At 39.5% G+C, this 576716-nt stretch overlaps 3 protein-coding genes across 3 annotated transcripts; 2 read left to right on the top strand and 1 right to left on the bottom strand.

Moving 5' to 3' along the window:
- Positions 1–131294: 131294 nt before the first annotated feature.
- Positions 131295–441752, top strand: LOC139719070 (3',5'-cyclic-AMP phosphodiesterase 4C-like). Its single transcript, XM_071630511.1, has 15 exons — positions 131295–131346; positions 173880–174172; positions 413561–413740; positions 415032–415079; positions 420567–420677; positions 422481–422652; positions 426973–427066; positions 431348–431586; positions 433401–433499; positions 433986–434150; positions 436165–436264; positions 437768–437922; positions 438721–438843; positions 439505–439687; positions 440008–441752. The coding sequence occupies exons 1-15, from the start codon at positions 131311–131313 to the stop codon at positions 440455–440457; spliced, it is 2448 nt and encodes an 815-aa protein (XP_071486612.1). The 5' UTR covers positions 131295–131310; the 3' UTR covers positions 440458–441752.
- Positions 441753–470321: 28569 nt separating this feature from the next.
- Positions 470322–472570, top strand: LOC139718955 (dynein light chain Tctex-type 5-like). Its single transcript, XM_071630401.1, has 3 exons — positions 470322–470533; positions 471457–471613; positions 472412–472570. The coding sequence occupies exons 1-3, from the start codon at positions 470322–470324 to the stop codon at positions 472568–472570; spliced, it is 528 nt and encodes a 175-aa protein (XP_071486502.1).
- A 10993-nt stretch (positions 472571–483563) lies between these two features.
- LOC139719036 (protein patched homolog 1-like) lies at positions 483564–563511 on the bottom strand. Its single transcript, XM_071630480.1, has 25 exons — positions 563458–563511; positions 562845–562952; positions 560728–560920; positions 536987–537176; positions 532491–532560; positions 531532–531629; positions 522433–522547; positions 521777–521869; positions 521073–521194; positions 518761–518908; positions 518099–518230; positions 517333–517491; positions 513948–514040; positions 496905–497030; positions 494618–494736; positions 493616–494069; positions 492873–493185; positions 492185–492330; positions 491500–491674; positions 490817–491097; positions 489777–489914; positions 488964–489106; positions 485355–485454; positions 484752–484994; positions 483564–484067 (listed from the first exon to the last, which is right to left on the bottom strand). The coding sequence occupies exons 1-25, from the start codon at positions 563494–563496 to the stop codon at positions 483564–483566; spliced, it is 4302 nt and encodes a 1433-aa protein (XP_071486581.1). The 5' UTR covers positions 563497–563511.
- Between the last annotated feature and the right edge of the window lie 13205 nt (positions 563512–576716).

Here is a 576716-nt window from a genome sequence, read left to right as displayed (position 1 = left end):
CTTGGTTGTAGTCCCTGAAAATATGGCCAAAACAGATCAAACAAAGTGAAAAATTGACGTGGATAGACGTAATATTTGTAATTCAAATTTCTGCATCATGCAGCGTCGGAATGTCGCATCATGCAACTATTTTCATTGCTTCGATGGTAACAAGATGGTGCATAATCAGGGTAAATGTATTATATAGCCTTTTGGTTGATCAATAAAGTAGTTTTGTTTTTTCGAGGTTCGCTTCATCATAAATCAAGACGGCTGCAAGCCTTGGATCGAGACTACTATAAATACAAATAATACGCCTGAGTCGTCTCCCGCTGGCGCTGTAAACTGTGTGCTGTGTGCATCGCTGAATAAAACATCACCTTCGATGCCCCTGGTACCTCCCCACCTGCTAGTACCTAGGGTGAAAACTCCAATCAATGTTTTATCGTAATCATCTCTGCCTTGAGTGCAGCGGCATATGAAGAAATGACATGACATCATGCCAAGCCGTTCACGGAATGTCATACAAGTTATGATTATGGTTCATTCCAAACATTTGTAGAGAGAACGAGCGAGCGAGCGAGCGAGCGAGCGAGAATGATGTCTCATGAAGATCTAAAATGTAAACCTTGACCTGAACTGGTTTCGTATACTTCGAGGTAATCGTTGAGTATTACCCGCCCTAGTTTACGTGTGAAGTATGTTTGAAGAAAAGACAAATTCTTTACATCTCCACACGTTATACGGTGGTATTTTGTGAGAGTTGTCACCATGTAAAACGTCACGTTAGCATATCCCATTTAATAGGTCAAACATCGAATTAAAATGTCATAAGAATATATATATATATATATATATATATATATATATATATATATATATATATATATATAAATTATATATAATACATTTCGGCATGTAGCTTTAATGATCTTCCTCGAACTTATATGTATTATACATCATATGATTAATACATTGATAGATGCGTAGAAAAATGAATAATTACAATGTAGCAATCAATAATTGAACGAACAAAATAATAAATAAGTAGGCCCCTACCCGAAGTAAGTGGATGGACGGATTGATAGCGAGAGAGATTCATAATTATTGTATATTTCTTTATTCATTGGGCTATACCGTTGTAAGGTGCTGGTTTTTAGCGGAGTTTTACTGATATCACATCGTAACTATATTACATAGACATGGACGTTATCCCTGTCGTCTGCGCATCATCGCACATGGTACCTCGCGGTCATGGGGGGCGATGTGCTATACCCAGAATTTATCCTCGGCTGCCTCCTCGCTTCGTTAATCATTAAAATCCGCTCAGTAGATCCCAATCACACAAGGGATGGAACTTGAAGCTGTTAGAGCCACTCGAGTTTCGGTTTTTCTGGAACAATAAATACAACAGGCATTTTACCCCAGGGATTTTCATGCTAATGTTGTTGTTGTTGTTGTTAGTGCTAAGGATATCGGGAATTAACTGACAGTACTGTTGTCCCGTGATGCCAGAGCGCTAATTCCCGAAAAGAAAAGAAAAAATCCTGGCTGAAGCCTTGGATGTACTTGGTCTTTTTTTCCCGCATCTCAGACGTTGGTAAACATTCGTGCAGCTGTCAAAAGATGCTGGGTTCATTTTGCTGACAGCATGTACGGTGATTTGACCATGTTGACGACGAGATTCTATGAACTGACTCAAACGGGCATTTTGTTGTGACTTTTCGCTGGTGCCGATCACGCTACCAGCCTCATGCAGCGCTGTCGGCAAGGTGTGTCCGTATTAAGATGGCGTGCTGGCAGTCAGCGTTGTTACTTTCACATTATCGGCCGTTCAAATTTTTCCGTAAGGTTATGCGTAGCTGCAGGTATAATAGAGCTCCGACATCTAAAGTCAATTACTGTAGCCATTGATGGCGTGGCAACTTTTTATGGCTTGTTTTTGCCAACTTGGGACTCTGTTTACAGGGAACTATAGGTGTCGGGGACCCTTGGAAATTCGTCGTGTCCATGCATGCAATGACGTACTTGACAAGTTGATGTAATTTTGGAGTCGGGCTCCCCACCGGCACACGTGGCTTAGCATGAAAAGAACTTTGCTCCGTATTGACAAATACCCAGGTGGAGTTTTTTTTAAAAACAAGTTATAAGCATGCAAGTTTCCAAATACTTACGTTATGTATATGATTGATTTTATGATAACCACAAAGCACTTTTGAGGCAGATTTTTTGTTTTCTTTCGTGCACATGTTTGCATGCTTGAGACATCTCCAAATATCTTGAAAACTGCCTTCCATACCGTTATATCCACACTACCTTTTAATCAAATAACCATTTCACAACCTTTAGGCAAGCAATATAACAGTTTCCTAAACCAAAAAACGGAGAAAATAGATATTTAAAAAAAAAAGAAATAAGAGCGCCACCTTGTCATTCACATACTGATCAACGCTTAGAAAGTGCAGTTCCCAGTCTCAAAAGCCATGAGCTGTGATCTTTTTTATAAAAATGCCTTGTAAGGAAAAAAAAAACTTGTTTCACACTTCGCGAGTCTATTCAAATTTCACACTGTCTGATCTCACGAATATTAGTCTGTGATGAGCTCCAGCCGTCTGGGGCCTGCAGTCTCTACCGCGTTTGACGCGACGGATTAACTCCGGGCTTCCGTCCGATCGGGCCAGACTTGAACGTCCGTCACCACATCACGACCTGCGACCTGTGTGTCTGCAACATGACTAACATTTCGAAATGTGGTCGCAAGGGGTTACCTGATTCAACAACCTTAATTTGGTCTCCACTGACTCGTCCCGGATATGTTCAGAAGCCTCGGGGTAATTTTGAGGATACTTCCCCAGCTGTCATAACATTATATCTTTCTGATTGCGTGTGCCTCATTTTGTCCGAATGAAGTGAGAAAGAGCATTTTTTCCATCCCATCGGATGATTGTAAGGTTGTAGTCACTTGGTGAAGCAGTAAATACCTTAACGGCAGATGGACTTGTAGTTGTTTTAATACCGACCCCCCCCCCCCAAAAAAAAAAAATGGTCACGATAATTTTATGTAGGACTACAAAGCAAACCGACAGGTGTGAGGGGATGACATCATCATTTCGTCTCATTCGCATGATGTAGTTGCGATATGTGAAGCTCATTAGAATACCATCATACTCATGCCCGATTTTGATTACAACTTCTGACTTAAATTGTATTTCACTCATCGAAGTTGAGTGGAACACAAAGCAGTTTTTTCACATTAAGTCACGCATAAGTTTGTGATACGAGCTTGTGGGGTTTGTGTGTGTGTGTGTGTGTGTGTGTGTGTGTGTGTGTGTGTGTGTGTGTGTGTTGTCGCTCGCGTGTGAGATGTTTGTAGTGATGGTAAAAATGTATTTTTGTAAAAGTTTGCATACTGCGCGTGATGCTCACCTAAATAATTGAGTCTGAAAAGCTGCTGCCGTGATCATATGTTAACCAGAATTTCGAGACATGCAGATTTTGTTCTTTTCCCTCTTCATTATATGATGAGAAAATAAGATTGGATGTAATCATATCTTATTTATCAAACATTATCTCCAATGATGCATTTTTTGATTCTCCAAGTCTTCTCCCTTCGTCGACATTCTACGAGGTGTTGCCGATACTGAATAGTGCATATTCGGCAAGTTTTCAAGAATGACGAAATGCCCCAAGGGGAAAAGAAGGTATTGCACCCCACATAATGGTGTTTAATGTGCATACAATTTACATGATATTCCTTCAGTGTGTGAAAGCAATTTTTTACTCTGCAGAGGAGCCAAGTGCTCTTTCTCTTACTAGTTAAACCATTTATGGAGCTACAATATTTTAAGCATGGATATAGCTGTTCCTCTATGGTTAAGTCCTAATATAAACCATGAAATAAAGGAGCTAATAGCCGAGCCTCCTTGGTTTAAACGTTAGATTTTGCAGAGAGTTTTCTTCTTCTTCTTTTTTTTTTTGATTATTTTTAAACGAATTATTAGCTCCGATGTAGTTCACGATCAAACAAACGTAAATAGGTGAAAAGGGATTTACCCCCCCCCCCCAAAAAAAAAAAGAAGAAGGCATAAACATCACGTCACATCATCACACTGTCACTATCAAATTGTATCCTGTATTTTTTACCCTCGCCAATAGCGTATATGCTCCACATAGCATATTAAATGCAGGAAACTTGTTCGACGTCAAAGATAGTTGGTTTACTTCGTCTTTATTATATCGTGCACTTTCTCCCGTTGCTGTGACAACAACGATTATTCGTGTTGCCATGGTGACCGGGACCTTTAAGTTCGGCATGTTGGTTCGTTGCGTGTCATCTAATTTTACTCGCGGGAGAGTGGGGCATGATCGGCACGTCTTTTTATATTCGTGTACTGATCTCATTTGTCCGAGTTTCTGGGTAGTTTGTTTGTTTTTCCCCCGTTTACTGCAACTCCCTCCTTCTGCCCCCCCCCCCCTCCGCTTTGATGGATGCATGTAAGGCTAAAGCTTGATCCGTATTACTGGCGTGATCGACAATGTGTAAATAACAAGAGAGTTGGGTGGGAAACGAGAACCTTGTTTTCCGTTTCTTCTCTCCCATTTCTTTCTACGCATTTTGCATACGAAAATAAGCTGTGGCGTTGATTTCGTTAGCATCGCGTCCATTAACGCTGGATAGCATGAATCGTGCAGATACATGTTCAGAATGAAAAGGAACGTGAAATGTATAAGTTTGCCTTATACATAGATTTTGTTACTTAGAAAAGTTACTTAGAAAAAGAAAAGAACAGGTGAAAAAAAATGTCACTGACAAAAAGTGTTTTCTTTGTGCAGGAAATTGTGTGTCTAGAATAGACCTTGGAAAGGGATGAAGCTATGATGTGTTGTATCTCCATATAAACGAACAGAGAACTTGAGTACATAAAAGCCATCAAAAATATACTCCTGATGACTATCTATTTCGGTTATTATGTGACATGATGGTTGATTGATTGATAGATAGATAGATAGATAGATTGATTGATTGATTGATTGATTGATTGATTGATTGATTGGTTGATTGATTGATTGATTGATTGATTGATTGATTGATTGATTAATCGATCGTTTGCTTGATTGATTGATATAATTGATTGATTGGTTGATTGATTGATTGATTGATTTTATTTCATTTCTGCATTTCTTTTTTCTTTTCATACATAATTATAATAGAAAGTCAATTATAATTATTATCAATAATTATCAGATGAGATGTCCCACGCTATTACACTCAGGATAACCTAAAGAGCAACAAAAATACGACAACAGTCATCCTCCATTGTGCAATAAGCATCCGTGCTTCATAAGGTCTCCATCAGTACACCATTTATTTGTCTTTTTATTTTGCAGTTTCTGTGTTCTTGTAGACCTTTTTTCTGAGGTTGGCCTCTAGAGACAATTATCTGATATGAGCTTCATATGCCTTGTGTAGGTGATTATATTTATGATAACCCTCTATCGTGGTTGCAGCCCTACTCATGGCGAGTATAAGAGAAGCATTTTCCCTCAATTTGATTTTCTGGGAAACGTACGCGGAGAAATATATACATATATGCGCTGTATAATTATAGTTATATTTATTGTCCACCTTCGTCCACCCCGGTTATTTCATTTTCTCGCCTTAAAGCGATGCGTTTGATATGACCGACACTTTTTTTTCTCTCTCTCTCTGTGGTAATCCTGTCATGGCTGATATAAACATATATGAATGCATATAAGTATATATATATATATATATATATATATATGTATATATATATATACATATACATATATATAAATATCATATATATAGCACATAGCCATATATATATATATATATATATATACATATATACGTATATATATATATGTATGTATATACACAGTAGGTGCGTTTGTGTGTTTTTGAGAGAGACATAACTACAGTCAAACAGACAGACAGGCAAAGAGACAGAGTGAGAGAGAGAGAGAGAGAGAGAGAGAGAGAGAGAGTATGCTTAGTTTAGTGAGTTAACTCTACCAGTCCCGTCGACAATATGTCTATGTAGATAGTCAGAATTAGGCTGGTGGTCGTGAGAGGTTTCAGCGAACAAGCGTGTCATAGTATGCGCGGAGGCAGTGTCCAAGGACGTGCCCACCTGTTATCGAGAAGGATCACGGATGAAAATCCACTGAAAACTTGATCAGCATCAAGCGTGTCAGGTTACCATCTTATCAAGAAACATGGAGTTTTTTCCCCAATTATCTTTTAGGTGCAAATAGAAGAAATAAGTTGGTTGTTGTTGTGGCTTTTTTTTTTTGGGGGGGGGTTGTCGATACTAAGCTTCCTTTAACAAGCCAATGTTTTTACTTGGCAGAATGCTATATACGCTGAATATTGCATAGTCATTTCAGGTCAAATCCACCTTGCCCTGTGTGTAACAAGTGAAGATTGGGTGGGATCTAATATGCATCCTGAGCGCCAAGGGGCAACGCGCTGCCAAGAAGCGCTATACTATCTCGCTTGGAGTAAAGGGTAATTTAAATCCGTTTAATGTCAACACCGGAAAGCACATCAAGGGGCCGCGCTGCTCCGTCACTTCAAACGTCAGTGGGATGTGATCTCTTGTAAAGGGTCATTTATAGGAGTGGTCTGGGTGCTAGAGGCTGAGCCCTGTTATACTGTCTGCCCAGTGTTTCTTGATGGTTTTACTCTATTCTTTACCTCATTATCTGGAACATGTAACTCTTGCATCCTTGAGAGTTTTGAGATATTCCAGATGGCCGCCAAAATGGCAGCAGAATAAAAAAAAAAAACATCCAGATCCGGATTCAGCACCTTTGAAGTAGCAGTGTATACCAGTCGCATTCTCGGATAACTCCTTCTCGATATCCGAACTTCACATCTACTCCCGCTAGCACCGTGATGATCGCATGAGTAATGTATTTCAGTTCAATTTAATTCAACATGCTTCACTTGTTCACATGTTTTCTTCCACAGAACGTAACATAGTATAAGAAAATACCTAACGGTCGTAAGTACGCAATAGTTGACTATAAGATTAAAATCAGAGGAAATTAACGAATTGACAGCATGCATATTACAATGTATATACATAATGCCAAACCAAGCTTGTTACATTATCCATGCTCTGACAAAAAGAAAAGAAAAGAAAAGAAAACAAAACCAAAATACCGTGCTTGTATATTTTGGACTACCCATGCAATCGAAGTAAAACTTGAATTTGACTTGAAATTTGAAAACTTGAACTTGAAACAAAGGATAGAAGTGTTTCCTTAGTTACATAGGGAAAAATACAGTAAGTCAGAACGGAAGAGACATCAAAAGACAAACAGGACAGAAAGAAAATCAATGTGTCAACCTCTTCGGGACTCAGGAAACTACCAGTGTTCCCCAGATAATAATGTTTTCGAGAAGAAACGCTTTAATATTGTGGGCAACATTATTTTGGAGAAGAAAATACTGGTCTCAGGTTTAATGCTACTGTAACCCACAAACGCAAGAATTAAAACGTACCTCATCATAATTCTGTCATCAGTTGCTTGTTTTGATGATGCAGAAAACTCTTCTTAGGCCGACTTCCTGGAATCACTGACATGTTGCTTGTTTTCTCTACTTCTTATTTTCTTTGAATTAAGTTTATTATCGTGATTTTCAATGTTATTTTAGCCTGCTTCGAGTAGATTTAGCTTATCATCGTGATTTTCAATGTTATCTTAGCCTGCTTCGAATAGATTTTGGTAGCCAATGTCGCAACACACACTTCTCTCTATGATATTAATGAAACGATTGAGTCTGTAGCCATGCTTTTTGTGTTGACGCGTTTCTCCGCGATACTTCTTTATGTTTTATCCAGATACAAAAAATGAGGAAAAAGAGAACCCCGACTTGGACACTCAACTGAATAGACGAGAGAGAGAGAGAGAGAGAGAGAGAGAGAGATAATAATGTGCATAACATGATACAAGCTATGCTTCTCCGGTGAATTCCTCTTTTCCATATGCAGTTAAGATGATAAAATTATATTTGCTTACTTGTTTATTTATCGAAATACAAAGTAATCGTATACACTGTTTTGTTGAAACTTGTGTGTGGTTTAAAATTGATTGAAATATTCTGTACTCATGTAAGCGTTATGTATATATTACTTTGTATTACTTTATGTGGAAATAAAATAATTTGAATTTGAATATGAATTTGAATTGTACCAACCACTGTACAATACAATCTTATACTGCACGAAGGACAAGGAGGTAGGTATATCATATCCGTACCGTATATATTCTATATCATACTATACTGCACTATGCTTTATATAATTATTATACTATACTCTCTTAAACTAGATTTGACTAACTTCATTTTGCTGTTTCTTCCCACGCATAATGTCCTCTTTCCTGCGCATAAAGGCAAAAAGCGATATTCTCCTGTTCAACTGACACAAAATGAAATCCATAGATCAGACTAATTTTGAGTCAGATGATTACCTGTCATGTAACAGCAATTCCAAATCCATTTTGCTTTATGGATTTGAACTTTTGAACCGAGGGTCCCCCCACCCCATGGGTACAAGCCGCCTTTGATGGTGCTCCGTGAATAAAACGATCGAGAATAAATTCATCATGCAAAACTTACTGCCTTGATGGCTGCATGTTAAGTAAGAGTTCCAATGCAATGGGAGAACTGTATCGAATAAAATGAGTTGATAAAAGCACATTTCTGCTTCCTTGTTAAGACCTTGTTACTGGGTTAAAACCAGCGACTGTTTAAGTGGTTTAGGATATCTAAGAATTAAGGCTGGGTAATTTCAGTTGTGTAAACAGTGAAAGAAAATTTTGAAGCGTGCAATTACAATTATTAATTTCACAGGGACCGTAATATGCGTGTTGTTTGTAGACTGTATTCATATGTTTGTGTATGTGTTTGTGTGTTAGTTTGTGATTAACAACATTTCAATCCATAGATTGTTGATGTCGTTATGTAATTTCAGTGGTCTCATACATTTTATGCTGATTCATCCGAAAGGTCTGATTGATTGTTTTTGTAAAGGCGCTTTTGCATCGAACCTTATTTGCACTTGAATTCGGCAATTCCTAACTCAACTCCAGTTATTTTATTGTTATGTTTGTATGTTTTTGATAGTTATGGTGAAACCCGAACTAGAATGATTAATTTGTTAACAAAATCAGACTTCGTTCTTCCATTACCGTACAATCCCTGTAATGGAATGGAAAGACTTACACGGTGTCGACTGAGTGTGTGCATTATTTGCTCTTGGTTATGTTAATCTTTAATCCAGAAAACAACGGGATTGTAGGAAAATGAATTACTGGTATTAAAACTGGGACCAAACTTTATCTTTGCAGGGATTTTGTTGTTGTTGTTGTTATTTCTTAGAATGCATAACACGAACCTGACGCTAATACGGATTAAATTTCTTCTTGTGTATGTGATAATATCTGTCATAATCATCATATCAATTTTAACGCACTTGCTAAAGGGGTTCTGTGTATTTTGTTAAAATTTTCTACAATATTGGGCGTTCTTGGTAGAGAAATTGTGGTTTCATTTCAAAAATTTGCAGACATGTTCACTTGCTAAATCAGGAAGAGTTTCAGGATAATCTCAGTCAATAAACGCAAGTGATTTATGACAAAAAGGCAAAGAAGAGAGAGAGAGAGAAAAAAGAGAACAGATCCAATTAATCACAAGTTACCATTTGTTTTACCGTTCACTCGACATGGAAACAACAATGTGTAGTACATATACTGGTGAATGTACCCGCATATGTTATGATATCTCGTAAAATCTAGAATTTGAGAACGCGTGTCGCAGGTACCGCGATGTCTCGACCAATAAAGGACAATGTATTCATTACCTCTCTCTCTCTCTCTCTCTCTCTCTCTCTCTCTCTCTCTCTCTCTTGGTCCTTCCCACGTGACCAGGAAGCAGGCCTGGGGATTGAAGAGGCTAATGTTGTTGTGCAAACAAAAGGTGGATCAAACTGTCATCGCATAGGGAGGTAGTGCGAAACATGACCATGGGTTAATATGTGAACGCTAATCGGAAGAGGGTCGCTAAAATTCAAAAGACGCGTTCTGAGCCATAATACATAATGATGCATATCTATCTAACTCTCTCCCCATCCCCCTTCTCTTGTGTGTGTTTGGGGGGGGGGAGGGATATATGCACACTATCATTAATAGATGTTGGATTCGTTTTTGTTGTTTTGTTTTGTTTTTCCATGAACTATTCATGTTAGCATGGTGACTTCAGATCATTTTCATTAGTTGAGAAAATTTTCTAAATCATGGCCCATCGTGAAGCATCATTCATAAACAGTTGATGAATTACACCACGTGCAAATATCTCACCCAAGAAAATCTCGATTTGAATTTCCGGTAGGGATATTTATATATCATCCATGATTTGTTGGATGGGTGTAAGGCGTATCAAAATGTGCTGTATATCCGGATCGTGGTAATCAATACTCTTTCACACCTAAACATGTGATGTCTTCACATCTTCCGTAGACATCATAATGCCGTGTATGCCGGGAGTAGCGCACTGCAGTCGGATTTACCCTCATCAGTGGGAAGGTTTGTAGTATGATATCATTAGACTCTGATATAGCATTCCCCATGGTGTGGAGTGGTTTATGCAGTGGTGGTTCTTCTTGTAATAAATAAAACACCTTGTGGTGAGAGCCGCTATTTATAGTAACTCCTGTTGAAATTATCGATTCCGAGGTGACAGGAATAACACCACTAGTATTTTTTACTAAGGGGCCCGGCTTCGAAGGAAATATTGTGATTTCTGCCACCGAGAAATTCATATTTGTACTAGAGGCTCGAAATATTGCATGGTATATTTGTTTTGTATCCTTAAGCACATCTTCTAAAATGAAATTACAAGACATTTCCACTTACGAAATTATAACTCTGGCTTTGTTATTAATTTACATTTTGCAGCACAGACAGCCATATAGTGTACCCCATGCGTGCAGTGGACGTGATTATGATAGTTACAGTGGTCTATGAGGCCGATACCGTCTGCACTTTACACTATACTTTACACGCTATCGACCACAGACTATACCGTGAACATGACGTCATAATTCATATAGTGCACTATGATATGAATATGACGTCACGGTCATCTTGTCTTCAATAGTGCAATGTTATGTTTAGTCACATGACGCTATGTCGATATTCATTCATGAAGGATATAATGTGTTAAAATGGTATAAAGTTGTTTGTATGTTCTGGGGCTATCATCATTCTGTCCATGTGATGGGGTAACGTAGCATAGTGGATAAGACTCCCGACTTTAAGTCGAAGGACACGATTTCGATTCCCGCCCAGTGCTTACGTCCTTGGACAAGATGTTTTACCCACCATGTCCCTCTCGACCCAAGTGTAGAGATGGGTACCTGGCAACGCTAGGGTAATAGTAATTGCAGGGCCCTTTGGTAGAGCAGTGGCAATGATGAAGTGGCTACCCTGGATAAGGAAGACCTTATTAGTATCATTATTACAGACATCTGCGGTCATAGCTCTTTAAGCTTGCCGACTTACTGTGGTTCGAAGAAAGCTTGTCCTTCTGACCCTATTTCAATTTGTTGCTCCATTGTTAGATCTTGTGTGTGTGTGTGTGTGTGTGTGTGTGTGAAAGAGGCGGTACTTTCCTTTTTTTTCTTCCTTTAAATTACATCTCGTTGCTGCATTTTCACTCCATCTTTCACATATACATTATTTATAGTGTAGAGGTGCATTTCTATTCCCTCGTCTGGTTGCGGTTATATACTGATGTACTATGTATCATTCATGATGCTCGAATCTTATAGCGACTCCTTCCATTGCCATGAACAGTGATATAGACACATATTCATCTGACTTGCTACACCCTTTCGCGCCGCCCCTTGCTCAGGGCGGGCCCGTAACCCTGTATATCGCATGATTGGATGTATTGATGTTAAAAGTCACGTGACACCGAGGCCTTCCGCTCCACCATGTTTGACAACCAATAAAAACAACGCCTCAAAGCCAAAATTTACTCTCCTCTCTATCTCTCCATCCCTCTATCTCTGTGTGTATTTCACTTATACTTTTTCTCACTTTCTACACTCACCTTTTCATCTATCCTTCTATCTGTCTATCTGTCTATCTATCCATCTACCCTTTTAGATGTCTACCATATATCTCTCACCATCTTTCCTTCTCGTTTTCTATCTACCGTCTTAACTATTCTAGCTACCTATCTGTCAATTTATCAAATTAGATATATATCAGACCATTTACCATCTTTTCTTCTGTTTACCGTTCTATCTGTTTGTCTATCTATCTTTCTATCAACAAACAATATATCTCTATGTTTATGTTTCTATATTTATCTTTGGAACTATCAACCTTTATTTCTATGTATCCCCCATCCAGTTTAAACTCCCACGTTATCCCTCCCTGTCCACCCCCCCCCCCTCTCTCTCTCTCTCTCTCTTCTCTCTCAAATGTTCTTACCTTCTCTATTTCTCTCTTAGCATGCTAATCATCTTGGTGCGTAAATTTGTTATGACATCCGAAATCCACTTTCTATCATGTTCGCCATTGCGCCAGCGGTTCAATTATGAAGTGTAATCCCCAGCCGACAAGCTATGTAGGGAAGAAAGGCGAGAGTGAATATCACCCCCAATGGTATCTGGAGGATACAAGCGCAATTTTATCAAGGCGAAATTGGAAACACAATCGCCAATCATAACGTGCGAAGAAGCTGATGCGGCGGTCTTTCGTACCTAGTCATATACCGGATTCGGTGTCCATGATTGAATTTTGGCTTCTTCTACGATGTCAGGCGAGACCGACCGAAGTTACAGTTATCCTGGGGACCGGGAAAGACGGGGGAGTTGGGGATCCACTCCCCTGAAATTAAAACCATAGAGACGCAGCTAAGTATAAACTTTGGTTATCTGACAAAGTATGGAAAGCTTAGATAGGAATGTGATAATTCGGTCATTCACTATCAGAATAGTTATAATCATTCTGATTATCTGACATGATTTCCGTTATTACCATTGATTGACAGATTGCCTCGCATTGCCGAATATGACGCTGATTCATCGATGCTTATTTACTCGATATAAGGCAATCTGTCAATCAATATTGCAATAAAAACAACTCTACGCATTAATCAATTTAAATTTCCGTTATTGTGGCATTCCTATGATTATTGCCACGCAGGAAGGGCAAATAAACACTATTACTATGTCGCGTAAAGGAGAGGATTAACTTAAAGATCGAGAGTGCAATATTCCTCTCAATGCACCCCGAACAAGCTACGCAGACAAGATTGGAGACTGTAAAAGTAGAGCATGTTTACCCGGACGGACGCCTGGTCCATTTCTTTTCCTCTTCATGCGACTCTCATGTACAACTTCCCTCCCGGCACTTCTTCTTTGCCCCCCCCCCCCCCCCCCCCCATGTGTCTCGCGAAGAAACAAATAAAACAAAGCAAAATAAAATAAATTAAAACAAAACAAAACAAGTAAAGCAAAACTTACCAGCCCAAACATGCATGTTAATCATGTGTTACCTGCAATACATAATTATTCATAATACCATTGTAATGTAAGAGAAAAAAAACCCATGCATGCCCACACATAAGAGATAATGATCTTGTAACCTGCAAAGACAATGTGCCCGGATACAATCTGTTGAGCAATATTCCTCACAAGCATTCCAGTGGAGGCTTTTACGCGTGTTGTGTGATGGCCCCTTCTCGGCCAATTTTAGCAGGGCGATAGGATTTCATCGACGGGGACGTTGGCCGATGATTGCCGACAGGTCTGGCATTAGTGTCAGCAGATATGGAATGGGGGTAAATAATACCCGTGAGTAATATGCTCGATGGTCTACTTTTTCTTGCACGAGGGAAGGAATCCCTGCTGTACATAGCACAGTGTCTCATAGTGTGTTAAAACATGTGTTTACATAGTCCACTATGTGAAAACGCTCGAATTTAGCAGTATGAAGATGACTTCACACTATGGTGTGTGTGTGTATGTGTGTGTGTATTTTCACAAAGAGTTCACATGGTAAAGTTCCGTTACACACTTGCGAATTGATGATTCACAGTGCGTTAACACTGTGAAAATGCTCGAATTTAACAGTGTGAAGAGATTTCACACACTGTGTTCACACTGTTTTACATCGTGTTCCACACTATGGGACACTGTGTTCTTTCAAGCAGGGATGATCATCCTTGTAACAGTCTACATCACAATGACACCATGACTGAGAAGTAAAACGTATATTTTCATGTTGTTTTCTAAAAGTTCTACATACATTAACATATATAAATTATATACTTTCAGCTGCATAATTATGATATGAACCATCATAAAGTTGAAAAGATGGTATTGATAACACACCATGCTGTATTCTTTAGTTATCTATTTTTTAAAAGTATGACATACGTGTACCTATAAATATCACTTGCAACGTGATCGTTTTAGTCTTTAATAAAGAATTTCATCCCTGTCGCAAGTTGCTGTCAATCAGCTGGGTTCGTGGACGCACGCGCCCAAAAAGATTACAGAATCAGAACGTGTTTATCAGACAACATCTTTCACTCGCGGAGTGAAAGTGAATTTCGTTCGACGCTGACTGACAGATTCCTTAATCAAGAAACACCTCGAGCAAATTGGCGGAGATTAGCTTTTCGTATACATCGGTGAATCACTTTTTGCTATTAAAAGTTTTACTTTGTCACTTGTCATTGGTGCCCATCACAATATATCGACCTGCCCTACATTTTCTCTTCCTTTGTGACGTGGCGGAATTGACACGCGTGATTAATCTGTTTTTGGCATTCATCAAGTGAAGGAACGCCTAATTAATCGATCGACGGATTGATGATGAGAAAACGAGTATGTCATCAAACCTTAAAACACACACACACACACACACACACACACACACACACACACACACACACACACACACACAAAGTAATTAAAGGCAATGTCATTCCAGAGTCGTTAAAAAGATAGTGATTGCATGTTTAATAATGATGTCGTCATCGAGGAGCAACAGCTGCTCAGAGCAGACCTCAGCCAAGGCAGCTCATTTCTCAAAAGTTCGTTCAACTCTAATCACAAATGACAGTAAATCCTATCAATCTTACCATTTTATGCCACAAAAATAGAACATTGCTAGTCTCCGCATTGTTTTTCTTTCCATTGTTTTGTTTTATTTGTTTGTTTGTTTGTTTGTTGTTGTTTTTTGGGGTTGTCGTTCATATAGAACTTATATGAAACGCTGTTCATTGATTGGTCAATATAGCGTCATGTGACCCAACATAACATTGCTACGTTGAAGACAAATACCGATTGAGAAAGATGTGCCGTATTGTGACGTCATATCATGGCATATGCATCGATATCGGTTTCATAGACCATTGTCAGATTGTGTTAAATCACATCAACTGCGCGCGGTATGCTGATCGTCTATGCTGCAATATGAATGTAAATAAACAACTAAACCATGGTAGAATTCATTGTTAGTAAAAATATTTAGTGATTTTTTTTTTCCAAAAGGATTTGTTTTGATGATATAAACAAATACTGCTCGGTTGAAAGAATATCTTCTTCGGGGCTGTCATCCCTAAGAAAATAAAAATATTCCTGTCACCTCGGAATCCAAATTTCATTTTGAGGCTCTAAGTGCATGGTTTATCTATTCTTCATACTTTTTAAGAGCGATTTTTTTTTTCTGATCACGTTTTTTTTTTTTTCTTGGAGAATTTTCAAAGAGAGTCCTGGAAAAGTCTGGCCTCCAGACAGTGAGCCCGATCATCGCCCCCCTTCCCTTCCCCCATTGATGATGCTCATGATATTAATAATGATAATAATAATAATAATAACAATGAATAATAATAATAATATCAGTAATAATGATAATAATAATAATAATATCACTATTATTGGTAGTAGTAGTAGTAGTAGTAGTAGTAGTAATGGTAATAATTATGATGAAAATGATAATATAAGGTATTTTTTATCCCCCTCACCACTCTATCTCAGTGCTCAAAGGACAGGGAAAATTCCTCACACAGGATTAAAATCTTTGCCCATCATGACCTTAACCTTGTTAACTCAAAAATTTTGTCCGCAAGCAATTCATTTTAGCAAAAAAATGCTAACAAACTCATGAACACGAGTTATGAAATATTAGATAAACATGATAAAAATGCACAAAGATAACCTTCCAGACGATCTGATTTTTGTGTGTGTGTGTTGTTGAGTTGAATTGAACAGTATTTGCTGGACGTGACTTTAACTGATCAAATAACCACAATCTATCAAAAGCTTCTGTCTCTCAAAAAACAATTCAAATAGTTCAGGCTCATGCTTGTCGCTGGATACGAAATTACATCAAAAATGAATTTCCGCAGGCAATGATGAACTTTTGACCTTTACTGCTTTCGGCTTGTATTTAAACTTGTCATGGTTAACTGCTTTCGGGTGTGTCCATACTTCAGTATCTAAATTTACCTCTATAATGTAGATGATTTTGTGACAGGCAGATTGTTTTGACCTTTTATCAACAATTGATTGTTACTATTTATGTCACAATGTCTTAGGTTCATCAGCAAACGTCGAGTTCGTGCCTGTAGCTGCGTGGGTACAGGGTGCAGTCGTGATTTAATCATTTATAGCGACCATGTTCTACCATAATTTCAAGCTTTTTTATATTTTTTCCACTTTTCAATTTCTTATTGTTGTTCTGTTATGTTCTTACTGTTCTCTTTGTATCATTTCGTTTTGATTTTGTTGTAATCATATTTTTTTTTAAACTGCTATATCATAGAAGACGTCAAGAACAGTCTCTTGCAAGGCTAAACCCTAAAGTTACGGGAAGATTTCTTCGTTATTGCCTGTTCGTGATTCCTGTCAACCGCTTGGGTTCACGGACTCAACTCCTGTCGAAGGAATTATAGTGGCTCTCGAGTGTCAATTAGATAGAAAGTGCTCTGAAGGAGAATAAGTGATGGCCACTGCTTGCTGCGTGACAGAATTCTTAATCTAAATGCTTCGACAAAACGAGTGGAAAGTAACGTTAACGCTTTCTTCTTTTTTTTCTTATACTAATGTCATTGACTATGACGCCCTCTCCCTCCTCCCATCACGCAAATCGTTAATGCACGTTGTCATGTGTCGTTGGGGGCGGGAGGCAGAGGACTGCAATATTGGATTGGCCTGATTATTTGATGAGATCGGTAATATTGATTTATCTTTTTTGATCAATTCTATCCATGGGAATCACCCACACATTAAAAGAATGACTTGTTTCTCTCTCCAAAAAAAAGTGAAGAAAATTGCCATGTAAAAATGCACCTCATGTAATTATCTCCATCGTTTAGATATTACACATTTTGATTTTTGTAACATACTTTGATTCTTCAGAGACCATTAAAGCATGTGAACATAGCAACAGAGTAGGTTGCTACCTGCCCGTATGCAGGTTAGTACATGGAAATATTATACAGTGTTATGATACAAGTTACGAATACACAAGAATACACAAACACTCAAATGAATGTGATACATTGAATGAATCTTTCTCAGAACAAAAATGAAATAATGGAGATTGAAGAAAGAAGCAGATAGCCTACATGTTACCACGGAGGTGATACCTCCTTCATGTTACGTTCTTGCTAATCTCCCGTGTACGACCATCCGTGAGTACGGTGAGTGTCACTGAAGAATAAGCTCTCTCCACATTCTTTTTTTAATGTTGTATACAACACTACATTAACACTGCGAATTCACAATGCTAGAAAGTAGTAATTAAGGCATTATCCTTTCCTTTAGCCATATAGCAATCACAAAGAGGAAATTCCATCTGTGTATATAATATGCTATGACGTCGAATTCAGAGCGGTCCTATTCCAGTTACAGTACGTTATCCCGAATATTCTTTATTCCAAAGGTCCGTTAGTATACGCACCTTCTATTCTTCTTCGGAATAAAGAACCTTATTTCAGTTTCGAATTACGAACCTTCGGAACAACGAACCTTCGAAATGATGCCGTAAATGTTCGGATTAACGAGTCCTGTTTTTATTTCCGGAGTAACGAACATCTAGGCGTACGGAATGTGTGTGTTTCGGAATAATGTACCTTCGGGATAACGAACCTTATTTCATTTTCGGACTGATTAACGAACCTTCGGAGTAAGGAACGTCGCCCCTTATTCCGATTGATGCAAATCCATCAGTGTGTCAACGCATGTCATCTTCCCCGAAGGGTAAGTCACTGACGGTAAATTGGAGTCACGGCTGAGCTTCAACTAGACTGACCAGTCTGACTCCCCCAACTCATTATAATGCTTAGTTCTCATTTCTGTAGAAATGAAGTTCTAGTAAAGACACGAGTGCTCATCCATTTAAGGTTGATTTATTCGAGTGTGGATAACCTTTGTGCTTGATCCTATTTCCAACAAAGATACGCTCGCACTTCTTGGGAAATCGCCAATAAGCTCTAAATGACATGCGTTGGTGGCGAACTGGAGAAAAAGACGGTTTTTTTTTCCAAAGTTAACCTTCTCAACCAATTCGAATACAACGTCTACGAAACGGGAGACATTTAAAATAACATTGCATTCCTCAATGTGGTTGTTTGTGAGGACTAAATCAAACAAACAAACAAGCAAACAAACTTGTCGACAACGTAAGATAAAGAACCGCTCAGAGTATTTGAACGTAGAGTAAGAACTAAAGGGGCGTCATGTTTGCGAGGTAAATTCAATCGAATACGGGGTCTTGTGAGACAAACTTAGTATTAAATGCAAAATCGTGACTGATAGGTATCCGAAACATAATAATGTGAGACTAACATTATATGGTTGACACTGTAGGGGCGCGGTTTCGTTTCGATCGATGGGACCAAAAAAAAAAAAAATGATCCTAATTTTCGATCGTCTTCTCCCGGCCAAGGCTCAAATGTTGAATATAATGCTCAATGTGGCATCGAAACCAAACTCCAGCTATATAGTAGCATTCTTACATCTTGCCCGTTTTGTTTTGTCAGGGGTGCAAAGTTTCGCCTCTTTAGACAGACTGGCCTCTCCATCACAGTTCATAGACCTGTGTTTATTCTCGAGGCCGTACACATTGCACCACTCTCTCTCTCTCTCTTCCTTATATACCTTTCAATAACATCTCTTTAGGATGGAGCAAGGCAAGGCGCCGTCTTATTTCCACCAATTCCCCGCCCAAGAGGTCATCAAACTGGAAGTGTGTCCCTTGTCAACCTTTACATCTTCCTATATTTTTTTCTTGCACCTTGAAAGCCCCCCGGAAAAAAAAAACACATCACCAACAACAGCAGCAACAACAAGACAGTAATCTTAAGTAAATCATGGGTAGACTCTGAGAGATTTAAACGCGTGCGAATGTTCTTTCGTTGATTCTCCTTCAATTCATTTACACGGAACAAATGGGTTTAACAACCAACAACTATATGGAATTAGACCTACGAAGAGTTAAAGCCTTGATCAATATCCACTATCAATTCTGAATCGATTCCATCTGATTATATGCCGATGAATCAAACCCATAGTCTTGAAAACCTGGAGTATCCTCCTTTTGATATTTTTTCCAGGTTTTGATCATGGATTGTTTTAATTTTGATAGGAAATAATATTGCTTCGCAAAACTTCCCTACCATACCTATGGGAACCCATTCTTTCAAAGCGAAAGCAGTGTCCGCTGTTGATGACTATGGAGAGACCCGAGTGTGTAAACAAACTACAACCTTAATATTCTTGATACACAATACCATTTCTTAATCCAGTCACGGCAATATCAAAAGATATACACGAAAAAAAAAACAAGGAACTTTTTCTATAATCTATTTTTATTTTTTTATTATTATTATTTTTTTTTTTTTTTTTTTGGGGGGGGGGGCGCTCCACGAAAGATCACAGGCGAATTAACTGGTACTGACTGAAATGAATACGACATGGCGGGTCGCGACGTGCCGATGGTATAAATGGCGCCGCTGAGCACCTTTGTGTCCATACCTCTCCGGCGCGGTACAAGATTATCCGTATTTGTCGTCACAGCATAGAGAAATTAGCAGAGTTCTCGCAAACTCTCCAAATGTTGCTCTTTACTTCCAAAGTGATGGGGGTGGGGTGGAACCCGTGAGTCTGATTGACGTAACGTGTCATTGATTGGTAGTATGCCTCGCATCACTTTAAAGAAGGTGCAGTTTCATTACGTTTATTTCATTTCCAACAAAAGTGCAATTACAATGAAACATTTGTGAATACAGTAATGACACAAAATCAGTATACAGGGATTAAGGAAAATACTGTGACCTGAATAGTCTTTTTTTCCGGTGGCTAAAAATCACCATTAAAAGATTTATTCCCGTTGTGCATTTCTCATCTCTTTGCGCTGTAGTTTACAGAATTAGAGAGCAAAAGAAACTGAAACAACAGCAACAATAAAACCCTTAACCTTCCCTCGTTATGTTTGTAAGAAGATGACAGGACAAGATTAAACCGTATTTGATTTTGAATAATTATACCGATGCATCAATTCGGATATATTATAAGGTACGGTTATAGCAGTTTAGTTTTTATGGTTACGTACCATGCTTTCTTAGAGACGTTTATGTTATCGATTATTCCAGGGAAAAAAAACACACACTTGGAGAGCGCAGACCTCCGCCAAGCAGCTCATTTCTACCTATATTGTAATTTCCTACCAAGAAGAATCCATCAAAAATTCAAAATTCATTCCTGGATCCAGACGGTGATCCGGACCTCTGCCCAAATTTAATCATCTATTCCTCGTGTCATCATCAACTTTGCCAGAAAATTTCATCAAAATCCGTTTATAACTTTTTGAGTGATTTTGCAAACAGGCAGACAAACAAGCAAATAGACAAACAATCCAACGCCGGCAAAGCATAACCTCTCTGGCTGATGGAGGTAATTATTGTGTTCATACATGTGTGTTTTCCCTGGTAGAACGAGCATTTAATGAGGTGACATACTAGTAATTTGTCGTGCACACATAGGATATGTCTACATACAAAGTTCTATTTTGTGTTGTCAGTTGTCATGAGACAAAGTAAATTCTTATACCACTTCTAAGCGCCCACTGTGAATATTATTCGAGGATCGGTTTGCGCGCATGAAATATCAAAGTTTACGTTTTGCGTCGTTGCTTGAGTACGTACTGTTACTGTTATTGTTTTTTTTTTTCAAGTAAATGCATCGTTTTTGGTCATTCGCAGGACGAATGTGCAGTCGTAATTATCAACAGAGAAGGACGATGTTATGATCCCGATTTTCCTGATTCATCTCCGCCTGTGAAGATAGACGTACACTTTGATATTATCGTGTTGGTTTTTAGGACCCCGGAGAGGAGTACATTACCTTAGGCATTGGGGATGGATAAACATGCAAGATCTGTTAGGAAGGGAAAAATCAACATAGAGGGGGAAAAAATCCGAACAAAAACCGAGGGCTGACTGAAATGTGATGCCCACCATCTCAATGTGCGATGACTCATGTTGAAACTGTCTCGTCTTTCGCATAAGGATTGCATTTGAATGAACATTTCGCTTGGGAATCAATACCAAAAGAGCGGACCGCCACTGTCGCACTCCCGTCTCGCCCTTCTCCCCATCTCCCTTCCTCCTCCCCCCCCCCCTCCCTCGCTCCTCCCCATCTCTCTCTCCCCCTCTCTCTTTATCTGTTATATTTAGCTATCTCTATCTCTCTCTCTCTCTATCTATCTATCTATCTATCTATATCTATCTATATATCTATCTATCTACTTTTCTCTCTTTCTTTTCGAATATACGATGTCTCCTTGTATCCAGCAAACCTGTTTCACGGCCGCTCGCTATCCCCACTATACCCACCGAAGATGAGTCAATAAATTTGGTTCTTGATGCAGGGCAGAATGTTCTCCAAGGAGAAACCTGCGCGGAGGGAGAATTAGGTCATGGATGTCGCGTTAGCTTCGATCGAGGACTCTGCCCGGGATGAATGTCAAATGAAGACGAATTTAGAGCATGCAGCATATTAGATGAAACCCTGTAATGAGTCGAAATTTTTCGCTATCATGCAAGAAAGTAGTTCCTCATTAAATTTCTGTTCCATCTTCTCGTCAGTAAAGCCAGGTAATTCAACCCTCGCCGAAAAGTCCACGTCTTTGTTTCTGCGTATTTGAACACAGTTGTGCCCTGAAACTCTCCATTTTACCGAGTGTGAAACAGTCGTGTAAACACTGCAAAATCAAACGTATCAGCGCAAAAAACGCTTACCTCTCCCCTACATCCCCCCCCCCCCCTCCAACCCTGTGTCGCTGGAATAGTGTAATGTAAATGTCACTCTTTTATACACGCTGTAGATTTATAAATGTAAACCGCTGCTTCGAATTGCATAGTTCGGTTCCTGATTATTCTTTCATCCAGTGCGCAATGTCGATACCTTTAAGTCTTTGCCTGCCGTGGGCTCAGATTTTATGCAATCAATATACGTAATGGCAATGGAGCAATGTATGTTAGGCATGCAGTTGTGTGTAAAAGGCGAGAGGAAGTTGAACGAATGGAAGGGGGTAGTAGCAGGGAGGTGGGAAGCCAGAGGGCCAGACAGGGGCTGGGCAGGTGCAGCTTGAATAGGGATGGGGCACGGGGGGATACTGGATCAACACTGGAGACCTGATTAGCCGAGCAAATGGCAGTTTAACCCTTCATGTGTTTTGAGTGCCGATTGGCGCAAAAAAAAAAAACACACAACAAAAACACATAAAAAACACAAAAATCTGTAACGTTATACACGCCAGCCAGAGTCGCTGGCGGAGAATGGGTTAAGCGCATTCACTGCGGAGAGTTAAGCTGAAGTTCAGTGTCAGCGTCAGTTCTATCGCAACGGAAAATTCGACCACGTGTTCAAAAAACAGTGCATGTGTTGAGCTTACCGTATTGATGACATTTAGCTGGATGGACATTAGCTATGGCCCGATAGCCCGGGACCACTTAAGATTGATGTCAGCTCAACAAATTTCCAAACAGGCTATCTTTTAGTGGCCAGGAGCACTTCTGATTCAAAATGGATTGTTATGATTTCCTTTTATTCCGGGCCACTATAGGGCTTTTTACACTTGTAAATTTTTGCTTAGCCCCGGACCAACGGTGGGGCTAAGGGGGGGCCTTAGCCCCACCGTTGGTACGGGACTATCCTTAGCCCACTTTCTGTTTACACTCGTTTTTGCCAAAGTGGGCTAGCCCCACCGATAGTACGGTACTATCTGGCCCTGCAAAATAGCAGGGGTTAGCACCGCAATTGCGGTGCCAAGCAAGTGAGTGTAAACAGAACGAAAAAATAATCCTGGGCTAAGCGACGGAGACGAAGTCCGACCCTCACTGACCAATCAGAAACGAGGCAATGAAGTGCTGCCGGTGCGTGCGTGTACGTGTACAGTACACAGCGTAATTATGAATATTCATGTGGTTTGGAAAGTCCGGGGCTAAGAAATACGAGTGTAAAAAGGTCAGTTTTCTCCTTAGCCCCGGACAAGAGATAGTACGGGACTAATTGGCGAGTGTAAAAAGCTGAAAAAATTGGTACGGGACTAACGATAGTCCTGGGTCAGAGAAAGTCCGGGGTTAAGAAACACAAGTGTAAAAAGCCCTTATGTTTCTTTTTCGGGCCACCAAAATTTTTAGATTTAACGATTTTGGTGGCTTGAACCGGGCATAAGAGATAAAAAGCAACAAAAGCTAGAGTCGAGCATGGATTTATGTGACAAGTTTCCCGTCGGTACGCACAAATATTATAGGGCAGAAGTGACTCGTGTGATTAAAGGGACTGTACAGTACTGGTTGAGGTGGGGATTTATGTTTTAACATTCCTAAGTAAGATAATGAAAAGCCTCTTATGAAAAATGAAATAGTATGTAATTTTAAGAAGGATTCAACGTTTATTTGATGAGAATTGGTTTTCAAATGGCTGAGATATCCAAAAAAGTGCTAATAATAAAAGGCGACATGCCACAACTTTATTAGGATCTCTTTGTTTCACCTTGTCTTTGGATATCTCAGCCATTTCAAAACCGATTTACATCGAATAAACTTTTGATACCCCTTAGAACTGCATGCTCTTTGACATCTCATAGAGTGGTTTCTGAATATCTCGCAAAACGTTAAAAGCTAAATCCTCACCTCGACCAGAACTGTACACACCCTTTAACCGATATTCTTCTGAAGTTATTTGCGTATAATGCCCCTTCATGTTGTAAATGAATTATTGCGATGCTAGTATAATGATTGGCCTGACATGGACGTTATCACCAGCAAGAAAAAGTGAGGCCCCGTGGCATAAAATCTATGGTAACTTTACAAAAATGATAATTCTACAATCAATGGCAGCCGTTACTGAATTCGAGGCGTTGACTGGCTGTAGAGAGGAGTGTTGCTGTAGCATTTACCATTGACATGATTGATTGAAGAGTTATACTATTCAATTGTTACCATAATCTTATGCAATATAGGAGACAGATACTAAGACTTCAGATTCAGCCAAACCGAGACTACATTGTCATTTTCTCACATCGCGCGCAATACCCCCCCCCCCAAAAAAAAAATGAAACAAAAAGGCAAGCCAAAACAAAACTTTACAAACATTTTGCTTACATAACGCTTTGTCTAACCAGATACAGGTCTGTCTAGTCAGTTAGAACATAGAAATTCATTTTTGTTTTTCACGAAGAATTTCAGGCGGTTTTAAGTATTGCTAAAAACAGAGGACACTTGGGCACGTACACTGAGGTGCCTACAAGACGCTGTGTCTGTGGATTTGTCATGTTCGTTTTCCCATTCATACTTCGCTAACATGTGTGGTTTTTTTCTAAAGTTTATCGAGTTTAGCTCAAACTGTCATTCAAGTGTGTATGTCAGCTTTGTCATTCAATTAAGCCTCAATTGCATACAGGCCGCCGGCGGTTGCTGCAACGTCTCTCTAAAAATATCCATATGTGTTTCATGTTAGACGTGTTAGAGGAGACGAATGAACCGACTCAGCATGCGCGCCAATCTCCCAGACAGAACGTCGTGCGGCATGCCAGAACTGCCGAACTTAACTGCTCCTTTAAGACTCAAGTACGCCCTATCGATTAATAAGGAGACTTTAAAAGGTGGGTCTATATTACCAAGCTTTCAGCCGGACGGCTTCCCGAGACATCGACGCGGTCGATGGTGGTTTAGCGGGGAGGCGCGGTGTGTTTGCCCTGGCCCAATACGAGGCGGGGTTTTTATCCTTCCGTTCGGTTGTGCGGTTCGGGTAAATTTGCACAGCGCAATTTGAAATTAAATTCAATGTCGCTTCTCATTTGCGGCGATTTTGTAATGCAGAACGAAGGCACGGTGTGCGGGGGGTAGGATCCGTGGAAGACCGTCACATGAATATGTTCTGTAGAATGTGGTTAAGGTTGAAGTCGTCTTGTGGTAAATGAATATATTGCAACAGAGGGAGTCTACGATTACATCCTAATGAACATACAATATACTGCCCACTGTATTTCAGTGGTAGATTAAGGATGCTCTTTTCACCTCTAAAACAGAGATCCACCGAGGACTTTCGATGTCCTATAAGAGTCACCTTCCTTCATGGGGAATTGGCGGACTGAAATGAGCCGTCAATTTGAGGATCGACCGCAGACGGTGTATTCGATTTCAATCCCAACGGAACTTTTTCACAGACATTTCATAGAGGCCTATGAAGAATATGTTAAGATGTTAATGATTGCGGTGCGCCATTGTAATAGTTTAAAGGGATGATAGTATTGGTGGAGATGAGGATTGGGCTTTTATCTTTTTGCAAGTTATCATAAAACCACCTATAAAAGTACAGAGCATAAACTTATCACTCTAAGAGAAATTCAAAGTTGATGAAAATCGGTTTTGGAAGAGCTGAGACAGCCTAAAACAAAGTAAAAGAAAGCGATCGTAATAAAAGGTGGGTCCCACCTTTTATTACATTTGCTCTGTTTTGGGTATCTCAGCCATTTCAAAACCAATTTTTAATCAAATAAACGTTGAATTCCTCTTGAAATTATGTGATCTTTCATATTTCATAAGAGGTTTCTCATTCTCTAACACATAAAATATTAGAAACCTGAAGTTAGGTGTCAACCAAAACTATACTATCCCCTTAATATGTGATATTTGATATTGTAGAATTATGATATTCATTCTACAATGTTCAGTTATATCAGTATGGCAGACGCGAAGTGTAGTAAGGGATATAAAACGTCAAGAAACAAGGTTGACCAAGCGTTTATAATCATTTATTATACCAGCATTATTGGAACTCTCAACTTCATGAAAACTGGTCGTGATTGATGTTACTTTACACAGACGATATTCATTACACTTTGTAGGAGTGACAGTAGAAAATCTTTTATCTTCATTTCTAGTGACAACCCTCTGATGTAAAACAAAAGACAATGTAAAATCTTGTTGGTCAATGTATACATTAATGTAGGAGAGTTTTCTTATCAGTCTACAATACATTTAGGTGTTTTATAGTATAAAACACCTAAATTATACAATTGAAACTGCGCTCTCACAAGTATTTAAACGGGAGATGAAGGGGATGAAATGTATATAACTTATGCATTTTTGTCTGTTATGAAACTTGCCGCATATGAATAATATTATCTGTATATTAGAGGTATTTCTCCAGTTTTTTATTTCCTTTCATTTCGTTTCATGTATTGTCATAATTATACAATTATTAAGCCTACACTTTATTGCCACTAACTGAATCGAAAACGTAGGCATATCTGTACAATACAGACGGTACAGTTTAAACGTTTTCATGCAATACACGCGTGGACACAAAACCAATGATGATTACAAAATTACAAATTCAAATTGTGAAGGAAGAAGCAAAGATCATTGACCTATGAAAACTTTTCCCTGGTGTAAGAAATAAAATGTGACGGTAATTGTAATACTAAAGGTTAAAAAGCAAACAACAACACCATTTTCAGGAAAGACGTGGTTTCGAGAACTAAGTCTTCAAATTGATAGCCTGCAGTACCGCCATCTGATTTACGGGGGAAATGGTTCGTTTCATTTTATTTTGAACCTAGTAATTAGCATGTCTTTTCAGTGTCCATGTCAATATCCTTCATTCCATTTTAAGTACTGCTGTAAGATGCATGCATTGATAAATTCCAGGTCAGGAACGAAATCAACGTTTGTATCTACATATTTCTAAGCAAGGCCATTTTTTCCCTTTACCCTAAGGCACAACGTTGCGTTTCAAAGCATACAGCCGACCCCGTTAACAACAGTTGATACATAATCACGTCGCAGGTAAATCAAGTAAACATTATAACGTTCGGCTTGGTGCCTTGTGCAAACGTAATGGGTAACAATTGGGGCTCTATCCACATCATGTATTGTATGTATTTCCAACCCAGGCCATTTTTTCTTCTTACCCTGGGGCACATCGTTGCGTTGTTGCTGACCCTGTAAACTCAGTTTATACACACACCGCACGCAAAGCAAGCAAACATGATAACATAATCATACTGCCTGGTGCAAACATTACGTAGATGCAGATGAGTTAAGATTGTATTTGAACATAACGTATGCAGAACTTTTTGGTTCTCTCTGTTGTATGCTGTTTTGACAAGACCAACTTTGTATTGTAGCCGTTCCATATTCTATTGACAAGAAATGTTATGAAACTTATGATGATGAAAAACATATTTTTAGTGATGTGATTTGCAAGTAAGGGGATGGAGACGATAGTCGTTGCTAAGCGGTCTTTTATAAGTTGTTTGTATGTGTACCTTTTCCATCGTAATCACGCACGTAAATGCATGCATACACTCGGGTGCACGTACTAAAATACAAACATATACACATCCCCAAAGGATTTGTATGTATCTATATTTATATGTACTTTTAAGCAGGTGGCTTGTCTATTTTCGAAGGATGTGTACACTTTTAGAAACAGTCACAAACTTTCCGTTCACCTGTTCTTTTCCTGTGAATATCTCATTAAGAAAATTTTGAAGTCTGAGCTACCTTTTAAATACCGTCTAAAAGTTTGAAATTTCGCACGTTTCCCAAGGCCACTGTGCGCTACTACGATTGTGTAAAACGCGACTGCTTTTGTTAGAAAGGACAATTCCGCAGGGGATTCACACATCACTCGTACTGTGCTGGGGTTTTCACGCAATACTGCCCTAGCTATACGTTAACTCATTATTCATTACTACCACCGCAAGCTGTATCAAGCCCGCGAGGGGAGATCTTCCCTGTGCTTTGCGGTAAATTCGTGGTCGCTTTGATGGCCAACGGATGCGGCGTGTTTCTTGCCGTATTCCGCTGGATTACGAGACGAAAATGTATCTGAATACAAGTAACTTAATTTTCCCGCACATCAACAACCGGTTGGATGACTCTAAGTCGAGTGCTTTTAAAAGCAGGCAGGAACTCTCACTAGTAACACACCAGCGAAAAAAATACGAGAATAATCGGCGCGTGTAAATTCATTTCGGTTTCCCATCAAATTCGCAAAACATGTCGTCTCCATTTGCACTGCCACTAATGTACTTCTTCATCGAATTTGTAATTTCAGTGTATTGGCGTAAAATTGAATGTCGAGCACTCTCACTTGTCGGCGAAACTAAATATAGATTGCAAATTTTATTTCTATATCACCTTGCACAAAAGAAACCCCAAGAATAATATATACAGGGAACACTCAAATTGAATCAACGGTTTAGGCCATACATCTTAGCAGCTCCTGTCTTGCCGCTTGGGAAGATGTGTTTTATTCAATAATGTCAATCAGTTGCAAGATGTGTTTTGTCATGTGAATCAAAAATAGATGAGAGTAACTGTAGTATTGGCATAAAAAAAGGGGGAAAAAAAACCTTTTGCGCGGACGCGAGTTTTTATCACATTTTCGCTCACTCGTCTCGTGCAGTCTTTTCACCGACTCAAAGGAGAGCTCAACAATTTTTGATATTAAAATTTTTAATTTAACAAAGGAAGTTGTCTTACTACGAAATGGATGAAACCGAAACAAGTTATGTTACAGTGAGGTACCCCGATTTGTTGTATTTCTAGAAGTTCATTACAGACTGAGTGCTAATCACCTGAAAGGTTTGTCACCTTTTTAACTTTTTTTTCTTAAATTAATATGATGAGCCGTGTGATTTTTATTATTATTATTATTATTATTTGGATGAACCCGTCTGTATCAGACTACGCCCTCAACGGAGGAAGGGGATATAAGCATTTAATTCGCATGTTGAGAATAACTCCCCGAATTTGCATGTCACAGCTTTTGCTCTCCATGCCATAGGGCAAAAGGGAAGGATAAGCCAGTTCGTAACTCCACTTTTAGCAGAAAAAGGTCATTTGTACCAAGAGGCATGATGGCTTTTGAATTCACTGAGATAAGTATCTGTGATGAAATGAGTATTCATATTACTATTGTAAATGTTGCTTACCAGCACATCCACCTGACAGCAGACCTGGTATTTTGACAAGATGCGATGCGAAGCAAAGAAATGCATGCTTCGCAAAGTTGACTGACCATTTTGGTCAACAGGTCTAGTTCATTCATTGTTTGATGAACATGAATACGGTAAATTGTTACGTCTGGCAGACTTATTTATGATGACACTTTTAATACAATTGAAGTGCCTAACCAAACGAGAAAATATAAAAGGTAATTTGCACCAATATGCACGTGAGCTAATTACGAACTGGCTTATTAATCCAGTTATTACCGATAATGAGATCAGATCCGAGACAACACAATCCGTCGATCTTGTGACGATGAAAGATGTAACCCCTACCGACTAGTCGGGTATCCTGCCACAAAGAGCACGAACACGATATTGGCACTTTATGTGCATTTTGTTTAGTTTGAATTTGCAAAAGCAAAGGTTTTGATTTCACCTGATATTTATTGTCTCTTCAATAAAATTTGTTTTTCACCGGATAGCAGAGTCATAACAGCGTCAAATTACAAACGATATTATGATAAAGGCGTATCAGGGCAATTACCCACCGAGGGCAATTAACCCCCCCCCCCCCCCGGCTAAATACTGGTTAGTGATGAGGTTAGAGTAAAGATTGGGGTTAGGGTTAGGAGCTTGGGTTAGGGTTAGGATTAGGTTCAGGATTAGGATTAGAATTAGGGCTCAGGGACGGGTCCGGGGTAATTGCCCAGGGGGTAATTGCCCTAGACTCGATAAAGGAAGGGGGGAACAGAATAGGCTACAATGGATAAAATGAGACCGTGAGACCATTTTACGGATGAACATAATCATTGTCTATTTGTATTTCTTATAGGTCTATAACCGGTGTATATGTCATGCACCCTTTAGCCAATTTATTGCGTCACAAGTGTTACACCCAGTGAATAAAAACAAGCTTATCATACCTCGTTTTCCTTCTTTTGTATTTATGTTATGCATGCACGAGGATCCATGTTTGTATTGGTGTGATGTGCATACAAAGTCATAATAATAATGATAATGATAATGATGATGATAGAAATAATGATAATAATGATAATAATAATAATAATAATAATAATAATAATAATAATAATAATAATAATAATGATGATGATGATGAAACTTATACATTTACTACTGCTACTACTACTAATGATGATGATGGTAATAAAAATAATGATAAGACATATTAGGAGACTCCTGTCCCCTTGACTTCTCCCTAGATTATATATGCCAAAACAAATACAAATTTAAAAAAAAAAAACACCATATTAAGATTGATACATTATCAAAAATGTAGCCTTTAACATAGAGATAAATGAAACAGCATTGAGAAAACACATCAGAAATTGTAATTACTGGTAATGTATACCGATCTCATGGTGAATATGTAACGTGGTACAAGTATTATGTATCTAACCCAACCTAATTCATGTACAGACATAATGGTGAATCTTCATCATAGTGACTGTACAACTAAGATAATGACGCAAGGAGTAGGTCGGGTACACGCTAGTTCGCTCCGCCAACATCACGACCAAATCAAGCGTCCCTCGGCAGCGGTTTCCATTCCCGCTTTGCTCTTTTACACGGGTATAGTCTGGTGGGCTGGGAGTGTCGTTGCACTTTGTTTCCATGACAACGGCGCGTGTCAAGCGCAATAAAGTGAAACGCGAAAATGCTCCTCACCGTATCGTGTTATTAGTCGTCTGTGAAAATTATAGGAAATAATGCTTTTTGTGTCTGAACTCGTGTTGGGAGACAAGGGAAGGAGCTATATCATCACAACACGCTCCGACGCCAGGAGTCTTTTTATGGCCTCGTAATGATTGGTCGTAATTCTTGTAAGCATCAACAATAGTATGTAACAACAATAACAACAACTGAAGGCTCTGTTTATAGTTCCGGCAACTTACCGTTGTTAGATAGTGTTCTTTGTGAAAAAAAAGGCTTATACGAGGGAAATTCACTTCAAAACAGACCTTGAACAAGTTACGTGATGCTTACTTTAAGAATGATGATTGTAAAATAAAAGGCACAAATTTGTAGTATTTCTAGAGCAAATATGTGTAATTGGATCTTTTTAAACTCCCTTAACATGCATTCGTCAGTAAAATACTGGAACACCGAAGCGTTCACTCACGTGTCAAATTGTAATCGTTTCCTGAAATCGAATTGAGCGACTGCTTACGTGCTTACACGTGATAAGTTATCGCACAAAAGATAAAAAAAGAATAACCATCAATGAAGCTGATTGTCCAGAGAGAGAGAGAGAGAGATATGACGATTTCTTGTTGTGTTTTTTTTTTTAAGTTATTATGTCCTTAGAAGACGAGTGCGACGCACTTCTATGGGACGTATGATACGAAACAGCTTGTTTCAAGGGCATTTCTTTTTGGGTGGGGAGGGAGGAGATAGGGGTTGCCAGATAGTAGTTTTGCGTTCTTGACATTTGGAGCGTCTCTTTCGTGCAAAACAAGGTCGTCGTAATTCAGTGAAGAGGAGGACCCAAAATGAAAGAGAGAATGACTCTCCAGAAAATGAAACTGCGATGTGAAGATGCTTGGCGATGACCGAGGAGATACTAGTACTCAGCTGGGGAGGGAAAAGATAGGAGATCCAGACTGTCTCTGATATTACCCCGAAGATGTGAGAAAAAAAGAAACAACTTTCTGTCTTCCTTTCAATAAAGACGTGAATCTGTATTTTGGTGGGGTTTTTTTTCTTTGCGTTTTTCCTCCATAAAGAGTCGAGGACTTGCATCATATATCATGGGATGTCTTGTGCTAGTGTTACACAAATATTCAATGCATTATTTTCCCATCCAGTCCATTTTTATCTGCAATCTATTTTAGCACACTAAGTAATGAACAAGGGACGCCGTCGATGTGTATTTCATTCCTGACGAGCTATGTTTACATTCATGTACTTTAGCTCCTGCTATATCAATGTATATATTGATATGACGTGAGCCGATATCCTCCGTGTCGCTTCAAGGAACATGAATGTCATATCTGAGTCTGATATGAAACGCACGTTGAGATAGACAGCTATACTCAGTATTCCCGCTGATGGCTGCGTATGACGTCATCCCGACCTCCATCTCCGGAATGACACTGCACTATGCAGGGATCGGCGCGCCACGGCTGCCCCCCTGCTCAACGTAATGTCGTCATTAACTCGATATTAATGATCCGCGTTTAACTGGGCTGACATGGTACACCGACCTCTCAACATCAATCAATCCAGCATCCCGCAGCCCTGATGTATGGATAGTTTGTCGACCCGTGTTTCATTAATTTCTAGAGCTAGAGCAAACGGATCAACGTATAGAAAAGGGAATGACAACGCTACGTCAGTGTTGAGAGTGTAATTTGCTTCTAGACACGTCTTGCTTGACGAAAAAAAAAAAGTTTTCTGCCCCAGACATCCATAAACATGATAAATGACAAAGTGCAAACAAAGCTGTTTCTACAAAAGAGATGCGCTGATGTATAGTTTCCTTACCTCTCTTTTGTCTTTTTTAAGACCATTACTACTAACGTTGATGACTGCTTTGACAAGTTACAAGTCTCTTTATTTTGATAAGGGTGAATCTTTCGCAACAACGGATTTTGTCGTATGTTCGACTTTGCACTTTCAAAGCAGCGAGATGTTAGCCTTGCCACTGTGCGAACATCAATTCTTGTATAAGGTCGACTCTATTACGGAATCTTGATCACAATAAAAAATATGTTTTTGTCCGCTCGAAGAGCTGATACCTTAAAGGTAGACAGACCCAGGATTCTATAGGGGGCGTTGTTGAATGATCGCCGCCATCTTCATTTCGAAGCTCGACGATGTAAAGCTAGTTAACTGTTAAAGGGGCATAGTCCTGGTAGTGTAGATGGCGCTGTTGATGCTACTGCCGATCACCGTTAGCATTGATACGAAGATTGCCGAAATTGAGATGTCATCAAGAGTAAAGCGCGTAGGTGTTGCTAAGTAACGTTGCCTTCGTTGTCTTCTCTGCACATCACGCAGTCTGTAGTAATGCCAGGGTGCGCGCATATATTATGTGCTTCTTATTATGACATCACAAAAGAAATTTGCTAAAGCTGTCATCGCCCTGAGCTGAATCATGAGCCGAACTGTGATCGGACCACTGACACAGTGGATCGGACTTCTTCGGACTCGGGAAAGTGGGCCAAAGCGTAAGCGCCCAAGAGAAGTCGATAGCATAGGTCTCTATAGGAAACTTGCGCCGTGCGCTCGCGTACGCATTTGACTAAAACACCGGGACCATGCACCTTTAATCAAAGTATATAGATCACGTGTTTACACACAGGTTCCGCGGCTAGCAAGCAAGCAGACTTTGTTTTTGAAAGATCCGTTCGTAGTATGCGGATTCAACCATCCATATCTATCGAATCAAGAGACGAAATATGATTGTCCTCATTGTCAATTTTCGACATACTCACGGTACCAGTCGGTTTTATTAGGAGGACGTTCTGAAAAATGGCAGCATTGGTTTATACAACAGCTCCTTTTTGAATCGTGGGTCTATTCCTTTTAAAGACTTTGACACATAAATAGTGTAGACAAAATGATATCCTATCGATTGATGAAAAGAGGGGGTACTGCCTCGACACCATTTGGAATCAAGCAGCTGAAAAAGAAGATCAGTAAAACAAGAGAAAAACAGGGCAAGACAATTGTTTAGGATGATACAGTTCACCAGTATATGGAATTATTACCTCATTGACAGATTTCTGTTTGTCTTTGCGTATGGAAATTGACCGGTCCGTGTAATGTTTTAATAAAGATGCCATTTTTATTTACTTTTGCTTTGTTTTTGTCCATGAACAAAACAACAACCAAGACACACAGCTTCCAAGATAATGGATGCAGCAAAATGACACGTATTGCATACATTTCTTCGCAAAGGTGCTCGTCTTTTCCTATCCCTATTTTTTTTTTTTTTTTGGGGGGGGGGGGTACCTCTGCGGAGCGAGCGACCAAGTTAGTTATGGTCTTCCCTTTTTATTTGCCCGCTGCGTTAAATGTAGGTCAAAGGCATTATGACCCAACTTCGGACGCCATTACATCAACAAAATTAATATCCTGATCCATTCAATGCATTAACGCTAAAAGGTTTTAGTTATAGATTCTTGGGGATTTTAGTTGTTGTTGTTGTATTTTGTTGGTAGCGTTTCTCGAGTCTTTCTCCTCTTGAGCTTTTGATTCATGGGATTTGAAATTCATGGTTTTGTGGGCAGAGATAGAAATGCGCGTGTTGCTTGTAAAAGATTCAATGTAGACTGTTGCACAATTCATGATAACGGCAGTGCTTATACTATCATACGCATTACTTCTGTGATAGTATTTGACCAAAGTAGAGATCTTCGGTCAATAATCAATTTCATCTGTAGTGTTCAAGAGGAAAATGATTACAGCAAGAATTGTTCTTGGATATCACGCCACTGCCTCCAAGGTAAGGCAATTTCCTGTAGATTCAGTAAGTTACAGACGAACCAACGGGTAATATGGGGATGGAATAAATTCAATCGCAAACAACTTGGATAATGCTGTCAGAAACACTACCTTCTGTTTACCTAACCTATATCTGCCTTGAGCTAATGTTGCACATTTTGATGTTGTTCTAAAGCCTGGCGGATAAAGCAGTCGTAATAGGGAGCTCTATCAAATGTGACCCGAGGTTCTGATTTACGCAAAACCTGAATATTGAATAGCTTATTTATAAGATACCGCCCATAAGGGATCGTCTGGGAACAGTCATGTGATACAATGTATTCTTCTTGGCAATTGTTTTACCCGGGGCTGCCCGAAATTGCTGCTTTATCAGAATTAAGATTGTCACATGCCGTATCCGATCAATGTATCCGGCGACGCGCGGAAACGAATAATCTCGGAGTCTCCGCTCGGATTTATTCGTGTAAGGAAAAGCGGATCAGCTTTCCACGGTTTGCACTGCGTGTCGTAATGAGATTTCTTCAGTGGAGTTGTCGCTTTAATTTTCGTTGCGGCAACCCGAGCTTCTCGGCGGCACCGCTACCCCCGACTTCACAGCCGCCGAAAGTCCACCGGGGGAGCTTTCCTTACGCCTCACGCCTTTTCATCTCCTTCTCCGTCTTTCCTACCCTCCTGGTATGAAAGCTGTCAAAACCAACCCATCTTGACCTTGTTTATATCCTCAGATCCGAGTCCGCGGCACTCTCTTCCATCAACTCTTGGTGTTGTTCAAGGTCGGAAGTGGTAGTATTGTTGGAGAACTTTCGCTTCTCTAAAACAATATTATAATCGGCTGGCGTACGTGAAAATGTCTGAGTGTAGGTTAATAATGCCAATGTGTAAATATCTAACGACGTCGACAGTCTGATATGCGGTTGATGTAAATTGTTAACCACCCATATTGAATAGTCTACTTACTGATAGTTTCATCTTTGACCAAAGGATGTAAACTGAAAGCTTACCATTATTGTGTTTGCTATGTGTGTGTGTGTGTGTGTGTGTGTGTGTGTGTGTGTGTGTGTGTGTGTATGATAACACAGAAAAATATACATACTCATAAAATAATGAATTATATTCATTTTTTTCTTTGATTGTATTAAAACAGCCTAGTGGCGAGAATTTAATCTTCCTTGAAATTGCCTCAATTCCATGCGCATCAACCAGAAAATTATTGTTCCTAAATTTGTCACAAATGGCATCTGTGGTATCGTTCTTGCGATATTGCCCATGCCTTGCGCCACTGATCTCCATTCGATTTCGATGCTTATAGCGGGGTTTGTGAATGATAATTTTATTAGGATATGAATGCCAGAACAGTCAATTAATAAGTAAATTTATTCTGGTGAGGAATGGTGGCGAACTTCGTTTCCTCCATCGCTAAAGGTGTGGTTTACCTCGACAGAATTTCATTGTTTAAAAATTCCACTGGATTATTTCATTTTGTTTTCAAATGTCATCATAAAGCGTGTCAATCATCCGTCCATGAAGTTATGTGGTGAGAGTTTTTATGTTTTATGATTTTGGTTGTGTTAGCGTTGTTTTATTTCATATTCATGTAGTATTCAAAGTGAGGTAAGCCGCAAATGTACTCCAATACATCAGACATTGTCAGATGGATTCCTATAGTGAAATGCGATCTTGAAATTCGAGAACTTAAAGGTCTGGCCTGGATGTTACTGGAATGCTGTGTAGATTACTTTTTGAATTAAATTGTTCTCACTATGTTTATTGTAACAAAGAAGGAATGCCCCAACCTGCCCGCAGGCACTTAACTTTATTGATTACTTGTCAGTTGTGACCAAATTTCTCTTCCTTGTGACTGCAATGTCAGATGATTTTTCTGACATTTTACTTATTTTTTTTCTGCCTCTGACAAAACGCGCATGCATGCGTTTCATTATGGCGGGAAAATTTGGCGGTCTTCCTCCGTTGCTTGACAGACGTTAGATAACACCTGGGCCTATTAATCATCATGAGTCATGCATGCTGAAATACTGGGAGACGTCAAGTCATCGGGTGCCTTTATTATTTTTTCCGATATTCATTAAAAAATAATGGAGGATGGCGATATGAACGACCCAACTCAACCATCAGTGAACATGTGAAGCAATATCTTAGCGTTATAGTTGCGCACGCAGATTTGACCAGACATTATCATTAACACTCAGGGATCTTAATGACTTGGATGTGCAAAATTTGTTTTGCGAATTTCAAAGTTTCAAACCTGCACGTATGACTGTTATTTATTCTTTGAGCTGAGGGTTTTGAATGAGTTGAGTAGTAAAATGAGGATATCGTACTATCTACTGTCACTTTTTTTCCCTTTGGTCAGGGAAATAGAAAGATCTTTACATTGCAACTGGTTGACATATTGCCCGTCATCGGCGTTAAAATAACCGATTAGTAAGTGTTTTCGTAATAGCCATGAAAAAGAAAAGAACCAAATGGGCATACATACTCTGGTTGGATCGAAACAACGATCTCCTGATTGCTAGACAGGCGTCATATCGGCTAGTGACTAGGCTACCGAGCTTCCTCAAGGTAGCCACTTATGGATATGATCCTTTTTAGCAAGCGGGTACTGCGTTTTTTATCTCTATTCAAATTGATAATGAATGTTATGTTTTTGTCCAAAAATGAAAATGAACTTGAATTGAATTGAATTGAAATAATTGAATTGGATGAATAAATGTTTTAGTAGTACCCATGACACAAATCACAAAAATGAAAATGAACTTGAATTGAATTGAATTTATTTGAATTGAATTGAATTGAATTGAATTGAATTGAATTGAATTGAATTGAATTGAATTGAATTGGATTGGATGATTAAGTGTTTTAGCAGTGGCCATGACATAAAACCACGGACACACATAATTATACTCGGGTTGTTTTCATACCAACGGTCAAGCGATCTTCACGTTTTATGAAATAGACTTTTCGCAGAAAGTCAACAAGGCATCCGATTACGATTGGCTGCTGACATTTATTCCAAATCGTGCTTTCAAGAATTCATTTGAGGAATTTATTCAAGATATTGCTCAGATCCCAAGGCCTTGTTTGCACCTATTGCTAATTCGCGAAATTGATATTCGAAATCTTCTAACAACTTCTGATGATTACCGTTATGTGAGAGAGTCAGAATAATAGAAACGCTATCTGACTTACTCCACTTTTTTCCCCTGATTGGAACCACCTCAAGCTACCTTGACCCGTGCCAAGCACTTTCATTACTGTTGACCAATTCCCTGTGGTCAACATCTAAAATTGCCATTTAGGGCCAGCGGACAAATTGCTTGTCGACTGCTTGTCTTACCAATTACCGTTTCCTTGGCTGAGTTTAATGGAGGATTAATTGCGTGTCACCGCAGTCACTCAAAAAAAAAAATCTGCAATGATAAAATAAATAAGTCAAATTGGATTCTGCTCGACTACCCAACCTTCCGCTTGATATCACCACTGAAACTTCCCGAGTCAAAAAACACCCCATTCTTATTTTTGCTTTGATAGTGAAATCATCCCAACGCTTAAACTATACGCGGTCTTTCGTTCCGTTCCCAGCGCACCTAGCTCGAGGGAATGATCCAGCCAAAGGTTCCCGCAAGCACTTTTGAACTTAAAATGTTGTGTGTGTGTGTGTGTGTGTGTGTGTGTGTGTGTGTGTGTGTGTGTGTGACATTAGCTTCCATGTTTATCACTCATCCTTTATTCTTCGTTTCTCCTTTTGTGTCTTTTTTTTTCCTTTTTCTCTTTCACGATTTCAATGTAGTCCATTCTCACGGCATGTCTTGTAAATTTTCTCACAACTACTTTTACTTTTTTTTTTGCTTTCAATGTTTCACTTCTTACACAATTCTACAATCCGAAGGTAGAAGAACAATGTATTTTCAGCAGTCCACGCTTCATCACTGAATGTGTCATGTTTGTTTGTCTAAAACAAGAAAATAATCAAGTATGCATTCAAGCACTCAATATCTTAGCAATATGCTAACTCTGTTTGCTATTTTTGTCTTTTCTCTCCCCGTGTTCGCGCTGTTTGGTTGTCTCTTCATCAAACCGTTGACACCAACTGCATCTGCACATATTAGCAGGTAAGACCGAACTATTTAATATCGTTTTTTTTTGTTTGTTTGTTTGTTTGCTTTTTTTTTACAACGAGCACAGATTGATACTTCGTTTGATTGTTTTCTTTGCTTTGCTTTGCTTGTTCTCTTTTTGGGGTTTAAATACATGCTGATGGAAAATGTTTAGAAATTCTTAAATTATTTTTAGGTGATCCGAGTTTCTTATTTTTTTTTTTTGGTCAATCTCTTATTCTATCAAATACGAAATCTCTTCTATATACGGGAATATAAGATTGGGATAATCATCTCGTTTTGTTCAGCAAGTGCAAACAAACAGAAAGTATTATGTATACTGCAATACTAATACAATGTACTCCACATTTCATGTTTAAGTTTTTATGTATATAGAAATTGAATGATTTATAGTCATCGATCAACATAAGACCAAGTATTATGGCAGAAACAAATCGTAGCGTAAATGGGGTCTTTAGTGAGCACCAGTCCTTGTAGATGTCAGTCATCAGAGGCGGCATGTTATCCACATTGGATTGGTCATTGGTCATTCATTGACGGGTAGTAGTCCAGGCTAGAAGGGACCTAACCTTGTTTTTTGATATATACAATGTTTTTTGATGGTTTCTTGTCAATTCGAGGGTGCTGATTCCAAATCCGATTGATGCCACTCGCGTAACCTTGAGCATTTTCGGCAAAATGCAAAAATCCAAAATGGCCGCCAAATATGCTAATTTGGCCGTGATAATCAGAATAAAGCGCATTCTATTACCAATTATTCCGCCAAACTTTGTACATTTCCTTACGTAGAGTTACTCCATCTGTATTTACAAGAGAATTTTCGTTTCATAGAGATTTATATGGTATTTAAAGGTCATTTTTAATTCAAAATGGCCGCCATTCCTATGCTCATGTACAATAGGAATGGTAAAAAAAAATGCATAGAAATAAAGAACAAATTTACTGTATTTCCTGTCCCGTACCTAAGCTGTTATAAAGTTTTGCGTGTGCAACGCAAATATATTGGGTGCCACTGACAATATATAGGCCCTACATGTATTTTTATTCTTCAAAATGGTCGTCGATCACTCTTATTCTGTACAATATGAATGGCAAAAATATATGTGGAAATAGAAAGTCAATTTGCTGGGTAGTTTTTTTTTTTCTGACATCCAGCTACATTGTTTATTAAGATCTAGTGCTGATCATATATCTGAAGGATGTTCTTAACAAAAAGTTATTCTTTAGTGATGCAAAAGTCCTTATTTACCACATAAATTTGGATAATTACTTGAATTATTTGAATTATGAATGGTAACCCTTAGCTACGATGTTTAACACAATTTCTTATCTTTTATTCTTTTTCATCAAAGAATATAAGTGCACTACACATCACGCAAAAAATCAATATACCATCCTGTTCTGCATGCAGGTTGCATATAGAAATGCAATACTCACACAATGTTAAGAACCTAGATACATGGTATTTATTAAATAATGTTGAAAATGGAGGGGAAGCTAGAAAGCAAGGCTTCTAACATGTATTTCACTGAAACCATTATTAATAGGGACAGAAATGGTGCAAGGAATTGGGGGGGGGGGGTCCTGTGGTGAGTTTGAAATGGATCATAACTTCCATCACTTTATAACCGCTTTGATGTCATCGAGCAAACTTTATTTTCTTCTTGAATTAAAACAACAACAAACAGTGATGAAGGTATTAACAAAACTGTCCAAACGCAATACCTTTCAAACTATTCAAAATCAAGGACCAATGTGAAGTACATCTTTCCGTTCTGTCACACTTCCCATGTGTTTATTATATATACTTTGACATCATGAGGTCAGTCATTCTCGTCTTAAAACCAAAACTGTTCTTTTTTATTGTCTTCAAAGATCTCTTTAATTTGATGTTTGGCAGCAGGCGACATCAGCCCCAAATTTGCAGGATTAGAGGACTAAAGATGCATATCAATCCGACCCGCAATTGCCTTTATTGCAACCACATCTGATGATGTTCAGCACTTCCATGACTTCCTCCAGGGTCAGAGGGTGATTATTTGCCATAGGACCAGGATGAAAGTCCGTTGAAGCCGTCTGGCTTTGTTGCCAGGCCAGAGACAGTATTGTAGGTATCTTGGATGGTCCATGGCCTCAGACCAGCTTCTGCACCATCCGGTTTTGGGGTCAAAGCTTTCATATATATATATATATATATATATATATATATATATATATATGTACACATTTTTGGAAAAACTGTTATAAGCCTAAAAACCATTGCATTTGATTGGCTTAGAACAAATTTGTCAGGCAAAACGCTTCATGAAATGCGCCCAGGTCAGGTTATCAGGTTATCATGACTGGAAGCCAAGATCAGGGTATGCGTAGACGGCACTGCACGGAGACACTTGCCATCCTTTCCTTCCAGCGTAAGGAGGGAGAGTGATTGAGCACCAGTGAAGGAGGGTAGACTTCCTTAGCCTATGCCTGCCACAGAAGGCTACCTTGAACATATAGCATTGGCAAGATGGTTGCTAAGATGAAAGGCATGGTCCTAATGGTAATCATGTAAAGGTTGAGGCAAAGTCTCCAGAAGGAGAATTACTCCTCTATTGTCTTGAGATGGGTTAGTACTCGGCTAATGTCATCCAAGGACATTCTATGAGACGTAAGGGTAAGATCATCTGCACGAGCAAACTTCCTTCATTAAGTGATTATCATGTCACCATGTTAAAAGGAGTGGAGTTAGTTTATAGCCACCCTGGAGGAGGCCATCATTCAGAGTCCTAAGTCAGTTGGTCTGCGAAATCCTGAAGCTGCAAGTGCTGAAAATTAAAGACAAGCAGTGTGAAGTTGTTATAGCACTGCTTTCAGAATGAGGCAGCACTTTAGAAATCGAGTCTCCCTGGACATCATACGCAAAGACATTCACTCCGAGAAAACTGGTGGTAAAATCCATCAATCGCGAGAACAGTGAAGCCTTTCACTTATCATGGCTACATTTTACATTTTAGGCAACAATGTCAGCGTGTCTATCGTCAGATAGCTCTGTGGATGGTTGCTGGTAAGGTTGGGCTTTGGATCTTCTGTAAAGGAGTGCTCAAGCAAGTCCCCACGTCTTTACCTTCTTTCTATGGCAAGATCACCCAGTGACACCTTAGTACCTTGTAAGGCAATTGCAGGATTGCAGGGGTCGCGGTCGGGCAGGGCTGGGCAGCAGCAGAGGTGGTGGCAAACAGGTGTAAAACAAGCCCCTTGACTAAAATGGACTCATCCCATTATATTTATCATGAATCACCTGCATTGTACTAACATTGGTAAATATTTTATAATTCCACAATTAATCACTGAAGGAAAGGTAAGAGAAGTGTACTCATCTACAGACACAAAAATGTGTAAATTTTACGGGTGTTGTCCGTTATTCCGAAGGTTCGCTATTTCGAGGGTTCGTTATTCCGAAGGGTCGTCAATCCGAAACACACAAATTCCCTATACCTAGAGGTTCGTTAATCCGAAAATGAAAAAGGGTTCGTTAATCCGAAGGGTCGTCAATCGGAAACACACAAATTCCCTATACCTAGAGGTTCGTTAATTCGAAAATGAAAAAGGGTTCGTTAATCCGAACATTTGTGGCGTTATTCTGAAGGTTCGTCATTCCGAAGATTCATTAATCTGAAAATCAAATTCGGAAAAATGAACCTTCGGACTAACGAATCTTCGGATTAAAGAGCCTTCGGAATAACGAACCTTCGGAATAACGAGTTGTAACCAATTTTACAGCGGCAAGTACACAAGTTCATGCTGTTACAATTTAACCAACCTTGAGCAAATAGGTGAAAAATCACGCCATCACAGAACCAGTGGTAAATCTGATCTACTTTATACAGATCAGACAGAAGGTCATTTGTCATTTGTATTTTCAAACAAATCATACTCTGGGTGAATATGAAACATTTTTTTTTTTTGGATATCAGAGATTTTTTGAGGGAAGGAAGTGGGGTGGTCCCTTTTTTCAACTTTCCCCTGCCTCATGTTCCTTCTCGGAAGAGGGGATTGAACAGTTTGTATAATATCACTTTTAGATTAGAGTTATTTTAGGTAGTTCGAGATTTTAGACAGTTATTTGGAAATTTCATTTGTGTTATCATCTGAGATTTAGCTTCAGTAAATCAGGATAATTTTATGAAGTTGAACATCTCAAGGCAAGTAGGTATCAAATGTTCATGTCTAATAATTCCTGATAAACGATCGTGATGATCAATTCAAGTTTTGTTGGGCTTTTTCCCAAATTCCTTGTGAAAAATCCAGATTGAGGAAGCATCACAAATAAAACAGCCTTAAACAACCTTCTGATTTCTTCTGATTTCTAACCCCTACAGCACCCAAATTGATAAACAGTGTTGCTGCATGACAGAAAAAAAGAGAAAATTCGTTTATTTCCGTGTACATTTTATCGTTCATATTGTACAGGGGTATATGAGTGGCATTCATTTTGAATTTTTGTATTAATGAGAACATGTAAGATTACAAAGAATATATTTTCTGTTTGTTTGTTTAATTGCTTGCTTGCTTGTGTTGCAAGTGGCACTCATCAGATTTGCATTGCACATGCAAAACTTGATAACAGCGTAGGTATGTGACTGGAAAAACAGCAAATTCGTCTTCTATTTCTATGCATATTTTTTTTTTTGCCATTCATAAAGTACATGAGTATAGGAATGGCGGCCATTTTGAATTGAAAATAAGCTTGAAATACTAAATGTACCTACATTAAATGAATATTTTCTAGCATGTGCAAATAGAATTACTCAAGGAACAAAAATTTTACAAAGTTTGATGTAATAATCGGTCATAAAATTGACATAAGTGGGATTATCATGGCCAAATTAGCATATCTGGCGGCCATTTTGGATTTTTGCATTTTGCCGAAAATGCTCAAGATTACGCGAGTGGCATCAATCGGATTTGGAATCAGCACCCTCGAATTGACAGGAAACCATCAAAAAACATTGTATATATCGAAAAACAAGGTTAGGTGCACTTTCTATGGAGCCTAGCCTGGACTATAGGGAGGGACCTTATAATAACTCCATCGCGAAATATTGCTGCAATGATCTATTCGGGGGTACAGTAATTGCTGACAAATAAAAACAAACAAACAAACAAACAAACATGCATACGAACGTACAAGAGAAGTTGGCAATGACTTATGGCTCAGCTTTAAACTTGGAGGTTATGATAGCTCAAGACTACTTATCTACGGTAGATGTGGAATGAGCCGTAAGCATTCGTGCAGTGATTGTATGATATATTACATATATTTATGTATAGATATATAGATATGAGTGTGTGTGTGTGTGTGTGCGCGCGCGCGTGTGTGTGTGTTTACTTATTTTTGTGTGTGTTAATTCATTTATGTGTTTTCAATATGCCTGTTTCTCTACGACGAACCGGCCAAACCAGATGGGACGGCAAGGCGCGAAATTGTTTTGTTATCTTCTGCTCTGATTTATTCGGTGTCCTTAATAAGCCCCTTTGCCCTTTATTGCCTCAGAGATTTCGGAATGGGCGAACACAGTTTTGCTAGTCGTAAAAAGTTAGATTGATGATGTTATTATTTCTGGCCTAGAAAAACAAAATTAGCCTGCTCTACAAACAAACACAACGATGCATCATCGCAAATATACACAGGGTTGACAGTTTGAAAACTTTTCCGATTCGGGTTTCTGCGTCTTTTCATATAACAAATATAACGCATTCCATCATCACGCAGAAGACTTGTATGTCAATATATCATAGGGCTCAACCTTGAACATCTTTATGCCCGTGGGATTAATTCTATGAATACTGAGTGGTCAAACACGATTCGAGCTGGAAGGCAAAGTCGATGACATGAATCTATTTTAAACAGCATTGCAGTTGTGTGTTTACCATTATTACCGTTACTTTACCAGTCCTGAATGTGGGGAGTTGGAAAAGTTTTCATGTGTTTATGGGTGTCTCAGCCTGTTGGTAAACTGTATACAATGTGTTAACTTTGTGGATGTCTCATTGTGTAGTTGATGAACTTTGTGTCTTTGTACATAATCGCAAAGTCCCATGGTATGTATGTCTTCACTCTGCATGCAGGCATATGATTTCGGGAATTGAGTCAAATATTGGAATATTTTTCAGTATTTCAAATGATATTTTCGCGTCGTTTTAAACCTGAGAATCGTTGGCAACTTACCATCTTTATATTCTTTAAGGGCATTTTAGAAAGTTGAAATATAAAGAGTACAAGATTCATCAGCCGTGATGTAGCAGACGCACAAATTTGCCATTCTGTGGACGTCAGTCAAGGCCCAGAATAGACGAGCTATAGTCTTAAGCATTACCCCTTGCAGCCTTTTATCCTTTCCTGTCTTACTATTCAGTATTCTTCTGACATTGCTAGTCGACTTTGCATTAAAGTATAATGCAGCTTTGCATACTGAATGATCGTACCTCTGAACGAACACGTGATCTACGCTAAAAAGTCAACTTTAATCGTGCTCGGCATCATGTACCATCTCTGTTGACGCTGCCGACTTTCCTCGCTTCAAGACGCTGATAAACTTATCTCTCAGTTGTTACGAAGGCCACACTGCTAATGAGTCCTTCCGCCCGGTGTTAATTTTGACGTCCTTCGGGTGCACCAATGTCTTAACCTCGCCGAGAGCCCCCGGTGTCACTTGCAAGGTGTTAGAGCCACTTATTTCGCTTGGCAGCGCAAACAAGGAAAGCCTTGAACTCAGACTATTTCATATACGAGGAGACACGTGTCCATCATATGTCCCTGTTAAATCAGATAACAGCGATAACGTGGAAAGTGGGAAAGATGATCACCATTCTCCGCTTGTTGCCCTGACGAAGACACGACTAGCGTCTTGATACCTCGCCGCGTCTCATCACTCCGCGGATGAGTGGAAGTGATCTGACAGATCTTATCAGGACACCGTTAGAAGGCCGACGGGATGTCATGTGGTTCAATCAAAACAGATTGAGGGGAAAATCCCTACTAATCGAAATCTTTTCTGAGAGAAGCCTAAATGGTTATTGGAAGTGAATCGACGTTTTGCGATTCTCAAAATTGTGAGAAGGGATTTTTTTTTCGGAATCCCCCCCCCCCCCACACACACACACAAATGGCATCCAAGTCAAGTACAAATAATGCTAGTTTGTAGCAGTCTTAAGGCGCTACAAACATATGAGTATAATATGATATAATAAAATGACATGGATAATATATATATATATATATATATATAATATATATATATATATATATATATATATATATATATATACATGTATAAATGCATATATATACATATATATTTATAGTCTCCCCTCATAGTAACTTAGTTACCGCTATCTACCTGATTCAAGCAGTCGGGTATGCCTTTCGTTAGTATTCGTCCCAGACGCTTTCCTTATAGTTTTAAAGCGTTCAGTAGTCATCTGTCAATATGAATGACACTGTAGAGCCAACCAGATTTGATGGTCATCCAGGCATCATGGCATGCCCCGTAGACACCCCTCCCCCGTCCCCAACCCCTCCCTCCCCCTCCTCACCTAGCCACTTCAATATTTCCTCATCTTCCACGTCACTCTGTCGACTCTGGGCCCCATGTCCTCCTTCAGTTCGAGGTCATGATATACTATCCAATCGGATATCCGATCCTTGCAAGCTTGGCTGACCACTTCAAGCGATATACGAACGCCGCGGTATTTCTATTTTCTGTTGTTGGGTTTTTGTTGGTTTGTTTTTATTCTTTCCATGGTGTTGGGGAGTATCATCTTCTAAAAGCTCCCGAATCCATCTCTCATCTCCACCGACATGCCCTTGACGCGTAGGCGAGCAAAATGTCACAACGAATAGGCCTCGCGCCTGATTGGGTTTCACCCCTAATTACACTGAGTGCCGAAGAATTTGCTGATACAAGTCGTATATACATAGGCCTACCTGGGTAAGAACAATCACCCATGACGTCATCCATTGCAAATTCAGTGTGCATTACAGAATCGTCCTTCCCGTGGAAAACATTAATTCCATCCTCTATTGTATGACAGAACCTAGAATAATACCATTTGGGGCATACCAATCTTTTGTAGCAGAATTCCACATTCGAATAAAACCCATAAATCCTCGGCATACTCTTTTTTCACTCTTGCTTTGAAACTCAATTTAGTTTACAAAAGAAGTCTGGATCTTTCCCAATGATAGCTGAAGAAAAAAAAACTAACAAGACTCCAGGTTGTTTGTTTTTCGCAAACTCCCCTTTTCTTTTCTACGCCACCCCCCCCCCCTTCCCCTTCCCCGTCTATTTTCAGTCTTCCTGCAAAGGTGCTTGTCCTAGAATCCCTCTGAATGTCAAAGAAATCCGCTCTGTGTCTGTTTAGGTTTCTTTATTCATTGGTTGTTTTATAATTAGAGATGCGGCTTCGCTACCGTCTGCTGACTGCTTCCATATTAAGCCTCGGCAGCAGTTAAAAGTTGTTGCCAAAGGTTTCAGTTACGTGCTTCTGCCTATATCACATGAAATCTCGCCTAGCTAGAATATCAAATAAAGTTACTTTGTTCTTGTTGTTTTGTTTTCCTATCAAAACGCAGCAGGTTGTCGGGTTTTCTAATCAGCTTTTCTGCTGCGCGCTTCTTTTTACTTCCGGTAGTCCCCGCCCCCCCCCCCCCAAACACACACACACACACACACACACACACACACACACACACACACACACACACACAACAAACCCAACAACAACCACCACCAAAACAAAAAGAAGCTTGCCCAAGACGAGATAGTTTTCTGCAATCTATATTTGCCCACTGCAAGTGATATTTGATTTGACTTCCCGAGTTACCTGTCGTAGATGGCAAGCACAGTTAATTCAACAGATTCTTGGAATCTCGCGAACAGGAATATCTCGGAGTCAGTTGCTCTATTTGACGTTTGACGGAGAAGAAGGTGTGCTGGTCATACCCCCTCCCCCTTCAGAAAGACAAACACGTTGATTTGCTTGTAGAGAGACATTGCGTTTAAAGGAAGGAGTGAATCGGAAACGGTATTTTTCTTCTGGGAAAACAAATTAGACACAAACAGAACAACAGAATGGGTCGCTTGCCAATTTCAAATGCGTGATGATTTCTTGCAGTTCTTGGAAATTTTCTGTTAATACGTACACAGCATTGAAAAGACAGAAAATGGAGCTACTTCGTGATATAAATGTAAATAAGGATTGTTGCTTTGTAACTATTGGGCGGTCAGTCGTACCTCACTTTATATGAAACTATAATCGGTCAATGACCCTCAACCACTGGATGCTCCACTAGATTCTTGTGAAAGCGTTAAGTGTCTCCTCTTTTGTTTGGATGTGATACTTCATTATTACGCAATCAGTATTTTATAGAAGAAAATTCCATCATGAAAATGGCCGCAATAGTGAACGGCGTGAAAAAGAGTGGTGCCAGCACACAACTTTCAAATGCTGGTTTTCTAAATATGCGCACCGCGTTCTCGCGACAAACATTACTCGTCTCATGACAAACTCGGTCTTTTAATCAATTCCCACTGTCATTCCGTCTTCCTCGAAAAGTCATTTATCTAATCAAGATCTTTTCATCACTCGTTCGTGAAACTGAATCCTATTTGCTGAAGCCACCATGACGTGAAACTTAGAGGAAAAGGCTTTCTCACAGGTGTCCCCCCTCCCCTCCCAGCATCTGTTTGTCTTATGCTGTCTCTCTCCTTTCTTCATTTTCACCTTGGCCTGGTTTGAACTGCTGCAATGTGGTTTTACAGTTTCGACCCAGGCGGGGGTATCGACCATCGGTGTGAAAAGAAATCTCGTGTGATGATGATCGCGGAAGAGGTTTTATATACATTTGACGAAGGGCTAATGCAGTTGCGTGTGATTTCGCGGTATTCGCGTGCAGAAGTTCTCCGCCGACGATTTGCTTAAGAAAATAGACAGCGGCTTCTGCTCTTAATTTGGAAACCGACAAGTATGCATTTTGGTTAGCCTAGAGCAACTTTGCTTAGACAATCCAATACACGCGATTGACACATCTGCATTTGCGTGCCCCCAGAAAAAAAGTACCTATACACATGTATGTATATGTACTGTATAACGCTAGTTGTCCAGTTGCGGAGAAAGTAATACTCTATTTTGATCAACTCCGGGACAGGGAATTCAAAAATAAATACATAAAATTTTCAAGTCCGAATATCGCATTAAATAAAAAAGGATTCTGGTAGACATACCTAAATTGTTACAACGTATATGGTTGCATGCTTAATCTCCTTGTCAACATAGTATTCTGGGAGTTGCAGTTCATTTGCAGGTGAAATTAACATTTCGTCAAAAGCGCGTCGGGTGACAGTAATCATGATCTAGGAAACGCTGCTTTTTAAAGCCACCTGACTCGATTCCTTTGAGAATTTGTTTAACCACTGATTGGAGGAGAGATTAATTTCATACCTATCTTGTTTATGAGCCTCAGCGATATATTCTGAATTATATGTTTTTGAATTACCTGAATTACTTATGATGATGCCCAGTAAGTCAAAGATTTGTAGAGAACAGGTCTAATTCTGAGCCTGGAAGTTCAATTTGATGCATCCACAGGGTGGTCAATGATTATGCAATCTGGGTTAAATCTAAACATACTTTGAGATGAGCCTGCAGACCAAAAGACACGCCATTTTGATTGCAAGTTCATTTCACTTCAGCTCAGTTCAGTTTTATTCCGCATGTCATCCCAGTGCAGTAGGCCTACGACTACATTTAAACGAAGAGTCGGCATACTTCATTATGAATTATAGGAATCAATATACCTTATTTGATTATGCAAAACAATGATTGTAAGATAAACGTATAAAGAAAAAAATATAAAGCAATGTCAGATTGAAGGTACATGTACCCTATATAGAAACACTTCGAATAAAGTTTGAAAAAAAAGTAATTTGAAATGCAGACAAACATCTTCATAAGCAGAGCTTGACTAGTATAGTCCCAGACTAAATTATAATATAGACTGAACTATCATAAGATATTATCATAGATCTTGCCAATTGCTGAGTGAGAGGCGGTGCGGTGAGGTGTTATGTACAAACTTTACGATGATATTTATACAAAATGTAATTTAAACTGCTGCTCGTGGATTCTCGGTGTCTAAAAGTGAAACATGCTCGATCATTGAGTATAGTTGAGTAGGGGTGGTGTTAAGGGGGGCAGCACTGGTGTGGCTTGTGTGCACTCGAGCTAGAAAGAGGTGAGCAATGGGGTAGGACTAAACATGTAACGCAGCCTCGGGTGAGGTTTTCATGCCTCAACGCTTTTATGCATCACCGTTTTCGTACACCCGACATGATTGTTTACATTGCCGTCAATTTGTCTTTCAAGCTGTTCTTAAAAAGCGTAAGTAAGCAAGAGGGCGGATGAAAAACTGGGGGTGCGTGCCTCGTGTACTCACGACGTGTAAGCACGGTTGCATGCAGCGCCCCGGGGCGCGAACTTTTTCCGGTTAAGTACGATAGTGAGGGCCGCTTATAACCACACGTATACGGGGGGAGGGACGCTGCACATTATGAGGTTCACCAAACACCGCGCCATCTTGCGTTCGGATCGAAGGAGAATATCCTGCCTCTTTCCTCTTTACCGAAAGTACCACTGCACTTCTTGGCGTCCTGACACCGTGCACTGTTTGCACCGCGCAACTGTCCTCGTAAACGTGACACTTTAGAAGTTCTTCAGTCGCTTCAGGTATTCTTAGTCTTCTCTCCAGATTCTCTTCCGTGTCAGAGAAGACGTACACTTTCAAACTGAGTTTCGTTCCATTTGCTAAGCTTGAGAAACGATTATAGAAAGAGAACTTCACTGCGAGCCGTGCCATTCTTGCGACAAGCGTGGATTTTTTTTTTTCTGAATCCTTTGACTTCATTGGGTGATTTGCGGCACAAAAGAACTCCAAGAACAGTTCAAAATTATGGCGATTTCTCAGTATCTCAAATGAAAAGTCTCGCAGAGGGGCAATGATATTGACGTTCATACGTGCACCAAACGTTATCTACCGTAGATCGGAACTTACTAGTATCAAATAGGTCTTTTGAATATTGACGATGCAACTTAGCTTAGTTTCTTTCATTGCAATATACTCCTCCCCTTTCTGTCTCTTACTATTTTGCTCTCTCGTTCCCTTTATATAAATCAATTCTCTTGTACATTCTAAGTAAAATAAAGGATCAAATATGTATAAAATGATGTGTTTCTTTTCTCGTTCTTAAAGGCTCACGATTTTAATAAGCTAAATCTTCTTTGATTGAATTTAAGAAATAACCAGCATTTTCTAAGTGGGGGATGTTGCACCTGGTTTTCCGGGAGAGAGGGTGTGTCGCAAAGGGCTCGCGTCTGTGATGCTGACCGGCGCCTCCATGCGAGAAAGATCGACACATCATAAAGTACATCACAATGGTAACGGGGTCACATTAACCTTATATTAATGGGTATATTATATCAATGTGCGTGTGTATAGTTATGAGGATAATATTCGAAGTGAGAACGTACTAACAAGAAACACGCACGATGCTTCTTTTTATGTTATTCTAACTTAACTTAGTGAACCTAGTTCTCAAAGAGTTTTCGATTTCTGTAGGAGTTTGGTTCCCTATCGTTTTGTGTGGGCAGAGTGAGAGAGAAGGAAAGAGGAGAGAAAGAAAGGGAGAGAGAAAACGTAAATAGAGTGGGTGCATGGGGGTATGGACTTGGTTGCTATGTGCCTCAGACCGTGCCTTGAGGATTGCAGTTGCCACTGTCGAAAATTATTAATCTCCGCATCAGTGGATCTCGTTTCCTTTTCGAGGACCTAATGACATCTTACGCCCAGTAGGTCTTCCAAAATCAGGAACGCATCGCCACTTCCCCTTCAACCTTTCTCTCTCAAATTTGTCCCCTCTTCTTTCACTTTTCCGTCCATCTATCTATCTATCTAACTAACATTCCATCTCTACGTCTAACTCTTTGCCAATCCGTCTATGTATTCTATCTATCTATCTATATATCTATCTATCTATCCATCCATCTATCTATATAACATACTATCTCTACGTCTAACTCTTTGCCAATCCGTCTATGCATTCTATCTATCTATCTATCTATCTATCTATCTATCCATTCATCTATCTATATAACATTCTATCTCTACGTCTAACTCTTTGCCAATCCGTCTATGTATTATATCAATCTATCTATCTATCTATCTATCTATCTATCCATCCATCTATCTATATAACATTCCATCTCTACGTCTCACTCTTTGCCAATCCGTCTATGTATTATATCTATCTATCTATCTATCCATCCATCCATCTATGATACTATCTATATAACATTCTATCTCTACGTCTAACTCTTTGACAATCTCTCTATGTATTCTATCTATCTATCTATCCATTTATCTACCTATCTGTCTATCTATCTATCTCTACGTCTAACTCTTTGTCAGTCCGTCTATGTATTCCCGGGTCTATGTCTTTTCGTCTTTAATTGGGCTCTTCGATGGAGGACTTATTTGCCAGCCTCTAGATGGAAGAGTGTTGACACTGTACAATGACCATGGAACGAGTATGCCCTCGTGCCTACACTAAGTGACGAATTGCTGATTTCATCATTACTTCTCATCGAAGTACCTGTCTCCAGTGCACGCGAGGTCGCATAGAGTCAACCACACTTCACACGTAGCAAGCACAGAGGGTACCAAGGAGACCGACCCGGTGCACCATGTATAATCTGTCGTGATATCTCCGACATTTTGCAGATGAAAAAAAGGGAACAGTTCTAATAGTGCTTTAAAATAGTTCTAAAATGTTAGTTAGGGATAGAGTGTAGTCCTATCTTTTGTTTGATATCATCACACCTGTACATATATAATAATCATTATATGTAATTTGCGTGAGTGTGAGTGTGATTTTTCAATTTCAATTCAAGTGAAATCTTATTTCCAATAACACACGTTTGTTGTCGTGCAAATTCAATGAAAACAAAACGTGCATTGTATTACGACAAAAATTACATAGTGATATTATGGAGCTAATTGTTCAAAGTAATTGCGTTAATGGAAAATAGGGACCTGGGTAAAAGACGAGCTTGTAGGAATGTGGGCCACTTAAAACATCGAACTTACAATTGAATAGATGTAAAGGTACAAAAATGTACGGAAACACACACACACACACACACACACACACACACACACACACACACAGGTACAAGGCGCTCACAGTAAACAAGGGCGTAGACAGGATAAACAATGAGACAAAGGGAAGGAGTGGTTAGAAGGAGGAGGAAGGAGGGAGGGGAGGAGAGGAGGACAGCTGAGAGGAAGCAGGGGCCCGCAGCACACGCTGAGCTATAATAACCAGACACTATTCATCGACATGGGCAAGATAATTGACATAAAGGAAGTTTTGGAAACAAAATGGAAAAAATAATAATAATAACTTAAAGATGATTTACCTTTGATTCATGTTATGATTATATCAGGTTCACTACTATGTATTCGTTGCATGTGTCGGAGATAAGTACAATACAAATAGACAAACAAACAAACAAATATCTCTAGCATAATTCTCCTAAGGGACGGACATCACACTTTCGTAGAGCTGTGAGTGCCCTGAGGATAATTTTGTTGTGAACACAATTCATGTTCCTCATGAGCACCTCCACTCGCCATGTCGATCAAGTCACGCCATTATCAAGGTTAATGTGGCCCCTCCTGTCAAGGTGGTTACCATGGCGACGTACTTTCCGAGAGTCGATCTTTCTGCATGGAGGCGTCGGCAACGTAGACTCGAGCCCCTTGCTACCCTTTCTCATGAAAAATAAAATACTAGCAACATTCCTCACTCGAAAAATGTTGAGTATTTCTGAAATCCAATCGATGGAAATTCATCCAAGATCTTACGACATACACGAAGGAGAGGAAAGATGATAAACACATAGCTGTTAGATCCCCATTTAGAATTTTTTTATTGAAAGGTTTATTTATTCATATCACATCTCGTAGCCCAAGGGCTAAATTGCGTGTAATATAACATAAAATATGTACATACAAATTCAAACATTCAGACAATTACAAAATAAAGCATTTACACGTGTGATAGAAATAGGTGGGAAAATATCATAATTACAGAAATCAATAAGTTGAGCATTATGCAAGATAAGAACATATTCCGCATTTGTCAAAACAAACAGAATTACGCAAAAAATACTGTGACGACTGATTTGCCTCTACTCCATTAAAACTACAAAACATCATACACAAAACATCAGGTTTACATGACTGATAAATAAAAGGTATTTCGAAATGTGATTGCACAACCCCAAATATAATTAAATCACTGTTTTTACATTTCATAACAAAATTTCATTCTGATGGCTGAGTTATCACATATGACTTATATACCCTACATATAGCACTCTCAACCGACCCTTCCAAAGCCCCGTAACCCACATTCTTCTTTAAACATCATCAAAATAACATCAAATTCACAGAAAAATTCGTCTAACTGTACAAAAGTATGGATACAAATTTCATATTTCTCCATTCAGAATTTGCAGAAATATGGGGAAAAGATAACGTTGTGAGAGTGATTCTCAACGTAAGTATCAATACGGAAGAGATGTGGAGTAGAGATACGAGAGGAATAGGGGGAGAAGGAGAGATGCGCTTAGAAACATCAGTATTAAGCGCTATATAAATGTTATTCATTATTATTCATTATTCATTATAAAGATAGGAATAAGTAGATATGTGTATACAATACATATACGGGTGTACACAATACACACAAATACACAGTCATTTGCATGTACACACAACGAACCTTTCTAAGGGGGGGGGGGGCAGAGTTAAAAAAAATAACATATTTATGTTCTACATATAGCTTTCTCAGTAAAACAAATATCATAAACCACATCTGATTTTAATAGATATTGAAAAAATAGAAAAATAATCGGTAATGAACAGCAACATAATCAGAAAAATAGCCCCATCAAAATAACAACATCAGTGAAAAATTTCGCCTGCCGGAGCAGATGGGAAGGACAAGGCAAACTGGATAAAAAAGGGTCTAACCAATATTTTGATGTTTATGTAATACATGCATATATAGGTATAATCATACTGTACATACATACACAGTCATATGCATGTACATAAATGGAGACGTTTGTATGGGGATGCAGAATGAAAAATGACACATTTATATCCTATTTAGCTTTCACAGTAATAAATGCATACATACATATTATCATGAACCGCACACTTTAAAAATTGCAAAAATAAAGAGATACAACAACGTGAAAGGGAAGGTGGCCCCATCAAAATGATAACAGAGTGAATGAATCCAATAGTGACGTGATTGGGAAAGTTATCCATTAAGAAAATAGCATGATAGAACTCATTTATATTATGTAATCGGGTAATGATATAAAAATTATGACCTTGATGACATTTTATGAACAAGAAAGAAGTAAAAGGCTGAAGGAGAGAGAGAAAAAAAGTGTAGGGAATGAGTATGAGGGGCGTGTCATCATTCACCACACAGAGACTTATCAGTAATCTTAACCCGGGATAACAATTCAAAATAATTTACATTAATTTAGAATTCAACAGCCTTGTGAGGTAAGGAATTGCACTATTCTCAAAGCGTTTAGTGCGACATCTTTTTTCCATGTAGCGCTTTGTGTGTCTGAGTTTTCGAGAGGACGCGTTCAACACAAACCATTTCTGGAAGTGTACAGAGTTTGCCGATTTCTGCGCAAATTTCAGAGACAACTCCTCGCGTCTCACTTCGAGGCTGGAGATTTGGGCTGTTTCCAGTGCTACATCGTAGTTGCAGTGCGGTAGAATGGTCCTCAGTGCCCTCTTCTGGACCCGTTCAAGTACACCTGCCTGTGCGACCGTGAGACCTGAGTGCCACACTGGGCACGCGTATTCCAGAAGCGGTCGAATGAACCCAATATACACAGACACAAGATCATCACTAGGCATGTTAAATGATTTCAACATTCGGAGCATGTGCATGCGACGGTTTGCCCGCGATACCATGGTACGGACATGGCACTCCCACTTGAGATCACTTTGTATCATGACGCCTAGGAGCTTCACTGACGTGACTTCGTTCATCACTTCGTTGCAAAGTGTAAAATCGAAATCTGGGAGGCTTCGTTTCCCGAAGGAAAGCCTCATGACACTGCACTTTTTGGGGTTGAGCCTCACACGATTGTTGTCACACCAATCTTCCAACGAGGTGAGGACATCCTGCATGCGGTTGTATGGGTTGCAACAGCGATCAGGGCACAGTGCGAGCGACATGTCATCCACGTACTTCCATCTGCTGTCAAGATCACCACACAACGCGTCATTGATCAGAGCGAGGAACAATGCAGGACCAAGACGAGTACCCTGTGGGACGCCGGCTGTGACAGGTTGCCATGGTGACAACGCTCCTTGGTATCGGACACGACATCTACGTCTAGTGAGGAACTCACAGATCCATCTGATTATCGATGGGGAAAGCTGTAAGTCCACGAGTTTCCTCACCAAGATTGTGTGGTCGACCCGATCAAATGCGCGGCTGAAATCAGTTGACACAACAGTAATCTCTTGGCCGGCGGTCTCCATGTTCCTGTAGAGGAAGTCCATCAGGTCAACCAGGCAATGCGTAGTGGAATGTCCAGCACGTGCTCCGTATTGCTTTGGGTCAAGTTGAGGAGCTAACTCTGACATAACGCGTCTGTAGACGAACAGCTCAAGGATTTTTGCAAAGTGGTTAGTCAGAGAAATAGGGCGTAGTTTGTCCACAGGTGCTGGTGATTGTTCTTTAGGAACTGGGCACACAATTGCATCCTTCCATTGGTGTGGTACGTAGCAGCTTTCGTATGACGAGTTTAGCACTTCGCACAATGGTTCAGCTAGTTCAACGGAAAAAGTCCGAATAATCCGAGCAGGGATATCGTCTGGCCCACCGGATTTGCCAGGTTTGATTCGCCTCAATTCCCTTTCAACATCCCAGGGTTGAACGTGAGGGATCGGCACAGGTGAGGGAAGAAACGCAGGAAGACTGGAGAGATCAAGTTCGGGGATATCGTCAGCGATATTTGCAAAGTGGCAGTTGACGGCATTGGCTATCCCGGCTTTGTCTGAGGATGAGATGCCCGGCACCGTTATGGTAGTCTCCTTCTTCTCTTGGGAGGTCATAACTTTCAGAAATTTGTACCAGTCAGATGGGTTCTCGCGTTTTAGGTTCTGGACGCGATCGCGATAAAACATCACTTTGGCGCTCACGATTTCCCGTTGGACTTTGTTGCGTAATTTTCTCCACTCGTTCTTGTTCTTATGGAAGGCAACTTGTCTCCGCTGAATCAGGGATTTCACGCGTGGAGTAATCCATGGCTTGTCCCTCCCATGCAGTTTGACAATTCTGGTTGGAAAGTAGTCATTCAATCCTTGGGTTAGGGTCTCATAAAAGGCATCACATTTCTGTTGTGTGTCAACACATTCAGCTACATTTGCCCAGTTCTGTTGAGCAATCCATGTGCCGAATCCGCGGATGGAGGAGTCTTTCATAGGTCTGGTCAACCGCTTTGTGACAGCATTAGTCTGGTTGGTGATAGGTGACTTAGACGTCCATACCACTGCGTTATGGTCGCCACCGCGCCCAAGAGGAGATGATATTTGAGGTTCCTTGTACCACTGATAGATATTGGTAATGATCTGATCCAATATAGCGTCTCCACGAGTGGGCTTGTTGACGACTTGGCGCAGTTCTCCAAGGACGAGTGGCGAGATATCAAGTCTATTAAGGTCACCCAATATGATGACTCCGGCGTCGGGATGTTTTGTCTGTATGTCATCCACTGAATCTGTCAGGTATCGGACAAGCTCCTCTGCATTTTCATTTGCCGGTGGTGAATATACGGCTGCCACGAAAATGGACGACACTGTACGAGGCAAGCGTCTTGGGCGGAGTTGTATCCAAACCACCTCATGTTCCGGTGGGACTGATAGGAAACCGATAGAATCTGGCTTAAATTCAGGCTTCGCGTAAATCGCTACTCCTCCGCCTCGTCTGCTATTTCTTGATTTCGTGAAGACAGCATAACCATCTATCGTAAAGGAGTGTTCCGGTTGATCACCTTTGAACCATGTCTCTGTGACGGCGCACAAATCCACATCCAGGTCCTTGATAACAGCCTCGAATTCATCAAGTTTGTTATTCAGTGACCGCGGGTTACACAAGTACACCGACGGGAATGTTAGATCATGCTGACACCGGTTTCGATTTGTCACGACACGTATTAAGGAAGAGCGAAGGCCATAATCATTGTTCGCTGTGGCGATCCTTTGAGGTCTGTCCCGATGTATAACCTTGATTGGTCTCTTTGTGTTCGAGCCGCCACGGCGGCCACGGTATCTAAAGATCCCGCATTCCTTCGCTGCTATATACGCATCATTGGGTAGCCTTGGCTTTGATGCGTTACGTAATAGGTGCAATTGGTCTACTGTGTATCTTATAGGTGTCGGGGGGCCTATTGAAATCGAATGACCCCAGTGCTGGGTGACCATCACTGTTCCTAAACGGCCTGAGTACCGGGAGCTCTCGGGCAGGCTGAACATCAGGCATCCGTATGTAGTTAGCAATGTTAGTGCCGTGATGAGCGGAGACATAGTTTTCCACAAAAGTCGTCAGAAAACAAAATTTTGATGACTTACGTGAAACGACGAGATCTGAGGAACAACACATAACTATAACATCCACAAGTTGCGTATCAGAAAGTTGGATATTAGGTGATAACCAAGACAAATCCAGGACACATTTTGAAGTACGGCTGCAGCTGACACGGCGCCCTCTATGTACAGCAAAATCGATTTTCAGGTTTTCTTTTTATTTCAAGTCTCATCCTGGAAAATGTTCGAAGTATATGTGAGGAGCTATGGCTTGCTGCTGAAACGGAAGTAACGCTAAAAGGTTTCCAAACTTGGGTCTGAAGTGCACAAATGTCACGTAGTATCTTGCGTAAACAGCACGTTTCGCTGAACGTAGTGCCGCATTACACTTGTAGAGCATGCGTGATGTTCTTATTAAAGGACCCCACATCAATCGGTATGTACTTCGGGAAGTGTAACGAAAACTGCAGGTTTTTTGTTTGTTTGTTTGTTTGTTCGTTTATTTTTTTGCTCGAACAGCCTGAAGAACAAGTCTAGTGATAGACATTGAGAGGCTAAAAGTATCCCACTTTTGATGATTGAAATTCTGAAATGACCCGTAATTTCACTGCATAAAAGTACAACAGAAGTCTAACGAACATCTTGTCTTCACAAGGCATTGTATTTCCATGTTCCATTACATGCATTAATTGAAATTTTGAAATGACAGGCGATTTCATAGCATCAAAATTCAATGATATATCATTAAGATGGGTTCCGGTCCAGCGAACATCTGGCCAATAGACAAGCCACTGCATTTTGATGTTCCATAACCTGCATTGAAGTATATTACTGCTACGTTTAGATTGGTCATACACACTCGCTTGTTCAGATAGCTGTGGTCACTGTTGTTACTCTTTAGATTTTATGTTTTAAAGAAATATAAACCAGTTATCAATGATGGGTTGTTGTTGTTGTTTTTTGCTCGCCTCATTCATCATTTCATTTATTTTTGTGCTCGTCCTCTTGCCTTAGTTTTTATCGCACTCTTTCTCGTTGCTGATGCGAGAAGTAAAGGTTTATTTGCCCGCAAACCACGGTCGTCCAAGCGTTAACTGAAATTTCTGTTATTGGGGCAAAAAAAAACCCACCAAAATGCACGATTCAGCTCAGATCCGGATTTCGCTGTCTTTATTGTATTTTTTTAATCTATCCACTTGTTTCCTCATTTATTGTTGTTGATCTTGTTGTTTTTATTTTATAGATAGACAATGTTTTTTTTTTATCATAGGTCTTAATTGATGTTGTTTCTCCAGGTGTTCTTATAACTATGGAATGATAAGAAAGATGAGGCGAGCTGACTCAGACAAAAAAAAAGTGTCTGGTTCTAGAGTCTTGGAGATATTCAAAGTAAGGCATGGCTTTAAGTTTTACTCGGAAACATGAGACAACATTCCCGTGTTACGAAATATCAATATTGCCTGATTTTATGATATCACGATTCATGCCTGCCTTGAAAAAAAGATAGAAACACAAGAGGAAATGTCGGCCGTGGTTTGTACTTCACTGAATCTCTACTCGTCGTGCTCCAGAAAATATAAATACTCATGTTACCTTTTGCCGATAAACGGAAAATTGGACAATAAATGGACCGAATACGAGCTACAGAATAGCTTGAAATGCCGCCGCTTCGGTTGAATGGCATAAAAATGGGCAAATATCGAGTAGGATACACACATAAACTGAGATGAAAAGACATGGCCTTGTCGGCCAAAGAATGTTATGAAACATACGCCCTTATGTGCCGGCACAATTATCGGCTGGCGAATCTGGAACGCGCATAATGCCTCTGCTTCGGTGCAGAGCTGAAAAGCGCAAAGTCAATCCATCCGTTCGCCTGCTTCCTGATTCGAACTCCTGAATTTGCGCATGATGTGCATGCATGCCGCACGGATCGTGAATTGTGTGTTTAAGCAACTAATCTCAGCCCTCCAATTTCTGTGACTCCACAAGAAACAGAAGAAAAAAAAAAACAAAATCTGCACACAGCCCCTTATAATTTATTGACTCTGGTTACAGATAGACTAAAGATCATTATGTGGACAACAAATAGAACCACAAGTTTATGATGCCAAGACAATTATAGTTGTCGGAAAACTGTAAGGTTTCTGTATGTAAATAGCAATATACTGATCATTTTTTATATCATTTTTATGTACACATATACTTATGCACAACATTCTGTAAATAATGAGTAATATAATAATATAATATGATATGATATGATATGATATAATATAATATAATATAATATAATATAATATGATATAATATAATATAATATAATATAATATAATATAATATAATATAATATAATATAATATAATATAATATAATAATGTGTGTTTATGTATGTGTGTATATTACTCTGTATTTGTTTCTGAGTACACGCATAACTTGATAATCATATTCACTCGCAGGAGTGATAACATTTCCGAATATAACCGATCACTAACGGTAAATGTCTCAGAATTATGAAAAAAAAAGAGGCAGGTCCCTCCGAAAGATTCTGCAATATTTTAGCTAGTAAATCGTCTGGAAACCTCGTAGAATTTCTCTGTTTTGTCACGGATTGGCAATGACGTAGACCGTCTAGTTCACATCACGTGGTCATTACTCGTACCGTAGGTGTTACATCTGTGCAGGTGGCTTTTTAAAGAGTGACGCCGCGCGTAACTGACGACGCTGAAAACTCGTCTACTTCGTTGGACACTGTTGGATCAGCGTCAATGTGGCGGGCATCTACACACTAAATGAGATCGTACAGATGTATGTTTGGCATTTCGGCTTTTTTTTTTACTTCACTTGTCTAAACGACAAGCCTACAATTGTCAGAAAATGAAATGAGCCAGATAACTTGCTACATCTGTGAAGAAGGCGGCGATAAATCGTCGAATTGAAACTGCCGATTTCGATCGAAAGTGGGTCTATAACTTCGGTGTCGTTTTGTTTGTTTCCGTACAGAACCATTCATCAGAACACCAGAGACAATAAAGTGCAGATTATTAAAACAGGTTATCGTGTGTAGTACTCAGAGTTTTAAAAGTTAGTTGCATCAAATGTTGCATATGCTGGTCTTTTACGGGAGCAGATGATAGTGGTGTTCACGTCAAAGGCTACAGTGTAGTAAGACTAAACGTTCGCTGGAGGCGCTATAAGGTTGATGTACATTGTCGGTTGTTGGCATCCAGTGGTATACTCGCACTTGTTCATAACTGAGAACAACTTCCCTGACTTCAAGAACACTGTGTCTTATCTTTGAGTTCTCACAAAATTTGTATATGCTGCTCATAATGGACCCCAAATTATTATTATGCTGTCTTACCATTTAGCCGGCTACCTTAGCTGGTAGCCGGAAACCAACAAGATTATTTTTTAGTCCCGCACCTGTTCTCCAAAAGCGTTCGCAATCTAAGAGCATGTAAACCTGAACGTGTTTGGAATGTACCTGTTCCTTTAACTTAGGGATTGTTCTGCATGAAATGTAAGACGTTTATGCGTGACATGTGTGTGTGTTCGCTGGGTGATGAGATATGTTAGAAAACGGAAAGTTTTGGGACCAAGTAAAGGGATTGTGAATAGTGAAGAAGAAAGTCAGAGTGATAGTGTGTCAGTACCCATCAAAGGAAACGTGTAGTGAGTTTAAACATAAGAGGGAAGGGGGGATGGGGTGGAGACATGGCAACGTGAGGTTGAATGAAAGGCAGCGGTGTTTTTTTTTATGTCACCAGTTATAGAGCCAGCTGTAGACCAGAGGGGGATGCACGGAGGGGGGAGGGGGGGGGGGAGGATACACTCTACTCTCATCCAATGTTGCAGGAAACATAATGCAGATCCAATGGTCTTTTGAAGAAAAAAAAAAGAAATCACATATCGCGTAATGACAACGCTATAGCGTGACGCATCCGCGTCGAATGATGCGATTCACTAACGAGTACGGGGATGCACGAAAGGGGCTGACATTTACGTGGGATCGATAATGACCTTGATGAAGGTCGCGGGACCAGAATCGTGCAGTACAGGGCGGAAAACCAACACTAACAACGATAATTGTGTATGTTACCTGCCACAGCAACATGTGTTTCTATTTTCAGAGGATTATCGCAGTAAAGATTACAGTTTCCCCGCGGGCTGAAAAGGGCAATTTATCCCACGAGTGGGAAACAAACGAGCCAATCATAAATCTGCATCTCCGCCATCAGAAAGATATAATGACAATTAATTCAATTAGAAGCCGCTCCTATGTTTTCTTTTTAATGAACCATTGAGACGATGTACCTCCTCATTTTAGGAGACAAAAGATTCATAATCCAATCTTAACGAAAAGGAAAATTGCGAGACAATGAGCTAGCAGTCCATCATGTTGATAAAGTTCATCAAGTTTCTGTCTTGGAAAAATACCCGGCAGGGCTGACCTTCTGCGCACATTATGTTTGCAGAATGGTACATCGACTCGCTGCGTATGTTCCCGACCAGGCTTGTTATAAGGAATGTTCATGTACTCGTCCCGTATGCCCCTTAATGTGAATTTAAAGTTACGTGTCTGCATTTAGAGGAGTGCCTGTTACTTTACCCACCGTATGAAGCAAAGCGGGGCAAAAATATTATGTGCATAAGCAGAAGTCTTTTACCTCAAATGCTAAAAGCAGATTGTTCAATCACAAACACATTATAGAGATAGATCCATAAAGTGTATAAATTAAATGGTCTTACAACCATTTCGTAGTTTTCTGTTTCTCAGCTGCTAAAGTAGTAATAACACAGCCATGATATATATATATATATATATATATATATATATATATATATATATATATATATATATACACGCACACACACACACACACACACACACACACACACACAAAGTATTTAATGACTCATGTCGGACTTACGAATCGGTATAGGACTTTAAAAACCGCGATTAATACAAAATATTTAACGCAACATAACAATAACGCAACATAACACAACTGTATTAGTCATGAATTCCAGCAATCGGACAATTTAAAGCGTTAACGTGCTGCTGGGTGTTTTCGTACTTGTTCTGATTTTGGTCAATTGGTTTCCAATAACATTTTCCTACATAGTCTTCTTAACTTTGCTGTGCAGAATGTACAAAAAGGTGCGTTTACCCTTATACTATATCTGATTTAATGTGATTGAATTATATATTATTGTAGCATTGTTGAGGGTTATATTGGACGAACATCCCGAGCTTGTTTGGTTGGTTTTTTGTTCTGTCTTTTTTTTCTAAATACAATACGGCTCGAAAGAAGTCGGTCGAGGTTGTTTTTCTATTCTTTTCTTTTTTTTTCTTTCAAAATGATCCATCGGGTTTTGTTTTGTTTTTCAAAATGACCCATCGTGTTGTTGTTTTTTTTAAGATGGTATTTTGTACCTCGTAAGGACTAGTCGCTATTCTTTTATTTTCTGTTATCCTTATTATCTGTTTTGTTTTTACATTTTTATACTAGTACTTTTGCATTATCCATTTCGAGTAAAGTTATTGAAGTGCACATATTTTCTTCGCATGATTTGTGCCACATGCATGCGGCTTTTTCTGAAAATTCCATTAGCGGAGTCGTGAAACAAATCAAATTTGACATTTTCGACAGGATGAAAATGCATTTCGTTGGAGGAGAATGTATTGTTTTCATCGTGTCGCTTTGTCGGGGTTCAGAAGTTTGACAACACCTTTATGGGCACGGCGCGACAATTCCCTTTAGTATTCGTAAGGAGAATAATTTGCCAGTTGCATTTCATGAACACATCCATTTCGTCGTGTGGCAGAATTCCAATCTTGTGAGTGACGAAATATACTTTGTACCCTGTCCCTTTTGTTTTATAATCGAAAAAAAAAACAACAACGAAAAAATAACACTATAATGGACCCTAATAACACCTTCAGATGGTGAGGACAGCAATTTATTCCATTTGCTATTCTGGGTCACCGTTACAAATTTTCGAGTAGAAATACTTCTTGTAATCATACATGATATTACCATTTCCTTTTTTGGTCACTTAACGTAACGTGTATCTCCCCAAGGAAAGAAACAGGAAAAACATAACAATAACAAGAGTGTCATTTTTCTGATGCACCTGGACTTAGATTGTTCTGTCACTACATGGCAGGAGTTATAGAAGTTACTTCAGTGGCATACGGGCACGACGAGTATTGCTTATGCATGTCTTATACCTAGATGGATATACGTTTGGGGAAGTTTGCTTTGTAAACTGACTTCTTCTCGATATAACCAGCAATCGAATCTGTGAGCCGATGTTCTGGCAACGTAAAGGTGTGATCCACGCGTCTTTATAGTCAGCCTTATAATAGTGTGATTATTGCAGTTGTATACCAATGAAAGCTTTACGTTGGTAGCTTCGCATTAAGCAGTAAAGTGATAATACGGAAAGGATACTAGACCATGAAACTGATGTTGGTTCTTTTCCTTCTCATTATCCGACTTTCTTCTCATTCCTCTTGCCTTTCTCGACAACGCTATGAAGGGTAAACGACACTTTACCCGCTAAAGCAGTCTATCACTGTTTGATATTCAAGAGAGTGAACATTAGTTTGCTTGTTAAAAGCAGTTTATCACTGTTTGATTTTTCAAGCCAATGAACATTAGTTTCTCTATTTTTTATTTTTGATGTGGATGACTTTGTGCAAAACGCATTTATTGACACTTGCATTTGACATCTTTTCGCGACTTTAGAGAATAAAATATCTGATATGGATTACCTAAGTTGGACAAGTAATTCATTTGGTAGAGTATGCATACACCTAATCGTTGATCGTAGCTTATTACCAATGAGAGTCTCGTCGCATATTTCACCAGTTTGTGAGGATGACTTCCCGGAGGCAATTAATTATGAGCGAGATTTCATAACCCCGCCAATATCACCGACACCCCTGTTGGCACATAATGCCAATGCCACGTGTTGGCGTTGGTCCTTAATGGGTTAAGCCGCGGAGGAGTCACCCCCAGGTAACGACATTAGATTCTCCACCTTTTCTTGGATTTCCCCCCGAGGGCGCCCTTTATGAGACGCATGCTTTATTTACCCAACTTGTTGAATGATAAATTCTTCCAAATCTATAATTGAGCAGACGTATAGAGAGTTCACTCGAAGCTGATCTCTTGCCTCAGGCAAAAAAAAACACAAAACAAAATAAAAACAAAAACAAAACTGAAAAAACTGGCTGTTGATCAGTGTTCATATTGCTTCTGATCATGAACTTGCCGTAAGATATAGCGTTCTAACTCAACAGCATCAGCAGTAATCATTCTCATCACGTCCCATTGAGGATTTTTTTTTCTTCATTCCTACTTCAAAAAGTATATATTGTGTCTTTCCCCTCTCCTTCTCACCACATCTTGCCTCATCTCTCTACATTTTCGTCATCCATCCCACTGTTTCCGTTTCTGTTTCTGTGACCATCTGGGTTTTTTTTTTCGGGTATTCTTTTTTTCTCTTTTTTTTTTTGCAACGTATGAATACGTAAGCGCCATACATTTCTATTTCTTTGACATCCCCGCGCGCAGATCAAATCATTCTCTAAATTGATTATGCCGCACGATCGATGTCAACTAGGTTGGTACTCCACATTTAGCTCTGTCGTGCCACCATTACAGCGCCGACAGCCTGCAAATTTTTGTCTACCGCTTCGGCAGCCAGTAGATGTAAGATGCGACTGCAAAACATGTTTTGTAGCCATTATGAATATATATTTCATATGTTTCATCTCATAAATTATATATATATATATATATATATATATATATATATATATATATATATATATATATATATATTGTAGTTGTTCCGCGTATTTGCAGTACTAGAAATAGCAATAATAAAGTCACAACAGAGGAATGCAGGGAATGCATTAATAGCCAATCTTGATTTTAATGAATAATCCGAATTTTCGAGGATCCTTCCTCTTCATCAGGGATGACAGTGCGAATTTTCACAATGATTATTGTGAAAATAGTTATTGTGGCTCTCAATAATCATTGTGAAAATTCGCACTGTCATCCCTGATGAAGAGGAATTATCCTCGAATATTCGGATTATTCATTAAAATCAAGATTGGCTATTAATGCATTCCCTGCATTCCTCTGTTGTGACTTTATTATTGCTATATATATAGATATATATATATATATATATATATATATATATATATATATATATATATATATTCATATTTTCTTTATCCTTTAGATCTTATATCATGCTTCTTTAACTCTTGTCATTATTCAAGAAATTGTAAGTTTCCACCGGGGTGATAGTTTGTTCACCTTGATGGTCCTGAAAACAATATCGTCAAAATGTCTTTCTCCCGGGAATGTGATAATATATCAGTTTGTGACAGACCTCCTGTCCACCACTTCAGTTATAAAGATATACCCGTCTCTTCACTTTAGGAGTGAAAGTGTTATCTCCTGCCATGCTGACTAGAATGACCGTCCCTTTTCGAAGACTATCGACATGTCCACTTCCTCTCTCAGAAAGAAAGTATTTCTTACAAATGCATTTTGCACAAAGTAAAGAGACACATATTGCCAGATAAAAGTCGGAACCGCTTAAGCGGGCCCGGCCGTCGCTGGGGTGATAAGACCTTGTATCTGCAATTTTGGTGAAAATGAGTTTTTTGGATTAATGGTCAATGGAATGGGTTAAGTAATGTCTTGTCCAAATCCCAACTATCTTACTCCAAAAATGAAGCCACCACGACATGTCAAAGGAAAGGCTATCCCATTCGCCACAGTGCTTTGGCCGCCATGTTTTTTGGCTCTCCTGAACATTTGACATTTTGTAGATACGAGGTCTTATCGCCCCAGCGACTATATAATACAATATATATATATATATATATATATATATATATATATATATATAATGCTATATGCTATGAATTAATGCTTTTTACAGTAATGTGTACATTACTGACGTTATACAGATAAAAGCAACTCAATACTTAATGAAATGTGTTTGTGTTTTATATGTATTATGATAGTAGAGAGTGTATTTTGTAACAAAATTTGTGATTGGTCCAATTCGTGTGACCGTGAACTGTACCTTTTAGTATTATCATTCTTGCACGGGGAAATCTTGTGCTTGAACAAATGCTATGCTATGCAGTAATGCTTTAAACTCTTTATTAGCTCTATAAAAAAAAATACGGAAAATGTTATTTCATGCGCCATTCTATTATTCTCTTATCATATTCTCTTATTAATCCTGTTGCAATTCTATTTAGTGAAATAAAACTGCCCATGGGCTAATTATGCATTTATCATGTAAATAATCTAGTAGAGTGCGTTTGAAGATCATGTGCCATACGTGTAATGTATATATAAATTTTCATGTGTTTTTTGGTATATATATATATATATATATGTGTGTGTGTGTGTGTGTGTGTGTGTGTGTGTGTGTGTGTGTGTGTGTGTGTGTTTGCGTACATGTATGTGTAGAGAACGATAATCAAGCAGTCAAAGGGAGAATAAGAGAAAGTATTACGAGTATACCAGTATGTGATCTTGATGAGATCAAGGTAGACATTCTGGCACGTCCACACAGTTTGACACAGACTTGCCGATGGCATGAGGTCTGTTCCAACAACCGTATATTCCTGGTACCATATTATGTTACATGTATAATACGAAAGTCTGCTGCATTGAGAATGTAATTTGAGAGAGTGCATACAAAGTCTTAAGAGCGACCCGAGAGTCATAACGATTCGTGAATGCTTCGACGGACGCATACGGGCCCCTGGTAATGCCGCCCTCTTTGACGCACTCACGATGCGTTCACGCATGCCGTTATTTTACGCAGCAACATGTTAAGTGAATACGAGATACCGCTACGATGTCTGATACCCATGTCTTATAACCATTGAATTATTACCTCCGCCAAGGAGGCTGTGTTTTTTTTCCGGCTTTTGTTTGTTCGTTAATTTGTCTGTCTGCTGCTTGCAAAATAACTTTGAAAAGTTACGAACGGATTTGGATGAATTTTTAGGAAAAAATCATGACACAAGGAACAGGTGGTTAATTAGTTGATTAGGTTATTAGCTGGTGGCAGTATCTCCACACTAAATACATCTTGTGGCTCCGTGATTGTATAGGAACACATACACGCAATCCTGAGGCCACTGGTTTAAGTCCACAAGTAGTAATGGTACGTGCCCAAGACAGCGCACTTTGTCCGCATTACCTAGATTTTCTATGGAGGTTCTAAAACTGTCTGTCCCTTGTTTGATTGCTTGCAATCATTTTATTCTTTCTTTGGCATAAGATAGATTCCAACGAGGTACCTTACAAGGTTTCTGTCACCGTACATACTGCTGATGTTTCTATACGTCAGTGTTGAGACGCATTTGTTAACAACGAAAGCGCACGTTGTATCTCTGCCACTGCCCGTAAGACTTTGGACACGATCTTCCGAGTCATATCAAGCGTCCCTTTTAGCCCCATTAAGGTCTTGAATAAGCAGGTCCATTAATTTCATCCCAACAAGATTAATAGGCCCCTACGTATTGAATCATAAATGGTCTTAAAACATCATGCTGAGGACTATAGTCTGTGATAACTCCTTGATCACACTTGCCGCTGTCCAGGACGCGCTGATACCGTTACTCAATCCCTCTCCCGGTGTACGTGCGGAGATTTTACTGCCGGTTACAATGTTGATTTATGGCAGCTGAACGTGTCATACGCTCTATCATGATCTCTGTACTTCGTTTTATGTTATGCGCTTCTGCGTTCATGAGCAATCCCTCATTTATATTCTTTTATCGCCATGAGAACAAACGAAAAGACATCCGATGATTAAGAAGACACTTGGCTGTTAAGATTTTTTTTTTTCTGAACGGGAGAATCGAGCCGATGGGTGATATTTTTTGGCTTGATTTATTGCTAAATCCTTCATTTTGCCACCGAATTGCAACCATAATGCCGTAAGGCTGACAACGTTTGTCAGACATTCTTTGATACGATCAAAATGGCGTATTTACCAGTTTACCGCGCGCAAAGGATTGTCACAATCAAATACCCCGGGTGTAGAGCAGCGAGGAGACTCAGTCGATACCCAACTTGTTAGTTTGCCTTTTTTTTTAGGGGTTCAGAGAAGATGCCAAAAATGTGTCCAGCTAGCTGTGTTGTGTGTTATCATGCCTTTTCCTCCTGCAAGAGATATTCAAGCCTTGTCCACCGGACCCCTTTCAAGAAACGAAGGTTCCTAGTATGTACATACTGTGAGAGTCGCTCCTCTCTTTACGGCAATTTTACTCTACTTCTCTGAGAAAGAGATGTATAAATCATAGTCTGTCCTACGCAGATACACACACACACACACACACACACACACACACACACACACACACACTGTTGGAAAGGTGAAACCAACCCCTGCGGTTCGCCCCCCCCCCCATGTTTCCTACAAGCTATGATTGCTATCAACTTATCTCAACTTTCAGCATGAACGAATGAAAATAAGCTACGTACACCAAACGATTTATGACAAGTTGACAGACTTACCACAAACGGTGTTAATATTACCACAGTATAGCATCGGTCTGATAATATCGATTCTCTCTATAGATAATCTACCATTTGAAATATCAATTAAACCACACCTGTATTAAATCAGAACTTACCTGACACAAATGTAGAGATATCTAATGGAATTTCATCAATAATTTGTCAAAAATCAACCGTATACTGATTAAAGTCGAAACAGTAGAAAAGACTTTCAAGTATTTGAAGCGCACTGAACGCAACTCGGTGGCCCCACCATCGCGGACATCGGCATACATGGTTCGCAGGAAGAAGCTAGAAATATATTTGCTTTGAAGAAGCATTCATCATGTTCACTTGGGATCAAAGATGTATGGGGATGTATCAAACCGTTATCATGATCATCAGAGAAAATCAGTCACCGACTGGTCAGACATGCGGTGGTTCTTTGATTCTGTCCTTGTTGTTGCTGCTGGTGGTGATGTTGTTGTTGTTGTTGTTGTTGTTGTAGTAGTTGTTGGTGGTGATGGTGTTGATCATATGACTAATTTGGATGTTTCTCCTCGTCTCTTTTCTTTCATGTCTTGTCCGACAACGATCATCTCATCTTTGCACCCATCACTCGTGATCTTATTACCCCATTGGCCATGTCGTCGCCCTGAATGAACGCTTCGCGATCGTCATGTATATGCAGGTGAGTTAGACCCCCAATATTATAATCATGTTTAGAGACACATTACTAATGAAGGTATGAGTGAAAAGTGCGTCATGGTGAAGTTTGTGTATAGCCGACGATATATTGTACTGCTGATGCTGATGTAGTCATAGAAGTGCTGAATTCTTTTGGTTTGTTCAGTGATACGTTCATGTATTCAATAGCTGATGACACAAACTGAACTGACCAATATGTTTCTATTCTTCTGACATTAAAAACGGATCGAATGATTACTGGTATTCACAGGGAAATGATAACGAGAATAGTCAACGATGAAAGAATTACTACATGTATTAAGTATGAACAGTTGGTGAGTATCATTAAGATTATGACAATGCATGTCATGGTAGCGCCCACCACGCGATTGACAGTTTGTGCGGTCAGATCCCATTTTGCACACCTCCCGTGCATTGTGTGACGACAGTTGATCCACAAAGCCGAGATTTACTTCGGGATATTAGAGGTGGACCTTCAAGGTAGCAAGGTGGCGCCTCAGAGCTGATGAAACAATCGATTTTATCAACGGTTAGTCACTGCGATTCGCACACACGACGTGCGCCGATACATTGCTTGCTGAGCAGTCACGCTTTAAGTGTGAGAATAATTGATGAGTAGATACTTTCAAAAGGAAACACACACACACACACACACACACACACACACACACACACACACACACGCACACAGACACACACACACACACACAATACACACACATACACTCACTAATTTCAAACGACAGAGTTGCAAGACGCTCTCGGTGGTAACGTGAGCTTTTATTGACAGAATAGAGTGTTTTTTATTTTCTTTGTGTTGGTATCATAATTAATTCAAGCATATATAATTATTGAAGGTTTCCTTTACGTCAGGAGTGGCATTCTGGCAAGATGACAGGGTAATAACTATTATACAGTAAAAAGTCTGGATGTTGAAACTCGATGAGAGCTATTGTTTAAATGATTCCCAGTATTTCATCTGCCTATAGAAGCCCATTCTCACACAGTGTGTGTTGGCAATGGTCACGTGATGGTGGAGGTAGCTTCAAATCGCCGACAAAAAAAAAAAGGGGGGGGGGGATGGCTCAACAATGCCGCGTTTGATCATACCGTTTCTATGGCATTGTCTGCGCTCTACTGTATCTCGGCTGCGTCATTCAAGTTAGTAGAAGTGTTAGTAGTTGTTGATATCGTTGTTTCCAAGGCGGTTGTCACTGTGTAATACTCACCCATTAATATGTTCAGTTCTAATTCAATTCAAATGAAATTTATTTCCAATAACACAGTTTTTTTTATAACGATACAGATTCAAAGAAAACAAAATGTGCAATGTATTACAACAATAAATGTGCATATATATATATTGAACTAATTGTTCAAAATAATTGCGTTATTGGAAAGAGATACCCACGTAAAAGACATAAACTTGTATATCTTAGATAATTATACAAGTATACGTTATATATATGATAGTTGAGAGAAAGAGAGATGGGCAAAAGAGGGAAATACGGTTGTATGATCCTTACCCGCGATGCAAAGGCCACATCAACAGGGATTCAGAAATGATGGAAAAATAGGGAGATAAAGTAGCAAGGTAACATGAGCGATACAAACTCTCTCGAGAGAGGTGGGGCCTCATTGAGTTAACATCCTATTTTGTATTTATTTATTTCTGCAATCGATTTTATCTCGCTACTGAGATCAAACCGAGCAGAAAGGTTGGCCATAGGGTCTGTCTTTGGCAGCCGGGGGTGTCAAAAGACGAGAAACAAAAACGGGGGAAAAGGGAAGGGGGAGAAAATGAAGAAAAATGTGCCGCACAGACTTCATATTTTCTGCTAGGCTAGACTCTACAATTGCAGGGGTGAGTGCTGAATATGTGCACATTTATTCTTCTTAAGAATAGCTAGTATGTGAATGCTTCCGTCCGCTTGCGACGATTATGAATGTATTATACTGTAAGTGATTTTGGACGTTCGTGTCATGTATGGTATTTTCCTATGTGCATGTGTGTGTGTGTGTGTGTGTGTGTGTGTGTGTGTGTGTGTGTGTGTGTGTGTGTGTGTGTGTGTAGGTGTGGGTGGGTGTATTTGCCTGCTTTCTCTGTGTGCCAGGCTTGTAAAAGGTCGTATCAACTATTGTGCTGGAGAGGACTTCCCTATTGGTTTTGTCGTATTAGTGTTGTTCCGTTAAAGTCCAGGCATCAAAAGTAGCAAAAATCGTACCTATATCATGCCCATATCCTACCTAAATTAACTTAAAATTCGTGACATGCAAAAAAAAGGGGATAATGACATCACGTATTGGTCTTGACACACAAATTACGTCTGATCTTAGTTTATTTTTTTTCCGAAATATAAACCTCTTGCGAGGTATCCAGAGAGAAACAAACATCTTACAAAGTTAACGTATGAAATGTTAGCCTCGATTCTCATGGTGATGTGACGATACGTAAGGGAATTGCTTGTTGAAGTATTTTATTGTGTAAAATGAAGACGTGCACTTCCTATTACATTTATTGCTATCTCATTGGTTTTTAGCAGGCTTGACGTCACGTCAAACTCTTCAGCTATTGGGTTAAGTTCGATGAAGAACTGAGATGAGAAAACTGCGCTGCGGTCCAGAGATTATGCCCCGTAATGATATCATCTTGAAATCAAGTTCCCAAACATTACAGACGTGTGATCAGTCAATCTCACCTCTGGTCTTAACTTCACAGACTGTTTCTCCTTGTGCTTGAAAGAACGTCAATAACTTAATTGACGATTCCGGCTGTACTTTGTAGCCTAGAACCTCAGCAAGGGGGATACCGAGTACCCTAAGGGGAGTGAGAGACAAGTGCCGAGGTAAAGTACAGCCACACCGCCAATGGTGCAAGATCGAGACCACCGGAGTAAAGGAAATGCAATGAAAAATCGGCCTGCAAAATAGGTTATCGCGTCTAACCGACATTACCGTTCCCCCGTGCCTCGGCAGTTCGAGTGGCACTCGAACTTTTCGGACAAGAGTCGGGGCTGTGATCGATAGCTACAAGGAGCTGTCGATCGCTCGTTGCGATGTCACGTCGGCCTTCTCGTGTGATGGCGCTGGATTTTTTTTCCCCCTTCAAAGATGTTCGGAAGCTTTAAAATGAGTGCTACGCAGAAGACGAGACAATTCTTGTCGACCTTTCTAGGTCCGCTAAGACAAGAAATCGACCAAACGAGATCTCACAACTCGTCCTTGGACCCCCTAAAAACGACAAGATGACGAAATCTCATACTTCGCCATTTTGGACCCAAGAAGTCAAGAAGACGAGATCTCACAACTCTCCTTTAGCCTTCTTGGACCTCAAGAGGTAGAGCAGGGAAATGTGACGGGTCCCATCTCCCTTGGTAGAGCAGATGAGAACTCATGATTATCTCCCTTTCTCGGACCCGAAAAGGTTGAAAAGGAGAGGAATTATCTCGTCTTTTTGGTGGCGCTTAAAAGCTTCCGTAAAGATGACAAGCGTCTCCATTGACAAGTACTCCCCAGGCAAATGATGACGTTAGTTTAGACGCGCTTTTACCCGATGTAAATTTTTGAAGGGTTACTTTCTTTTTGATCTGTTACTGTACTTAGAATTACTTCATTTCATATCAGGAGAATATGTCATCAAAAATTACAACCATCTAAGACATGAAAGTTAAAGAACGAACTTTGAACGGAAAATAATGCAAACCCGAAATTGTTAACAAAAAAGTTGTTGCTATGGCGGTATAAATTTAGCAGAACATTTCTTCCTTCTTGATTGTGAATTCGCCCGAGAGTTTTTCATCTATTTGCAAGGGTAAAACTCGGGTAGAGATATTCCTTTTAAACCTTTATAGAAAATCACTCCAATTGGAGATATTGCCGACGAGTTTTGAGGGTTTTTTAAAATATATATTTCAGTCCTTTAATTTTGTCTCTGTCGATAGAAATCTTCTGCTTTTAACCATTTATCAAAATTGCCTCGTCTTTGTTATTACAGGATAAAGTATTGTTTACAAATAGAGGGACCACAATTTTGCACACCTCAAGTATGGCTAGCCAAAAAAAAAAGTGAATTAGGTCCCTGCTATAATTCTCACGCTCCATAGAGCATAACTGTCACTTTCCAATCAACAAATCGGGTGATAATCGCACATCGATGATACTTGGAGAATTTTTGAATCCCCAAAGAGCTATCTCCTCACATGAATCGACCTTGATCTGATTATGACGTGAGCCCCCTTTCTCTTCATTAATCGACCTTGTTCGCCATATCTTAGTCTTTTGAACAGGACCTGTAATGGAGGCTAATAGGCGTGCAATGGATAATCGAATTGAGGTTGTGCTCCATTATGCTCAGATAATGTTTGGTGTCAAACGAGGCATCGTTAAAATTGATTCTCATTTTCCACCTGACTTCTCCTAATCATATGTATGGTCAAGTACTTTACTCTCATTCAAGGGGGCGTTCAAAATTATCAGCTTATCATATTGCTCCCTCAACGAGCGAAGCAAGAAGATAACCGCTTATCCCGCTCTCAAAAAGTAGCGGCAGCTGCGTCTACGGCGACGCCTTCAGCAGTCCGCTGGCATAGTCAATTTGGTCTTGTCGCTCGCTCCATTTAACGCGATATGACGACCCATTTTCGCCCCGAAATCGCTGCTTATCTCATTATCGTGGTCTGTGTTGATAAGACTGCCCGCGAAAACGTGATTGTTATGAAGTGTACACGTTTACCTGCGGTCCCAACCCCTTATTTCATGCATGAGTTTACTCATAATCGAACAGGCAGGTGTATCTCTGCCGGATCTGAAAATGTATGGGAAACACACACACACACACAAACACACACCCTCATCAAATTCAACAAAATCATCAATACAAAATGAGTCAATGACAATATTACCAACTTCTTCGGTTGCTATCCATATTATTTTGATTTTTTTTTTGTTAGATGTGCACACTTTAACATGACGTAATTGAGAGCAAAGGGGATTTTCTTTTCTATTTCACTTTAGGAGATTATCTCTGTGTTTATATCCCTTTCTCTGTTAGTTAAGATATGCATCTTAGTGATGGACGTTATAATTATATAATTTAGAATATATATAAAAGTTTTTATATGACTATTACAAACATACAAGTTTTTGGTATAGTTTTGTTAAATCAGGATTTTCATATGTTGTATGTACGTGCTAATTGTTTTTGAACTCCTCGAGATGACGTCACGGGGCACTACGTAATAGTTCGCCGAGTTTTGGCAGAATTTCAGTTGTCGTTTTTAGTGCAGTGTTGTGATTTCTTTATAGCTCCTTCCCTCAAAGTTGCTGGAATTATTTGCGGAGCTTAAAATCAGCGAAAAAAAATGCCTAAGATGTTTTCAGAGAGAATTTTTTTTTTGACCTTTAAGGCAGGCAGTTGTATTCACATGTCACGTGAGGCAAGTTTGATTGGGTGAAAAGGAAAATTACTCCGTAAAGGAGACCTCCGGATGATCTTCAGACTTTTGCATTTGAACAACTATAGATATACTGGATATAGAGTTTCAGAATTTATTGTGATTGAGATGAGGAATAAGAATGCTTTCAAGATTCATAACAAACTGCAATGAACAAGGATGATGACATGGCAACCTCACCATAAGAATGCATGAGTTGGGGCTCAAGGAAGCAGAACCAGAAAGAAGGCATGCATAGATTCTACACAGGTGAACTTAAAGCAAGCGGTATTTTATTGGATTTACACTGCTATATTTCTGAACTATGTGAGGCTCCTATAGGTCATCAATATTGTTCAGTGTAATCTGTATAAGATTTTTCAGAGCATTGGTTTCCCTGCTCAAGGACCACAATAAATTCCACAAATCTCTACATGGAGCTGTCGATTTATGTACTACATGATGTGAAAGTAGAAAAATCGTCTGGAATGTCTTTTTAAAGCTGATCTCACTAAGAACGGTTCTCTTCCCTGCGGGCAGAACAGAGTGTAAAACCACATTCGAGCTGATGAACGCAAAATGAAACGTCACCGTGGGCGCTGCATGATGATCTATATCTTATGCATTTTCCAGTTTCACCTTCGCGCCAAAACACAGTCAAAACAGCGCCGCCACGAGTCCGAGATGACATCACCTGTGGCGAAAAGTGCTCCGCTTTGAAGAAAAACACAAAAGATAATTCCAGGAATGATTCCAGGGTGAAATTGATCTTATCTATCTTTCGTCTCGATTTTCTTTCTTTTTTTTCAGCCGACTATGAAGGCAGCCCTTGTCATGTGGAAATTTCGATCAAGCTAGCTCAATTTTTCACACAAAGCGTTTGGGGGGTAATAATCTAATTCTCGTCTTATGTCAATACAGTTCGCATTATTGCCTCCAGGTTAGATGACATAAGCACAGATAAAAATCTATCCCGCCCAGCGCATCGAAGACAAATCGTTGTGCTTTTAACATTTTGCTGTGCGTTTTCCTTCAATGTCTTGGACAGTCGAAGATGATCACGTTTTGTCAGGAATACAAACACTTTAAGATCCGATTTCGTTAGCGTTCGACGAAACGAGTAAATAACTCTTTTATTTTTCGTCTTGTCTCGCGGGATTAGATCTTGTGTTTGGTTCCCGAATTGGCTAGACATGGGAGGGGATGGCGCCCAATTTGGATCGATAAGACACCAAAGATGACAGAATGGACTTCTCTACACACACACACACACACACACATACACACACACACACCCCACACACACACACACACCACAGCACACACAAAGCGAGGAGAGAGACGTTTGAGAGGAGGAGAGCAAACAATGAAAGAAAAACAAAATCATTTTATTCATGTCCTGAGACGAGTGGCTCATATTGCCGATCCAAAGTTGCTCTCTGTCAGGCTAAATGTAGTCGTTATATTTCACGCCACTCTTTCAAAAGAAGATATGGACTCATGTTTTCTTCGCTCGATATTGATTACACATTAAGTCATTCATGTGTAGTCATTCAGCACGTAGAGGTTTCATGAACGACTTAATCATTGTCATTACAGTCTGCAGAAACGCAAGCGCATACACACTTCACTTCATTACTATTATTATAAAGACACATACAAACGCACACACACGCGCGCACACAAATAAAACCGCCATGTATTCAGGGGGCTCCCTGATGCATTTGAGTAGAGGTTTTATCACACACTGGTAAAAGGAAGGTTGAATTTATCTGTTCATGCCTGCATGCAAGGGAGATGCCAAACTCGCACATATTTGTTGGATTATGATGATTACAGTCATCATTATCAGCGATGATCAATCAAACAAACACGATTTATTGCTCAGAAGAGATGCTGAAAAAAAAACCCATTTTATAGATGAAATTATGCAGCGTTTCTAACATTCCTAACTATTGCCAACCTTTGTATTACGCATTTCCACGTATCCAATTGACAAAATCACTCCTGTAAGTTGGCAAACTAGTATTGGTTGGTTATGATTTTGCTTTAAAGATTGCATCATATATTAAATTTTGTGACACGATGAAAAAAGACCTCCCTTAACGTGTGCCGATCTGTCATGACCGCGAAATAAAGTGATCGCACCCTGCAATATTTGCTTTGCCTTACGGAAATTTCCAAAAATTCGCCTTCTGCTGAGGGTGCCCTGAAACCAGCCCGATCAAGCACTGCTCGCTTTTCATCTCGCCATGTGGATGCGTGACGCTTTTCGTAACCATAGCAACCGGCTGCTCTGGCAGGTGCGTGCTCCTGAAAATCTTCAGGTTGGTCCGTGGTTGTCGTGTGATCCTTTTTTCAGTTAAGCGCTGAACATTGTTTATAAAGGATGTATAGATTCTGTTATTGTTCTGATGTTTGACTTGTGTGTGTGTGTGTGTGTGTGTGTGTGTGTGTGTGTGTGTGTGCGTGTGCATGCGTGCGCGAAAAAGAGAAGACAAATAAAACCAAAACTCAATTCTCATCCTACTTTCATCACGTGCACCATACCCACGACTGCCCCTTCAATGTGCCTTGAAGGAGCAAGTAAATTGATTCGAAGAATTTTGTGTCTCTCTGCACTCAAATGAAAAGAAGATCACCACGTTGTAATCGAAAATGTAACTGAAAAAAACCCGATCAGCAAACAGCGCATCATTCAGAGCTAAACGTATAAAGTATATTGATACGTACCTGTACGGAAACATTCTGACTTCATGTTTGCACGGAATGACTTTTCGCTATGAGTGTGCTGAAGTGCGCGATGTATCACAGACGAGTGCGTCATCGATCATGGTGTACCGAGACTTCATGTTAAAGTCTGCGGCAGTTTTCGAATTCTACCTACACTGAGGCAAAAGGATCTCTTTATGGAGTAAGCAATAGCTGCACAGAGGACACAGAGGTATAAGTTATACATCACTCTCATCAACTCACATCAACTCGTCCCATTTTATTCGGCGCCAGAGCTATCATTTTTCAGTGGTTATCTGCTACGGTTCATTTAAACTCTAGTACTGTCCCAGATCTCTTACCGGAATAATACCGTTCACTCATTGTGTCATTCGTCATGCAAAACTAATCCGCGTCATCGATACTTGAATAACAAACAAGCAAAATATAACGAACAATCAAGTAAACGCTTTTCCCGCCAGTACACTGGAACTGTGATAAACAGCAACATCTTGACCTTGTGAATTCGGGGCAAAAACATAAAATTTTGAGAACATCGAGAAAAATAACCAGAAATTGCTTCGTGAAAGCAACGGCCCTTATAACCACGATAAAGACGATTACACGTAAACGGGGTCTTTGCGTGGGACTTAGACGATAATTCAAATTAAAGCCGCACCGTCAAGAATACATGTTAGATTATCAAACGCCCACGAATGCACATCAACACGTTTGCCCCAATATTTTCCTTTTCTTTGTTCTCCCTCTTCTCCGGAGTGAATCATTGCGTGACCTTTGTTTTTATTGCGTTACACGGGGGGATGCAGATGGATTGTAGACATCTTTCAACCGTAGGAAATATGATTTAATTTTCAGTAATGCCAAACTGAAACAGGCACGCCACAGCAACGTCAGCTCACGCAAAGAGAAATATAATATATATATATATATATATATATATATATATATATATACTTTAGTATGAATGTACTAATGTAATAATGAATACATGTTTGCATGAATGAATAGATGAATAGATTTTAACATCTGTCGTACACGTATGCATTATGATAACAGTGTTGCTTTTAACAATAGATGTATGATATATACATATGCTGCAACACTGATGTATTTACAAGACCAAATTTTCCATAAAAATAATATGTGCTTCTCCTCGCCATACATACACCCCTCCCCTCTTCCTTCCCAACCAGTGCAAGTTGTTTTCTGTCGATGGTTTCTGTAATGCATATCGGACAAATTTGTCTTCATCATTGTAAACTTGATATGTGCAGAATTCACAAAATGATTCAGAAATAAAACTATGCGGGACTACTCAACCAAGTTTTCTAAAGTTGTTGAGCAGATGTGTTGTCTACAATTGTTATCATTTCAGTGAAGAAAAAGGAAAACGAAAATGAAATATGAATGAATATTTTCTTAGTCTCATGAAAACAACTGACGACTTCAATGGAAATAGATTACAACATAAAAGGTCAAAAATAATACCGTAGCGATCCATTTAAAACAGTGAATACAAAATAAAAGCTGATAACATCAAAGACGCGAGCTTTTGCGCCACACATCATAAACCTCAGTTGATCATTCTAATTTCCACCAAATCCATCACAACCTACTTAATATCTAAAAAAAAACGGAAGGGGTTGGATTTCAGCCTACCCAAAATAAATATGCGTACTAATAATCTCTGGTTGAAGATTACCATACTAAATCCGGACTTGAGCGGGGCCAGAAATGACGTACATGTATTGTAAGATGATACAGAATACAAGTCGGCTGGATGTATGAGTACGTCGACAGAAATGGGTGCAAACTGACTTGACGTGATTCATCCCTCGTCGAAGATCTCGTCAGATTTTTCCTATTTATTCGACTTGAAGAACTTACGTACGTCTCGATTCACCCACCCTTTCCCACACCAACACACACACGCAGATAATGTGATATAATATAATATAATGAATATAATACCATATCACAATAATGTAATATAATATAATATAATATAATATGATATAGTATAATATAATATAATATAATATAATATAATATAATATAATATAATATAACATAATATGATGTAATATAATATAATATAATATAATATAATATACTATGATATAATATAATATAATATGATATATACACTGCATGAAGTATTTGATCGCAAAACGGGTAAAGCGCCATTTTTAAACATATCAAAGTAAATCCTCAGAGTAAAACCTTTCCAATGATACCTCACTTCGTGCATAACAAGTGAATATGAATATTCTGCAAGTTAGATGAAATACTGATATTCTATATAGTAATACTAATATATTAATTTCTCTTTCTTAGCTATATATACCATATATATATATATATACATATATATATATTATAATATTATATATATATAGTGTGGTATATAGTATATATTATGGAGTTTCATACATAGACACAATAAAAAGTAGTTTACGTGAATAATCGAAATGTACATGTATATTCTAATAATATATACATTTGCAACAAATGGTAGATTCGTAGTAGTCATTAAAACCAACGTGGGGGAGCCTAAATATAAAAAAACACTGCTTGTAATACTTCACAGGCCCCAAAATTCAGCAATAATGAGACAAATACAAATGTAAACACATAACATATTATGTACCAAATGGCATAAAAAGCACACACCAAAACTGAAGCTCAGTATTATGAGAAAGAGATGGGAAAAGAGGATAAGAAATAGAGGGAATTGATAAGACAAGTTGAGATTGGACTGGATTATACAATGACAGAGACAAAAATGGATTAATACTACAAACTGGCTGTAATCTGGCGTGAGGGATGATGATTTTCGGGCGCTAAACACATCGCGGGTGATGTTGCGTGGCGCTATTTGCTCTGAAATCACCATTAGACTGCCGGCGAGGTGGGAAATCTCACGAACTATGAAAATGTATCGCCGTTTAAACTGCCATAAGAATTGGCACGTGTACACATGCGGACTGCATAGCGCCATCAATAATGCTTACTGACGGCGAGCATACTGTAGTTTATATAATCAGGGAGGTGAGATGCGCGCGACCCTTAAAACAAACAACATGATCAAAATATCGTGTAGCTGCTATGCATTACACGTTTTCCGCGTATAGAAGTGTGTTCCATTTCATCGCAGCCTGGAGAGACCGACTATGGCCTATCTTCACGGAACCAGAGTGAGAGAGAGAGAGGGAGAGATAGGCCCTTTATAAACGTTGAAAATGAATACATATATATGTCTATATATATATATATATATATATTTATATATATATATATATATATATTTATATATATATATATATATGTGTGTGTGTGTGTGTGTGTGTGTGTGTGTGTCTTTTTCTGTCTCTCACCTTCTCTAGAAAAAGAGGGAGAGAGGTAGAAGAAAGAGACAGATAGAGAGATAGATAAAAAGAGAGATAAATAAAAATATTATATATATATATATATATAAAGAGAGAGAGAGACAGAGACAGAGAGACAGACAGACGTACAGACAGACAGATAGACAGACAGATAAAGAGAGAGAGAGCGAGAAATAGAAACTTAAGAAAGGGAGATATAGGGAGGGGGTGGGAGGAAGAAGCGAAGAAGCTCATTTCCTCCCAACCATTCGTTCTCCCGATATCAAAGGAGTGTCTAGGTACAGATTATAGATGAGAAGGCTTATAGTCAGGTGGGGACAACTCGACAGGACGATATTTCAGAATATGACATTTAGAAAAACCGTCGCGTCTCGACGCAACACACACGTAGGAATATGAATTATTTTCTTACTTTTTGTTTGTCAACGATATTCCTAGCTCTGGCCGAGAAAACGAAGTGACCTTTACGCTCTAGAACAGACCAAAAAAAAAAAAAAAAAAGGAGATTGAACTTCTTTCCGGAGACTCAACCATTCTGCAGTTATGGATTTTAAACCGCCGCAGTCGGGACTCATAATCATTTTTGCGTTCATCATCTAATTTTTTTTTTCTCAGCTTTGCTTTCAATAATATGTAATAGCAGAAAATCCACTTGGGCAGTCCGTGGTCATTGTTGCTGCAACTGAGGAAGTCTTCCATACTTCAGACGTCTACATTTTCACATGAAAGGTAGCTCAGCAGTCCTTATATAATTTATTGGGTAAATTCTGCATATATGGCTTATCTTAAAGAAGAATTGATTGACAGTTATGTGAATTGGAATTTTGTGAATTATTATGGGAATTACGTGAATTAGTTTCTGCTGAAGGTAACACACAATGTCTGCTTTTGTTTTCTTTGTCAACATAACCGTGAAATGTGTCTCGTTTACACCTGTCCTCCATAGTGATTGAATTGCAACTTAGAATGCGATCTATCGTTCCGAAGGAATGACAAATTCAGTATTAACATGATAACAGGACTTACTATGAGCAGTCTATCTGCTTTCAGACCAACTGTCTGTTACCACAGCAACTGGATTGATGAGTAAACGTCGCAGTAATACCTTCGGGCAATCAGGCCTGGGTGTAGACGTGTTGATCAATCTCTGTAGCATGTCCACAGTCAAATACGACGTAATGCGAACATGTTTCAAAGGGATTGCGTAGCCTACCGCAGAGTCGTGTGCGTAACATAAGTGATAGGGCTATATACAATAGGAGGGAGAGATCTGTAAGTCCACAGTATGGAACTCAATTTCCATATCTGAGTACAGTACACTCGGGACCGGCGGTTTTCTTTCGTTATATCGAAGTTCGTTATAGCCAAACAGTTCAGTGTATAAAGTTATGTAGATTATTATTTTGGGATCTGTATTACTTTGTTGTAACGAGAGTTTTGTTAAAACGGTGCTCGTTATAACCGGAGTGCACTGTACACAGAGAGAAATTTAGGAATAATCTGGTGTTTAAAAAGAACAAACCAATCAAGATTCTTTTTCGTGTCTTTTCACATCGTATGATGATATCCATGCGTCGTGGCGCCTATAAGATGCAGCAGTAATAATTCACCATGCATGATAAGTAAACTCAGCCACATAAGCTCACAAGGGATAAAGTTGACTGTCATGCATAATTCTTGTTTTCTGCTATTTTTCTTCTCCATCTGTTGCCATAAAATAGCTTCGTTAATATATAATATTTACGTATTAAGTAACAATAAGCCTTCATGAAAGAAAAGGACGATGTTTTAGGCACAAAAAAGAGAGAAAGATTAGAAATTGTAAGTGATCCATAATCTTTTGCTGGGAAACTTCAATTTGACGTGATGTGCATAGTAAAAAAAAAAGGTGGGCATTCCATCACCGAAGCTCGATTCACCCGCCAGGAAATTGCGAAGACAAAGATAGGGAAAGTGATATCCTCAGAAGCAGCATTTCGAGGTAGATCGTTTGAGTCTCTGCGGGTAACCTGATTTCTCCCGACCGACATCCACTGATTTCTGCAAGGGGGCCAAGGGAATGGTCGCGCGCAGATTAAAACTCGTTGTTATTGCATTCCTCCTCCTTACCATGCTTCCATTCTGGTATATGGAGGAGTTACCCGTACATAAATGTGACAATGACGTCATCCGCCTTGAGGGGAAAAAAAATCAATCCCTGGCTAACGTTACACGTGACATGGCCAGCAACAATCACGACTCTCGTTGCCATGGCAACGCGGTATGCCTTGCACGTGATGACAATAGCGGCGGGAGATGGCATGCTGATTGCATTTGGTGTTCCCGCGAAGCATGCACTCTTTTGAGAATCCATCTGCAAAGGGAGGGGGGGGGGGGTATAACAGGATCTAGGGTGGGGTGAAGACGAGGGGGTCGCTTGAACGAGGAGGGTTCTTGGAGGAGGCCGGGCACGTGATGAGGAAAACAATTTCCTCCTCTTTATAATTTGGTTCTTTGATTTCATGGTTCAGCGTACTCTCAGAACAACTCGGACTTCTCAAATTTCCGTTACATCCCTTCCGTGGCCGAAATGGATCCAGGACGATGTATTACAGGCAAGCTTAGAATCGGAAGGAATGGAAGCTTTCTTCTTCCTCTTCTTCTTCTTCTTTGAAAAAAAAAATATCTCAAAGCTTCAAGGGGGGCTGCGTGTTTTATAAGGATATGTGTAAAGCTGAAGGAGTTCATTACTCTATTATGATATACCAAATGTTCAGTGGATTGTATTTAAGTAAACTTCGGCCGATGCTGTTGTCGGCACCGGTCTTTCACCTCGCGCGGGAAACCCTATAAATGTAGGAATTATAAGGCTCTGATAACATCAGTAAGAAAAATTGTATGCGGATGATACTCGGGACTACCAGGCTCCCCGAGTAATTATACCGGGATATTTGTCGCAACCTAACCCTCGTTTCCAGACCGCCAATTTATCCCAGCTTACTTGAGATTCTCCTAACACTCTCCTCTATTTTCGTGACGTAGATAATAATTGTGGAATCCTATTTGTGTCGGCTTATGCTCGCCCGAAATGGAAGGTATGGTTGATAGTCAGAAATGCTTTCTTTCGAGTGCGGTATGTTGAATAATATTAGTGAAATAAAGACAAGAAATCGGAGTCAAATAAACGCAAATGAAGGGGAGAACATGCATGTTTTGTTAATGAAATACCCTATATTGTCTGAATTGCTTAGTTGCAATTTGTCTTGATTTTCTCTTCCTAAAAATGTAGAATTTACAAACAATTCATTCCACGATTGTTCAATATTATCGCGATGGACAAGATCTAACCTGAAATATTTGTGTTGATTTATATCTCAACACGTCAAAACATCCCTCATCTTTTCAATTCGATTGTATCATTTCAGTTGTTTAATTCTTATTGGAGAGTAAGGTCATAAAGAAAAACCGCATGTCATCATCAGTTTTCGATTCCAATGGATTAAACTTACGCTTAATGATCTAAATGATATTGTTCTCTGTGCTTATTAACATATTTCATAGCGTAAAGCCAGAGTATTCAGAACAGAAAAGTAGAAGTTTCATTGATGTCAGACACACACACAAAGATATGTTTATGGCATTATAAAGGGAGACCTGTTTTCACCAAATGTGGAAAATTGGTCACAGCCACATCCACCAACCCATACAAGCAGAAATGGCGATGATTTTTATCAGCACGTCCCAACTTTCCAATTGTTTGTTCACAAAGCACATATTAAATACAAAGCATGCTTTCAGTTTGATATTGGACAACTAATAACTCCTATACCCATCCAATTAAAACGAAAAATCACCGTTGCGATGTTACTGCAAGACTTCAATTATTTGACGCGCAGAATACAACTCACCTTCATTGATGGTTTATTTGAAAATAAGTGAAAATGAAGATTTATGTCATGGTCAGTGATAGACCTATATAGACGGTATTGCCATGATATTACCCTCCGCTATTTGCATCGAATAGCCGCGACTGATATCAATGCTCTGCGAAAACTTGTGGAACTGTAAGAATCCGTAACTTTCTTGGTTTAGGTCTGAGTCTAATGACCCCTACGCCTTTCTCTTTCCTCTAACTTCATTCTATTCGTCGAAAGTCAACTTGGATGTGGTGTGGGATTGCACTTCGACTGTCAAACTTCACCATCTCTCTTTTCACACTCTCGGCTCTTTGTTTAAGGGAGCGTGAAGTCCAGAGATGTATGTAGTCTTGTTAAAAGCCGCAATGACTCAAAACTAACATTTGAGCTTCCCTGAAGACACTTCTCATCGATCTTTCTGTTAAGATTGTCTTTCGTCTAAGGCTATCAATATCCCCACACTTGTCACCGCCATATACCCCCTTTTCCCACTCTGACAATATTGCTAGGCCTCGGAAACGTATTAACTCATTAATATTACTTGCCCAGCCTTTTTAATCTTATGTTCCTAGTATACGCAGCAACGCAGATGGCCAAATGATCAATAAATGGTATGAATTCTACGAGATATATAGGTAAGAGCGGTATGAACGTCAGCAGCGTCTAATGTGAGTTGAAGCGTATACACAATGGTCCTGAGTGGTGATGTGTCCATAATTTCATCATTATTTTGTTCAAACACGAGAAATTATTTATCGAAACAAAAAGCTATCATCAAAAATTCATACTCCCTTAAATTCTCTCTAGCAGACATGTGTGACGTCATGTTATTGTGAATCATCACCATACCGAGCAAAACATGTTTATAGGTGCAAATTGAGTAAAAAAAAAGAAGTAGAACTCAAAAGTTCATCTTTGACAACAAAGCAGAGAAAATACCGGTGTAGGAATATAGATTGAAATCAACACCGGATCTGTCAGCGGAACATTCCCCTGTGTCGCTTGAGCCTACGAAGCGTACATTTCTCACGTGTAAACAGTCTCCCGTTTCCGTGTTTTCTTGTCTTTGAACATGTTGAATAAAAGATATACTGCACTCACATACATGTCACTTCATATCTTGCTTTCATTTCGACACATTCATTCCGAGCACTTAGCTGTCGAGAAGGGCTTTTATCGCAGACAGACTGATTGATTGAATAAGGCCGAGATGAGAAGAAGGATTGCGGGATAAAGAGTGGAGAAGAAGGAGGAGGAGAGACTTACAAATTCCCGCGAGATTGAACCCTCGGGAAAATACTCCATATCCACCTGTTTACGTAAGCCGCAGACATTGCATGTCACCATAGCTCCGCCCCTCGTGAGAGCTGCGAGACAACAATGTTTCGATATTTGCACTAGATTTGCTTCAAATCACGGGGATTTCGACAATCAACGCGCGATTTGGTCGTATTCCAAAAGAGTTTGGAATAATGTACACGGTGACGGTAGGTTTACTATATAGTACCGAGATGAAGTGATAATACTTTACAGCCACACGCTGCTTTTAAAGCAGTAGAAGTAATCAGCCGAACGTTTGTAGCGTGGTTGGAGCATTCGAATGATATTATGCGAACTTACTTACTTGCGCCATTGTTTGAAAGGATGGCATTGTAAATGGGTTCTGGTGGGTTTAAGTCATTCATTTCCCGAAATTGTTTCGAACTCATATCGGTTTTAACACTCGATGCTTTTTCGCCCTTACGTCAACTTGTTACAATATCATAAAATCAGCTGGTTTGAGTCAATGATGAGAGGTGTCTCCTTTCTTCATAGATAAAACGGGGATCCCAAGCAAATGAAACAATGTAAGAAAATACAAACATCTATGCAAAGAATGATTGTGGGTTGTTGGTTTTTTTTTGTACATGAAATGTGCTATATTGGTCTTTATTACTTTGCTTTGTGTTTGTGTCTGTTGCAAAAAAAAACAAACAAACTAACCAAAACAAACAAACGAAACAAAGACAGGGTTTGCTGCTGTGTGCACGTTACAACACAACAGGTCCGTGTATACTATATGCACTAATCATTGACTCCGTTCTTATGACTTTTATTCATTTGTTTATCTTTTCGTTGTTGTTGTTTTAATATCGTGCAAACGTATTGTTACCATTTAGATTTAGACTGTCTCGTTGTGTATGGCAAAGATATGACGATTGTATTGGATGAGTTACGATGAGATGAAAGAGAACCCGGAGGTACGTGAAGGAGGCAATAGACTCCCACAGCGTGAGGGAGACCGTATTAGTCATGTCACTCCTCTCTCTCTCTCTCTCTCTGCGCCTTCTCTTCCTGCTGACGGTTACTTGATGAAGTCAGGAAGTAAAGTTAGAAGAGCGCCACCTATTGATCGCTGACGTCTTCAGACTTTCTTACTTCTACGTCTTCTAGTTGCTACAACTGTTCATGGGGAGTATGGCATGGCAAGGAGTCCGGATGAAGAAAAAAAAAAGTCAATATACAATACACTACAATGGATGTTTGATAAATATAATTATGCTCGTCCCATAAGGTTTAGGGGCGCGTACAAAATGAAGAAAAAAATATTTATCAAAGTGTGAGATTGTTTCGTGTGCTAACTTGATGAATGTGTATAAGCTTTGGAAACAAATAAACCAAGAAAGTGGCGTCACCAACAACAGACGTATCCTGTATGTTCTAAGTAGCAGAAGTAGTAGGAATAGTGTTGCGTCCTTCCAATATTTGTGCCTCTTGTGTCGTTTTTAAAGGTCCTGCTTATCTTTGGTAGCAGTGAATTAAAAATGTTAAAGATATCCTATTTGATGCAAATGTGTAGGTCTGTTGTGTCACAAAACATTCTGCCATAAGAATTTGTTTTCAATAAAGCCTTAAATGTAAGGAGATATCAGTATTTTTCTCAATAAACCATAACTGTAGACGATTTAGTCTGGAAACATTTTTATTATAACTATTGTTCACAATTTGTGTATTTAACAATACTTAACATCAATTATTTGGATTAGAATTTTTATAGTAGTTGTTTCTATCCATAGCTTACATTTTAGAACAATCTTAAAGCACTAAAACCGGGTTTTTATTTCATCTGCCAATGGTAAATTATGCCTTTAAGCCCTGGAACTGTCGAGTGGTTTTACAAAACGAGCTGTACATGTGACATGCTTTCGTCAACGAAACAGTTTCTATACACCTCGTTCCCACCCCTCTCCTCCCCCACCCGTCCTCTCTACCCCCCCCCCCCTCTCCCTGTCTGTTCATCATCTCATATTCTTCTCTTTCCCTTCCCTCTATGTGGCTCACTTACTCTTTCCTTCTCTCTCCCTTCCTATCTCAGTTAAGGCCCGTTTACACCGAGCACGGTACGGGCATTGGGCCGGGGTTTTGAATTGATCTTCAATTGGTGATTTTGTTGCTCTTGATTTTGACATAAGATTAACATTTTGGGTGATTTGATAGCGAATTACTGATTCTTTTTAACAGAACTAGACATGGTTTCTTTTGGCGTACCATGTAGCAAAAACTCCGACCGTTGCCCGTATCGTGCTCGGTGTAAACGCGCCCTTAGTCCATGACTTGACGACAGGCGTTGCTGGCGGACAATAGTGCAGGCACTGGTAACCAGAGCCTGGGCTTCCCCGTCCCGGGCGAAGCCGGTGACGGCGGGGCTAATGAATTCGATTACGGTCTCTAATAGGGAAAGATTAACGGTCGAAACTCTAGACCAGTTTGACAAGGAGACACCAAATGTTTGACAGGCTCCCCTACAACCTTCGTATGCTCTTCGGGGGGACTGCTAATAGATGTATGAGTGGAATGAAAGTTCGATCTCGAGATAGATGATAACTACCGTGACCTTTCTTGCAGATCTCATGAATGAACTGTAGATGACATATTATGCACGTAGAAGGGTTAAAGTACAAAAAAAAGAAGAAAAAAGAAAAAAAAAGATGCTTACATACAAGAGTAAAGTTAGCATGTTGGTAAAAAGGAGAAATATTCATGATTGCTACCTTAAATTTGAAAGGGCCGGTAACACAACTGTTGATATGGAAATGTTTGTCGAAAGTGCGAAATTCACGCGACTTCTGTTAGAAGATGAATAGAAGAGAAAGTACTGGGCATCATTAGCGAACGCGATTTCTCTCATTATTTGTGCCGGACTACATATCTACTGGTTTTCCTATTCTCAGAATGGCACGCTTCTACATCATCACCACTATATCACCTCCAATGTTGCCACCACCACCACCACCATCCCAACCACCACCACTACCACCACCATTATCATCAACACCACCATCACCACCACCACCACCACCACTACCACCACCATTATCATCAACACCACCACCACTATCACCACCACCACTACCACCACCATTATCATCAACACCACCACCACTATCACCACCACCACCACCACCACTACCACCACCATTATCATCAACACCACCACCACTATCACCACCACCACCACCACCACCACTACCACCACCATTATCATCAACACCACCACCACTATCACCACCACCACCACTACCACCACCACTGTAACGACCAATACCACCACCACCACCACCACAACTGCCACCACCGCCGCCACCACCACCACCATCACCACTACCACCACATCATCACAATCACTACCATCATTATCATTATTTTTTTCACTCTCTACCACCAACGAAAGACCATTTCAACCAGGAAACAAATTAGCACCAACATTACAGATGACATTGATTGGCAATACCACTTTACGTCTTTATCATGCCTATTTTCATGTTTGTGCAGTGCTTTTCAATCAGGACTTTTGTTCATTATACATAAAAGAATAAGCCTCCACCTCCTCATCTCCCTCTTCACTTTCTACGGTAGACTTTAAAACAAGAACGCATACCGAGAAACGGTAAATGAAGACCTATCCTGGAGGAGTAGGGGAAAGCTGCAGGGCGCCTCAGCCGCAAATTAGATTTTACCCACCGCCGCTGGAGTCGCGGTGAGGAGTTTGTCACATCTCGGCTATAGTTGTCCGCGTGTACACCTTTACTGCTAATGTGCGAAATGCGATTAGAAACAAATAACTTTACGCCAGGCCTGTCGCTGTCACTGAAACAACTTCCACGTCAATCAGTGGTGATGATCAAGTCGGAGGCTGTATTAGGAATTGCCTAACATTACCCGGACGTCACGTGATAACCGTGGCAGGTAGACGGCAGGACATACGATCTCTTCCCCTCGCCTCCCTCCCCCACGCTCCCCCTCCTCCTCCCCCTCCATCTTTCTTCTCTCTCTCTTCTTCCCTCTTTCTTTCCTTCTTGCTTGTTCCATCTCCCTTCCACTCTCACCCAAAACGTTTTCAGCATTAAAGGGATGGTGTAGTACTGGTTGAAATGAGGATTCAGCTTTTAATTTTTTGCGAGAGACTCATAAACCACTTATGAATAATGTTATTAAAGAGCATATACGATTCATAGAGGAATTCAAATTTCATTTGATGAAAATCGATTTTGAAATGGCTGAGATATTCAAAAACAAAGCAAAACTAAACGATCCCAATAATACGTGGGTCTTTCCTTTTATCAGGATCGCTTTGTTTTGGAAATCTCAGCCATTTCAAAACCAATTTTCATCAAATACACCTGAAATTCTTCGTAGAATTATATGCTCTTTCATGTTTCATAAAAAAGTTTCTCATTATCTCCCTAACAAAAAAGTTGGAAACCTGAAGGCCCATCTTCACCAAAACTATAATCTTATCATCTCTTTAACTCTGTGCTTGCAAAAGTAGCAATTTTGCATCAAATAATCGATAAAATCTTACACAGCATAATTTGCCTGGTATGCAGAGAGTTAACAAAGCAATAAACGGGTACGTGGTATCTCTTGAATCGGAAATGCAAGATGTATGTATGATATAGAAATATACAAAGGCTATTCATGAGCGAAGATAATCATCTCTTCATGTGCAGAGCACTCCTGACCTGGTTATAATGATGAAAGGTCACGCATGACTGGGCAGGTACCTTTCTTGGTATGTGCATTGACTATCGGTCAAGGCAAAAATAGAGGCAACTAATGAAGTCATTAACTCCATGAATGAATTGGGACACGAACTACGCACTATGCAACATCCTTGGTCTCAATGTTGTCTTCAGTCCCACTCATACCATTAGCATGATTGTTTTCATAGTTATTATGATTGTTATCATCATCACATATACGTGTGTACTTATTGGAATGCACGGGTTATCTTGATAATCATGATGTGCGCATGTGTAGGGGAGTACGTACTCTGGTATTGTGTGTACGTATCTTTCTATTACACAGTAATAATTTCAATCGGGTTTTTTTTCCAACACGGTTATCTGTGTAGATCAGTGAATGCAAAAAAACAAAACAAAACAAAACAAAACAAAACAACGTTTGAAGATGCTCAAGGGGCAAACATATATTTTTGTTTTTGTCAATCTTCTATTTTTCTTTCTTTATTCATATAAACAATATAATAAATAATTTATTACAAGATGATACAAATTTCATTATGACAACGTAAATTCCACATTGTCAATATTACGAATGAAAAAGAAAGAATTTTGTATATATAAGAAACGGGGAAAAGATATTACAAGCACGCATGCGCATAAAGCACCCCCCCCCCCCGACACACACACCTTTTCAACACACACATACACAAACACATACACAACCCTTATAAACACATACACACACCGCCCACATGAACACAACACATACACACTTGCACACACACACACACACACACACACACAATGCACACAAAAAAGGACATGCTTGTTCACCTTCATGCTACTCTTCCGTACATACATCGCCATCTTCCGCACCAAAAGGTCACTGGCACATTATTCCAAGAAAAAAGTGCACCCCACCATTATTCCTGGAGATCTTTGTTTCACCCGACTTCATGTTAGCTAAGGTAGATATTAACGTACTTAATTCAGGTAATTCAGCCATTAAAGCAGCACACGGAACCACAAAATGAGCCTTCCATGAGGTTCAGGTGCACTCTCTAGTGGTTACATCTAGACGGAGACAGGTTCGCCTCAGTCTTTAGATATGAAATTGAAGCCACGTTAGAGTTCGAGAATGTCTGTCCACGAAATTTTTATTAGCATTTCGTAATGCCCTTTCCTTATCTAATAGTATGACATTTGGATAGTGAATGACAAACTGACGAACCAAGGAAATATATATTTCTTCACATTATTATTATTTGCATCTCTTATTTTCTGTACCAATGATACTTGTGGTTCCTTCGAAGTAACATTGCCTTTCCAGCATAGCAGGCTGGATGCCTTTAAAGGCAAATGATTTGGCAATCTTACAACTTAAGGGAATGGTATGCTGTTGGTTGAGGTGAGGATTCGGCTTTTAACTTTTTGCGAGAGTTATACTTACAAAACACTTTATAAAATGTTAAAGAGCATACTATTCTAAAAGGAATTCAAAGTTTACTCGATGAAAATCGGTTTTGAAATGGCTGAGATATCAAAATACAAAGCATTAAGCCAAAGCTTCCTCATAAAAGGTTGGTCCCACCTTTTATGACGATCGCTTCCTTTTTCTTTTCTTTTTTTGATATCTCGGTCATTTCGGAACAATTTTCATCAAATAAATTTCGAATTACTCTTAGAATCATATGCTCCTCGATGTTTTAAAAGAGGTTTCTCAATATCTTTAAAAAAAATCATAATAATAAAAAAAAACGTTGGAAACCTGAAGCCCCAACTCAACCAAAACTATATCATCCCTTTAAACACAATCCAGGTTTCCAAGGACTGTGCATCAACAGAGCAAGCAGTGATGGCTTCAAAAAGACCAGGACCTGCAACCAAATTCCCCCACACTTTTACAAACACACATACACACATACACACAGAGAGACATGCACACGCACGCACACACACACACACACACACACACACACACACTCACGCACATTTTTGCCTTTTTCCCTCTTTCCCTGAGATTGCCCCCCAAAGAGAAGAGCCTATGACCCACATTTTTATTGGCCACCCAGAAACTTGAGACGAGCTTAGACTATAGGGTTATAGGGGCAACTACGAGTAGTCAAGAGCCATTAAAATCCCACTTACAATTTTATGGCACTTAGAAAGGTCGTGGTAGCATCCTAGTATTCATGGCACGATTTGTATTTTCTCGAGCACCAATCTCATTGATCTGTTAACTTCATCTCCATCAAAGACACACGCGGTACATTCCGCGTCACTTTTCTGTCACAGGGTTGTCCGTTATGAGGGCGCTAAACATGTCCATGCAGATTTAGGCTTGCCAAATCAACTCAGCTTGAGTATTCTCTTTAATAATAAGATGACGAACTGATCGCAGCCTGAAATTAAGTCTAATGTCTCTAACCTAGGTTGTGGTAAGATCTGTTCAGAGATTTTGTATTGGGGTATTTAAAAAAAACTTCATTATTGTTTGATCCAGTCACGTGATCCATGACGTCATGGCGGACGCAGCAAATGTTTGAAATGTAAACACGCCCTTGAATACATTTGTAGAAGGTATTGGTGTAAGTGTTTGAGATAAGGTATACCCTCCTCAACTCAGTGAATAGTGTATATTTTCAATCGTGCCACTGGCAAGACATTGATTCTTTCTTTGTTTTGTTTTGTCGTTTATACACGGAAGCCGAACACTATTAAACGCTAAAGCTCATGAAACGTAATATGCGCAATCATGAAGCGAACGGAGAATTTGAAGCACTTCGTTTTCGGTCCAACAAGTGTAATGGAAAGTTAACCGGACTAGCATCGTCTTTGTTTATTGTCCTGGAACACTATTCTTAGGAGGGAAAAAGGAATATACATCGTAAAAATCTTTTGACGTCAGCGCAGATTGATATGGCTTTTATACTCTCAACGTCACATAATCAATCAAGCATGCATACGGGGAAAGATAAACATGAATGACACATTTCTTCTTTTTTATCATCTGAGAGTAAACCAAGAAACATTCATGTGCAATGCACGAACACCATGATATATACCAAGGAGCGTCGGGTGATTCATATACTTTAAAGGACGTTCTGTGGTTAAAAAAAAAAGTATTCACTCAATATGCGTGAACGAGATAGGACAAAATGAAGGGATATAAAAGCTTGAAAGATGGAAATAACTATAAGGAAAGGAGTTTCGGAACACTGTCATGTCCATAACTAAAACCACTCTGCGTTTGGAGGGGTAACAATATCTAAAGTAGATATTAAGTTTCTTCTTTGATTGCCGTAATGGCATTTTCTCTGTAATGTTCCACTACCACGACAAAACTTGAGCTGACATAGACTCAAGTCTGCACTGTGCCCTTATGAAACCATCCTTTATTGGCTTGTGAATGTGGCCCTAAAATTTTGGCTCATTCACTCTGCCAAAAGGTCAGTACGGCTTGCATGATCATAATGTCTATGTTCTCCTTGAGATGTTTCACCGCACTTAACCTATTTTATGCCAGGGACTTTGGACAGTATGTATACAACGCTATAGGGTTTTCTGTTCCAATTGGTCGTCGAAACTCATAAGAGTTAAATTCTTCACCGCGGGATGTGGAAAGTGGAGAGGGGTGGGGGTGGGTGGGGTGGGGGTTAAGGAATGCTTTTAGGCAGACACCATGAATACTCTGGTAGCTGGACACCTCCAAAAGCCCGCCTGCCAAGCGGCGCGACGCGACGAACCTACCGATGTCGCGTCGAATTAGTTTTCGTCGCCGCAATGTTGCCATTTCGCAGTCGTCTCCCAGCTAAGAGTGACACTTCGAAGAAATGATACTTTATTTCGTTCAAGGTGTTTTTTATGTCCCCGTTTTGTGTTGGTAATCGAACTGTGCATGCTATCATGATAAAGTAGTGGACATCTCAGCGTGAGAACCAGTCACGTGTACATTAACCCGCATTAAGGTGCAGCAACACCCGCAGAATGGCGCAGTGACTGGGGAATTTGCAGTGGGTAGATGTCGAACACGCACTTTTTCAGTCCACATTAAGGCATAGGTCTTCCGTGGTGTAGTTTTACAGCGTTGTATTTTGTAGGATACACTGCTTAGCGTACGCATGTGTATTAAATCCTGTTGGTTGACCTCATTGGTAAGTGTCACGTTAAATGTCCCCGATCGAATACCATTGGGCAGCTTTGTGTAAAGTCTAATACGAAAACATTGCTGATGGACACCGTTCCCCCGTTCAGACTCTATGAAGAAAACATTACAGGAAATTGAAGAATAATGAAGGAGTTAAAAAATCATTAAAATGTGTGTGATTGTTGATTAGGGCACGAATTCTATCAGTTATTCGTGAAAATGGGGACAAAGTAGGCGATGGATGCATCTTTGCATAAATCAATACTATATAACGGAGGAGGTGTTCTCATGAACGATTTAATGCTGCCTTATCTAAACTGTTGCGTGGGCCTCTAGTACAATCTGGAGTAGTTTTGCTCAGTTATATTACAAATGGGACACACAGTAGCTATCAAGCATATATTTTCTTCTGATTCCTTTACAAGACTAGTAAAAAAAGTGGCAATTTCATAAAGGTATCAGCTTCCAAACCTACAGGCGAAATATTTATTAGTAACAGGATAAGATTTCCTTTACTGAGGTCAGGTACAACATCCTGCTTGAATCTTCCACGCGATGTTTTTGTTTTCTTTCTGTCTTTGTTTTTAAAGACATTCGTCTTCTCGACCGTGGTATTTCTTCAACAAACGGTATACCGCATATCGATTATGTGATCGCGCGTTGTTGTGGAATGCGAGGATGCGATCGACACGTGGCGACAACGCGCCCGTCTGCTCGTGTTACCCCCGTGCTGCCCTTTAATCGTTCGTATATAAAAGCTCTTCTCATTCCCGCGCGCGCGCGCGCACTTCTAGAAAGCCGTCAGTCATTAATGTTGGAGTGAGAGTGAGTGACCGACCCATCGCCCGAGATTCCGCGCGTGCCTGATGTGAAATATGCGGGAATGGAAGTGTGAATCCTGGTTGATGGATGGACGAGGAAAATGAGTTGGGGGATGGATTTGGAGGCTGGGGTAAGGGCTGACGTAGAGGATGAGTCTGAAGAACTATATAGAGCAGTCGTTAATCCACAACTTGTCAACGGTGGCCTGAACACGTCAAAATATATGCGTGTGATGCTTGAAGCTGTCGAGTGAAGAAACAGCGAATGACGCGCAAATATCAGTGATGAGTACCTGTGAACGTTTGAACACCATTTCTTAAACTATGCCTTTATTCCTTCTGTCAACCCTCTGCGTGCCACATTAAATGCCTGTCAATAGGTTTATATGTTAAATGTGTACCCATGTAGCTCATTGACACAGAATGTGATTAAATGATCACGTGATCAAATGAAACGCTGTTCAATAAATGATCTGCCACACCTACACATGAAGTAGAACAGCAAGACAACGAAGGCAAGATTGAAACCTCTGAAAAAGGAGAGGAGAAAAAAAATAGGAGAAATCTTATCGATAACTTGACATATCGACAAAGACAGATTTAATGAGGAATAGACTATGGTTGTATACCCTCTCGTCTGTTACGAAATCTGATCGAACTTTTAATAAAGAGACAATGTAACGGACGAAGGATATCAAGTGAAAGAGACCGCAGACGTTATTATTCTCTCTTGGAAAGAGAGCAAAGTTATATCCTCCTAAAGAAAGAGTGTGGGAGTGCCCCAGATACTCGAGAAAGTAGAACAGAACATATCTCACAACTTTATATCATTGTGTTGAGAGTGAGATCCGTACAAGGGAGAACTAAGGGAGAAAACGAGGACGGGACGTATATAGAAATATTTTTTGAGAGAATGGAACGGCGACCATTTTTGAAGGAGACAAAAGGAATCAGTAGGCGGTGGTGGACGGAGAAGTAACCGTATTTGACCCTCTGAGGAGTGGTTGGGGTGTTTTATTTCCGCTATATGAGACCAGTGGAAGAGTTGCTCGATAGTTTTGATATCAAATAGCATTGGAGTGCAATTTAATCCACTGTAGTGTATATCTGGTGATTTGAGCATAAACCAACTAGTGCTATTCATATCCTATACTGACGAAAGACAACACTAAGTTGAGAAAGTTACAGAATGATATAGATAAGACAGAATTTCTCAGGAGGTATTTTGTATTTTGACATTATACGTCCAGTATCAGCGGAAATGTCCTATTCATGAGTTAGCATATACATTTCAATGCTATATATAATAATATGCATGATTTGCAAGTGTGACTGGTAGCTTCGTGACACTTGTCAGTTCAAACGCAAGTGATGGAGTTATTGAGGAATACAACGGTGTTCACGGAATTCTACTTTGCTTACGGAATAAACTCGGAGCGGAAAAGCGGGTAAGGGGCAGTGGGACAGGGCGGGGAGACGTAGCAGCCAGTGTTGATGTTGTTGGCAGCTAATCTGACAGCAGACTGGGAAATGCCTCGGGGATGTTAACAAACCCCCAATATTTCCCGCCATCAATATAGGTCAGGGGCCGAATGGATCTAGCGCTGCTGATTGATTTTTTTTTCTTTCTCGATTGAAGGGAATACCCAATATTATGTCTCATCATTGCTGGACTATGCTTAACATGATAACTGAGCTTGATGAAAATCGTTTATTGTTGAGTAAATTCATCGGCGATTGAAAATATGAAAATAGCTTTCTCCTTGTCTGCAATATTTTGAATGCAGACAAATTGGTCTAATGGAAATTCGAAGAAAGTAAATTAGATGTACAATGTCTTTTGTAAAGACATTTTGGTTAAGAAAGGAAAATCTATTGTATTGTAAAGTATTATTTTTTTCATATAAAGATTACGAAGGGGTCGTTTCGTGCTACGCAATATTATGGAAAATGCACTATTATGCCTTATTTCTTGAGGAAAAGATGGAAATAGACGACGGGGTTTAGGATGTTAGATGGTGGAATAGATGGAGAAGAGAGAGTTACGGTATAAGAGTGGATTGGTAATGATTAGATACAGGAGAAAACTTTTCAACCCACACTCTGCAGCTGAGTGTGTTTTAGACTGTTTCAAAGGTTACTGAATATGCATTCACTTCCACCGAATTAAGGACATACGTCTGTGCATCACACACCATCTTAAAATGTGCACGTGGAAATAATGAAATGTCGAGATTAAGCCTATCTTTCCATCATGAGTAAGTTCGGGTATTGGGGTTACACGTTTATGGGTGTAGCGGAATGTGATTTTAGAAGCACACAATATCCTGTTCTCTCTCTTCCTTCTCTCCCCTCCCCCCCCCCTCTCTCTCTCTCTCTCTCTCTGTTATTCTTTTTTTGTCATTCTCTCTCCCTCTACATCATCTCTTTCTCTTTCCCGCTGTCTCAAACACGCCAAACATATACAAACACACACACACACACACACACACACACACACACATACACACACAGAGAAAAACACAAAAACCACACACGTACGCATGCACACACACACACACACACGTACACGAATTCCAACGAACTGTACAATGTATGTATTATAAGACTTCATTATCTAGAGTAGATTGGAACTTTCCGACGTGGAATTTCGACGACAGCGACTTTGATTTCATATTATGAATCAGAGCAGATGAGAAATTTCCCGTTTATAGTTTAAGCCGTATTCTTCCAAGACAGGGTAATTCCCTAAAGATGCACTGCGTGGCACATCTCGTTCCCGAAGGAAAAGGGTTAATATTGATAATATGTTCTCTTCGCTCTGCCCTTATTACGCGTGGTTCGTCCACAGGGTATTATTGAACGGGATTGAAAGAAACATAATCATTACGGGTATGATGTGCAGTGATATACAGTTGTTTTGATGTACGTTCATACACGAGACCATACATAAGTTTCCTTTACGTGTATAAGGTGATACCATTTCAAATATTTGAATATATTTTGAGTCAACTTTGATGCTTTATGTCATATTTTATCAATCTTATGTGATTACATAATAATGCTTCCATGTTTTTTTTACACACGCACATACATACACGGATACCTATATATATATATATATATATATATATATATATATATGTGTGTGTGTGTGTGTGTGTGTGTGTGTGTGTGTGTGCGTGTGTGTGTGTATTTCGTGTGCGCAGTCGAGGGGAGAAACTACATACTAATGCAGCTACGTGTCAGAGCTGGTGACAAACGCACAACAATAACAAACTCATTTTTGAACTTAATAAATAACAATTATGAACGAGGAACTATAAAGGAGTTAACGAGAGCTTGATATCCTCAAGTATAGCTGAGAAACTGAGAACTGAAAATCGAGCCCATTACAGTATAGTGCGGGTCATGGGTAACATCATCTTCATGGCCCTCTCTGAAACACGTGTCAGATTCATTGCAATGGGTAAGAGCGTAAAGCAGGTAATCTGCGTTTTGCTTGGGCATCTATGCAAATGATATGGACACCCAGGTAGAGAGAGAGAGCGTTCGTGGGAGGCCTTGTGCGGCTGATTGAACTCAGATATGGCAAAAAAGGGTCGAATTTGATTAGCACCGGTCGATTCGTATACCAGGGTAAATGATACGCATCGAAACAAGAAGACTGAAAAATACATTTGATTAACCCACATTCCTTTTCCCCCGAGTTTGACCGAACGCCACAGCCAGCGACTGCCATGGCGGGTACGCGACGCGCGTGCGGGTTTTCTACTTTTCGTGTGTGTGCGGTCAAATGCCAGCGGCAGCCTCGAGGAGTCTATACGAGACTACTCAAAATCAAAACAAAATGAAGATGAATAAATGCCTTAAACTAGAAACGTCGCTGTTACGCTGATTTCCGTAAAAATGAGTTGTGACAATTTGACATTACTGCGAGTGTATCAACCTTGCGGCATTCACTGATTAGTTAGAAAAACAAAATAAAGTAAGTAAATCTCTTAAAACTTTCATCGAACAAAATTTTCTTCATATTCCTTATATCTATCAGTCTATGGATGCCCCCTCTCTTAGCTATACTCGCTTTTCTTTTCTACTTTTCTTTCTGATACTTGCGGCAGACGTTGGTGATAAAAGATGCCTCTGAAAATGTAGTGAAAATGTAACATATAATATATTTTTGTGTTTTGATGGAGTGGCAGCTAATGCTGTTCTCAATAAGAAAAAATCAACTGTTGACCCGTTCTTTTAATGGAAATGACGTACAGCAAAATAAATCTCGAGTTAACGAGTGAAGCGGGAAAAAAGCAAAAATGACAAAGAGGGATAAAACGCAACAATGACAAATAGTCTGGCGAAAAGATTAGGGATTAGTGTTCTTGACGTAAATTGGAAAAGCCAAGAAAGCGAGAAAAAAAATATATATATAGAAAGAGAAAGAGAAGGGGAGAAAGAAGGGAGAGATAGACGGAAGGGGGTGGGGGGTGGGGGTGGGGAGTATTGGTGTATCACGAAGATGATGATGCAGGGTGGAATTGCGATCACAGTGTCACACGGCCGGGCAGACTCCTCCAGTTGAATTTTAATCATTGCAAAGTGATGTCGGTGGCCATGTGGTTAGGTAATCTCACTACGACCACCGTAGATACAACATCTCCCTATTTCTCTCTTTCTCTCTCCTTATCTATCTATCTATCTATCTATCTATCTATCTATCTATCTATCTATCTATCTCCATCCATCCATCTATCTACCTATAAGTATAACACTTGATAAAAGGCAAGTTGCCCGAAACTTTGTGTGTCAGAATAAACTGTTGGTAATGAAAGCATGATGAGCTTGAGTTCTGTTCTAATAATGTCTATCTATCTGTCTATCTATCTATCTATCTCTCTACCTATCTATCTATCTGTCTCTCTGTCTCTGTCTCTGTCTGTCTGTCTGTCTCTGTCTCTCTCTCTCTCTCTATATATATATATATATATATATGTGTGTGTGTGTGTGTGTGTGTGTGTGTGTGTGTATTATACATATATCTTTATCCCTTCTCCATATCTCAGTCTACATCGCTTTCTTCATCTTGCATTTCCGTCTTTGTCTATCTGTTTGTGTCTCTCTGCAACTTCCGGCGTCTTGCTGCATCTTTCTGTTTCAATCTCTGTCTCTATCTGTCTGTCTGTCTGTCTGTCTATCTGTCTGTCTCTGTCCATTTGTTTTTCAAGATCTTTGTTTCTCTCCTTTTGTTCGCCTCATTCCCTATGTTCCTCCTCTTTCCATTGATTGTGCGAATTCGGCATCAAACTTTGATGAAGAAACGAACTAAAATTGAGTTTGCATTACTCAAAAGAAATTATACACACTTTCACCATGTGACTCCATTTAAGCTCTCACTCCATCACCATCACACACACTCTCACACACACACTCACACACACACTCACACACACACACACACACACACACACACACACACACACACCCTCTCTCCACCGTCGTCTGCTCATATATCTTCTTTTCGTCTCCTCGTTCCTAGTTATGTCTCCCTCCCCTCTCTCTCTCGTGCCATCTTTCCCGCGCGCGATTGGAATGCCGATATTTTCTTGACATCCGATCACGTCGGTTTAACATGACCGTCTGTCTTCCCACGCGGTGTGAACTAACTGCGTCGTCAACGCGGGCCCGATGACGATCGGGGAATCGCGTGGAATATAAATCACTGCGGACAATACGCGAACATTAGCGGGTCACTTTAATGGGGAAAGCGACCTGGATAATATCCCCACGATTATGACATCGCGTTGAAGGCCCTCCCGTATCCCCCCTCGGTCACGCCATGATGTGGTAAATAGGGTCATCATCGTTAAACGTCGAGATGGCATCATCCGCGGGATTTCACACGTTCCTAAATCGAGCGCGGCAGAAACAAGCAACTTCCGAGGGGGCCTGCCTCGCTTAACGACATCCTCCATGGTTGACTATGCGTAGGACTACACGCTTCGATTCACCTGTGCACGACAGACTGTCACTAGTTGCATTCATCTCTTACGTATCCTTCAGCTGTCTATCTCCTTTCGCATTTTTTGTGCCCTCCTGCATAGCGGAACTTTTTTTTTTCCAAGCAGGCCGTAGAGGAAGGTGATAAAACGTTAAGTGTCTCTTCGTGAATTGTTTTTTATGTGTGTGTGATCGTGCGGAAAAGGCGCTTCATGCCCACCGGAAGTTAACTTTGGATTATGAACAGGACACAGGGGGTCACGTGATGATGGGTCAGCATCGTCCTTCAACGCACCAGAAACCAAAAGATGAGGCCAAGATACCCAAAATTGTGGTGAGTATCCGCCATGCTTTCATGAGAGTTCGTTGCCGAAGCACACAAAAATCCGTCGCCTCTGATGCTATGCATACACGCGAAGGATACAATGGGGTTCGTGTGAGTGCATGAGTAGCAGAGCTGTCAAAACACAGAAATCGCAATTTCAACATTATAAAATCAATTTCTGTGAACATAGTAATTCCCTTCAACAAAGTTAAAAGGACTCGTTTTAATACATCTATATTAAACAAAACGCTGCGAAGAACAAAATGCCGAAAGATTGAATATTTTAATGAAAAATTGTGATGTTCATTGCAACTGCATCATCTTCGTCTTGGACCTTGCTTCATCAATCGAGTTTAACTTGCAAAAATCCAAAGTAACAACCATGTCGTTTGTTGCTATGGTGACTGTAATCATTGTACCCGACGTAGATTGCTTATTTCCAAACTCTTAGTTAACTAGAATAATCTGAAATACTTGTTTCATTGTGGTAATAGAAAGAAAACAAGATCGCAATATTCGTAAACGTCGGTAAAGGAATTTAGAGGGCTTATAACTGCCCTATTGATCCTGGTCTTATTCGTCGAATACCTAACTGTACTTCACAAAGACGGAACAATATCTGTAAAACTGCAGATCTATGACATCTGCCTGCTGTTGTTTTTTTCTGTCCCTAACGACCGATGATTAAATGCCTCTGTTTAAGTATAGTATCGCACATGACTTTCTCTGCGTGGGATCTGTTCATTCAATATGTACACCGGGATATGAAAACCAGTACAACTTAACAGAATAATATGTGTATAGATGTGAGTTCGGATCAGCTCCTGACAAGAGTGATCCTCTGCTTTCAAATGATAAAAAGTCATCGAAATTTTGACGTTTCTGACTCACCAAAATTAGATGATAAAAAAAAAAACATCAAGGAAGTAGGCATCGGAATGGATCTTCTTTCGAAGGTATAGTTGAAGTGGTGTACAATAACCCTGTACATCGCATCCACTGTCAATGGATCTTCAAAGCAACCGAAATTTGGGTAAGCTCGAGAACGTAAGCATGTCAAAGTATCAAATATACTAACTGGATGTTATTAGAATCGGGTTTTCGTGCACACTTTCACGCGCCTTATGGGTAGAGTGTTAAGAAAATCAACATAAGTGACGTGATTATGGGTTTTGTGATGCAGTGTGGCGTCATTTGTAATTATGTGTGTATATCGTTGCCTTTCAAATCTGATATCTACGGCAATGTATCATCAGCATTCTCGATCACGCCATTTAAAGCTCATTAGGCTGGACATTATAAACATGTGTGTGTTTATGTGTGTGTGTGTGTGTTTAGTTGTCGGTTGATCGTCTGTTACGACTGTTTATCATTTTGACAATTCTCTATCCGTCATTGCCTTGGTACAATTGCCTTGGTATACTATTTAATACATTTTGAATGGAGGGATCATAAAAAGCGCACAAGAGGCTTGTTGGAAAAGATCCACTACAATAATCATTACTGAGCAATAATCAGACAAACTCAAGATGAAACAAAGATAGAAGATACAATGAAAAGAGAAGAAAAGAGGCAGAGGCGGAAACAATGCATACGTATAGATGCAGTTTCAGGTATACATTTCATCAAAAATACAATTTTTATAAAAGGTGGACAAGCTGTAGGAATGTCGACCTGTAATATTCCTACGGGAACCCAATGCATTTTAACTGGGATTTCAGAATCTTGTGTATGCAAGTTGAGTAAAGTCTACGTGTCCCGATCGGGGATGGGTCATAGCCGGTTGTACATGACATTCCTATTATTGTTCATACATTATGCACTTGACGTCATGCACAATATTGCTTTATGCATTTTGTCCTTTTTTTCAGATGATAACGTTGAGATTTATTGTGAACGACGAAATCTACCACAGCTGTTCAACTCCGACATTTTGGAAAATCCAAGACGAAGAAAATTTTCTGCTCTTGAGTTGCAGTTCTAACCAAATTATGACCATGAGTTTCACGACATGTGATATAGTCATCCACTGACATGACTGAAGTTTTTGTATGCATAAATTAATTTCTTCTTTGTGTGTGTGTGTTACTTTCAACTGTGACTGACAACTCACTACGAAGAGATATGCATTAACCATGAATATAATAATTCAATTTGGATACTTCTTTCTCCTTTTCTTTTTGCTTGTGTGGCTTTTCCTCACCCACACGTAAGGTGACGAATAACTTTGTTTAAGTGTAATGAAAGCAACGATAAAAAACACTTGGGCAAAGCGACAGCAACGAAGCAATGATTGTCTTGCTGTAACCATGCAGTAACCATGAATTTATAGAGTACCCTTTGCGTCAAATAGAGACACAGTCGATCTGCAATAAAATTATGACTCGTGCAATTGGCGTAATGGAGTGGCGAACCATGCTTCATAATAAAGTATGATTATGTAGTGCAGTGTGGAACAAGTACGCACATATTGCTGAGAAAGCGATGAAAAGGTCACCCTCGACCTACTTAGTACCAGTCACATGATACATAGCGCAATGCACACGCAAAAAAAAAGCTCTGTGCAATAAAAGGGAAGATAATTGTCTATCCAAATCTCAACGATGGAGCTCATGTTGTTGCTGTTGCTGTTTTCAAGTACCGCTTTATAAGTATCCCAAATCTGTACACTACTGGGCTTATGCGTATGTGCGTCATGTTGTAAAGAGACTCGACCAGAACAATAAAGTGAAACTCATTCTCACAGTGGCATGAAGGGAGATATTGATAGCATTTTGTGCGGATGAGATCGAGGTAGGAAACTGGCATAAAGACCAAAACCTTCTATTAAAAAATGCTATAGTCCCATGCACTTGTATCTGTGGTTGTAGGTTGTCGGTCATTATGGTACATTTTAGATGATATTCGTTGCGCTAGGTAGTATATCTTTTATTACAATTTTATAATTCTTAAACTACGGAGAACAGACTATAAGCCTGTCATCTTCAAATTTTATTTTTGCTTTGGTATTCCCACAATACTTTAATAACTACGCATGGACATTTAAGATACTTTACACACTGCCTACACATGCCCGACTATTCTCAGTCCATCTTCTTCTACTGAACACCCGAACCAACTCCCCTCTAGTGCTTTACATCGTGTAGGCCTACTTCCTTTCCGTTCAATATCTTCCCCTCCCCCCCCCCCCCTCCTTTCAACATAAGCGCTCCGGGGCCCCTGAATGTTAAAGTATGCGTCCGCAGAAATGCCAAGGAGTTCAGATAAAGATTTATCCAAGCGTCAATGAAATGTTTTCTCAAGCGACAGCTACCCCTCCCCCACCACTGCCTGACTGATTGAAGTCTAGTTTTATTCAACATACCATGCCACCATATTTGCATTCACAGAACTCTTCACTTTATTCCATGTCTTTAACACTTCAAATGTGTAAACAACGTTATCTAGTAAGCATCTTTATCTTAAGCCGATATAAATCGTGCTTTAGATGTGTATGAGGCAAAGTTATGTCTCCAAAAGAAAAAAAAAATGTCGTCTTACAATGCTCTGTCGGCCTTCTTTTTAGCATTCTATATTTATATTGCCTATTAACACGATAGATACGATGTTTGCATTTATCGTAAAAGGTCGAGAAAATATTTTCTCTATTTAAAGATCGCTTGAGCTTGGAAGAATAGTATCGTATTTTTTAAAGACATAGTCTGTCTTTGCTTACGTCATTAATATTGGTTTAAGATGAAAAAGCTGTTGCTATTCTACACGTGTGTATACTTGCAGCTACACATTATCATTTTGTTGTTCTTAATGAGGATCAGACTTCCTACGTGCCAGCCGAGTAAGGGTCTTTCTCAACACGTGTTGTTCCCATCAAAACATGAAGCGCCTTCTCCCGTGAACGCATCGTTTTGATCTGTGACGTCGGGCTGGATTCAAGCCTTTATCCAAGGATGATCCTGAGTATAAGATAGGCCGGCCCCGTGTACGGCAGATTCCATTCCCCCCCCGAAGACCCGAGATCTCGTATATCAGTGACATTTCAAACTAATTCTGCGGGCTGATGACTGAACTATATTTCTTTCAAAAAAATATTTATGCGTTTCCTTTGCAGCTGTGGCTTTTGCATGCTTGCCCGATGTCGTAAAGCCAGCAGTACACGTAAATAGCGAATTCGTTGCCTCTGACGTCATACATTGATGAATAATGAAGAGGGGCTTCTTTTTTTACGAGCTTGTTATTAATGTCCGTAGTCATAACTTAAATACGACTGCCTAGCTTCATAATGCCCTGAGATCGATTACATAATAGGTATAGTGTACATTGTTATGGACATTACCCTGGGTAGTCGTATGTGGATGGGAGCTATATAAAAAACGGCCTGTTTACTTCGGAACTATAGAAAATCGGAGAAACTCGCGATAAACGTAACGGAACTACTCTCATCAAAATCATAGCGTATATAGAAACATGAGGATTTTTTTTTTTGTACAAATAGGCCCTGTGGGGCATAGTGTGTATAGATTGAGGACTGTACCATCAATACAATTTAGGGGAGATTGGCAGGGATGCCAAAGAAAAAAATAATAAATTGGTGTATAAATTATACTGAATGTGCATAGAAAACGGGTCATTGGGGGAATTTAGGTGTATCTGCTTTTTCTAAAAAAAAAGAGTTGTATTTTCTCATTAGCGTACAGAATTTAGTGGTCTATAAGATGGATTTTGTGCTCTTGTCAGCTCAATTCTGCATTGAGCCCATATTCATAATTTTTCAAAAAGGGCAATATTTGCATTTTTTAAAAAATATTTTCATGCTTTTTATCAAAATTTTTATCAACTATCATTTATTCCGCATTTCCCCTTATGGCTGGAAATAGCGTTAAATATGTATATGATTATGTATGTATATACACAATACATTACATGATTTCATATTGTATTTACAGAATTGAAGTTCAAAGTCTTGTGCAAACTCTGGGTAAAGTGTTTGGACAATTTCCTGTCAAAAAAGCACGAAAATGTTCAACATCTCGGGAGTTATGGGGGTAGGGAGAAATAATGTTTTCCCCCACCCAATATTTTCAAGTGGAGCAACTGCCCCTGCGCCCCCCCCCCATGCCCATGATTCACAACTTTTCTACTGATGTTTCCGATTTCATTAAAACTCTTACTGTTCGCACTTTGACTTATTCTTTGTATTGATACCAACTCAAACCTGAAATGATTTAATCGCTTGAAGGAGTAGTTGATAACTAGTAATGTTTGCAAAACTCGAAAGAAACACGGGGGAAAGAAGAAAAATTATAGATATTTTCTGGCATTTTTCTCCCGGTGTTTTGTTTGTTCATTTCGTTTTGTTTTGTTTTGTTTTTGTTTGTTTGCTCGTTCATCTATTTTTAGGGGGTGGTTTTTGTTTTTGCTTTTGTTTTGTTTTGTTTTGTTTTGTTTTTTTGCCGACGTGACTTGTGAGATCTGACGGGTCAGTTTGCTCCAGACCGCCCTGCTGTCGCCCCGGATCGCACCAATTTATTTAAAGAATCATGATCAGATTTCACATCCGCCCATGAAAGCACAAAATAATGCTGTAACGATCATAGCTTAAACACGGTAATACCTTCATGCATTTCAGTCACCGACCGCCCCCTTGTTAACCCATCCACCGCCAAAAAAGAAAAGAAAAAAAGAGTACGGCGAGAACCATTTTTCCAGTGGGTAGAAGTTGTTCTGAAGTAACGTTCACTAACATTCTTTCAAGTATTTCTAGAACATGGGAATGCGTGATGCGAATGGACCAGATACAACAAAAACGAAAAACGAAAAAAAAAATAACAACATCACCACCAAAATACACACACACACACACGTACACACACACACATCCAATTTATTTTCACATGTGGTTAGTTCAGATTCCAGTTCAGCAGGTTAATGCATCATACCTCGGCATGGTTTATTATCTCATTTCGGGACGGAGCGCCGCAAATCGTCGTCGGTACCAAATGGGTTAATAAGAACCAACCAAAAAAAAAAAAAAAGAAAAATGTGTGTTACACACACTCAGATGGAAATAAATGATACATGACAGGAACATCCACTCAGGGATCCTATGCTTCTCAGATGGGAGTCGCGTCAAACCAGATAAATTGACTTCGCATCTGCGAAAACATGGATGGGCGCTCTCTCCTCTCTCCCTATTTCTTATTTCTCGGTCCCTACCGCCGTTTCCGCCGCAAACTGGCCCCAGATTCCGCGCGATGATTAGGCGTGAAATAAGAGACAAAAATCCTCCTCCGATTTTTGTCGCAATGCAGTATTATATAAACAGACGTAATGTAGGGACAACGGGAATATATCGTGATGATATGATACACTTTGTCCATTTTATCGGTGAGTGCTTTAGTAAGAGACTCTAAAAAAGGAGGGGAAGAGAAAAAAAGACAGAAAGAGAGAGGGGTAGAAGGATTGAAGTAGAAGGTGAAATACGTGGCAGGTAAACATTGTCGTAAGAGCTTCATCGGCTTCTATAATTTTCTAGCATCCTTCCCTTGAGAGTTAAATGGGTTCAATCAGAGTTCAATCTTTAAGCTGTTCTGACGTGGATAGTGTAGAATCCCCTTTACCTTTGCGTCACATCAAGAAGGTGTATACATCCCAGGTCACATCAGATCTGTTCTTTGGGTGTCGTTGTTGTTGTTGTTTTGCAATCACTTTATGCTCTAGACCCTGTCTTCTCAATAGTGTGCCGATTGACCAGAACACGTGAGTCTTTCGTGGGTATCTTTTCTCACTTCGGAATAATAAAAGTGAACGTGTTAAAAAAAAAATAATAATTAGGTCATCTTCAGTTATTTGCTTCCCCCCCCAAAAAAAAAAAAAAAAAAAGAGAGAGAGAGAGAGAGGAAAAAAAACACGCGTTCCTCGTTTGGACATGACGAGCTTATGTGAATTATCGCGGATTGGTTTGATAGCAATTCAGACCAATCCGCAAGCAACGAAGCATTGCTGATTGTATTCTGGTTTAGAAATGTTGGCGAAATGACAATTTAAACAATGATGATACCAGTATTCTATGATCACACACTAAGGATTACTGAATGATCGTCAATTTTGAACAGTTTGTTAACATAATGGCTTCTCTGTAAAAACAAACAAACAAACATGTTTACTATAGATATGTGACCGCGCATCACAAAACGAACAGGAAGTCGCACACACTGATTTTGTGTGAGGACTGAAAATAGGTGAGATGGGTCAACCGAGCCGATCTTGACTTTTTCATATTTTCTGGAAGAGGAAGTCGTCTTCTACATTATGCTAAAATTTGGGATCATAAAGGAAAGTGCATTTTCTAGCAGTTTATTAAGTGTGTCTTTGGAGCCCTCTTTTCATTTCTTAAAAACCTTGTACACACTCTCCACTTTCAACTCCTATAACTTTTGGAAAGATGATGCTACTGCTTTGAAAGTTGGTATTAATTAAGGGCAGAGTGTGTTTATAAGGCATGCTTAATTTCAGTTTGATCCAATATAATCCCTTCATTGTTGTTACTCCAGTGGTTTACATCCTGTTTGTGTCCCATTCATTACACAGCCAGCACGGCTTGATAAAGATTAAGCGCTTGAACAGACACTCTACTTCAGAGCCTCTTTCCTCAGTTCACTCTTGTGCTTTCTTTCCAATATTTAGATAGGTTAGGAGAGTCCATTTGATTTGATTTATACATCATTTTAAAGCTTAAAGTCTGCTCTTTCAGAATATGGTCTTAACTAAAATGTAATGTCTGGCAACTTTATGTTTGTTTTATGGTGTAGGGTCACATATAGACTTAGCTCTTAAACTAATAGTTTCACCGCGTCAAGTTTCACTCATAAACTTAATCAGATTTTGATGAGTGGGAATGGCGGTATAGAATGTCATTTGGACTTCTAGCTTCGATTCAATTCAATTCATTTCAATTTTTACATCAGCAAAAGTATTAGATCATAATACAGTTTCTTAGGGCGTCATTCCGGTAGCTCGTCAAGCATGGGTCTATACTTTGTCGAGTAAGTGCGACACTGTGATCACAAAAATGAAAATATTCTGTAACATCCAGAAGGCGGCATCGTATTTTGGACTACAATAAAAACCAATGTCTGTTTATAACCATCTCCATATCCCAAGAATGTCGCTCGAATGAAAGACTACAACTTTTATATGAGGGTGTCGCTTCTGCCCCCGAACAAATCACAACTTAATATATCACTTCCCATGCCTGATGTCTGTGTATTTTGCTACCGGCGGCGATCTACACGCTCAAAATGTCAAGGAGTATAGGGATGATTTTACCTCTCGTATTGGTTTTTCCATCACAGAGCAATTTTGAACAAATTTCGCAAAACGGCACATCTGCGCGTTCGATCCGCGTCGTGATCACGAAACGCTCCGTCGAAACCCGAGCGGAGTGAAAGACGATTTTTTTTTTCAGATTTTCAGACACCCCCATCATGCAGTATCAAAGATAAGTTACACACGGCACATCGAATAGTGCGTGCAACTTGAACATTGTTAAATTTGCCTGAAATTGTATTTTCTGTACGTCAAAATAGTTACGGTTTGAATAATGATGATGTATACTTGAAATATTTATCATATTTTGAGTGATCCATGTATTACAAGCTTAGCTCTGTAGTGGACCACTCTTTTTCCATATATAGTTTATTGTTATCCTTCAAAGCTTGCATATGTGTTCTTAGTTATACTACTTATGTCATTTCTTATTATACACCATGCGATTGACTTTTCGTTTTGTATTTTTTTCCTTGATTGAAATTGATCAAATAATGTGATTGTTTTACGCATGCTCTATATTATATATGATATTTTGTTTCATCGCACTCATTACTGGATGGAAAAATAAAACCTGAATTGAATTGAGATAACCACGTCTGTATGTGTGTGTGTGTGTCTGTCTGTGTGTCTGTGTGTCTGTCTGTTTGTATTGGTGTCTGTGTCTGTGTGTGTTTATAGTTGATGAGTCTGTCCTTGTGTGTTTGGGAATTGAAGCTAAACATTGTTCATCCAAGTACTAATAATATCTGCTAAATCGATTTAAAATGTATAAAAACGATATGCAATGAAAATGAATAAAAGTGTTTGCGCGCGTGTATGTGTGTGCATGTGTTGAAGTTGGTTTCTCAACACTTATTATGCCTTTTCTTCGGTTCCCCTTAATTTTCAGCATGAAAATACGTAGGTACTACTAGGATATTTTTTCTGAACTCAGATTTTGAACTCGAGAAACGACTGGACATTGAAACATCGGGATAGCCACTGTCTTGTAACCGGAGCAAGCAAACACCCAAGAAAGGTGGCATTTTCTCGAACTTTACCCTGCCCCCGACTGAACAAATCGATATTATGCACCGGTAGAACAATAATTCAACGGTGTAGAAACGAAATTGCGTGTCGGCGTGCATTATCGGGCGTCGAGAACGAGGCGGCTATATTATGTATAGCAACCCGTATCACGCTCTCCGTTGGCATCGCCTTTGCCGGCTACTTGTGCCCCTTTAATCAGATGACCGACGCAAGTGAATATTATTAGCCGCCTCATTTCAGGACAACGGCTATCGCATCTTTACAGAGGAAGCCAAGTGTCGCGGCACAAAAGAAGAAGAAGAAGAAGAAGACAGCATCACTTTCATTACTTCACAAAGGTTATTGGCTGGCTTTACCCTGAGATGATTTCTCCCTTTACAGGCCGTCTCATTAACGCTTGATTGAATGGCAGCCGAACAGTTATTGGTTTCTGCTTGCTTACATCTTTTTCCCTCCTTTGCTCTCGTTTTTTTCCGTGGTGTTTATTGCCTATTATTACTTTTGTTTCGCCCAGCTGTTATTTGTTGTTGTTTTTTATCACTTTCTATTTTGATAATAATTTTAAGTAATGTTTTCCTCCTGTATTCTTTCGGGACATCCACGACACCAAATCGAGGAATTTGATTGTGCTTGTGTGATTGAATTACGTTCGCGTAATCTTATTTTTTTCCCCTCATCCCGTATGGGCCTACTAAGATTATTTTGTTAATAAAATATTATCGTAAGCCATTTCGCAATGCTTTACAGTTATGATTGTATAGGTAACATTTCCAATGCAATGTTTCTTTCCTTTATGATCTAGTATCGTGAATGAAATAAAGAGTGTGTTGCCACTTCACAATACTTTTATACGTCAGCTAACTCATGTCTTAGCAGAAAAACAGCAGATAAACTCTTCTCTGCTTGCCACAGAGAATGTAAGGCAGTACCGTTGCGTACATCAAACATTTACAAGTCATTTAATCTATACGGTACGACAAAAACACGCTCCGTACACCTACACTGTTATTATTAGGTGATCCTTAGAGCAAAGGTAATCTATCATTAGGGTGCTTATATACACAGATCATAATACAAATGCACACGAGAACCCCTCCCCTATTCCGTTCTCTTCCCCTCCCACTTCCTGCATACCCCTTTATTGAATCATAATCTCTCTGTTTTGTCAATCTGTCCTACTGTTTGTCTTCTCGTCTCGAAGAAGGGCGTGCTGCTATCATGTTGAGAGCAACGCGCAGGTGTTCAGTCGTGGGCGAGCCGATGGCAGGCAACACGAGACCACCGCGCACACGACACCTTCCATAAATATTTCGCCAGCCAGCGCGGGGGAAAACAACATCGTCAGCCCTTGACAATCGATCACGAAGGTGTCTTGAATCCAATCACGCGTCTCAATTTTAACCAGTCTTCACCCCCATCAGTGCTTTATATAAGGCATTGCACCCCACCTGCACCCCACACTCTGAGGACGCCCTCTCTAGGGACATACACGCCGTGCCGTCCACGGTACTACGCAGCTGGTCTCTTAACGTCACCTTGATTTCTGCTACGTGTTTTTCGAAGACGACCCACTGACGCTATTGTCTTTTCGTCGTAGATCGTCTGTGATCCTCGGTGCATCACTTCTTTAATGTCCCCTTTGCAGGACGCCCTCCTCAATTCCCTTCAGACTAGCTAGGCCAACCTTTTCCGAGCCACCGTCTTAAAATGCCATTGATGTCGTACAAAGACTAGTTGTCGATAGCTACGGGAGAGTGAAACGCATTTCTCTTCATTTCGGAATCTTCTATTCTCTGCTATCGGGAAGATTGGAATAACACGCCAGAATATCACCCAGAAAAAATTTCACATTATCTGAAAATGCAACTGCATGGCTTTTTGCCACAAATGTTCACCAACACATCTTTGACAATATCTACACTGCTAATCAATTCGAGCTCGGGTGCTCTTGTTAGAGAATTTCTTTCAGAGCAACGGAATCTATGCTGTAATACACACAATGAGACAAAATGTGCCTGTTGTCCTTCATCCCTGCGAAATTTTCTTCTCCTATTATGAGCTTGATTGATTGGATATCCTAAGTCACTTTAAGACCTTTTCTCTTTCATGAGTTCCCCCCCCCCTCCATTACAGAATAACATACCCTTATGCTATACACATATTAACTCCGTACCCTTCTTGATTGCAGATTTACTCATATATTTACTTACAGCTCAGACGACGATGATGATGATGATAAGTGCTCGTATTTATAGCATCATAACTATCAAGAGCAACCCTCCACACTTGTTATGTCTGCTCCTTCATATTTCCAGGGGGAAACCCAAATAGGTTCTGTTTTGCACGCTACGACAAAAAAATAAAAATAAAAAGACTTTTAAGAACAGTAGGTAAACCGATATTAGGTTTTTTTTTTCTTCTCCTTCCTCCTCCTCCTGTTCCTCGGCTTCTCTCCCCCGCTCCACCCCCCCCCCCCCCCTCCTAGTTCTGATGACACGTTGAGACCGTACACCGGTTACTACCAGAGCCTCCGGGACCCAAACGTTGTGCACAGAAATCAAAGAAGATAGCGTTTTAAATGAAAGCAAGAGATTATCAAGCAGAAGGGGGAGAAGGTTGAGTTGTGAGTTTTCTTCGATTTTGTCTCCCACTACAAATGAAATTTATGAGATTTTTGTATTTGTATTTATTTATTTACCACTTGTGGGATGGATAGCCCTTTCAGCAAATTGCTGTTTTTCGAAGGGGTCCAACCAAAGTAAAAACAACATAACAATACACAAAACATTCAATAGGGGAGAGTAGTAAAAAAACAACAACAACAAATGAAAAAATGACTGTACAAGAACTACACAAATTTAGCTGAAACAGTAAACAAATATAAGTATACGCGAGGTACATATAAGAAAAAAAAAACTCAAACAATAATGAGATCGCAAATGCTCGGAAAAAAAGGAACCAGTGGGATTCGAACCCGTCAGTGTCATCTATACCGCTCCTTCATTTGTAGAGGGAGACAAAATTGAAGATCAAACTCACACCTCAAGATAGCATTTATTGGAATGGAAGAAGATAGACGGGTGACATCAAATAATGTTTTTGTTGTGTGTGTGTGTGGGGGGGGGTGGTTGTTTTTGCTTTTGTTTTGTTTGTTTGTTTGTTGTTGTTGTTGTTGTTTTTTTTTTTTGGGGGGGGGGTAATGATCAGATTTGTGCTCTCTAGAAGAAAGTGGAAGAGGGCAGAAAAAGAGCGGAGGCTGGGATAGTCCGAGGATTTGTTTCGCTGTCCAGTGTACGTGGGATGAGACAAGCTTTTTGTTTCTCTTCAAGAATACGAAGCGCCTCAAGCAAAGGCGACAGCGTTTTGTAATCAAAGATGGGGATTACCGTTACATAGTCATGAAAGTAGCCTACGTCGGACAAATTGGAGATATGCATTAATTTGCTGTCTCCTTACATTCTATTGTTGGAATGATCATCTGAGCTCCGTAGCAGTACAAATATAGTATTTGGTGGCTTACCAAATAAACATCGGGTCAGCAAAACGTCCCACTTTATCATAGTGGATACCTTTCATCATTTTTGTGCCTCCTTCAAACTTTTATTTTTTGAGGGGGGGATCTCCTTCCGCCCCCACCACCCCATCCCGCGGTATTCCCCCTGTCTTTCCATAGTCTTTCGCTTTGTTTGTTTTTTTACACTTTTTTCATCTTTGTGTGTCCCTAAAAGTTTAACTTCGTCTTCGTCTTTTCACATTTGCGTCAGCGTCGCCATGATAACGTTGCCATGTTCACCATGATGAAAGATTTAGGTTCGGAGACTTAGGTCTGCATGACTCCCGATGTTTAGCATACTGGACAAGGATTTTAATAATTCATCCCAATCGAAGTGTTTAATCTTTGAGCGCCCGGGGATTTCAAGCCCTTCCATCAAACACAGTTGTCAGGACATGTCACCCTCCAACCTCTTTGCCATCACTGTTATACGGGTCACGTTTTATTGTTGTCGTCGGAACATGCCTAGCTACTTGTATAGCAAAATTTCATGTGTATCTCGATTCGAGGCGATGAGATTGTGCTGTGATTTGAAAGTTTAGATTTTTCAAATTCGTGACAAAAGTGGAACAAAAAAGGATGAGGTAGTTTTTGCAGCACTTCTTTATTTGTGAATGAAAAAAAAAGGTAATTACACAGAATTGCTCATACAGTGTTCTTTATAGTCGCACTTGACTATGTTATTAATTATTCAAAAAAAGTTCAAGAATTGAGAGGAAGATGATTCCCCCCACCAAAAAAAAAAAACAATGGAAGTTTTCTCTACGTCGAGATTTAGTGTATAATGATAGGTTGTCACTCCCATGCATTTGGTGTTCATTCTTTCTATACCAGCTTCAGATTCATTGAAAACATTTTTTTTAAGTTGCAGGAAGAGGGGAGTAATAATGAAATTAAAAAGTTATCTTCTATAAGTAATGCCAAATAGCTATACATATTTCCGGGCACTTGATATTCGTACAGAACTCAGGAATAATACAGTTGTGCTCCTTGTACATCTGTTCAACTCTCAACTTTCAACTTTCAACTTTATTTTCACCTCCATCAAAATGAACAAAGAAATTATGTACATTTGCATATACACGGGATATTTGTGATACAGAACAAATTTTGAAAAGGTACATAAGAAAATTATGAAAATGAAAAGTAGATCTGTTGTATTCGTCTGTTCATGTCAACCTGAAAATAATCACAACAATAATCTCCAAATATATGTAATTATGTAGTTTTGACATACAGAGCACACATCAAGACGCAGAATTTCAATTGGAAACTTTTGAGAAATCTTAAGTGCAGTGGTTCACAGGATTACTAAACTTCGCACAATGTCAGGTATAAGGTGTGCAGGGGTGTTCTCAAATTCTGAATTTCCAACTTCGACTTCGTAGATATCCAAATATACATCTAATGATTGTATTGTATAGGGGTCACCGAACCCTGTGGGACGGAGCCTGATTTTACTTCTCGCGTCTGTCGCCGATTTCTCCAATACGACGGGGCACGTTCTCCTTGGACGTGTCAGATCGGATCAACCCGTTTTCTTGAGCGCCGCTTTCTCTTTGTGACCGATATTGAGTTCGCGTTGCTTTGATACCGAGGACGTTTATTGATATCTGTTTATAAAAATGATGTCTCTCATCTTTCATCTCCTTGTACCCTAGTTTATATTTCTATATCTCCATTCCTCTCCCTCTCTATATTTTTCTATCTCTTTATTTCTCTGTCTTGATCTAATTTATCTCTTTCTCTGCTATCTCTTTTGCTTAGTGGTTTCTGTCTAAGTTTATCAACTTTCTTTCAATCTGTTCAATTCCATATCTCACTCATGGTACTTTTAAAATTGGTAGTAATTCCTATCCGTACTTGCGCTCTTCCTCCCCTCCCTCCCCCCCCCCCCCGTGCCTCTTTATCTCAAACTGTCTATCCATCTCTTTCTCTCTGCCTCATCACATGATGCCAACAGGTGTCTTCTCTCTATGTGGTGAGCCCTCTCTAGTTCACTCTTCATCTTCCTCCGTTTTGTACAAACAGAACAGAGCAGACAATTAAGAAGACACTAGCGAATATCATGTGTTCATTATTTTGCATATATCGAGTCATTATTGTGAAGACCCTCTCTCAGCCCTCTCCCCCCCCCCCCCCCCGTCAATTCATCCATCTCTGTATGATACCTGAATGCCAGTCAAAACAAACAAACAAACAAACAAACAAACACACGCATAAACACACACAAACAAACAAACACACGCATAAACACACACAAACAAATAAACACAAGGGATGGGTCAACCATGAGGCTGATCAGTGTATGATATAGATACAAGGAGACCGGTGAAATCAAGGAGTTACCTCCTTGGTTGAATCGAGACTTTAAAAATTACATAATTATTGTATCTGAACAAGTAGGCATCCCATGGGAAGATGTTTTACCTCATGACCGAGCGAGTAATCCATGTCTTGGCGAGTCTTCACACTAGTCCCTTTGCGTCCATGTTTCAACCGCGCATGGGGAAGAAGGGGCTGAATGATTAACTCGGCCTTTGGCGGTTCGGTCTACGTCGATCCGAATCACAGCTGCTGTCGTTTTCAGCCTGTGCCGTGGCCCTTGCGGGGTCGGCAAGGTGTCACCCGTATCAGGTAGCAGCGGCTCCCTCTGGCTCACGAAGATACGATCTCCACTTGGGTCTTCTTCTTCTTCTCCTTCTTCTTCTTCTTCTTTTTTTTTCGAGAGCGCCATTCAATGCCCATGTCCGTATTGGATTTCTGTATTCGGTGACACGTGCATAAACAGGGCGATGTGACGTAATAGACATACACACCTTCTATACTATACTGAGTAATATGGTTAGCAGGCGTTGCACTCTTTAGCTGTACGTGTCGGTGGACTTTGTAGAATAGACATGGCTAGATCGGACATAATTTTGCACTTATAGACGCCGGCAAAACAGAGTACAAGGCAAGGCATATATGCCTTGTTGTTTTTGTGATTAGTGTGTTTGTTTGTTTGTTTGTTTATTTATTTCTTATGTTTGTTTGTTTGGTGTGATAGCTTTGATGCTCAAAGGTGAAGCTATCATTAAAATGGTGTCTTCTCGTCATAGGATACTCTTAAGACATGGAGCTCCAGGGAACTCATAAGAGAGTAGCTTGAGACGGGTAAATGGCAGAATGCACAGGTGCGGATGTCTTCCCGTTGCCCATGGCAACCTGCCAGGAACCACTTGACAAGTCTATGGTACTTATGTAGACATCTTCACCCAGTTCATCAAGAGTGTCATCAATGCGTGGGAGAGATTGTGAATCAGGGCAGGTCGTACACCGTGTCCAACAAAAATGACATTACAAAAACTTACCGGTACATATTACAGTAATTGAATCACTAACAAACTATTATTCATGTTTTCATTCCTTAAAGGGGAAGGCTAGTAACTGATCAGTGGGAATCAGTGGAAATGCTGGGAGATGATTGTTCCAATCCTTATGGGATTCATTCAAGAGTTCATTGTATATCTATTGTTGTTTGAAAATGATTTGCTTCAGAATGGTCTCATATTCAAGTAATGTGCAGTTTAATGCTTCCAGGTTAGCGTCCCTGGTCAGTGACGGAGCATTAATCTGCACATTACTTGAATATGAGACCGTTCTGAAGCAAATCATTTTCACACAACAATAGATATACAATGAACTCTTGAATGAATCCCATAAGGATTGGAACAATCATTTCCCAGCATTTCCACTGATTCCCACTGATCAGTTACTAGCCTTCCCCTTTAATAAAACACACACAAAACATTACACAGACTGACCAACGTTGATAAATGATTCGTGTCTTAGGTTAAACATACATTCATCTTTATTCTTGATATCAACCATTTGCCTAAATCTTTCCTTTCCCAGAAGCGTCACTCTGTCATAGGGAATGTAATCCATCCCCGTAATGAGTCTATATCTACCTCAGATAGCCATACACAGTTCACTGTGTGATGCATGCACTGTGTTGCGGGAAACGGTAGATGGCGCGCTCAGCTTACATTTCGAGGTGCCTTTCATTCCCAATTACAGTGTCTCTATAATGCATTTATAGGCGTATGCGTACCGTGAATGGCTTCCATTAAAAACTCATATAAGGGCTGTCATCACCATGTCCCACTCTCGGTTACCCATGATAAGCTGTGATATGCCGCTCTCAATCTGCACTACTGAGGCAAAGTGCCAATTGAGACAGCACGCTGCAGCGTATCTGGGGGAAATTTTGCAGCGGCATGCATTGTGTAAAAATGCTGACGTCGCTGTGAACTGTCTGTGTTCACGGCAAAGGCGACAAAAGCTTGATCAGTACCCCAAACAAGTCGTGTTATCCGCTTGCCTCGCAATCATAAAAGACAACTTTGCGCACCTTGTAATCTTTAGAACAATAACACAACAAATAGATATCTAAGGAGACTGTGATAACAGGACACCTTAAATCGTTCTAGCGTGTAAGATATCAATTGGTATTTCGCCTCTTTGCGCAAAGATATTACTTCGGTGGACGACCGAATAATATATCGTTTCAGCGATCGTAGGATAATACATTGGAAATAAGACATGCAGTGACAGCTAAGTCCAGACACCTCGAGGAGCAAATACCGAGTGCCAACTGTATATTGCAGATGAACAGCTTAAATGCAGCAAACAGTATATTCATTCTTATAATCTTGAGATAATTGAGATTGAAGATGCTGAAAAGCAAAGAAAATGATTAAAATGTTTGTGATAAATTCAGTAATTCTCGTTATGAGTCAAACGCTATATCATTGAATGATAGATTTATTTTTTCTCAATTCCGATGATGACCTTACTTAGAAAATGTTGAAATGGCGTTTATATGTTTTTGAATGCAATCTCTTCAATGACACACATCGGTGAGAATGATCAAGTACCTTTAGCAAGCCCGAGTCTGTAGACGAGGGTATTTGGACTGTTTGGAAGGTACCGAGTGTGGGTGATTATACTAATGCCCGAACAAAATGATGTGTGTAATATTTTGTTTTATACAATGATGGAACAGATCCTTGTCGTTTGATAAATCACCCTCATTTGGATTGTATGAAACGATTAATTCTTGCCCGGTCACCATCGTGACGTGAAAGTGCTAATGACCAGTCATTATACATAACTAATGACCGGTCATAAGCAAAAGTCATTGCAAGGCAAAATAAATGACTGGTCACGTGTTGGTTATCAACCAATCATTTGATTAGAATCTTTTTCGTCCTTTTGTAGATTCAAACAATGCGATGAACATTTCAGTTTACATCGATATGAAGATGCTAACATATCGTCTTGAATTTATACTAATAAAATCTATTGTGTGCTTATTCCAAGTCCTTGATATCATGGGGTGAAATGATGACTGTGTATACTGTTACCGTACCTCATAGAAACCAAATTGACACCCAATCAAATGTTCCAGGAATGTTGATCCCAACAACATAAAAGATTCTCCAGAGTTAGCGGTTTGTGATCGGCAAATTAAAATTCCTTCTGCGACAACTATTCTGTGACAAACGTGTTTTCACGATGTTACAATTTTTGACCCCTTCTTCCTCTCAGTCTCCCAATCATCCACTACATACAACGTGACTCGAAAAAAAAATATGGCGGGAAATATCATCCCACGTCACATTCGAGAGCGCCACATCATTCAAACTTTATTCTCCCGCTTCTGCTCTCGCCTCCCCCTCTCTCCCCCTTCCCTCTCCCTCTCTTTCCCCCCTCTCTCCCCCTTCCCTCTATCTCTATTTCTATCTTTCTGTCTACCTCCCTCTTACCTCCCCCATTTCCCGCCTTTTCTCCCTTATTTATGCGCTTTGTCGTTTCCATGGATACAGCTATCGCGCAGCTCTATACACGCCGTGTTATTGTGTCTGTGCACGAATGAGTGCCTTTCGGGATGAGAACGGGTATTGGTTTCGTCATGTTGGTACAACATGAAACCAGTGACATTTCTACCAAAGAGAGATCTTTCTTTTTCTCTCCCTCCTCCCACCCCAGGCCTGTATATGCCTTTCTTTCTGTTCAATTAATTTCAATTCAATTTGTTCATTATATAAATCTCTCCTTCTTTATGTATACATGTATTATCATAAGTGTTGTTTTCATGTTTATTATGCCTATAATGTATAGAACTTTTAGGAATACTGTTTAAAAATGTCATATGTACAAATATATATATATATATATATATATATACATATATATATATATATATATATATATATATATACATATATATATATATATATATATATATATATATATATATATGTATATCCGTGTATTCATATTTACATCTCAATCTTGTTTTTATCTACGGCTGAGTTAATTGTAATCACCAGACACGCCAGAGATGAAGTATATTGGCTTCCATACATTATGACTCAGAGGACACGACATAATGCAAGTGTTTGTGTGCGTGTGTGCATGTCTCTTTCGATCGAGGGTAGATAGTTTAGATGCTCACGTGATAGTCACACGTGTTGGATGCAACTGACTCACAAATCATCAGGCCATGGGTCCTCTCAAAGATTGGAACTAATGGTGGAAAACAACTAACTTGTTATCATGTAAGAGGCATTACTATGTTTTGATTTTCGTTGATTGGAAATAAACTATGATTGAATTGAATTGAATTGAATTGAATTGAATTGAATTGAATTGAATTGAATTACATGTACTTACCATTTGCATTTGAAACAAAGCCCAGCTTAAGTGCTTCAAAATAATTCTAAAATGTGAGTTAGGAATAGAAACAACCATGGTAAAAATTGTTAATCAGTACAATCAGTGTTAACTATTGCAAATATACAAAATGTCAACAATAGTTACAATGGAATTGTTTCTAGAATAAACCGTCTGCAGATATGATTTATTGAGAAAAACAGTGATATCTCCTTATGTTCTAGGTTTTATTGCGAAATTTTTATATGGTAGGATGTTTTGTGATACTACTGACCTATTCAATCTGATGCATCAAATGTGATAACTCGAATATCTGTTTTTTTTAAACCAGTGCTCCCAATTGTAAACAATGTCTTTAATTCACTTTTGCAAGTTATAATAATATAATAATAATAAGGTCTTATTTACCCAGGGTAGCCTCTTCAGTGTTGCCACTGCTCTACCAGAGGGCCCTGCTATTATTATTACCCTAGCGTTGCCAGGTACCCATTTATACACCTGGGTCGAGAGGGACATTGTGGGTAAAAACATCTTGTCCAAGGATGTACACTGGGCGGGATTCGAACTCACGGTCCTCCGTTCGGGAGTCGGGAGTCTTATCCACTATGCCACAGCGCCCCCACCGATTATTTGTACCGATCTCCATTTGCAACCACGAAGAACAAGCAGATGTCATTGACTGAATCAAAGAAATCTGAATTTCTCGATATGTTATGTGTCTGTTTGTCTGTCTGTCTCTGTGTATTGTTGTTGTTGTTGCTACTGTTCTATGGCCTTGCCGTTCCTTACCTATTACTGATTACATACTACATTGATAAAGATGAATTTGTCAGAAACTGCACAATCAACGGAAAATTGTGAGGGAATGACTTCATCAGCCTCCTCACTTGCATGTTGATATTCATATCAACTGTTTGACAACTGTTTTGCAAAAAAAAAAACACAACAACAACAATGGAAAAACTTCAGCATTTTACCACTTCCACAATTCGTATCATATTTTGATCGAATTTTCACCTCTGTGCTTGTACAATTTTAATCTGACTTTTCAGACTGCATAACTTCTAACTGCGTGGTCCAGAGTTGCCCTTTGAGGTACATATTATTTTCTCTCTGCAGCAATCGAACTCTTGCTTTAGAATTCAAATGTCCATATTTCTTGCGAGCGTCAGTATATTGTATGGTCACTCCTGGCCCCCTACTTCACGACATAATTTCAACGCTGAAGAAAAAGCAGTTACCCCGTCGATTGTAGAATGAATTGCTCAATTAAATACACGCCCCCAGAGTTCCCACGTGACACGACTGGTATCCCATACTTAAACAGGACTTGTATCCCTGTTAAAGAGAGTGTTTATGGCCCGTTAAAAGCGAAAGGCGCTTATTCACGGGCCAAGAAGTGTAGGTAATGTGTCGTGAGAGAATATCTTTCAGCTTCGCAGATGTTAGAGGTGATGTAAATGTGGAGATGGATTGCTAAGCACGCATTAGACATGTTCGAGCGTTTACTAGCGTGAAGGCGGGATCCGTTGTGTTGCTATGGAGACGTGGAATTGGGGTTTAATATTTTGGTACATACACGGCCCTTTTCATTGTAATCTGTCATTTATGGGCGACGATTATTTCCCGGGTATGGGGACTTAAAGATATAAGTCTTACTATACCCAGGCAACTTAATGGGGTTGTTTTCAGAATAATACTTGAAGTATTTCACCTGCAGCTGTCTGTGTGTGTGTGCGCGTGTGTGTACGCGCATGTATTGTGTGTTATATCTTGTATGTTTCATACTTATGTGATTACGTCAACATGTTTTACTTTTGAATTTCGCTACCGAAAAATCATGTACCAAAATCTTTGTCCATGGTATGTTGTTGTGTTATTCTTGCAAGGAATCGACAGTGCTTAGAAATGGCTCCCTCTATAGAGATCCCAGTGTATAGTTTGAGCTGTCAGGACGTCATTGCCCATTACATGAATGTTATGCCATGCCATATTACAAATTTATTCTTACGGCGTCAGTCAGTGATAATTGCGATCACCTTTCGCTTTCAAAATGACTTTAACCGTATATAAAACTGTTTGGATTGATATCTTAAAGTGTTTGCTTATCGCAAGAGTTGATGACAACAAAGCTAACCCTCACACAGACAGTAACACTTTTCTGTTTGTAATACTTAGTAATGAAACATATGTATGTGCATGGTTATGTTTAACATAAAGAGTTTTATCGCAAAACGAGCTAACTCCATTCTTCTTAAGTTGAGATATTTGTGATTAAAGCTGCTAAAGCTGCTAAGAAAGAAAATAATAAGAAAATGCACCATTTTTTCAATCATAACTTCTAGATTATTCCTTGTTATGTCACAAGTGAGGTATTACAGGAAAGGTTTAATTTTACTCTATCTGATGATGGACTTACTTTGAAATGTTTAAAAATGGCGCTTAGCTCATTTTGCAATAAAACTCTTCACATGTCACGTGGAGTTAAGAGGAGGGATCACTAACTCTTTCTCTAGTCATTTCTGTGGTTCTTTCACCGCATATGATTACACTGATTAGGACAGCGTCATGGTTTTTTATCGTCGTTATCACCGGCGCGGAACTAATTGACAACGTGCTTCGTGGGTGTCATCATCGGGATCGGGGGCGGATGAGGGGTGCACGTGTGGAATTAGGCATAGCAATGTGCCCTTGGTCAAAGTATATGCCACGTTAAAGTAGGGTCGTTCTGGAATAAATCCTCACTCTATACCCCCAACAAACCCTTCATTCTATTTTCAGACCTGTAAATAATATGCGGCATAATATCTTAACAGCTTTTACGTCTTACATTTTGAATTTCAATGCGAATACACTTTGAGTTGCCCCCCCCCAAAAAAAAAGGTCCACTGAGTATGTTCATTCTGAATTCCAAATCGTAAAATTCTTGATATCTTATGAAGAAAATATCACAGAGAGCAATAACCAAAGAAGAAAATTACAGAGAAACGTATCACTACGGGAAAGCTGGCGAGATGATGTGCTATATAAAGTGAGGAAAGAGAGAGAAACAAAACGCACTCTACAAGAACACAGACGGAAGGACAAGGGTTAAATTTGCGGCAGAGACTGAAATATTTACGGCAAACGTGTCATGCGGTAGATTGAAGTTTATGAAGCCGATCCGAGTTTGCAATTTTGTTCTCGTTAAATTTTTGACGAAGATGGGTGACTGTTTGATTCTCAATTCCCCATTTTCTGGTAGCGCAGCACGTGTTGTAATTCCCTTCCGACACCTAGAGCTTGTTCTTGCAAGGAAGCCTAGGGACTGATGCCACAAACTGACGGAATTCAAGGTGTGTGTGTGTGTGGGGTGGGGGTGAGATGGCGGGGGGGGGGGGGGGAAGGGCTGAGATGGGGGTATTCTTCACAAAATTCTTCAACATCCAGTCATCAATCTTTTTTTTTTTTAGCTTCAAGGCGAGTACAGTATTGACATTTCAACTAAACAGTTGAAAATGAAATTCATTTCTCTTCAATTCTCTGCATTGCGTCTTTAGGGTTTAATGTGAGATACTGTTAGATCATGAGAAAATGGTTTGAGTGATAGTATTTTCAGAGGGCCTTTGGAAATGAAGAAATGGGATGTTCATAATGTTCGCATGCGTGTGTGTGTGTGTGTGTGTGTGTGTGTGTTTGTGTGTATGTGTGTGTGTGAGTTTTAACCGTTTTGTTGTCAAACCATCTGAAGAAGTTTCACAAGGCAATCATCTGTTTGCACACTAAATGACAACAGTCTCTTATGATGAAAAGATCAGGAGGCAATGACAACTGTATTACTTTCACGTCCGCATAGAATCTGTATTAAAGAGGCTAATCATTAGCCAACTTATATAATCCTCCCCTTTTGTTATCCTTCCTCTCCTGTCAATTAATGCATCGTTGATGTTTTGAAATGACGATTGTTAACTACTGTTCACCATCAGATCCAAGCTATAGATTGATTGTTGTTCTTACTGGATTTCTTATTTTTTTGTTGGGGGGGGGGAGGAACTCTTCACTTTCCAGTGACAGAAATGATGAGTTGTTATCTTATCAGTGAAGAAAATTTGTGATTGATGCATTTTATCGCGAATCGAGTCTCTCTCCATGTTAACCCATCGGGTTCTGGGGTGATTTTTGTCGCAAAAAAAAAAATCAAATTGGCAACCCTGTCTTGTACTGCCTATCCTTATTCTATGTGGTAAAAAGACTAAAATAGAACCAGTCAACTTTGTAACATCTGTACAAAATCAGAAAAACGGAAAACGGTTGCAAATTTTAGAGAGAAATATCAGCTTCATCATTTTAGATGCGTGTTAGCATAACAAGATTAAGTTGTAAATGTATAAGCTGTTGATGGTTTTGCAACTGGAATTGAGAATGTTATATTATGACCATATAAAATGGGGATGCGTATATTTGGGCTGTAACTTGATGAAGGGGGATTTTGTGAGAAACAACTTAATGCCACCTCATCTCTGCACTGTGGGAAAAATCTCGACTTTTATTCGATGAAAATCCACCAAGTGTTAACTGTTTTTTAACAGTTTTTATGTTTTGCTTAAAACGAAATACATACCGGAAGTACCAAGGACACATCAGTGCGTTGTATTTCAAAATGAGTCCCGATGGAGGTAAAGAATTAACTTTGCAGCGAAGATTGTAGGCTGTGGAACTGAAAAGGCAAGGCAATAAGTTCTCTTGAGATTGCGCAGTTACTTGACAGTATAGTGTGCAGTGGTTCAACCCGTGGTTGGCCAAAGGAAACGAATTGGTCCATCCTCGTTTGTGCGCAACAAAAAAGGGGGCGTGGTTGGAAAATAAACGGACTTCTGCATAAATTATAAGCATTATAATCAAAGCTATGACGAGAGATTAAGTTGGAAGGTGTCCTTAAAAAGTGGTGCGACCTTTACATAAAAGTGACAGCAACAGAAAGAGTTACTTCATTGTCAGTCCTCCCACTTTTTTCTGTCGAAAAATGTATAAGAACTTGATGGAAATGTGCATTATGAGTTTTATAAAATTATGCAGAGGGGGGACGTCAATTCCCGACCACAGAAATGTGATCCCTGGAACCTGATAGATTAACCGCCGAAGGAAACCAACTCCAGATGGACGATGCTGTCATTGAATATTCGTCCTTACGTCACGTAACATGAAGTTGTCTCTTTTCACCATCACCCTGCACTGCTCCTCCATCCTCCGTACTGGTTTCATGTGGCATGAACCTTTCGTTAAAGTGCTGCAAACATTCCCTATACCATTACGTGAGCTAAACTTTTTGCTGAAACGACAGGGGAAATAAATTATTGATTTTGCATTTTGTGCGGCTCTATATGGTAGCACCTAAAAATGAAACAAACACAATCGTAACAAATCGATCAAGTTGCATATCATATAGTCAGTGACAGCTCGTTTGTCTGTCTGTCTGTCTGTCTGTGTGTTGTGTGTGTGTGTGTGTGTGTGTGTGTATGTATGTGTGTTTTGAATTTTTTGCGTTATTGTCCAATTGAGAAGATGACTGGATAGACAATATTCTGCTGCACTATGGCTGATCGTCTGCGGGGTCTATTTGTGTGTTTGTGTTTTTTCACGATAAAACGTATGGGTCTTAATAGCAATTATGACAGCGAATCTATGTGGAATACATGTACTTGGGTATTCATGACCGCAAAGAAAGGGTGACTTTCTTCATTACCAATCCGTTTTCTTGTCGATATTTCCACTCTTTATGCCCCTCCATTTGAGTACTAGTTTCTTCGGCCGAACTTTCTTGGTTAAAGTGATGCGCGTTCAGGCCACTAATCAATGCGACAGTGATATAATAGAGTGCACATTTTATGCAATTAAAAATCCATTACAATCACAGAATGACTGAAAGAAAGAAAGAAAGAAAGAGAGAAAAAGAAAGAAATAAAGAAAGAAGGAAAGAAAGAAAGAAAGAAAAGGAGATCTGGAAGCATCCATGATCTCGACTGCCACCATAGGAAACAACCCATGCTGCTTTCGAACCCCCACCGAGATCCATGTATCTGCAGTCATTAATCGCACCGCGTAATCAGGTATCTACCTACCCCTAACCGCCTTCCTATAATTATCTTTCACCCCCTCCTCTTCTGCGCCGATACTACCACTATATACCTGCAGTCATAAGTGTAACCACAACCACAACCGCCTCCGCTTCATGCCGCAATGTCACAACTATGAACCACCACGCCGCAACATTCACATCAACATGCCCAGCAACAGCCACACAAAACCACCGGTGACCACTGTTGCTGAACCAACCTACACGATAATCAAAATTATACCACTTATCAACTTAACTACTTTTTGGCATAACTGTATCTCTCAGTTGCAACCACTAGTAAGCTACACATTTTTTTTCAATTCAATTCAAAATTTATTTCATTTTTCGACAAAACATATATATTTCACTTCGATCCTTTGATAACAGAGAATAAGGTAAAAAGAATATTGTAGAATGAAAACACTATACAATAATTGAGGAACCTTATATAATTATACATTGTAGTAAAAAATACCCTTTTTATTTTACTGCCACAACACTCTCACCAACAGCCCAACCACCCCCTTCCCCCACTCACACGGTATCAGGACTAAAAAGCCAATAATGGCAACACAAACCATCGTCAAAATCATATTTATGACACTAACCCCGTACCCAACTCTGTTGTTGCCATTATCAACGAACATTTCTACCACAAAAACCACCATTGTGACAACTCTCTTATCACATATCAACAACTGTATCATCTATGCCCATTGCATAGTAAGACATTCTCAAAGTTGTTTTCCCCCTCGAGGTTATTGCACAACATTTATTAGATGCGGATGATAAAAGTTTTTTTTTTTCTTTCTGTAATTGTGTCAAAAACAGGAAAATAAAAACATGTAGTGAATTTAGACGCACGGACTGATAAATGTGCCATTAAAGAGGCACTTTAAAATTTTTCAGGAAAATTCTAAACGTCGTTATAAATCATTCTACTGGTCTCATTGTCACATAACAAGCGTATGTTGCATTGTCGTATAGCTATATCTGATTGATAAATTCTCGTATCCATGGTACCACGGGATAGCCAATATCTCTTTCATGTTCACCTCGCTCGTACGGAAATAGCCCGAGTGAAATCATTTTGTTTTCTCTGTATATTTGATACGCAATTTCCTTGTCACTTTAAAGGACGTTTTTCCGGGTTTGTGGCGGGACCATGATGAAGTGCGAATGAGCGCGACACCGATAGAGGTTGACAATATGCTGGATATCATATCAACTACACATAAATTCACAACTCTTCCGTGTGCTTTTCAGTCCACATTCAATGTTCTATGAATCATAAGAGCTTCAGTTCACAGTCAGCTAAGCTGTCCGCATATGTCCCATGTATTACTGACGTGTGACAACTGACAACGCGCTTATTTTGTGTGGTGTGTCTTAATAACGACACAGCACGCGACATCATAGACTCCGCAACACGTTGCGATCGTTCGGGACCAGCACACTGAATACCGGTGTGTAACCTGGATGTGATTTCGCGGGGGGAAGAGTGGGGGGTATAGACACCATCGAACCGGCGCTCGACGAGGCAAAGACATCGCCTGCATGGTTGCTCGGAAGGTGCATGGTGTTGATTGCGTTCGGACAGTTTTTACTTACACCCGGGATACTATTACTCCTTTCGGCAATTGACGATGGAAGACGATGAAGATGATTCACCTTTTATTGATGTGAGTAGTGTTCATTATGTACTCTCCTTCAGAAATGCTAGACGACGGTGTTTGTTACTTTCATTTTGTTTTCTATTTAAATAAAACGTCGCCTTTTAATGTCACCTCATTTCAAACTTTACTTTTTTTCCCAAAACATACCAGTTTAAAGATGGTTGCGGTTGGTCGACATTTCATCTGCTACATCTATTTGCATTTCCTGGTTCATGCTTTCTAATGCCGCTTCTTCATCTATTCTTTGAAGCCTTATATTCAACTCGACATCGTTAATTTTTATTCGTCCTTCCTTTTCAATACATCTTCCACTTCATCTCTATCATTAACTCTTCTTTTATCTTCCCTTCCCACAATATGCGTTCAAAATTGTTTGATATTAATCGTATTAGTCCGTCTGTTTCCATTTCGTGGCTCCTCAATCCTCTTGAAATATTAAAACGCATTTCCCAAGCTCTTCCGTTCTCAATCTCATCTATAATTCACCCCTTGTCCGACCTCTTGACCAGGAACGGGTGGTCTGGATCCATTTTTTGCTGACCAAAAGCCCATGTGCAGTATGAGCAATAGGGAAATGTGTCTTGGTTACCTCCAGCAGCCTCTATGTATTGGAATGTTGTCCCATCGGTGGTAATACGCTTGTAGCCATAGCAGCAAATGAATTCAGTTTGCTAATCATGGGACCGTGCACATAATCAAAGTGAGCGTTATTGACATTCGGCTCTATCGCTATGTAGCACTACTAGCGATGCGCGTGCTCTGTTTAACACAATCCCACTGCCTCTCTTCCGTGTAGTGTTTGATTACGGATCAACCCTCGATAGGGTATAGTAAGTCACAGCTATTAAGTTAGCACGCTCTCCGTCCAACTGACTGTTTGTGCAACTATACTGTCAGCTCCTCACGGTGAGCAGTGCAATTAGTTGTAGCCAAATTTGATGCGATGCATTGCAAAGCCTATAGGCCTAGTGCAATGTGTTCAAGGAAGAAAAAAGCCTTTACTCGACGACAGATGAACAGACCATGGTTGTATTCCAAAAAAAATATAAAAAAAATATATATATATATATGTATATATATATATATATATATATATATATATATATATATATATATATATATATAGGCGTACCTGTGTTTTGGTGCCTTGTCTGCTACCGGCGGTTTCACGCTGTCGCGATCTTCAGGCAGACTGACAAAGTGGTGTGTTTCTGTGCTCATGTGGCGCGGTGGATCGGTTTGACGCATGGATGGTTTTTCTTTTCCGGTGTCTGCATTTGGATATAAGTTCGGACCTTTTGTTGAGTGCATTTTTGTTTCGGATGATGATGGCCTTCTCATCGAGGCAGAGGTTGCACATGCCACTCCTTCTTAGAGTTAAATTTGACTTTTTTTGGATGTCCCATGTCAGTGTGAAGTTTGCGCGTTTGTCTTTCAGGCTCCAGATGTATTTTGAGAGTTGGGTTTCGTTTTTGTATTTCTCGTTCTTGATGGATTTCACATGGTTCCTATATCTGTCCTTGAAGGTACCCCCGCCAGTCCGTAGTAGCACTTTTCCTCATTGTCATGCTTGACGGTTGCTTTATACACAAGAGCCGTTTCCATGCATCTTCCTCTCAACGGGCATTGATCTTTTTGGCGGCAGTTGCATTTGGGTTTGGGATCGGTGTCATGTGACTTGGATTTTATGCTTATAATATGCTCTGCTTTACAGCATTGAGCACTTTTCGACCCTCAACAAACCATATATTCCCGACGGATATATACCCAACGGATATATATATATATATATATATATATATATATATATATATATCAGAAAGGAGAGAAAACAACGACTACATCCACGCTCAACAAAGCAACAAAATGCAGAGTGCGGTCATCTATAATTGTTTCAGTGTCTATTCTTTCGGACAAGGCCTAGAGATGATTTGACTACGTTACCTATCTCCTCAATTATAATTTAAATCATATTGATTGACGACATGGGCACACTATATAACAGAGAAATAGCATTTAAGTCGAAATATCGCTTTAGATAATTTAATTTATAAAAGCCCGAAACTGTAAAATGAATTGCCATAAAAAAACAAAACATACCAATATAGGAAGGGAGAAGATGTCAAAAACTCATTTACATGACCAAATGTTTAGATTTTCCATGGTGAAAGTCACAAGGTGGATGTGGCAATATACTAGTATCTCCCAAAGTGTCGTTCTCAGGCCTAGATGATTAGATATTGGTATTCCACAACATTGATTAAGAAAAGTCGTTCAGGGCAGTCAATGATTGTATCTAGGCTTAACTAAACGCGTCGATCCATGTAGATTTGTGCATTACCTGTATTGGGATCATCACTGTCGACATAATACGAGATACCCTGCTGAGTAAATTGATGGTATAATTATTGTGATGGTGGTAATGATGATGATGACGTAATTATGATAGTTACGCTTATCATAGTGATGATAATCACTTTGATTATCATTACAATTGTTCTAATTATGGTTTCCTTATGTGTGGAGTACTGAGTGGGTGGAGTGTTGTGATCCGAGAAGAAGGAGAAGAACGAGGAAGAGATAAGCATCATGGAAAAATAACATTAATAATGATGATTGTAGCTAGTTAATATGCACCAACTTTCCATGCGTTTAGTTTAACAAATTCAGGTGAGCATAAGACTGATACTATGTCATATATTTTCATCTTAAAACCGAGTACGATGAATAGAAAATGATACCACTACTACTACTAATGATGATGATGATGATAATGATAATAATGATAATTTATTTATTTATTTATTCATGTTTTCTTTAAAAGCAGGGTTGTCCCGTTCAGAGCCCCAATGTCCTGCTTTGCAAGGGAGCCCTGCATCACATACAAAGGTTACAAAATCAAACACGAATTACAAATAATATCGGGTAACATATATACAAATACAAAATAATGATAACAATGATGAATAATGATAATAATAATTGTTATGATGATGATTATTGTAATGATAAATAATGGTGATGATAAAAATAATTGTTATGATGATTATTATTGTAATGAAAATAATGATATAATGGTAATTCCTATGGGAACATAATGATTAATGTGATTCCACTACGGAAATTACATTGAATGGGATAAAATGAAAACCACAACAAAGTCGAAGCAACATAAATGGTGATTCCATGCTTGCACTGCCATCACTTTGTCGTTATTTTTCGTCTCCATATTTTTTTATGCCCTCCGCTTGTCTCAGCGCGTGTTTAATTTTCATCGCTTGTTTGATTTTTGACACCGTTCATGGTCAATATGACGAGTTAGGTCGCTTGGGAAGGAGTGTCCTCCATTCAGAAGACTAAAGAGAAGGTTGGGCCGATTCTTCTAAGATAATGACATGTGCTTTACCTGCCTCATACAACGTATGTCCAGTGATTGGAGATAAACTTTCTCGAACAGTTGACTTAAATCTGCAAATGAGTAAGCTGATGATGTAATCACCTCACAATTTCCCATTGGTCGTGTACCAAAAAAAAGATAATTAAACAGATAAAATTTGCTTCTTCTTTTTGACAAAAGTTTAAAACAGAATGTTATACTTGACTGATTTACTTTAAAATTATGACCAGTCAGATATATCATCGTTTTAGACTGCTGACTATTGTGCTAAGTTATGACGTGATGATATCATCAACTCACTTATATACATTGACTGTTCAAGAAAATGTTCTATAGAAATCATCGAAACTTGAAAACTTCATAACTTACCCTAATATTTATCTGATTTAACTGTTGCTTATCAGATTTTTACCCTTTCTATTCAGATTAACTTTTAACGAAAGTCCGGAATTGCCCTTTTGTACTTTCTGCAATCAGCATTTCCACAGTTTCCACAGAGTCTTTTTTTAAACATGCGTCCAAGTTCACTGACGTGCAGTTTGTAGTCCGTAACTTGTCACAACACGAATCTGGACGATCTTGTGCCTCGGGTTTGGACAGGATGTCGATGGGATGTTATTGAGAGTCGGTTTGGTTTAATGTGGTTATCTTATTAGATTATATTTTACCTTTTCATTCTTAGTTGATTCAGTCAATTCAATTCAGTTTAATTTCATTTTCTTCTTCCACAAAACATAACATGATATAAGAAACTTACAAATGATCTTGAGTACACAAGAGTTTACTGTATACGATGAAAATCAGAGGTAATTAATCAAAAGCACGTAAACATAGATTTAAACCAAACTTGTTTTGTGTTACATTACTCATGATCTGCGGGGGGGGGGGGGGGGGGGAGGAAGAGGATTTCACTTAAAAGCAAAGCTTGTATACTGTCGAATACTCATACATTCATTTAGCTTGTGTAGTATCTGCTAAAAAAGACCAAAAAAAAAAACAATGTTTCCTATAACTCAGCACTGTTCATGAACAAGAAAAAAAAAGCAATGTGATTACAATATTAACAGTTAATGAATGATCTAAATCATCCACGACAAAATTTCAGAGTCACATAATAAAAAAAGAAATGACTGAAGGAGAGGAATAAAAAATAGGTACAAACATGACTGTAACCTCTGTTGTACGCAAATTGATTAGAGAGACTCCGAAATTTGTTCATAGGTTATGTTTTGTGATCATTATTGATGGGGATTCTAGCTACACACATTATAATAAACCACCGTCATGCATAATGTACACACTCATCAGCAGCGTCTACCTATATAATGGCGTTTTAAAAGCTGCATTAATCTCCTCTCTGAGGTTTAAAAAAAAAGAAGAATCATGATACTATTTCACCACACACAAACTAGATACATTATATGAATATATGTATATATATATATATATATATATATATATATATATATATATACATATATACATACATACATATATATATATATATATACATATATACATATATATGTATATATATGCGTATATAATATGTGTTCATGTTTATATATTATTTGTTTAATGTTTACTTTAAATGAAATATCGTTTCATATAGCAACATATTTAAATGGAATACATACATATTTAACGTGGAATTTAGTGCATATTAGCAGAAATATTGTTTTGTCAGTATTTGGTTAAGTTGGCTGGACTTTGATTGATTTATCACCATTGTCGATGCTTTGATATTGTGGATACTAAAGTATGAGAATATGGCAATAAACTACTGCAAAATAATGTTGTTGTTGTTGTTTTTTTTTTTCAAATGTAATACTTGTATGTTTTACTTTGAACCCAGAAACGGAGTGTTCATTTAAAATGTATGATTTGAGAATGATAAAGGAAACATAAAAAAGTTAGCATGTGTGTGTGCGTGTGTGCGTGTGCGTGTGTATGTGTGTGTGTGTGTGTGTGTGTGTGCGTTTGTTCGTGTGTAATATGAGCTCTTGTTGCCAAAAAAAAAAATGAGGGTGATGGTGACTGCCGATATTGAGTGATGATTCGTATCCCCTTTCAACGAGCAAAGACTCTTCTGGCGATGAGAACACTCAATAATTTAAAGAGCCTGGAATTGCGAAGAGGGTTCGACACGTTCACTGGGGAGGGAAGGGGGGGGGGGGAGATGGTGGACGGGAGAGGTACCTGACGTCAATTAATGGACGATATTGGAATTGGGCGCTATTTGTTTAATAGAACGAGGCAGATTACGCCAGTTGGCTTACTTTTATGGTTCGAGGTGTGGACAGAGAAAGAGGGAAAGAGACAGAAGGGGGGGGGGGGCTGGAGAAAGACGTGCACACGTTTTGTTGCCGTGGTTTCTCCTTTAGAACTGAGTTACGTGTTTTATGAATTGCTACTTGTCTTCAGTAAGGACTCTATCTCGCTCAGCCTTCAACGCGAGATTTGCTTTTGTTTGTTTGTTTGTAATTGTTGTCTAATTTTAGCAGTTCGGTTCATGTTTGTTCGGTTTCCATATTATACACTTGATCAAAATTTCATGAATTGATGAAATAACAACTTTAACGTCACATGATAGGCGGGGATGACACGTTGTTTGCGAAGGGACGCGTTGAACCATTTCTTAAAAGGGCAAAATGCCTGAAGCTCTTCTGAATCTTCTGTTCGATATCATCGTTGTTCCAGAGTTTGAAAAGTTGAGAAGAGTGTAGCACATGTCTAAAAAATACAAAGACACAGATTGTGAAAAGAGAGATTTCCAAATACTTCAACATAAGTAAAATTCCAATACTCAGCAGATAGTGAGAGGCGCATTAGATATTAATGTTACATATTTAGTGTTGCCTTCTTTCAAAATTCATAATTATTTCTTATACTGTCTCTTGCGTTAGTCTGTTCTAATTTCATTGATGCGAAGTGGGTTTTGCTTATTTGACATGTTGGAGGACTTGGGATCCAAGCAAAGTTGTTGTTGTTGGGTTTTTTTGGCACCCTGTATTATTGAGACACGCACTACTTCCAACGATTATCTGAGATAACAATTCCAATGATGCGGGCTAGATTATTTTGTCTCCACAAGTCTTAGGAAATATAATCCTTCCACCTTTGTGTTCTGCTTTACGAGAGTTGTTATTAATGCAATCGCATGTCTCCGCGTCTTTACTATCGACGTCATCATTATTGTTCTGTCTTTGGCTGGTGAGGTTGGGTTAAATGGCTAGGCCGTGACCCAGATTGTTGACTCCTTTCGTGCTATCTTCTTCGCGTATTTCTTAATGTTATTGTCATACATATTGCATTGATCTCACCCCTCTCCCTTGCCCATTGCTATAGGTCTACGTCACAATAGTTGCTTACAGATTGTGGCTCAAGAAAGGATGCAGGTCTTCTGGTGTTTATTACTAAATTGACGTCATGCTTGTCTCCAGTTTTTTGACATCCTTTAAATACTTGTCGTCGGTTACCTTCTTGGAGCGCAAAGCATTTATGTTTCCCGCCAACAACTGGTCGTCAGCGGATTTTTTTTTTCCCCGTACTGTGTGCCTGCCATGACGGGTAAAATGCCAATGAATGCTAGTTCAGTGTCAAACATGGCTCAAGTTACGATTAGCGAGGCTTGGCGAATTCATGAGAATCAGCTGCGTCGCATGTGTTATGCATGGCCGAAATAATTGATTAAAGGTGGAAAAATGTCACCTCGCTGAGTTATACATGCACACAGGGGCAGACGATATGCGAATGTATTTAGCTCGCATCTTTGGGTTTGGTTGGCTTTTTTTTTTTTTTTTTGGTCTAATTTTTGCGCGTGCGTGGGTGCTACGTGTACCATGTGCGTGGGCAGGTTGAGTATGTTGTGTCGAGGGAATGCTCGCTTGATGTTCATGCACGAAGGTGTTACATTGAATCGAATGGAAGCAAATCATTACCCGGTGGTGACTGTGCGCGTTGTGGCATTAGCACGCGAATGGGTTGATTAAACGCGGACACCCCGGCCATGACGCCACCTCATCCCGCTGGAATTTGCCATTACACGCACGTGATCACATCACCTGATCACGGACGCAAGAGCTTTTAGTAATCACACGTGTTTATTTTCCCTTGTGTCTTTCCGTTCCTCCGTAAGCGTTGCAACTTCATCCCCTCTCGCCATTCCCCCCCCCCCTTTCTTCTTGCACCTAACAGACTGATTTATTCATCAATTCAATTCTTTTATTTTCTTTGTTTGTTTCTTTTTTTTTCGCTCGTTCATGTCCTGGGACGTTGTCTTTTGTCGCCAAACACGTCGTTTGCAATGAATCATTTCATGCTCAACCTTCGAAATAAACGAACTCTTATTACTGTGAACAATGGCAATATGCACAGCAATTTGCTATCCTCGAGATACCATGTCGCACTCTATAAATGGGCAGTACGTCACAGTGTACGCAGTGTTTTTCCCCCATCAGCAGTAGATGTGAGGTTATCGTTACATAGAGTGACAACCAGTACAGACGTTTCTTATTGCAGCCAATGTAAAATTGACAGGACTCTCTTTCGTGATCAAAATACAATGGGTTGTTTGTGTGCGTGTTTTTTTTTCTTTTCACGTCATATAATATCCATCCCATCAAAGTAGCTTATAATAATGACTCTTGTATTAGTATTAGTATCATTACGATGAAAATAAAAATAATGATAGTGGTTACGTTGATAATATCGATGATATTGTATATACAACAGCTAATAAGAGAAATGGCAGTCATGATAAAAATTTCATCATGATTACCATAAATGTTTTAACGTGTTTGTGATTGAAAAAATGGGGAAAGCCAGATAAAGACATGAAGCTTGCTTCAGAAAAAAAAACCACCCAAGATTCTTAAGTGGTCATTAAAAAAAAAAAAAAAAAAAAAAACTCATTCATCTCAGAATGAGTAGCACAAAACAATACCATATATATTTAATGGAATCATACTATGTCGAATGTAGGCCTATATTGCACACTTGATATTACTTATTTGAACGTAAATTGTATCATACGTCTTATGAGAGTTTAAGGTACACTGTATAACACAAGAGGTTATAATACGGACTGTGATTCTTTTTCACAAGTGTAGACTTTCGCGTAGAAAATTGCTCCCGGACAAAAATATCAGTTTTACATGCAAATCATCCTCAATATTTCATGTAGACTGTGAGACTTCCATATCAATTAAAGTAAGAAATTAATGATAACTCAAAATTGTTGAGACAGTCAGAACGGAATTCGGTATTATGTATGTATGTTAAACTGTAAGTGTCAACGGTCAAAAATACCCCCCCCCCCAAAAAAAAAAAAAAAAAAACCAAACAAAACAAAACAAAACAAAACAAAACAAAAACAAAACAAAAAAAAAAACCTGATCTAATTCCACCCCAAGATCGAAGATGTGTGTGTGTGTGTGTGCGTGTGTGTGTGTATGTGTGCGTGTGTTTGTGTGCGTTTGTGTCACCTACACACACATATGCACACACACACATACACACATGCACTCACACAATGAATAACGTTCATTCTTCGGCCCTTGAGACTGACAGTAAACGTGAAGTGGATATACAGTGTAGAGGAGAGGGAAGGCAATTTTAAACAATTATGGAAATGAATCTCTCGATTAACGTCTTTTTTTTGTTTCTTCTGAATAATATTCTATAATGCGGTGCCGAAATGTCAAAGACGTCCATGGCCCCGAACGCGCCATCGCATTAGCAATAGTAGTATTACTCTTCCTCGGTGGATAGCGGTACAATGACCCGATTACACGCACGCACGGCATTATGTTAAAAACCGGTAATACATCTAGGCTGGACCGAATGCATGATGAAAAAAGAAAGAAAGAAAAAAAAGCCAATGCCCTGTTCACACTAGAATCTTAACTCCCCTCGACTGCATGGAGTTGTCACTTTGCTTCAGTAGATATACACTCTCAGTATGTAGGGCTAAGCTTTGATTGTCGTGGTAGCAACAGATTAAACAGCCGTATGAAAGCCATCTTATGAATTTCATGATTTAATGAAACAAAATACCTTAGGTGAATGAATGGGGAGTTGATAATTCACAATCGTACATGGACAACGTGTTGCTTTCATATCTCTGCGTTGATTTTGTTGCGATGTTCACAGTCTTCGATGTGGTATATACGTCAGTCTGTGAATGATATCGCTTCAACCTCTTGAACTTAAGTCTTCAGTAATGAGTTTGACATAGAATATGCAAATATGATATAAGATTATTGTTTGTATTCCTTGCAACCTTTCTTCAAGTTCTTACTCTTACGTCCCTCAACATCTCCTTTGCAGATTCATTGTAACCATGGTTCTGGTTGAAATGAACCGCAATAGAAACATGTCTGATAATCAGTAGATAATGATATGAAAATATATTGATTAAGCGTGCTATTGTACCATGTATATATGGATAATACGGGGTGTTATTGATTGCAATTGATCGGACCTCCACGACCCACTGGTTGTTTATCGCGTCTTTCAGTGGTGGTTCGTCGGATACGCCCACTCCTCTCTCTCTCTCTCCCTCTCTCTCTCTCTCTCTCTCTTACTTTGTCTACCCATCAATGTCAATTATTATCACTATTATTATTCATTTGGCCATACATACATACACAATTGAAATAATATTTTTTTATCACATGTAGTCGAACAGACTATGTATCAATGCATAACACATCGGCCAGGGCGCACAAAAGTAAAATTCTATGCTGTTGCCTAAATCTATCTAACTATCTGTCTGTCTATAGACAGTCTATATATCTGTGTATCTATCTATCTATCTATCTGTCTGTCTATCTATCTATCGATTTATCTATTCAATCTTTATTTATCTATCTATAATTTTCTATCTATACATTTATTTATTATCTATCTATCAATCTGTCTGTCTGTCTGTCTGTCTGTCTGTCTGTCTGTCTACATTTCCAAGACAGATGATAATGATCATACCAGACCTCAGCATTTATAGTGCTTTCATGCCAGATGATTACCATAATATTGTGACTGTTATTTTATGAGTCGATAGATTTCCCGGTTGTTGTTGTTTTTTCCTTTTTCCGCTATGACAGTATGGAATCAATAATGGGGGCAATAAGGTTGCGTGTAGTTCATCAAGCTCCGAGGTTGATTTTATTTTTGTTTTTTGCTTCATAAATTTGTACCATGTCACTGCCACTGTGCATACTTGGCTGCGTGCAATATTAATGGCGATGCCTTATCGTAATTCATAGTGAATTACAACCAGTCGGGGAAAAAGACGCCATTTTTTTCACGCAACCATATCAACGCACCAAGCTACCACTGCATGTGCGTGATGTAGGTTAAAAGACTTGAGCCATAATAGTGATACCACTTACCCTGCATACTTTTCTTTCTCATTCGTATTCATCTCTCTATATGATTCGAAAGTACTGTAGTTTTGACAATAGTGGATGAAAAAAGAAAGAAAACCACAAAACAACAAACTGAGCTTTAAAGATACAGGAAAAACCCCAAACACGTTAAATGCGTCGCAAGCGATCGGTATCTTCCACAGTATGTGCACATTAGCATGCAGCGATATAGGATTCCAGTTCAGCCAGCACTGAAACTAACTCTTGTCGCTACCATTGTCGATTGAAATATGAATCGCCCGTCTCGACCGAATGTTTTCCGCCGGGGTATAAAAACCTCATTAGACTCTTCTTACTTGCCTCTTTGAGCATGACGCAGACTTGATGTGATTCGATCGCATCGGTATTTCCCCCTTATGCTTCGCACAGCAAACGAAAGTGACTTTCTATATCTTTAAATATCTATGGTGTTCAAATTACGGAGACAGTGAGCCTCAACAGTTTCTAAGAAATCCTGTCACGACGTCGAAACTTTGGTTAAAATAGCTATTATTAGATCACGCAAATGGAATTTTTAAAAATCCAGCTGCAATTTCTGGTGGTGCTCGGGATGGGACATATCATTATTTTCTCAGTGTGCACGAGGTATATTCATTGGAGACTTTAATACATGTACCAAGAAAGTGGCTCAGAAGAAATTCGTCCTTAGAATAGACAAACGGACTAAATTAGTTTGTTTTGTGTTTTTATTTTGTTTTGCAGCGCCTAGCTTTTAATAGCTAAATAATGATAAAGCTATGTGAACATTTAGTACCGAGTGTACTTTTGGTAATGCTGTATGATACTTCGAACTGTTTGATTCGCATACATTGAGACCGCGTAGTACAACACCAAAATAAAAAGTCAACCAAACCACGCCAAACTGCCGCTAGATAATATAGTGTGCTAAGAATGTTCAACACAGATGTATAGATGTACCCATTGTTTGATGGCATACGATCATATACTTATAGTCGCAAAAAAATAAAAGAGAATCAAATTCATAACACTGATTAAGACCCAAATCGCTTTGCTCCTCTAAAACCTATGCATTCTTCTCCTATACGTGATGTATTATTTCACGAGAATCTGTTATAGATACGAAATTGTATCCCCCTTTTCCTTTTACTTTTAATTAGTTCCCAGAAGCAAGAACAAATCCATTTTTAACGCAGCCCACATAAGTCTTTTGCAAACAGTTTTTCTGCCCTTAGCGCAATCCGATAAGCGATACTTGGGAGGGGGTGGGGGTGGGGGAGGGAGGAAGCCGCCTTTTCGAAACCTCAAACATCAGCAGTAACAATCATGGAATTGGCCGCTGCTGCCATGCTCGGCTGATAAAAGCTGTAGGTTTGTGGGGGCGAAGCTTAGCTTCGTGTGAGTTGGACTTAGCCGTGCATCAAATGCGGGATTTTTTGGAAGGATTATCCGGCACGTGTGATTGGAAGCAAGCGGCATTTTAATTAACAGCTCACTGGAGTCAACTAGCGCATCGCATTGCTTGTGGTGGGTGGGCAAACTGGCTGTCCAGTTTTTTTTTTTCTCTCTCTCTCCCCCCCCCCCCCCCCCTTAACTCGTCTTGCATTAATGCATGTATTCTGATACCGTGTCGCCCGTATTGCGTTTCTGCCACTCCGCAATTCATTATTTGTTTATGCTTGGCCTTTTTTTTTCTGTCCGTTTCGTTTGCTGTAAATCTCAAGCTCTGCTCGAGCAGGAAGCTGCAAAACTGACGTCGGCTTCGCAAGTTGTCACTCGCCACCAGGACCGCTGCGCAGTGCCTTTCCGTCCGAGTCGAGTGGGAGCCTGTGCGAGTGGGCTGGTAATTCGCAGCTCGTTTGGCTAATTTAGCCAAGTTCGGCCACCGAGGAGGATGAGGGTGCCGTGTCTTCATCATCATCGTCATCATCATCACCGCTCCTCTATGCAAATCCCGATGTAACGTTTCGGCGGGAATTCAACTCGGGCATCCTAATAACTCTCTCGCGGCAGTCTTGCGCGCGATTCGATCGCGCGGGAACACTCATACATTTTTGTCCGCAAGCTCGATGTGTGCATCTTTGTCGGTTTGTTTAGCCTCGAATGCCACATCTTGAAATCGAAATTACGTGCATCACCGACCTACTAACCCATATATACTTAGGCTTTAGCCATCGTGACAATTTGACAACGCAGTGCTTTGAGATCTGTTGTTGCTGTTGTCGTTGTTGCTTGTACTAGTCTTACGAGGATGTCGTCAACTCCGGACGGTTTTTACGAGCTGTGACATTTGAAGAATCGAACTTGCGGTCTGCTGCATGTGACCTATAGTCCGAGAAATAATCCGGACTAGTGAAACAGTGATAATCCGGTGGCTTTTTCCGTTCTGCAAGAGGTTTTTATGACCCATCATGTGAAGAGCAATTTTTGCACACCGTGTACATTTGAGCAGTTAACTCATGGTCCATTATTTTGAATTGCATAAGTGTTTCTTTACATCGACTTGTTTTCTACTACCTACGTGACGAACGAACGATAGAGAAATATATCATTTCGCCAAGGTGTTCGACCACATAGACACTTCTGCAACTCTTGTTTTGTGGCAGCAACAAACGGAGAGAGTGGTAAACCACCTAAGTAGCTACAGATTACTATACGCTTCGATGCAAACCAGGCACAGAGAGGGATTACTACGGCTCCAACTCATACGCCTATATATAAACCGTGCATGGATTGGTAAATGGATATTAACAGAAACGACGCACAGACAACGTAAAGCATCGTCCATTATGTCGGCAAGTGATTAGGTCATATCAGCCTAAGTGGTCAAATGTTAATGGCGAGGCCACGGGAGTTATAATCTACTCAGTTCGTTCATTCAACAGGCAGCAGCCACACCAAATCAAGGTTAGTATTGCAAACAAATCGTATTATCACTTATCAAAAGTCAGAACAAGCCAGTTGTAATCGCAAAGTCACCGACGACTGGAAATATATGACCTCTGATTGATTGTCCGACTTTTGGATTTGAACATCAGCTATTCATGGGTTTTCCTGAGTACAGAGATACAGAGTGTATAGTATTTGGGATAAGGAATGAGAATATTTTAGAAATTTATAATAAATCACAATAGAGGAGGATGACGTAGCAGCTTCACGTAGGAAGGCATGACTAGGTGCTCAAGGAAGGTGAACAAAAGAAGAAAACATGCATAAATTCTACCTAGATGAACTTATTGAGCAAATGGTATTGTAATGGAATTACATTACTACGCAGTACTGAAATATTATGAGCCTCCTATATTATGTCATCATCCTTGTTCAGCGTTTTCATGCTTTGGGTTTTGAGAATATTGGTTTATCTGCTCGAGGACCACAAGAGATTCCGCAAATCGATAAATGGTATACTATCGATTTATGTACTATACATGATGCTAAATGTAATTATGTAAATCGTCTTAAAGGTCTTTTTAAACAGCACACAGCTTCTAGCTCCAGAAACCGCTGAACATATAATATATTTTTGGATCCGAAACTCTGCATTTGCTACCGTGCTCTATTTTGTCTTGTTCCTCCGTTGGCACCCAATCGGACATCAAAAATGTTGAATACCTGTAAAACTTCAGCAGAAAAGTATGAACAATATCTTAGACCAGGTATTAGTTACAACGTTATGTGTAATATCAAAATATATGGGATCAGTGCTAGCCTTTCATGACTTAATTTCCATATGTGATTGATTCACCTAAAATGAAGCATTTTTATCAACATTGTCACGCTAGCTACTGCTTTCTTCCGTTTTTTGTTCTGTTTGTTTGGATTTTTTTTTAACGTATGATCAGGGAAGTAATGTCTAAATGGTGGTGATGAAGTTTGAACCATTAACCACTAAAGACTTAGTGTCTCTCATAAGACCACACCATCTCTCCGTCTCGCCTCTCCGGACAAAACCCTGCTGTTCATTTCAAAAGGATGCAACTCCGTAGGGCGTCATAATTATGTCAACCTGGTGTGACTACGCACTGATGTAAAGGTTGATGTAGTTTCCCAGATGTATAGCCTGGATACCATTTTTTCACTATTGGCCCTCCATTGCCATCTCTGCGGTATCATTAGAAAAATAAAAACAAAAACAAAACAAAACAAAACAAACAGACAAAACAAAGCAAATCAAACAAAATAGACTTATATTTTGGTGTTCCTAGGCAGTCGCTAAAGTTTTGATAACCTGCTGGCTACACCAGGTCTGTATGGCAGCGTTATGAAGATATTCGATTGTTATTTTGAGGCATTACGATGGTAATTTTATCCATATTACCTGGTTTGCTTTCTGCCTGAATTTTGTTGTCATTTCTGGTAAAAGACGCCATCACGTATGCACGCTCAACTGAGCGTGGATATTATTATTGCTCAGTATTCAATACTAAAAGAATAATCCTGTATTTTCAATTAACTGTCACAATAGATACGATTCGGAATCGTTTCTGCTCGTTTTGGATCGCTGCAACAGAGTGTATTGCTGTCCGAAGAAAACTTTCTAAAGGTTACTGGTTTCCAAAGCTATGCATGCATGTGAGGTCGTCTATGCGAACGGATAAGGTATATACGCATGAATTCCTTCGTCCCCCGTGAATTCTCGTATAGTCATGCATATCCATACCAATTCTTTTCAAGTCGAAATACGTCTGCCAAGTTCGGACAACTCTCCCTGATCTTTTTTTCCCCCCAGCTGTCTTCGAAGAACAACTCGCACCTTGATGTCTTTACAAGGCAAAAAAAAAAAGAAGTAATTATTATATATATATATATATAACTGTATATATTTTCTGTCCATGTAAAAGAATGACTTGAAGGGATTGTACAGTTTCGGTTAAGATGGGGCTTCAGGTCTCCAACATTTTTTGATGATGATTTTTTTTCAGATAATGAGAAACCTGTTATGAAATATGAAAGAGCATATAATTCTTAAAGGATGTCAAATTGATGAAAATTGGTTTTTTAAATCGCTGAGATATCCCAAACAAAGCAATTTCTAATAAATGGTGGGACCCACCTTTCATTAGGTTCGCTTTGTTTTACTTTGTTTTTGGATATCTCGGCCGTTTCGTAACAGATTTTCATCAAATAAAGTTTAAATTCCTATCAGAATTGTATGCTCTTCAACATTTCATGAAGGGGTTTCTAAGTATCTTGCAAAAAAAAGAAAAGGCTAAAAGCTGAATCCTCACCTCAACCAATACTATACCATCCCTTTAATATGTGCTACTTTACGATAAATATGACAATACGCCCATCGCTCGTCAGAATAGCTGATTTGAGATATTCAAATTAATGAATTCTTGCCTCGAGTTGTTTTATTGCTACTGAATGACAAATTGCCCTCCATCGACGTAAATACGGCAACGGATCGACGTTTATATCATCGACATGTCTACGTCAATGAAGGGCAATTTGTCAATCAGTTGCAATAATTTGAGATGATTTTATTTCCATGGTTCGTATTGATAAAAATTTGACTTATTACAGATATTCAGATATTCGGTTTTAAAGCGCTGTAACTTTGGTAAATGTCGGGTCGGTCAAAACGGGGGGGGGGGGGGGGGCTTCCAAATTAAGAAGTAAAGATGACTCCATAGGTTAAAGGTCTTGATTACCTTTGGGAAAAGTGATATGAAAAATTGTCAAGATATGATATTTAATGCATATGTGTAGTTCTGTTGTACCACAAAACATCCTATCATATAAAATTTTCGCGATAACGCCTAAAATATAAGGCAATATCTGTATTTTTTTCTTCAATAAACTGACTGTTGACGGGTTAGTCTGGAAACATTTTTATTATAACTATTGTTCACATTTTGTATATTGAACAATATTTAACCGATTTAAATTTTTACAGTGGTTGTTTCTATTCCTAACTCACATTTAAGAACTATTTTAAAGCACTGATACTGAGTTTTTGTTTCATCTGCAAAAAAAAAAAGGTAAATTATGCCTTTAAGCAATGAGTCAGGTGCATTACTATGTTAGTGCAGAAATGAACTACCGTCAGACATACTAAATCCCCCTAGTTACGGCTAAATTAACACACACACACACACACACACAAACACACAAACACAAACAAACAAACAAACAAACAAGCAAACAAACAGACGCCCAAACCGAATGGGTCCTTACCAGTATTTTACGGCGCTGCCAGCCTTCTACTTTCCTTTTCGTACAGCAGGCATGGCAGGAATACATTTGACCGTGCTGAAAAAAAAAAAAAAACAAAAAGCGTGTGGTTACTGCAATCAAAATGTAAGTAAATTGGTCTGTGATTCTCTAATGTGTCAAGTGCAAAGTGGATGACAAAGTATAATGCCTGATCAGATGTCTGTCATGATCAAAAAGTTCAGCTAACGTGCTCATTAAAACTCTGTAGGCCACAATGTTTATTTTCGTCCATCACACCAATAACAGAAACAGGATGCAGAAAACTCTCAGGTCCCGTAACCATGGCAGCCCGAATGTGGTATCTGTTCTCTTGGTTGTTGTTGTTGTTGTTGTTAGCTTTGATTGTTTAATTTTGTGTACATCGTGTCTAAACTTAAAAGAGAGTATTAAACAAGAATATAAATGGGGGAATTCTATTTCTTCTAATTCTACCCGTCAACTTTCAGAGGAAAAAAACCCATAACTGACACGAGGTGGTTACATTTATTTTTCAGTTTTGGGTTTTACCAACAGGACATTTTGCCACACACTCTCATACGTACACGCAGAGTACACAAAAAAAATTCACGATGTATACTAGTTTGTTTTCTCGCAGCCACTCAATAATTCAACCATGTGTCCATTCATCAAACCACTTAATGCGTGAGAACTTGGCCTACAATCATGCTATTATAGCCAGTGAACATGAGTGTCGGTAATGCGTATACGATAAACAGAGTTCGATGACATTGCGTGTTTCTGTGTGCAACATGATCGCGAGGAGTGCTTTTTTCATCACCTATCGGTGCCAACATAGCATCTATCCGTACAGTGAAGCGCCACCCAAGGTTCCGCTCCATAGATCAAAATCTAACAAGCGGAATAAGAATGTTCATTACATTACATATCTGACCAGTCTCTGCTTGACCAGAACACAAAATCTGCAGTATTAAAAATTCCACTTTTAAACGATAACGGAAGTGTGGACAAAGCATATCTCATACATGAGAGTATTGTAGAGATGCAATTACAGCGTCATAATGAATTTCAGGAGGAGCTGTCATTGCTCACACACACACACACACACACGCACGCACACACACACAAACTCATAGATATACCATGGAGCTACAAGAAAGCTCCATGGATATACATACATAAACGTACAAACACACATAAATCATGTATGAATATTATTGCGAGAAAATCAATATTTGAGAGTAACCGTTGGAAGACGATGGCATGATAAGCAGCCGCGTCAATGCATGCAATCACTGGGTTAGGTCTGTTCTTCGCACATGATTGTGGATATTATCATTGCGTGAAAATTTAAACGTTTGACATTCTGTGAATGTCTCATTTTAGCTATGTTCAGTATCAATATAACTTCTATTTCGTTTGGTGGTATTCTATACTAAAGTGGACCTTAAACATGAAGTATAACGTTTAGCTGGTGTTGTCACTTCATTAGACTCGCTAATAGATGCACCGAGTCATTTTAACATCGCCCTAGTGATGATAATGATGATTTTATTCATACCTGAGCTAGCCCTATTAGTGTTTGCATTGGTCTTCCAGGGGTCCCCATACCATTATTGTAACTCCACCATGCGTTGTCTGGCATCCGTGAATACTAGTACACATCGGTTAGGAGGAACATAACGTATACAGCGGATTAAACATCATGTTCATTAAAGTACGCCCGTCCCACGATTCGAACGCCCTGCGATCCCCTCTGTACTGTGAGTCTGTGCTATAAATCCAATACTCAAAACATCGCTCATGATAAACACTGAAATGTTTACAGCACAGTTATAGAAGGCGGGGAAATAAAAACCAACCCATAGAATTACTCGCCACGAAATTCATATAAAAGCCAGCAGCCGAGAAGAACGCGTCCTGATTTCACCGTGGTCTGGGATAACGAGTAACTCAGCACGACGCACATCATGTATGCAGGCTACGTTCTCTCGCAGACGATGCATTTTTTCTAATTGGCGCCAATGCACTTTCATAGCAAACTTCTCCCGCCATAAATATTCATTCTTTAGTCGGCATTGTCAGCGCTTTGTTTTGCCATTTAATGTTGCGCTAGGGGAAAGCAGAATTACTAAAAGTATAACAAAATAAAAAACAAGGGAATTACATTCACGCATGATTGTATTAAAAGGTAATTGCCATGTTGTACAAGGAGAATCATAATTGGTAACAGGCAACTAAGTATATACAACAAGCAATAGCCAACTATACTACTAGTATACATCGACAAGTATAGGAAGAAATGAAAAAAAGAGGAAAAGTTGAACGTCAGCAAATTTGTGCAGTCTTGATGAATATAAGGTGAACTTGATACGAATAAGATTAAACAGACAGCAGGTTTCATCAAAATCGCACATGATAATATAAGACAGATAACGCAATTTGCAAATTTCACATGTTGTCACGGAACAGTGTTGTTGGCCACAGCCTTACAACTCTCCCAGTTTTTAAAACTCTCATGAAAGTGCCACATTGCGGTGATGATAATTCGGTAACGTCATTACCTTCATTACCAATTTCCCTTCCAAAGTGGTAATTGCTTGGCTGTTATAACGCGTCACTGATTTTACGGGAAAGACATACAAGTTATTCAGTTTTAGTTCGTTTCCCAAAAGATGGGTATAGTAGTGGAGATTCATGTGTAGATCAGTTGTTGTTGTTGTTGTTCATTTTCCATCTGTGAAGATGGCTGGATAGCCCATATTCAGCTACACTAAGCTGGTCTTCCATGGGGTCCAGTTGGATGTGGGGTGGGACCACTTCACCGGGTTAGACACCCTGCACTTTGCGATGAATGAATGAAGCGGGATCTTTTACGTGCATGAGCTGTGACTCTCTCATACACGGGACCTCCATTTTATGTCCTATCCGAGGGACAGAGTGTTTTGCCTCTTGCTAGAGGGGACGGTATGTTTACACACAACATTGCTCAGTCCAGACTCGGGTTCGAACCCGGGCCGCGTGATCGTGAGGCAGACGCGCTACCGACTGAGCCAACTCAGTGTTAAGGGTTGACTGGGGATAAGGGCGTCACCAACTCTTCTAAGTCTTATGTAATGTGGTCGCAACCAACGCCACTGTTTCCCGGAACATCATTATGTATATATAAAAATTTAGTTAGTACCGATTTTGAAGACATTCGGTTACAGGTCGTTTTTCCGAAGGTTCGTTAATCCGAAAATGAAAAATGTTCGTCATTGTGAAGGTTCGTTACTATGAAAACGAAATAAGGTTCGTAATTCTAAAGATTCGTGAGGTTCGTAAGCAATGTCCATACGTTTACGGAATAACGAACCTACGTGTAATTTCATTTTTCGGTTTACTGTACCTTCGGATTAACGAACCTTCGCAATAGCGAACATCACCCAAAATCTCTGTCACTCTGTTGCGTACTATTCTGTTCGTTACGTGCAGGGAAATATAGTACTTTACTTTTATTAATTTTCCCTTTGCCGTTTCTCGCAAAACCTGTGCTTATGGCAGGATAAGACAATTCAGTGAAGACTCATGCATGTGGCCGCCATACAACTTCTTTCCCTGTCTGCTTCGTTTGTCTAATACTTACACTAATGGAAGGTTGCTGAGATGAATGAGGTCGGATTGTAGCTAAATGTCATTCTTGGTTGGACATAAGTTCTCTTGATTACGACGATTCGATGTTTTGTGTTCGAAAGATTAACAATAACATAATCTGTATGATATGTGATTTCTTTTTTAAAAAGCCGGCCGCTAATTGAACGGCGCAGGTGAGATGCCTCAGAGAACCGTCCACTTTATTCCTTTCTTTTTGCCTTGGTTGTGTGAGCTACCTTCATAGTCTTAAAGGTACTGTTTACCATTGGGAGCAGTGATTTAAAAAAATGTTCGAGTTATCACAATACATTAATTGATGCATATATGTGTAGGTCAGATGTACCACAAAACATCCTACCATACAAAAATTTCGCAATACAGCTTGAAATGTAAGGCGATATCACTATTTTTCTCAATAACCATAGCTGTAGACGGTTTATTATAGAAACAATTTCATTATAAATATTGTTAACATTTTGTATATCAAATATAACATAACTTATCATTGATTACACTGATTAACATTTTTATATTGGTTGTTTCTACCCCCCCCCCCCCACTCACAGTTCAGACCTATTTTGAAGCACTAAAGCTGGGTTTTTCATCTTCAAATGATAAATAATGCCTTTAGGAGCTGCTAACACATCGGGGCTGCAAGAATTCGGCTGATGCTTTCCTCCTTGATAAATCACAATGATTCTTCTTCTTCTCCATCTCTTTCGAGGACATTCCGGGGAGAGTGATCATAACACAAAATACCTTTATTCGGAGTGGATTATATGTCATCGCACATTTATACAAGACTGCGATCAGAAAATATATTGCCCCCATTCCGTTGATTAGATATATTACATGGCACTTGTAATGGCTTCCCCCCGGGCGTGAAGAGTTACAAATTAAGGTTGTTTAGCGGCGGCGTTTGCTAATCTGAAAGTACTTCCCCCATGTTTTCATGAAGCAAAGCATGATCTTAAAAAAAAAAGGAATTGTAAAGTGCATTTATACCGCGGTTAGTTTTCTCTTCCACTATGTTTTCAACCACACAGTGTAAAAGAAAAAAAATATTAACGCGTTAATGTCATCTCTCTCTTTATATATATATATATATATATATATATATATATATATATATGTATATATATATATATATATATATATATATATATATGTATATATATACATATATATATATTATATATATATACATATATATATATATATACATATATATATATATATATATATATATATATATATATATACATATACATATATATTACATATATATACATAGGCTAGGTCTAACATACTGCATAATGAATTGACTCCTAAACATACTTTTTCTGTGACACGATAAATTCGTGAAATGATGATTGATTATCTCACATTGGGCAAGTTGGGGTATATACACCTACTTCGACGTTTAGATTTCTTTATATTCATATGATTATATGGTCAATTATATTTTTCCCTGTTTAACGCTAATATATAAGGGACAGAGGTGATCACGACTATCCGGAAATCTAAAGTTTTCGCGCATGCCACAGGCGAAGAAGGCGATCCTCTCAAACTGACCACTTTCTCCCCTGGACACCCCTCTTTCTCGCGCGCCGAGAAATCGACCGTTTGGCGACCGATCCCTCTTCTCGCGGTTTCAGCCGTTTATCCCGACGTATCTACAAAGTTATCCGGATACTGCAATTTAATTCCACTCAATGCGAGCATGCTCGTGGCGTCAAATTATTAACGTATAGGGTCTCTCTTCCCACCCCCCCCCTATCTCTCTCTCTCTCTCTCCGCATTTCTGTCTGTATTTTTCTCTCTCTGAAATCTAGCTGGTACTGATTTACGTGTGCTGAGATTTGTAAAGCGTATTTGAGGTGAGAGCCGCTCGTTAATTGCACGGCTTGGAACTCACGGAATAATGATACTTACGAACTTTTTGTTTGTTTGTTTGTTTGTTTGTTTTCGTTCTTGGCAAAAACAAAACAAAACCCAACCTGCTTGACATTGCAGATCGCTTGAATCTCAAGTTTCCTTCACTTAATGAAAAACCTAATGGAAAACTGGTGGAAAGTTTAACTGAATTTCTTCTTCGACTCTTCACTGACTGATGCTATGAGTAGATTGCAACGAATACAACATGGGCGTAACCGGAAGTCATGGACGCTAAACAGGATTTAGTATCTGTGGGAAACCCAAGATAACCTTAAGGTTATTTCGGTAACTGCATGTGGGCGAACACAACAGTTTTATCAGCCCAGATAATTATACGTCAGGGTAAGTCTTCATTGCTTATTACATTATTGCGTTTCACGGTATATACGTGTGAAATTACAGCGTTTAAAATATTGTACCTTCTTGCAACGCGGCGAAACCGCAGGATGAACCGTACAGAGAGTACAGGGTTGAGCACGCAATGTTAAAGAGTTATCACAGAATGGTAACTCCTTAGCTGAAGATATACAGTATGTCCCCCAAAAAACTACAATCCACTTTTCGCACTGATAACATCCAATATGATTAAACCATCTGAATGCTACTTCAGGGTCTTAAAATATAACATCTTAGCTCTATTTTGCAAAAAAAAAAAAAAAAACCCATTCGGTTTGGTTAAGCGGTCACAGAGAAATGTGGATTGTTATAAAACATGTCTTGAGTCTGATTCTTCCAAGTTTAGCACTTGTGTTGAACACAATAGACAGAACTTGGAGGGAAGAGATTTCTGACATGCTCTACAAAATTCCTCATTTCTCTTTGACCACTGAAGCAAATCAAATGGGGTTTTCTGTAAGATGTGACCAGTGAGTTATAGTTTCATACCCTGAAATTGTACTTGCATTGATTTACTACTTTCAAAGCTATCGTTGCGGTGGGTAACGTTGTAATATATTTTTTGGACGTACGGTATTGTTTTGCGGAAACTGAATACTGTAAGTCCTCTTTTGACTTTCCAGGAGGTGCGAGTTAACGGGACGATGAATGTACCGTGTTGAAATTGATTTAATGGAACAGGTATATGTTGTTTGGTGATTGCTCCGACAAGAGCTTTTCAAGAAGTTATTTGATTCTTTTTCTTCCTAAATTAAATATGCACAGTATATATGTACACATTGTCATAAGCCAAATCGAACTTTGATAGCAGAAAATAACAAAGAAATCCTTCTTTTTCTTTTTTTGTTTTTCTCAATCCGGAAATAAGTGCATTTCTTCGATTTCATTGTATTTGTTCAAATACTTTAGAGTTTATCGTGATTATCATCCTTTGAATTTGATTATGTACATTTTTATTCAAAATGCATTTACCATTATACCAATGATATTCATGGAAAACGGAGAAATAAAATCAAACTGTAAAGTTCAATGAAAACGATTGCAGGACTCCACGGTCTCTTCCTGATTCTCTGAGGCTCAGTGGAAAATGAGATAATCTTTCCATGTCTTGACCAGAGAATATTAACCCTTTTTGTGCCAATTGGCGCTGAAATCCCCTATAAACCTTGTACACACTGTCTAAAGTCCCTGGCGCAGAAAGGGTTGTAAAAGCTTCCCTGATTAAAAATTATTTTTTGCGTATTGAGATGCATGTAACACACAAGTGTCCCCATGATTGCCCTTTTAATCTCATGCGCTTGGCTTAATTGGAAGCTGTTCAAAACGTGGGCGACTGCGTGGTTTAGAGTAACCAGTCTTTTTTTAAAGTCTTCCCGAAGCCAACTTTACCATTTCTGTGCTGCGCAGTTTGCATAAATGTGCGTGGAAAACCATCTCTTTCGTGTTATGTCTTGCCAAACAATTCAATTTTGTTATGAGAAATAACGATCTTATGCACTTTTTTATTCACTTTAAATGTCTTGGACATGGTAAACGAAGTCATACATTAAATTCGCGTGTGGGTCAATATTGTATTTCGACCTTTCGACCATGAGGATAACTTCAATAACGCTTCAGACGTAATATCAAGAGTCTATGAGTGGTTGAGGTTTCGTGCTCTTTATAACGTGCGCTATCTTAGCTTGAAGTCCGTGTTTGATGGCCTTACCTACTACTGTATGCGCCTGTCATGTCTCTATATATAGTAAGTACCCTGTTCCATAGAAAAATGCAATCAAACACAGGTCAGAAAGTCAAACGTAAGTCAGCTTTTAGCCAATCAGAATTGAGTATTCAGAGACTTGTTTTTGATAATCTGACTTATGTTTGATCTCATTTTTTCTTTTTCTTTTTTGGCAACAACAGCGCCCATGCAGGGTTAGCACTAACTCATCTGGAGACTATAGCTGTATTTACCGTTACGGATCTCCTCATCTGTGCTGCTTTAACTCAGTGTTTTTGGCAGGATAAATCATACCTCTTTGAGAAACATTCCACACCAGAATCTGCTCTCACATTTTACTTCATCCTTCTGTGTATCATCAAAGAAAATCAGTCCAACTAAGCAAAACAACGCCGAGTCAGTAAGCCCTAAAAGAAAAGAAACACATAATTTGTACTCACTTGGTCTCAATTTCTCTCGTAGTATCGCGCCCTATTCCTACTTACTAGCATATTTTGCCGTCGTTAGGAAAGTTACATTCAATTCAATTCAATTCAATTCAAAACGATTTTATTTCCATATTAAGTAATACAAAGTAATATACATAACGCTTACATGAATACATAACATCAAGAGGAACTTTCAATCACGTAATTTTCAACAAAACATGAATACAAGTATCATAGTGATATTAACGCTGGTTTGGATAAATAAACAAGTAAAGCAATACAATCTTGAATTATAACTTTACATGGAAAAGAGGAATTCACAAGAAAAGCATAGCTTGTAAAATTTGTGAATTACTCTAGAAGGTGAGGGCATCTCAAGATCCGTCAAGGACTCCATGTATAAGATTTTGATATCCTTATGTCAGGCGAAATAATCAGAAAAAAAGACTATGACAAGGACAAGAACAAAAGCATGGACGGAATAGACAGAAAATAAAACTAAAGATAGGCATGACAAAGAAAGGGAGGGAAACAAAACAAGACAATGTCTACATTCAGTAACGTTATATCTGGAAAGGTCACCAAGGCATGAAGAAGAACTTAAAATTCTTGACGAATTTAGCTTAAAACACAAACTCTTGAATTGTTTAAAAAATACTCATCATTAATTCATTTATTAGTTTTTTTATGAAAATAACAATACAAAAATTATTTTGTCTGTTTGTTTGTTTACGTGAGGATGACAAAAGAAATTTTTTTCAGTTTTGATTTAAAAGAAGGTAAAGTCAGAGCATCTTTTAGAGTATTATCAAGGCTGTTCCAGAACCTCGGGCCAGTGAAAACGAATGTATTTTGGGCGAGAATTGTACGTAGTAATGGTAAATGATATTCACTGGAACGTCGAGTAGGATAATTGTGTACAGCATCATTGCGTCGAAAGATTTGATCAAATATTTGTGGTAAACTCTTATTATTGTATTTGAACATAAATTGACCAAACTGAAATAAATATAAATCATTTATCTTTAATGATTTATTATCACAAAACAAATTATTACATTATGCAAGGGCTCGCCACGCATTACTGGTTGTACAGATGCATTATACATGTAGCATTTTATTCAGTCGTCGTCTTACTTTTCGCACGTTTTGTACGATACTTACCAAGCTTGCACCAAAAGCCTGTGAAATAAATGAAATAATCGCGAATATTATATCATAATCATACCGTGTGCCATGAAAATGGATTCTTAATAATAGAAGTCCGATAAATCAAATAAGCTTGATGATCGTGAAAATTATAGGTAGCTTTCTCAAAAGAAAGGCTCGATGAGTAACCACGCCTGGGAAATATTCAGCTGTTCTAATTAAGTATGCACATATTAATATATTCTCCACTTTTCAGTAGGTCACTCTTTTCCATCGCTATATTTACGCCTTTGTTATCCTATATAGCAAAGTGTGCATTGTTTCTCTCATCATAATATGTTTACATGATTTACATTTCTCTCATAATTATATTCATTTACATTTTATTCAATACAGATATTTTGTATTATGCTTCAGGACTTGTACTTCTTACAAATCGTTGAAACAATAAAATTGGTAAAATATATTCTTTGTCATTTACTACCTTTTGTCGGATGGAAATGAATTAATGGAATTGATTTGAATTGAATTGTATTGAATTTTGTTGAAATATTGTTAGTTCTTGTTGTTGTTTTTTCTCTCTAATGTTACTAAATATCGATCTATTGATCGCCGGAAAATATTTCCTTTTTTTTCTCATTCTTTTTGCATGACCCTGAGAGTAATGAATTTATGCAATGAATATTAAATCATGTTGATGTGGGTAACTAATATCTTCCACACAAAACTCATGGCAGATTCAAGGTCGCTTTAATGTTGCATGCTATCGTACGGTTCTGCATGCAAGTTGTGTGCGAGCTGTGTATCTGTTACACTGACAGTCCTCAGTTAGTTTAGTGTGCGACGTATTCTTGCAAACAGACAAACATAATTCTGCACTCTAAGAAAAAACTTTGCACCTTTACCTGTGTCACCCTGGGAGCTCTTTCATGGATGTAACTGTGCACCTTACAGACCTTTTAAGCACCTTTAAAGGTGCAATTTTTCACTTTTTCTGGTCGGAAAGGTGCAAGTTTTGCACCTTTCTGGTCTGAAAGGTGCAAAGTTGCACCATTAAAGGTGCTCCTAGTGTGACAAAAGGTACGAAGTGGAATCTAATTTTTCTTATAGTGTATAGGCCTATGTGCTATAGCTAGACTGCTGCCGAGTGCTTGTTTTGTGCAGCACTCCACAGTTCAACTTGGGGCACTCACTTTCGCAGAAAAGAAAAAGAATAGCGTCTTCTTTCTTTCTGCGAAAGTGAATGCACCAAACTGAAGGTCGAAGACAAGTACAATGTTCAGGGCCTATACCTCTCAGAAAGTATCTACTGCTGTTGAAGTTCTGTACTTTCATCTTCGTCTCTCAAAGAATCGGAATGTGGCTATCATAATGCATACACCATGCACGAAGTGGGGGGGGGGGGGAGGAGGTGCTAATCTAATGTTCTATCTATATAGGTCACACTGCTTTTCCACTGCAAGATTTTAAAGTCTCTCGGCAGTTTCGCTGGCAATGAAGGTGATTACTTTCACTACATGCGAATACTGATGACTCTGAGCGTAATCCTTATAATCAAAATCACCATAATCATCATGTAGGTCGTTTTGGGATGATGATAATGACAACTGTGGAGACACTGGAGATAACGAATTCAATCCATATCAAATCCATTACTTTGTTTCAATAGAACGAAAGGCGATAGATGATACAAAGTATGCAAGTAAAGGAGTAAAAAGTACAAGTTACAAAGTACAGTATACAAAATATTCAATGTTTATGAGTGCGACGGTTCCGAATATTATAAGAGCGTGCAAGTTTAACCGTTCTATTCAATGACGCGAAGTGGAGTTGAGCACCGAATGTAATATCAAAACCGTCGCATGAATGATAAAACATTGAATATTTGTTTTATGCAACACACGTCATAGGCCAGGTCCATCTAGACCAAAATAGATCATACGTTAAACCTATCTAGAGGGAGGACTAACAGTTAGGCCTAGATCTACAAATTATAGATCTTGCTGTACGATGCACAAGTTCAATGTGCCTAGGATCTATTGCACTGCTGGCTCGCTTGGTTTACCCGTTCACGACGTTTATTGCACTGCCATTAAGAGTGAGGGTAGGATAGCTGATTCTTCTGAACGTCATGTGACCCGCATTCATCCAATCAGATGGCAAGGATCTATACATGTGTTGTAATACAAGATATATGTACGAATGAATGCATAATTAAGAAAAACAATGCATGTATATACTCAATGTTTGCAAGAATAACATAAACAAGTAAGTAAACCGATGGAAAAGAGTATAAACCAAAAACAGAGCTTGTAAGACGTGGGTTACTCGATAAACGTTGTGAAAATGATATCCAACAATTATCTATGTACAGCATGATAAAAGCCTAGTTTAGCAGTTCTTGAGTAGTATAGAAAAAAAATTGAGTAAGATGAATGGTGATGATTGTTACACGCAATGATGGCATAAAAGAGTAACAGTTAATAGTTTGATAAGGAACAATGATGCGGGATGCTGATATAGAATGTAGCAATGAACATGGTTGTTGGAGATTTCACAAAAATGATCAGACAATAACGATGTTTGAAATGGATATTCAAGGGGGAAGAAGGAGTCTTTCCGTAGTCCCGTCTTAATGTTTTGTTTCATGAAAATACGGAGCAGAGTTAAAAAGCCAGCGTGCAATTTATTGAGACAATCACGAAGTGCGTGTTAAGTCGTCGATGCGACTATGGAAAACCAATCGATAAAGTGCATTGACATAAAGTGACAAGCTGATCGTGGTTTAATACTCTGCATAAAATGCGTGCACTGCAGAAACAATGATGGCGTCCTTCACTGTCCTGCTCCCCCCCCCCCCCCCTCCCCGAGACACACACACGCACACTTTCCTTCGATTCCGTCCTATTATCATCCTTGCTTTTGAATGCAGTGCATGGATGCGTCGGTTTATTGAAAGCTGCTTGTAAAGAGAATGCGGCGTAGCACTGCTGGAAGGGACAAGGGGGAACCGGGTTCACTGATCATTATATTCAAAGAGCGAGGAGAAGTGAGGACAGATTAGATTAGAAAGCAGTTGCTGTCAATCAATCCAGCAATATTCTTCAAAATGCCACTGTAGCCTTACCGCCTCTTTCGCTCTTTGTCTCTACATTTACCTCGCTAGATAAAGTATGTCCCTGTGGACTCCTTCAAAGAAGGAAAACTAATTTCTTCACTTCTCTCTCACTATTATACTCTTTATTCATCTTCAATATTGCTTCGGGCAATTCAGATTCATTGTCTCGTATTCAGACAATCCTCCTATGAATTGGCAAAAAAGAATTAACATACAGACATAGTTAGACATCAGTCATCGGTTTACAAGAATGGCATAAATCTGTACTGATATACGAGGTGCCGATTTGCAATATTTCGTCATACATGGTTTTACCCCATCGCTTCTGTGTCTGGGTGACTGTGTGAGCATCACGTCCTAACGAAAATAAATAATTAATGGACGAGGAAACTCGGGTACTCCACTTCACGTCGAATTTGAGCTACCTCATTATTGGTTGTTTTGTTTTTTTATTTGTTCTTCTATTTTTTGTTTGCAGAATCCCTTGTTAAAGGCATTATTTACAGTTTGCAGATGAAACAAAAACCCAGTTATACTGCTTAAAAATAGTTCAAAAATGTGAGTTAAGGATAAAAAAACCAATGTCAATGTTAAGTATTGTTTAATGTACATAATGTGAACAATAGTTATGATAGAATTGTTTCAAGAATAAACCTTTTACAGTTATGGTTTATTGAGAAAAATTGTGATATGTCCTTATATTTTAGGCTTTATTGCCAAAAAATTTATGTGGTGGGATGTTTCGTGACACAGCAGACCTACACATATGCATCAAATGTGATAACTCGAACATATTTTTTTTTATCACTGCTCGCAATGGTAAACAATGTATACCTTTAAGTACTGGAAAGGCAACATGATTGTTTATGAAATGATGATATGGATTCTCATAAAATGATTGGCCATGAGCTGTCACGTGACCAGTCTCTTAATCTGCACAAAGGCCCAACTTCACTCTGCATCGGGCGATAGGAAACCTCCTTGGTATATCACCGCTCGCCTGCGCTCGACTGTATTGCCTGTGTGAAACACATTGCGAATGTTTATGTATTCCGTTCAGTTGCTTGAAATCTTGAGAAAATGGCTGCCCCGGAATTTAAATCATGACACCATTTCATAAAACCTATAATGCACGATACTTGGTCAGGCGATAGTAAAACTACCCCCCCCCCCCCCGTAACTTCTGAACAGTGCAAGACACGCTCAGCTTTGCCTCGTGTGTTCCCGACTGTTCTTAAATTATTACGGTGGACAATTTTCATTAACGCTCTGTAATGTTCATTATTTCATTCTATTTTTTACACTCACAATAATCATCAATATCCTTCAAGGGAGAGATGGGTAGAAAGAAAGAGAGAAATAAGACAGAGAAAGAAAGACGCAGGAGAACTAAGAGAGGAAAAGAACGAGATAAAAGAGACAGCAGAGAGAGTGATAGAGTAAAGGATGGGGGGGGGGGAGATCGTTAGAGGGAGAGACATAGGAGGATGACAAAGGAGTAGCTATAGGGAAAGGAAAGTAGTGAGGGCGGCTTATTTGAAGTCGTGGCCGAGCTGTTTTCCGGCTGTATGGGCACTCGGCTTAAGATATAAGATTGGTTTCCGCCTGGATGCCGTAAAACATGGCGTGTATTACGATTCGGCAGGAATAGTCACGTCCCAGCTGAAAGAAGTCTTATATCCCATTTATACAGGGCATTTTGTGCGCTGCTGGAGGCCTCCTGAACCTCTCTAAATTCTGTAAGAGCAGAAAATCAAGTTAAGGTGTTTTTTCCATAGATTTCAGGTGAACTTGATAATAGTAGACAAAAAAAAATCACAAACATAGTTATCTTTTTTTCACATTTAGCCAGTATTCTTCTTAAAACAATTTAGTATTGATGATATATTTAGGCTGGTCTATAAAGATCTGATACCTCTGAAAGCTTCAAAGCTTCCCTTAATTGTCTAAGAAAAACACAGAGATTTATCATTTTTGTCATTTTATACACCCATCCCCTGCCGGGAGCTGTCGATTTAAAAGATAACACTGCTAAGTCATCATTCCCTTCATATTGACGTAAATATCTTTGTTCCTTATTGTAAACAAATAATGTTGCTTTCATGTCATATCTGACGGTCCTTCCGTGTAAATAGCTATTGTGTATTCATACATATGAATCTGACATTCCAGCACGACTTAGAAGTCTATTCAAACTTCACACGCAAAACACTCATACAGGTGTCAGTGCATTATCACCATGAAAACGAGTAACCCGAGTAACGAACTGGCAAAGTAACTCCATTTGGGTGAGGGTAGGGGTGGGAGGGCGGGGGGGGGGGGGGAAGACTGTGCACAATGTGCTGTCGGATCGTGGTGTTACTGTAATCTGTCTTCTATTTCATTTTCCCTACCTCTATATTGTTTGTTTTTCTTATGTAGTTGTGTTTGGTTTTTATTGAATTTCTTGTCGATCATAAATGATAAAAAGCTCCTGCCTCATAGATCAACATTGCCCTTTTATGCTGGAATAAAAGATCTGAGCAAAAATAATAAGTTTCATATAAAAGGGAGGGTTTAACGACCTTCCATGTATTCCTCGATGACGTTGATAAAAATGGTTTCTCCTCTTTTGGAGAGGAGGAGCGTTGTTGTTGCTGTTTTGTTTTATTTTATTTTGCCCTCTCATTTCTTTAGGACAGTGAACCTGATTTCAAATGCTGTAAAACAGTTAACCCACACACACATACACACACATATACACACACACACACACACACACACACACACACACACACACACACACACACACACAATCAAAACCATGAAAAAGCATACACACGCGCACACTACACGACTTGATGAGAACCAGACGCCGCGTTTTAGAAGCCCGTCTCCTCTCCACACACATTCAATTACAGTAATTGCATTTTACACCTCGTCAGGAACAATGAGTGTGGATACACGCTTGATAAACTATTTTAGTCTCAATGTGCACAGCGTAAATACAAGCTTTGTGCAGTATGGCTTCATGTTGTGGGAATAAGCACGTCGGTGCCGCCTATCAGCGTTTGAATATTGTGTATTGCATATAGAATAATGTGAATTCCTAATTAGAAGTAGAAAAGCAGCAAAGCGTCCTTGGAAATGAGACGCGAGTATTATCCTCTTTCATGGTGAGCGAGCATCACGCACGTCAAACCCAATGTAGTAAAGCGCCAGCTATTGTCGGGGTTAAACGATATCAATGCCCTTACGACAAACTTTTCGACAGTGCGGTTACAAGTACATTTACATTGAGGATTCTACTAATGAGGTAACAAGATGTACTATTACGTGTGTTTTGTACATGGACTTGTGAGGATGTGTGTGTTTATTGTGTTGGTGGAGACAGGTGTTCTACCGCATTCTCGTCAATGCTGCCTCACGGAGCATTATGCCAGTGATAAATCCTAATTTAGAACTTAGAGGTAATCAGTGAAGAGTTTCATCGCAAAATGGGCCAAGCACCATTTTTCACACATTCTAAAGTATGTCTATATCGTCAGATAGAGAAAAAAAAAAAATGCGCCGATACCTCACTTGTAAAATAACAAGGAATATTTTAGAAGTTATGATTAAAATATCCAATATTTTCTTCTCATTTTCGTTGTTTTTTAAGCAGCTTTAATCACAAATATCTCAACTGAACAAAATTGGAGTTAGCTTGCTTTGCGATAAAACTCTTTAATTGTTTATCGTTGGGAGCAGTGATTTAAAAAAATGTTGGAGTTTTATCACATTAAATTTTAATGCATATGTGTATGACAGTTGTGACACAAAACACCCTACAATATAAACATTCCGCAATAAAGCCTGAAATGAAAGGAGATATCAATATTTTTTCTCAATGAATCATAACTGTAGAAGGTTTATTCTAGAAACAACTTTATCATAACTTTCGTACACATTTTTTTTTTGTATTCAACAATACGTAACATTGATTATACTGATTATTAACACATTTACATTCGTTGCTTCTATCCCTAACTCACATTTTGGAACTATTCTGAAGCACTAAACCTGGGTGGTGTTTTTTTTTTTTCATCTGCAAATAATGCCTTTGTGGTGATGTCTCTGTAAATGACAGGTATGAGCAAGATTGTGTGCAGATATCAAAAGACGATTGTAACGTTTTATTGACAAGACTTTGAGATGAAAAAAAATATTTGGTATTAATATCTGGGTGTAAGCATTTGTAGATTCACTGAGCGCAGAAAAATTATCGGAGCAATAATAAGCGCTGGCTGTAGTGTAATTCATTATTAACAAGTTCATAGCTTCGACAGGGTCTTAGAGAACATAAAGAAAGGGAAATAATCGGTAACATCACTTGCAGATAAAAAGCAAAAATGGGTCACGTTTCGCCAGTGGCATACCAATTCCAATACCAACATGGCCATCAAGAAATGTCCTTAGAATGTAGTGTGTGTGATGACATACCCAAATTCCACTGATCATTATTTTCTTCCAAATGTTGGTCTTTGGTGACATTTTAATTGCGGTGCTAGAGAGTATGTCCCACGATGTCCGAAGTGCTGTTCTACCCCCCCCCCCCCACCACACACACATCTCTCTCTCTCTCTATCTCTCTTTATCTCGGTACATAATATACTTATTATCCTCTCAGATGAGTTGCTGTGTTATAGCTGTTGTCAGAGTTTTGTTTTGTCCTTTTTTATCTTTTTTGTTTCCTTTTTTTTTTTGGAGGTCGGTGCAGCTTCGACACAACTGAACAAGAATGCATGCTCTTGATTTATTCTCAAGTTTACAATAAAAACAGCAACAACGAACAAACGAAGATAATGCACCATGGGAAAGAGAAAATTATTTTAAAAAAAATGAAAGAGCATCTATTTAAGTTTTAACTATATCATAATCTATTGTTATTAGTTTTAAGTATGTTATATTGTTAATATAATACTCTAAGTATAACTCATTAATTAAAAGAGAAAGTTTTCTGTAAGGAGTATTCATTAAAGAATGTTCCGCTGACTCTCTTAAATTCATAGAATGCAAAGACACTCGTAGTTGCATTCGAAGAATTCCTATAAATGGAATCATATCACACACACACACACACACACACACACACACACACACACACACACACACACACACATGCACACACACACACATGCAGAAGAAGATTTTCTTCATGCGGATGTGTTGAAGTTCAGCAACCAATAGTAAATTAAGTCAGTGCATTCTGCAGTTTTTTCATTAAGATTTTGGAGAAGAATTGCTATTTTGCTTCACCGTGTCAATGTAACCTGCCTACAGAAATGGATACAGTATACACAGTGTCCTTTCAGTATCCCCAACACGAACTACTGTCCTACATTGAAATTGGTGGATGCCGACAATAGATGGCGCATTTCAATATTGGATTTGACGCGACACTCGTATACTCGCCATAGACGAATGTGTACTCCATTATAGGCGTGCAGTGTACTGGTTCACTAAACGTCAAGAAGAAATTAAGACTGAGTTTGCGTTTGGTTCATGTCGTCTCCCAGCCAAGGAAGCTTTGCTATAATTCTAAATTTATTTAAAAATCGTATTTTTTTTTCATAGCAAGCAATGCACAATACATCGTATTGTAATGCTGATAAACATCACCACGTATGCATTCCCACAGCGTAATTTATAATCAAGAAAGAAGAAGGGAATATTTTACTGCAAGACATACAATTTTCTTCGAAGAGCCCAGCAACAAGGTTTTATATATGCATATTACGCGGTGCATTTCAATATTTGGAACTCTTTAAATACATTAGTTGTTGCTACATATATGTTGGGCGAGTTGGACAAGCTTTCAGGTGTGTTCAGGAGTTGTCTTTGTCATGAAGGCATGCATGAAAATAAAAGTGAACTTGTCTATTGTATTGCCTTGCACGCTGGGAAATGTGAGTCATGCTATCATCATGTGCGCTTATGTCGTAAATTTCATGTCAAAAGTCACTACTAAGTCAAACTTAAATAGATTCTCTGAGGATATGCAGGGTGTTTTAATAATAACAACACAAATTCCTGAGAAACGATGATGTAAAATTACAGTGTATGAATTAGATGCTTTGAGACTGCTTTGAGAAGCGGGCCTGGAAAAAGCCAGCTTGCTATGGTGTTGTTTCCCACAAAACTAATAAACCTTACCTTTAAAGGCATGATTTACCATTTGCAGGTGAAAAAAAAACAGCTTTAGTGCTTCAAAATAGTTCTAAAATGTGAATGAGGGATAGAAACAACCAATGTAAAAGATTTAATCATCATACTCAATTTTAAGTATTGTTGAGAAGTACACAAAATGTGAACAATAGTTACAATAAAATTGTTTCTACACTAAACTGTCTACAGTTATGGTTTAGTAAAAAAAAATAGTGATGTCTCTTTGTATTCTAGGCTTTATTGCGAAATATTTATTTGGTAGGATGTTTTGAGATACAACTGACCTAAACATATGCATCAAATGTGATAACTCGAACATTTTTAAATCACTGTAGTTTCTGATGATAAACAATGCCTTTAAATGCGCATGCCTGTGGAGTGGTGACCAGTATCGATGCTTCGTAAAGATATTGTGCGGTATCGTCGGTTGTACTAATTTTCTCATATCATTTCGAGTTTTCAAACAACTAGCACCTTTCTGTTTGTTTCATTTTACTGTACACTTGAAGAAAAATAGATTCAACTTTGCACCTTTACGTGTGACTCAATTGTAAATAGCACCTTTACAGGGTGCAACTTCTGCACCTTTTAAGGTGCTCACTGGTCTGACAGGTTCAAAGTCGCACCAGTAAAAGTACACTGTACTACACCTTGTCACGAGTAAAGGTGCAAAGCCTTGAACCTATTTTTTTTTTTTTTTTTAGTGTGTATCCATCAAAGTCATAAACCTCGCGTGACAATCAACTTCGATTAATTCTTCCTTGCTCTAAAGGGAAGTTGGATCTCACTCTCCATTTTATTTATACTTCCACCATCAATACAGTATTTTGTCGCTGATACGAGGGCCACGAATGGAGGCCTGACAGTCAATATTAATGATCTCTCTCCATCTCTCTATGTATGTAGATATCTCTCTCCCTGCAATGTGTTTGTCGATTATAATACCAGTAACATGGGAAAAGTTATACTCAGTCTAAAGGTGAATTTCAATGTCCTTTGTTAATCATATTTTAGTACATTACCTGTGATTGACAGAAGATGTCACTGACAGAATCGTGGTTTGGAAGGTTATATATTTTTTGAGCGTATCCACGTAATATGAAGAAAAATCGTACAAAAATTATAATCGACTGTGGCATACATACATCTAGATATTCATTTTGCAGCATAAATGATAATGAGGGTATTATGGATCAACACAATTTAGTCAACATGTATATGCATAAGACATTTGGTGATAGGGCTTTTGGAAAAATGGCACCATCATTATGGAATAACCTCCCTCTCAGTATTAGATGCATGATTACAGATTTTGATAAATTCAAATCTGTGTTAAAAACTCACCTTTTTGATAATTGTTAATTATATGTTTGAACAGAGAAATATGTGATAGATTTTGTTTCCATTAATTTTGTACACGCATAGAGACTACTAAGTATCTTATGGTATTATGCGTTCTAAGAACTGACTACTGTTATTATTATTATTATTATTATTATTATTATTATTATTATTATTATTATTATTATTATTATTATTATTATTATTATTATTATTACATAGTTCCTTTACGGTTACTGCCGCAGCATACACGCCAAATTTGTTTACTGCCATACTATGATTATACAACTTGTCGGCTGGTTAACCCATGAAGGCAAGGTCAAGTGCAGGTCAATGCCAACCACTTCATACATACCATTTCGACCGCTGTGAAACCACGGCGATGCGCGGAGTCACGTTTTCCTCATCCGGCACAACAGCTACTGAAACGTTTGGCCGCGTAGCCATAGCAACGCGAAGTCGACCATAAATGTTGCATACTTGTAACAAGAAACGTTCTCTACGATTTATTATCATGAAATCATTCATGAGTACCCGATATCCTTACGACGTGACCGACTCTAGCGTTAGCCGGTATCATTAGTCAAGCACAGTGGGGTCATAGAGGGTGAATCACGCCCCCCTCCCACTTCTCACTAACCCCCCCCCCCCCCATCCCCGTCTGCTTCACTCCTCAATCCTGAGGTCGAAAGCTACATTTGTGTGTGGCTTATTATGACGCAGTACTTCATTCCGAACAATAATCACATGTTGCGTCGCGCCGCGACACAAGGCTATGACTGTAAATCCGATTTCTTGCTATTCAACATCTCTAAACTGTCATGATACAGTATACGATGAGAATCATGTAGCCTATACGCAGTAGCCGCGTTTCTAAACATTTTACCGGTGTGAAAGTAAAACATGTCCTAATTACCTTCCTATACTCCAGATGGCAGGGACGAACTGTGCAATGTGAACAGTTAAGTGGTTTTACGACTTAGAGAGAGGTTACACGCAGTGCATTGCTTCAATCATGGAGCTACTAAACATGTGTTTAGTATAATTAGAAGAAGTAATAGCATTTGTAGTAGTAGTAGTAGTAGTAGTAGTAGCAGCAGCAGCAGCAGCAGCAGTAGTAGTAGTAGTAGTAGTAGTAGTATAGTAGCAGTAGTAGTAGTAGTAGTATAGAAGTAGAAGTATAGTAGAGAAGCAGTGTTGATGGAGAAGGATTGTTGGAAGGTAGAAATCGGGAAGGATGAGGCGGAGAAAATATGGGTGCACCTCACGAGTTCGACAGCCACGAATCATACAGCCCATGACTTCGACACTAAACAAACGAGACCGACACAGTGAGCCTCGTGGTTGTAGTGTCGAACTCATGGGCTGTTTTACCTATTATCGAACTCATGGGCTGTATGACTCGTGGGTTGTATGACTCATGGACCTTTTTCCAATGTCGAACTCGTGGGCCGTTTGACTCGTTGGTGTCGGTCTCGTGGGATTACCCTAATAATATTAATGGAAGTATACGGGATAGCTGCAATATATTGCTAATAAAGAGAGGTAAATCATTTTCTCGATACCAGTTACATAAAGCACTCGTATAACGTGTATACATAGCAGCAGTGCTGACATAATGTACAGAATCGGCAGTATGAATGCTGTTTGAGGTTTAAAAGGATGATGTATAGTATTGGTTGAGGTGAATATTCAGCTTTTAACTTTGTTCACGATACTTACAAAGCACTTTGTAAAAATGTTACAGAGCATACAGTAACTGTTCTTAGAGGAATCCAAAATGTATTTGTTGAAAATCGGTTTCGATATGGATGAGATATAAAAAAAAACACAAAGTAAAACAAAACGATCCTAATAAGAGGTGGGTCCCACCTTTTATTATGACTACTTTGTTTTACTTTGTTTTTTAATATCCCAGCCATTTATGAGTGGTTTGTAACTTTATCTTGTAGGAAATTAAAATCTGAATACCCCATCTCAACCAAAACTATCCATCCTTTTATTGCCATAGGGGTATATCGATGATTTTCGCTTAATTATTATTCTATTATTACCGGTATTGGAAGGAAAATGAATTGGGCAAATTTAGACGTGACCGTTGGGTGAAAATGCCGAATGGTAGAGATTGTTTGAATACTGAGAGTTGTGTTCCTTCGCATCCTGGTTCTTTGCAGAAATGTGCGTGTGAATCACGCATGTAGAATCGGAGAATCGGCATTATCATCTTTGAAATTCAATCCTCTCGAATATCCATGGTTACTGTGTCAAATAACTACAGTGAAAACAATAATGGTTTTGGTACGAAGAGAAAGGAGGAAGCAGGGAAAACACGCTGATGTGATCGCTATTTCCTCCACAACGGGATATCCTCGTGTACAGTATCCCGTAACAACAGGACCTTGCGAACCTGAAACTGTCATGTCAAAACACCCCTCCGTGCCCTGCAAAATATACGAATATCATCAGTCCGTGCTGCCCACCCCCATTGATCCTGATTACGCTCACATGGCCTCTAGCGTACGCTCCTAGAACTTGAACTTGAGCCAACGATGCATGCTCGCTGTTGACAGCTCCTAACTGACTTATGAGCAATCTCGCCTTGATGACATCGTACACTGATGACGTCACCTGAGGTGTTTCTCCGAGACTCCGTTCCGACGTGTCACCGCGGTTACTACACGCGGGATAAAAGGGGATTACGAGTGCTGAGCGCTCTCACGAAGCTAGTCTGACTTCGTGACAACTTTGGGTAAAGATACTAACACTCATGATTGCTTTTCCAGTTTTCGAAGCAAAATCTATTCACGTTTATCGTGCACATAATAAGAACTACGTTATAGTTTACCCAGCGTACACAGAAGTCTCAAATCTCGAGGTGTAGCTGATGAATACAATTTCTGAAAAATAACTCCTGGAATTAGAAATAGTGTGACTCTGTTGTTGATTTAGTTTTTTTCAGTATTGGTTGCGTCACTGACGCGCATCTCGGCGTACGATTCACGCGCAGGTGATTGACACCTGTCGCCTACATCATAACAATGTTAAATTTCCTTCAAACAAAACAGATTGAACCGGTCTGTGCACAGTGATTTCAGTTGTACTGTATCAAGGAGTTATGATAACTCCTTGGTCGTATCATCGAAAGTTGGTCACAGTTGCTTGCTTGCCTCGTCGGTACCGCCGTTCATCCTGTTCCATTGTTCCTGTATCTAAAAAACGAAAATAAAAGCAAAAACAAAACAACAAAAACAAAAGCACCACCAACAACAAAGATTTTTCAGCCCAGAATCGTGAGGCTTTGAAAACCCAGAAATCACAGTCATTTAATAGGTTGACAATTATATATATATATATATATATATATATATATATATACATAATTATATATATAATATGTATTTATATATATACATATATATATGTATAATATGTATTTATATATATACATATATATATGTATAAAGATGCGCGCATCATCGTTGCTGTGTCACATTTCTTATTAAACTTTCTCTCTTTCTGGGGAGGGGGTCCATTGTCATTAATGTCAAAAGATAATGAAACTCTTATCAATGGGTGCAAGGTCTCCTTGAAGGATCCCCTATAGACACTATGCGATTATAGAACCCTATAGAGGGACTGGCAAAGGAATTGAAAAAGGGTAGATTTGCTCATTTAGACCAATAACAGAAAAAATGCCCTTTCATTGTTTTATGGAAAGTGGGCCTTATAGGCAGGGCATTGTTGTTTTTTTTTTTAAATGATATCAGAGATAACAGATTCTAGAGTCGGTTTAAATACGATGATTACACAAATATATCAGGGAGGTGCTTCCCACCTCCCTGATCATAGTACAGTTGTAGCAGAGTCATACAGGGGAAAAGGTAAAAAAAAAAAAATGAAACCAGAAGCCTAACACGCATTGAAAACAAGTTGGCTCGGACGTTGGGTGATGGGCTCGGGTAAAGTGGAGAAGAGGAGGGGTTATTATGATTATTTTTTATTTGGCATTTCAACATAAAATGCAAACAGAGAATTCTATCACACGATATAAAGAATGTGGCGATTCTAGGTGCATGCCGGTGGTTGCCAGGGGAGGAAAAGGCAAACTTAATCACCGATCCGAAGCGAGGGCGAAGAAATAACACCGGTCGCCTAACATTTATAAAGCCTGAAATGCAAACCACAAAACGGCAAGTTCAGAGTCCCATTTGTAATGTTTGCTATCCGTTGAGCCAGACTGAGGAATGAGAAGACCATCATTTGTTTGTTGTTTTTTTTCGCCCGTCCGGGATTGTTACCAAGAAAGCACTGTGGTTAGCGGTGGACTCCACTGGGGAAGATTTCAGTGTGTCACTGGAAATCGCTGAAATCATATTCCATGTGATCTCACCCGTCATTCGCTATGAACGTTATACACCGCGGAAGGTCGATCCAGCAACGACCTTTTGATAACAGTCGCGTTTGTTAGATGCAAGGCACTTCCGCGCTGCACTTATTACACTGGAGGGGTAACTAATAGTACAACTGTACCTACTGTTCCTGTTATTCATACGGTGACTGTATGCAAGCAGTGCTGTTGCCTGTTTTTGCTGTTGACTGCCACTACTCGTGATTTATTGGACTGATATCGCGGAACTTCAGCGTTATACGTTTTGTGTTTTCGGGAGGACAGTTATCATACAGCATTGGCGAATGCTCTATAATACGAGAAATTATGTCGTCTTTGGGTAGAAGTCGCTCACACGCTGTGAAAATCCCAGCAAGGAGACGGCGGTCGTATATTTCACAAGATGAATATTTTATGGTTAGTATGTTTTCAATTCCACAGGTTTCCTGGCAAATTAGTCAAAAGAATTCAATGTCTCGCGACCTTCGAATTCTAAACAGACACGTGGTGAAATTCACCCGTGCGTGTGTCGCCTACCTGTAGGCGGGTGGTGGGGGTCAAGAGAGACAAGTTCAACGGATCTCGGGACATGGTACCCGACTACCACGGGGCACGGCGTCTGGAGTGAACCGCCGAAAAAAATCTTGATCCGCATGGCTTCCCCTTACACCGCTACCAGTCCGCAATATTCAATGAATATTGTCATGCCTCAGACGAACTATTGCTCTGTTGCGTCGTCGACTATTGTCAATACTTGACATCAATTCGCCCTGACAAAGGACCCCCTATTACGCCTAAGGACATGATAAAAGGGTGCTGCGAGAATAGGAGACAACGTTGTGAATAAGAAGAAGATAATGGGGTTTTTCACCTGGCCGCCTTATACTGGGTCACAAAAACACAGGCAGGGGGAGCAAGCAGTGTGCGGGCTGTGAATGGGTATTAGCGCCCTGCGTACAGCTAGCGGCACTGTGGGATTCGTACCGGGGCTGTGTTTACGTTGTTATGTGTGCGCCTGCCCAAGCCAAGGTGTAGGTGTCACACTGTACACGCGGTGTCTCCACCTTGTAAACATAAACAACAAATCTACAATCGGACCGTTATGGAAAGAGATAAAAACGTTATTGAAGAGGTATTTCAAGTCTAGTATTTCACATTTTTCATTTCATATTTAAAAGTTTGAGATTCGACATGTGTCAAGAAGCATCTCTTGAACTCCGTGATGGACACAGGTATGTTAATGAAGTTTTTTACTGTATCGTTTTCATTTTCGTTCAGGAAAATCGCAGCGGTGGCGAGTCTGCAGCGGGTTCCGGTATCTTCTACCCGATCTCGTCGGGTTCGAACAGTATCGGAAACGGGCCGGAAAGCCCGCGACCCAACCACCACCATCCGTTCCATTTTCACCACCACTTCCACCACCACTCGCGCGACAAGGATCACCCGGGCCACCACCCGCACCCCGGCGGCGAAATCATGCTCAAGCCGAACTCGCTGAAGATCGGCCCGCGGATCGAGGTCACTGATTCCACGGACTCGTTGGACAGGGAAGTCGAGGGACTCAGCTCTCGGTGAGTGACCACAGAGTAACCAGCACTATCATGCGACATTCTGAAGTGATTTGACCCTGATTTTTAGACCGGAAATATGTTGTTGTTTTTCAGTGATTTGGAGCTGTAAACCAGAAATACATTGGGTGTGATTAAGCCTGTGTTCCCCTTTTTATCAGACATAATGTTCAAAACTACGTGTCATAATTTTCAGTGAATGTGGTAGATATTTAGGTCCTATGGTGGAATTGGAAGTATAGGCGTAACCTTGGTAATGAGAGAGAGGGAGATGGAGTGAGAGATAGATATATTGATAGATATAAAGAGGGAGAAAGAGAGGGGGGGGGGAGATACACTTGTATATAACAAGTGGAGGAGACTTTTATGAACAAAAATATTTGCTCCTATTTTGTTTACGTGTAATTCTCCAGTATAGGCCCTAGATGTTGCAATGAGCAAGCCATTCAGTTGAGAATTCACCAAATAATGTTTTTATTGTCAACATATCAATAGCTGAGCACCCATGTGTTCATGATTTTCTGTCACTTCAAACCATATCAACAGATCTATTAAATGTACCTTCATATTTGGGCTTTTTGTTCTTAATGCCTAGTATGAAGTAAAGACAGAACACATCCATGAGACCTTTTTAATGGTTTCCCCCACAATCATACTGAGCTTTAAGAAGACAGGTCACACACAAAAAAAAAGTTTCAAGTCCCAGTCAATGAAATCCATGAAGTACAAAACAGGATTAATGAAAGTTAGAGCCTGAAAAAAAAAAAATCACACACACAACCAGCAAAACAAACAGACAACAATGTTGAAAGCACTAATGCTACGTCTTCTTCTTGATCAGTAAGACAATCAAACTGAACAGCATGTAATATCTTACTGACACCTTTGAGCACTTATCCCATCTGCTTGACAAAGATGTCACCACGGTAGAAATTACATTGGTCTGCTTTCTCTTTCATTTTTGTGATCTTTAATGGAACCGTTGTTATCATTTTATCCCCTTCACCTACATGTAGGGTCTACAAACATGTAGTGCTAGTGTCGTCCTAAAGTATTAATCTTACCCTTAATCCTTTCACTTGTACTGTGATACCAGTGTCACAAGGCCTATGACGCGATACTCGTCTTGCGAAGATTGGAAGAAGGACACTTGGTCAATTTTGATGCCAAATGTAAATGTTTAATCAATGGGGGATTAGGATTCTTTGCTTTGTTGGTCTGATAAAGTGTGTGTGTGTGGGGGGGGGGGGTGGAGCAAGAGGAGTCTATAGTCTTCACAGTGACACGACATTTGCTCCTGCAACGGACAATTGCTCCGGTCTTATTTTCTCAAAGGACTTAAGGGTTAGGGTTAAGAGAAGGTTTCAGGTGTAGTTTGATGTGAGGATTAGGATTATGTTTGTGGGTAGAATTTATGTTTGGCTGAACATACAAATATTTCATGGGAGCAATTGTTGCCGGAGCAAATGTCAGGGAACCAGTCTTCACAGCGGACTCATCTGATGCAGTCCCAATATTAACCTGTTGAGGACGAGTCCTGAGTATACTTGGGCGAGCGTCAGTGGGAAATGTGTGTTGTAGCAAAATCTGCCCGTCCTCAAGGGGTTTAAGAGGTGAAAAAGCAATCCTACGATGCATGTACAATTGTATAATATAACCACGAGAGAGAGATCCTTACATGCCAATCAGGTGCATGCAGACACAGGAAATGGCCACTCCATCGAATGTGTGTATACATGATAGTGGCATGAGGAGGTGACCGGGAGTGCAGCCACGCTGTCCAGTGGTCAGAAAGACTCGTCCAGGGCAGTGGTATTTGGCGTCAGGACCGTTTATTACTAGCCATCAGTCTAATACTTGCCATCAGTTGTAATCTTTTACGCAGAACAGTAGTCTGGCCTTCCCCAGCTTTATGGGCATCTGCATTTAAAGTGCTTTAGTTAACTTGATTACCTTTGTCAGCTGTTTAAACCTTACCTTGAGGATAGAGAGAGAGAAGGGGGGATGTTACAATGCTTTTGTGAAGTTCTTTCCTGATTTGGGGGTTTCAGATACAATGTGCCAATTTAGGGATGATGAGGTAATATCTGCAGCAAAATGCCCCCAGCATTTGGCGTGGGCTATGTAACTTATGTGTAGGGGTGTGCCATACAATATGTATTTCGGAGGTAAGGTGTGAAGTTAGCACTTGGACATGGGAGGAAGTACATGTACATCATTGAATTATCCACTTCATTCTCGGTTTTTAAGACATCTTAATGAAAAAGTCTCCGAAACTATGTTTCTCTTAATGACTTGAATGGGAAGTTTCCCCAAGTATTTTTTTTTAATTCAAGAGTGAGTGCAGTGCATTACTTTTGTTCATGTACAAATTGTAGAAGAACACATTATTCAAATTCATGAAATTCTTCCGTCGAGATGTTTTCATTGCAACTGATTGACAAATTGCCCTACATCAACGTAAATTTGCACTGAATTGATCAGTGTTTAAGTAGTAGCCATGATAAAAAATCATGGGCGTATGTCGATGTAGGGCAATTTGTCAATCAATTGCAATGAAAACATCTCGACTGGAAGAATTTCATGAATTTGAATAATAAAGCAGTACCCACTGCATGCTATAAGGATTAGAACCAACACTTGCTGTCAGGCGAAAGCTCAGTGGTCTAGTGGAGATGACGCCTGTCCGGTGATCAGGAGGTCGTGGGTTCGAATCCTGCTCAAGTATGTACGCCCATGATTTTCTATCATGGCTACTACTAAAACACTGATCAATTCAGTGCATATTAACGTCGATGTAGGGCAATTTGTCAATCAGTTGCAAAGAACACATTAGTAAAGTTTTGGGGATATCAGACAATCCATTCAATGTTGTGAAGTTTTAAAGTTTTTTGTACTGCCATGGCTGGATGAGAAGAGTACAACAGTTCGTAAAGTTACTGCAGAACAACGATATAAAGACATTACAAAGAGAATTTCACAAACCTTCATTCTTTCAAAAAAAAAAAAGAAAATTACACAAAAGTTTTCCTTTGACTCGTTACTGACATACAAGTTATGTACAATGTACATGTTATGGATGGTATTAGGCTATTCCCCCTGCTCTCAGAACTTTTTGCAGAATTTTCTTTATATACTTTATATCACATTGTTGATCTGTCATGATGTCATGAACGGGTTGTAGTCTTCTCATCCAGTGATGGTGGCACTAAAACTTTAGAAATATTTGCCACTTTTGAACAGATTGTCTGATTTTCCTCAAACTTCTGCGATAATTTCTACTAATATTGCTGCATTACTGCACTCAATCCCCATGTAGGCCTATATTTAGGAAGTTTCCCTTGAATGGGGAGAAACAAAATCAATTAATAAAGAGTACAAGGCTTCAACAACTCCTCTCTCAAACACATTTCTCGTAATATACTTGTTGTATAGTTCAGTCAACCAGTTTTTCTTTGTTCACGAACATACAATTGTAGAGGGAAGAATTTAATGCAGACTGCAAAAAATTTTAATGCGAGTGCAAGTTCTAATAAACTGTTGAGGTAATCTCTAGTTCTTTGAATTTATGAAAGAGATGAAAGAGGAAATGTAAACTTAATTGATGGAATCTATGCAACAGAATTATCATTTGTGTGGATATTGGACACATATTTCCACCGTTTGGATAGCTTGAATGCCAGAAATATCCCATGCAAAAGGGCCGCCTTTGCAACTTTGAAGTAGCAAGCTTGGTCACATGACATGGCTGTACTGAGCGTCATGGTGAGGCTATCACGGGAATAGGCAGTGTACAATCAGGATATTGCCCTTTTTAGTTACACATTGTAGTGTGATGTATGCTGTCTTTGTTACAGCAAGTAACAGTTTCTCCATGTGTGTACATGTATAACATACTATGTAGCAGGTATCAAATGTGTGACTGTGTGTGGTGATATTAGGCCTACTTTGCAGGTAAATGGTGAAATGACTGAACTTTTCAAGGACACAAACAGCAACAAAAGTGCCACTCATTTTGTCCCAGGGAAGGTACCCAAACAAAGTTCTTTCCTTTTGATAAGATGGACACTTGTTTTTTCAACGCTTTGTGTTCCAGTGAGATAACTCACTGAAATTCTGACAGAATTTCTCATTCACATGTTGCTCTCGAAAACGCTTAGCAGATTTGATTGTCGAGAGTGTAGCCCCTACTAACCAGGGGTTCAACTCCAGGATGTGCAAACTAATGGTCAAATTGTTAACAGCTAACAAAAATTATTCATGTTAGACTATGTTTCCTTCTCCCTTCTTTGCTATCAAGAAAGATAGTCAAAGGCAGCTTTATTGCCAAGGGACACATTGAAACTAAAATTATTAGACTTATAAATGCAGACCTCTTACTTTTGCTTTATCGCGACAAGGACCATGTTCTGCATAATCTGGCACAAAAAAAAAAGCTCACTTTTGAACATTGTGGTTTGCTGAAGTGGGTATCGCATTGGGCTGGAGATCAGTTGGCGATCTGGTGGTGACTTGAGTCTCCCTAGTTGTGGAGACGTCTCCGCAACATCTCCGCAACATCTCCGCAACATCTCCGCAACATCTCCTGGAATATAGCCAAATCACCGGGAGTCGCGAGAGAATCAAGCATAATGTTCAATTTTTTCAGAGACTCTTTCCAGTCTCCAGACAACTCTGGTCATGAAGACGTCCCCGTGGTGTCTCCTTTTAGTTGCGGCTAAGTTGCGGAGACTAATTTTACTCGCATGGTATCCAAGACATCTCCGCAACTTTTTGAGACCCCTTGGCGACCTACATTTGTACTAGTGACCTCTCCGACTGCGGATGTCCATGACTTCCAGACGGATTTAAAGTTGTCTCCTTTTATTTGGAGATGTGTCAGAAGTTGCCGTGGAGTCGCCTTCTTCATGAGAGCGCAAGCCATTTTCTGGTCTTTCGGGTCGCACGAGTTGCAGTGACAGATCAGTCGTGGCAGTCGTAGCAAAGTCTCTTCCAGTGGTACACCCTTTAATTTTGATAAGTGTGAAGCACAAATATTACTGAGCTGTGATCACTATCACAGAGATTAAAGGGTGTGTACAGTGCTGGTCGAGGTGTAGATTTAGCTTTTAACATTTTGCGAGATATTCAGAAACCACTCTATGAGATGTAAGGGGGACTGCAGTTCTAAGGGGTATCAAAAGTTTATTCGATGAAAATCGGTTTTGAAATGGATGAGATATCCAAAAACAAAGTGAAACAAAGAGATCATAATAAAGTTGTGGCATGTCGCCTTTTTATTATTAGCACTTTTTTGGATATCTCAGCCATATGAAAACCAATTTTCATCAAATAAACGTTGAATCCTTCTTAAAATTACATGCTCTTTAATATTTCATAAGAGGCTTTTCATTATCTCACTTAGGAATGTTCAGAACATGAATCCCTACCTCAACCAGTACTGTACAGTCCCTTTAAGAGAAGTTATATGCAAGAGAAGAAAATTATAATTGGAACAATATTTGGAATGATGATTGTAACATTATTAGACTGATAAGACTGTATGTATATGGTCAACTTGTGAATCCATGATCTGAATTTGAACAAAAAGAGGCACAGCCTATTCTTTTGTGCTATTACATGTAAGTCAACAAGCTTGCATGTCTAAGCTTGCACTTTGAAAACCTTCAGCTGCGTTGAAATTGAGACTGATTGAAGTAGTGTAAAAGTGGATATTTTTGCGCGACTAATTTTTCGCGCATTGCTGGGTCAGAAGAGTTTCGCTTGTTTTTAATTCCGCGGAATCAAGACGTCACGCACAGGAACATATAGCAAGCAAAAATATCCGTGTGCTTTTATTTTCGCGCTAGTTTTGGATTGCGCGAAATGCGCAAAAATTTCAACACCGCGAAAATTTCCACTTTTACAGTACCGTACATGTAGTTGGAAGGTCACGTAAGCTCCTCCTCCCAAATTATGTTTTAGAGGTCGAGCCATACACATGAGAATCCATACTGTGATTTCTTTTTTCTTTTTCTTCACTGGAAGTCACCTCCAGATTAGAATTTGAACTCTTTGTTGTAATTCAAGTTTGGGATTTTATTTTGTAAATTGCAATTTCTCTCATGTGTTTAATCTCTGTAATACTCAATCATACAAACACTTGAAAAGTTATGCTTTCATTATCAAATCACATACTGTATATGAACAAATGTTGCCGTGCTGCCAAAACAATTTTTCACGTGGTTTATTCTGATACCACTTTCTGTGTAAAAAGAAACAAAAAAAAACAACAAAAAAACCCCCCAAAACCGTGTATGGGTTATGCATAACTCACTTTGTTTGTTTATTTTGAACCATTGGATTATCATTTAAAACATTTTTTTTAAGCTCCCTTTTTTCTCTCTCTTACATATCATCAAAGGCACGTTTAGCATGCAGAACTGTGCAGCTGTCATATAATGGTTTTGATATTATTACCGATAGGCTGCCTCTGTGATAGTAAAAAGAGAAAGAAACTGCTTCTCTTGACTCTGTTCAATGAACATCTAAAAATCCCACCCACAAGAAAACAAATAATTAAGACCTTCAGACTATGGGCACAATGGAAGGTAAAATTAAAATGTAAGCCGCAGAAGTTTTATGTCAATAGAAAGAGAAACAAAGACACCCCGCACCTGCATACGTTGGATGATTTCCCTTTCAGGTAACTTGAACATAATGAATTGACAGACCTTCGGGATAAAAATGTAAGTTGTGCATCCTTTTGAACATGCTTTTTGAGGTGACTTGGCAGGATTCTTCTAACTAAATTCACATAGTCCATGTTCACAGTCATGGAACCATTATCTCAACATTACGTCAACACCGTACCATAAAGAATGTAGAGTACCTAATGACAGGATGAAATGAAATCAGATGTTCAACGAAAAGTAACGTGAGTTAAATACAAAGTCCTGAACAACAAAACTGTGTTGAAGTTATACTTAATAAAACTGATACCAGACCTGTAAGTACTGGGAAATGACAAAGATCCGAGACTAATGACATCCATTACTGCAAAATAATGGTTTCAAAGTGCTCAAGCTGTTTTCATTGTGACAGCTGTGTCTGTGTGTACAAATGGATCCATAGCAGTGTCGTAAATTCCAAATGTATGGCTCAAAGAATAGCATCACATCTGCACTGTATGAAAATCACATACTGGAGTATTCAGAGTTAGCTTACAGTCTCATGCAAAAAGCATAAATTATGCAGCAGAGCTGGTCCATTCATATTGCAGCTAATGGATCCCTCACAAAAGCAACTTTAGAGGAAAAGTTTGCCTTCATAATCACAGTGAATTGAGAGAATGCAGTAATACTAGTAGAAGACATTGACAGTAAAAGTTTTAGGAATATCGGATAATCCATGCAAAAGTTTTGAATTTTTGAATTTTCAGTGTAGCCATCGCTGGATGAGAGGACGACTACAGCTTGTGATGTCACATGTGAAGAATGATAATGAAAATATGAAAAATTATCAACATTTCTTAACTTTTCTTGTATGATAAAAGAGCACTTGACTTGATTCTGCAGAAGGCAGGGGGAATGATATTACCCTTAACATACCTCAGCAACAAATTGAGGAAATATTTACTTTTTTTTTTAAGGAAGAAATTTAGTGAAGTCTCTTTAAATTTGCCAATATTGCTCTATGCATATGACATCACAAGCTGGTTTAGTCTTCTCATCCAGTGGTGGCTGTGCAGAAACTTTAAAAATTCATATCTTTTGAAGAGATTGTCCGATTTTACTCAAACTTTCACTGATGTGTTCTACCATGGAGCTACAACTCCATGGTTCTACTAATATTGCTGCGTTCATTCCATCCACATGTACTGTATATGAATGTGAAACTTGTCCTTCATAGGCAGCACACAGCCTGTACGAAGAGTAGAGGCAGTGGAGTAACAAAACAAAAACAAAAACAACAATAAATACATGCCTACAGGCAGTTTACATTGTAGATTTTTAGTTTTCTTTCTATGAAGGGAAGCATTTTGGAGAGATATGCTCATGTTTGCAATCATCGCATCTGGCTGGTGAACACTAGTACTTGGTGAAACTTGTTTGAACACTTTATTGCTCCTATACACTTTACAATTGTGATTCAAAAGTCTTTTACATGAGCCCAAATGAATGACTATTACACGAGTTTGCACTGCAACTTAAATTACAGTAAGAGTTCACTGTACATAGACTTTCTAGTACCGGTACCGTATACTGTCAAGTGGACACTATAGTTGCGCAACTCAGTTTTCACATTAGACCATTATCAGTCAGATACAGGGAACAAAACGTGGTCATGATATCAAGGATGAGAACATTTCTTTACATATTTTGTATTTGGTAGCCCCCCCAAAATCATTAATTTTACGACTAAAACAACTTTGAACCACTCACACAACCAGGTGGAAGCGAGTGAGAACTTTCATTGTCAAAAAATGATAAATTGATTTATTGATTTATTGTCACTTTGACTGGTTTGTTTAAACATTGTTTAAATGCCCATGATGCAGATTTCAGGTGAATAATGTAAATGGGGCATGTGTGATTTTTGCCGAACAACTGTGGTGTCTTTGCGAAACATAATTACCTTATAAATAAATACATGTAAGTAACATAAAATCACATGTTACAAAAAAGCTGCAGTCCGTGCAGGTATTGCAAATTATGAAATTCACGTACATCATGTTAAAAAGAGTTGCATGTTTCATTACTTCATACTCAACATAACAGGCTTTATAGCAGGCTGAGACTCCAACCCTTTAGGAAATGAAGAGTGTGCACAAAATTGCCTCCATACCCACTGTGTAAAATGCGGAGACGAGATCTGAATAGTCATCATCCAATTCACTTGGCTTTTTTTTTCCTGGTAAGAGGTGCTTATCGGTTTTAGGCATCAAAGGAAATACTGAGAGCTTGAATATTCACATGGTGCATGTACAATGTAGCGTATCATACACGGTATTGAGGCCCATTCTGTTACAGTATTAGATTATTGTGTAGGAAGAGAAAGGTCCAGTGGGTTTGACCCAGTTTGTGGTTGACGTGCCCTTTGTTGTGGTAGTGCCAGAGAGCCCAGCTTTGATTGTAGATAGACCTCTTTGTTGAATCTAATCACCAGATTTCAAACAGAGATATGATCCATATAATGATAGAGGTATTCTGTAGCTGATGTCAGACATGCACGTAGACAGGAACCAATCATTGTACTCAAAGATCACAAGCAATAAAGCTTACAATTGTGTTAATCTTAATAACAGGCACATCTTCATAATTTATAGTGTAAATATAGAAGTAAAAAAAAAATGAAGTCATTATACCATTTCATCTTCCTCTGCACACTTCAATTCAGATATATACCAATGGGAAATACATGTACAAAAACATGAATGTGCTGAAGAAATGGAGAAAAAAAGGTTGGTGTTGTGTGAATGCTGTTTATTAGTTTAAGGGCCAAGATCTTTATTGATTATAGCTACCAACCTTGATTTGTCTGTGTGTGACCATGCGTACAAACCTGATATGAGTGAAATGTTTCAAGATATCTACCGGTGCAATTGCCACTGATACCATGTTTCTGTGATTTTGCTTTGCATGGTATTTCTTTGTTTGTTTGCTGATGTTTAGATGCTTGCCCATTTGTACAGCCTCAACCGTAGATGGTGAGCGTAGAAAATGAATGGTGACATTTGTGCACTCTGATCTTGATCACAGGCAGAGAATCTATTCTATTCTCGTGTTTTGAAGTCATATGAACACTGCTTGTATGAGAAACATGATGCCATAGCAGACAATATTCATTTGTATTAGGTATGTGTAGCATTTCCTTTAACTGCAAATTCTGCTATCAAAATCAGAGAAATTTCCCAATTGCAAAGTCTAATACCCCTTTCAGGTAATCGCGGTTCAATTATCCGCATCCAAATAATGCGGATGAAGTAATCAAGATCGCGTTCATATATCCCATGAAGTGCGCACTACTTTTACGAGCGCCCGTTCATATAACGGTGCGAAAGACGGGAGTATTTGTCATGGTTACTGCGCACGCCTCTATAATGACGTAATGTTTCCAGTGATATATACTCACGTGTATGCACAGCTCTCGCTCAAGCTCAGCAATCAGCGGTTGTGCGGGAAATCGAGTGACCTTTGACCGAACTGCGGAATGTTAGTGCGCATAAGTCGTAAAACGCGTTCATGTATTCTCGATCAACTCCTCATGCTGCAATAATGCGCATAATAGCAGCATCAAAATAATGCGCACTTTTTTACTCCTCTCCTTTCATGTAATCAAAATTTTACGACTTATTGCTCCTATTATCCGCATCCACGATTACCTGAAAGGGGTAATAAGAGATTGTCACATTGTCACAGTATTCTTGCTGGACAGAGAGAAAGAGATAGAGAGAGAGAGAGAGAGAGAGAGAGGAAGAGAGAAAGGGAAAGAGGAAAAAGATGTAGGAAACACTTTCTGCCTGTATTTCCTGTCTAGAGAAGGGGATTTTTCATTTTTCTCAGATTTCCGGACATCTTTCCTCTTCGTGTTCTTGTCATCTCTCAGTGGTGTTGTAGAAGAAAATAAGCAGGATGAATTGGAAAGCAAGTCTTGTAGGCTATCTTTGAGGCTAGTATGTGCATTGGGTCGCACCTGGTTTGTTGTGCTAGTCTACCTTCCAGGCTGGTCTTTACAGTATCTATTCAGCAGAATCTACAGAATCATGTCAAAGAATATCATATCAAAGTCAAAATGGAGTGGGAAGTGCAGACTTAATGGCCCGAATTCACGAAGGTGGTACAATTGAATAGTTTCAATTGTACCACCTTCGTGAATTCGGGCCAATATCAATCAAAGAGAAGATCACAACTTTTTGATAAATCTAGCATAGCAGAAATCTTCACATGATTATTTTCAAGGAAATTATACTATGAACAAAACCATGAAAACAAAGATATTTTTGAGGTTTCACTGCACTCCATATCAATCATTAGAATTATTATCAATCTAAATGGCTGTGCTCCAGAGAATGCATTATTTTCTAACTCTTAGAGTGCATTTATGCTTCCATTTTCGGGGCCAAAATCAGGCTTTTGAAACGTGATTAGTGCAAAACGCTGTTGCGTTCATGCTCACTTCGATAGAAACGCTGATTCAAAACGCCGATCCAAAATGCACAAAAAGGTGCGTTTACGATCTGCGTTTCTGACTAATCACGTTTGACGGGGAAGCATGAACGCAACAGCATTTCTAAACGCGTTTAGAGTGACGTCATCTAAATGCCTTTCCGGTTCACGTGAAAAAGCACGCGCCCGGCCAGCCAGCTACCCTGGCCCGTGCAGTTTTCCCATGTACTGTGAATGCATGTCTTTCCCAGCTGCTCTCCCAGGCCAGACCACCAAACCAAATTTGACCTGCCTCTGCTGAGGTCAGTGAAGCAATCGCAAACGCTCTTTCCAAGGCTGAAGAAAGTGAGCATAAACAGTGCTCCCGTGAGCGGCGTTTTGAATCAGTGTTTCGCAAATTGAGCATAAACACACCCTTAGTATGTGCCCAGACACTTCGCTCAATTTGCCATGTTCTTCCTTAGCATTCACTGATCCAGCCAAATTCTTGATCAAGTTGTAGATTTCAAAGCAAGCTCGTTCAGGTGTAGCAAAGTTCTTTAGCGCACTAGGAAGGCCATGCTGACTCAATGGGGATTAGGAGGATTTGAGCTGTCTTTATTCGTTGATAATTAGTTTCCAGACATTTGTGCCAATCGATGAAGAAACCCCTCCGGCCTGCAAGCAATGAGGGTTTACTAGGAAGTATCTGTTAGACCCCGTTTACAGTGCGGGGCTGGGCCGAGCCGCGGCCGAGCCCAGCCTCAATTGCGAGGCCGAGCCCCGCAATTTTGTTCGTTTACACTGCCGGGCTCGGCCGCGCTTTTGATTCAAACCTTTCAATTTTTTGTCGTAGTGACGCTCTGCTTGTAAACAAACGCAATTTGGTATGTCTGGTTTTCAGACCCTTTGCCAACTGAATTCCGTGGTGACGAAGTCGCCGTTCGGGCAAAGGCCTTTGCCGAAGGAAAAAATCCTTTGCAGGACAAAACCACCTTAAACTATACTAGTTTTCGACGTTGAGGGGGTTAATATCCTGAATAGCGAAATAGTACAGGCATAGGGTTTGGAAGCCAGACTAAAATTGGCCGCGCACTTGGCCCACTTTGCGTTTACACTGAGAAAAGGCCGGGCTCGGCCGTGGCCAAGACCACCTCCAGAGCGTGGCCAAATGCGAGGCCAATTTTGGCCTCGCATTTGGCCTTTCGCGCGTTTACACTGAAATGAAGGTTCGCACTGTAAACGGGGTCTTAGTGTTTTGTTTTACACTCATAGAACTATCTGGTGCTACATATACCTGTAGTCGCATTATGAAATGAAAACTTGTTTGGAACACAGGCTGCTGCTACAATGTAGTAAAGATTTTTGTAGATATTTATACAGCATCATGTAGGTGTCTAGATGAGCAGGATTGTAGATACTCTTCAACCTTCATAGCAGAATCTATCATATGGGATTAGCCATCAAAAATGAAGCTAGAAGCTACGGAAAGAAAAGTTGACAAACTTTTGGATGTAACATGACAGGGCACCCCCCCCCCCCCCCCCCCCCCCACTTATTAGAAAGTTATAATTTTGTCAAACCGGCATTCTCCTTTGGGTAAGCACATTCTGACTGTTCTCCTGTGGAATAATGCACTTGTGTGGAAAAGGATATCAGTGTTTGCTGTTCCCTGCTCAATATAGCTCAATACACTTTTGTAGTATGCTGCCCTCTAGTGAGAATTTAATGCCATCTTTCTTGACATCTACGGCTGCCCTGGGAGTTATATGACACACAGCAGCAGTACAGTGCACCATGCTTGGAGAGGCCCTGACTGAACAGAAAATATACAACTACATAGATATACTTTGTATAGAGACACATAGCTGCTTGTATAGCAAACAGTGCTACATAGATCCTGATAATGTGGAAGTTGTATGTTCATACTAAAAGAGAAGCATTTACTTCTAGAAATACATTATGCAGATCAATACATTATGCAGATCAATTTCTTTATTCTTTTCTCTTTTTTTTTGGTGGGCAGTTTCGTTATTGCATGCCTGCATGAAGACAGTTTGTGTAATTATAGTTTGATATTTAGACATTAAAGTAGATTGAAATTGTAAACATATCTCAAAACAATATATCTTTGAAGAAGAAAGAACCATGTCATCACTGATAGAAGAAAATAAGCAGGATCCATGTCCATCATCATCCATACAACGCAAAAACATTCATTTAATTTGCTGTACTGCGAAGTGTACAAAGGACAGTATTCATAGACTTCACACAGTCATCCTTAACAATGTATGTTTGCAACTCCCATTTGATTTGTTTGAGCGGATCCACTAATCTTGTTAGCTCATTGACCTCTATCTATCTCGGAAAGTACAAAAGAATGTTGATAAAGGAAGAGGAAAAGACAAATAAAGTTGGTTCCGAGGCAAGCTATACATGTATACAACACTGCATTGCCTGAGAGTACATAGTACAAACAGGATTTGGATGTTGGTACGACTCAAACTTATCGCATGCATTGTATTCATTTGTGGAGTCTGTCGAGCTGTAGTATGTGTCTGGAATATATGACGACGTTCTGGTTCTAGCTTTCAGTTTTGCCCTTTCCAAACATCGCTCCTAATTTTTTGCTTGAGACAGATGCGATTCCTTGTTTCAAAACTGTGCTGGCAAACGACGGGTTGAATTTTCCTTGTCTCGATCGCTGCTGGGAACATTAATCTTCAAGAAGGGATATCCACGTGGTAATGTTTATCCTGATATTTCGCAGTGTGGAAGGACTCTGCTGATGTGGATGACTTTTATAGTTCTACCACCGTGAGCTTGAGACACAGATAAGTCACTTTAACCCGTTACCTCCCAAGACGCAGTGGATCGTGTGCTGAGTCTATGTGGATATCATATTCTGGCAGGGAACAATTCCAATATATGGCCACCTGACTGGAAGGAAAAATTTGATTTCTCACAAAATATTGGTTTATATCCATGAAAAAAAAAAACTTTTAGTGGAAATTGGCCCTTTGTGTATGGAAGACATCACCTGTAGAAGACTCTTATTCAACAAAACTACATGTACACCTTACTTGTCCTGGAGAGTTTGGAGTAAAGGGAGATTTCTCACCTCTGCTTTTGATTTTGATTGTTTGCAGTACGGCACATGCTGAATGTGTTTGTCTATTAACAAAAACCAACACACAACAACATGGCAAGCAGGAAGTATAGTATATGATGCAACGGTGAATGTCTCGCTTTCCGCTGGTGTCCCCATACCGTTGCATGTTAGAATATTGACTGCAAGTGTTCTGTTATATATCTATATTCAAAGAAAACCATGAAACTTTTGTTCTTGTAGGGAAAAAATACATATTATTTTTTTTTCTTTCGCCATTTTTCTTATTTAGTCTTCATTTCAATGTGAACTTTCTCACTAATATTGATGTCGAACATTCGTGCAATTTCCGAGACATCACAGGCATCACTGGAAAAAGGCTGTACCACAAAGCAGCACAACCTGTGGATTATTATAGAACAGACATTGATCTCTAGTCTTTTGTTTTGAATGACCAAATTACACTCAGTGCCACTTGTCGTCGAGCGTGGATTATCGAATGTGGGAGAGCTTGCGACGATCAAGGATGTAGCTTCCTCGAGCTCACCTGAGCTCTGGGGCTTTGGTTTGGGATTACAACCTGTCATCTTTGTGCCAAAAGCTTCTTTACAATTGGAGGATTAGAGTTTGACCCTCAATGCTTCCCCCTTCTCTTCTTTTTGGAACCAAGGACGCCTTGTGTATATATTATGTTCGATGTGTGCCGGCAGGACTTCGTGATAATAGCCATTTGGGTCTGTAATGCATTCCCCTCCTGGTACCATTGGAGCACCCATATCAATGTTTTCATCCTGTTTTCATGGTAGTGCAGATTCTTGCGGATGTCGAGACCAATCAGGGGAAGGGGATCATCTAGTTTTCGTGGTCCTGATGAACAACTGAGAGAAGACTTCGGTAGGAGAGACAGTAGCTCATTACGAGTACACCTCAGCATTAGAGCAAGTACCCTTTTGTAGGTGAATGGATATTTGGACAATTTAGGAGGAATTCCTTTCTGGACAACATTCTTGTATGTATGTGTGATCAGATCGGGGCTTGAACCGAGAGCCTCAAAATCTGGAGTGCAACACCTCAACCAGGAGACCATTTGTCAACCAAATAGCATGTTCCTTTTATTTGGGACAGCTCGCTGAAAATTGTGATATACTTTTTTTGTGTGTGCTTGAATTGGATTATCTGAAAACATTATTCAAGGAAGCTTGTCTGTAGTCCACAAGACCGGCAGACACCAGCCAAAGAATGGCATCCCCAAGGGTTCATTGGATCCAATGGAAGTAAGTGTCATCTATGCAAATTTTGTCTGAAGTTATCACAATTTCATAGAAGACAAACTTGAAGCAGAATTACTCCTTATTCACTGTTTTGTGTCTTCAGATATTAAGTGATTCATGATACTTGACATGTTATTTCTTAAATGACAAATTAATTGTATCTTGTCAAAGGAGACCAAAAAGAAAAAAATGCAGGAGACCATCATTATACATGTATTTAAAGTGCATCTGAAACCAATGAAAATATGCCAGAAAAATATTTACGATCGAAAAAACAGTAAAAAAGAGAATATTTTTGTAATAAGTCGTGAGAGTGATCATTGTTTGATGTAGAGGCCTACATGTGAATGGATACATTGTGTGTGTGTCAGTGTGTGTGTAGTTTAATATGTGTTTATGTGCTTGTGCTTTGTGACTGTTGTCCAAATGGTTTTTGCTCGTGCGCTGCACTTTGAGGGATTTGACCCATCGTGCTTTAATGGTTTGAGAAAGCAGAAAGGTGTGGGACCGCCGAGGCGAGTGAATGAATGAAAGGCTAAGGCAGGTCACTAAAGAAGCAACTGTCAAGATACCAAGGAAAAGTACATCACCTTTAATACCTTTTATCCATGGTAGAAGGATGAGGAGAAGGAAGAGGAAGAGGAGAGGGGATGGTCGCCATCCCACAAGGCATGCCAGAGATGTTGGCCTGACTACTGGCTCATGAAAACTGTCTCACGTGGGTTGAAAAAGTGCACTGGTCCATTTACCATTGACAGAATATGAGAAGGGGGGGGGGGGAATGGTATCTCTGTCAAGTACTGATGGAATATGGCTGAAACATGGCAGAGGCCTGCTTTGATGTGGTCAAAAGTGCCCAGGGGAAAGGTATCGAGGACACCTCATGAAATATTTACAGAGGGAAAAACAACAAGAGCTCCTGTTGGGTGACTTTGGCACGTTCCTCTTAATAACTCGAGTAGTTTGCGTGGGTTTTGATATATTGTATATGCTGTTATTTTCGCCGTACAGATATTTTCGCGAATTACATTATGTAGGAGGTTGGAGACATGTTCGCGACATGTTGTTTTCGCAAATTGACACAGATGCTATTGTAAATGCATTGTTCCCTAGCACATGGCAACATTTTTGCGTGTTGTTAAATTCGTGATCCCACTGTGAATCGCAAAATGTGCGAACGTTTAAACCCTCACAAAAATGATTGTGTACATTGCTCATGTGTACAGTACTTCATGTAGACATACAGCACCTGCAGTGGTTATCCCTTGGGCAAGTACAACATCACAAGCATTTGACCAGATGTCTACAGGTGATTCCACATTTACAGTGAGATACCATGGTATTCTGTAATAGGAATGCAGTGAACCATTAACCCGTTGAGAACGGATTGATTTTGCTATAACACGCATTTCCCATAGACACCTGCCCGAGTATACTCGGGACTCGTCCTCAACTGGGGTTAAATGCACTATAAAATACCATGGTACTTCGAGGATGGTAATTCAATGTTCACACAAAATATGCATGTGAGATTCAGGTATGAATCGTGTGACGAAATACCTCCATTCATACAGTGGCATATTTCTCACATGTTCTGGCACACTTTTTGTCTTCTCCCTATAAGAAATGTACAATGTTATGTAGGTCCATGGTTTAATGTACATGTATACCCAGTGCTTACCTCTGAGAGGTATAATTAAGGGCTGCAAATATCATGTTTTTTCATGAATGAGAACATTACACCAAGTGAATTACCTCATTATTTATTACAGCGTTATTTCTGTGGCATTGAACCAATACATTTCTGTGGTATTTAGTACTGCAGAAATTGCAAATGTGAATGCACCAGTACACATGTTTGTGTTTTATTTATTTTGTTTTGTTTTGTCTTGTTTTGTTTTTGTTTTTGTGTTTGTTTGTTTTTTGTGGGGGGGGGGGGGGAGTTGCAGAGAAGTGGGTGTATCCTCATGGTTTCCCTTTGTGTAACTATGCCTTACCTGGGAGTACTCTGCAAAGACCCTGACTATTGTCAGTATGATTGATGCATAGTTTGCACTTGGCTTTGATGCAAAAGCTGAATAAACTCACATTCTTTATTTGAATTCCATGGGGTATATTACATTACACCAAGATCGAGGTGCATGTGTGCAATGTATGTATGCAGATACATTATGATACAGAGAAAGAGAATGAGAAGGGGAGGGGGGATGGAGAGTGACAATCGATCATACGAAGTGAAGAGTATAATAATTTTAGATGAGAAAAAGCCATAAAAAATTATCTTTGGTGGTTAATTTATAAGAAAAATAAAAGATATTTACATACATTGTAGTTCCTTTCACTGAAACACGGAGAGAAAATGTGTTGACAGTGTAGATTATGTAGTTTTAGTTGTGTGACATTCGTCATTCCTCTTTGCATTGATATCACTGCTAGCTCTGCAAAGGAGACACCATATTGAATGCGGTATGTTTTGTGGCAGTTTTTAGTTTCTTGATTCCTCAAGTCTACCAATATTCATGATAATAACAACTACTACATGTAGTAGCTGAAAATAGTTCCGTCCATGACCCAAATGTATTGTATTATACCGTCTGCAATATGAGAAATCACTAACTCAATCTATTAAAAAGGGATAATAGTCTATTCTCATTGTCATCTGTATTAGTGGGGTGGCTTAGTGACAAATATACTGATAATCGTGACACGCCGGACAAAAGTGTCATTTTTTCCTCAGACATTTGTATATATATGAGGATCAAAATTAGGGGGTGCTCCAAGAAATCCGCTAACAGAAAAAATGAGAAAATGCCCTTAATTTGTACATAACAATAATGTCTGAATTCAAAGACTATACACAGGGCATTCGCCAGGTTTCTGTACAATGCAATGCAATGTACATGGTTGCTAGTCTTAAAATTCAGACCCATAATTCGACATATTATGTGCATGTTACCAATAATACACCATTTTTACTGGTGTTCCTATGGTAGCAGGTGGTTAGTCTGTGTTGCAGACCTGAGGGAGGTGTGTTGGAATAGTCCAGTTTTCTTAAGCACCTTTTCATTAAATAATTTGATATAATTTCTGGTAAAGGATTTTTTTTAGTACTGTCTACCTCCTGTAGAGAAATGGCAAAGAGTGACATGTGACTCTGGCTCAGATACTTTAAATCTTGGGCAATGACTTAGCCAGGTGTAGGACTATGTCACAGCTCATTTTTTCTCCCAGAACTACTAGTTTACCAGTAGAAGAGCTGCATATTCCATTGAGAACTTAAGGTTTTGGGTATTACCCTACATATTTCCTAACAAATTTAACCTGTTTCCTCCAAGATTGTGTGAATTCCATAGGTTTAGCGCAGGGATTACCTGGTTCCCGTAAGCAATTTTTATAGTCCGCACTTCCCCTCTCTATATGTTTCTTATTTCTTATGGGGGTTATTCAAATGTTTAAAAAGGTTAAAAGTTTGTTTTCATAGATGAAGTTGAATTTAGACAATTTGAATATTCTTAAAAATATATTGATATTTGTAATTTCACTCATAAAGACTTAAAGCGGTTTGAATATTTTTGGTCTGATAGCTATGTACAGACATGTTATTAAAAAGTAAAAGCAATGTTTGATTGGTTCACATTATCCAAAGAGGGTGGGATGTAGTTGGCTGGTGAACAAAGTCTATGGGGGAGTTTAAAAAGTTGATAGAAATAAAACAAAATCGGCATAGAGCAGAATCTAAATCACAATACAATATGACAAATTTCCCGACCCCAAAGGCGGTTGATTCTATGATGCTTTATGTCAAAATACATTCCACCCAAAATACATGTGATTGACAGGAGGAAAAAGTATAGTACATTAAAAACAATATAGTTCAACTGACCCCATTAGTCCAGCAGCATAATGAAATGATTGTTAAGTTTTATCGCCTTGTCAATTGAAGATGATGTTACATAATGACAATTATCAAAGTTAGCTAGATCTACTAGTATATCAAGAAACCAAAAAGAAGGGGTGGGGTGGGGAGAGAAGAATGAAGTAAGTTATTAGTATCTGTAGTTTTGGTTTTCAGTACAGCTGTATATTCATTTTAATTTCCTTAATTTCCGTTAGGTCATCATGGATTGGAGCATTTGTGTACTAGTAATCTGCCAGGAACAAACACAAGAAAAACTTAAAGGTCCTATATATACACTTTTGGGAGAGTGACTTGAAAAAAATGTTCAGGATATCACATTTTATGCATAATATGTGTAGGTCTGGGGGCATTTCATGAAGCATTTTGTCTGACAAGTTGTCGGACAAATTTGCTCTCTGCCAATCAGATGCAAGGATTTCTGTAGTTTGTAACAGTTTGTCAGAAAAATATTTGACCAAACTGCTTCATGAAATGCCCCCCCCCCTGTTGTATCACAAGACATCCTACCATATACAGTTTTTGCAATCAAAGCAAACATATAAAGAGATATCAGTATTTTTCTCATTAAAGCATAAATGCGGACGGTTTAGTCTGGAAACATGTTATCATAGAAATATTGTTCACATTTTGTGTTATTGACAATACTTAACATTGATTATACAGATTCATTTTTACAGAGGTTCTTTCTATCCGTAACTCACACTTAAGAATAATTTTCAAGCACTAATTTTGGGGTTTTGCCTTTAATTATCCACAAAAAGGAGGACTCAATGCATAAAAGGTGTATGCTTTATTTTGGGAAAATGTTGAGGAGATCAGGAAAATTATATATATTGATGTAGATTTTGGACCTGAAGGAGCAGGTGAAGCATTTTTAAGAAACAATGCCTTGTGGCATCGTTCTTATCATCAAAAATTGATAATGACAAACTCAAATGAAAATTGGAGGGGGGAAGAAAAGACGAACATATTGACATGAGACAGCTTGGTAAAGATTAAACGCTAAAATAGACAATGCAGCCTCTTTTCTCAGTTCATACTTATCCAGAGTGTGTGCTTTCTTTCCAGTACCGGTATTATTATTTAGATAGGTTAGGGGAATCCCTTTGAATTGTGTGATACATCATTTTAAAGCTTACAGTCTGCTCTTTTGAGGACAAGTCCACCTTCATGCACACATGGATTCAGTGAATACAACAATATTAGTAGGACACATCACAGAAAGCTTGGAAAAATCGTACAATCCGTTCAAAAGTTATGATTTTTAAGGTATCTGCACAGTCGCGGCGGGATGAAAAGACTACCACAGTGCATGATGTCACATGCGCACATTCTAAGGAAAATAAAATGAGAATTTCACAAAACCATACTTTTTGAATAAAGTTCACATAGTTTCTTTGACTTGCTACTGACGTATGTCAAGGGTAATATTATTCCCCCTGCCTTCTGAAAGAGAAGTTGAGTATCCTTTTGTAAGCGAAAATAATTTATGTTGAATTGTCTTTATTCATTCTTTATATCATTGTACACATGTGACATTACAAGGTATAGTAGTCTTCTCAACCAGCCTCGACTGCATGAGCAGAAACTTCAAAAATTCATAACTTTAGAACGGATTGCCCAATTTTCCTCAAACTCTCACTGATGTGTTCTACTATTGTTGCTGCATTCACTCAACCCACATGCTATAAAGGTGACAAATCTTTGTCTGGCGACTTTTTTGTTGATCAATTATACCAACCCTGATGGAAATCTCTTCAAATTCATAAGTTCTGAAGTCTCCTTTAAGTTTAACCAAAACCTATATATGTAGTTGCCATGGCAACATACCACTTAACACTAATGAAAAGTATTTCAAACCTGTATACATCCCGTCGATCAGTTGTACCTATTCAAATGGAATCTCTTCCAAACTGGAAAATAGCCTCCTGTAACTAACTTCAATTAAAAACCCTAGTTTTGGGTTGCCATGGCAACGCACAAATCAACAATTATATTTGACCCCTGGTTTATACTCTTAGTACCTTCTATACAACATTCATATCAAATTTTGTGAAAATTGAATCTTCCTACCTGGAGAAATAAACAAAAACATGATTTTTAGAAAAAGTTCATTGACCTTTGACCTTTGACCTTTGGAAAATTCACTCCAAATTCAATCAAAATATTTTACTTGTTCTCAATATTCTTCCTGCCAAGTTTTATCCAGATTTGATATTCCTGACCTGAGAAATAGCCAAAAAACCTGTTTCACAAATAAAGGTCATTGACCTTTGACCTCTGACCTCCTTCCCAGCATCAATTTTCTTGGAGCACCCTATTTTTTGAGAAGGTACATCATGAAGTACCTTTGGTGAAAAAATCATGCTTTTGTCCGCCGTGTCACGATAATTTCACTAAGCCACCCCACTATATAGTTTTGTGTTGCAAATTTATCCACTTTGCAAACTTGTCTTGCTACATAATATTGTGATATCATACAAGTTACAAAATGCATGGTACAATAGCTACAAATGAGTTGTTCTGCCGAAAATTTGTAAAGCACGTCTGCCCAACCCAATACTCGCTGAATACAAAGACAAAAAGAAGAGTAGAGTCTACTCATTCCTATGTCAGTGGCCTGTGACATCTTTTCATAGTGGGCATTGGTGTATGGAATGTTGCCCTTCCCTATTACGTATTATACTCCAATCTAAGAGGTGACCCATGAAAAAAAACAAGGACTATTTCTGTCTCCATGCAGACTATGAACCTTCTGTCTACAAATGTAAACAAATGATTGCAATTTTGTAAGGGTTTACAGTGGAAAAGTAACAGACCCAAAAGTAACAGACCCATCCTGACGCACCAGTGAGATTCTCCCTCATGCGAAAAATGGTAAGAATTTACTCGCTTGTGTTTATTCACTCAGAGACTCACTATTTACATTACTCTTCATTTCCAACATTCATTACAAAATAACTACTTCAAGTATGGTACAATGTAGCTTGTAAGTGCCAATGAGAAGACAAGATGATTCCTCACCATCTCAAACTTTTTGAATCTGAGAAGGTCAGATAGGAGATCTCATTGTCTTGACTTTTCCACTCCAAGAAGGCAAGATAGGAGCTCTCACCTTCTCTTCGTCTAGGGGCCCAGAAAATAAAATGTAAGATTTTGTCTCCACGACTTCTTGGACCCAAGAAGAAGAGTTGTGACATTGCGTCTTCTCAACTTCTTGACTTTTCACGTTTGAGCAGACAACAAGGGGGGATCTGAGTTTTTACAACTCACCTCATTGTCTTCTTTGGCATGTTAAGTTGAGAAGACAAGATCTTATATATTGACTTCTTGTCCTCTGGTATCCGAGAAGACACAAAGACGAGATATAATATCTTGACTTCTAGTCTTCCCACCCAAATACACATCGAGAAGGCAAGGAATTATCTCATTTTCTCTGTGGCGGTTATAAATTTTCCTAGTCGATAGTCACTTTAAAGGGACTGTACAGTACTGGTTGGGGTAGGGATTCATGTTTTGAACATTCCTTAGTGAGATGATGAGAAACCTCTTATGAAATAAGAAAGAGCATGTAATTTTAAGAAGGATTCAGCATTTATTTGATGAAAATTGGTTTTCAAATGGCTGAGATATCCCCAAAAAGTGATAATAATAAAAGGCGATAGGCCATGCCTTTTAGGATCTCTTTGTTTCACCTTGTTTGGGGATATCTCAGCCATTTCAAAAACGATTTTCATTAAATAAACTTTTGATACTCCTGAGGATTGCTTGCTCTTTGACATCTCATAGAGTGGTTTCTGAATATCTCGCAAAACGTTGAAAGCTAAATCCTCACCTTGACCAGAACTGTACAGTCTCTTCAAGCTCATAATGGCAGATTTTCCTGACAGGGGAGCTACCAGAATGAACATGACCATTAACTCTGATGAAGTGTGAAACCTACACATCCCCCTGGATTCTTAGCATACCATAAAGTCATCCAATGAGGCTAGCTGGGTTCAGCTGTAGTCGCCTCATTCAGACTCTTCTCTGATAAAAATTCTGGCTAGGCATTTTCAGATGTATGTGTGGTATAGTAGATGTCAAACTAACATTGCTTCAGATGAAACAAAAATGTCATTACTATTTTACCAAGTTATTGTCTTTTTAGCATCTACAGCTTTTAGCTTGATTGTATGTGTATGATTGGATTTCTTGTTGTTGTTGTTGTTTTGTTTTTTTCATTCACCCCAGGCATGGGTAACTGAAATAAACAAAAATATGGCGATGAAGTGCTGTTGTATTGTACATCCCAAAGATAAACCCAAAGCTGAAAATTGATCCCAAAGATAACACCTAATGAATGATGTACCACTGATAAATGAATTGGTGTTTACTTACAGTCATTCTTTCAAAGATTAAAAAGCAGTCTTCTGGAGAAAGCTGCATGAACTAGGCTTGATGTTATGTACACTGCATTACTTGTTGAATTTTCTTGTTCAATTTGCTGGGTTATTATTCTATTCTATCTCAGCATTCTCTCGGTTGGAATTTTAAAAGAAAAAAAAAGACACCAATTGTGTGGATAATTTTGTTGTGTGCCTTTTTGAAATATATTATATATTCAATTTTTCTTTCAGTGATATTAATTTCTATCATATTTATTGTGTTGCATTTGACCATACAATAATGTATTTCAGAAATCACTTTTGTGAGAGTTGATATTCTGCCCTACATAGTGGAGATGCCAACTGCAAAGATTGCATAATTATGATTAAGAAAAAACAACAACAACAAGAACCTCATTAACCCCATCATTGCCAGAGGCAAGAGTTTCCCGTACAGCAGCAAGGCCATTTCTAGACACTCATCCAGAGTTGAAGGGTTAAGTCAAACATCATTACTCCTTCTTTCCAGCCTTCCCCAAGCCTGGAGCTTTGTATAATGTGCAGATCAGAGTGTTCTGTATCCCATCCGGCAATGAATGCATGCTTTAAAAAAGATTGTCTTGAAAAAAAAAAGAAAAAACTAGTTCTCTCACAACCTTTTCCACATCAGGAGAGGATTAACAGACTCCTGCCCGTAGCGATCAATTTGTGACATTTTAAAGAAGGTATGGATTATATTGAGAACAGTGGTGGCCAGTGCATAAAAGCAAAACTGCATATTGAGCCTGTTATGGTGATCATTTCCCTCAGCCCTTCTGTGCTCCGTGATTGGTGGATTGTTGGGAAGTGGAGTAGCCAATCAGACAAGCCCACTTCTTGTAACTAGTGATGGTGACAGAGAGAGAGAGAGAAAGAGAGAGGGGGGGGGGGGACAGTTCACTGCACACTCATGAATTGATGTGTATGTGTATCAGCTATGTGTCTTTGTGTTTGCCAATTGTGTGTGCGTGTGTGTGTGTGTGTGTGTGTGTGTGTCTGTGTGTGTCATTTGTTGGCACTAGAGAATGCCAGTTTGTTACTTTGCCTAGGGCAAGTGTCAACTCTATTTACAGAATCCTCATACCAGGTCACCTCAACAATTGTTACTACAAAGTGACTTTTTTGATAGACCCTGCATTTTAGTCTGCACACTGACATTATCCAGCCCAGTGCTTTAGGTCTGTGTAGAATGGCAGTAATCACAAAGACATTCGTCAACCGACAAGGATCTGAATGATTTGAGACTACACTTTGTAATGACATTCCTCAATGATGTAGGATGTGCTCGCATTGACACACATTGTTGTTCTATGAAGACAGCTTGTGCCGGAAAAGACGAGTGTGAAAAAGACAGCTCTGAGACCAAAACACAATCAACCTCCCTCTTGTGCACACACATACTCACACACACTCACATACACTCACATACACACACACCACCACCACAAGTCATGGTAGATGGACTTTGAATAGCTCGTTGCCTTCGAAGCAGGCAGGCAATATTAAAAAAAAACAGGAGTCAGTGTGTGTACGATGTGTGCGTGTGTTTATGTCGCCCATGAGGTCCTCACAACTTCCCACAGACTACCCATAACTACCACACCACCAGTCTGGGTGCAAGTTTCGCAGGGCAGTCAGAGGAGTAGAGTGAGCCAGAGGGAGAGGGTCGCGATCGCTTCGTCTCCCCACCCAGCGCCCACCAGTGGATCTCGGCGGCAGCTCGTGAGCTTTGTTTACAGGGAATAATAATTTGCCAAACGAGCCTGGAACCTCGCGCGTCCGTGGATAGTCCCTGCGATTTTGCAGCTACCGTTTAGCCAAATCTGTGATGCTTCTCAAATTGGTGTAGTAAAAAAAAAAATCTCGACGTGCATAGCGTAAGTCAGTGGAGTTTGTTGTGTTTTGCAAGCGTTTCAAAGGAAGGATCTGCAATATGGAATAGTGGTGCTTGGATGAATGATTCAACGTCAATTTTTGTCCTTTTTTTTTACTTCCTCTTTTTTTTTTTCTGGTGGTACAATTGTATGTAAGCTACAGTAGGGCCTACATTATTTAATTATTTGTAAGTATGTGCATTAGTTTGAATTGCTTGAGGCAAGCCTCTTGTGCAAAGCAGTTTACTTATCATTCGTATCTTATGCATGCCTCTACACATTGTATAATGTATATCATACAACCAAACCCATTCCCCATGGGTTTCTTGAGGCAACGTTGCATCTGCTGGATTCTAGGTTCTGCTGAAATGCATGCAACAGAAATAGCTCAATTGAAAAGCTTATTGCTCTGATACAAAGCTGCAGCAGAAAAAAACAAAAAAACAACACATCCATAGTTCTGAACTATAATCAGTAGAATCAAGTTGTAAGATGATGTGTGGCATACATGTACCTCCATATGGTGTGCAGAAATCAGGTCAATGGAGATTCCAGTCCAAATAGAGACTTGTTTTGAATGACGGTAATCAAATCATGCAAAAGGTCGTGAATGCTTAAATGTTTGTATTCATATGTATATATGGCAACCTTCTGGCCTGTAAACAGACCATCTGGTAGTTTTATATCACACGCCTTTAGCCTATCATAAAACTCCTTTGCTTTCCCCCAAAGAAAGACAAAAATAGTACCTGCCCTATCTATTTTTATATATCAAATTATCTATCTGTTTGGCCAAAGTGCACGATGTGTACGAAAATAACTCTTCCTACATGCTCACGTGCAGGTGAGCAGAATGGTGGGTAAATTGTAAATTGTAACTCTTCTTTTTCTTGGAAGAAAGAGTGAAAATGATGTTATTTCATATATGATGAGTTTCATGCAAGAGGCATCACTGTAGTGTATCTATGGCAACCGTCTCCATGGTTTACAGCAGCCACTCACAGTCCCAAATGCTCAGAATGCTCTTAGTACTTGGTGTCCCTAGAGTTTTCACATTTTTTTTTTGTTGCTTTAGTTTGATAACCTTCACTCAAAACATAGTTTTGCTTTTGTGTTTGGGCAAATTCTCCTTTGACATTGATTTTTCATGCATTAGACTTGATAGTTAGAAAACTAAGAAGTATGTTGATATTTGGAAGAATTCAATGAAATTGTTAATTATTGGTTGTTCATATTTCTTGGTTATACAGCATTCTTTTGAGATGATATATCTTAAGAAGTGCATAATTAATCAAGTGAAGGTCATAAATCTTTATGGAATTGATATTAGATGGGTGCATGGAGTGAAAATAGCGGGATTATGATCGAGATCCAAATACCGAGATTTCTTGCGCCAAATTCGGATGGATAGAAGTGTCTTCCTAATTGCAGATCACAACATTTTGTCGATCAAACATGCGCATGCCTGAAATGAACCGAAATTATGTTCCTTGCCCCTGTTTTCTCACATGGGATGGAAAATCTTGAGATTATTTGCTGTAATGACACCTGCTGCAGTGCAGATTATCATGTTGTAACTCAAATAATTGCAGTGATTCCAAAATGAGCGCAAAATTTCTTGTGATTTGGATCCGAATGCTGATTGCCCTATGTAGTATTAGACTCTTATGCCCAAACTGGCAAAAACTCATGATATGAATCGCGATGTAAACCTCAAGATCTGGTTCTGCGTAATTCATGTCGATGTGAGTGTCACCTTTGTGTGGTCAAATATACTTGCGAACAATTTTCACATGGCTTATCAATGCCACTGTGTTTACATACAGTACTGCTATTCAACCAACATGTTTACTCAAGCTGACATAAATCCTGTATACTGGTAGTTTTCCCATAAGTTGCTCTTCTCATAACTCTGAACAGTGCTGTAAAATGAGTTGGTTTTTTTTTTTAATTCCATAGAAAGCAATTGATTTCTAATTCCAGTCCACACCATGCTGAGGTTCGATTTCATTGATAGAATATTAAAAGTGTTCGAACAGATGGAATATCAGAATTTTCATGAATAAGAAATTGGACCTAGATTAGCATGTCTGAGAATGAAGAATGTTTCACAGGCTTTTGATAATCTACCAAACAGTGGTATAAGTAGCAACCATTTATGCAAATGAGACAAGGTAGTGATGTCATGACCTTTGTGAAATCTCCAAATTGACCTACTGTATGAGCACAAATTCTCACAGGATATTTTTTTTTTTAAATTCCTGATGCAGATCTTTACATAAAACTTGTTGGCATTCTTTACATTAAATGTTAAAGGTACTGTTTACCATTGGAGCAACCATTTAAATATGCAAATGAGACAAGGTAGTGATGTCATGACCTTTGTGAAATCTCCAAATTAACCTACTGTATGAGCACAAATTCTCACAGGAATTTTTTTATATTCTTGATGCAGATCTTTACATAAAACTTGCTAGCATTCTTTACATTAAATGTTAAAGGTACTGTTTACCATTGGGAGCAGTGATTTAAATTTTTTTAGAGATATCACATTTGATGTGTATGTGTAGGTCAGTTGTATCACAAAACATCCTACCATGTAAAGATGTTGCAATAAAGCCTAAGATATAGGAGATATCATGATTTTCTCAATAAAGCATAACTGTAGACGGTTTAGTCTAGAAACATCTTTATTATAATTATTGTTCACATTTTGTATATTCAGCAATACTCAACATTGATTATACTGATTCAAATTTTTACATTGCTTGTTTCTATCCCTAACTCACATTTTAGAACTTTTTTGAAGCACTAACGCTGGGATTTTGTTTCATCTGCAAATGGTAAATAATGCCTTTAAGTTTTGTTTAATGATAAGCTGACAATGAAGACTTGTGATAAAAAAAAGGGTGTGAACATTAAATACAATTTAGGGGTATTTTTGTACACAAGCCAATGGGAGAGCTATGAGTTGATGACATCACCTCAGCTAATTTGCATATATTATTGCTACCAATGTCACTATTGTTACTTTAATGTTGCATATCCCTTTTTTATTATTATTCAAGGTCGAAGTTTGATGAAACCCCTACCAATGAATTCCACTCGTTTATGTTTGCTTTGTTGATTAGAGTCCCTGGATTTTTATAGAAATCCTGTGCAAAGAATCAAGGAGCTGCATTCAGCTGCATTCAGCATAACACACTCTACGTGCATGTCATGCACAATGCCAAATTTTAGCTCAAATTGCAACTCAGTTCAGCAAGGAGAAACAGGAGTATATGGTGGAATCTATTGATCTCAATCAAGTGGAAAGGCTACTTTATTTATCTTTCTCAACAAAAGAAAAAAAAAAAGCTGACCTCCAATATAAAGTGATAATTTGACCACACAAGGTTTCACAAAGCCGTGATACGTCTGACATTTTTCGTAAGTAAGGGCTTCTTTATGTGGAAAAAGAAAGGGGGAATAGTTCTTGCTGCTTGAAATCCATGTTTATCTGTTAAAATCTGTGTTGTTGTTTTTTGTAATGTAGCACGAAACTTTGTTTTTCTGAATCTATGTAATACAGTGAACACAGACTGTGATAAACTGCACCTTGCTTGAGTTCCAAGTCTTCCTCATGGGTGTCAAAATATTTTATTTATCCTTTTTCTGATTTTCAAATTCATATTACTACAGAAGGATTGTAGTCATTGTAACCCTCTGCGTGCCACATTTAATTCTTGTCCATAGATTTGTGTGTGAAGTTTGTTCTCAGTTGACTCATTGGCATAGGAAGGGTTAACCAAGATTGCACCTGCTGAGCTAAGGCAGGGCTCGACACTAACAGTGGCCCGGTGGCCCGGGGCCACCAAAAACGCATGTCGGGCCACCAAAATTTCAGAACTGAAGAATTTGGTGGCTTGATTGGGCCACCAAAAAGGTCGGATGTTTGCCTTTGGGCCACCAAAAATAAAAGTTAGTGTGGAGCCCTGGCTAAGGTGTGGTATATTCTGTGAAATCCTTGACAGTTATTCCACCTTCCATTGTACACAGCATCAGAGGATGTAGGAATCATAGTAATAGCGATATAATTTCATTTTGAAGTCACTGCCGTGTTTTAAAAGACACCTCCTTTTTCAGAGTACACATATTTGAGTCTCCCAACACCTCTAAGACTGTCAGTGTTCTATTCTGTTATTTTGAAGGGGAATTCTGGGCCAGTTGATAAGTTAGCCTGATATGGAAGAATAACATTTTTATATCAGCCCAACAGTAAAAGTTGGGTCAAAATTGGATAAAAATCAAGGAAGTTATGAAATTGTTAAGTGTGTTCATGTTCACATAACACTTCTTGAAGAGTCAGTTATATGATACATGTGTTATGTAAATGAGTATAGTGATATTTTTCCCTTTAAATCCAGTTCATACCACAGCCGGTTTGACAGATTTTGTGTCAATGAACGGCCATTATTGTTATTCATTTTATTCTCATGATACGATTTATTTCATACCATTTTTTCAGTCTGTCAGCACTAAGAAAAGTAATCATCCTTGTCTGGGGAGCTATTTCTGAGTGATGTTTTTGAAGTTTTAGGCCATGATTACCATCAGAATAATTGGCACAATGCCAGTCATGATTTCATGCTTCGCTCTTCTCACTTACTCTATCCCCAGAGGCATTTTCTTCAGTTAAAAAAAAAAATGTCAACCAGAATAATGGCTTACATGTTCATGATTTTTTTTTCTCAATCCATTCCTTTCGCACTCTGACTTTGCTGGAATCTGTGAATGTTAGAACAGAGCTCTGTATCAATGCTGTAAGAAAGTTAGGATTCACCAGTTAGTTGTGATCCAGAATATGGATCAGTTGATGACATTTCTTCTTCTTCTTCTTCATCTTCTTCATCTTCTTCTTCCTCCTCCTTTTCTTCTTCCTCCTCCTCTTCCTCCTCCTCCTCCTCATCTTCCTCCTCCTCCTTCTTCTCCTCTTTTTCCACCTCCTTCTCCTCTTCCTCCTCCATCTTCTCTTCCTTCTCCTCCTCCTCCTTCCTTGTTTAAATATTAAATGCAGGTGCTTGTATAATCAGATAATCTTGTTTGCCGATATCTCCACAGAACCGTGATAGCGATTTGACCTCTGCATTCTCTAACTGAGCAATCTAAAGATACACTGGACATATTTTTGTTGTTCTTGTTGATGTTGTTGTTGTCATTTCCTGGCCTCCACAAAAATAAAAGCCGCTTTCAAACTCAGAGGCCATCGACTTCCTGTTTTGCCTCACGCTGCATTATTTTTGGCAGAAGGAGGCCGTATTCCTTTATACACCTCCTTCTTTTTTTTATGTAGACATTCATTTTTTTTTAGTTTGGTTTTTCTGAAAGGCACCAAAATGTCAGTTTTCATACTGAAAGAATCAAAGGGGCACAAGCACCAAAATGTAATCATCCAAAATTGGTAGTTTTAGCGATTCTCTACCTTTTTCACAAGGGTGTATCCTCCCTTTGAAGGGTAGAAAGGTTTTGCATTTTCTGCAGAAATGGTGATATTAATAACTTCACTGATATGAAATAAAAATGCCAACACATCAGCCTACTTCACCCCAAAGTACCTATCCAAAGTATTTAAAGTAGTTATTACATTTTTTCTTTCTCTCCCTCTTTTTTTTAATTTAGAATCCTCACTTTTGATCGTGAAACAGAATGATTGATAATTAGCATTGTAATGTATAGAGGAGCAGAAGAAATTCTGTGAGGTGGAATTGATAATTCGATTACCCAGGAGACTACTTTTCTGCAACTTTCCTCCGAATCTCGGTGGCTGTTTGCTCCAGAGTGCACGCAAACCCGTCCTGGCAGCTGGCTATTCTTCGCCCCGGTCAGTGAATATATCTCGAAAAAAAAAAAAATTATGCATTCAGGAAGCTAGTGACTCTCACACTCCATCAACCTGTATTGGGGAAGGAAAAGAGGTGTAAACAGACCGACAAACAAACAAACAAGATGGAGATGGTTTAGACAAAACAAACTTCCTTCAATCGAGGGGGGGGGGGCAGGGGGGACAGGGGAGGAAGCATGGGTCCTCAACCTTCCCCACCTTGGATAGGAAAGGCTACATGTACCCTCAGCTTTTGAGGATTTTGAACAATCGAATCAAAGTTGCAGGAAGGCCATGCTTATTGTCAATCAAGTATTTGTTTCGTAAGGTAACTTTTTTTTTGCTATTGTTGCTTATCCAATGACATTCCTTTTGCAAACATTTCTATTTTATCCTCTGTTGTTTTGTTTGTTTTTTGTTTGTTTGTTGTTGTTTTTTTTTTTTTTTGAGGGGGGGTTTGGGGAGGGAGGATTTCTTTAGCATTCAGGAGCATGATGATTCAATGTGCCCATAGCTGCATTTGAAGAAGAGATTGCGTTGGTTTGAGATAACTGGCAGTGTGCGGCAAAACTTTCCCTATCGAGAAAACAAAACCAAACATAAAAAGAAATGGCTGTCGCCTTAATAAAGGATGCAACAATCTCTTTGCAGCTTTTTTTTTTTTTTTTTTTTCAGATTTGCGCCGACAAGCACACAAGCACGCAAGGTGACTGTTGTTCCTTATGACAGTCGCGAATGTTAGCTGTGAAAACCTCGGCGATGCTGGGGTAATAAAGGGAGGTGATAACGCCAATCTGGCAGGGGGAGGTAGACTTTATTACAGTGAATATTGCCTCCAGGGGGGAAGAAAGATTCTTTTTGGATCACTCCCGCCGTAGGGGCGAAAAGTGCAGACGACATTAGCAGGTCCGGGGGAGCAATAAGGAACATTGCAAATTGTGCCATGGCAACCGCATCTTCAGCCATCTACATTGTATTTGATTTGATTCGTCATCTTTGCAGCATCTTCTCTTCATTCCAGAGTATTTTTCTCTCCTCTTTTCAACCTTTCTGTGCATTTTTGTGACAAAAGTATCCAATAATCCCTGATAGATGGACCTAGAATCTTAACTTCACACTATATCTTGCATGAATTTCCCATATGTGACTCATTTCCACGAATCCCCAACAAAGCTATCAATCATCAAAGTTCAAATGACATAAGACTTTTCAGAATCTTTGCTATCTAGTGATGCAGAGCATAACTTTATACCACAGAAACTGTATGAAAAAAAATAACCATCAGGTAAATCTTTGAAGGGACGATGCAGTGAAGCATAAAAGAGACCAGGTATTCATACTGTCAAATACAATGCAATGTCTATTGCAAAATATAGTGACACAAACTTCATGAAAGCTTGAAAATCAAATATCAAATTAATACAAAAAAAAAATGTCAGAGATATCAAACTTCATATGAGGGCAAGAAACATATAAAATGCTAGAATTTTTTTTTTAAATCTCAATTTTCATATTTATAGCTAAAATCACCAATATGGCATATATCTCTTGATTCAAGGATTTCTCCACCTTTGTATTCAGATAGGAATACTTTTAATTCATGATGGGTCACACACACCCATGTGTTCCCCATCCAATCTAAATTGGGAAACGGGTCCCCCTTTTAATCACCTTCCAGGGAAGGACAGGTGTTCAAATGAAGTCCAGGTAATATCATAGCACGACATACCACATGGGAGTATAGTACCCACACCTCCCCCTGTCCTGGATCACCAACCTTTCCCCCTCTCCCCTACCCTACTCCCTCACAACTGGGCAAGTGACACATGTTCCTTACAAACTTGTAGTTGTCCAGTAACCAAGCTAGGAGCCATTGCAAACTCATTTATGTCAGTTGGAAGCTTTTAGACGGACATTCACAAACTATAAAGTGGACATCCACCGTAGTGTCCACGGATGTGCTTTATTTGATTTTTTTTTTTGCCTGTGTCTCTTTTTCAAGGAACATTCATCTTTGGAATAGATTATCACCTCCATGAGAAACTCTCCTTTCCTTTTGAGCCGATCAAGAAAGGCACAAATGTATACCCTGCAAACATAATGTATCCTTGCCCTGAGTGGTTCCAGCATGCATACATAAATTTTTAGCCCCACTGACCAAAAATGGCAGCATGAGAAGTTTGTATCTAGTGTATCAAGTGAAATGAGCTTGAATTTTTCTACCCCTTGTTAAGCCCTTTCCCCATCTTGTCATTCGTTCTTTTCCAACCCTTTGGGGCAGGGGATCAGCTGACTGAAACCACTAAAAGATCTTGTATTCTCCAGCTTTCTATTTTACTTGGCATATCTATCTCTGTTGCAAGTCCTTTAAATAGCAGCGGCATAATGGAGATCGTTCTACTAGCTATTAAAAGAATGATCATATAGCCTCAAGCTTGACATCTTCTGATCGACATATCTGTGTTTCAAATCAGACGTTCAGTGAAAAATCTCTGCTTTGGAAGGCAGGATGGGGGTTGAAGGGGGAGCGTTAGCAACCGAAGTATCATTTTTGCATTCTCCTTTTTTTTTAAATAAAACTTTTATGCAGTGGATGCAGAGAACAGCAATGATATGTTAAACATATGGTATGGCCTGGATATTATCGAATAAATGATGATGTGGCATATCAATATGTGGATACTGTAAATATTTTAAAGGAAACTACATAGCCTAACCTCTCATGAACATCCCTCATTTGTCTGTCTTTCACAATTTCTCCCATCATTTGTATCTAAAATTGCTCTTGTTTTCTTGAGGGTTATTCTTTTCTTTAACAGATATTTTGAAAATGTTTTTTTTTTTCTTATTCCAATGCCATTTATTCTATTAGTTAAAACTACAGATTCAATTCTAAAGCATCAGAATTTGAAGGGGGTTCATAATGAGAGCTACATGTTGAATAAATCATGTTCCCCTCCCAAAGAAAATTGAAAGATAACAAGTTTGAAATGACAATATCAATGTAAAGTTATTAAGAAGAAATCGGTCAGTAAGAACACACTTGACAGAAATAATGAAAATAAAGTAACACAAATGAAAAAGGCATGTGATGTAACATACATAGTAACCACTAATAGACTCTTTTGTACAAAGCAGCTTATGTATATTACATTTAAAGAATCTGGATGCAACTGGTTCAAAAACTCCCCTCCTTTGTGTATTTGAATTCTGTCATCTTATACAAACAAATACATCATATTTTGATGGGTTTTTTTTCATTTTCTCTTTTAAGTATGTGTCTCTCTTTTGAAACCCTGAAAAAAGATTACTTTCATAAGCTGGCATGTTGTAGAAATAGAAACCTCAGACCTTTCTTCAGCATAATAAAAATGAAAATTTCTTTGTGATGGAAGAGGAGTTGATACTCTAGATTTCTTGTGAATTCATTCAGAATCCAAAAAATTGAATGACATGGTGGGGTTAGGTTTTAATTTCTGTTTTTAAAACACTGAGGTGTATTACCTCAAGATTTTATGCGTAATGATACAGGATGAGAAGCAGTATTCTCTGGCCATGCAGTTTCGAGAAGCTTGCAGAAGGGATACGACCTTTAAAGGACAAGTCCACCTTCATATACATGTGGATGGGGTGAATGCAGCAACATTAGTAGAACACATCAGTGAAAGTTTGGGGAAAATCGGACATTCCGTTCAAAAGTTATGAATTTTTAAAGTATCTGCACAGTCACTGCTGGATGAGAAGACTACTTTAGTGTATGATGTCACATGCGTACAACAATATAACGAAAATATAAAGAGAATTTCACAAAATTTTACTTTTTGAAAAAAGTGCACATTTCCTCGACTCGTCCCTGATGTATGTTAAGGGTAATATTATTCCCCCTTGCCTTCTGAAAGAGGGAAGTCAAGTATTCTTTTATTATGCAAGAAAAGTGAAAATATCACAAATTTTCTTTATATTTCTTTATATCATTGTACACATATGACATCCCAAGCTGTAGTAGTCTTCTCATCCAGCAGTGACTAGGCAGAAACTTCAAAAATTCATAACTTTTAAATGGATTGTCCGATTTTCCTCAAACTCTTGCTGATGTGTTCTATTTATAATATTGCTGCATTCACTCAATCCACATGTCTATGAAGGTGAACTTATCCTTTAAAATGATGGTGTTTCAAATATTGGGGATTTACTGAGATGCTGGAGCAGGGAAACGGCAAATGACGAGGTGTGGAAGGTATCATGGGAGGTTTTCAGACATTTTGATTAACTCCTCGATGGAGGTGAACCCTACCTCCTTCTCTGCAAAATGATTCTCGAGGGAGGAAGGCTGTCAAGAAAATAAACTGCCTAAATCAGTTTTAGATCCACAGACACAGTAATGGGTGGGATTCTGCTCAAACAGTAGCAATTCACAGAGGGGGCAGGGGGGGGGGCGGGGATGGGAAGTGGTGGGATGTGATGGCGGAATGAAATGAATGAAGATGCTCCTGGGAAGGTTGAGTCTTTCTTGAAGTGGGAGATTTCATCAAAGAAATTCTCGATACATACAATGTAAAAAAGCCCTCTTCGAGATTATGGGAGGCCAGCCGACCCTCGTTTGTGTATTATGTGCTTTGAAACAGGATTCACGCTATTAATCAAGGAACCCTGGTGAGTCTTGTAAGCAAACTTGAAGCAGGTTTCTCAAGTTACACAAAATTCTAATTGTACTCGGAGTCATTTTCCTATCAAGTTTTGCTTAATTCTCGATGGCAGTTTAAATGTATTGATGTGGTTTAGCACTCAAATAGCCTGAACTTCATAAGTATTCACTTCTACTGTGGTGTGGGCATACAATTGTTGTACATACAACAATGTAATGTACAATGTATGCTTACATGTTGACATACATTGTATTGAGAGTTGCTAGCTTGATTGACAGATGTCATTTGTCCATTGTATGCACTGTCATTCATACATTATAGTTTAACCTCAGTAGTACAATGTATATGAACATTTGGTATAATTTGAGAAATTAATTCCAGAAACTTTAGTATAAACATGCTAGTTTTTAAATCAGTAACCCCTCAGAACTTCTCATACCCAGGAAAAAAAGAATCAATGGCTCAATGTATTTGACCTAAATGTCAAATTTTATTGAAAGTGCTCCATGGGGATTACAAAATCAGATTGATTTGAACCTTCAGAATTAATGGGTAAAAAACAGCTTTTTCTCTTCATATTGACACATGGAATAACCATGACTGTGACTGCGTAAGAAATCAGTGCATTTTTTTGGTGGTAATGTTCCGTAACTCTGTCCTTGGGTGCTATTCCTGGATTACAGAAAAGTGCTCCTGAAATTTCTAGAGCAGACCTGTGTTGTTGTTGTTTTTTAAACAGTGGCAATGTAGCCTGCCTGCCCCCCTTCCACACACCATTCGAAGACACAAAACAAACTAAAGTGTTAATGATTTTTAAAAAGAACAAAAATGAAAACCTGAAACAAAACTTGCTACAAGATAGCAACACAATGTGTACGTGTAGATGAACAATGCAAATATTCAGCACCTTTTGTTATTTTCATGGTATGGTCTATGGCCCGTCTATCATTGTGTATCAAACCTATTAACAGTTACACAAGTCTGAAAATTTCCTCCCTATTCAAACAGTAGAGTACAATGGTCTAAAAATGTCTTCCCTATTTAGACAATACACTAGTCTAAGAATTTCTTCCCAATGGAACAGTACACTAATCTAAAAATTTCTACCCAATTTAACAGGACACTAGTCTAAAAATTTCATCCCAATGTAACAGTACACTAACCTAAACATTTCTTCCCAATCTAACAATACACTAGTCTAAAAATTTCATCCCAATGTAACAGTACACTAACCTAAACATTTCTTCCCAATCTAACAGTACACTAGCCTAAAAAATTCTTCCTAATTTAATAGTAAACTAGCCTTAAGATTTCTTCCCATTTTAGTAGTACACTTGTCTAATAATTTCTTCCCAATGTAACAGTACCCTAACCTAAAAATTTCCTCCAAAGTTAACAGTACACTAGTCTAAAAATTTCTTCTCTTATCTAACAATACACATGTCTAAAAATTTCTTGCCAATGTAATAACAGTCACTAGCCTAAAAATTTCTTCCCAATTTAACAGTATGCTAGTCTAAAATCTTTCGCCACTGTAACAGTCACTAGCCTCAAAATTTCTTCCAAATTTATAGTACACTAGTCTAAAACCGATTTCCCAATTTTGCCAGTTTTTGTGTAGAAAAGATGGCATTTCAAGCTCATGTCCTCCACCTGTATTGCAAATTAGCATTAAAAAATCCACACACACACACCAGAGTTGAATGCTGTTTCATTCTGGTGATTCTGCAGTGTGCCAAGAATTTATGAGTTATAATTATTTTCAGGGCACAATTCTCTCCATGGCATAGTCAGGAGTGTACACCGTGGCTTCAATAATTGCCCCGAATTAAAAAGAGGCGAGTTTCACTCTGCGCAAAGCATTGTGCCAATTCCTGAATAGGTTATATTTGTCACGAACTTTGTGATTATTCATGCGAGCAGTGTTGCTTTTATATCATGGCTATATTTATACAGTGGTTGGAAGTTTTGTGTACCAAAAAGCAGCATAGGGTCATATGCAGGTCCCACGATGCTTTGAATTGAGTGGAACTTATATAATGTTGAATCATTTATGATAAGGGCCTGTACGGGATGATTTTTTTTTCAGATGTGAGTTTCTTTAATTTGTCTCTCTCTACAAATTAAATCTGTTAAGATCACAACTGCTGATCTGTAAATTAACAAACATGTTGGAAAAAAGGAACCAGTGGGACTCGAACCTGTCATCTACTGCTTTCCGGGCAGCGACACTTCTACTAGGTTGTTCCTGGTTGCCGGCAGTGACACAATGAACATCGAACAAATACCCAAGTTCCGAAATTTTAACATTGTTATGTTATTAAGTAATCCAAGGCAGCCAAGGCATATTAAATGAAAGAAATATATTATTCAGAGGGGTGAAGGTGATTTTTATTAACTACTTTTAGTTTACTGCATACATAATATGATTTCCATTCGATCTGCTAGAGGTCAAGTGTTGAATCATTGCACCTGTACCTGTAAAACGGGTAAAAGTTTTTGACTATGAATATCGTTTTTGGTCTGGAAAAGCACCAGTTGATCGACTGCAACTTCATGAAATGTTCTTCATACACATCTGAGAAAAATGTAAATGTGCAGTGAGAAGGCAACCTGCCAAAACTCAGCTCAGCACCTCGATAAGCAGGCAAAAGAAAATGCATCATCTCAAAAGCTTGCCTAGGTACCTTTTAAGGGAGGGGACAAGGATGATGCCTGTTTAGAAATTACCAGTGCATTGTTTTGTCCTGAACAAGGTACTTCTGCAATTATTAACAAGTTGTCCTATTGTGGCATTTTGAGGCATCTGTAAGAAATTGATCTTCAAAATTCAGAAGAAGTTTTATAGCAGACATTGACAAGATACCATTTTAGAACCAGAAAAGCATAACTGTATATGTATATGCATTAAACAAAGAGAGTATTAACACCCTCCTGGTTTTCAGTTAACGTCATAATTGGCTTAACCCGTTGAAGATGGACTGATTTTCCTGTAACATCCATTTCCCATTCACCCCAGCCTGAGAATACTCGGGACTAGTCTTAAACGGGTTAAAAGTACTGAACGGTGCCAGTTGATGCACTTTAGTCACCCAAGATAGTTGTGGGTCAAGCGTCTTCCAAGTGGATCCTCTCAGCACGGCACAACTGTCCATTAACCGATCAATTTCTTCCCCGATGCTGTCGTGGAGATATCACCCGAAATGCGAATCCATGAGAAGACGCGTCCCTAGACCTTGACCCATATGCTCCAAGCTGTAATGACCCATAGCAGACAAAGTCACGCTTTTTCCAACACATTGACTATTGCTCTTAAATGGCCAGGAATTTACATACCGTATCTTGTTACTTTCAGCATCACCTAAAAGATACAAAAGGGGGTCATGCCACCTTTTTGCTCTGATGGGCGTGATGGTAACTATAGATAGCCTACTTCCTGCAAGGTGACAAGGTGCTTTTACACCTTTCCTGCAATGAGCCTGAAAAGGTCACTTCTTGCAGTGAAACTCTTTATTATAGTATGCTCTCCAAACAACGCAGGGGGTGTTCATTTTCACACTACAACTTCCCAGGTCAAATCGGTTCACGTTGAATTGAGAGATTTATCAAGAATGATTTCAGCCTTATTGAGGTAAACTGGATAATGCTCTTTTATGGGGGGGGGGGGGGGAGGGTAGAGGGGGTCACAAATAGAAAAATGCTTTTCCAGGATTACATTTACATATATTTATATGTGTTCACCTCGGTAAAAGATGATGTGCTTTGCATACTGAAGAACTCTTTTATTGTTGATACCATATGCCTTTCACATCAACCTATATACATACGGTATGTGCCATATATTTTGTGGGGTTTTCATTTCTGGGAATTTCCAAGGGTTTTTATTTCTGCAAATTTCCCCGGGGTTTTATTTTTGCGAATTTTGCATGTCGGGTGCTATTTGCAAATTCAAGAACACATGAAAATGTCAACTCTGATCCTGACATGAATGCAGCGTGCACGTGTACATTTCCTTTGTCCGCTGCGATCGCAAATTTGACCACAGAAAAGCTCTTGAATCAAACTCTGCATAACAGGGGGGCAAATATTGATGGCAGTCCAGGATAGTGTATGGGTTTAGTCATCGTGTGGCAATTTCACAATAATCAATGTTGGTAGGGAATCAAACCGTGTCCAAAAAATCACCCCAAGTGTGTAGTAATGCATGAAATACTTGACGTCATGGACCAGAGCATTGTATCCAGTACTTTTCACCGTGATGAGCTTGAATAGTACAAACATAAAAAGATCAGGTTAAATATAAAGAGTTTTGTGAGAAGGTCATAAAATATATTATTGGTAAATGCATACAAAGTGTGTGGGGATACACAGTTGAGTGATTTTAATGGAATGAAAAATCAACTAAAGTCAAAAGAGGTTAAAGATTTGAGGTCAAAATCATTTGATTTGACAGTTTACTCAACAGACTCATGCACGATTTGATAGCATTTTATCAATATTTGTGTCAGGCAAAGTTGCTGATTGTTTTTCACAAAGTGTGTCATAGTTCAGAATAGTAAGTAAACACTTCGATTTGCGCAAAGATGTCAGTTCACATTTTGATGTCAATGCCATGCACGCCTCCTTTACTTTTATCGGAGTAAATCAAGGGGAAATTAATGACAGGCATATAGCAATTTCTCTGTGCTTGTTTGTTTGCTTTCAGTTGTTTTTAAATTTCTTTTCTCTATCTCTTTTTTTTTTCCATCTCCGCTCATCAAATGATGTGCTTGAAGACGCGGAAGGAAAGACCGGTGGTATTCAGGGCGGGGTAGCTACGGTATTTGCCGTGGCTGCAGCGCCCCCTGTAGTAACTTTTTTTTTTGGCCCGTGCCTATGTGATGACATGCGCATAATCCATTTGACATCATTGAGAGATGGAGTGATGCATCACTCATCCGTTATGATTCAATGTTTTCGTGGCGCCCAACTCGAGCGGAAAATAGTCCCTGTTTGTGACCGAACCTCTTCTGGAGACTTTCGTTCTCTCTCGGTAGTCCTCCCCGCTTTGAGAACCCTGAGGAACATCGGCATCTTTTCCATCCATTTTCCAATTGGCTTACAATGTTGGTAATGGGAGTATTAAAGGCCATTTGGCCTGAAACTTGTAAATGCTTCACAAATAGTGTCTTATGCCTATCATAAAAGGGAATCACATGTTATGTGCAATTAACAAGATTAAATAGAATCTAACAGTAAGTCAGAATCTAATAGAAGATTCTCTCAGGATTTGAGATGGAATGTTGAGGAAAGTGCTGGAAGTTTTATAAGGTCACAAGCTTCAATCAAAGACTGAAATCAGGTGCAACAAGGTGTACAAGGTGTATTAAATTTAAATCAGATTAGAAGGTGTCATCTGCTTACACAATTTTCCTTTTGTTTTCAATGCAGAAAATATCATGTAAATTATTAGTTGTTAGTACTTTTGGTCATTTCAGCCTCACACCTTTATACTCAACATTTATTTTTCCAAAGTTGTTGAAAGTCTGAAATAATTTCATACTGAAGATGCAATCTATTCTTTTGAATTGCATTACCACACACACACTCAAAAAGAAGATTTGTGTACAGGTCAGTGGGACAGTTGTGAGGTTGTGACATCACCTCATCTAATTTGCATAGATGCATTTGCTACTGGTAGACCAATAACTGTTTCTTGAAAACATGAGATTTAAAAATTCTACAGCTTTCTTCTTTTAGGTCTAATTTAGATCAAACTTCTTCCATCTTTTCTTTTCTTTTATTTTCCATCATTAAACCATTGAGGACGAGTCCCGAGTATACTCGGGCCAGTGTCTATGGGAAATGCGTGTTGTAGCAAATTCAGTCCATCCTCAATGGGTTAACATTGGCAATAATGACAATTATTTGTAGCCCCCCCCCCCCCACCATCTCATCCCTTTTACACTGATTAAGGGTCAGATGCTTGGGAGACTAGGGTACACTTTAATGACCATATATGAAAAGGTTACGGAATCAGATTGGAGGACCTTTTGGTCTGTAGTCAACCAAACTCTCCATTGTAAAGGGAAATATGCTTGCTTTGATACAGCAATACTTGTTTGTTGATCTCCCTAGTTTGAGTGTTACTGCTTTTAAAAGATGTCGTAATCTACTGAAGATTTCCATATATGCAGGGTGGTCCACAAGGGGTTTTAGCATGTCGCTGCAACATGCTAAAATTCTTGTGCAACATCCTAAAAAGCCAGCAACATGCTATGCAACATCCTCAAGAATTTGCAACAAGCTCAAAGTAAAAGTATTCAAAAATATGCAAAACATATGTGCATAACATAACAAACATCAAACTACCAGGTGCTTTAGATATTTGTGTGCAAAACATGAGAGAGAACATTGACTGTAAGCAGCACAAAGAGAGATAAGCAGCAAAATATTGCGTACTATACTCATCGTGTGCGCTCCGCGCATATTCAGTTTCTGCAATATTCTCAGATTCTGAGCTTGCAACATGCTAAAATTTCAAGTTGTGGACCACCCTGTATATGGCATGTTAAATCAGTGCCTTGGAGAATCAATTGTGCTTGGGAACATCTAATCCTAGCTCTTCTTTTGAAAAAAAAAAAAGCATTTAGTAAAAGAAGTGACCTGTTGCTTTACTTCTGTTGGGTAGAACTGTATACGTTTTTTTTTTTTCCTCTCTCTCTCTCTCAGCTAGACCTTGGAGAAAGAAGCTAAAAACAATATGGGCCCCAAAAGCCTGGATAGGATGACGAATTGTGGAATGAACATTGACAGTGACTCTGTCAACGTTCCATCTTCGGTTTCCTGCTTGTCTTCATATTTTTCTCTTGGCTGTCTGGATGCCTGTATCTGACCGTGCTTTCACACGTACCGAAAGTACTCGCTGTGAACGCTGAATTGCACACACGATTGCAATTATGTTTTGAATCATCGTTCGTTGGCGTGACCGAGGAAGGCTTCACGTATTCTGTGGTTTTGAATTTCAGAGCGAGGAGGGGAGGTTTGGCTTCATCCGAAGTTCCCCATCAATCACTCTTGAGCCGTCTTTCTGCTTGAGTGATTGGAAGGTCACTGTTATCTCCGCCCTCAAAACATGATTGGAATCCGGTTATGTTCACACGGTTGTTTCGCTACTTAATTCTGGCGAAACTTGATTGGAAAACACTTCTGAATCGTCATTTAAAACAATTGGAAATAAATTTCAAATCACCTTCTACGAGTTCAGTTTGCATTCACATGGCAAGAATGCTTAATTTGAAACACAATTTTAATGATGCTTCATGACAATCGTAGAATTGATGTGAAAGTTAGGTATGACTGTTTTCACACGTACCAAGAGTGCGCACTTTGAAACATGATTGTAATGATACATCGATAAGAATCATGATTCAAAATAATGATGGATTCTAGCCATGTTTGTGCAAACTGGAATAGCAGAGGGTGATTTGAATTGTAATTCCAGTTGTGATTCAAATAATGCTCTTGAGGCGTTTTCTAATCGCGATTCTCCAAACTTACAGAACAAAACAGTTGTGTGTATGGCTTGACCACAAAATCATGTTTTTTTGTGGGCAGAGCTTTTGGTGTCCTGTCAACCACTTCTGCAGAAAACGGCACACCTCAAATGTGCCGCCCTGCAGTCAAATCGTGCGCTTCTTACCACTCAGGAGTGATTGATGGGAATTCAGAGAGAAGCCACACCTCCCCATGTCACTCTGAAACTCAAAACCACAGAATCAGTGAAACCTTCCTTGCTCGTGTGTACAGACAATAATTCTAATCGTAATTGTAATCATAATTGTAATTCAGCATTGCAATTACGTTTCTCGACCCGTATGAAGACGGCCCATGTATCTCTGCATCTTCTACTCTCTCTCTCTCCCTCTCTCTATATATATTTTTCTCTCTCTCTCTCACTCAGTCCATATGTCTATCTCCTTCTATCTCCTATATGACATCTTTCAACAGTCTCCCATTTCTCCATTATGGGCAACATTTTTTTTTTTCGCTGTTGTTGGGTTGTTTTAGTGCCATCCAATGCTAGTGGACACATGAACCCTAGATAGTGCATTCTCTGAGGGAATCTGCACTAAAGGTTCATGTCTAAACAAAGATGCAACTTTGAAAAAAAAAGAAGAAGATAGAAACATCGAGATGAGATAGTTTTCAGTTGTATGATTTGATGTGACAGATTGCTCACATTCCTGGAATTTTCGCCAGTGTGCCCATAATCCTTCAGATCGCGAAAGATGCCAGATCTTAAAACGATACCACTGAACGGACCTGCGTGCTATAGAGAGATACGGTGGTATATGAAATCCTCTGCTCTCTAGGTGCCTCACTTTCCTTGTTTGGAGTATGCAGACACGCGATGGGTTTACACGGTAATTCTGTTGTTGTTGCGAAGATGAGGCCAGTCACGCTCCTTACCAGATGGGCATGTGTGCTTGCTAAAGGTCAGCCCAATATCCAATAAATAGCTAATTTTGAGGACCCCTTTCCCCCAATCCCAACCCCCCCCCCCAATTCCATAAGCTGCTTTGCCCACTCTAAAAAAACAAAAACAAAAACAAAACAAAACAAAACACACAGGGCAAATAATTACCTTTTGGCGCAAACTCACACGCACGTATGTTCTCCAATCTTCGAAGTCTGTCAGAATTTATCAGACTAGGCCTTCATCATTCTGGATTGAAAGATGGGGGAGGGGGGTGGGAGAGAGAAATGGAGAGAGAGGGGGAGGGGGAGGGGGAGGGGGGAGAGAAGAAAGCACTTTTAAGGCCAGAGAGTGAATATACCAATCCCTAAGTGTCAAGACCAAGGGACTGTTTCTCTCGCTCGCGCGCAACCAACAGGTGTTTTACCTACTTGAGTAGATAGCATCATTTGTATCGCATTTAGGCATGGATATGTGCGTTTAGCCCTAACAGAAACAAATCGCAATCCCCCAAGCAATTTAATTCTTTACCCTCGCCTGATGCAAGGATTTTTTTTTTCAAGCAAGCTGGGCAGAGTGGGCTAAAGTGTATTTGTGGATTCTACTTTGCAGCCAGAATGTCAGCTGCACTTTTACACAAAAAAAAAGAAAAAAAATGCCCAGGAGAAAATGTTGGATGAAATATACAGCAAATAGGCAAATATGCTCCCTACGCTTTGCCTACTGTAAATTTCCCTCTATCTCAACATGCTGCTTCCATGTGCTCTGCACTCGATGCCAGAATGTATAATTTAGTGAATGTTACTGTAGCAGGCCCTTAGGCCCTTTGATATTCAAAATAGATATGGACCTGCCTGTGTATGTAGGATTTAGGGCAGAGTTAATTGATTCATACATTTACTTCGTAATTTCCCTGTTTATAAATCTTTTTCCCCAATTTTATTAAGATGTTTTATTTGTATGTCTTTTATTTTTCTATTAGTATTCACCTCTGTAAATATTTCTGTAGTTCTATGAGTTGTTATCATCTGAAAATAGATGTGTTCTAAGTAAGTTATATGTACATGTGATTTCTTAAACAAAACCCAAGAGGTGAGAAATACACATTAATTGTCGTATCTTCTGTCCAATATCTGTGATAATCAATAATTCATCAAGTTTTATTCCTTATTCTTTTGCAAGATTTAACAACTGCACTTTTGTAATAAATATCAGGGATACCAGGGCAATGAACTTGGGTAATGGATCTTATTCTGCATGTTTTGTTTTGTTTTATTTTTGTTTTTGTTTTTAATAGTGATCTGTGGCCTGGGTGGAATTTCTGTGAAGATTATTTCAAAAGCCTCTTAAATTCTCAAGCCTTTCAGGTCTCATTGTTTCTTTTTAAGTTTTGTAATCATAAAACCCAGCTGTAATTGTGTTGGGGTTTTTTTTCAAAGGGAGAGCTAAGGATCTTTCAGGTTTTTTGAAATACATTGTCACGTAGATACATAGATGTAGCTTGGATACGTAGGTGTAGCTTGGCTTAAAAAGATAAGATACTTATAATCATTGCCTGTAGCAAAGATTCTGCTAGGATCAAAAGCTTAGGCCCCTTTTGACTCCATTTTACTCCATTGGCTCGCTACTATTGGATCACAGTTTGTAGCAGTTTTCAGCAGTTTTTGTGTGTGTGTGTGTGTGTGTGCTAAAAATGAAAAAGAGGGGGAGCTTTGAATTATTGATATAGTGTCTTACTTGGATAATGTTTAAATTTGCAGTATTAGAATTGTTTGGAGTTTCAAAGATATCCATGAGCACATGAAAGTATTCAACAAGTTTTTGTTTATCACAGTCTGTATGCGGTGTAGATTCACTACTACCAGAGCAGTAGGAATATACAAAGTATGATCTCGTTTGATAGGAAGTATGCTTACCTTTAGAAAAATAAGCCAGTTCAGAGTTAGCTGATGTTGGTACAAGTGACCTTTATGTTTCTTCTCAGGTGGTTAGGCACTTTGCGCATTTTCGAAGCAAAATAATGCAAACGTGTAAGCCTGCCTGATGTAACACTGTGTGGAATTCATCAGTATGTGCAAACTAAAGGATGAACTTACATAGACCAGGTGACCAGAATGGTCCATCATTATTAACACGTGCACAAGCATCCATTTCATTATTTTGCACTGAATGTATTCACAATCTTTTTCTATTGATACTGCCAAATAGGCCTACCACTTTTGCTGTCAGGTGGATGTGCTGGCAAACACCATTTACGAGGATCACTTGAATAATCATTACATCACAGATGCTTATCTCATTGAATAAAAAGAACCAACATGCCCCGTTGGTACAAATAACCTTATTCTGCTCATGCAGATTGTAACCCTGAACTGGCTTATTAGCTGTACATACAGTGTTCAAAGGTATTTACTGCGACTGCTGCTACATACCAAATATTTTCCCTTGTTGTTTCAGATGAAAGAAAGAAAAAAGAAACTGAACTGTGAATTTGAAAAAAAAACACTCTTGAACTTTCACACTGAGTGAAAATGGAAGACATTGAACTTGTAGCGCAATTGTGAGAGACAGGTTTTTTTTTATTAGTACATCAGTTCCCCCGAGACTGTGCTCTAGGTGGTAACGTCCTCCAAGCAAAACTGTCCTCAATGCTAGCAGCAAAACAACTCATCACCCGATGAAAATCTGAAAGCTCCGTCACAACGCTGGATTTTTTTCTCATCCGGTTGTCCCTCCACGCCAGTGAAAGGGGGATATTGGAAAATAAACACAGCATCATTGAAACTATTAAAAGATATTTGGAGAAAGCAGTGAGGGACTGAGTGCAATCCCAAACTCGTGTTCCCTACGTCTCCCAGTGGATTTCCCTTCTTCACCGATGGTAAAACATTTACATGGGATGGGCCAAGGTTAGCCCCTATAATATAGATGTCAAACTCCAGGCCCTAAGAAACGGGTGGAACTCTCATTGAAATTATGCTGTGGACTTGACTCTCTAGCCAGTATCTTTCATGTCTCAAGAATTTTTCTTCTCCACCACATAAACTGCTGCCCCAAACTCTCACTTTGGCAGTAAAATTCTGACATCACTGCGAGAGTGTTTGATTTCTACTACCACGGTTCTCTGTGCTCATGAACATCACAAAGGACGTCGCATTTCTGCTCCATCCCGGGTTATAGGTCGCACTGGAGCGCAGTCACGGACAGAACGTAGAGTTTGTTTTTTGGCATGAATTACTTTTTCCCCTCTCCTTTCAAGCTGTTGTTGAGAAATTATCATACTTGAGATGACATTCAGTCTGTGGCGTGTGTTGTGCGTCAGTGCTGTTTATGCAATTCAGGATTAAACAGTGTTATTGAGGCAGGCAGGCAGGGCCGGCTGGCCAGGTGATCGATATAGCTTTTACAAGCTCCACCACGAGTGGAAAAAGTGCCTGCTTATACATAACGCAGGATCTCACGGAATGTTTGCTGTGCAGAAATGTAAGGAATGCATGAAGACTGCTACAGTCCATGTCTCAAACTCACCAAGCAGCCGTCTCTGTACAAATCTCGCTCGCACACCACAGCAAAACCGCAAAGAGAACTAATCGGAATTTGTTTTGACCCTACCCATGTTCAGAGGGGCATTCGCACACAAAAAAAGAACACAAGAAAAGGAATGCCTTTGAAGAGCCACTAACTGTTCAGTCTTCAAACAAAAGTGATTATGCGCATAGTTTTTCATCCAACTTTTCGGCTTGAGTTTCAGCCGTAATCTCTGCATTTTGGAAGCACAACTGCAGCGTAAAGCTGAGAGAAGGATACCCCGTTGCGACAGCCGAGCATATTGATTGTTGTCGAGGAGTGGAAACGACGTCTTTGACATTCATCTTGCTTGACACGCTGCGCACACTCCACTGCAAACATGATGGAATAGCCCGCGAGACCAGGTGGAAAGCAAAAACGGTGCATTGCCGTCTCGCATTACCCCTCGCCCCGTTGGATGGTTCTCGTGCGGATTGTAACATTTGGAGCAGTTTCCTCCGCTGTAGTCGGAGGGAAGGAATATTCTCGTCGCCGCATATCTCCCTCGGATCCTGGTGGGATTTTTTTGTATCGATAAGGCCGAGATGAATCCCCACTTTGTGCCTGGAGGTTTCCCGATCCGCCATCGGCAGCGGCTGAACCGGCCCCGGCGGGTCACCCTGGCTAACGTAGACTTTGGGTAAATATGCATTCGCACTTCTTAGACATTGTTGCCAAATATTTGCTGACTTAAATTGGCTTACATATCATATCACTACCCACTGTGAAACTCTGAGAGGTGACTTCATTTTTTTTGTTTTATTCAACAGAGTAGTATGAGAAGAGTTGTGGTGCGAGTTCTCTTTACCTGAAACTATTTTCCAATTCATATAATCATACCAATTTCATTCTCACTAAATAGAAGATATCACTACAAGGTCTCATAGTTTTATAACTTCAGATGATGATTTATTTTACTGTATTTCCTGAAGTTCAGGTGTCTTTTTCAATATTCTTTTATCATATTCGCAACTTGTGACTGTGAACAAATGAGCAACCCATTATCAGCTTCTCCCTGCTTGTCTATGAATTCGGCTTTATGGGATTGTGTGGCATGTCTTTTATGAAACTATGATACTTAAGTTATCCTCCTTTGTGATGTTCACAACTTGTGTCTTCAAAATGAAGCATCACAATCTTGGTCAACATTTTTGTGTTTGTCAGGGAATTCAGCAGTATGAAAGTGTATGGATTGTCTTGTATGAACTATGAAACCTTGTGTTGAGTATAATATTTGCTACACATTCTATTCTCTGATGTATCTCTTTTCCTCAATGAGGTGTTAACATTAGATTTCGATTCAATGAAATATTCCATTGGTTACTTTCTAATGAAGAGGTACTGAAAACAACAAGGGACAGTCAATATGGACTTATAGGCAGATATATGTGTTTCCCATTAAGATTCTCTTCGAGTCAGTATTTGTCAGTTCTACTGTGATAATTTTTGCAATCATCGCAGGCAGTGTTGGAATAGGAGAGAAATGTGAAATACAGGAATGAGGTTGGACTTCATTCAATGAAACACTGTGATGTCACTATTATATCATATACCATCATAAAAGGAAATTTACTGTGCCCATGTGCAGTGCTCTTATTCTAATAGCCATGTTTAAACTGAAACATGACATTGATACAAGACTCAATCAGGGAAGAGAGAGAGAAAAAAAAATGGAAGAAAACAAACCCCTACAACTCCACTTCAGGATATTATTTTACAAGGCTAACTTCAGTGTCACCACAGTTTGGATTTCCTCAAAGCCAATAAAGCAAGACCGGCTGTCATCGTTCGGGCATTAGGGAATGAATTGTTGTAGCGTTGCCGGGCAACCGCGAGTGTATTAGACTCACCTTTCCTCCCGGGTTGGTTCTCCATTACTTGAAAGCGACACCTGCTTGGCTTCTGTCTGGGCTTCCCGCTGCCTTGCCTCCCTGCCAGCATACCCCGTGGCTGTCAAATGATTTATTCATTCCATACCTCCTCCCTCCCTACCTCCCTCTTTCCCTCCTCGACTCTTTCGGCTGACATTCGACTTTTACCATTCAATCACAACTGCTCTTTGTTTGGCCTTATCACCTCATAAAACTCCTACTATAAACACGAGGCTATATATCTCTCTACCTACGTAGTTCTTCCGAAGACAACAGAATGTACCGTAATCCCAATGAGTGCTCCTTGCTCTTTATGATCTGATACACAGTCTCTCTTATGCTCATTATCAGTTTTTCTTCTCTTGTTATCTTTTAATATAAAAGTATATTTTAGAAGTCTAATGCATCTTTTCGTAGAGCGTATTTCAAAAGTCTAACTCACCTTTACTTAGAGTGTATTTCAGAAGTCTAACTCATCTTTACTTAGAGTATATTTCAAAAGTCTAACTCATCTTTTCTTAGAGTATATCTCAGAAGTCTAACTCGTCTTTTTCTTAGAGTTTATTTTCCCTGCACCCATCTTTGATTATCCTGCTCTCGGTGCCATTTTGGCAAAATCGTGTCAGGTGTTCACTATCAAGTGCCCGACCCTAGAATTTTTTTCGGGAGATCATATTTCCTATCAATCATTATTTTTTCTGCAACTTTGCTAGCTTCTCTTTCCCCCATGTTACAGCTTCATCCTTGCTCTTTACTTCATGCATATTTCATCTTTTCCTCTGTTTTTTTTTTTTCATCAAGAGCACTGTCTGTACATTGTAGCTGACACTAAATGGCATTTCAAGCTCCAACAACACTGCTCTTTTTTTAAATTCTTTGTCATACACTTCCAGCGATTACTCTTTCCACTTTGTCTGAATTCTGTTTTTACTCCCTCTTAAAACTTATTTATCCATCATTTCCCCTTGTTCTGATGAAAAATACTCGGCAAGTTATACGACAAGAAAGATAGCTCGGTGCCGTGACCATAAAACGGGTTAACGTGCATCCTGAGCTGTGTATTAAATGAAGACATCACAAAAATAAAGACATGTGCTGGTATTTTATTCTTGCTTGGTAGGCCAGTGCATACCAAAGACATCAGCCGTCTACACATTTGTAAGAGAGGTAGTAAAACACTGATTGAAAATTTGATTTATGTGCAACGGAGAGCAGTAGACTTTCTTGACGATTAAAATTACCTCTTCTTGTAGCATTCCTACATGTTGACACGAAATAAATGAGAATGTGAATCAGTCATGTTCGTTTAAATATTGAAGAGAAGAGTTAGTGTATATTGTGCACACTGCACCAAAACAAGGGGAAGAGATGACATTTACGATGTAAACAAAAAGGCATGTTTTATGAAGGACTTACCACAATGTTTCAAACTCCTGGTGGGTTTCTTTCCATCACTTTCTCATTCAAACTCCATCAAAACAGAGTTCATTCAGGCCGTAGCACAATGTTTGCATACATAAATTTGTCTGACGAGAGTGAAGGTTGGGGTTGGGGGTTTTCTGCCAGTCCATTGCTCATCTCACTTTGTATCCATGGCAACATGCTGAACAACTCCAACAAGGGGCAGTAGTTTCTCACTGTTTTAGCTTTGTGTCAATTCCTTTGATATGCAAAACTTCCATAAATTAATTATTGGATTGTGCTCATTAAGAGTGAATGAAAGTATGGGTAAGAGAGGGGGAATTTGATATTCATTGCTGAAATTCTAGGCACAATGGTAGGCATGATGGGGCAGTTGATATGGCTGGAGATTATTAGAAGAAGAGAAGGATTGCTTGTACGCATCACTGTGGTAACGTACCTGTAAAGGTCATTTTTACACTGTGTCCAGTGCCACTAATAATGTTGTTTTATTTCTGCTCATAACAAACTCTGGGTAAAATCCCCCTCCCTCTCTCTCTCTCTGTCTCTCTCTGTCTGTGTCTGCCTGTCTCTGTGTGTGTGTGTGTGTGTGTGTGTCTGTCTGTTTGTCTGTTTCTGTCTCTCACAAATTAACTTCTCCCACTGGTTTTGTCTTGGCAGGAGTCGTCAATGCATTTGTCGGGCGTGATGGTGTGTGAGCAAGTTTGACAGCCTCTTAATGGTCCCTTGACAAGCAAATGATTCACTTAACTTTATTTTGAATGCAGCATTTAACAGTTCAATTTCCCAGCTTCATGCCTGGCTATGTCATATCTGCCTCCCAACTCCATGTGATGTGCATGCTGGAAAAATATGAAATTGAGTATAGCAAGAGTAGAAATCTTGTGATTTTGTATTTAAAAGTTTATCAGGACCTGTAATATTTTTGCTACACTGTGACAGATCAAGAGCAGAAATTAATGGCATATTGTGCATTAAAGGGACTGTACAGTACTAGTTGATGTGAGGATTCAGGTTTATGACACTTTTTGGTGAGATAATGAGAAACCTCTTATGAAATATGAAAGAGCATGTACTTTTAAAAAGGATTCAACGTTTATTTGATGAAAATTGGCCTTGAAATGGCTGAGATATCAAAAACAGCTATCCCAATAAAATTGACAGGCCATGACTTTTATTAGGATCTCTTTGTTTCACCTTATTTTTAGATATCAGTCATTTCAAAACTTATTTTCATTGACTAAACTTTTGATTCCCCCTAGAATTGTATGCTCTTTAAAATTTCAAAGAGTGGTCTTTAAATATCTCACAAAGCATTACAAGCTGAATCCTCACCTCAACAAGTACTGTACAGTCCCTTAAAAAAAAAAAAAAAATGTATATATATATATATATATATATATATATATATATATATATATGTATATATATACATATATATACATATATAGAGAGGTTATGCCATCATCAGTTTAAGATAGGTTATGCTATTTTTGTGACTGATCTTTCTTGATATTTAATAGCTCCGAACTTTGCTTGGTAGCATTAGTAACATAGTGCGTATTCACTGATCATTTGTGCATATATATATCCATCAATATGGGCAACAATAATTAGTTTTGTCACAATAATGTAAGTCCTCAACATTCAACAATTCAACATTGTAATATCAGTATCATATAAAACTACGCGACTAATCGCTTGGTTGTACCCGATGCTGGTGAGAATTTCATTTTAAATTGCATCGGGGGGTTCGTTTAGAATTCTCTGGTTTGCCATTGAACAAGCGAAGCTGTCGAGATGGGAGCCAAATCATGCGTGTACTGTGTTTGTGATTGGGGCACTATCGTCGGTTATCATTGTATCTTTATATAAATGCCACACTGGCCAAATATTGACTCCCCGACAATTTGATATCGGCGACGAGGGGAGTGTGAATGTGGTATGGAGCCAAGGTCTGCGCGGTGTGTGTGCCGCTTGCGTGTGAAGTTACAATTGTGGCTTCTGGAGAGAGAAGGGGACCACCGCTAAATTGGCAGATAGGATTACAGACTAATTGGGTATTTGTTGTACAGCAGATAAAAGAGATAGAGAGATATTTCATAAGGAGTAGTCACTGATTGATACTTGCTGTTGTGTGTCTGTGTGCATGGGAGAGTTGTCTAGTGCGTGCTACACAAGACTTAATGCCAATATAATCTTGCCTTCGTAGAGGTCAATAGGGGTTCCAAGGGTCTCGCTAATATGGCCATTAAAATGAAAGGAAAGCGTCTCGGCGGCGTAGATTACAAGCACAGAGCAAAGAGATGCTGGTATTCTTGTGATCGTATCGATTTCGCGTCGCTAATTGCAGACGGCCTTCCTCACTGTAAACACACAGCTCGTTATGGAGTGTTTTATGCTTGCGTCAGTGACCTAGAAAATCCCCATAAATATTTCAGATGTTTCGGAGAGAGCATGTTTTCTTCTTTGTGTACATTTGTACAACAGTCAATTAACTTTTTAGTGCGAGTAGAAATTGTTACGTGACGCACTTGTGATAGGGCTCTAAACTTGAATACAGTTTTGTAGTTCACAGTCTCAGGGTAGTAAAATCTACAACCTAGGCAATTTCTGACTCTTAAATCCCAATGTTGGCTGACTTGTAGTAGACAAATGAGAGTTTCATTCCAAATTTCATGGAAGAATCATATCATAAATGACTGCTCATTAACCATGAAATTGTATTGATTTCCGAGATTGATAAATTATGAACATCTACAGAAAGAGAGAAATGAAAAAATGTCCATTCCATGCAGCATACTCCCCATGCTCACCTGTCAGTGTGTAACACTGCAATTCTCTACCTTACCTTAAAATACCACCGAAAGATGGGGTAGGGAATAGCAGTGCTGGCATATAAAAGAATACAATGGAAATAAATACAATGTGTGTGTGTGTATGTGTGTGTGTGTGTGTGTGTGTGTGTGTGTGTGTGAAATGGTTAGGAGGGGCAACTGTGGAAAGCTGTGGGGGGGGGGGTTGGGCTAGTTTAATCAACATGTAATATAATTCCATTCAATGTTGCTGTAAAATTGTATTTTCATTTCATTAGTTGTGAACTTAATAAACAAGATACCCATAATTTGTATTATCAACTTGATAGATATTTTATACGCTACCAGTTGAGAATGCTTTGTTTGTTGATAAGATACTTACTACTGAATATCTTGGTTCCTGCACAACTCTGCATCATTACGCCTTTTTGCCGTACACGATGCAGGCCATTAGCTACCACTGGTAAACTGCCCCCAGTGGAGAGAGCGCCATTTTACCCTTTTCCCCAATATCTGCTTTATTGCCTGACAAATCATTTCATAACCCAATACATTCACGTCTGACCTTGATCTTACCCCAAAATAGATCTACGTGCGTGACATTTCACTCTCTGCATTGTGGCTCGGAGGAGGGTGGGGGGTAGGGGAGAGGGGGAGGGGGCGGGGAGGGAGTCCATGAAATCTCTTCTTTTGAGCATGCACAGTTTTCCCCTCTTTTCACTGCAATCAATACACGCGACCTAAAAGGTATACCTCTGTAATCGCCCGATTACAGGCAGATACCGCTTTCACTCTGTATGCAGAAGAAGTTTTTTTTGTCTCTGCTTTTTTATTGTGAGTCATCATCATCATTGTTGCCGAGTTATGATTGCCTGCCTCTCTCTTATTACCCCTGACCTTGAGAAATCAAAGGTAGGAATGCATTTCTGTGTACCCTTTTTATTACAACTGCTGGCAATGGCAGGCACAATTTGAGCATCTTTTCTTACCCTTTTTTCAATGGTATTTATTCATTTCTATTCACATAATATAAGGAGAGTAATCTAAACTGGTATTTCTGTTCAAAGTATCAAGATATTCACAGAATTTGGACACATTTGACAAAAATATTTTCTTCCAGCGCTCTATTTTTTTTTTCACAAAGAAGAAATAAAAATCAAGTTGATAGTAAAAATTCTGGGTATCTTGTTTGTTAAGTTCATAACAACTGAAATGAAAATATAATTTTATAGCAACATTGAATGGAATTATATGACATTTTTTATTAAACTAGCCCAATCCCCCCCGCAGCTTTCCGCAGGTTTTTTTTTTTTTTTTTTTTTTGCGCAAACGTAATATGTAATATTCACATATTTATATAAAACTTTTACATACACACACATTCATGCACTACGTACGTTTACATACACAGTAAAGATCTGAATTGTCATGAATTCTGACAGCGTAACCTCGTTTGCAAAAAATAATTGGGGGTTATGAAACTGGGGTTATGAAATATTTAAAAAACAGCGCCCCCACAAGATGTATAATATAATGTTACATTTCTTTCTTGGATGAATTGAGTAAGATACATTGGAATCCATACAAAATACAATAAAGAATATTTTAAGGAATTTTGAATAAAATAAGCTTCAGCAAAACAAAACAAAGCAGTTGCCTCTCCTAACCATGGTACACACACACACACACGCACACACACACACACACACACACACACACACACTTTGTGTTTCTGAGACATATATAGATATACATATGTAGGCCCTACATTGTGTGGGTAGAAAGATAAATATTTGTGATCTGCTACTATGCTGGCCCTTCATGTCAATGGGGAAAATGCAATACGAAATGGTTTCAAGCTGAAGTAAGAAATTCAATACCTGCTCAAATATGAAAAGTTCAATGTCCTAAGTACTTCATGTCCGAATTTCAAAGTTTACAAATATTTTGGAATTAGAAACTTTCTCCATTTTTTTTAAACACAGCACACTGTCATCTTGAATTGATCTTTCGTGCTTTAAAGTCTTCCTTGCTCACCCATCACATCTATTGGGTCCCACAAAGTTACATTGAATCAGTATAATTGAAACACTTAAAAAAAAATATGTGTAGCTGATAGCTGGATTTCTTGCTGTTGTTGGAGTAGATTTTTGAAGTAGAGTGGAAGGAATGTGTCTTTAGAAAGCTTAAGAGTCTCGAGAATCAACTTGAATATCAATTGAAAATTTAATTAACTGAATGCCATAATCTGGCTTTTGTTGGTGGTGTGTCACATAAGTGTGGTTTCAGGGTGATAGCACCATTTCTTTTTTTATCATTTTATCATCCAAGGAAGAATTTCCTTCGAGCATCAATTCACTTGTTTGATATTCTAGACAATACTTCTTATTGCAAGAGAAGGGAAGGGGGACGGAGAGAGAATTTGTAATCAAGTCATACAAGTTTAATCTGGTGCAGCAGGTCAAACAGAATTGCTTTTGCGGTACATCTGAAATCGACATCCGATTACATACATTGCAGCTCCTTGGGACGCTTTATAAAATGGCATCAATTGACTCGCTCACCTACATGTTCTTGCTGTGTTGCTAACAATTTGACTCGTTTTCAGCGCACAAAGACGACAAATGAGGCTCGCTTGATCAAACTAGAGCATCAGCCCACTCGTGTTTTTCCTGCATACATTTGATTTTGCACTTGAACGTTGACTGAATATACTCTCGATTATATGTTAGGCATTGGCTAAAACTGTGTGATGAAAATAGACATGTTTTCAGAAACTACATTCTTTAAAGGAGGACTGGGAAAGATGTGTTGGTATTAAAAGTAAAACATATTTGTCTGTTCCAGATGGTATGTACGCACACCCATTAAAAAAAAAGTGGGGAAAAAATGTCTGTACTCTCAAACCAAAGGCAATAAGCCAACTACATGTATAATATTGCTGTGCTGCAAGAGTTGTTCATAACCCATAAGACCGTCACACACTACACGACTTCATGCAAGGATTCACCAGTCGTAAGCAGGTCGTATGTCCCAGAGACCGAAATTGTGACGTCACCGTCCTTGCCAGTTTCCAGTTGTGCAACTGGGTCGTATATACTAATGTCAGCCATGAAAATTTGACATGTCGAATATTCACAACCTGTCTCGGACTTACAGTCAATCATGCTGCAGTATGATGTACTGATGCCAGTACAGTCATCAGCCTATCTATGTGGTCTCATCACAAGTGTGCGATATCGAGTTGTGCAACTTAGTGCTTGGCCTGGCTTGCCTGCTTGCAGAGTCATGCGACAGGCTGGATCGTGTAGTGCGTGGTGGGCTTTAGTTTCTTGGACTAGCCGATATTGGCGTAAATGCTGGCTTCCTTTTGATGTTAATCCATGTTGATGTCCAGAAACTTAATTGTCTGTTAGTTGTCGGTGGGATTACTCAGTCAGCATATCATGATTATAATTATATCCGTCCATTACTTCTCATAGCCTTCGTCCCTGAGCTGTTTCGTTATTACACTCGAGTAGGCCATCTAGCTTAAGTTACAGGCAAGTTCTGTGGGTTGATTAACTAATTGCTACTATGATATGGCCGAGCAAATTATGGCCAAGTGCACGGACACACCAGGGTGAGCACGTGTACAAGCATGATTAGCCCCACGTCACATATAATTCACCTGTTGGTGGCAAGGTCATTAGTAGTTAAATGCGGCAACTCGCACCCGGCCCATCAACATCATTGGGGAGTCAGAAGGTGAAAGTGCACAGATGCCGGAACGTGTAACCTCTTTTGACAATACCCCAAGTTCCTTGGCTCGACTGTCCCGTGGTTGCCGTGGTAAAGTCGTCACGACGGAGCACCGGACCAAATAAAACCCTCTTGGTAATGAGCTAGGAGCAACTTGTTTCCAAAGGAGGGCGGCAGGAAATGAGGGACGCGGAAAGTGATGAGGAGGAGCGGCGGTCATTAGGGTGTTGTCTTAATTCCGCTAAAAGGTTTTCGTTTGGGCCCCGAAACTTGGAGGAGTGTGGGGGAGGGCGTCCCGTGATTTGGGTGAAGAGATTGGTGACGTACGACGTGAGAGACAGGAGGAAGTGACGAGTGCCTTCTGTCAGGACCGAGGCAAAATGGAACAATCACATGACATTTAAATGTACAGCTACCGCCGAAGAGAACTTGGTTCTTAAGATATAGCAGTGCTATGGGGGGGGGGGGGAACCCCAGCAAAATTGAGGATTCTAATGTTTGCATTTGAGGTCAACTGCACTCTTACAATGTACATCACAACATAAGAGTTACCACATTTGGGATGTTTTTTTGAAATGAAGAGTTTCAGTGAATGCTCGTACAGACTAATTAGCATTTAGCATGCAGAACCAAATCTATGGAAATAAAAGTCCAGTCACTTTTTTCCTTTAAATGACCAATTCAATGTGTAGATATACTGTGACTACTATTTTCCTAAATAGCTCACTTAAAATGCTAAAAGGGGAGTGAGTGGGAAGTTTTCGTTGATGAGAATCGGCCTGGCGAGCTCTGACGAGCCGCGGTGTGTTTCTTTGAGGCGGCGATGTATTCGCTGGCGAAAGCTACGACATGTCACCAACCTCCGTCGGTTACCATGGCGTTGATCGGCGGCGACCGAGTCAAATTCACACAAGTCCTCATGGACCAATTCATTTCATGCCCCAGATCTGTTCCTTTGCTTCAGACGCAGGCATTTCTCAATCGGACCTTCATCTTTGTCCTCTGTATACAGTAACAAATCCAGCCAGGATTCTTGCGCTGGGGGGTAAAGGGAGGTGGGGGATGGGGATGGTGGAGGGGTTGGTGGAGAGGATGGTGGAGATTAGGGGAAGGCGTCAGAGGATGCAAAAAGAGGTGATAGAGATTGAGAACAGAAGAGGGAAGAGGTAATGTTACCATTTATTTGAACAAATTTGAGGAATGGGGGCTGGGGAGGGGGTAGAGAAAGATGCGGGAGTTGGAGAGCACAAGTTGAATTGAATAAAGATTCAGAAGGAAGGGATAGTGTTACAAGTTATCGGAACATATCACAATGCCCCTTCATCCATATGGACGTAAGTCACTCTAGAACATGTTCTGTGTACTCCACACACTATACCTGCTCGATCCTTTACTGTACATGCATGAAGAAGCATACACACACATTGTTTTTTTTTTGTTGGTCATCTTCAACATGATTTTATGCTTTCATTTGTCTCTGTGCATCAATTCCCCTTCCTGGTCCCTATTCCCAATCAATGTTTCAGCCAATATCAATCAATAAGCACAGCCATATCTCTCTTTTTTTTGTGGCTCTGCCAACTTGCATCATATATCTACCTCCTGTGTTTATGGGGGGAAACTCCCCCAAGTGGGGCATTGTTTTGAATAAAGAGACACAGCCGATTATATCAAAATGTGATGAGGGACATGAGGCAAGAATAACAGTGTATAAACCACTGATGGGGCTACCCTAGGTAAAGAATACTGAAAAGATGAATAAATAGCAGAAATTGGAAACTAGAAAGATGTGATATTATCATTACCAGTAGCTCATATGTCCCATGGGCACCTAAAAATAACCATCCAGATTATATGAATATAATTTTTTGCTTTGCCCAAAGTGGCTTATCAGCCTTGCATTAACAGTAAATAAATGAAAAACAAAAGCATTGTTTATAATCTTCTTGGCAGAATTTTTTCCCTCGTCTTATACGGTATGGGGAAAGAACACAGAATCTTTTGCATTGCAGATGTTGTGGGCAAAATTGTGTGAAGAATGCTTTGTTTGAGGAAATATTTTGTGGAAAATTTGTGGCATTTTTATGTCCCAAATTGAAGACTTTTAGGCAAGCTATGTTTGAGTCAAATTCCCCAAATGGTTCTTTTGTTGTCTCAAGATGTCCAGCAGGGTGTGATCTGTATATTCGTGCAGTCTCATCAATCTCACGTTTATGTTTCTATTTTGCATGTATTATAACACAAACACACACAAACACAGACACAGACAGACAGACACACACACGCCACCTTGCCCCCTTCCTTTCTCCTCCAGCTTTCATTACAAACCTGTGCCTATACCCCATGTTTGCATCCCACTTAATTATTGCATTTAATGTCTATCTGTCTTGTAATATCTCAGGTGTTATGTTCAAGCATTGACACCTCAAATGAAATAAAAACATGAACACCGCCATTCTGTGTATTCAACTGTACCCACTCATATGCCCATGACATCTCTCATGTTAATGGGAAGGTAGAGATGAACCCAAAACAAAAATATCTCAAAAAGAATGGAAAACAGTCACAATTAGTAGTCACGCGGTACAATTTAGGGGCCTCCACAATGTCTGCCTGGACAAACAATACAAATGTCCTTCATTTGCTGAATGCTTCATCATAATTCACAGCAGACATTGCAGTGGCTTATTACTGAAGCAGCAGACACATTAATGAATGACCAAGTTTGCCGAGATGTGAAGGAGATGACCGATGTGAAAGACTCCCTGACTTCAGTGAAATCTTAGGAAGATGTGAACGTACACTGTGACTGTTGTCGCATAATACATTCATACAGAGAGAGAGTCAGGGCTTACTTTTAGTGTAAATGTTTTCATTTCTGTTTTTTTTTTTAATTTCTTGCAAGTGGTGAAATGGTGAGTGAGAGAAATAGAATATATATTGTAAAACCAGAAACCTTCACGGCATGACACTTTCTTAAATTGCAGACCATGAAAAAAATATGAGTTTCCTATATACATGTATTGGATTGTGTAGAAGAAAACCTTCGCATGCATTTTACTTTTGCAAGCTATGGCTCCTCATATGTACGCAAAAATGTCTGATTTTACCGTATACATACGTAGAAAGAGAAAGAGAAAGAGAAAGGGACATTTAGATATACAGTGATGCAGAGAGGGAAGGAGGGATGGTAGATGGATGAGGTGATGAACAGATAGGGAGAGAGAGAAGGTAGAGAGATGAGAAAGATATGGAAGATAGATCTATGGAGAGAGACCTTTAGATATACAGGCAGAGACACAAAGATGGGGAAAGGGAAGGAGGGAAGGAAGGAATGAAGGTAGATGGATGAGACAATGAACAGACAGGGACAGGGAGAGACAGAAAGACGGAGAGACAGGCGGTGGAATGAAGTGCCTGGAATAATCTGCTGGAAAGCGCAGGAAATGAGAAACACTCAGGGACTTTGCAGTTCAGTCAAGAATTAGATTTTATTAATTCCCAAACCGAGTTTAATCATGCTGCGGGGGGAGGGGGATGTGGAACGTCTCGTCAAGAGCCCTGTCAGTTTTGGTCCACCAAAGACATATGGTTATGGGGATGCCCATCACATCCATCTATAGTTAATTGGGATTTGAGGCAGACCGGTAGTTTGAGATATGATCTCCTCCCCCACCCCCCCCCCCCCCCTCCACCCACCTTCCCTTGTTTGACAGAATATGCAATAAAGATTTACCTCGTAAGATTTTTGGGCTTTTTGTGTAAAAACTTTGATCGGTGTTGACAGAAACCCTGAAGATTGTTAAAGTAGTGTCCAAACATTCTTTCAGTATTGTAGATGAAGACTCATTTACATTTAGATTGCTCGATTGGCCGGATTGCCTGGCTAGCATAGAAAATTATGTCTCTCAGTCTTCTGCTATGGACTTGGATGGTGTATGATAGATATGAGTTGTTCCTATATATGTATCTGTGCTTGTGAGATATGTCTTTTATCCATGTTCCTCATGAACAAGTATTCTGGTTGAGTTTCCCTACATTGGCAATTGCAAAATCCATCTTTTGTCAGAAGGAATTGGGCTCTGTGCGATATTATTTCACATGACATCCCCTGCCCAGGATTGCTTTAAAGATTTCAGCTAAGTCAATTAGTTACAAAAAGAAAGAAATTTCTTTACACATAACACATTGGTTCTCGAAAGTGCAATGTTTTGCAATTTAGGATTACCCTCCCCATTTGCCTGAATCTATGCTTAAATTTAGCACTCCATTCCATTCTAATTGATGATGGACTATAGACAATGCTTTGATATCTGTCATGATTTTCCTTATGATTTTCATTGCTTTTGAAAACACAGAATCTACTTTAACCCGTTCCATACTAAATTCTGAAATCCCCATAGACTTAATACACAGACACCCAGGTTCCCGTATGGAATGGGTTAAAAAAAAGATAAATATTTTAGAGATGATGTGCAAAAAAAATACTTCAATGTTTCCATAAATAAAAAATTGACGAAACTTCACAAAAATGAAAATACATTTGCTCAAGCATAACATTAGGTGATGTCTTATTATGTCCACTTTGAATTACTAGGAACTTTACTTCAACCATTTTTCTGACCAGGGATTTGTTATTTTAAGTGTATCTACTTTGATTCTGCAAGACTAGCATAGAAAATGGGAACATTCAAATAATTGGTTGATATTGAAATATGTAATGAAATACTTGCATCAGCAAATTACAAATGAGTAAAGTTTGCAGCAATTGGCCAGGTACTAAAAAGAAAAGAAAAGACAAATGATGCTGCTTGCGAGTTTCTGCTTTTAATAATCTCGCTGATCCAAAAGTAAGGCATGTATATCCATGAAGTTGCAGTTCTGCGCAGTGCTATTGAATGCTACCCTGGGTATGGTGGCATTCCCATTCATCCTATCTCTTGCTTTTATTCATTTATTTGTGTGTGTGTGTGTGTGTGTGTGTGTGTGAGGCATCAGATTCATTTGCATCAATCTGTAGCTGATTTCAAAGCAATGCTTGATCAAGGCCAGAGATATTACGATATATCCAGCCTCGTGTAGTGGATTTCATTCAACAATCCACCCCTAAGTCACCGATTCACAAACACAAACGGGGGTCGAATTTGATTCCAATCGACTTTGATTGAATGCCAGACCGAGCCGCCTATTCTGCGAGTTTTTGCGGGCGATGGTTTTGACACAAAAGATCCCCCCCCCCCCCATGTGATTGACATGACCTTTCAAATATCTGGAACCTGAACAGTTTTTCATTTTAACTACTGCCTTTTTTGTAAGCCTGGTTGATTTCAAAATTTCATAGTGAATGGGTTAAACAACTTGAAACCCACCCCACCCCCCTCCATGCAAGAATACCAACACTTGTGTTTAGATGAGCAGTTAACCATGGAAATAAAAAAATATTACAAGCATACTGCTTGAATTGCTGCAGTTACCATGACAATCTGCCAAACTATTGCTTCTCTGCACTTTTATCTCCTGATAAGAAAGTGTATTTAAAAGGTACCCTGAAATAAATAAAATTGGATTTTAGCCAATGATGCAAATATATTCACACTGTTCAAAGAGAAAAGAGAAGTTTGCTTTTTGATTTTGTACATTTTTCCTTAATGATGAACAGCCCCCCCCCCCCGCCCACAACCAGATGATTTCATCAATGTGTAATTCAACTTTAACTGTGTATATATATAGTTTTTAATCATTGTTTCATTTATTTTCATGTACATGGGTGTGTAATGATTTTTGTATTTCATAATTCACTTTTCCTACTGTGCCTTGAACACATTAGTCATGTGGAATTGGCGCATTAAAGGTACCCTGTATTGTCATTTTTATTATTATTATGATATGTAGTGTTATCTTTTTATAAGTACCATTCTCATTTCTTTTAACCCAAAGGACCTTGAAAAATGAAAGACAAATTTTTGCTGTAGTTGATGAAAAGAAGTGTCATACCAAAAATAGCCTGGGATTAAACCGTAATAATTTCAGCAATTTTCAAATGTCGCAAGCGTTCAACTTATCAATTAACCTCACGGCGGCTTGTCAAAATTTCATTAGTTTTTTTTTGTGTGTGTGTGGCATGTAAAAATAACATGCTGGTTTCCACCTTCATGGAGATTTGCTCACGACCTTGACTAAGGTTTAAATGAGCAAAGCTTGTGATTTCGCCCGTGAAATACCAATTAAGGTAGGCAATGAAAGGATAGGACATGTCCTGAGACTGACGTTGTGACAAGACTGTATAGGGCAAGAAGAGATAATAAAGCAAAAGGAGAGAAATTGAGTATGTATATAATGGAATTTCCACTTTTCTACATAGTTTAAAAGAGAATCCAGGGGGACGTGTAGGTTTCACACTTCATCAGGGTTAATGGTCATGTTCATTCTGGTAGCTCCCTTGTCAGGAAAATCTGCCATTATGAGCTTGAAGAGACTACAGTTCTGGTCAAGGTGAGGATTTTAATAGCTTTCAACGTTTTGCGAGATATTCAGAAACCACTCCATGAGATGTCAAAGAGCAAGCAATTCTAAGGGGTATCAAAAGTTTATTTGATGAAAATTGGTTTTGAAATGGCTGAGATATCCAAAAACAAGGTGAAACAAAGAGATCCTAATAAAAGGGGTGGCCTGTCGCCTTTTATTATGTTCCCTTTTTTGGATATCTCAGCCATTTGAAAACCAATTTCCATCAAATAAACGTTGAATCCTTCTTGAAATTACGTGCTCTTTCATATTTCATGAGAGGTTTCTCATTATCTCACATAGGAATGTTCAAAACATGAATCCCCACCTGAACCAGTACTGTACAGTCCTTTTAAAAGAGTGAGCTTTAAGCTTTGAAGTGATACACAGCTTATTAAAACTTATTTCACCATCCTAAGCCATTCAAAAAGTAGTAGAAAAGGAGAGAGTTGGGAGGAGCAGTTTCACATAAAAGGGAGAAAAGAGGATTCATAGATTAGTGTCTATCAGGTGTACTGTGCAGAAGTATCAATGAAAACATGTTCTATTTCCCAGTAAAAGCAGCACCTATCAAAAAAAAAAAAACCCAGCAAATAATCTAGAAAAACTGCTACTTTCTCGATTTTTCTTTTGTTTTAAGCCACCAATTTTGACAGAAGGTAGAAAAGAGTTTACTGTAAGAGTGGAAATTTTCGCGGTGTTGAAATTTTCGCGCATTTCGCGCAACCAGAAGCTAGCGCGAAAATAAAAACATGCAAATATTTTTGCGTGCCATATGTTCCAGTAGCTGATGTCTTGATTCCGCGGAATTAAAAACACGCAAAACTCTTCTTGCCTGGCCAAGCGCGAAAAATTAGTCGTGCGAAAATATCCGCTTTTACAGTACTCTCTCAGGTAAAGACAAACTTTCGCAATTTGAGTTTGACAACCTGAATGACATATTTTGGCTATATCAGTAACTTTTGTAGGTTTTGAGCTGGGTAGTCAAATATTGGGGGGGGGGTAGAAGAAGAGGGAAGAGAGTCACACATTATAAATTATAAATGGGATGGAGAGGAAGCGTGAAGAGAAGGAGGAGGAGAAGAGAAAAGACTGGGCTCCTTCTTGGGGGAGTAGCAAGGAAAAGTACTTTAAGGGGAGTAACAACTGACTGCGCTGAGGCAGTGGGAATGGATTTGGATGATATATCGGTTCAGACGATATAAATTTGTAAATGTTGTTATCATGCCTTGAAATGGAAATAAATGAATGAATATTTGGGCTGGCTGGAGATAATGTTAGTGTGCAGAAGAAAAGATGAAAAGCAAAAGTGGGTATAGTAATTTTTTGCTGTTGTTGTTGTTGTTTGGGGCTGTAAGAATAAGAAGGAGAATGAAGCCATGAATGTGAATGTTGAGTTAGAAATAAAAGAATGAGAGAGGGGGGTATGGGGGGGAGGTCGGATTGGCTGATGAGATTGTGATGGCTTTGGTAGGATGAATGAGATTTGAGTGCTCAATGTCTGCTTAATTCAAGAGATCTACCAGATGCCAGGGCTCATCCTCAGTCAGAGAGTCTACCGACCCATTTCAGAGGGGTTTCGCACTTTCTACAGAGAAACCTGTCTGCAAACGTATTTAGAAAGACTGCTTGTGGGTACATACCATGTCAGTACTGTAAAGCAAGATATTTTCACGGCATGAAAGTTTTCATGAATTGCCACTGGAAATCAGTGCATATAGTGTCGATAAGAACTTTCGCCTGCATTTTAGTTTTGCTAATCTTGGCTCTCGCAAAATTTGCGAAATTAAACTTCATGTGAACACTTCTGGTTTTATGGTATCAGTAAGTCAGAAAGCAAATTTCTAACGTGTTTCTCAATGCTCATTGGGCCAATGGCAGTCCAGAGGTGATTTCCAAAATGAAGTTTACTCGATTCTAGAGACATTTTTGTGATTTTTAACAGTCTGGCGTCTGTGAACATGAGAGGAAGTAAGTATAAAGCCCAACTCAAACTTGTATTCACTTCTACCTTGATGTACACGCTCACACTATATAATGCAAAGTACTGCATGCAGTGGGTATTCAGAGTTAATTGTGTGTTTCATCGACAAGCCACAGAGTTTATGACGCAGTCGCCATATGGTAACATGTATGTCGTTTGCAGAAGTGATCAGTGAGAAGATGCATTTCGATGTTGATAGCTTCTGTCTCTGAGTGCGAGTCTGAAATTGCTCTAATTTCCACATCATACGAGAATCGAGTCTGAGTCAGTTCAAAGTTTGTACTTTAATGGGGGGAAATCCCCTCCTCCAACTTTTGAGTGGTGATGCTCGGTGGCCGGAAGAAATTGAGTTCATCACTCGCCGCCCACATCAAGAGGTAGATATTTGCGCCTTCATAATTATGTGTGGTGTTTTGTTGCATTTGGATTTTTTTTAACCCGTTGAGGATGGTTTGATTTTGCTACAACACGCATTTCCCATAGACACTTGCCTGAGTGTACTCGCGACTTGTCCTCAACGGGTTAAAGATGTGATGCAATTTGCAATAGAAATGACAGTCTTGTATTCGTTGAAGACAGATTTTTTTCTGTGTGTGTGAATGTATCACAGTATATTTCGAAGACAAATGATGCATACTTTGCAGAAATGACATTTAGAAGTATATAATGTGATGGAAAAGAGTGATCCACTAAAAAGCGGAGCTTATAGATGTGGATCACTCAGTAAACAATATACGAGTAACATACTTGTGCCAAAAATTTGTCTGTTTTGAATAAAAACATCTGCTATGTTCTGTTATGATAAAGTATATGGTCAACAACACTTAATAGGACAATAAAAAGTACTTCAAACAGGTTACCAATCTATACGTGCCATGCAGTTTGTCTGGAAGTCAGATTATCTGTAAATGTATTGGATATATAGGCCTATTTGCCATTCTTGCAGCTTTTGAAGTGTGTTTGGTGTCTTTTTTGTGTAATAAAGAATGATGATAATAATGATAATGATAATAACAAGGTTCTTGTTATCCAGGGTAGCCTCTTCTGTGTTTACACTGTTCTACTAGAGGGCCCTGCCATTATTAGTACCCCAGCATTGCCAGGTTCCAATTCTTACACTTGGGTCGAGAGGGACATGGTGGGTAAAAACATCTTGTCCACAGACATATAAGCACCGGAGTGGATTTGAACTCAGGTCCTCGATTGAAAGTCGGGAGTCTTAACCACGATGCCACAGAGATGTTTGAAAAATCTGTGTTCTCAAAAAGAAAACCTGAATGAGTGCTCTTGCAGATGAGAAGACTTTCTGGCAGAAGGAGCTGCAGGGGTATTTTGACCGCCGTCACTTAAGTCCCACGCAGCCGCAACCTTTGGTGGTAGAGACTTGAAAATAAATGGCTTGTAACAATCCAAGACAATGCAGCAAGGGGACCGCCGTGGGCAGCAAGACGGCAATTTACGAAAACACACCGAAGCCATCGGCAATAAACAAGAGTCTTTAGGATGAAAAGTGTGCCGCCCGAATGTCCAAGGAAGGGGGGGGGGGGGGAGATGGAGCTTGATGATGGGGTAGGGAGGGGGAAAATAGGGATGAGTGAATGTAAGGATGTCGTGGTAGAGTAATGAAATGTTGGGAGAGAACAACAACATCGCTCTTAGGAAATGGGATACATGAAAGTGGCGGGTAATTGTGATGGGTTCCAAAGCAGGAGGAGGTTCATTCGCTCCTGTTTCCCTTCACATAAGTGGGCAGTCACAGGAAAGCCTGTTAACAACCTTCTTTATAGGAGGAGGGGGAAAAAAATATACACGCACACGCCAAAAAAGGGAAAGATAAAAGCTCATCTTCCTCGTCAAGGAGAAGGAAAGATACTTGACCGGACAGAGAAGTGCTAGAAGCGCTGGGAACCAATTTGCGGCGCTAAACGCAATTTGCACTTTGTCACCGGTTTGACCGTCAAGGATTTTTGAATCACTCGTCAGGTTTCAGACGTGGCTTCGGGCACATCTAATGTCCAAATGATTGAGTCCTCCAAAAGGTTGTTCAGGACAAACTCTGTGTGTATCATGAATGCATCATTCTGCCAGATACAAATAAAAGTAACACACCACCTTTCTTGGCTGTGTGGGGGGACTGCACAATTGTAATGTTGAATGTTCAATTAATTACAAAATAATTGTTGCAAAGTATTCAACCTATGCTCCCACAATTGAACTTTGATCATGTTCTATCTTTTGAGCAGAGTTTTTCTTTACATATTGTTTTTATGTATTACATGTACATTGCTATCTTTTGAGAAACTGCTTACATTAAGAACATTCTTGTGTGAATGTGCTTTTGTCACCTTGTCGTGACGACAACAGTAAAAGTGGGTGGAGAGAAGAGCAATGTCAAGCTTTGTTTTTGGTTTTCGGCTATCAAACAGTGAGGCTGTTGAGGTCTTTTGAACAAAACACTTCACATTTTGCAAAGCCTGTTTGTTCTGTCTTTAGCATCGCGTGTCGTATGTGATCGGTTCTCCGAGCTCAGAATAGATCGCAATGGATGGCTAATAATATCTCGGCCATACCAGAGACGTGACTGCGTGGAGTTTGGGAGGGTGCCCCCGAAGCAGGTGCACCAAGAGCGAGTTTCGTGGTGCTTGGCAGGAGGGCAGGGATGATGTCAGGGAAGTATATAAGGCTAGGATGGGGAGGGGTGGGATGGGGGAGAGGGGTGGGATGGGGGAGAGGGGTGGGATGGGGGAGAGGGGCGGGATGAGGGAGAGGGGTGGGATGGAGGGGCAGGGATGGGGGGGATTCAACTGCTCTCTTGGAGAACTTTGTGTGATCAGAAACACACCATACCTAGCAATGCTATCATGTCTCTGTATTCTTTTACCAATCTAATTGCTGGTTTCTTTCTTATTCTTTTTTCTCTTTCCCATGCTCATCCATGATTCTGCTGTACTGGTGTCAACCTTCACCCATATTTTTCTCCATAAAGGTAAGTGTAATATATATTTGTACACATAGCCCCGTAGCTGAGATATTAACCCATGGAAGGCTAGTTCTGAGTACTGTATACGCCAAATGTTTTGCGAGGTTTTTATTTTCGCGAATTTCGCAAGTCAGGTGCTATTCGCGAAATTAAAGATACTCAAAAATATTGACTCTGATCCCGATGTGGATGCGATGTACGCGTGTACATTTCTCCGTTCAGTACAAGACTCCGAATTTAACCACTCTCGCGAAATCGTCGGGAATTCCCGATCCGCGAAAATTTAGACTCGCGAAATATATGGCGTATACAGTACAATGTATATTCAGGCAGGTATTAATGGGAAATGGCTGTTACAGCAAAATCAGCTTGTCTGCAACACAGTAAAAAGTTATATTTCTAGGAATTCATGCCTCTAAAAGCAGTCAGTTGCCAGCATTGTGATTCATTTGATATTTCATATCACAAAGTTACATATCCTTGTCAATGGTAGCGGAAAAGCAAGAAGCAAAAAACAAACAAAAAAGAAATCACTGCAAAATTCCAGAATGAAAAAAAAAACAACAACACTGAAATTCCAGAACAAAGAAAAAAACAAAAGCCCTTAAGTAAACTGAGTTACATTCCCTTGATCGACTTTTGAGGAGAGGTGTCTGTCACAAGATTGCAGAGCAAACATGAACTTGAATCTTGTGGGCCCCGAGGGGATATCATGGGCCTTCTTCGATATATTCAGGATCCTTTTCCCCTCTGCACATTCTGCATGCAAATGGTGACATTTTGGGCAAGGTCTTTGGCAGTCGCAGCGTCAGACTGAGCAGCCTCTTCTTCGGCTGTGTGCGCTGCATCGCATCCGGCATTCCTTCCTCGGAAATTGAACAAGAAGATGTGAAGCATTTATAACCTGCAGCCATGCTCAATTAAAGGGACTTTGGTGCGTGGAATAAGCCAGTTTGGAGTTAGCTCATGTGCACATGCATTGGTACAAATGACCTTTCTTCTTTTTTGTTCAGTTGGTTAGGCACTTCACTCATCAAAATGGACATAGTGCATAACCCTGCCTGATGTAAAGAATGTATGGAATTAATTTTCAAACAAAGAATGAACCTGCCGTAGACCTGGTGACTAGAATGGACCATCAATTTACACTTAGGAAGCACCCATTTTATTGTTTTGCATTGAATGTATTAACAACCTTTTTTTTTCTTATTGATATTGACAAATATAACTTTTGCTGTCAGATGGATGTCCTGGCAAGTACCATACATAAGGATTACTTGAATGATCATTACATCACTGATGCTTACTGCAGTGAAATTAAAAGCCAACATGCCCTGTTGGTACAAATGACCCTTTTGCTCTCGTAATGCGCAAAGTGGAACCTTGAACTAGCCTAATTGGAAGAAATCCAAGGAGAACTCGGCTCTCCTTCTGCCTCTCCCATTTAAGGAGAGAGTTATTGACCGTGTCAGTCCTTTCTGGCCATCACACTTTTAATGCAGCTTGACCTCACTTTTAATGTAGCTTGACCACTCTTTCCTGAATCTAGAACAGACAAAAGACACAGGGAGGCAGAAAACAAAATAGGCATTAGGATCGTTACCAAAAAAGATTTCGACTTTAAAGGGATTAAAGGAAGATCTCAATTGGAACACTCTTTGGGATGCAAGTTTGAGAAAGTGCAGAGAACGTGCAGCAAATTTCAACCATAAAGTGTGGGGATGCTTTGGATGCACACAGAGTGCATTGTCACTAAATGGGAATCAAAATTGTCCTTCCTTCAAGATGCAGAATACTTCATTTAATTCGCTGAAAAGGTCCATCTGATTGGAAAATCAACTGGATGAGCGTTCGTTTTATCACAATCAATGGAACTTACCTTTACTTGATAAGACTTTCGCCTGCTGGCTGAAGATCTGAAGAAGCCTGCAGAGCCAGCAGGCGAAAGTCTTATCAAGTAAAGGTAAGTTCCATTGATTGTGATAAAACAAATGCTTATCCAACTGCTTCATTTAATATTTAAATATACAGGTAGACCTGCTCTTCATCTATGGTTAAAAGTAAGTGTTCATTAGCTCGTGAAAGGAAAATTTAGGGATATATGATTCATAGATACAGTAAGGGGGGAAATGGAAACCTGTAGCTTGTCATGTAAATGTCTCAGTTTCTGCAAACAACCACCATCCAGAAGGCACCCCCCCCCCCCCCTCTATCATATGGATTGGACCCTGGGGTAAGGGATACATTGAGATGCAAGAAAGGATAGGGAGAGAGATCACCCCACATTGATACAGAGTGATTATCAAACTGGGTGGATGGGGTGGGGTGGGGTGGGGTGGGAGTTCGAGATCTTTCGATCTGACCTTCGCCACACTGGACCGAAGCGTGAGTTGCAGGTTTGTTCAGCCATCTCGGAAGAATTAAAAAACGGCTTCTCTGTCACAGTGCCACTGCCTGTCACGATGCGAACTTGAATTCATGGCGTAATTAAAGTGGCAGACTTCCACCACCACCAGGAGAGCCCAGACACTTCCTGGGGTCAAATTTCATGAAATGATATATCAAGGTGTGCTCCTTCCGTGCGGATGAATATTTTCTCCTTTTTTTTTGACGACGCAGCCACCAGAAGCGGAGTGTGATGTGCATCTTGTCAGAGATGGAGGCAGTAGTATGCTTGGTTTGTAGGGTAGAGATATATAGATCTGACATATTCTATTCCCAGGAGTGTGGACAGAATTGTGGCAGCTGCATATTTTTGGCACCCATGCTCAGATTTTTGTTTAGTTTTAATCCAAGACACTCTTTCTTTAGCAATCCCTACACAACCTTAACAGTATCCTGTAATTTCTGCATCAGACTTTTATCTATATGATGCTTTAGACTACATGAGTTATTTTCAGAACACTTGACTTGTGTGTCTGCATTTCATAGAGTAAAGGATGATTTCCCTGTTGGAATGTGTGCAAACATGTTCTCTGCCTCTGTATGTTTGTGTGTGTGTGTGTGTACATGTCTGTCTGTCAGTCAGTGTGTGTGTTTTATCTTGTCAGTGTGTAGTCCCAAATGTGGACACATCCTGCAGGAATTCTTTGTAGATAGGAAAGAGCAAACAAAAAAACCTTACACTGCTTGATCGCGTGGCACCTAGTCCGCCACTGTATCGAATCACGCAAAGCACAACATCGGCATGAAAATTGGATCATCCAAATAGCTTGCGTCATTCCAGACCCATCTGTTCAAACACCTGTGTTGTTTTGAGAGTCAATAGCTGCATGAATGCGACGTAGGGGATGGTGGTGTCGTGGTCCAGCCCCCCCCCCCCCCAGCCCCTCACTCAGCCTCAGCGTTGACCGCCGGTAACCTCCTCGGAATATCTGGGGGGAATCGGCGCAGGCACGGGGAAAAACTTAACAAGAATTGAGGAAGGGGTCTCTATAGCCGGAGTCCTCAAAGAAAAATACAAGAACCTTTTTTGGTTTGCCACACATGGATAGATGAAAGAGGGGAAAAACCCAAAGGATAAAGATCTGGCACTGAGTAATCATGCGATGAGAATCTTGATACGAGAGAAAGTTTGCAAAGTATACATTTGGGATATCTAAAGAAGATGTGAGCTTAGTGTAAGATCTGTCAGGGAGAGACTGACATTGAAAATCTACAAAGGGATAGGAAGAATTGAGGGGGATATATAGAAAGAGGATAAACAACTTGGGATGCATATAGAAATTATTTCTTAAAAGCTACAGTTTACCTATTAATAGATTTGGTGAGGAGAATATCATAGTTAGGACCTAAGTTTTGATCAATATCAACTTTGACTTACATGAGTGATGATACCCAAGCAAGGTATGTAATTTCCATGTGTTTATTTAGTTCTGATTATATACATTCTTTCTTTCAATAAGATTTTTTGTTTTTTTCTATCGTTCCATTCTGCTTTGTCAAACATATCTGAGAGTTTGCATGAAACCATCACTGAGAAAAAGAAATGAGATCAGAAAGTGAGATATTTCATTTTATTTATTGATTTCCATTTTCAACAAAACGATTTGACTGCATCATGAATATCATACTAATGAAAATAAGATATGTATTGTAAATATGTCAAGATGTATATAATCACGGTATGATAGGTTGTAAAGCAAAATATGATATAAAAATATAGCCATCATAAAAACATATAAATCTGTTACTGGACTTTGGAGTCATTAAGTTTCCTGGAAAAGAAATGAATGGCTGTTTGGTGGTATACTATCTAGGAGTGTGTTCCGTAATATACCTTTGTATTTTTGTTGTTGTTGTTGTTGTTCAAGTATGTGAAGATGTAGTTCAGGTCAAGGAATGCCTTCTGTAGTTTTTTAAGTCCGGGAGATCTTATCCCCGAGTTTGTCAACTTGTAACCAGATGCCTCGAGGGATGTCTATTCTCCCCCGGCCTTGGACAGAGAGCCCGATTTCGAATCCATTATGGAGCTATTTTCGACGTCGAAGGACACTTACCTGTCCATTATTAGTCCGATAGTGGAATCGCGGGATTCGGGGTTGGGGGATGGGGATGAAAGGGGACCTGAAACCAAAGAAACCAGCGAAGCTGAATCCCCTGGAAAGTAGCGCAGAAAGCTCCAGAGAGTAAGCTGTGGGGTCCTGTAGGAGGGGAGAGAAGTCTTCTAATATTTCTACGTCTCCCTCATTTTACCCATTTCAAACTCTCTAATAGTCTTAGAGGGGAATTTGTCATGATTTTCATAATTTCACATCATGCAATACATGAATCGATCGTGCCATGTATACATGTGTGGAATTTACTGTGGTCCTTTAGCAGATAAATCAATGCTCTGAAACACCCTACAACAAATTACACTGAACAAGGATGATGACATATGAGACTCATACATTCCAATAATGCAGCAATGTAATTCCATGGCAATACCTTTTTGCTTAACAAGTTTGCTTGTTTGAATTCATGCATGCTTTCTTCTTTCAATCTGCTTCCATAATAATGCACCAAGTCCTGATTTCGTATCGTAAAGCTGCCATGTCATCATCCTTGTTCACTGTGATTTGTTGTGAATTTTGAAATTATTTGTATTCCTTATCCCAATCACTATAAATTCTGAATCTCTGTACCCAGAATAACCAATTCATAGATGTTCAAATGCAAAAGTCTGAAAGTCATCCAAAGTTCTCCTTTAACCCTCCTCTCTTGTCCCTATGTATCTCCACTGTAACCTCTTTTTCTTTCCACCGCACTGCATGGTCAAGTGCAAAGTTGAGGGGCTTAAGAAAATGACAAAGTTTTCAGTGCATTATTGTGCGACCTTTTTTCCCCCTGAGTGGAGACTCAGCAGCAACCTTTCCTTATTCCCAACATGGGGGGGGGGGGGGATTAGAAATATGTTTAAAAGGAGGATATATTAGCTCAATTTCTTGGGTTGGCAGTAGGGTATTTTATTTTGGGGGACTGCAGGAAGAATGGGATATATGAGTATGACACAAAATGAAATATCTTCTTTTTCTGATAAATATTTATCTCAGTAGGAATCTCTCCATTTTGGAATGTATTTATGAGAATTGTAACAAGCTGTGGTCTTATGACCTGCATAGATGAAGATATGTTTCAAAATATGGACTATGAACCTTTGGATGGATTAATATTCGAGTGAGACAGAGGGGAGTATAAGAATAGAGAGATGGGGGGGGGGGGTTCTGATATGGAGAGGAATAATCGGAGACAAGAAAGGTGGATTAACAGTGTAGAAGAAAATGGAAAAGATTGAAGAAACAGGAGAACTGATAGTTATTGACAAAGATTGACAGAAGAAAGTAGTACAAAGAAGTGGATTGAGGTATTGATGAGGAGGGAGGGAGAGAGGGAGAGAGGGGGGAAATTGAAGAAGAACCAGTGGAGATGAAGATGGATAGTGTGTCGGTGCCGTCGCCGTGCCGACGGAGATCCAATCTCTCACCCTAGTGGCTGGGGTTATGGCGCGCCTCTCGCCGCATCAGGAAAGCTTTGGGGAGCATTTAGGTCTAAAGACTCCTCTTGTTGTGGATAGCCTCGTTGGGCCAAATATAGCCTCTACCTGCGCACTGGCGTGAAATCGTGCTGGTCTCCAATGAGGAGATACAGTGTACAGTGTACATTACGTGGGGAGCAAGAAAAAAAAAAAAGAAACCAAAAACATAGGAAGATATCAGAAACTAAAACAATCCACTGGATCTTATACACCGTGATAGTTTTCCCCTGCTAATCAAAGTCTCCATCACTTGTCACAAAGAGAGGTCAAAGAAAGGAAAAAAGCACTAGAGAAGTTTTCTAGATCTGGGTCAAAGGGCGACAAGGTGAGAGTGCCATGTCAAAAAACTTGTTTTAAAAAGTTAATTTGTGACTTTGTTACTTTGGCAAGGAGAGAGAGAGAGAGAGGGGGGGGTTGAGATAGGCTTCTGTCTTCCTTTGTTCCTTCTTTAGAAGAAAGGGCTCATCACCTGCCAAGTGAGGATGCATGGGTGATGGTAGTGGTGGGGGTGTGGTGTGAGGGAGGAGCAACTGCACTGCAGACAACGAGGGCATACTAGTACTGGAATGGGATCGTGCTGTAGGGGCCCCTGGCATGGTAGACTAGCTGAGAACGAAGTTAGAGATAGGTTAACATTGAGAATTCTCCAGGCAAGCTCCAGATTAGATACAGGCTTGCCTCATACATGTGATTCTCAATGTTTTTCATCATGAGAACCCCTTTGGCTCCTACATTTTTTTTTCTTTGTAGGCCCAGTTTTATCTGATGTCAATCTTTTTCCATTTTATTTTTGGCCAACGTCGCGACCCACCTGCGAGAACTTCGAGGCCCATCAGTTACGAAGTGCAGCCCTATGCTATCGGTAACCCCCTCATTGCAATCATTACTCGTACTATTTACTTCTGGGATAGATGGGCTAGATTACCTCAAAGCTCTGACCTAATGCAGATTGACTTAAATTGTAAAGCCTGCAGCTGAAGGTCACAAGTAGAGTTAATTGGTCCCTCTGTGTCAGTTATAAAATGATTACCCCTGGACAAAGAAGTAACAGGGAGAGAGTGATGCGAGGATGGAGAATTACTGACAAGATTTTGAATTGATGATGTGTTCAGCAATGTCAAGGATGCATCAGTGTGCGTCTTTCAAAGAGCTTCCGATATCAAAGCAATTAACTCTCTTTCATTTCATTTTGTTTCGTCTATTTTTCATATTTCCCCCAAATAAAGATTAATCAAAATAACAAATTAGACAACACAGCTGAATACGCTTCCTGTTGTGACTGAGACGTAAGTACAGATGGATCAAAATGGTCCCTGGTGCAATATTGGTTTGGGTTCAAAAGAAGTGTAGAGAAATATGATGGGTAATACAGGAAGGCAAGCTCGGCCATTAGTTCCTTTTTGCTTTGAGATTAAGGCAATCAGAGACACAAATAATATCTCTCATGGCCTCAATCACAAAATGCCACCATGGCGATGACATGCTAACAACCTGCTAATGCTCGTGACGGCATTAACCCGTCCCTATATCTGTTTTGCTCAGAAAAATGACTCATTATGTGATATAATGTGATTTGTGAGCAGAGTAGCTGTGGCACATATCCGAACAGATGTGCCATTGAACTTGAATTGAACTTGCTCTGTGTTTTTTTTCTAGTCATAGTTTGGAACTTCATGTTGCAGATCACTGCAGAGCTTCAACTGCTTGCACAGTACAATATTTCTCTTAAAGGGAACACAAACCCAAAGAGCAATGTGGATTGAGTAAAAGCAGTAACATTAGTAGAACACATCAGTGAAAGTTTGAGGAAAATCGGACAATCGATGCAAAAGTTATGAATTTTTAAAGTTTTGGTGTTGGAACCGCTGGATGAGGAGACTACTAGAGGTTATGACGTATGAGAGGACCACAATATAAAGAAAATATAAAAGGAATTCCACAAAAATTCACTTTTCTAGCAAAATGAAAGAGTTCTTGACTAACCGCTTTCAGAAAGCAGGGGGAATAAGTGCTACCCCTAACATATGTCAGTATCAAGCTGACGGAATGTGTAATTTTCATGAAAAAGGAATTTTTATTGAATTCCCTTTTTATTTTCTTTATATTGTAGTCCACTCATATGTCATAACCTCTAGTAGTCTCCTTACCCAGCAGTTGCAACACCAAAATTTTAAAAATTCATAACTTTTGCATCGATTGCCCGATTTTCCTCAAACTTTCACTGATGTGTTCTACTAATATTACTGCTTTCACTCAATCCACATTGCTCTTTGGGTTTACTTTCCCTTTAACTATTGCCATGGTATTTGTTAACCCGTTGAGGACGAATCCTGAGTATACTCGGGCAAGCGTCAATGGGAAATGCGTGTTGTAGCAAAATCAAACCGTCCTCAATGGGTTAAATTTCATCCTTTCATACTGCAGTGATTTTTTTTTTCTTGAAAATCAAATTGTTGTGATGTTATAACTCAATTCCGAAGTGGCTTTTCTCATTTTCCACCCCTTTTTCAGTTTGAATTCATAGGCAAATTAGTAGAATATTATTGAAAAAAAAGAATCTGTGAGAATATTTGATCTCAGAATTCATAAGAGAGCCATTGAAAAAAATGCATGTCTGGTTTTGTTTGCAAATTTTTCCCACTGTCAGCATTTCACTGGTGTAATCTTGCCTCGCCCTGAACGTGTAGATTGCATCTTTCATTTACTTTTTGCCCCCCCCCCCCCCACAGCAAGCCTACATATACAATGTATTAAAAAAAAAGAAAAATATATATATTTAAGTTGTCAAATCACATCTATGGTACCAAAAACTGCAACAAGATCTCAACGGTAGAGGAATCTGATCACACAGTTCAATACTGATTATACTGCTCAGAAAGAAATTTTTCGAGTTCGAATTGCAACTTTATCGCATATCAAATGCAAATATGCCCCTTTCCAAAGTTTTCTCTCGCTGTAACTGATCAGCGGGGATCAAGAATTATCTTCTCAATTTTCCGAAGGCTTTTCGAAATCAGAAGACAATATATCCGTAAGGCAGACTGACATAAACAGACTGCTCAAGGGCAAATCTTTTGCTCGTCTCAAAGTCCCACATTCGCCGCATTACTCTTTCATCTGAGATTTGTATCATGTCCATACCTCTGGCAACAAATGTTTGATGGGGTTTTTTTTAAGAACCTTTCTTCATCTGAGGGTAATGCGTTTCGATTATCGCTTGAGAATACCCATCTACTGTCAAAAATTGCATCAACAAACCCGCGAGAAAATACTGCCTAAAGCAGCAAGTTAAAACGGGAAGGATCAACAAGCGTTACATTTTTTTGATGGTTTTAGTCCCTTTTATTTCTCAATTTGTCAAACCCTTATTTTTTGATGGTTTTAGTCCCTTTTATTTCTCAATTTGTCAGACCCTTAGGTTTGTTTTTGCTCTTGCCATTTGTTTGGTTTTTATAAACTCTTTATGGGTTTTATTTTTTGCAGGACGGTCATTACGCATGTGACCTACCAGCTTTCTAGCAGTTGAGCTGTAATATAAAATCTCAGATCTAAGCATTACACCAGGGCAGATTTTTTAAACTGCAATGCAGATAGCTCATAGGACATATTACCAGTCTTGGAAATGCTGTGAGACATACAATTTGGAAACCAATGAAGTTTGAATTTTGCCACAAAAATTTAGTCACACATCATTAAGTTTTTTACATTTTCATTTGCGTTATGGTACCATTACCTCTGTAGTTTTAGTCATGCAAAGCTTTACGTTCAACACTAATGCTGGTAATGATGATGCTGTGTGTAGTATGATGTTGGTATGAATGATGGTGATAATGATGATGATGTTGATGGTAATGATGGTGATGATGACAGCTATGATGTTGATGGTGATAATCATAACGATCATGGGGATGATGATAATAGTTGTCATAGTGATGCTGATGATGCTGATGAAGGTAATGACGATGGTGATGGTGATGGTGATGGTGATAATTGTGGTAATGATTGTGGTGATAATAATGATGGTGATGGTAATGATGGTGATGAATGTGATGCTGTTGATGATGGTGAGTGTGATGATGATGATGATGGTGATGATGACAATGGTATAGTGATGAGGATGATTAGTGATGATGTGGAGGTGAGGATGGTGAAAGTGAAGACAGTGATAATTTTCGGGGTGATGGTTGTGGTCATTGGTATAAATGTACATGTATAAACACATTCATAAATAATTTTTTTTTTTCAATCAGCATCATCATTATCTATAAAAAAATAATGCATCATCACAAACTTCCTGTTAGGTACAAGATGATTGTCATTCTGTGGTCCTTTTTCTGGACACCAAATAAACTATCATAACCAACAAGCTTCTGTTTTGTTTGCTGTCTTGTACATATTATGCATGGTCTTAGTAGCTAAACATGTATCCACAAAGTATCCATTTGTTTTCCCCCAAGAGATTTGCTTACTGAAAAGGAATGCACAATGACGTCAGATCATCTTTCAACAAAATTCGCAAGAATGCCCATCAAAATTGCCAAAGCATGGCAACGAGAGTTTAAAACCAAACACAGCGTGACTCTGGCGAGCAATGGGCGTATTTGTGAACAATCCAATTATCGCGGTTAATCGTGGCTAAAAGTTTTTGGGTAAACACAATAAATGTTGCCACAGAAAATAAAGCAGAGAACAGTCAGTGGGGATACCATTCCCCAGAAATTGGAATTGATTTGCTGCCCTAGAAAGGGGTAATTTGATTAATCACGCAAATACCTTTGACGTCATGTTGATATCTGCCCCCTTCCCTCCCCCCCCCCAAAAAAAAAAAAAAAAAAATGAAGGAAGAAATACTTGAAAGTTTGTGTCTATCATGGTCATGATGACTCAACTTATAATCAAGGAGGGCCGATTTCAAAGAATGTTGAATCATTTATCAGATACATACAAATATAGAACGATCTGCAGGTGTATTGGCGGCGGTGACGTCTATATGGCAGGTGCCAGGTGCTGTTGAGTTTGGATTGCGTTAGTTGATTGGATTCATATTTGTTGTGCGAGGAGTGATATCTGTCAGTTAACCAATAAAAGGAGGATGGAATGGAGCAGAGGTTGTGAAGGGAATAAACTAGCAGAGAGAAAGAAGAAAAAATACTATGAAAGAGAAACAACTTTGCAGTGACCTTCTGCAAGTATATGTTGTTTGAAACTCAACCAGCCATGTTTCATTCTTTCATCTTCTTCTTTTTTTTTAATTGTACTGAAGTAGCTTCAAGGGATGAAACAATGTCTGCTCACCATCTAGAAGAAGATCCTTACTGTGAAGTTAGATAGAGACTTTGTCACATGTCGAAAACTGGTGTTTAAGGATCTAATACACCATGGTACCATCAAACTTCTCCAGTGAGCTAGTACTGTATACAATAAAGCTGCCCCATACCGTGACGCTGCTACTAGAAGTTTGAAGAAGTTTGATGGCACCATGAATAAAGAGGTGATTACCTGGAAGTCTTAAATGACGCCCTGAAAAGCTGACGTAGGAACCAGACTCTGGGCCAGAGCTGAGTCTTGTGACACTGAATTGCTACGCCTGAGTGGGAATACAAATACATGTATATGTATGACTAGGGCCCTGTTTTATCAAAAGATATAATCGATTATGATTTTTTTTTAACACACAGGCTGCCATAGACTTACCATAGAAATCAACTATATAATCAATTATAACTCTTCAAAAAAATCAGGGCCTAGGTCAAGTTTGGATAGATCGCTGAATGCTGATGCAGATGATAATAAAGATTCATAAGTGAAGTTAAGTCCTTGGCACATTAGGTTAACAATATTCAACAACCCATTACACAAGTGACATGCATAATCTGGGAGGTGCAAAATTACGTTTTAACTTCACTTCTTGAAAAGGGGTAAAGGTAATACCCCATTCCCTCATCATGATTCTCGATGGCAAAAGCTTAACCACCCGTGAAATTGTGTGTCCCAATTTGTGTCCCAATTTGTGAAATATGCTTGCTAAGTATGATTATGCTCCGTCTGCTGAAGGTAGTGTTTGCACCGGCATGAATCGCGGCAGCAGCCATTAATATTCGGAATATCTTTCAAGCTCAATGAAAGAGTAACTACTGCCTCCTTTGTGCACCTTATGCATAGTAAGTATCGCAACAGACTGTGCGTCGTCCTTTTGTGCAAATACAACAAATCGCAGAGGTCTTTGGAGGCAAGCCTGACGTGATCATATGTGGGTTTGTGCGCACTTTCCATCCATCGCCGACTCTCGCGCACTGTCCTTTTGCCGGGGTCATCTAATGCGCCCCTCGAGACATCCGTGAAAGCGTTGCGTCGCTCGAATGCGTGGCGCCTGGGCTCACGCGATGAATGGCCCACCTGTCTATAACCGGATCATGCCGCTGAACTGAAAAGATGATCAGGAGGACAGGTATTCATCAGGTAGAACTGAAAGAGTAGATGGCGGAGCATCAGACTCCCACACACCTCATCAGCCCTGGTTACTGATGGAGTGATTTGGTGAGTGCTGGATGCAGGATGATTACACATACTCTTCTTTCAGACAGAGAAAGAAAGATACAAAGAGAAGAAGAAGAGAGAAGCTACGAGACAGCTATAGCAGGCAAAGTAGCATATGAGTGAGAGAAAATACAGTGAGAGAGATATATATATTGTATACGCCAAATATTTCGCGAGGTTTTTATTTTCACGAATTTCGCGAGTCAGGTGCTATTCGTGAAATTAAAGACACACGAAAATATTGACTCTGATCCCCGATGTGAATGTGACATACGCATGTACACTTCTCTGTTCAATACGGGCCTCCACGATCACGAATTTAACCACTCGTGAAATTGTTGGGAAGTTCCGATTCGCGAAAATTTAGACTCGCGCAAATATATGGCGCATACAGTATAGAGAGAGAGATAGATGGATAGAGATTTTATTGACAAGACTTTGTGTTGATGCTGTGTTCAGCAATGTCAAGGATGCGGTCTGTCAAAAAGCTTCAGATTTTCAATTGCAAGAAATATGAGGAAGGAATTATAGATGAGAGTGAAGGAACAAAGAATAAGAGCTTATTATTACTGTTAGGGTTTATGAGTGTGGATCTCTCTGTGTGTGTAAAGAAGGGAAGAAATGAATTGTACGAGATGGAAACAAGCTAGCAAATAAGAGTGATGGAAATAATTTCCAGTCAAACAGACATTTGAAAAAAAAAAGGCAAGAAGACAGAGAAAGAGATGACAAGAAAGGTGAATAAGGAGTAATGGGAGGGAGAGAAAGGTAATATGTGTGTGATTGTGTGTGTGTGTGTGTGTGTGTGTGTGTGTGTGTGTGTTTGTGTGTGTGTGTAAGTATGTTTGTGTGTATACAATATATATAAAAAAGAGATGATACAAATGAATCATATCAGCGAAAGGCAAGCTGGCAATTAGGAATTAAGAATAGCGGGCAAGAAAATAGGGGGAGTAAAGGGGGAGATAAAGAGATCTGTGATTCGAGAGAGATAAATGACATAGATACAGAATCTTTTATCAACAAAAGCAGGGAGGGAGAGAATGGTTGATATTCACTTTCTCCCCTCTGGTAGGGAGATAAAAATGTGTATGAAATCCTTAGTCCAGATGCAATCCATCCTACATTCTCCTCTAAACAATCACAGTAATCCAGGGAATCAAGAATGATACTGTAGAATATCTAACTGTGTAGCAAGAAGAAGAACTACCACATTAAAAAAAGGGATGTGAAAGAATAAATACACAGGCTCAAACTCAGTATCATCACGAGTCCAAGTGATGTTGTAACCAATAGAGCCCAATAAGAAGACCTCCCAAGCTTTTGTTATCATTTTGGCTGGGGGAATATTCTGGCATGATGACTGACTTTGGAGTCAAACGATGTTTTCCTTTAGGGCAGGAGGAGGGGGAATTCATTCTCTTGATGTTCACTGCCTTATTTGCTTAAGGGATTTCTGGAGATGTTTTGATGGGGAGTAGAGCGGAGGATGCAGTGTTGCTAGGCAACAAGAGATGAAAATGTGAAACTGGAGAGTGATAGGAAGATGCCAACTTGAGAAAAGAGTAATTTAGTTACCAAAAAGAAAAGAAGAAGCAAAAATGACAGAGGGAGACAGAGACAAAGACAGACAAATAGACAGACAGACAGAGACAGACAGACAGACAGACAGACAGACAGACAGACAGACAGACAGACAGACAGACAGACAGACAGACAGACAGACAGACAGACAGACAGACAGACAGACAGACAGACAGACAGACAGACAGACAGACAGACAGACAGACAGAGATGATGCTTCCAGTCCCCAAAGGAAGCTTACTGTGCATGAGCAAACCATTGAACCACAGTGGCACACAGTACAGCATGGTTCAGGGAGCGTTAAGTCGTCATTATCTAAAAAGCGTGCCTCAAGGGCTCCTCCAAGGCACTGCTCACTCACTTGAACATGACAAACCTTTTTGTGTAACTTGTTGAAGGATACATGAATCACCCTTTTGGTAGTAGCACTCTGTACCTGAACAACGCAGTTATAAACAAACTTAGTTTGCTGTATTGCATCATCTATTGAGTACCTATCTATGTTTTCTTTCATCTATTTCTGTTTAAAACGATTAATGCCATGAAATTATACCTCTTCAAGCAGGCTCAACCATATGCTTGTTTGTTTTTCATTTTGTTTCCTCATAATCATTCCGTCAATGAGAATGAGATCACAAGAGGTATTCTTTTCAAAGTGCAATCATGATTTTCATACACCTAAGTCACCAACTCTTGGGTTTGGCTAAGAAGTTTTCCCTTGATCGTAATGCCCATTCACATGCAAGAGTTCTCATTTCATCCTTCGCATCGCAATGTGAAAATCAATTCTATTTGCCAACGTTCACACATGGCCATAAATTTCATTCCGATGCAAGCAGAGCACCTTAAATCTCCAAACTGCATAGATACCCGAACAATGACCCGAGCATTTCCCCAGACACCATAGCATGCAGACCTAGTGTTGCAAGTTACATCGTGGGTTAAAAAAAAAGAAAACACTCAGTTTTTTCATTCATTGGAAAGACACTGTTCAAGGCAAATAGTTTTTCAAAAAGGATTTCAAAAAAATGTTTACTGAGTTTATATGCATCATCAAAGTTGATGATTCTTTTCATGTCCACACACAAGAATCAGCGTATTTTGGCATTTGGTTGCAAAAAAAAAGAAAAAAAAAAAGAGATTGATTGTTGAAAAATCGATAATTCCAGGTGTGTGTGAACAGGACCTATAGTTTGCTCATTGTGCTGTTGAGTACTCATCTTCCTGGCAACATCCCAACAAGGGATGGGTGAGAAGACCAACGGGGACATTTGTTGTTGCCGCCAGCACTTGCACAAGATCAAAGAGATTAGCGCCCCCGTCTCAGGTAACTTGAGATATCTGTTGAATCAGACTTCGGATTCCTCCATCTTCAAACTGCCATGCCGTGAATGAAGGAAAATAAAAATGGAGGCAAGTAAGAATTTAGTGGCCCTGCATGGGCATCCCGCTTCAAGAATCTGCCACAATGTTCCTTTTGTGTACACCTTTTCATCACATCCACCAACATTTCTTGTCCCCCGATCGCGGCAGCACGCACGGGCCTTTCGGCAATTGATTCCGCTCTAATGTTACACTCAATAACATCATGCCGCCGGTATCTGGTATTCAAATCGGGAAAGACGGCATGGCAGGTGGACATAATTCTCACCCATTTTGGTTTTTGCGCCGCGCGTCATGCTCTCAGAGCAAATAGAGATTTTGGCTCGCCCCAAACTCGATACCCCATTGCCTTCTGCCATCACATGCAGCATGTGTTTTGATCGTTAAAAGCAAACTAAGGCTTCGGCAATTCAATATTTCTGTGACAGGGAGCACACAGATTTTGCATTTGCAAGACATAGCATTTTCTTCCCTTGAGCTGGAGGAGAGGTGGACCCCTGTCATTAGCATGTGTTTCAAAGCAAATTATCAGTTGAGAATGAGAAGGGCGTTAAGTTGTCTCAAACACTACGGCTTTGGTGGCAACTTAACACCCTTATCATCTTCACCAGACAAAATGTAAATGACATGAGTGCAATTTAAGTTTAAAGCAGAAGTCATACTGAAAATGAAGTTTCTGACAGAGGCATAACTCATAACAACTTATGTCCCACATATCCTAGTCAGTATTTGTACTTCTTAGCACTCATTCTTCTTATTAATTATTCATATCATTTTAATTTTCATCATATTTCATGTTAATCATGCTAAGCCACGTAATGTACAGGAGGAGGTTAGAGTTTGAGCACCCAAATATTCAGAGAACCTACAATCAACCTCTATTTGTCAGTTTTAAGTGGGCCAGTTCTGTGTGTCAGTTTTAAGTGGGTCATTTTAAGTCCTTTTTGTCGAACTGGTTGCGGAATTTGGGCCAGATATTTGCTTGCGCAACATATGGTGACAAAATCTAATTTTCTGATGAGTCTTTGGCCTGCTTTTAGCCATAGGTTTGTTTTGATTCCCTCATTGTTATTTCTTTTTAATCAAAATGCGAGAGTAAGGATGGAGGAACAATTGTTCTCCTGCTAGGTGATGAATGGTAATGACTTTCTAGGGTTTCTGCGGTCTGCGCCCCGTCGCCGTGCAATTATGCAGGGGGGATTTCGTCTCGCGGGAAGAGACCGGGCAATGTGTCGGTTCTCTACGTGCGCGTGTATCTCGGTTGCTAATTTCATCAGTTCTGACCGTGACCTTTCCTACCCCGGCGATTTGCATTTCAGACTCTTGTAAATTCAAAGGGCTGAGAGAAGACATTGTAGATTTCTGTGTCGGCATTCATTTCAATCAGGGCGATGTAGGAATCTCATTTTGGCAGCCTTTGCTAGTAACATTTCAATAGATTGTAAAACTAGACCAATGCTCGCAGAAAAAAAAAAATGCTTATTCCTGGTGGAGTTAGTGATATCCAAAAGAAGGGTGGTCACAGCGGTATTAAGATACATTGATGCTCTCCTATGTCACCCTTTCCACTCAATAGCATCTTGATCAAATTGCACTTCACTCGTCATCGCAGATGATCTATCCGTTTTCTTTCTGTACGTGTACATCTGTGTGTAGTATCTCCTCTCGACTGCTACATTGTCTATCGCTGTAACTATGAAATGCAGCCAGCCTTAGATGTATACCAGGGAGTTTACAACAATCTAGCTTTACAGTCCAGTGTTCTTAAATATTCTGAATACTATGAAATGCAGCCAGCCTTGGATATATACCAGGGAGTTTACAACAATCTAGCCTTACGGTCCAGTGTTTTTGAATATTCTGAATATCAAATACCGATTCCAATTTTATTTCATGTCATGATTCTTCAGTCACCCAAAAAAATAAAAAGTTTGGAACAAAGTAATATCAGTCAAAGACTTCATTGAGGTCCCTTGTGGGAGAGCAGGGCTTGTGTTTACAAAGTGTATGTGTGTGACCTTGCGTAGATGGACAATCATTTGCCAGCAATGAGGCCACACAATTTTTAACAGAAGGAATGCAGTAAACTCAGGATGTGACCTACATGTATATACGCCACCATGGACAACCAATTCATGGTCTTTTCAACCAAGCAAATCACCTGCTTAACCAACGCTCATATTAATGTATGGGACCATGCAAATGTGCCAATGATGAAACAACTCAATAAAGTAACAGTGCAGCCTTGTCGCCATCAAACAAGATGCTAATGTTAGCAGCATGAAATTTAAATGTTTCCGATGTCATTATTATTATATATTTGTTTTTGCTACTCAGTTGCAGTTGTAGCTTTTATGTGTGATGTTTCAGCCAATCACTAATAAATGAGATGTGAGCATTGTGTGAAGCTCAAGGACTGTTCCCCAAAATTAATGTCATGCCCATCTCCTGGTGTGAAATCCGAGGTTGAAGAGAACGACAAAAGACGTAGACCAAAAAACCGTCGATTGAGAGAGTCAATGTAGCTAAGAAATCAATTAGGCGAGCATATTTCTGAAGCGATAATGTCCTTGTCGGGAGAAGGATAGATGAGGCACACTGTCAAAGATGCAGCTCTTTGTCGTCCGTGACAGGAAATGAAAACGTGCGAGGAGCCAGATGTTCTGGTCTGGCTTTATCACCTGCTATATACACCTCCCTGTGGTTTTTAAATATGTTCATTTTTTTTCTCACATTAATTTTTCCTGTTGCACGTCATAGGAAATTGCTGAGGTGAGATATATATAACCATATAATCAAGGATTCTCCATTTTTTGTTTTTCTTATGTTTATTGCTTTAGCAGAAAGCTTGTTGGAATGCCCCTCAAATGTTTTCCATAAATATTGATAGACAAAGGTCAAATTGGGCCAAATGTATGTGTACACATTTTGTGTATAAGGATGGCTATCATTTGTAAAGTGCATGTCATCCCCCCAGTCCTGACAGTAGCAGGGATCACACTTGCAACAATCATTATTTGAAGAGAAACATCGAAAATGGAAAAAAAAAATGAAACTCCGCTCCAGACATTAACATAAACATGTCGTGCCATGAGAGTCCAATCCAATGAGTTGCTCCTCCTTTAATTGCTGAGTGGCCATTGCATGTCACGAACACATCTTGGACTCGAAAAAAGCCGAGCCGTGTCTCCGCCCGTCGCCTGTTTTGCGACCGGGTAGTTCCGGCTCTCGTCACGGCCGCCGACATTCCTCAACATTTTGCGAGACACATAGTGGACGGTAATCTGCATTTCAGATCAAAGTTGTGAGAGAGGGAGATGGAGGGGGACGGGATGCGAGCTGTGAAGGGGCCAATTCATTCCGGTGAGGCTCTCCCCCCCCCCCCCCATCTCTCTTTCTCTCTCGGTGATCCCCTCGAGTGCTGACAAATATGGGTCGTCATCTCTTCCCAGAGTGACGGAAGTGGAGTCAAACACCCCCTCAACCACCCTCAGGGCGAAGACGATGACAAAATCAGTTTGTGATGAAGCGCTCATGCAAAGTCAAAACCGTTTAATTCACTTTACCTTCCCCTCCCCCGTGACATAAAATGAGGTAGCCCCATCCCCCCCCCCCCCCCCCCCCCCGGATGATGGAAGCAAGTAAATGCCTCAACTTTATACTCATCATTCCTCAACATTCAAACAGTCTAGCACCCTTCCCAACTCCATCTTCCTTTCAGTTTTTGAGGTTAATTCCATAAAGCTTAACCCTACAGTATGACAATCTCTTATTTCTTCCTCTCCCCTCTCCATCTTTTATTCAAAAGTACTTGATCCAGGAGAACATCATTACTATGTCAAACACCTAAAGGTTGGCAATCTATTTCCTTCTCCCCCCCCCCCCCCCGCCCATATCCCCACCCCCCCCCCCCCCCACCTCAAGGGCACTCCTACACTGCTGTCTGGAGGGACGAATTTTCCAATAACTTGACTCTCCTTCATCTTCGCATCCGTAGGGGCAAATTCAGGACACGTAAGAGACGGGAAATCACACACACACACACACACACACACACACACCAAAAGAAAAAATGGTTGTCGTGGGGAAAATCCTGGAAGCCTTCTCTCACCATGACAACCACAAGCACACGGCTCTCGACTGGAATCTCATCAGAAATATGAGGGAGAATCCTCATTTCTGCTGAGGAGGAGGAGGAAAAAGAATAAACAGAGGAAAGATATGTAAGAGAGGCTTGACTCGGTCTCCTGTGATTTTAGCCATAAATCTTCTTCCCCTCCAAGACAGTTTTTCCAATTTATGGCGATTTGATTGTGTACATATGACCCAGTCGTGTCTGTTTCAGGGCCAGTTTTTTATGTTTCTTTATTCATTTTTTTTTCCTTTTTGCAAGGAAGCTGTTGTCAAACTATAATTGCTTTTATTCATGAGATGTTTATGGAAATATTCCCCAGTTCCAGTGCATGTCCACTGAAAAGTGTTTTATAGGTGATACAGACTGGTTGTTGTTGTCTTGTATAAGTATTTGATTTGATCCATGAAGAAAATTTGAAATTGTTTATTTTGTTCTGATAAGACCAGGAAACTGTACTGCTTCAGAGGAAAAAAGGTGTTTTTGATATTTTAGTAAAAATATAATAAAGGTAAACACTTTAAAAGGTGTCTCATGACCAGTCTTGCTTGAGATATTCAAATTGTTCTAAAAAGTCATTAGGGGGCTTGTCTGCCAAACTGCACACTGGACAGTACGTCAGACAGATTGCATCAAGAATGATAAGCAGCACAAAATTGGAATATATTCAAATTCATGAAATTCTTCCGTCCAGATGCTTTCATTGCAACTGATTGACAAATTGCCCTGCATCGACGTAATTAAGCACTGAATTGATCAGTGTTTTGGTAGTAGCCATGATAAAAAAATCATGGGCGTACATACTCGAGCTAGTGGAAAATTGGAATATGTTGCACATTGCCTAGCCATGCAGTGTTATTTCACAAGGATGTGCAAATGGTTGATTTATGACATTGCTGATCTGGCGAAGGTTTAGCCTGGACGTGTCATTGTTGCCCTATGAGATAACTCCATGTCCCTATGAGATAACTCCATGTCGGGATGTGGTGTAGGTATGTTCATATCTGCGGGAGACAGCAATACCAGAGTTCTTAAAGTAAACCAAAATCTGAATATAAATGTGGATGAAGTGAATTAAAGCAGCAATATCAGTAGAGATTCAAAAGTTATACACTTTTAAAATGTGGGTGCTGTCATGACTGGATAAGAAGATTACATTGCAGTTCATGAATGGACAATGATATAAGGAAAATATAAAGAGAATTCAACATATTTTCACCTTTCTAGCATAGTGAAAGAGTAATTGACTTACCTCTTTCAGAAAGCAGGGGAGATCAATATTACCCTAGCATACATGCACACTAATATGTCCGTAACAAGTCAATGGAATATGTACATTGTACTTTATGTAAAAAATGAAATTTTTTGTGGAATTCTCCTTATATTTTCATTTATATTGCTGTCCATCAGTGACATCATGAACTGTAGTAATCTGCTCATCCAGCAATGACAGCGCCAAAACTTTGAAAATTCGTAACTTTTGAATCAATTTTCTGATTTTCCTCGAATTTTGCTGATGTGTTTGACTAAAAATAATTGCTGCTTTCACTCAATCCACATATTTATATTTGGGCTTTGGTTTCATTTATAGTCACGTGACACAGATTGCATACTAGTAATATACCAGTAAGATGGTAACACTTGTTGCCAAATCACTGTGTGTGTGGAGGTTGATGTCTATGGTGCAGTACCATTCAAAATGTGTTAATCCACGGCCAAGTACTCTTATCAGTGAGAGAGCGCTAACATGGATTAACATGCATCGGACTAGGCATGTGTGCTTCATGTCACCCAATCTATAGACAAATTGCTGGATTTGTTGTCATTGTTGTTTTCTGTTAAATGCGTGAAGAGTGTCACAAAGACACTTCATCTTTAGAGGAATTTGCTTCATCCTATGCACACATACTCATTGCATCTGCAGTTGTATTTGATAGTGGTCAAATGTTTGTTGTTGTATGCTTTGTGGCAACTGCTACACGGGAAAAAGAAGATGCCTCCATTTGTTGTTTTTAACTGATGATGAACATTGCAAATCTGTTTAATTTTGGGAGAATGTGCATTGTCAAGTAATACATGCATGCTCATGTAATTGTTTGTGATCGTATCGCAGAAACAATTTGGGCAATTTGCGACGAGTAGTACGGTAAAGCGGTTTCTAATCGAGTCGAGGCAAGCATGATGGATGGCCGGTATGGAGGATGCTAATGAACCAGAAAAACATTCCGGCTCGGAGATCGGTTACGGACCCTGCACGTCAGGGGACCTGGGGAGAATAGGGGGGCTAGGTTTGGTGCGGGGTTTCGTGTTCCTCCAAGATCGTTCCCAATTAAAGCATCGGAGGAGGAGGATGCAGAAATAGACTTAAATGTGAACGGAAATGACATGGCATTCCAGTGTTTGATTGATGATGTGGGGTGATACGGAGTGGAGTGAGTTTTGGCTCGACAGAGAGCGGGATGAGTTTTGCATTGCCGGTGAAAAATAAGCTCTTATTAACAAATCGTGCCACTAACGTAATTGTAGCTGTAATTGAGAGATTCACCACAGTGCTAGGTGCTGCTTATCAAAGAAGTGATTTTCCTTGTACAGAAGCATACCAAAATATAAATCAACATTGTTGTTAATGAAGTAAAAGTATGATTGTTGTTACTAGGACTGTGTTCACATGCAGTATATTTCCAAACTTTACCTAATAGGCTTTCATCGTTGTTAATTGGTCTTCATCAATTCCTAAAAAATGCCTGAATGACATGATTTGAAATGTATTCAGATTGTAACTGAAAGAGAAATCTCAAAAGAAATTATGTCATGGTGGAAGAACTTCTGCGTACAGTTATGAAACTGATCTACTTATTACATCCAGATTTTTAAAGATCCATTGTATAAGACCATTTGAATTCCTCATGACTATTCATGCTCATTACTGTGCAGAAAATGGATTAACAAGAAGGGTAGATTGGCTGTATTGAATTACACCCTATGCAACAGTCTACAGATATTGTCATTAAAACAAAACTAAAATTGAAGGCTACATCTCTGCCACAAATCACTTTAATTCGATATACAGTGTTTTCCAGCTGAACTTTCCGATGAGATTCTAGCACAAATCTTGAGATGTGCTGCCTTCCTACGATTAATATAACAGATAACAAAATGTGTTTCTGCCTTATGCATCTAACCAAGACACTCCTAAAATCTCTCATAGTGAGTATGTTGGTGCAGACCCCAAGGCATTTAAAAGCTGTCCACACTCGCTGACTTTTTTGCATCTCGCCCGCCCCTGGCCTGCTCAGCTGTCCCGCGCACCATTCTCACAAGCCTGATCTATTATTTACGGACGGAGCTGCTTTTTGGCAGTAATCAGAGGAATATTGGTACTGACTCCGCTCCGAGTCTGCGGTGGAAACACGCTGCGACTTTCTCGCGTGATCGTCAAGGAGACACTTGAGCACATCTTTCCACCTCGCTCCGCGCACTCTTCTCTCAATGGTCGCCCCCCCCCCCCCATCCCCCTTCCATTCGGGCACCCGTTGCCGTCAGCGCCAATTTATACCTCTGTCGCCGCAATCATTACCAAGTTGATGCGCCTAATGCAGCGCATAACTAAATTCCGGTGTTGAAACATGCATATTTTTGTAAAGCCTGAGGCGAAATATGCGAGTTATTGACACGCACCATGGCAGGTTGATCAATGACAAATGACATGCACACAAACAAGCAATGCAATTTGATGGATGATGAGTACAATACATTGCAAAGCCAGGCTTTCACATACCAAGCAAAAGGAACATCCTTTTTTTTTCTCTCTCTCTTTCTCCTTTTTTAAAGTTTCTTTTGAAGTGCTAACGTCATTATAGAGCTGGAACATAATTTATATTTCCTCTCTTTGAGTGGGAAAGAGCAAATGGCAGCAGAAGAAAAGGAGTATGAGTGATCGCAGCAATTGGAGAATGAGTGGTCACAGATGCAGTCATCTATTATTTACATGCAGGAAGAATGAAGTTTGAATACTTTGTGTACACTTTTCTGTGTGTTTGTCTGTCTGTCTGTGTGTGTGTTGGTGTGTATGTGACGCAGATGATAAAAGTTTGTGGGCCTATTACATTTTGAAGAGTTGAAGTATACATGTATGTTCATGTGTGCTCTTTGGTCAGAAACCTTCTGTGAATGACTAAAATTACCCCCCCCAAAAAAAAAAAAGAAAAAAAAAAGAAAAGAAAAAGCCCAACAACAACAAACAAACAAACAAACAAAACAAAACGTAACAAAACTATGAAAAATGTTATCTGCACATGCAAACTGTTCCATGTACAGCGTAGGCTTTTTTTTTAATGTCATGTGAGTTTACTACACAGATCAGTCAGTGACTGAACATACGTGCACAAGTCTTGCACTCATGCAGGCTTGTCATGTCGCTGCGATGCCGCGGCACGTGCCGAAACTGGTGCATGATGTTTCTTGAACCCTCGGCTTGTGTTTCCCTTGAGTGAAGTATACGTGTTCAGCATACAAAGGCCCCTACCCCATACCCCCCCCCCCCCCAAAAAAAAAAAAAAAAAAAAAAAAAAGGTTTTAGAAACCATACAGATTGAGAGGAAAAGAAAAAAAATGTGTTAGAAAGAATGTCTGCTGTCTCCTGAACATGACTTTGTGCCCAGCAACAGTATGTTTTTCACACACATACATGCACGTCCTTACACTCAAACAACATGTGTAAATGTATTTATTTACTTATTTTGATATTTATATTCATATCTATTTTTACATTTATATTCATATTCATGTTTATATATAAGTACTGTTTTGAATGCTACAGGTTGGATTGAAAAGAGACGATGAAAGTTGTCACATTTCTTTTTCTATTTCTTGCTGTGTTTGAAATGAGAATTGATTTCATTGATTTTTAACCAGAAAGTAATCATTTCAAACTCCCTTGATATTATCAATTGGACTGAAATAGCGATTGGCATTTTTATCATCCTTCTAGAGATTCATTATTTCTCTTTTTATTGTACAATTAATAGAGCTTGTGCAGAAGTAGCCAAAATGAGTATTGATTCACACTGTGCCTGGAATGATTTATAAGAAAATGCAAGGAGCTTTTTTTTTATTGTAAGTAGACTATTGAGTATCGAATAATAGCTTTGATTGTCACACACATTTCTCAAATATTTGCCAACTTTAATTAAAATGAGGCATTGCCTCACCGCAAAACAAATCCAAGCTCACAGAATAGGGTTCAATGGCTGAGAAGTGGGCCCAGTCTAACAAAATTTGCCAACCCCAGAAATCCTTTTGTAGTAGTTTCCAAACAACCAGAAATCTTGCTCAAGGCATACTCAAATTAGCAACTATTATACAACACTTAATTAGAATGTAGCTATTCGATTGGTCGATCGCCCATCACATGACATTTAGTTAAAAGTTCCATCGCACACTGTGGTTGTCAGCCTTGCAATTTGTTTGAGCAAAAATGGATAGCACATGGCTGATGTCACCCATTTCCATTGACTCCCGTGTTAAACTCACGATTGACTCAATTTCTGTGCTAAATTCAAGAATCTGTGCAGACCACATCTGTTGACGTTCCAGGTGTTATATAAAACAAATAGTGTATGATCTTTACTCGTGCAATGGAACAAGATTTCGCTCTCGGTGAAAGATGAGGTGCACTATTCAACTCGGCTTCGTCCTCGTTGAATAGAGCGCCTCTTTCTTTCACCTCGAGCGAAATCTTGTGCCATCGCACACGTGACCATTCACTATTTGTATACTATGCATGCTAGATTGGATCTTGCATATTTCAAAATGTTGACAGGAACAGCAGTTTAATTGAAAGGAATATTTTGCACAAATCTATTTGTACACTTTAGTAAACCAATCCTTTCAAAGTTGGAAACGTGAAAGCATGAAAAGAATGGAGAAGAATGAGACTGTAATCACTAATGCTGACATGACTAGTGTGGCATATTTACTGAATGAGACATTTAAAACCCACCCCCTCAAAAAAAGAAAAGAAAAAGAAGCGATTTCTTTCTAGAAACAATTGGAGGATATAAATCAAGATATACAGTAGATATTGCTAATTCTTCCGGACAGCCATTATGTTCATATTAGAATTATCAAATTATCGTGCCTGCATTGATTTAGTCCAATATTTTGCATCCTCCCACACAGGTCATAAATGATCAATTCTAATCTATTTAGCATAGTGAGATTAACAGACCGTGACCATATGTTTGACGACAACTGATTGCCCCAGTGGATGGTCGCTAGATGATAATTTAGCATTCATGACTACAGGAATGAACCAATTGCATCCCACATATCACTGAGAATAGGAAAAGTACTCAATTTCAAATACTGAATGTGATAAACAGCATGGGAAAATTGCAGTTGAACATCACTTCTAAAGTATTCTTTCTTTTTCTTTCTGTTAGGAAAAGCGGAGGCACTCATAAAAATGTTTATTGTTTAAATGTACTGTGAAAGCCGTTATTTTTGCGTACCAATATTTTCACGGATGAGGTCACAGACATTTTCGTGATTTGACACAGATGCTATCTTTTGCTCCATCACTTCATTGTACATGGCAATGTTTTGTGCATGTTAAATTAGCAGCCCATCAGGGATTTGCAAAATTCACAAAATTCAAACCCTCATGCCAAATATAAGAGCCTTCACAGTAGTCCCTCTGTACATGTACGTATCTATTAAGAAAATATCAAAGGCACATTCTGAATGTACATGTATGATATGCAGGGATATCACTGTATAGGGTATGTGTATTAAAGGAAAGTGTTATCAGGTATGCATCATGAATATGATTGAATCATTTCCTTTTTCTCTTCTTTTTTTGTTATGCATCCATCATACAAGTTTGATGCAACAACATAATGGAATCAAAATAATCTGTCCAATGAACTGAAAATTATACTTTCATAACACTGTTAATAATTTTGTTTCTTTTGGTAGAATAATACCTATGCATGAAAGACTATTCAGATTTCTAAAACAACGATGCCTGCACCATTGTTTTGTGTCGCAGTTGAACACACTTTATCAGGACATGCATTATATCACTTTTATTTTAAAGATGGAATACAGGTACATTCAATAATATGTTCCTGCATAGATGTGGAAGTATAAGTGATGATATAAGAATTTAGTTAAACCTTGACTAAATAAGGAGACATACTACGTACATGTATGTCCCATATTTCACAGATAGATTACAGGGGCAAGCGGACAGTATATTCCAGCCCTCATGTGTAAATATTAGTAATGATGAAAGGATTTTGCAGAACCTTGGCTAAACAGAGGACAAATATTGAACAAATGTGGATGATTGGAATTCAGTCATCTATTTTTTTTTCTTCATAATCTGAGCAAGAGCAAAAGAGGACCAAAAAGAGAAAGAGAAATTATCTTCTTAGTTCAAAGGAAGTAAGGCATTCCTAGAGAGTCACGCAGAGCAAATATTTACCCCCCCCCCCCATGATGCAGAGAGCAAATTCATGTCCTTGCTAGACTTTCTATGTTTACTCAATTTTTCCTGCCTCCAGTCCCAGCTCTTGTGCATCTCCCAAATTGATGCGCATCTCCCATCTTTGCCGGTGTCTTTTCTCCAATCATCCCTCTGTCCATGCTATATCATCGATGTTGTCAGGGCCGTTGCCGTGGTGACGGGATGGGCTGAGCACATCCTTCCTATCCATCCACCCTCCCTTCTGAAGTTCTGCTGTGTTTTGTGGAGACCGACATAGAATCTGTTCACCTTCACCACTTACCCATCAGCTCTCTGTCCATGCTATCATCCCTGTTTCCAGGGTCGTTACCATGGTGACAGGATGAGCTGAGCATATCCTTCCTACCTGAGACCCCCCCCCCCCCTGCCAAAAAGGAAAAGAAAAAAAAAAGAGAAAATGCCCCTTTGGTTAATGTAGACCAATGTAAAATCCATTCACCTTCTCCATTAGCTTGTCAAGTGTCACAAACCTCATCCCTCTGTCCATAATATCTTCCCTGTTGTCAGGGTCATTACCATGGTAACGAGATGGGCTGAGCACTTCCTTCCTATCTACCCCTCCCCTGCCTGAAATGCTGTTATAGTTTATGCAGACCAACATATATTCCATTTACCTTCTCCATCAACCCAACATCCCTCTGTCCATAACATCATTCCTGTTGTCAGGGTCATTACCATGGTAATGGGATGGGCTGAGTGCATCACCCCCACCCCCCCAAAAAAAGAGAAAAATGTTGCTGTGGTTTATGCAGACCAACATGAAATCCATCCACCTTCCCCATTAGCCCATCAAATCCCACAAACCTCATTTCTGTGGTTTCCGATGAGACTATGGATATTATCATTATTTTGTGCTATTCATTGTACTGTTACTGTTTTGCAGTGTGCAGTAGGAACTATAATCATATCTTTGAATATGACCTCTGTATTGTTCATATACAAAATCAAAGTCACGTAATTGCTGCATTTGTAATTGATTCTGATATTGGCAACTCATTTTGGAAGCTCAAAGTTTCCATTCTCGCTTCCCAATAGAACAGTTCTGTAATGCATGCAGATGTTGTGCATGCTTCCTTTGCAAAAGTTGCCTGTGACAACCACAAAGATTGCTGGAGTGTTGCCCTACCTAGCAACAACAGGTGAATGAAATTCTTCATTTCTAGGGTTTAGGAAAAGAAATGTCTATCAATTATAATCAGTTACAGAAACGGTCTAGTGGAATATTGTCTAAAAATATCCATCTAATTTTGTGCAGCTTTCAATCAATATAATGTGTAAGTTTCATTTAGTATTTCTCCAGTGTGATAAAGATATGCAGTGAAATTCAGAGTTACTAATCTAATGATGAAGACGCAATTATTTCAGCAGCATCGGACTCAATGGATAATGAAAGTACGTACACCCCCCAAAGTCGCTCGGATGGAGTTTGTGCCAATGACAGGTGCAGAGATGAAATATGATTTAGCTCCAGGTACACTTCCAGGCATCAAAATGCTCCTCCTCTGTGCACACAATGATGTTGCACCAATGTATACCAAATCGGGTATAGTACAATAGTATATTGCAGTTCTACTTGGAGGAGGGGAGAGGCATGTTTTTTTTTTTTTGTTCCTGCTCTTGTGGTGCTCCTTCAAATACTGTAAAAGTGGATATTTTCGCGTGACAAATTTTTTGTGCTCGGCTGGGTAAGAAGAGTTTCGCATGTTTTTGATTCCGTGGAATCCAGACATCAACTACTGGAACACGTGGCAAGCAAAAATATTCGCATGCTTTTATTTTCGCGCTGATTTTGGATTGCGCGAAATGCGCAAAAATTTCAACACCGCGAAAATTTCCACTTTTACAGTACTTATGAAATAGAAGAATCTTGCTTTCTACACACAAGTAATTGAGAGAAAGAATGAACACAAATGATTTTATTGACTGATTTGAAGTTATTTCCACTTTGAGTTCACAAAAGTCTGAAACAAACATAGCTGAATTACAGTTATTATCGCAGTTATTACTATATAATAATATTTTGTCCAATTTTATGTACACAAATAATCGAAGCAATAATACATATTGTATACTAATAACATCACTTGCAACACATAGTAATAAGAACCAAAGTGGCTAGAATATAAAAAAAATAAAAAGCATAGCTTGTATTACTTAGCCCCTCCCCCCCCCCCCCCCCCCCCCCGCCAAAAAAAAAGAAGAAGAAAGAAATGAATGTCATCATTATGAGACATAATAATGAACAGAATGTATACTGGAATGGCATAGAGAACCACAACAATAACTAAGACTGAAGCTCTGCATTCAGAGAGTAAGAGATAAGAGGGGAGGATATGAAATAGAGGGAACAGATGAGATAATGTGAGATGAGAGGGGAAAGAAGAGATGGAGAGAGAGAGGAAAGGATATCAAGCAGGAGAGTTGATGATTTCAAACAGAATATCTTTATAATAGTTTATCCCCTAAATTGCTTCTTAAAATTGCTCAATGTAGATATTTCTTTTTAAACTTGTATCCAATGATTTCCAGAGTTTAGGCCCTGTGAATGTACAAATTTTAATAGCAGATAATGTTCTGTTCAAAGGTGAATGCAGAGATGGAGAGATAGATTATGGAGTGAGAGAGACTAAGTGAGAACAAAGAAATTTGAAATATAGTACATTCAAAGATTTGTGGGCATGTCATTAACTTCTCATTAGTCACGCCACCCATTATATCATCTTGATTACTGTGCTTAAAGGACAAGTTTACCTTCATATACATATGGAATGAGTGAATGCAGCAAGATTATTAGAACACATCGCTGAAAGTTTGGAGAAAATCGGACAATCCATTCACAAGTTATGAATTTTTAAAGTGTCTGCGCAGTCACTGCTGGATGAGAAGACTACCATAGTGTATTATGTCACATGCGTACAACGATATAAGGAAAATATAAAGAGAATTTCACAAATTTTTATTTTTTGAAAAAAGAGCACATTTCCTCGACTTGTCGCTGACATATGTTAAAGGTAACATTATTCCCCCTGCCTTCTGAAAGAGGCAAGTCAAGCATTCTTTTATTATGCAAGAAAAGTGAAAACATGTTGAATTTTCTTTATATTTTCTTTATATCGTTGTACACATATAACATCACAAGCTGTAGTAGTCTTCTCATCCAGCAGTGACTGAGCAGAAACTTCAAAAATTCATAACTTTTGAACGGGTTGTCCAATTTTCCTCAAACTTTCACTGAAGTATTCTATTAATATTGCTGCATTCACTCAATCCACATGTCTATGAAGGTGAACTTGTCCTTTAATGCTGTAAGTAATTACGTTCAGAGAATGAACCTGCATGAATGTCTAACATCAGCCAAATTATCAATCTTTAGATGTAGCTTTGGGCGTGCCGTTTGATTGGACACTGCATCTATGAAAACTGTTTGAAGCCCAGAGGTGCCATTTTGCACATTCAAGGGCAGCCAGTGACATTGTATGGTCCTTGTTGGTTATGCAAGCAATTGTTGCGTGCTGTTGATAGGAAAAAAGTAGCAATAGAAGCTGCTGATAACTGCTTCCAATAGTGGCGAGCCATTGGAGTCAAAAGGGGTCTGAGCTTTCAATCTTAGCAGAATCTTTGTCTAGAGGCAAAATGACAAAACAGGTAGGGAAGGCAATCACATATGAGGACTAAAGTGTGTACAGAGTAGTTCTGTTCTATGCAATGGCTAAGTCGTAAATAATGTTCAATAGATGAAAGATTTTGATAATAAAACTTGTCATCATTAAGGCAATGAATAAGACAAATGAAATTTTTGAAGGCAACAGGCGCAGATGGGAATAACAATGGTTGCTGGTAGACCAACTGTACAGTGATAGCAAATATCTTTTGGGTCCTTCACCATGTGCGCAGTCAGTATTGAAATATGAAAACCTTCTAATCTTGATGCAAAAAAGAAAAAACATATCCTTTCATTTGCTTTGTTTGTTACAAAGATTACTTTTGAAATCTCAATATGTTGCTATTTCAGTCTCTTTCACAAACACTGCCCTGCAGTGTTGTTGGACAGTAAATGTTTGTGGACATCAATTTACATTAATATCATCGTTGGTTATTCATCCAACATTAATGATGACACTTTTATGAGCTGACATTCATATGAGAATTGGCGTATTCCTTGTAATTATCTGAGAAATATAGCTGGGATGGACACAACAGATTTGTTTGTTTGGGCATTCTCTCTCTCTCTCTCTCACTCTTTCTCTCTTCTATCTCTCTCCCTCTCTCTCTCTCTCTCTCTCTCTCTATATATATATATATGTATGTATATATATATATATATTTGTTTTCTTTATTTTCTCTCTTTGTGTTTCTCTTTGTGATATTTTCTTTCTTCTCTCTATATATATATATTTCTCTTCATTTTTTGTATCTCTCTCTCTCTTTGTCTGTTTCCCTTTGTCCTTATATTTTTTCTGCTCTCTCATGCTTTATATATTTCTCTTTGTTTTTCTTTATCTTGTTTTCTTCTCTGTCTATTTATATATCTCTTTGGTTTTGTATTTCTCTCTCTCTCTCTCTCTCATTTTGCCCTTCATCTCTATCTCTTTTCTTTCTCTCTCGCTGTTTTTCTCTCTTTCCTTAGCCTGGAGATAACAAGTCTTCCATCATGTCTGTTTGTTCTGTCTACCAGCTGGGAACCAAAAAAATGATCGGGAAGAGAGGTTGGATGAAAGTCTAGACCTTTATGCTCAACACATTTAGAGCAATAAGAATAAAAAGAAGAAAGAAAGCAAGGAGCCGAGAATGGCAATATGAAAACAATCAAAGCTTGACGGACCGAGATTGATGCCAAAGATAGAATGTGGGGGGGGGGGGGGGGGGGGGGGGGGGGGGGGGGGAGAGGGGGGGAGAGGGCGGGGGAGGAGGGGGCAAGTTATTAAATGATATCGCAATACGCAGCGTCATCCATCAAGCGGACCCGGCGTCTGCCCTCCGTGATTAGAAGGTCATACGGGCGGGACGAGGCAATAAAAGCGAGAAAGATATACAATAAACGAGGGAAGAGTGACTGGTATTGTCCACTGTCTGGTAACATCAAGTCTGTACATGCTGCTTCTTTTTCTTTCTCTTGTTTGAGATGTCTGCGTTTAGTTTTAACAGTAAATATATGTGTTTATCAATATGTGTCCCTGTTTTGCTATCTATGTGTATATAAATGGATAACATATTTAACACCTTTAAAGTTCACCTTCATAGACATGTGGGTTGAGTGAATGCAGCAATATTAGTTGAACACATCAGTGAGAGTTTGAGGAAAATCCGACAATCCGTTCAAAAGTTATGAATTTTTAAAGTTTCTGCTCAGTCATGGCTGGATGAGAAGACTACTATAGCTTGTGATGTCACATGAGTACAACAGTATAAAGAAAGTATAAAGAAAATTCACCTTATTTTCACTTTTCTCGTATAACAAAAAGAACACTCAACTTCTCTCTTTCAGAAGGCAAGGGGAATAATATTATCCTTAACATACATCAGTAACAAGTCCAAGAAATGTGCACTTTTTTCAAAAAGTAAAATTTTGTGAAATTCTCTTTTTATTTTCATTATATCGTTGTACGCATGTGACATCACACACTGAAGTAGTCTTCTCATCCAGCAGTAATTGCGCAGATACTTAAAAAATTCATAACTTTTGAACGGATAGTCGGATTTTCCTCAAAGTTTCACTGATGTGTTCTACTAATATTGCTGCATTCACTCAATCCACATGTACATGAAGGTGGACTTGTCCTTTAAATGCAAAATCCAATACAGCCAATTTTATCACCTTGGGATATTTGAGATTGAAGCTGCTGAAAAAGAATAATAACTAAAATACATAAAAATTTGGATGATATCTTTGAAAAATGTTTATTATGTTAAGAGTACAGTATCATTGAAAAAAAAATCTTATTTTCATTTAAGAGATTTATTTCTTCTCTATTTGATGATGTGTACACATAAAATGAAAAACTTTGCAAATGGCTCTTATCTGCCATCATACACTTCATATGTATTCACATACGTACATACATACATACATACATATATACATACATACATACATACATATGTGCGCAAATGCTTTATTTCTATATTTGATATATTGTACATTGCTATTAGGCTGATGAGTAAATGTAAGAAGATCCCACTTAAGAAAATCAAGTAGAGAATAAAAAAACAGAAAAAAATAACACGCCACAGAGAGAAACGCCACACCTGATATGAAATTTAACACTAGGAGTGAGATATAAGGTGTCATCAACAACTGAAAATTCCTTTTTATGATAGAATCTTACTGGCGTGGGAGACTCGCGAAGGAGTCTGCTAGCACTGGGAGCCCTGAAGTAGGCAGACAGTTGCGATCTTGAGTAATGAAATTTCATGTTGTCCGACAGGTGGTATATGAACCCCCCCCCCCCCCCCCCCCCCATGCATGGGCCTGTACCCTTGACTTTTACGCCCGGGCTGCAGCCTCCTGGCGTATAGCCCTGACCTTTCTCAAGTATCCAAATCGGCCAATCTGCCCGCTAAGTCACGTAATTTATAATTTGGTAGCTGTCCCGTCAGACGCGGTATGCCGAACAAAATGCGACTTCACTGTAGACATCCTCTTTTGTCAAACAAAATGCGACTCCACTGTATATCTAGGCATCCTCTTTTCATGTACTTGAATACTTCATGGCCAGCTAGAATGTTTGAATAATTCAGCACATTTTTTATTCTCCTCAGTTGCCAGTTGTTTTTTGGTTATTTAATCTTATGCCATAATATTGATGAGTCTAAAAGTTGCTGAATTGTAACAGGGAGCCTTAGATTTTCATGATGCAGATGTTCAGAGGAAAGAAACCTGTTCTGCACTTGTGCAAAATTGCTACAATATCAAGATTCTTCCTGCATTGTCTGGGTTTTCACAGTGGGTTCTGGACCAGTTTTACATCCGCTCAAATTTACAACACAGAGAGCTACTTGATGCACTGATCATGGGGGGGGGGGGGGGGGGGGGGACATTTTACTTTTGTGTGAGCTGCATCCTCATGTAATCTATGGCAACTTTACAACACGAAGCAGGGAGAAAGAAGGAAAGGCCAATGCAATCGTCATCTCAAACATCCGCATCACAAGTCTAAAGCTCCCTTTTCACAAACAGAACAAGATTTATTATGTATAAGTTATATCATTGTAATGTGTGTATCTGCTCTTGTTCTTTCCTTTAAAGGGAAGCAGTCCTGAGATTTTCACTGTACTGATAATTAAGAAGAGTAAAAAATATAACCTTTCACCAATTTATACTCGTGGACATCAAAAACTGTCTCCGTACGTGATTATTAAAAAATAATTCCTGCAAGCGATCGTGTGAGAGCCTGCCAAAGGTGCAACATCATTGATGCCCTACTCTCAAGTTGACAGCCGTGCCTCAGAAAACCAATTTAAGTGTTCAAAATGATCATATCTGATTTTTTCATAAAATGTGACAATATGTGGTTTTATTATTTCAAACAAAATATTTCAAGCCTATTTATATATACAATTAATATAAAAATAAATAGTAAACATGTATTTATAAATAACTAGGGATGACGAGCAGAACACCGCTGGAAAGAGTTGTGCATCGATGACGTATGACTCTCCGCCAAGACTTGCTCATTTGCAGAGTCACACTTTTTTAACCGAAATGTACGAGCTTATTTGGTGATTTGAAAGTTTGTTTTTGATGAAAGTAGTTCATTGGAGGTACCAACAACAACATTTTTTTTTTAATTTCATGAGGACTGCGTCCCTTTAAAACAGAACATTTAACATTTGATTGGAAAAAAAATAGTAAGTTTTTCTGTCTCCAAATCATGGTTAATCATCACTGTCAAAAACAGATCATGTTTGAATGTTAAGCTTGTCATTTTAGAGGAAGCGGAAAGCATTGATATCAGAGGCTGCTGGTTACTTTTTGTGCATGTGCAGAACTCACATTTTCAAAGATTTCTGCTGAATATATCTGTAGATGGTTACGTAATGACACCCTAGATGGTTACATAATGACACCTAGTGGGGCATTTGTGTGCTCCTGCATATCCCTTTTTACATTTACAGAACACCTTTTACTTTTCAGTTGCTGTTTGAAGCAAAGATAACAAATATTTCAGTTGTCCCACTTGTGAAACTCATATCTTATGCCTCTAAAGATGTCAGAGATAATTTTGGACAAGATAAAATGTTTATGAGGTGTAACTTTTGCCCTTTTCTTTTCTCATGTTTCTGCCTTTGGCTTCTCTGATGATCATTTTGCTGAATGAATGGTGTCACTACTGCTTGTTACTTCTGTGTTGACAAACAGGTAAGTGTATATATGTTGTTTAATAGTCTTCATATTCACATGGTCAGTAAATTCTTTGGAACTTTATGTGAAGAGAATGGGTTAAGTGATATTTTCAGACATATCAAACTTAGTCCGTTATCAGATGGAGCAAAATAAAACCTTTTCAATGATACCTCACTTGTTGCATAATATACAAATATACTTGGCCTTGAGAGTTTCTTGTTAAAACTATGGGCAGAGGTGACTCCAAACTAGTACTATTCACTGAGGGGCACAGCCCCAAAGTGAATAGTACTATTTTGGAGTCACCGAGGCCCATAGTTTTAACAAGAAACTTGAAACTAGGCAAAGTATATTTGTTTTATATTTTGGATCAAAAATTTGAATTAAAAAGTGAAAGTCATTATAGGCTTAGACGCACTGCGGCGGCAGCGCAGCGCCTGCAATACGCAACAGTGCGAGAGATCGGAAATTGAAAAACGTAGTAGCCGTGACACCGCCAGAGTTGCCCGTCGCATGTATCCAAGCGATCGTATGGCCGCTGCAAACCTGAACACTAGAATTTGGGACCGGACGGGTACACTTGATTGTAAAGAAGGGTGATTGTGACATCATTTTGCAAATAGTATACTATTTGCAAAATGTCGTCATCAAAGTGACGTCATTTTGCAAATAGTACTTCATGGAGTGTCAAACACACCAACATTCTAAAATAGTGCAAAACACCTATAATCACGTGAAGCTCTTTTAACCAATCAATGGAAGACAAATTTTTGATCCGAAATATAACAAGGAATATTCTTGAAGTTATGATTGAAACTATCCCATATGTTCTTATTAGTTTTCTTGTTTCTCTTACGGGTTTACACCAAATATCTCAACTTGGCAAGAATGGAGATAACTCATTTTGCAAATCAAACTCTATATATGTCTCTGTAAATGTGAATTAGTAAATGTGAGTGTGATATCAATATGTATGATGTATCTTGACTGTTTCTATGTGTGTGCATATATGTGAGTGTTCATACAGGGGCTACCTTGCTTGGTACAGGGAACAGTACATTGCAATGGATGAGATTATTCTGTTGGAAGTGGACGGGGTACAGAAACGAGTTTGTGGGGTACACAGAACAGTGTAACATTAAAAATTATGGTTGCTATGTGAGTATCTCCATTTGTTTGCTTGTTTGTTTGTTTGTTTGTTTTTGTTTGTGTGTGTGTGGCTGAAAGTGTGTTTGTAAAGCTTTCCCCCCCCCCCAAAAAAAAAAAAAAAATTGTGAATCAAAATGCAGTGAGATGTTTTATTCTTCACACTCTTACATAAGTAGGTTGGACTGTTAGAGCTACCTATTTGTCCAGTTACAAGATAAATTAACTCATATTGAATGGCGCCGCGGAGAGGAAATTCAACAGCAAAAGCCAACAAAGGACTTGCAAAACACCTGTCCCTCAGCTTTCATATGCCGCAGAAAGTGGGCACAATCAATATTATTTTTCTCTTCTCTTTAGTCACGCCGGGCATTGAGCAGTGGGGAAGGTAAACCTGACAAATTGGGACTTGCCTTCCACCAGGTTTTTTTTTACGTGGGGTGCTCAAGAACTAGGTACCGGAGGAGCAATGCAAAGAAAAAATGAAGGATGAAATGGATTGGTAAATTGATTGTTTCCATGGCAACAGCATCAACATCGTGGGAGAACAAAGCCGCAGATGTTCGGGCAGGTGTTCGCGCGTGCCATACATCACTCCAGTTTTTCCTGTTGTTGTGTAAAATGTTTGATGGAAAATACCGCTCGATTTCTAAAGCATACGAAGAGAAAAATTAAAACTTTTGCAGAGCAATGGTAGCATTCATTGAGTCTTACCGGTAAGTGTTGCCTTTGATAAACCCTCAAATTACCAAATTATGCATGGAGCATTGTTCCTGAATAAAATGAATGATGAACGCAGCTCATGCACAACAAGTGACAACATTCAGTGGTGAACAAAATTTCACCAAGATTTAGAAGTCAATGAAACATTAAAGAAAAGAAGAAAAATGTCAAGTAGGAGAAACATACCAGATAGTCAAAGGATTGAGAATTAAAGCAAAAATAGAGAAAAATAGAGTAGAAAAGAATGGAAAATTGATTGATCTGTAGGAGCAAGGGCGGTTACACTAAGACGATAGAAGGGGGAAAACTTTCAGAAATGTATAATGTCGTATAGAATTAATGTCAAAGGGAAGAAAAGATTTGCCAGACATTGGAGATGGGAGAGAAAATATGAAATAGTCAAGTCATATTGTGATTAGAATGTGTATTAGGATCTTCTTTAATGACAATCATCCCTGAACTTTATGGAAAATGAGTTCCTCCAAAGAAATGTACCTGGTATTTGGACCTCTGTAAATACCAGTTACCTATTAAATTAACTTTTACGTATTCCCATGAGATTGTCTCCATAGCGATATCTTTGACTGCTTTGTAAGACCACATGAATGCACCTTAGTGTATGAAACTAGATGGGGAAAAAGAGCTAGATGTGATATTAATGAGATGAAATGAGGGGGGAATAGCGGGGGGAGAACATTGAAGTGCCCCAGCGGAGGGGATAAGATGTCACAAAGAGGATGGAGCAAGTTGATCAGTGAGGAACATGGAGAATAACATCTTCGGGAGATGTGGAGATGGCGTCTCCCCTCCCTGCGCTATCGGATGACATGGGTAGATGCAGGCACAGGGCTTCGCGAGGACCGGGCAGTAATCGGAGAGCATCTTTGTAGAATGCGGTCCTGATTATGACAACTTTCCCCACCCCTTTTTTCCTCCTACTTCACCTCTTTAACAACCTTTCTTTCTCCATTACTTCATTTTATTTCTCTCCTCCTTCCCTTCTCCTCCTTAACCCCTTTTCTTCTTCTCCTCTTCCACATTATTCTCTTCTTCCTCCTCCGCCTTCACTTCTTTTTTCTTTTTCTCCTTCTTCCCTTATCCTCTTCTTCTTCCTCCTTTACTTTTTTCTTCTTTTCTCTGCTTTCCCTCATCTTCTTCTTCCACCTCCTCTTTTTCCTTTCAATTTCCTTCTCTTCTTCCTCCTTTACTTCCTTTTCTTCTCTTCTCTTCTTTCCCTCGTCTTCTTCTTCTTCCACCTCCTCTTTTTCCTTTTAACTTCCTTCTCTTCTTCTTCCTCCTAATCCTCTTCTCCCTCTTCGTCATCCTCCTTTTCCTTTTCCACCTTCATCTCTTCTTCTTCCACCTTCACTGTTCTTTTCTTCTCTTCTTCCCTTCTTTCCCTCATCTTCTTCCACCTCCTCTTTTTCCTTTTAACTCCTTCTCTTCTCCCTCATAATCCTCTTCTTCCTCTTCATCAATTTTCTTTTCCTTTTCCACCGCCATCTGTTCTTCCTCCTCCTTCATTTCATTTTTTTCTTTTCTTCTCCTTCTCTTTCCTGCTCATCCTCCTCTTTCTCTTCCTCCACCTCTTCCTCCTCCTCCACCTCCTTCCCTCTGTGCTGATTGTAATCTTAGAGCTGGTATGTTGAGGAATGCTTCGTCATTAGATGTTCTACATGAAAGTGGGAGCTTAGGGGGTTGATGAAGGATGTGATGTGATGTTTTTGCAGCTTCCTAGGTATGTTTGACTTGAACTTGTTTAAAGAGTCAGGAATAAAGTGTGAAATTCCTGTGAGACTCTACAAACGTAGTATGTATATTGTGGTGACTTGCATTACATGAGCTTATCAATTCTTGTGTGCACATGGTAGTATTCTCATGAAGTATTATAAAAGCGAAGTCTTCATTTTACAATGTAGAGCAAGCACCTGAAGATGACTTCAAGACCAAATTTCCTCAAAGACTAAAAAATGATGATATAAACACAAAGATTTATTGGATAAAGAATGCATTGATCATCAAAGCCTCTCTTTAATGTTTTGTTGAATGTCATCAAGTTTTAATAGGAACAAACTATTAGAAACGAGTACAGTAAGTGCATTAAAATTTGATGCAAATTTTGAAATATCCCGTGAAGAGTTGAAGATGCAGTCCTGTGCATTCCTGGTTTCTGGGCTCATCACAGTTTTTTTATGCAAGTGTAGATGTGTGTGTGTGTGTGTGTGTGTGTGTGCGTGTTTGTGCAGGTGTGCATGTTTGTGTGTATTTTGTGTGTGTGTGTGTGTGTGTGTGCTGAAGTTGCAAAGTTCAGTTGCTCTGTTCAAATGCTGCTCACCAAATTCCCCATGAAAAAGAGATATTTCTCTCATTCTCCGGCCCGGGTCGAATGGATTTCATGATCCCAGGGGGCATCTCTGATTCCTAAGCAATCCACTTTAAAGATTAACAAAGCTTTCCTATAGGGATTGAGACGTACATGTACATTGTACAGTTTGCAACTTTTTTCTATTTAAAGGGAAAAGGAAAAAATGAAACAAAAAGGAGACAAACTAGGATGAGGAAACATTTGATACTTCAGATTTAGTCTTTCGTAGGTTTGTGCAGATCGGTTTCCACTTGAATTGGGCTGCATTCCCTTTCAGAGAAGCCGAGACCCTTCCTGCATCAACTTACCTTTGCCTCCCTAGGTTGACAAGACCTTGTATCCCAATTCACCATATATGATTCGAAAATCTCCTAACTCAATTTCGATTGTCAAAAATACTGATTTTTTTTTTATATTGCAATTGCTAGTGTAATCCAAAACAATTTTGCATTTATTTTGATGTCAACATTGATATTATCAAGCGAAAATGTTGCCAATATTTAACAGTTTTTTTGTTCATTTAAATGTTTTTGCTCTCCTGAAATTTTATGATTATCTGGTTTTGTCTTTCCAACCATCAAAATGAAAGTTATTATATATGAGCACATCTGCAGATGTATGACAATATTTCTGCCGTCTTTTGACAATGGGCAAAAATGATTTCAAAGAATTCACGGGAAGCTTTTGCAATGTAACTCTGGCCCTGTAGTGTGTGGGTCTGCTGTGTTTAATACTCGTTGAGCAAAGGAACATGCATCCACCAAAGAAGGAAAAGCGATCAAGAAAATGAAAGCATGAATGATCGCGTTGTGTTACCACTGCCATATTTCAGATGTTGGTGCCAGCCTCATCTAACTCTCCTTCTCCGACCGGATGAGAAATTGTAAAAAGAGACCACTAACATGAATGTGGCGTGTGAAAGGCATCAACCCGTGCCCTAGATACGCAACAGATGTACAGACTCCTGTTGTATAGGTCGAAGAGTAAATTTTCCTCATAGTATCACGCTGCTGTCGGCTTATGAATAAAAACAGCCATTCCCGAACGGTAAGGATATTTGAACGTTTCTTCGGCGTATAACGTGAGGATGGCAAAATAGTAATCATGTGATATCATCAGCATACATGGTTATGAAAACAGAGGAATTTTTTGCTTGAATTGCACCTTGATGTTGACAATGCACATTCAATCATTCTGCATTGGGAATGGAATTTGTGCTTGCATTGGATTTACAGTTGTCGTGGGAACCATGTAGGATGTAAGAAGTAGAGGATTACTGCATGTTGATGAAATGTGAATACTGAATGAGCTTTTTTTTCCTTTCAACAAACTTTACCTAGACTAAAATGAAGGAAGTTCCCCAAATTTCCATGGTTCATACATGTGTCTTCACAGAATGGTGATAAAGGCCGTAAGTATGATATGCAAAGGAAGTTAGGTGATGTCATCTACAAGCCTGCCATTGGCTTATACGCAAATCTCCATCATAGTTGTAATTACTTAGCTATAGCGCCATTTTCAAATCTGTGTGTATGGGGGCAGTCCAGTCAAGGTGCCATATATGGGCAAAAATCTGTCAACAAGATATTCAGTCTCTAAGCTTTAATTTGATGTATAATCCATTAACCTGTTGAGGACGGGCTGATTTTACTACAGCACGCATTTCCCATAGACACCTGCCCAAGTATACTCGGGACTCGTCCTTAACGGGTTAAAAGACATGCTTTATATCCAAACATTTTTCAAATCGAATGTGGCGAAAATGGGAAATTTGTGACAACAAAGTACAGAGAAAATTACTATTAAAGTTTGCTCTCACTTTCTTGCTTGTTCCGAGATTGTCCACCATACGGTACAGAAAATATTGCGTGCATAAACTCCTTAGCAACAATAAGTGTACGTCGTAAGCAATGATACATGTTTGTTAAGGAGATGTCTGTGTTAGACAACAATGACATTCCTCATACATTAGGACAAAAACCATCAGTAGGAGCTCTTTGTCTTGATACTTGAGATATATTCAACAAGTTAAAGAATCATCAGATGGCAGTCACAGAAAAGGAAATACTGGGTAGAAAACCCATCCTCCTGGATGCTTACCGGTCTAATATGACATATCAGAGGAAAGGACAAAATACTACACAATATCTAGTGCTGAAGGCAATCACAGTTCCTTGTTTGTAGGAATTCATGTTACCCGATGCTTTCCATTAGGATTAATAGCACCTGAGTGGCACTCGGTTGGCCTAGCTTCAAGACTGAGCTTTAATTTTTTTTTTCAATATCTTAACACTCACTTTTCTGTTAACACTGTTGATAGTGTCGGTCCTGACAATACCCAAGTTCTGAACCCTCATGTTTGCAGATGGAAAAAAACAACAGCTTAGTGCTTCAAAATAGTTCTAAAATGTGGGTTAGGGATAGAAATAACCTACCTGAAAATGTTGAGCAATAAAACAATGTGATCTATTGTTAAATATACAAAATGTGAACAGTAGTTCTATTAAAAACCGCTTCTAGTATAATAGTCTACAGTTATGGTTTATTGAGAAAATTAGTGATATCTCCTTGTATTTTCATGGCTTTATTGCAAAATGTTTGTACTGTAGGGTGTTTCGTGATAAACAACTCAATAATACATATGCATCAAATGTGATAATTCAAACATTTTTTTTATCACTGCTCCCTCTGCTTTATCTTTTCCTTTATGTGGAGACAAAAGGTTATTTTACCAGTTTTTAACACCCATCCCGTATTCTCCATAGAAGAAAATAACCCTGCTATTAAAGAGGGGATGGGGTGGATGGCTTGATGCTTCCCATTGAACAACAAAAAAAAGAGAAAATATTATTCATGAAGCCTGAATGCAAGAATACTGCTGAGACACAAGGAATCCATCACTGTATGAAGACGGATGAGACAAGTATGACCCACGAGCACCCAGTCTGACATGTCAAGATGGGTATGATTCATGGGGGGACATGGCGGAGATGACACTAAATACTGTCTCGTCTTCTATAAATCATGGTATCCCTGGATGCGTGCAGCATCCCCGTTTAACCAGTGACTCCTGTTTTTTATTGCAACTCTCCAGAAGTTAAGCGATGAATCTCTGCGGACGACGTAAGCGAAGGTTTTTATTAAATTACATTTTCTCGTTGCTTGGAGGATTATTTCATTTGCTTATGAAATTGTATTGATGTGACATTAAGGGAAGAGGTCTGGTTTGATATGCAGATGATTATCAACCCATCATTTCCATCATGATAACTGTCATCCATTATCTGAGCATTCATTGCTTTCATCATCATCATCATCACCATAATCAACATCATCACCATCGTCATCATCTTCCTCATCATCGTCATCGTCATCATCAACATCATTGTCTTCATCATTGTCATTATCTTTATTATCATTGTCATGTTCATTACTATCAATGTCTTCTTAATGTTCATTAGCTACATCAACATTACCACCATAATCTTCATCATCATCATCCTCATCATCATCATCATCATCAGCGGCAGCAGGAGTGGTAGCATCATCATCATCAATTCATTATCATTGTCATATTTATTGCCCTCAATGTCTTCATAATGTTCACTATCTATATCAACTTTACCACCACAATCAGCATCGTCATCAGCATTATCATTATAATCAGTACCAGCTCCAACTTCTTTCCTGTTCATATCTTAATTCCTGCCAACATCTTATCATACTGTCCAAATACCATCATCACCATATCGAGAGGTTGATCTCGTTGCCAGGGACCCTTCGTAGCAGAGTGTTTTCTCTGCGGAAGGGACGCACATCCATGACTGATGATGTTGGTGACATTTCGATTCTGGTGCCCCCAGAACGGGCGTGGAACCAGAGCATCATCTTCTTCCTTGGAAACTTCTCGCAATGTCTCTCGTTATGGAACTGATTTAATGAAGTTATCACCCATGGCCATCTGATATCAAACAGTGCATAACATTCACATATGGTGGAGTGCTCAAGGTCACAACCGAGTTATACGAACTGTCACGTCAGGAATGTCACACTGTGCGAGTCAAACTCCCGATATGCCCCATCCCCAAATTTTGGCCTTCGTCCCAAGTTTAGAAAGAAAAAATAGAACTTTATACACCCATCAGTCAAGAGAGCATTTCACTGTCATCCACATATTAACCACCCTTCTTGTATTTGTCTGAATAAATAAACTTGGTATGTTTCCTCGTATCACCCTCATTCAGTCCGTTATACCAGTGAAAGGATGAAATGTGTTTTTACGTTATGATTTTGGGATAGTATTATAGAATTCTAATGCAAATTTTGATGGCAGAATTATTTTGTCAAGAGATAATGCAGGTCATTCTCTTTCCAATTGAGGTCATGATAAATATAACCTCGGACATATTGTGTGATTTTGTTGACCACTTGTAAAAGGTAGGAAGTTCAATACAATGTTGTCAAACATCTTCCAACAGAAAAATAGGTATGTGTGACAATGTACTGTCTGGGATATTAATTTTGTTCATGTTGTTTCATCGCCATTTGCTTTTGAAGTTGTTTTGTTTTCATATTTAGCTTTAAACTATGTATTGATATATCCAATATTAAAAGTTTTAAAGCTTCATATAAAGTTGAATGATACTGTTAAGAGAAGTAAATAAAAAAAAAAAATCATGAAGCATTCATAAAGCATGACAAGATATTTCATCCGGCCAATGTAATGAAGAAACATTTTTTAATATAAGCCTGACATTTTGGGAGGGGTGGGGAAGAATGTTGAATTTTGTGAAGTATGTGGGGCTCTGCACGATGTTAATTAAACTTTACTTTCCCGGTTCCGTGAGGACGTCTGCCGACAAGGCCGTTCCAAGTCAAGTGGAAAGTCGCAGAAGATCCCGATTGGAAGGAAGGGGGTAATTAAAACCCTCATTAGCCATGCATGAAACTCCCCGGCACAACATATTTTGTTTCAGCTCCGTGGGGCCCAAGTGGGCGAAGGCCCCCCTTCGGAATATTGCAGAGAGAGAATTGTATTGACGCAATAAACTATCTGATGGTACAATCTGCTTTGTCTTTCCCTTGATAGACCGTTAATTACTTTGCTACAGAGCAATATATGCAAGTCTGTTTCGCTATCTCTCTTTCTCTATAACCTCGGAAGTTGTGAAAGGTTAATTTCTTTCTCGGAAATGCTCATTTTGTTGTTTGAAGTTTTTAGTTATTTCCTGTCAATTTGATTGCATTCCAAAACTTTTCTTCAGGTTTCTCAAATATCACATTAAATTTAATGCAGCAATATAGTTAAAGGACCTGTCAACCAGTTTGTTGAATCTGAAAAACTAAGAAAGCAGCTTTTACCAATCAAGTCCTTAGTCATTATTTTTATCATCATTCTAACTTTCATCTTCAGTATAATCATTGTTGTCCTTATTTTTATCATCATTGTCACCATCGTCATCATCATCATTATTAGTATCATTGGTAGTATTGTATTGATTTACTTGCAGTAAATGTTAAAGTTGTATTTGGTAGGTTCTGTGCTTTGGTTACATAACTGTATATTGTGCAGGTTCAGATTTAGAAGGTGCTGTAGAAGCAAGGCTTTCAGAGACTTAGATTCTGCAGTTCTTCATGAACAGATGGAACCTTAGATGCTCAAAATAGACAAAAGAATCACTATTGCCAAGGTCCAGTCAGATTTATTTTTCTTCAAAATGGAGTAAAAAAGCTCACACACCAAAAATTTAGAAGCAGTGAGGGAGAGAGGTATATGGGGAAATGGAGGGAAAATGGCCTCATCACTAGGGCCTATACGAAAAATAGGAGCTCTGTAAATTGCTTTATCACAAATGTTGCAAGGGACCTTTTGTTTGATCACACATTTGAATGCATAAATAATGGTATTGTAATTAATGCACATCACTTGTATACATCACACTCGGATTGCCCGAGTAGGAACCAAGTGAGAACAAACCAAACGTGACGAATGAAATAAGGAACTTGCCATTCACACTGCCAATGGTGTAATATCATATCAAAAGCTTGAATTCGGGCATAGGTGGCCTTCACCTTCCTGTTTTGGTGACAAAGTTTATCATAGTCATGGGGGAAAATTCACCTTTTTCTTTGTTCTGTGTCAGGTGCTCTTTCAAGAGTGAAAGAAAGGAAAGAATACAAACAAACATTGAGTGTTAAAACCCTGGATTATGTAAACAAACAGCCTCTACACTCCCCCCCCCCCCCCCATATCATTATTGTTTCAGTTCTGTCAGCTGCTGAGTAGCATTACATTTCGGCATGACTACCAGAGCATCTCTTTAAAAAAGAAAAAAAAAAACATGGATGCCCATTCAACCAACAATGCTACAATATGACCTGAATAAAGGGATAGGTTATGACAATGCTAGACACGTTATTTACTCGTCAAGTTTAGGGCTTGAACATCATTGACAAGGCCAGACGTCGTCATACATGGGATCCCAACTGTGCAGTTTCTCTCTCTTCTACATCGCTTGAACCAAGCATGAGGTGTGGGCTATCTATTTTTTCCCCGTTAAATCCATATATTGTGAATTACATTGAATTTCCGTTCCCATCGAGGCGAGGCCATTCGCATGACATCCAGATGGAATGTTTTGACATGATCCTTGCATGGTTTTTTTTTCCCCTAAATATGTCGTGTAAATGAAGTGTGACTTCATGGTCCGTCCTCTACAAAATCACTCATAGTTTCAAATGACTTATTAGTGAGGATCAAATGGTGTTGGTTACTGCAACAGTCCAGGTTAAACAAATGGAGCAAGGGAGTTCATTGGACGCTCGTCCTTCCACCTGAAGTAACAGACTTGTCCCCATGGATATTGAAAAGTGTTCATCAAGGTATTTATGTAAAGTGGCATAATTTTACAGTGTTTACAGGTGGTGTGCTATTGAGTGCGTATATCAACTGAAGTCTGTAGGATGGAGTTTTACTTGTGTGAGTGGGCATATAAACAGTGTGAATATAATGTATCCTACAGCAGGGAACCAGTATGCTAATGTATTCGAATGTATTCATACTGGGTATATTGCAAGTTGATATTATTGCCCAACTGAGGGATCCCAACTCCATGCTCTGACCTGGGAAACTTGCTCTGAGACAGTTATAGCATGGAGTAGATATCCCAAGGGACAGTGATATCAACAATGCCCCGATTAAAGCAGTCCTTATTTGTTTTATGTACCATATTGAATTTAATGAAGTTTTACTTGGTTGGTCACGATCATGCCAATCAGTTCACAGTTCACTAGGTGTTACTGTGCATGTTTCCATCGTGATCACATCAATCAAGGTTTACCTCTCAACATGTTATGGAAGGTAGACCTGAGCGATTACACAACGTGTACATGTTCTGTGTATATACAGTGTACCAGAAGAGGGCAGTTTATTACTATGGGGCAGTTTGGCACTATGGGGGGGGGGGGGGGGTGGGTTGGGTAGGGCCTACTTTTAAGCTGCCAACAATTTTTGAAGTTACACTGTATGCCCCATATTTCAACCAATCAAAATCGAGGATTCATCAAATGAGAAGTATGATACAGTTTATTGATTGTTTGCTTGATATAACTTTGAATGCAGAATTGGGGCTGCCAATTTTCAACTTATTTCTTGATTCTCCACATGAGCTTTTCGGAAAATACTACATGCTGTGGCTCTCAAACCATTTTCTCCTTTTCAAACGAAGGAAGAGAGGACCGTTCCTCATCAGCTTTTAATTTGTTTCCATATATATTATTTGAAGCTTCTCCATTTGTATATTCTTTGTCTATTGGCTTCAAGGGTGGTACTATACATGGCGGGACGTTGGGTTAATTCACCTTTTATTTGAAAGGGAAATGGTGTGATGTAAACTTAATCCCACAGGTATTTTCTGTAGTACTGTATTACCAATAACATACAAGTATCATTATGTGCATTAAAGATGTGATTGAAATCAACCCAATGCCATAGTACTTTGGTGAAAAGTTTTAATCTGCTTTTTCATACACCCCTTAATATACTTGATGGATTTGTCATATTTTGACCAGAAATCAGTAAAATGCATTGATTTTCCATGAGCTCTTGCATACATTGTACATCCAGATTTTAGTTGAATGTGTGATTTTGAGAGTTGGGTAATCACATATGAAATCATGGGTGTGGCTCTTCAAGATAATTATATTCATTTCTAAGCAAATCTTACTTTTCTTGATTAATTGAAAATGGATTTATCAAACTCTTTGTGTATTCAACATCAGTGCCATACTAGTTCTTTGATCTCAGTTTTCACGAGAGGCAAATTCCATGCTGTCCTTCTCTTTCAAATGGTTATACTGCAAATTGACAACAGAGGGCGCTTTACTCTTTATGATTCTGCATGCAGCTAGCTCCACATACACACACAAGGTCTTTGAAAAGTGGGGAATTGGTTTGCAACTTTATGAACTCTTTAATACCTTGAATGGATGATTTTCAGTCCAAAGAGGACGTGGTGTTTTCATCTTCAGCAAAGCTCTTTAGTTCTTACTCTAACCAATTACATGCAAGGAGTTTACTGAGCCATGTGCTAGCCCTACGGGGAATTGCGACAGCTCCAATGCAAAGGGGCAAATCTGGCAGGGTTGTAGACAATTGATCAGTTGCAGTTTTCACGCCCCATTGCAGTGAACTGGAGCAAGGTGGCGTCGAAGCTAATACGTCACTGTCCGTCTGACACGCTCAGATGCGTGACACACTCGCGGCCGTCACATGATCGTCGAACCGAATAAAGAGTGAAATTTTAAGGGTTAGGAATAGCTGAGAGGATAATGAGCACGATGTCATCTGTCATCCAAATTACAGACAAAAATGAAACGGAAGTGGGCTCTTGGAATCAGTGATGGTCAGATGGATCGCAGAGAGGCAGAAAGAAAGAAATTTCAATGTATATCATTACGTGTTGATTTATCAGCTCCTGGCATCGGAAACCGTTTCAAGACAGACCCAGTAAGAGTCGGCCCCCAACCATCAGTAGCTATCTTTATGAATATTGTCCTGAATTACAGCGATCACTTTTCTGCAAAAACCAGGCCATCCGTGGTGGAATCGGCGGCGTTCATGGGAGGCAATTAGGTCGGAAGATTTTGAGCAAAATGGTGTGAAATGTTTCTGGCATTTTCTTCTTTTTCGTGGGATGTAGACCATTAATGGCTTTGCGACCTAGATATTGCTGTATGTTGTGGGAGATAAGGTCCTCCCCCCCCCCCCATCTTACAGTTGTATACTATGTAAAGCCATCAAAACAGTTCATTTTGCATTCCTTTTGTATGCCATGTTGTATTGCAGTTGATAGAGAGGGGGGGGGGGATTATACACCGTATGACATGGACATAATGTCAATATTTCTGGAAGCAGCAGTTGTGCAGATGAAGAATTATGTTTGCTGATATCAGTTACAAGGATGCTAGCTTACACATGTTGACATATTATACATGTAGGCATTGTTAGTTAATGCCTCTACTCTCCATGTTGCACTAATCAACTGAGTGTTCTTATCCAGTATCCCCTTACATTGGCAATGGTGCCAGAGGCATATATTTCAATTGTACTGAGGAAAACATTTTTTTTTTAAAGGCCCTTGGGGGGGGGGGGGGGGGGGGAAGGAGACATGACATGACTTGAAAAGATCTGTCATGTCATCATGATGTTTTATACTGGGTGCAGTAGTATGGCATGAAAATATTGAAATTCACTTTTAGAAGATACCCAAAGTAAAGAATTTGATGGCAAAAGGAATTTAACTCCATTCAGGATGTACGCAACTGAAGCTGCCAAGAAACAGAGAATGACAAGGTATTTGCTACATTTATAACTTCAAGAAATCCCATGTTAGGTATCTACTAGTGCGGTATCACTGGAAATGTTTTATTTTATTTTGCTCTGTGTGATGATGGACTTTAATGTGTTAAAGTGTATAAAAAGGGCACTCAACCTGTTTTGTGATTTAATAGACTCTTCATATCTTCAACAGTAAAATCCTTGTTCAGAGTATACTGCTTTACTCTTTGATGCAAAAAAAAAAAGTTTTGTACCTGGACAACATTAAACAACCTTAACCCATTGAGGATGAGCTGGTTTTGCTAGAACACATGAAGAGTTTGTTTGCAAAAACCGATAAGTCCATTTTTGAAGATTTTGAGGTATGGTCTCTGTCATAAAGTACAAAATGATACCTTTTAAATGATATATTGGTCACTACATATAAAGGTAGATTTTTGAAGTTATGGTCAAAAGAAGCAACAATTTTCTTATCATTCTCTTTATTTTTCTTGACCTTTAATCGCAAATATCTCCATTTGGCAAATATGGACTTATCGGCTTTTGCGAACAAACTCTTCACATGTTTCCCATGGACACCTGCCCGAATATACTCTGGACCAGTCTTCAGTAGGATAACTCAGCTTGGAAAGCGGGAGAGAGAGAGCGAGTACGAGGAAGGACAGATACAAGGGACAATGAGGAAATGTATTGAAATCACGGAAGCGAAGCAATGATGCCCAGGCATTGTGATGTGTCTGCTGCCATCTGTTGGCAGGAACGAGCCAATGCTTTTCCCCAGACACGGGACCTTCACAAACACACACAGCAGCAGCAGCAGTAATGATGGTTGGTAATGAGGGCGATGGTTTGTTAGTCAAAGGGGCTGGAGTGTGATAAGCACAGGTCTGTCAATCCCAGTCTGATCTCAGGTGTGTTTGCTGATGTTATGCATCCCATGTTTGTCCTCTTCACCAGCCTGGTGTTGATATCTCACCACCGATGTTTGCCTCCTTCTCCGTCAGTCAATCCCCCTGCCTTTCTATCTCTGCCTATCTATCAATCAGCCTGGTCTGCCATTCTCTCATTCTATCTGTCAATCCATCCCATTTCCTATGCCCTCAATCTACTGTTCGTTACTATCCTTTTATAATTTCCTTTATCAATCTACTTTTCTCTCCCATTATTCATCTATCAATCTATATACATTTCTCTCCTCTATATGTCTAAATTAATTTCAGTCTTATCCATCATTCTATCTTCTTATCTATTAATCTAGGGGCCTGACTTAACAAGCAATGTTTTTGGGTTTTTTTCTGGTTTCTGTTATCCTGTATGCTGATTCCATATGACTGAATATTTGCAAACATATATACAATGATTATTATTGCATTGGATAATGATTTTAAAAAATGATTGATTGATTGATTGATTGATTGATATGTTTGTTCGTTCGTTCATTCGTTTGTTCATCTGTTCGTTCGTTCGTTCGTTTGTTTGTTCGTTCGTTCGTTCGTTCGTTCGTTCGTTCGTTGGTTGATTGATTTGTTTATTCATTGATTGCTTCATTCATTCATTTCCATCCCAATCTTAGTCATATACCAATGTATCTGCTCTGATGTCCTATATTTCTTTCTTTCCATCTGTTTCATAAAGCTGTTCGTAAAGTTACGAATGACTTACGAGCGACTGGTGATCAGTTCTTGTGCTGAATTACTGAAATTCTGGTTAGTATAGCACATCACAAGTGATCACTAGTCGCTTGTAAGTTGTTCGTAACTTTACGAACAGCTTTATGAAACACCCCTCTGGCTTAAATTTGTCCCCTTTTGCCCCTGAATCATTCCTGGTGCATTGAAGCACTTCTGACCTACCTGACACTCCAAATGCTTCTGTCTTTCTCGCCTCAAACTGCCGACATTTGGCCATCATCATCGTCGGGTGATATGATAGCACCTCTACAAACCCTCCTTCTGTGTGCCAGCCCAATTCCAGATGCATACAAATTTGATACTGCAGACCAAACACAACACTCACACAAGCATCAGCTTAAAGTATTGACTGCGGAACCCACTAGTGGTCCCAGTTCACATGGATATCTTAACACTGTTGAGGACGAGTCCCAAGTATACTCGGGCAGGTGTCAAGGGGAAATGCGTGTTGTAGCAAAATCAACGGGTTAACAGCAGGTTTTTCTTTCGTCAGTGACAGTTGTGTTGTTTCAGCCCTTTCTTAGGCCAGGGACTTTGCAAAGCAATGGGGTTTTCTGTGCCAATCAGCTCTCGGAACACATGAAGGGTTTAAAAATGTACAATCTCCTGGCATCGGAGCCTAAGCATACATGCAAGGATCAGATCATTTTCATATTACTGCTCCAATCTATTCTTGGACTACCTACAGATATAGGATTGTATCGTTTCTGCCAGTGTATCCTCACATGACCAGTGTGGTATTGTCAAATGATGTCTCGTACATTGTATCATTACCAAGTGCAAGAGTAATGGTGATTACTGCACTGGTTATGATTCTGGTAGTCATGGTGATATGAGTATGATCAATGGTTATTGCACTGGAACAGTTTCTTTGTCATGTGAGATGTTTGGTACTGAATACATGTCTTCTAGTTGTTGTTGTTTTCTAAATTGTTGCGATGTGTGTTTTGAATGATGGGACTGAAGATCTTGAGATTATTTGGGAGCAAAAAGCACCATCAGAAGGAGCTTGTGCAACATGGCTGATGTAGGAATTGAGCAATTTGATTGGTCAAAGTGACTAACTGAATTAGTCGCTTACCAAGTCATTCAGTAGGAGTGGTGTGCAGGTCAGGCTTTCCCTCAGTCAAGAATAATAATAATCATGGCATATCTAAAAAAAATCATTGCACTGAAGTGCAATGGTCAAAGTGACTAACTGAATTAGTCACTTACTAAGTCATTCAATAGGAGTGGTGTGCAGGTCAGGCTTTCTCCTAGTCAGGAATAATAATCCACTAATCAGATCTGTAAAAAAATGTAGACATTGCACTGAAGTGCTTGGCTTCTGCTGTCAAGCTCTTCACTCATGACTGTCAGTGCAAACAGCCGCACGAGGGCCTGAAAAGAGGCTAGTGAGATGGGGAAAAGATCCTCCCTCGCAAATGCGATGCTGTTGTATAATGTCTTGTACGAGAGAAGAGTCAAGAGTAATGTACAGCCTGGTGCACTTGACATCTTAATAGATGAGGGGCATCTCGTTGCCCCTCTCCCGCATCCCTCATCCAGGCGGACAACGTCTTGATTGCCCCCCCCCCCCCAGAAAAAAGAGGGCTGATCTGGCTCCTAGTTACTCCTCTGTCCCCAAAGCTGAGTAAGCAAGCATGAATCCCTCTGTGGACAGAATTATGTTTGGGTCACCATATGCAAATCCAAAAGGGTGTCACTTTGACTGGCTTTCATTGGGTTTGGGTGACCAAATGAAAAAAATCAATGGAAAAAAACTCACTTGAGAATCCTCTTAACAAATTGTGTACAGCTGTATCACTAATCTGTCGCAAATAATCTTGACTTGAGTAGAATGTTCCCGATGAGTATAAAATTATATACACCTTAAAGGTCCAGTTTACCTTTGGGAGCAGTGATTTTAAAAATGTTAAAGATATCACATTTGATGCATATGTGTAGATCTGTTGCATCACAAAACATCCTACCATGTAAAATTTTTGCAACATAGCCTAAAATCTAAGGAGATATCAGTAATTTTCTCAATAAGCCATAACTGTAGACGGTTTAGTCTGGAAGCATTCTTACTATAACTACAGTTCACATTTTGTGTATTTGACAATACTTAACATCGATTATAACAGATTCAAAGTTTCACAGTGGTTGTTTCTATCTCTAACTCACATTCTAGAACTATTTTAAAGCACTAATGCTGGGTTTTTGTTTCGTCTGCAAATGGTAAATTATGCCTTTAATGCACGACTCATCAGGGTTTTTTAGTGTATGTTGGGAAGCGAATGAAGATGTATTCAACTGGGCCAATCTCCTCTCCCCTAACTACTTTGTCTATAAGAACGAAGGCCAATACATGTGCAGAAATGAAGTACAGTGAACCTTTTTAAAGTCAACCTCGCACAAGTCAAATAATCACCCAAGTCGAAGGCCTTTTAAAGTCCTCTTCTCTTTAAATATTCTACAGATTTTAATCCCTCATAAGTGGAATTTTTCTCGAAGTCGAAGCTATTTCTTCAGTCTTAAGTTGATTCGACTTGAGCAAGGTTGACTGCATGTAAGTTCAATTAGACCAATTTTTGGTATTGCTAGTATTTCAAAGTTGAGAAGAAAACATCAGCTGTATACCTGACGCAAGAAAAATGCAAAATGTCATAACACCACCACCAACCCCCCCCCCCACACACACACACACACTCGCATGCGCTCACTCGCCCGTACCCACCCACACACAATACACGGTCTAGCTGCCTCAAAACTGCGTAGATACGGTGGCGACCTGTGTGGAATGCCAGATGGCTGCCTTTTAGGAGGGGAAGGGGGGTGGGGCATTGTAGCGAGCCGAGTGATGGGTTGTAAATTATTCTGACCCAATCGTCCATGAAATGATTTGTCAGACGTCAGACCCGGGGAGAGAGAGCGGAGAGAGAACGTTCTCTACCAGTACAGCCCTTTATGCCAAGTTATTTCTCTGCTGCGTCGTCGATCGACGTTGTCTGATCGCGGATGTAAACAGATCCGTTAGAGCCCCTTCAGTCTAGTGTTTTATCTGTGTGTGTATGAGTATATGTGTGTGTGTGTGTGTGTGTGTGTGTGTGTGTGTGTGACTCTCTGTCTGTCTGTCTGTCTGTCTGCCTGTCTACCGGTGGAGCAGAAGGCTCGTCAGAGACTAATGAGTTTGAAGAGAAAATAAGCGATCACACTCCGAGAGAAAGAAAACACTTCAATTGGTCGTGCCATTTCTCAAGGTACTGATGGTATTGGGTTTTGTGCATGTAGTGGTTGACAGAGAAACATTACCTGCCTTTACAAAAGTAACAGCGCCCATATTGTCCACTTTCTGTATGGATTATGAGTTATATCATATATCACGGTAAACAGTAGAGTGTATAAGTGGGTTGGGTAGTATTTCTTCTACTTTGTATTTGAATGGATTGTTCCACAGAAGTGTTGCAGTATAATTTGCATATCATTGGCCTGAAACAGTCTGCAAAGCTTCCCTATTTACAGCAATTGATGGAGTGATGAAAACACTGAGGCATTCTGTGTGTGTTGGGGGGGGGGGGGGGAGAGGGTGGGGGATAAGGAAATGGTAGTGTTGGATTTGATGAGATTTTGTTTGTTATTAAGATCAGGTAATGTAAAATCTCCCCAACCGTGCGGGGAGGCTCCAAGAGTATAAATGCCTCCTTGATTGAGATGCATGCTCTTGAGATGTAACACGGTATCTTCCAGATTGCTGTCACTGAGCCGCCCTGATATTGTATGTACATGTATGAAAACTGGCATATTCAGATAACAGCATCACTGCAATCTCATTGCAAAACTTATTTTGACCAAGACCCCCATAACTTTGCGAATTCTCCTCCCCCCCCCCCAAAAAAAAAAAAAAAATTATTTTGTTAGAATTTCAGATCGTGTGCTTTTTGAAATTTGAATGGTAATAATTATGTCATTAGCAGGTTTCCTCGGTGCTTATGTTATGAATTCATAAATTTAGAAAGAAATTTAACAGATGTATCGCAAGAGATCCTAATCTTAATTGATATTGCACACTGACTGAGTGAGAAGTGAGTTTTCATTTTCATAATTTATAGGTGTCCGACAATGATGAATTCCTAATTATAGTGGTAATTCATTCTACAGGGGGACGTGTGAATGAATTTGACTGAAGCGAAAGAGTATTTTAGTCATATCCCATAATCATGAGATGGTAGAAAGAATTGGATGCCTCAATAAATCAGCTACAAAGATGTAACAACAGTATATCTCCTCATGATATGAACTTTTTTTTTCCCTGTAGTCCTTTCTGTCACTGACATTCTGTCTAATTATAGGAATGCTGTGTGTGTGAAGGAAATTTCAGTTTTTTTTTTTACCACAGCATCAATGGTTGATATTGTTAAGTATCATCTTCAGAAAAAAGCATCTGTTATTATTTCTCGAAATATCGCCTTCCCTCCGAAAAAAGCAACCACTATTATCGTCATTTTGAATCAGGGGGTTTGTAGTTCCAGATGTTAATATCTGAAGTACGCAGGTCTATTTCTTCCTTCCTGTTTCAAATGTGGAAGCTCGCTGCTCGGTTTTTCTCCTCATCTATTCTGGGTTCCGCATACGGCAAACGCTCCGGGGTGCAGCCAAGTTAACCGACGACCGAGTCTCCCAACTGCAGTCTGGCAACGAGATGAAAATCAGTGTTTTTAGAAACAGCAACCACACGACAAATGAGCATTCCACTGCCGGCAAAATTGTCACCACTTTTGCCTCTGACCACGCAAAAATACAGATGAAAGAAAGAAAAAAAAAAGCAGTAGCGATTCATCATGAGAAGAAGAGGCTTGGAAAAAAAGATAATTTCATCACTCAGAGCATGTACTAACTGCTGACAAAATGCAGTACTGAAAATGATGGAAACAAGAGACAATGTGAAGTAGTCCTGGAGACATTCTGTATGAAAACGGCTTTTTGGATTCTTTGTAAATTTGTTCAATTGCAGATTACTTCGATCATTCCTGATTGTAATGAGATATTTTCCCATTTTGTTCGTTTCGTAAAGATTTCTTCTCAGTCATGTGTAAGCCTCTTGATACAGTTAGGGCGGCCTTTCTTTGAATTTCTGCTGTGTTTGTGACATCAGTTGGTTTGATGATGTACGTATTTAGTATGACAATCTTACCAAAGGCATTGATTGCTGTGTGGATCGTAGCGCAGTAATGATCAACCCTATTGCCAATAACCCATTGAGGACGAGTCCTGAGCATACTCGGGCAGGTGTCTATGGGAAATGCGTGCTGTAGCAAAATCAAACCGTCCTCCACGGTTAAGGTACAACTATTTAGTGCAATAGCTAATATAATAGCTTTTTTAGTTTTTGAGTATCTGATTTGAAATTTGGGATGTGATGTGATCTATGATATCATAGTTGTGTAGAATTTTTTTCATGTTATACATTGTGTTACCATGGCAACAGCGTTTTCACTGACAAACACAGAAATTACCGATATATTTATTTTCCTCAGATTTTGGGCATTAGACAAGTGATATGATATACAGCTGTATATATGTGAATGCCAGTGGGCAGTGTATTCGTATTCTTATTTTATGTTGAGTAACATATTATTATGTTCATAAGTTTGTTATTAGTAAGAATATAAAAAGATGGTTGCTGGTTGGGTTCATTTCTTCCCGCTTTGGGTGGGGGTATTTATCACTCTCAGTGACAGTTTTAATTTTTGATGAAATTTATGGTTAATTGTTTGGTTATGATAGTTACGTAGGCCCATCATGTTATTATTGCTTGTTTGATTAGTAAGCGTGTAATTGTCAGTGTATAGTTATTGTGTGACTGTATGTAGGGGACTCGGTGGAAGAATTGTACTTGTCCACATACAGTGTGTTGTATTTGATGTATATGTCTCTGTCTTGTCAACTGTAATGTTTGTTTGTGCAGGGCCCCCAGGGGGAACAGTACTTGCCTACTGATGGGGCTACCCTGTTGAAAAAAGACTGAATGAATAAATAAATAAATATAGCAATGGATTTGTGAATGGCATGTCTGAAGAGCGTGAGTGGGATTATGTTTATTGATAGTCGTTCTCTCGATCATAAAGCTTCATTTTCACATTTTAGTTGAACATGTTGTGTCAGATTGTGTGAAAATCTCGTCTGTTTGTACAATCAAAGGAGGGGTTGACTCTCCGCCCCAAAACCTTTTCCGCCTTTCAGCAGATGATTTGAATTTCATCTCCTCCTGGCCCTCAGAGCCCTTGGCAATACATATGTTAACAAGATCACTAAGGTGTGTCTGTGAGGTGGTGCAGCACTTCGTACGATAAGATGACTTCCCTTTTACGCCGAGCTTATTCCCGTTTCCATGGCAACAGGTTTGGCCAACGGCCTTCTTGATGTAACTAATCTGTTTTTCAACGGTGGTAAATTGAGAGAAATGAGAGAGGATGAGATAGATATAGAGAAATAGAGAATGAGAAAGACAGAGTAAAAGTAATAGAGAGAGGGAGAGAGGGAGAGAGAGATAGAAGAGAAAGATAGGGAGATATAGGAAAGAGATACAAAGAGATATAGAGAGATAAGAGTGGGATATATTATATATAAGAGAGAGAGAAATAAGAGAGAGATGTATATATAGGGAGAGAGATAATATATAGATAAAGAGAAAAGAGATGAGAAAAAGAGATCGAGGAGGAGAGAGAAGAGGAGAGAGATATAGAGAATGAGAAGGACAGACAAAGAAGAAGAGAGAGAGAGGGAGAGAGAATGAGAGGGAGAGGGGAAGAAGGAGATAGAAACAGACAGGGTGAAATAGAGAGATAAATTGGGAGAGAAAAGGTATTAGATTGTCATGTACTTTGCTGTGATCTCTCTCCTAAAGTGATCCATTTATACCCTAATCATGCCTTAGTGCTTCTCCACTTTGTGTTCATTAGAGTCAGCAGCCCAACAGTCAATGGCAAAATAATCAGAGACAAAATGGTCCCCTGCTTCAGACAGTGCATCAGATGCATTCTAATGGCAATCACGACTGAACACAGCCACTTTGTTATCACTCTATCTAATCAACGCTATTTAGCAGGTTTTCATACACGGGTTTTCATAGCAAAGACTTCTTTTTTTTCTAATTGTGGCATGCACATATGACATTTGTATTAATATTCTCTAAACATCTATGACATTTATCTCACTGAGTTATTGCATCTCATGAATCACTTAACAGATTTGTTTCCCTGTAAACAGCTGCACTTATCTGTTTCCTTTCTTTGACAGATAATGACAATCTTCAATTTATACCACCTTTGCTTGCATAAAAGTTGTAAAGTATGCTTTTGAATTATAGGTGGGTGTATGCCTGTATGCATTTTTAAAGGGATGATACAGGTTTGGTTAAGATGGGGCTTCAGGTTTCCAACTTTTTTTTTAAGATGAGAAACCTCATATGAAATATGAAAGAGCATACAATTCTGAGAGGAATTCAATGTTTATTTGATGAAAATTGGTTTTGAAATGACTGAGATAACAGATACTAAAAGGCTGAGATATCCAAAAATAAAGAGGCCCTAATGAAAGGTGGGACTTACCTTTTGTTAGGACCACTTTGTTTTGCTGTATTTTTTGAATATCTCAGCCATTTCAAAATAGATTTTCATCAAATAAACTTTGAATTACTCTTAGAATTGAACGCTCTTTAACATTTCATATTAAAGTGGTTTCTTGTTCTATCTTACAGAAAGTTGAAATCTGAATCCCCCATCTCACCAAAAAAAAAAACCTATCTCCCTTTAATGCTTTGCGTGCATTGGTATGTGCATTTGTGCATGACTTCGTTCATCTGTCTGTGTGTTTGAATGTGTAGTGTTTTTTGCATGCTTGACTGTATCTCACTAGGTGGGTCTTCATCAGCTCGAGCTTAAAGAATATCCGGCTACTTCTGATCCAGAGAATTAGCCCTATCAGAAAATAGCCCGCTAATTTTGCAATGAAGACCAAGATAGCCAGATATTCCGATTGGAAAATAAGCCAAAGAAATCTTGGAATTATTTGCAGAATAGCCAGCTAATTTGCAAAATAGCACGCTCTATCTGGGCTTCTAAGCTGATTTAATAAAAATAGTGGTTTTCTGGTTACCCCCCCCCCCCCCCCCCCCCACCCACCCATCATAGGTCCTTAAAGGGGATGGCTAGTAACTGATCAGTGGGAATGCTGGGGGATGCTTGTTCCAATCCTTGTGGGATTCATTTAAGAGTACATTATATTGTTGTGTGAAAATTATTTGCTTCAGAATGGTCTCATATTCAAGTAATGTGCTTGTTTGTCTGCCTTTTTGTGAATTCGTGATATGTTAATGTCATCTTTTCCTGTGATTGTGAAAGGAAGTATGTCAATGGTTTCTAGCACCTTCAAAGAGGGCATAGTTGGTCTTCATTGCATCAAGATCTACCTGTATTTTCTTTCACAAAAGCCAAGATCAGCTTATATTCTTTCACACTGATCTTTTCCCATCTTCTGCCTGCATTCTTTACATATACAAATCACAGGGGCGGATCCAGGAATTCTGTAAAGGGGGGGGGGGTGCAACTAATATTTCTGGTGCGACTTCCGGGTTTCATTCTATTTTTTTCTTTTTCTTTTTTTTTTGTTTTTAACGAAAAATCAAGGGGGCGTGCGCTGGTTGCGCCCCCCCCCCCCCCTCTGGATCCACCACTGAATCATATTTCACGGACACAGAAATTGTTAGAATGCGCCGTGCACTGAATAGGGTGACTCTAAAAAGGGAATCTTAGCCCTTTTTCCTGGAACAGGACACCAAGATAGAGATGATTGTCTGAGGATGCTTTCGAAGAAGACTTGGTCAGTTATGGCAGACATCCAACGGCAATAAAAGTGGCCGTGATTAGAGCAATCAAACCGAGATGAATGTAGGAGGCATATGGCTTTAGGAAAGAGTTACGGGGTAATGAAGAAATGCCAGTGGGATTCCAGGCTGCATTTCTTTCAGGACTTGAGGAATTAGGCTCCTGCTCAGCATGATGTTTGCTTTTCATGCAAGCTTTCAAACACACGCCGAGATGTGTCGCATTGAGAAATGATCGAGTTCGTCGTCCTGCTGCCGACGTTTCTATGCACACATGGGACTATGATTTAGAGTCCAATTTGTCTCTGCTCATTTCCTGGCAGAGGCGGTGTTTGAAAATTTGCTGATTTATGTCGAGATGTTGCGTGATCCGCAACACCTGCTCCGACCCACATCTTTTCATTTCCATCAGGGATATCGGTTGCTTGTCAGAAGTCTTAAAAGATATGGAGTGGAAATTGAAGAGTTTTATCTTCACAGCACTTCGGTATCTACTTTGTAAATGTGCAGAACAATCAGGCATCATCAGGCCCAGTACAGATCCTAGTAATTAGAAATGAAAGTGTCGGTAAAACCTTAAGTTTCAAAAGCAGAAACTCCATCAACACTGATATACACAACTTTTTTCATTGCTCCTACGTGTATATCATATTTTTTTTTTTGGGGGGGGGTGGGGATTTGTGTGTGTGTGTGTATGTGTTGGTGAAAACTTTGTTCCATCGCAAAGTCGGAACAAAATGATCCAAGGAAGGATTTCATCTGACAACCAGTAATGTGTCTCTCACTTAAACCCAGAATCTGACGTAATGTGTGTCTTGCTAGTCATGTGAACAACGCGGCTGTTTATGTCACCGCCGCCTCTGTACCCTAATTGAAGATCCTAAAACACCTCTCAAGAGATGCAGGGGCATGATCCCACAACTTGCCGAAACCCGACCCTACACCTGAGGAAAAAAAAAAAGAGAGAGAAAAGGAACACGTTGCCAACTGCGCCCTCGCTGTACGTCGTCGGTGATTGGAAAACGTGGAGTTTTGCAAGCGTAATTGCGTGTGAATGTCGTCATAGCCGCGGAGGTGTCGCCTGTTAATAAGGCCGCAGTGTTATGCCATGATCTAATGTGACACGACCGAAACTCTTGTGATAAGAAACAGCCCCACGCACCGCCCCGCCTGCTAAACTTTCTGGGGCGTGCATGTGAAACTCGGCGAGCAGGTTCCTCAAATCGACGCATCCCTTCTGTGCACTAAAAAGCTATCTTTGTGTCACACTCTCACCCCTATCCCCATGTCCTCCTTGCTGGCTGTCATACCAAGTAAGATATCAATGTGATTTTGGAGCCATGGTTTTAGGAGGGTTTAAAGAAAATTGCTCATGTATGAGCACCATAGTACTCTTGTATATAAGTCTTTGAAGTCTATATAAGGCAAATTGTTTTCATCTCAGCTTTTAATCCAACGTATTGAACCTTTGTGTGTTTTGTGGTGCTGATTGGCACAGAGAAACTTGCGGCATTGTATACACTGTCCAAAGTCGCTGGCGCAGAGATATGTCTATGAAGTCTTGATAAGGAAACTTGTTTCATTTCTGCTTTTAATCCAATGTATTAAATCCTTAGTGTGTTTTGTAGTGCTGATGGGCACAGAAAAACTCACGGCATTGTATACACTGTCCAAAGTCCCTGGCAGAGATAGGGTGAAACTAACTTTGTGAATTCGTGCCACAGTCTGTTTGAACTAAATATGCTTTTAATACCAGTACACGTGTTAACTTGTGGTCATCTACTTGGCACTAGAGAGCATCTTTGTATATGTTACTTTTATGTCTCTTTGTGAAGATGACTGAATGTTAACGTTGATAAATGATAACCTTTTGTGTGCTTTCAGTAGTTACGTTCAGACGACAAGCCTTAACCTTGAGGTTAGGAAACCTTGAGGTTAAGCTTGTAGCTAGGGACCGTGAAGACGCACTCGTAGTTAGCTAACCTCGGGGTTAGCTGATGTTAACGCTCTAACCACGAGCTGCGGGGGGTCCCCACTCGTAGTTAAGCACCGTGTGGACACGAAAATCAACGCACTCAAAGGGGCAGGAATTTAACCTCGAGGTTAAGACTTGTCATGTGGACGCACATCGAGGTTATAGGGGGCAAGAGCTTAACCTCGAGGTTTCCTAACCTCGAGGTTAGGGCTTGTCGTCTAAACGTAACTAGTGATGCATACATCGTCCAAGGTATCTGGCACAAAAAGGCTTCAAAGAAATCACATATATTCTATAATTGACCCCCCTTAAAGTTTGTGCATCCCTTTTGCAATCCTAAAAATGAGATTCCTTTCATAAGCTGGAATATTGTTGACATGAATGTTTTAGACCTTTCCTCAGAATGGTAACAAATGGAAACTTTTATTTTTGTGCTGGAGGGGCAAATACTACTTTGGATTTCCACTGTATTTATTCAGACACCCCTTCCCTCTCCCCCCCCCCCCCCCCAAAAAAAAAAAAACCAAACAAACAAACAAACAAACAAACAAACAAACTTATTCTTGGTACAAAAGGAGAGTGCATTCTCACATGACATGGAGTTTGATAGTTTTTCATTTCTATTTTATGAACTCTGAGGTGTATCTACAGTAACATTTCATACACAATGTTGGGAGACATAACATAACTTCAACCATGCAGAATTTTGTGAAGTTTACAAAAGGGATATATACAACTTTAAAGGATTAACCATGGTATATAGTCTATATTTTATTAATACTGCCCAACTGTGAGATACTAGTATTTGTGTTTGTCGGGGTGTTGGTTGTGAATGACAATATTGTGGATATGATGATTTACCTATGCACTCATTTCCATGAGAAGTTTTTAAGCAAGGAGAGTTGACCTTTGCCCTCTCAGTCAGGCTTTTGCAATGGTATTGTCTCAAGAAAATCATACATACCATTTTTTTTTCCTGGATTGTTTTTTATTTGTTTTTTGTTTTGCAGTTGTTCTTTTTATTTGGTTTTTGCCTGATTGCAAAACATGAAATGTGTTCAAAGCAAGGGTCAGTAGACATTGTGTGGTATATGGCAAACTTTAGGGGCCGCACATGTGCCCGAAGAATTGATTTTTCAGATTCATTGATCACATTTGAGGAAGTTACTGTTACGTTCGGAATAGAATTTTGCACAGGAAGATGAACATCCGGCATCACTTCCTGTGCGTTTCGGCAACCCGTCGACCGTAGCTTTGGGTGGCGGTGGTAGGTGTAAATCCTTTTCTTCTGTGTGGGGGCTTTGCGTGTTTCCGGCTTGTGGCGCAGCATATGTTTATTGCATCACAGGGCGTTAAATGATTACTATGGAAATAAAGCTCTTCAGCGCATTGAAAAAAAAAAGAGAGCTTGGTGAGAGATTTTTAGCACCGGTATTAAAGCTTTTTATTCTTCTTACTGCAATATTCATGCAGCAGGCTGGCATTTTATCTGGTAAATCTTGTATGCTGTGCCATATAATTATGTATATTCTGATGTAGAATTACTTGAGGTTTGGGTTTTTTTCCCCCTGTATCCTCAAATCTCTGTTTTCAGAAAACCACTAAGCAACTAGATCTCAGTGGATTGGAGTTAATCCGGTGCGGTTGTTCGTGGTTAGACGTTTCTCCTCATTGTTTGGATACAAGGCTTTTCTTTTTGCACGAAAAGGCTTTTGTGTTCTCCAGTCCCGTGTAATCGGATCCCCCACCCCCCAATATATAATATTGATGCGAAAGTGAGTAGAAAGTATCTGGAGGATCATGTGCACTGTTGCCCGTGGCAACAAGAGATGACGTAGTTTCGAGTGCAATCGAAACTGTCTTTAACCAAGTGTACCTGTGTAATTGGTTACATCTAGTGCAATTTAAGTGCCATTCACCTTTTCCTGTGAAGTTTGTAAACCAGCAGAACTAATAGTGATTTGTTCGTACTGAGCTAATCAAGGACTTGTAGATCAAAAACAAAAACAAAAACATTTTTTTTTACAAATGGCAGTGCCGGCAACCCAAGCATTTTACTTCCATGCTTCATTATGCCATATACGAGCCATGGATTACAAGTCTCAACCACTTCTCTCGATATTTGAGTGGTGATGAAAGAAAGAATTGAAAGATGAAAGAAATGTCTTGCGCTACGATAACTTGTTTGCCAGGAAGTTGCGGGCATGTCTCAGCGACATCTCGGTAACGTCTCCACATCATCGACGATAGATCGCCATCAGGGTCTCCATAAGGTTGCGGAGACGTCTCAGAGATGTTGTGGATAAAATTAGTCTTCTGGACGTGGCCACAGCAATAGAGACATCACAGAGATCAGCTGGAGACTGAGAAAAGTCTCTAACAAATTGAACATGTTCCATTCTCCCTCGACTGCCCGGAGACCCAGCTGGCCTTCGGGATATGTCGCAGAGACGTCGCTGAGACGTCTCCGCAACCAGTGAGATTTGAGTCGCCACCCGGTCACCGCTTCGTCTCCAAGCTAATGAGGATACCCACATAACAGAAATGTGGCAATAGTGATAGAGTACACTGTGCAGTGTTGTCGACTGAGAAACGGGAGGAGCAAATCTTCCGTATATGATATATAGTCCTGAATTATGCATTGCGATTCCTCGGGGCAGTAATATGGCAGATGACATGGCAGAAACGGCAATATTTATTGGAGATTTTATTATACTTCTGCTCTGAAAGATACAGATGCATTATCTGTGCATCAATTTCTATTTCTGTTTGTTTGTTGTTTGTTTGTGTGGTTTTTTTTGGGGGGGGGAGGGATATATATTCACAAAGAGAAATGAGATTGTAAAACTTGCCATGTAGTTTGCTAGTCAGTGGCTCCATGTACATGTATTTTTCATTACAGTCAGAATAATTTCGCGATGAAATATTTGAGAGATGGTTTGTAGATTGTAGCTCTTGCAGGCTTTCATCAACATTCAACATTTTGGTAGGCTTTTTCCATTATGGAATATGATTGTAAAATGAGGGATAAGCTTGGGGTTTTGAAATACCTTGAAGCAATGTATGGAACAAACACTTGTTTGGTGCTGTTTTTTACCCTTGGTGATAGTGAAAGACGATTACTTTTTGAATTAAACTCCTGATAGACATGCGAGTATGACTGACATCATTGTTTCACAAAAATGTGGTAAGCATTCAAAATTCTGAGAGATTCCTATTCTTGACCTGACTTTGATAGAAACTCCTGCCATCATATTCTTGTGCAGTTTCATTCTATCTTTGGCAGCACCCGAGTAAAGAGTTGTGTTGTGCTTCAGCTACAAGGAAATCAAAAATCAGACGATGCATCTAAGATACATGTAGCCTCTGTGGTCTTACAACTGTCATACCAGTTTTTTCAAGGCCTACATGAAATCTAACATATGTAAACATCTTCAAGTAACAAATTGCATTGCATTTCTTCATGAGTTAAATCACACACTCTGTCTCACCTTAACTCTAAAGACAATGATATCAAATATCTTTCTGAAAAATAAATGTATAATAAATTCTTGCTCAAAATATTTGGAGAATGATTACTTTATGCAGAACAAATCTGATCAGAGTAATTGAGTGTTCTTGTTGTTGCTGTTGTTGTTTTTCTTTTTTTTAACCAAAGGGTACAAAACGCACTATACTTTAAAATTTGTTTTATTGTCTCTTTGTTTTGTCTGGAAAGGTTTTTTTTTCTTCGTTTTTTGTTGGAGGGGGGAGGGATTTCGACTTCCTTGCCTAGATCCTCAGGAGGTATATGAATATAGCCATTGTACCCCTGCTAGGTATGAGCATTTCAATGCTGTATTACAGCTAGACCAATGTACGTAGCAAGAACCATTTTTTATCCTCCACTACCCCCCCCCCCCAAAAAAAAAAAAAACTCAACCAGAATGGAGAAGAAGATGATGAAGAAAGTTATCTTGTATTGTTCCTTGCACTGCAGGGGTGCAGGTGTCTGCAGAAAGAGGCCTGTACGTAAACACGCATTAATGGACAGTAGTTCTTTTGTATTTAACTAAGCATAAAAAGAAAAAAAGGGAAAGATATAAGCATAGAGGGAGGAAGAGAGAAAGGGGAAGAGAGATGTGAGTGTGTGAGTGTCTCGCGTCAGCCATGGATAATTACCTCAGTCGTTGCAATATTCATTTTGGTGCTAATGGAGAAGTCGGCGGAGGTGGTGCCCCGACCTCCTCCCCTACGATCAGGTTCTGTTGTTTGGACAGCACAACCTTCTCTTGTTTGGGCTCGGGAAGTGGGGCTGATCGTAATACCGCCTGAATTCCATCTGAAAGCGAGAAGGGGGGGAAGAAAACAAAACCCCCGAGAAAGAAAGACGCTGAAAGACCAGGCAGACAAAAGCTCGTGAGATACAACTCTCTCGTAGGAAGCGGAGGATTTCAGGGACGATGCGTGGCATCTCTGTCTGTTGCTCTTAGCGCGCTTGACGAAGAAGATGCGGATAAGAGAAGAGGACAATTGAGGAAGAGGAAAAAGACACAAACAAGAGGCGAATCATTGCCTATCCCCAGGTTAATTTGCATGCAATATTTCACTATCCAGGCTTTTTTGCGGCATCTTGATTGTGCAGGCATCAGCAAAGTTACTAGTAGTCTAGCCAGCAAGTAGTTCAGACTCGGTTTCCGCGAGATCATGGCAAATTTTTCTATTGCATGACCTTCCCTGTGCCGTTTGTTTCAGCAGTGGACTAGTTGAGTCAAGCGATATAAAGAGGCCACAGAATTTGATGAGAGCAAGTTTGATTTTTTTTAATGTTCAAACTTTAAATGAAACTTTGTTTTGTTTATACTTTGGGCCTGTATGAATTACAGCGGCAGAAAAATTAGGTTTGCACTCTGCTGTATGCAGCCAAGATAAAGATGAGGTAATTCCCTGGTTTAGAGTCTTTCAGTGTGTCTGAGGACATCACAGTTTATCTTGCCCTCATCTTTCTCCTTCTCCCCTACCCTACCTCCATCTCCTCCTTCACCTCCTCTTCAGCTCCCCATCATCTGTTCCGCCCCCCTCCCCCCTCCTCGAGATGTCAGCTTACCGCTCCCGTGCTTGTGAGCAGGAATAGGAATATTTTCCTCACCAGGCATAAACCTGGTCTCCATCCCCCAGCCTACTCCACTCCACCGCCGCTGAGGCAGGCAGAAGTATGCATCTCAACTCTTGGTTTTGTTGTTGTTCCCCAAACATTTCTCCCCCCCCCCCCCCCCCCCGGTTACCTGGGAAACTGGTTTGCATCCATTGTTATGCAGGCAAGACCCTCGTTAGCTGCTCGTTTTTGAGTCGACATCACGGGAAGGAATGTCCAAAGACTATTTCCTGTTTGTGTTTCAGTTTCACTTGTCTTTCTCTCATTGCATTTTCTTTCGTCTCCCCACCCCCCCCCCCCTTTATCTCGTTTGAATGCTTGCTGACATTTGCTCTGCGATTGACTGAAACCTAATCCCCCCTTCAATATCTATCTCTCTTATCGTACCGACTGAACTCAAATTAATAAAGATATCTGAGTTCAAGAGCTACGGAGAGTTGTTTTCTTCCTGCTCGGGAAAGACACACGAGTGTGGCAGACCATGTGCTGGAGATCCAAGGGATATGAGTGACAATCGTTTGCGACTCGGATGTCTGGGCCAGTGACCACCGATTTCAACACATGGCAGTAGAAACTGTGCAAGGCAGGCTTCACGGAAATGATGCAATATGGAATTCCTATTCTCCCGTGCGGTACGTGACACGGCCATTGTGACGCCGGCAGTAGAGTTGTATGTGATAGCGGGAATTGAAAGTGCGACAAGCATGGATTTGATTGACCGTGCTGTGCTCTGGTCCACTGGAATGCGAGTCTTTTGATAGTGAATAGATCGGGAATGTTTATACTGTCTGTACATTTTAAGTGATCACTTTGAAGTAGATACCAATCAATCATAGCTGGTATTTAGAGAGCATCTAAAATTCTCCTGGAAAAAAAGATCTATGCCCAATCCTCCCCACCCCTTCCCTTATACCTGCTCATTAAGCCCATATGCCCAAAGACCTGAACCTCCCCTTAGCACTAACCAATCACGGATCCTCATCCACAACTTCTTCCAGGAGCTATCCATCTGTTCTTGGAATTGAATGTCACACATACCAGTGGTATGATAGGTAATATTTTACTGTATTCAGAAAGTGTTCTCCTGTAATATACGTCTGCTAGAATTTCCTTGGATCATACCAGCATTCGTGTTAAGCCTGGCAGTGCGTGTGTGATATAAAATGTCATATAGCTCCATGCATTCACACACACACACACACAAACAAATTAACATCTACACAAACATATTGTGTGTCTGTCTATACATAAACACACACACGCACAAGCACACTCACAAACACGCACAGGATTGAGGTCACAATAGCACATTGTTGTTTTACAGTTTTCTGTTTCTCTCTGTGCCAGTTTGTGATTTATATTTCCACGGTATATGCCCTGTCCGCATGGTTGAGCTTTTACAATAATTTAATTGGCCCAGTGCCACCCATTGGAATCTCGTGTGGTTTTGACACCCCCAGCTCTGGAGAGCAAGGCCACAAACTCTTTGCGAGATTGCTTGCCCGGTTGAATCGGGCCGCTCACTCGCAGTGGTCACTGGCACGCTGATGTCACGGCACGTCACGAGGCGGTTCTACCTCCTGCCGTGAACCGTGTCGATGATTTAAAAGAAAAAGAGGAAGTATATTCTGGTCCCTTTCTCTTTTCTTCCTCCCCAACCCCCCCCCCCCCCCCCAACCATCAATTTCCTTCTGCCTACACTTTTGCTGTCACCCTCTCTGTTAGTATTAGCAAGGGCATGATTAGTGAACACATGTACAATGTAAGGTACCTCCCCCTCCGCTACAGAGCATAGATATATAGGCCAGGTGAATGCTGGTATTCTAAGTTGCCGTCGTCGTCGTGGAAAGAAAAAAGGCTGTGCGGGAGCATTTTATTATTCTGGGTTGCTTGGGTTGTTTTATGGGTTGTTGTGTTGTGTATTTTTTTTTTCCTCCTCGCCCTGAACCTAATATCCAGGATGCAGGCAGCCGTAGTAGCTCACTGTAAGCTCACACGGCAAGGTAAACACAAATTAGCGCTACCGATTGAACGGATGAAGGGACCTGCAATGCGGTGATACTTGTCGTGCCTCGATGCTTAGCTCTCTCCCTGGATCCCTCCCTCTCTTTCTCTATCTGCCTCCTTTTTATTTTTTGGCCTCATACTTTTTTTTTTCTCTCTTTGGCTGGACAGTTAGCATTGTCTACCACCTTGACTTGGCCTTAAACTGACGGAGCCCTCTTCAGAGAGGCAAGTGATGTGTGCCGTGCCCACACTGTGGATAACGGAGTCACTGGGAGATTAATTGCCGGTGGAAGTGAGGCGATTTCATTGATGTGTTTGTTCTGTGAATGCGACAACAACACAAGAGAATACAGCCACCCCAGCCAGCTATAGCCTGCAGTACCTCGGATGCCATGTAACTCGTGTCGGATATATATATATGTGTGTGCGTGAACTCTGCTCGTCCAAGGTCGGATCCACTGAGTGGTGAGCTTTCACAATGGCAAAAATGGACAAGGCATCAAAATTGGAATTACAGCAGGCTATTATGAGGGCCCGGTTCAAACCCCTGTAAGTTCCTCATGCATCTCATGCTCTGTGTTCACCAGTATGTTCAGAGTAAAGGAAAAAGGAGACATCTTGTATAATATCCGCTTTTACATTAGGAACAATCAATGTGTTCGTTGTAACATTTTGCCTGTATGCGTCCATAAATGTACATAGTTATGCTGTATGTGCCATAAATTTTGTCAAGTTGTTATTTTTTGCAAACTTCATAAATTGGGCGCTACTGTATAAGACGAGAAATTTTTCCATGCATTAATTTTTCGTGAATTTTGCAAGGAGCCGAGATTTGCGTAATCAAAATGCACACGAAAGGTCTTGTCTACATGATATGCATTGCATTTCAGTGGCAATTCGCGAAAGTTTCACGCTGCAGAAAAGGTCGTTGGCCCGAATTTGCAAAATCTTATGCCACAAATATTTCTTCTTTTACAGTACATTGTGATGTTAACAACACATTAATAGGGATTGTACAGACCTAACTTCAGATTTCTAACATTTTTTGGTGAGATAATGAGAAACTTTTCATGAAATATGAAAGAGCATGTAATTTTAAGAGGAATTCAGCATTTATTTGATGAAAATTGGTTTTGAAATGGCTGAGATATCAAAAAAAGAGCGATCCTAATAAAAGTTGGGATGCAGTCTTTATTACGATTGCTTTGTTTTACTTTGTTTTTGGGTGCCTCAGCCATACCAAAACCAATTTCCATCAAATAAACTTTGAATTGCTCCTAGAATGATATCCTCTGTCTATTTCATAAGTGGTTTCCTGGTATCTCAAAAAAGGTTAAAAGCCAAATTCTCATCTCCACCATTACTAAACTATCCCTTTAAAGACATTAAATATGAACTCTCTATGAAAGACATCATTACATATCAACTCTGATCTCAACATGAATGTGGCACACACATGTACATTTCTCTGTTCATTATTACTTTATGATCACAGATTCTCTGGAGATTCTGATTCCCCCCAAAAAGAAAGAAAATGACTAGCCAAATATATGGCGAATACAGTAACTTATCAAGCTGTATCATTTCCATTTCATATAATGGTGAGGGGGGTGTTGGCTGTGTGGTTATTTGCCACTGACTCAGGGTTTATCTCTCTCAGATTAATTGTTACGATCCTGGTAAACACCCATACTGAAAAAAAAGTTTTAGCCAGAAACAGAAATAATGCCGGATGGAATAAGCAAGTAGAAATCTTGTGGGAGGAATGAATTGAACTTGAATTCGTAACTCATCCTTGTGTGCTAAATCGTGCATCGTACACAGAAGTAGGCTTTTGTAGATGTGGCTGCGATGTAGGACTCAGCTGAAGAGATGGCCTTGTTTTTACAAAATTTCAGTTCTCTAGTCAAAAACAAGAAAACAAATTATATCTGCAGCACTACCATTAGCGGCATTCACAATGATGCAAATTCAGAGAAGACAAATGTCAAGATTTGCATTGTGATCTATACTGTAATATTTTTGCCAGTGTGCATGGACATGAGAATCTCACTAAATAGCACACTCGGCATCGCAATCAGCATTACGATCCAAATCTGTGCAAAATTATCTCGATTATTTGAGAAATAGCGCTGTAATGTGCACCATGCATGTCGAGTGTGTGAACGCTGAAGCAAATAATCTTGAGATTTGTTTGTTCCATCATTCAAGACACACATCAGAGTAGAACACAAACACAGGGGCAAGGGCCACCATTTCAAGATGGACATATCAAGATCGGCGGAATGTTTCTCTACATCTGATCGGGCACAGAACATCTTGTTATTTGGATCCTGCTATTTTGACTATGTGAATTAGTCTAACACTTTAGTCCCATATGGAGGAGATTTTTTCGCAAGTGTTCACATGCTTAGCAATAGCGTGAAATGACACCTTTGATTTCATATGTGGATGTGTTTCGAATTTGTCTGTGTGTTTTTTTAAGACAATTCCTTTTATGAAATGAATTAATGCCAAGAAATAGCATATATCAGGATCACAGCCTGAACTGTAGTGTAGTAAATGATATGACATAGTAGGCCTATGCTCCAGCTTTGCACAAACCGCACATTTAGGATTACAAACACACAAACAGAATTTTTAACTGTAAACACACTATTGCAAGGCCAACAAATAACAAACAATATTCTTGTTGATTAACAAGAATAATTTCAGTTCCTGATTGCCCTATGTACATTTCCTTGATGATCGCATTGTTAATTGTGTTCTAAGGAAACTGAAGGAAACTAAAGAAGCTGTTTGTATCAAACCGATACCGTAGCTCAGTAGATGTTAACTTCTCAAAATGGCAGCCTACAGTAACCCTGTCTTCCTTAGATATTCACTTTCCCCTCAACCAGCAGGATATCACCTCCAGTGATCCGAAATGCCTATGTGAGCATCACAGCACGGGATGAGTGTTTGAGGATCGCCCATTACCGCATGGTAGCCCAACATCACAAGCGTCGTACAGTCCAAAGTGTACGAGATGATCTTTTCAGAAGGGGGCCCCCGCATGTTGAAAAAGAGACGTCATCTGGCCCACGACCATCTGCCGACCATGGCACCATCTCAATTTGAATGAATCATTTCTCCTCCATGAGGACGTGCATGAATGCACATTTGACCACTGAAGTCAACATACTCTATGTGCAATTACTTTCTCACCCTTCCTCTCTCTCTTTCTCTCTCTCACACACACACACACCCACACACACACACACACACACACACACACACACATACACATACTAGACAGTCGCTGTGATAAGATTTGGATATTGGTGGGCCGTGATAGAACCTTGCCCAAGTATACAGATTGTAACAGCTGAGAACATGTAAATGAAGCAAAAACATAACACTCAAATCCAAGATCAGCAAAGACAGAAAACAGTAATACTATTTCCGCACTGTATGCAGCAAATTGGAGCAATAAACATATTATACACGTGTAGCCGTAGATTTGTGACTATTAATACCTGTGGTGAAAAAAATACCCCCCCTAAAAAAAAAATAAATAAATAAAAATAAATAAATAAATAGATAAATAAAATAAATAAATAGATGAAAAAGATATTTAGAAAATAAGAGAATAAAATTGTGATCCCAAGGGTCACTGTCAAATGAATATCTTCTCTTTTGTTAACCATAATGTTTTGGAAAAGAAGGTTCTTTAATTTCAGTCATAAACAACATGATCATTTGGAAGAAGCATTTAAAAGAAAATATTGATTTGTAAAGTCATGCCAAATTTGGCATATTAATTGTCAACAATGTTGGGTACTGATGGCCATCAATTTGAATGTAGGGTACATTGCACAACTGTACAGTCTTATTTTATTTGTGGCTTTCTGTCTCGTAAGGTTTTATAGTCATATCGGCGTACATAGATTGACTTTTGTTGATGTAGAATGTACCAGTGCCTGCCTCTCATTTAAGTGTAGGTGGTTTTCCATGACTCGGCACCGATGTGCATATCCAATGCCCATATCCAATGCCATCGTGCCTGGTGGTAGGCAGCCAGGAATATCGACAGAAATGGACTCCGTCAGCCGAGCGACGGAAATAGGCTCCCCAGCGCAGCTGGTCCTTCCATCTCGCTCACCGGATCACTCGGATGTTCCCAAAATGGCGTGCGACAAACGTAATTCTCGTGCCATTAGGACATGTCAAACATGTTTGATAGTGAGGGGAACATCAACGTAGCAAAATACATTTTGTTAGCCAGATTGGGGGGGGGGGGATATGCAAGATAAGTCTTTAATGTCAGCAGCAGCGTTCTAACGTCTCAGAATAGCATTTATAGATTATATGCCTTGCTTTTCTTCACGATCCTTTTCCTTCTCTCATACAAGCATGATGGGCCTTATTGATGTCGTTTGCTGACTATTACAGATGACCTTGGACAAACTGCCGGGGGCGCTCTTTATTCACTCAATTACAGCATCACGGTCGGCACATTTCAAATTAAGCGAGTGAAGGGATGGAAAGTCGCTCAAACGCTTTTTAGAAAATTTGGCAAATTACCCGTTGATTATGCAGTGTAGAGTGTGGAAAGTGCATCAGCATGCAGGAGCATTTGTGGAATGTAATCTAAGCACTTGTGCGGAAATAACAGCATAATTTCAGACATGTTGCTGGAAACAGTACATATAAAGATATTCACACATTCAGCTGCAATCAAAGCAAAGGCAGGGAAGTTATGTACACTTGTAAGGAAAGAAAACTTGCTCTATCCTTTATAGCAAAGTGTAGAAAGTAGGCAATACTTGTAAATGAACTTCGAACTGGTTGCCTTTTTTTCCCTTCTTCTTCCCTGGGCTAGATTCCTGCAGTACATGTTTTTATTTTCAGATGTGTTGAGGATTTTAGTTCAGTGATGGGAAAAACAATTGTCTGCTCTTGAAGATTTATAGATTTATTTTTGTAAATTAGCATAAGCAAAGCTTCAGATACCTTTAAATTTGTCCGCTGTAACTCATGAATTGGGAACAGTATTTACTCATATGAGTATGAACAAGTGTATTTTGACACTGCATTCAAAATATGGAAGTACACATACGTATAACTTATTGAAACTGTGTACACTAGAATCAATGTTATCTTTCAGCAGTTTTGGGAGTGGTGTTGATTGAAATAAAGATCCCTTTTTTTTCTGTCACTCGTGCTGAAATTTAGCTCGTGCATAACTTACGAAGATGTATTGAAAATCGTGTACATTCTTTCCCGCTACCCAGGTGTGACCTATTGTTTCAACCAGTGGCGATGTGTGTATTTCTGGAAACAAAGAGCCAAACAAGAATTGAAATTCAGACAAAGGAATAGCTAGACTTGTTGAATGGAACAGCCATCTTTAGCCCTTTCTGTGCTGGGGACTTTGGACAGTGTTTACTATGCTATAGAGTTGTGTGTGCCAATTGATACTTAAAGCACACACTGGGTTAAAGGATACCCAGTGAATATGAGAATAGATAGATTGCACTGTAGCACAGAGATATGTAATGGGCATTCAAACAATGCACCAACTATTGGAAAGACATTAAGCGTTTTCACATCAGCCCGATAAAAATCCAAGCTCGAGATATTTTTCGCGATCGCAAATTAGTGCGCTATTTCATTTCCTTTTCACATCAGCCCAAAGAGAATTAGTCCGAAATTTTTTCGAGCTAATTCGACAGCTGAGCATGCGCAAACAGTGTCGGGTATACCAGTAGAGCGCACGCTTTCGGGTCACACATGCTAGGCATGATGGGATGCATCGCGCTAATTTTTTGAGGCGATTTCACATTATCAAATAGCGCGCTATTTCGTGATCGGGTTAATTTCCCAAGTCAGAAAATAGCGCGCTATTTCGAAACATCGAGCTGATGTGAAAACGCCTAATGATGCATTGATTTTTATTTTTTTGTCTTTTTTACCATTTGCCCAGAAAACTATCTGCATTCCATTTGAGGGAAGTAAATATTTGTTACAAGTCCGCTGTGGGACACATGCTGTATATAAAGCATTGGTATAATTGGGGCATAAGTTTCATTCAAGACCGATTCGTCAACACGCAGTGTTATTTTTTGAATGTTTGCCGTTTCTTACATGCATGAATGCTTTGCCTGTGGATGTTTATGTGTGTGTGTATGCATGTATATGCTTGTTTATTTTGTTATGTTTTCCAGAAATATCAGTTAACCCATTGAGGATGAGTCCCGAGTATACTTGGGCAAGCATCTATGGGAAATACATGTTGTAGCAAAATCAAACTATCCTCAACAGGTTAAGCTTTAATACTGTCTTGTGTAATTTGAATGGACATTTTTAAATACTGATGAAAAAAAAAAGGTATGTGTAGGAATTGAATGATGTCTCTACTTCCCACAAGATGTGCAATTTATTAACTATGTTGAACCATTTCCATAGCACACATACATATAAATGTCTGAGAAACACACTGAGATTGCATGAAGTGGTATGGAAGTTAAACTGAAGCCAGCAACAGCAAACATTGCATTAAAAACTTGTCAGTAAAGCAGTGCAGAAAGCTTTGAAACTGTCCCCTAACCTGCCCAATAAAATGTGCGACGAAGACAAACTATCTTAGCTCTGCATCCTGTGCAATATACAATTTTGATCAAAAAACTGCCCAAGACTTTACCAATTTGGTCGATGTGATCGAATATGTTGCAAGTAAACCTCAATAAATTCACCTTAAAATTATTTTGCAGATTTTGGTATTTCTATATACCCCAATATGCTAAACTTCCCAGTGACATATGATTTGTGTCCCATTTACTTTCCTATCAAGGGTGTGGTTTAGAAGGACCATAGTTTTGAGATAGTCAGCTTCAAATGGTTGATGCCTTCATTCAGGAATACGGGAGATTTTTTGAAACATTGAAACTAAATAAAATTGTAAAATGTTTCATAAACATTGATGATTTTTAAATTTCAAAACATTCTCGGACTCTGCACTGTGGACGGGGAAGCAGCTGACTCATCAAACTGTTCAATTTTAATGAAATATCAGATTCTTGTGTTTGGCCAAATCGTCTTTTGTTTTACGGTTTTCTTGGCTGCGACTTTGCAAGAGTACTGTGGTGAATGGTCACATGATGTACATGTATGGCTGGCATGGCGTGGCCCTTTCTTTTCTAACCAGGCATGAGGGTTTCACTCGAAACTCAAGTATGTATACAGGCCATGCCTGTGGGTTGGATATATAGCCGGATCAACTGTGTGTACGCAATGTAAGCCTACTAGGCGGTTGCGGCCCACTTGCATTTCATGTCACGCTTGAGGGGGCCGCGCCGTGGTTCGCGCCGTCGTTTGGAGACACATGGTGATTGACTACGTTGATTATCAAATCAGAACTCGCATGACATTTTCGGTCTCTGCGTGCATTCGAGGTGCCCCGGCGTGCTTCACCGTGCTATGTGTACACTCGTTTGCCCCAAGCATAATACTTTCTGTTTTTTAGATGATTACAGTTCATGAGGGTGACGAGTTGTCAGGGGTGAAGGGGGTGGGGGATGGGGATAGCTCACTGAAAAATAAGAGCGGATCCCTAACTGGCAAAGAAGAAGACACAGCAAGGGTTATGGGGAAAGGGGATGTTATTTACATAGGAGGGCAACGTAAGGATTAGGGAGGGGTGGTAGAGAAATCCAAGTGGTTACTTTGGGATTTGGATGGTTACATTTGGATTTGGATGGTGACTGGGGGCATATGAAGTGGGATTACGGGTACTAGAACATAACACAAAGATTGGAAGGGCGTCTGAGGGCTGTTGAGGGTAGGATGGCATAGGGACTGGGAAGGTTACTCAGGGAATTTAGAGGCGACTGATGGCTTTATAAGTAAGTGACACCGGAGTTTGAAGGGTACAATTAATTATACCTTTGTACGGTTGGGGGAGGGGGATGACATAGAAATGACATCGATGGTGGGTAATGGTGTAATCATAGGGATAAAGAGGATGGTATAGGTGTTATTCAGAGGGTTGTGCAGAGATTTGTAGTGGGACATGGAAGAGTGGCATCAGAATTAATGAAAGATTATAGTGTCAGCTGAGAGCCAGAAGGGTAACACTGCGTTGTAAGATTTGAACATAAATGAAAACCAAGCGATCAATTTTCGTGAAATAAAAAGTTTATTTGATCAAAAGTGGGTAGATTTATAAGTATTGTTGCAAATGTGGTGTAAAATAGTGCCCTTATGGTTTAATTTCCTAGCATTTTAGTAGAAGTGAAAATGATTTCAAATTGGCACCATGTAGAGGAGATTGAGCCTTTCAACATGATACCAATAACTCAATAACCCCCCCCCCCCCCCCCACACACACACACACACACAAATGTGATTAATCCCTTCTGGTCCCCATCCAACAACATATGTATTCTAAGATCAAAGAAAAAATAGTGAATATTCTGGTGTCTTATCCAAAATTAGGTATTTTGGGGGAAACAAAGACCAAAAAAGAAAAAGAAAAAAAAAGGACTAGACCATATATCATAGGTAGATATGAATACAGGGAAGGTAACACAGTCATATCAAAGATGATTGCCTCTGAGTGAACAGTCTGTATCAAAAGTTTACAAGACCTTTGCACCTAAGTACCATCAGGCATTGTGCGCAGGCATGAGATGTGTCGGTATCTTATGTTTGTCTTGGTGGTGGGTATATAATATTCATTGATGCAGTATATGTATGTTCCATCATCATGAAGGCTTACAGGATAGAATGCATCGTAAGTCGCCAGGCCTTCGTAGAATGAAGGTCGGGGAAAGTCTTGGTGGGGGGGGGGGGGGGGGGCTGTGAGAAGAGGATCGAGTGTGATAAAAGGTTATATAAACATAGATAGAAAGGGCGCAGACAGCAAGAAGGGGTGGGGGGAGGGGGGTAAGGAGGGGGCACGCTCAGCTTACGTTGTGATGAAGTAGACCGAGTGGTATGAATGTAGGCGGACAAATAAAGAGAGAGAGAGGGAGTGAGATAAAGTGATGGATGAACTTCTGAAGACTGCTAGATGTAATTTGGAATGGTGTGGCAGTGTCTCACCTTGTAGCCAGGTCCTCGCTGCCTCGATGTTTACATAGCATTACATGCAGCTCTCTCTTCATGTCATCACAAAAAAAAAAGTTGATGGATTTCGAGCAACCAGACTCACTCATAAACCTGTCTAGATGTGCGTATGCATTTTTGTCCTCCATTTTTATGTGATGCATCCTTGTGACTTAATGATGGCATGTTTGTTTGGTTTGTTTTTCCTGGAATAATTTTATGAGTAACAGTTGTTAGCAGGAAACAGGTCTACATTTGTCCATATGAAAACGTTAATGAGGAGATGATAATGAAAGAGAGAGAGAGCGAGAGAGAGAGAGAGAGATAGATTTTCTAGAAAATTAGATGGAGGTAGAAAATAGACGGGATCATATATACAATATGATTACAAAATATATACACAATATAATTCAAAAATATATACACAGTATGATTCAAAAACATATACGCAATATATTTTATGTACACTCTATTTCAAAAACATATACACAATATATTTCATATACACAATATCATGATGGCATGTTTGTTTGTTTTATTCCTGGAATAATTTAATGCATAACAGTTGTTAGCAGGAAACAGGCAGACATTTGTCTGTATGAAAACGTTAATGAGGAGATATTAATAAAAGAGAGTGAGAGATAGATGTTGTAGAAAAGGAGAGGGAGGTAGAAAATAGACGGGATCATATATACAATATGATTAGAAAATATATACACGATATAATTCAAAAATATATACACAATATAATTCAAAAACATATACGCAATATATTTCATATACACAATATAGAGGAGGTAGGATGTCATATCTGTAGAAGAATATATGAGGAGAGAAGGAGGGAAGACAGAAGGGTGTAGTTGGTATGTGGCTTTGCAATAAAGATGAAAAGAAGAAAAGAGAGAGGGTGATGTGGAGAGATGCGTGGAACGAGAATGAATCATATATGCTCATGATGGCCATTTCCATCTGCCAGCTAAACTTAGTGAGGGCAATATAATGACCCATTTGTGGTTGCTGACATAAAGGGAGAATGAAAGAGACACGTATATTCCACAAGATCTGCTCATCCGAAAATATACCAAGGCAGACATTTTTTGAGAGGGGAGAGCGGGCTGAAATGTAGAAAGATGTGGTTAACCCTGTTATAGTATTCAAAATGGTCAATATACTGTACTAACTTGATCATCACATGCAAAATGCATCCTTGCCTTTTGCTACACTTGGTCTAAAATGTTGCACTTTGACAAATGTTGTACTTTGACATTAAATGCTGGGCATAATGCATGCTCCGTCATGACAGAATGATAGTATATCAACTTTGATGTAAATGAAAAATGCGTAATGGATAATATGCAAATTATATGCCTAAGGAAATATTTTTTTTAATGAGAGGAAATATATGTATTTGTATGTATATGTTCTCATTATCTAATGTGTGGAAAGTAGTTTTTGGTGAAGATTCATTTCTTCTTTTTTTTGGGTAAAATCCTGAAACTCTTACCCTGACATCACTGGGATTCTTGATGATAGTTGTAGTATAAAAAAGTTTTAGATGGTGGAAAGTTGAGGCCACTTCATTAACTATGATGTGCTGTGTTTGCCGCTAACTGAAATTGTCACCAGAATAATTGCTATTGGATGCATCTTTAAACTTTCCCACTACCTTAAAAGGAGCAAAAATGTGTGAAGGACGTTCGGCTGGGGCATTCACAACGGCGTGAAGGAGGATGGATGTTGTGCATAATTATGTTCACGACACTTTGCTTCACTCCAGCGATTCATCTGCGTGGGTCGCATGCTAATGTAACTCGGCAGCCCGCCGCGTCACCGACAGCCCGTGACCGCCAGGAATTACTACTGGGGCCGCTTTTCTGGCGTAATTGGTAACAGTCCACTTTTAGGGCAATCCATTAAGGGCATCGTCCGCGCATTAAAGATGAGAGCGATAGCGTGCAAGTTTACCCAAATAAGGGCCTCACAACCTGCGCTATCTGTAAGAGTCGAAACTATTGTTTTAGCACTATACACCTGTACTGGGAGGGCAATGGCCTGGATGTGCCCAAATTTCTGAAATTAATACCTTAAGAGTCTTTATGGAGTTGGTGCATGAAAATGTTTCAATTACTGATATCTTTTCGAACTTATATTTTAATAAAGTATAAGTAAACTAATGACAGTGGGTACAGCGAACGTGACCAACCACCATTAAATACTTTTCGAGATGTGAAGACTCTAATTAAAGTTATCCTTTGTCGCATTTCTTCCTTACCCCGCCTATGTATACCCACAAACTCACATCTCATACACGTACATTGTACACCCCCATGTCTGTATCATATATCAGAACATACATGTACAAGTTCTACAACATGTTTGGTTAACGTTCTTACTACTGTAAGCAACTTGTTTGCATGCAATGTCAAAAGTACTTATAGGTGGTGATCCTGATAGAGTTAATTGTTTCGCTCACCCTGTTTCCTAGTCTCAGTGCAAGCCACCATGAACTTTCCGTCCCCTCTGTATACCAATGAGAATCAAGCATCACCTGTAACATTCGACCACATGCAAGTATATTTGTGTATCTTCCATGATCATCACTGTGCATCTATACACATCATCCCTACCTTCTCTTCATTGTACGGTATGTACTGTACATGTATCCCTATTCTTACAGATGCTCATCCAAAATGCACTTTGGACAAGCCACAAGGGGATATCTGCACCACCTCACAAAAAAAAAAAAATCTATTTTGTCTGACAAAAACTATCCAGACATGCCGAACATCTTCTCCCAGTGCTAACCCAAAATTGCTCTGACGACCCATTTCTTCCAGGGGGTTCTGGGGGTCATCTGGTAGCCATGGCAACACTTGCGGGCAGAGATGTGCATCGTTTCATTTATTATTCCATGTTTGCTAATGCTCCATTAACAAATTATCAATATTTCCATTCCCTACATCAAGTGGGAGTTATTACATCATATTCTTAAGGAAAAAGCAAGGGGGGGGGGGAGAGAAGTTAGTATCTACAACAACTTTAAATGTGAAATCGAAAGAAATTATTGGATGGTAAATTTTTGAGATGGCATTGCATTCATTCTTATGAATATATCATTTATGATGAGAATGCTTCACATCCCATCCAAAGACCTCACTAGTGAAATAAGATTTTCTCATAAATGCAATTCAATTATGATACATTTATTCAAATTGGCCATGATTCCTTCAAATGATTGAATGGAACACAGTGATTATGTTATGATTAGTTTAATGAAAATCTCAATGACAGGGATGTACAACCAAAACTACAATCACATGATATGATAATTGCGATAATCACAGCAAAAGTGTTATACCCTTATTCACCCAGGGTAATGTTCTCACTCTCCGCATTCTTTCCATCAAGATCTGTTTCAGTTATAAATTCTTGTATTGAACACCTTACCCTGACAGAACATAAGGGACATACAAATTAGGCTAGAATCAAAGAAACCTAGGACATATCAAAGAGTGCAGTGTATACTCCAATACCACTGCGCATGACATAGATTATTTGTCCTGATTCAATCTACCCTAGTGGTGCACGTTGCGATCACTTGGCACTTCATAAACTCTTTTATGCTCTCCTGACGATAAATTCATCAGTGAATCACACGGTGCTTCATATATATATATATATATATATATGGTGTCGACTTTGCCTACACGATTATTATGCAAGTTTCATTGCCTAATCCGGCGGGACGTTGGCCCCGTTCACTTGATAGCATTCACTTCCTTATTGATGATACTACCAAAGATGTATGAAGGTAGATTCGGGAGGGATGCACATCAACGGTACGTGACTGCGAAGCCGTGATGGCGCCGCCGTCCCCCTCGCGGTCTCCGCCCTAAAAATTGGGTTCGGTGGGTGAGGAAGGTTAAGCCGTATCTCGGGGGGACGATGACACAGTAACGACCTGACAGAGCAGAGCTCAGTCATATACACTCCGTCTTGATCACCAACATGAGCTGCGTTGATAGTTGTGTGTATGAGGCTGATATTGCAAACAACCGAATCTTTCAAGCATAATGATGCATCGTTGAGAATGCTACATATATATAATTTTCAAACATCATTCTCTGTGTGCAAAATGCAGGCACATAATATACTCACGTAAGAATTAAAAAAACAAATGCAATTTTTTTGCCTTCTTTTAATATCATCGTGTTTGGGTTCCTTTTTGTCCCTGTCCCCCCCCCCCCCAATTTTTATCCAACTATCTATCTATCTATCTATCTATCTATCTATCTATCTATCTATCTATCTATCTATCTATCTATTTATCTATCTATCTATCTAGCTAGCTAGCTAGCTAGCTAGCTAGCTATCTATCTGTCTATCTATCTGTCTATCTATCTCTTACCCTCTTCCTCTTTCACATATTGTGATTCTGCTACATTTTGGTTCCTTTTTTTTAAAACGGAGATGGATTTATACCTATGTTTCTGCCTTGACTCTTTCTCACATCATGCTATAAATCAACATATTAAGTGAACTGACTGCCAAGAATACCACAGTTTCTCTTATGTCGCGTGGCAAAAAGATATTAGCATGTGCTGGATGAGTACAAGTAAAATTCCAAGATGACTCACACTTCTGGATGTTGCAAAAGGATGACACCATCTCGCTTTAGTTCCTTGTAGAGAGACAGAAATGTGTTGGAGTGACATTTTAAAGTATTTGATCTCCATGCAACTTTCCTCGTCATGTTTTTGTTTTGTTTTCTCTCTTTTTTTCTGTACCGGAGGCAGGTGGTATGGCAGGGTTGCATTGAGTGGGCCATTTCCTGTGGATCATTTCCTGTGGATCATTTCAGTGTCTTTGGTTCATTCTGTTCCATCAGTCAATGTGGCAAAATATCATTATGCACCCTTGGGGCATGGGTCTTCTTTTTTTTTTCCAAAGGAAAAAGAATAAAATAGCTTTGAATGTTGTGGGAAATCTGTATTACCTTTTAAGGAAAATGTGGGTTGGATTGTGGATGCTGCTATTATCGCAGGCAGCAAGTGAAGATGTGTTGTTGTTGTTGTTTTTCTCAGCATTTTTTAACCCCTAATTTGCAGACACAAATCCTTTTGGCGGTCGTAAAGGAATTTGTGCCAAAGCATCTCTTTTATATATATCCTCCCCCCGCCCGCCCCCCCCCCCCCCCCCGCCCCGCTGTAGCTGCTCCAGTTTACAGTACACAGCCTATGGGACACTGCCTGTGGTGCATGGTAGTCTTTTTGGTGCAGATTCCTTTACGACCAACGAGGGTTTGTGCCTGCAAACTAGCAGAGACTTGGGATGGGATCTTCTCTTCCACACCTCCTCCTTGGTCCACTTGCACCCCTCTAGCAGCCCTCTCACTCCTTAATGCATACCCTTCTCCCTCACCCTATTTTCCTCTCTCATTTGCTTCTTTTTTTTCCCTTTATCTTATCTTTTTCTATCCTCTTGTCCTCCAATTTTACTTTTTCTCTCTCTTCCTGTGCTCTTGTGTTTTCTCTCCCCTCATTTTCTCTGGCACTTTTTCCATTTCTCTCATTTTCCTCCATGATTTCTTCGCCATTCCTTGAAATAAGAAGAAGCGGTTTCCCCATGAAGCTAGCTGACATTGGCGAAAAAGTGTCCTAATGTGAACTACTCACGCACTGTACACACTCTCATGTTGTTTGCGGTAAAACCAAATCAACTTCTCTACGCACCGTCCATATCTATCCGACTCGTGGCATTTTTGCCCCGGGTTAATGGTAGAGTTCACTTCACCCCACTAGAAAAAGATCACCGAGAGATGAACAATATTTTCCTGGTCTGTGGATACATCTCTTTTCCTTCTTTCTCCCTCGCTTTCTCTCGTGTTTACTACAGATCAGACCTTTAAGCATTTTTTTTTTTACTCATCAATTCTCTCCTTTCGCCATCCTTGACTGGTTCGGTCTAATGAGCGAATTTGGCAGATGCTGCCTGTGTCTCCCGGCCATTAAGAAGACCCGCTCCGCCCGTCCCTCTACACCAAATCCCAATCTTGCGTCGTCGTCAGTCGGACGGTCGGCGTGGGCTTTGCCATACCCCAGTAGGAAAGGACCGATTGATGAGCTTAGCAGAAATGGAGAAAGACACAGGTAGAAGTGATGGAAAGAAAAAAAGTGGGGGGGGGGGAGGGGAGAGAGGGGAAGAGCAAGATAGAGAGAAAGGGGTGCGTGAATGAGAGCAATATCTGCACCGAGGTGGAAAACATTCCGTCATATCTCAAGATGCGCGTTGCTATCGATGGACGACCGTGGCAAATTTGTTTCTGTTTGATAAGGCGATAGTGTCGGGGAGTGACGGATGCGTTTCTGGGCACACGTCCCCGTCGATTTATTTGCTTGCTCCATAAACAGGGCCACTTCAAACATCAGTATCAAATTCAAAACATTCATTTTTGCCCTTCACAGCGACAGAAATTGCTCGCATGCCTTAATTTGAACTGAAGGCGATGGACTAGACAGAGTTTTACAGCAACCTGTTTCACTCTTCAATGTACCCAGCATGGAGCATGGACTGTACTTTGTGGTACCCTGTACTAGTATTTCTTGTCAGTAGTTGCGTGCAGGTGATCAGGAAAATCTGTCATCGAGTTTCATGAGCCTGACGGCCTGAATGTTAAAAAAAAAACCAAGGATTTTCTGACACAAGAGCGGAGACAGAGAAGTAGCATATACTAGCACTGTGGAAATGGAACCTTTTTTGTTGTTGTTGTCCTCACATGGATGTTCTGATTTAAAGCAAAAGGTTATCATGGAAGCATGGGAGTTCATTGACATATCATCCAGATACTGTCTTTTGATGAGCCCGAGCTGAGGCTGATGATTCCGAAAGGACCGCGAGCATTCGAGATGTCAGTGTTCATGAAGATCAAGCGAGGATAACTCAATATATGACCACTCCAGATCATAGGTGGAAAGTTGCAGCTCCCAGATGTAGTTAGACTGATATGTGGATAGGAAATTTCAAAGCCATCATAGGGACTAAGAAAAGTCTACGCTTCAAGTACGATATAACAATACTTTTTCTGGTCTTTGATTCTTGAAACAGCCCATGCGTCTTGACCTGCAGTTGTGTGAAATGAAAGTTTCGGTATTCATGGACTACTTTTGCACACTGTGAAGATATATAAGATCATCAACTTTTAATTTCAGTGCTGGGAAAGCACTTTGAGAATTCTGGCATTCTATGCTTGAACTTATGGACTCTTATTCTTTGAAAACCAGCTTTTGTTTGTTGAATCACAGAAATGCGATCTTCCATCTTAAGTGATGTGCAGATTGAAGACTAGTGCTTTGACACAGCTGGGGAGAATTCCATGAAAAGTAAACTTTTTCTGCCTACTTTATTTTTCTGTTTTGTTTCAGGAGAGCCAAAGTTTAAAAAGAAATCAAGGCTTGATTGGCATTGTTACTAAACAAAAGCCAAAGATATCCAAAAGTATCGAAGAACAAATTGGTATAAGAAGGTAGAGTCAAAATGCCCATTGACCAGAAAAGCACTGGCAAAGGGGCACAAAATTGACATTTATTGTCGGGGTTGTCTGCTAGCTACTGAGCGTAAAGGGCACCCTGATTTGAACCTGAAGTACTTTCAATTGATTGATTGTCGCCGAGATAAACATCGTGGGACACTCTCGCGGGAACAAGGGGAAAAAAAAGAGGAAGTCCCCTCTACCGATCTCCTAGGAGCTTAATGGACGTCATTGAAGTGGGATTGTGCCTTCATTGTCCTCGTCGCATGTGATTGTCCAGTTCAGGATCACGAAGTGAAACCGTCTTCGACTCACTGGAGGAAATCCGGCTATTTTCTTATTCATTGCTCCGGACGAAGCTCCGATTCCCATGTTTATAGTGACTGCTATCAGCGTTTATTTTTGTTCCTCTTCATTCCAATTGGAATGAACTCAGCCACAAGTTAATGAATTTAGCATAGTCCCATCCACAGCTGAAAAAAGGGGAAGAAGAAGGGGAAAAAAGACCTTCAGGATCACAAATTTGGAAGGCAATTCGTTCACGCAGTTCAGCAAGTGGCGGGATGGATCTCATATGCTACAGTTTCATCTCATCTGATTATTAGCAAACAATTTTGGAAGAAACAGAAAAAGCAGTGATAAAGAACTACAGTGAATTTTTTTTTTTTGCTCCACACTACTCCATAATAGGTAAAAAAAAAAATTACCGTGTTGACCCAGGAATCATAAAGCTACAATCAAATCATACTTTTGTAGCAATTTATGCAATCCCTTCTTGCAATATATTACAGCTATCTTCGACAAGCATATTTGATGGGATAAGAACAAGCGGAAAATGGGCGGTGAGTGTGGAGCGGTAGCAAATTGATTCAGGGACGGCGGCGGCGGAGCAAGTGTGTCAAGCGAGATTCAGCCGCCCTGGGATCCACCTTTCAGGGGTGATCAGAAATCCCTTCGCAAAGCAGAATTCGTGACCAGATTTAATCTCGGCCGTGCATCAGAAGGCAGGCCCTGTTGTTTCTTCGCCGGCCAATCGACATTCGGCTGAAACACAATATTCACCGCTCCAGTTCCTCCCTGGCGAAGGCGATATCCATGGCATTATATTTCGCCCCTCTCTCCCTCCCCCTCAGCAAACCCTCCAACGAGGGACAGTTGTGAACCTGTGGAAAGTGGCTCCCACGTCAAACCCCCCAATCCAGAAGATACATCTCGAACTGCTCTTCTACCAGATGCTACCAGGCTCCCCCTGATAGCTCATCATTGGTGAGAAGTTCTAATCAACTGAAGCCCTCCGAAGAAGGCCCCCCTGCTCGGCGCCCCCCGAGTGATATTTTCAATAGCGGAACTCAAAGCTGAGCAGCGAGTCGTATTGTTCCTGCAATTTGATCAACCCCCTGCAACAAATGTCGTACGTGCAATCGTAATGGTGACACGCATGATTTCTTGCCGTGGGTATGTTATACCCCCCCACGTGACACCCCCCGGGGGAATTCTGCAAAGGTCCATCTCCGAGACACACTGTCAATCGGAAGGCCACCGACACTGACAGGGCCAGTATGTCAGCTCTGTTACATCACTTACCACTGGACTGGGACGACTGGAATGTTCTTTGTGCGCTAATTGATTAGGGCTCCACTCTCTGTCTTCTAGCAGTCGACGGATGCTTGTTACTTTCAGGAAGCGAAGACGTCCCGAATTGCTGCGATTTCTCCGTTCTGCTCTTTATGGATTACTACTGGAATATATATGCATCTCTGTGATGACCACTGAGTTTGCCTGCATTAGTGTTTTTTGTTTGTTTTTTTCATGCTGATGCTGGCGAAATATTGCATCGTTGCCTAATTATTTTCTGCTTGTGGATGTTGTGCTGAGATGTATCAGAGAGTAGCAGCCATATCGTGGAACTGCCTTCAATATTTTCCTTGAGAAACACTTTCGTACTGAATTTCATACGTCTTTGTGTGACGAGGAGAAGTTTAAAGCAGAAAGTCCGTCTACCCGTGTACACCAAAGAAGTTGTGATTTTGTGGGGAAAAAAAGTATTATTTGAGGATTGTGAAGGAGCGGTCACCAGCTTAACAAAGAGGAATTTTTGTGTGTGTATTGCACTCCCTGTGCGCCAAGCCCTTGTCATTTGATTTTGTGTTTATTTCAAGTATGATTTAGCAACCGGTAATCAAGTTTTTCACAACTTGTAAGAGCAATTTTTTTTGTTTGTGTGAGATATCCCTCTGGTCAGTAGCACTGATCATCACATCAGCAGAGCACAACTAGATAAAAGAGTCATAAATCGTCCAGTGTTGGCCATGGATAGGCCGGAAGTGGACGACTTCATCAAAAAACACCTCGGCGAGGATTTCGCCGTGGCGAAGTTCGACAAGGTCGAGGTGCACGGGCAGCACAAGCGCTCGTGGACCAGCCAGTGCTACAAGCGGCAATACGTCAAGCGCACAGGTCTCCGGCAGGAGCTCGTGAAGCAGGAGAGTCTGACGGGCGAGGGGGCCAGCCTGCTGGCCGGGGCGGCGAGCCTGTGCCGTAGCACGGAAAAGTCCAGCTCGACATCGGTCACGCTCCATAAAGAGTTCCGCACTGCTTGGTAAGGCAAAAAAAAAATGAAGAAAAGAGAAGGAAAACAAAAAGAAACAATGTGTTGATGTTCCGATGTCATTCTGACGTCATCAAAGTCATTCCTTATATGCCGATATTATTCCTACTTTATAAGCATCGACACTGCAAACTCATGCAACATATATGGTAGGCTGTTGTTGTTGTATCTTTTTTTAATCACATGCCTAATTTGGCTACTGGATCCAACAGTGGTTGCCCAGAGTGTGTAATCACTTGCCCATGCAAGACAAAAAGAATGATACAAAAAGAAAAGTACCCAATTCATGTGTTGTTTGAGACTTCAGTTGTATAGTGGATGCAATCAATGATCTGTAGTACTGGAGCTGCTGTGTGTGGCTGGTGGGAATTGAGTATGATTTCATTTCCATTACTGTATTCAGTACAGGTAATGAAATGTGATGTCATCGAGTATTACAGACAGTTTCAAATCACTCCTTAGAATTAGCGTGTGGCTTTTATGTGATTAAAAAAAGAGAGAATATGTGAAACTTTGCTGTCTGAAGTGCTCAGTGATGTTAGAATAGACAACAAATGCTCAAGCAAAAATTTATGAAAATTATGATGCCACTTACAAACAAATACCACTATGTTCTCCAAAAGGTTTTGTTAATGGTCTGTAATATAATTCTGTCTACAAGAGAAATTTAGTGTCTAGTCATGCAGATGTTTTCCCAATCTTGAAGCATCTAGCAATCGTGCTTAATTAATCTTTTCTAAATAACCTTGTATTCATTGCCAAAGACACTTCATAAAGACACCTTAATAATATTTACTTATAAGATACCTTCTAACATATGGGACCATGAAATGGAGATATCTTTTTTTATTTTATCCTGGCATTATAATTAAACAGAAAGTTATCTTTTTTTTTTGTTCTGGCATTTTTGTTCAACAGTGACATAACATTTCAATGGACTTTACAGTGGCTGTGATCACTTGGTACATGTTAGATGCGTGAACAAACATAAGGAGAATAGTGACAAAGATGGAGAGTTATTGTAGCCACATTAGTATAAATTGCAGTAGAGTGTACGATTGCCTTCATTCAATCCTACTTGGGCGGTGGCTTCTGCAAAAAGGCATATAATTCGTATTTTCGTCAGACCGACAAACAGATGTTGCTTCACGTAAGAGCTATATTTGCTACTCCTAGCGTGATAACAAGAGACCATTTTGTGTTCATTGCAGTTATATAAAAACACCCCTTATGGTGTCTGAATACAAGTTATCCACACACAGCTTGTGTGGACTTGTGTTCCTAACAAAATAAAAATGAACATGTTATGTATATACAGGAATCAGTAGATTTGCATTTTATTTTCCGGTAACTAATAACATCTAACATGCCTGCTTATCACTTCTTTTCAATCTAATGTGGCTTTTTCAAATACCACTTGGCAGGTTTATATGCAGAGAATTTTGTAAAGCTGTGTTTGTGCATCTCTCTTTATGTCTGTCTGTCTGTCTGTCTGTCTGTCTGTCTGTCTGTCCATGCTGGTAAGAGAACTTTTGGAAAATGGCAGCCATATCTGTAAAAGTCTAGGAAAATATCTTGTTCTAGGTTTATTCATGTATGAGACTGCCATTACCAGATGCTATTTGGGTAATACAAGCAGAGGTCAGCCAGTTTTCTGGCTGTCGCAAATGAAGTTAACCTTCTCCACTTTCTTAGCGACTGCAGAGCGGTCAAGTTCATGATACCTCTCCCTCTTGGCTTGTGCATCCTTTGACCGGAAAGCCCACCGGTTTCTAAAGTTACTAATTTCCGGCAAGCCGGAGGTCTAGGCTGAGTGCATGAGGCTTGAATTGCTTGAAAGGCACAGTAATTGGCCATTTTTACCTCCGGATAGTGATGTGGGGAAATACCTATTTGGGTGAATATGTGCATAAATAATAAGTGTATTGTTTTACAGCAATCTATAGGGTCATAGTTTTACAATTCAAGTAGCAGTCTTCTTGCTGTAATTTGTTTTTCAGCCGGATATGTTCGGTTTAAGTAAATATCGCATGACCCTTCAATAAGCTGTGACAGTTAAGTTATCTCCTCAGGGTGCACTGTGAATTTCAGTCGCAGTGAGCCTACTCTTCTGTAAGACTTTATCTCAAGTCCTACCCCCCCCCCCAACACAGCGAGATGAAAGAATTACATAGCGCAGTGCCACCCATTGGCAATTGGAGGTCGTAGCGTGAGTTATGGCCGTCATTTGCTGCTGCGCAGGCAAATTTTGCCATTAAGTCCGCTCGGCCATCAACTGCATGTGCGTTCAATAATGCAGCTACCACGCTGCACAAGCAACGAGGAAAGAATGCCAGGGGTGTTTAATGTCCCATCCCATCAGGCACATGTTGCAGGTATTGACCCGCATGTATGTACATATGTACATTATTTGCCCAACATCTGCCAAAACATAGGAGTAGATTTAGAGACCTGCCTTGTCGATATATTCCCCGAACGTGCCTTGAGCACCTTTCGGTGCGCTTCGTCACAAAAGCTGTCTGTGAGGCGTTCTCTAAAATAATCATAAAGATGAGGTGAATCCAGCTCTAAAATTTGCTATCATCCTCTCTTGCCATTTTCATCTCTCCTCTTCATATGTCGGCAACACACACACACACACACATACAAACATACACACAAACAGAGTCAATTTATCACACAATATTCTTTTTACAAGTCTACAAGTTCAAATAGAAAGTGTTTTGGACTAGACTCTCTTCTGCAGAAATGTGAAAACAGATGGACGCTGTGTGAGCAAACATCATTTTACATCACTGTAAGTTGCTGTAGTCTGTAGCCGAGCCTAGGCGATCAGGCATAAAATTCCATCTTGTTGTCACATATCCATCAGGTGTGATTATGTGTGGTAATACAGTGTACTGGCTTGCTATGAGAAGAAAATAATACCCAGTGCTGTCTTCATCTGATGTGAATGTACTGTCACAAGAGAGGTGGGGGAGGGGGAGGGGGGAGTGGGGAGGGGGGAGGGAGGGGGGAGGGGGGAGGGAGGGGGTTGGGGGGAAGGAAGAGAATGATTGAGATTTCTTGAAATATTAGATGCCACATCTGCAGAGAGAGAAAATCTGACATTTGCCAATTCGTGTGCCAAACATTGCTGTAATGAGACCGTAATCAACTTTGATCTGGGAAAGTGCTGGACAGCAGCTCTCCTTTGATGGAGATGATTGAAGAGGTAGTCTTGCCTTGTCATTTCTCAGACTTTTTTCCTGCATTTGAATTTTTTCTTTTAGTGTTCAAGGTGAAACTAGAAATATCTTAGCTTTCCATAATTGCAGAGAAAAATATGTGCTATTTGTGTGCATTTTCTTGACTGCATGTTCTTGAAGGTATTTTGAAGAAAACATTAGAAGAAAAAAAAGTATGTAGGGTTTTGTTTTACTTCGGTCGGCCATTGTTCTGAGACGAAGCAATTTGTGAAGACACCATACCTTGTGCTTGACTTTACAATGAGAGCAAAGACTAGGATTTGTTGGAATAATATGTCTGAAGCTCTGCATGGTTTATGTGCAAAATCCGCATTGGAATTGAGTAAAATTGATTGATATTTTTGCCTGTACTTAATTGATACTAACCAAGTGATCATTTAGAAGTCTAATTTGGACCATTTTGTCTTACTTTATTATCTTACTTTGTAACAATATACAAAAATATTCACTCTGTAAAACCAGTTAATATGCACAATTTATCATAAACCACTTTATTAATCCATTCCCTGACTTTTCAGAGGAACTTCCAGGCACCCATTGAATAGCCAAGGGGTTAAACAGAATTAGCCAGCCACACTTGCTCATTTTCAACTTGTGATGCGTTTCCTCCCTGCTTTTCCCCTCCTTGTGATCCGACACACTTAACACCGAACAAACACTTGCCATTTGCAGGCATCTGGAGGGGAAAAATATTGTTTCTGCTGTACTTAGAGCGGAATATATACCTATATATAGATATATGTACATATCACCTTTACGTTCTCACCCTGTGCTATCATCTGATAATGCGTTTGTCGGATATGATTTGAATGCCATTTCTCATCCGTCACGCTATCGAAAGAGATCAGGTTAGAGCCCCTTGAACGCTCTTAGCCTTCCCTAGCCTTTCACTCAGCTAGCTGTCAGGAAGTGTTAAATGTACTTGGATATATTTTTTCTCCTCTCTCTCTCTCTCTCTCTCTCTCTCTCTCTCTCTTACATGTAAAGGTCATCAACAATATACTCCTGAACCTCTTTATATATCTATTTCTTGCACACACACAGTCTCTCTCTCTCTCTCTCCCACTTTATATCTTTGTCTTCCTTTCTTTCTATTTCTATCTGTCTCTTTTACTTTGATATCTCTGTCTATATCTCTCTCAACCTCCCTATATGTCATTTTCTGAGCACAACTTGCTAATCACTTAAGACTTTTCTTTCTCAACCAGTGATTGCTGCTCCAGATTTTCTTCTTTTCTTTCTGTCTTTTTACAACCTGCCACTATTGTTAGAGAGAGAAAGAGAGGGGAAAGATAAAAAAAGAAGAATTTCTACATCTGTAGTATGCCATTGTGTCCATTGTGCTCATCACTTGACAAGAGCTAGATGGTAAAGTTCCTCACATTGTTCTCTTTCTTGCTCTTTTACTCCATTCTCTAAGGACAGTGAGTGTGCACATTCCAGAACCCCACAATATCTTGCTGTTTTATTGTTGTTGTTGTTGTTTTTGTCATTTTATGTTTTTTTCCTTGTTGTGTGTGTGAGTGTGTGTTTCTGTGTTTGTGTGTCTCTGTGTGTTTGTCATACATGAGCTGGCACAGTTCTAGTTTCCAACAGGTCAAAACCCTAGATTTGAGAATCCTTTCTTTACCAAAACAAAAAAGAAAAGGAAGAAAAAAAAAAGAACCTGAATAACAAAGTAAAAGTGAACTTGCGTAGAGAGTTTTTGCTTGCCATCTTTTTTTTTTTTTTTTACAAGAAAAAAAATAAATTTTCTCTGGCGAAGCCTTGAAGAAAGCCGATGACAGAGAAAATGCCACTAGCGGCGGTCGGCGGCGAAGCGGAAGAAAACTGTCAGGATTCCCATTAAAAATGCAGCAAGGATTGGATAACTTCCAGCTGCCGCCATCTTGCAGAATGAAAAAAAAATGTGTGTGTTTGTTTGTTATTTTTTCTTTTATCCCCTATGTGCCCCCCCCCCCCCTGTCTTGCTGAGTATAGCTCCTCCAGCTTAAAGGGACTGTACAGTGCTGGCTGAGGTGGGGATTCATGTTTTGAACATCCCTAACTGAGATAATGAGAAACCTCTTATGAAATATGAAAGAGCATGTAATTTTAGGAAGGATTCAATATTTATTTGATGAAAAATTGGTTTTCAAATGGCTGAGATATCCAAAAATGTGGTAATAACAAAAGGCGACAGGCCACGCCTTTTATTAGGATCTCTTTGTTTCACCTTGTTTTTGGATATCTCAGCCAATTCCAAATCGATTTTCATCAAATAAACTTTTGATACCCCTTAGAATTGCATGCTCTTTGACATCTCATAGAGTTGTTTCTGAATATCTCACAATACATTAAAAACTAAATCCTCGCCTCAACCAGAACTGTACACACCCTTTAATACAGCACATAAGGCCAGTAAGAAGGAAAGGAAATAAACCAATAGCATTTTGTGGCTCTAGCATCCATATTGAGACCTTGTCACATTTTTTTCCTCACGGAAAAATATAAAACCAAATTTTCATGAGAGGAGGAGCAGAAATATACAGATATATATGTACATATATATATATTTTTTTTTCATTATAAGACAGTTTATGAAGATGAAGCATGGCATGGCATGAAAAATCAAGGAACACACAAAACAGAGGCAGGTGACATGTACACGATTAGATCATTGTCAAAGTTCTGCAGTCTCCCCGTTCAGAGGGATATGATGGTATTCCGCTAATCATATCTCCAGGTATTGCTAGACTCACTGTAGTGCATCTGTCTTCGTCAGACACGGAGACCATCCGGCATGCATACGACAAAGAATTATGACTCAGATAGGCATGGCGCATTTTTATTCAGGGCGAGACTTGTTCGCAATCCCAGCTGCAGAAATTTCCCCCACCTATTAATGGTAATTTGTCACCCCCATTCATATTTTCCTCTCTATACATATACAAGGATATGGTGATATTTTAAAGGGTACAGTGTGATACATGGATAATTCAGCATCTATGTCAGATGAATGTCTAGTTTATACTTTCAGAGTCATAGGAAACAACTTTTTTTCCCCGTAAGATTCTGTTGCCTTATTACTTTATTGACATACAGTGTATTTCCTCACAGCATATGGCCTGCTTTTGAGAGCCCTCACACCCTTCATTTTTGTGAAGACATTTAAAGAAAACTAGTACAAACTTAAAATCAACAGATATGAGGTTGAATAATTTAAGTGCCAACAGAAAGACCCTAGGATTTCAGCATTTTCAGTAAACCCAATTCCTACAAGACTCTCAATTAGGCCTACCTACAGATTTTGTATCCAGGATATTCAGGTCCTCTTAGCTGGTTGAGGTAGAAAGGTCAACATTATCGAGTTAACATTGCAATCTGACCCAAAATCGACCATCTTAAAGGGATGCACATGTTGAATAATTCTTATATAAGGTGCAGTGAGCCCATTTCTAGGGAAGAGGAACTCCCAGTATTTTGCTGATTTTGCTTGTGTGTGTGCTTTTTTTCCTTCTCATGGAATGAACTTGTCTAGTTTCTGTGTTCAGTGCCTCCTAAATAAGGTATCTTAGGTAATTTTCTGTCAAATTTAGGACTCAGTAGTATGAATATACCGTTATGAAATTGTATTCATTTCTTGCTAAATTTGACGGCTTCTTCATCTCCTTCTGAATGCAAATTCAATCTTGGTGATTGATGTTGTTGCAACTGTTGAGGTAGTATGGTATACTTGACTTGAATGTGGAATATTTTAGATCAGGTTGGAAAATGGAATCATGGTGATTGTGTTGTTGCAACTGTTTTGGTACATAGTACAGTTTGCTTGACTTCATTGTGGAATATTTTAGATCAGTTTGGGAAATGGAGTTCTTAGCTTTTCATTGTTTCAGGATCATGATTAATGAATGTATGCATCTCTTATGGACCATTTATACATGTAACATTGACATTTGTGATGATGATAAGATAGCTTTACGTTTGTCTAAGTTCCCTGTCATTTCATTGATGATTTGTCATGCGTGAGTGATGACATCCAATTTAAGTACGTCTTGGCTGTCATGACAATTTTACATGGCAAGAAGAAAAGTGGTAGGGAGTATTACCCAGAAATAATTTGAATGTAGAAATCCTCTATTTTCTCTATTTAAAGAAATGCCAGTTTCCTCGCTTGAAAGTTGTGTGTACCAAATCCAAAGAAAAGAAAGAAGTTGGAAAAAGGTTTGAGTTGATCACTATCTCAACGCCATCTCTCGGTTGTACTCCTCAGATGTTGAACTCGTGCACTGTAGACATACATATCCTTGTAGCACCTCAGGTGTACGCACAAAAGATCTCGGAACATTTGGTATTCACAGGAGTTTTCCCCCTTGCCGTTTCTAGACAAAAGATTATGCGATAAGAGACAGCTCGGCTTTGGACCCATACATATGCATGGTGTGAGGTGCGTAATTCCTCCTGAAAGGAGCCAGCTGAGCAAAAGTAACACCTGTTGAGTTTTCCGCGTGGCGCGTGCATCGATCCAGTATTTCATTCATCCTGTTTTTCTCCTCCGACCACAGGTGTTGTCATGGCGATTATTTGCTCCGTCAATCGTTTCAATCTGTGGGTTTTTTTTTTTCCCCAAGTGAAATACAAGGAAAGGTTGTGCTTGATCACACACATTGGTAGTTTTTGTTTGTTTGTTTGTTTGTTTTTAATTCCTTAATCTCTAATGGATTCAGAGTAAAATTGATGTAGAGGTTGTACTTCATACTTTCCGCTTGGCAATGGAGAACTCCTTTGGTGTTCAATGTTTTCCAGCTTTGAACCTTTTCTAGACATTGAAGCAGAAACCACATTCAACCAGCCATATAGCATGATAGCACAGGCCTACAGATACTATATCTATGCAAGGCAACCAACCATAAAACATAAGAAATTTGATTTCTTTAGCAACGAAGTTGTATCAGATAACCAGCATATCATACAAAAATAAAGAAGTAGTACTCTTTGATGGTGCTGGTCCATGGGTGTGTTAAGTAATAATCAACTTGACATTCTAAGCTGTTATACTGTTGGATATGTTGCCTTAGGCACTTCTTAGACATAGATTTGAAATGCCACAGCTCTCCCATGCAGAGAGTCATTGGTCTAGGATTCCGACAAATATTATTCTGACCTTCCCACAGGGCTAATCTTGCCCACGTGCCGGTCTCGATCCTCCGAGAGACCGGAGCGCCCGTCCCTATTCTTTCCCTCGTCTGCATAGACTGAACCGGTTACTCCCCAGACGACCCTTCTGTTTTTTTGTAATGGCGAGTAGGAATTAAGTTGTAATTACAGACAGGATTGTGATGTATCAGATGTGTGGGCTCCGCGGAAGCCACACTCTCGACATACTTTGTGGCACGTTTCTGATTGTACACCTCACTCCCTTTTCTTTCCTCACCACTTTTCACCAATTGCCACTGACCCTCCACCCTGCAACCTCCTTTTCTCTTTCCATCTTTCCCTCTCCTGCTCTCTTTCTCTCTCTTTTTCTTCCTCTCTCTCTCTCACTCTCTCTCTCTTTCACTTTATCACTCTTTGATAATGGAGATTACCGAGTTGCAATTTTTTGTTGTTGTTTAGTAACCTTAAAGAAAATTGCCAATTTGATGAGCGTATTTGCATGCAAGTTTCCACGGCTTGCATTAAAGCGAACTTTGTCTGTGAAGGATCCATATGTAAAGTACTTTAAAGGCTGTTATTATCGCCACTGTTTAATTTCCATGAAATCGCTGTTGGGCCATGAATTCTACAATACCCAGACAGGCGTTAGTGCATGTACAATAAACCTCACTCTCAAATCGTGAAAATGTCCGTGAGCTCCTCATTTGCGAAAATATCTGCGTCCGAAAATGAAAGCTTTTACAGTAGATGGAACAAGCCAGGAATAGCTAAATTCAGAGGCCAACAAAAATTCTGCATTATTTTGACCATTAACGGTGCACTCGCCCCGCAGATTGGTTCTGTTTGGACTTTGGGAACATTACATGGGTCCATGCAATGGTGTCTTCTTGAATGCTGGGTCCCTTTCCCTTTAAAGGCATTATTTTACCCTTTGCAGATGAAACAAAAACCCAGCTTGAGTGCTTCAAAAAGTTCTAAAATGTGAGTTAGGGATAGAAATATCCATTGTAAAATTTTAATCAGGATAATCAATGTTAAGTATTGTTAAATGCACAAAATGTGAACAATAGTTAAAACAAACTTGCTTCTAGACTAAACCATCTCCAGTTATCGTTTATTGAGAAGAATAGTGATATCTCTGTATATTTTAGGTTTTATTGCAAAATTGTTATATAATGCGATGTTTTGTGATACAACTGACCTTCACATGTGCATCAAATGTGATAACTCAAACATTTTTTAAAATCACTGCTCTCAAAGGTAAACTGTACCTTTAACCCAACTAGGCCTACGTCTTCTCCGCACCCATTTTCCTATCCACCAAATCATCCCCTCTCTCACACCCTTTTCTTGTTTCTTTTTTGACAAAACCTCATCAATGTTCTATTCTGGTAGGCAATTGTGGCCAAGGTCATGTGGGGAAAAAAAATATGTCCCTCTTTTCTCTCTCCCTATCCCACTTGAGAGGTGAGATTTCCCAATCTCTTATATTCCTTGCTTCCTTGTGCGATGAAAGCTCACTCAAAGTGCTCTGAAGTGGAGCAAGAGGTTTACAGAATGTGTGTTCATAGAGATTTTTCCAAAGTGACAGAGTGCTTTGGCTTGTGTTATCCTAAAAAAAAAAAAAAAAAAAAAAAAAAAAAAAAAAAAAAAAAAAAAAAAAAAAAAAAACTTTTTTGGGGAAAAAAAGAAAGATAGTGGAAGGAAGCTGACAGCACTACTCTTCCCAGACCATCAATGCTGAAGAGGATGGAAGTGAAAGTGACTTGGTGGTCCATTTTCATTCTGTTTTGGTATTTGCTTGTCCATCAGTCAAATGATGGATGAGTTTTGCTTGTTTTATTGATTAGACACACCCCCACCTTCACACCTATTATTTTATGACACTCTTTTTTTATACGATTTGACAATAGAATTAATAGAAGGAAGGCAATGCAATGGATCCTTTGGTGTTTACACCCATTTATTATGATTAATTGCCTCGCAAACTATCTAAAGCCAGTCTGTTTATTCTATGATGAATGTGCCTGGCCAGGGATTGCGATTTCCTTTTAAACATACCGTATATCCATCACCATCGTCATCACCACCACTACCATCACCATCATCATCACCACCATCATCATCACCATCCATCATCATCACCACCATCATCACAGCTAACATCATCACCACCACCACCATCACTATCACCATCATCACCACCATAACCATCACTATCATCACCATCATTACCATCACCTTCATCATCATCACCACTATCATCACAACCAACATCACCACCACCACCACCACCATCACCATCATCACCACCATCATCTCTATCATCACTATCTTCACCATCATCACCATCACCATCTCCATCAGTATAACCATCATCATCACAACCATCATCATCACCACTATCATCACAACCAACATCACCACCACCACCACCATCACCATCATCACCACCATCATCTCTATCATCACTGTCATCACCATCATCACCATCACCATCTCCATCAGTACAACCATCATCATCACAACCACCACCATTATCACCACCACCATCACTGAACAAGTTCAGATCTACTACAGACTTCATTTTAACCCTTGCATTCTTGTTCACAAGGTGTGTATGTACAATGTCTGAAAGGTGTGTGGGTTAGCATTCCGTAGAGGCGTAAACTCGTATGATGCATCTCATGGGTTTATAACCCTCGTTTAACGAGTGTCATATCATGCTTGTATGTCTTACCTCCTACGTAACACTTCCAGACTTTAACTCAAAATGTCCATTATCTCATAATGTTCTCATAATGTTCAGACATTATGAGTCAATAAAAGTCATTAACTCATAATGTTCAAGCAAGAGGGTGATCCAAAGACATCACCTTCTAGCTTATTGCATGAAGGAGAAATGAGCAAATGTCAAATAATGCATGAGAAGATTGCAAATGAAAGCCAAATGTCCCTTGCGGTAGGATCCAGCTCAGAGCTGATGGGTCCGTAAAAGCTTTCAAAGTTTTCAATGCTCTGTGGTGGCACATTGTAATTCATCCTCATATCTAACATTTTACTGCACTGAATGAACAATTATCAGAAGATGAAAAATCTGTCGCCAGATGTAGATTTTTTTGACACATTTTAATTCATTTGCATTTTTCAACGTGTCATCAATTTTTGGCACCGAATTGAAAGTGCCATGCATGTTTTGGATTTTGAGGAAAAAGAAAAATCAGCATGTGACTGCATCAAGTTGAAACCCAACATGGATATTTTGTCCTCGGAAAGTCGAGAGAAACATCTTTCATTGGATACTCTGTAATGCAGAATGATTTTATTTTATTTGGAGAAAGTGTAAATTATTCAAGGAGCCGTCTGCCTGCAGACTTTTTTGCTTCCACAGGACTGAACACCAAGGGTTATGGGCTCACGGTCCATCGAGTCTTAGTAAATCTTATTGCATAGTCTCTGCAAACAAAATTATTGCTCCCGAGTATAAAGAAGTGATGAGAACAGGCGTGCCTGACTGCAGTAATTCATGTGCAACCGAAGAAGGGGATTAAGTTACGGATTGTGCGTCATCGACGTCTCCCGCTCATGTTCGTTCGAGCACAATCACGTATGAAGCATCACAAATAGTCATGTTAGTCCATTAGGCATGCTAGTCTCCAATATACAAAATACTGGAAGACAGATGATCAATGTGGCCATAACTTCACACCCACATAGCAAGTGAAAAAAAAAAAAAAAATATGTGGGCATTCTAAGCAGTCAAGGAACATAGTTTCTCCCCATTTTGCATTTCCTTATGTTTCTTGTATCTTTTTTAAAATCTAAAAATATGGTTTTCATTATCAGAATAATGATGTGATATGTGAGATTGTATGTCCCATTGAAACGTGTTCTTGTGACTACCGCATTGCCAAGCAGGAAAATGGGGAATATGGTATGTAGCAGGAGCATGTCTTGGATGGAGTGGGCAAGTGGAATTTTATCATGTCTTACTTCTTTTCTGATTCATCATATGGCATGATTTAGAATTTGAATTTAACCCTTTGAAGACTAATCCTGAGTGTACTCAGTTGGGTATCTGTGGGAAATGTGTGTGTAAGAAAATTCAGCTTTTCCTGAACAGGTTAAAGGGATGGTGCAGTATTGGTGGAGATGAAGATTGGGCTTTTAACTTTTTGCAAGATATCAAGAAAACGCTTGTGAAATAGCACAGAGCATACCATTCTAAGAGGAATTAAACGGTATATGTGATAAAAATTGGTTTTGGAATGGCAAATACATATTGATTTGAATAATCTTCTTTTTAGCAGAGAGAACACAAACCAAGTGTTTAATTCATAACTCACAGTTGTACTGCACTCTTTAACAAATGTGACAGTAGACCCTTCCTTTAACTTCAGAAACTGTTCACAAAAAACAACAACTTATCTTCATGATTCATAAAAATTGATTGATGTAGATTGTCACTTGCCTGCTGCATCACTCTCACCAACTCTTCTTATTCCTGTCAGGCATACTCTGTATCTGTCTATTTATCCATTTAATTATTTTCTATGTGTCTATACAGATAGAAAGATAGATAGATATCTATCCATCTCTTTATCTACCTCTCTATCTATCTATACATCTATGTATCTATCTGCATCTATCCATCTCTTTATCTATCTCTCTCTTTATCTATACATCTGTGTATCTATCTACATCTATCCATCTCTTTATCTATCTCTCTATCTATCTATACATCTATGTATCTATTTTGCATCTATCCATCTCTTTATCTACCTCTCTATCTATACATCTATGTATCTATCTGCATCTATCCATCTCTTTATCTATCTCTCTATCTATCTATACATCTATGTATCTATCTGCATGTCTTTGTATTTATATATTTATATATCTATATATCTATTTATATTTCTATCTATCTATATGTCTATTTACTTGTTCATCTATCTACTCATCAATCTGTTTGTCCATGTATGTATTCATCTTTATCGGTATATCTCCTATATCTATCTCTGCATCTTTCTCCTCCTGATGATGTACGAGCGGAGACGGGCAGAGCTCAAACTTTCCATCAACTTTAAGAATCGTGTCTGTAGCGAGGGGTTCTCCGTCGTCTGCCATGTCTCTCTGTTATAAGTGATATAATAATATATAATCATTTGTGTGCATTTCCAAATGTGGATGCCCAGTCCATTGAGCTCGGGATCATATACGTATGGCCTCGCGGTGCCCTGTGGAAGTGTTTCCTGTACGCTGACGCACTCCCGTCGGGGCCGGGAGCGGTTGCCGCTCTCGTTTTTCACGTATCACCTCCTCGGTTGTCTCTTCATTACAAATGTGAGCTGACTGGTTCATATTGCATTCCTCTCGCTGGCCCAAGACAGGCGTGGATATACCCCAGGGTATATATCATCTCTCTCTCTATGTATCTCACTTTCTTTCTCTCTCCCCCTCGTTATTTCTCTCTTTTTTTTTGGTATCTTCATCTTTCTTTCTCTTTTTGTCTCTTTCCCTTTATCTCTCTCTCTCTCTCTTTATCTTGTTCTCTTTTTTTTCTCTTTTTCTTTCTCTTTTGACTCCTTTTCCTTCCTTCTTTTCCTTTTTCATCTCTTTCACTATCTTTATATATTTTTACTGTTTTGCCTTTCTTTCTATCCTTCTATCTTTTTTCTCTTTCTCCTGTGCAGTTTCACTCCACACCCCCTTCCGGTATGCTACCACTGTCTATTTCATTAGAGAAGAATGCATAACCAGCATACACACACACACACACACACACACACACACACACACACATTATGAACAAACGCGGTTATTATACACCTGTTGCTTCCAAAATATGGTAATCCCCATATGTTGAATGTGTTACTTACCAGGTTCCTATAAATGGCAGCTCAATTCAGTCGATAAATGCAAACTTTGCTTCACTCAAGAGACTTTAAAAAAAAGGATGAAGTGTAATGCTGCTATATTACAAAAATGCACAGCTTTAAAAGGTAAATTATCTTTTCTCGCGAGAAAAATAACCCTACTACGATCATTACAGGGGCTATACGAATCTGAAGTCTTTTTTTCCCCCCTCCACCTCCTTCTGGGTTGGTTTTTTTTTTCAGTTCCAATAACTGTAATCAAATTTCTCTGAAAGCTTCTACTTGGCTAGCCAACATACTGAGTGCATGCCAACCAGAAAGAACCCTTATTGATCGATGCGTGTTGCCATGGTTACTGTGGCTTAATGTTGTCCCGTGGGCCAGGAGGTATGGGGCCAATTAACCTGAATTTGAAACGCAAACTTTTGTTGGGCTTTGCATTACTGTACAGTGCAGTGAGATCGGCCGAAGATTGAATTGCACAACGAAACAGCGAAAAAAAACGCCAGCACTGAACGAGCGAAAGCGGTCATTGTTGATGAGTAGAAGCCAAGCCTATGGGTAGAAAGAAGGGCACGAGTTTTGTCTTTAAGAGCATTGGAATGTGTAGCCCTAAAAGTACTGCACATTTACGAATGCAATCTAATCAACTGAGAACTGTTTCTGGGGGTGTATGTAGACATGTGTGAAAGTAAATGTGTATGTATGCGTGTGTGTGTGTGTGTTGTGTGCAATACATGTGTGTGTGTGTGTGTGTGTGAGTATGTGCGTGTGTATGTGTGCGCGAGAGGGAGGGAGAGAGAGATGAGGTTTGTTTTTCTTTCATGAAGATGAAAAAAAGGAAAAGCAACATAGTACTTGTCTGAGATTCATGCATTGTAAAGTGTTTTCGTAAGTATTAGTTGAAAATATCATCTCTCTCCATACAGAGAGAGAAATGGGTGCATTCTGCGTCCACGTTTGTCGAAATGATGCGCAGATTTCATCACCGAATTACGAGTGATCCATCTTGTTCATCGCAAGGACATGCTACAAACCCCCATAGTGATCCAGGCAGTGGGATATAATAGATTGCACTTCTTGAACTTGGAGCTTGTATCCGTCACCACGGTCAATTTAGCCTCAATCAGATTGCAGCTTCTGACGTCTCTTTTCCCTTCATTTCGTCTGGCTTACGTCTTCCATATGCACCAAAGGCAATAATCTACATCTCTCTCTTTCTCTCTCTCTCTGTATATCTTTTCTCTCACACTCATATCTCTTTCTCTCTCCCTATCTTTCTGTCTTTCTATCACATGCTCTAACATGCACACACACACACACACACACACATACACCATCTGATTGATTTAGATACATCTGTCTATAGATCCTCTTGTATTAGACCAAGAACCTATAGGCCTATCTCCTTGAAATGTTGTGGAGTGCATTTTCTTGGATGATCTTTGCTTTGATATCTTTATCGTTCTCTTTCCCCTGCCCCCTCCCCTCCTGATCTATATTTTTCTACCAATCTATCTACCTGTCTACCTATCTATCTATCATTCTATCATATCTACTTATCTATTTATTTGTCTATCGATATCTATCTGTTCATCTGTCTGTCTATTGTTTCTATCTATTCATCTTTCTATCTATCTATCTATCTATCCATCTATCTATCTATCTATCTATCTATCTATCTGTTTGTCTATCTATCTATCCATCCGTCTATCTATCTGTCTATCTGTATCTATCTATCTGTTACTCAACCGGTAGTCATATAATTGTTATGTTTCTCTAAGTAAATATACACAGCCCTCTGGGGATAAGATGTTAAGAGTTTAATTGTCTGTTCACGCTGTGGTCTTTTCCCATCTTTCTTCATGTGTGTGTGTGTGTGTGTGTGTGTGTGTGTGTGTGTGTGTGTGTGTGTGTGTGTGCTACTCTTTCCCATACTGTTCCATTCTCTATCGTAATATGCGGACAAAATACACACGGAAGTGACCCCACCTGCCCGCCAATCTTTACAGCAAAATCAATACTTCTGGAGATCGTCTGTCTCTCTCTCTCTCTCCACCAAGCAGCCTACTTTGGAGCAGAAGTCTGACCTAGTGTGGATTTTTTTTTTGCACCACAGGAATTGTACACCACAGACCATATTAGATTCCCATTAAAGGAATCAACCCCTCTTCACCCTCTTATACATATACACACCCAATTTCCGCTCAGCTCAGATCGCACATTTTTTTTGTAAGTAGATGAGGCCGCAAAACCTTGGCTGGAATTGTAGACAAAGTGGCCATCTCTGTACAGTTCATGGAAAATGTTTGGAAAGATATATCTGAATGTCCTTTAATTTTCTCGCACAGTTTCATAGCACGATGCAATCTTTGTGTAAAAAAAGCATATAGAAGTTTGAAGAAGAAGAAAGGACAAGAAAAAAATGCAACCAGGGAACGATAGATGATATCTTTTGCTAGAGATTATGGCATATTATCATGTATGAAAAAAAGTTTTCGGAAGAAGAAAAGAGGTATCTTTAATAAGGAAATTGCTCATCAACTTCAGCAAAGCTGTGTTGATGAAGTGAACAACTATTTCTCACTCCTTGTCCCATACACATGATAGTACCACTTACAGGTATCAGGCTGAGCTGCCTCAATTATAGTTGCTGTTGTTTTTTTGTAGGTACCTACCCAGTTTTGTTAAGCCTACCATATCTCATGCTCAATTATCTGTAAAGAATGGGGAAAGCAAACGAAGCAAAACAGTGAGCCGGAACGAAATATCATACACTTCCTCATCGGAGGTATTTCCATGCACTACGGGGAATGGTACTGAAATACTCTGGACTTTGAGATTGCGATGTTAAACACTCTCTCGTTCACAGCTTGTGTTTTTGACCTTGGATTCAGCACAGCATGGCATTATCTCTGCGAGCCTTCTGCGCAAGCTGCTGTAAGCCAATCTCTTGTTTAAGACACCCCAATCTCTGCCCCCCCCCCCCATGCATTCTGTAGTAATGAGAGCTCTAGTGTTCAACTTCCCTTTAAAGGATACAAGTGCGGTACTGCACGTATTGATCGGAAGATTCTGGGAGCCGCAGATCCATCCTCATTACGATGTGGCTGGAAGTCGCGTCCATCTGGTTGGGGGGGAAAAAATGCGGCATTTTTAGTTTTTTGTGCGATTTGCGTCACAGCTTTCTTCCTGCAAGCATGATTTGGAAAATACAAACACCATTGAGATGCAATATTTGTAGCTTTTTTAATGTACAGCATGTGTGTTGTCTTTTGAGATATTTTTAGGAAAACATATGGCAAGTGTCTTTTTAAGATTCCCCCCCCCCCAAAAAAAAAGCAACAAGACACACAACATGTATAAATATGCCAAGTTGATGTGAACAAATGTTGTTCTGCTGTTGACTTTGTCTGTTTTTGTTGCTCTTTATTTAACCTGTTGAAGACGAGTCCCCGAGTATACTCGGTCAGGTGTCTATAGGAAATGCGGTTTGTAGCAAAATCAGTCCGTCCTCAACGGGTTAATAAAGGTATAAAAATAGCCAGTGTAGATCTGCCATGTCAATTAATGCCCTAATACAACCTAACTCATTGCAATACACTTCTTTATATCACAGTTCAATAAATACAAATGCGATGTAATTCAAACAAGAAATGCCTAATTGGTAGAATGCAATTCTACAAAGAGAAACTGTATTGGCATTGGCATTCGAATTAAAAAGCATGTCAATTTAATGTAGAAGTGGAATATAGGCTAGAGTTCATTTGTATGAATACTGGCAATGATAAGTAGATGGCATTCACATAAAGAATATCACCAATCATAGGCCTGAAGAAGGTGGAGGTCTGTGTGGTAAAGACATCTATGATTAAAGAAAGCAACGGGGGTATAGTTAACATGGGAAAAAAAGGGTGCTGGTGTATAGGCGTATTAAGAGGTGCATGGGTGTGTGTGATTTATGCGCAATATGAAAGTATAGAAAATACTCAAGTGTGTGTGTGTGTGTACACATGTATGTGTGGCTGTGTGTCAGATGCTAGGAATGAAAATTAGGTGACAGCATTATGATGTTGGCAATAAGAGCGCCTTTGAGATTTGAGATAACAAGCAGACGACATTGTCAAAGAGTGGTGTTCAGTTATTGCATTACTATGCGATATGCCCAAGGGACGTACCCCTGGATGAGAGACTAGTCAGCGATTCACTCGGTGTTGTGCGGATAATTGTCTCTTTCATTCCCCGTTGAATGGGGCCTGATCTGTGGAGACTAGCCCCAAGAGCCCTAACCTCTTGCACAGGATTATGGGACAGGGTTTGACTTACATCAGCAACTATATTTGCAGATCAATTAGCGCTTGTCTGGGAATGCAAACTGCAAGTAAACAGATCTATCTCCAGTAGTCTATAAAAGATGATTGGTAGTTAAGTGGGAGGCTAATAGCCATGCCAGCTCAAACATAAGGGTGCTGAGGATTAATTGGATTATCCCCCCCAGGGGAATGATTTTGAGGGCACAACAAAATCACTCCGTCCAGATATGAAAATTGGGTGATCAATCACGCCAATTTCGAGGCAGGTGTTGTGATGGGGGTCATTCATCATCTAATTATTTGCACTCGCACATATTTTTTTCTTCGTCCGATTGAATTTCGGACATGGCCGAAGCGTGCCCGGGAGATTAAATGGATCGTACAACATGTAATTATCCACACTTTCACCTAGTTTCATTTGTGATCGTACAGGTTCAGAGATCTGACAGAAGCACAGGTGTGTGCTCGCAAAATATGAATGTGTGATGAAAGTGTGTAGCTAATATAGTCTTTCATTATTCATCATTCTGCTTATTCTACAGTTGTATGTCATTGCAATAAGAATAGTTTGCATGTGACCAAAATATCAATAAACTCGACGTCATATTTATTGGCCATGGATATATACACAGGGATGGAAGAAATCATTCTACATGGTAGAACTGTACAGCCTGGTAAGACACTATCAAAATATCTAGGGAATGTTTATTGGTTTAACCAACACAGCATTATGCCTGGCTTTAAGTTTCATTGATGATTATAATAATTATCGCTGGTGTGTGAGTAACTTTCCTGTGGCCTTAAATCAACCATTCAAAGCCCTGTCAAGGGTTTTGATGGTTTATATAGCAAAGATCACACCATTCTAGTTTAAAACAGGAAACAAAACTCTACTCATCCCATACAGAAACTAGAGAAGCACTCTGAGAGCGCAGACCTCCCCAAAGCAGCTCATTTCCACCAATGATCTTGTCCTTCCATAGAGATTTCCACCTAGGCTATATACGTATGCGTGCTGGAAATCGCTCGATTTCCCAGTAGGGCCTATAGAAGCCTTTTGTTACATCATCAACTTCCAGCTGTGCAGAGCGCCTAGCCCTAGCAGAAACCAGAGCACACACTTTAGTGCGCGTATGAAAACCTCCAAAATGCACACCTTGAACTCCCAAGTTCATTGACCCTACCTGCCAAAATATTGAAATCCTTCATAAAATCCATAAAAATTTCTAGATCACTACCCAAATTTAATCATCTGTTCCGTGTGTCGTTGTCAACCTTTCCTGCAAGTTTCATCAAAATCCGTTGTCAATTTTTGTAGTAATTTAGCACACGTTCAAACAAACCAGCGGTCATGAAAACATAACCTCCTCCCTTGGCAGAGGTAATAATTAATGTGTGGTAAGCCGCAATGATTTTGTGTGGTGTCAGTACCTTTATTGACATTCTATTTTTTCACTTCTTAAGGTTTTGCTTAATTATTCAACCTCTTAGAGGAAAGTGTTTTCCAAAGATAATTGAGCTGTAAGTGGACTCTTCATGGAATTTCTCATCGCCTTCCCGATTCAAGGAGATTAGAAGCAAAAGCATGCGTCATCAAATTCTGTGAGATGATAGGCATAATGATCAGTCCCTTTCCAGCAATGTTATCAAGATCATTGATGATTATTTATCCAGAAGAAGCTACTTGAGTTTGAATATATCCAGGAAGATGTTTTCAAGGCACTTAGAAATGATAGTCTGTTGTAATGAGTTGGAATGGTTGTGGCATGTTCCTTGTGTGAACCCTGTCGCGAGTCCGCAATCTTGTAACACCCTCACTCAAATCCAAGTGACAGCAGTCAAGTAGTGAAAGTGAGCCCTCTCTTGTGAGAAACATGCCAGGAGGGGGAAGTGGAGATATTCAACTCCTTGTGCAAATTCAGTGCAAGTCCATGCTGATGTATGTGTGAAAGTAAGAAGTGTTCTTATAGGTTACTTTTTTTGGGGTGGGGGGGGGGGGGGGGGGGTTCAAACGGCAGTTGAAGGATATACTCATTGAAGCAGCCAAAGCCATTTTTTTTTTTCATCTCTGTTTGTTTAGTTATGTGGGCAGTGGATGCATTTGAAGAGTTTATTCACAAAAACCGATAAGTCCATATTTGCCAAATGGAGATATTTACGATTAAAGGTCAAGAAAAGTAAAGAGAAGAGTAAGAAAATTTGTGCTTCTTTTTACCATAACTTCAAAAATGTACCTTTATATGTAGTGACCAATATATCATTTAAAAGGTATTATTTTGTACTTTATAACAGAGACCGTACTTCAAAATCTTCAAAAATGGACTTAACGGTTTTTGCGAACAAACTCTTCATTTCTTTCTCAGTTCGAGTATGTTTCTGTGAGGGTAGGAAAATACCGTTTGTTTGTTTGTTTGTTTTTTTGGTTGTTGTTGTTGTGACCACAGTCTGAAGCTTACGACAAAATGCTGTTGTGGCATGTTTTCTGTCTCGAAAAAAAAAATCATTCTAAAAGTTAGGGATGTGATGATAGCAATTCATTTCATCAGAGGTAGTCATAAATTCCTTGTGTACTGATTTCACATGAAATGTTATTTCATCAAAGTTCACAGGTAGGTTATTGATTCAATGAATGAAATGAATTATGGCAGTTATATGTCATCTATGATAATTAATGTTTATTTTCTCTTTTTCTCTCTCTTTCTCTTACCTTATGTTCCGTCATGGATTATTCTTGGATTGCTACCATAACTGTCACTCCAAATAGGTAAGTGAATGTTTTGTATATATTTTTCACCAATGCCACAAAGTGATGATGTGTTCAAATGTCCTTTCTTCCTAAACAGTGGTGCATACAAGGCAACTCATCACATTTGTTGATTGATTTGTTAAGTAGAGCACTTAATTGTTCCTGTTGCAGGTTTGTGCAGAAAAGGGACCATCGCCATGGTTACAACGAAGCTTCCTCAATGTCTTGGACATTTTTACTTAGCTCTGTGTAATTAAGGGAGCAATTGCCTCCCCTCATCAGTGAGAAATGCATGAGACAGGTTGACTTTTTCATGTTTTACATACATCTCTGGAACAAAGGTTGACCTCGATATGCATGAAGTTGATCTTGTGACATGTCTTATGGCTTGCTTGATTCGATTTGTTGACATAAGCAATGCAAGCACATTCAAATTGCTTTTACTTGTGCCACAAAAAAAAAAATATTGAAAAATCTCTAAACTAAAAAATTGTGGAATTCCTTATACACACACACCCAAAAAAAAAGGGTTTTGAGAAAACATTCTTTTTTATTTTTTTTAAATAAAATAAGCCAAAATGTTATATTCCGTATGCACCAGATCATACAATTTACAGCTTAGAAATGCTGAAGCTCCCTACTGTAGGAGCGGGGTTACACCCCACCCACAGTCTCCCCGTCCGGCCTCACGCCTAGCTGCTCTCTCATCATGGCATCTCCGCCACTTGCGATCGAGTATGCGTAGAATTTGAATATTATTGATGGTTTGTAGAGGAAGATGTCCATAGACTGGTTTACGCCTGCATCCGTCTTGGTCAAATAGCTCCACATAGGAACCGCGCAAACAGCCACACTCAATGCATAATGTGCAATTCACTCTCGCATGTCATGTTTTGCGTGCATCAGTTTGTGCTAAGACAGACAGGTTGAGGATAAACCTCATAGGAAGGAACAGCCTTTGCTTAGTGACTATGGCATGCATTTTTTTTTAAAAGAAAGAGAAGAAGAAGAAAACGAATGAGTGCCACTTCACCCGTGACAAATATCTGCATCTTTGTGGCATTCCTGAGTAACTTGTGAGTCATCCGTCGTCCAAGGTCCGTTGCCAGGCGATGGAGTACTCCCTCTGCTCCTGTTCCAGAAGTGTTCGCCATCAGTGAGCGAGAAAGACGCGAAATTGTGTTGCTGCTGGCTTAATCAATGTGCACACACACACACACGCACACACACACACACACACACACAAATATGATTCACATTTTCAGTTACAAAGCCACAGCGCTAAGCTGTGTTATTTACTATTCATATATTGTCCATAATAAGTGAGAATATTGGTGTAGGACGTAGAAGATATAATGCCTTTGAGTCTTTCTGCAAGACTATATTCAAGCACAATGCTCATGACATGAATGAATTGATTTCGTGCATAAAAGTGCTGTCTATCAGGGCTAAATTACAAATCAGTCCCTGTTGATGTACAATTGGCAACACAATCACAAAGCAAAATAGGAAGTAGTCAGCAGTAAAGGGAGGGAGGGGCATGGTCTTCATAGTCTTCCCCTCCCCCCCCCCCCCCACATACATCCTTTGGTAATCATCTGACCTACATATATTGTTCGTCATCCTGTCCTGTGCTGAAGTCCTGAAGCTTCAACTTACAAATCACAGTCACAAACACAAATGTACCTACAAGTAATCAATGGAGAATTGAACTTGATTTTTTTTTTCCTCTTTTTTTTTTTTGGGGGGGGGGGGAGGGGGTTACTGTTTTAATCAAATCAATTTTGGGTGTCATCGATTTCACTTCTAAGTTTGTTCAGATAATGTAAGTATTTCTTTCTGTCACCAAATTTCATCAGCCATTTATTTAGAAGCCTGTACTTTCGTGTCTTACCATGTTTCTCAGTAAATGTACTGTCAGCCTGTAGAAAAATGCAAATTTAGACTCAACATCCAGCCATTTTACTGGGGGAAACAGAAGAAACTTAAAAGAGCAGTCAATTCTGTAATACTGCACAACTCTGCTCATGCAAGGATCCTGGACATTCTAGCTTCCCGGCGGCAACACTCATTTAGAGCCATGAAGGCTGCCAGGATAATCTTTCCATTCTGACCGTGTTAATATTTTTCACTTTGTAATGACTGCATCAGTAGTTACAGAGATGCCCAGGTCTGAGAAATCAAATCTGTTGATTACTGCACTGCAATCGAACTTTTACTATAATCCAGTCTAATACCTAACAAAGGAAAAAAATCCACATTTTAGGAGAAAAAAAAAATGTGATACGGCCTCAAAACTCAGTAGAATTTATTCTTCTGAGAGTCGCAGGTGTGCATGATAAACTCATTTTTTTTTTGGTCCTTTTTGATGGCCATAGACGTTTTTTGATGAGATTGTTAATTGGTTTCGTGATAGAGGACATCCTGGAATGTGCCAGAGAATCGCAATGCGTGTTACTCCGGAAGCCGAGTAAGATGAAGTTTCACTCTTGAACCATCCTACTTTACAAGGATGGATTCTGTTCATCACGAAATGGCTCGATGTTTCTCTGAAATGATAATGGACGATCTAAATAACAAGATGATAATGAGATCCAATGGTAGACTATAGTGCTGAAGGGGGTTGCGCAAGGGTTGTACAATCAGTAATGAAATGCGCCAGGAAGGAGGTATTGGTCGTGGCTATTTCAAGTGGGCGCGTACCATTCAACCTCTTAATTCCCAGTTATGGGAGAGTGTTTGATTGGGGTGCCCTTTAGAAGGCGTGTAATGGATCTGGGCTGGATTGATGCGGGTAAACACACACACGCTCACATGTGACAGGAATCCTCCTCCTCCTCGTTTTCCTCTGGGAGCTAAGAAGGGCAGGAGGTTTTAGTAGGAGGAGAGAGTTAAAGGCATAATTTATCATTTGCAGATGAAACAAAAACCCAGCATTAGTGCTTTAAAGAGAGTGTACAGTACTGGTCGAGGTGGGGATTCATGTTTTGAACATTCCTAAGTGAGATAATGAGAAACCTCTTATGAAATATGAAAGAGCATGTAATTTTAAGAAGGATTCAATGTTTAATTGATGAAAATTGGTTTTCAAATGGCTGAGATATCCAAAAAAAGTGATAATAATAAAAGGCGACAGGCCACGCCTTTCATTAGGATCTCTTTGTTTCACCTTGTTTTTGGATATCTCAGCCATTTCAAAACCGATTTTCATCAAATAAACTCTTGATACCCCGTAGAATTGCATGCTCTTTGACATCTCACAGAGTGGTTTCTGAATATCTCACAAAACGTTAAAAGCTAAATCCTCACCTCAACCAGAACTGTACACACCCTAAAATGTGAGTAAAGGCTAGAAACAACCACTGTAAAAATTTGAATCCATTCAATCGATGTTAAGTATATGGAAATACACAAAATGTGAGCAATAGTTATAATAAAAATGTTTCCAGACTAAACCGTCTACAATTATGGTTTAATGAGAAATATACTGATATCTCCCATATTTTAGGCTTTATTGTGAAAATTTTATATGATAGGGTGTTTTGTGATACAACAGACCTACACATATGCATCAAATGTGATACCTTGAACATTTTTTTCAAATTACTGCTCCCAAAGGTAAACAGGACCTTTAAGGTCTTTGGCAGGGAATCATAGACAGAAGAATGATATGATACATGTATGTTTAGGAGATGGGGGGGGGGGGGGGGTAGGAAACTGTGGTATGGGAGTAGGTGAAGGAATAAAGAGGGATGGGATAGCAAACTGGGGTAAGAGGGAGACCAGAGAAAGGAGTGTATTGGAAGTGAGGGGTAAGAGAAAGAGGGTTGAGGAAGGAGCCAGTAATGATGGGGTAATAGACCGGGACAGTACAAGGGGCAAAAGAAGGAGATTTTAGGAAGGGAGGGGTTTGGGAGGGACAGGAGGAAGGCGTAGAGGTAGAGAAGGGAACAGGTACTTGTAGGAGAGGGGTGGAGGAAGGAGTTGGAAAAGCTGGGATAGCAGACTTGAATAGGAGAGGGATGGAGGAAGGGGTGTATAGGAAGGGGGAGGGGTAGGAGAGGGGTGAAGGATGGAGCCGGTAGTCATGGAGTATCAGATGGGGCAGGAGAGGGGGCAGTAGAAGGAATACATAGGAAGGGAGGGGATGGGAGTGGGGGTCAAAGAAGGAGTATATAGGAAGGGAGGGGTAGGAGAGGGCCTGGAAGAAGAAATCAGTATGAAGGTAGGGGTAAAAGAGGGATTTGAATAAAGAGCCGGTAATAACTGGGGTAGCAGAGTGGGGTAGAAGAGGGGCAGGAAGGAGTATGTAGAAAAGAAGGGGGATAGGAGAGATGGTAGAGAATGGATTATAGAGGAATGTAGGGGTAGAAAAGGGAATTTAGGGGTAGAAAAGGGGATGGAGGAAGATGTAAAAAGGGAGGAGGGCCATAACAGGGATGAGACGCCAGCGAGTCGTGATGAGCGTATGGTATCAGTGACCTCCCCCCCCCCCCCCCCAAATCAGGCATCGCGCTATGTACTCCTCACTAATATTACAATGTTCTTGACATTTTCGCTGCACATACCCAGTGCATGTCATATGATTTTTTCCCCTCCTTGCTATCTGTTACATTCGTTATCTAAGTTCATTGTGCACTTAATCTACACCATACAGATTAGACAAGCTTGTGGTGCTTCCAGCCTGTAGTTGTTGTTGTTGTTTGGGAGCCTAATCCTCTCCTCGTAAAATTGTTTTGTTTGTGGCAAAGGTTGTTTGGTTGTCTATGAGCTGAGGTTTATTTTATTACAGGAAGAATATTGTTCATTGCAAAGAGTAATAAAGCAAAGACAGAGAGCGCTTGTGAGATATATACTTGCTTCATCTGGATATAATTTTACTTGTCAAATTTGATTAGCAGTTTTGATGAACGGGAAAATACTTTATAAAACAAAGTTCTGTACAGATCTCTGTAAAAAAAAAAAAAAAAAACTGCTACACACAAGAAATTTTGCATAGCAGTCATATAAAAAAATCATAGCAAATTGCCATGCGATTCAAGGAAAATACTTCCCTGTTCATATATTTTCTGGTAGGAACCAGAGTGAGAACATGATGTTGACTCTTACGCACTTTCTACTTATATCGACTTGTTTTTCATCAAATGTTACCTTTGATAGTTCTCTGCAATACACAGGAGACTTTTATCCACATTAGCACAGAAATTGTTATTTGATGACATGCAAACTGATGGTGCATTTAACTATATATTTTGGATGGGTGTAAATAGGTCTAGTATAATTATGTGGAATATGAGGTCATCCAGAGTACCCATATATTAAGCCATAAGGACTTAAAATATGTCTCAAAATATGCTGTGGTTTGTTTTTGTTTTCTTATAAGATATATTTACATCCACTAGATGCATCAGAAGAAAAAAATCAAGTTAAATTTGGACAAATACAGATTGTATGAGCAAATTGATCACTGACATCCCGTTTACAGTGCGGGGCTGGGCCGAGCCCAGCCTCAATTGCGAGGCCGGGCCCCGCAATTTTGTCTGTTTACACTGCCGGGCTCGGCCGCGCTTTTGATTCAAACCTTTCAATATTTTGTCGTAGTGGCGCTCTGCTTGTAAACAAATGCAATTTGGTATTGTCTGGTTTTCAGACCCTTTGCCAAATGAATTCCGTGGCGACGAAGTCGCCGTTCGGGCAAAGGCCTTTGCCGAAGGAAAGAATCCTTTGCAGGACAAAATCACCTTAAACTATACTAGTTTTTGACGTTGAGGGGGTTAATATCCTGAATAGCGAAAGATACAGGCAGAGGGTTTGGAAGCCAGACTAAAATTGGCCGCGCAATTGGCAGCGCATTTGACCCAGTTTGCGTTTACACCAAGAAAAGGCTGGGCTCGGCCGCGGCTTGGCCGCAGCCGAGACCACCTCCGGAGCGAGGCCAAATGCGAGGCCAATTTTGGCCTCGCATTTGGCCTTTTGCGCGTTTACACTGAAGCGGGGCTGGGCACTGTAAACGGGGTCTAACTGAAAGGTACCATTTTGCTCACATATTACACAAGTTATCTGTTTAACTCATCACCTTTTTTCATTTCTCTTTAGCTCTAACACTGCCCATTGATCATGTCATGTGATCAGATTGAAATCTGATTTATTCTCCTTTTTCTTCCCTTTGACTCACAGTTGATTTGAGTCTCGTGCAAAAAAAAAGGAACATGTTTACAGATGGGGCCCCCGGTGAGAGAGAGTAAATTTTCGTACTTTTCAGGGTTGTTTCCGGAGGGTTTTTTATGCTAATTCAGCTTAAGTTGCTTCCAGCAGGAAGTCCGTCAGTCACGCAGGAGAGATTTGATGCCAAAGAAGAAATGATGTCCAGGTCAGTCAGGGGAGCATCCTGTCATTTAAAGGTGGACATCCTCCATTGCAGAGCAGTATTTGGTGGAAAATTATAACCTGAATTAGTAACTCAGATTGGCAAGATGCAAAATCAAAACTATTTTCTGAATGAGATTCTGAATATTTTCTCAATGTTTTCTGGCAAGGTTTATTAAATTGATAATGTACTTTAAAAGGGGAGATTGGTTACCTGTTGTACTTTATTCTAATGAATAAATTAATGAATAATAGGAAAAATTGATAAATAAATGAACATTTTAATGAAATACAAACTCAGAACATGCATTATCTTTCGAATGGAATTGAATGTGCAAATGAATGAATGATTGAGTAATGACTACCAGAATGAATACACTGATGAAAATTGCATACACACTCAAAACAAGTAGATAATTTGATATTAAAGGGATAGTACAGTATTGGTGGAGATGAAAATTGGGCTTTTAAATTTTTGCGAGATACCAAGAAAACACTTATGATATAGTACAGAGCATACCATTTTAAGAGGAATTCAAAGTTTATTTGATGAAAATCGGGTTTGGAATGACTGTAACGTCCAAAAACAAAGTAAAACAAAGCCATCGTAACAAAGTGTGGGTCCCACACTTTATTAGAATTGCTTTTTTTTTATATCTCAGCCATTTTAAAACCAATTTTCATCAAATAAACGTTGAATTCCTCATAGAATTACATGCTCTTTCATATTTCATAAGAGGTTTCTCCTTATCTCACTTATTAATGTTGTAAACCTGAATCCCCACCTCAACCTGTACTGTACAGTCCCTTTGATAGAATTCATGAATGAGTACATCAATGAATGAATGAATGAATGATAGAATAATAGCTAAAGAAGCAAGTAAACTAATGAAAGCAGCATATATACTCTCGAAGCATGTAGATTGGTTATTGATGTGAGTAGAGTGCATTTATGAATGAATAAATGGGTAGAATAATAAAAGCTGGAAAATTAATATAGGAATGAAAGGTGTATGCGCACTCAAAGCATGTAAGGAATAGAATCATGGAATGATTAATAGAATGATAGTTGAAGAAGTATATTTTAGTGAAAGCTGTATGCACACTCCAAATATGTAGAGAATTTGATGTGAATAGAATGTATGTATGAATGAATGAATGAATAATAGAATAAGAGCTGAAGAAGAAGTGGATACGTTAGTGAAATCTGCGTACACACTCAAAATATGCAGATGATTTGATGCGAATAAAATGACTGAATGAATAAATGATAGAATAATAGCTGAACATTTAAAATAGATGCATTAATGAAAGCTCCATTCCAAACATTCGAGATGATTTGCTGCCTCGGAGCTAAGAGAAAAAGGAGGCGCGAATTCCATATTTCTCATTTAAGCAGAAAGCGGTGGAAAGGTGAAATTCAGGAGGGGGTGATCGGTCAAATTTAAAAAAAAAAAAAAATATGCACAAAACCCACCAGGGAAGTACTGGCAGAATCTAGGCGAGGAAATGTACAAGTAGGTGCGAGGGGTATGAGAAATTCATGACCACTTGAAGATGAATTTTCCAGAGCGTTTCCGTGGTGATGCTCTTTGGGGACCACCCCTAACCCCCCCCCCCCCCCAAAAAAAAAAAAGAAGAAGAAGAAGAAGGAAAAGAAGATGCATGCAGTGTTTTCGGACTGGCAGAGGAGAGTAAATATGTCCGCCATTTGACGGGCTTGGTAAAGTTAAAAAGACCATGCCAAGGTTCAAAAGACACCCTCCCCCGCCCCCCCCCCCCCAAAAAAAAGAGAAAAAAATGGAAGCAGTGTGCTGCAATAATCCAGTTCGCAAATACTGTTTAACCAGAAATTTTTGCGCGCATGACATTAACACTAGGGAAAGGCATCCATTATATTATTTTGCATTTAATGTCATCAAAAGATTTTCCTATTACTATTGCCATGCTTGCTCATAGGTGGATGTGCAGGCAAGAGCCATTTATGAAGATTACATGAAAAATCATTACATCACAGGTGCCTACCTCAGTGATTTTAAAGTGCGACAAGCCTGTTTGGTAGAAACAACCTTTTCTCTGTTTATGCACAAAGGGGAATTCCAGACTGGCTTATTCAGCATACAGTATGTTAAGATGAGTTTTGTCATTTTGTGGTGATAAGTTTCATGGGTCCATAGAATTTTATGATGAGAAGTTGTGCATTTGAATATCATTTGAGATCAAACGTCTGTCATGCAAATCATGACAGGATGTAAAAAGAATTACGATTTGATTTGATGTGATTTGATTTGATTTGATTTGATTTGATTTGATTTGATTTGATTTGATTTGATTTGATTTGATTTGATTTGATTTGATTTGATTTGATTTGATTTGATTTGATTTGATTTGATTTGATTTGATTTGATTATGGCATTACTGTACAATTCCTTATTTTTCAGCAATATCATCAAACATTATAATAATATACATAATATGGTACTACACACCATGGCTATTTTCCACTACTGAGTATTTCAATTTTCATTACACATTTTAATATACATGTTAAGTATATGAAGAGTTTGTTCGCAAAAGCCGATAACATAAGTCCATATATGCCAAATGGAGATATTTGCGATTAAAGGTCAAGAAAAATAAAGAGAATAATAAGAATTTTTTTCCTTCTTTTGACCATAACTTCAAAAATGTACCTTTATATGTAGTGACCAAAATATCATTTAAAAGGTATTATTTTGTACTTTATGACAGAGACCGTACTTCAAAATCTAAAATGGACTTATCGGTTTTTGCGAACAAACTCTTCATATTACATCCATGACATGATTGTATTATGCATTGTGAATATCCATACAGTACGGCCGCCAGCAATAAACAAAAATATATTAGTTTGATTCGAGAACCCCACATCCTCACACACATGCATGCTACCAGTTCATTGTACACATAATCTTAGTACTGTATAAAATAGGAAACATTCACGGAATGAAACTTTTGCAAATTGGAGCAGACGGCCTTTTTTGAGGCATGGAGCTTTCCTGAATTGCAACTGGCATTCAATGCGTTTTGGTTATACAGACAAAACAATTTGTGGGCATTTCACTTTCACAAAATCCTGGCCCCTTGCAAAATTTGGGAAAGCTTCAAACGAGTGAAAATTTATGGGTCTTACAGCATCTGAGTGTGGATTCGCCATTTGCCTACTCACCGTGGTTCAATAGTATCGACCGAGATGTATTTGAATTTCCACACCATTTACGCTACGTGCCCGGCATTTCTTTTCTTTTTGTGGTTATGATACCAAAACTTGCCATGAATTTTGTATCCCATTTTTTTTGCCTCGCGCAGCTCGCCGTGTTTGTATAGAGTCCCAAAGTCTGGTTACTCGGCTGTTGCCCCCCTCTCTCGGCCTCCGACTTGCAATCAATCCGTGACGATGAAAATTCATGGTACTCAGCCGGATTCTCAGTATACGAGGATCATGGCGCAGAATGGCATTCCATGTTCGACGGGAAGGGGGGGGGGGGGGTGTAAAGAGATTAAATTTCTTTCTCCGTACAGTTTAATGTCAGACTGCACATTTTGTTTGATTGGATGCTGTGTCATTATTCTTCGGATTACCGTGAAGTCTATGTACGAAGCGTTTTTCTCTTGTACAGTGGGGGAAAGTGGGGAATCAGAATGACACCACTGTATCCATGCATACTAGAGAATATGAAGATATGAGTATTACCCACCATTTTTGATATCTTGATGTGTATATTTCCCACCAGCTTGCAGAGATGATGTTTCGTAGGGGTGTAATATAACATGTAACATCCCCTCTTCAGGAATCATGTTTTCCCGAAGCACGAAACGCCTTTAATAGGATTATATTGTCTCGAGGGGAAAATAAAACTCCCAAGGGACTGGCAAGCATTATATTACAGTGACAGACAAGGCAATATTTTTTACATTGCATAGTCAACACAATTATACACAGTCATCTCATGCTAATGTAGTCGGTAGTTGGTTAAATTCGGGAATTATATTACCTGACGTGATGCAACTGCAGGCAATATAATAATTTTGATACTCACTAAATTTGTCACAAGATGACTTTACTGACCAGGGCCCTGTTTTATGAAGAGTTCAAATTGATAATAAAGTTGATTTCTATCATAAGTCTATGGCAGACAAAATTGATTTTATCTTTTGATAAAACAGGGCCCAGTAATCGATCAGTATTTATGTTGACCATTCAATATAACTTTTTAGCACCTGAAACCTATGCGAGGGTTAGATTATATTTGCTTGAAATATTGATGAAAGAAGGAGGATGTAACAGATTCTTTAAGTTAGGTCTACAAGGGATTCTTAGATGAAAGTCCCTGTATGAATGATGTTAGATAATAATTTTTTTTTTGAAAGCATCGTCTCTAATAGCTCTTCGAAGGTCTGTTATGCTCTTAACTAAAATGCTATAAGTTGTTATTTGCTTTACTTGGCTCTTGGGTTGCATGCTTCATACATTAGAAACATGATAATGCTAAGTTGTAAACAGACCCTGGTTGCATCTACATACATCTGCAGTGAGGGTGTTTCATCACAAGTTACTCAACAACTACGAGAAGGAAAAAAAAAGGAGAGGGAAAAAGCCCATCTCCCTAGTGCAGGTGTTTGAAACTCAACCAGTCTTTTGCCATAAATGCTTGCTTATGGCGGTGCAATATTATTGGGGGGTTTCATGTCATATTGAAGATTCCTCCCATTTTACACCCATGAACGAGCATCCATTATTACTTTCATTAGCATCCTTCATGATTCTTTTTTTATAACGCATGCACACACTGCCAACTGAATACGTCTTTCAAGGAAAATCCTTCAAGGTAGTCTGGACTTGTTGTTCATGTAAAGCTCTGATAGATTTGGCAGGTGGAAGGTGTTTGTTTTGGTTTTTTGGTTTTTTTATTAATGGATTCTGTATCATTGCCAGGGTTTATACTCTACTTATGCGATAGACAAAATGTAGCAGCAAGGTAGAAGCCTGGCCTATCGATGTGTGTGCGAGTCAGGATTGAAGGGACAGGTCAGTTCATGCTTGAAGTAATAACTAAGACAGGATTTAAGATTAGAGTACAGTATGACTGTACTTCTCAAATCTGATAGTAGATTCAGACACATGACTGTTGTTTTGTGGGAAAATGATTTAATGCTGTATTCAGCAAAATTCATGTTTTGCATGACACTACGTAAACAAATGCGCATAAGCATGTTTTGTTGTATTAAGGAAGTTTATTAACTGGTTGTGTAACAAGAACAGTAGAAGTTACTTTAACAGTTGGGAATAGATGATAAGCTGTGGAATTTCACAGCTTCTTGTATTTCACAAAACTATACTTTATGAATTGGTCATAGTCAGCTTGTGCTCATTAAAGGTCCTGTTTACCTATGGGAGCAGTAATTTTAAAAATGTTTAAGATATCACATTTGATGCGCATGTGTAGATTAGTTGTGTCACAAAACATCCTACCATATAAAATGTTTGCAGTAAAGCCTAAAATATAAGGAGATATCACTATTTTTATTAATAAACCATAACTCTAGTCAGCTTAGTCTGGAACCATTTCATTAAAACTATTGTTCACATTTTGTATATTTAACAATACTTAACATCGATGATACTGATTCAAATTTTTACATTGGTTGTTTCTATCCCCAACTCACATTTTAGAACTATCTGGGTTTTTGTTTCATCTGCAAATGGTAAATTATGCCTTTCACAGAGGCAATAAATTTATGTCATCATTGTAACTTCACCGTTCCCATTAACCCTATACATGAAAAATGGCAAGAAATATTTTAGCAAAAATTCACCAGTCATCCCTCATGTATTGTCAAGAGACATCATTTAGCAATGATTTACATGCTATTACTTCAACCCATTGAGGACGGACTGATTTTGTTACAACATGCATTTCCCACAGACACCTCAACGGGTTAATATTTATGTTTATTTAAAGCTACATGCAAATGCAGTGATGCCATTTCTATGATGTTTGATTAACCATTGCATTTCCCAACCTTCATTATTTTAATGATCACTCCGGATGATACAATTTTGAATTAGTCATTGCACCCGTCATATTTGGCTCATCAACTTCCATATATCTGAAATGGTCTCTAATAACCTACAATAGTATTTTCTATCGAAAGATAAGATATTTTTCCTCTTCTGATGAAAGAAGATAGAAGTTTAATAGGCAAAAGTTAAATGTATATACACCTAGTCCTTTTAGTGATGCATAGAAATTGGACACATGGTGTATGCATAATGTCACCAACATTGCCAATTTAAGAATGGAATGTTTATAATCAGTGCCAAACAATATTTCTAATCTTTAGCAGAGATTTTATACTGTTTGGTGTAAATTTTCACTACCTACATGTAGTAACTTGTGCTTGTAGTTTCATTTTGAGGTTGTGTAGGTTGAATGAAGTATTATGTGCAATTGGTTGTTGTTGGTTGGTTGGTTTTTGTTTTTGGTTTGTTTGATTTGATTTGATTTGCTTTGATTTGCTTTTAAGTGTCCCTTTGTTGTGGATGGATGACCAAGGCCCATATAGGCTTTATTCTGTTTTGTTATCTTTTAATAGCATTTTTTTTTCTCACTGGACAATTATTTTCCGCTATCTATTTATAGCGTGCTCTTCTGCAATGGCTTTGAGCCTAGATGTATTGTGAGTACAGCACCGTGAAAAGGCATGCCTGCTGCATGGCCCTCATCAAGACATGGCTGATTGATGCGCGATTTTTAATTACATGGGACACTTGTTTCACTGTCCTGCGGGTCGTCGCTGATCGCACTACTTTCCCGTTATATATAGATATATATATATATTTTTTGCTGCTTATCCTTTATGCTCTGCGTAGCCAGGCCATATAAGTCAAAGGTTTCCTGTCTCTGTATAATTGCATAGGATACACACACATACACACACACCACACACACACACACACTGCTAGTGGCCCTTCTCAAACACGAGTATCACACTAATTCACGAAACTCCCTCTCTCTCTCTCGCCGTCTTGCTTGCGGTTCTCGATCCAGACTTTTTTTTCTCTCTCTCTATCTTCTCTTCCTCCCCTCGCGGACATAAATACTCGTCGGACTTTAATGAGAGGTACTTTCACATTGGCCCCTCCGCTGGCTTCCTGATATCGTTTCGCGTGTTAAATATTTATTTCTGCTGGTGCCTTTTTTTAGTCGCATTGCCGTGCAAAATTAGCCAGGGTGCTCACGGCTATATATCCCCCGAGTATCCCCTGGAGTGATTAACCTTGAGTGATCCAGCCACGCGGTGGTTGGGGGTAGGCAAGGATTGTGGAGGCAAGGCAGCAGTTTGCTGACCAGCGCGGGAAGGATAAAGGTAGTCGTCATTGGAACTCTCGTTTGACTAGACCCCTGCCTGTGTGCCAGCGCATTGCACGGCGTCGCACCTTTCGGAGAGGACAACAGTACTCACGTGTCAGCTATTACTGATTCAGTGGATGTAATGGAGTTAATGACTTAATGTCCCTGGTATTGTCATCACAACAGACCGACATACTGGGATTGGTGTCGTGTTTAATATTCTCTGTGCCGAATATGGAGCAGTGCTGTTAGCCAAAGGAGGTCATGCTTACAGTGTCACATCATGATTTGAGATCCTTTTATTATAGGTAGTATCTATGCTGGATGACATCCCCATGGATATTGTGTGTTTCGGCAGTGCTTGGTGTAAAATGTGTGCTGGATTTGTCAACCATATTTACTTTATTTTTTTCTTTGATACTTGTATGAAAGAGAGGCAATAAAAAGAAAAAAACAAAACAAGGATGATTAGTGGAGCAATTCGGGGAAGCTAGACGATATCTCGGAATCGCCTTCTCGGAACGCTGCTTCAGTGATCCCGCACATTGCCACATCGTTGTGACACTTCATCTATCTAGTCATGCTCCATTGGGGCTGAGGTTCCCAAAACACTGTCTCTACCCTATAGCTGCGACAACAGACCCCACCAAAGATGAAAACTTCGTCGTGCGCAAGGAATTAAGCCTTTGACAGCCATTCCCCGGCACTGTATTTTCTTTCTCTTCTGTTTTTGAATGGCATGCGATCGTGGAGGGCTCTGTCTATCCAATTTTCCTCCCCCTCGGCAATTGCTCTCTTGATGTTAAGGGAGGGAGAAGGTGGTTTTTAACAGTAGCTGAACATCTATCTATCTACCTCCTTGGAAACAATGCAATTTCTGACTCACGAGCCGTGAGCGCTGCCTTCCGAACATCAAACGTGCCAGAGGCACCTCAAGAGTACCCTCTTCCCTGCCCTCTTCCGACCCCTGTGCCCTTGGGTGACGCGAGCTGAAAACAAGACGGAGTGCACAAACAAAGCGCTTTCCCTCTTGGCTCGCCACCGGGAACTAGTGACCTCCCAGATTGCACACAGACACACGACTGAGCAGTCACCTCTTGCTTCAGAGGTTTTCGCATTTGTTGCACGTGTTATTGTTGTTGTTCGTATGTTTCATGCCAGCAATGAAGCGAAGGAGAAGTTGTTGGAGAGAATAGACACTTGGAACCATTGATATGTGAGACTACTTTATTAGCAGCAATTGTCAAGACTTCACCCTATGCAGGAAATGCATTGATTTCTGCCCGCAAGGTTTACCAGTGACTGTCGTCTGCTTATGTGCACTTTTGAGTGACCACGGGAATATCCAGTCACCATAGCAACCAGCTAATTCTTGGGATGCAGCCTCAATTCTTTTAGATTGCCATGTAAAGCTTTCTGGACAGTGCTTAATTGTTGCGATGCATTTCCGGAGATTGGGCGCGGACCATTTCCCAGCACTAATCTGTCAAATCAGCGGAGCGTTTGCATTCTGAGCAGCTCTACGATCCATCCCATTAAGGAATCATCGGCTTAATCAAGAGAACTGGCATTGTAGGCTGCAGTGTGATTTGTACATATCTGTGTACTTCTGGGGTGAAAGCTGCAAGTGCATTTGAGGGAACACAGGTTGACATAATATACACACCTCAATATCTTCTGCGGGTCTTCAAAAAAAATAGAGATTGGTGTCTGTGTGATAGAGGAACTTCAATTGGTTACCATGGATACCGTAGAGGAAGATAAGGAGTTACCTGTCATCTACTCAACGGGGACGCGATACCACGGTCCCCCGCCCCGGGCCCACTCGGACTCCGTCAGTGCGGCCCTCCAGTTTCGCCGCCACTCCTATGCCAGCTACCTGGCGAGCACGGGGAATCGTAGTCGGTGAGTGTCATCCTGGAAAGTACACGTAACTGGGGAACACGCAGAAAGAAAAATATATATGTGACCGTGCACCTCAAAACGAACATAAAGTCACACACACTGATTTTGCGTGAGGACTGAAAATAAGTGAAATGGGTCAACCTAGCTGAACTTGACTTTTTCATATTTTCTGAAAGAGCGGGTCTTCTTTTACATTATGCTAAAATTTGGTATCATAAAACGGGCAGGAAAGTGTGTTTTTTTAGCAGTTTATCTCGAACATTTTTGGTAGAATAGTGTGATTTGGTGTGTCTTTAGAATCCCTTTTGCATTTCTGAAAAACCTTGTCCACACTCTTCACTTTCAACTCTACTAACTTTTGAAAGGATAGTGCTACTGCTTTGAAAGTTGGCATTAATTATGGACAGAATGTGTTAATGAGGCATATTTAATTTCAGTTTAATTTGATAATCCCTTCATTGTTGTTACTCTGGTGGTTTACTTCCTGTTTTTTGTCCCATTCATCGCACAGCCAGCACAGTTTGGTAAAGATTAAGCGCTTGAATAGACACTGTACTTCAGAGCCTCTTTTCTCAGTTCACACTTTTCATGAGTTTGTGCTTTCTTTCCAATATTTAGATAGGTTAAGAGAGTCCATTTGATCTGAGTTATACATCATTTTAAAGCTTAAAGTCTGCTCTTTCCGAATATGGTCTTAACTAAAAATTCATGACTGGCGACTTTTTGTTTCTTTTGAGGTGCAGGGTCACATATATGATTTAACTTTTAGGATGACGAGGAGGATGAGGGGGAAGAGGAGGATATTCATTCTTATATCTTTCATTACTAAAGTCCTGTTTGAACAGTAAAATGTTCCGTCTAGTATCTTGTGACCTAACATAACTTTGCTATGATGTTGATGATGCTAAAGACAAAATGCTGATGGTGAAAAATGTGCTATACCGTGATGTAATATTCATGGTATAGTGCGCCATTAAATATTATATCATAGATATGCCATTGATCAATGACTTGCCATTGATGGTGTGTGAAATGTATATCAGTATCTGCCTTTTTAACCCGTTGAGGACGGACTGATTTTGCTACAACACGCATTTCCCATAGGCACCTGCCCGAGTATTCTCGGGACTAGTCCTCAACGGGTTAACTAACTGTGTATTATCACATTCATGGCAGTACACTGATCGACCTATGCTGCTAAATGTTCACACTTGATACTTTGACACAATTTTACAAGTATTTTTCAGAGTCATTGGAAGGATATAAAACAAATATTTCATTACACTTGTGTGAGTTGTTAGTAAATTATAGATTCCTAGTGACAGAATTTGCACTAATTCGTGCTATTACTACCAACTTAGAACCCATCCAACCAGACCCTCACAGTGAAAGATGTATTAAAAGTTGCTTTAATAGTTTGATACCTTCATAGTTTATGTTTAAAGAAAAAAAAATGTTGTTTGGGTTAGAGGAAGAAAGTAGATAGTCTTCTTCTATTGCTTCATGATTTGAAAAAAAAAATACTACAAACACATGAAATTACATTGGATTTCTCAATAGAGCCACACATTTAACCAATGGAAGGCTATGAGCACATATGCACACACACACCCACAAAAAAAAAGAAGGATAAAGGTGTATATAAGCATTGAAGGTGTATATAGGCATTGAAGGTGTCAAAGGGTTAAATCATTGTGAATGTGGACCTGGGTTACTCCTACAAAATCCAATCCCCACCTGTTTGAAACAGGCTGGCTTATAGCCAGATTACCGTCATAGCCAGAGCACTGTCATTTTTTTTTTTCCCAGCCTTGGATCAATTTTGCCTTTCACGTCTGTTTTACAAAAAAAAAAAGTACTGAAAAGTAAAGCATGAAAAAAAAAAACAATTCAGAACAAAAACAAAATACTCACAAAGGAGACACAGTAAGCTATTACTTTGGGGTGAATGACACAATGTATGTTGAATAGTAACAACTGCAGCAAAATTGGAGGTACTGGTGGATAGGGGGTTGAGATGAGGGGGGAGAGGGGGGGATATTGCCAACCAAATCATGCAGGGCTTGGGGGATTAATCAGCATCCCGCACTGGCTCATCACCCGTTCATCTCGAGACGACATTTTCAATTGTCAGCTCTTCAAATCGCGGCTGATCTGCTGCGACATCTTTGTGACGACGCCAGCGTGGGTTTTGTGTTTACGCCATGGCCCTTCCCCGGCACCGACTGCATACGTCAAGGCAATGAATTCGGCAGTTTGGGGGTTGTAAACACGGCAGCCAATCGTCCATTTCATGCGCTTTCTTTCGGGAGTGAGAATGACACTGAAAGAGAAAAATAAACGAATACGAGAAAAGTGACGTTCTAAGCATCTTTCTAGTTTGTAGACTAGATGGACAGTCATCCTGTGAGATTTTCCACAGAATTTCCTGTCTTTACATTATCGTTTGTTTACATCAGTGTAAACAATATGCATCACCAAATTATCGAGAAGTGGGCTGTTGCACGAGTCTATGTCCTTAATGTACTAATCCAGTTTGATTACGATTTTCCAAATGCAAGGCTGTCTGTAGTTCAATTATTTTCAGGGCGACATGTCCTTTGGATACTATTAAACATCTTACCCCTCACAATGATAGCTTGATAAAAGGTGTGCTGACATTGATATTGATTCTCAATCCCGAGTTTTTCAAACTCTAAGCTCACTGACATAAAAGGTCAAATTTTGGGGGACCACTTGGCTAAAGAGGATTTCTGTTAATGTTCCTATTTGTTTTTACTTTAATTAAACAAAAAAGTATGACAATGTTATATCTGTATCATGAATTTGATTTCTGTGAAGAAAAAAGCAACAACCAGAAATGATAAATGGCATTTGCAGAATTGTAAAACTCTGTGCTGTTTGTGCATTTTAATGATATGCATATGTTTACGTGCTTATTGCTTATGATTTATCTGGTCTACTGTATCGATGATAGGGAAGTGCCAGCGGTTGCACACACACTCATTCATTATGTGCGGTCCTGTTTAATATGTTTGTAACAACTGGGTGCATGCAGATGCCAGCGATACATAACATAGCGCTCTACTTAACAGTGCATGAATTACATTTAATGATGTAGTTGTATTGCTGTAAAGCATCGACCCAGCATAAGATTACAGTCCCATTGTAGAGTTAGTAGACATTTCTGAGATGTAAACAGAAAGTGATAGGCCTATACTGTATGTTTATGAGTGGTGTGTCTGTCATGTAGCAAAAAGAATGTCTTGCCTGGTGGTACCTTTTCAGAACACCATGGAAACATGCTTCATGATAACTGAAAAATATCCTAGACTTTAAAAGCAGACAGCATGAAGTCATGATATCAAGTTGCAGTGTTGCAGTATCTTATTTTCCGTCAAATCTCTCCAGTTTGCAGTGCTCAGCATTTATCTGGGCTTGAATACCTGCAACTTTATCAGGGTAACATGATGATGAATCATGTTTTCTTGGAATTTGTTTGCCATTGTTGGATATCTCAAAATAATATCATTAGTTGACAACCTGTGTATGAATGTCTACTTTTGCAAATATATGACACATACATGCTCCACCCGATAAATATATTCTGTCAATTGAGGAACTAGAAACCAGCAATTGTACAATGCGTGACAAGTAAAGTATGTAGAAGAGTTGATGTTTTCACAGCCAGAACAAGGGTATGAATTTCTGCAATGTATTTATAGTAGAAAAGATAAAAATGAATACATTGGATTGAGGATGTGTTGGTATATCTGGTATATTAGGCTGCGTTCATGCGAAACTAGAATTGCGTTTCTAAACACGTTTAGTCACTAAACGTGTTTAGTTGCGTTGCGTTCATGCGATTTTTCCATTTAAACGCGTTTCAAAACGCCGATCTGAAACGCGGAAAAAGGGGCGTTTTGAATCATGATTCTGCCAGAATCACGATCGCAGAAACCGCATGAACGCAACCGTGATTTCAATCATGATTCTATGACGTCATTGTGCGCTGTGCGCATGCGTGTCTCATGGGGTATCCCACAACTTCTTGTTCTGTTCGCGCGCTTGTATACGTCTTATGAATCGTGTGTTTCGGTACCATACTTGCACTTGTTTGTTTACATCAATGCCAGTATCTAGCTGTTTAATATAATAATACATGTAATTACTCTCCGATTGAGTTGATAATGGCTGCTGTGACCAAGGGAAACAATTGGAGAGACGAAGAATTAAGATTATTCCTCGATCTGTGGGCAGAGCCTGAATGCCACAGCTTATTGGAAAGTATTCACTGAAATAAAAACGTAAAAAGGCCTATAATGAACTGACTGATCAGTTGGCATAAGGAGGTCTGGCTCGAGTTGCAGAGACAAGGTCAAACTGCGCAGTGCGCTGCGCAGTGGCAAAGGATGAGCAGAGCCAGAATCAGCGTTGCGAAAGCCCGCATGAACGCTCTTCCGCTGAGACCGTGATTTGAAACGCCGTTTTGAATCATGATTCATGTTTGTGATTCTGGATACGAAATTCGCATGAACGCGGCCTTAGATCGATCATCTCATGAATATAGTAGGCAGGTACATGATGTCCACGTAAAGCTTCTCTTTGTATGAAAATTTGTGTGGATGTGGTTCTGTGGTTTTCGTTTCTGTTTCTATTTTTGGGTCTTTTTCTCCCCTTAATTGACTGTTCCTCGCATCCTGCCCGAATTTCCATACTTTTACGGGAGGGACATTGACTTCATTGTGTTTCTTAGATTAAAGGTCCTGTTTACCTTTGGGAGCAGAGATTTAAAATTTTTTCAAGATATCACATCTGATGCATATGTTTAGGTCAGTTGTATCACATAAAATCCTACCATATAAAATTTTTGCAATAAAGCCTAAAATGTAAGGAGATATCTCTGTTTTTCTCAATAAACCATAACTGTAGACAGTTTAGTCTGGAAACATTTTTATTATAATCATTGTTCACATTTTGTGTATTTAACAATACTTAACATTGATTATACTGATTCAAATTTTTACATTGGTTGTTTCTATCCCCAACTCACATTTTAGAACTATTTTGAAGCACTAATGTTGACATTTTGTTTTATCTGCAAATGGTAAATTATGCCTTTAATGCTCCGGACGTGGAATGATGGGATTCAAAGCCAAACCCCATTTCCTGTTTCTCGTCATTAACTATTCTCCTCTACGAGAATTATACATCCTGTGACAGGACGAAACCAGTCCCCCTCAACCCCCTCGCCATCCCCACCCCCTCCCCCCAACACACCAGAAAAAAAAAAAGAAGGAAGTTTTTATGCAGAAAGCTTGGCAGGTAGCGGTTTCTGTGCGCATAAATGCAATTTATTGTCTATCTGTAGTTGATGCATCACAAAAATCATCAAGCGCTCTGCATTCGGCAGCGAGCTCTCCGCGGAGTAATCTAAGGTGGACACTTTGATATCTCCCCTCTTTTAAATACTCAGGGCACAACTGGGCTAATGGATGCTGGGCACATCTGCAGAATCGGCCACTGCGTTGTAGAGACAAGCATATCTTAGAATGTATATCTCCCTCCGACAATCTCTATAGCTTTTGAGATGTCACCTAATTTACTGCCAGTTATGGGTAGTCAACAACATTTCCGGGGGGGGGGGGGGGGGGGGGGGGGGGGGGGGGGGGGGGAATAGTTCACTGACTGGCAAAAGACTGTTTTAATACTACATGAAAGGTATCCACATAGTTCACTCAATTTCCATTAAAATGGACATAATCGCAATTATCATTAAGACAAAAAAAAAAGATGATTCCTTGTACGCAAAAGGTATCCATGTAGTTTACTTTGTTACCAAAATGGATATGAAAAGACCAAAAAAAAAATGATTCCTTGTATGCAGAGAAGAAATGGTAGTAGAGTTTCATATTAAAAAGAGAGTGATAACTATTGTGATGTAGAATAATTGTTACTGTTACATAAAAAGTAGCGATTAGAGTTGACTGGATTTTCCCAAGGCTGTTACCATGACAACTGAAAAAAATATGTGTAACGGTGCTCTATGTCCTCACACATGTATTCAGAAATGGAATTGTGTTTGAATTGAAATCACTGACATTATCGTTAACAGATCAGAGAAAAGATTGTGAGCATAATTTCAGAAACATTGAGGATATTGGTAAACCATTATCTTACCACCAGGAACTGTAACTGAAAACCTTTGCATGTATGTCACATTCTCCTGAAAGAGAATATCAAATGATACGTATGTGTGCCAGAGAGCTATTAGAAAGGTTTGAGACTAAATTGAGTATCCAATACCTGCATATTTTGTTAGTATATTGACAAATTACATGATGATCAGATACTTACATTTTATCCAAGGTTTCAGTAGCTCAATGACATACATTATCTGGACTATTTGCTCTTTTGTAATTTTGCCATGGTTTGGGCCAATTCAATGTCACAATGCAGAATACACAAGAATTTGCATAATCAGCCATTCAAGATAAACCTCAACCATAGATTTCTAGGAATTCAGTTCATTTTCAATGCCATACTGAAGGCTGAGGGTAAGATTTTTTTTTAAACAAGGTCAACCCTCAAATCTTCCCAGAAAATCTATTTCTGCGGTGGAAAGGGGTGTTTATGCATTGGCAGCTTTTCAGACTTACAAAAGGCACTCATTTACAACTTGTAATACTCGTATATGTATGGAAGCAATTTGTCATTCTAATCAAGTTGTTATTGTATGCCCGAGAGCAAACTTGAATCACATTTCGTCAGTCATAGTCGGGAGGTTTTTCCCCAGTCCAGGTTTGCTTGATTCTTGGTGTGCATTTTGCAGTCCAACTGACCTACCCGCTAAGGTAAAATTCAGGAGGTGGAGTTCAGCTAGACTATGTGGTCCAATCCTGGTATGGTGCTTGCAGATAGCTGCATATATTCTTTCATGTAAATATTGATGTAGATTTTGATTCATCCAGGTAGTATGATAAAATCATGTAAATCAAATCTGTTCAACTGGACTAACTCGAGAAAATCTTGGAGAGAACAATTCTGCGACTCATCCGAGTCACTTCTTCAGCTCTGCCTGGCCGGTGAGCATTCAACCGTGATGGGTGAATGGGCGATGTTACTGCCTTTATTGTCTGTACGTCTTTCATTAGTAAAGCATTATCGAAAGTTGGATATGATGTGATTGGCAGCCAATGGAACTAGTGACAAAGGAATGCGGTTTTCAGGTGTCAGTCAGCCACCTTTGAATCAATTTGGAAATGTGGATTGTTTACAAAACATTCAAGCAGGAGTGGAAGGGTCATTGACCTTTTGTGTTTGATGGATTGCTGTTACTCTATTTTGTGCAGCGACCTTAGATCTTGCCTGTGTTACAGCAATCAGCTGATATTATGTCAATCAATGCTGAACCCTGACTTTACATGTTATAGTGTATTGCAGAGATTATCTGCACACTTTGTCTCAAACTTAGAGCCGTAGCCGAGCTGTTATTCCATGTCTGAAGTTATCACTCACGTCTTACGTCTTTTCCAATTTTGATAAAACAAATATCACCCACATATTGTAGGAGTGTATGTCAATGATGCAGCAGTGTTCTTCTGAGGCATTTGAAAGCATGTCAGTAGAATGAATATATGTATCTAGTCATCAATGTGGATGGATGGATAGATAGGTACATCTGGTTAGAACTTGTTTGAGAAGTAATGTCACAAATCATCAAAATCTTGTTTTACAAATGTTATATCTACCTAATGATATAATGATATTTAATGTAATCTGTGTCTTCCAGTATAACCTGCATTATCATGCCATCAATCAGACTATGTTGTTCCTTTTTTTCCCCCTTTTTTCCTTTTATTTTAAAATTTGTTCTGTTTAAAATGTCATTCATTCACCAGCCATCACATTTACACTACATAGAGTGGGAGAGTTTGGCATGAAGGGATAGCTATGTCGGCCACATATATATAATGACGTCGTATTCACTGTTCAGCTATTTCTTGGAATATACCTTTCACCTTCACATGGCTTCTCCAGAAAGAAAGCCTTCTGCTTCAATTATCACATCCAATAAGCTCCTTGTCCATGTACAGCTTCACCGTTTTCTTTTTCATTTCTTAAAATGTTGCTCTTGTAGAACATAAGCTAAATCTCATACATCCATGCCTGGATAGTGTTAACCATTGTAGACCTTTTATTGCATTTTAGGACCAACCGATTGTGTTTGAAACACAAATTTAAAGTGTGAGTCATTTGACCATCCAGTCAAACTTGAAAGTATACCTGACTTGTCATGATATTTGTGGTATAGTCTTTATTACCAGACAGTACCGTGCGGACCTGTTCACACAACCCAAGTTTGCGAACTATAATGGAGTTTGGAACTGTACACGGCCAAGACTACTTTCTAATAGGCACCCAGACAAACTACATGCAAGAATCAATACTGATTAGGATTAAACGAAGCATCGCGAGATGAGGTATCTTCATGCAGAGCTGCTCGCCCTGGAGCCGGAAGGACATTAATCTCTTGTTCGCCTTCCGAAGAATAGCATTACAAAGACTCTATTACAGCTTTCCTAAGGTTCTGTATTGATCTCAGTACCTCAGCCACGTCTTTTCTAGTCTACACTTCCAGGCTCTTTTTGACTCCTCGGCATTTGCTTAAATTCATGATTTGCTCTATTTCTTTGTTGCTCTAGACCCAGTGAGCCTCTGTATTAAAAGTATATTCACACTGTGTCTTTGTGTTTGACTCTTTTTGTCAGGCTATTTTCAGTGACCACAAACTTCTCTCACATCTCACATTAGAGGGGGTATTTTCATTTTGAGTATACAGATAACTGGTAGGCCTACTCATGTTTATGGTACTTTGCCGTAGATTTTGCACTTTCTGTTGTGTAGCCGTATCATCAGCAGTGGAAGACAGTTAAGATGGGTAGTTTTAAAGAAAACCGATATTTTCTCTGATTATGTGTCCATTTCATATTACACAAATCACATACTATGAAACACACACACTCGACATAACTAATTCAAGGTGATACAGTTCCATATTGGACGGACACAAAGTCTGGATTTGGCAGACTAGCAAACTTGCTAGTTCGGCATTGATGATGACTTGGGTCACGGATTCCACCCAATGAAAAGTGGGACACGGGACCTATTCCTTCTTTTCATTTCACAAACAAGGTCTTGAAAGTAGTACCCCCTTTTATTTCTCGCCCACAAAAATATGTTGTGATGGCATTGGGAAGGCACAAAAAAAAGGGGAATTGTCTTATAGTGACTGTGTACTGGAAAGAGCATAGTGTGCGTGAGCGGGCTTCATCACATTGGAGCTGTACAAGTGATACAGCTCAGGGTGCTGTATAGACTTACTGGGGAGTTCAGTGGATGCAGGATGCGTGAGGGCTACTCCATTTATTTCACCGAAGTCTCGTTTTTCGGAGCCGAGAGGAAAACTGAATTTTGTGGCACGACCGACTGTTGGAGCGTAATATTCAATTCTGGAAATTATCATCGCTCCGAGAAGGGAATAGAATTAATCGAGCTTCTTGATTTGAGCTTCTTGATTTTTGAGGACTGCACACTTCAGTGATTCAACAGGTTGTGGTGCGAGCTCCATTCTATTGTGTGTGTACACTGCATGTGCATGCATCTGCTTTGATTGCCAAGTAGCTCACTTTTTAGGAGAATACCAAGTACATCAAGCTTGTGTCAAAGAACACTGTGAGTAGAAATTCACGGAAAAGAAATCTCCTGTAACTCTGCCATCGTGGACAGTCGTTACAAGAGTATAGAGTGCACACTGCATTGACTCCACGAGGACCCCGTTCCTCCTCGGTATATCCTATTGACTTTAGCTGCCTCTGTGGGAACACCGGTCAGTAGTGGTCAAGTGGACTATGGTCAGAGATAAGGTTGATGGATAGGAGCGAGAATTAGACTGGTCACTTCGCAGAAGACCCATCCCAGTGAGGACAGACGTCGTGTGCGTGTCGGCAGATGCGCAGGAAAAACTTGTGGATTATTTGCAGACCCTCAAAACTGCAATTACCGCGCACGATTTGCAGAGTGAGCGTATCATATGTGTGCGTGTTTCGTCAAGTAATACTTGTCCTCTCTTAGACGGATCACGAAAAAAGGAGCGCAAGCATGCCAAGGGTGAAGAGATCTGTCAGGTAAGGCAGACCAGAGAGGTCTTCCCTCTGTCTATTTGACGAGGACACTAATCAAACCGGTGTGATGGATGGTTTGGAGTTGAGGAGAGGTTGATGTGCATCAGTGGTTGGGGCTGTGTTTGCTGTTAAAACAAGGGATAGAGTTATTAGAGTGGGCCCATCTAAGGATGGGCCATCCTCTTTTTCACCTCCTCTTTCCACAAAGCCTTTCTACTCCCCATTACATTTCTTTCTTTTTTTCCTCCAGTTGTTTCTGCCTTGTTCAGTCCTGAGGATCTTTGTGCAGAAAGATGTTTGTCCACCTGTTGCATTATTATGAGCTACTGTAAAACAAGAAACATTTGCATGCTGCACTTTATTTTCGTGAATTTTACGAGAGCCAAGATTCGCAAAATGAAAAATGCATGTGAAAGTTCTTGTCTGCACTTATCTACAGTACAGTACTGTACCTGCATATTGAATTCCAGTTACAATTCGTGAAAATTTTATGCTGTGGAAAAGGGTGATGGCTCCAATGCTTGAAAATTTAATGCTTCGAAAATATCTTGCTTTTACAGTGTGTATTTTTCTCCTAGTATTTGGATAAACCATTTCTTTAATTTCACATTCTTCCCCCCCCCCCCCCCCGAATGGAAGATATTTATTAGAAGGTACCGTAGCGAGTTATTCTTTTCAGAGGCATACTAAGCTGTTAAAAAACAGGGGATACAGGATGTAGTCTAATGTGAATTTTAATGTAGGGTGGCAGATTCAGGTCCTTCACTTTTTCACAGCCTGGGGAATTCTGCATCATAAATGAATTTGACCTTGTATGTTAACCAGGAAAAAACAATGTTGTTTCCAGAATTCTAGGAAAGAATGAAAGGATCTGTGAAGAAACATTTATTTATTTATTTAGATTTTTTTTTTTTGTAATTGCAGATGATTATGGGTTCATTTGTTGAATATATCCTCACGTCACCTGCCATTAGTGAATAGAATTCTTTGGAAATGCAAAGGAAGTGAAGGACAATTATCTGGCTCCACTTCATCAGGGAAAATATGCAGTGGTTGCTGGAAAAAAAATGAGAAGAGCCTGCCTGTAATTTGCTCTCTACGTCTGCCAAAGTGGACACGCATGAAAGCTTTTGAGGAGATTTTTAGATATCTGCGTATGTCATCGTGGAAGATTTTTTTTTTTTTTTCTGTCCTGCCAGTTGGTTTTGAAGACATTTCCACCTTGAGGAGTGCCCATGAGAAAGGTCGGGCAAACTTTGGGGTTGCTCAAGGAAGTGTGTGTGTGGAAAATCTGCTGAAAAGGTCATGTTTTCAGGACGTTGTCCTGGGCATTGTAGTCTTTGTCCCAGACTGAACGATTTTTGTGTTATTCAGATGAGTTTTCTTGTGTTTTGTTGTGTGTGTTTGTGTGTGTGTGCATGGTAATAGCTCCATGGTGTGGGTGTGTGTGTGTGGGTTGTTTTCTTTATGTGTTTTTTCATGGTTTCACATTGTCCGTATTTTTCCAGCAATAATTTATATTCAACATCTCTTCCACTTTTATTATACATGTCACTACACCTTCAGTATGACTATGAGTTTGTCCCTAATATGAAACTCATCTCATTTGTGTAACGTGTCAGGGGAAATATGATCAATTTTCATTTCCGGTATATGCAATCTCTTTTTCGTGCTAACCTAAAATGCAGCGTTGAAGCTCGCGTTGTAGAGAGAGTAAAAGCCTTTGATAACAGCTACAGTGTATCTTTGCTGAGCACATGAAAAGGTTGTTTTTAGAAGGAAACAGGAAAACAAGTACTGTATGTAAAATGAAAATACAACTGTAGGAAGAGGCCTGTTGCATGCGAACCTTCGTGCCACATTTCCAGTGCATTGGACAGGTTTGCCCTCGACCGTGAAGTCGATTTGGGTTGAGTTTTCGCTACGTTTGTGCACAGAGCAGCAAAAGAGAAACCTGGTTCAAAATCTCTCTTGTGTCTTAAAGGAGATCAAGAGGAGAAATCAACCATTCTTCGCTTTATTGCTTTTTATGTACCAGTCAGAAAGCTGGCCTATAAAGAATCTGTGTAAAATGTTTCTTCTCTCTCTTTTACCATATTTCCAATCTAGCAAAACAATTGTGTACAGAGGTTAGAGGAACAAGCAGCCATAAATGCCACATACTGTAGTTCTGTAGTCAGAATACAGAGTTGCTTTACGAGATGATGATAGTATATTGTGTATCATCACTTTGGACATAGTGTTTATTGATAAAAACAGGAACTGTTGGTTTTATACTCTGTTCCTTTTAAAGAGGAAATCCAGACAAAAATAAGTTAAACTGATAAAAAAGAGTAAAATCTTAGAGTTCAATGGTAAAAATTTGACTGAAATCGGGTGAAAAATAAGGAAGTTATGAAATTTGTGAGTTTTGCTGACTTTTGCAAAACAGTTCTTGTACAGTGGATATGAGTATGCAAGTGAGTGAGCTGACCATGTCATAACCTCACAATTTTCCATTGATCGTGTACAAAAAAGGACGAAAATTCAATGTTTCTGGTATTGAAGTCTGAAACATGTTATTCCTTGTTGAATAACTTCAGAATGGTGATATGTTTAGATATATCAGGATTTGAGCCTCGGGCATAATTGCATTTGAATGAAAAACTGGAAATTTCAAAATTTTTATGTACAAATTATTTGGCAAGTTGTGAGGGGATGACATGCTCACTTTGCCATATGCATATTCATACTGACTGTTCAAGAACTGTTTCCTCAAAAATTAGCGAAACTTCAAAATGTCATACACTTGTAACGCACTTATTTTTCATCTGATTTTGATCAAAATTTTACTGTTGAACTCGTAATATTTTGCTCTTTCTTATCAGACTAACTTATACTTGGACTGGATTTCCCCTTTAACTAATTCTAACAGTTTGCATGAAGAATGCACGCAATATTGGAACAACCCAGTGAATGTGCTGTGGGGCAATATACCTCTTTGTGTTTAAAGGCCAGTTTTCAACTAGCACATGTGCACATTGTTACAAACTGAACCTTTCTTTTTTATCGCAGTTGGTTAGGCACTTCACTCGTCTTCCAAAGCAACATAGTGCATAAGCTTGCCCAACGTGTAATAATTTATGGAACTCGTGTTCAAACAAAGAATGAATTTGCACATACATGTACGAGTAAGAACAAGGCTCTGTTGCATAAAAGTTGAGATCGAACTTGGATCAAAGTCGGAAAATCAAACATAAATCTCAATATACTAAATTCTGATTGGCTGATACATGATTTATGCTTGTTTGGTTTTTTTTTTTGTTTTTTTTTTTTTTTTACTTCGATTTGATTGCATCTTGTTATGCAACAGGACCCTGGTGACCAGAATTGTTAGTGGGTTGAATTGACACTTCCGCAGGAATCCATTTCATTTTTGTACTGAATGCATTAACAACCTTTTTCCATCACTGTTGCTAAATACCAGGCTTGCTGTCAGGTGGATATGCTAGCAAGCACCATTTATTTTATATTAAAGGATTATGTAATTTAACCATTACATCAGGAATGCTTATCTCAGTGAATTAAAAAAAAAAGAAAGAAAAATGCCTGATTGTACAAATGATCTTTTTCTGCTCGAGAGCAAAACAGAGCTGTGAACTGGCTTGTCGCAACTGATCCTGGTTGAATCCTTGTGTATTTAAATATGCATCCATACTTTTGTAGCAGAGTTGGAAAGAATTGATCTGCGTAAACATGCCAGGTTTCATGGAAAGCTTCATTAATTCATTTGATTGACCTCACATGTGATTTCATGGTATGCGTAAATCACAAATCAATTCATTAGCTAAGTCGGGAGATCCCCAAATCATAACGACCATGAAACAGTGGAACTATGGAGGCCTATATTCTGTGTTGGGATGTGGTGTCTCCTCAGAATTTCAAGAGACATGGGAAGTTTCTGGTGATTTATCCGTTTTAACCTTAGACCTTGTTAGTACCATGCTAGAAAGTGCATTACCCCCCCCCCCCCTAAAAAAAGAAAGAAAAGTAACCGCCCAAAAATGCTGGCATGGTACGCAGTACTGAAGCGCCTTTTATACACATCATATAATCAAAGGAAAGAGTTTGTCTCACAACAATAACTTGATTGAATGTATGTATGTGTGTGTGTGTGTGTGTGTGTGTGTGTGTGTGTACGTACATTTGTGACTCTGTGTGTCTGTTCACCTATTTTTGTATACATAAGGGTACGTGAATGTAATGCTTTCACTTTACTGGTGGTAACCACCTGCACAAAAAACTGATTGTTCATTATAAAGATTTGTGATGCAAGCTACGATCACTCAAGCAAGCAAGGGATAAGGGAAATAAACTTGTCTTCCGTGACATCTTTATCCACACAAAGCTCCAGAATATAAAAAGATCTGGACAGCTTTTAAAAAGGAAAGTCACTCTTGACAGAAGCTGAAAGCATTAGTATGATAACAATCCCACTCGAGAAAGACAGTTCAACTTCTAAAGCGGATTTTGCCCGCAGATTTCAGAATAAAGGTCTCCCTTTTAGTCAAGTGTTTGTTTACGTTTATGTGTGTTTGTGGAGGGGAGGGGGTATCCTGTAGAGTGGCAATGCCATGCTCTAGTGTAGTAAATTTTATCTGTTATGGAACATTATTGTGTTGCAAAAATGTGTAGTTGTTATGACTCTTTGATGATGGGAGAAAATAGTATGTTTTGTCTGTGGTCCGTGGAAAAACCTTATGTAGAAAAAAAAAACTGCTGAAAAATGCTTATACAATAGTGGTGAGCCAATTGAGTAATGAAAATGGAGTCCAAAGTGGCTTGAGCTAAAAACTTCAAAAGTCACAAAATACATTTCAAGCAAAAAGAGGTTCATGAAACTCCAACTGATAAATTGCTCACGGGATATTTATTACTGGTGTCTGATTTTCTGCTAGGCTGTCAGAAAATTGAACTATTCCGTCATATACGTATGCAGACAAAGGAGTGATATGTTAAAGCCTCCTCTTGATTTGGGAATGATCGCCATCCACTGAGTTGGCATGTAACACTTTGAAGGATTTTCGTTAGGAAGTGCACCGATTTTGATGAAATGTGTATGGACATGGCGCAAAACAAAGCAAACCAAAAGCCATGTTCTGACTATAACTATGTGAAAGTATGAACATGGGGACCACTGAATCGTTAAGTGGGGATTTCTACTTCCCATTGTTTAGAGATGATCATTGTCAGTCCTATTGTTCTAGATAATTGCTGTCAGTCATTCATTGGGTACTACAAAAATGATGTGAAAATGCTTTTGGTTTTGAATTGTCTAAATGCTTGAAACATAATGACTAATTAATGCAATTCAAAGTGGACCTCTGCATTGTATCTTTTATTTTTCCTTCTTTGTTTCATTTCCTGAAACTAGCTTGGCTGTAAGAAATTAAATACCTGCAAAATTGCACCCTTTCATTGATATACACGTCATTTGCAGAATTGGAATCGCCAACCCAACTTTGCATTCTGTGTTTGTGTGTATTTGTTGCTGGTCATTTTTGTTTATTTCTGTTTTAGTTGTTTTGTTTCATTGTTTTCTTGCTACTCTTGTGCTAATAAAATGCGCTCTTGGACCGATCAATCTTTGGGCAGTGACAGCTGATTTGCTGGCGGTAATTATGCCGTCCTGTTTGTGGTGAGCCCTTTCTCCCGTAATCACAGTGCTCTTGTCCAATATGCATTAATTAGCTAAGCTGCTAAGGTAACAGCTGAGGTTTTTCATTGTTGTTGTTACATGTTTTTTCCCGGAAGCATTAGCTCACAGTATTCTCTCTCCCACCCCACCCCCAAAAGTTTCCCTGGGGGAAAAGAGATATACCAATTTTTCAATTTTTTCAATCCACTTTTTCTTAGAATTGTACATTCTATCTACCCAATGGTTTATTTAATCTTTTAATCTGAATTTAATGTCTCATGCACGATCAGCTATTCAAGCGCGCTGACGTTCTCTCGAATCCTGATTTTGTTGTGTCGCAGCAAATGATACGGAAGCATTTTTTTGTCGTTATCACTATCTGCAATTTTGCCACATTTCCTAGAAACGGTTCTCCCACTCTGGATGTAATCTAAGCTGATGTGATATCACATCATTTACAAGTCTAGGTGACAGTTTAATTGACTTTCTCCTCATTTTAAACAGAATGTGTAATCTTTCAGGTAGTAAATTTTGAGTGTCTTAAAATATTCAAGGCATTGTTAATAACAGTTACGGAGCTTCAATTTCAGAAATTGTAGCTCTACTCTTTTGACTGAGCTGTATGATGTTGAAATTCATGCCATGCAGATAATAATAGTAATAGTAGTAGTACATGGTAGTAGTAGTAATGATGATGATGATGATGATGATGGTGATAAAGATAATAATGATAATAATAATAATTATAATAAATAGAAATAGAATAATATGTGAAAGTCTTGAGAAATAGTCTGTCATTATCAATATGTGTAATATGTACTGATAACACCATGTGAATAAACTGTACACTGAATGAATCATTGTTAGACTACTATGTAAGAAATATTTATCTTGAGTGTTGTAAATCCGGTCTGTCAGATTTTCAACTTTATCTATGGCATTTCATCCCGTATGTGATTTTTTTTTATATTTTCACACTTACACAACATTAGAAACTCCAACAGCATGCAGGACCATGTATTTATTGTAGCTCAGTATTTTTCAAACTTGGAAACACATTGTTGAACAGCACCCTTAATAGCTAGCTCTTTTTACAGCAAATTGAAAGGGTAACACCGTACTAACAAGCGAAATCACAGCCCAGGCTGAGGAGATGTGCTCGCTTGTTTTCTTGCGCTCATTTTACACGGTGTAACATAATCCACTTGTACTGGCATGGATAATACTCTCGAAGATGCTTGTTTGTGGGATTGCCTGCAAGTGTGTGTTTGTGACACACACACACACACACACACACACACACATGACCTTCAACTCTGCTTATTCCAGATCTGATGATAGTAAATGGGACTCTAGCAGATGTTTATGAACTGCTGTAAAAATGAGGTTTAGTGGCTGCATATAGTGATTATAGTGTCAGATCCAACTGTGGTTGTATTATACCTTGTATCGAAATGGTCGGGCAGTCATAAACAGGAGCCTGGCTGGTCGTTGGATTTATTTGCGAATTCATAGGGGATGAGAGCTCCTTCCAGAAGCTTCATTCTCATCAACTTGCTCCACTTCTGCGAGCTGTTAGAGCCCCAGCTTTGCCTACGCCGGGCTGCTGTTAACCCGTTGTTTACTCAAATCCAACGAGTCATTCACAAAGTCGTATGAGAGTTTCAGAATCGTTGCGCTGAATGGGTTAATTGCGGTGGAATTGCGAGGAAGTTGGTGGGAGGAAACTGTTAAATGGAGGCTATTACATTGTCTCTTTTGATCAGCTAATGGCATCGCGAGGAGAGCTGCGCGAGGGTTCACTATCGTTAGTAATAGGCTCGGCTTTGAGAACGGGAGTATGAGAGGTTAGTGGGGCAGAAAATGAATACAGTGTGCAATGGACTAGTATACCGCCCAGCCCCTCAGTCTCATCTGTAGATATATACAAGAGTTAGATACGCAATAGTCATGCTTGAATAACAACGGGATAAAATCCTCCTCCAGAGGGCCCCCTTCTTGCCTGTCAGCCTGTCGACGATGCATATATGTCACGGCGCCACCCGCGTCTTCCTTAGAACCTGACATATTCTCGTCAGGTGAGGGCGGCATGACTTCCAAATCATCTGGATGCACGCTTTCACGGTCTTACAGTACAGACGACCATGAATAATACAAGGTGCACCATTCAACATGCTGTTATTCTCACAGGCAGCCCACTCATACTAGTTGTGTTGTCGGTACATAGTATATGACATAATGTATTAACTCTTATATTTTATGGCATGATAATGCAATATGACAAAAAGAAAATAACAATTATATTCTGTATATGTTATTTGATATATAGATATGTAAACAATTATATAATGTATATGCATTGTAATATATAAGATATGATAAAAGTATAATGTATATGACATATATTACATAATTTATGCATAATTATAATACACACTTATTTCATATTTTGATAATCATAAGCTCAATCAATTCTCATTAATCTTAATTCCCACCCCACCCCAAAGCTGATATTGATGCCTCAGCTCTGGGCAGGCCATAATAGTCTTCCAAAGCTGACAAAAAAGGGGGGGGGGATTCTGACACTTTTTATTTCAGAAACTCTAGCACTGTTTCAAGCCAGCTCAAGTGGGTATGAAGCCCCAAAGTGCCAATCACGCTTATGATTCCGAAGGGATTTTTTTTTTTTTGCTGTTGTTACTGCTGCTTTTTCTACTGTTGTCTATCTTCACTCTAGGTATTTTGATCACCTGTCAGTATTTGATTGAAGTGTCAAGTTTTGGGGATTGAGGAGAGATAAAGCATTTTTTTTTCTTTTATCAGACGTTTGTTTCCAATATCAGATGCCATTTTTCATGAGAGATGCCATAATGCTTGGCAATGAATTTACTACTAAATCATGGAATGAGAAATAGACAAACTCGCCCATAAGCATTTAAGTGCTTCCTTTAATAATGATGGGCACATAAAAATAAATCCATCCAATGCAAACTAAAACCGAACCAAACGAAACTGATGCATAAAAACATCAGAGTATGGCCCTCTATGTGGTCCATCACGTCTGGAATGCATCCGTCAGTGTGTTGTTCTCTGATTGGCATTCAATGTATTTTATTTTGCCGGAGCAAGAATCATTGTATCAGCAGTCTCATCCATTATCTAGATAGGAGTAAAGCCTTCAGTAAATGGATGTGCGCCTGAGACAGAGCATTAATCACTGTTTGGTGCTATCCTTTAAAGGACAAGTTCACCTTCATAGGCATGTGGGTTGAGTAAATGCAGTAATATTAGTAGAACACATCAATGAGAGTTTGAGGAAAATCGGATAATCCGTTCAAAAGTTATGAATTTTTGAAGTTTCTGCTCAGTCACGGCTGGATGAGAAGACTACTATAGCTTGTGATGTCATATGAGTACAACTATATAAAGAAAGTATAAAGAAAGTTCAAGATATTCTCACTTTTCTCACATAATAAAAGAACACTCGACTTCTCTCTTTCAGAAGTCAGGGGGAATTTTATTACCCCTAACATAAGTCAGTAACAAGTCAAGGAAATGTGCACTTTATTCAAAAGTCAAGTTTTGTGAAATTCTCTTTGTATTTTCCTTATATCGTTGTACGCATGTGACATCATACACTGTAGTAGTCTTCTCCTCCAGAAGTGATTGCACAGATATATTAAAAATTCATAACTTTTGAACGGATTGTCGGATTTTCCCCAAACTTTCACTGATGTGTTCTACTAACATTGTTGCCTTCACTCAATCCACATGTATATGAAGGTGAACTTGTCCTTTAAACTGCAGCGTGCGCCACGATGGAGTTCCACACATCTCCGACACCTGAAATAAAGGTCATGTTTATGGAGGAACCTCGCTCAGCATCAATATTTCTTCTGTCTTATGAGGGGGGGGGGGGGGGAGAGATGGATGATGTATGAATGCATGAATGCAATAAAAGTCAATGTCACAATGTTTTTCCCTGGTGGCAATAGCAACCATAGGCATTCATGGATGACACTTACTTTTAAGTAAATGTTCTTCTTAGGGATAGATTTGATCAGTTACTTCATCATCACTTGCTTGAGCAATGGATGTAAATGAATTAAACTGTGATACTGATGGCATCAACATAAACAAATATGGCGATTATACTTGAGAAAGAGAAAGTATGTCTGGATGGATTTGGCAAAATCATAGAGACACAGATCAGTCAAAGAGTAATAGCCTTAACACAAAAACAAGAAATGTTGATATAGGTGTGTCAGCTTTGATTGTTAGGTAGTCATTCAGCATGGCTCCTTATGGAGACTGGCAAATGGTTGTTTTGGTCACATGACCATAGCCTATAAAATGTTCAAATATTTACTTGTCTTCCTGTGCTTTGACACATTTATTAAATGTGAAGATATCAAGTTGGGTTTAAATATTCTTCTTTGACAGGAATAAGAGCTATCTTGCATATATATGTGCTGAAAAAGTTGTTGAGGAAACATGGAATTTGTATCTTATGTTTGTGATCTATGTAATGTAACACACGAGTCTCCCAACTCGTATTCTCTTCTTGGCCACTGACAAATTGACTTTCTAAACTGCAGGTCTGTTGGTTCGTGCTTTACCTGTGTAGCTTTCTTTCATGGCATGAGTATGGTTTTCAAAGATGCCCCAAGTTATGAGATTTAATTCTATTAGTATAGGCAATTATGATTCTCCAATGTCCAAAGGGATGCCTTGATACAGATATTATAGTCTTAGGTTTATAATTATGATTATTCTGGGCAGCCACATCAGTCAAGTTTCAGTTCAGCATGAACAAAATGAGATGGATTTGAGACAATGGGGGGGGGGGGGGGGGGGAGAGATGGGTTGGGCAAATGTGACAGGCCATGGATGTCCGCCCAGATTTAAAAACTGTCCAAAAAAAATTGCCACGGCAGTACGTTGAGAAACCTTGTAGGCCTTCCCAAAGTGCATATGTTTAGTAAATCAGGGTGAGTCAGTCTTATTGAACCTTGAACATGACTGCATGCCATGTATGCTAATGCACTAGGCTCCATCTCCTCTTGCTCTTCAACTTCCAAATGCTTTTTAAACTGTGAGAGCTAAACGCTAACAGAATGGGAGTTGTAAAAAGGAATGGTTGTAAAAGCACTGCGTATCAGAAAAAAACTTGGGCAACTTGGGCAGGACATCATGGTTGTTTGCATATGTACATTCTGACATCAACTAGACTTATATACTTGTAAATGTGATGATGCCTGTAAAAAAAAAAAAGAATTCTTACAAAATATTTGTATGTATTTAGCTCACTGGGATGTGCATCTTCTGTGTGCCAAAATACGGAGACAGCTGAATTCTATCTATGCTGCATTCACCAATATATGCCTTGTGGCAGTTTAGCAGACATACTGTCTGCATGTTTCCGTTGGCTCGTTAATATTTCAACATCAAGGATAATGAATGTCACTCACCACATAACTGGGCACATCTGCTGATGGAGACTGGGATGTACAGTAAGCATTCCAAATAGTGCAGTAACAATCTCGGCTCAGCACAAGATTATTTGATGCCACAGTAAAAAATGTGCAGACGTGTTTATTCAATCGGATTGCTCGGTAACTTGTTAAAGATAATAAAAAGTTTTGGTACCATCAAAAGTGTCCTTGAATTTCCTTGTCTTAGTTTGTGTTTCAGGTTAAAGTACCTTTCATATAACTAACACTGTGAGACTTACTCGCTCCCAAAGTGCTCTCATGTCTTAGTAATCATGCAATTAACTGCGATCAGCAGCCCCATACGCATAGCGACCAGCAGTCCATACGCATAGCGTAATCGGGCTTCGCATTGTAGCATTCCGGATCATGACAGATTTAGTATCGCAGGGTAAATGTCAACTTAAAATCCCATAAATTCTTCAATTTGAAGACTTACCAATTAACTTGAAGTATTAGAAAACAGGCTTCGGGCAACGTTTGGTTCTGCCTTTAGTCCTTTCTGTTCGAATTGATGACTGAATGTGACTCGGTCGACAGACCTTAGGAGAGCTACATACAGTACACTGAATACTACAGCAGTGCTGCGAACACATCACATGTGCACAAATTTCAAATCCATGAACGGATAAGATGTTTGTGTACGCATGCGCTGGCCATGGTATCCAGTGTATGTAGCTCTCCCAAGGTCCTCTCGACCGAGTCACAGTCAGTCATCAATTCGAACAGAAAAGGGACTATTGGCAGAACCAAACGTTGTTCTAAGCCTGTTTTCAATACTTCAACTTAATTGATAAGTCTTCAATCGAAGAAATTTTTGGATTTTAAGTTTACATTTACCCGCGATACTATTCTGTCATGATCCTAAATGCTACAATGCGAAGCCCCATTACGCTCTGCGTATGGGGCTGCTGGTCGCAGTTAGCTATGCGTACAATGGGCTGCACGCTGCTGGTCGCAGTCAGTGGTTTCGTACAATATTTATCGATGCTGTACAGCGTCGGCTCTGGTACGAAACCATTATTGCATGATTACTAAGACATGAGAGCACTTTGGGGCGAGTAATTCTCACAGACAACGTACTTTAACCCGAAACACAAACCAAGACAAGGAAATTCAGGGAAGCTTTCGACGGTACCAAAACTTTTTATTATCTTTAACCTTAGCATTTCATATATTCCACTGTCATCCTTTCACACTGAACAAAATATCCTCATTAGTTTTTGCATGACTGTCCATATATAGATGATTGTTTGGGTTGTGTCATTCCTATCATTTCATACCCACATACCAGGATCTACTGTAGGTGGTTGGTCACTTGACTCATAATGTGTATGCAGCCCCAAACCCCCCCCCCCACCCTTTGTTCTATTCCTCAGGGGATGGGTTTAGCCAACATCCAAAAGCTGCTTTTCCCCAATCTATATATCACCCTATTCCCGCCTTATGTTGGCATCACAAAAGCTGCGGTCACACCGTCAAAACTTCACGAAGTTTAAGTTCTCAAAGTTTTTGCCAGCATGACCACAAACTTCTTGAAGACTTATCACAAAACTTCTTGTAAAACTTTAGTATTCAAACAAGGGAATTTTTCGTGAGGTTTGTGTGGTCAAAAAGCTCGCAACTGAAAACTTGTCATATATGTCTAGTTCATGGCCTGTTTGCAGTGGTGCCTGCGAAGAGCATGCTTCTTGTGATGTGCTTGTGTGCAGTAATTCTTTATAGTATGTAACAGTCAAAAGCTCTCAAATGGTGCAGACTTTCTGCATTGTTGCACCAGTGACCCAAACTTTAAAGAACTGAAGCGTAAAGAAGTGTGAAATTGGCTGTTGGTGTAAACCAATGAGAAAAAAGTTCTTGAAGGTAAACTTCGAAAAGTTTTGACAGCGTTACGGCTGATACAGAGAAACTTTGGACAAGTGGGAGAGAAAAAAAAAATCCAAAAGAGAGTGTTCCTGCATTGTTTCCAACCTTTGTTATCAAACACTGTGTGACGGCAGAGTAAGTGTTAGCCATTGCTGAAGAAAATGCAAACTTCACAAATGTACTCATTGTGGATCACAGCCCTCGAGCCAAACTTGCCTGTCCTCAAAAGGGCTTTTTATACTTGTAAAATTTTGCTTAGCCCCGGACCAACGGTGGGGCTAAGGGGGGGCCTTAGCCCCACCGTTGGTACGGGACTATCCTTAGCCCACTTTCTGTTTACACTCGCTTTTGCCAAAGTGGGCTATAGCCCCACCGATAGTACGGTACTATCTGGCCCTGCAAAATAGCAGGGGTTAGCACCGCAATTGCTGAGGTGCCAAACAAGTGAGTGTAAACAGAACGAAAAAATAATCCTGGGCTAAGCAACGGAGACAAAGTCCGACCCTCACTAACCAATCAGAAACGAGGGTAATCAAGGTGCTGCCGGTGCGTTGCGTGTACGTGTACAGTACACAGCGTAATTATGAATATTCATGTGGTTTGGAAAGTTCGGGGCTAAGAAATACGAGTGTAAAAAGGTCAGTTTTCTCCTTAGCCTCCGGACAATAGATAGTATGGGACTTAATTGGCGAGTGTAAAAAAGCTGAAAAAAAATTGGTACAGGACTAACGATAGTCCTGGGTCAGAGAAAGTCCGAGGGGTTAAGAAAACACAAGTGTAAAAAGCCCTAAAGAGTCTTTTCCACAAATTCCTCACATTGAGCTCTCTGGCTTCCATGTTTCAGAGCAAGGAGAGAAATAGTCCTATCTTGTATTTAAGTAGAAGAGAGACTATAGAAAAGTGGAACCGTGTGGTACAGAATACTAGAATACTCAACATTTCTGTGTGTATGAACGTCATGAGTTAGGGAATTTTGCAAACAGTGGCGAGCTGACAACTTGAGATTTGAATGGAGGAGTGTTTACCTGGAATTGGAGCAACAATTACGACCAAAGTTTTGCAAAGAGTTCATGGCAGGCAGGAAACCCTTGAAGGACAGGGAGGGGTAGAAATATATGTCAGATCCTGTTTTTGAGTGACGTGGTAGCCACAAGTTGGCTCAAGTAGCAAGTGCGGGGATTTGTTTACAAACTTTGTACTTTGTGAGTAAAGAATTTTTTGCAGTGCTTGTTAGCTCTGTTGTTTGCGTTGTGTAGAGAAGAATGTTTTGAAGTCGGCCAGACAATTTTTTTTTCTTCATCGCTACGACAGAGGCAGCATGACTCGGGGAATTCCGCAGCAGTGGTCAGCTGAGGCAGATATTTCTTGAGGATGTGAGAGATACAGGACAGAGTAATCCGTGGCATTTTGCACCACCATGCTGTGAATTCTCGAGTCAACGCCGACGACAGAGCCTTGACTCGAGCATAACGATATTCTCTCTCGCTGCGTGAGCATCATCTCTATCCCCCTCCAGCGGGGGACTCTACTCGTCCATATTTTGTTACAATACCGCGGGCCGGCCAGCCAGCGCTCCTTGTGTATTCCTGTCAATTAGCAGTCAGCTGCTGAATGAATGTGTCTGAACGCTTGAGGTTTCTCGCCGGCGATCTGCGTGTGTAAGTGGTGGTGATCTTCTTACAGCCAGCTCGGAATCCTGTTGAATCTCTCAATTCTCAGCATCTTGCCTGTTGATTTCTGCCCACCTCCGAGATATGTTGGAATTCCTTCTGACCGTGTTAAGCCCGGAATTCTGGCATTTTTCGAGTGATATGTAGAGGATTTGGATTCAGTTTTCTCTGGAGAAATAGACTTGTGTCGATGACGAGAGAACTTGTCGTTCTGCAGTTAATCTCTTCATTCTGCTGTGAGGTTGTTGAAGTCAACTTTGTTGCAGGTACATTGATGTGCCACTTTGTATCATTCCTATTATCTCCTTCAACTTGAGGGTCGGAGAAACAAAGATGTTATATTAGCTTGGATTTGCAGGGCTTGAATTAGTCTCATTGTACCAGAAGTTTTCTTTGTTGACGACCGTCATGCAGTTTCTATGTTTACAGCCATGCAGTTACACTGTAGTGGTAGATGGAGTAGAAGTTGTTGTTTGAGAGTCAAAAGGCAATAAGAGGCCGAAACATTTTGATGAGAAATCATTATATATTGCTCTTGTAGGCTAGATCAGAGATCTCTTCAATTCTGGTGAAAGAAACCACTATTTGTAGTAGGTCTCGGACACATTTCCTTTGATTTTTTTTTTTCAGTATATATCATGTGATCTACATTCTAAATAGAGTTTGTATGCAGTGAGTGCGTATTTCAGCGTATTCCTGTGTGTTCCATGTGAGTATTACGTACTTCAGGTAGTTGCCATGGTTACCATGTAGCTGCATCCATGTGTTATCCTTGATTGAGATGAGGTGTTATGAAGCACCACAGCATTGGTCAAAACCGCTTTAATTGCCCACTTGAAGAGCTGTGTTAATATGTCATGGTGTGCTTGTTTGGGAGTATTTAGGATTTTTCTCCTTACGATGATTACACTCTCTCCCAGATATCTAAAGTTTCATTAGAGGGGAACATGTTCTTGAAGAGGAAATTTGCAGGTTAGCCAAATTAGAACAAGATGTACTTTTTGAGTGTGATGCGTATTGAAGCAATTACACATGAAGTGGTGTGATTTTTGTTTTTCAGACTGCAGCAGTGTTATAGGTGCTGTATGTAGTTCAGGGCCAGAGTCAAAGTTACTCTTATTTAAAAAGAAGAGAATGAAATCTTACAAGCACAACAGTGAAACTAATTTGATCAAAATCAAATTAAAAGTGAAGAAGGTGTGAAATTTTTAAAGCTTTGCTGATTTTTGCAAAACAGTTTCTCAAATAGTTGATATGAATATGCAAATGGTGAGCCGATAATGTTGTCATCTCCCAAGTTTCCATTGATTGTGTACAGAAGAGATATGACAATTCAGTTTCTTCTGAAAGAAAAAATAAAGGTGTAGAATATCCAATGTTATTTCAGTGGCTGAATAATTTCGAAATAATGTATATCAGTCAGATATATTAGGATATGAAAATAGGTCATAATTGCGAATTTGAACAAGAAACTTGACAATTGGAGATTTTCTGTAAAAACTATGTGGCAAACTGAGAGGTGATGACCTATAATCAGTGCTCAATTTGCATATGTATATTGACTGCTCGAGAACTGTTTTGGTAAAGTTAGCAAAACTTCACAATTTGGTAGCTCTTCCCAAATTTTGTATTTGATTTTGATCAAAATTTTACTGTTGTGGTTGTACAATTTTTATTGTTATGGTTGTACAATTTTACTTCTTCTTTCTTCAGGCCAAATTTTCACTCATGTGGAATTTGCCTTTTCAAGGCTGTAAATCATACAATAGTCTGGGTTTAAAAGTCACATGGCAGTAAGATCTGGGTTTATATGAGGAGTGTACGTCAAGATATCTTCTAGCCACTTCTCATTTCTTCTTCGTTCGGTCCATGCATCTTTGCAGAGCGTCCGTATGGAGGAATGGTTTAATATTTATGTGTTGTTTTCTGGTGTTGTATTCTGGATTGGAAATATTGTATACATAACAGATGATTTACAGCAGTGCTGTAATGTTCATTAGTGGGTGATTTGTCTTAACACATCATGACAGAAACAAACAAATGGGAAATATATCATGTGCTTATTAGCAGGATGAAAGAAAGTTGGTGAGGTTTGGATTTCTTTACTTTGGAATTTCCTATTGCTTGTGTTGTATGAACCCTCTTTGGATACCGCAAGTTATTTGCTTTGATTTCCGATGATTCAAAATGTGAGTTGTCACTAACAGCTGGGCTTCCTGTATGTGTGCATATATCGCTGTGTGTCAAATTTCTAAAATCAATGAAGCAAAGTAGTGGGGAAATACATGAAAAAGAGATATAAATGTTGTTCTCCCCATTTTGTATAAAAGCATTTTGTTTTCTATTTCTCTCTAGTTAGAAAATGGAGCATTTTATTCGGCGGTCTATCGAAAAATGATCCTTTTTATCTCAGTAGTGATTTTTTATTTCTGTTTGCCAAGAAGAGAGAAAATGTTATGGGTTTTTTTGCATTGCATTCTATAAGCATTTTGTTTTTGTAATCAGATTATATTTCAGCCTGCCATTTGAGAAGGTCCTTATCCTTTGCTACTAGCCCTATACCTCTTCATAAAGGTGGTCGGTCATGAATGGGAGGAAATAAATCGCCACTTGTCCATTAGGAGGGTTATGATGCCTCCAGCCGACACAAGCTGCAAATGTCGTCTCCACGCTTCACCTTCGGGAGAGATTCTCATCATCCATGCATACCCTCTTTTCTTTCTTTTTTTTTGAAAAGCTCTTTCAAGTTTGCTCTCTGTGGAAGAAGATTTTTGCTCGCAATAAGACACAAGTGATGAGGAGAAGTGAGGGGGAGGGTGTGAGGATCACTGAATGGAATTAATCTCCCTTTTAGCTGCTTAACATCTCGTGCATTCATGCCTGAATTCACTCTCCGCCTCCGTTGGTTTTGATCTGCATATGCAGGAGGCGGAATACGTCTCATATTCTTCCATCGTGTGTTTCTTGATCAAGACTTTTGTGACCAGAGTTAGATTTGCAGTTATATGAATCAGATGTAAGTAATGCCGTGATTTGTACTGATTTGTCATCTCACGACAAAGCAGGGTTTAGATTGGAGAGTGCGATTGGTGTGATAGGGTTTCCAGCTGACTGGACTTTGTTGCAACTATGGTCGAGGCTGAAAGAGAATTCGAGACAAGAGTTTGTGGCCGTAGACTAAGAAGTGACCCGATGGGGTCATCCCTTACCAACAGATGTCACACCTTTTTGCGTGTGAATTATTGATTGGATGGCGCTGTGTATCCAAGCATGAGTCTCCGGTCGGCATCAGAAAGGTCACAGACATCACAAGGAACGAATCTGAGACATCGACGGCACAATGCGTCTCCCGCCACCGTCGTCATCAAAATTCATTGTTTTCTCAACTGATCTTCCTGCGATTTATCCTCGAAGGAGAGGGAGCGAGCCCGCTTTTCGTCTCAAAATCGGAGAATACGATCGATGCCGTTTTTGGTGCTCATTCCATCGGTTGAGGAGGATTTTACTTGCAGAGGATTAAATGTATTGGTACAACTTGTATCTTATCGGCCTGAACTCATCTGTGCGGGTCCCTGTTTGGATGCCATCCTTTGGTAATTGGTTACTTGGTAGGATGACACAGGTCATATTTCAGAGATCATAGCTTTCACCTGGGAAATTTTAGTCAATCTGTCAGTGTAATTGACTAGAGGTGAATATGCAGTCACCTTGTGTGTCTTTGCTGTGCGGGAAACTGATTGGCAATACTTGTTTTTTTTTTCCACATGCTCAGCTTTGTTTTGTGTTTTAGCCATCTTACCTTTGCTTGTGGAGTCACGTCTTGTGTGTTGAGGCAACGTCTTTGGTCAGCAGATTAACCATTGTATCTAATAGGAATAATGGATGCCTCAAACTCTTGGATTTCTCTCGAGTATGAAGAACTTAGGTGGTTATAAAAAAGTTATTCTTCTAACCTTGAACACATTTACAGCTGTTATTCTGCAGAGCAGGTGGCCTACCCAAATTGTATTTGGCTTTTCTTGCAGTCATTTCCTGTGCAAAAGTTACCCAGTGTCCTTTTCCACAAAGTCGGTAGGAATAGGAAGTGTTGGCACCTCGTTATTGAACTTGTTTCTCCAGTATGAAGAAATAATGAGGCTATCTTTGAGTCAAGAAAAGAAGCATTTTTCTTTTTTTTTAAAGAACAATTCAAGTCTCCCTGTCACCCAGTAGATTGTAACTATAGTGGGAACAGCATCTGGAAGTGTAGAAAGAGATTGATTCATGTTATTGTAGGGAACCACCCAATAGTGAGTAAAAAAGGGAATATGTGGTTAAAGTTTATTTCCGTTTCATGATCAATCCAAAGAAGTGGATGAAAATAATTTATAGTGCTGCGTGCAAAATTGAGGCAACAAAACTGATTACAGACAACATTCTTAAATCAAATTTCGTAGTGATTGGAATTTTGTTTGTAACTCACTAAGGGGTTTTTCGCTTAATGATGGCGCACCAAAAATGATCTTTCTCATGAACCGTCAAGAAGGTGTAATTCGAGTTTGAAATATTGTTACCAGCAATGTCACCAGAGTGGATATTACAAAATTTGTATTCATGAATTTTGGGGGTATTGAATAATGTCGCAAATTGGTGGTCTGGGAAGCCAGGCCATTTATGTGAAACATAGATACTGCTACCGGTGATCACTTTGCTTTCGGTAATTGCCAATCTGTACCAGCTCGAATTTCTTCCAAATGATTCTACTGCGGAGGCATGTCCATGGACAGTTTTTTTTTTGCCCTTGTATGAGTATTAATTGGTCCGTGGGGAGAATGTTGGCAATGGCCCAGTGAGGCTGTCTTCCCTAACCTTGTCCTCTCAGCGGCGGGCTTGGAATTGTCGTCCATCGCCTGTCCATCGCCTGCCCCTCCGCACCACCTCTCCGCCTCATTTACCGCCCATGATTTATAGCCAATTACAATTTTCGTGTCTCTTCCCTCCCCACATCTGTGATTGATGCGTCATACTGGGAGGATGGATGAGTAGGAACGACAGAGACTGCGTCTCTTTCTTTCTCATCTCCTTCTTTCTCTCTTCAGAAAGATTTACTCTGGAGCATCGTCGTCATCGTGGGTGCTCCGCTCTGCCCCCTTCCAAGGGGCCAGCTAGACATGCTCTCTTGTTTACATGTTCTGTCATGGTTGGGTACCAAAACAATGCTAAGAACTGTTACACCCTGCAATAAAGTTTGGACTATTTATGATGGCCTTTTCTATATCAGATACACTGGAGCCCTCATTCTGACATCTCTTACTGTGATTTTATTCTCTCTCCCCCAACATTTAACCTCTAAATACCACATATCCCTCTAAAAGTAAATCAACCTTTCATTCAACCTCCCCAACTTTCCCCTTCTCTATCTCCCTCCCGCTGTATTTATCCTTCTATCTGTCAGTATGTCATAATCCCTGCGTAAATGTGTATTTCTCTGTCCAGTTCTCTTAACATTTCATACGTCAGATGTCATAATTCCAAGCTCTCGTTCTCACGCTTGCCTTCTATCTTTATTTGACCCCAAAAGCATTTGATGAAAGAAGTGCACGTAGCATAAACTCTACATGTGAGAAACACAATCTCTCTCTTATTTTGTCATATTTTTCCCATCTCACACATTCTCATATCTTTTGGAGTTTTTGTTCTGAATCTCATTTCTATTTATACGAAAATCCCATAATGCAACTTGCCATACTGGGTCCATATACTTGGGTGCCTAGGATCACCGTCTGTTATTGTGTTGACTTGCACAGACAAGACACAGAGATTCAAAGTGCTCCATTTGCCATCAAAGTTTTTTTTTCTCTCTCTTTTTTTTCTAACATGAGTGAATGGCAGCAAATAAATCGATTGCCGCATCAAGACGCCAAAACCGATAACTTCTGTTTGTGAGTGCGGCTTCTGCCACACTATCTTTTCTCCTTGATCTGCGAGCTCCTCCCCACCAGTGTTTTGGTTCCTTCATCCAAGACTCATTAAGGGAATGGCAGGACTCCCTCTCTGTCTGTCGAGCCATCACATCTTGACGTGGAGATCAGCCGAAGCAGGACTTCAGTATAAACTCCGGTTTTAATTTCGTGATGTGTCTGTCCTCTTTTTTTCCTATTCTGTTTTTCTGTCTTTTTGTCTTTCTTTTGTCCTATCTCGTAAATGGAAAAAAAAAAGACAAAACTAATCAAAAGAAGTAGGCAGAATTGGTGCTATGGCTCGGGGACAAATGTAGAATGAATGGAACTTGTTGTCTACCGTCTATGTTGTTTGTTCTCCGATTTCGAAGAAAAGTATTCACTCGGCTCCTTTGACAATGGTCTCGTATCTCTCCACCAAGATCCCCCAAGGAATTTCACCTGTGGAGATGAAAGAGAAACCTCTTTATGAAATGGGAGATGCAATTTAATTTTTCAGCTCAATGCCGTCGCCAACTCGGATACAATTTCAATTTTACTCTCTCTGCACGGACTAGCCCACTGAAGTACTTGATCCCTCCTGCTAATTCTACGCTCCATCATCTGGAGAAAATGTCAAACGCTACTTGATCGCATGTTTCATTTGATAGCGGAGAAGGAAAACGATCTCTGCAAATACGTCTTTCTGCATTGTTCATCCATGATTAAAAATTCGCCGCAAAGGAAAAGTTGTTTTCTGTCGTACCCTTCATAGACCAATGCTATCAATACACCTGTCTCTCGTCTGACCCTCGGGATGCATTGCAAAACGGTCCTCAGGTCTGGAGGGAGAAATAAACATTTGAGGTCATAATATCCACTTGATCTTTGGCAAGATGCCATTGCAAACTCATCTGGACATAGAAGAGAGCATCGTAATGGGATGCATGCGATGTTGAGACGAGAAAACGGAGTACGACGAGAGAATTTTTCGACTTCAGTGTCTGCGTGTTTGTAGATGGCATGTACGGAATCAAAACCATTCTGCTTCGCTTGTGCGCGAGTTTTACGTAGGTGGCCAAGTATTTTCCAGTGATGTGAATGTAGGTTCTTTCCTGAGGGATTTCAGTCTCACGGGAGCTCCCTTTATGATGTATTCGTAACAAGTTGAGCCCCGAAAAGATCCCGTCTATCAGCAGATGAGAAGGTGAAAATAGTTTTTGGAAAACCATTTTTTCATTGGGTCTATACTGTGTGTGTAGAAGGGAGTATGATCGCTCTTTGAGGACGACCCCAAGGGTTGTGATGCCAATCAATGCCCCAGATTGTGTCATGCTAAGAGAGACATCAGAAGGAGTCTGTTCCGTACAGACACTTCGGCGGTTTGGCAGTTGTCTGTCTGTCCATCTGACTGTGACTCATCATTGCATCGCATGCACAACAGGTGCCATATCCACCCACCCCTGTGTGCAAAGCATTCTATACCTCTGTTTGCGAAGGGTGAGAAGTCTGCGTGCGCCAACATATTCGCTCACGCGATTCCTTGCCCTCTGTATCTCCAGCGAAAAATGAGTTTGTTTTGTTAAACTGCGGCAAGGGGCAAACACACACTCCAATGATTCATATCTCTGGGATACATGTGCTGACACAAGTGGCATGCTCTGTTTGGCATTCCTGTCGCATTGGTACCCTTCGAAATATCAGCCAGACACACGTCCACGACAGATTAAAGGAGGCTCAGCTCTCTTTTGTGGATTAGGATTTTGCAGATTAGGACTGTGCAGCTGTGATTTACCAGGAGTGTGAACGTGAAAAGTGGCTCTCAACAAGTGGCTTTCTTTTGAGAAATACCATATCTTTTATGTTGAGTGGTAAAAGGCAACTTTTAAAAAAAAAAAAACTTTTAATGAGGTGCCTTTTAAGGAGGTGAATATGCAACTGCTTTTAACTTAACGGTGTCCCTTATTTGAGATCAGAGGTTGAGGATGTGGCCTGTTAAACTTCAAGTAAATATCTCTGGGATAATGGTATGAAAGTGATTTGCTTAAACTACCAAAGTGCCTTGTTCTGGACAACAAGGTGAGGATATTTGGAGGTCCTTAGAAATGTGGCAAGGTGCCTTGTTCAATATGGGAAGGCAAGACGGTAAGTTGTTCAGATGTGCCAAGACACCTTTCTGCCTTCTCATCACTTCTCAACAAGGTGCCTTGGCTGATTTCAACAAGTTATTATTTTACCATGGTACTTCGCATTGAAGCTTGCATCGAGATGACGTGGTACCAATGAATATTGCATAAACTCAAGCATGCTCTCATATTCATATTAAAAGGAAGCTGTTAGTGAGACAAAGCTCTTTCCTTAATCTGCTATGTGAAAAGGTAATCAGTTTACACATGACATTCCTGCATTGAGGTATGATAGAGTTAATCAGGTGTAGGGCAATTGATACTGTAAAACAAGGAATGTTCACATGCATTTCAATTTCGCGAAATTTGTGTCAAGATTCGCAAAATTAAAATGCATGCGAAATTTCTTGTCTACACTATATGCAGTGAACACCAGTGGCAATTCGCAAAATTTCATGCCACAAAAAAGGCCGTCGGCTCCAATTCGCGAAAATTTGTGCCGCGAATATATCATATTTTACAGTATGCTATACAGGTGTATGTATGTAAAGTGCTTCACTGTATTGAAGGTTCTTCCCAAGCTGTATAACTGGCAGGGGTATGCAGTCATCTAAATATATTGTTTTAGAAACAAAGTCCATAGGATGGCACTGATGCTTTACACTTGTGTGTTGAGGGTTTTTTTTATTAAAGTTTTAAGTAGGGCCTACAGGATATTTCATCTTATAAGGTATTGAGAAAGCGTCAATACTTATCTTCTGGCTGTCGGTGATCAAATTTGGAAGGTCCTAGTGAATGCTAAATGAGATCAAAATGTGGAAACTCAAGCGTTAACAGGCAAAGAACAGATCGGGATGTGAAGTACAGTAAATCCGATTATTCTGCTTTAAAGAGTCGCCCCCACCATTCTCTCGGCTCAGTCAGAGATTATTTCTGCCCAAAGCCAGGGGCGTTGGCAGAGGCGGCGCACCGTGTCCAGTTAACTCGCCTAGACTCCAGAGAGAAAGAGGGGGGGGGTAAAGAACAGCTCCCCTTTCCAGGGATAAGGAGGTGTCGAGTGTATGTTGTTTCTTCCGTGTAACGTGCAGTTCGGTCGCGATCTTATGCAGATCACGTTTCGTGGCGAATATATCGCGAGCGCCGGCTGCTCGGATATCTCGGCGCGGAAGACTCGGCAGAAATATGACTTCAGCGCAATTCTCAGAGTAGGGATGCGAGATCATCCACCTCAGAGTGGGATGACATGGAGAAATCAACAAGGAGCTATGCATTCCACACGTGACTAATGACCAATTTGTGTTCTCAGCAACTTCTTTAGTGTTTTGTTGTAAGATTTATGCCGTCTTGATTAGTGTTTTGCTGTAAAATTTATGCCGCCTCGAAAGAATGTCGGATGTATCGTCTGCTTGAGATCGCAAGTTAATGCAGGTTAGAAGGAAATTCCCCATTCAGTCTTCCATATGTGGTGGATATATGACAGTATAGTCTTTATTCAGGTGATTGTATAAAAAATGTTGTTCCTGTGGCTCTTCCTTCTCAACCCTTTGAATGCAAAGGACTGCGGACATTGTGTACAGTGCTGTGGGGTTGCATGTCCCCAATCAACACTCAAAGGCTTAAAGATGTAGTCTGTGTAATAAGACACTTTACCCCGAGGTATTCATCTTTTATGAGGTCAGCATTAATACCTGCATGCAGCAAATTGAACCGTCTGTGTGTGTAGGATGAACTGGCTCTGTGCTTTGTTTCAGTCAGGTTTGTAAACTAGAGCAGTCTGGGCTTTTAAATCATGAAGCTTGGGTCCTATTTTGGTCATTTTACACATTAGTAAGGAATCCCGACTGTGTCTTACCTCCGGTTGGTGATGGGAACCCTTGTTTTATAATCACAATGGTAAGGAAGTATAATTGGTCGACTACAAGGTGAACCGGGGGGAGATGATACTGGTATTGTATAGTGTTCTCAAGAGATGCGTGGATGGAAGACTGCGAGACTTCTTTTGTAGGTCACATCGCAAGCCTCATTAATGGTGTTTTCTCTCCTCGGATCTCCAGTGCGACAACGGCCCTCAAGGAAGTAGCGACAAAAGGACGTTGGTGGCAGCTTTCTCTCCTGACATTTTGTTTCTTCCTCTTCGTTGCCACAAAGAGAGAGACATACCGTCAAAAAAAAAAAAAATCATATATGCATACACAAGCAGGAAGCTTTTGAATCATTGTGGGAAATCGTTGCTTTTGATCGGATGAGAGTCACGCGAGTGTTGTGACCGGTGCACCAGCACACTCACTTTCACTTTAGAGGGAGGATAAGGACTTTAGTCATTGCTGCGTGAACTCTCCCTTCCGTTGCTCGTGACAAGTATGGCGAACCTGAGAAGCCCGACGTTCAGCTATCGCGTCCTGAAGATCCGTAAGCTGTCCGAACCCGTGTTTAGGTGAGCCCACAAAGTCACAGTTTGACACTTGATTGACATTCATGACATTTGTTGATTGTGTGTCATCACCCAAATGATTTGTCTTTTTGTTTTTTTCTTATCACTGCATAGCTCTGTAAGTGAAATTACAGTCACAATTTGATCGCAGTTTTAAAAAAAAGATATGTAGTTCTCGCATGAATCCAGCCACAGAATGAACTCGTTCTCCTTCTTTTTTTTTTTTTCCGGAAGTAACAGAGTCATGTACACTGAAATAGAAGTGTTTAGCCGTTTTTTTGGCACCGAAAGTGGAAGTTGTAAAAAAAAAACACACACACACACACACGGTACATACATTGGGAGGATAATGTTACCATGTTTTGAGATTCACATTGGCGATGTAAATGCTATCTCTGACTGAGGTGTGTGATAGAGCTAGATGCATACTGTGGCATTATGAGATCTATGCAGTTTGGTGTATGTTGTTTGGTAACTCTGCATGTAGAGAGTGTTTTAGCTAGAGTCTTCAGTCTACTCAAGCCAACCTCTATCTAAGGATTTGTCGTTGCTGTTTTGCTTTGTCCTTTGATATTTGAGAGCTTATTTTTATCCTTCCAGCATTATGATCTATCATAAGTAGCACACATATTTTGCTCTCCCAGGTCTTGTATGATAGACAAGGGTCACTTACTGCTGCCAAGTTTTCCTAGTTCTGAAGGCATTTTTACATCAACGTGACTGTTTTGAGATTTCTCGAGCTTGGATTTTCATAACCCAGTGACATATTAGCGCGCTGTTTGATAATATGAATTCAAATTAGCATGCTGATAAGACAGCTAAGCTCGAAAACATTTCTTGACCCAAACTCGGGAAATTTCTGAAATAGCAGAATGATTTAAAAGGGAACTAGCACACTACTTGATAATGTGAATTCGCCTCAAGAAATCATTGCAATGCATCCCATCATGCCAAGTGTGTGTGACCCAATCAATGAAGGCAACCTGCACACAAATCGCGAGTAATTTTTTGAAGTTGCGTGCTCTACGGGCACCGTTTGCACATGCTCAGCTATCATATTAGCTAAAAAAAAAAAGATTTGGGTTAATTCTCTTCCAGCTGATGTAAATAGGAAATGAAATAGTGCGCTAATTTGTGATTACAGATGTGCTTGTAAAATTGTGCTCTTTCTTTCCAGACTGACGTCAAAGTGGTTTGGAATTTCCCTTTAAACAGACTGGAGTGCAAATTTCGCTCTCAAAGTGAATGCGTTCTTTCCTATTCACCCGTAAAATGATGCACCGTTTGCTGAATCTCTTCGCGGACATCTTGCTCCATGTAAGATGAGACTAGTCAGCAGTCACATGTGAATTTGTAGTCTAGAGTATCGGTCGTCCTCGCCTCTTCCTCATTAGATGTTTCGATTGGTTTCAGTTTCGTTACATACCCTCACCCACTCCCCTCCCCCCCCCCCCCTTTTACAGTACGTCTTGGCATTGATTTTCCCCCATCCTAAAGCACAATGCCCTTAGTCTTATCTATTCAGACCCCACGGCCCTGCATGGACAACGAACGGCCATCAGTCGGCGGAGATGAAGGTGATAGTCACCACTCTGATGCATTCTTGCCAGGGATGTAAAGTGACATGCCCCTTTAACCTGATAGAAGACTAGTCACGAGTATACTCAGGCAGGTGTCTATGGGAAATGTGTGTTAACCTGTTGAGGATGGGCTGATTTTCCCTACGACACGCGTTTCACATAGACACTTACCCGAGTTTACTCGGGACTTGTCCTCAATGGGTTAAAGGGCATGTGGTTGGTTTCATATGGAGGATGCATTGTTGTCTTGTGTTCCTTCATGTTTAACCCCATTACAACCATCATCCTATCATCCTTATACCTCGTTCACATCATGTACAAATTCATTGCCAACAGACTGTAGGAGTTAATGTTCAAGACATTGCCATGTGCATATTGTAATGAGAGTGAATGAAGTCGTTCCAAGGTCTGGGACTTTATCCTTAAGTGTTTCAGTGCCACTTCTAATGATGTAAGAGGATTAAAGGATGGGTACATGTTGTTGTTGGGTGTTTTTTTTTTCATTCCAGTCACACGTACACAGCTCTACTGCATCTCATTTCATTGTGTCCATATCGAAATAAAAAGTTCTGTTTTCTCTGCTTCTCCGGATCAGTTGAGGTTGTGTCGTAGACCTTTGTAAACAGTTGCTAATGATATACTTCATATTCCGACTTATTTCTCACTATCTGGAATATGGTTGTAACTCTCTTTATGCTCTTGAAAGTGACTTCTCTTTCCTGTGCTTGCATAAAATTATCATCCGTTTACTCTCTTCAGGGATATTATTTTCTTAATGCTCCTATGGAGTATATGACAAGACTTGAAGCATGCAATTCACAAAGGGCACATACAATTTTTACGACCAAAGATTGAAATTGAAAATGCTTTTTGGAAAACCTCACATTTGTTCTAAAATAATGCTCAAGAAAGTCCTTTGGATCATTGAGATCATTTGACAGAATTTAGGTTCCAAAAAAAATCTTCTGATGACCTTTTATGCTAATTATGAAAATCATCAATTTAGGTGAGGAGTACGTGAGACTGTCTAGGGTCTAGTGAAAAGGCATATATTTCTGAAGAAAGAAAATATCAAATCATTTGTTGTCAGTTGTTAAAATGTTGGACGGAGGCTTTGTTCTTGTCTTCATTTTAGTTTACACTTGTCTACTGTGAGGCCTTTCTGGTCATCATGTGGAAGTGCACAGGAAGCCATTTTTGCAGTTGTTGTTGAGGCTTTGATGTGTCCAGAAGCTACACATATTCAGCTGTAGTTCCCACAATATTTGTGTAGTCCTCCCTATCCAGCTTGCCTTGTTTCTTTTCTACCATTGCATCCCTTCTCTCTCAACACCCTCCCCTGTGTTCTGCCTCCCTCTCCTCCTCACTTCCTCCTCTTCTTCCCTTCCACTTTTTTTCTTCCTCTTCCTTTTTAACTTCCTCTTCCTCTCCTTCTCTTCTACTTCCTTGCTTTCCTTTTCTCTTCCTTCTCCTCCTCCTCTTCCTCTCCCTCATATTCCTGCTCCTCCTTTCACCTCCCCTCCCCCTCCTCAATCCTCCTCCTCCTCCTCTTCCTCCTCCTCCTCCTCTTCCTCTTCCTCCTCTTCCTCCTCCTCCTCTTCCTCCTCCTCCTCCTCCTCTTCCTCCTCCTCCTCTTCCTCTTCCTCCTCTTCCTCTACCTCCTCTTCCTCCTCCTCCTCTTCCTTCTCCTCCTCTTCCACCTCCTCCTCTTCCTCCTCCTCCTCTTCCTCCTCTTCCTCTTCCTCCTCCTCTTCCTCCTCATCCTCCTTCGTCATGGTCTTCCTCTCCTTCCTGTCTTCCCCTTCCTTCTCCTTTCTCCCTCTCTCCTTCCTCCCCCTCCTCCTTCATACTCCTTCCTCTCCCTACCATCTCTTCTTCCTCCTTGCCCATTCTCTCCTCCTCCTCCTCCTCCTCCTCCTCCTCCACTCCCTCCTTGGCTTCCCCTTTTGCCCCCCTCCTCTTCCTCCTCCTCCTCCTCCTTCATGCTTCTTCTGAAGCATCCTACCAGATTCATCCAAATCAGATTTTTTGGGGTGCCTCTCATGCCATGGCCCCTGTGTTTATAGTCCTCTCCAAGCTGTTCAAGTGGGTCTTTAGTAATCGGCACATCTACGCTTCCAACCCTCCCACTTCAATTTTGGACCATGTGTGTGTGTGCTGGTATGACAAGTGCATCTCAAACATCGGATGCCCGGCAGTCTGCACATGCATGTGATGTTCTTCTGTGCAAACCGAGTAACATGCATACCAGGGAATCTTTGAGCTCAAACAGAGACCTTGCCATTTTAACATTACTTTCTTCACTTGGCCGATCAGAGAAAGTCAATATGGCCATGTTAGCTCAGGAGTTTACCCTTTAGCAACTGAAGATTCTGTACATAATGGCCTATTGTTCCCTGGAAGGTACAGCAATATTACTGTTATTTTGACAACTTTCTAGATTATGCAAAATAGATCACCACATGTTTATTTTTGTCTATAAGTTATGTCTATTGAAAGCCTTTTAAGACTTTACCAAGAGACTTTTGTGTCACAGAAATAATTCTGACATACTTTTGTTGTCCTTTGACCTCTTTCATATTACATAATTATATATTCTATATGAAAACAATAGAAATAGTGAAGCATAAAACTACAAAAAAGCGGACGGGCAGTTTTGGGCATTTTAGGGAGTAATATGACGGGCAGTTTCGGGCAGTTCAGTGACTAATGGGTTAATGTCAATGGATACTTGCACAAACGCACACATGCAGCTGTGTAAAGTCTGCTGTTCTTTTCCTAGGCCAGCATCAGTTTAGTTACATCTATACTTTAGTCTGTAGAGCAGATGATATCTATGCCAGCGGAAATTACTTCATATACTTACAAAATATACTTACATTACTTAACACAGATTGATAGAATACATACATTTCTAACGAGGGCTCATCCTTGATACGAGAATCAATCTTGATCCAAGCTCTTTTCGCTGTCTGCGATTTTATTTTTCTTCACCCCAGCGATGTTGCTTTGTTAACTTAACCTGGTATGCATTTTTCTTTCTGGATGTTATCAAGCAGAAGGGCCATAATTCAAAACAAGGCATGCCTAGGTGTATCTCTATAAACATTGGCATTCGCACGTAAAAGATGATATATGTCGGCAAAATGTTTATCACATAATGTATTCATAGATACATGTATGTCATAGTATGCCTATGCTGGATTCCAAGATTTATTATGATGCATGTCAACTTTTAATCAAGAGATGCATTTCTTTGAAGTCAACCAATATTTTTTCAAAGTATGACAACAACAGCATTTGAGGATAAATTGCATTTTGAGGGGGGGGGGGAAGAAAGAAGAAACATTTTGTATGTTGCTTCACTGGCAATAAGAGACGGTGCCTAAAAACATTTTTGTAATTGAATCCCAAACTATTCTTATGACCTCTTCTTCTCCCCTGCTGATGACACTAACACATTTTGGGACCTATCGCTATCATTTTCCGTAACTGCCCTGGGAAAGCCAAGTCAATCAGGAGCGAAACGTTTCAGCTTGTGCCATGTTTCTGCAGCTGGCTCTCCTATGGGAGTTTATGTCGCCAAAAAAAAAAATAGAAGAAGAAAAAGGAAAGAGGCGAAATTGGGACAGTCGAATCTTGACACAGTGAGCATTTCCCCCCCCCCCCCCCGACCGACCGGCAGACCCCGAATATCTTTTCAGTCCCTCTCCCGCAGGCAACTTTGACAGTCCGAGGGGCTCGTACGCTAACCCTCGCAACATTCGGGGGAATTTTTGTTAGCAATGCAGATTGGTTTTTGTGCTGTCTGGAGAGTTCTGAATTTGGATAGCAGGCCATCCCTCTTTTGAAATTGGAAAACACGAACACGTGCCAACATTTTGTCTGATTTTGTTTGTTTGGTGTTTAACGCTACAACTGCCTCAGACAGTAGGGCAACATATTTTCTTCCTCTTCTCAAAACATCATATTTATGCACAATGTCATAATTGAATGCCCTGAAATGTTATGGAGATGAGGTTTTTCAGACCCATGATTCAGATATGCCTTGCATCACACCGGAATCCCTTCCCCCTTACCCTTCCATGTGTTTCATGATTTGTCATGGTTAGCATTGGTTGAGCATGGTTGTTTAGCATTGTAAAGCGCTTCGAAACGTGTTGTATTAAGCGCTGAATAAATATTTCATATTATTATTATTATTATTAACATTGAAATTTTCATGCCATGGAAATGAAACTAGCACAAAAGTCAAATTATGCAAATTTTTTGCTTGTTGTTTGTGATATATTATTTCATATTGTTGATTTCAAGGTAGGCATATTGGTATGGACATAACTGTTATGTTATGTTTGTTTTTTTCTAGTTTTCTCCAAGTTCGCTCGTTCTGTCACATGAGTGCATTTGCTGTCATGTTCAATGTGGACCAGTTAGTTTTAACAGTAGTATATGCTGCCAAAGTCCTTGTCTGCTGTGGTAGCGTGGGGCTGTTTGCAATGTTTATGCAGTTGTTGTGACTGTCTGCGAATTTTGTCTTGCCCAAAGGAGCACAAAAAAATTCCACAAACAAAAATATTTGCCTGTACAGTATGCGCTCATGTGGCATAACAATCCATTTTTGCAGGATCCCTTCACCAACGCCACGATACATCAGTAGGTTTAACACTCACGAGCGCGGAGAGAACGCATTTAAAGGCATATAGACAGGAAGTGACGTGTATTGGTCTATCACGGTGACTTATATTTTTGGCGACTACCTTAGTTACTCGCTTCTACCGAATCAGTCACTGATGCACATTGTGAAGTCTGCTGGGAGGGAATTCCGGATTCCGGAGGCGTATGAATTGTGACTAAATTCTTGGAAATGCAGAAGTCGCATCACGGAGCAGCATGCATTGGCAAGACCCAGGAGGGCGAAGCAATATGTCATACTGAGGGCTAGACTGATCCATAATTGATCACGAGGGAGCGTAGATTTACTCGACACTGGGGTTTGGATTTTATTTTTGCTTTTCTGAAATGGTAAATGGCAGGAAATCTAGACATCGCAAGTTTCTTGACTCCATGACCATAGGAAGGTTGGGTCAGGAGCTTGGCAGATAGTTTCTATCTGCACGATCATTCAGCTTTTGTCTTTTCTCGCTCGACAATGTTTAACCCCTTCTGTGCCAGGAACTCTGACAGTGTGTACACGATGCTATGAGATTTTCTGTGGTAATTAGCCCTAAAAGCACTCAAAGGGTTAGATTATCAAGGATGAACTGGCGATTATGACGGAGCATGGCAGGCTCTTGTTTACTGAATCAGATTGTGGATGGAGTATGGTGCGAACAGAAATTGCACCAAAACTAAATCATGCAGTGATATCATATGCATGGTGGCGCTGAGGTTTCACAGCTGCCTTTACTTTTGTCCTTTTTTTTCTTCTTTTTTGATGTAAATTTTTACATGGTGTCTGTACCCTGCATTGAAAATGAGCTGCCAATGCCAACTGCGGTTCATATTCTGCCGCCAACTGGTTTAGGCATGCAGCGATTGTTGTGATAGCGGTTCGCCTGCCGGCCCATGCGTGAAGACAGATTCCCAAGACGCAGTTCCGCGGCGGAGCGCATCTGTCAGACCGTGCCAGCAGAGCGGCTCCTGTTGCATTGTGGGTCGCCGCGGCTGAACCAGAGCGGAACAGGCTCTCCCCCTTTTTCTCGATTCCCGCAGAATCCAAAATGGCCGCATCAGTAACACTTCTCCATCTAAAAGATTTCCTCTTCCCTCAATCCTTTTCCCAAATATTCATGAAATGCATACATTCACATGGCATACGACTGGGTAGTCATTACGTACTTGCACAGGCTTAAGGCTCTGCATCTATGCAAATGGCTTGTCTCTGCAGCTCCGTCAACATGGAAATTGCTCCAGTTGATGTAAGGAATCGATTCAAAACAAGTTAGCCTCATTAAATTTGTCTCAACCCACTAACCCCACCATCTCAAAGAAGAAAGCAAACAGCCACAACAAGAGTGAGCCGTTGCATCCATTTGAATTTCAGTCTTGCGCAGATGGGATTAGTACAGATCGCTGGCTGACATAATATTTCCTGCTCAATGCAAAAATGCAAGGTACAAAAATAAACACAAGTTTGCACATGTTCTCTGAAGAGCGAGACATTTACATTGAACTCTTTGTACATCCCAATGTCGAATTACCGACTGAAATATGTACTCAGTTTCAAAATCAGAGCAATAGGGAAGTGTGTAAATAGCAAAGCAAGCAAGAATTGTTGTACTTGTGTACCAACAGTATCTGAGCCAAAGTGTATAGACAACCTGTTCTGTTAGTGCTGAAGGGCCATTAGAGCACCAGACTAAAGCCCTTTCTGCACTGATGCGACTAAGCTGTATTTTGATCTTTTTTTTTCAGCCTGTTGTACTGCGTGGTAGCACAGACATCAATCTCGATCAAGATTGTTACTGCTGTCCAAAGTCATGCTTGTTATGATGCAGAAAAAGAGACAAGAGTGTATTTTTGTTCCCCAATCTGCACATCTTATGACACATTACGTTCACCATTGTCCTAAAATGATCAGTCAGTGAGCACTGATTTTGTAAATGTAATCGCCAATATGCTATCTCAAAACCTTTCATGTGGTTTCATTTCAGCATGGTTGTGAAACAGATCAATTTGGCCTCTCCAATTCCTAGTTTTCAATGTTTTCTATTCTTCCGTAGCTTCAAGTTCCAACATTATTTCCTGTTTAATGCTATCGTTATGACAATCTTGTCAATGCTCTTCACTTCCTTTAATTTCTCTGGTGTGTGTTGGTGTGTGCATGCCCGCTTGTCGAGGCATACTTGCGCACGTGAAGTGTGTGTGTGTGTGTGTGTGTGTGTGTGTGTTTGTGACGTCTTCTTTTGTGGGGACCTACCCTCACAAGCATCTGGTTTTCTGTGGGTTCACCACATATTATTTCAAATCTAAATATGAATATAATATACCCTATTGACTGATTTAAGTATATCCAGTAACTTGGATCATTATGAAGTTCATATCATATGCATTGGATTTTCACATTCTTGTACTATTTAATTTGTGGAAAATCTTCAAGAATATACGTAAATAAAGTGACAAATTTTACACCTGATTCAATAGTCCTGTTTGGTTTAGTTTTTTTGGGGGGGTACATTGTGAGCATATATGTGGAAGGATATAAATTGAGTGCCCTTGATTGGTTGGTAGATCTACAGAATCAGATGCAATAGGCGCCAATGGGGGGGGGGGGGTTTAATATGAATCCCTTTTGATATAAAAAGGCACCAAAAGGGGGTCGATGTGAACCCCTCTGGTAGAGCTTTGTGGACAGCATGATGAGCTAATCGTCCTTTTTCTCTTTTGTTGTCTCTCTTCCTCACTGCAGCTTCGATGTCGAGAATGGCCCGTCGCCGAGTCGGAGTCCCGGAGTGGAGGCGGCCAGCCCCTCGTCGGGACTGGTCCTCAACTTCCCCCAGCGGAGGGAGTCCTTCCTCTACCGCTCGGACTCCGAGTTTGACCTCTCCCCCAAGTCCATGTCCAGAAATTCTTCCATCACCAGTGAATCGTAAGTCACCATCTCCTTTTGTTTTTATTCTTCACAGCACGCTGTCTTCTCATATCGTACATCTAGCCCAGTAATAGCCTGGTATAATCTCTCTGTATTGTGACTCTATGTTTGGGAATATCGTCCGTCCATGAAAAGTGCCAGCTGTATAATTCAAGAGAATGACTGGAGGAGGGAGACTAGGCCTACCGATGTTTTCATCAATGGACATATAATGAATACTTGTGTGTCTGAAGTGATGTATCTACTTAAATGCTGGTCATATCACAATTGTGTCTTGTTATCTATTCAATTTTATGAACTGAGATTTGTTCTGTTGTCTTTTCTTGTTGTTGTTGTTGTTGTTGTTGTTGTTGCTGTTTTTTTTTTTTTTTGTTGTCTGGAGCTCCTCTGACCCACCCATTCAATTTCACTTTCGCTGGATAAGTTGTCTGGTCTCGATGTGAGTGATTTTTTTTTTACCATCATGCAGAGTCCTAGATTGATAAGGAAGTACAGTATTAGTTACGATAGTTTCCCATATGTCAAGAGGAAGAATATGTGCTTCATTTTGTACGTGTTCTGTCTGTGTGCTTGTTGCCGCCCATGTAGCCATGAAACATTTATCTAAATGAACACGGCTCCCAAGAAAAGAAGATATTCCTGCATAATATGTCTGATATTAAAGGACGAGTTCGCCCAGATATACCTGTGGACCGAATGAATGCAGCAATACTACTAGAACACATCAGCAAAAGTTTGAGGAATATCAGACAATCCGTCCAAATATTTTTGTGCAGCCATCACTGGATGAGAAGACTTCTACAGTTTGTGGTGTCACATTCAAAGAACGATAAAAAGAAAATATGACATATTTTTACTTTTCTTGCATGATAAAGGAGCACTTGACTCGCCTCTTTCAGAAAGGAGGGAGAATAAATTATTACCCTTAGCATACATTGTATGTCAGTAACAAGTTGAAGTAGCATGTACTCTTCATTAAAAATTATAGTAGTCTTCTCATCCTGTGATGGTGGCACTTAAACCTCAAAAATTCATAGCTTTTGAACCGATTGTCCAATTTTCTTCAAACTTCACTGATGTGTTCTCCTAATATTGCCACTGAATTCACTCAATCCACACATACAAGGTTATTTTGGTGAACTTGTCCTTTAATATCCTTCTATAGCACATATGCAAATAAAGAGCAGATGAAAGTGAAATGTCTTTAATAGTGTATGATCTATATCTTCTCCGACCTGCAGTGTGTAAAAAAAAAAAAAAAAAATCACCATTGTTTTATCTCTTACAGAAAAATGATGCAGGCCTTTAAACCACTACTTGTTCTTGAGCAAGAGAGGTATAATCTTTTATTTGTTTGCCTTGGCAATCTGAGATATTTTCGGTGGCACATTCGTGTTGCAGACACGACAGTTATCGCAAGTGCTTCTTCCTTATGTCTGATGCACTCAAAAACAGTGGTAGATTGTACAATTTGGCCATAAATGAGGCAAAGGGAATACACCTTGAGATTTGGTCATTTCTTTCTCAGAAACTTTTTCCTGGGCACAAGATATGCACTCTTTCCACTGGAGGTCACAAATTTTGAGCATTAACCATTTTAGCAGTAGAAGGACATATCTCGCACCTTTTTCTTTCACCTTCATTATTCTGTCTTTAGCAAAAAACCTAAAGACTTAAGATATTCATTAGATGTACTATCTATAAAAAAAAAGAAAAGATCACAATATTATACCAGGTAACCATATCTTAACATTCACTCTTTCATTGTGGTTTGAAAGGAAAAAAAGAATAACAAACTTGAAATTCCACCAGACTGTACGTCAACATAACGTGGTCTCACCGTATTATAAAACTTGTCATGTTACAAATTTCCATAAGCAATAATGCAATAAGGGGATTATTCACTATCAATATGGCAAAGGAAATGCTACACATATCCTGGCATTTTAGTATTGGATGTGTGCCAACATTTACTTACTTTTGATGGAATTTACACTAAAATTACCAATACCCTTATGCTGATTTTTTTAGAACGTGCTTTGATAATCCTTCAATTACTAAATTATTGTTTGAGTGAGACACTTGAGAATTTAAAAAAAAAGAGGAGAAAGAATACATTTTTCTCAAGATATGGGAAATCAAGATAGTTACTTTGCCTGATCATGGCCAAATTGTAAACAACATACTTGTAAGAAAATGCTATGATAAGCCCAAATGGGACGTAGTGCCAATTTGCTGATTTTATTTATAGATTTCATTTTCATCAACACAAAAGATTGAGCCTCATGCTTTTAATATGAAAAAAGGAAAAAAAAATATTTAGCAAAAAAGGTTCAAATCATTTTAGTAACAGAAGTACTGGGAATATATTCTGACTGGCTGTTCAATGTTTATTCCAGAGTATATCTTCAAAAAGAGTGAGATTATGAAAAATTTGATTTACAGTTTCAGTGTTTTTTTATTTAGTTTATATGTTTATTTTATTCTTATATTGTCAGTGGCCCATGGTAATGAAGAAATTTACCAGGCATATGGCAATTTCTCAAGGCACGGGTCCTCCTACATGTAGTTTATCGTCAGAATCATTCATATTCGTTGATATTGAATTATTGTAGGAAAATATATACTACAATGTATTTCACTATTTAAAGTTATATGCTCCATTTCTGATCAAGATAAGGAAGTCCCATGTGGTCAGACAGGTATAACGTCCAGGATAAGAGTTACTGTTGTTTTATTTCTTGCAGAAAAATGGCCCAAGCTAATAAGCCATTGCCTATTATTGAGCAAGACAGGTATACATACATTGTGTTTGTATTGCCAGAAGTGTTAACAGTTTCCACATTTGGGTGCTTTTGCTTTGACTGGAGCAATGTGCTTCGTTTAAAGGGGATGGCTAGTAACCGATCAGTGGGAATCAGTGGCAATGCTGAGGGATGATTGTTCCAATCCTTGTTCGATTCATTTAAGAGTACATTATATATGCACTGTTGTGTGAAAATTATTTGCTTCAGAATGGTCTCATATTCACGTAATGTGCAGTTTAATGTTTCCAGGTTAGCGTGCCTGGTCAGTGACGGGGCATTAATCTGCACATTACTTGAATATGAGACCGTTCTGAAGCAAATAATTTTCACACAACAATAGATATATAATGTACACTTAAATGAATCCCACAAAGATTGGAACAATCATCCCCAAGCATTCCCACCGATTCCCACTGATCAGTTACTAGCCATCCCCTTTAATGTCCAGCATTTTTTGATTTTTTTTTTGTAACAAGCTTCTGAATGTTGGGTGCAGCTTGATGGGTTGCAAGTTACGCCATGTTCACATTTAACCGAGACGCACCGTATAACTTGTATTTTGTTCCGGGGTTGTTATTATTTTGTTATCTTCAATATGCACGTTGACAGGATAGCAGCATTTAAAGGTTGCTCAGTGAAAATTTTGAGGAAGTTGGATTAATGTGAAGAGAATTACTTGAGTATTTTGAATCGTAACAATGGCGCATTTAGTAGTAGATCATGTGACAATGACAGAGATCTGATGTATACATTATTCTTCTTTTGTCATGTGCGTGACATGTCGCAAATCTCGAAGGCAAAGTCTCTTCTCAGCTTAAAGCTTCATCGAGCATGTCTTACTGGTTATTCTTCAAAATTTCTTTCATTCTTCAAAAACAAGCATGACAAATGTGAAATTCATGCAAGTGTTTTTTGTTTTGTTTGGTTTTTTCTTACATATCTCTTCAGACTGCTTTCCAATTTTGCTCAAACTTTCACTATTCCGTTGCTGCATTTTATACTGTTATCAGTCAAAGAAATTTTCTCTCATGTGGTTTAAGAGAAACTCCATCCTGCTAGTATTTTGCTTCATATGAAAAAATCTCAAGAGGCAGATCAGTGAAAATTTTGGGGGGAAAATCAGACACACACTCACATGCAAAAAAAAAGGGAAAAAAAAGAAGTTGTTAACTGTTAAAGTTTTCAGCATAAGGCAAAATAGCAACTGTGTGATTTTGGTGTTGAGCAACTCTCCTTTTAATTTTTTCACAGGATTTCACCAATTTTGATACTTCTACAGAAATTTTCTTCCAACCTGAGCTTGGTATATTGTAATATTAAAGAGTATGAATAGTTTTTGCATGTCCACCTCTGGGGATAAGTTCTGTCTGTGCCCAAATATTTGTGGAAAATGAAAATTAGCAAAATTCTGTGTATAAAACAAATGAAGAGCTACTCGACTAGTTGCAGATTTGTCTTATTCTTCTAAACTTTTACAATTCATAACTTTTATTGTGTGATTGTTTTTTTCAAAATTTTCACTGATCTACGTAATTCACTGCTTTTTCTATATTCATACAAAGCAACATAATATCAGGATGGCACTTCCCTTTAAATCCTCATTATCGATAATTCTGAGACTGTTAATTCATATTTGTCTTCGCGCTACACATAAGAGTGCAATTGCTGAGTTAGGTTTGACACCTTCAGTGTAATATTTCTTGAAAGGTTTTCTGTCCTAGGACTTGTGGGTTCCTCTCCACAGATGCTAGGAATAGATTTTTTTGTTATCTGCACATTTTTACTAACCTCACCACACCTCTTGTCTTATTCATGCACTTTTTTCCTTTTTCTTGGTTTCTTTTTTCTCTTTTCAGTTATTCTTTTTCTCACTTGCATCCTTTTGCGTAAATATTACAATTTTTAAGGAGAGTTACGACAAGATATTTTCAGTGTTTACGACACACGCTCAAAGCAAGACAGATAAAGTTGATCATTGGCGTTTTGAACAAAAGTTTTGACCGGAAGCATAAAGTGTTAAACATTGCCGAGTGTGTTGAACACTTTGTTGGACATTGATGGGTTGAAATGATAGTATGCATGTCTGCGTTGACATTTGTGAGAATTTTTGCATGGGTTGAACAAGAAGTAATCCCTCACACGATATGAGGGAGGGATCTGGATGAGTATTGAATCGTTTTGGAGTTAATACTGTTTGTTGATGAGTATTGGTGATGTCCTAAAATACGGTGTGGGTTACACCTTATAAAGTGATGATGTGGATGATTCAAATTAATTGCATGCTCTTATTGGAAGCCGTGTGACAGTGAAAGTAAAAAGTGTCCATTACAGATCCATTGGATGAGATTGCATACATACATATATAGATAAAGATATACTAGTATACAGTCAAAGCTGTCTTAGTGACCACCTGTCTATAGCAACCACCAGTCATATACGACCACTAAAAACAATTCCCTCTGAGAGAAAAAGCATGTCAAAGAACCTGTCTATAGCGGCCACCAGTTGTAACAGCCACTTTTTTGTCTCCCTTGGGTCACCGCTGTGGACAGTTTTGACTGTATATATCAGATCATGAACGAGTTAACTCCATTCTTATTTAGTTGAGATATTTGCAAATAGTGACAAAAGAACACCCTATCAAATGTTGAATTTTCAGCAACCTCTTGTTAGAATCCATATCACCACTTTATATAGAGGATTTTATGTGATTTTATGTGTACACCTTTGTCCCGGTAGTGCACTTGAAGAATTTATATGCAAAAGCAGATATATCCGTTTTTATCAGTTGGAGGTATTTGAGCTTAAAGCTGCTGAAAAACAAAGATCATCATTAAAAAAGTGTGACAATTATAACAGTGTTTGCAAAAATATTTATTGCTATGTAAGGAGTGCAGTATCATTGAAAAGATTTTATATTTCTCTACCTGATGATGTCCTTTCTTTGAATAAAGAAAGAATTAAAAATGGCATTTATCTGTTTTTGCATTCACATTCTTCACTTATTCTATATAATATAGTGCAGCAGACAGGGTCATGGTTTATGCTTCACTGCGCTTTTAATCTATTGCATATCGCCAATCATTAGTTGAGCAAGCATCACATAATTATGCCAGGGCAGCTAGAAGTGGAACTACTATAATATGTTATTCATGCTCGTCATATATTATATATTTATTGGTCAGCATATCTAACTATGAAAGGCAGTGTTTGTCGTACCCCACAGGAGATGTCGGTTTACGGTGATGCTGGAAGTTTGTGTTGACATTTATCTCATCAATCATTTGGTGATACGGCATTATTTATATGTGAATATATGTATATATCTCCTGCTATATACCTCCCTAATCTCTCTTCTCTTACTGTCACATTTTTCTTTTTTTTTGCATCAAACTTTTCTCTGAACCCTGTGACCCGAGATTTTTTTTCTGTCATTGCTTTTTCCATATTTCTTTCTCTCTCACTTCCTCTTTCTATGTCCCTGTGTCTCCCTTTCTTTATCATATTTTTATCCCCCTCTCTCCCCTATCTCTCTCTCTCTCTCTCTCTCTCTCTCTCTCTCTCTCTCTCTCTCTCTCTCTCTCTCTCTCTCTATATATATATATATATATATATATATATATATATATATATATATGTATATATCTTCAACCATGTCTCATCTCCTCTTTGTATGGATCTCTCTATATTTCTGTCTCCCTTTTTCTTTTTATCTTTCTCTTCTCTCCCTCTCCCTATCCCTCCATCTCTATCTCTTCAACCATATCTCCTCTCACTTTCTATGTCTCCCTCTCTATAACTGTCTCCCTTACTCTTTCTGTCTCTTCTTCACTCCCTTTCTCCCTCTCCCCATCTCTATCTATATATCTTCTACCACATCTTCTCCATCTTTCTACCTCTCTTTGCCTCTATCCCTTTCTATCTGTCTCTTCCACCATCTCTCCCTCTCCCTCCCCCCCCCCTTCATTTCCAATCCCTCTTTTTAACCATCTTTTTGTTGTCTACGTTGTCCGCAGACATACACAAGAAGACATCATTGTCACGCCATTCGCTCAAATCCTTGCCAGTCTACGGAATGTACGGAAGAACTACGTCCACCTCACGGGCCTGCCCCAGAGCGCGCCCAGGTACGTCTTCAATCTTTTCAGCAGAGAGAGAGACATAAAGTGAACCACGGCAGAGATGGAGGGAAAGAAAATAGGCAGCGACAGTCTGACAGACAGACAGACAAATAGACTACAAACAGACAGAATCAATCATGTAGATTGTAAGACGAATCATGGTGGCGAAGCACAGATGGCACTTGATCCATCACACATATTATTATGTCAGCAATTAATTGAGGGCATAATAACATTAATACTGGGCATCAACCACACATACAGACATCACATTCAATAGGAAAGAGCACAACAACAAGTAGTGTTGTGTTGCCCATGTGATTTGCCCACTGATCTTGACGGAGAAACAGTTTCGAAAGGAGAGACACTCCCACGAGTCTAGTTTCCGTATGATATTGCGAGCTTAGGTTTGAAGGCCTGGTACGCATTTGCAGCTAAGAGCATGCGATTAAAACATGTATTTACAACGAAACAAAAGGGTCATGCTGTACGCACTGTGTGAGGTGAAACCTACCACAGCTTGAAACACAATACAACCCAATGTCTGCAGTTCTCGGTGCATACTTAAAAGGGGATTCGAAACCAAACGTGATGTGTAAATGATAAGAGAGTGTAGGATTGTGAATTGTCTTGTGAAATGCTTACGAGAGAGAGAGATATCCTATGCAGATAAAATGAGGTACATTGTTTCCTTCTCTTGATAGAAACTAGTAATTTTTTTTTTAGTCCAATCAAGGAAATACAAGCACGCTGACCATACTGACAGCCTGCATCTGATAGAATTTCACTTTGAAGAGAAACACACTGACATGATATGACACTGTCAAGAAAAAAGGAATTATAGTTTTATTTTTGTTTCAACTTCCAAAAAAAAAATGAAATTTAAGATGACTGTTACAGAGAGGAAAATATCTCCTCTTCTTCATGAATGTTGACTTGACGACATCAAATACAGTGGCTCTGTAGCATCATATGCCACAGGCGTATTTAGCCCAAGTCAGCTGAGCACTCCTTTACATTTAACTTGATACATCAAAACTTTGAGCTCTGCACTTGGAATAACTGCCTTCTTGTTCATACACATGATGTCGCAAATACCACTGGAACAAATCGCCAAAGATCATATACATTCAAAAAGTTTTAACCTCTTCATCATGAAAGTCTTTGTAAGGCTTGTCAATTTTTAGTGAAAGTTGCAATAAAAAAAAAAAAAAAACAATTATAGATAGATACAGTTGAACCTCTCGTATCCGGACAAGTTGGGACCGGGGCTCATCCGGATAAGGAATTTGGCCGGATACGGGAGACTCGATGCTTTATACATGTACATATACATACATAATATTATGTACCTGGGTACTGATTGAGCCCATTGTAGTACCACATGTAGTAATGTGTATACTGCAACCTTTTCATTGTTACACTCAGTAACAGACCCCAAAATAGAGGTTCGTGTTTGCAAGAATGAAATAATTTTCTTTTATAAATTCTTGGGATGATTTACTTAAATAATTATTAAGAAATGTATCAAGTATATGTAATTCATTGTGTTTGTGTAGGAGATCTCAAGGAGTTGGGAATCCCCCTTTCCCCCCGTAATTATTTTTTTTTTAAATCACGGCGAGATTGCGTCCGTATAATAGAGAGATCCGGATAAAGGGAGGCCGGATAAGAGAGGTTCAACTGTAGATAGATAGATAGATGGATAGATGTTTTAGTTTACTATGATGCAGCATTGGTGGATTTGTACATGGTATGTAATCTATTTTCTGTGTCCTCGTTGCACACATCGTTCACTTCGATTCACAGCACACGACAATCACCCAGGAGCACGCAGACCAGCAAACAGTCGTCGACGTGTTCCACGGAGGAGAACTCCACCAAGATGGCGGCGGACACGCTGGAAGAGCTGGACTGGTGCCTGGACCAGCTGGAGACGATGCAGACACACCGGTCCGTCAGTGACATGGCAACCAGCAAGGTACGGGATGCGGGGAGAAGGAGGTCCATGAGTGCAAGGAGGAGGATGGAGCGGAGAATGAGAGTGATGATAATGATGATGATGATGATGATGATGATGACGATGATGATGATGATGATGATGATGATAAAGATAGTGATACCAATAGAATGATGATGATGGTGATGATGATGATGATGATGATGATGAAGATGGTGACACCAATATGATGATGATAATAATGAAGGTCATATTGGTTAAAAATAAGGATGATGTTGATGGTGATACTTTTGCTTGTGGTGGTGAAGATGATGAAAATGATGATGATGACGATGATGACGATGATGACGATGATGACGATGATGACGATGATGACGATGATGACGATGATGATGATGATGATGATGATGATGATGAGGAGGAGGAGGAGGAGGAGGAGGACAATGACAAAGGGATAATGATGGTGATGATGATGGATGGAATCAAAGTTGATTGTGTCAGTGAGGAGGATGAGACAACCTGCTAGGATGCTAATGACATTGATGAATGCGATGAAGGTGGGAGGAATTGGTATCCAAGTCGGAGATGATCTGAACTTGGTGGTCAGTGCATTGGCACCCAGCAAGGCGTGAAATCTGTCTGGTAGTAGGGCGGCAAGCTATGAGATAGAGTAGAGTGGAACTGCTAAAGGTGATGATGCTGAAGGTGATGATACTAATATGTGAGTCTTCATGATAAAGATGATCATCAATTTAGCTGTGATGATCAATCACCATCATGATCATCAGCATCATCATCACCATCATCATCATCACCTCATTGTGATTCTGGTGGTGGTGATGATTATGGTGGCCAGGAAGATGGTGATTGTAATGATGATGATACAGATGGAGATGATGTTGATGATGATAAAGAGTAGTGGTGTTGATGATAAGATGAAAGCCATGGCACTTGAAGGTTATGTAACAGATTGTGATAGTGATGAGGAGTGGTATTAAAGAAAGTGACGATGGGGGTATGTCGAGAGACATGATGATGGGTAGACTCTTTACCAGCGCTCTCTCCAGCATTCTGCACAGGTCTTTCCTCCACCGATAGGCTCCTCCCGTCACCGTGCCGAATCCACAAATCATCATGGATAAGTTACGTGCCCAAGCACACAGAAACATTAATGAGGGCGAGAATGACTTCTTCCACGGAGGAAAAAGTGCATAACCTCGAGCGCACTCTTGACACCTTTCAGAATATCCCCTCTTCTTCCAATCATCTATAAAATAAAAAAAAAGGAAGAGACTCCGTGGGGAAATACTTTCGATTCTTCCGTTGATTTGGTTATTTTGTGACACTGCCCTGGCCGTCTCCTCCAAAATAGTAAGGAGGAAAAAGTGCACAAGTCGCTTCCCGTTTGGACACAATTCTCTTTATCATCCACATTGGCGCGACAAACCCATTCCCGCGGTGGTTTGCAAGGAGATCGATGTCACGCTGGTAATGTGTATTCCGTGCCCCACCAGAAAATGGAGAGCTGTCTGCAAGCAATCTAATTTCTTCTTTTTTTCAGAAAAGAGAGAGAGAGAGAAAGGAGATTGAATGCAGATACCAGCCGTTGGCGGCCTCACCTCAGACAATGTCCCCTCCCATCTCCTGATCGTGGCCGAGATTCATCGCTGGGTAAACCCCCTGATTTGACACGGAGCCCTAGAAATGCCCTCCAAATGCCATCCTCTTGTTACACCGTCATTTGAGTCCGTGGAACCGCCGTCAAAACCCCACAATGGCTTTTATCCAGAAGGAGAGATAATCTTATCTGTTTGTGCAGAGAGTGAATGAACTCCAAAAGGTCGCGTTTCATAAAAAGATGTTGTGATAGCAATTCTTGTGAGGATGGTCGACTTCTTTTTTTTCTCTCGTAGCAACAGCCAATCGGAAAGCAGGAGTCTTGTGTCATAAACATGACACACTTGCCACTGCAGGAAGAGTTGTTGTCATAGCAACTTATTTTTTTTTAATGAAATTGAGCCCAGAAGGATTCTTTTATGCAAATAAGTGATGATGCTTAAAAAAAAGAAGAGATAATTTGCCATGACAACGGAGACAAACGGAGACAAACACACACGCAAATAGACAGGAAATGCTGATATATCCTACGAGCTCATACCTCCAAAGTACTCTTTGGAATTTGAGACAGTAAGTCATTTCATTGTCCTGTTTGAGAATAATTTCACAGATAATCTATGTATGTGAGTTTTCAAAACAGACACAAAACACATCAGCAGGGTGGAGGCCACACCTGTTCGAAGTTTATTTGCGCTGACCTACTTTTGATAGACTTGAAACTGGTTTCCCCTCTAGTGCATAGTGTATACATTGTGTCCAATTACAGGCAGTCTCATGTGACACTAGAATTGATGAACTAGTACATTGTGTTTGACTTTACTGCATGAAAGATCCTAAACAATTTATACTCAATAGAATGCTGATTTAATCACACTTTGATAATCAGAAATTATTGCACTTTCAGATGATCGCAACTGCCCAATTTCCAGATTTAAATGCTGTAGTGTCATCTCAACCAGCCGATAGACATGCATTATGTAGATGAATTGCTGAACTTGTCACTGGCATTTTGCAGCAGAAATCACTTCTTCTCAGTGGAGCGCCCTCTGAGGAAGCTTATGCATACACGTTTCAAACTGACTGCCAGTGGGCAAATTGAGCAGTGTCATTAGTCAAAGTGACCCACAGAATTGTTCAGCGCTGAATTTTGAGTAGGAATAGTGCCCGCGAGTTGGGCTTGCTCCTGGCGATGAGTAACGGTCACAATCGCAAATTTCTAGAGGCTCTTGTGCTGTTGCAATTAGCTTTGGCTCTTTAGCTCTCCACTCTTGACGGTCAGTGTAGATAGCAATGTTAGAGTCTTTCAAGAAAGGCTAACTCCAGTTCTGGTTGATATTATTGTCAGTGGTGTCAAAGGTTAGGGCCTATAGAGTACTGACTTCGTGAAGAATGACAATCTTATCTGAGTGGCTGAGGTTCAAACTAGTGGGCTATTTTGCGGTTTAGGAAAATAGCCCGACATTACGAGTGTGCGTCTTCATCAGCTCGAAAAAACAGTAAGCTTGGGAAGTTAGCCCAAAGTTGATGGTTGCGTACACAGAACTCTACGTATAGAGCTCTGTGGGTTCAGTGGTTGGTTTGAATGATGGGATTGAGAAAATTTCGGACTGTTGGAGATGCAACCTAAGATGCGTGCTAATTCACAAATTAGCGCGATGTTTCGGAAACTAGACCAAGATTTTGGGGAAAATTTTCACTATCAAGTAGCGCGCTATTTGCATCTTCATTGCACAAATACTGGGTTAATTTGACATCGGGCTAATTTCCCAACCACAAAATAGCATGCTATTTTGAGCTATAAAACACCTATATCATCCTTATTGCTGTTTTGAAATCTCCCTCATTTGGATGAATCAGACCAAGAATCAGAATCGGAATCAAATGTGAGAATGCTGGCAGCCCTGTTGCCTCGATTGTCAATTTGACGTTAATGCCAGTGGTGAGATGATGATGCTTGTGGTTGAGGTATTTCAAACCGTGGTTACAGAATTGATCGTGGTTGTCATGGCGATGATTAAGTTGTGGTAGATATATGGTGTTTATTGTTTTTATTTATTATTGCAAGTTATTGTTTTATAAGCCCCATTTTCTCTCTCTTCTTTTCTTTAAAACACAACATCATATATGGTGATGATTGATTTACTGCATTTTTTTTTCTAATCATGATAGCTGTGCAGATCTCAGTGGTAACAGATATAGTTGCCATGGCAATGATGATGAAGGCGGTAAAGATGATGATGATGCTGGAGTTGTCATCGTGGTGATGCTCATTGTTGTCATGGCGATAACAAAGAGGAAATTTTCACAGATGGTGTGTCAGCAGTGTGAATGATGTTGAAATGCGATACTCCTTTCTCTCAGTACTAGATGTGAAATCTATGGGGATATCCTTTTGATTTGATTTAATTTGATTTGATTTATTTATTCTCTGTATGCCTTTTTTTTTCAAATACATCAACTTTCTGCAATTTTATTAACAAAGTACAAAATACTGGTAGTATACTTTATACAATTTTCATCATTTTCATCAATTATGCAATACATCTGTAGTATAATTACATGAGTAACATTTTCAAGGGTATCATTTCAAAAGAATGTCTTTTCAGATGAAAGGATTTAACAGGTTGGGATGGTAGTTGGTAAAATTGATGTTTGTCCAAAGCGATGATTTTGCAGTAGTGGGTAATATGAATGAAATTTGCAAATGTTTTTCATCCATCACAGTTCAAAAGAATGTTGAATCGGGAGCTGTCTGCCTTCTCAGAAACCAGTAAATCAGGGAACCAGATTTCTGAATACCTCTACACAACATTTATTGGTGAGTATGCATCTAAAACTTTACATAATATTTGATACGAGATCTCTGAATATTCCTTCAAGGTATTTATTGGTGAGTGTACACCTTAAAGGGGAATCTTACTGAAACATACACATTGATGGTTTCTGTAAAAACAGAAATGGTAGAACACATCAGTGAAATTTGAGGAAATTGGATTATTCCTTCGAAAAACAAGACTTTTCAAAAATTTGATTATTTATTGCAACTTGCTGGATAAGAAAGATACAAGTTGTGATGTCACAGTAGGGGAACAAAATGAAGAAAATTTAAAGAGAATTTCACATTTCTTTTTTAATGAAAAAAGCATATTCCCTCAAGTTATTGCTGACATTTGTTAAGGGAAGTATTATTTCCCCTGCCCTCTGAAGTTACAAGTGTTGTTGTTTTTTTGTTAGAAAAACAAATATGTATTTCTGTCTATAAAGAATAAATATATATTTTAGTATTATAACCATGATTGACATATTCTTTACCAGTGTTAGTGTTGTTTGGAGAAACAAAGATGTAAGGAGAGACTTGTTCCTATCACTACGGACTGATTGAAACTACTTACAACAATACTTCCACCCCCCCCCCCACACAAAAGAAAGGAGAATAAGAATCCAAACTAATGTTTCAAAATGCTTTCACTACAAGTTTTGTCTTTGAACATCAAAACAAATGCATTATTCATTGAGCAGAAAACAGAAAAGTAAGAAGACACAAGATAAATGGATGCAGCAATACAGTGGGCACCTGTTTTGCTGCGCCACGAGTTTGTCACAAAACAAAGACACAGTCCTCGTTATGAAACAATTAGACTGCGAGGCATGCAATCAGTGGAGTCTATCCATTGTAGGGAGGGATAATACGCATACATACGTATGTATATATCCCTCGCCTAAGAGTGTACTTTAAAATCGGGGAGATTTGTCCGCATCAATTTGCCTCCCAGATTGTCGTCGCCATGGCGACGGAGACGGGGAGACTTGTAGCCATCCTCGAAAGAGACAGGCTGATGAGAGACCCCCCAGAGGGCGATATTTTGCCGCCCTGAAATCGAGGAGAACCGCCGGACCCGAGGCTATTGCCTTTGTCGCTTTCCAGCCTCCACAGAGGGTCGAAACGTCCCCGTAGTTGTCGCATCGTGGGGACTCTTTATTTTTAGACGGGCTTTATGGAGGGGAATGAGAGGGGTACAGATCAGAGTCTGATGAGATTTCCGTCCGAAAATATTTTTCTTTATCAGTGCCAAAGGGACACTACCAAGCAAGAGAAGATGAAATAGGCATCACCTGTGGATCTACTACAGCCTCTGCTGTGATGAGGCAGAAGATATATTATTCTAGTTCATTTGGCTGTTCCAGTTTTAGCATCCAAATAAAATCAATCCTCTAACATAACAGGATGTTTTCTTTTCTTCTTCTTCTAATTCTTTCATTTATTTTGTCACGCAATCACTTGATGACGCACGCTTACGTAAACTGATTTTAATTTTTGTGTACTTATTTTCTTTGTCTTTCTCAAAATGTCCAAGTGAGCCATTTTTGGAGGCTGGGGTGGGGGGACCTTTTACGTGAAGCTGCCACTGAAAAGCTGCTTGACGGACACTCTGAAGTTTATTCTCCTCGTGCTGACTATAAAGCTCTATATTTTTGGTGACAGGCTTGTTTTTGTAGTAAAAATTGCATTGATATATAGAATCATAGTAATAATAGTTTGACAAAGATGAACAAAAACATTTCAGAAATTTGAACGAGGCTGTGATATTCATACTTGATTTTGTTGTTGTTACTATTGTTGTTTTTGTTGTTGTTTATCCAAGGGTACATTTATCAACTCACTTTTGGCGCAGAATTAAGATTTCCAAACAACTTTTGGGGAGTTTTGGGAAGTTGATAAATGCAAAGCTGTTTTGAATATGGGGTTAGAATAGAAACATGTTTCTGAAATGCCAAAAAAGTGCAATTGCAAACACATTTGAGCCAGAAATGCATTTCTGTAGAGTTGATAAACTCAAAGTCTATATGAAATGCATTTATAGCTCGGACCTGCCCACACCCAATCGAATCATGTTGATGAACACAAAAACTCAACAGACTACTCCAAAAGGCATTTGCAAATGCATTTTGAGAGTGGATATTGAAAGGCACCTCAGACATGGGAAAGTTGATAAATGCAGTCTTTAGAGTCAATTCATGTTAGAGTTTGATTTTCCTGCTCTGCTGCGCAGCTCTGATAACAGACGAGAGATTGGGGTAGTATTGATACAGGGCTGTACTTTAATTAGGAAAGCACAATTTCAACTTTCAACCACATTGACAAGTGTTAGGATAGGAGTGGGCGGGGTCATCATCATGCTCATAACAACCCTATTTCAATTTGAAGGTTTGTTGTTTGTTTGGGTTTTTTGTCGAATACCTTATGACCACTAAAAGGTAGTCTATGCAATGCAGGATATTGTTACAAATTATTGGGAACGTTTAGTCGATCGTCATTTCAATAGTGGGAATGTAAGACAGTGTTATTTAGAATTCTGAATGTTTTTGATTGGAATATGGAGCTTCTTCTTCATTTAATGTAGAAGAATGACATTCAGTAAGATTCATTTCCATTCTACTCAAGACTATGCTCAAGGTAGGAAGTAACAGTATACAAATAATGACTGCTACATGTATGAGTGGCACAGTTAAAGTTATGGTTTTCACATCACCAAGGGCCTACATAATTTTAACTGTGCCCCAAATATCAAGCAGTCATTATTTGTTTTATATACCAAAAATATAGATTCTGAAATAGAGATACCGAAAATATAGATTCTAGTATACAAATGATGCACAGGAGAGAGTGCGTTAGTGAAGGCGTATAGTGCACTCGAGGGTATTTACAATTGTGAAACATGCACGAGGCGAAGCTGAGTGCATGTTGCACTACATTGTAAATACCCTCGAGTGAGCTATACGCCTCCACTAACGCCACGAAATAATCCTGTGCATCATTTGTTTTATAAAATGGGTCGAAAATTCGAAAACTAACAGCATTTTTCAGCGTTTTTCACGTACCTTTGTGGGTCAAGACGTCCGAAGATGTTCGTCCCAAACATTTACGCACGTCGCACTCGGAAATCCCGCACATATAAGTATGATGGGGGGTTGGGTTTCCGGACACTTAAGTTCCCGCATGAAAACTTACTTATTTTACATAGAATATGCACCCTTTACCTTAAAGACTTGATATAGACTCTTCATATAGGCTTACTAGACTACATACTCTGAAAACGGCGTGAGAATTAACCTGCTAAATCGTTGGATTTGCCCTTCAAAGTGACTCCATGTACGCGTCCGGTCCCACAACGCTTGGTCTACTGTACACTGTACGTGTAGTATGATACGTACGCCACACATGTTATGCACAAGGGAAGAAAGGCCGGCCGGCCGGCAGTCCGAACTAGAAGTTGTTTACAGGATTGACAGCGCGTATGCATGCAATTCAAAGGAGCCGCCGCGCGCACAGACGATCGGCAATAGGATTTAACACGCAGTGCAATGGAGACTGAGTAAACAAAGCACACGTGACTCATTTCAGTGCTTCCTATTGGCTACATTCTTGAACCCATTTTATAATCTCTTTTACTGCACTCGCAATCAACGCTGATCGACAGCGCGACGATCGTATCATTGGTGCGTACATATGAGTGATCTATGTGTACGGGGTTGCGACTGTCTCCAAACCTGTTTACAGGGCACAGTTGATTCTATGCCCCGGGCACAGAAATTCATGATGTCATTTTGATCAAAAATGGGGCACAGCTATTTTCATGACTCCACTTTTAACCAATCAGATGAGAGCAATCTATATATGAGGTATATAATATGAAATGATGTGCGGAGAGAAGAGAAGGTAGCCCGTCTGTGCTTGAAAACCCCAGGGTAATCACCGCATGGATACATCAACTCTCTCCTCACATCTTTTGTCATCATACTACACTCTATATGCCATATATATTTTTTATGGTTTTTGTTTTTTGCCAATTTCACGAGTCGGGTGCTATTCACAAATTTAACAACACGCAAAATTATCGACACTGATCTGAACATGGATGTGACGTGCACATGTGCATTACTCTGTTCGTTACTACACTCCACAATCACGAATTTAACCGCTTGCAAAATTGCCAGGAAGCCCCGAGTTGTGAAAAATTAGACTTGCTAAACATATGTTGTATTCAGTATTTATATTATACGTGTATGTATAAAACTTTTTTTCTATTCCACCTCACAGACAAGCAACAAGAAGTTGACGTGCCCGTACCGACGTCGGCGAGGGAACTGGCGCCCTCGCCCTCACCGCTGAGCAAGGTGCCGGCCTCCAAGAAGCTGCTGAAGGCCAACGAGCTGACGAAGGTCAAGGGGGTGGGGCTGCAGCAGAAGGTGCGGCATCACAACAGCCTCGCCAACGACACCACCGTGCACAAGTACGGCATGCCCGTCAAGAAGGAGCGGGAAGACGATCTGGAGAAGGTGAGGAATGGAACATTGAAGGCATCTTGCGGAGCCCCATCTTATAAAGACTTATGATTGTCTTGAATCAGTCATTTGTGACCCTATGTGATGATAAACCCACCAGAAATTTGCCAGAAGTGGATCTTTAGCTAACGGCAGGGATTCTGAAAGAGCAGACTCTAAGCTTTAGAATGATGCATTGCTCGAAACAAATTAACTTTCCTATTCCTGTCCAAATAATGGAAAGAAAGGATGCTCTGGAAAAGTGTCTCCTGAGAAAAGGAGCTTTGAAGTTCAGGGTCCATTCGAGTGCTTACGTCTCACCAAACTGTGCTCAGTGCAATTAATGGGACAGAAACAGGATGTAAAATTCTAGGACAACCACAACGAAGGGATTATCAGATTAAGCTGAAATTGTGCACATTTTCTAGCCCATTCTATTCATGATTAATACTAACTTTCAAAGCGCTAGCATTATCTTTTCAAAAGTTATTTGAATTGAATATGAAGAGTGTGTAAAGGGATTTAAGAAATGAAAAGGGGCCTCAAAGATATTCTACAAAAAAGCGTTCCAGAAAAACTGCAAAGAATCAACTTCCCATTTGTGATATGAACCCAAACTTTAGAATTAAGTAGAATAAGAATTGTTCATTCAGAAAGTATAATAAACTAAAGATTGACTACAGTAGGTTGACCCATTTTACCTACTTTGAGTCCTCTCGTAAATTCTTGGTGTGTGACTTTTATTGGTTTTGTTATGCGAGGTCACATATGCTCCCAATCAATCATAATTTTGCAATTGATTTCAAACCTTTCCTGTAACAAAAGTTGTGATTGATGTCAGTCTCAACTTTATTGAATGAAATTGATCGCATATCTGGCAAACGTTGTGATTGACTCTAAATGAATCATGGGAAATCCAATGCAAATTTCAGGTATGTGTGCCCATAATCTTTTATCATGGCTATCTCTCAAAACACTGAATAATTAATTGATCGAGTAATTGATGTGTGTAATTGATGAGGGGCAATTTGTCAATCAGTTGCAGATTTTTAGATTTGTAATATGAAGATACCAAAGTTAGGCATGCATTACAGACTGATCACCAATAGAGTCTGATCCTTGTATTTAGAGGAATAGTTGAAATTAATCACAATTTAAAATCATTCACAAGTTGATGATATTTGAAAATGATTTCAGACACAAGTTTTATAAGACAGGGCCCTAAGTCTTGCTGTCTGCTTTGATAATCTATCACATTTTCTTTTTCTCTCTTTTCGCGCATTATGTCCTCTTCTATAAGACAACCTACACTGTAAACCATCCATGACGATGATTGGTTTGTTCGAACTTCACTCCGCATCTCCTCAGCACGTCATCCATGTTGCAGCCATTCATTACCTAGAGAATAATGTTACAGGAGCTCATTCTGTTGGTCAGGCACTTTAGAAAATGCAATTACTTGAAACAAGGGCTACTTGCCAGGGGGATGAGGATAGTTTAACACGGTAATTGAATTTGAAACATAATCCACGCACAGGTGTAAGATTAATCACATAGGGATGTGCCGAGCACTCCAACTGATAAAAGTGCCTGCTAGAGAGAAGGAGCATAGTCTAAAAGCCATCAAGAAAGATATCTGCGGTCTCTTCACAATAGTGCAAGATTTTTTTTTTTTCATCACAGGTTTCATAAGAAGTAACATACGGACGACTGGATTGACAACTTTGTGTTCTGGGTGTAGGAATATAAATTTTGAAAGAGCCAGAAACAGAATCTACGATGGCAACAGCCAACAAGGTTTTAAATGACTTTTTTTTTTCCCCCTACAGGAGTTGAGGCTACTAGATACGTGGTGTATTGATATCTTCAAAATTGATGAGATTACGAGTCACAGACCTCTAACAGCAGTCATCTTCAGGTTATTTGAGGTGAGTCCAATGTTGTTTTTGTTTCATTCTTAATCATTATCATTATTATAATTGTTCAGTAGGACCATTACTAGCCCGTAGATAATTGGATCTGATATGTAACAGCTGATTGAGTTCGTGACCACAAAGGGAATAATGTATTGCCAAAAGTAGACATGTTGTAATCATCATGAGTGAGAATGAGCAGAGAAAGTGGAATTGCATCTGAATGGAATCTCATTTTCTTATGTTTAGATATGTTTGAATTTATCGTGTTGTAGTTTTGTAACTTACATCTCTTTGTGGAGCTTTCTGCTCTCCCCGCCCCTCCCACCTACCACCATCACCACCCCTACCCACCCCTACCCACCCCTACCCACCAACATGATCACAACCCCCCAACCAACATAATCACCACTGCCACAATCACCTCTACCCAACAACTATAAAGGTAAGAGAACTCGTACTTTATTGACATATATCGCTTCTTTTCATGCTTGTCTGCAGGACCGGGGTCTGCTGAAGACGTTCCAGATCCCGGAGAAGACGTTCCTGGTCTACATGATGACGCTAGAAGACCACTACCACAGGGAGATCATGTACCACAACCAAACCCATGCAGCTGACGTGGTTCACTCCACCCACTATCTCCTCTCGGCGCCCGCCTTAGAGGTCAGTAGGGGGGATGCCCGTGCCTTCCTAGCTGCATTTAGGGGATGAAGGGGTTAAATTTTACAGCTCTGGGAGGGATGTGTAGTGTAGAATGTGGGAGCATTGAAGTACTAAAGCAGTAAAACATGTGACGATATAGTCGCCTAAGAAAATAAAGTATAATGTGTGCATCGTGGTGAACAATTACCATAAAAAAGTCACCATTGTATATGATGTCATAATCTCATCATTGATCCTAGATATGGTTTCATGTTGTCAGAGATACACTGTACAGGTGATTGTGTAAGAGGAAGTGGAGACACACTGTTCTAAATTAAAGGGGAAGTCCGGACGATTACCAGCCGTTTCGTGTGTAAAGAACAATATTTCATGAACCTATCACCCTTTTCCCGACGAGAAAAGACCATCAGATACATTTATTATGATTTTTTTTAAAAATAAGGTAATTCTTCATGTTCGAATCCGTCGCGAGCTGCCCTTCGTACTATCTGTCCCAGGATGCATTGCGCGTGACGTATCGGGCGCAGTTTCCTCAGCTGAGAGCACCGCGAGCGAAGCCCAGCTATGCATCGATTTCCCATTGCACTGCTGACTGCGGGCGGTATCTGCATGCCTACATAGGTGTGCCTTGTCGGCGCTACTGCAGGAGACCGTACACCGATTTAGGAGTGCTGTTGCCAAACGCTGTATTCCTTTATTCAAATAATCTTCGTTATATATCTATATAAAATCTTCAAAGATTAATGTAAAATAGTTGCAATGCTATAACATTTTCGTTTAAATTGAAATATGTATGTATTATAATACTGCCGTACTTATTAGTGTCCACCCCATCACTTACAATGCATTAGCTGTTGTCGGGCTGTGCAGGCATACATTTACGTCTGCTGCTGCCAAGTGCTATCACAATCCGCGATCGTTTTTTCGACTTCTGAGTGTGAACAATCTGAAATCAGTCTGTCAATGTCAGAATTATTGCCTCTTTTGTTGTCCGAGACTGTTGAAAAGTGTGTCTGACGGTGATAAAATACGACAGTATACATGTAACTTGAACCGAGGAAGAAACGCCAGCGCCAGCTTGGTACCGCCGCCGCGCCGCGCCGGTAACTACGACCAGCAGCCCAATACACACAGCGTAATCGGGCTGCGTGTTGTAGCATTCAGGATCATGTAAAGGTAGTATCGTGGATAGATATCAATTTAAAATCGAAATATTTCTTCAATTTGAAGACTTACTAGTAAAGTTGAAGTATTGACAACACCCTAACACTTGACACATCGGCATTTTTTTAATGAAGCAATAGATCATGCCACGCGCATCCGCTGTGTGGTCAGAGACTGTTGAGCGGTACGCTACTACCGCTTGCTTGGCCCGTATCACCGTTGCTCAAGCAGGGCTCCCCCGAGCCAGCTGACGCTCCAAGCAAAAAGCAATGTGAGGATGAAACGTCACGCTGTCACGTGATCTTTCTCGCCGGCGTACAGAAATCGAACGGTTACGATTCAAAATTAGTGATGCTAAAAAATCGATTGTGGCGAGTTGGGAGGGTCTTTTTTAATGAAACTTAGTCATTATGGTCCTTTATTTATGTAGATTTTGGTTAATTTTTTTCAAAATCGTCCGGACTTCTCCTTTAATCGCTCACAGGAACCAGTTGTATATTTGATAGATGGGAAATGGCCTCGTTTGTAAATCTTGAGATAAACATGGTCATCGAGATGGGCCATTCTTTGTTTTGTATACATAGATATTTCTTTATCAATTTCTTATTGAATGTAGATCAAGAGAAGAGGTTTATGGCATCATTAGTAGGGGATTTGAAGACTCGTGTTAGTATAGCTTTCACAGATAAGGATTTTTTTTTTTGTCATTTACTTATCAGATAAGAAGGTACAGGGTGATTGTGATAAGAACTCTTTATCATTGTGCCAGCTATTGATATCGTTTCCAGGTTGTAGAGGCATCCATTGTCATCTTTTGTTTCATGTACCCTCCTTCTCTGTTCCTTTGCAGAACGTGTTCACAGACCTAGAAATAATGTCAGCGTTATTCTCAGCAGCAATACACGATGTGCACCACCCGGGTCTTAACAACCAGTTCCTGTGCAACACAGGTCAGTTGCCCAGTTGGTTGCCTGGTTGGGCAAGCAAATTTTCAAACTTGCAGAACACTTGCCCAAACATGAATTTTACTTGCCCCCAAAAAAGAAAGTCAAAAAATATTAGAAAATGATATAGAAAATTATGTGTAGGTCAAGGGCTTGATAAAACACAATCATTTGAATAAACGGCACACATCGACTCACGTGCTCCAGCACATAGGAGTAATAAACTTGGTTCGATCAAGTGTTAATGTATCACTAAACAGTCACTATCTTTGTGGCTTATAACATATGGTTGATTTTGTGGGTTTGGAGGGAAAAAGTGAAAAAGGGATGGCTTCAAGACTCATGCTTTGCCCAATTTGGCAAGTATTTTTTTCTTATTGTTCCAAAACACTTGCCAGACTTCAATGATTTTCACTTGCCCTGGGCAATCAGGCAAGTGCTTATGTAGCTCGTTGCTGAGCTCTAAAACTCTGTGCATGCTTTGAGAGCTAATAGGCACAGAAAACCCCATAGCATTGTAGGCACCGTCCACCATGACACGGAAAGGGTTAAGGAAGTAGCGAATCTTCTCAACCAGCCTTGGGGGGGGGAGGGGGGAGAAGTGGAATATTAGTTTCAGTCAGTGTTTTTGTTAGGCAAATAGTTTCATATTGCTTTCTGGAAGGATCATGATACTATTTATAGATACTTAATCAGAAGGAAGTCGATTGGCTTTTAGCCCAAACAATGGAACTGAACCCAACCCATATCTTCTTTTTTTCTCTATTTTTTTTTTCTCCTGGCTTTATAAACTGTATAAACTGTACTCTGCCGTGAATGCAAGGCACCCAAGTCGCAAAAATGTGAAGATGTTGTTTTAATCCAATCTTGTAATAAGGCAGTGGAACAAAAGGGGAAATAGAATTCACATATTTCAACTGTTATGATAACCTCGAGCCTCGAGCAAAGAGTTCACTTAGGCACTGAAATATGAGTGGGCAAATGAAAATTTCCAAACTTGAAAAAGTCATGTGCCTTAGCTCAAAATATGGACTGAAAAGCAGTAAAAAGTAGTAATTTCTGTCAGGTTTTGCTATCGTTTTTTTAGTCACATGCAATTTGTTACAAATAGAATGCGCATTGATTTATTTTTATATGAATTGAGTCTTTTCAGAATTAGGAAGGTATTTCTGCTGTCTGTTTGCTCAATATTATGGACAGATTATAGGGTTGAGCAGGTTTCCCATTTACTATTAGAGACATTTTTCCTTGCTTTCAGAATATGTCGTACACATTTTTTTTTTAACACACAAAGTAGGCAAACTTTAATGCAATGTTTCATTTAGAGATCTGTTTTCAAAATTTGTCCCCGGCAAATGTGAATTTTTTCCTCTAACATTGCAGTGGATGTTCACTACTTCCCTACAATCTTTGAGCTTGATTTTGCGATATTTAAATTGTCATTTATTACAAAGTGTTTCAGAAATTCATTTCTTTCTACACCCTTTTTCACTTGCTTCTGGCACACAGGGGCGGAATTAGCAATACTCTACAATGACGTGTCCGTTCTGGAAAATCACTCCCTCGCCATCGCTTTCAAGCTCCTCATGGAAGAAAACTGCAATATCTTTGAGTACCTGACAAAGAAGCAGTATCAAACGCTCAGGAAAATGTCCATCGACATGGTAAGAAAGGGAGAGAATCACTGAGAATTAAACCATGATTGCATGCCAGGGGCCGCTGTGCCAAAATGTTATGTTTGTGAGAATTAGCATTATTAGAGACAAATGGTTTAAGATTGCTTTCTCCTTAGTATTATGACTCTTTGTATGTGATGTTATCTGTTTTGGTGTTTGTTTGTTTTTTGTCAATTGATACATTCTACATTTTCCTTTCAAGCTCCCTGTGTATCCATCTTCTTTTTACCAAATATCAGTTTCCAACAATTCCTGGATTAAACAAATGACAGAAGAATGAATGTTACATGTTGAAGAGAGTTAAATTAGTAAAAAGCCAGACAAAATTATATTTCCTTACGTTTTCAGGTATATCAACTAGAATGAAATTGACATACGCTATTGTAGTAGTCATAGAGAATCATTAAATTTCTCTCTGTTATCTTAACTCATATTTTCAAATGATTCTGCAAGTGTGTACTTGTTATGTTGCTTAGTATGGCAACATAGTTCTAGGATTTGTGTCTTCATTTACATTATGAAATTAATCTCCGTTGTATACAGCATTTATGTGAGAAGTAACATATCTCACAAAATCATATTAATTCACAGCTTTCAGCTTTTCAGCTTTCAAATGTTTTGCTTGGTAAATGACTCTGTATCACTTTGTGCGGCAAATTAAGATCCCAAGATTTACGTTCTCACTTTGACTGATTCATTTTTGGATGACATCTGTTGGGATGGTGATGATACTAGAGATGCAATGGTCACCAGAAAGTTTGCGCACAATTTATGCTATCTCAACAGGTTCTTGCAACAGACATGTCCAAGCACATGAGTCTACTCGCAGACCTCAAGACCATGGTGGAAACGAAGAAGGTGGCTGGGTCGGGGGTCTTATTACTCGACAACTACAATGACAGGATACAGGTGAGGTCCAGGAGGAGGGGAAGAGGGGGAGGAGGAGTAGGAGGAGGGGAGAGAGGAGGAGGAGGAAGAAGAAGAAGAGGAAGAGGAGGCGTATATGGAGCAGAGAGTTGGAGGAATTGATTTTGCTGATGATGCTGATGATATTAATGCTGATGATTATTAGGTTGAAGATGTAGGATGATGGTGGTTTTGATGTTGTTGATGATGATGTTGATGTTGAGGATGGTGTTGATGAGATTTTCATGAGGAAGATGATTGTGATGTTTAGGAGGAGGAGGAGGAGGAGAAGGATGAAAATAGTGCTGCTGGTGATGATGATGAGGGGGAGATGGGTCAAAGAGAAGGATGATAATGATGCTACTGATAATGACAATGATAATGATAATGAGGAGGAGGAAGAGGAAGATAGTGATGATGAGAAGGGGGAGGAGGGCGATTAGGTCAGTTGGAATGATGGGAAATGGCAGGTACAGCCATGATGATGACAGTTGTGACATTATAGCTGCCATGACAAAAGATGATGATGATAGCACACAAGTTATATTTCATGAAGTTAGGATGATTAAAAGTATTATTATTGTTGTTAATCAATAGAGCACCATGAAGAATCGGGTATGGCATGTATGAATAGTTTGCGTTAACTTTGCTTTTATCACTTCAGGTCCTTAAGAATCTGGTGCACTGTGCAGACGTGGCCAACCCCAGCAAGCCGCTGCAGATCTACACCCAGTGGACCTCCATGCTGATGGAGGAGTTCTTCCGGCAGGGCGACCTGGAGCGGGAGAAGGGGCTGGAGATCAGCCCCATGATGGATCGGCAGAATGCATCCATCGAGAAGTCACAGGTGGGTAAGGGTTAAGGGGCGGGGCTCTCTCAATGGCAGTGTACTGTAAAAGTGGAAATGAATTTTGCAGATGGTGAAGAGAATTGAGCAAGCAATTGAAACAGCTCACTACTGCCACAGCCGTTAAACGCTTTGGCAGCATATATGTGTACTACGGTTAAAAGAAACTAGTCTGTATTACGACAGCAAATTCAATCATGCTGCAGAACTAAAAATGTGAGGCAAACTACAAATAACAACAATATCTACAATATAACTACCTTGAGGTTAAAGATGTTCATGTGCCTCTTCCAATGGTGTCCATGTAACTCTTCCAACAGGTCGGCTTCATCGACTTTATCCTCCACCCGCTGTGGGAGACGTGGGCAGACCTGGTCTACCCCGATGCCCAGGAGATCCTGGACCACCTGGAGGAGAACCGGAACTGGTACCAGAGCCAAATCCGGGACAGCCCCTCGCCGAGCACCGACAAGGACGGGGGCAGCAAGGCGCACAACGGGGACGACCCCAACGACCTGACCCTGGAGGACCTGGAAGAGAAGGAGGGCGAGACGGACAACCCGGGGCTCGACCAGGAGCAGCAGCGGACGCCCACGCACAGGCAGGACCGGCTGCAGCGCAACTCCCATGTGGAGGAGACCGGAAGCTCCACGGTGGATGCTACCAACGCCCGCAATGCCAAGGGGCCCACCATCTCGCAGCCCCGCGACGGCGAAGTGTTCAAGTTCTCAAAACTGACCATCAAGGACTCGAAAGAGACAGATCTATAGTAAGACGGGTGTGACACAGACACTTCCCCGCTGGAGATGCAGCGAACTCTTCGTGTGCAAAAACAGAGTTTCTATATTTTAATGGAAGACAAAATGTGTGATTTCATTTTAGCAGTTGAGTCAGAAACCAGAACCTCCTCCTCCTGGGCTCTATCCTCATTGGTATGCAGCATCGTAATGCCGCAGACGGAAGACGGGGACTCTTCCCAGGAATTGTCACTGGCTCGTGAATCCCCAGAGAGGAATTCTTCGCCGGCAATGCATAATGATGTGCTTCAGAAGAGAGTCCCCACTCCAAAAGGGCGTCGTGCAAGGACGTAAAGCCGATGGATGGTGCGTGATGGAATATCCTCCCACGCGGGAGGAGGGGCAAAGAAAGGGGCAGTCTTCGGTAGATGTGCGATGAAAATAGGACGGGGAAGAAACGACTGGTCGGAGAAAATGTGCCCACGCAGCAAGCGGGTCGTCGGCTTGAGAGCCAAATGCCATGATGGAGGGTGCCGTGAGACTGTGGTCACCCAAACGCTGTCACAGGAGTGAGATGGATACAAAATCCTACCCACAGGCTGTTACTAAAACTGTGATGTGGTATCTACAGCCAGGTCAATTAGTCTATTGCCGTGATGGATTTCGCTACGTCTGTCGGGAAGAAAAATATGACTCTATATGTCTTATCATTTCTTTTCCTCTCTTTTTCAGACAGATGTTAATGTGTGTGCTTGTGTGTTGGTGTGGGTGTGTGGGTTTATGTGTGTATGTGTGCGTGCGTGTGCGCGTGTCTGTGTGTTTCCTCACTGTAGCAGTGCGATGCAATATTTGTGACTGAAATATGCATATGACAGCAGTGTTCGGCTGCAGCAACCAACCTCTGATGTTAGCTGCGCAACCCAGATTACATACCAGACTGAAGCAGATCTTTGAAGAGAGCTTCTAGTCAAGTTCATCAACAGTTCAATTTACCTTCGTGGATGCCTTTTTTGTTGTTTGTCTTGTCGTTTATTTGGGATAGTTTATTTTTAGTGGGGCAGACTTGGGATCCATAGGGGCTAAGTTGAATGGGCTGGAATTAGTTCCATTTCGGTCCACAAGATGAGAACAGTGATAAGTACATGGCTCCTGTGTGGAGCCTCCGATATCCATGCATCGGCCATCAATGTGTTTTTAAGCAGAAATCACATGCCGGGTGTAAGATAAATCTTCAAATTCCTTCACTTTATGCGAATGGAAGTCCTACATTCGAATGGATTACTCAGGCACTCAATCAGCAGAGCTTGTGTATGAGTGCTTTAACATAAATGACTGATGGATTGCATTTTTCTCTGTTGTTTGTCAGTCTAAGTATCTTTACACATTTCAAAATTTTTAAGTCATGCTTTTTCCCAAACATTTGTTAAAGGGATGGTATAGTGTTGGTTGAGATGATGATTTAGTTTTTAACTTTGTGCATGATACTTAGAAACCACTTTATCATATGTTGAAGAGCATACAATTCTAAGATGGAATTAAAAGTTTATTTGATGAAAATCTGTTCTGAATTGGATGAGATGTCAAAAAAAAAGTAAAACAAAGTGGTCCTAATAAAAGGTGGGTCCCACCTTCTATAAGAATTGCTTTGTTTTTGATATCTCAGCCATTACAAAATCGATTTTCATCAAATTAACTTCGACTTCCTCTTAGAATTATATGTTCTATCATATTTCATAAGAGGTTTCTCATTATCTAAAAAAAATCATCATCAAAAATGTTAGAAACCTGAAGCCCCACCTCAACCAAAGCTATACCATCCCTGTAATTTGTCCTCCTTTCATTCATATTGTTGGTTAAGGAACTGTGAGACTATGTACTCCAATGCTGATATCAGAGACTATCTTATGCATTCTTAAACAGGTACCAACTTAAGATATCTGAATTTAAGGAATGAGCATGGAGAAAAGTCACCTTTGCTAAATGACTTAGGTGTTTAGATAGTTGAGGAGGCATGTACACACACACATGTGCGCCAGAAAATGTACAAATATAACATATGTATCGTAGTGATTTTATTCAACTTTTTTTGTGATATTACTTTTGAGGGGGGACACCCACTGTGGCGGGTGTTACAGTGTGCAGAAGTTGTTTTTTTTTACACGAGGGAAACTTTTGCCGGATCCCAAAGGCTGATGCTGAATGGCATTTATGATAATGGAGTCATAATCTAAACATGCAGATGAGAGCAAGCAAGGTATGAAAAGTTTACTGCTCATTCATCTATCCCTAAGTCTGCCAAGGGCCTTGATGACCGGTCAATGTTGTAATGACAAGATGTGTGAGGGTCAGTATAAAAAATTCTCCCCCCCCCCCCCCAAAGTGGCTACGTGGCATCATCAGTACGTGCTTGAGCACATCTTTTTCGCTGGCCTGTTTGTGAATTTGTGCTCATTGACGAGATTATATTTTTTGACAAAGAGAAAGTTATCTTTAGCAATACTGTGCCCCAGTTTGCGTTTGCTGCTGGGAGGCTGAGTGGAGAATGTGAATTATTTAAATCGTGAGTGCTTTGAAATTTCTTCTACCATTGACACAAAATGCGTCGCGTATCATACTTATGTATTCAAAGGTGTCGGCAAAGTGGCATACAATGTAAGTGTAAGTAACGTTGCATGAATTAAAACCTAACTTTAATGCGTTCTTGCACAAATCATATTGTATTATCTCATTGAATGCATAGTGCAGAATTTTTTGTGAGGATAATTGTATTTATTTTATTTACATGCTCAAAAAGTGTTGTTTCTACCACAAAGATATGCTTTGAGCATTCATCTGCTTTCATTGCTCTAACTTGTGTGATGATCTGGAGTTTTGATGAGATTTACGTCTGTCAAATTATGATGATCATATACAAAGAATGAGAGACCCCTTATGTGTAACCAATTTGAGCAATATTGGGTTTGTTGTAAAAATTTGGTCAAATACATAATGGAACTTATATGGCTTTAATAGAGCAATGTTATATTGCCTCAATATGAATGGGTATTTTCATCCATTAAATTCTTGTGGTGGAAACCAATGATTATTGAATGCTCATTTCATTAGTAGCTTCTCTGAGGGAATTTTGTATGCAATCTGTATGTATGTATGTAAGAGTTATTTTGCCCCATTTGAATGCTAGCCCATTCAACACCGCAGGTGCTACAGTGACTATTTACCATTTGCGAAGAGTAGCTGTCGTTCAGGGATTTTATTTTTTCGTCTTGCTTGGAGAGAGAGAGAAAAAAAAAATATACAAATATGATATGATTGCCTGAATGTTTATACTTTTAAAGTTATATTTGTCAAAGTCCGTTGTTCATTGCAACAGTATGGCAAATGTTGACTGACCTTTGCTTTTCGTACATGAATGCAGCTACTTGGAAATGAGTTATATCATAAGTTTGTTCTTGTAAAATCAAAGTATACCCTTAAGAAAGTACTCTTTTATATAATATGTCTCCAGTTATATGGGGGCAAATGGCATCATTGGTTGTTTCACGCACTAGGGAACTCATCGATTGTGCCCCGAATCTTGTCGCGCGATCGGTGATTTGTCCGGCAACCTCGGGCACAGAGCAGAGCTGCATGAATGACACTATTGCTGCTGCTGCTTGCTGGGAACAAGCTGCATCACTATTTAAATCATTTCCCAGATCAATACAAGGATTATTTTTTGTTTGTTTGTTGTGAATAGTTTCTCTAAATCCTTGTGAATCTGTGGAATTCACATCGAAGGAGAGGTTTATCCCAAAAATGACTTCTGTGGCTGCTTTAAAGCTGCGGGTAATGTGCAGTACTCAAAACTATTTAGTACAAAAAGTACACAGGTGCAGGTTTCACTCAAAGTAATGACTTCACAAAATACCTCCGGAGGAGTCTACATTGCAGGATCGTTCAGGTTGGTTCTGGTTCTAAACTGGTTTAGACCGGCGCTGTACGGTTTAATCTATATAGCTCCAACCCGTTGAAACCTGCACTGACTGGTTGGGAATGGCTTTAGCGAAACTCTTTTTGAGATGTGTCTGACTGGTTAGTTCCAGCTCTAAACCAATTTAGACCTGCTCTGACTGGTTGGTGCTTATTCTAACACGTTTAAAGCTATTCTGACAGCAGGGTGCCACTTGCAGCCAGTTTAGACTTGTTCTGACTAGTTGGTACTGGTCTGAAATGTACCTGCCCATATGAGCAAGTATGATAACATTCTTGAAGCACACATGTGTATTTTGAGAAATGATAGTTTTTATTATGTTTATTTTCTAAGATGTTACACCTCCACAACAAAATAGTGGCTCGTTGTTAATCATTATTGTTAACATGAGTGTGCACAAAATACTCTTATTTTCTGGCCTTGCAGCCAATATTTATATTCTTGAAAAATGTGTGTCGGTTGGTACAGCTTACTTTGATTGACATGAAACTAGAAGAGCTTTCACGATCGATGGTAGCGTGCACAGGGTACGGCTTCATGGAATAGTTCTAGGGTGCAAACTTTTCCTCTTCTGAAGACGTAATTCCAAAGTCACTCGTTATATCTGGGTTGCAGTGCATACTGTATCAAGCAATAAAATTCTACTGTATTTGATATTATCATAGAAATCAGCAGGATTATGTGGAGAGAAGAGGTTTTAGCATAATTATCCTAAGCATAGCTCACTACTGCTGATGACGCAAAAGGAATGTTGAAAACAAACAGTGTTACGTGCACAGCATGCTTTGATTATCATTGTTTTATATAAGAGTGCCAATTTTTTTTACTCATATTTCCTAGGCAAGTTTTCGAAAGCAGAATGCAATTTTATTCTTCTCCTATTCTTTATTAACATCTCTTCATTCATATGATTGTATTTTTTTTTTTTGTCAATTTGTGTTTGATTGTGTTTGATTTTATTGCAAAGTTTGACGTTTGCCTAAATGGATCTATGAAAAACCAACAAGACAATGAGATGTACTATCACGGCATCATTGATACAATTATACCTGAAAAGATTTGGTCATGTTTTTCCATTTTTATTTAAAAAAATCAACCCATTTACATTGTAATCGACTGACCTTAAATGTCAGCCCAGCATGTTTTGATTCCAAGTAATCATTTTGGTGGAGAATTCATACAAAATCATCAATTATCTTCACTGTATAGTAAACACCTTTAGCGGTAATCATGCATCTTTATATAATCCTTGGGTATCTTCCTAAATTAATTTGCTTTTGGTTTCAGGCTGTTAATGGGATGTCCTGATACACTGTTCAGGGAGATTGGTTCTATTGTGTTTGATTATCATGAAGTGGGTACTTATAACCAGCATACATTTTGTTATCTTGAACTGTCCATTTGTGGAGGTTTTCCGCATCAACTGTTTGATGAATGTTACTCTTTTTATAAAATTGATATATTTTTTCAGGTACACGCGCTATGACTCTTATACAGCTGACTAAGATGATATCAAACATGCAGAAATCCTAGTAAGCACTATTTGGGCATAATTGGGGAAAATATGAATGGTTTATCTTGTGCAAACTGCTCTTAGCTACCAAATTCGCCGGAGATAATATAGACATTGCGGAAAGCACTCATTTTCGTTTTTATTCATCACTTATTTTCAATGCTTTTATTGTGTTTAATTATCAAATACTGATCTGAATCCCATCACTAAATTTACACACAAGCTGAGTGTGTAAGGTATTAAGATATATTGAGTTCTTTGTTCATATGATGTTGCAAGTTTACTCTCCAGTGTCCAGAGCAAATGCAAAAACAAGGAAAAGGCCTGGGTTTTGTTTGGGTTTTATTTCAATCAAAATCTCTACAAGGCTTTATATTAGTTTGAATTTTTCCCTACATGCACACATTTATGTTTGCCCGTATCAAAAGGTTTTTGATTTGCAAAGTGATGTGTGAAAATCTTCCTTGCAAATATTCACTTGTGTCAATTGCTCCAGTAAGAAGAAAAAGAGGCTTTAGTAGGATGAGTTTTTTCTTTTCTTGACAAACTTTTTGACAAACTCTTTGCGTAGTAGTCACGGAGTAAGCAGTAGTAGTCAAATTTTTGAAAAGTGCAAGACTTTTCCAGCTTGATCTGGATACATGGTGACTTTGCAGAGAATATTGTGGCAGCAAAATTTACGTTTACGTTTTGATACTAAAGACACACTGAAAAAATAAAACAAAAGGAAGTGAGTTTGGTTTTTATATGTATTTGTTATAGATGACGCACGGCTACTGCTGCCTTCGGTTCTGTGTCTGAAGTAGCTCAGTTGTAGGGGAACTCTGCAGAATAAGTATTTTCCTTTTGTGATAGCCATCTTCTTACTTTCATTACTTCTTTTGAGATGTGCGTGTACAGTTTGGCCAGTTTGCAGGTGAGACAACAAGGGCAGGTGTGTCTTTGGAGGCCGATTGAGTTTGTCTGTTTCTGTTCTTTTTTTACGTACCTGTGAAGAAAAATTCTAATTTATTATAAACTGAAATGGTATTGTATTCCTTAACACTATTATTGTGTGCATGTAAATAATCTTGTCAAATATGTTTGTACCCAGCCTGTATAGACAAGAAACACAGAGAATTATGTACGAGGAAAATAACAAAAAACAAAAACAAAAACATAAAAATGATAACAATAACTACTGATGATACTGGAGCATTAAAATTAGCATCTATGTGCTTTTTTGTGTGAAAACAAAAACTATATATAGATATTGATTAATAAGATATGACTATTGTCAAATCGTTTTTGGCAAAGTTGTCGGGTGTAGGAGTATTTTAGAACATGGGCAATATTTGGTCCCATATTAAAAAAAAAATCAAAATCCATTGCAATACAATTAACTGCCTTCATGCTGTTTCTTTTTTTTTCTCTTGTCTAATTTGCAGTAGAGTGCTTGCGTTGGTGTGTGACGAGAGATACTCGCATGTCGGCAAACATCAATTTCTGTGTGGTGTGGGCCTGTTGATCAAACCATGATTTTACTGAATTTGGTGGTAGATACATGCATATCCATCTGTTCTACAAACCGAACAGAGCTATGTCATACATCCAGTACTTTGAGATTAAGTTTGCCTGGTGGAATTAATTTCTGCCTTCTAGATTCTAGTGACCGAAATATCAGTATTCACAACAAGTAATCATACAAAGTGTTCTGTGTGTGTGTGTGTGTGTGTTTGTGTGTGTCTGTCTGTCTGTCTGTGTGCATATATATATACAGTTCGACCTCGATTATCCGGCCATGTCGGGACCGGCGCTCATCCGGATAAGCGAATTGGCCGGATATGGGAGACACAATGTTAATGTATATAGCTGCCGTCCAAGCTGCCGTCCCAGTGCACTGGCAGCTAGGCAGGTAGCGTACCCCGCAACGGTGGTGATGACTGCTTACTTTTACGATGATAATGTGGTGTAAAGGCTAGTTGTTAGTTCTGTCGGGAATATTGTAGGTAAATCATGTGAGTTTTGTAGAAATTTTAATTGAGTTGAAAGTCACTGTTTTTTCTCAATTTTTGGATGAAAAAAAAAAGTCCTTCACTGTGTGAATGTGTCCGGATAATAGAGATTTCCGGATAAAAGGAGGCCAGAAAATCGAGGTCAAACTGTATATATATATATATATATATATATATATATATATATATATATATAATAGATGTAGAGAGAGATATTCTATTAGCCATTGTCCACATGATAAATTACATAGATGTCAGTACTATTTTGCTTAAAGGGATCATATAGTTTTGGTCGAGACCTAACGTCAGGTTTATAACATTTTTTGGTGAGATAATGAAAAACCTCTGATGAAATATGAAAGAGAATGTAATTTCAAGAAGGATTCAACATTCATTTGATCAAAATTGGTCTTGAAATGGCTGAGATATCAACAACAACAACAAAAGCGATCCTCACAAAATTGACAGGCCACGACTTTTATTAGGATCTCTTTGTTTTACCTTGTTTTTAGATATCTCAGTTATTTCAAAACCAATTTTCATCAAATAAACTTTTGATCCCCCTTAGAATATTGTATGCTCTTTAACATTTCATAGAGTGGTTTCTAAATAACTCGCAAAACGTTACAAGCTGAATCCTCACCTCAACCAGTACTGTGCAGTCCCTTTAATCTTTAATGCTTTTAATTGCTTGGTTTGAGGGTCGAATTAAGGCTATGTCAGGAAAAAGAGTAGCTTCTATACTCTTTGGTCAGAAAGTTAGTATGAAGAGAGCTGGCAAGCAACTTCCTACAGAGGGCAGCATTTCAGCGCCCGAAACCCAGGTAGGTCTCACGCCTGCAAATAATTCTGTTTCATAACATTCGCCCTGCAACAAATTTGCTCCCATGAAATATCTGCACGCTGAACCAAACAAACAAACTCTACCCACAGACATAACCCTAACCGTAATCCTAATCCTCACATCAAACTAAACCTGAATCCCTATCACAACCATAACCCTAACCCTAGGTCCTTCGAGATAATAAAACTGATGGAGCAATTGTCGCAGGAGCAAATGTCGTGTTACCAAAAAAATTAATAGTCACACGTGTTTGAAAAGAAATAAATGTTTTTTAAAAAGTGTAAAATGCAAGAAAGATTCGATGTTTCTCGTGTTAAACACCTATTGAATATAAACAAACTTTTGTTTCACTTCAGTGCTAAAATCTATTAGTGAGGTCAGACTCCGCTCACGCAAATTCATGTGTTTTCTGACTCCAAGTCTTCACCGATCGAAACAAATGTGGCACAGTCCTCCAATTCAAACCTCAGTCAGTGAGTTCTTCACGGGCTGGTTGGTTTGGCTTATTTTTCTTATATAATTGTTTTCCAGATTTATTTTAGTATCTTTGATGGGACAAAGTGATGGGGCTCAGACTGTGTGGTCCACCTTAAAGGGATGGTATAGTTTTGGTTGAGGTGAGGATTCAACTTTTAACTTTTTGCGAGATACTCAGAAACCACTAAAACTTTATGAAAATATGTTACAGAGCATACAATTCTAATAGGAATTTTATTTGACGTGATTTTGACGTGGCTGAGATATCCAAACACAAAGTAAAACAAAGTGATCCTAATGAAAGGCGGACCCCACCTTTACTAGAATAGCTTTGCTTTGGATGTCTCAGCCATTTCAAAACAAATTTTCCTCAAATAAAATTTGGATTTCTCTTAGAATTATATGCTCTTTCATATTCATAACAGGTTTCTCATTATCTCGAAAAACTCACCATCAAAAAAATAAATAAATAAATAAAACCTGAAGCCCCATTTCAACCGAAACTATACCATCCCTTCAATTCCAAGGTGTGTGTTTAGGGCTAGTTGGAGAGCGATCCGACGAGGTCGTGGATGGGATTACTTATTACTGAAATGAAATATGCCTTATTTGTAAAAGCATTTCTGGGAGATCATAAGTCATATTGTTATACAGATAATTAAAGAGGGATAATTTGATAATCATCTTAAAAAAAAAAAAAACAACAACAACTATTTGGAGATCTGCACCGAAACAAGTTATGCAATCCCTCTAACAATAAAGAAGAAGGTGGATTTCATTTTGTAAAGGAACTCGCTCTCTTTAACCATAGCTATTTTTCTTTCTGGCTGGTATTCCTCCTTTTCATGAATTTACCCCCGATAAATGTCAGTTTTTAAAAGGTAATATGGCGCTGGAGATGGTTCGTTTTATATTTTACAGGTGTGTTATGATACATTATGCACTAAAGGTATACCTCCATGACTGTGTGTGTGACCGAATCGTCTTTTATACACGGTGGTCACAAGAGGGCGATAATCACGTCGGAAAATTGAGCTACACTGATGTCTCTGAGACGAGTAACCTGTGTGAGTGTGAAACAAGTTGCGGAGAAATGTTCTTTCACTATGTACGCCTAATTTAGTTTTTTATTATTATTTTCTTTTATTATCTCTAGATTTACTGGTTGCTCCAACTTTCTTGATATGTAAAGAATAATACGTTTCTGTGTGTTGTTTCTCTATTTAGATGACGGAGCTCGTCTCAAGCCATAGAGTTGGATTATTACAGCTCTATGTCTCAAGCACACAAAATATGAACCACGTAGAGGGCATGAATATGCTGTTGAAAGTTGTCAAAAACGTCACAAATTTACGACAACAGCAATATAGTAATCACTAGATTTAAAAAGGCAATATACCCCTATTCCTTGACAGAAATCATGCAACTTTCCAATGGTTGTCGATATATCAAATTCAGAATTTCACATTACCCCGGAATGTTTCATTCCCTTCGCCACGTAATCGATACATTTTTTTTTTTAACCACACATATTTACGTCATATCAAAGCTATTTTCGTAACTTTTATTTACTAATAAAAAGGCTTTACTCTAAATAATGTTTTTGTTCCTTGCTAGACATAATTTTATTACCACTGCTGATAGCAAAGTTGCGGTGTAAATGGCATTTGTAATTCGTGAGGGGGACCAACAGAAGCAGACATAGCGAGATTTTTTTTTTTTTTTTGGAGGGGGGGGGGATGGGCGGATGAGAAGCGCTTAAGAATAACCATTTCATATTATATTCATAAAATGGTTGTGTTATTTCAATGTACTTAAGGATACAAACTGTAAAAAAAGTTATTTCATTTAACCTTGCCCAACAGAGAGGAACTACATCGATTCGTTTCGCCACAATGGTTTGAAACTTGTTTGTTTGTTTGTTTGTTTGTTTGTTTGTTTGTTTGTTTGTTTGTTTGTTTGTTTGTTTGTTTGTTTGTTTGTTTGTTTGTTTGCTTGCTTGCTTGCTTGCTTGCTTGCTTGCTTGCTTGCTTGCTTGCTTGCTTGCTTGTTTGCTTTGCTTGTTTTGGGGGATGTGCCCTTGCAAAATAAAGATTCCTCAGATCTGGTGCGTTGAGTTTCTTAGTATAATAGAGTTTCTGATATGTCGATATTACTAGATTCATATAGATATTATAGAAAGAACTATCATAAGAACATGAATATAATTATTGCCGGCCATAATACACACATTGATTCTTCTGCGCATTCTACAGGGTGCAACATACAATACAAGCAAGCACAAGCTAGGGCTATGTAGTGTATAAGGAAGCTAATCTCTTGGTAGCCATTGTGTTTAAGTAATGGGTCCCTGTTGCGAACAAAGGTTACACGGAAAAATGAGCGGTAACTTTTATTCGCGATACTCCATGGGGACGCGGGAACAAATAGGGTCATTTTTGTCTGAAAAGAAGAGCAAATCTCTTGAGACATCTGCTCTAAAATAGAAGTTATGCTTTATGGAAGTGGTTGCCTGTATATAATTGACAAGTTAAAGAGAAAAGTCGCTTTTGTTTAAGTTGGCGATACTTAAATTTCAAGGGCTGTGGAACATTTTTTATGCATGGGGAAGGGGGTGTCAAGGTTAATAGTATACCCCCAGAAAAGTGGGGGCTGTGTTTTTGTTGTTGGTGGTGGTGTTTATTTGTTTTCAACGAGAAAAAAGGGGGATGCGGCCCCTGAATTATAACTGTAAAACGAGGAAAGTCTAATAACAGAGTAGAAAATAATTTTCTTATTCAAATCGGGGGAAAAATAATTAGAGAGTTGTAGAATATTCAAATTTGTATTTAACGGCAGAATCTTGCATTGGTTTGAAAAAGAAAATCCTCTTTTTGAAAGTTTTTTGAATAGTTCAGTAACTTCACAAGGCATTGGCAATTTGCCAAATCGTTACAACTGTATATATACCATAGAGCAGTTTGATATGAACCTACAGTAATCTTCTGTTTAAATTCATGTCGAAATCGAGGTGTAGAAGATTTGTTTAGAAAGCGAATGGGAAACGTAAAACGCCCTGACATCATCACTTATACCTAATTTTTGTATGTGACAGGAAGATATTAATATACATCGAAAAAATAACGTGAAATTTCATTATTCCTTCATTTGTTTATACTTCTTGCTCGATCGAATGAAACATCTGCCATAAACTTTGTAGTTTTTTCTCAAAAGACAGTGGACTCTCACTTTGAACAATCTTATTACTTAAAAAAAAGGAAGATCAATAACAGCCTGAATGAACGAACGAGAAAATGGATTACATACTCCCGACTGAATATAGTTAAAACAAGACAAAACATTTACAACAACGAAACGAAAACAAATACAAACCCGTCAGAGTGGCATCAGGGGGCTAAGCATTGTCGAGAGGGTCTTAGAAACGAAATGTATTTTCAACACCAGCCATAATAATAAGGATATGACCACCCATACCGATGTTCTCATTTCAGTTGAAGAATGGTGTTGAAAACAATACCAGATTTTGCCCAGACTTACAACTGAACAACCATCTTTATTTCTTGTTATATCTCGAAGTTGAGTCATAATGGCAACTTGGCGTCACGGACAATAATGACTGAACTTTGGTTCCTACGTGGCGGGTTCGATCAAAACTAGTACATGACGATACGGGGCACGAAGATGTTATATCGCCTAGAGAGAGAGAAGGAGCTGAATTGTTGAAAAGTCTGGACCACACAAGAAATAGAAATTGCGTGTATGTGTGTGTGTTTGTTTGTGTGTTTGTATGTATGTGTTTGTGTGTGTGTGTGTGTGTGTGTGTGTGTGTGTGTGTGTGACATAGGGATTGAGACACGCAAGCGCACATTACGGTTATCATGTAAGAGATGAATTGATAAAGAGAGAAAGGGGGAGGGTGGGGGAGGGACAGGGAAAGATGCCCGAGCGAGACAAATCCATTTGGAGAGTGTGTGTGGGAGAGATATATTTTAATATGGACAAACACACACACACACACACACACACACACACACACACACACACACACACACACACACACATATATATATATATATATATATATATATATATATATGTGTGTGTGTGTGTGTGTGTGTGTGTGTGAAATACCAAAACTATATGTATACATATAATTTATTCCATATTCCACATTTCATACAATTTTACATTCCATTTGATTTCAAGATGAAGTTCAATACGAGGCAATCAATTTGGAATGGACATAAACAAACATAATTCATAAGCAAAATATGAAATTATTATAGATAACGTGTGAATGGTATGAGGAACATACGATAAGGCAGAAGCTTGTAAAATATAGGCTCCAAAATCTACTGCTTAAGGCCATAAAGTTAATCCAGATTTTGATAAGAAATACATAAATAGATAAAGAGAGAGAGGGCAGGGAGGAGAGGTTTTCATGAGAGAGAGAGAAATTCAGTTCAGAGAGGGAGCCTGGGAGGGAGAGAAAGAAGAACAAGCAGACACACATCTTATTATGAATATATGAATATATTCTAAGATGAATAGATATACAGACTATAAAGAGAGGGAGAGCGAGAGATGGAGGGGAAGAGATGAACATGACAAGAGAATGTCAGTTGGAGATCGCGAGACAAACATATACATGTATATCAAAAGAGAGATATGGGATATGGGAGAGAGGGAAAATCGACGTACGAGAGAAATTCGGTGCCTATCAACAGAGAGACGAGAAAGGGGTATTACAGAGATTCGATTCAAAAACCTGAAGGGGAAGATAAACACTTTGCAGATTTTAAAACAGCTAGTTGCGTTATCTATAGAACAAGTCTGCGTTTTCTTAAAGTGAAGAGTTTTATCGCAAAACGTGATAAATTCCAATCTTGTTAAGTTGAGATATTTGTGATGAAAGCTGATAGAAACAATGAAAATAATAAAAAAACACAGGATACTTTTAATCATAACTTCTAGGTTATATTACAAGTGAGGTATTACTTGAAAGGTTTAATTTTGCTCTATCTGATGATGCTGGACTTACTTTGAAATGTTTGAAAATGGCGCTTAGCCCATTTTGCAACCAAACTCTTAAATTTGTACTTGCAACATATATATCAGTCATAAAATGTTCTAACTGTAAATACATAAAAAGAATTTAGATACAGAATATGATTTTGGCATTTTGTTTTTCGAGTGATCTGCGTTTCACAAGCTCCGCTTTTCAGTAGATCACTCTTTTTCCATGGCTGTATTTACTTTTGTCACCGTTACAAAGTATGCGTTGTTTTTATTCATCTCAGTTCGTTATATATTTGATAATATTGTAAAAAATGATTTATTAAATGCATACTTTTGTATTTACATTACTTTTCTTTTGAATGGATATAAAGCACGACTGAATTTGATTGGATTAGACTGATAGTTTGCCTTATGACTAAATGACGGTTAAAAAAAATGTATAGGTATAGTGATTATACGTTTTGAGCGCAGAAACGAGCGATTTGATTTACGAAGTAGGCCCCTAGATACATTATATACGGCTTCGTGACCCAGCATTTAGTTGAGATGCTAATTATAAAACACACGCATTGGTTGTTCTTGATCCAGAAAATGAATGTGAATGGTAACTGAGAAGAAACCAAAACAGAAGAAGAAAGAGAACACAAAAAGCGGAGTTTTAAGCGCAGAAATCACGCATGATTCCTCGACCGAACTTTGGATTTCGCAAGAACCCCCCGGGAAGAGCTTGATCGTGATCGCCTGGTACATCTATAAAAGCAAGCAAGGCGAGTGTGACCAACGCCCCATCCCCCCCACCCCCCCCCCCACCCCCCCCCCCCCCCCCCCCAAAAAAAAAAGAGGAAATCTGAAACCTACGAAATATGCAAAAATTATGCTGGATCAAGACGATTGCTCTCACGGGCACAAACAACAAAGCAACATAGAAAAAATAGGGGAAAAAAACCCATAGGGGGAAAAAGAACTTGGAAGAAGCAGAGAAACTCGAAGTGAAAAAAACAAAAATAAAACAGAACAAAAAAAACAAAACAAAACAAAACTACCAGAAAAAAAAAGCCATGGTTACCAACCATATACAGCGACATTCATTGTAAAGGAAATGGATAAATAACAACGGAGAGAAAAAAGAACAAAACAAAAAAACAGAGACAATCACAACACCTTAAACCTCACCCTTGGACATTGAATCAGTGTCGGGTCGTGGCAGGTGTGATATCGGTGTCGATGAGAAGAATGAGATATAGAACAACTACTAGTAGTAGTTTGACCACTGATTGATGTCCATGGTAGTAGGCCAGCCAAGATGATTTTCTTTTCTTTGGACGGCAAAATTTGTTAATGCTTAGTTTTCCAGCTGAAAGTCTTGCAAAAATACTAAAGTTTGGGCGCACGGCCGGATGTCAGCATTAACAAAAAATGCCGTCGAATCTTTTTCTAGAGCCTTTTTTGATGTTGGCTGGTCTATATTGCCTGTAAAACGATGAATGTTCGCGTGTATTTTAATTTCGCGACTTTCGCTAGCGCCAAGATTCGCGACAATGAAATGCACATGAAAGTTCTTGTCTACACTATCAATACGCACTTTAATGTGAGAGGCAACTAGCGAAAATTTAATGCCGCGTAAAACGCCGTCAGTTCCAATTCGCGAAAATTTTATGCCGCGAAAATATCGTGTTTTACAGTATGTTCGTACTACGGTACTCCGGCCGCGCGCGGCCCCTTACAACAAGCGCGTACGTTACATACGTTGTACGTAAGGTACAATTCATCAACGTACCGACATAGACTACATATATGTACACTGACTGTACTATACTTATGTACAGTATAATTATAATACAACAAAAAAATACACGAGAATCAACAGTCCGGACCGGCCGTACGTTCGACTGGCTCGTTACTTACTCGTAGTTTGGTGCATGCTGATCATAATTCCTCCCTTCCTGGTGAGTTTCCATCAAATTCTAATGTCACACTCTTTTAGCCTAGGTCTGTGTGAAATAGGTGTAAGCAATACACATCGTTTTTTGCTTTGTTTGTGTTAACGTCGTTAGGCTCGCCACTCGTATACCAGTGGTAGTCGTATCGAATATCGGTACCGGTATGTTTTCGTCTACTGAAGATGATCCCCACGCCACGCACGTACAAATTGTTCGTTCACCACAGGCCTCACTGTAATCTGTATTCTGTAGACCGAGAGAGGTAGGGATTTACAAAAAGGGGGTTGTAAATCACTTGATTGATTATATGATATCACTTTGGACAGATCTAGGCCGCAGGCGTAGGTCCTAGTCTGGATCAATGATTTGATAAATGCTAGACATTAAAAAAAAAAAAAAAATCACAAGCCAAGGCCACAAAACAAGATGTCCTGTTACTATGTTACAGTGTTACTGTAACGGTAGTGTAAGTGTTACTAAGTCTAAGTAGTGTTAACGTGTTAGAAGCCTCTACAGTAGAGGCTTCTAAATAGACTCTAATATGTAACGTTAGATCTATGTTACACTAAAACATTAAAAGTTACAGTCTAAGTTCTAACATTTGGTTCTAACAGCTAGCTACTAGATTAACTACGACCAGCAGCCCCATACGCATAGCGTTATGCTATGCGTATGGGGCTGCTGGTCGTAGTTAGCTACTGGTACTAGCTTAACTATACACAGCCCAGTCGCTGTACGTATAGCGTTTGGTCGAGCTACTACTAGATATAACGTTAGTACTAGAGCCTGTGTCTAGAGCCCTACAACAGAATAACAGAGGACAAGTTCACCTTCATAAACATAAAGATTGAGAAAATGCAGCAATATTAGTAGAACACATCATTAAAAGTTTGAGGAAAATCAGACAATCCGTTCAAAAGTTATGAATGTTTGAAGTTTTTGTGCAGTAACCACTGGATGAGAAGACTACTGCAGTGTTCGGTGTCACATGCGTACAACAATATAAGGTAAATATAAAGAGAATTTCACAAAATTTCATCTTTTGAAAAAAGTACACATTCCCTTGACTCGTTACCGACATGTGTTATGGGTAATATTATTCCCCCTGCCTTTAGAAAGAGGCAAGTGAAATGCTCTTTTATTATGCGAAAAAAGTGAAAATATGTTGAATTTTCTTTACATTTTCTTTACACTGTTGTACTCATATGACATCCAAGCTGTAGTAGTCTCCTCATCCAGCAGTTCCAACTCAAAAATTTCAAAAGTTCATAACTTTTGTGTCGATTGTCCAATTTCCCTCAAACTTTCACTGATGTGTTCTACTAATATTGCTGCATTCTCTCAACCCTTATGTTTATGAAGGTGAACTTGTCCTTTAACGTTAGCTTTCTAAATGTCTAGGCCTATACTGTAGTTATGGGTAATCTCGACCACTTATAATGTGCGCGCTGGGGGCCAAGTTACAGTAGATAATTTCAAAGTTGCTAATGTTAGTAAGAGTCTAGACCCTGTGGTAGATTGTATCAGCCTGCAGCTAAATGATAAAGTGACAAATGTGTACAACATGGTGTAACGTTAGAATGTGCAGAACAACTGCACAACCACGGGCTGCACTGGCAGTTTCTTTCTTAACAAATATCATCAAAATTTCATTACAGCTGAACAAGAAAATATAAAAGGGATCCTAACAGGGTTAGACTGTCTAGACACTATTTTGATATTTACGCATGATCATGGGACCTGTGTTTTTATTTCACTTTACCGAGAGTTTTTTTTTTTTTATTTTTTTATTCAAGTTCCATATTCCACATTCCATATTCAGGCTTCATATTCCATTTGATTTCGGAGTAAAAACTGTATAACACAACATTCAATTTTAGACATAATTTCACAAATGTATAAGGACATGTAATAAAATGATGTGTAAATATGAGGAACCTACTAAAAAGCAATGCTTGTAGGATGTAGGTTCCAAAGAAACGATATAAGCGTTTAGTACGACATGCTAATTACGCAAGATGACGAAACACAAGCGAAAATCGGTATGTCGAGATAATAATAAACTCTACGGAATGTACAAAATAGTTTATGATGTTCAAGGTAAAACTCAGGGATTGAATGCTCCATAAAATTGCACTATTGGTCAAAGAAATGTGGTCAAATGAAGTCAAATGAAGACACCCGAGCGAGGCATCATTGAGAATAAGAACAGATATATCAAAATGGTCACAGCAAGTAACTATACATAAGATTTTAAAAAATTGGCTTTTAGATTTTGCTTAAAGGAACTTAGAGAACTTGATTGCAGCCGAACAGAATCTAACTCATTCCAGAAAGAAGGACCGGTAGAAGTAATTGTCTTAAGGGCTAGAACTGTATGAACGGGGGAAAAGTGATATGATCCACTTTGTCTTGTAGGGTAATTATGAATTTCACTGTTTTTAACAAACATTGAGGAAAATTAACTAGGAAGATCGCCAATGCTCAACTTATATATAAAAATTCCAACGTGATACAAATACAAATCAGAAACTTTTAGTAATTTACTGGAAACAAACAATTCATCTGTATGATCCAAAAAATGTGCACGATTTATAATCCGCAAGGCCTTTTTCTGAATCAAAAATAACGAATCGAGTTTAGTCTTAGAGCAATTACCCCAGGCCAATATTCCGTAATTTAAGTAAGGTAATAATAGAGTTGAATAGAGGGAATGCAATATTGGCTTGGGGAAGAGGTACTTCAATTTGTGAATAACTCCAACGTTTTTACACAACAACTTACATAAATAATCAACATGAACCTTCCAAGACAGATTACTATCAATATAAATACCTAAAAATTTTGTTGAATCTATTTGATTTAACTGCAAACCATTCACTAATACTGAACCTGGAAGAAACTTTATTGTATTACTAAAAACCATATAATTAGTCTTGTTTATATTGAGCGATAATTTATTCGCCTGTATCCATTCAAATACCAGTTGCAGTTCGTTATTCACAGAATCAAGCAACACATAAGGATCTGAGTGAGAATAAAAAAGACTTGTGTCATCCACAAACAGAAGAAAAGACAGCAGAGAGGATGAGTTGCGGAAGTTATTAATATAAAGAATAAATAAAAGAGGACCTAAGAGGGAGCCCTGTGGAACGCCACAGCAAATCGAACCTATTTCTGAGTCGTGGTTATTCACAGTAACAAACTGAGTTCTTTCGGTAAGTTAACTTCTGAACCACTCCAAGGCCTTTCCACGAATGCCATAATGATTTAATTTGTACAAAAGTATTTCGTGGTCTATTGTGTCAAAGGCCTTGGAGTAGTCCAGAAACAAGCCGACTGTATGCGACTTTGAGTCAAACTTTTGCAACTTTCTCTACAAATAATAATATAGCATGAGTGGTTGCATGTTTTTTCCGGAATCCGAATTGATTTTCATTGTTTCATTGTTTCATTGTTTGCTATGATGGGATTGCACTATAATTTATATAATACTATGTGGTCTATTTTAGCATAGATTAAAACCTTTTCCTAATTTGGGTACATCAAATGGTCTAGTGAATGGTACTGTAGATGTCTATAGAAACCCCTATAGACTAGTAAAAGCCGCATCACAGTAGAAGGATGTGTACCATTACAACTAGACATCTAAACATCTAATCATGTTATACAACCATTAAAGAAAACTTGGTTTGGATCTGCTTGCTTCACTGTATGTAGACCTGGATCATCTATTTGCATTTGTTTGTTTGTTTGTTTTTTAGAGAATTTTTCGTACTTTTGTTTTTTTTTTTTTTTTTTAGCCACAAAGCCAGCAACTACTGTATTAGCTGTTATTTTTGCGAGGGTTTAATTTTCGCGAATTTTGTGAATCACAGCTGGATTGCGAATTTAACAACACGCGAAAATGTCTCCATGCGCTTTGGTAATAGAACATTTAATGAAAGTGTCGGTGTCAATTCGCGAAAACAACAGCTCGTGAAAATGTCTGTGACCTCGTCATTTGTGAAAATTCTGTACGCGAAAATAACAGCGTATAGATGATCTACGGTAAATAGAATTGTATCTCAACCCTCAGTTAATCTTGATATATTGTAAATGTAAACACAGCACTTCCTGTCATTTGGTGCGGTTATGAATATGAGTAGAATTGATGTTCAAAAATATCTGCACATCTGGTGCAGTTTGAGCTACCAAAATCGCAATATTGTTCTCTAGATCTAGATCTACAGTATTTGAGAGTGAATACAAAACTGCATAACTGCCAAAAATAGTCCTTTTTCTCCCTCTCTCTCTCTCTCTCTTTCTTAATTCCCATGCAATGACATTTTTGCTTGCCTTGTTAACCTCACGACCTCATGTTGGCAATTGCACTTTATTCCAACTCTAAATTGAGGCAGCATAAATTCTCAGCAACATGATGATGACAGCATTGTAAAAAACAGTTGCACTTTACACGATAACATTGCTCCACGGTTAGATCCAGGTTCTCATCACCAAGCAGTCCCTTAGAGCCGTGACCTCACGCTCAGCATGAAAATATTTTAAGATGTGTGGTAGAGATGGGAGCCTTCCTCACAAGGCAGCTATACTTTTCTATCCGTGAGGTCATCTCTTCAACTCCACTCCCTTTGACCTCTGGGTACTGCTCTGGGGATTCAGCGGGGAATTTTGGGAGGATTTTAAGAAGCAGTTTTTGCTGTGATATTGCCCTCACAGATACCCATAAAGCTTACAGGATAGGAGCTAGTGTCCTATGTGCTGGAACACACTGCCCAGCATATTTGCAGGACATTGCAGGAGGGCTAAAGCTGTACATGCCTTACAGTCATGTAGCGGCATGGCTGGTTGATTGGTGTTAGAAAGTCTTAAAATTGATTGAGAGCAGAAAGGGTGGTCTATAACTGATGGAGAGGAAGTTATGAGAAGTTGATCTTCAATCAGAAATGGTGGCATGTGAGTATAATGTGATATTTGACTCCACATACTGGCACTGGCTTTGTTAGTGTGGAAGTGATATGTTGTATGCCAGCTTTCACCAAGGAAGTAGGCCGTACCTCCTTGTTCTGTTCTAACCAAGCTACAATTTGTAGAAGTGTGGGTGCAGTAACAACCATAAAGACATGCATTTTTAAACAATAAAGGATGCATCCATGTACAGTATATTCTTATAATATGCATGTTTGGGTTAAGGTCAAATAAGGTTCTCTAAACAAATGACAATCAAATTTTAATGACATACCATTCCATTCCACTTCATTTGTTCTATGATGTATGCATGATTCATTTTCATGCTGTCATAAGCTGCCAATGTATGAGGTAGTAATGGATTACTCAGAAATTGGCACCAGTATTATCTTTTAAATAATTAATAATTCTGTGTGGGCATCATTGTAAACCATCATTGTGGAGATAGAGGAGATGGAACTTTCTGTTTTTATCTATTCAACACTGTTGATTGAATGTTAAATTGACTAGCCACAATAATTGGAAGAGAGAGAGAGAGAGCTCCTCTCCAATCTGCAGCATTCATCAAATATGGAATGTTCATGGTGTGATTTCATGTAGCGACTGTGTGGAGATCATTGAAAGATACAAACATGCCTGTGATGTTTTTTTGTTTTTTTTTTCCCAGAATTACTATGTAGGCCTACAGATCAGTGTTGAAGGAATCATATAATATAGACCTGTGTAGACATGCAGTAATAGAAATGAGTGGGATTTGCAAACGTTTTACAGCAAACTTTCAGGTACACTGTAATTGGGCACACAGTTTGGAGCGACACATTTTTTCCCCAAAAATATCTTTAATGGGCAGATTCTTTATCTGTCCAAGTAAACTGTATGGTACACCCCATGAATACACCAACCATTCTCATACTTATTGAAACAGATGCCCAAGCTCTATGTTGGAGTGGGTCCTACTACACCAAATAAACTTTGTTCTGCCTCTGAAACTATGAAACTGAGATTTGTCAAATTTTATGCTATACGGTTCTACATTATCAATTTTATAAAAAAAAAGAATCTGTGGTGCCTTCTCCAAAACAATACTGGCCCTTTAAAGGGTTATTTTCACATCACGATGACATTCATCAATATTGGAAATGCAATAAGAAAGTTTGAATAGCACTTTGACATCCAATTTTCACCAAATAGTGATAGACAAATCCACACATGCAAAGTACAAGGGGTTAAAAAATGTTGTCATGTTAGAACTCTCTTGTTGATAGGTGCACAAAAATAACTGAAATACAAAAATTATGGTTTGGTCAAAAATGGATAGCAACTATAACCTCTTTTTTCATATAACTCATGATTCATGTGTACTCATCAGACCTCAATGTTATGATGCAAGGATACAATTATTTCATGCTGATTTCATGTCAAAAAGACAATGTAGGGCCGATTTACATCGCATGTACTGTACATTTTAACGTGAAGAGGGTAATACAATGAGATCACGTCACATGACTTCCTACAATTTGCAATGATTGCAAAATGACAATGTCACTGTTTTGTTGATGGTATGTAAAAACATTTAAAATCTGTAACTGTCTTATTAAAGGACCAATTTTTATAAAACACAGGTTACATTTTGTTCATTTGATTTTGCTCCATGTATCTAAGCCAACAAAAAAAAGGTTGTGAAATTGCACTTTAACTTCAGGTGACTACAAAAAATATAGTATCATCGCAGTCATTGTTTCCGTCGGACTGCATGTTTTATCAGCAATTAAATTGCTCAAGGGCAGGTCCCTGAAACACTTTAGAGGAGTTTGCTTCATTACATGGCAATCAGTGTTGCCGTGACAACAAGACGGTGATGCACGGCGGTAATTAGAACCGCCCTCCTCCACAATTTTTGTGTGTGGCTCTAATGCAATCTATACATCGACGACGGGCAAGTTGATAATTAACAAGAATGGAGTTAACTCTTTGGGATCTCATCCGCTGAAAGGATATCTGCACTTTGCTAGGCAAGAGTGACGATCTATATTTCATGTGTCCTCTTTCTCTATAACATCTATCCCTTGCTCTCATACTCTGGCTTCAGTATTGCCCTCGGCCTATTTGCAGTCCAGTCAGACGTGTCCAGCAACTTCGAACCGAGCACTTAGCTTTCTGTGTCATAATTAATGGCAAGTCAGCTGATGGAAGGTTTGACACATCACTCATTATGTCATACAGGGTTGTGAGAGTATTTCTTTGCACATGCGTTGACCGTCAGATTTGAGGAACAAATTGTCTAAGCCAAAGCCTTGAATCCCGCGGATGTCATCTCATTTCACGGGAGCGCATCCGGACAGCTACGTGATGGAAGACGCCGACCTTGGTCATTGAGAGGGGCGGATGAATCTCGCTGTCATGTGCGCATTGTGTCGTCGTTATTCTCATTTTGCAGTTGATAACTTGGCATCTGCGTTCAAAGACGCGGGTCATGCGCGCAGCTGGTCAGCTGAAAAGGAAATAGTGTATCATACGGTGTTTGGGTACAGAAGGAAGCAGTGTACGTTGTATATATTTGTGAAGTGCTGCGCTGACAACACTTACCTTTCTAATTGCTCAAATGCCATGGGATTTTTCTGTTCTGCTGCCGTCGGCACCATCTCGGGTAAGATTTTCTGTCTGCAAAGATTAAGAATCTTTTCAGAGGTCGACTTCTTTTGCCATAATATGTTCTCACATACCCATCGAATGGAGGTATTGTCAAGCAACTTGATTTGGGATATTGCTTATTTTCTCGCTAATCCTGACTTATGATGTAACTATTTCCCTGCCAAGCCAAGTGCTTTGTCGTTAGTTTCTTTCTTCTTCTTTTTTTTGTGTGTAAGGACAGTATAAGATACAGTTATAAACATTAAGATGAATTATCAAACATTTCAAGATTTTTTGTCAGTCATTGAGAAAACAGGCAAAGGCAAGTTCACTGTAGCCAAAAGGAAAGACCTATATTCAATAGATAATTTTAAAGATGTTAAGTCTTTTCACAATTTCAAAACATCTGTCATCTGCATTATGTAACATGCATTGCTCGAATCTCAAAAAAGACAAGCTGATCTGGAATTTGACACATTCCTTATCCTTTTCTCCCAAAACATTTACAATGTGCTATGATATTGGTTTTAGTGTGTGCTGTAGATGAGCCCTAAGAAAAAAAAAAAATTATCTTACGCTCTCACCAGTAGCTGCATTATAAAATTAAGTTGTCATTGTGCTTTCATCATTAGATGTCTTACAGCAGCCAAGCCTGAGATAATCATATACAGAAGATGTCACAAGCTGATGCATTTTTTTTTTCCTTTGGGGGGGGGGGGGGGGGGGGGGGGGAGAGGGGGAGGAGAGAAAGAGAGAGAGAGATGGGGGGGGGGGTGGGATATTGCAGTGTAAATATAGTGTTCGTTACACTATTCATTGAAGGCCATGCCGCTACAGGCATCCATGAAACGTAACAGTTCCCATGGCAGCGGCAAATGAGCAGTCAAGATTCGGTGCAAACAAGGTATCTAATCTCCTAACGCACAGATTCCATAAATCTAATTGGTATTGGGGGTACTTTATTTCCGTCAAACACAGAGTTACATTGGATCAATATGTGTGTTTGTACAGCTTACCTTGCAAACGCAGCCGATGGAGTGGTTGACCATCTTCCTTTCGGCACAAAGTGTGTAAATATGATTAGAAGAAGAACTCTGTATTGCATATTATGGTCATATGAATGCTAAAGTTATGCAGAATGTTTTTTGTTAAACAAGTATCTCACCCATGCATTCCTGAATATCTGACTATGAATGACGTTAATTCCATTCAAGTTCAATCGATTGTTGCTCATATTTCCTGAAAGAATAACATTTGTGACAATGAAATAAAGAGGCAGTGATGTTTGTTGTGCATTAAAAGGTGAGAAATATATAATGAAAGAAACAATAAAGTGCATTTCTTGATATCGTGTGGCAACAAAACGCACCGTAGCAAGATACGTGAGATACATGAGAACTTATACATCTTGTGAGCAAATTTCACATTGTGCAACAGCAGGATCCACAAGTGGGATACCACACATGGATAGTGGAGAAGTCATATTCCACCCGCCGTTGCCATTGAAGCATGATGTAGTTGCTGATTATAGATTTCCTAGATTGATAAATTTCTAGATTCAGCAGAGTCTCTAGTACAGTAATGCATGATTTGTCCCACTTACAGAAACTCTCCTGTAGAAATGGCATGAAAGCCCACTAGACCAGATAAAGTCAGTGTAGATACAATTGATATGTGTGCAGTTTCAGATGCAGTTAAATGTGTATGGCATTTAAACAAATTGGGTTTGGGGAAAAAAAAATATTTTGGAAATGGAAAAAAAAAATCTTCATATTTGAACACATTTGCAGACTAAAATTCAGACATGAGGTGACCCACTCTGGTGTAGTAATGTGCCTCAGTCAAGCAGGAGGGTCATGGGGACATGATAGGGATTAGGGGGATTAGGTAATTAGGCACTGGAATTTACTTTCCAGACATCTGCGCCAATTGGCTAACTAAGTACGGCATGGGTTAAAGTACCAAAAATATGATTTAGCTGTCATTCCCCATAAAATCTGTCTTTCTAAACTACCCTCGTCATTGTGTGTTTTTGTTTTGTTTTTCTTTTTTGACCTGTTATGCTGGTATTGTTACAGTATTTACATCACGATCCTAATTCACCGTCAAAACAGCGAAATTTTAGAGATGAAATTGGAGTCAGTAAGAGTGACCTGTCTACGTGAGGGTGCTCCTAAGCACCATGACTAAAGAATGAGATGTCTTCCTGTTCAGGTTCTCAAATATTCATGTTACAAATGCCTGTGACCTTCTGAACTCACTGAACCTTTCTTTAAACTATGTATCACCATCTTCTGTCAATTAGTGCTTCACAAAGGGCTCCCTCACAGGTTGTAAGTGAGCCCAGCGTTCTTGTTTTCTTGTGTTTTGCTTTCAAGACGGTCTTGATCCCTTGTGGTTCTCAGGAGAGTTTGATGCGTCGTTGTGAATGGAATTTAGATATAGCCAGAGAATTAGCACCCCATGTTCGTCTAGTTGAAGTGATGAGCCTCCTAATCGGATGTGACACAATTGGGACATGATCATGGGAAGGTATAAAGTGCTTTAAATGTGTGATCAAAGATTGTTCTTTCAGGACTGTAGGACTGTTATTCTGGACATGCTAGTTCTTCTCTACGTTACATATCTTAGCTTCTGCAGACATATAAAGTGAGATGGTATGTATTTTGTATGCTGCAAGTGTATCACCAAGCCGCGCTTGAGTATTTTCATAAATTGTGCAATGTTTACACATTTTTAGCAAAGCCTCAATTTCTTTGACAATGCTCTCTTGACTCTTTTCTTTTTGATCTGTGACTGACACTGAAGTTAATACAATGAGATCATGTTTCAATACTTCAACATATTTTGACTGACAGTCTCATATCTCGTATAACAGGGCTCCACACTAACTTTTATTTTCGGTGGCCCAAAGGCAAACATCCGACCTTTTTTGGTGGCCCGATCAGGCCACCAAATTATTCATTTCTGAAATTTTGGTGGCCCGACGTGCGTTTTTGGTGGCCCCGGGCCACCGGGCCACCGTTAGTGTCGAGCCCTGCATATAATATATAAAATATATAGAATGAGGGAGGGAGTTTTGGGCCACTGAAGCATTTTAGCCATTTTTTTTTTTCAAATTTCTTTCGTAAAGCTGTACAAAATGTGTATTTGCACAACAGTTGTGAGGAAGTGAATATGTGTATCCTAGGGCCCCAGTTTACAAGAACTTTTGCCATAATCCTATAAAGGTATGGCAATGAGGGCAGTCTAGGTAGGCCCATATCTTCGTATTTACACACTTAAGGAAGCGCAAAATCAGACTTGACTTCCAAATTCTCAGTTTTTAAAGTGAAAATAGGAAGTGGAAAACTTCATGTCTCGGAACCAAAACTCTTCAAGTACAGTAGGTCGCTGGTAGCTATAACCTTGGATGTGATATGGGTGACTACTCTTCAGATGGTGTGAGCAAGGATTTGATTTTTGTTTTGATTTGATTTATTCCCGCATTCAATTAAATACAAATTTCAAACGGACAAAGACAAAGAATAACAAGTGCAGTGAAATAAAATGATAACAGTACACAAATAGATACACATTTTAAAGTAATTGCATTGAGCGTTATACACACACAGAAACATAAAATAAGATATACAGTATTTTTCAGTAAATAACAGAGATAATTGAGTGCAGGAGACTGTCATTGTGAGTGATTAAGCTTGAAATGGATGAAGCCTCATAAAAAGACTATCTGGCAACACAACTCTCTTGGAGGAAATTAAGTGATCAGGTGGGTGCAGTGCAGTTGCAGGTGTGGGTGCGAAAGAAAAGATAAAGGTGAGCAAAGATACAGTATGATCCAAAGTTTGCCAAAACGGCTGGAAACTCTCAACCCGGCTGAAATTACCCACACTTACTCTTTTCGTATAAATGTGACCGTGCACCACAAAACAAACAAAAAGTCGCCATACATGAAATTTTAGTTAAGAGCATATTCTGAAAGAGCAGACTTTAAGCTTTAAAATGATGTATAACTCAAACCAAATGGACTCTAGTTACCTATCTAAATATTGGAAAGAAGGCACACAATCAGGAAAAGTGTGAACTGAGAAAAGAGGCTCTAAAGTACAGTGTCTATCCAAGCGCTTAATCTCTACCAAGCCGTGCTGGCTGTGCGATGAATGGGACAAAAAACAGGATGTAAACCACTGGAGTAACAACAATGAAGGAATTATCAGATTTAATTGAAATTGAGCATGCCTTATTGACACATTCTGTCCTTAATGCCAACTTTCAAAGCAGTAGCATCATCCTTTCAAAAGTTATAGGAGTTGAAAGTGAAGAGAGTGTACAAGGTTTTTAAGAAATGAAAAGGGGACTCTAAAGACACACTTAATCACACTATTCTTCCAAAAATGTTCGAGATAAACTGCTAAAAAACACACTTTCCCGCCCGTTTTATGATCCAAAATTTTAGCATAGTGTAGAAGAAGCCTTGCTCTTTCAGAAAATACGAAAAAGTCAAGATCGGCTCGGTTGACCCATTTCACCTATTTTCAGTCCTCACACAGAATTATTGTATGCGACTTTTTGTTCGTTTTGTGATGCACGGTCACAAATATGATATTTAAGTTTCTTATCTCTTGCAGAAGCTGTCATGATGGAACTTGTCCAGTGAAGGTGGCATAGAATCCTGCACCCAGAAAATAGTCTTTCATTTCTTACTCCAGGACAGATACAGGACAGGTTAGTGAAGTACTTGCTTGGTTTACTTTCATCCCTGTGTTTGATATTACACTCAATGATACTTCCTTTCCCATTAAATCTATTAATGAAATAGAATAAAATAAGATAAAAATGCTCTCTAGGACTCTTTGAATATACAGGGCCCATTTTATGAAATCATCACATAAAGACCTTTACAAATGTCTCAGAATGGCCAAAGTTGCTCATATGTAGTTATGAGAGATTTGCAAAGACAAGTAAATTCCATTTCATGAGATCTGTCATAAGTGTGTCTTATGAGCAAAAAGTCTCTCTTTAAGGTATGGTACAGATTTAATTGAGATGGGGCTTCATGTTTCCAACCATTAAGATAATGAAAAAGCATACAATTCTAAGAGGAATTCAAAGTGTATTTGATGAAAATTGGTTTTGAAATGGCTGAGGGGTCTAGGGCAGTTACCCCCTGGGCAATTACCCCGGACCCATCCCCTGGCCCTAATCCTAATCCTAATCCTCAACCAATCCTAACCCTAACCCAAACTCCTAACCCTAAACCTAACCCTAACCCTAATCTTTACTCTAACCTTACCACTACCCAGTAATTGGGGGGGGGGGGGTAATTGCCTGGATACGATGGTTGAGATATCCCAAATTAAAGGGATAATACGATATTGGTGGAGATGAGAATTGGGCTTTTAACTTTTTGCGAGATGCCAAGAAAACACTTCTGAAATAGTACAGAGCATACCATTTTAAGAGGAATTCAAAGTTTATTTGATGAAAATCGGCTTTGGAATAACTGAAACATCCAAAAACAAAGTAAAACAAAGTGATAGTAATGAAATATGGGTCCCACACATTATTGGAATCGTTCTGTTTTGGATATCTCAGCCATTTCAAAACAAATTTTCATTAAATAAACGTTGAATTCCTCATGTAATTACATGCTCTTTCATATTTCATAAGAGGTTTCTCATTATCTAATCCAAAAATGTTAGAAACCTGAAATTAGGTCTCAACCAAAACTATATGATCCCTTTAAAGAGGTCCTAACAAAAGTGGGACCCACCTTTTTTGGACCACTATGTTTTACTTTGTCTTTTAATCCATTGAGGACGGGCTGATTTTGCTGTAGCATGCATCCTTTACGCACCTGCCCGAGTATATGCTGATTAGTCTTCAACGAGATAAAGTTAAAGCTAGTAAAGTCTGCATGATAGCTGATATTGACTTATCTCATTGTAATTGAGTTTTTACTGAAGTGTTGGTTTTAAAATGTCGACATGACTTTGAATTCTTGTAAAGATTAAGATTGATTATTTTGATGACAGGACAAAATCAAGACTTTAGAAGTTACCTGGCAGTCTCTCCCCACTTTTTTTTCCATCACCAAAGCTATGTGACAGAACCAGACTTAAATCTGATTTCACTTTATTGGTGGTGAAGAAGGCTGCAAACTTTAAGTAGGATTATGCATATTTTCTCAGCAGTAACATAAAAAAAATTACATCTTAGGGTCACATAATGAAAGGTAAAATATTTTGAAGGAGACATCAAAACCAAGTACAAAACATGGTGACTATTCATATTCCAGTACTTAGAGATTTTCTGTGATCACCTGTTTTATGATTGAAGAGAGAGAGAGAGATCTGAGATTTGCCCATTTTAAGTTCATGTGCTTGAAAATATTGCTTTATTTTATTACATATGGCAGACAGATAGTGTTTGAAGCCCCTTTGTTTGATTCTTTGTTCAGGGGGTCCTGTGTGTTCCTTGACTTGACTTCTCTCAGCTGCTGTGCAAAGGGCTAAGGCAAAACCACACACCCCCTGCCACCATGAACCGCCGTGCCACCCTTCATGCAGGGAACATTCATCCCGCTGCTGCCAAGGGCAGCTTGTTTGACCTGTCCGGTGGACGGCGCCCCCACCATGAACAGGGTCGCAGCTACATCTCGCTGGGCGTGGCCCCCAGTGACGAGATGGAGGAGTACCATGCCAAACACCAGGTGGAGTATGAGAACACCTACCGCATGGAGCCCAGGAACAGGTTGGTTCCAAATACATTGTACGCTACTCTCCTGTTCTATTTAAAGGACATGTCCACCTTCATATACATGTGAACTGAGAGAATACAGACATATTAATAGAAAACATCAGTGAATGTTTGAGGAAAATTGAACAATCCATGTAAAAGTTATAAATTTTTTAAGGTTTCAGTGCCGCCATCGCTGGATGAAAAGACTACTACAGCTTGTGATGACGTGTAGAATTATATCAAGAAAATATAAAGAAAAAGTAACATATTTTTACTTTGTTCATATAATAAGAGAGCACTTGACTTGCCTCTTTCAGAAGGCAGGGGAATAATATTACCCTTAACATGCATCAGTGACAAGTCGAGGGAATGTGTGCTTTTTTCAAAAAATAAAACTTTGTGAAATTCTGTTTATATTTTCATCATATCGTTCTTTGTATGCGACATTAAAAACTGTAGTAGTCTTCTCGTCCAGCATTCACTGAAACTTTTGAACGGATTGTCCGATCTTCCTCAAACCTTCACTGTTGTGTTCTACTATCAATATTGCTGCATTCACTCAATCCACATGTATATGAAGGTGAACTCGTCCTTTAAACCTTTTACATGCCCAGGCACAAGAACTTGTCAGGCTATGTCATCAGCATTCAGAAATCCATCCAAACTCGGACAAAGCTCGAAAGTCAGCAAGCCCTCCTTGGATGTAGCAATGTGCCTCAATAAATCCAGTAGGAAGGCCATGGCAACACAATAGAGATTAGGGATCTAGCTGTCATTTTTTACTGTCTTTCAGTGATCTTTCAGAGATCTTGCCCTATATGGAATGGCGGATGTAAATGTTTACTCTATCTAATGTGTCATTTGGTGTAAGAAAAAAAGAAGAAGAAAACAATTGTGAAGAAAGATATTGCAACTGCTTTGTGATTGGTCATCAGGTTTGTTGCTGAGAGAGTTGAGCCAATCCTGAAGGAGATTCTAGAGAAGCACCTTGAGAAAGCTGTATACGAGCCAATCCAATGCAGCCAGCTTGCCAAGACTGTGGTAGCGGAAATCAAGCAGCAGGTGAAGGAACTCAACTTTGAGAGATACAAAGTAAGTGGTCTGTTTAGTGTTTAGAATATAAGGTTTATTCATTGATAAACCATTATGCCACAATTAAGTAGTGTTTCATAGTTTGTATTTTGGTCAGTAAGGGCACAAAGAACTTCCCATACTTTGCCTACAAGAGAACCAATGAGGTATAAAACAATATAGCCAAGAGTATGAATTTTCATGATGAGAAGCAGCAATAAAGACTGCAGTATACATTGATGTTTGCAGTTCTCTGTCCATTTTAGAAACATTGACTGGTGTAGAAACTCTATTTTGGATTATCAACATTCTACAGCAGTGTGTGACAGGTGAAATGTTATTAGTGTTTGCAAGGTACATCTTGCAAGTTGTTTCATGTAAGTCTTATTGCTTTTGTGGTGCTTGTGTGGTATTGATGCCAAATATTACTTCTTTCTATTCAGGAGAGATTTCTTGTATGTTTTGTTGTCTTGTACCACTTTTTTTTTTGGTTATCTTTTACCCCCCCCCCCCCCCCCCCCCCCCCCTCCTGAAGAAGTGCTTTTGTGTATGGGCTCAAGTATACATACCACTGATAAGATGCATTATGTGAATAAGTAGATGCAAAATATAGAAGTCAAAATTGAGATGGAATATGACAATAGAATTCAGAAAGCTATGAATGTTGGGGAAGAACTTGAAGAAAACAAGACACCAACAAACCAAGTAGGCAGATATGTTGTAGTACATTTATCAACATACAAGTTACAAAGTAATCCTAACAGCAAACCTAGATATATGTTCTCTGAGTGTCGTCTCACTTGCCGTCCTCCGGCTCAGATTGTCTGCCTGGTGGACATCGGAGAGAAGCGCAGCCAGGACTTTCACATGGGCAGCCGCTGCCTGTGGGACTCCCAGCGGGACACCTTTGCCACAGCGTCCTACGAGAATACATCCATCTTTGCCACGGCCATCGTCTTTGCCGTCTACTTCGAGTGAGCCTCATCGATGACAAGGCAAGAGCTCATCGATTTGGATTTATTTGCGGTGCCTTTAACTCGATGACATTTCTTGATTTCATGAACAAACTTTTTTTGCAGCCAAATATACTTCATTTTCAAACTTTTACGAACCACAATTTCGGTGCAAGGAAGTCTTTGGTGCGATACAGACAGACATGCATTTGCAATTTAAAGAGAACTACAGCATATAGATACCCCCATCTTTCAGCTATCATAAAGAGGTTCTTTCTCTAAAATGCACAAGTTTGCAACTGATTGACAAATTGCCCTACATCGACATAAATAAGCACTGAATTGATCAGTGTTTTGTTTTGATCAATTCAGTGCTTATTTATGTCGATGTAGGGCAATTTGTCAATCAGTTGCAATGAAAACATCTCGACGGAAGAACTTCATAAAAAATTTGAATGCACAAGTTGTATCCAGTGATATTCTTTTGAGGCACTGCAGGAAATATCAGTCATGCGTGCTTCCTAAATTCAACGAAATGTAACAGTGCAGTAATCTGTGTATGCTTTCTTTTTCAAAAACAATGAATTGAAATTCTATGAAAAGGTAATTGAATAAGTGTTCGATATTGATAGAATTTCTGTGATTATCAACTGTGATTATCAACACAGTTTAGTATGTAGATATGATGACATGAAAATTACACATGTACATAATGCAATCTTTGGTACTTGCAATTCTGAGTGTTTATGATAGGAAACTTAGAATACACATACAGAGTGATTACTGCTGTCTTTACTTTGAAAACCATTTGAAACAAAACTGATAATTTGATCAATCTCTCCATATGTGCAGTTATATGATATGTCAAACTCAGTCTGATGGTGCAACGGTTGTGCTCTGTGTTTACGCTTTGTGATTATAATTCAACGTTGTTCTGTGCCTTCACACTATTACATCAGTAGGTGAACTCTGTAAACCCTGAAATGTACACCATGTTCATTGCATTTTGTTCTCTCTTAATTGCAATACCGAAGACAGCAGCACATTGTGTTACGGATGATCATTCAGCCACGTAGATGAAATGATGTGTATACATGCAATTTGTATTCAAAATACAGTGTACATTATACTAAATGTTGACATTCTTCTTCTTTGTTGTTGTTGTTGCTAAATGTCACATTTTGAGCATCAAAAAGCCATTATATAATGGAGGTTTGACCAGGGAGTAGATCATAGAGTCATATATATATATCTCTTCTACCTCCCTGGTTTGACACTACTGCCACTTTTTGCAGTCAAGCGGGCTGCTTTGAAGCCCAGTGAGATGATTATGTGGTAGTCTATTTCCAAAGTTGCTTTTCTTGCCAATGGGAAATTTGAAGCATGGGAGAGATTACATCCCTCGATCGCACATCATAGATGCATTTCAAGGGCAACTTCATTAAGAAAAAATGTGCTCTGTAGCACAACGTCAACTTCCTTGATGAGTGTAGTCATATTCCATCTACCCGCTGCACAGAGCTAGATGTGCGTTGATAGAGGGAAAAAATCTAATCATCTAATGGGAGGGTTGGGGTGGAGTTACTTGAGGAGAAATGACAACTTAAACAACTCACAGGATCATAGATGATACGAGTGCCAGGTTTAGCATTGTTCAGTAAGTTTCATTGTACATGTATTATATACTGCAATACCCAAGTCTATGTTGCAATAGGTGTGAGTAGAAATTAGTTACAGTATAGGCTTTCTGTAGATTCTTGCCCCAATACATATTATAGAGAGGCAGCATTATTATACATTGTACTCCATTACAACTCGGTACTCAATTTTATTTCCAGATTCATTTTAGTAGCCTTTAGGAGCCTTTTTAATCAAAAACATGTATACTGTCTATACTTTCAGTTCATACGCAAGAGGTATGTTGCAATAGTGTGAGTAGTTGGTAGCATACGATTAGATACAGAATGTCTTCCCTATGTATGTATATATACAATGTACTGTATACGCCATATATTTAGCGAGTCTAATTTTCGTGAATTGGAACTTCCCAACGATTTCGCAAGTTTTTAATTCACGATCGTGGAGTCCTGTACTAAATAGAGAAATGTACATCACAGTCATAGCTTGATCAGAGTCAATATTTCTTTAATTTTGCGAATAGCACCGGACTCGTGAAATTCGCAAAAATAAAAACCTCACAAAATATTCGGCAGTTACAGTACATGTATTAGCATGCCTGGCCCATTACTGTTTTTTTTTTTTTTTTTTTTTTTTTTTTTTTTGGGGGGGGGGGTGAGGATTCTAAGGCATTCTTGAAACTTGGTGCACACAGAGATTGCATTCCTTTTAACACTTAGATATCAGGAGATTGCAAAGTAAGAATGATCTTGACTGTTTGTTTTGTTTTTTCTCTCAATGCAATTTTCCAGGAAAGCACCAATCAGCAATGATGTTGTATGTACAGAATTGATTAGCAGTATGATCTTGTTTCAGTGCATTTATTACTTTCCAGTATTTGCTAATATGGTTATGCAATGATGCATTTCTGTTGTCCATTGTTTATTTATTACTTTTAAAGTGATATGATGTAAAATATGTTCAGGGTAAAGGTATTGTTGCCTCAGAAAACACTTAACAGGAATGTGTCAATTTACTTTCATTGAGAAAAACCCAGGGATACAGGAATAAACCTTTTATTTCATAAACATCACTTCAAAAGCTGTGTGTCTTTGATTTGGAGATGGATACATTGCCTGATGGCTCTGTTAAAGCAGGACAGCATGACTTGTATAGAAACGCCCATGGTAATGAAATTTTGTTAGCGTCTTAAAATCTTCTACCACTGCCAGCCTAAAGTGCCGCACAAAGAGTTTTGTTTTTCTTTTTCTTTTCTTTTCACGAAAGTTCAAGATGGATGTAATTGCAAATCTGTTGTACTCCACTGAAATTCAGTAGAAATCCATGGCTAAATTGCTTTCATACCAATCAGATACAAGAGTATGCATCTCTGTATTCAATAGTTTTGATTAGCAAGCATACAAACTAGGGAGATAGGCTTTGTAGTGTAGTTATGATTGTGTAGTACAGGTACTCAGATATAATGTCCTTTTTCTCTGTCCTGCTTGGATATTTTCTTGCTTTCTACAAAGTAGTGTGATTACCAAAACTTTCACTGCAGCATCATACTGTTATGTTATCAATGCAATATTATTAAACAGAAAAAGAACATTGACTCTTCTTACTTGTATTCTAGAGATAGCTACACTGCTTTGATCAGACATTATACAGGTATACAATGTTATCTCTGCCATCGATGCTCCTTGGTATTATTTCACTGTCATTTACTTATACAATGCATGTTACCATGATTTTATTGGTAAAAAACAAATAAATTGTTTCCCTATGTTATACAGAATGAGTAGAAGTACACATTGTTTTTTGTGTTTGAATGTAACTAGAGCTGGAAAAGAAAAGATAAGAAACAAAAGATGTACTAGACACAAGCACATGTACAAGAAATATGGTCACAGCACAAATATTGCACTCGTTTCTTATCCTGTTTGTACAGGCTACGCAGTAGGTAGGTAATACCTGTCTCCTCCATACAGCCTCAAGAAATATTCTACATGTTCAGAATTAATCCACTTGCTAGTCTCATCAGATATCTCATAATACATTATCCGTATTAGATCTCGACTTAATTTCAGGCAGAGAATGTGTTTGAAGATTTAAACATGGCTGCTGCGCACAAGCTGACTGTGATGCCACTGCTTCTCATGCAATCGCTACAAATGCCCTAATTATATACATAACTCTCTATTAACATTTTGTGAAGCTCATTCATCTTGACCACTGACCAAGGCTTGACCTCTTTGCACAAAGGAAATATTTCCAATTTGTTTCTATCAATTCCACCGAATGAAACTGCCATTGAACTTTAACCCGGAGAAATCTACTGTATGGCCAGAAAATAACATTTTAACTATCAATTTTTTTTTACTCTAGACATTTCATCCCTGTAATTTGAGGCATTTGTAGTATTCATTTCTATCTTTCCTACTACACATTGTAAATTATTTCATCAGAGGATGTGCCCAGTTGAATTCATGAACAAACAATGGCACTTTAAACTTGAGTACAGTCAACCTTGCTTAAGTTGACCTCGCTTAAGTTGAATCATCGCCTAAGTCAAAGGTCTTTCCGACTTCTCATCTCTTTATATTCTATTAATTTTAATCCCTCGTAAGTTAACTTTTTTTCTAAGTAGAAGCTATTTCGTCGGTCCAAATAGAATCGACTTGGGCGAGGTTGACTGTACAATTACCTTTTTTTTTTCCCGTGACCTATCAGGGAAATGATTTAAAACTTACTTTTACCGTCCAACAACTTTAAACCATACTGACAATGACCTTATTCAGCTTTTCATCGCTACCATTTCATGGATGTGTATTTGTAATTGTGTAATTACTGTTTTTAAAGCCATTTCCAGCCAAACTTCAGTGAACTTTGACCTTTGGCCTTGAGGGATTTTTCGTAGCATTTAACACTGCATCTACACCTGCATCATGGTACCCTCTAAACAGTCACTGGATTGTTTTGTGACTTTCTTGCATTTTCTGTAAGTATGTTACATACCTGGGTACATACATGAATATTCTTCAAGGAATGGTATAGTTTTGGTTGGGATGAGAACTTGCATTTTAACTGCAAGATAATTAAAAACTACTTATGTGAAATATTGAAGAGCATGCAATTCTATAAGGAATTTAAAGTTTATTTGATGAAACTCAGTTTTGAAATGGCTGAGATATCCAAAAACAAAGAGGTCCTAATACAAGGTTGGGCCCACCTTTTATTATGACTACTTTGCTTAACTTTGTTTTTTGATATCACAGCCATTTCAAAACCAATTTTCATGAGATAAACTTTTAATTCATCTTAGAATCGAATGTTCTTTAATATTTCACATAAGTGTTTTCTAATTATCAGGCAAGAAGTTAAAACCTGAATCCTTATCTCAACCAAAACTACATACCATCCCTTTCATATTAGTATTCTACCCCATACCCACCTCTCTCTCTCTCACACACACACACACACACACACACACACACGGTGGAAAGGAAAGCATATGAGAAAAAACACCTGCACATCAGCGAGCCTTGTGGACCGGTACATAGCTGCATCTAAAGTTCTAAAAATCAATGTTTCAATCCATCACAGCAACTACAGACAGACAAGCGAAACATATTGGCATTTTTAAAATTTCCATGGTATTTTATTCTCAATAAAATTTTCATAATACTTTTTTGACTGTCCTTTGTACACACGTCTCTCAGTTCCAACATACACAGAAACTGCAACGGATTAAAACAAAAAATGATTCAGAAACGTCTGAACATCTACTCTCGGGACAGACGTGGAATAAATGAACAGTACATTACAATTGTACAGCAAGATGTAAAACACACATAGACCCGATTTTTTCACTGTACATAGGGTGTAAAAAGTCTGAAAAATTAGACCATGCAATGCGTTCACTTGTTCCCTTCTTGCAGGCAAAAAGAATGTGCACTTACTGGATATTCTGCAAAGCTACATTTTCTCTTGGACATTTTCCGTAGTGGAAACTTTGACTCTCTTAAATCCAGTCTCAAAGTACAGTAGGTTAACTTGACAGAAGTATAAGACTGCTCCACAACAAGTTGGTGTCAAATTTGAATGATTTAGCTCGACTGCACGAAAATGGCATTTACTTATTCACAATCAGTTTTCTCAATAAATGGGGAAAATTTGGAAGTCACACTTGTTGACAAGAACCAATTCAATGTTATTTCTCGTGTGTAACATTTCTTAGTCTTCAGAACTGTGCATGTAAACACTGGCACAAAGAAGGAACGCATTTTCAACACAGTTAACAAGTAAAGGGGGAACCTCTTTATAATGAGCTCCTAGGGTCCTGTAATATTTTCTCATTATATTGGCTATCTCGTTATACCAGGGATATACAAACAAAAGAATATAAAAGAATTTGGAAGTCACACTTGTTGACAAGAACCAATTCAATGTTATTTCTCGTGTGTAACATTTCTTAGTCTTCAGAACTGTGCATGTAAACACTGGCACAAAGAAGGAACGCATTTTCAACACAGTTAACAAGTAAAAGGGGAACCTCTTTATAATGAGCTCCTAGGGTCCTCTAATATTTTCTCATTATATTGGCTATCTCGTTATACCAGGGATATACAAACAAAAGAATATAAAAGAAACAGGACCAGCAAAACTACCTTGTTATAGCTGGTATGTTGCCAGATCCAACCTCATTACAACAAGGTTCCTCTGTATTAAAAACATATCACACTTCCTGCAAAGAATAACTCTCCCATCCTACAAAACATTCATATCATACGTCGTCTGTACAGGTTTCAATGAGGCACGTAAAAAGGCAGAACTATATTCACATGGATAAATACTTTGGCAGTGAACATTGTATGACTCGAAATCCGACATCATTTTTCATCATCATTAATAAATAGGCACAAAAATAAAGGCAGTAAAAAAAAAGACATACACAAGACAATCTCGCTGCTAACAGACACACAGTCACTTCCTGAAAAAGTTGTCCGACACCCGGGGAGGTGGGACCTCGACGGCCTAACAAAAAACCCTCCAAGAGCTTAAAAATCCATTGCGTAAACCGCAGTGTGTTGGATCCATTATCGACCTGATATTCACATAATATCGAGTTGTTTATTGATGACGAAAAAAACCTTGTAAGATACAAGAGGAGCAGTTGAGTAAGCAGCATGATTTAACCCTAACTAGGCCGGGCTATTTAGGTAGTTGATAGAGCCGGGGGGGGGGGGGGGGGGGCCTCCCAGGCCCCCCCTCCAGATCTTGGCCGTCGACCGCGCGATCGCGACGAAAATTGGCACACACATTGCCTATGATGTAATCTAAAATACCATGAAGTTAATTTTTCAAAAAATCATCATTTATGCTAAATTATGCTAATTTATGCATGATGATGCATAAAATCAGACTAATTGGTATAAATCACAAAATAAAGCTCAAAACAGGCACATTTTTTGTGTGAATATTCTTTTTAGTGTCCTTAGCAAATGTAATAAAAAATAATTGTGATATGAGAAAAAATTCTTAAGTATTTTATTGTTTTTCTAATTTCTTATGTATTTCTTTGTTTTTTCGACTTTATGTTTTTCATTGTTTTTTCGATGAAATTTGGCCGCGACATCGCTCCGAACAAGAAAATATGTTATTCATTGATTTTAATCAATAAAACACCAAAATAATCATGCTTTTATGAAATTTGCCAGTAAGCACAGTTTGCATTGAAATTGTACACGAATTAACGTTTTTGAGCAATTTTTGGTCTGACATGCATGTACATATTTATGCGTAACTTCGGAACCGCGCGCCCGGGCGTCGCAAATTTGGTGTCAAAAGATGCGGGAGACTCGAAAGAAAAAAGTCATGAAACGTCGCGGCAATAGCTTTTTGCTATTGCGATACATCGCGCGGAACGTCGAGGGGGGGGCCTCGGAGGCCCCCCCCCCCCCCCCCCGGCCTAGTTAGGGTTAAAGACCAAGCTTGTTTGGTACCAGTTCAATATCATTTTTGTTTAAATTCTTTCCTCCTTTTTTTCCCCCACCAAATGCTGAGCAAGGTACTGTGCAGCTTACCAGTATCAAGATAAACTTGGTCATTAAAAGCGTAGCAAATACCAGTCTGAAAAAAAGACAAATGTGTCGTGTCTACGCATCAATGTCATATTCAAACAAGGTGGCATGAAGTTCCCAGATAATATGGAAAGAAAAAAAAATACTATATGCACACTAAATATGAAATGAAGGTATGATTTCTGTCATATAAAAACTAACTACGAAAAAAAAAGAAAAGAAGAGATAATGTACCCACTTTGGCATAAATCGTAAGGCGAGTGGAAACACGCTTAATTTGACACATGGCATATATGAGTTTCTGTAAACAGAGCTGCTTCCGATATAATAATACTTCTTGGTTGGCATTTCCCGCACAAAGGTAATACACGGACAAAAAATGTACTGCGAACAAATGGAGGGCATTAAAGAGCACGCATTAGAAGTCTCGCACATATGAACCTTAGAAAAAGGAGAAAATAATATTCCTGAGTTTATGGCACAGATAATTGCGAACACTAATTTCCACTTGCTCGCAAATTGTTGGCCACTGTAAAGTCAAAGTATACATACATAAAGCATTATTTGTCTGCAACTTTAAAATTCAACACCCCTTTTTCCACAAATGATTGGAAAGAACAATCACTTCTTTCGAGCGTGCCTTTTTAAATCACGCATCAGCAGGCTTTGCCTACTCAACTCATGGAAGATTAATTAAAAGAAAGAGCCAAATTTTTAAACAAAGGGTAAAAGGCACTTCTGTTACTTCATCTTCAAAAAAAAAAAAAAAAAGAAGAAAATATGAACCTATATAAAGCAGTATTGATTCAAAGTATATTACAGAAAAAAAATAAAAGTTTTAGAAGACTGGTCTTGATGAAAACATTTGCAAATCAATTTCTGGTCAATCAGCAAATATGAGGTAACTGACCCGTCACAACAAAACCAATAGGATAGTGTCACATCCTTTTAATACACATGTGTTCAAAAAAACATTTTTTCTCCCCCTTTATTAATGCTTTTCTTGGCAGATTATGACAATAATGACTACTGTTGAGCCGGTAATGATAAACATTGGGGTATGCATTTCCCATCCCACCTCTTAAAGATTACAATTCAAAAGAGAAAAAATAATCATAAATCATATAACTCTCATGATGAACAGGAAAAAGCTTCTTTTTTTTTTGAGTGACAGAGTGATTTTTCAACATTGAGTCCAACCACAATCTTAAACATATCACACTCGAACGATGCCTTTCTGCATTTGTCATAATTTCATAGACAAACTGGATGATTTATATGATTTTAGAAAAAGTGGATAGTTTATAATCTGGGGATATGGGCATACAATTCAATCCGGCCAATTTTCATCTGTAACATCACGATTCTTGATGAAAGCAAATACACATTTTTTAACAAGAATAAAAGTGTATACCTGTATCTATTAGTCACACATAACTTATTTTCATTATAAACACTTACAAAATATATATATCTTTTATATATATATTCTAGCTTTCATGGGCATATATCATAGTGTAAAGAGGGGAAACATAACATATTACTGTTTCCTAGATGAAAAGTCAAATAAGCATAGTATGTACTACACAGTGTAACATTTGGCACATGCAAAAGTTTGTTCGTATATTTACAATGCATTAATGTCCCCCTACAAAATGAGGGAACATAACACGTATGAAGTGTCTCAATAAAATTTGAGCACTCTATTCTGAACATATACCCGAAGGCTACAACTATCAATTCTCAAAAACAAACAAAAAATAGACTTCAAGAGGCAAAGTTTCCCTCAGAAATGGCTAAATTCTCTGTATCTTTACGACTGTACAAACATAAATACAAAATGTTATACATATATTCATTAGAAACATACATACATGTACATACATACATGATATAGTATTTAAAACGAGGTACCTGTTTTTCATAACTACAATTTTCTGTACAAAACTGGCATTGTTTACAACAACAAAAAAGAGACAATCATTCAAAGAGCAAAGGCTTCTGCCTAACAAAATTGTCTTATACAAAATGATGTGACGGAACACAAAATGTACATTTTGTACAATCACAAAATGCAGATATAGATATGTGCACTGGTGAATACACAGGCCATATCGCAAAAAAGGGATTACCGGTATATGATTTTTTTCCCTTCTCCAATGACCAAATATAAATAAATAATAGATAATCTTTACAAGTCTTTTATATCCTATTCACAATAGAAATATATATAAGTGATTTTCTTCTAATCCAGGGAAGAAATTAGCACCACATTAATTTGTCCGTTGTTTTGTTAGTTCAAACACAACCCTAGAAACATTGAGAGAGGGCGCACTCCGCCCAGACTCCTTCGTCAAATTCTTGCCGTTTTCTTCCCTCGACCCGTCCGCCCAGAGTAGACCCACGGGAGAAGCGATGGGATGGGATGGGACGGGAGGACCACAGCATCCATTCACCAATCAGAAAAAGAGGAAGACAGCTGCTTTGTCGATTGCATTCTCGGTAACTATGGCGACACAGGCTCCAGACCTAACAACAAAGGCCAAGGGAGACAACAGAGTGAGGAGCAGCTACATGGCTGGCAAAAAGGCGTCGTAAACATCAGACAGCAACAAAGACTACAGTCTTTGTGAAACTGATCACAGATACTCACTTTGTTGCATGACATTTCATTTGAAAGCAAAAGGCTGAAAACTTTTTTTTAAAACAGCTCAAAGCTGTTAACAGTTTATACCGAATGAAGTCTACATGTGCCTTCTGCTCTGATTTTGAATGTCTCTTCAAGACTTATTGAAACAAAAAGCAGAGTGCGAAAGATTACTTATACCAGGCCGTTTCCTACATCTATGATTCTGAAATCTCAATAGACCTTTCACAGGGCCTACCAGGTTTCTACAGACCACAAGTTGAATGACCACAGGATATGAATGTGCCAGTGGCAGTAGTAGGAGGGTTTTGATTGCAAAACGAGTCAACTTCAGTCTTATTAATTTAAGATACCTGAGATAACAAGCTGCTAAAAGAAAGAAAATAATAAGAAAATATGGGATGCTTTCAATCATAACTTCAAGAATATTCCTTGTTATGAAACATGTGGGGTCATCACTGAAAAGATCTTATTTATCTGATGATGGACTTGCTTTAAAATGTTTCCACTTGGCACTCGATCCATTTTGCAAGTGAACTCTTCCATTTGTTGGTACATTTTTGTTCCCTTTAACACCATGAGGGACTTTCATAATATCAACTCTCTCACTTATACATGACTAGTAGTGATGGCATTAACAGCTTCTCAACTGGCCAGTGTACCAACCTTAGCTAAACTGTTGAGTCTTGTTGAGAATTGCCCTCATTGGACTCTGAGCTCCCCTTGCTTGGCTCTTCGACACTCTCGATGCATTCCAGCTTCACCTCTCTCTCCAGGGCATCCTTGCCCTCCTCTGGCCGCCGGCGCCTCTTCTGGTGCCGCGGCTCGTCCGCCAGCACCGTGCAGGCAGCGCCGTGCACGATGGAGACGCGGGCCGTCGCCGTCACCGTGGTGACGTGCCGCGCCAGGTGGGGCGAGTCCGCGGGCGTCGACCCGGACGAGGAGGACGACGTCGAGGAGTGCGGGTTGGTGGAGAACGGGAAGGCCTGGTGGGCGAGGCGGGCCTGGTGTCTGGTTTGGTGGTGGTGGTGCGGGTACTGGTGGTGCGGATGGTGATGCGGGTGGTGGTGGTGATGGTGGTGGGGGTGTCGTCGTGGATACTTGCTGGTGGATCTGTGGGACCGTGTTCTCTGGGCAATAGGGGAGTCTTGGTGACCAGGGAGACCATGAGTGGCCTGGAAAAGAGATGATAACAATCCACAAAACCAAAGAGATATATCAGCAAATCTGACACAAAACTTCATTTCCTCAAAAAAATTTTTGGGAAAGGCTGAATCACTGTTGTTACATGGCTCCAAAATTACAGTTACAAAACTTACCTGGATAACTTCATAGTTATCTATAACTGTCTGTAGAGGAATGTTGTGTTTTTTAACCATCCAATTCATACTTACAGGGATGGTTTAGTTTCAGTTGAAATGGGGCTTCAGTTTTCCAATGTTTTTGATGACTCTTTTTGAGATAATGAGAAACCTCTCATGAAATATGAAAGAGCATACAATTCTAAGAAGAATTCAAAATTTATTTGATGAAAATTGGTTGTGAAATGGCTGAGATATCCAAAACAAAACGCGATCCTGATAAAAGATGGGACCCATCTTTTACTAGGATTGCTTTGTTTTACTCAATTTTAGACATCTCAGCCATTTCAAAACTGATTTTCATCAAATACACTTTTAATTCTTCTTAGAATTGTATGCTCTTTAATATTTGATAAAGTGGTTTCTAAGTATCTCACAAAAAGTTAAAGGCTGAATCCTCATCTCAACCAAAACTATACCATCCTTTCAAGTCATCAGCATTCAAAAGCATACTGTAGACATACACAGACATTCAAGAGGAAATCAAGCTTCTCTTACCTCACTAATGAGATGAGGATGATGCACCATGGTTTCCACGACGACCTCCGGAGGATGGATCTGGATGTGTTCGCCGGAGTCCCCGCACACGTCCTCGCGGACCACCATGGAGGGGTAGGATCCCAAGTGGGGGGCGTCGTCCCATGCCGCCGGGCGGTGGCGCAACCTGGCAACCCTCTCGGTGGGCGGGGTCGGAGGCGGGGTCGGGGTGGGGAGTCTGTTGGCGTTGTCTGGTGGCCTAACCTGCTCAAATCGAAGCAAACAAAAATCACATTGTGTCTATTTCCTCTACTACACGTACATCAGCATCGATGTGGTTAATGGATAAGAGTGTGAACAGATGAACATTCCAGGCAAGGATATATCTTAGTCTCCCATTATTGACCACAATATGTTACAAAGACAAAATGACTTCCATAAAAGTTTGTCTTGTTGGATGTACCTCTCATTAATACAGACGTTGGATGAAGTTGGGGAGCATTTATTAGAAAACGATATAAACAAAAGCACGATCACTGAAAATACTAAATGGCAGAAAACCATATCACGATCAGTGGTTGCTTCTGGGGACTGTTTTCTCTAGTTAGTCTCAGAATGACATACCTCAGCAGGTGGTCCAAATAATGAGAGTAGGACTGGAAGCAAGACTAGTCCATTCAAGGTGCCCAGAATGATGAGAGCCAAGAAGACATAGAAGAAGTAACTGTTGGCAGGGAAACAAACAAACAAACAAACAGATGAAATGAAGTCATTTCAATATCTAACATATCTGCATTATATAAGCACAACTCACATTTGAAAGAATCATTCAGTAGACATTTCAGGTGAATACACATCATTCAGAATAAGAATGTTTTGAAGTCATACCGCATTTGTAAATGTGTCAGTCAAATGAAATGTCACAATGTGTCACTCAAATCGAGCACGACGTTTCCCCCAAATCATGTTACATCTCATCAGTCACGACCATGCAGCCACAGACAAAAACTTTGAGTCAGTGGCCCATGGAGATTTTGCTCTTCCTGACAGACAGCAGAAAATGTCACCATACATCAAAAATGCGCACAAAAACGAGCTTCCACCTTCAAATCAAATTACCATGCAACCCCAATGGGGGAACTCCGCTAAGCTCGTACACCTGATCATCGCAATTTCAGCGCATAAAGAATTTTTCAAAAAAGGACAAAGAGAATTGGGCCTGGGATCTCGCACACACCCCGCTGAGCACGCCAAACGTGCACATACCAAGATGATACCGAAGAGGGGAAGTTCATGCACAGACAGACAGACAAACAAACATCTGACACATCAAGGCCTCCTCTCACATTGGCAGAGGAGAGGTATTATCAAAGTGTACAGGATGTGCGCATCTTATCAAACTTGTGCCTCGTACAATCTTCAGAGCAGAGGCATAATAAACAGAAATATATAGATATATATATATATATTTAACTTGGATAACAGAAACATGATTGATCGGATCAAAAGGATGCTGATAATTACGAAAATTGCATATTAATTGTATCTGATTAGTATGCAGTGTACGTGTAATGATCCATTCTTCCCACACTGTAATATGAGGTAACACTCACTCAGTACTACCTCTGCCCATACAGACAAACTGAGAGATAAAACTGACAGACAGAAACATACAAACATGCAGACACACACACCAAATCAAGTTTGGCAGCAAAGACTGAAATTCAATTAATGTAAATGTCTTCAATATACAATGTGCACATTGGAATGACCATCAAAACAAATTGATGGAAGTTACTTTGTTCTTTGAACTCAATAATCTTCACTTTTTGTTTTCATTTGGGGGATTTTCTGAGCCTGACAGCAATTTCAACTCGCATTTTACCGTTTCCTCATTCAGTTTACAGACCCATTCGAGCATCAATAGCGTATTATCAAGCGTGATGAAATGTGATATGAATCTTTTAATTACAAGATAAATGAAAAACTAAATAGGAGAATTCCAGGGAAATTTGAGATGTGCTGGTGAATATGGGAGCATTTCTATAAAAAGTCAGAAATTCAGAGAGAAAGAGAAAGAGAGAGGGGGAGAGAAGGATGAGGTTTTGGAGCAGGAATATCGGCCAATTTACTTGGTTATTACCGGCCGCAATGGTGGTAACCTATCTCCCACTTTGTGTGGGGCAGACCCAAATCCGACAACTCCAATTACCCTCAACGGAAGTCCCTTCCACTGGTGCTTCTCCACTACACGCACTGGGGCTCCCCCCTCACATTCGGAAGCCGCCCTCGACAAACACCTTGCATCGGCGGCGGCGGAGAGAGGCGAGAGGCGCGGGTGGGAGTCGAGGGCGAGTAGAGAGGTTAGCTATCAATTGTAGGCGCCATGTGCGGTGGCATTTTTCACCCCTCAAAAAAAAAAAAATGAACGGCGTCGGATTTCCAATCTTGGAAATGAGGTCTTGGTATGAATGAGGGCGGCAGAGGCCATTTCTTTTACAGCGGGATTAAATCATCTCTCTGCTGCCTCTCTTTCTCTCTCTCTTGCTCCTCCTTGTACCACTGCTGAGCCATGGTTAGAGATCTATGTTAGACAGCTTGCCAGCCAGGAATTACGTTCATGAACAAACAGACATCTCGCACGCTGTCTACTACACAGGCAGTTCAGCGCATCAACAAGTCCAAAGAACATAATTTCTAGTCTGCCTCGTGTGACAAACAAACTTTTAAGCTCCACTTTTCCAGACACATTTTCTGGCTATTCTCCCTTTCCTATCGTACTTTTAATGGCGCATACCAACTCTTTGAGTGACAAACGACACAAGCTGTCTGGATATTGTTCTTGTCTTTCAATGTCTCATGACCATTTAACCGCAACTTTGTCATTCCACCACTACTGGTTTATGCATACGAATACTGTTCTTGGAATGATAGAATCAGAAAATTTGAAAAACACAATTTTCGTAAGATCCAAAAAAGAACACACCTCAAAACAAACTAGAATACAGTGTAAGCTGTAAATCTTGTTACCCAAATATTTGTGATTTACGAAATCTTTATGATTAATGAAACAAGTCTGTCCAACACCTGAAAGGTGAAATATATGATAGTCTTTGTAGCGTGTTGACGTTCCCAAGTTTTTGTGCTCTCACACAAAATTTCCATCATATTGTCCAAGCTCATGACGTGGCAGTCAATTTCAATTTTACAAAGTATTTCCTGATCCAACCAGCATTTCTTAGAAACCTTCATTAAGCCCCCCAAAAAAGTCTACACTGAATCAAACCACAACAACATCTTCATTTGTCTGTCATTGCCAAAATTACGATATAATCTTTAGCAGTAAACATGTTCACATATGAAAACTCCTTGCTTAACCCATTGAAGACGAGTCCCGAGAATGCTCAGGCAGGTGTCTGATGGAAAATGCATGTTGTAGCAGTATCAGCCGTCCTCAATGGGTTAAGCCAAATGATAGATTCAAACTAATCAGAACAACTCAACAACAATTCAATCATCAATAAAGAATATTGCTTCAACTTTGCCACACAAGCTTTCTTGTTTTTGTTGGTGTCGTTGTTTTGCCGTATTCTTGAGAGGGCATAATATGACAAGCAGGCAAGTAGAAATTTTTCCTCTGTAATGTTGCCCCTCCCATCCCACTCTCTCTAACCAGCCCCTGCAAGCTTTCCTGGGGTCTTAGACAGCTGTCTAAACAGTCAGACCCACCACTGGGGGTCGGAGGTCAATGGATTGAGCTATTATTCCAGGCGGGGGTTGTTGCTCTTGAGTAAGCTCCAGGAAGGAGAATAATACAAGCCCCTGTGCATGACTTAATTTGCACTGGAATGTTTGACAAACATGGCACTTTTGATCATATATATTCACGCTCTCTCATTGGCGGTCTTGTCTCAAAACCAGCACAACAAAAATACAGCCCTACTTTGAAAGGAGATCCACACTGCTAATGCGGTTAGGATCCTGTTTTACACACGCTGCACTTTATCACCGGTTCTCACACCTCACTCATATGTTCTTTACCCGCGATAAAAGAAATATAAAAAAAAAGACTGACTGTTCTTCACAACATTAACTGCACACGAAGAATGAAATTTGAAGCGATATCAATATTCAATTATCTTTATCAATTTATTGGGGGGAATTAAACAGGAAAGAAAAAGGTGCAACTGAAATGGAATTGCAAATTTTAAGGAAACTTTGAAGTCCACGTACCTCACGATGAAGTCGAACTCCGCACCAGCAAGCATGGCTACACCGAGGAGAGTTGAAACGGCGCCATCTAGGACCGGAGAAAAGGTATGTTCCAAGGCCATCGTCACCCTCCTCTCCCTGTCTCCTATCGCTGTCAGAAAAGCCTGTCAGGGTGAAGTAAACGTCATCGTGAGTTCCAGTCCCTTTAACTTTTCCTCCACCAAGACAACAAAAATTTTGACTGCTGCGATTCAGACTTCTTGGAAAGCGCATGCAAAATATCGTTAACACTGCCTGGAAGACTTGCTGTTTGTGGCGGATTAGGATAAATCAGAGAGGGGCCTCAAGAGCAAAACTGTTCGACTCGAGTATTTTGTGCCTCTAGAGAGAGAAATCTGGGACAGAATTTAGCTTGCAAGCATTCTTTCATTTCCAACAAACAAGACAACACTATTCTTCAATCAACAGCACTAGGTGACAAACACTGACAGTCTCTTCCATAACTGATAACAACTTTTATTTGCTTGCGTCACTGCCAGGCCCTATGTTGCTTGTGGTAGCAGTGACTTCAGGTTCAATACCAAGAAATCTTATGCTCAATATATAAAAAAAAAGAAAGATTATTCTGAGGTTAATTGGTTCTATTCAGACTGGCTCAAAAATACTGTAAAACCAGAAAGTTTTGCATGCATGAAACTTTTGCGGATTTTTGCAATGAGCCATGAATCGGGGGAAGTAAAATTGCACGTACAAGAGTGTTTGTCTACACAATGCATTGAATGCCAGTAGCAATTCACGTAACGTTCATGCCGCGAAAAGCGGCGAACAACTCACGTAGCAGGTGTGGAGAGTGAACTCGACGCCGATGCCGACAGAGACGATGAGGGTGGCGGCGGGTATTGCACTGAGCTTGAGGCCGATGAGGCCCATGAATCCAAAGAGCTCCACGGTGATCATGCCGAGGACGAACACCTGTACGGAGGTCAAAGGTCGATGGAAGGGAGTATAAAATCAACCTACAATCATGAAAAGTTTTAACTTTCATGTTGTCATTGACATGTGACACTATGACACTACCTACAGAGAAAAATCACTTGAACATTCATTTATTACATAGAAAAGTACAATGACCTCCATCACTGGTACCATTTGATCTGTGAATGGCCGAAGTATATTTGTGCTTGACATATTCTTTCGAAAGCTCCCCTTTTCCTTTCCCAGTAATGATGCCACATAAGTCAGCATGCGACATTCATAAAATCATATACAGAAAGGCTTTGACACAACGAGTGACATCAGATTGAAATTTGGCAGATTGAATCACTCACAGAGGTAATTTTTTAAGTAGGAAAAGCATTTATAGCAATCTGCCATGAGCATATTGGCAATTTTGACCTGTGTCAGCATTATCTCAGTCAAAAAACTTGAAGTTAACATGGTCAACCACTGAAATTAAACAAATTTCTCTCAAAATTCCTTCTCATCACCAGAGCTTAGTTTTGTGATTTCAAATGCCATTATCTCAACATGCAAGAAATAACTGACTAATAAATCATCACAGTTCTGCAAAGACTGCATGATTTGATGCTTTTCAAATTCCACTTTTATTATCACAGCTGAAAAAAAATAAGAGAGGTTGAACTGGGTCAAAATCAAAGAACAATCAAAGACTTGAAGCAAGCATTTCGCACAAAGAATACTTCAGAATCCTATGAAAAAGAAGTGTATGATCAAAATCCTTATCACTGGTCTCACTGGCAGACTCTGGACTGTTGGGTAACTCTTTGTTAGAGGATTGTGGTTGCATCAGGCAGTTGTTAGATTATCCTGCCTGGGACAAAAAAAAAAAAAAAAAAATTGGGAGGCCAACTTACAAGAACGAGGGAGGCCCACGGATTGACCAGCATGAGGGTGATGATGATGAAGGAGGCCCCCAGGACGCTGACGAGGGACAGGGCCAGGTAGAAGCGAAGGTGGATGTACTGTTCCCAGAAGGTGAAGGGCACGCCCAGGGGGTAGTTCGGGAGCCCCTCGCCCTCGTAGTAGTCGGAGATGTTGCGCACCGCCTTGATGACGCGCACTACGTCCTGGGTCGTGTTGAGGTTGTTGAGGTAGAATGGGAGCTGGGTGTAGTTCAGCGCCTGGGACTTGGGAACTGTAAAGACGAAAATGGCAACACAGGAATAAAGTGGGCTTGATGCTATCTCAGGGTTGCTAAAAGAGCAATCGGGGAGACACTTGGATGCTTCATGGATCTTACCAGGTGAAAAATAATTTCAAGATCAGGGAACTTTGTCCATCAGATCATGAAGAGATACTTCACTTTTTCAGAGAACCTTCTGTGGAATCACAGAGACTTTGTTGCTCTGCAATTTTCACTGCATTCAAAATTTTTTTCAGCTGTGTTCACTTTTGTCTAATTCCTACTTTTCTTCACTTTTTATTCATACGAGATATGCCATGAGGACAAAATGACTTGACCACATGATGGATTGGCTCTACAAATCTCTAAGGGCAACGTCTAAAATCGAAGATCGCAGGGGCACTGTCCACTCACTGGTGACATCCAGGTCTGCCTTGCCCACCGGGGTCCACGAGGGCGGAGTGGGGTGCAGGTTACCGGCCGAGGCGGTGTAGGAGATGGTGTCGTAGTTGTACCACACCGTCAGGTAGTTGTAGAAGGCGTCGGGGTAGATCACTCCGTGCTCATCCACAAGTCTGCCAGTGTAGTACTGCATGGTGTGGGGGGGGGGGGGGGGGGAAGGGAGTGCAAAACGAAGAGGGTTGTTACATAATCCGTGGACAAACTGCACAGAGTACACGTTTGGAATACTTAAATTGCTCAAGAATGTTACATTTTCAACAGTAGGAAGGGGTAAACAAAACAATAATTCAAACTGATACGAATCAAAATCTGTAAAAACGGAAAGGGGCATCGATGGCCTCATCTTGTGACAATCAGAAGTAAAAATGAACCAGATACGGTTTGTGAACATACCAAAGGTTTAAAGGAGCATGCGGGGGATAACATTTGTGTGTAACATGTATCTCCACAAGTGAAATTATTTTTGAATCAAGGAGAATCTTATATTCTCTTGTAAGGACATCTTATATGACATGGAGTCTCTGACAGAAACTTGTTGGCTTGGGGTCACTGGATCCTACAAGAAGCATTGGCATCAATCAATGTGATGCTGTGAGACCAGTGGAGGGAAGGCATCAAAGGGGGGGGGGGGGCTCACCCTGTTGGTGTCTGCCGGGGATTCTGGGATACCCGTCTGCAGAATCATCTTGTAGGCGATGACACCCTTGTCGGTGGCGTTGGGATACCAGCGGTCCGTCTTGATGCTGTAGGCACGTTTGTCTGCATCGAAAGCCTCTTGCATTTCTGGAAGAAACACAAATGAGCAGAGAGGTGCTTAGTATGATCAATGTTACATAATGCACTGGAAGGATAAAATTACAGTACCACGAATGGAATCAGCGCAATCGCAGGAACAGAACATAGAAAATGCCTATTGTGACATCACACAGGTACCTGGTATTCAGAAAACTACTTGTACATTGTTACCACTGTCAGTCTGTGAGTTACTGAACATGGCATTTTATGGAAACATTGAGGAGCCCACACAGGTCACACCTATAACAACCAATTTTCCCTCATCCTCTTCACCAGGCAAACAATATCTCAGCTCCCTCCCTCAGTCTTGTAAGCATTTTCCATCCTCCTCCTCACTCAGGAACTCAAGGTTCATTCTCCCTCCTCCCATAGTAACCAGTTTCCCTAATACTCATAGCCTAGCAACCAGTCTCTCCTCATTCTCATCAACCTCGCATCCCTCATCCTCCTTAGCAACCACCCACTTTTCATCATGCCAATTCCCCCTCCCCCCTCCACACCTAGCAACCCATCTCCCTCATCCCCCTCACCTTGCAACCATTCCCTGAACGTCCCCAGCCAGAAGGCCGGCAGGCTGCCGTCTGCCTGTCGGATGATCTCTGGCACGTCGGCGAAGGCACCATGGAAGGCGTGCAGCTGCTTCTGTCGCCGGGCGTAGTCGAAGTCTTCCTGAGTGACGGCGTACATGTTGTAGAAGCTGAAGTAGCGGGCCTGGGCTGCCAGGAAGTCCTCCTCCCGCGTCTCCCGCGGCACGATGTCTGTGATCTCCAGCCCGTCCTCGATGATCACCACGCCGTACACGCTGGCACCGAGCAGGCAAGCGAAGAGGATGAGTACACTGATCTGTAATTGTAGCCACAAATTTACACACAACATGAATTATTAGCTTTCACATGTTCATTTTTTTTTTTTTTTTTTTTTGGACAGAGACAAAAAATCCTCAGATTGTGGCCCTGAACAAATGCACTTTGCAAAAAGATGAAGTAACCACTTACAGAAAGACAAGGAATGCCAGCCCTAACAGATTCCAAATAATATCATCTGACAATCTATTGCTGATGGGTTACAACAGAATCTTACACACTGCGCAGAACACAAAAAGGGAGTTGGCCATAAAAGTGAAAAATTTTACTGATTGCAGTATCACATGGTTGGGATAAAGTTTTCTTATTTTTTGAAGTAGTGTCAATTACAATCCACTTCAGAAGGCAGAGTGGCAGCTCTAGAAGTTCATAGTTCATTACTGCATGGAGATTTTCACTGGTCTACATACCTTTACACTTGTTCTCTGTATGAATGGTGCATAGTAGTCCCTGACAAACTCTGAAATATTCCACCTCCAAAATCTCAACTTCTTCATACAGTCCCTGAATGCGGTTTTATCTGAGTTCGACCTCAGCAGTGTCCGTACAGACGTCATCGACGTCGTGGTGCTGGGGGAGGCAGAGTGGTGGTGGTGGTGGTGGTGGTCGTGGGCAGGGTGGGGCACACTCCGGTCCCTGGTCGCCGACGCGGAGGGGTGGACCTCGGTGACGCACGCATCTCCCGGCTCCCCGGACGCATGGGTGACGGTCTGCACCGTGGAATGGAGCGTGATGTCTGTTCTGTCCAGGGGGCGCCCGGGAGTGTGCCGCGGGTACTGGCGGGGGAGGGGCGACTCCCTGTAAGGCGCCGAACCGCCGCAAAGGGGCCGGGGCTGGACTCGGATAAGTCTGTGCGGATGTTCACTATGGGAGGCAAACAGAATAAAGAGAACCAATGGCGTAATCATTTTGAGTCCATGTCACAGGCTAACCTGGCCATCCAGTCAGCTTTAGATACCTCAACTTAGAAGAGTAGCCTTGGTAAGCAAACAATTTGGATGTGCAATCCTGCATGATTCTTATGAACTTAAAAAAAAAAAGAATACTACAAATTGAAGGAAAGTGTATATATCCTGAACTGCCAGAATAAGACTGCACAAAATGCAATGCAACAGGTAAATATTTTCTCTTCTGACTTTAATACAGAATGCTAACTTCCTATATGTCTGAATCATATTATGAAGTATTGTCTTGTTGAATCTTACTAAATATTATCAGTTAACATATGGGATTATTTTCCCAGAAAGTCAGGGTAATATAGACATCAATAACAACATTTGAATGAGGGTTCACAACATAGAACAATCTTTCAAAAATGGACAAACATGATAATAATGTTTGGGTTTTTGTTGCTTTTTTCCTAGGAGAGGAAATTTACGACTGCTCATCTCGGTGACCTTTAACCTACTCACCTTTGGATGCAGCAGAAGAGGTCCACCCTCTTGGCTTCTCTCCTCTCAACATCAAGGGCAAGCATTGCCGGGAAGACTAGCAGCATGACCAGGAGGTTAAAGGTCAAGACTATGACAAGCTGTGTGGTAAAAAAATAATAATAATAGTGATAGTAACAATGGTGTGTATAATGAAAATCAGAAAAGGAATATATGAAAAATGGCCTTGATTTTAAAATACTTCATGCTCAAAGGATACTAACTCTTCCACTCAATACTAGGTTGGTTTGTTTGTTTTTATCATTACCGTATTCCTAAAGAAAAGCAATGGTTAAAAGAGATTTTTTTTTTATGATGTTCATTCATCAGGAACAATGCACACCACTTTAAGACAATTAAGCTTGAGCAGAGAGTCAGTTCTTTCACCAAAAGCTTGCTCCCTTGTTGTAATATAACCCTGTAACAGCCACTGGGAGAGAAAAGTCCTAAACCTTTAAACAATTTCTGTACTAGGAACTTTGGGCACCATGTACAGTGTACAACACTAATGGGGTCTTTTGTGCCAATTGGAACTTAAAGGGTGTGTACAGTTCTGGTCAAGGTGAGGATTTAGCTTTTACAATTTTGCGAGATATTCATAAACACACTCTATGAGATGTCAACAAGCATGCAGTTCTAAGGGATATCAAAAGTTTATTTGATGAAAATCAGTTTTGAAATGGCTGAGATATCCAGAAACAAGTTGAAACAAAGAGATCCTAATAAAAGGCGTGGCCTGTAGTCTTTTATCATTATCACTTTTTTTCATCAAATAAACATTGAATCCTTCTTAAAATTACATGCTCTTTCATATTTCATAAGAAGTTTCTCATTATCTCACTTAGGAATGCAAAAAACATGAATCCCCACCTCAACCAGTACTGTAAGGCCCCTTTAAAGCACACAAAGGGTTACCAAAAATACAATTCCGACTCTCAGCATGTTTTTATATTGGCGCACACATTTCTGTTTTTAAACTCCTTGAATTAAATGAATTAAATGTTCCCAGATCATGTGCAGGTATGTTTACTCTCTCCAATATGTGTGTAGGCAGGTTCTTGTCATTTATATCTCCATCAGAAAAACATCACACTCCCTAAAGTGATAGCAGAGAGTTAACTGGGTCATCCGTTTCATGTGAAAGTTCAAAATCAACCATTCTGCCCCCTCTCACATCCCCCCTTCTTTTTTACTGTTACCACTGAATACGAAGTGTTGTCATTTTATCTCCCTCTCACTCAAAAAAGAAAGAAAGAATGGAAACCCTTTATATTTCACACCTGTTGGTTTGCACAATTTCATATCTCTTGGCAAAATAAACAAATCCGCCAGGTTTCAGCATTTTTCTGCCTGTCACCCATTGTAGAGATGGCTCGTTATCTCAGGCGGGGAAAGGGCGAGGGCAGCATACTGAATGCATCACAAACGCCTCGGCACCAACTCCTCCTCCTCCTCCTCCTCGTCACAATCCCAGAGGGTAGGAAAACAAACACGGCTCACATTTCCCGGGCCGCGTTCAAATAAATAATAACTGTTTAATCGCTTTCCACCAGATTTATGCTTCTCGGATGAACTTATCCACCGGTTGTAACCCGAGACATGTGAACTTGGGTTCTACTCCACATCATTCTCATCTCAAGCACACCAAGGTACACATGGCCACACATGCGCCGAGTTTTTGATGTGGTAACTAGGTCACTGCAAATTTTAAGGGAGTGTTTACAGTGTTTCAATGGACAGAAAAAAATAAATAAATCCATGTTCAGAGAAAAAAGGGCAGTGACATTACCACATCAAGAAAAGCATGTATCAAAGAATCTCAAGCATCTACTATGAGTAAGGAGGGAATGAGAAAGAAGAGATTGATTATTAAAAGACTGTTTTGTGAGTAGAGTACAGTGGGACCTCATTATGAAACAGTTGGATAAAATAAAACCCCTTTTTAAGATTATAACACTGTGATTTTGTATGTCCCAACTCTTTAAATATCTATAATTTTGAAACAGGATATGGTGCGAATCTGGATATAACGAGGTAATTGCTATGATTTAAAGGTCCTCATTATAACAAATTTTCTCTGTAATGTAGGATGAAAAAGGAGCTGTGATTTCTCTCCAGACAAAAGTGAATTCCCAAAAGTGCATCAAATTTTGATGCTACACCACAGAAATTATCGAATTCGGAAGAAGATGCTTTTGACCGAGATGGGGAGGGAGCTGGAGGAGGAGGAATTATCCTCCGTTACCATGGCAACTGTTGGGATACTTACTTGGAAGGCAAGTGATCTGAGGGCGGGGATTGGAATGATGGCAGCGGCGAGGAAGGCACAGATGTTGTTGACGGATGTCAGGATGACGCTCACTCCTGCTCTTCGCAGAATCTCGCCCGTTTTATGCTGCAGAAGACAGAGAGACACAAAATGCAATGCTGGTTTAACACTTTCTGTGCCAGGGACTTGGGACAGTATGTACAATGCTTTGGGGTTTTCTGTACCAATCGGCACTCAGAGTACCACAGGGTTAGGTGGAAATTTTTCCCCCGACAATAGATGTACCAAAGTATGATGTCAAATCCATTCTTTGCCATGGACACTGGTTCTATAAAACCTCATCTGGGCCTGTTTGTGAACATTATTGTTGCTAACCATGTTCATGTTCGCACCTGATTCCAACCTGTGCTACAACAAAAGATTGTGATATAATAATCACTTCGGCAATCTTTAAAGACACCTGTAGGTCTTTCAAACAGCAAAACTGATGATGGTCAAACAAGAACAATTGATGATGAACATTGCAAGGTTATAACCCTCCCCCCCCCCCCCTTCCAGTCTCACTTTCATGCTGCTTTCGATTACTACACTTGTGATCAAATGTCTGTTTCAAGACCAGATTTTTTTATCTGTCTTTCACACAAACACACACACACACACACATAGATGCACAGAGTAAATTCAAAAGACACCATCTTTGTATTAAGTATAACAGAAATCACACACATATGTGCATGAACACACACACAAAGCAAAACCCCGACAACAATTATCCTCATCGCCTTTGAAACATTTCGAGAGTAGCAAGTTCTCCGCACATTCAAACACGTCTTGTCTACATTAGTGTCACTCTCTGTGAGTGGTTCAGGACATAGCAAACTGAATCCTGGAACTCTTCACAAACAGAAAATTCACCAAAGGGAAGTGACTTGGATAGAGGCTAACAGTGACAGCACAAAAAACTCGGTGCTCACATCAGCCGGGGCTATTTGTCTAACCTTCATTCCCCTAATGTCTGCAGATTACGGGAGGGGATGGAAGATTTCAGACAGTGGACAGGAGTGAGAAAGACTTGGCAATGGAGAAGATGAATAATAATAATTTATCTCTTCTGGCCATTTTCCCCCCTTTCCCCTACATCCACATCACTGTTTGCTTACTGAGAAGTTTTCCTCGGCCCGCGCTGCTACTGCGCTCTCTGCCGCTGGCGGGCCAGATGTGCCCTGCCCATCATGCCCGCTGGTCACTTCTTCTTCCTGTTTGTTCTGCTATCAAAATACTTCTTCTCCTTCACTCACAGATTTAAAGGGACTCATCTGGTGAGAGTTCAGAAGAGTTTCTTTGAAGGGGAGTGTCTAAGGGTATGAGGGTAACATTCCCTTTCCCAGAGTATAGCTTCTGGAAAACCGGCCTACAAATCAGCAGATATACCAAGAAGAGTAGACAAGACTAATAGTCTACCTTCACGAACGATGAAATCGTATCAGCTCAAGGATCAATATTTCAACAGGTTGTAATGGTAGTTTTGTGGTATAGAAATTTCACCTCATTTGTTTTCATCTTAAACTTAATGTTATATTTGGGCAAGAGGCAAGTCTGCTAGTTGCAAACTATATGATACACACCAACTTTCTTTGAGCTGAGGCCGAGCCGTGGGTGGTTTTCTGTGTAGCCAACATTCACAAATCAAAATCAGGAGATATCAAAGATATGAATCAGGGAGATACTTGTTTATGTTACAGTATTTCAACTTCACACCAAAATAATATTCCAAATCAAGGAGGATTTGAATCATACTGAGAACTTTCAGTTTTCAGTGAGCCTCCTGCAAGATTCAGAGAAACTTGGAAGCTTTGGGGTATTGGTGAACTTGTGAACCTGAGCATGGTTGAGAGAGAGAAAGAAGGGAAAGTGTAACAGTGGATAGGAAAGGTACAAGGAACACATGAATTTAGCCTAGATTGGATGTTGGATAATGAGGGTTGCCCTTGACAACAGCAAGAATTTTTAGGAGTGGTAGTATCAGGGAATATCAAAGAGGGCTGCCATCTGAATTTTCATCAAGTTTTCATCCAAATGAGTATCAGGAGCAAAATTTTCATCTCAGGTCTCACAGTGACGCAAGATGTCACTGAAAAAAAAAAATCATCTGACCAATTTGTAAACTATCTACCAATACCACAAAAGACATTTCGAAGCAATATGCACACAAAGAGATAGTAAACTAGATCACTAGATGTGATCAGAACAAGGCAAGTATAACTCATGTCTGGCTTGTTCCAGTGCAACAGTAGCTGCGTGCATCTTCTTTACTTTACTGCATTACTGTACGGGTGTAACATTGCTGTGGAATCTGAATGTTTTGTGATGAACACATGCAACGATAGCATGACATGGAACAACTGACAGTTGGCAACATTCTGCAATATTTGTTTTCAAACCTGTGTTTCATTTCAACTGATGGCATCAAAGATCCGCTTCTATTGCGCAAAATTTTGACTACGGGATGTTCGGATTTCATTGGTTTGAACTTCGCAAGGTTCGGCCGTGCCCTGGATGAGCCAAGAAGCACTATACCAGTTCAAAGCCTTTTCCGGGAGACAGCAGTCTGTAGTTAAGGCACAAATATTTATCTTCTGGCATTCCTTGAGATATAAACACCAGCTCTCTTGCAGCCGTCTGATTGGTAGGGTGGTGCAAGGTGATAAACAAATCGTAAATTTAGCTGGACACAAAAATGGATGTAAACTCTTTTTTAGTATGAGGGGGAAAAGGAAGAGGGGAGAAAGAGAGAGAGTGTGCCTTTGAGAGAAAAAGGGGAGAGAGAAGGGAAGATGGAGAGAGAGGGAGAGGGGAAAAAGAGGGAGGAAAATGAAAACTCTTGGGGAAGATGAGAATCCTACAGTGGGAGGTAATCATGTTATATGACAGAGCATGTTTTGTTTATCCATCGCAACAAGAACTTCATATATCACTCTGAGAGGAGGGGAAACAAGACAGGCACACAAAATGGTTTTTAGGGATGAGAGAGGCGCAGTTCTGCACCTCTCAAAAAGGTCCCGCAAAGCATGATGAAGATCGGTTCCCATAACTCGCGCTGGGTGCAAGTGGCTGCTCACTATCAGGCCTACCGGTGGTCCCACATGACTTCTTGCTGGGCCGGCAAACCCCTGGAGGAGAACCGGTGGGCAAGAGACAGTGTTCCAGCGGCCATGGCAACAGGATCCAAAGAGGCCAGAATTGATTGCGAGGACATTCTCTTTCAACCGATGGGCCAACAGCTGGCATCTAAACGGAGACATTCTCCGATCATTCGATGACATGGATGCCCTTTTTTGCCAGAATATGTTGGGACATCCAGGAAAGGGTTTCAAATTTCTAATCACAGTCAGGGTTCATTACACTAAGACCATGATGAATGACATGTCAGAAGATGAACATGAACAAGGCACACACCAATCACAGCTAGGTACCATGAGTGAACGGCAAGAGTATTATCAAATCAAAACACAAACTCAGTCATTAGGAAAAAAGAGAGGATGGTACTAGGTACAGAGGAAAGAGAAATAAAATCTTCTCTACCTATTCATTTACTTAAATAAAACAAACTTACTGAACTTTTCTCATTTGTCTGCAAAATTAGTCATTCGTTCCTCAAGCTTTGCCACAAAAAGGCTATCTGCAATACCCTCAACAGCTGGAGAAATCTGCTGTAGAAAAACTCATACAAAAAACATATTTTGTAGCCAACCTCATCATCAAAGTGTAAAGCAGATTGCAGATCAAATCTTTTTTTGGACCAACCATGACCAACATGATTCTACGGAGCACTGGGTCTGGCTCTCGCACAGACACACACACAAGTCAGTGCATTGGAGGAGACTAGCGTTTCAGCTATGGGAAAATAAACACACAGTCAGCAGCACTCAACTCGCACCACATGTGGGACTAAGGAAAAGAGAGAGAGAAGCAAGCCTGTGAGAGGAATGACGCTGTGAAAGATCCATGGGGGTATTGAGAGGGAGCTACAAGCATGGACTGTGAGGCAGTTTGGTGAGAAAATACTCCTACTGTACTTCCATCCACACTCTGCTTCTGAGTTACCCATACACTGCAACAACAACAACAAAATCAGAGGACTTCAACATCCCTATTCTACAGAATACCACGGCAACTTCAAACTCAATAGGCCTACACACTGCATTTTACTAAAAGACACAAACACCAATTTATGGCTGATGTTTAGGCCTAGGGTACGTATTGATATCTCTACGAAGGTTTCATAATTGAGAGTTGAGGGAATTGACACTTCTGTGAATTCTTATGATTCTTCTACAGTGGTGATTTTGCTTAAATCTTAGCAGACCACCATAAACCAACGCTGAACACTGGCACTGGTCCGACGGTCAAGGACCAGTAAAAATCACTGTCGGCGGGTAACTTTTCAAGGAATGGAGCAGTCAAAATTTGGAAAAACTGGGTACCACAGGTCTGACAGACAGGTCGGACCAGTAGAAAAAATGGGTTAGTGTGCAGCCATAAACTATAACTGAACTTGATGTACTTACATTCACTCGTATAACATTAAGTAGCAGGCAATTATGTACATCAAATAAAACTCATTCACAAGATTAATCAAGAAAAAGGCAATTGCCATTAAAACAATGTCTTTGGGCCTGGCAGTTTTCTTTTGTTACATCAAAATTTCATAATAGCCAAGCATGTAGGTACATTTAAGCAGATGACAATTTAGGGACCTGAATTTTACTTTGCTGTATCGAGAAATTTGTTATAACCATGTTCATTTTAACAGGAGTGCACTGTAATGGACTGAACAAGAGCTAGCATTTTATGATGTTTTACATGTCAAGATGGTTCTTCACTCTATGAACAGGGAGTTTCTATAGTCTATGCTGTTTTTGTTCTTCAAATCTTTAATAACCTCTGATATTCATCTCTCAAGCTTTGATAGTATTTTATGCCAGAGAGCATACTCATTGAAATACCTACATTTCATTCATTTATGGTAGATACTGCTGTAAACATTGTTTTGTCCATTGAAGGAATAAGGCAACATGACAAAAAGTGTATTCTGTAGGCCTATAATTTATATTCCATAGTCACATTCTATCATTTTGTAAATATGTTGGAGAAAAATTGCTCTATTTTGAAGAAATAACTTATGAGTAGGGACAGCAGAGTAAAATTTATCTACACAAACAAACTGGGCTACAGCTGAAGGGCAACACACACACACACACACACACACACACACACACACACACACACACATACATTGAAATTACGTAGACATAATATAAAAGATATTAGGGGAGAAGGAATTAGAAAACAAGCTGCAAAGTTGACTTATGTGGAGAGGGAGAGAAAGAGACAGAGAGAAAGGGAGAGAGAGGGGGAGAGATGGGAAGACACATCAGCCTTGTAGCTAGCTGCAGGAGGTTTGGTATGCCTACTATGTGAACGGACCACCCAGATGTTGGGTTCCGAAGGCTGCTCAATTGCATTGTGGGATAAGTTACGCACTGAACGAACAAGAAGGGGGGGGGGGGGAAGGGGGACATGCACACAACAATGACCCATCTGAACTCACACTGCTAGGATACACTTCAAAGCCGTTTCTTGAGCAACCCGTGTAAAATGAGAGATTTGGAACCAAGACTGAGTAGTGAAGGGTGTAAACTTACTCCCACTCTCTCGGGGGAAAGATACCAATAATTTCGCCCGTTCGGGAATAAGAGAAGCTGCTCCTTTGCATTTCACTGTAAATCATTCACTACTTAGGTACAGTCTGATAGTTGATAACTATGCATTAACAAGCATAGAACAATTTCTTAAATTCAGAACTACTGTGGTACATGTAACCTGCCTATGCATCATAACTTTCACAAAACATAGGTTAAACATAATGGGGTTACCAAAGAGTGCCAATGCACGCAAATGAAACAAAAAAATGGATATTACATTCATATATTATACATATTTGACAGCATTAAAACACGGTTAACTAATTTACCAGAATCTCTACATATGTGGTCTCTTGCTTCTTCTACATTTTCTTGATTCACATACAGTTTAATAATCTTATACCAACGCTTGGGGTAAGTGCCCCTTTGAAACCCCCCTTTTCACAGAGGGTTTCCTCGCAGCCTACCCTAGCCTACCCTGCCATAGTCGTCGGCCGTCAAACATGATTGCCCCGCTAATTGTCCGCGAGTTGTTTCCGCTTCCTCTTTCTTCTCCTCCTCCTCCTCCTCCTCCTCCGCTCATCCCCCAGCCCCGAAGACGGGAGACGGGAGACTGACGGGGGTGACAATCCCAGAGTATCCCATCCTATCCAATCCCATCCCATCCTCAGCATCATTGCCAACGTTCCCCCAAAATAACCCTCACTCATCACATGGACTGTCACTGCCAAATGCAAACAGGGTTGACACTGTCAAGATCTCACGATAACACTGTTCAAATCAAAATGGGGCAAGCCTGCAGTAACCAGTTCATTTGGTCAACCCAACATTCTCATCATTCAGGGCTCAACATGAGTGGTGCCCAAGTGGCCAGTGGCCCAGTGGCCCTGGCTAAATTTGTGTCGGGCCAACAAATTTGTCTTTTGGTGGCCCGATCTGGCAACTAAGATTAAAAATGGATTGTTACTTTTGCTTTTATTTTATGCCGCATCATAACTATCTCAGGCCACCAAAATTTCAGATTTAAAGATTTCAGTGGCCTGAACGGGCCACCAGTCAAAAATGTTTTGTGTCAAGCTCTGTCATTCTAGGGAGCTAGTAACACAACAGCAGCTTGAACTATGCAAGTGCAACTGCTTTTGCTTTGATGGTTTAAAATTTATGGTCATCTGAACCACTGATGGGTTGTACCTGTGAACTCGTCTATAAGGATCCTTTCTCAAATTTGCACTACACGGACCTGAAGAGTGAGCAAGAAGCTTTTAGAATTTTGCCAATGGTCAATTCCACGGAAAGGTTGCATTTTATGAAAATCACACTATGGAGTATAGATGATTTATGAAGCTTAATTAGATGATCTGGTATTGTTTACGCAAAGCAGCCTTTCACAACGGATATTTTGATACCTCATTTGTGAACATCGGTGAACATGGAGTGGAGTTATGTCCGAAAAATCTTCATTTTTCATGAAAATTGCCAATTTTTGCAGAATTTATGTATCATTTCTGATACACTATTATGACCATAATACAGCTTGTGTAATTCTCAGATGGCTTATTTTCTGAATGTTCTTTGGTCATAGATTGGTTTTATGATGTTCTAGAACTTGTTCCGGCATCAGTAAATATTATTCTCTCAATCTCAAAATGTGGTAGTTGATAGCGTCCCATAAGTCACGTTTTTGTGTCCCATCAGTCACACTGGTTTTCCCTATCCTGCTACTGTACCAATGAGTAGATATTCATACCACTTGGCTCAGGGTAAGCACCAACCCTTCGCTACATTCAGGAAAGAAAATATCTTCCCAGAGACTCTGGGTGTAAGAATATTTCAGAACTTACTTTCCCATGTGAAAAACAGTGGTCCTCAAATGTCCCATAAGTCACGACAGCAATTTTTTGTTGCTGTACGTAATGCAATGATACTTTTCAATATAAGTATGGTGTTTTCATAAACTGTGATATGATGGATCTAACCATGAACTGAGAAAAATGCATTTGATGCAACTATTTTCTCAAAATACTGGTTTGAAATTGCCGAAAATTGTCACTTTGTCCCATAAGTCACAATGGAATTGACCCAATGCAGTTTTCAGATACCAATCATTACATTTACACCTCTATAATTATGTTTCATATCATCTTATTTCTCAAGACAACCTTGCTTGATTTGAATGGATTCTTTTGAAGCCGCCTTTTCCCTCTCTTCATCAGAGTGATTGAATGACGCAAAATTAGGGCAAATCCGATATTAAAGGGGGACGACATTTCTGCGAACTGATGCGACGTTTGACTGCTCATTTGAACCATGAGTCAGGGATGAGTAGGTTGAACAGCACATCTGGGATCATTTGCAGTTACGTTGAGTCACCTCTTGATAAAAGCACACCCGCAACAACGGACGGAGAATAATGGCCGACGGCAAAGCAGCCCGTCAACTAAGATATCTTTCAGTTCGCGTCCCTGGGTGGAGGATGATGGTTATCGCTAAATTTGCCCAAGATGAGAACGAGGAAGGTTCACTTACAGCAACCCGGTCCCCGATGCAAAGCCTTCTTTCCCCATCTCAAGTACGCCCTCGTTGGAGACTTCCTCCGGAATCCCCCCAGGACTCGTATCTGTGCTTTGGAGCGAATATTTCCGCTCATGCCTCTTTCAAGTTCAGCTCTCCCTCTCGGCCCCCCCCCCCCCCCAAAAAAAAAAAAAGCATGAAGGCATAAGCACATTTCCTTCATGTTGCTGAACATCTGCATTCATGAAGTCATCTTTGTGAACAGAGAGCCAATAACTCATGAAGTGAGAGTAGCAGCAGTCTTTGGATTATCAGCATTACAGAGCTGTAACTTACAATGTACATGTACAAGTATCATCAACTGATGAAGAAGTTTTGAGCAAAATCTGGACCAGTTCACTTCTTGTAAAGTCTACTACTACTACTACTACTACTATTAGACTTTATGAACTGGTCAAGACTTTTCTCAGAACTTCTGCATCCCATAAAATAATATTAGAGAAAAACTGTCTAGCCTGAAGAGAACAGCAAAGTGTCAACTTGGTTTGAGATGTCTCTATTTCAGTAATGAAAAATTACTATCATACAGTGAAAGGTGTCATCTTTCATTTTAAGTGTGAAGGGGGCTGCATGTACTCTAGATAATGAATGGTTTTCATCCTGCCCTTTCTATTATGTGAATGTGATGAGCCACACACATGGCTAACCATTCAACAGACTACTTCAAGTCTGAAGGGATCCACTTGAGCCTGGCTAGAGTAATGGTCAAGAATCACAGGGCATTCCGGTCATCTCACTCTGACCCTTTGTATATGTCCTTTCCATCCACTTTCCCTACAGGCACATCAGCCTCATTACAGTCCAATTCATACTCGTTTTTTGTCGAATCCCCACATGGCTGATGATATTTCTCCATCTAGGGGAAGAAATTTCAGGAGAAGGATTAACTACAGATTTTCTGGCAAAATCATTGAAAAAAAAAAGTACAACCCACTTGTACACATGCGAAAATTCCACAACAACAACAAACACTGTTCAAGATGTAGCCAAGGACAATAGTTTCCTTCAAATACTTTGTTTTAGACATGTCTTTGTGATAGAATAAAACATTTTGTTTTTTTTTTTCCTTGCTGGAGGGGGGGGGGGGAATGAATTATGCCTTCTATAATATTTCTTACTGTGAAAAAAAAATGCAAAGAGATATGAATTTTTCATAAGACATCTAATAGCACAGGAGGCAATGCTATGCACTGGCTAAGCATAAAAATCATTAAAATGTTGAGCAGCATAAAAAAGTTACTAACTCCACTTGGCAAGAATGTTTTTGCAAGCCTACTGTGTAATTGGAAAGCTTGGCAAGCTGAGGGCGAGAAAGGTGTGTCAAGTATAAGAGTCTGGTATAGAAGAGAAAGATAAAAGGGGCATGGCTGATGTTCACTTGCTGTAGAGTCCCATTGCCCTTCAACAGATGGGGGACGAAAAAAAAAAAATTATCTGCCAATGACCAGAGAGAAATTCTTCTGGGAGTTTATTTTCCTAGAGATACAGGTTATCTCCTGCCATAAACATCATGTCCAGCTGCAGACAACACTCGCCCTATCCACTACCACCAATCCCCATCTTTAGATTCATCATCTTCTAAGCCCAGCTCTCTGCTTTACTCTCCAATTTCCATTTTACTTCCTTTTACTCCAATTTTCTTTGTATTTCTGGTGCAATTCTAGGCAAAAGTACAACTCTTTGCACCTAAATGGGGGAAGTGATTAAAAAATTTCTCTGGATACCATACCATCACCATGGCAACAGGATTAGCCAAGCTTACAAATAGTTTGTCTAATTCTGTCATTTCATGAAAATTACTGCTGATACAATTTTTCTACCCTTTTGAAACACAGGTTTTTGAGGTAACCTACAAGGCTTAACATTTTATTGTTTACCACCCCTACGTACCCCATACACACGCTCAAAATGGCCTCTACACAAAACAAATTGAACATACTTTTCAATACCAAATGAGATCCACTCTTCTCAACGTAATCATTCCAATTTATACCCCTACTTTTAGCTGTCACTAAAGCACAACTCTACAGAAGTCAATGTCACACACTGTTTCACATAGGTGTTGGAAAAAGTGAAGAGTTTGTTCGCAAAAACAGATAAGTCCATATTTGCCAAATGGAGATATTTGCAATTAAAGGTCAAGAAAAATAAAGAGAATAATAAGAAAATTTTTGCTTCTTTTGACCATAACTTCAAAAATGTACCTTTATATGTAGTGACCAATATATCATTTAAAAGGTATTATTTTGTACTTTAAGACAGAGACCGTCCTTCAAAATCTTCAAAAATGGACTTATCGGTTTTTGCAAACAAACTCTTCAAGTGTCCATAGTATCCTATTCACAAACTTGTATCACAGCACGTTACATGAGGATGAAAACTGAGCAGTCAGTAGTATTGTCAATAGAAAGTCCCATAAGTACAAGAAAATTTAAGAGTTTATCGTCATGATGGAAGTGCTTCTTCCAAGCTCAGTCTAACCACAGTACACACAACAAATATGCTAGTATTCATTAATTCATTTTCTTTTGGTTCTTCCAACATTATCAAACTATTCAGTGCCTTAATTTAGCCTTAAAGGAAGGAATCTACAATTACCAGAAATATCACTTGAAGTTTCTCACCCACCCTCCCCCCCCCCAAAAAAAAAACCAAGATACAAATATGTGACAAGTCACCCGTCCAAAAACACAAATATATATAACCTTCTTTATAAGAAGGAAAAAGAAAAAGAGAAAGAGGAAGAGGAGGAAGAGGAAGAGGAGAAGAAGGAGGAGGAAGAAGAGAAAGTGGAGGAGGAAGAGGAAAAGGAGGAGGTGGAGGAGCAGGAAAAGGAGGAGGTGGTGGAGGAGGAGGTGGAGGAGGAGGAGGAAGAGGAAGAGGAGGAAGAAGAAGATGAGGAAGAAGAGGAAGAGTAAGAGGAGGAAGGGTAGGAGGAGGAGGAGGAGGAAGAGGAGGAGGAGGAAGAGGAGGACGCAGAACGCATCCTTTTCATCGGGTCAGCTTCATTGTGATCACATCCTTTAACTTCCTGCCCGCCTGGATGTGCTCTTGGCATACCCTGGCCTGTGCGGCCAACAATATTATGACAGGGCATAACCTCAAACCTCACCACAGGGAAAAATTCATACTCTGAGGAAACACCGGGGAGGGAGGCGAGAGATGTGAGAAGAAGGAAAAAAAAAAGGATGAGGAGGAGGAAGAGGGAACTGAACACAGAGGAGAAAGTACAAGAGAAACTTTGGGAAGAGAAGGAGAGAGGATGAGCAAGAGGGGGGCTTTCTAAATAGAGTTCAGAAGCTTGTAATAGGGGTTGAGCTAGCAGCTGGGCTGGGTTGCCGTGGCAACCAGCTTGATTCCATTTTTGCCTCTGCTTGATTTCCAAACCCTCAGGAGAGTGGATCAGAGCATGAAAGACTGAGGTCAAAGGGTCAAGACAAACCATCATTTTTCTTCCTTACCCCCCCCCCCCCCCCACACACACACACACTCACAGTTCAAGTTCTCTTTGGTTTTTATCCTCCACCCTAACCTATGAAGGAATCTATCTGTGTTAGGACACCATCCAAAAAAATGCTGTGAAACTACCACTTTTGAGCACTTTTAGGGTATGGGCAGGCTTAGCTGGTATGGAATAGAGTGAGTGTGTGAAGGGCAGTAATTCTAAACTCACAACCCCAGAAAAGACCTTCATTTACAGTTGTAGCAAGATACTGTAAAACCAGGAATGTTCATGTGCTTTTTGATTTAGCAAATTTTGCAAGAGCCAAAATTTGTGAAATTATAATGCATGCCAAAGTTCTTGTCTGCACTATATGCATTTCATGCCAGTGCTAGTGGCACTCAATGACAATTTTCTGCCACGAAAAAGGCCGTCGACTCCACTTCGTGAAAATTTCATGCTGCAAAAACATCTTGCTTTACAGTAATTGGCGTGGAATAGAGTGAGCGTGTCAGGGGCGGTGACTCTAAACTCACAACTCCAGAAAAAAGACCTTCGTTTACAGCTGCAGCAGCATATTCATACTGATAGAATGATTACTCCATCACCACCTGAATTTCGGTCTTGTTCTCTAAATGAAAATATGCTAAGTCTATTTCAAATTATCATCTTAAACAGAAAGAAATTTTGTTTTATATGAAAAGGATAGAATACAAACCACTCCAGAGATGACTGCCCACCAATTTTGAAACAAGTTAGTGCTGCTTCACATTTCTGTCAATTTTTTTGTGAGCCATAATTCCTCAGAAGCAAACAAAAAACAAAAAAAAAAATTAGGGAAGAGAAAAGAATGTTTGGGTGAAACATACTTTTCTCTCTCTTTTGTCAACGAATATCCTTTGGCGATTTAGGCGGATCCACCGCATCTATTCCAACCTTCAGTTTTGGCCTTGACCAGCCAGTTAACTCTGGCATCCAATTCCCTTGCTCATTCTCAAAAAACCCACCAAAAAAACCTCAACCTCCCCATAAACCTACTCATGAACCTAGAACCACACAGAATTGTGGTGGGTGGACCACTTTACCTCAGCCAGCCACTTTCACTTTTCAACGGGGGTTCAAACTTTCATCGGGCCTCCAGCTCAGCCACCCCACCTCAAGTGGGGGGAAAGATTGTGGTTTCTGGGTCAAGCCTACATGATTTTGACTTCCACCGTAACACCTCTGGATACTCTCTTGATGGCTGTGAATCCCAGGAACTGATTAAGCAGCTGTGAATTTGGGGGAAAAGTTTGTACCGCAGTGATAAAAGAGTAAAGTTTTTTCTTACAAACTTGACAAAGCCCTAAATCTTTGACAATAAATTCTCCACTTTCATATCATAGCATATCATAAAACTTTTTTCTCTCTCTCTCTCAAAAAAATGCATTCATGCCTGTTTGAGAGAGGCTCTACTTCTCGTAAAATGGCATAACAGTGATAATCATTCTGGAAATATTGAGGTGGAGGCCTTCCCAAAAAAAGATTATTCCCCCCCCCCCCCCAAAAAAAAAAAAAAAAAAAAATGATAATAATAATAATGTGTAAAAATACGTTTGAAATATTAAAGGAATGAATGAGTTGAATTTGCATTATGTCTGAAAATTATAGAACTTTCAAAAAAACAAGCAGTCTTTTTCCATTTACTTCTCCTAAATCATTCTGTCCTGACGAAGGAAAATTACTCGTGAGTACCAGGTAAATCTAGGGTGGCAGTTTTGACCATCTATTGGGTTCATTTGTGAAACTGAAAGGGGTTGAAGAGCTGAATGAAAAGGGGACGGGGCTGTGAAAACAAAACCATGATGTAGAAGTTTGTGGAGTTTCCGGCCCTGTACTGATCACTGCCGAGCCCACACCTTGGAAGCTCTGCAAGTTGGTGCATTGTGCGGACAAATTAGGAACACTTTCAAATGAGGGTTCCTGAAGCTAATTTCAACTGACGTGGGGAGGGTGGGCGAGAGAAAGAGGGGCTAATGTAAACCTTTAATCCCCTCATGTCTAAATTGGCCCGAACTTCTCTGGCACGCGTCCAACCTTGGAACATGCCCAACTGGAGCACACTAGCATTTGCAATCCCAGTGGCATAACATTCTGTACATACGCAAAACATCCATGATGCGCCCTCGGTTTTTCCTGCCGCCTCGCTCTCTCTCCCTCTGCCCGGGCTGTGAGAACACTGAAGGAGTAGAGAATGAACCCACCCACATAGCTCATAGCCCAAGAGTGAACGCAACCGGACACCATGCCTGCCTCTTCTCTGGAAGACTTTTTGGGGGACTCCGGAGCTCCTCCAAATTGGGGGGGGGGGGGCATATTGAAAGAAAAATGTCCTCTATAATGTACCTACAATTTACCCTCAAATTATCTTTACAATGTCATCACATAGAGAATGATTTGGTTGGTAATGCTCAGAAATGACAATTTAAGTACGGAGAAGTGACAATTTAAGTATTCATGATATTTCCAGCATTGCAAAGCAACAAATAACATCTTTCCATACCGCAGGTGAATCACTGTCATTACATCTGTGAATACGGGTAAGCAGTTTACGAGAGGGGCTGGGAGCAGAGGTAACTATGTGCAAACTTCCATTTGATATGTCCTATCAAACTTTCCAAATGAGAGCCTAAAGACTATCACAGAAAGTCCAGAACAGAGATGGGTTGCATAAAAACCAGTGGCATATGATTCCACAACAAAAACATTACTTAGCCAGCGAGAAGAGGCAGGTACACCCCACGGTGCTGAAATATAAATCATCTGTCCTGTTGCTTCGTCAAAAAGACTTATGGGGAAAATTAACCTGCAATACTTGCTGCATCTTCAGTACTGGTATTCTACACTCGGAATCTGAAATCAAGAGTGAAACTAAAGATTCCATTCCATAAGACTTTTACAAACAACTCGAGAAATGTCAGCTCAGACCACAGCCTGCAAAGTGCTTGAGAAAGTCATCTTAATTCTGTGTTTGTTTGTTTGTTTGTTTGTTTGTTTGTTTGTTTGTTTGTTTGTTTGTTTGTTTGTTGCTTGCTTGCTTATTTTAAATCAGAAAAGAGACAAGTGAGGACTTCACAAAATAATGACAAGCTATTTACTTTGTGATCACATGCAAAACACAACACAGTATCAAGGTCATGCAGGTCTGGAAAATTTTGACTCAGAGTAGAAAAATACAAGACTTGATGAAAGACACAGATGGATCGTCTATCTTTTTTTTTTTTTTTTTTTTTGGGGGGGGGGGGTAATTGAGGGTACTGAGTTTTGAGATGGAATGTACTGGCATTTTGTGGTTGTTAAATTTATACAATCTCCATTCACATTACAACGAGCATTGATTTGCCTGTATAATACCTGCACAGCTCTGTGGCAGCAATCTGCGGTAATGAACGCGTACAAAAGAACAGTCACATTTCAGTAGAGTCTTATTCCATCACAGGCCCGGGCGAGCTTGGACGCCCCCACCCTCCCGACCGACCCGAGCCTCCGGACCAAGTCATCCCTGTAATTCTTGATGGACGAGAGATGAGATGGTTCGGGACGGGCCGCATTCATCTTAATTTGCTCACACTGTATTTGCACTTTCCTCCCTGGGGGGTTCTCAGATGTATAGTTCTGGGGGGACGACTTCTCCTTCTCCATACTTTGGGATCCCACGGAAAAACCGGGACCAGATAATGAACTTTGATGGGCTAGTGCCTCCTTTGAACAACCAGTTTCAAATTTCAGACCTCACACCGGAATATGAGAGCCGACAGATTGTGAAATCTCCAACAATGCGCCCGCCGTTATGACAAACGTTTTCAGCTTTACATATTTCTCTCCCAGGATATTTGACAATGCTATCATATTATATTTTCTGCTGTGCTGCAGAAGTAAAAAAAAAAAAAATATGAGAACCCTTTTACTTGCATTATGCATCATCCAATGAAAGTGGAACTTTGGATTACAACTCAAAAGTCATCACAGAAGCAGGATTACAAAGACTATGTTATGTTTGTACAATGCATTATACATCATTTTCGACATCTGCCACTTCTTTTACACTTCTACTTCATGCATTCCTTGATAAGATTTGACATTGTAAGATTTTCCATTTATCAAGTCATTCAATGCTCTGATACACATAGGGATTCCTTCATGCGAAAGCTTTATACAAAATCATGGCTATTTGGGATATTTGGCAGCAAATGTATGCTATCTTTCCATCTCCCTATTTTCCACCATTAAACCATTTGAGTCTAATTATGATGGGATTAAGTTGAAAGTAAAAAGTCTCCCATGATACGCAAGACATCATATGCATTATGAAATTCCACTGAATCATTACATCCAACTCACAGCACACAGCAAATTAGCGCATTCTACATATACATCACACATCATACATCAAGACATGACAATGAAAAGTCATCCATACACACCCACACATATTCTCATTCTTTATGTTGGTATCATTCGTCAACTGTCCATAGAAATGATCCTTGTTCATATTCAATGCTTCTTCAGTTGAAGGGATGGTGTAGCTTTGGTTGAGATGGGGGACTCAGATTTCAACTCTTTGCAAGATTTGCAGAATTCAAAGTTTATCTGATGAAACAGAGTTTGAAATGGCTGAGATAAGCAAAAACAAAGTATAACAAAGTGGTTAGGACAACGCTGTTCTTGGATATCTCAGCCATTTCAAAAATGATTTTCATTGACTAAACTTTCAATTCCTCTTTAAAGAATTGTATGCTCATTAATATTTCATATAAATGGTTTCTAATCATTTCCCAAATAGTTGATACTGAGTCTCCATCTCAACCATAACTGTACCAACCCTTTCATAGTAAATGGGCACAAATCATTCCAATCCATTGCAAATCCAACACACTGACAGAAAGAGGAAATATTGTGTAGTGTGTACACTGGAATTCTGTGGCATTTCCACTCGATAAAAAGGTAGGTGAGGTACAATGTACTTTTCAGTCCAATCATCTGTGCTACATACCACGACACTTCAAACATGGCAAGAATGCCACATTTCCAATCCACTTAAATTCATAGGGGACAGGTCTGTTTGGACAATCAAGGCTGATCACTGAAATTTTGACAATGATTTAAATTTTTGTCTAATAGTTCTGATCAGCTTCCAACATACAGAATGTAACTTTTTTTTTCAAACATCCAGATTAAAGTTTGCCATACTTCAGAAGGTCTAACGATTGGTAGTTCATCAGATTCATATTAGTCAGAAGCATTCTTCTGCATCCGTCACACCATCCACAGTGGTTTTCTACTCACCCTTAGTGGAATTTCTGAAGGTATTGAGGTAGATGTGTGTGCGAGTAGGAACATGTCGTCCACGCCGACTCCAAGTGCTAAAAATGGTAAAACCTGCAGAAAAGTGGAAACGAGAAGAAAAGCTCGGCGTAACTAGATGTCTGACACCGGTTCCATGTGCTAAAAATGGTAAAACCTGAAAGTGGCGATGTGAGAAAGAGGAGCACTGTGTGACTAAATTTGTTACACGGAAAAAAACAGAAGAAATGAGAGAAAACAGAAAGAGAGAGAGAGAGAAAATATATACGTAGTAACAGGGAAAGAAACCCCATTAAACTCTGGAGCTTGGAGGTTAATCAACGACTAGGACATCGGGGTCAATAAAGTGTGTCAAGTAACACACAGAAGGAAACAGATTTGCCCACTACACTTGCCGTTGCTATCTTTTGTGCCTCTTCTTGTTCTTTTTTTCTTTTTTTTTGTGCTTCTGGTGAAGAATGGAAGTCACAGAGAAAAAGGGGAGATGTTTCTGTGGTACATATCAAGCACTGCATAGTACAGTGTCTAACCCTACCCGGCAAATTTGTACACCACTGAAGGCACAATATAGTTCCACTTGCTTAACTCTTTGCAAGAAGGTATCACCTCTTTGGTCTTCCTGTGCTGAAGTGAGTGCAAGTAGGAACATGAGGAACAGAAGCTATCAGCTGTCTCTTTCTTTTCTTTTCTTTTTTTTTTTTTTGGGGGGGGGGGAGGAGGGTATCTTCAAAATCACTCATATCAATCATAACTGTTAGGACCATCTTAAAAGGAAGTGTTCAAGCATACTGCCAATTTCTGCTATTGAAGAAAACTATGTTGATCGGTGAGCTCATCGTCCAGTACATCTGAGTTCCGTGCAGGCTTCTTTTTTTTCTTTTTTTTTAATGCTTTATAACAATGCTTTGATTTACTCCAGCATCAGTAGTCTGCAATTACAGACTGACCTTTATAAATGTACTGCAAAGAAATAGTTTCGTTGCTCCAAATATGGGATTGCTACGATAAAATCATCTACTTCATAAAGGTACAGTGTATAATCTGCTAACCGAATATTTTATCGACAGTAGATTTAGATGCACTTGCATCAATGCATGTTTGGTGGGATCACAGACGTGAAAGTACCACCGGAACCCGCTGTCCCAAAGTTCAGAGCACGCAAAATCAAAGTGCCTTGGCACCGAGACTAGGTCAGGACCACATGCATAGCTGGAGTCCCTCTGGGGCCCCCTGCACCAACCATGTGACGCTCTGACCCTTGACCTTTCTCATTAGTTTCGATGAGTGATGCCTGCCTGTATTAGCCCATATGCATTGAACCTTTCTCTTCCTCCTTACACACGGTGTCTCCTCTCTCTCACTCTCTCTCTATCTTTCTCTCTCTCTCTTTCTGCCCCCTTCTGCTATTCTTCCATATTCTACGCTTATCACACGTTGACTATAATCAGTTGGGTATGGTGAGCTATCTCCTTGAACTAGAAGTTCCTAGCATAGCCATTCATCCCTTATTCTTTCCTTCTATCTAACTGTTTATCTTGTCAAATATTCTCCCGTCTTTTGTGCATCCACTTCCTTCAAACCACTTTCGATTCAGTTATAGTTTGCAATCTCACACCCCAATTTCTGCTTCTCCAAGTCAGCGTTTTTCCAAAAAAATTTTCCCAATCTCAATTTCTTTTTTCAATTTGACTTTTAAACATACTGCAATCACAGTCTTTCCCAGCTTATTTTTTGAATATCTCTTTATTTTACTCTTTATCTTTTGTTTTTCAACAAACTGCCACATCTTCAGTGAGAGTATGCACACATATGTGTGTGACATCACTTTCTTTTACTCTCTTTTCATCCACATTCTTTCCAACATGTGGGGACATTTATGAATGAACACACAAATCATCTTATACTTTATTCTTCCTTCTTGTTCAATCATTCTTTGCATGAAACAAAACATTTTTCATAAGGCACTCTCATCCTTCCTCTGAATCTGCACTTTAGCTCTGCCCACTAATTTTCCCTCAGAATATTTTTCCCACTCAAAAATCAAGTCACCTCTCCACTCTCCTTTTCCCCATCATTCGTTCACTTTCAGTGTTTTCTTTTCGTTCCCTCCATCCTCCCTCTTCCAACCCGGAAAAAAAAAAAGAGAGGATGTGATCCGACAAGGGAGGAAGACAAACAGAGGAGACCCCCATTAGGCCTTTCTTGCCTCCAACCGTCAGGCATCACGGAGATGTTTTTACACATGTCGCCTCCGTCAAAGGGGGGCTGTTTTGCCGGTCCCAACAACACACTACCATCACCACCACTACTACTACCACCACCATCATTATCATCACCCTAACCCAGCGCTCCCCCTCCCTGGCCGGGAACGTGTTTTTGCACATGTCGCCTTCGTCAAAAGGGGGGCTCATTTTGCCAGTCCAACAACACACCACCACCACTACTACCAACACCATCATCACCATCACCACTCCAACCTGACCCTCCCCCTCCCTGGCTCCCGGGCGACACCCAATGGTTGGGGGGAGGTGATGGGAATATTTCAATCAACTCATCCTCTCCACAAAAAATAGTCTTGGTAATGTGAAAAGGTAGTCGCCCTTGCATGTATCTGTGCTGGCTGCAACATGCAGGTTTCACACACACACACACACACACACACACACACAAAAGGAGTCTCATTGCTCACAAGTTCACATCAAACTTGTCTTACAAACACACCCCTCAATTCAGATGAGGCTATTGGCTACTTCCTATCATAGTACTGTCTTCAAATTAGGAGTTATTTGAAGAATGCCTCAGTCAAATGTAAACATCAGAAGTCGAATTTGCCACTAAAAGTAGGAGAGCATGTAAATGGATGTACTAGCTTTCAATGTCATGTTGCCGAAATACAACAATGGGGTGACAGGATACAAAGAAACAACACTATCAGTAATCTATTAAACATTTGACCCATGCCAGTTACAAATACATATGAAAGTAGTGCCACATGGTTTAAAATACAAAACGACAAGTGGAGCTAGTAATATGTTATAATATCGGTAAAAGGAGCACATTTTGTCTGCCATACAGAAGATGCTGACAGATAAATGATAAATTTCAGCAAACCCCCCCCCCAAAAAAAAAAACGAAGACTAATACTTGTCCTCAGTCCCACTACTATGTCTTTCATGATGTAATCCTGTTTCCCCACTTTTTTTTTCCAACAGAGTAATTCAAAACAGCAACAATGCAGGTAAGGCATTAGCAAACAAGGGTGTTCAAAATTGAGCAGAATAGGATACAACAACAAAATCGAGGCAAACAAAGCACATTTAACAAACACGTAAGTATGCAAAGGAAAAGAAGACTTTATCCAGTCTACCTGAGTTGTAGATGCGTTGAATACAATGCCAATAAGAGCGCAGAAGCCAAGCCCTGCAGAGACGGAGCCTGCCACCAGCAGCACCCCAAAGAGACCCAGCCCACCCTGGGAGAGGACCCCATCGTACAGCTTCATCATCGTCAACGTGGCGTACATCACCTGCGTGACAAAGAGGATGCAAAAATGTTCATCCACAAAACTTCAATACAACTAAGTGATCTTGGCAAAACCATGGGGTTTGTTTTCACTAGAGTCTACTCTAGAAATAGACTTGGAACAAGCTTGTAAAATAGAGTTCAGGGCTTTTTATACTACCCAACACAATCTGGCTGTTTTCCATGGAGAAGGCAGTCTACATGACTTCATATGACTCAAGGGGATATATGACTGGAAAAATGGCTGGACTGCCGTACTTGACTAAGATACTGTATAAAGGAATTGTGTCCACAGACATTAATGGGGTATTTGCATCCACCTACATGTACTTGAGCAGATCACATCACTGCACTTACATCAACAAATGTACAATGTGTGATGACCAAAGTATTTTGCAAGAGAGCAATGTCAACTATAAGATTCAAGAAAGAAGATGGGAAATTATCTTATTTCCTAACTTGGTGGAGTACATGAAGGTATACAGCTTGAAGAGTTTTCCAAGACACACAAACACAGTTTTCACAAAAGATATGAGATACTGAGGAAATGAGGAGGAAATGAGGAAGAAAAGACATCTAGCATATGGGAGTCTTTAAAAAAAAAAACGTACCATGATTGCGTAACCCATGGCAACCCTGACGACACTCGTCTGGGAGAAGTCTTTGAGGAGGTCATTGAGGGAGGCGGAGGAGAGTGCATTCACGTCTTGAGTTGAGTTGGTCATCGTGGAGTTGCGCACGACCTGACAAAAAATGTTCGGGGAAACAATCGTAGAGTGAAATATTAAAATCTGTAATAATCAAAATCTGTAATAACTAAAATCTGTAATGATCAAAAGAGGTAATCATTGTCAGCATAAGAGTTCAGACAAGTTAAAAAAAAATTTAAGACTGATGAAACACTGACTTGTCATATGATATATTACTGTATCACCTGACAAACAAAATGTAGCAAAACTGGAAAAGATCAGGGTAACTTTTTAGTTTGATCATACACAAAAACTTGTTACACAAGAGAAGAAATAGGCAGCTTGAGGATACATCTTTTGAAAACACATTGGTTTGCATACATATATTAGATAAACACAAAGAAATCAAACCTCCTTTAATGATAAAGAAACACACAAGATGTTAACCCGTTGAACACTACTCCCAAATACACTCGGGCAGGTGTCTATGGGAAACGCTTGTTCACACGAAATCAGCTCATCCACAATGGGTTGAGAGGAACTCACACCCAGTGTCCAGCTCTGGACATTGCTGGAATACTTACGTTTGTGAATTTCCTCTGCCACTCCTCCAGGATGGACCGCGCTTTGTCCTCCGTCCACCTGATTTCGTCCACCTTGATGTGGTTCTTCCACGCCTCGTACATGTCCTTCTCTCCCCTGAGCTGAATGACCGTCTGGAGGGCTTCAGCACTGCAGGTTTTGGGGGTTTTTTTAGGGGGGGGGGGAGAGGGTTAATAGAATCTTCCCTCTGACAGACACCTGTCAATCAATCAATGCTTGTCATTCCTAAATACCTAACTCTTCTTGTTCCCCAACTTCTAACGTAATCTTGACGTACAATGTATGTGCATACAATGTATGTGCATACGAGGAGGTAATACTTTCCGTCTGATCTCACAATATCATTTCCTCAATGATACCAAAGGAATTGAATTCATGTCCTAAACAAGACCCAGGGTGCTACATAACTTTTTGTTACTACTTGCCCAGTCGGGCAAGCAAATTTTCAAACTGTTGCAGAACACTTGCCCGAAAGTGAATTTTACTTGCTCGGAAAGTAAGTCCAAAGATATAAGAAAATGATAAAAAATCACTTGAAAAGCCAACGGCTTGATAAAACTCGATCATTTGAATAAACAGCACATGTGGGGAGTAACAAACTTGGTTCGATAGAGTTTTGGTGTTGGATTGGTGGGACTTTTTCATGTAAGTGTTGGGAAGTAAAGATGGCTTCAAAACTTTTTGCTTGCCCAATTCGGGCAAGCATTTTCTCTCATTGTTTCGAAACACTTGCCTGGCTTTGATTTTTACTTGCCCCGGGCAATCGGGCAAGTGCTTATGTAGCACCCTGCAATACCTCGAGGATAAACCTTACATGACCATTTTTACCAAGACTCTTTTGATGTTGGGATATTTTCCAAAGTATTTTTTTTTCTTACATGATTTTTCTTGAACGATATCTCAAGATATGTTGAAGGAAGTGTATGTGAAAGGCAATGAATGCTATATAGAAGTCAGCCAAATTATGCCCATCCCACAGTTTGGCAAGTTTCCTACAAACTGGACACCTCAATTTCCTGGATCATTCATTCATTCGTTCATTCATTGGACAATAATAATCCAAATCACCTGTTTCACTGAAAGATCATCATCAAGACTGACCATGCCATATCTTTCTCTATTCTTGACATACACACAAACACAAACACACAACACAAATGCACACATACACAAACACAAACACAAATGCCACAATGACAGGCAAATGACCACACATACACCCTACCATCTCAAACCCTATACATCAAGACACTGTTCAACACCCACTGGTGTCTACACATGTCCTCTGGCTTAGATTTGTGAATGTAAGGTGCAATCATTCACAAGTAGAAATATAGGCATTTAGACAGGTGGATGATGTATACATAAGTATGGGAACAGTCTTTCAAGATCTATACATGTTATGGGCAATGCGTCCCCGATCAAGTAGCACAGCCACCGATAATCTAATTATCGTGAGGGTTCCGTCACCAGTGCCTGGAGATGAATGGAGGACATCTTGCGACTGATTTCGCCGAAAGATATCCCACAAAACTGCCAGTGACAAATCACACTTGACTAAATGACATGTGTCTTGGAAATATTTGCCTAACACTACATGGAAACAAATTAATGGGGAACTTCCCATATTTCTTCAGGGCTTGAGGGCCTGATACTTGATTACATCTATTGCACTTATACAAGAGAACTTGTTTTGAACACCATTCTTCAGTTCAGTAATAATTCATGTACACAACATTGCCTTATTGAGAAGTGATGTATGTCATTCAGATTTGTTTTTTGTTTTTAATTAAAGGGCAAGTTCACCCAAATATATGTGTGCATTGAGTGAAAGCAGCAGTATCAGTAGAACACACCCCTGAAAGTTTAAGAAAAATCAGACAATCAATAAGAATGTTCATATTTTGTGCAAAGTATGTTCCCCCTGGTTTCTGAAACAGTTAAAGTCAAGTGCTCTTTCATTTTGCTAGAAAATATGGAAGAACAGTGAATTCTCTTTATATTTTTGTTTTAAATACTGTTGTTCTGCAGTGATGTTGCAACCTGTTTCAATCTTCTCATCCAGCGATTGCAGCATGGAAGCTTTAAAAATTTATAACTTTTGAACAGACCGTCCAATTTTTCTCAAACTCTCACTGACGTGTTCTTCTAATATTACTGCTAATTTTTCTCAAACTCTCACTGATGTGTTCTTCTAATATTACGCTAATTTTTCTCAATAAGTGACTTTTATATTTGGGTGAACTCATCCTTTAAGCTGAGGGAAAAGAGACAGGAGCTGTCAAAATCTCACCTGTTGATGATGCCACTCTCATTCTTGGTCACCCCACCAATGATGAGCTCCTCCGGCCACTGCATATAGCGGCTGGCAAAGCCAGCGCAACCCCCGGTCAGCTGGCTAGCAATGTCCGGAATCTTGGGGGTGGAGGAGGTTAGGGGTTATCCAGAGAATATTGGGGGGGGGGGGGGGGAGGGGATAAAACAATGAAAACTTGAATACTCTGAAAAAAAGGACCAAAGTCAGATTTCTTTCACTTCTTGGTCTTTATCATGCTCCCCCTTCAATCAAAGTCATAGAAACAGCAGAGCTCAAATTTGTGAGTAAATAACTACCAATATAGCAAAGATGAAGGGATGAGCAGAAAAACAGACAGCTTCGCCGTCATTGATGACAGGTGGAAATTACTTGCTTTGAAAGCTGACAATGAACTAGCACAGAGTATCCATTATTGCCAAACTCAAATGCTCCTATTTTTCTAAAACAAACAATGTACTCATCTGAACCATCTGAACACAGAGGCAAGTAAGCACTTGCACCTTCCACAAGAATAAAAAAGTGGTATAATATTTGCATAGAACCTGACATGCAGAACACAAAAGACTTCATGGAGGAAAAATATAATCAACATCTGCACTGTATATATGGATATTACATCCTTCAATCATCAAACACCATTCACATGAATGAAGAGAGAGGCAGTTGCCATGGTTACTTACCTCACCGGACTGTTTGTTGGGTGCCATATCAGGGCATTCCTGGTCCTGAGGGTTGAGACAAGGTTTCACCTGATATGCATGCCCAATACCCGTCTGGAAGGGGGGAGGGGCAGGAGGGGGGTTGGGGCGAGAACAGGGCAGAGGGGGGATGGGCGAAAAGTGGGGTGCAAGAGACACAAACAAGATGAAATGTGTTAATGGATGCAATAAAATTCAGCACAGTTAGAACCCGTCAACAGCAAATGATTCAAACAAACTTAAAGACATTTGTACCATTGTAGACATCTCTAAAATAACTATCACTCAGCATTGCTGATGGTTATCAGTCTGGGAGTTTCCTTATTACACCATAACTTAGGGATGATACAGAATGACATCGTACAATGTACCATTGCGTTAACGGTTTAACATACATGAACTATCATTGTAAAGCAATTTTTTCGTTTCTACAAAATTCTATCAGTGAATGTTCAAATTATGTTTACAAAAATTTTCAAATTACAAAAAGATATCCTAAACTTAACAAAGAGATAAATATAAATTGAATAAAGGGGAAAAACAAGTGCTAAATTTCAACTGAAGAGATGTAAGAGCTACCCTGTTGTACAGACCACTTACTTATCAAAATAGAAACAAGGCATGTAAATGATACTTACTCTATTAATGATATCCTCAAAGGCCTCTGGAGAAAAATAATCTTCATAGCCCTCAAAGAGTTTTATCAATCCAAGAGGATCTAGAGATGTCCATCTTAGAGTTTTATTATAATTTCTGCAGGTAAGAAAAAAAAAAGAAGACTTCTCTGGTAAGCAAAAGTAGCATTTGAAGAAATTTGTTCTCTAAATTTACATGGAAGAACAATTGAACATTGTAGAAACAAAAGTACGGTGAATGTTTAACCCAACCTCATACTTGCACATAATTTATAGCAAGTACCAATTTGTCTCCATGTGGATAAATCATGAATCGAATGAAGATGTAATTAGGCCTACATAATAATTATTCTGTATCACCACAAATCCGTGTATCTGGGGGCAGATGCCACAACATTTAAAGATATGAACATACAAGACGCTCTCAAACACTTCATACAAGACTACCCCCACAGTTTATGGAACTCAGAATAGAAGATACAGAAATTCCTCTTGTTTTCATCAAATTTATCAACAATCAAATTGCAGCGTAAAGTGTGAAATGAAAACAAACGCCCTGGCTCTCCTCCTGAAAACTCTCCCATGAGTTTGGAATGACCATGAATTTTCACTCCCGTATGATCGCCTCCTGAAAAATTGTTAGTCCTATTGCAGGGTTGATGGCTACCAATCAAAAATGGCCCAAATGTTTTTACTCAAACCCGTGAGAGCAAACTGGAGTTGAAGCACTCCACTGCAGCACACACACACACACACACACACACTTAACAAAACAAAAACAAAACAAATCAAAACAAAACAATATTTTACACAGGAAGGGAACGGAGTGACCAGCTATGACCCTAGGAAGAAATCACCACGTCTTAACACCAGGGAGGATTCCAGTTTGAGAACTTTTCTCCTCCTCCTCCTCTTTCCTCCTTCTAGTTCTCATGTCTCCTAGTTAGCAGCCAGGTCATTGACTCGTGGCTCCAATTTGCATACTACTCCGGTGGTCACCATGGAGAAAAGACAGGGGGAGATTGCCCTCACTGGATGGATGCTGGCCCTAGTACGGAGAACTAGTGGAGGAGGGTAATACTCCCTTCCAACTCCAACCGGCAACCAAATGGAGCACTGTCTCCCAAAAGCTAAGACTCTGCAACGGTTACAAAAACAAAGCCAGATCTGCAAATTGTCAATAAGATTTTTGTTTTATCACTAATTCCACTGTTTTGGCTTTGTTATGACTAGACAAAAAATGCACATAATCTTTCCTGCTTTCTTTCTGTGGGACATGAAAGTGAACTGCTGTATTTGAGAATCACAAAGTATCTTCATGTGACAGCACCACAAAACCTATTTCATCAATCGCGATACTTCGCTTAGAGAGAAAACATACAATGCAAAACAAAATGACCACCTTTCAATAACTTACATGTAAGACAACAACAGTGTGTCTTCAATGCATATAGGCCTACACAGTAGTTATATGCATATATGCAAACGCTTGCCAAAGGCACTGTTTTGGAAGTGAGTTGACTTGTGTTACTCCTGCAAGGTGGGGGATATGCTATTTGTTTGAAGATCCTCCTTCAGTGCTCAGGCCCTTGAAGTCATGGGATGGAAGAGGGGTTTACACATTGGGCACGTCTTGGTAAGTAGGGTGAGAAATGTAGGGTGACTGACCGGGTAGAGAAACACTTCGTGAAAAAAAATAAGGGGGGGGGGGGGGGTGTGCTACACTCCACTCCTGCCACAACAAAACAACCAGCATCACGGAAAAAAAAACAGAAGAAAAAAAAATGGGGGTTACAAACTCTGGAGCATCTAACAGCTGGCTGGAGAATTCCTGCTCGAAATAAAAAGTCGCCGAGCAAATTGACGATGGCATCTCCACACTTGTTACTGCTCCTAAAAATGGAGAAAACAGATGCGTCCCAAAGCTCGGACCCACCTCTGCCTTTTTTCTCTGCACCCTCGTCAAACAAGTCCAAAAAGATAATATTGATTCTCCGGATCATATATGTACCGGGGATGTCAATCACAAAGAGATGGGCCCCCCTTTCAATTTGGCAATGTCCAGTTCAGATCGAGGTCGCATCCATTTAGCCACGATGACAATGGTCATCTTCATTTCGAACCCGCCAATCAAGACTGAAAGAAGTATGCAAGGCACAACTTGCATCCAGAGCAAGACAACTACCGAAGTACAACAGGGACATTCGCTGGACGTTCACTGATCACTCAAATTTTGTTGCAAAGACTCCTTCATGGAAGAGGAAAAGAAAGCACATCTTGATCATTACTCTAAAAATGACATCAATATCTTTCTTGATGCAAAGTGCCACTCCTCAAAATCCAAAACCTCTTGATATAATCTGCAAGACTGTCAATAAGTAAAGTTCACAGAAATCGCCCCAGCTTGAGAAATGAATCCTGTAAACATTGCCACTTTAACAGAAGATGTGCATACAAATTGCGAATAAAACAACAAACTGCATCTAGGGAAAGTTGACACTATCCAATATCAATTTTCCTGGCCCATTCCCACCCCCTCCCCCACCCTTGCCAACTTCCTCTTTCAGTATTAAACTTGTGTGATGAACAATGGTGCCTAATCCCATGGCCATGGCATTTAAGTGACCCAGAGAACCACACACAGACTGGCTTTCTTTCTGCCCATGTCTAACCTTGACCTTGGGGTTGATTTGACTTTGTGTGTGGCAACCCGACTGACGAAACTACTCTACCTGCACCCAGACACAATTTTCCTGGAATCCAATCAGTATTTTTTTTTTCTTCTCCCTCTGACAGTGACTATGGCTCAACTTTCCAGCACAGTACGGCATGCCCCAGGAGAGAGCTATATTTTGTAGCTGGACCCTTACCACCAGTTTATGGCATATTGTAGGAAATAATAGGGCACATCAAACTAGGTCGATTCCATCAAAATTTCCATTAAATTCCACATTACGGCCACAGTATGAATTTGGTATCCAAAACACCTGCATCTTTCGGAAAAATCTCCTAATGTAGATTTGTGATTTAACATTAAATTTTTGGAGAGGCTGAATCAGAAGATGCAACATCAAGATCATCTTGTAATATTCACCAACATGGATATCAACATGTGGGATAAGGCATTCAAGTTTGGTCTGCATAACAGTTAAAGGCTATCACATAAATATTTGATTGTTGAGACTTTGGAGTCTTCCATTACTATTGTTATTTTTCATCTATAACCCATTTTTTATTAAAACAAATTTCAGAATGCCTAATAACATCTTTTTTTGGTAAAGTACATATATCCTTGACTACTCGCAGACATAAGGAAATTACCAGTAAGCACTACATATTTTCCCCCTGCCAACCGAAGTAGTATAAGTCAAGTGCTCTTTATTTTGCTAAAAACTGAAAATGTGTAGATTTTTCACTCAATTTCCGGTTTCTTTCAATATTGTTCCAGTTCTATGACATTACATAATTACTACAGCCTTCTCGAGTAGCGATGGTAGGGTCAAAACATTACAGATTGTAACTCTTGGACAGATTGCCCAATTTTCCTTAAAATTCATTGATGTGTTCTACCATTCTAAACCATTATGCTGTATTTACAGAATCCACATGTATACTTGGGAGTACGTTGCCCATTAATTGCTTTCAGCATTTTTCCACCTATAAAAAACAAACGAATAAACACTGAAATGTACACCATAGACCAAGGGTCACACATACATCAATTCATTAATGTTCCTTTCAATAGCATACCACAAATGGAAAGTTTTCTGGAGCACAGAAGGTGAACTGGCCTAGTGGTTGGGGGATTGACAAAGAATTCACCACCAATGGTTCAATTCCCGAGGCGCATCAATGTGGCAGAGAAGGAGAGTTACAATCAAAGCCACTTCTTGGGGAAATACTAGTCTTTAAAAACAAAAACAACTAGAGATTGTAATTTGTCATCACTGACAAATTAAGGTGATCCGATTTTTTTTATCAATGATTCGAGTCCTGATCGCAATAGGCATGACCATACAAGTTTCATCTCTGTTTAGAGACATTGTCCGTGTGATGTTTGCATTCTCATTTAGAAAAGGGAGTCATATCTGCCATCTTTGGTACCAAATTCTGTATACACTGAATAACGAAGATACAGCAATGAATACATATGACCTTTGACCCACCTTTGCACTCCCAAGATTGCATCTGATGAAATAGTGGTTATTTTGTGAAATGATTCTCGCGACATCGTCGATACGTGTGAAAAATATGGGAAAGATAGGACAGGTATTCACTAAGATACAAGATGAAACATTTATGACCTTTGACCCTAATTTACATACCCAAGATGTTGTCCGATCTAGTAGTTGTTATTTTATGAAATAATGTACGAGACATGAACTAAACATGTGCAAAATATGGGGGTGATAGGGCGTGTTTTTCTTGAGTTATTGCAAAGAAAGTTGCAGAAAGAAAGAAATATCTCAATACATAGAAGATAAGCTTTAATTTCAACCAATTTTTTATCGTCATCCCGACATCGTATGAAAAAACAAAGGAAATAAAACGATAGCGCAAAGTCTCAGCTACAACATATTAAAATCTGGGAGAAATTCACCGAAGGGTAAGTGAGCTAGTGCTCGATAAAGACAATCATGTCAATTTTCACATTAAAGAAAATTCCCTCCCATAGAGATAACACGTCATAACGAAGATACAAAAAGAAGTACATATGACCTTTGACCTCAAATTGTACAGACAAGATGGCATCTGAGTAAAAAGTGGTTATTTTGTGAAATGATCCTTGTAACATGGTCTTTGCGTATGCAAAATATGGGAAAGATAGGACATGTATTCACTAAGATACAGGGTGAAACACTTATGACCTTTGACCCTAATTTACATACCCAAGATGGTGTCCGATCAAGTAGTTGTTATTTTATGAAATAATTCACGTGACATGAACTAAACATGTGCAAAATATAGAAGGATAGAGGCCGTTTTTCTTGAGTTATTGCAAAGAAAGTTGCAGAAAGAAAGAAATATCTCAATACATCGAAGATAAGCCTGAATTTCAACCCAATTTTTTGACGTGATTCTGACATCGTATGAAAAAACAAAGGGCACACTTACGGTAGCGTAAAGTCTCAGCTACAACATATTAAAATCTGGGAGAAATTTACCGAAGCTTAAGTGAGCTAGTGCTCGATAAAGATAGTCATGTCAATTTTCATTTCCAGAAAAACTGCACTCCCATAGAGATAACACGTAAACTGGTCAAATTTGACAAGATTACTTTTAATCCATTTTTACGAGGTGATACCGTTATCCAATCAAAATATTGTAATTTTATGTTTGAAAGAACATTAAATAAGCTACATCATACTGAAATCTGGGTGAAAATTGACAAAGGACTAGTGAGATATGCTCGAATGAACTTGAAATTTGATGACGTCATTTTGAAAATTTACTTTTTTTACTTTATTAAGAAATTTGATATCTTTTAATCATTTTGTCAGCATTGCCACCCCATGAAATGACATGTACAACTCATCAGCTTTCAAAATATGTACAGAAAATGGGGGGTCACCGTCCATCCTGACGAGTAAAATCGGATTTAAAATTGGCAGTTTTTTGGCATAGTTGCACTGTATATCGCCATTGACGCGCGCGCGGAATTTCAACTTTGACGGGCCCGTATGACGTCATATTGAGTCGGATTGATTTGAAACTTGGTATAAATATTCCTTAACATTTCAGACATCCGATCAAAGTGAAAAAACTGGAAATTTCAATTGCACATGAGCTGTGCGTGCGTATATGCGCGCGCGCGTACGCGTCCGTCCGATTTTTTCAATTTTTCAAAAAATGCTCCAAATGGTCTGAAACGTGTGCAAAAAAATTTTGAGCTCGATTGGAGCATACAAATATTTCAACGCGCGCGTACGCGCACGTTTTAAGAGAATATATGAATTTTGAGAACATGAGTAGAATGCGCATAATTTGAAATATATGTGACGTAAATTTCATTGAAAAATTTCATTCCATTAATGAGATATGATTGAGAATGTGTTTTCATATAATGACGTCATAGTGACGTCACGGTCCACTGATCACAATGATACATTAGATTTGTCGTCTTTGGGACATGATGCATACATGGTATAATTTTGAAATTGATAGGCAGCGGACTTTCTGAGCTAACCTCTGCACAACTTTTGCGGAGAAATAAAGAAAGAAAGAAGAAGAAAGAATCCGTACAGATACAGAAGGTGATCCGAAGGATACTCGGATCACCTAAAAAAAAAAACTGCACTGCCGGGCAGTGCGAACAACCCATCTGTGAGTTCAAAAGAACCCCTTGCACACCTTATTTGTCAACCCAAATAAAATTCCCTTGACCTCAAAATAAACAGCAAAAGGGGAAGGGGGGAAAAGTTTGAATATACCAAGGGCAGGGCTGCCAACATTCACATCACTAATACTGTCATATCATCTCACATTATCACTGTTCAACCACATAAGGAAAGAGTACATTTTACTCAACATGTCAGATGTAAGGCTAATTGATTGACAAATTGCACTTCATTGAGGTAGATGATAAGCACAAATGTATGTCACATGTACAATCATCACTCAATTCTTCTCACTGTACACCTTAAAGGGTGTGTACAGTTCTGGTCGAAGTGAGGATTTAGCTTTAACGTTTTGCGAGATATTCAGAAACCACTCTATGAGATGTCAAAGAGCATGCAATTCTAAGGGGTATCAAAAGTTTATTTGATGAAAATCAGTTTATTTGATGAAAATCGGTTTTGAAGTGGCCGAGATATCCAAAAACAATGTGAAACAAAGAGCTCCTAATAAAGTTGTGGCCTGTAGTCTTTTATCATTATCACTTTTTTTAATATCTCAGCCATTTGAAAACCAATTTTCATCAAATAAACGTTGAATCCTTCTTAAAATTACATGCTCTTTCATATTTCATAGGAGGTTTCTCATTATCTCACTTAGGGATGTAAAAAACATGAATCCCCACCTCAACCAGTACTGTGCAGCCCCTTTAACCATTGGTTGGACTTTATGTCCCCCCCCCCCCCCCCCCCCCCCAACCTCCTGGGGTTAAGCAACATTTCACCATCGTCTACCACCACCTTGGTCTGGTCTCTATCCTTCCTCTCTGCCAAATGTCTGACCATGGACCCTACCCATGGTCTTACAAATAGGGGAACAAGCATGGAGTTTGAGAAGGCGAGACAAAGTGTCAGAGGTACTGAGCAGAAGAGAGAAAGAGAGAGCAGAAAGAAAAGTGGGGATGGGGTAGCAGGATGGAGTAGAGACCACTTGTTCTGCCCCATCAGTGTCAGACACATATTCACTGCATGAGGCCAGTGGTCATTTTCTCTGCCTTTCCAATTTGATGACCTGGTAAGGGAGCAGTCTCCAAGGCACATTAGAAAATAGGGAAACAGACGCACCCAAGGATCCGTTTACACTACTTTCATTCTTCAACACACATACATATACATAGGCCTACTATTTGTAATTAAAACAAAAAACAATAGAATTACCTAGTTTACTACAAGCTTTGTACATTAATCAAAAGTGATTGCTTCCAATGACATAATGTGGTTGAGGTTCTACGATGGTGTATATGTACCATTCCATTACTGTAAAAGCAGACATTTTTGTGCGAGTCATTTTTCGCTCTCTTCCGGGTATGATAAATTTCATGTTTTTCACTTTCACTGAATCAAAGACATGAAATTATGTAACATTTAACAAACAAAAGATTTTGCATGCTTTTATTTTCACACTGGTTTCATGTAAAATGTGTGAAATTGCAACGTGGCAAAAATTTCAACTCTTACAGTAATGAATATATCATTCCAGAGCAGTAGACACAAGACCTTTGCCACATGACTGATAATTTTTCTCCCAAAACTAAAAATGATCAACAAAACCTGTCCAGACAATCTCTGAGATTTTGCTATCTAAAAACCAATAAAAAACAAACAAACAAAGAACACTGAAGATGAAATATTGCAGTACAGTGTATGTAACAAATTAAGGCCAAAAGAGATGTATGGAGTCACATTGGCAATAAATCTTCCTCACAGCACAGCAACAGTCGCCAACACAAACCCACGCAGCCATCTGCTCACAAAGACATTCGTGAGAGAACGAAAACCGCGATCCTGAAATATGTAGTGCACATTACCTCATAAAGTGGGATACTAAACTGGGAGAAATCTCTCCTCAGTCCCAATCTATAGGATCCTATGTAGTGTATGACAGGAATTGTACCAGGACCCATGCATACACACACTTTATATACACACAACAAAAAAGGAACAACCTGACTGCATCTCTAGTGCTATAAATCATCATCTTATGAGAAGCTTACTTGATGCAATCTCTTGATATTTACTGGCCCTGTTCTTACCATCCCTAGAGTTGCTTGACCTTTGACCCCAATGCTAACCCTGATAATTTACAATAACAAAAAAAGTTTAAACAAACACAGATTTGATTTTCAGTGTTTCCCTCACTCTCCTCATGTTTGCCACTCCATAATTACTTTAGCAATCTCTTCCAAATCCTTCCAAAAACTTTTCAGCTACTTTCCATATTATACATGCACACAATCAATGCTGCAACAGTATAGATAAGAGAATAAAAGTAACACGAGGATCATTACAAGCACTAGCCCTTTATAGAAAGCTTCCCATCCTGCAAAAAAAAAAAAAAAAAAAAAAAAAAATCTCCTGAAACTTTCAATTGACATCAAAGTGGCACACATGAAAGTTTACTTAACAATTTCTTTGCAGTCCTGTAGTATGCGCAATTGAAAATCTAAATTTTTCATTATTTTGGAATTAATTCAGGACAAAGCATTTGTCTTTGAATGTTTTAATCACATGACAAAAAATGCTGCTCATAAGCATGAGAAGCAATTAAACTGCCATAGGTTATGTCATCATGGAATGCAATAAATTCACTTCGTTTTCACGTATAACTGCAAGCCAAGAACGAACGCTTCCCAACTAAGGGCTAACACCTGTATACCTCACACGGGGGTCTTTCACATGCTAAACATAAGACTTCAATGGTACTCACGGTATGTGAATGGGACTCTCTGGCCCTAAAAGCTTGGCTCCTTCCCAGAAGCAGTCCAGTGGCGTGATTATTGTACAAGGAATAATGTTCTCTATAATCTGCAGGAAGAAAAGACAAGTCAGAATTATTAAAACTAGATCAAAACATGAAGGAATAGAGGAGAATATTACTGACTCTGATGGTGATCAATATTTTCCAAGTCTCAAGCACTTCTACATAAGGTCCCAAATACTTCAATACTCTTGCTACCATTTCATTTTGCATCATAGCCTAGGGTATAGTATTACTGTAAAACCAGAAATATTTGCAGCATAAAATTTTTGCAAATTGCCACTGGCATTCAGGGCATAATATCATAGAAAAGAACTTTCTTGTGCAATTTAATTTAGTAAATCTTGGCTCTTTGCAAAATTCACAAAAATGTCATGCACTAAAAAAAAAATTCTGGTTTTACAGTATACTGATAGAGAACTTGCATAATTAATCATTACAGCGGTTCAGAACTTAGTTCATAAATCATATAGGCTCTACAGTGTAGACAAGAAATTTTATTCTCTTACAATTGTGGTTCACTTACAGATCTGTTTGCATATAAATCCCCCCCCCCCCCTCCCCCCCTCACAAAATAAGTCTGTAAAATATGTTAATTGATTTGCAATTAATGAAACAATTTGGTTATACAATTACTACCTCTCTTTTGTTAGAATTATGCCAAACAATTCAATGATTTTGCATAAAATGCAGTGACAATAACTACATCAATGAGTGCAGCACAATTCTATGTTCACAAAATTATCACTGACATAGCTTGTCATTAGAAGTGTTTAGACTGTTTCATGAGAAATTACATAACTTTTTTTCTTTGTCTTGGCTATGCTACCACACAATCATATCATTTCACATTGTATCACAGACATTAATGAGATGAAATTGATTCAGGTACATCAAGTAATACTCACACTATCTATTAATAGATCTTCAAAGCTAGGATATTCTGTTATGTAACATAAGTCTTTGAAGCTCCACGTACTGCAGAAAATGGAAAAGGAAATTGGGAGAAACAAGTAGGAAACACATCATACAGTTGAAAAATACTTTTCACAACATTGATGGTAGAGAGTACCAACATATTTTCGCATATTTGTTTCACAGCACAAGATTTGGTGCATTCGCATTGACAGCGAAATACCTTGGTATTTGTAGAATTCCACAGATGAATAGCAATAGTGATAATAATGATTGAATTATAAGCAGATGTAAATTAATCGAATAAAGAGAACAATTGAGAAATAAATGAATAATGTGTTTCATAATGTGATGATTAATAAGCTCAACGAAAGTGGTGAAACTCTTCATTCATACAGAAGAAGAAGATGCACGGATAAGGAGAGAGGGACACTGAACAGAATTCCAGGTTGCACTTGCAGAATTCCAGCGGCAGTAATTGAGTTACGGCACCAAGACGCCCTGCCCCACTGCAGGGGAAGGAGTGACCCCAGTATACCCTCCTCCTCCTCCCTCATCCAAGCCTGAGACACCACCACCACCGGCTCGTAGTCCTGTCCCTCACCCCCTCACTAAGGCCTCTCGACACATTTCACTGGGTCCCCTGCCTACTTCTCCTCCTAAAACTGGGTCAGCACAAGTCATATTCCACTTTAAAACAAAAGTAGCATAGAAATGATAAAAAAACAAGAGACCCGCGGGTCTAGCGCTCACCTGAGTATCGCAAGTTCACCTTTTACGCAGTCACTAATCTAAATTATTCACAGCTCTACCAAAATTTGACGAGGCATTCTCAAGTGGAAGATGAAAATGTACAATAAGGGCCCAATTTTTTCAAGATTCCTTAATTTGGGGGAATTGGGGCCCCCTGGGGCCCTCTGGGTGGGGCATGGTGCCCAGTTTGATAAATTGAGATCCTGACCACCTAGGGATGCTACCTGCCAAGTTTGACAAAAATCCATCATGAGGTTTTCAGGAAGAAGATGAAAATGTACAATTCAGGCCCCCATTTGGACCCTTCCAACCACCCCCCCCCCCCTACCCCCAAGAGGGGCACCCCTGGATCTCCTATGAACAAACTTGAAACTACAGTCATTAATGTACTCACTCATAGTATTATCTCAGCTCTATAACTTCTGATTCTAGAGAAGATTCTTAAAGATTCCTTCATTTGGGGGGTTTGGGCCCCCTGGGGGCCCCCTGGGCGGGGCATGGTGCCCATTTTAACAAATCGAGATCCTAACCCCCTAGGGATGCTACCTGCCAAGTTTGGTGAAAATGGGTCATGGGGTTCTCAAGAAGAAGATAAAAATGTACAATTTAGGCCCCATTAGGACCCCTCCTCACCCCCCCCCCCCCCCTGGGTCCCAAGGGGGGCACCCCTGATTCTGCCATGAACAAACTTGAAACTACAGTCATCAATGTGCTAACTCATAGTATTAACCTAGCTCTATCACTTCTGGTTCTAGAGAAGAAGATTTTTGCGGATTCCTTAATTTTGGGGGGTTTGGGCCCCCTGGGGGCCCCCTGGGTGGGTCATGGTGCCCATTTTAACAAATGGAGTTCCTAACCCCCTAGGGATGCTACCTGCCAAGTTTGGTGAAAATGGGTCATGGAGTTCTCAAGAAGAAGATGAAAATGTACAATTTAATAGGCCCCATTACAACCCTTCCCCACCCCCCTCCCCTGGGTCCCAAGGGGGGCACCCCTGATTCTGCCATGAACAAACTTGAAACTACAGTCATCAATGTACTAACTCATAGTATTAACTTAGCTCTATCACTTCTGGTTCTAGAGAAGAAGATTTTTACAGATTCCTTAATTTTGGGGGGTTTGGGCCCCCCTGGGGGCCCCCTGGGTGGGGCATGGTGCCCATTTTAACAAATTGAGTTCCTAACCCCCTAGGGATGCTACCTGCCAAGTTTGATGAAAATCGGTCATGGGGTTTTCAAGAAGAAGATGAAAATGTAAAAAGTTTACGCACGACGCACGACGGACGACGGACGACGGACGACGGACGACGGACGACGCACGGCGCACGACGCACGACGGACGCCGGACGAAGGGCGATCGCAATAGCTCACTTGAGCCTTTGGCTCAGGTGAGCTAAAAACCAAAGCACCAACCCTTTATATCCCCTATAATCACCCCCCCCCCCCCCAAAAAAAAAAAAAAAAAAAAATGCAGTAAAAGTGGAAATTTTGTGGTGTGGAAATTTTTACACATATTGCAAGACATGGATCTAGTGCAAAAATAAAAACAAGTAAAATCAATAGTTGGTCAAAACTCATGGAAAGAAATTACAAGATGCTTAAAATTCATTAATAACAATCTGTGAGGTTTTGCTGCTCTGTCATTAAATGCTACAACACTGAGATAGATTATCAGCCAAATAAAACAAGAATAGGTGAACATTTCTCACAATACCTGAAATGGCACCAATTCATAAATGGTTACCACCAAAAAATGAAAATTGTTTGAAATAAAATGATAAAAATCATAATCACAAGAGATTGTACAATGATTAGGATGAGCAAAAGGAGAGGTCCCACCATACTTGACAGAGATACAGGGAAAAACATTCCGAAATCACTGTCATTTTCAAATGTGATAAAATGGATGAGGAGAAAAAGAAAAGAGAGGTTGGACTCGGGAGAGGACAGAAAAAAAAGAACAACGGGAAAGAGACAGGTAAGAAATGCCTAAAAATGCAGAGAGGCTTATATCATCTGTCATAGCTATGAATATGATCTTTAACTCCCCGACCCCTGACCTCTGGGTAACAAGCCCAATGGAGGCAGAGGTCAAACAAATGTTTTGCTTGGGACTTTGGGTGGCAATTTTCGGGCGATGCCTCTTGCATTGGTTACTCTTTCTTCCCTCGCTCTCTCTCTCTCTCCTTTTTCCCTAGCTACCTGATCTTCACAAAATGAAAATTCTGAGAGGGGAAAAATTCCTCTTGTTGTCTTTGGGGGGTGAAAAGGAGGGAGATGGGGGGGGGGGGCTCTTCCTTGTAGGGGTTTAAAACCTTGACTCTTGTAAAAGTCAGAGGAAATTCCTGTCTTATTTGGTAAGTCATGTGGTATGAATGGAGAAGGATGAATAGCAATGGTCCCACAAGGTTCTCACATTCATGTACATATATGCTGTGTAAATATTCTTAAGATAGTTTGAATACGTCTGCGGAGGTTTTTTTTTTCCTTTTTCTGTCACACACACTAAATGACTGAAAGTAAATTGCTATGCCACATTAAAGTTTGCTTTCGAAATGCAGTCAAACAAACGGAACAGTAGAACTTTGCACTGACATTACTAAATCAAATTAAATCTTAACCTCATGAAGCCTTTGACTCCAAAAAATAGACTTATCAAAACTCAAAATTTCGCATTTTTAAAGCTGATCATGCAGTCAACAAAAGCAGCTTCAACAAAATCAGACATGCAACAACAGTAGGCCTAGGCCCTACATAAAACAAGGCAGTCTCCGAAATTTCATATTTGTCTTGTGTTCATAACAGAAGTACTGCACAAGTAAGCACTGTTTACAGACAACAATGGCCCTTTGAAAGGGATTACACAGAATGCTATGTGATACAAGTTCAACTCAGTTGGAGCCCATTCACTCACACCTGATAAAATTCATCTGTAAAATGTTGATTTCTTCAATGTGATGCAAAAAAAAAAAGAATTCTTGTGTGTGGACACATGCACAAAAGAAATCTTGTAACCATCATGATCATCATCATTCCCAAAGATCTGTCCACCTTGATCTTTATCTTAAAAACCTTATGATAATTTGCCTGAAACAGTGTGCATGAATGAATAAATCCATTTTTCACCCCACAGTTTAACTCGCCACATTTAAAGGGATTGTATAGTTTTGGTTGAGACCTAATTTCAGGTTTCTAACTTTTTTTGGTGAGATAATGAGAAACCTCTTATGAAATATGAAAGAGCATGAAATTCCATGAGGAATTCATCGTTTATTTGATGAAAATCGGTTTTGAAATGGCTGAAATATCCAAAACAGAGCGATTCCAATAAGTGTGGGACCCACACTTTATTACGATTGCTTCGTTTTACTTTGTTTTTGGATGTTCCAGTCATTCCAAACCCGATTTTCATTAAATAAACTTTGAATTCCTCTTAAAATGGTATGCTCTGTAGTATTTCATAAGTGTTTTCTTAATATCTCGCAAAAAGTTAAAAGCCCGATTCTCATCTCCACCAATACTGTACTATCCCTTTAACACGGTGAGGTTCACAATATCATTTTTCTGTAACTGCTTACGTATGGGCAGTTCAAAAATTCAAACTGCTTGAATATTATGTGTACATCCAAAAATGTGATACAAAACCTGCCAATTCTCATGTGTGAATGGGTAAACATGCGAGAATATGAGTTGCCATACGGCCCTGTCAAAAGATAGACGACGTGTAGGATACTCACACTCCGTACATGTCCACCTCTACTTGAGTTGCTAATACCGCCGACCGCACGTGTTGCAGCAGCGCTGTTTGGGTGAGAATATTCTCCCCTTGTTTCTTTGGTGTTTGCACTATTATTTGACTTGTTGCACCCCAGCCTGACCCTAGTGTGGCCTCTGTGTACTCCAGCTCTTTCTCCAACCTGCCACCCACTGTAAAAAGAAAAAGAAAATAGCGAAAAATTTAAGACATTACGAAAAAAAAGGCAACAAACAAGGAGATCGGGGGAAAAGAATTTTACGACTTGGAAACACATCCCTATAAAACATAAGGACAGCAAATTATCACATCATTCTGATCAGTCTATATACTCCTGAAAATCTTGGGGATATAAAAATAGAGGCACTACGGCAATAAAGACATAGGCATCACTTACATCTAGTGCAAACATTCATTATGTGCATTTATCAGAAAATTGGAAACGCTACATGTTTGTCTCACAGCAAATATAATATTGCCATGATGATATCAATCTTGAAAGTAATAAGAGATTGATAAATGACTGATTTAGTTCAGAATTCATGTGGTTTCCTCACTACCCTGTGTCCTCTATGGCAGGGCTCCACACTAACTTTTATTTTTGGTGGCCCGATCAGGCTACCAAATTCTTCATTTCTTAAAGGACAAGTTCACCTTCATAAACATAAGGATTGAGAAAATGCAACAATATTAGTAGAACACATCAGTGAAAGTTTGAGGAAAATTGGACAATCGATGCAAAAGTTATGAATTTTTTAAATTTTTGTGTTGGAACCGCTGGATGAGGAGACTACTACAGCTTGTGAGTCATATGCGTACAACAGTATAAAGAAAATGTAAAAGAAAATTCAACGTATTTTCACTTTTTTCGCATAATAAAAGAGCATTTGACTTGCCTCTTTCTAAAGGCAGGGGGAATAATATTACCCATAACATTTGTCGGTAACGAGTCAGGGGAATGTGTACTTTTTTCAAAAGATGGAATTTTGTGAAATTCTCTTTATATTTTCCTTATATTGTTGTACGCATGTGACATCTAAGTTATTCATACACTGCAGTAGTCTTCTCATCCAGCGGGTACTGCACAAAAACTTCAAAAATTCAGAACTTTTGAACGGATTGTCTGATTTTCCTCAAACTTTTAATGATGTGTTCTACTAATATTGCTACATTTTCTCAATCCTTGTGTTTATGAAGGTGAACTTGTCCTTTAAATTTTGGTGGCCCGATGTGCGTTTTTGGTGGCCCCGGGCCACCGTTAGTGTCGAGCCCTGTCTATGGCAATATTCTCAAATAATCTGTTCATATCATTAATTCATTTTCAACAAAGAATATAAGTGTACAAAATATATCATGCCAAAACATACATTTTCTTCATACTCACAAACACTTTACACTAACCTTGACACAAACACTAACACTATCATACACAAACACAAATGTCCAGCTGCAGTTAAATTTGTTTTCCCTCTGCTTTTCAAAAAAAAATAAGCTACTGTAATTCCTCACGAAAAAGGGTATATAGATCACTCTTCTGTTTGTCGAAATCTTTGCAAGTTTTGAGTAGAATCATCAATGCAACCACTTCCCCACACATTCCTACGCAATGATGAATTCTTCACACAGCAAGTTCACAGGATGCCAACTTGCATAGGGTAGGCCTATATATTTCGTACTGCGTACTACTCAGCATGTGTTAACTGTTGTCAACATGGTAAAATGCACACACTATGCATTCTCACTCAAATTTTCCACAACACAAATAATTCTTGCTAGGTAATTGCAGATTCAACTTATGCAACCGAAGGTCTACAGTCAACAATCTGAAGGCATCACCACCGCAGACCTTTTATTGATGTGACTTTTAAATGGCAGAGATGACACAAAAATGAACTGGGCTAAATGCCATTTTTATACGGATAAAGAGTGCGGGGAGTATTTTTCCGTTGTCGAGTATGTGGAGCGTAGAAGAGGTCTTCCCATTCTATCTTCACACCTTGGTGAAAGGGGAAAGCTGAGGGGACCACCCATGTGAATGTGGGCACTCCCCGGGTCGTAATTACCCCCACCCCGTAAATTCTCTTTTTCGGTGCCCCCCTTTTCAAGAGGGAGCGGGGAGAACGGGAGAATAATGGGCTAGTAAATACAACAGGACAGAGAGACAGAGAGGGAGAGAAAGGGAGGGCGAGAGAGGGAGAGAGGGGAGAGTCTAGAACGAGACCGGGCCCTGCGATCCAATAATTACAGCCTCAATTAAAAAGAGGGATGCACAAACGGAGCCCGAGTCGGAGGTAGCCATTGTCACTCGGAGGCTCCCAGGAAACCTTTTGAATCGGCTCCACAGCTCAATACGGGAAATCCTCTATTGGCCGAATCAATGGGCGCTATGGAATTGGGGACGGGGGCGAAGAGTGGAGCCTGGTGCTATTAAACAGGGCATAGGAAGAAAAGGGCAGCAATGGAAGAGGAAAACTTTTTTTTCACTTTCTTTCTCAAAGACGAGAACAAGAAAATGGTGACTGGAGCCCCCCACTCATTCATTGGGTTCTGTGAAACTTATTCAAACACAGTGCATTCTCCACACAGTTTGCTTTGCTAGAGGTGTAGCCATCAAAACTTTCACTGGACATCCTGGCGTATGACACAATTCTTGTCTCTCGTCATCACCTATCCGTCAAATGCTGCTCGTCTTGGCAATCAGATGCTCGGTGGGAATTCTTGACTTGATTGCCAAAGGTCCCAAAGGACAAACACAGTCAGTTCTTCCAAAGTTTAGTCAGACTTCTTCAAGTCACAACAGCATGAAATGACAGAAACATCCAGCTTGTTTTCATACAACACCACAAATGGCAACTAAAATGAAAAGAATACGCAATATAATGCACTATATTGCATTATACCATTCTACAAGATTCTACAAGAGCTGTATGGTCTGCAAAATTATGAAGACTAGGCAGCCCTGCTAGAGACATCAGGCGAGAACAAAGGGTGGGTTTATCTAAAAATTTTCCAAGGCAGAATCACAATCATGAACACTTTTGAAGCGTTTTCGGGTGCAACCGTGTTTTCACATGTGTTTAGAAATGCCAATTTGAAACACTATTCAAAGGGCATTTTGAAACAAGTTTGAGACCATGATCGCCTTTCTGAGAGTAGATAAACGCATTGCCATTTTGAAACGCGTTTATATCTCATGGTCAACTCCCAGCTGTTTCCGGTTGTATTTTCTACCTATCATTTGTGTGTGAATGATGAGGCATGCTTGGTGATACACAATTGACCTTTACTTCGTGGGTTGAACGGCGCAAAGCATCTGCGCAGTGACAACACTCGAATCACGATTGTACAGTTGTTAGATAAACACGGCATCCCGAGAATCATGGTTTAAACCATATTCATATATCATTTGAAATGTGTTTTGAAATGCAATTTTCACTCTCGCATTAGATAAACACACCCAAAGAGTGCAAAAGATATATATTCATGACTGCCAAGATGGCCCAACGAATGCTATCGGTCAGACAACACTGTACATGTACACTTGTAGGTAGGTGGTCTCTCTGTGTAGCTATAGGCTATGATGTCATACCATTGTGTGGGTCAAACCAAGGTCCAAGGGATAAACTCTTTGGTCGGTCAAACTCGAGTGACCATGGCTTCATTATCATCTGAAGTTCATCTGAATCACTGTGATGGAACCAACAGGTACAGTAATACAGACGAGGACAAACCAGTTCATTGTCTACGTGGATAATGGGATTAGGTCTCCTTCCTCTTACCATCCACACCACATGGGCCTACAGTTATTTACACGAATGAGGCCATCTGTGGGAGGTATTGGGTGCCTTTACCAACTCACTCTTTTTTGGCACAAAATTGAGGTTTCCAAACAACATTCAGGGAGTTTTGGGCAGTTGATTAAAATGCAAAGCTGTTTTGATTATGGGGCTAGAAACACATTTCTGAAACATCAGAAAAGTGCAATTGCAAACGTGTTTCTGTAAAGTTGATAAACACAAAGTCGTTGTGAAATGCATTTAGCTCGAACTTGAACAGTATGTACATGGAACTCAGACATCACTTCTGATGTCTATCTTATAGCCTTAACAAAATTAAATCAAAGATTAAGAATACCAAACAAACAATTTTCATAGTGCCTTTTCAAAACAAATTCAAAGTGCTTCAACAATTGCAACATAATACAAGAAATTACAGAACTAAACAAGAGACAAAAAACACACAAAACAAAACAAACAAAAACAATAATGTCATATGATAACTTGTTGCATCATTAACGAGCTTACAGAGGAATTACGTCAAAACTGTAAAGAAGTTTAAGCAATATAATAAAGCAATTTGAAAAATATTTAAAAGACAGGATGTCACAATTATTCCAACGCTGCACACTGGCACTGGTCCGACGGTCTCTGACCAGCAAAAATCACTGTCAGACCAGTTACTTTTTCAGGAATGGACCAGCAAAAAATGGAAAAACTGGGTACCTACTGGTCAGACAGACGGGGCAGACCAGTAGAAAAAATGGGTTAGTGTGCAGTCCTGCTTATTCTGTTGCACATACAAGTTAATGACATAGAACTGTTCAATGTATTTAATTGCATAAAGTTAACTAACTACTGTAAAAGTGGATATTTTCGCGCTCGACCAGGTAAGAAGAGTTTCGCATGTTTTTAATTCCGCAGAATCAAGACAGTAAGTACGGGAACATATGGCAAGCAAAAATATTTGCGTGCTTTTAATTTTCGCGCCAGTTTCTGGTTGCGCGAAATGCTCAAAAATTTCAACACTGTTAAAGGGGAAGGCTAGTAGCTGATCAGTGGGAATCAGTGGAAATGCTGGGAGATGATTGTTCCAATCCTTATGGGATTCATTCAAGAGTTCATTGTATATCTATTGTTGTGTGAAAATGATTTGCTTCAGAACGGTCTCATATTCAAGTAATGTGCAGATTAATGCTCCGTCACTGACCAGGGACGCTAACCTGGAAGCATTAAACTGCACATTACTTGAATATGAGACCATTCTGAAGCAAATCATTTTCACACAACAATAGATATACAATGAACTCTTGAATGAATCCCATAAGGGTTGGAACAATCATCTCCCAGCATTTCCACTGATTCCCACTGATCAGTTACTAGCCTTCCCCTTTAAAATTTCCACTTTAACAGTACTGTCAAGTAAGATATTTTCTCAGCATGAAATTTTCGAAAGAATAGACAGGGAAGAATGGAAGGAGGAGAGAGGAAGGACTGAAGGGAAGAGGATAGAAAGACGGAGGAGGAAGGGAGGAAGAAAGAGGGAAGATTAAGGGAAGAAGAAACAAGAAGGAAGAGAAAAGGGAGGAAGGAGTGAGACAGGTCATGAGAAAAGAAGATAGAAAGAGAGAGAGAGGAGGAAGGGAGGAAGAAAGAAGAAGAGAGGATGGTGAAGGAAGGAAAGGAGGAAGAATAGAAGGAAAGAAGGAGCAAAGGGAAGAAGATGGAAAGAGAAAGAAAGGAATAAAGAGGGAGACTGGACAGAGAGGAAATGAAGGCACCTATCTAGTATCTATCTGGCCTTGAAGAGTGCTCTTAGGGGGGAGGAAATAAAAAACCCACAATCAGCATGGTTGTGAAAATGAAGTCTAGCTGCTAAACAAGAACTGTTGTTTTTGTATCAAATCTATGAAGTGACCTCCTGGACAGCAGCACACTCCAAATATCTAGTCTCAACTTCTAGTCTCTCCTCCATATATATATAAATTTCCTCCACAAAAAAAAAAATGACAACTACTAAACAAGTAATGGTACATTGACCTCGTCCAATGTGAAACATGTTATTCATCCACGTGATAAAATCTCCTTTTTTCTTCCTGCCACAGACCCCAGGATTCATAAAGCTGATCACACTGTGACTAATGATGTAATTATAAATGGCATAAAAATTTGTTCAGAACTGAATTCTTCAGACAAGGCTGAATGCATGACAACTACATGTATGTGACAGCAAAGGAAGATAGTGGGGAAAGAGAGGGAGAGGGAGAGATGCTAACTTCTGATTCCTCAACCTGGTAGAGCACTGGGATTGTAAGAGGTCAACACTTGACCCTGTGTAACTCACGGTTATGTAATCAGACTAACATTACTACTCTCTCCCCATCTGGAATATAACAGTTTTAATGCTCTTTCTTCGTTGTTTCCATCCATAAAGAGGAAAAAGCCTCTCCTAACATTTCCTAGCAATCACCACCATCTCCCTGTCCTAGTCCTCACTTCTACCAAGGAGCTTGGGTGTTTGAAGCTCCTTGCTTCAACATAGGCAAGGGGAGGAGTAGACAAGTAACCTACTGTATGCAACCTTGTGCTTACACATCCAAGTGGATGACATTGGTAAAGTGTACAAGCTACGCCTACAAGGGGTGCATTTAATTGGTAAAGTGTACAAGCTACGCCTACAAGGGGTGCATTTATCAATTCACTTCTGATGCAGAATCAGGGTTTTCAAACAACTTTCAGGGAGTTTTGGACAGTTGATAGCCTATACGCAAAGCTGTTTTGATTATGGAGTCAGAAATGCATTTCTGAAATGCCGGAAAATGATCTAAAAAATGTTTCAGCCAAAAACTCATTTGTGGAGAGTTGATAAATGCAATTCAGTCATTTTGAAATGTGTTTCTAGCTTGGAACTACCACCACCAACCACTACCAACTACGGCCTACATGTCTTTGCTCCTCTGGTCAAACTGCACAATGGAGCTGCACAGTGAAAAGCCAAAGGCCTCCACATCAATCCATGACAGAGCTGATAAACACAACAAATCGAAAATCAGATCCAAAAGGCGTTTGCACACGCTTTTGATAATGAGTATTGAAATGCATTTCAAACATGAGAGAGTTGATAAACGCAGCTCCAGTCTTTGCTAATATACAACTGTAGTCCATGCAGATGAGAATTTGCATTCAAGTTCTCACTGGTCAATTCTTTCCAATCTTTTGACATCCAATTTTAACCACTGTCACTGCATACAGCATCACAGAGGACCATTTGTACTAATATTTCCTCCCCACCCCCCCCCCCCCCCCCAGTCCTTCAATGTTATTTTTCTCTCTGCTGGGAATGGAGCGCAAATCTTGGCGCTCCTACTCCTGCTCCTGAGCTCCTTGTGCGGTCACTGGGTGAGAATCTGGCTTGGCACCCCTTGTGCAAATAAACTTGACTGGGGCCAAAATCTGTCACTGCCCTTCTACTGCATAGCTGCCAGATGCCATTATACCAGAACATCCTATTTTCTCCCAGGGGGGTGGGCAGGTTCTGCAGTCGTGGCGAGGGGTCAGGGAATGGCGTTAATGGATGAGATGAGGCTACATTCGGGAGGGATCTGAAAAGTCGCTTTCTTTTTTTTTTGGGGGGGGGGGTGGTGGAGGGAGAGGGTACACACAAGACTTCAACATAATGGCAATCTTCAATACAGTGTACCTTTTACTTTCTTACCGATGAAATGACACCAAAATGTCAATCACCACATTGGTCACGACGAGTGAACTCACAATCGATCATATTCACTATGACAATAATGCTCTGCAATAAAGCTCTAATCCTCGTCCCTTAACGTTCTTGCACTGCACTGAGAGAGGATGAGGCTTGTGGAGGACAGACAAAAAAAAAAATGAAGCAGAGATAGTACAATGACTTCAATTCCAGAACTTAGTACCCCGGTATTATTTCATTTTGGGGGTGAAATAAGGCAAAACTACACACAAACACTCTAAGACATAAAAAACAACAACAACACAAGTGTGACTGCCACCACAAATGTGTGTCAGAATCTACTGGAAGATGGAGAAGGCTGATGGAGCCATGGTAGAAAAAAAGAAGAAGAAGAGAAGAAGGAGAAAGTCAGCTAAGTCAGTAGTCAAATGGTTCTGTACACAAAGCTCCAGGCATTGTTATCACAGGCCAACTGAGAGAGGACTTTGCAAAAACATCAGCCAGGTAGGCCTACATGGTGCAGGGGCAAGGGAGGGCTACAGGCAGGCACAGATGTACAATTACCTCTCTGAGGAACAAGTCAAATTGTGGTGGAAAAGTACCCTATTACATCATTCATATGAATGACTCCTTCATCTTCCATTCATGTGTGGCATACAAGTTGTACATCCTGTTTACATTTAACATTTTTTTTTTTTTTACATTTTAGGGAAATGGTCAAGTTCAACAATAAAATTTACATTAAAATCTTACCATAGAATATCCTTTTACTGACATTATACTCACAATCATGCCAAACTTTTGTATTGACAAACTGGTTGTATGAATGGAAATACGCACAAAGAGAGAATATGTACCCAAAATGGCTCAATACCATTTGCCCTACTAAAGTGCATGGAACACAAAATTGCACAAATTCTGGGAGACCTAAAAAACAAGCGACTGGAATGTTATGCATTCTACATCATCTGAAGATAGCGACTAATACTGGCATTACTGTATAACATGCATTTTTACCATAGTATACGTAAACAACAGGTCCTTCCCCAAGCCAAAGGAAAGTATTCTGAAAATATAATCTTCTTTCCCCTTCTGTCTCAGAGATATTTTTTGTTTGCAGCAAACTTGAACAAAAAGTTGGTTGAAGGTGAAAGCTTTGTACCCCCTCTCAGCTCCAAGTGGAAACATCAAGGCACCACAACACAACTGCTAAAACTGAATTGACTTCCACCATAAAAGTTTTAGAATGCCACCTACATAACTCAGTGGTATGCAGAGAGGTATAGCTGTAGCTATTGCCTGGTTCAACCACAGCAAGCAATAGATAGCTTCAGTAAATAAATTTATTCAAATTCTATGCATGCTTTGTTCACAAAAAGTTGCCTATAAAACCCACAAAGCTTGCCAGAGGCTTGCCCTACCAAGCAACAAAAAAAGTGGATTTTTCTGCCTAAGAAGAAACTTAACTGGAGGGAGCAGGTAAATGAAATGCTACTGTAGCAGGTCTGCCAACATTCCCACATCCAAATCAGGGAGATTCCACACAGCAATATGGGAGATATTTGTGTGTTACATGCATTTCAATGGATAGAAATAATTCCAAAATCAGGGAGATTTTGATATTCTCTTCTTTAGACATGAACAGATTTTGACATTTTTTAGGGAGACTCCTGCAGAATCAGGGAGACTTGGCAGCTCTGCTGTAGGTCTATGAAAAACTGGGGGAGTTTCTCTATGTGCTCTGAAGGTTAAAGGGGCTGTACAGTTCTGGTTGAGTTGGGATTCATGTTTTTTACATTCCTAAGTGAGATAATGAGAAACTTCTTATGAAATATGAAAGAGCATGTAATTCTAAGAAGGATTCAACATTTATTTGGTGAAAATTGGTTTTCAAACGGCTGAGATATCCAAAAAGGTGATAATGATAAAAGACTACAGGCCACACCTTTTATTAGAGTCTCTTTGTTTCACCTTGTTTTTGGGTATCTCAGCCATTTCAAAACTGATTTTCATCAAATAAACTTTTGATACCCCTTAGAATTGCATGCTCTTTGACATTTCATCGAGTGATTTCTGAATATCTCGCAAAACGTTAAAAGCTATATCTTCACCTCGACCAGAACTGTACACACCCTTTAACTTACAGATTGTAGTCATGGTAAAGCTTGGTTTACCAGAAATACTAGAAACTATACCCAGTAATAAACAAACGAGTTGGCACGGTGCTACACAAACAACACAACATTATGTGCACAAAACAAGTCAACCCAATTACAAACAAAACGCACCAGTAAGTCATTATACAATCTGTAATATTCACGCTCATATGTGCAAACTGAAATTATGCGCAATTCAATCTTCTCTAGATGACGGAAGTACACGCACCAGTGATACATGTAGGTTTGGGATGTCTAGCAACTAGAGACTACTGATATTATCTGGTCCATTTTTTTCTCCCTCCCCCTCCCCCTTTGCCCACCCTCACGCCACCCTTGAACTTTTCTTCCCACACACACTGCACCCTGCACAAGAGAAAGAGAGAGAGGGGGAGAGCGAAGACCACACAACACAAGCCGTGAACCATCAAGCATCGCCATGGCGATGACAGATAGAACATATCGGGAGAGGGGATAAGATGCATGGATGGATGGTTGGATGGTTTGCCAGGCCCGAGGAGAATGCGTTGAAAGTACCACACCATGAGCAAAGCTAGCATCGGCATCTTCTATCCCTACAAAGATCTCCTACCCACTCCATTACGAAAGCACACAGATTTGGCTCCTTCATTTTTGTCCTTGATGGTTAAAAAGATGACAAAAAAGGCATGAACAACAATGCAACAGTAACAACAACAACAAAACAATATCAAACAACAAAAAACATGTCGTCAACGGAGATCTAATTACATATTTTATTTGTGACTGACCGTACACACCATTGGTGTATTTATCTAAAAATTTTCTGAGGTAGAATCATGATATTAAATGAATTTGAGGCATATTTTGGTGACACAACCATATTTTCAAATACGCCTAGAAATACCAATTTGAAATGCCATTCCAAGGGTAAGTTGAAACGTGTTTGAGACCATGATCGCCTTTCTGCGAGTCGATAAATGCAATTCTGTTTTGAAACACGTTAACATCTCCGAGCTGCCTAGGTCAACTTCCAGCAGTTCCAGTTGCGGTAAACAACGTGCGTCATTTGTGTTTTCTATGAATTGTTTGTGCGTAAATGATGAAGGCATGTTTGGTGGTACACAGTTGACCACTAAAGTACTTCCTGGGTCTAATGGCACAAAACTACCCAATGAAAACATTCAAATCGCAGTTACAGTGTAAGATGGTTAGATAAGGGCAGCACCTCGAGAATCGTATTTCAAACCATGTTCGCAAATGCCATTCGAAACATGTTTTGAAATGTGATTCTGTTTTCATGAGTTAGATGAACGAAGCCTATGCTTTTGGAAGGGGAAAGTCCAGCGCCGCAGGACTTTCCCTCATAATGCGGGACCCACTGGGAATGCAGCGAATGATGCTGCTATGCTGGTTACCCCCAGATGGGAGCGCTGATAACGAAGAGACAGAGCACATACATTGTACATCGCGGCTACAGGTAGACATCAGTTCATCACTACATCAGCAAAATAATACCTAACTGAGCACTGCCGCAGGCAAGGGCAGACAAGGGGAGATGGTCATAAATGCTTTATCTAAAGCAACAAGTGTGATGGGGTTATATTACATCCAAACGTATTAAGCCATCTTGGTAAAGTTCAAAAGCAGAACATGCAGAATTGATTGATTGAGATGTTGATACAGATGAGCTCTGTATTCATGCCAACTTGGAATTTTCCATTTTTTTCACCAGCTTAGGAATTCTTTCAAAACTTGATAAGAGCCCTGGTATTGTTCAGAATATCACACTCAAGATCCAGTAGCCTACCCATTATAGGCCTAATGTTTTAAAAGTATCAACACCAAGATAGCATGACTGCAATCGAATACGAAAAAAAATCACCCACCCAACCCCTTCGATATTGCTTTATGATTGTATTACCAACACTGACACGATAAGATGTTTCTCTTTGGGCAGTGCATCAGTCCCACTCATTGCTTTTCATGGAAGCAGTCAAACTCGTAACAAATTCTTCATAATAATATCAGGGAGCATGGGCACCAATATAATTTGAAGGCCACACCATTGCTGTCTTCTTTCCTGTATATTAAATGCATCTCACCATTTCAGTGATTTCCTTCACCATTCACTCTCTCTTTTTCCTTCCTCTTTTTTTGTTGTTGTAGTTGTATAGTCCCCCTTTCCACTTTCCCCCTTTCTTCTCCACCCATTGCTTTCAAATGTGGGAGCTTTGTCGCTACGCCTCAGTGTGCGAACAATGGGAGTTTCCCCGCCGCTGGAATGAGATTAACAATCGGGCCTCACAACAGACTCACGATGATCCCCTGTAATGACAGGACCACCACACAGGGGGATGTTCCTTGTCCTCCTTCACACCCTAGCACCAAATTTCTGAATGGCCCCGGTGAAGGTGGTGTTTGTTTGAGTGCTCTCCAATGGGTCCAAAGCTATATCGGAGGTTTATGCCTCCACCTATGCACAGAACAGCTATATCCCTACCAAAATGAAGTTAGTTTGTGCAAGTGAGTCGACTGGCATGTAGTGAAGAAGTGTCACTGTTTACAGAGAAGGTAGACAATCACGCAGAGACCAATTTAGCTGGTCGATTTGGGGCTCCCGACCCTTTCGTCTTGTCACCTTGTCGTAATAAACGTGAAGGGAGGTCAAGAAAACTTGTGTCATATATATAAGACCTTGCCAGACAGAACACTTTGTTCTATCAATTTCTTCCCTTGTGAGTGATGCATGAAATCTTTATAGGCCTATACCTTTTCATTTCCATCGATAAAATTCTATATCAGTGTGACAATCAATAATGAGTAACAACGATGCAACAAAAATCTCACGTCTTTTGAACTTCCATTGCATCAACAATGATTTAAAATGAAAAAAAAAATTATAAATCTGAGGCCCACTACGCAAAAAAAAAGAAGTAAAAACACAAATATGGGCATGAGGGACTAGCATATCAGAAATTAGGAGGTAAATTTCAAACTAGGAAACAATACCATGACTTCAATGTTGAACTTAAAAGACAGCAAATTTCATAGGATTATCATTCCACAATTTCCATGCAAGAAATCTCATTCTGATTGGCGAGTGCTGCAGCTGTAGCATAGCCCTGTACAATACTGGACTCTCACTGAGAGGTAACCTACCTACACGGGCATTGACCCCACAGATTCTTCACAAGTGGAAAAAAGAAAGAAAGAAAGAAGAAACAGATGAAAAGGGACATAATGAACTGATGAGCAGGAGCAGCAGCGGGGACCCCAGTGGTGGGTTCTAAGATCATAGAGGGTGGGGGGGGGGGGGGGGGGGTGGGGGGAGAGGTAAGGAGGAGGGGGATGATACCAAGACCCAAAAGAGGCTATGGGGATAAGTGGCTTTGGCCACAGGATGGTCCAAGACGGACTTGGAACTTGAGAGAAGAGTTTATCTCTGCCCTCAAATCCTCGCAAGTGAGTCCTCTTGAGAGCAGCTTCAACACTTTCGCTCCCTGCAGCCACACTCAAGTGGCTGTCAAGTTGCAGTCCATCAGGTTCAATGACCGCTATGCACAAAACACAGCGACAGGTTCATTCCTAGGACCGATACCACCAAAGAATGAATACCAGCCACTGATATGATATGATACCCATTTAGTTACATGTAGGGGCATTCGCCTACAAACAGAACAAGTTGTAGGCCTACTTGAATGAAATAAACAATCACAAATCCTTCATGACAGTTTTCAAGTGCAGGGAGGGGGGGGGGAGGGATGAGAAATTAATGTTTAATGATTACTATAAAAGAACAAAACAAACAAAAGCAGAGATGGACCAGGGAGTCAAAAGCAGAAATATCTTTGGACTGAGATAATGTGAAGAAAGATGAAAGTAGAGATTATGATCTCAGACCAAGATGAAGAAGGTAAAGAATGGTCACAAACGAGAGTTGAGCATCCTCATTTCTACTCTGACGAGTCATTCCTTTCTAACTACATAGGAGAAAATTTGAAGCACAAGGACAATCACACAAACACACAAATTGTTCAGGAATGCTAATCGCTCTGAAGAAAGGTGGCAAGCACATAAAACTTGTATCATCAATCCATGGCAGTAAACAGAAGTTATAATCCAAGTCTTTTCTTTCAAAGCAGTATTATTGATGCTGGAAGGGGTATATGGAAGGGGTTGGTCAGGGGAGGGGGTTGCCTTTCTGAGTGGGGCACCAACTGCAGTTCTGATTTCTCACATGCCCCCTAACAACACCACGCTCACTTTCCTCAAGAATTCTTTACAAAATTTTTATAGCAGAGTAACTGCAATTTTCCTTTCTTGGAGTGGATATATATGGCACGGGGGCTTTTGTGAATGGGATGAGAATGCCGAATGGGTTTGAATGGCTGCACCGGCAGGACCGTTACTTCTAATCAGGCGGCTTTTGTGACGGAACTCGAGAAGGTAGACTCCCGATCCAGGGCAAGACAAAATTGGACAATTAGACGCCAGCAAATGGGTGCAGCCACCCTTAATTTCTCCATCATGATTGCAATATTCTGCATGCCCAACATTTTACTCAGTATCGAAGACCCACCAAGCTTCTGCTGCCTCAAAGTGTCATGGCTGCCATAGAGCATACCCAACTCACAAGTGCAGTAGCTCATAAACTCATGAGTTTCAAGGCAGAAGCCTTCCACGATTGCACATTTGTATTTTTCACTCATTCAAACTTGTCTCGGAAGCGTATCACTCCAGCCAGTGACCTCGAGTGCACACTTGCAAATCATCAACATTTCATTTCTCCATTATGCTGATTTTAAACAGATGGAAACCCTACTTTTTTTTTTCCTTGATCCATAATGTTGTCCTAGTTACCATAACATACATTGAAATGAAGCATAACTATGCAATTTAAAAGTATTTCAAAGCTTTTGTTTGAACAGCAACACTTTGGCTATGTTCATATCAGGTTAAATAGGCCTACATTGAAATGACACAAGGTGGTCACATAGGATCACCACTGCATAGGATATCATAGCTAAAGTACACAATGCCATATAATATAGCCATTTCTGCCTGTTGATATTGTCTGTAATTTGTAAATCTGCTTTCGAAATTTCCTTCATATCAAAGACCTTAGCTTAATGCCAAATTAACATATCCTTCATGCTTGATACATCAAGAATGGAATAGGGCCCAAGCATTGGTGTTTGCACCTTACACTACAGAAGATTCAAATGCATGTTATTCCTGTCTAGGCATTGAACAAAATGGCTGAAAAATGTATAAGCTTAGTCCATTGACATACAGTTGTAGGGCCTACATATAATACCATAATAAAAGACCGTCATTCCATAATAATCACACAGCAAACACATCTAGGCATTACAACCAAAAGCACTGGCCAATAACAAGGCAAAGGTTACAAAACACAGCAAGATGAAAACATGCTCCCATTATATCACAGCCTAACATTCCAACACATTACGCTTTCTCTCGCACGCAGCCGCGGAAAAACTTCAAGCACTCCCGAGGAGAACACCAGTATTAGTGCCTGAACTCTGCACGAACCATGGCGATCCCACTCGTGCTGGCAGTGAGCTATAACTAGCTGCGCTTTCTCCCCCCTGATCTCTGGCATAGAGGGATAAACCTGTTGGGAGGTGGGGACACTAATATTTGTTAATTTGATCCCGTTCTCCCCCACCTGACTTGGGGTCTCCCAGCTCTCAGCATGCCCCCCTGGTTCCCCCTCTCTACACCTGTCAAACAATATTTCTCCCTCCTAGCCTCTTGGGAAATTTGGGAAGGAAGAAGAAGAGGAGGAGGAGGAGGAGGAAGGAGGAGTGAGGAAAGTCACTTTACCTATGTGACAATTTGAATGCAGCCACGGAATGAGTGGATGATGTACTGTCACGCTGCAGTCTCTCCCCCTACACCAAGATTAATTCACAGTTGTTCATCCTAGGAAAGCACCACACTAGTTCTTGGAAGTCGCGCTTCAAGAATGTTTTCCTCATGTCCCGGGTCCACAAGACCTAAACTGCCCGACATTATACAATCATCTCATGATAAACATTCCAAATTCAGTTAGCAGCACCAGATGAACAGGCAATTTAATGCTATTTTTAACGGAAAAAGTACAGGCAGTTACAAATGAATTTATAGCTATACTAATATTTCATCAGGAACCCTTTCAGATGATTTCAGTCTTACATGGCATCCAGGCAATGCATCCACATTTCATCGTCATCACATCTTTAACTCACTCAAGCAGCCCAACCATAAGCAGAGAGAGGAGGCTTTTGGGTGGCAGGGTATAAAAGGAAAAACCTGAAAAGTGAAATGTGAATGTCCAGTGTTTACCTTCCGCGCCAATGAAATGAGCACACCCATATCCTGCACAACCACCCCTTTGTTTCTAGTGGTCATCATATCTGGTCAATTTAGAGTGACCTTCGGCCAAACTGCTCCTACTCAAGGCCTTATAAACCAGGCTGGCTTAGTACAGTTGTATAGTGGTCGGAAAGAGAGGGAGAGGGTGGGGAAAGTGAAGAGATGGGTGGGGGGAATGACAAAAATGGCAAGAAAAAGAAAGGGAGAGAGGATATGCAAAGAACAAGAAAGAAAGATAGGAGAAAATACTTTGGAAGAGGAGAGAAAAGAAGAATACAGTATGAAAGAGGGAAGCAAAATGGCGAGGATGGGAAAACTCTCCGAATGACTTCCTCTCTCTGAACAAATTTCCTATTCAGAATAGAAATAAAGGTGACTGTCATGTTTGGGGGGAGGTTCTTGATACGAACAGCATTGTGTAGTGCATTCTGGGGTGATTTCTGTCAATTCATATTGACTACTGATTATATGTAAACGACAAACCAGCTTTGCTTCAGTTTGTTCACATCTCAGCCTCAGGCACTGTTCAATGCAACATAATATCCAATGGGAAAAATATCTATGAGACTGAGAGGATGACTTAACGTTGATCAGTCAACTGGTTTTTAGCAAATCTCAGCCAGCTACTCGAGTGTCAATCACAGCATTCATTGATCACAATTTGAAAGCACAAAACATTATGTTTGAATGCCAAAACAGACAGCTACAGTATCATACAATGTACGTTCAAATAATACCTTTTTGTATTTTCAATATCTTTTCTTCCTGCTGACCACCAACAGGGGAAATATAGAGACTTTCTTTGCAGCCACAGTAAATCACATGACCACAATGCCAGCGTCTTCATTGGATGTCATCTCTGATGACAAGAGATCTATATCATCAGACAAGAACACCAGATGATCACGCTTCTACCAATACACAACTGGTATGACGGTCCCTGACCAGTAAAAATTACTGTTGGACCAGTAACTTTTTCAGGAATGGACCAGTAAAACATGGAAAAACTGGGTAGGCCCTACCTACTGGTCCGACAGACAGGTCGGACCAATAGAAAAAATGGCTTAGTGTGCAGCCCTGCATACAGCAAGAAGGGGGCTACATTTCTCCTCTAGTCACCAAAGAGGCACACAGTGGATGAGATAGGACTAGGAGTACAGGGAAGCTGGGAGAGGTGGAGGACCAACAGAAGTGTTGTGAGGCCTTCCACTCTTGTCTCTATTACGACCACAGCAACTTGCACAAGACATTTTTCACTCAGGCTTCCAGAGTCTCCAAAATTGGGTTTCTGCATGCAGCAGGCGTCACACTGCTGCTGCTACTACTACTACTACTACTACTACTACTACTACTACTACTACTACTACTACTACTACTACTACTACTACTACTATGAGCGCTTGGAATATTCACTTACAACATGGGCCTGGGGAAAGTGGCTTTCTGGTAGAAAGAGAGAGAGAGAGAGAGAGAGAGAGAGGAGAGAGAGAGGAGGCTAAAATAATCCTAGCCCCTAATGCAATTTTCAGCTGCTGTGGCTCTCTGCGAGCACGGTTTGTAAGGGCTCCTCGGTGTTGTTTTCTCCACTGGGGGCCCCTGCACTTCTACCCCAGGACGTAGTAGAGGACAGCTTTTGGCACATTTTGCGGTTTTTCTTCCCGAATTTTGTAGACTGTTTTCTCACCAGAAAATTAGATGAGCATCTGAGCGGGCGGTTTTGTAAAAGGTCAGTTGGTTTTTAAGACAATGATGCATATTTGGTGATGTATGCTATAGCACAGAGTGGAATGCCTTGCATGGCTAAGCCATAGAGGGTACCCCAAATACACATGTGGATTGAGTGAATGCAGGATTATCAGTAGAACACATCACTCATCAGTGAAAATTTGAGGAAAATTGGACAATCCATTCAAAAGTTACGAATTTTTTACATTTGGTGACAAGACCGCTGGATACGAAGACTACTGCAGATCATGATCATGACATTACATTTGCACTACTATGACATTTTTAAAGAACATATAAAGAAAATTCCACAAAATATCATTTCATATGAAAAGTATAGGGCCTACATTCCTTGGACGTGTTACTGACAATATGTCAAGGGTAATATTATTCCCCCTGCATTCTGAAAGTGGTAAGTCTGGTGCTCTTTCATTAAGCAAGAAAAGTGAAAATCTGTCGAACTTTGTTTATATTTTCTTTATATCGTAGTGCATAAACTGATATCATGATCTGCATAGTCTTCTCATCCAGCAGTTTCATCACCAAAACTTCATAAATTCATAACTTTTGAACGGACTGCCCAATTTTCCTTTTTTAACTTTTACTGATGTATTCTCCTAATATTGCTCCATTCACTCAATCAACAAGTACTTTAAGGTTTCATTCTCCTTTTAAGTCAGCCTTGGTTAGAATGTTGAAAGATAAAGGGCGTAATGTAAATATCTAACTGAACAGTCTTACTTCAAATTGACACCTTATTCCCATGTTTATCTGCTCTATGATACTGGGAACAACAAGTCAAAAGAATGGAAGCAAATTCTGGAATGGTTATTATTCAGCAGAAAGACATTGATATTTAATAATGGTGCAATCAAATGGGGATGTGGAGGAAGAGCTCAAGTTGTCATGGCAACCAATATCCAATGGTGATGGGAACTCTGGACTGGCCACCACAGAACACAGAACAACACAGGGGGATGCCTTGCCACTGTGGGAGACTTCTGGCAAACTTCCCTTTTATTGGAGGGGGGGGGGGGGGAGAATTATGTTCCCATCACCAGGCTGGGCTTGCACTCTATTCTGGGGTGATGGAATTTACTTTACTTCAAAGGGAAAATCTGGCTCCCCGATCCACTCTCTCCATCTCTCTCCAACTTGTGGATAACAATGGAGGATGATATTGATCACAGCTGCTCAAAACGAGGAGCTTGGGATTTTGTTATAATTGATTTGATAATGTATGAAAGTCTACTTCAAAAAATATAAGAAAATGTCACAGCAATGAACAAGTACCAATTCCTTTACAGGGATGGTAAAGTTTTGATAGAGACGGGAGATTCAGATTTTAACTTTTTGCCAGATAATTAGAAACCACTTAGGCCTATAATTTATAAAACATTAAAGAGCATATAACTTTAGAAGGAATTCAAAGCTTATTTGATGAAAATCAGTCTTGAAATGGCCGAGATATTTAAAAAAAAAGTGAAACAAAGTGATTGCAATGAAAGCCATCTTTTATTATGACCTCTTTGTTTCTGGATATCTCATCTATATCAAAACCAATTTCAATTTGATAAAATTTTCATTCCTCTCAGAACTGTACTTAGAATTGCACATGCTATGTCGTAATTCATAAGAGGTTTCTCATTATCTCACAAAAAAGTTGGAAACCTGAAGCCCCATCTCCACCAAAAACTCTACCATCCCTTTAACTATAAAATAAAAAACTGCATCTGACCATCTTGCCACTTCAAAATTGGGAAAACTTGTGGTGTAAGAACAGAAGCATGAGAACAAATGGCATGAAAACATCTACAGATTTGGCATTACAACTGTACTGAGTAAAAAAACAACTGTTACCTGTACCATAAAAAAAAGAAACACATCTAGCCATCACTACGAATGCAGCTGGTGTTGGATATCTCTGTACATTTTCTTCTAGCAACCACATGATTGAAGATCATTCTTCCAAAATCCTAGTTTGTTTGGGGAAGATTATTCCCCCCCCCCCCCCCCCCGACTATCATATCCGTCTGTCATGCATCAGTTCAAGACATCAGCCCACAATGCAATGCCTACTAATTTACCCACATTCAGACCTGCCCACAATGTTCGGCTAATACCAACATTCCTATGTCTATGTTTGTGATGCCTGCAAAACTGTGAAGGGGGGGGGGGGCAGGGGTGAGTGAAAAAAAATGAAAGAGGTGAAGGAGGTACTTCTTGTGTGTTTCTGTGTCCTGGGGATTCATCTCAGATCTGACCCCTTTGTCCCAGTTCAATCAATGTTCCTCATCCATAAGAATAACAACACAAGAAATGACACTTCCCTCCCCCCCCCCCTTTCCTAATTTGTCCCCAGTTCACACATTCGCCCTTTGTGCCCATTCGCACATTCCATTCATTCAATGGTGATGCGGTGATGAGAGAGAATGACAGTGTCCGCTCAAGGAAAAGTCGCACAATCGCTCTTTGCTCCAACACCAGAGTGCAGAAAGACTTGTAAAATGGGCCAATGATGATTAGGCCTACTTGCTATCCTGGAGTAAGCCTGGTATATTCTATGCCACACACATTTTGTTTATCAGAAAAAAGTGATACTCATTAGGAAAGATAATACCCAGAATGTGACTTCCAAATACAACATCAGCCTCACTCCTAATTACAGGAATCATACACTGTAAGTGTTCTTCCTGCTTCATATGTAATGCTTCCTAGTTAAAATGATTGGGTATGAAAGATGTACAACATACCTGGTCATAACTTTTTGGACATCTATTTTTCTCTTCTCTGCAGGCAATAAGAAAAAGTCCTATCCTTTAAAAAAGGCCCTTTCTGAAATGACCATGAAGATGCAAGACGCTTCTAGTTCATTCCAATGCAGTCAAGTATTTTGATGAGTGTATTTTGATGGAAACCTTCTAGGTTAAAATTACTTTGAAAAAGAAAACGATACTATGGCTCCTAAAATCGGAGGAATTGCAAGTTTAGAAGTTGCTGGCTTGTGCTCTGATGTCTTACAAAATGCAGTCTTAACAAACACCATCAGGTTGAATGAATACAATTCCAGTAGCCCCTTACAGGAAATCAAGCTGTATACATTAGTGGCAATCTAAATTTACCCTGCCCTTCACAGGCAAACATCTTGAACAAATATAATGCCAACATGGGATTTACACCGGAGTGTGAGGATGAAGGGAATACAAGCTCATTTCAAACACTTCCCAAAACCACCACCAGCCCAAATCTAGCCCCTTTGGTCTAGTGCCCAACTTGTGTTTTTCTCCTGGCCTTCCTGCTTGCTTTCGAGAGCAAATTTGCTCTCTCGCCACACATAACAAAAAATTGTCCTGCAAAGATCCTGGTGAACACGTGTTGCGGAACAGCCAAGCTGCGCCAATGCTAGACAAGAAATTGCTTCGACACACACACACATATACCTTCAAACACCTTGTAATTCCCCATCCCCCACTCACTCTCTACACCTTTACTCCATTAGCTTAGCTCTTGAGCCAACAGTGTGGGGGCCTTCCAATACTTAGCCAGTTCCTAGATAAACTGATGAATGCCAATGGCTGCTGGACCAAAAGAAAGTCTAGGTGGGCAGGAGGCCACTTCATTATCCCCTTCCGCCTTCTAAAATTGTTGATTTAGAACCCTGCAAACAATTCTCCTCATTCAGCTCGCTCCTGTGGGTCATTTTGTTGTCACTTTCCCCCTCCTGCCTGCCCCCCCCCCCCACCCTCCCTTCCAGTTTTTGTGGCTCAGCACAAGACCACTTTTTAAATCTGGAAGTGAGAAAGAGGTTGTTTTCTATCACATGAAGACCGAACTGGCAATATTTTTTCTACCATTTACTTTTAACATAATATACCAGCTCCAACTGCAGTGTGCACTTCTTGACCCCCAAAATCATGTTCACTTTGCAAAAAATAAAGCAAGATGTTTTGCTTTGCAGGAAATAAAAGATTTGTCACTTGCTAAAAGTCGATGTCAATGAATTTTCATTTTTGATAGCGACTGTTATCAGGAAAAGAAATATTCTGGTAATTCTAAGGTACAGGTCTGCATCATCAACTTCAAACATATATTTATTTTTCACTGATAGAGAAATTTTTGATGACAAGATTTACTGTGCATCAAAATTAACTTTTTTTAACATGAAAGAATTGAAAGATGACATGGCATACTGTAATCATACTATTATTAAAGGTCCTGTTTACCTTTGGCAGCAGTGATTAGAAAAAATGTTCAAGATATCACTTTTGATCATATGTGTACATCAGTTGTATCACAAAACATCCTTCCATATAACATTTTTGCAATAAAGCCTAAAACATAAGGAGATAATATCCCTTCCATATAACATTTTTGCAATAAAGCCTAAAACATAAGGAGATAATATCTGTATTTTTCTCATTAAACCATAACTGTAGACGGTTTAGTCTGGACACATTTTACTGTTGTTCACATTTTGTATATTTAACAATACTTAACATCAATTATACTGGTTCAAATTTTTTACATTGGTGGTTTCTATTCCTACCTCACATTTTAAAACTATTTTGAAGCACCAATGTTGGGTTTTTGTTTCATCTGCAAATAGTAAATTATGCCTTTAAGGTTAACATGTGTAATATTACAATACCTTTAAAATTTCAAGAGTACTACGCTTTTGACAGTTTATACAAGCACAGAAGCTAAATCAAATTGTGTCCAGTTCAGCCAGTCTGAAGCCAGTAGACAATAGTACTGCCTACACCATTAATTTTAAAGTCAGTAAATTACACAAATGAGGATGAAATATGTTGAGGCAACTATCCTTGTGTAAAAAGTTTTAGACTCTGGGTTGATATAAGATTGCATGGACCAAAGTAGTATCACAGTATGAAACAAATGGGCCTACACTAACTTTTGGTAAAGTTTAATTATTGATAAGGCCTACAGGTGATCCTCTGCAATCTCTTTAAAAGAAACTGAACTATTGCATCTTGAAACAAAACATTTTCTATATTCTTATTCTATGTCAATTTCATTCATTGCTAAAGGCTTACATTCCACTTGAATGTTCAAATGCCAATATTCAAACTATATATAAATACAGAAAACACATCTCTTGTCAGAGTATATAGTTGAACCAAACATAATGTAGAAATATTCAAATACAAAATAAATACACAGAACATATCTCCTGTAAAGGAGTATGCTATTAACAAATATGAATGAGATCTGGAAAGAAAACAATCCCAAAATCCCCCTAAAAACAGCACACACACACACAAACACCCACACACAAACAAAGACACACACAACTACCATAAAGGTCAAAAGAATCTGAGGAAAATATGAACTGAACTTATAAAAAAAAAAAATTGAATGGCAAAAGCAATGGACCACACATATCAAGCACCAATTCAGCACTGCACCACATCCAAACAAGAGCCGACTGAGATGGCGGAAGGAATGTGGACACCATGTCACGAAGGCCAAGAGGCGAAATTAAGTAGGCCACATGTGACCAACGGGGAAGCGACGGGCCACTGCTGGCGCAGTAGGGAGCTCGCAGCCCGCTGTTACGCCCGTTACCGGGCCCATCGGGAGATAACCCGAGTTGGTCCTATGAGGCAGCAAACTTTCCCCCCAGACGTTCATGCCATCTCACTTTGGGCGCTTTATAAATTCCTCAATCGACGAGACACATCAAAACAGGCTAGGCGACATAAGATTTAGAGTAAATGCTTGAACAGACGTAAAAATGGCGGAGAATCACAGAAAATGTCTAGCATAGTGATATTTAGTAACGCCGCACTGACGCGAATGATATCAAACGCAGTCATCACTTTCCATCACGATCACACTCGCATACCAATCACTCCCTACACAAGGGCGCGTCAAAAACTTTTCTCTCTGCACACTAAATGATCGTTCACTGTTATTAACCAAAGATTTCCGTTCATTGAGACCGAAATATTCTTAAGAGGGTCTAACTTACCTTGTACCCACAACTTCTCCACGTTCGTCTCGATTCTCGTGAGCTTCAACCCCACGGCACATGCGCCCAGTATAACGAGTCCAAGGAAGAGCCCCTTTCCACTGTGGAGTTGTAAGTAACATCCCAATGTGAAGAGCAGTCCTTGCAACTTGCTCCGCAGCCACAAGGCTGCCTTGTTCCCCTGTGCTCTGCCCTGCGTGGGGGAAACAGACAAACCAGAGTTATCATCTGGTTGTCGAGTGTCAAGCCTAGCAGACGAAATTGTGGATAATTTCCCTCATCTACCAAAACAAGCGTTATGGAGTGGTCTAGACCCGGTAACGCTTCTAAAAGCGACTTGTCGCCACAGTTTGAGGGCATCAAAACTACATGGCATAAACGCGAGTGGCTGTATTCTACGGGCAATTGGATCGTGTGTGTGTGATTTTACGGAACTTTCGCATTCGTATATTCGAACAACGGCATGGCACAAGCACACACTCACTGTCGGCGGCATAGCATGAAGCATGCTAACCTTGGCGTGTGCAGTGCCAGATGCTCATAGTTTGACCCCAGATTATTCCCCAAAGCTTCCCCAATGCGGAGCCTCGCTGCCCTCCTCCGCGCAGCCGTGGACTTCCCGTCGTCAGTGACTTTCTAAACAATTGCAAAATAGTATTTACAACGCAAAACACACAAATCACATTTGAAAAGTAACCCAATTCATCCATCTCTTTTTACTCTAGGCCCTTTTAGTATATCTTCCGTCCATCTTGTGTTCAGAAGCGGTGAACGCACTAGCTAGCTATGAATATCCTATTGATCCTCTGCTCCTCTGATTTCTTGCTTTCTTTGTTTTCCAAGGAGAAATCCATTCAATCCGACGTGCGCGTTTCCGTTTCGTCAGCAGACGATAGCAAAGCGGAGAATGACCGTTTGTGTTCCATCTCATACGCTAGTAAATGGCCTAGAATGCTACATAATTATAACCCTCCGATTACTATGCACCTGGGAGTTAAGGAAAAAAAGTGTCACTTACCACGAATCAATTACATCATAATATATACCGAAGTACATGTTCGTCATTCTTAATGATATCCACATGGGTATGTAAAAGAATTCTCGTCAACTAACGACTAGTACGAGGTCGAATCACTCTCGCCCAATCCCGTGCGTGGTACAGTTATACGGATTTTTTTTTTCCCCTTACGAAATACCAGTGCAGTAACAAGTCACTGCCTACGCGATGTTTCGCCGTGTGTGGTATTTGGTGTATACTAGGGCCGTACTCAATGCGCTCACGCACTACCTCAACGCTTGCTATACACACGTATACACAGTAATTGACGAAAAAAGGGTATAATTGAATGAGAAATGCCTGGAAGTTTCTATGCATTTACACTAAAATTCATTAAATCGGTAATTTGTGAAAATGTTCATTACTTTTTACCATCTGGCGTTGCGAGAAACTTATGTAATGATTACAACAGCCTTGAAAGATGGGCTGAGAATGAGGTAACAACTTTGAAGGAAGGAAGGGGTAAGAAAGTGAAGACAAAGGCAAGATAAACCGGCTGTTTGCTGATAAGATGGGCATACACAAGGCAATCAGTATCATTGGTGACGTTACATGTTGTTCACTCGGCAGTTGTAAACTTTACTTGCTATATTAAACTCCACTTCCACTTCTGAGCCTGTTTATATAAACAACATTTTGTAGAGTTATACCTTATAACAAACAGATGATACATACTTTGAAAAGTTCTACGCTATTACGTGCAAACAGAAATATATCAGTTTAGGGAAAGATGCAATCAGATTCTTCCTTCTAAACAGTGCAACAAATCAAGCTTATAATGCAATGGATATGATACGAGGTATTTCCAATGCAATGCTGGTAATATTGCGACTTCAGTAGGCACCACATGAATATGCTACTCCGCTCCGTCCAGGCATAGAAAAATACCAAAAACTTTTTTCACTATACACGTAGTGGTGAAGGATTGACGTTTCTCTTTGGCACTATTAACTTATAATCCAAGCTCAACCGCATCGCCGCGCAAGTTCATTTCAGGGGCCTTGAATTGTGTGTCGTCGTCATACCATGAAAATTTTTTGAAAAAGAGGGGATTAAATACCCGTTCCACTTGTCTGAAGGCATATTCTGCATTGGTCCAGCTAGTCCTTGTTAGCAATTCCTCGTATACGAAGTCCTCGGGTATTCCAGGGGTGGATAATCTCCCGTCCTGTATAAAGCACACACACACACATAAGAAAAATAACAGAAGTGAATGAACGAATTCACGAATGAATACAATAATCACTGCAGAGTGAAAGAAACATCCATGCTTATGTACACTAAACAGATGATGAAACGGGAGACACGATTCCATTACTAACACGCCTCTTCATTTTCAAGATGGGAAAGTGTGCTATAAAGAGAGCCCTGTAGCTGTATGTAGTGAGAACCTCGCCTCAGCATTGGGCGTGAGATAGGAAGGCCCTACCGCGGCGGTTTAAACTTGTGCGACCACCCCAGAGCCATCAAACAGGCATGCCAAGCGCTCTTCACCCGGAGACTGATGGGTGATGATATTAGCAAACCACGCTATCACACGGAACATCCTTCCCACGTACGTCCGTAAGGCGTGCATCCTACACACAACACTAGGTAACTTCTCGTAAGAAAATATCCGTTTAATTCCTCGTCGTAGCTGGACATCGCTGCATGAGAAAACTTTGATATTTTACCTCGGAGTCGGGAGTGGCAGGCACTGCCCAACGCTCCATCCTACGGGATACATAGGTTTCCAGCAGCAGTATTCAACAATGTTTACACGTAAACGGGCATGTTGTGTAGAGTAGAGCCTTCCAAGTTTCATTCAAACGAAGCCAGCATCCTCCTCGGGTCGGCTGCTACGGTTCGTGTGTGTTCGTTTCACTCTCACCACTGATGCACATACTACTACGAACGACTTACTACGGGCGCCGGGCATTTGGAGAAGTTTAGCGCGAGGCTGTCGGTCGCAGCAGGCTCCGCCTCCACCTGTCATACCGTTAGGCGCTAGGTCAAGCACGACCGCTCCCATTGGTCGGCTCGGGACCTCCAATTGTTCCCGCTACAACGTATGTCATTAGTCGCCTAGCAACGCGAACAGAAAAGGAAGGAGGAAAAAGTTAGCGGACCACACACATGGAGTCAGCGCCAGGCCATACCGCAGAGCGGACCGCGCGGCCCCAGAGCATGAAAAAGACGTATACACGTAGGAAGTAGCCAACGACAGTGCGTGTACATACTCGAGCTCGACTCATGCCCTGCATCCTCGCTGCATCGCAATTCTATTGTTCACGCCGAGAATTCAGCAAAGAGAGTTTTCCCCTACTTTCAAAAGAGCGAGCAAGTAATCGCTTTGACGAATCTGTGAGGCAGCGAGATTGAGAAAGGCAAAATAGTTGCAGTGCATGAAAGTGACAGTAGGTTTCAGCCTTACAGCGGCGACAGGGGTCAAAGTTGGGTGACCTTTTCCTAAATAAGAACCTATCGAGTTGCACCATAACACTTTCGTCGATTTCATTTTTTTCTCTCTCTCTCCCTCCCTTGAACGTGTGTGAGCGCGCACGCGTGTGTGTTCTCCGTACCTTGCATGTTCGGGTCATGGGGAGCTAAATCATTAATGAAAAGGACTCAGTTTCCTAATAATTATAGCACGAATAGACAAGTAAACGCATGCAGTTAGCACGGGCAAACTCGCCTAACCCCTTAATACAACTTTACATAAGAATCGCATCTTGTCAAGATTCAACACCATTCTAAGTATACTATATAGGCCTATTTACTTCTCCTAAATTCCATGGAGCTCGAAAGCTTTGTAACAATTTTGTGCAATAAAATCAATTAAGCCAACGTCCTAAAATAAACTTCCTGCTGCACTTTTCAAGAAAACCGCTCTCAATACCATCTGCTACCCTGTTAACTAATAGCTCAACTTTAATCCTCATGACACCGATAAAGTTGTACCAATCGAAGAGTAATTACGCACTTCCATCATTTTCTTTTTAATTTTTTTTCAGGAAAACCACTTCTTCATAATTATTTCAAAATGTCTCTCTGTTTACTGTGAGCAGGGGTCACATTTATACGGGAATTCGTTTCAAATGCTTATTCTAATCACACCATTTGCTTAGATTTCTTGATACTATTAGATAAATAGATACATACATAGCTAGGTACAAACAGTAGATAGATAGGTAGCTAGCTATCTAGCTAGCCAGATATATAGATAAATAGATAGATAAATAGACAGATAAACAGATAGATAGATACTAGTAGATAGATAGATGGATATATATATATATATAATATATATATATATATATATATATATATATACTCCTAGATGGGTCATTTGGAAGACATTTCCATTTGTTTTATATGCAAATTTTAAAATACATGTTCAATGGCAATTTACGCAATGGAGACACGAAAATTGTCTCCTTAATGACCAGTTGTCTCCCTAATGAAGACACTTCCCCCCAATATGTCTCCCTAAGGTGCCAACTAGGGATATATATATATATATATATATATATATATATATATATATATATATATATTATATAATAGACGGGTAGACAGATACAACTTACAAGTCATATAGGTATATATCGATAACTATATGGATCGAAAGAAACCAGGAACAACAAACAGCTTTTGTATGAAGATATATAGATCGGTAGAAATTAACGACAATAGATAACTATGTAGAAAGAGAAAGAGAGATATTATTGGAGAGAGACGGATGCTGAAAGACAGATAAGTAATGGAGAACGGGAGAAGAGAAACTAGTAATTACATGAGTGGAATACAATGTTCTGGAACTACCCTGATGGAACATACATTCCGGTATGTTGTATATATATCATTAGCTCTTCCGACACGCCTCCTTAGCCTTGTTATTGTCCCTATCTCTTTGTTCCATCACGGAGGTGGAAAGAAAGCTCCTCCCTGCTCGTGTGATAAGCTCTATAGGTTCTATTTCGCACCCATTCTCACAACAACGGATCACCATCCCACGTGGGTGGGCTTCCAACAGTATGACGTCACTCAAAGGGAGATGGGATGCCGATACCGCTAATTCGGTAATCGATACTAATGACGCTCTGTTGTAAACATCGGCGATATACCGTATATCCCACCAGAGTGGATGCAGTTCACGATACTGGTCGCAGTATACAAGCAGGGATGGATGTACCGGCTATAAATAATTGCAGATGAGTTATTCCGTGTGTGCCATCCTGCAAAACGCCTGTTCAAGACGTCATTATTATGGCAAATGAAACCGTCAAAATGATGTTGATACAACAATAAATGCTGGTTTATTGCCGCTTTTGTTCGGTAATATGAATACTAGTATTAGTTATCTTTTCTCCTCGAGTGATGTTGATGTGTGGTGGGGTTGGGGTTTTTGTTTTGTTTTGTGTGTGCGCGCGTGTTTTGTTTTTGTTTTTGTTTTGTTTTTGCTTCTTTTTTTTTTTGGGGGGGGGGGGGCTGTCTAGTGTACACTGTACAAGAACATAATCTACAAATGATTTTGCCAAGATTTTGCCTGAGGTTTGATTCATGCTTCAGGATGCAATTGTGTCTCAAGTTGACTGTATTAGCAACTAATTAGCTACCTTATCTGTCCTCAACTCTCTTATCCTCAACAGCAGTAAATCAGGACGACTATACATGGGATAAAAAACGTGATGTTAGTACAATGTATTTCATTATGTTACCCAAATAAAAATCTAAACGTCTTGAAGTCAGACCAGACTAGCGCAAGGTCTTGCAACCTGTCCATACTTCTCACGTTGGGGCTCTCTTTCTAAAGTCAACCATTTTTTCCCTTTTCGACCCGAGTATATCAATGTCGGCCTTGACCGTGGCGATTCGGAACGACTAAGGCTAAAACGTGGAATACATCGCTGGAAAATAGTCTACAAACAGAGAACGTCTTATTTCGAACCACACCATGATTTGGGCCTCGCACTGACTCAACTAAGTTTCTGTTTGAAAATGGGAATGATGAGCATAATGACATCGCATCTCTGTGTTCCACCCAATTCAGAAACTCGTCCCATTCGATGACTCCTGGATAGCAATTGAAGGAGAAATACCGCAAAAAAAAACCCTCATTGGTCGGTATTTTCTTAGATATGATTTGCCCATCGAAGAGGCAAAAAAAAAAAGAAAACAGAAAATTCTTGGGTTTGAATTGGGGATTAATGAGCTGCAGCATCGGTCGCCCACACGCCTCGGTCGCTCGCACAAGACTGGAAATGCACGGGGATTTAGAGTGCCCTGACCCATGAACTCAACGGGTCAAGTTCAACGGTTAGGTCAGGTTACCATTCAACTTCATAAATACGCTCTCACACACACCCTTTCTATTCCATCCCCTCCCCCAATTTCTTGTATATCATTCTTCTATCTGTCTGCCTGCCTACCTACCTATCTATCTATCTATCTATATCTATATCTATCTATCTATCTATCTATCTATCCATCTCTATATATATCTATCTATCTATATATTCCATTACCTCCTCCATCTTTCTGTAGGCCTATACCATACATCTAACTATATATCTCTCTTATTGTCAATCATATTTATCTACGTATCTATCTATCTATCCATTTATATATTTATTTATCTATCTATCTCTATCTATCTATCTATCTATCTATCTATATATCTATCTCTATCTATATAATTATATCTATCTATCTACTCATATCTATTCCATTACCTCCTCCATCTTTCTGTAGGCCTATCTAACTATATATCTCTCTTCTTGTCAATCATATTTATCTACGTATCTATCTATCTATCCATTTATATATCTATTTATTTATTTATCTATCTATCTATCTATCTATCTATATCCATACATTTATCTATTTATTTATCTATCTATCTATCTATCTATCTGTATCTATACATTTATCTATCTATCTATCTATCTATCTATCTATCTATCTATCTATCTATCCATTTTTATCACTAACCTTAAATTGTCTTCTTTACAGCCTATTATGTCTTCATTCTCTTTCTACGACACATAATATTATTTATACGAGATATTCGGTAAGAATTGTACCTAAAACCTGAGGTGTGATGTAAATCCATCCATCTGTAACTTAATTCATTGAAGAAGAGAAAACATGTCTCTCACTAATAAGCATTAATTCATCGGAATTTTTCGGTCGTCGTATGTTTGACAGTACGAACATACAGTGGATTTACGTACGGTAGTCGTAAGACTAAGAGTAAATTTCATACTTCTAAGTTTTTAAGGGTATTCCATCATACAATGTAAAATGAGAGTGAAATGAAACGAATAGAATGAGGGAGAGGCTTCGTTTCCTTGGTAATGGAATAAGAAAACGTGGGAGTTTCCCATATTCTCAGGTGTTTTGAAGAAACATAACCAGGTTGATGATATCATTGCCACACTAACTTGCGTCCTATGATTGGCATACATAACAAAAGTCGTTTTGTTTAAAAAAGACAAAATCGTATCATTTGCATACTATAATCACATTGTTTAAGTTACAGTAACTCAGTAATATAATGCGCACCCCCTGGGACAACAACAACAACAACAACAACAACAACAACAACAACAACAACAGCGAACGGGACTCTATGCTGCACAAGGAAATTGTAAATTATGTTGATCACCAAAGACTATAATAATCTTACTAACTTGTTTTATCATATAGGCATATTGTACAACCTTTTTAACAAAATGATAATTGCCTTGTTGTTGGTTGAATTATAGCATCTTGTGTAAAGCGAATAGATTCCAGATGTTTCCTTACAGGTTGTGGAATGCACTACATTCATATTCGAATTAGCTATCATTGGTAGGATAGCTCCATGGTGTAAAACTACAAAGTGCACGCTTGTCTACATCTAAAACTAAAACAAACTAAACCCCCTCCCCCCCCCCCCAAAAAAAAAAAAAAACCCAACCAAACAAACAAACAAACAAACAAACAACACGACCAGGTACGCAGGCATGTACAGTGTCAAATATATACACGTGCACAAACACAAACACACACGCATACAAATACAAACAAAAACAACAGCACACACACACACACACACACACACACATGCACGCAAACACACGCACACATACACAAACACTAGTAAAAAGCCAAGGTAGTTGTGGAGGTCATTGTAATTTTGAGTTAGGTCTCCCAGGTGTAATAGAAAGGGGGTGGGGTGGGGAATAGAGGCAGGCGAGGAAGAGCCGGAGGGGAAGCCAGGGGGAGAGGGGTACGGGGACAGGAGGGAGGGCCCGATGGGGAGAGATGAGAGAGAACAAGGGCACAGAGCTACTGGACATGCACAGGTGGAATCATTACATTTTAAAGTTACATTATTAGGCCTATCTCGTGGGTAAATTGTGGTATATTAGTGATATATAAACAGGCATACCATTTTGCCTTCCAGCTCTGATCGATATTCGTATAGATGACACTAGTCTTGTGCAGGGTGGAGGTATGGGGTGGAGATGGGGGAGGGTGGGGTGGGATGGGGAGCGTTTGTCACAGGAGGAAGAAAACTAGAGACCAGGCCTACTCTAGAAGTAGCCTCCATACCAGCGTGGAACGACAGCAGAACAAATAAAAAAGCCTCGAATTTGAAGCTTGTCACCTGCAAAAACCGTGACATTCTGGTCCAGGAAAAAAAAAACGGAATTAAGACGTGTTTGGTCTCTAGGCGGGAGAACTTCCGGAGCATATTATGAGCGCGAAGCTTTATAAAACAAGCCAGAAAAAAAAAAACACGAAAGGGAGAACAAGAAATCATACTTTTCGTAATTGCAACGCAAATATTTTTGCTCCGTGGTATTTTCATTACGCCACGCAGGTACCGGGGCTTTCCACTATAGCTTCCGTCTTATATTTCTGGTATCAATTTTTGTCCAGGAAATATTTAGGCATGTGTCATATTGCGCGCATGTTTATCGACGCGCTAATTAATGTTTCTTAACGAGCGGAAGCGCATACACTTCTTTTTTATGATAAAGCTTACCGATTTTATAGGATAAATTGAGAAACATTTCGCAGCGAAAATCAAATATTTCAAGTGTTTTTGTTTTCAGTCTTGAACATAAACCTACAGCAGTTTAGAAACTAAGGGTGAGACTAACAGATTAAAAGCAAAGACTATATAGAAAGAAACAAAAATTGGATATCACGGTTAAAAAAATTAAAATAGTCACCGTCTGAAGTATATGAGACGCGAATAGAGGCACCATTTCCTAAATATTTGCCAACCTAAGAAAAGTATTATGCATCCTGTACACAAGATCTAGTTTACAGAATTGGGGACAAAAAAGAAACTGCTTGAAAGCCACTCAAACGATGTCATCGTGAGTAACTTTATCGCGTTAGATGATGTACGTAAACTCTATTGTGGGTAGTTTTCGGATGTACTGCGGTACTATACTGAATAGATTCCAGGCTACAATGAAGAAACATTAATTGAAGAAAAGGCTACTTCAATCAATGTGACACGATCAAAAGAGTGAATCTTAAACTTCATTATCGCGGTCTCTGTGGTATACGTATAATGTCCAAACATCGCATTTGTTGTCACATTGTGAAATCAATAACTCAATCTTGTGGCTATCGAAAGGCACGAACGGGATGGTGGACATGATCTCCCACTGTCAACACTTTTAGGGCCTTCACGTATACCTTCTTTCACCATATAAGCAGGGAGAGGTCCCTGTTATAAGTAGCAATCCCCACGAAGGAAGGCTACTATGTACTAACCTATTAGGACTACATTTGAAAACTTCTTAACCAGTCGAACGAAATTGGCTGACTTTTGAAGAAGTATCACAGCAGTTTTACTTCAGTACCGTCTATCATTGCCACATACAGCCATGATGGCATTTGGAAACGCTATGAGTCAGATATTTTATGTCATCCGTACCTCTTCTATGTGATCCGTACCTCTTCAATGTCATATTCAATGGTTGGGTCCCATTGTTTGAATGTTTGAACGCTGCGCTCTCTACTAAGCATTTTAAAAACATCAACATCTCTAAGACCAAACCTGACAACGTTTTAAGCAATTCTCTACTCAGTACACACTTATCTGATAGGTAGCAGGTTCATATAAGTATTACCTCTCCCAAGGTTTTTAAACTATAATATCATTTGCTGTAAAGATACGGTCACTGTGTATTTCAACTTCCGACTTCAAAATATTGAAAACAAGAAAATGATGCAGTAAAGCATCAGTACATATTGGGCAGAATAAAACACTTAGAAAAATACACTATTATGAATGATGTGATAATATAGGGCATACTGAGAAAAAGTATAGGCCTACATTACATCGTCATCTCACTGATTAGTTTTTAAATTAGGAATATCGTTCAGGTAAATAAGATGTTACAGAGTGCTACAAAAAGCACCAAGAGAGTCTGATAATTTGAGAGCAATAGACAGAATGAATAGATAGATAGATAGATAGATAGATAGATAGATAGATAGATAGATAGATAGATAGATAGATAGATGATAGATAGATAGATGGATGGATAGATTGATAGATAGAGAAATAGATAGATAGAGATAGACAGGTGCTAGATAGATATACGGATAGTGATAGATGAATAGAAAGATACGTATATTGATAGATATATTGATACATAGATATATTGAGAGACAGATAGCTGGATTGATGAGTAAATTGATTGATGGATTGATGGATGGATAGATAAATAGACAATTAGATGGATAGACAGACAGATTATTGAGTAATTTATTTATTGATTTATAGATCGATGGATATAATGAAAAGAGGGTGAGAAGAGAAATTTGTTGGGTCATTATCGCGGTTGCCGGAAGTTTTATGGTGACCACTATAAATAGTCGTGGCACCCTCCTTCAACCGCAATAAGAGCCCTCCCTTTAATTTCCGCCAAACCAAGGGGGAAAGAGAAAGAAAGGGGAAAAGAAAGATGAAGAACATACCGACCCCCTCAGTCTGAAATTGTTGGCTTTTGGAAATCGAGAGGGAGAAGGACAGCTGCGGCGACGGCCAAGTTGGGGTCGACTGGCCCGACGCGCCAGGGCGGGACAAAGCGGCGGCCTCGCAACGAGCACACGAACTGGGTGGCCCTCGTCAAGAATTATTGGGGGTCAGTTTTTTGTTTGGGTTCTTCCCCGTTATTGCAAGGGGGTGATGGCAGAGAGTCATTAGTCTCGTAATGACTTCGGCTCGAGCTAAAATGGCCTAAAATCAGAAAATAAATGATGGTGACCAATACCAGGACTAGGCTATTTGAGGTTTCGTTCGTTCGTTTGTTTGTTTGTTTGTTTGTTTGTTTGCTTGTTTGTTTTTCAGAAATGATTTGCACGAGGCTCGCAATGGTCTCATGATACGTGTCATTAATACAACTAGGACCTTTTATTATGAAAAAAATAATAATATTAGGTTTAAAATTGATCCGTATTCCAGATTAGGCGAATTTCGTGGTCGTAGAATCTGCGAAACTATAGGCCTATAAAGCACCAATTCAAGGAGATGGGTGGGGGTTGTGGCCCAGCACAGTGGGTGGAGCATGGAGCTACAAATGGTACCATGGATAGAGCAACCTGATCGAATCAACAATCTTCGCACGTGACGCGCACGAACTACGCACGCACGAACAAAGCAAACTTCCGTCACCGTTATTGTAGTGAAGCAGCTTTGTATGCTTCTTTTACGGCTCCATGTGCATGTTATTGTGTACTTGACTATAAAGTTCGCGCAGCACGCGCTTTCCCGTTCTCTCTCCTTCATTCCGTTTCATGACGCATACGTAATATGATCACCGCTATACATGTACAGACTACAGTATACTGTATGCATTTTTAGATTGTGTACACATACCTATAGTGGTAGGGACCTCTTATATCATGCATATTATTCTGGTTTAGATGGGGAATCAAATTTTAACTTTCTGCGAGATGCTTACAAACCACTCATGCAAAATTCTAGAGCATACAGTATACAAATCTAAAAAGGAATTCAAAGTTGATTTGATGAAAATCGGTTTTAATATGGCTGAGATGCCCTACAACAAAGTAATACAAAGTGGTCCTAACCCTTTTATTAGGATCACTTTGTTTTTTTTTTATATCTCAGTCATTTCAGAGCCAATTTTCATCAAATGGACTTTGAATTCCTCGAAGAATTGTTTGCTCTTTCATATCTTAGAAGAGGTTTTGCATTATCTCACAAAAAGTTGGAAACCCGAAGCCCCATCTCAAACCGAAATGTACGATCCCTGGGAAGACAGCGAAAGAGAGGGAGGGAGAAAAGGCGTGTGCGTTCGTGCGTGTGTGTGCGTTCGTCCGTAAGGTGCGCTGCACATGCATTGGAGGGAAAAACATGGGGTATGACAGGCAAGTTGAGTGATCGCCGATTCTCCGGGATGAGCAATAAGTATTTCACTCGTATATTGCATCCAACAGTCATTTCATGGGTACAGCTCTGTCCGTTCGTGACTCAAACCTGGTTCCATTTCACTCTTTTACATCTAAACAATCGTAAATATACAGGAGCGAGGTTTTGTCTCATGGGGTGGTCTTTCGTAACCTTAAAAAGAATCAATTTCTCGGTTTTTCGTTTTTTCCTTCGGACAAAAATCGTTCAGCGGCTTGTACCTATAAGTTTTGTTTGGCTTATCAAAATATACCCTACATTTTGATTGTTGGTCGGAACATGACAAGAGCTGTTTATATTTTAAGCGCTTTTATTTTCTCTCTCTCTTTCTTTCTTTTTTTTTTCTTTGTTCGCGCAGAGAAACCCATTTATCATCCTTGTTTTAGTTCAGTTGTGTCTCATACAGAGATCTTGTGTATCATATATATATATATATATATATATATATATATATGTGTATATATATATATATATATATATATGTGTGTGTATATATATATATATATATATATATATATATATATATATATATATATATATATGTGTGTATATATATATATATATATATATATATATATATATATAACTATGTTCAGTTTTGTGTGTATGTGTGTTTGGAGTAGCCTAAATAGTGACTAGAGTTGTCTAAACTATGCTATATATATTTTTTCATTTCTGCTCAAAAGTTGAAAAGTTTCGGAAACTACTGACGTGCACTATGTGTAGTAACATTGGTAACATTACTGAATGATACCAAAGTAATTACTGTACTCATAAGTGAAGGCTATAAAGTATTTTCATCAATGTTGGATATATTCATCAAGGACGATGTCAAACACGTGTGGAAAGTGACTCTAACAAGTGCGGTAAAAATTAAAAGAAAAGGACCGTGAAAACTTCCCAAAGATCGGACATAATTAATTTGAGTTATGGGACTTAACAAACTTGCTTTCCCCGAAACAGTGAACATTAGTCACAAACACACTGATTATGCAAATAAGATGGGGTGGCAGTATCACAGTCCCTTAATTTTCCATTAGCTTGCGAAGAATTTGCCTCCGATATCCATTCTCTTTTTTTTTTTTAATTTGACACACATTCTCGACACACAAACAAAACACACACACACACACACACACACACACACACACACACGTTACACGCCACGTTACATTGTTCATGAAATATAACACCTTGGGTAAAATGCGAAGGAGTAACGGTAACATTCGAGCTATTTGAACAACAACAACATCATCATCATTAACAACAGCAGCAGCAGCAGCAGCAACAACAACAGCAAAAACAAAAACAAAAACAGCGTTTACTTTCCGACATCACTGCAGTTTGAGATGTCATAGTTTTCTTTCAGGCATAGTGTCGCTTCTTTCCCTGAAACGGCTCCACATTTTGAGAGTATGACGAGTTGGTATAATTATGTTAGGATTCAAGCACGGTATCATGAAAATAATTATCTGCGCATTGGCCTGAGACTACTTTACTGGCGCCGCTCTGATTGGCTGGGGAGGCTGCCGAGGTAAGAGTTCAAATAGCCAATGGCAATTCAGCTGTCGTACCGCTTGACTTTTTGACCAATCAGGGTAAAAGACTTCGAGTCACGTAGCGGGATGCGCTTGAAAGGATCACGAGAGAAGGGAGGGGAGATATTGATGGAAGTTCTCAATACGTTATATAAACGAAGTGCAAATTGCGAGATTAAAAGAAGATCCTAATGGATTTACAGGGTGTTAGACTGTGTGGTTTGATCGTTGCACAGAGTGGGAGAAAGCTCATTGGAAGATATTGTGTAAATTAGACAAAAAACAAATTACAGAGAGTGTGAAAGGTGCATATCTTTCAGACACCTCTAACATTTCCTGACCTTGTGAGATTCAATAGAATGTTGATTGCCTTAAAAGGAAAATTCTCAATGTTAAGGTTGCCAGACCTTTGATGTTCAAAGGATTTAAATCACGTTTTGCGTTTTACATGCACTGTTGATACTGCAGTGACAGTTGTGGCATAGGTAATCAATGGGAAACACCCATTCAAAGACAACGTACAAGACCTCCGACAATGCGACAATGCAGGCGTTTGGACTCGGACGACCACTTTATCCGTTATGTATCTTTGGCTTGCTATACATTGTTACCTCATGAAGTTCCACGGTTTCACCATAACAACTCTAACAGTATCATCTTCACAATTGACACACCCACACAATACATTCCGCAGTCTGTTCAGTAATAGGAAATAAGAAGTGCAGTACAAATATACTGAAAAAAAATACTATATTTGAAATCCTCTTGTTCTAGCAAGGTAAACAAACACAAAGCTGATGCAAGTAAATTTCAGACTGTTCGTCGTACGTGTGCACCAGTTAACTGTGACCTATATAGAATCCTGCAAATCCTTGAAATGTGATCAAACCAAGCGCAAACTTTGTAGCATAAGTATGCAATACATGTACTTTAAGAATAATGTAAACGAACACAAAACATGTAATCGTTTAGTGATTACGATGGGGGTGTTTGCTCAAATTTCGGCCATCGTCACACCACAGCCCACCCAGGCCGACTCTTCACCGGTTCAAAAGCAGCAGCCTTCGGAAGTTGGCTCCATCAGCGCAGCTTGCTCTTATACACTGCGCGTCAAACGGGCACGATAAATCACATTCGACTTTAACATTGCATGGTTCTAAAGACGACTTGAGTTGCATTAAACATTTTTTTTACATCAACCTCGAGATAAACAGATCATGTTTTCACAGGAAACTATAAGAGAACGTTTCAAAGGGGGAAGAAAACAGCCCTCTAATGTAGGTAAGATTTATGGGGCGACTATATACTCAGTTGTAAAACACAGAAACATCTTACGGCGTCGAATCGAGGGTCTGACTTTCGCCGAGCTGGGGAGAAGCGCTGGCAAAAAATAACGACAAGCCACTTGAAGTGGTGATACCATTCATGAGGAGAATAATGGGGTGGGGTATGGATGGAGGTGAAGTATGTATGGGTGGGGTGGGGTGGGGTGGGGTGGAGAATGGAAATGGAGAGGGGTGGTAGTATAGCATGCTTACCGCGTAAAACCCATTCAAGGTCACTAACCACAAGGCACGGTGATTATCTGGTTGTAATGTATGATGGATTTGAAGATCCTTAAAGACCAACTCAAGGAATAAATGCTCCACGTCTCGTCATTCGGATACCAAAGAACAAGCATTCTATTTCTAACGTTTCGCTATCTTAAGCAAATTACATATTTTCTATTTCTTGTACGCAGGTCCTACTCTTTTTATTCCAATAAAAAACAAAACTATAACATTCGTCTACACTAACGAATCTATATACATGCACTAACTCTAACAATAAACAAACAAACATCATACTGAGTCGTCCAATGCTACTTTATTTCAATTTTAATCATTCGTATAATTCCCATCGATATCATCCTTCGTAATTCCTCATAATCGTTATCATCCGCAACATTATTTTTCACATCTCA

The sequence above is a fragment of the Diadema antillarum genome, unplaced genomic scaffold (genome assembly GCF_040938485.1).
Source record: "Diadema antillarum isolate AM-2024a unplaced genomic scaffold, OU_Dant_1.0 scf00000103, whole genome shotgun sequence".
NCBI lineage: Eukaryota > Metazoa > Echinodermata > Echinoidea > Diadematoida > Diadematidae > Diadema > Diadema antillarum.
This window is presented reverse-complemented; position numbering and strand designations above follow the sequence as displayed.

Excerpts from the sequence above, each read along its gene's own strand:
- LOC139719070 (XM_071630511.1), top strand. The coding sequence starts at position 131,311 with ATGGAAGACGATGAAGATGATTCACCTTTTATTGAT. Across the intron at positions 434,151-436,164 it reads TCTCGGCGCCCGCCTTAGAG|AACGTGTTCACAGACCTAGA; the intron begins GTCAGTAGGGGG and ends GTTCCTTTGCAG. Across the intron at positions 436,265-437,767 it reads CCAGTTCCTGTGCAACACAG|GGGCGGAATTAGCAATACTC; the intron begins GTCAGTTGCCCA and ends TCTGGCACACAG.
- LOC139718955 (XM_071630401.1), top strand. The coding sequence starts at position 470,322 with ATGAACCGCCGTGCCACCCTTCATGCAGGGAACATTCATCCCGCTGCT. Across the intron at positions 470,534-471,456 it reads CGCATGGAGCCCAGGAACAG|GTTTGTTGCTGAGAGAGTTG; the intron begins GTTGGTTCCAAA and ends ATTGGTCATCAG. Across the intron at positions 471,614-472,411 it reads TCAACTTTGAGAGATACAAA|ATTGTCTGCCTGGTGGACAT; the intron begins GTAAGTGGTCTG and ends CCTCCGGCTCAG.
- LOC139719036 (XM_071630480.1), bottom strand. The coding sequence starts at position 563,496 with ATGGAGCGTTGGGCAGTGCCTGCCACTCCCGACTCCGAG. Across the intron at positions 494,070-494,617 it reads CTCTTCTGCTGCATCCAAAG|TGAACATCCGCACAGACTTA; the intron begins GTGAGTAGGTTA and ends TGCCTCCCATAG. Across the intron at positions 484,068-484,751 it reads ATCCTCATCTCATTAGTGAG|GCCACTCATGGTCTCCCTGG; the intron begins GTAAGAGAAGCT and ends TCTCTTTTCCAG.